The sequence below is a fragment of the Erpetoichthys calabaricus genome, chromosome 2 (assembly GCF_900747795.2).
Source record: "Erpetoichthys calabaricus chromosome 2, fErpCal1.3, whole genome shotgun sequence".
Taxonomy (NCBI): domain Eukaryota; kingdom Metazoa; phylum Chordata; class Cladistia; order Polypteriformes; family Polypteridae; genus Erpetoichthys; species Erpetoichthys calabaricus.
Genome location: NC_041395.2, coordinates 50332079 through 50834021, shown reverse-complemented (window position 1 = coordinate 50834021; position 501943 = coordinate 50332079). Strand labels below are relative to the sequence as shown.

Genomic DNA, 501943 nt, shown 5'->3' with positions numbered 1-501943 from the left:
AACACATGTATCTCAAAAACCACTCATTCAAAAATTTTGCAAATCAATAGACCAAGTCCCATCACTAAACAGACTGCAAAATTCCTGGTTAAATTAAATTATTTCTACGGCAGTTATCGATGGACATAGTTTAGCTCAGATTACCATGAAGGATATGGGGATAAGCACTCTACCAAACTGGAACAAAAACAATATGCTTTGAGCATGTAACAGCACAAACATTATGCAACTTGTTTGAAAAAGATGTCTTTTTTTGGAAGTTTTCGCTGTACATACAGCAGGCCTCATCGTTTAAGGTGTTTAAGGTGGATATCTCGAAAAAACTCTTATTGTTAATTCTTGTATCTTGGCAAGAATGCAGTCATCCAGGAGTTCTACATAATGCAAAAAATTAATCTTGTTCTGATGGATAATGTTAGTCAGTCAGTCATTGTCCAACCCGCTATAATATATAGCGGCTATATCCTAACACAGGGTCACTGGAGCCAATCGCAGCTAGCACAGGGTGCAAGGCAGGAACAAACCCCAGGCAGGACGCCAGCCCACCGCAGGGCACATGCACACACACACACACACCAAGCACACACTAGGGACAATTTAGGATTGCCAATGCACCTAACCTGCATGTTTTTGGACTGTGGGAGGAAACCGGAGCACCCAGAGGAACATGGGGAGAACATGCAAACTCCACACAGGGAGGAGATGGATATTTTAATTTAAAAAATGAATTTTCCAAAGACACACACACACATATAGACACCATGCTTAAGTCAAATTTTCTCAATGCTTTGAACATCGTACAAACTTAATCTGAGCTTAAGTTATTAATGCATTTTTGACCCCATCACCAAACATTCATTTACATGGAAGTAATACAATGCTCCCTATAAAAATTACTTATGTAAAAAATGACAAAACAAAATCTGGGATGTAGTGGAAAACCTGAGCTGAATGCAATACAATTTTAATTTTAGTTTTCATAATAACATATATTTCCAAAAAAAATCTATTGTATCACAATTAAAAACAGGTGTTCCTCAAATTTCCGTGCAGTACAATGCCAAATTGCAAAAGTATAGCATCTGTAGAAAACTGGCAGCTCAAAAATGCAGAAAGGGTGAAGGCCCTCAAAACCAATGGCGAGCTTCTCAGTGGAAAGAACTGCTGCTGCAGAATCATGGCACTTTTCCTACATACAAAGAAGAATAAAAGGAAAACTAGACACCCATTTTAAAAACCAAGTATAACAAAATCACATTTAAAAGTAAACTAAAAGAAATAGAGGATGGAAAAATGTTAATAGTTCTTTTTTTAAAAAAGCATAAACAGACATATAGAAGAAATTGGGCGGCATGGTGGTGCGGTGGGTAGCTCTGCTGCCTTGCAGTTAGGAGACCCGGGTTCACTTCCCAGGTCCTCCCTGCATGGAGTTTGCATGTTCTCCCCATGTCTGCATGGGTTTCCTCCGGGTACTCTAGTTTCCTCCCACAGTCCAAAGACATGCAGGTTTCGTGCATTGGCGATTCTAAATTGTCCCGTGTGTGTGTGTGTGTGTGTGTGTGTGTGCGTGTGCGTGTGCGTGTGCGTGTGTGTGTGTGTGTGTGTGTGTGTGTGTGTGTGTGTGTGTGTGTGTGTGTGTGTGCATGCCCTGTGGTGAGCTGGCACCCTGCCCAGGGTTTGTTTCCTGCCTTGCACTCTGTGTTGGCTGGGATTGGCTCCAGCAGACCCCCATGACCCTGTAGTTAGGATATAGCAGGCTGGATAATGGATGTATGGATGGATAGAAGAAATTAAAGATAAAAGTGTTAGAATTTTCTAAAGTAACAGTGACATAAAGGACATGATAGAAGATGCTAGAAACAATTGCCTGAGGAGAATCTGATTTGAGAGATAGCAAGTGAAGAAATTAAGGTGGTGATAAAACACATGTAAGAATGGTAAAGCACCAGGCTTTGATGGGCTCCCTGTGGAATTTTATTCTCCACTCTTATTAACTCATAGAAGTATTTCAGAAAATATTACAAAGGAAGAAATGATGACTGCTACAAAAACATCAGATTAAAGTACCGGGAGGAGAGTAGGGGGACAATAAAGTAGAAAGAGAAAGGTGGAAGAAGATAGAAAATTAAATACAGGAATAGATCAGTCTACAACTAATAGATGTATGGATAAATGATGAAGAACTACCATGGGATGGGAAGATCTCTCGTAAAATGTGTAAAAGAATAAAACATCCTGTATGTGATAAAGTTAGGTGATGAAAGCACAGTGAAGGTGTGTATATGTGTGTATGGGGTGTTTCTGGTTACAGTGAACCAAATTTATTCCACAACTAAATAGGATCATTGCAAAAGTAACATTTAATAAAGTGAAAAGAGGTCACTAATATATAGTGTTGTGTCTTAGGTGATGGAGTTCAAACAAATACAAAAAAAGAAACTTTCTATGTCATCTGACAACATGTGGAGAATGCACTTGGTGTAGCATGTAACTGACAATAGGGAAGTGGTGACTATACTACATACAAAAAAAGCCTTAGGACCAAATGGACTCAGTCCTCGAGTTCTTAAGGGTGAAATCCAATGGCAAGCTTGTCTGCGGAAAGAATTGCTGCTGTAGTATTGTGGCACATTTCATACATGCTAAGAAGAATAAAAGGCCTGTACGGATCAATTGTGTTGTATCTTCTGTTACCTGTTCAATCTGTCACTAAGGCCTCAGAAAGTTCCACTGATGTGGAAAACATCCTAGATTGTGCTGGTTCCAAAAGAAGCAGATGCCCTTTACTCAGTGACTTTAGACCAATGACCCTTAACATCTCACATCATGAAGACCCTCGAGGGGCTAATCCTGGATTATATGAGTCCTCCTGTGAAAGACCACTGGGACCTACTGAAGTTTACCTATCAATCAAACATAGTAGTGGGAGACTCAATTGTCTGTTTGCCTCCACATGGTTTACTTCACACTGGTTTCTCCAGTACCTTCAATACCATCCAATGATCCCCGTCAAGGCGTAAACTTAGAGATATGCAGTGGATTTGCCAATGGTGTCCTGGATAATGGACTATCTGTCAGGCAGACCACAGTTTGTGAGGCTCAAAGACTGTGTCTCTGATGTGTATGTGAGCAAAACTAGGAACAGTCCTGTCTCCTTTATTTTTCTCTCTGTACACCACAGACATTAAATATAACACCAGGTCACATCATTTGCAGAAATTCTCAGATGATTCTGCACTAATTGTATTTATTGATATGGGAGAGGAAGCAGAGTATGGAGTCAGGTGTTGGACTTTGATTCTTGGAGCAAAGAGAATAGCCTGATGCGTAGCATCATCCAAACCAAGGAACTGGTTATTGACTTTGATGCAAAATTCAGGGAGTAGGGCACTGCTACAAGTACTTAGGGGTACACTTTAATGACAATGGTCTGCTATCAGGAAAACTACACAAGAAGGAGCAATGTTGTGCTGATTTAATATGGGTAGTGACATCTTTTACAAATTCTATATTTCTCAAATGGCCAGTGCGATTTTCTGTGCTTTGGTGTGCTGAGCTGGTAACATCACTTCAAAAGAGAGGTCCACTGAATTTTAACAAGGTCACTAAGAAGCCAGGCTCAGTTATGGGACACACTCTTGACCCACTGGAGATCGAAGCAAAAGACAGAATGAAAACAAAAGTGAGTACCATTATGAACAATGCCTCACATTACATCCTCTCTATGACAAACTAACATTGTGTGCTTTCAGTTAACGAAATAGTATGTCAAGAAATGTGACTGTGTCTCCTTTCTACCAACAGCAAATGACTGCCACTATTTTTGTGTCTTTGGCCAAGTCAGAAGTTTTTTTTTTCTTTTAGTAATTTTAGTGTGTGTTTTGGGAAGGTTGTTGTTCGGTTACAATATTTATTATTTATTCATTTAGTTAACTAGTTATTGAGATTTTGTAAATTTCCCCATGGGACAAAAATATTGTGCTTGCTACCTGACAGCCGATCTCTGAGTAGCCAAGGCTACTGAACCTTCACAGGTTCCATAGGTGATTCTTGTCCAGAAGAAAGATGAACAAAAACCTGCATCAGTTACTGGCAGCTGAATTAGGTAACCTTGTAAGGATTCTTACCCACTGACCAGAATTGATTTGCCTCCTTATTTTAGCATCTGGTTCTAGGTGGTTTACTTCTCTAGATGTCCTAAATGGTTATTGGTAGAAGGTGCTGAAACCTGATGTCTGTAAAACACTGTCCTTTCCACAGACAGGGATTGGGACAGTGAGATTCAGGGGTTCCAGGTCTGATTCCTACCCCAGGGCCCAAGCTACAGATGGATACATGGGAAGATGTACAGTAATACCTCCTGCACACAAGTAAGAATTAGGCATTAGAAACATAAAGATAGAACATTGTTAAAATGTTGATCGCACATTGCTTATTGAAAAAATGATACAAGATGTTGCTATAGCAGATATACCCAGATAACGGAAACATGCTTGCAAAATTGTGCTATGCTTTACATGGCAACACTTCCTTCTGTATTTCTGTTAATCTGTTACTATTGAAGTTCAAATAGTGAATTCAACAGTATATGAAATTAATAAGCAAAATACCAACTTCCTGATAAATATCTTCTTCTTCTTACTCTTCATCTTTTCTCACGTCTATGTGAGGTTGGTGTGCTTGATTAGCATAAATAACAACAAAAATAGCTATAACATTTAAGAGTGTATGTTACATGTGAATTAAAGAATAGATTTGGTTCATTGTGAAATTTATTGTCACATAGCTACAAGAATAAAAAGACCATTAATTTTTTAGCATTACAATGCAAGTGGTCTTTTGGGTTCGTAATGGCACCTCACAATTTCAGAATCCTTAGTTCGAGTCACAGCCCCGTCACTGTTTGTGTGCAGTTTGCACATTCTCCCTCTGTTTAGGTGGAATTTACACCCCCACACACACCCCTAAACACACACAAACATACATTTCAAAGGCTGGTTGAATCTAAATTCAATGTAACATTTCGGAAGTGTGCACCGTAGTTTGCAGGATCAGTTAATAAATGTTTACCTTTTCATAAGTAATACTTTTATTAAACCAGCAGTACTTACTAGAGTACCAGTTTGGCCTTGTCTGCACACCTCCATTGGTGATTTCCAGATGGATTGTCCTGTCTCACATCGATAAAGAGTTTTACATGTACTGTAATGGGATCCTAAGGTGCTCTCAAGTGATTCGGGGCAGAACCTTTTATTCTTCAGAACTGATGTTACTATCCAAGTCCCATTCACAACAGTTAACATTCTTAGGTCACTGTCTTAGTGAAATGAGTGTCTACACAGCCCAGGGTAAAGAGGCAACTGTTCAGAGCTGGCCCCCATTTGTAAACCAGAAACAGCTTTTTGAAATTTCTTGGCTTGGTCTATTATTATCTTCACTTAATGAAAGTCTTTACACCATTCCAGCTTTCTTGCATCACATACTCTGTCAGACAAGGTCTTCTGAGTGGAGACAAGAGCAGCAACAAGCTTTTCATGCTCTTATAGGGGCAGATTGCCAGACCCCTATCATAACTTCCCCTAATTTGGAGCTGCTGTTTGGATTAGATACAGATTTCAACAACATGGGCTTGAGGAAGTGTTGGTGTTGAAATATTATGATGACAAGAAGGTCATGGCTTACTACATTCAGACACTGAAGCAGCAAGAGAACAATGGCTGTGTCGCCCAGTAGGAGTTGCTGGCAGGAGTAAAGACATAGCTTCATGTTTGACTTTAACTGGGAAGCCGAACTAGACAGTCAAGTGACTTGAATGTCTCAGTTTATTGAGGGCCTGGAGGAAGGAGAGTGGTTCCGTGTTATAGTAACCCTTTCCAGATGTCCTTACAAAGATACAGGGTGCTTGCACTGCAAAAGGTAGAAGGAAAAAATCAGGAAAGATGAAAGAGGGCACGGTGTTTCAGTAATTGTTCAGCACACTCAGATCCCATAAAACACTCTCTATGGCCACAAAATGATGGGCTGTTGGAACACATTGACATGGCTTTTTGCTATCCTGTTGGCCTTAACAGCAGCTCAAGACCAGTATGAGTGACTGATCACACTTCCTGCTGGATTACAGAACTACTACTGCTAAATAAACATGTTGAACCATTTTTCTTTGAATCTCAAGGTATGAGCTCCAAATTTCCATTTGGCTTAAATGTTAGACGGTACCAGATACTTCATCTATACAACAACCTTATAGAAATTTAGTAGGCTTCAGGATTCAAAGGAACCTACTGACACGTTTAGAAGTATATTGTGGCAGGCTTCAGGGTTTGTCATAAGCACGACAAAAGTCACACAAAAAAAAAAGTTTGGGACAGCCACCCATATATTGTTCTTGGCTGCAATGGATACATTTTTAAGGACATAGTTGTACAGGTTTGAGTGCACAACTGAACTGCCTTGTTGGTGCAAAGATGGTGGCTTTAAAGGAGACCAGAGGAAGTGACGTCATCAGCAGGGCTGGAATTGGAAGTGATATTGTTGGGTCCAGAACCGGAAGTGACATCATCAGTAGGGTCAGAACCGGAAGTGACACCATCAGCAGGGGCGCAAATCGGAAGTGACGTCATCGGTAGGCTTCACACCGGAAGTGACATCATCTGCAGGGCTGGGATCAGAAGTGATGTCATCAGGGGCAGGCAGGATTTCCCGTAACTGGTCTGCAGAGAAGTAAGAAAGAGAGTTAGTGCACTCTGCCACCCCCTGATCTAGCATGGAATTACTCTCATTCGGACCCTTTAGCTGCCTTCCATGCACATGTGTGTGACAGGTTAAAGTGAAAGTGTTTAATTGTCTCCTATGGAACATTCTCCTAAGTTGGGATGCTCCTGGGCTGGTCCTTGCCAGGTAATGGTAGGTGCCCTATAGAATTTAAAGAACACTTGATCGGGCTGAAGGTTGGGCATAAGCAGTTTTGTCTTCGTCATCTCTGTCTTCTGGTGCAAATGCTTTTTAGCATAGCAGCTTTGTTTAAAGTCTCAGGAAAGTTGACTTGTAGGTAGGTCTTGGTCAATATAATGCATGGGCTAACCTGAGGTGTAGGCAATGGCTCTGTGGGTTATAGGGGGCCCAAAATGATTCAAAATGTATGTTCTTTGCTGTTCAAAGAAGTAATCATCTCCATCCTGTATAAATCCTTCCCCTGTACTCATCCTTTGTGTGCTATATGCACTCTATTGTCCCTGAGTTTACTCATGAACAGCATCTACAACAACAACAACATTTATTTATATAGCACATTTTCATACAAAAAGTAGCTCAAAGTGCTTTACATAATGAAGAGAAGAAAAATAAAAGACAAAATAAGAAATTAAAATAAGACAACATTATTTAACATAGAAAGAAGTAAGGTCCGATGGCCAGGGTGGACAGAAAAAAAAAAAAAAACTCCAGAAGGCTGGAGAAAAAAATAAAATCTGTAGGGGTTCCAGGCCACGAGACCGCCCAGTCCCCTCTGGGCATTCTACCTAATATAAATGAAATAGTCCTCTTTGTAGTTCGGGTTTTTCACGGAGTCACTTGATGCTGATGGTCATACAGACTTCAGGCTTTTAATCCATCCATCATTGTTGGGACATCATGGTGCTTTGGGTAGATGGTGGTGGCGCACGCCACCACCAACAGGACACTGGAAAAGGAAACAGAAGAGAGAGTAGGGGTTAGTACAGATTTTGAATGAATAGTTATTATAATGAATTGGATATACAGAGTATCAGGATTAAATTACAGTGAAGTTATGAGAAGGCCATGTTAAAATAATATGTTTTCAGTAGTTTTATAAAGTGCTCCACTGTATTAGCCTGGCGAATTCCTACTGGAAGGCTATTCCAGATTTTAGGTGCATAACAGCAGAAGGCCGCTTCACCACTTCTTTTAAGTTTTGCTCTTGGAATTCTAAGGAGACACTCAGTTGAGGATCTGAGGTTACGATTTGGAATATAAGGTGTCAGACATTCCGATATATAAGACGGGGCGAGATTATTTAAAGCTTTATAAACCATAAGCAGAATTTTAAAGTCAATTCTGAATGACACAGGTAACCAGTGTAGTGACATAAAATCTGGAGAAATGTGTTCGGATTTTCTTTTCCTGGTAAGGATTCTAGCAGCTGCATTCTGCACTAGTTGCAAACGATTGATGTCTTTTTGGGTAGTCCTGAGAGGAGTGCGTTACAGTAATCTAGCCGACTGAAAACAAACGCATGAACTAATTTCTCTGCATCTTTATCTTTATGATATAAGAGGTCTAACTTTTGCTATGTTTCTTAGGTGAAAAAATGCTGTCCTAGTGATCTGATTAATATGCGATTTAAAATTCAGATTACAATCAACGGTTACCCCTAAGCTTTTTACCTCCGATTTGACTTTTAATCCTAATGCATCCAGTTTATTTCTAATAGCCTCATTGTATCCATTATTGCCAATCACTAAGATTTCGGTTTTTTCTTTATTTAATTTGAGAAAGTTACTATTCATCCATTCTGAGATACAGGTTAGACATTGTGTTAGCGAATCAAGAGATTTGGGGTCATCAGGTGCTATTGATAAATACAGCTGTGTGTCATCAGCATAGCTGTGGTAGCTCACGTTGTGCCCTGAGATAATCTGACCTAATGGAAGCATGTAGATTGAGAAGAGCAGCGGACCCAGGATAGAGCCTTGTGGAACACCATATAGATTATCATGTGTTTTTGAGTTATAATTACCACAACTAACAAAGAATTTTCTCCCTGCCAGGTAGGATTCAAACCAATTTAAGACACTGCCAGAGAGGCCCACCCATTGACTAAGGCGATTCTTAAGAATATTATGATCAATGGTGTCAAATGCGGCACTCAGATCTAAGAGGATGAGAACAGATAAATGGCCTCTGTCTGCATTTACCCGCAAGTCATTTACTACTTTAACGAGTGCAGTTTCTGTGCTGTGATTTGTTCTAAAACCTGACTGAAATTTATCAAGAATAGCATGTTTATTGAGGTGCTCATTTAACTGTATAATGACTGCCTTCTCTAGAATTTTACTTAAAAAGGCAGGTTAGAGATGGGTCTATAATTTTCAAGAGCAGAGGGATCGAGATTATTTTTCTTAAGTAGGGGTTTAACTACCGCAGTCTTAAGACAGTCTGGGAAGACCCCCGCATCTAATGACGAATTTACTATGTCAAGAACATTATCAATAAGCACGCCCGATACTTCTTTGAAAAAATTTGTTGGTATTGGGTCAAGGGCACAGGTGGAGGGTTTCATTTGAGAAATTATTTTATGTAAATCAGGTAAATCTATCCTAGTGAAAGACTTTAATTTGTTTATTATGGAGTACTGGGGTTTAGGAGGATCCTTAGTGTTGGGGAGATATACTATGTTATTTCTAATATCATTAATTTTTTGATTGAAAAATACAGCGATAGCCTCACAGGTTTTACTGGAAGTACTTAGGAGGCATTCCTTTGAGTTACCTGGGTTTAACAGATGATCAATTGTTGAAAATAAGACTCTGGGATTACTAGCATTGTTATTTATAATCTTAGAGAAATAGCAGCGCCTCTCAAGATGGACTGTGTTATTGTATTCTGTTATTTTAACTTTTAATATTTCATAGTCAATAGTTAGTTTAGTTTTCTTCCATTTACGCTCAGCTCTACGGCATATTCTCTTTAAATCAGACACTCTTTGGGTCTTCCATGGTATAACAATGTTAGAAGATTTTTTAACTGTCTTTTCAGGTGCAACTAAGTCAACAGCAGCCCTCACTTTAGTATTAAATCTTTCCACCTTACTATTTACATTCTCCTCGCTGTTATAGTTGGCACTATAAACGGACTGATTGGTTAGAATGTTTGTAAGTTTTAAAGCTGCTGATGAGTCAAAGAAGCGTTTTTTAACAATATGCTTCTCATGAGTGTTTTCTATCATTATTTCTATATTAAAAAGTAGAAGAAAATGGTCTGATAGACCCGTATCAATGACCTGCTTTATATCAACTTTTAGTCCTTTAGTAATTACTAAGTCTAACGTATGACCTGCTTTATGTGTAGGCTGATTAACGAGCTGTCTCAAATCAAAAGAGAAATCTAGAGATAGAGAGGGTAGTTATTGGAATAGGATTTATGGTAGAAGAATGAAATGTAGGCAGGCTGTCTAAATGTAAAGCACATTCATACATACATAGAAGAAAGATTCATGGTGTAATGGTAGTGCAGGTCTTCAGAAACATAAATATATTTTAGTGATAGTGAAGCATTTCTAGTGAACTAGAATACCACTTCTGAAGACATGGGCAGCTTTTGTTTAGGTCACATTGCAGATTTGTTAAGATTTCAATCTATTAATAAGTGTAATTGTGACTAGACCCAACAGACATGTACAGCAGATGACCCAGCAGCAAACACTGAATCTCGGTTGCATGTTGCACGTGTAGTCTGCGGGTCAGTTGTGACAAACTGCTGGTTTCTTATGTATTTCTAGATCAAGATGTGATTGTATAGCCTGAAGATGAAAACCACTGATTAAGCAAACTTTATTTGAGATGCTTTATGTACATCACATCGCAAGTGACAAACATCTCAGATTACTTTGCATTTTCTTGGCAACAGCTTTCCTGTCACTTCACACAGTAGTGAGAAAGTCTTTTTTGAAAACAGAACCGATCCCTGAGGCACCAATCTATTCATTCCGTACAGTTTCATATCTATATTGTTGACGCATAATCACTTTAGAAAAGTCATTTGGCAATGAAGCAACATACATCTTCTACAATTACAGAGTTGGCAGGATCTCCACCAGACAGTAGGAGAATTGCATTTGTAGTATGGCAAAAGTGTCTGCAAACAGCTAATCTTGCTAATGTGTCTTTATTTTATTTGGTAATGTACTGTATTTTTACCTTTGTTTTATTTTTTTTTTCTTGCTGAAAGTACCTGATATTGAGAAAATAATTTGGAGACAAAATAATATTTTTAAATACTTTCCCTCCATTTCTCTCTCTCTCTCTCAAAATTTATAATGGAAGCATCAGACTGTTCGTTTTAAACAATTGACCTGACATACTGTTTCTTCTGAATCATCATTTGCTGTTCTTGTGATGGATATCAAGTTTAATTTTACACCTGACTTTGTATATTCTCTCTCTCTCTATCTCTATTGATGATCACCTCAAATGCTGCTTCTGTGGATTTTGTGGCTTTTCATATACTTATTAGATACTTTCACACTTCCAATACCTGTGTGTTGGATATTCAAGTCTAAATTTCTAGTTTTTCTGTGGTTCCTTGGATACAGCTGTACAACTCAAACCTGAGGGACCCCTCTCCCCAAACCCCTGAGGTAAGTAATGGAATTCAGAGGCCTACAAGAGCAAAACATGATGCCGTGAAGACCATGTTTGCCCCTCCAAGGTGAGAAACTTGGGGAGTTGGTATAATGCTGGACGTTGTAAAGAAAAGGGATGACCACTCTTCTGGAGTGAGGTGAAATTAAACTAAGAAAAAAAAATGTTACCAGGCTTGTTAGATATTCTTCTCTGTATGTGGGGTTATTAGGATGTTCAATAAAACTGAGAGACTGTGCATATCAGAAAACCTTATCCAGTCTTTTTAAGTATGGATCAAACAATTGTTCAGTTTCAAATGTTGTACTTACTGTCTCCCCTCTCTCTGCTCTTACATATCTATGTGCTCTTCCTAGTTTCCTAAATCAGAAATCTTGATCTATGCCTTCTTAAATCTTTGTGTTTGAACAATTCTTCACTCCTGATTTTGGCTCTTGCCATGTAATAACATAATAATAATATTGTCCTGCTCAGTTTTTCATTTGTCTCGTGCATTGTAATTGTGTTTAGTTATAATTTAACTACTTTTTATGTGCTTAGATTTGTTCACTGATGTTCCCTGTATTTTGTGAGTGGATCTCCAAAAATGGTGGGGCCACCTGTCCATCATGGCTTGGGAATGGCTACTCCCTCATCGTTCATTGAATGTGTGTAGAGTTTTGGAGTGCTGCCTTTTTGATATTGCTATTCTTTTGCATTTACTATGGGTTTTTTTTTTTTGACATTTTTGGGTTAGTTATTAGCATTTTATTTTCTGACTAGCAAAATACCGGCGAAGTACTGCTTTAAAATTTTTATTAAGAAGAAAAGTAAACCTTTTTAAACTGAGGGAAAATATACCAATGATTATTTGTTAAGGAGCTCTTTCTATACCACGTTGTCAGTTCGGCCCTCCGGTTGTAATATGACCAAGCTGTGCGTTGAGCTTATTCTTTAGCATGCAACGTATAGTTGGCCATGAGAAAAGCAATCTTGCCTCAAATCAATGCCAACCTTTTGTAGGGTCTGTCCCTGAGACTTATTAATTGTCATTGCGAAGCAGAGCCTTACTGGAAATTGGAGGCGTTTGAATTGAAATGGGTTTCATCAATAACTTCGCATCCAGCTTTTGAGAGTTTAAATATTCATAAACATCAAAGTGTCCACTACTCAAATCGTCACCGGTGAATCTAAGATGTTTAAGAGGCATTGGCGGTTGTCCAAAGGTGTAAAATATTTGGCCATTTTGGTACACTTGAAAGCGACAACCGAACAATTCAGCGGCAGCCATCAACTCACATGCAGAACCACAGGTGAAGGGTTAAGCATTTCACTCTTATAGTGCTCCTGTGTAGTATAATTATCTCCTGTACTGTCATCAGTCCACATCTTGAACCTGTCCCAGTCATTCAATATATAAGACACAATGTTCCTCCGGATATCAAGAGTGAGCTTGATATGGTCGTGCAATATGTAAGACAGAGAATGGAAAGGGCAGTCACCATCTCCGGGCATGGAAACCACTCGTAAGTGACAGTTCTTTGATCGATAGTGATCACCTCGATAGACATATTAATGAGGGTACAGTTGGAACGATAAAGGAAATGGGTACCTGAACAATGTAAACTAAGTCTAAAATACCTACACAATAACTATAATCGTAATAAACGAACAATAAAACAGAGGAGAAGCCTTGGATTAAATAAAAAGGCTGCAGTTATCAACAGGGAGACGTGAATACTGTGGCGAAGCAAGGAAGGGAATGAAGAAACCGGAGCGACAGATGGCCTTATATAGGCAGGCAGCCAACTACGTGGGAGGCGTGGGGATGGGGGACCCAACACCGCTTCACACGGCAACCGAGTTCCAGGCTATGAATGTATATATGTACGTAAGTAGGATTCAGTTAGCGTTGGGAACCCGTGTACCAAATTTCTTGAAGATGGGCCCATAACTAACAAAGACCGTTGGAAAGTTCAATATGGCAGCCGACAGTGGCGTCATACCACCAAAATAAGTACGTACATCGGTTTTGGTTAGCTCTGGGAAGCCACCTACCAAATTTCGTGAAGATGGGGCCATAAATAAGAAAGTTTAACATGGCGGACGTTGTCGACCGTTATGACCGTTACGCGTAGAATTTCGAAATGAAACCTGCTTAACTTTTGTAAGTAAGCTGTAAGGAATGAGCCTGCCAAATTTCAGCCTTTTACCTACACGGAAAGTTGGAGAATTAGTGATGAGTGAGTCAGTGAGTCAGTGAGGGCTTTGCCTTTAATTAGTATAGATTTATGTATTAGAACTTGTAGGATGCCTTCTTATTGGTCTTTAAAGCATTTTGTGATATTTTCTATGTTTTGGTAATAAATCTTCAATTTTATAAAGATTTCCTGTGGACTTGTTTCTGCCCCCAGCTAGAGAGATATACCTCAAGCTTTTCAAACTCTTGTTAGTTTTTTTGAATTTTAAAATTCTGATCTCCATTTTGAGGTCAAAGTAAGGCCTATATCTTCCCATTTTCCAGGTGCCAGGCCTGCCTTCGATGTGATCTGTTCTGTGGTTACTTTTGTGGGCCACTACCTTTCACTATATTTTGGAGCCAGAGTAATCATAACAACTATTTTAATGGCCTGTCTTGGAGAAAGTATTATACTCTTACTAAACTTATTTAAGTATATGCATTTAAATAAAATTAAAGGACAAAATTAAAACATGGTGCACCCATAGGTTTTATTGGGTCTTTACAACACTGATCTTCATGTGACTCCTAGGTGCAAATCACAGCAGTGTGTGAAGAGTGAAGGATGATACTCTGATATTGACAATGTTCATGTTTCAGGGGAACAATGAAAGGTTAACTATGTTTCAAATTAACCTTTATTGTTTTGATGGTAACTCCTGTGGCTCTCTGTTATTGTTTTCTAGTGACATTTTACTCAGTCTCTGACTCAAATCAAAGTCTCTGTCTGTTTTCTAGTGTCTGCCTCTGTCCATCCAGTTACAGTGCTCTCTATAGTAGGCTCAAATATGAATTCAGAAGTTCATTGTTGGGGTGTTTTAGTTGAAACTGCTTTACACAGAAAATAGTGCCCTTCTGATGTTAGAACATTAGAACAATCTAGAAAAGAACAGGCCGTTCAGCCTAACAAAACTCACCAGATCTATCCACTTAATTCTTCCAAAATAAGTCAAATTTGATTGCCCCTAAAGTCCTGCTGTCTATCACACCACTTGGCAATTTATTCCACATTTCTGTGGTTCTTTGTGTGAAGAAAAATGTCCTAATGTTTGTGCGAAATTTACCCTTAAAACGTTTCAAACTGTGTCCCCATGCTCTTGTTCAACTCCTTTTAAAATAACAGTCTCAGTCCACTGTATTAATTCCCTTCATAATTTAACTCTTCAATCATGCCACCTCTTTTTCTTAATTTGCTTAAACTAAAAAGGCTCATCTCTTTTAATCTTTCTTCATAATTCATCCCCTCTAGTCCAGGAATCAGTCAAACTTCTCTGAACATTTTCTAGTGCTGCTATGTCCTTTTTGTAGCCCAGAGACCAAAACTGCACATAGTACTCCAGATGAGGCCTCACCAATGTGTTATAAAGCTTGAGCAGAACCTCCTTGGATTTGTAGACCACACATTGTGCTATATAACCTAACATTCTGTTAACCTTCTTAATGGCTTCTGAACACTGTTGGGAAGTCGACAGCGTCGAGTCGACTATGACTCCTAAGTCCTTCTCATAAGGCATACTTTGAACTTTCAGACTTATCATTGTGTATTCAAACCTAACATTTTTACTTCCGACATGTAATATTTTACATTTACTTACATTAAATTTCATTTGCCCAAGCCTGTATGCCGTCCCTCTGTAATGATTCAATAGATTCCAGATTATCTGCCAATCCAACTATCTTGGTATCATCTTCAAAATTAACCAGTTTGTTATTTATATTCGTATTCAAATCATCTGTAAATATTAAAAATAGAAGTAGCCCTAGCACTGTCCACTGTAGGACACCACTCTGAACATCACCAAATTCTGATGAGGTTCATTCTAATAGAACCCTGTGCTTTCTGTTTCTAGGACAATTTTTGCACCTATCTAAACACTACACCTTGAAATCCTTCTTCTTTAAGTTTGATGCCCAACATATCATGTGGCGCCTTATCATATACTTTCTGAAATTCAAGATATCTCTGTGCAGCAGCATTTCCTATAAAATGGTGGTTAATTGGCTAACAGCATGCCACTAACTTAACTCACATGATGAAACAGCCAATATAGCATTGCACACATCATCTAAGTGTGTATGTCTCTTGAAAAGTGGCAGTTCTATGTAATGCTAGTCAGAAGAACAATATTATGAGTTTAGGCCTCAAAAACACTTAAAGGGTCTGAATACTTTGAAAAGGGATGGGGAGGAGGAGGAGGAGAAGCAGGTTGGGAGTATGCACTGATACAACGTGTTGGGGGCTATGAATTTAAAAAGGTCTAAAGCCTAATGTTGCATGGCTGCACTCAGGTCCTAATCTGGGATCCTGAGTTGGTTTGTCGTGTGGTGGATATGGCAATGCACTGTATCAGCGCATGCTCCTAACCTCCTCCTCCTCCTAAAGCCTAAAAATACTCAGACATGGGGTACTGTCAAAATTTTGGACCAAATAACAAAACTGTTATTGTTCTAACATTATTGAATTTATTAAAGTAATTTGTTTTAATTGGCGGTTTACATATTTTGTATGCTTTTTCCTGAATTAATTTTGACAAATTAAACTGCAAGTCTCTTCTGGGGTTTTGAAACTCCAGGATTCTGATTCTGAAGTAAGATTTCAGGTTTAATTCATTAATGAGGAGCTTCCAATTTATTTGTATTTTGCCTAAACACCATTTTGCTTTCCCTTGGAAGCTGTCATTTTATGGATTCCATGGTCATAATGCCGATCCTGGTTGCTAGAGACGTGGCATCTAGTGTCACGACTTTGAGAGTTGAAATATTTTGTATTATCGAATATTGATATGAGGTCGCTGGAAAGGGATGCGTGATATCTTTGCAAAAGGATGAAGGTCCAAGTCTGTATAGTCCTGGTGCTTGCTGTCTAGCTATATGTTTACGAGACATGGACGCTGTCCACTGATCTGAGGCAAAGACTGGACTCCTTTGGTACTGTATCTCTTTGGAAAATCCTTGGGAACCTCTGGTTTGACTTTCTGTTAAATGGACGGTTGCTCATGGAGTCCAGAATAAGGCACATTACCTGCAATGCCAGGGAGCATCAGATACAGCACTACGCCCATGTGGCGCAATTCCCTAAGAGTGATCTGGCTCGCAGAATCCTCACTGTTGAGGACCCGAGTGGCTGGACCAGGCCAAAGGGATCCCCACGTAACACCTGCTACAGCAGATAGAGGGTCATTTCAGGAGGGAGGGACTGAACCACGTGTCTAACTTGGGGGTTGCCAACCAGGATTCAGAGCTGTTTCGTCATGTGACGGGTGCGGCAACGCGCTGTACCAGTGCACGCTCCCCAACCTGACCTGACCTGATATTTTACATCCAAGTTTTCAGATAACTAACCTTTTTTTTTCAACTTTCAAGAGCTTTATTTTTGATTTCCTGGTTCTGAAATCTTTTTCTGTTGTCCGTGACCTTTGATTTTTGTTTTCATTTTAACTTCGTTGATATATCTGGTGACTCTCAGTTTTGACCTTGTAAAGTTTTTTGAATTTGTATATCTCCTGATCCTTTTCATAAAAAATATGTCTCTCTTTGAGTCAGTATATAAATAAAGAAAGGAATCCAACAAAAAAAACAAATACAAATTTTCAAAAATACCCTAAAACATTACTAATTTTCAAACAATCCAAAATTTAAACATGTCAAAAATAAATGCTATTTAGTGAAATTAACAAGGCAAAAAGCAATTCTAATTTGCCTAATCAAGACCAAAAAAACAAACGAGTAAACCAAGACCAAAAGTATATGGTCAAGAATTGTTATGAAACGAGTGCACTCATGAAGAAAAGAGGGTGCGAGGCATACGAAAGACCCACAAATCAGGCCCTTCCTCAGGGATCCTGACCAAACTCTATAAATTTCCCAGAATATACAAAAATACACATAAATGCACAACAAGGTAAAAGAACTGTAAAAACCACTGATGTAAGAGAACAAATCCCATCCGAAATTTTTATAATTGCAGAAATGTATTTGAACAAAAATGCCAAAAAGGCACAAATTAAAGCACAAAGTGTTTACCTAAAAAGGCAACCCGGGGCAAACAAATCCCAAAGGTAATCCAATAATTGAAAGCTGAAACCTTAAGCACTAAATTCTAAGAACAGAAAAGTGTTACTCATAATTACATGAATTCTGCAAATGACAATGAACCACTGAAGGATCCACTCACCAGCCTCCAAATATAAAGCTTGAGGACAATCCTTCAGCCATGATGCCAGGTAGGTCTCTTCTCTTGGGCTTTCAAAAACAAAATACATGGAACTTAGGAAAACACCTGGTAAATGAATGATAAATAATAAATAAACACAACAATATTCACAGAATTGACATAACTAACAAAAGCACATAAAACACATTAAGAATCAATGAAAATTAAAAAGATACTGTATGTAAATAGACATAAGCCAGGAAGTACACCCTGTCTGTAACATAGCAGTAGTCAAAAACAGCAAAGTGAAAATGGTCAAAAGAACATCAAAAACTCACATGAAGTGGAAAGTTCACAAATGCAGCTGAACGTCAATGGCAAGGAGAAACTACCGAACACCTCTACACAGAACAGAGGCAATCAGGTGAAACATTCAGGGCTTTTCAGGTTTCAATACATTTAATGGAATGACAGACAAAAGTTTAAACATTACAATATACAATATATAAACTGAGAAAAGACATGAGAAAATCAGGAAAATTACATGAAATAAAAATGTTTGTTTGCTGTTTGTGTATCATTGCATGATATGATTTAACTGAACAAGACAAGCATATCCTAAGTCAAATATGACTTCAGTATGCAGTCAGCACTGGTGTACTATACTATACCATGGGTTATATCACTTCCATAAGAACCATCAAAAAGACAAGAACCACAGAATAAGAGGGTGCAAACTACCACCGAAACATCTGTGAAAAAAGACATCACACACCAGAACAGAAGGAAATAAATCAGCAGTATTTCAACCCTTTGTCTGGGTGTTACAAGCCAAATTATAGGAGGCAGTTTCATTTAGAGTTAAGAGTTATTTCCTTTTGGCCAAATTACAGGGATGGGATTATTATGCTGAAAGAAAAAAGACTCAGAAAATATTTCTCTCATGACAACTCACATGGTTCAAACCATTGTGTCAAGAATTAAGGAGGCGTGGGTGTTATTTGTGTAAGAACAAAAATGTTTTGGATGTACGAACTCCATGGTCCTGAGCTTGCAAAACTGAGCAAGTATATAGACTTGGTACTACATTTAGTGAAAAATGCTATACAATGATAACAAACTGACCTGAATTGAATTGAATCACACTCAGTCAAGTGGATTGCAATTTTTAGAACATTAGAACAATCTAGACGGAAACAGGCCATTCAGCCCAACAGAGTTGACCAGTCCTATCCACTTATTTCTTCCAAAAAAACATCAAGTCAGGTTTTGAAAGTCCCAAATGCTTTACTATCTACTTGAAAAAACTTTCTAATGTTTGTGCGAAACTTATCCTTAACAAGTTTCCAACTGTGTCCCCTTGTTCTTGATGAACTCATTTTAAAATAAACGTCTCAATCCACTATACTGATTCCCTTCATAATTTTAAACACTTCAATCATGTCACCTCTTAATCTTCTTTTGAATAAACTGTAAAAGCTCAGCTCTTTTAGTCTTTCCTCTTAATTCATCCCCTGTAGCCCTGGAATCAGCCTAGTCGCTCTTCTCTGGAGCTTTTCTAGTATAGCTATGTCCTTTTTGTAGCCTGGAGACCAAAACTGTACACAGTACTCCAGATGAGGCCTCACCAGTGCATTATAAAGCCTGAGTATCACCTCGTCTGACTTGTACTCCACATATCAGAGCGCTGTATAACCTAATATTCTGTTTGCCTTCTTAATAGCTTCTGAACACTGTCTGGAAGTTGATAGCTTAGAGTCCACTACGACTCCTAAATCCTTCTCATAAGGTGTACTCTCGATTTTTTGCAATTACTGATCTTGTTGTCTGAAGATGTCAGATAATGTGACTAATATTCACTGGAGATGTCAAATTGCATGACTGCGTGATGACTTTTCAGCACAGTTGATTATTTCCAAAGTATTGTGAGCTCATTTATTTTACTAGTAGCCAATAACATGAGCTGGTGCCCATGAGTTCTGCTGCAACTTCTGCCCTTTATTACTTTTGGCTAATAATGTGGTGGCTGTACCAAAAGAGGAGAGTGACATGAATTCAACATCTCAAGAAAACTTGAGAAACCTGAAACCTGAGTAAAACCTGAGAAACATGAGTAACCGTACAATGAAGGTTTATCAAGCTATTCTCAGTAATGGTGCGTAAATGTTGGGCTGTACTGTTTATGAAACCAAATCTCCCCATCACAGAGTAATCTGTCCCTAAATGATCAGCTGAACAGATCCTATTGCACGTTTGAGAGAGCCCTCCTCCACCATTCAGGACACTGAACCACTGACTTATTTTTTGCAGTCTCAACTCTAGATCACTGATCATGAAGTCCATTGGATCTACTGGAGAAAGAAATGTCATAGAGCTCCAGGTCCAAAAAACATTTCTTGACCCATACTAAAATACTTTGTTGATCAATTAGCACCTTGGTTTGTAAACATTTTACTCAGTCTCTGACTCAAATCAAAGTCTCTGTCTGTTTTGAAGAATTCACAATCATCCTTTCGCTCCAAAAAATGCAATATTTTCTGTCCAAATGATTATAGTGCAATGGCACTGACCTCTGTAATATGAAAGACATTTACATGTCTAATTCTTTAGCCTCTGAAGAGTAGTCCCTGTTTGACCCACTGCAATTTGCTATCTGTGTTAACAGGTCAGATGAAGATGCTGTAATCATGGCTGCCCGCTGAATTCTGCAGTATTCCGACTCCTCAACTACTTATGCCTGGATCTTATTGGTAGATTTCAGTTCTATGTTCAATACATTCATACCAGATCCTGTCCATGGCGAACTTTTCAGTATGACCTTGGACTATACCACATGTCTCTGAATGTCTGACTTTCTAAGGAGCAAACAACAAACACTGAGACCCTGAACCTGAGCACAGGGTCTTCTCAGGACTGTATACTGTGTCATGTCTCCATTTCTCTCTCTGCACCAGTGACTGTACCTCTAGTGACCCATATGTTAGACTGCTGAATTTTGCCGATGACACCACCCTGACTGGACTGATCACAGATGGGGACAAGGTGGCATATAGGATGGAGATAGAATGGATGTCCAGCTGGTGCATTCTTTATCATCTCAACTGTTCCATGTCTCCAATGCTGTATCAGCCATAGCTGTAAGGTTACTGGTGCCTGTAATGACAGCAATCCCTGAACCTGGTGGATGACACCAATGGTAAAGGGAGCTGTCAAACAGAAGATGGAGGTACTGCAAGTTTGGCTAGTTTGCATAACAGTGGAGGCAGCTAAGAGGTACAAACAAACAATGTTTAGGGATGGTAGCTGCAGAAGCAAAAACGTGGGTGTTGGCGGAGTTGAGTGAGGCGACGAAAAATTACTTTAGGTCATTTTCAAAGTAATTCTGGCAAACTGTCAGACGACTCAGGAAGGGAAAGCAGTGCTGTGTCAATGCTGTTTATAGCAGGGAGGGAGTGCTACTGACCTCACCTGGGGATATAATCAGGTGGTGGAAGAAGCATTTTGAGGACCTCCTAAATCACACTGACAAACCTTCCTTTGAGAAAGCAGAGTCAGGGTACTCGGAGAAGGACTCAAATGTCACTGGAGATGAATATTAATAATAATAACAGTAGTAATAATAATAATAATAATAATTATTATTATTATTATTATTATTATTATCATCTTGTGATGAAGCTTCAACATTAGTATCAGAAAACTACAAAACATCATCATAAGTGTTAATTTATAGCAGGAGGGGTCGATAAAATTGTAGCATCTTTCATTCTCAGACATGAATTCCTACTTTTCACAGGGACTGGAACTAAGATGCTTCAGAAAAACTTCATATGTCCTACTCTGAGGTAGAACAAATTCTTATCCAAGTGTGACAGGATAATTCTAGGCATAATTCTGAGACACTTAATAAGTACAGGCCCAGATTTTTACCGTCACCAGGATTCTGAAATGGTCATGAGACTACTATGCCCTACCAGTCGACATGTGTTTTTGTGGCTCAGCATTCTAAATTTGCATAAACTAAGTATATCTGCACAGGGAATACTCTCCTTTTAGCAATGCTGCAAATTGTTCCTGATGATTCTCACACCTGTGGGAAACAAAAGCATAAAGGTGGCTAGCAAGCTAACATTTTTCTGTGTGCTGAAAGTTTTTTGTGGTTATCGAAGTTGATTTATGGTGGGTTGTTTCTAGAATAAGAAATCAGAATCACATTGATTGGCCAAGTATACTCACATATAAGGAAGTTGACTCTCAAAGTATAGTTACAGGACAGACATACACACCATTGATAAGCACTCACCACAGATGAATGCAAGACACAGTCACGTTTAAAGAGATTGTGATCTGGATGCGAGGGCATCTGTGATGATTTTCCCTGTCCACTTCATGACTCTAGAATAGTATAGGTTCTGTCAGACCTGAGTATTCATTGTCCTCTGTTTTTGTCATGTTTGGTTGTTCATCCAAACCTCAATGTAATGGATGTGCTTACAACAAACATGATGTGTAGAACTTAAACATCAGATCCTATGGTTGATTGAACTCCCTCTATTATCGTAGCAAGTACTGTATATCCCCTGCTTTTGCTTTTTTTATGACAGAATCTATGTTGGTCTTCCAATTCAAGTGATTATAGATTGCAGAAATGTGAAGGATTCCACAAGTAACACATTATTGTTAATTATGAGGAGGAGAGGTAATATTGGGGGGCCCAGTCTAAGGCTCACTGTCATCTCCACAGTTTTGAGTGCATTTATCTACAGATTGTTCTGATCACACCAAAGGATCGGCTGCTTAACTCTCATTTGTATGCAGACTTGTCACAAGTTCTGATGTGTACAATGATGGTTTTGTCATCCTCATAGAGTATTTGAGGAGTTCGACAGAGGGGTCCTTAGATGTGCAGTCATCAGTATAGAGAGAGAAGCACACATCCCTGGGGGGCACCAGTATTGATTGTATGGAGGCTAAAGGTGAGTCTCCCCAGTTTCACCTGCTGTTTCTTGTTTGTCAGGAAATTAATAATTCATTGACAAGTGGAAGCAGGAACAGAAAGCTAAGTGAGTTTAGAGTGGAGGAGTTCAACGATGATTGTGTTAAATGTTGAGCTGAAGTCCACAAACAGAATTCTTGTGTAGGATCCCTGAGTTGTCAAGATGTTTCAGAATAAAGTGCAGACGGATACTGACTGCATCATCCACTTTCCTGTTTGGTAGGTAGGAAAGCTGATGGAAGGTAAGATTCAACAGGGAACAGAAATGTCCTTCAAGTGAGCTAACCTCAGTTTTTCAAAGGTTTACATGACCACAGATGGCAAAGCAGCAGGCCTTTAGTCATTCAGTCCTGTTATGAGGGGTTTGTTTGGGACAGTTATGACTGTGGCTTGTTAGAAGCATAAGGGAACTTCACAAAGCACTAATGATTTGTTGAAAATCCACACAATGTCATATAACAGTTGGATTAAAGTGCAGTGTAGATGAGATTATTAGGCTGAAAAATTTAACCTAATTAAATTTAAAGTGAGTTATTATTAGCTGTTGAGTTATAGTACTATTATGGTTGAAATTCAGAAAATTAGTATAAACTGGAAATGGTTAATGACTATAATTCAAAAGCAGTATACTACTACACCAAAGCAATTTTTGGCCTAGTTTACTGTGAAGTTTCTATATAAAAGGTATTTATATTATAAAATGATACAGTAGTAGCCAGTAATCTACTGTACATTTATTATTGAATGTTTACGTTAAAGGAGCACATGAAATGAGTCTATATTAATACATTTTATTTATATAACGCCTTACTCATGCTGAAGGCACGTCTTATTTCAGCAGATTGCATCTCATCCATGTTTGTTCCTGACATGAGAAGGATCACACACACACTAATATCTGAACACACGGCAGAATGATTATGGCTGAAAGTACTCAGTGTTAGTGTGACACAGAGAGGATGTGCAGCTTTGTTCATAATGGCATTCAGTTTTGTTTTAATTCTCCCTTGTGCTACAACTTCCAGTGTTGTCTTATATATAACATATATGTCTGGAGACAATGATGAATGAATTTTGCTTAAAACGTCATGGTAACAATTAGATGATTTCTAAACTGACCCAATGCTTCTTGAAGACAACACTCGAAGTAGGGATGGTTATTTTAAACAGCAAATACCAGAGGTGTTCTCATTAACCTGGTCAGACAGAGAGCAAGCTTATGATGAACTGTCTACAGTTGAAAACCCTATTAGGCACTGTGAGGGATGGCCCAGGTCCTTACCTGGACTGTGTGCCCTTGGAATGGAAGGTCCGGGGGAGAGAACGTGCATGGAGAATTATCTTCTCTAGAGTGCTAGATGACAGCGAGCCTAAACTCGGATCCCTGCATGAACGCCGACAAGGCGTGCTGGATATTGTATTCCTGGGAAACAACCCTGCTGGGTCCCATGGGGGCAGCCAGGGGGAGCTGCAGGATTTGGGAGTCCCTATTCCATGGGACTCCAACCTTGCCTGGAAGTGCTTTGGAGCTGCAGCATCATATCACTGGAATTCTCCTGGGGGATTACAGAAAAGGAGCAGCCTGCTTCACTTTGATGAGCCAGAGTTGGATGGAGGTGGAAGAAGCTTGTGAAGAGGAGTGGAGTAGGCAGTGAGTGACTGAGAAAGAGAAGACAAAGAGTGATTTATTGTGCTATTTTATTGTGCTTTTGGCTGTGATTGTGCTGGGAAACACTTATAGGGAAGAGTTTCCCACAAATCAAGACTCTTTGTGCATTGAACTTGTGTCCTGAGCCTGCTTGTGTTGGGTGTGTGGGAAGCTGGAGTGCCCCCTGCTATCCACAGCACATTTATGTTTATCCTTGTGTGGAGAGCACATTGTACATTGTGGCGGAAGGCTGGGGTCCTTGCACGGCCAGGATGACTACATGCTGGGAGGACCAGGGGAGCAAGTGTGGTCAAAACGTTACCTCCCTCAGAAGCCCTGTTGGGATCTGGGGGTGCCTCCAGGGGGTGCTGCAATAGCTGCTGAGCCCTCTTGGGTGGGTTTTCCACCACACCCGGATGTGCTGCACCTAGAGCACTTCTGGGGGTGTTATAAAAGGAGCCAGCAGTCACCACTACGGGAGCCAGAGTCGGGAGGAGAAGGACGAAGCTTGCTGAGGAGGAGTGGAGGAGAAAAGAAAAGAACTGAGAGATAAAGAAAGAGAATAAGAAAGTAAAGTAAATATAGGAAAGTGTATGATTGGGCTGTTGGGGACACTGTATATAAATAAATTCACGTGTGCTTTTTGGATTTGTGCCTCTAGTGTCTGTCTGTGTCAGGTTAGTGCGTTATAGCGCCATCTATCTTCCACAACATTTTTAAACTAAACATAACCTGTTGCAAGAGAAAAACCTTTCTGTTACTTAAGATTATACATTGGCATTCAAAGACATAAATGGATGAGGGGTAGTCGTGAATGATATGTTCTTGAAGGAGCTATGTGTGCTCTCTGTTGTTGAAGTTGTTTTAGAGAGCTGATAATGAAGAGCCACGGTAGATGCAGATTTCAGTACTCAAAACACATCAACAAATCTGCCTAACAATCTCAGTAAAGCATGGACAAGGCTGCACAGCATCCACCTTCTGACTGAATGTCTAAACAAGTAACTAAAGGAAGTTAACATTACTGTCTAATTGGAAATTCAACCATGTCATGCCAGAATATACAGTAGGTGTGGCATTTAAACATGTAGTACACAGATAGACCTCAGTGCTTATCTAAACTCTGTTTGCTGTTGTTATGCTGTAAAGTGAAGCAACAGTCAAAATGACAGAAAGATATTGTAAGAGACAAAAACACGTCTCAAATGTGGAGGCAAGAAGCTGCAGATGTCTACAGGTGTGTGTGTCTCCTCTGTCACAATGTTCATTACAAGTACAAACTAATTATTAACCTCCAGTTACCTAGTGCTGCTGAGCACCTGAATTAATAACAGCAATTTTAGCTTTTAATTTTCTCTCAGTATCAGGTCTTCTGTTCAGTTTCATTTGCTCTCTCAAAACCCCAGTGGTGCTTTAATGTTCACAGACTGAAGAATTTGAGGGTGGATGTTTTAGGAAGAAACCCTGCGGGCATAGCCTTTGCAGGGCAGGATTTTGCTGCTAGTCTCTACAAACTTTTTAATGGGTGGTCCCCAGATGTATATTCTCGTTTGAGAATCAATTCTGGCCCCGCGAGACTAACTCCAGGGGTCCAGAGAGCATCCCATTGTGGAGCCTGCCGTTTAAAATAGTCTATTGATTTGGTGGGCCTCTCTTGAAAAGATGTTTACCAGTCCAGTACACCGCAGTGAAATAAATCACTCTGGCCATCACAGAGTTGTAGAAGATGTGAAGGATTTAACTTACCTAAACTAAACAAATGCAGTGCCCATAGGAAAAAGAACCTGCTCTATCCTTTCTTATATAGGCGGAGTGGTGGCTCTGAGGCTAGGGATCTGCACTGGCAATTGGAAGGTTGCTGGTTCAAATCCCGTAAATGCCAATAGGGACTCTGCTCTGTTGGGCCCTTGAGCAAGGTCCTTAACCTGCAATTGCTGAGCACTTTGAGTAGTGAGAAAAGCGCTATATAAATGCAAAGAATTATTATTATTATAGTTCCTCTGTGTTATGAGACCAGTCCAGCCTGTCATTGATGTGGACCCCAAAGTACTTGTATCAATGCACCACCTCTACATTGACTCTCTGAATAATGACTGGGCATAGAGGCTCTTTGGTGTGGAAAACATCAATAACAGGTTCCATCGTTTTGATGATGTTAAGTTGTATACAATTCTTTTAACCCAAAAAACAAAGTTCTCCACGTGACTCCTACTCTCATTTTACTCTCTACTTGCTTTTTTCCCTACAAGGGTTTTATTTTGGGAGTTTTTCCTTTTCTTCGTAGAGAGGCAAGGCTGGGGGGCTCTCAAAAGGCAGGGCCTGTAAAAGCCCATCACGGCACTACTTGTGTGATTTTGGGATATACAAAAGCATTGTATTGTCCTCTCTGTTTCATTTCCCTTGTCAATCCACCCAATGAATACAGAACAGTCTGTAAATTTCTCACGACCTGGTGTTATTTTGATATTCTGAATTGTACAGAATAAAGAGAAGAGGCAACAGAACTGTTCCTTTTGGTGCTCCAGTGTTGCCCACATTTATATCAGAAACATAGTCCTCAAGTCTCACAAACTGCGGACTGCCCGACAGATAGTCCATTATCCAGGACACCATAGGCTCATGTATCCTGAATATTTCTGAGCTTATGCTTTAACAGGAATGACTGGATATTATTAAATGCGCTGTTCCGCCAACTTTGTCCTGTTAAGAATAAACCTTGTGGTTTAGACCAGTGCTCCGCAACCGGTGTGCCGCGGCACACTGGTGTGCCTTGAGCCGATACAGGTGTGACGCGGTCAAATAAGACAATTTTCTAACTAAATAATATTTCAACGGTCCTCCTTAGAAACACAATAACGAGAATACGTGCAATGAAATATTCGCGTAAATAGCCTTTTAAAGGTTTCATAATTTTATGTGTCATTTCTCTGAAATAATAAATCCCATCGCCTGTCGCCTACGACGTAGGCCCTACGTAGTCGCCAGACAACTCCGTAGTATGCTTTGATAGGCTGAGCGCTCCGTGTCCTCACCTAGATTCAATTCAAGCCGACGTATTAGTCGTGCTACGTCGCATTCACTCGTCTTGCGACAGTAGTTATCATTTATTACTATTAGTTGTGTTGCTGAATTGTGTATGGTTAACGTTCTTCGTGTGATTCATATTTAGTTTTATACCCCTTTAAATATGGATAAATTTTTACGTGGAAAAGATTCGTCTTCACGTACAGATGATGAAGAACCCAGCACAAGTGTTGCAAAAAAAAAACAAAAGAAGATTGTGAAAAGGAAGTACAACGAAGACTACATTCGATACGGATTCTCGTGGTGTGGTGACGAAACGGCTCCAAAGCCACAATGCATCATTTGCGGCGATCAGCTATCAAACGAGGCAATGGCACCCAGTAAACTAAATCGCCATCTAAATTCAAACCATCCCAGTTACGCCAAAAAAGACAAACAACTCTTGTGTTAATTAAAAATGATAAGCGGTCATGCTTAAAAGATCTTGACCAAGAACTTCGGGTTGCGCTGTCAAATATTGAGCCGAATATAAAACTTTTGTGTTCATTGAAACAAGCGCAGGTATCACATTAATCAGTCATTATGTTATAATAATTATTAAGATTGCATAAAAGTTAATATAGTATAGTTTTTATGTATGTATACTTATAATAAATGTATACTTATAATAAAAAATGAAAATTTATTGTAATATTTGTGTATTAAATTCATATCTATATATCAGTGGCGTAGCTGGAGATCATGTTGCCCGGGGCGGTGAAAAATTTGACGCCCCAAAGCTGAAAGAAATTTTTTTTTGCGCCTCCTCAAGGAACAAAAAAAAAAAGAAAGTACCGTAGTTTGGACGCCCCTAAATAGCTGGCGCTCGGAGCGGAACCCCCCCACCCCCCCGCTATAGCGACGCCACTGCTATATATTTTAGCTTTTGATGTGCCGCGGAATTCTAGGAAGAACTTTGGTGTGTCGTAGGTGAGAAAAGGTTGCGGAGCACTGGTTTAGACAGACAATTGCATCCTCCACTCCAATCTGTGTCCAATAGGCAAACTGCATGAGAACCCATGTAGTCCAGGACCAGCCTCTGATAAGGTCTTCATGATGAGCTAGGCTGTTTGCTCAGCAGACATTATCTAGAGATTGTTATGGAGTAGCATTTGACGTTCCTGAGAGAGAGATCACAGCTACGTGTGTTTTAGCGTGTAGCTGCTCATTGGCAGAGATATCACGGCCACGTGCTCTTCTCCCCATGTGGGGGAACGCTTTACCATCAGAGCTGAAGACAATCAGATACAGTGACAACGTTTGATGTCAGAATGTACCTACCTTCCACTTGGCCAGAGATATCTACCCGCCGTGCGCGTGCGTCATTTTAGCATTGGCCTCATGTATCCTGCTGCCTGCCCAAAACACGTGCTGCTGGAAGTTTACACACGCTCAACTGCTAGTATATTTCTAAATTGTAATTTGCGGCGTTTTTGCTTGTGCTGAAATGTCGCACTCTCAGCAATCGTTAAGTTCGTGGTTGACAATTTGAAAATACAAAATGGGAAAACGCGATGAACAAACGCAAGAACAGCAAGAAAACGGCCATGCCGGTGGAAATGGTTATGCCACTAGTAAGTTAGCAGCTGAAATGTTTCCGAGAGATCATTCAGCAAACTCACGTTGATCAAAACACATTTGCGATCGACCATGACAATGACAGACGTGCGCTTGTCAAATATTACAGTAATTTCCGTGCATGCTAAGAGGGCCAAGAAATTAGATTTTGGATCGTATGATTGACAAATTCATTCAAATATTTGCTAATTATCGAATTATGCTAAAATTAGCACACTCATACGGACTACTGGACTAGTATGACAAGTCAAGAATTTGTTGAATTTGTTAACATGCTATACTGGTCTGCTGAAATGGCAAAAAATGCACTATACTGTTTCAGTTTTTGCATTTATTACTTTGTTCTATGTTTGCTTCATTGCTTGGGACCTGTCAGTTTTTTTGGGGATCTGCCGAGGACCTGTTGGTTTAAAGTGACTGGCGTCGCTACTGTTCCACGGAACTTTGTTCCATTCTCGCTCAGCTCGCCGTCTGCGTGGATTTCCCACTTTTTCTCTCCACTGCAGTGCTTCAGTTTCGAACCCAGGTCTGCGTGACCTTAGAAGAAGAATGGATGGCTCAAATTTAAAAGTAAATTTGCTCCCTATAGGTGTGCCGCGCAGTGGGGGGCAGCAGCTGGACAACTCGGTGAAAGGAGCCCGTGTATGCGTGTGCGTGTCTGTGTGTGTCCGCGCGTATGCGTGTGTTCGTGCAGCGCACTGCGGTAGGTCCCGTGCCCTGCAAATCCCAAGGAGCGACTTTCAGGGAACTCATTTCCGTCCGAGACGCGAGCGCAGACAGAGAGATGCGAAGATCTGGGACGAAGGGGCTGGAGATGGGATGGGGTAGGGGGGAGGGGATGACGGGCTGCTGAGTCCTTTAAATATTTCAACCGGGCCGTCCGCAGCCGGCAGAATCAAACTGAGCGTGCCTCCTGACGGGCGGGGGCCGAACTCTTATTATCGGTACTGTAGGGCTATGTAGCGAGACTAGAATGAGAGCACTGCTAACTGCTAATAAAACAAGAAACTGAACTAACGGAATGCTTGGCTGCAGGCAACACGGGATAAAAATTGAGATTAACTAATAAAGAAGGGAGGGAGTCTGTAAAGCGGACCGGCGAATGGACAGAATAACCAGCTGGCCGCGGACGTGCAGCAGGCGCGCTCCTCTCCCGCTTTTGATAATCAGGTAAAATGCAACGGCGGCCAGACGCGATGATCGTCCTGCGCTTAATCTTGTGCATGGGAATGCTATTCCCCGAATTGGAATCCCGTGTGAACCCCAGCGGTCGAAAAAGAGGACCCAAGCCATACATCTCACCACTTCAGAGGTACGAGAGCCGAGGGACGGGCAGGACGGGGTCTGAAATCCAGCGGGCGTTGATCATTGAATCGATCAGTCTGTCGGTCAGTTGCAAACAGCTGGATGAAAGCTTTGTGTGGATTTGTTTTGTGCTTTAGGATGCATTTATGCATCAGTTATAAATATTGCTTATCTTCATTGTTAGTTATTTTGATGAATATTACTGTATTTGATAATGCTAGTTTGTTTTTGTATTTTAAAATCTTTATGTTGATAGCAGCAAAATTGGACCCAATAAACACCTACATAATAAACCTTCATAGATCAAACATTATCCATTCATTATCAAATCTGTTTAATCAAATTCCAACCCTTAGGAAAGGCTTACCTGAAATGTTTGAATTATTATTCTTAGACACCGATCTTGATGCAGCTCTCATACATCCTTGACCCCTGCAAATAAGTTCTAAGAAAACCACTTTTCTGCTTTTTGTTTTTTTGAGATTGGAAAATACATAGCCACTTGATAGGAGTAACAACAAGAATGTTTATGAGTCTTGCAAAAATCACAAAAAACACGGGGACTTGCAAATACTTGAGGAGGCAGGTCTTCCCAGAGGTCAGTCGAGCTGCATTCTTTAAGTGGTCCTTATCAATTGACGGGCTTGCTAGTTCACTGGAAGGTCAAGCAACACACAGAGTCTGAGAATCTACACAGAGAGAATGGTTAGATTTTGAATGATTCTAGAAATGAAATTGTTAAGTGCTTGGGAAATGTCATCGGTGGGTAATGTAAGAGGGAGAGGAATGTTCCTTCATTTCAAGAAGCAGCTGAAAGAAATGAACGGCTTGTGAGTTTTAGAGCAGGTTGCGTCTTCATGGTTCAGCCTGGGATTCCTGCCCTGACCCATCCCGACCTTCAGGTGTGAATATTGTAAGCTGGTGTAACAGTGGAATGTAGAAAATCCGTTTATTTTACATGTTCCTGATTTGGTAATAGTGAAGTACTGTAGAAGATAACCATTGTGGCGTTAGGAAAAAATGTATTCCCTATAAATCACCATCAGTAGTTTTCAGAACAAGAGACACGATTCTTTTATTTATCAATTTACCATGATGAAAAGGAGAAAGAGTAACATAACTTGGAAAGTGGCCTTGTGATCTGGTTTAGAACCAGAAATATGTGATATGCTGACCATCTTGTGTATTGAAGAGCATAAATGTCTGAACAGCATATTTCCATACATTCATTGTCTAACATGATATTTTATTAAAGATGATGAATATTCATACTAAAGTTATATTTTTTATATGTTCATTTTGACCTTGACTGCAAGGTGGTGCAGTGTTTAGCACTGCTGCCTCACAGATCCAGCTTCTTGGGTTTGAACCCTGCACTTTGTCTGTGTGGAGTGTGCATGTTCTCCAGGTGTCTGCGTACTCCAGTGTTCGTCCCTAATTTGTTCACTTATACTGGACAAGTGGCAATGCGTATGAACTTAATTCAAGCATTGCACACAATGCATTTGGGATCCCCCATGACCTTAAATTGTTATCCTGAGTATGGCTGTTTTTATTTCTTGGTTGTATGTTGCAGTGTGGATCATTCTGCTGCCTCACAGCTCAGCCTCTGTTAACTTTCCCTGTCCCTTGCTACATGGATTTTCTTGCACGTCTCATAAGTGTAAAAGGACACTGCAGATTAAGTAAAAATGAGCACTGAGGGTATGACTCTGCCATGTAATGGACTGGCATTTAATTTCAGGCTAGTTTCTGTCTGGCATTTGTCTCCACCTGCCCTAAGCAATTGGATTAGGTGGGTTCAGCAAATGGATGGATAAATATATATCCAGCTGTCTCACAGCATAGGAGTCCTGGATTCATATCCCAGGCTGTTTGCTGTCTGTGTGACGTCTCCATGTTCTTCTCATATTCTCTGGCTTCCTTCTTCATCCCACAGGCATGCAGGTGAGGTTGACCTGGTAAATCTAAAATTGTTTGGGTGTGAGTGAGTGCCGGTGTGTGTTTGAGTGTGACATATCATGGGTTTGGTTTCTCTCTTATGTCTCATATTGCAAAGATAGGCAGCTTCTACCTTGTTTTCTTGTACTGGACTGAAGCAGGTTTGAATATGGATGGGTGGGTAGTTACAGTATATGAAGAAGAATAGGCTTAGTTAAGAACTTTTTCCAAATATATATAGCACAACTGAAAATATGGTCTTTTCAGTCAGAACCTTCATGGCAGACAAATGACAAGTGAAATGGTTAACATTTCCTGATTTTTCTTTAATTAGGAATTGAATTCTTCCATGGTTACCTATGTGAACCTTTATGTTTCTGGCTTGCATTGGCGATGAGAACAGAACTGAGAGTAACTCCTCCAATTAATAAAGTATCTATCTATCTATCTATCTATCTATCTATCTATCTATCTATCTATCTATCTATCTATCTATCTATCTATCTATCTATCTATCTATCTATCTATCTATCTATCTATCTATCTATCTATCTATCTATCTATCTATCTATCTTGGTCACTTCTATAACATCTACATGTCCGCCTTGAAGTTTTGAACCCCATAGCCACATGTAAAGAGTGAAGGGTGAGTCTTAAACCTTGCAATATGAAACAAGCATCCTAAAAGTTACAGAAAACAGTTCACTGATTATGGCAAATGGCACAGCTGATGGAGCAGATCCGTGTGCTTTATACACTCTTTGGAAAGTTGTGATTTATTTTTAACTAGCTGAGTAGTGCAGCAGTGCTTGGGTCAAAAAGTGAAAAGCTGGAAAGGTAAAAAAAAATTGCAAATTATAGATTACCAGTCTCTATTACAGTTTCTTTAAAGTTCTTGCCCTTACAGCATAATTTTAGTAGTATTTGGAAAGCCTCTTTGTATGCAGTGGTCTTGGTTTTTCTTTCTCCAAATTGCAATATATAACTCTGGAGACAAAATGGCCCCATTTGAGGGCCACCTGGGGCCACGACAAAAATAGTGATGGAAAAGCTTTATTGAAGGAAAGGTTAAAAATAATTCCAGGCTTTGCCAATCTATTATTAATACATTTTGAATAAATTTAAAATGGGATGAATAATTTTTGTGCGTACACTAAATATGATCAAAAATCCTAATCCTCACTGACCAAGAACAAATGTTATATGGCAAAAATTGTGATTTAAGCCTATTGTCATATTAGGCGACTTTTCCAGCAATTTTCAGTCATAGCCTTCAATTACGTAATCTTAGCAAGTCTGAGCAGTTGTGTAATATGACATACCCAATGACTGAGACCAACTAGTTTGCAACTCGCTATGATAAGATCAGACAGGCTTGATTTTGTTTTTGGTTGGAGGGGTGGGCGACATGTGCATAAGAGTAGACAAGCAATGAATCCATCCATTATCCAACCAGCTATATCCCAACTACAGGGTCACGGGGGTCTGCTGGAACCAATCTGTCTGCTGGGAGCAACGCAGGAAACAAACCCCAGGCAGGATGCCAGCCCACCGCATGGCGCACACACACACACACCAAGCACACACTAGGGACAATTTAGGATCGCCAATGCACCTAACCTGCATGTCTTTGGACTGTGGGAGGAAACCCACACAGACACGGGGAGAACATGCAAACTCCATGCAGGGAGGACCCGGGAAGCGAACCCAGGTCTCCTTACTGCGAGCCAGCAGCACTACCCACTGCGCCACCATGCCGCCCTAAGGAATGAATGCTCATCTGGAAATACAATGAATATAATGTAGTGACGAGGAATAAGGAACAAGGGTGTTGTAACCTTGCAGACGGAAGAGAGCCTCATCTCACTGATGTCTCATGTTTCACATACTAAAAAAGAATAAAAAAAAATGAAAAGTGCCGAGATTGCTGCTGACGTTACCGCAATTGTCGACTCTTCATACAGCACTGGCTTCGTCCAGCAACACTGCATTAACTGTCACAAAAAAGGTTGACAAGCAATTGCTAAATATGACATGGACAGCGATTCTCATTCATTTAAATTGTCATGGTCTGGCTACAAGATCTGTGACCGTAGTCAGCTAATCTTCCTCACCTCACAACTAGAAGTCATGTAATGTGACATTGGCCTTATGCTGCTTCAGATATAACAGTGGAACAGTGCAAGGCTGGCCATGATGGTGGGTTTTTGGTGAGAGATCATGTCTGATCCCAAATTGCAACGAGTAACCTTGCAGAAAAAAAATGTTCGTGCTTGGAGCAGCTTGCACTCACAAGTAAACTAATCAGAAAAATGCTCAATTAAGGAAAAAACGTAAAAATAATGAACTGGAGTCAAAACTGAAAGGCAAAATGTGCTAGCCATCTTCTCACCATGAAAACTCTGGCGACTCTACACATGCATTTCTGGGTTTGCCCATCTATTATTTACAAACTTTCTATAAATTTAAAGTGTGGAAAAAAATGATTGTGTGTAGATGAAATATGCTAGGTGATCCTAAATGGTTATGAAATTTGAGTCAACTGTGGTTTTATGACCACTTGCTTCAACCCTGAGCCACCTGTGATGGGGTGGGCTGGCTCCACACTCCTGGTTACTGTTGGGAGCCTCTTGAACTTGCCTCCATCAATAACATAACCAAGGATGAGCTGGGCAAATGAGGACACACTTACAGGTAGCCAGGGGTAGGTGTGCAAGCGCTCAGTGCTTTTATTAAAATCAATCTAGAAACCAAACAGTTTTCACAATAGTACAGTGCAAATCTTCACAAATAAATAAATAATCCAATAAAAGCAAGTGCTTGTGGAGATTAAAAATAGTCCTAATAAATACTCCATTAAAACGAGGTTAAAATCACATGGCAGGACACAGTTTCTTAAAACTCAGTTCCCTGGTGTATCCCTTTAAAATCGATGTCTCCTCTGTTTTCCCCATATTGATCCTGTAGACAGAGGAGACAGCCTGCCAGCAGGCACAGCCCACTTTTTGTACCAGGTTCGGGTCCCTGCAGTCCATGGCACCCAGCAGTGTGCTTTTCTTCCTAGGCTTAGGTCCTTACAGTCATCTTGTGGTCCCGGCAGGGCTCTGACTCCTCTGTCCCTCCTCAGACTTAACGCCGAGAATTGTTTGAAAAAACGGGTCACTCTGCACTCTGCCAAGATAAGCTCTGCGGGAGAAACCGTCTTCAGCCCCCAAGCGTTGGCCCAGGGGTTGGTTCTTCCGGGGGGCTCTCATCCTGGCTGCCTGCCTCCTTCTCCTGCACTGGCTCTCTCTGCTTCCTGACTTTCTCTCTGTCCTTTAACCTCCACTCTCTTTTCTTTGTCTTCTCTGGCTGTTCTTTCTCAGCTGTGTTGGCTCCCCTTATCTCCCCAGTCCAATTGGGCACAGGTGTGATAAGCTACTTCCTCCAAGGCACAATTGAGGCGCCTGACCGATCCGCCCGTGCATGCGGCGTGATCATCCAGCAACACCACCCCCTCCATCAACCATGGAGCAAAATGCACTCTGGGACACCCATACCCGTACCCTCGATTGGATCCTGCACTTTTTGGGGCATGATTATTTATTTAAAATTGTCCCGATGCCGTGACACATCCTCACTGCCCAAGAATGAATAATAATAATAATAATAATTCATTACATTTATATAGCGGTTTTCAAGCACTTTACGCAGTGAGCATGGAGAGCGTGCAAGAGCAGCCATTTTGCTCCAGTATGCTCACCACACATTAGCTATTTGGTGGTGATGGGGCAAGAGACAGACAGCCAATCAGAGACAGGGGATGATTAGGGGGCCAGAATGACCAGGCCGTGGTGGCAATTTAGCCAGGAAATCGGGATACACCCTACTATTAAAAAGGATTCCCAGGAATCTTTAATGACCACAGAGAGTCACTTTACATCTCATCCGAAGGATGGCATCATTTTTACAGTACAGTGTTCCTGTCACTGCACTGGGGCATTGGGATCCACATTCAGAACACAGGGTAAGTGCCCCCTGCTTGGTCTCATCAACACCTCTTCCAAAAGAACAGCAACCCAAGCTTTTTCCTGGTTGGTCTCCAATCCTAGTACTGGCCTGGCCTGAACATGCTTAGCTTCAAGTGAAAGTGTAGTATGACTGCTGGCTGAATGTTTTATGTCAATATCTATAACTTATACAACTTCAAATATGACAGAGGAATAGTGCAAGGCTTGTCATAATGGTGGCGTAATGGTGAGAGGTTAAGACTGTGACCTAAAATTGTGATAAGTAAATCCAGAGACAATACTGGCTTAATCTGGAAAAAAATGAAATGTAATGGGTAGAATTAAACCTGTGGTTTCTTGGTTCAAAGGCAAGCACCCTAACAATTACACCCTGTGTGACACTGTTTTCCTGTTAATAGATCACACAGTAGTATTTCTTGACTCCATATCTAACCCTAAGCCACCCTGTCACTGACACCATGCAGCAAGGCCAAAAATGATATGTTGAATGTCTAACTTAGGATGAGGAGTACCTGTGTGCCTTATTTAAATTCTGTGGCTTGACGAACAAAGCTGTACCTAAAGCACACAAACATACAAAGATTGTGCTTTACAGGTACAGAGATGTCATCCATCTGTCTAAACTTCTTATGCAGACAGAACATTAGAACAACTGTAACAAGAAAAGGCCATTCAGCCCATAAATCTCATCAATCCTACCGACATAATTCTTTCAAAATAGTATCAAGTTGATTCATAAAATTCTGTAAAGTCCTTCTCTTTACCACACAACTTATTTCACGTGTGTTTATGGTGTGAAAAGCAACTTTCTCCCATTTGTGCAAAATTTACCCTTAACAAGTTCCCAAAAATGTTCTTGTTAAGCTCATTTTCAAGTTACGGCCTGGATCCACTGTACTAATTCCTGTAATAATTGAAAAAATTTCTAAAATCATGTCATCTCTTAATGTTCATTTGCTTAAACTGTGCAGCTTCATCTCCTTCAGTCTCTTGTCAAAATTCTTTCCTCTTAGTCCCATAGTAAGCCTAGTTGCTCTTCCCGGGACTTTTCAAGTGTTGTTATGTCTTTTTTGTAATATGAAGACAAAACTGCACACAGTACCCCACTAAGACTTCAATAGTGTGTTATATAACTTGAGCATAATCTCCTTTAACTTGTACTCTACATATCGTACAATATAACCTAACATCCTGCTAGCCTTCTCAGTAGCTTCTGTTCACAGTCTGGATGGTGATGAAGATGTGCCCACTATGGCTCCTTCTCATAAAGTGTACTTCCAGGTTTAAGGCCTCCCATTGTGTATTCAAATCAAACATTTTTACTTCCTAAATTTGATCCCCTACATCACCTTCATTAAATTTCACCTACCACAAATCCTTCCAAGCCTATATTCTGTCCATGTCCCTCTGTAATGTTTTGGCTGATTCTAGATAACTGCTGTTCTACCTAGACTGGTATCTTCTGCAAACTTAACCACCTTGTTATTTATATTACTGTGCAGATTGTTTATATTGATTACAAACAGCTTTGGCCCCAGCAATGACTCCAAAGGACACCACTTTTAACGTCAGTAATTCTGGAAAGGTTCCTCACACCATAACCCTTTGCTCCTTCAGTTTTAGTCAATTGCCACTTCTTTTAGTTTGATGGCCATCGTCACATCACATGCCTTCAAGGTAAATAACATCATATGCAGCTCTCTGATTGCATGCTTTTTGCTGGGCCACACAGCATTTCCTGGCAAAATCAGTCACAAAGCCGAAGCCAGCCCTAAATTCGATTCCATCAGTAAAACTAATACACGCATCTTTGGGATATGAAAGGAAAAATGAGGTATTTAGAGAAAAACCCTTGTAGACATAGGAGGAACGGGCAGGTGCTACACAGATAGGAACCCAACTGGGATTTGAACCCAGCAGTGCCAACTTACTTGGTATAATTAGAGAGGAATATTACAGTGTGGCATATTAGCTTGAGTTGGTAGTTTGGTATGAAATTCCCCCCACCTCCATTCCCACACATCAGTAGACAGACTTTGCCCTTGCATGCAGACTGTGTGACAAATTTAGATGCAGTCTAAGCCACAATTCTAAAAGTGTATTCCTGGCTCCTATTTGCTGCCCCAAGGCCAGTCTTGTTTACGTTCAAATATTTGCTACAAATTCACAACCTCCTGTTTTTCTCCAACTCCAGAAGGTTGCGGATCAAGGCACTGCAAGTTAGAGTGTCTCTCTTGGTCTCTCTATGTCTTTCTCTGTCTGTGTTGATCTGGTGAGCTGAGGTTTCTTGTGCAGTATGTGTTGGAAGACGAAATGACTGGGAAGACATAATGCTTGCAAATCCTCTTGTCTGTGTCTATTAGAAATTTTTGGACCTCTTTGTAGCCTCAGTCACTGAAAAAGACGGCTTAATATATCAACCAATTCAAGCCATCTAGGAATTAAAATATCCATCCATCCAGCCATTATCCAACCCGCTATATCCAAACTACAGGGTCACGGGGTTCTGCTGGAGCCAATCCCAGGGCTCAAGGCAGGAAACAAACCCCAGGCAGGGCGCCAGCCCACCGCAGGGCGTGCTCACACACACACACACTAGGGACAATTTAGAATCGCCAATGCACCTAACCTGCATGTCTTTGGACTGTGGGAGGAAACCGGAGCACCCGGAGGAAACCCACGCAGACACGGGGAGAACATGCAAACTCCACGCAGGGAGGACGCGGGAAGCGAACCCAGGTCTCCTAACTGCAAGGCAGCAGCACTACCCACTGCGCCACCGTGCCGCCCCACTGTATTAATTCCCTTCATAATTTAACTCTTCAATCATGCCACCTCTTAATCTTAATTTGCTTAAACTAAAAAGGCTCAGCTCTTTTAATCTTTCTTCATAATTTAAAAAATTTACATTATGCACCCACGCTGGGATTGGTGAGGTGACACCTACTTGGCAAAACACTAATTGCACATAAACTATAAAACCACACCACATGGAAAACCCCCTATGCACTTACTACTAACGTAGTAAGAGAAGACTGGGGGTGGCATCAGCCTCTCACTTGAACAAAGAGGGTGAGTGGGCTGGTAAGAGGTCTGGCAATGTCACTGGTACAACTAAGGGAAAAAAGGTGCTCAACACCTGCTACATGGCAATGTTCTGTCTTGAGATTTCCCAAAAATGATGTAAAACATATAACTGAGTTACTGCATTTTTAAAATCATTTTTCAGTGAGCACAGAATATGAAGAAGTTGTGATATTAACAAGACATCCAAAAGGGAGCAGAGTGGATTCCCAGGAATGCTTCTTATGCCCTCATACACTAAAGTGGAAGAAGTGGGTCCAGTAATCTATGCATGGAAAGTTATGATCCTCAAGTCCTGTGCAGGGTTTTAGTACGTACACTTTTCTTCTGTCTCCCATGAATATTTTTTTGCAGTGGATGGAGGTTCTCTCTTATCCCTTCCAGCATAGGAAACTAATGTGTTTGGTGCATCTCCAAATGGTGCTCCAGTTTAGGTGGTTTGCATACATCTTGAGGCCTTGTATTTTTACAGAGGAACATCTTGGGCAGAAGTTGGACGATCTGTACGCCAGCCAATATTTACATAAAAACAGCGTTAAGGAGTGAAGGAGTTGTAGTATTAGCTTCCAGGCTACCCAAACATTCCTTTAGCTTATCAGCTCAAGTTTCCTATTTTTCCAGTCTGTGAGGTTTTTAGAGGTGAGGATGGGAGGATTTTATTGTACTGATCAATATGTAGATTACTAGCTGTGTTGTAATCTTGTTTATTCTGCACAGGGCTTTGTTAAGGAGCACAGTATTAATATGTACAAAAAACAATCTCTCAGCCTGTTTGTTTGTCTTTCGTGCACAAGTATTTCTCAAAATATTTCCGGGTTGCAGCTGGGGCGATTTCACGATTGGAATGAATGTCAAGAAATACTACTGAGAAATCTAATGACAGAGCACCAGTGCCATGCAGTTTGTGATGGTTGGCACACATGCCTTTTAAACAAGAAATCTGGGTTTGATTGCTGTCCACATTCAGTGTCTATAGAAAAATATCAAACCCTGTCAAAAGCCTTACCATTTGTCACATTGAATCATAGAAATGAAAATGTATTAAAAATAACCATTTTTAGCTGTATTTATACATTATAATCCTAAATATTAAAGTGAAAATAACATTTAAAAATCCTGAACAATTACTAAAATGTAATTATGGGTAAGTAATCAGTCCCTTAGAGTATCAACTCTCTCAGGTTCTCCCAATCCCCTTCCAGATCACACACACCGGGCTATTGGTCCTCTTCTACGCAGTGGTGTGTTGGGGAGGCAGCATAAAGTAGAAGGACGCCTCACGCCTGGACAAACTGGTGAGGAAGGCAGGCTCTATTGTAGGCATGGAGCTGGTCAGTTTGACATCTGTGGCAGAGTGACGGGCGCTCAGCAGGCTCCTATCAATCATGGAGAATCCACTGCATCCACTGAACAGTGTCATCTCCAGACAGAAGAGCAGCTTCAGTGACAGATTTCTGTCACTGTCCTGCTCCACTGACAGACTGAGGAGATCGTTCCTCCCCCACACTATGCGACTCTTCAATTCCACCCCGGGGGATAAACATTAATATTATACAAAGTTGTCCGTCTGTATACCTGCATTGTTATCGGCATTGTTATCACTCTTTAATTTAATATTGTTCTTTATCAGTATGCTGCTGCTGGAGTATGTGAATTTCCCCTTGGGATTAATAAAGTATCTATCTATCTCTCTATTGTGATGGATTGCCGGCTTCTTATTCCGGCCCTCACCCCCAGGCCGCCAGGAGGAGCTCTCCCGACAGCATGGACGGGCCCCGAATTCCAGCTGGGCCTCATGGACTATGTAGTTTTTATACACAGCCCTGCTGGATACCTTGGGGACCACTAGGAGTCGCTGTCGGGAAGCCCGTGGACTCATGTGTGCCCTATAACCTGGAAGTACGTCCTGGTCACGTGAGTAGGAGAGATGACGTGCTTCCAGGTTGAAGATAAGGACTGTTTACCCTGACCCAGAAGGAATAAGGAACTGTGGACTGTTGGGCAGGAACACCTCCGGGTCAGGGTGTATAAAAGGACTCTGGGAAAGCCCAGACACTGAGCTGAGCTGGGAGGTAGGGTGGCTAAGTGTCTGGGAGAAGGAGGAGAGAGAATTGTGATTATTATAGTGTTTATTGTTTATATGAGTAGTGTGGAGTGGAGGGTGCTTTGTGCACGTAATTACAAAATAAAGAAGTCTTGTACTTTGACCTGGTGTTTGGAGTGGTACCTGAGGGTTCAAGAGGTGGACACACACCTCTACTGTTACACTATCTATCTATCTATCTATCTATCTATCTATCTATCTATCTATCTATCTATCTATCTATCTATCTATCTATCTATCTATCTATCTATCTATCTATCTATCTATCTATCTATCTATCTATCTATAAGACATCAGTTATAGTAGCTCTGATTATAATGGTCAACAAAAAATATTTTTTGTTTGGTACTGGCAACTTCAGAGCAGCTCTTCATTAAGTTTTTTTACACTGATTTCATATATGAAATCAGAATTAAGCTAGCACTTCAGGTTTTTGAAATACACCTCATTGATGTTTTGACACTTTTGAATCCTCTTTAATAAAATCCCTTTGTGCGTCCAGGTGTCTGTGTGTGGGTGTCTTCTGGTGAAGTGCGCATGCGCGGGGCACGGTGCGATGTGCAATATTATTGTCAGAGAAAGTTAGAGGCGTTTTACGGAAATACAAACCAGTATTACTGCGAGAGGAAATTAAAGGTACACAATACAGTGACGCATATTACAGCCACATACAAGCCAGTATTACTGTCAGAGGAGATTAAAGGCATATTACCGACGTGCACGCCTGTATTACCGCCAGAGAAAATTAAAGGTATATTACGGACGTACAAGCCAGCGGACGTACAAGACAGTATTACTGTCACAGAAAATTAAAGACACATAATACACTGCGGCAGCCCACGAAGCACGGTCAGCTCAGCAAGTAAACAACAAAAGAAAGGCTGAAAGAAAGAAAAATACGACCAACAAAAAGAAGGAAGTCAAAGTCCCTTGCCATTTAATATAGACTGTTTCTACTAATGTATATGCACTACTGTTCTAGCGCCCGTTATTGTAACGGGCTAAATGACTAATATCAATATAATATATCAACACGATATCCAGAGTTTGAACTCTGTCTCACCAAAATTGTTTTGATGTGTTTATTCTGAAAACAAACCAGAAGACGATACCAGGGACACGTTAAAGCATATTTATGTCAATTTAGCTCAATATAAAAGTGAGGTCAGCGTGCCCAAAAATGTTGGAGGCACTCCCTTCTGCGCTTGTACTGCATGTCCGTCTCTCGTTGCAAGAACCAACTGTACTCACCCATCATTCTCGGAGTGAATTTTCCCTGATATCAGTTTCCCATCACCTTTATATCTTGATGAAATCTTTCCCCTTGCTCATCTTTGACATCGCATAGATTTGGTGAAAAAAAGTCGAGATGAGAATATAAAAAAATGACATCTTCAATGACATTCTGGCTCCCATAAGCTGATACGCTTTCAGCAGGTTCTCCACAAGCTCTGCTTTGTGACGGCCAAGAAAATTCTGGACAACCCGCACGAATGCTTCACATGCTGCTGATTCAGTGGGCTTCAGTTTCCTTTTGAACTCATCGTCAAGCATCAGTTCACGGATTTCAGGAGCAACAAAAACACCTTCCTTAATTTTGGCTTCACTTTTCTCGAGACCAAACTTTATTTCTTTAATGTTGAAAAGCATCGCCGTTTCTGTCCATCTCCTTGACAATATTTTCAAAGTAATGGTGAATCTAACAAACAAAATGTCCTGAAATGCAATGTTATGTTTAACAGTAAAACCGACTACCTACTACAGCATCACGTCTGAGTTGTGTCATTATGCTTTAGAGTCATATAAGACCTGGTAATCAGTAGTAAATATTTTTTCTGCTAATTAAGAATTAATAATTTTTAAATAAAATTAATGACAAGGTAAACAACTCACAGCTGTTAGTAACAGGTGGCAAATTCTTTTATCTCAATGGCATCCCTAGTGGAATTACTGGTATTTATCAAAATGGTTATCCACCTTTACTGTCCAGTCACCTTAGTTGTCCAAGACCTGGAACATCATAACTGAAAAATGGAACGTGCTACACGAAAACGGTTTTCAGATTTGGAGGCAGCAAGTGAAACCTGATGAAGTACAGGTGAAAGACTCCCAGTAGCAAAATGTTTGTTGACCAGTGTTACCTAAGGATAAATCTGACTGATCCTTGAGAATTCCACTTCTAGTAGTGCATGACAATGCAAAGGATTCACCATATTTGGAAAGGTGCTTTCAAAAGGGCTCCAGGATAAAGTTGTGAAAAAGCACAAGTTAGGAGAAGAAAAAAATGTAATGCGTTAACTATACTTCTGAGTGCTGGTCAGAGCACTACTAAGAAGTGCAAAACATGTGGCACTACCAATACCTTACCTAGACTGGCCCATCCCTCCAAACTGCATGACTGAGCCAAGAGGATATTGATCAAGTAAGCTACCAAGAGGCCAATGGCAACTTGGAAGGACTTACAAGAGTTCATAGCTGAGATTGGTCAGTTTATGTATGTGACAACAGATTCAGATTCTACAAGGTACACTTTTCATTAGCAGATTCACAGCATGTGTGGATGAAACTGTGAACGTAGGAAACTACAGTAAGTGCAGGTCATCTCCAAGTGCTGTCATTCCTTCTGTTTTTTTTAATCGACTGTATACGTTGAAGGCCATCAACATTTAATTTATAAGAGAAACATAAGAGTGTAGTGATACGTTTCTTATCACGCTGCCGGATAAGCCCAGGATCTCATACTGAGAGACTGGTGTGATTCAGGCCTGCGATACTGGGGCATGTGATATAGCCTTGAACCATATTTATTTATCTTACTGAAGCCTTTCTTCAAAATTTCTTAGAAATTACAATGATACAATTATTTACATATTTTACAACTGGATCTGTGCCAGGTAAGTTCACACAGACTCATAGCGACTCTTTGGAGGGGATTGAACCCTGTGGCTTACATTCCAATGTCTGCTTGTTTATGCAAGACTGGCAATAGATGTCCAGAATCTCCTGTAAAGTGCAGTCAGACAGCAAGCAAGTCGGTGTTGTCTGGTGATTCTTTCATAAAGCTCAGTGCCTTAAGCTAGTGCTTAAATATTTCCTCTCCAACAACAATACCCTGTACCTCTCTTGAACACCCAACCAATATCATGTTGACTTTCCAAAGTTCTTTTGGCATGATTTCTTTATACTCTTCAAGATAATGTTTAAACAATTCTGGGTAACCTTTGGAAGGCATTTTTAGCCTGAAGTGAAGTGCATACAACTGTGCCAACCCATCTCTTTCTTTTACTTATCAGATCTTTAGGCTGGGCTTCACCATTTTTTGTAGTTCTAAATACTAGTACTAATAAAGACAACCAATCAATTAATCAATCAATTAATCAATCACTTTTTAATGTTACTTTATGAATTCCAGACTTAAAACCAAATGTTACTGTTAATTCTTGAAATCAATTCTTTAACCAGTAGATTTATGAATCAGTTGGTTCTATTCTTGAATACCAGTCTTTGGTCAATTAATATGTGGTAAAGGAATATGGAATTGCGAGTCTGCAAAAATAAAAAAATAAGTAAAGGTTATTTCCACACTAAAAAAACAACATTTTGACTATGAAGCTTTCATCAGATGGATGAGGAGTTTCCTGATGAAGGCTACATATCCAAATCCTTTTGCTAGTGCCTTTGATAGTAAGTACTATTTCAACACTGCTTCCCAAGTGGTGGGAGAGGTCTGGCAGTAACTCTAAATTTAGTAAAGCCTCAAGATCATACTGAAAGTCATTGCCTGCTCCAAAGGCTATTATTATGTTCTATATACTACTGTATCTCTAAAACTTATAATCCATGCTTGGGTCTCTGGATTTCATTTTATAAGACAAACCCATGTGTCTAAGTGTCATTTTGTAAGGCTAATTTATGCCCAAATTTTCTTTTTTTATGTGAAAAGTCATATCTCTAGGTGTTATTCTTTAAGACAGATATGACTGAGTGAACAAAAAAGTGGTGCAGTATGACACCTCCAAAAAGACCCCTAAACTAGGCCAGGCTCTTCTCTGGCCTGCTTGAAAATAGGCCTCTCCTCAAGAAGCCTGGCCCCAGACTCTACTGGCCCACATTTCCGTAAGCTGACCTAAACAGGTGTTTGGCTTTAAGAGTTTAAAGTATATCAAAATGGCATATACATTAAATGTATTAAAATCCACTCTAGAGAGGGGAACTATGTAACTTTTGACTAGATAACACAATCCCAAACAAATTCTTTATAAATGAGGAATTATTTCTTAATTTACAAAAAGCAAAATTGACAAAATAAGGCAGCAAGGTTTGCCTAAAAAGGCAACCCACAGAAAATAATTCTTAAGCAAAATCCAATACTCAAGAAACAAAGACAGAAGCAAGAAAAGTCCAGAAACTGGAATAGTCGATACTCATAATTATATGAGTCATATTGAATGACTCGGGCGCCGCCGAGAGTGGCAGCCTTTTCAGCAGCTCCATGTACGACTTTATTTTTCTACCTTTTATTTTTATCTTTTTTATTATTTTTTATTGACCACTCCTATCACTTTCTTTTATGTGGATTCGTTCCCTGGACACTCTTATTTTTACAATGTGGGCATGAATTTTTACACGCCGAGACTCATCTATTCAAGTACTCAACATTGAGCGCTGAGAATAAATGCCAGTGTCGGTGTGGTTCCCTATTTACCTGACGAGGTAAGAAGGCGGTATTGTGGCAGCAGAGCTGGCACTAAGCTAAAAATGAAGCGGCTTGCAAGAAAGTGGCATTTTAAGCCTTCGGTGCCTTCTGTGATCCTGGGAAATGTGAACTCAATATCAAATAAGATCGACGAACTGGCTGTGCTGGTGAAAAATGTCAGAACCTACAGAGAATGCAGTTTGTTGTGCTTTTGTGAAACGTGGCTAACTACCACCATCCCAGATGCTAACGTGGAGCTACCCAGGTTTAGCACTGTTGGAGCGGACAGAGACGCGAGTACCTGCGGGAAGCACAAAGAAGGAGGTCTAGCTCTCTATGTCAATACAAGGTTGTGAAACTCTGGACATGTTAACATCAAAGTCTCTACTTGCTGCAGGGACATCAAACTGTTGGCCCCTATGGTAAACATTAACATTATTCAAAGTTATTGTCTGTTTTTACCTGCATTTTTATTACTCTTTAATTTAATATTGTTTTTTGTATCAGTATGCTGCTGCTGGAGAATGTGGGATTAATAAAGTATCTATCTATCTATCTATCTATCTATCTATCTATCTATCTATCTATCTATCTATCTATCTATCTATCTATCTATCTATCTATCTATCTATCTATCTATCTATCTATCTATCTATCTATCTATCTATCTATCTATCTATCTATCTATCTATCTATCTATCTAATTATTCCCTTTTTCAATCAAAATATAATACTGAAGGACCTCCTTCCCAGCAGAACTTCAGTGATGTGAGAGTGGCCCCGCCTCTTTGGGGTCCAACCACAGAATACATGGAACACAGGAGAACACATGATGTATAGATAGTAAATAATTAATAAATAGAACAGTAATAACAGCAAAGACTTAAATACAATGAATAATTGAAAAATAATACTTTAGGAAAAATTAAAAAGATGCAGTAAAGGGAAGTAAACATAAACCAGAGAATACACCTTGACTGAAATATGTAAATGACAAGCTGGGGCTCTTATAGGTTTTATTTTGTATAAGAAACTCATGTCCCTATGTTTTATTTTATATGATAAGTATGAGGAATACTTCAGACAAAATTAAATAAATAAAAATACACATATAAATATTTTGAGAAAGGTAACAAAATTTAAATAATAACACAATGATATGCAAACATACAGTAAATGTGTAATGAAACTAGGGTTGTACAGTATAATGGTACTGGAAAAGTACAAAAAGTCAAATTTTAAAAGTTTACGGTACCAGCATTTTGGGATTTTTGGAACTGGAAGTAAATGTTTCCTTTCCTCTTAGTACCCCCTTTCCTTAATACTCACTATTGGAGTCGTCAAAAAAGATCCAACATAAGATCAGACATAAAACTATGTATTTTGACACAACCAAAACTCCCCCCCCCCCCCCCCCCCACTCTCTCCAACTGCTTTAATGCAATCAGGACTTTCCTCCTTTATTGATTTGACATGATCGGGACCTCATGGGGGAATAACTCCCCCCAAATTGCTTTGGAGTTATCCATTATTGCTTCAGAACTGTTTTGGTACCAGCATTGAGGTCTGGAAGCTGATATCTATACCAAAGTCAGATTTTTAGTACTGATCCAACCCTACATGAAACATATGTTTTTGTTGAGTAATTCTTGTTTAATTCCAGTGTGTAAGAAGAAGACAGACAATTATAAAGGGTCTGGGGCACCTTAACGGCAAAACCCTTATATTGAATTGGTGCAAAAGGCGCAAAAAACGTGTGAGTAGATCTAGAGTCTGTCCAAGATGGCTGCTCTTTCTGTAATGATAGTTTCTGGGAGGAAGAGGCAAGTTCAGGTAGAATGACCCTGGAAGTGACGTCATGCTTGGCGGCACATTAATCCTCATTTCTGCAGAGGGGAGAGGAGAAGAGAAAAGTGTTATTGCCTAGCGACCTCATGTGTTCTGGGGTGGTAATAAATTTGACTAAGCCCTTAAGATGTTCTGCAAGTGCACATATGTGACAGTATCCCCTCCCTCACCCTTAGCCCAGATTCATTAGATCAGGCTAACTGATCTGTGAGGTCATGAACACGAGACAGAGCATCCGCGTTGGCATGGCGTGAACCCCGGCGATGTAGAACTTTAAACCTAAAAGGCTGAAGATCCAAAAACCACCTGGTTACATGAGGATTAGTCTCCCTGTGTAGGGCCATCCACTGTAAAAGAGCATGGTCCATCACCAGTGTGAATTTGTGTCTTAAGAGGTAATACCTAAGGTAGTGAATAGCCTATTTGATCACCAGGTCTTCTCTTTCCACCGCCTCATACCTTGTCTCCTGATCCAACAGTTTCCAACTTAGGTACATCACAGGGTGTCACGGAGTGCAGCGTCTGTTTTTCCATCCCATACCAGAGAATTGGGAGCACGCTTCTTTGTTAGGCCAGTTAAAGGGGAAGCTCTCTTGGAGAACTGAGGTACGAACTGGCAATAATACCCCTCTAGTCCTAGGAAAGCTAGTACTTGCCTCTTAGTTCTTGAATATGGCCAATTTTCAATTTGCAGCAATTTTTGAACACTGAGGGTGTACAGTTCCCTGGCCCACCAAGTAACCCAAATATTTTGCTTTAACTAACCATGAAAAAATATTTGTTAGCAATAATTCATAGGCCTACATTACTAAGTGTCCAGAGTACCACACGTACCTGTGGTATATGATCCTTGCAGGTGTGTTATAAATGATTATATCATCCAGGTAGGCGGCACTGTAGGTTTGGTGGGGTTGGAGCAATATATCCATCAGACACTGAAAACTCACGGGTGCCCCGTGCAAACCGAATGGAAGGACCGTATACTGCCAGTGCCCGCTCGGGGTACTAAACACAGTCTTTTTCCTTTGTCATGTCTTAAGTGGTCAAGTACTGCGCCTTTCTGAGCCTTATAAGGAGTTTGTCCACTTCGGGCTTCGGATAGGCGTCAAACCGAGATATCTGATTAAGGTGATATGGGCATTCTCAGATGATGACCCCTGGTTCGGAAACAATGTTGTGCACAATCAAGGAGGTCTTAGAGGTGACATTCATACTTATTTTATTCGACCAGTCCCGCTCGAGGATTATGGTAAAGGAAGGCTTCGCATCACAGCCACCCTGATTTTCTGTGTAAGCCCCTTACAAGTAATAATACATTGGGGGGACCTATACTACCAAGTTTCCCCATGAATACAAGTTAGACTCGTCAAATCACTTTCCCACTGTCGCAAAAGTATATAAGTGTGAGCTAAAATGGAAATGTTGTTCCCGGAATCAATCAAAGCTGACACTTTATGCCCAAGAAGAGATAGCGGATCAGCAAAAACACAATACCTCTCTCTTTCGCCCACCGAAGCGGGGGCAAATAAGGATGGGATGGCCAAGCTCCCCGCACTTATGGCAGCTGGGTGGGGTTGAAGACCTTTCGTTGTGTTACACCACAGGTTCAAGATTGTGTTGAGGATGTTTTGAGGGTCCAGCACATCCATGATGTTGCTTGTGGCGGTCCATATGCCTACCAGCTCTTTCTACCTGGGAGGTAAGCAGTGTTGTTTAATGGCTGCAGTCAGGCTATCCATGCTTTTATATTCTTGCCTCCGGACCGGGCGAGCTAGATGTTCTGGAAGAGTATGGACTAAAAAATCACAAGCTACCAACTCTGATGAATTGACCTCAGGTTTTAGCCAACGGCCAGCTCGCCACCAGATCTCATAACCCTGGGACCTGGCAGGGGTTTCAGTTTCAAAAGACTTGTGGCAAGCCCTCGCTTGTTGGTCCGGAGTAATCCCATACCTGAGCAGCACCTTTGACTTAAGTTTGTCATAATCACCCATGTCGGTCTCCTCGAGATCACAGTAAGCTTGTTCCGCTGGTCCTCATAGGAACAGTATCGATATATGAGCCCACTCGGTATGATCTCAATGTTGGCAGGTGGCGGCTCTCTCAAAAACAAGACATAAGTTTCAACATCGCCATCCAGATGGAGAGGTAATAACACCTTTGATGGACCCATCTGTAGGTCTTTCTGAAGAGCAACCCTCAAGTTTGCTGTTGCCCCACCTGAACTTTGAGTGTCTGGTTCTCTGCAGCCATCTTCTGTAGCAAGTCTGTGACATCCTGGAGTTCAGTCATTTCCCTCGATGATCCTGCCAACTGCACCACTGTAAGAAGACAGAATTATAAATGGTGTGGGGTACCTTAATGGCAAACCACCGTTTATTGAGTTGATGTAAAAAGTGCAAAAAAAAATTGTGTGTAGGCACAAGATCATTGAGACTTTTTCTTAGTAGATCGAGTATGTCCAAGATGGCTGCTCTTTTAGTAATGATGGTTTCTGAGAAGAAGAGGCGAGTTCAGGTGGAGTGACCCTGGAAGTGACATCATGATTGGCAGCACATTAATCCTCCTTTCTGCAGAGGGGAGAGGACAAGAGAAAAATATTATTGCCAAGCAACCTTGCGTGTTCCTGGGTGGTAATACAGTTGACTAAACCCTTAAGTTGTTCCCCAACTGCACGTGTGTGACAGGTGACATTGTCATATTTCACGATACATTTATTGGGTATTTATTTATTTTATTTTGTCCAGATTATTGCTCGATTGATGTGTTCCTGCTCCTTGGCTTCATTTAGTAAGACAAGCTTGTATTTCTATGTTACATTTTATTTTTCAATACTGCTCCTTCCATCCAGAGCCACACTGCTCAAGTACTGTATGTGTTGTGTGGTTGGATGACTAGTTGAAGAAGAAGTAGCAAGAGAGATGAAAATTTAAATAAAAGAAGGCATGTATCCATTTAGGTATGTAGTGCTTACGGTTTGGCTAAACAAAGGAAGTGTTCTGGAGAACTGACATGAGGTCAACTTAAGTTTGTTGTCATTTGTGATTGCACAAGATCTCCAAAAGGGACGTGTTTATGGTTTTTCCCAGGGCGGTCGTCACGATGCACTTACAGTGCATCCGGAAAGTATTTACAGAGCATCACTTTTTCCACATTTTGTTATGCTACAGCCTTATTCCAAAATGGATTAAATTAATTTTTTTCCTCAGAATTCTACACACAACACCCCATAATGACAACGTGAAAAACGTTTACTTGAGGTTTTTGCAAATTTATTAAAAATAAAAAAAACAGAGAAATCCCATGTACATAAGTATTCACAGCTTTTGCTCAATACTTTGTCGATGCACCTTTGGCAGCAATTACAGCCTCAAGTCTTTTTGAATATGATGCCACAAGCTTGGCACACCTATCCTTGGCCAGTTTCGCCCATTCCTCTTTGCTGTACCTCTCAAGCTCCATCAGGTTGGATGGGAAGCGTCGGTGCACAGCCATTTTAAGATCTCTCCAGAGATGTTCAATCGGATTCAAGTCTGGGCTCTGGCTGGGCCACTCAAGGACATTCACAGAGTTGTCCTGAAGCCACTCCTTTGATATCTTGGCTGTGTGCTTAGGGTCGTTGTTCTGCTGAAAGATGAACCGTCGCCCCAGTCTGAGGTCAAGAGCGCTCTGGAGCAGGTTTTCATCCAGGATGTCTCTGTACATTGCTGCAGTCATCTTTCCCTTTATTCTGACTAGTCTCCCAGTCCCTGCTGCTGAACAACATCCCCACAGCATGATGCTGCCACCACCATACTTCACTGTAGGGATGGTATTGGCCTGGTGATGAGCGGTGCCTGGTTTCCTCTAAACGTGACGCCTGGCATTCACACCAAAGAGTTCAATCTTTGTCTCATCAGACCAGAGAATTTTCTTTCTTATGGTCTGAGAGTCCTTCAGGTGCCTTTTGGCAAACTCCAGGCGGGCTGCCCTGTGCCTTTTACTAAGGAGTGGCTTCCGTCTGGCCACTCTACCATACAGGCCTGATTGGTGGGTTGCTGCAGAGATGGTTGTCCTTCGGAAGTTTCTCCTCTCTCCACAGAGGACCTCTGGAGCTCTGACAGAGTGACCATCGGGTTCTTGGTCACCTCCCTGACTATGGCTCTTCTCCCCCGATTGCTCAGTTTAGATGGCCGGCCAGCTCTAGGAAGAGTCCTGGTGGTTTCGAACTTCTTACACTTACAGATGATGGAGGCCACTGTGTTCATTGGGACCTTCAAAGCAGCAGAAATTTTTCTGTAACCTTCCCCAGATTTGTGCCCCGAGACAATCCTGTCTCGGAGGTCTACAGACAATTCCTTTGACTTCATGCTTGGTTTGTGCTCTGACATGAACTGTGAACTGTGGGACCTTATATAGACAGGTGTGTGCCTTTCCAAATCATGTCCAATTAACTGAATTTACCACAAGTGGACTCCAATTAAGCTGCAGAAACATCTCAAGGATGATCAGGGGAAACAGGATGCACCTGAGCTCAATTTTGAGCTTCATGGCAAAGGCTGTGAATACTTATGTACATGTGCTTTCTCAATTTTTTTATTGTTAATAAATTTGCAAAAATCTCAAGTAAACTTTTTTCACGTTGTCATTATGGGGTGTTGTGTGTAGAATTCTGAGGAAAAAAATGAATTTAATCCATTTTGGAATAATGCTGTAACATAACAAAATGTGGAAAAAGTGATGCGCTGTGAATACTTTGCACTGTACATATGCTATGGAACGCGGTCATGGAAGTTACATAATGGATATCTTCTGTATGCTGCTTTAAGAACTGAGATATTCATAGAAAAAAATACCTTTGTACATATATTAGATTTGCTCTTTAGACTTCCCTGCGCTTGACATGTTCTTTTGATTTCCTCACTGCAATATTTGGGTTTAGATTTGTGTGTGGGTGAAAGATAGGAACTGATGTTTGGTTTCAACTCTCTGTTCGTTTTACATTTCCTCTTCTGGTAATCCTTTTTAAACTTGGTATCCTAAATAAGATAATGGGCCTCAGGCGGAGGTCCTTGACAAAGTGGTCAGTAGAAAGAACTGAAAAAGAGATGGAAGAAGGAAGTGTGGTGTAAGCAAGCAGTGTTGTGTAGTGGCTAAGACTTTGGAACCTGGTGCAAGGCTAACACCAGGGCGACAATCTATTACATTGCACATAAAATGCCTGTTTTAGGTGGGATAATGAGAGGAAATAAGGGACCATATGAGGGGTTTGAACACAGGACACAATGTTCAATTACATTAATTACTGTTTGTTAATTAGGCTTGAGCCACCTTTTTCTCTTCACGAAAAATCATTTAGAATTTCTTTAATTTAATCTACAACCTCCAACTTGACCTCTTCACAGGTGAAAACCTGAGGAAAAAATAAATTAAAGTATGTGTTATTTCCTCTTCTGCATATTAGACTTCCTACTTGTTCTTTTTAATACACTTCCTCTCTTCAAGCCAGTTTGAACTGCGGATCTGGTGTTACACTAATGAGGGGAAAGTTACAACTGCCTCTTCTTTACTAAGATGAGTGGATCAGGGCTTGTGAAAGGACCAATTCTTCCCTGCCTGAGACGCCTTCTGGTCACACTCTGGGGGACTTTATCAGGTGATTCCTGTGGCCAGCTGCCAGTATCGGTCGTTCTGTAATGTTCAGCAGCTGAGACATGAGTCGTAAGTGAGAGATTAATTAGCCCAGACAGAAGCAAGGCAATAAAATCCACAGTGTTATAGGGGAGAGGGGTGGTTTCCGCTCCCAGTGGGTTGCCTCTTCTAGGCCTGCTCCTCTGCCTGCTGAGGAGATTAATAATCGAGACAGATGTCTGCTGTGAGGGCCAGGAAGCTGGCACCAGGAGACGAAAAACTTTGTAAGATTTCCTGCCGTCACCATGGGCTGCGAGGATCAAAAACACGTGTGCAGCTGTCGACTGTGGATAGGGCCTTATCTGGGCTCAGTGTTTTCTTACTCACCATCCTTAACAATAACCTGTAAGCAGCTATTGAGTTGTGACATGTGTCCTGCACTGCTTCAAAAGATTAAGCAGGGGACTCCTGCCTGTAAAAACAATTCCACTTCGCCCAGTCATTTTCTTACCCAAAGTCTGTGCTTGTGGACTGCTGGTTCAGTACGGGCCATTTGCAAAAAGCTAATTGCAGTCCCGTAAAATCAGATTCCTCCAGTTGTCCTCACCTCAGTAAAGTCAAATGCAAACAAATCAATTTATGGAAGTTTCACTACATTTGGATTTAGTGTAAGGATAATAAATGTAGAGCGGCACGGTGGTGCAGTGGGTAGCGCTGCTGCCTCGCTGTTAGGAGACCCGGGTTCGCTTCCTGGGTCCTCCCTGCGTGGAGTTTGCATGTTCTCCCCGTGTCTACGTGGGTTTCCTCCGGGCGCTCCGGTTTCCTCCCACAATCCAAATACATGCAGGTTAGGTGGATTGGTGATTCTAAATTGGCCCTAGTGTGTGCTTGGTGTGTTTGTGTGTGTCCTGCAGTGGGTTGACACCCTGCCCGGGATTGTTTCCTGCCTTGTGCCCTGGGATTGGCTCCAGCAGACCCCCGTGACCCTGTGTTCGGATTCAGCGGGTTGGAAAATGGATGGATGGATAATAAATGTATTATTGCCATTTCAATATTTTTATTTTGATAATATTCATTTTTCAGTTCTTAGCTATGGGCTTGATTGCCTTGGAGATAAAGATTACACCCTAACCCTAACCCGAACTGCTAACCATGTGTAAGATCCTTTACCTTAAGTATAAAATCATTCTGTTATCCTTACTGCATTAGAATCAAATGCAAAGAGATTAATTTATGAAAGCAGCCTTTCTTTGCATTTGGACAGAGTTTAAAAAGCATAAATGTTGGCCATTTCAATATTTTTAATTTGATAATGTTCATTTTTCAGTTCTCAGCACTGGGCTTGGTTGCTTTGGAGATTAAGATTAAATTCTAACCCTAACCCTAAGAATGCTTAATTAGTTGATAAATGCTAATCTTTTGCAAAATCTTTACCTTTATTTTAAAATACACTCTGTACACTGAGACCTTCACAACTCCATTCATTTATTCAGCATTCATCAATATTTTAAGGCCTACTTTTCTAGCAGCTCATTCATACTATACATTAGCACTCAGCTATTTTTTAATATAGCATAGGTAATGGTCTCCATGTAATAATTCATCATCCTGTTCATCACCTTCCCTAACTGTCTATTATTTAATGTATTAGGGCTTTAACACCCACATTCGTATTCAGTATACAATACACTAAGACTCGTCTTTCATCTTTTTATTCAGCACTGATAAGTGAAGATACTAGCAGTATTTGTTTGACTTCGTGGAACAGGAAAAGAGACATTGTCGAATTTCAAAGCCAAGTTGAATTGCCCGGGAATCAAAATGATGTGGCAACAAGCCCAAAAGAAAATCCTAAATGAAAGTAGGAAAACTAATACTATAATAATCGCATGCTAACTCTTTTCAGAAGTTTGTCTGCTAACTCGGACACCAAGAAGTGTATGACTGTGATTTCATACTGGTGCATTGCTGATGTTACGTGCCATGCACTTCTAGTATAATTCCTTAGCAACACTGTTGCAACCTTACAATAAAATGCCAGGGCCCATACAAAACAAAACAGTATTGATAATAATTTCAATATGTTAAAAACATTTTTAAGCCAAATTTCCTATTCACTTTGAAATCTGTTTATTTTAAAACCCTCAGAATAAAAGAGCAAGAACAAAAAATGATGACAGTAAAGTCAGAAAAACATAAAAACAAACCCATTTCAGGTTAGGTCAAATTATTTCACATAATGTATAATACCCTGGCCACAAGTGGTGAAATATTTTTTTCATCATATGCAATTGTACATTCCTACCCAACCTCATATATATCCAATGTGCTGTACTATATATCAGACTTCCATCCATCCATCCATCCATTTTCCAACCCGCTGAATCTGAACACAGGGTCACGGGGGTCTGCTGGAGCCAATCCCAGCCAACACAGGGCACAAGGCAGGGAACCAATCCCGGGCAGGGTGCCAACCCACTGCAGGACACACACAAACACACCCACACACCAAGCACACACTAGGGCCAATCCACCTAACCTGCATGTCTTTGGACTGTGGGAGGAAACCGGAGTGCCCGGAGGAAACCCACGCAGACACGGGGAGAACATGCAAACTCCACGCAGGGAGGACCCGGGAAGCGAACCCAGGTCCCCAGGTCTCAGATCAATCAGTAAACCGAGAGCTTTGTCCTTAGACTCAGCTCCAAAATGACATACTGTATATTAGAATCTGTTAAGCCAGATTTATGCTAAATTTGTCTGCTCTACTTGCAAAGGCCACACATTAAAAATGATGTCACATACAGAGACACACCCCCTCATGTGAACCAGGCACACTGGTTTTCATTATGCAAAATTTTTCCTAAGTGGCGATGCAAACTCAGCAACACATACCCAAAATGGTGAACTTCGAGGAAAGGCTGGTTGCAGAAGGGAGACAATATAAAGCACCTGAATGATTCATCTCTCTAAAGATGTTCAGATGACAACAAATTCATGGAAGATCCAGGTTTATATTTCATGGCTACACTTTGCTGTATAGCCCTGGAGGCTAAAATATAAAGAGTGACTACCAGCCTCTCAGACAATCTGACTGGGCTTGAGTGGGCGCTAAGAATGATGAATGTAGGACTGGATTTGATGTACTGTAAAAGGTTTGTCAAAACTACTGAAAATTCATCATGTAGGTCACACATCTGGTTAATGAGAATATTATACTAGCACTACTTTTTCTTCTTTGGGTTAATGAGTCTAAACTCCATCTTCTCCCTTTTTCTCTTAAAGCAAGTAATAAGAGGCACCTACTGACTAGGAGAATATCAAACTTCTGATCTAGCAGGCCATCAGCAGTATAAATAAATTTTAGTACCTGACAGCACACACATTTTGTGTCACATTCTGTACATAATCCCCATGTGGTAAATATAAATATGGCTTTACTTCATTTATTTATTTAGCACATTGTACATTAGCGCTCCCACCATACTGTAAATCACAATGAATCATCCATTCGTTTCGTTAATATACTGTGAATCAGTAGCAAAACCTCCTCAGACATTTGGGTAGCATTTCTAATTATGGACTATGTTCATGTTCTATATATGAAAATGTAGTAATAAATATGACCACCCAGCCCCCTCAGATATTTATTCAAAATGTGGCAGATTAGGATTCTATCCACTTTATGTGGAGTTAACACACATTAGAACATTAGAACAATCTAGAGGAGAACATCCACTCAGCCCAACAAAGCTTGCCAGTCCTATCCACTTAATTCTTCCAAAATAACATCAAGTCAAGTTTTGAAAGTATCTAAAGTCCTACTATCTACCACAATACTTGCTATCTTATTCCATGTGTCTGTTGTGTTCTGTGTGAAGATAAACTTCCTAATGTTTATGTGAAATTTACCCTTAGCAAGTTTCCAAATGTGTCCCTGTATTCTTGTAGAAGTCATTTTAAAATAACAGTCTCGATCCACTGTACTAATTCCCTTCATAATTTTAAACACTTCAATCATGTCACCTCTTAATCTTCCTTTGCTTAAACTGAAAAAGCTCAGCTCTTTTAATCTTTCTACATAATTCATCTCCTCCTTTTCTGGTGCTGCTTTGTTCTTTTTGTATCCTGGAGACCAAAACTGCACATAGTACTCCAGATGAGGCCTCACCAGCGTGTTATAAAACTACCGTATATACTCGCATATAAGTCGGATCTTGAAACCCGAAAAATCGGTCATAAAATCAGACCCCAACTTATACGCCCATTCAAAAATACACTTCATTTTTTTTTTTCATCTTCTTGCTTCCTCCAGTCTCACACCAGTTTCTCAGACACATTGAATTTTATTGCAGCAGAGTAGTTACCTGTTTCTTTTGCCACTCCAACAACTTTTAATTTAAAACCAGCTTTATGTTTTCTTCTAAACTAACACTCCATCGTAGATAAGGGATGCTTTTACAATAAAGGTGTATGAGGGTGTGAGATACAAAAAACACAAAACAGTGTAAACGTTGCTTCGGAATAGTTTGGGTATTACTGTGTGGTCATGTAGGCACAATACATAGAAAAAAAGGCAGTGCGCTCCGTGGTTACTCTCGCAGATGGCCGTTAGCATATCATAATCTCTTGGACCAATAGCGTGAGTTTTCCGCATTCGACTTATACGACCGACATTATAAAATATGGGAAATTATACAGTAAAATCAAGCCCAGACTTATCCGTGGGAGAACTTAAACGCGAGTATATACAGTAACCTCCTTAGACTTGTACTCTGCACATCAGGGCGCTAAATAACCTAACATTCTGTTAGCCTTCTTAGTGACTATATAAGGATTCCATCCTCCTTCTCGTTATTCAGCCTATCATATATTAGCATCCCATTCGCCTAAGATATTGATTCATCTTTCCATTCATTAGGACCGCACTGTCAAGCTATTCATTCAACATCCTATGTACTGTATAAAGATCTCATCTTCCATCTTTCTGTTCAAAACCTGTATAATATAAAGTGATTTTTATTCATTCAGTAATTACTCTTTCATATTCAGTGTTAACATTTGCTCTGTGCCATGTATTGGAATGCATGTAGTGAAATCTGTAGCATTTTTCATTACAACAGGTGGCATGTCACAATTATTACCAGTCCTGTTGAGAATCTTATACCAAATGGTGTATAGCTAAGGCAATAGAAAAACTGACACCTGTGAAAGATTGAAGTCTCCGTGACCCCTTGAACCCTCTGATCAGACGTCAGACACCAGATAAAAGTCCAAATATTGTTTTTATTTAGACAAATATGTGCACCAAGCACCCTATACTCCACAACACTCATATAATCACTAATACTAACAATACCAATACATTATAATCAATCCACCACACTCCCAGAAACGTCACCACCCTACCTCCCAGCTCAGCTCAGTGTACTGGGCTTCCCATAGTCCTTTTATAGCCCCTGACCCGGAAATGGTTCCTGGCCAAACCCACAAGTCTGTTTTCCTTCCGGGTCAGGGCAAACAGTCTTTCTTCAGCCCGGGAGCACGTCGTTTCTTCCTGTCACGTGGTGATGACGCACTCCCGGGTTATAGGGCACGTAAGGGCCCACTAGCCCCCCTACAGCGACTCCTGGCGGCCCCCAAGGTATCCAGCAAGGCTGTGTAACGACACTACAAAGTCCATGAGACCCTGCTGGAACTCGGGGCACGAATATGCTGTCCAGAGGGCTCCTCCTAGCGGCCTGGGGGTGAGGGCCGGACTGGGAAGCCGGCAATCCTCCACACACCATAAATTAGTAAAGGAAAATGAAATATAAAAAGTATAGCAAATAAAAAATATGATAGAGGAAGCACTAATCACACTTTGGTCATTTAAACATTTTGGTTATCTGCCCTCATTAATGTATGTAAATGAGAACAAAAATTAATCATTTAAATAAATAAAAAATTCCGTTAACAGCTACTATGTATATATGATGCCCTTTGAGGACCAGAGTTTGACCCTCATAGTCACACCATCTGCTAACAGCATGAGAGTCAATTTTCTCCAATGGCTGGTACTTCCTTGTTCATCTCCTATCATTTTTTTTCTATTTAAAATGTACCTGATTAGGTAATAAAGTCAGTTGTTTGTGACATCTTTTGGGATGAAGCAAGCAATGCATCATATCAGTATAAATGACGAATGCCTTGGAATGGGCAGGTGAAGAATGCCAACCTTGAATGAGCGTGTCGCTAGTGGCAGTTGTACTATACTGTATTCATTTTAATGAGGTAATACTTCTGCGCTCAGATTTAAGCACTTTATTGTGGCCTGGGCCAGCTAATATCATGTTTTTACATATCATCTTTCATCTATTTTTTTCAACATAGCATAAAGATCTCATCCTCCATTGATCTATTCCAGCACTGGAAATTTAGACCCTATTCACAACATGCCATACTTAAGAATCCCATCCTCTACCTTTTTATTCCACATGTTAGCATTTCAGATACAGTAGATATTAGGGCTGAAACAATTCCTCAAGGGAACTCAAGTAATTCAATTAATAAAAATCTTTCAAGCAAATTCTTTGCATCAAAATTTCGTTTAATCAATATAACTACACCTCAGCAAGCTCACCATGTTTCACACGGATGATCTTTAATGTCACACAACTCACTTACGCTGTGGATACGTGATTTGATGGCACGGACTGAAAAATGGAGAAAGAGAGAGAAAATAGTGAGGGGTGAAGAGACATGTGAATTCCAACAACATCTACGCCATCAGAGCGTCTCTTTTCTGCAGCAGGAAACATTGCATCAAAGTGCAGAGCACGCCTCAGTTCTGCGCATGTTGATGTACTCACATTTCTTCATTGCAGCCGCCACATGCTCTTACAAAGACTTACACACACAAACACACACCATATCTACTTCACCAAAGGGATACGATCCCACCAGAACTCCTTTTTTTTGCCTCCTACAAATATCTTCCAAGAAGACAGTAAAGGCTTACATTATGCCTGGCCTGTAGTTAGGTTGAAACTTGTAGTTGTGAAAGTTAAGTTGCTCAACTTAAAGGCAGTTTTTATGTGTTTTTATATTTATTGATTTATCACTTAGTTTTAGGATGAGTATATGCCTTTTTTAAAGTACGTTCTAATTGAAATATTACTTTTGTATTTTTTTGTTTTTTTGCATTTCAGACAATGTTTTCTTTAAAATGTAATGCATTAATGGGATTTTTTTTACAAATAATTCTATTATATGCAATTTAAGCAATAAAAATGTTTTTTCAGAAAAGGAAACTAATTAGCCGTTAGTTTTAAGAGAAATGTGTTAATTTCATTTTTTCATATTTTCTATTGCTCTTAAAGAAAACTAAAGTACTGTATTTCTTATCAGATTACTTGATTAATCGATGGAATAATTGGTAGAATACTCGATTACTTAAATAATCGATAGCTTTCTGCTACATTAGGACCTCATCATCTATCTGTTTATTCGAGCTATCACACTTGTCAGTCTTTTTGTTCAACATGAAGCCCACTGCTTATTCCATATGCTGTATGTTGGTATGCCAAATACAGTGGTGCCTTGTACTTTGAACTTAATTCATTTCAGGAGGCCATTTGAACTCTGAACTGTTCAAAGTCTGAATCAGTTTTCCCCATCAGAAAAAATGGAAAGTGAATTAATCTGTTCCCAGACCCTAAACAATGCCTGAACAATAAACACTAAACAAACAGCAAATAGACATAATTTAAGGTAAAAATTACAAAAATAAATGCCCTAAATAATAAATTAAAACATAAAAACAATAAACCAAAGACATAAATACTGTATAATAAAATGAAAATTGCTTTTACTGTACCTTAATGAGGAGTGGTGATATCCCATGTGGCCGGTGGAGAGAAAAAGAACAGTTACTGTTTGGAAGGGGAGTCACTATACATAAACACACCATATAACTGTACTTCATGATAAGTTTCTTTTTTCACCTCAATCGTCGATACTACAACCTTCCTCTTTGGTTTTGTTGCTTCCACTCTCTTCTTGGATGCCATGATTAACAGATAGGGGTTTTATATATAACCAAACACACCAAAAGTAAAGCAAAAAAGCACTGAAAACACTTGAGTGTAACACAAGAGATGCTTTCCCAGTTAAAGCAAAAGATGACTTGGGTGCACAATGGTTGACGTTTGCACTTGCTGTGTGAGCGCCATGTGTTGTTGCGTTTTTTCAGTGCGGCCACATTTCAAATGTAGATGCATCATTCAAACTCCAGATGAAATTTCTCTCAGATTTAGCATTCAAACTCTGTAAAGTTCGAAGTTAGAATCGTTCGATGTATGAGGCACTACTGTACTTTAATATTAATTTAACAAAGAGGCGCATTAGCACCTCAAATTGACATTTTGTTTATTCAATTTTTACTCTACTTTACGATAAGGAAATAAAGAAATGAGCAAGAACCCCATCCCTCATAGTTACATATTCAGTATGTTACAACCTTCGTCCTGATTCTTTATTTAACATTTTGAACATTAAGACATCCACAGCCTACCAACAAGTTTTCAGACTTAGCTGGTTTCATAACGGTGTATTGATTTTCATGAATATTGATGTTTTTCTCTGCATTCACTGAATATTTCAGTTTTAATTCACCTGATGTGTGTAATGATCATATGGATGCTTAATGCAGCTTGTCAAAGGGTTAAAGTGAAAATGATGTTGAAGAAATATGGGGTCAGTCATGCACTGGCAGATGCCTGTATTGGATTACAGGGGCTTTTTTGTTTGATTAAGTAATCATTCTTAATTTAGTGTTTGTGAATCTGTTTCAGAGACAGAAAGCAGAGTAGCACAATGCGGTCTTATTTGGACCACCACTGCAAAAAGAGTGAAGATTTCCTGTAGCGTAGCGTGGGTGTCAGCCGCCCGGGGTGGAGGAAAATTCCGCCGCCCCCTTATTTAGGTATGGTTCAAATTTTTACAAGATATTATTATTATTTATTGTGAAATTTTGCCGCCCCCTAAAAGTGCCGCCCGGGGCGGGCCGCCCCTACCGCCCCCACTATGCTACGCCACTGAAGATTTCTTATTCTGAGACTTGTTCTGTTTCTTTTATTTGTAGTGCCTTTAAGATAAAAAAAAAATCAGGATGATCTTCATGAGTTTTATTTAGAAGGGTGAAGCCAAGCGTCCCCAAAGAACTGTAACCCATAATAGTTAGACACAAGTAATTAAACTGCATTATACAGAGCATCTTTGTAGAGACTAGTCAGAGGCCCACACAGCAGAGAGACAAGTTGCTTTAAAGAATTGGTCTTCATTATACAGGGAGGTTGTTTTATTCTCAGTTATTCCAATGACGCTTCTCAAAACTCTGGACGTGACTTGGCTAACAGTGTGTTTTGTTTGGCCTCCCTGACCCTTCCTCAGCTACTGGTGGTTTGATTAATGGAGACTCAAGGGAATTAAGGGAAAAATAGCATGCACCTCTTCTGGACCAGATCCTAGTCTCATTCCTTCTCTTTACTTTATTTTCCTTAGGCATCACTCCGGCCCACATATCTGCCAGTCTGGGTTTGGAACAACCTGCTGTCCAGGATGGACATTCTCCACTACCAGTGGCCTCTGCCTCATACGTGAGTTAAAAAATGTTCATGTCATGGTTATTCTGTTTTCTTAGGTTATCTGAAATTGGAGTTAGAGGGAGGAACAGAGAGAATTTGTCTTTACAATACTTTCATCAACCAAGAGGCATTTTCCACAATTTGAGACCCCACAGATTATCCATTTTCAAGTTCCTGCTTCATTCTGAGCTGCCCCTGATGCTACATTACAGTAGTAATTATAGAACGGGGTGATACAGAACTTCGTACCACCATATGATGATCACTCATATCTTCACACAACACTAAGACAGATCGAACTGGACACTTGCATTTTCTACAGATGTGACTTCACTACTGTCCTTGCCTCAACAAGATGTTTGCAGTGCCATTTCAGTTAACTGTTGGAACCTGCAGAACAATGTGGTGTATAGTGAAAATTTTTTATTTAGTAGCCAAAATACCATATGTTATCTGGGTGTATTAGTTAAAGGGTCAAGTTAAGAAATGAAATTCTTGTGTTTTTAAAATGTTGACCCTTTATCATTGCTGACTGAAAGGCAAGTGTCCCATTTATCATCTACACTACCTCTCTCTCAATTTCTCTGTCCTTCATGAGTCAAGAATTTGTATTTTGTGCTTTGTTATATCTCCTTACTGGGTTGAAACTCTGAACACTACACCTTTGTATTTTCTGGTTTAGTGTGGTATCATAAATAGATATTTAATCCCATGTTAATAAACCAAATGGCTTGTTGAATAGTTGAATCATTGGTACGACATGTAGACTAACAGTTTTTGTGTTTTTCCTTCAATTGAAGCCCTGTTCATCAGGAAACTTTTGAAAACTCATATATGATCATTTGGGTTAATTGTAATATACATGCAAAATTTTACAAGCATCCAAACTCCATAAACTTTGTATTTTAAGTTTTATTAACTGTAATACAAATTGGAAATTTCACAAGCATCCATTCAGTTGTATTGGAGTTATGTGTAGTGTTTATGGTGTTGGTCCTCTCATTACAACTCCCCAGTGAAACTCCATGAAGCCTATATTTTCATTAGCTATTGAACAATGATGTAAATACAAAATTTTGTAAAACAAGACATAGACGTTTTTGAGGGAAGTGCAATTTTTGCGCTGGTCCCCCATCACACTAGATTCACCCACCCCTTCCATTGTTTACATTGAATCACTGATGTGGCAAACAGCCGAAACTCTAAGTACGGCCACTCAAAACATTACGCCAGAGTCACGGACATCTGGAAAAACGTTTTGGTGTGAAAACGCAATTTTGGTTTTGCATCCCCAATTACTACCCTGTTTCTTGATGCAACTCCTGGGATGCCCTAAAGTGTAGCTTTTAAGTTGCAATATGCATGCAAATTTTCATGAATTTCGACTTTTTGTTGTTTTGGAATAATGTGGGTTGACATATATTGGCCTTTCATATTACAAGCACTCTTCTCACTGAAATTTTGAAACGCCTTGTATCTGTAATTTTAAGCTGAACCAACAGCAACATGCAGGCAAAATTTTGTGAAAATCAGCTTAGCTGTTTTCACATGATTTTTGAACAAGCAAACAGACAAGATGCGATCTGGGGGTTGAAATGAGGTCTTTAATATCCAAATTGACAAATAACTTCAAACGAAGGCGAAAAACTCAAACGACAGACAGAAGGCATTGTGATTTTGTTTCTATAGATTGTGTCACACAAGTTTTCATACTGCCAGCTTTAATAGTTATGGAGGTTTTACGAAAATGCATTACAGGCAGAATATGAGTTACAGGCAGAGTGGCTTACTGGTTATGTTAGTGTCCCTGAGCATTTTGTAAGAGTGCCTGTGATGGAAGTCACCCTATGAAAATATTCTTTAAGGCATGCAAACCAGGTTCCAGTTTTCTGTTTTCCCCTTGCCTTATTGACATTCAAAATCATCCAGTTCAGTGGTTTAAAATGTATCCTGGATTTCAGACCAAGAACTCTTAAAGTGTGAGGATATGGCCCTAACCATTGTGGTGCCATTGTGGCATCTAAGTCCTAACCACAATGCCAGCCACACATATTTAAGATAATTTAAGCCACAAAAGGTCAATAATGAAACATCATGCCAGTGATACTTGACATGCTGTCTTTCATTTACCTTTAGCTTGTGTCAGAAAATAGTGACAAAAGGCTAATACTAACTATAGACATTTCTTTTTCTTTTTTTTCAAGCGATTTGTTCATTTGGTTGTGGGAAAGGCTACTGCACAGCACCCAATGTGTGTTCTTGCCAAGGAGGCAGGCGGGGTGTCACCTGTCCAGGTAAGCCAGGGACTTCCATGATGTAACTTGCTTTTTTTCTGCTTTCTCCACTGTGTTTTTAAGTTGTCTTCCCGTCTGCTCATGTTTTCCACTACATTGGCTGGCTTGTTTTATATGTGTATGTGAATGTGTGTGTGTGTGTGTGTGTGTGTGTGTGCGTATGTGTGCGTGTGTGTGCGTGTGTGTGTGTTTCATCACTCATTGCCTCTGTGATTACTGATTTCCTCTGAAAGCAGTCATTCTGCCATGGCCAACGAGATGTACATCGGGTTTCATGTGCAACTGTGACAAAAAGGAGTCAAATGTCTGCTTCTGCCTAGGCCTTGCGCTGAGGTCACTCTAGTGGCTGAGTTTGTGACCCTTTCTCCTCTATTGATAGCACAACTGACTTTCTGTGGGACATTTGACTCACTTCATTGGTGCAAATCCAGTCAGGCGCAGAATGCCGCTTTCAAATGTGGTGGGTCCTGCCAGAGGAGTCCATTGAACTCTTATCCCTCTGGTTATAAAGATAATTTTTCGATTATGGTGTGCCTGAAGTACAAAACTGAAAAAAGATTTTTAAAAAGAGCCTAAAATTGATGAACAAACATGCATATTCTTGAGAAAGGCCAACGTACAATAAGTTATAGGAAAGCTTATGATGGCAGGCTTGCCCATACTAAATGTAAATGGCAGGATTTGATACTAGCTAGAACCTGGAAAGGCAAATTAAAGAAGAAAAGAACTGGCATAAATCCCTTATTCAAGTCAGTATTTAGTTTAGACTATAAAGGAAGACTACATCATCTTTTAAAGGATTGTGGGATACATTACCAGAACATAGCTCAACAAATGGTGAATCACTGAATGGGGCACATAGAAGGTGAAAGAAATTAAAGAGTATTTGAACAGAAAGTGGATAGACAGACTCACGAAGGGGTGAATGCCTGCATTATTCATTTATTTTCAAAATGGGATGCCAGTCTATTGAAGGACACACTGATGTGTATCCTCATAAACAGCAAGTTTAGACTAGAAAGTTAACCTCAGTTAGACATTTGTGTGCTGTGGGAGGAAATGGGAATACCTGTGGGCATGAGGGCAACTCCACCAAATGGTGACCAGTTGAACCTTGAGTTAACTGCACTAACAAGTCAATTTGGACTCTTAAGGAAGTGAGGAGGCATAATTCGCCAATGAGCAAATCTATTTAATAAAGACACTGTCTTCAAAATCAGTTAATCCAATTCAATACTGGTGACACTGGACACAAGGTCATCATAGCACGTACTGTCTAAAATCACTGGTCAATCAAAGACATACTCCTTTTTTAGATAGATAGATAGATAGATAGATAGATAGATAGATAGATAGATAGATAGATAGATAGATAGATAGATAGATAGATAGATAGATAGATAGATAGATAGATAGATAGATAGATAGATAGATAGATAGATAGATAGATAGATAGATAGATAGATAGATAGATAGATAGATAGATAGAAAAATAACAGGAGAATATTCAGTGTGCATCCACCCTGTTGCCAGAATCGTAGATGATTTGGTGATTTGGGAGTTAGTAGACAGATGGATGAATAACTTGACGTACAGTAAGGTAGCAAATAACTGGATGCACAAAGGGGTGGGTAGACAAATGGATGGATAAGTGGATGGAGAGATGGACTGGTGGACAGGTGCAATGGTAGCGGGAAGGACTGAAACGTTCAAAGACAGCTGAATGGCTATGTTAACAAATGATTTTGATGAATGAATAAATAATAATTGGTAATAATAATTAAATTTATGTAGTACTTTTCTGGCCTACTCAAAGTGCATTACTAGACAGTGGGGAACCACATCAACCACCACCAATGTGTAGCATCCACCTGGATGATGTGATGGTAGCCATTCTTGTACCAGTATTCAAGTATGAAGGGATTGGAAAGATAGTTAGCCAGTATGGGATAGGGGATTATTAGGGGGCCAGAATGACCAGGTTCTGTTAGGCAATTTAGCCAGAACATCAGGAACCACCCAACTCTTTTTCAAAAGATGTCCAGGGATCTTTAATGACCAGAAGGAATGAGGACCTCAATTTTACATCTCACCCGTAGGACTGTGCCAATTTTTACAAAAGCACAGTGTTCCCCCCATTGTATTGGAATCCACACACTGACCACATGGTAAGCACCACTGATGGCCTCACCAGCACCTCTTCCAACAGCAACCCAAGCTTTCCCTCGTAGGTCTCTCATCCACTGGTCAGGTCCAAACTTGCTTAGCTCCGGGTGGATTACCTGTTCTGAAGTGCAGGTGCTATGGCTGCTTGCTATCTGGGTGAGCAGAAAGGTTAAAAATTTTATTAGACAAACAAATGGCTATCTGGATGGAGAAAAGGGCTGGTGTACAGATGAATGGATAAGTGGATAGTGGATACATTGGTGGACTGGTATATGAAGAGTGAGTTTGGTAGACAGATGGATGACTAGGTGGACAAACAAAGAGCTAATCTGCAAATTTAAACGGATGGGCAGAAAAATCGGTGGGTAGAAGGATGGACAACTGGAAAGAGAGATGTGCTGATAGATAGATAGATAGATAGATAGATAGATAGATAGATAGATAGATAGATAGATAGATAGATAGATAGATAGATAGATAGATAGATAGATAGATAGATAGATAGATAGATAGATAGATAGATAGATAGATAGATAGATAGATAGATAGATAGATAGATAGATAGATAGATAGATAGATAGATAGATAGATAGATAGGTAACTGGAGAGAAGGGCCACTGGACAGATGTTTAAATATCTAGAGGCAAAGTGGATGTGGAGGGGAGGCAAAGTAATCATTGAGTAAAGAGAATTAAAAAATTTGGACAGCATGACCTGGTCCTTGTAATAGTGCACAATTCCTCATGGATACTCGAATGCAGTTGAAGATTATGAAAAGTAAACTGTAAGTATCAAACGTGACTGCCTTGAAAAGATCAGGCAGTCAGCCAGCCAGTGCTTGTCTTAAGGCTTTTTTTTTCTGTCATATTTACTTGAGCAGTTGTTATGTGCTACACAATTAAAGAAGCTTCTTAATATTGAGCAGCCTTCGCTGGAGAAGGTGTTATTAAATTAGATTAATGATGTACTTTTCACTAATGAGATCATAAAACAGCAACCCTGAAAGTTTGATGTTTTAAAAGTGTTACCCTGCTGGTGCTTAACATTTATCTCATCCCCCAGCGAGCTTCACTGCTGACTCTCAGTACGCTTCTGGCCATTTTTACCTTCCCTGGTGGTTATTATGTTTTAATAGGCAACTAGCAAATCATCGTGTTAGACTGAAATGCTTGTATAATACTGGAGCAGTTTAGCTTAGTGGGGAAGCTACTGGGCCACTAGGTTCTGGTCCAGCTGAGTTATCTCAGTTGCCAGGGCTTCATGTGTTAAAATATATATTAAAATCATAAAAGTTTAAATTTGTACTTGTAATATGGTTCAGGAAGTTGTTCATTATAGAAATTTAAAAATGTATGGCTTTCTGGCTATAGAGCCAATGTTGATGCCTTTAGGTGTGATGAGAGTCTTATAAATTGCCTCAGGCTTTAAGTTAACTTTCTTACTTTAAACAGTGACGGACAAAGGGACACAAAAACGTCTGTATATCAATGGCAAAGTCTGAGCTGCGTCTTTCTTGGCGTTTCATTGATGGTTGCTTTAGAACCCTCATTAACTCACTTGTTGAATTCCCTTCTGTTCCCTTTCTATACTCTGTAAGCTGATGATTTGTGTTCCCTAAAACAGCATTATGCATACTGAGACACAATTTTGTCACCTTGGTCTTTCAGATGAAGGTCATACCAGCCACATGCTAACAGGGAACATCCTGAGCCGCTCGAATGTGGAAGGTAGGTACAGTCAAAGCAGCATTACCTCACCATTTCTGAAAGTTCTGGATGTGCTGACGTGGTACACACTACCGGTAACTGGATACCTCCCTTAACTGCTGGGAAATCCAATTTCAAAGTGCATACATTTCCTGTATGTGATCATCAGCATCTTCTTGAAGGTGTATGCATGCACTGATTGGAAACAAGTAGGCTCTTAAGGAAGTGAGGAGGTGTAAATCAGTAATGTGCAGCTTCCTGTACTACACACACATGCCTGCTCGGTCGCAAGGCAGGGAACAGCTCTGGACCTCCAGTCAATCACAAGGCCCAGTCAGGCACACACCCACATGGAGAGAATTTAGAATTGACAGACTTCTCTCCATGTGCACGTTATTGGAGTGTTTGAGGAGACCTATAGTACTTTACAGGTTTACTAGGTAGCACTGTCTAGGACTGTTTGAAATCTAAGTACTCAACATAGACCTCAGCATTAATGTTTGCAGTGCACCATCTATTGTAATGTATTTTGTAATGCATGTAACAATAAAATGCATTGCATTTGTCTTTCCAACAGATGGCGCATAACAGGCATTTGTAGTAAAAAAAATGATGTGCCATGTCTCTGTTGTATGTCCCTTTCATTTGGGATTTGTAAAATTTTTTTGTGCAGCGCCATCTATTAGGATTACAAATCCAATGCATTTTATTACTACAGATGTTTGTGATGCAACATCTGTTGGAATTGCAGAGATATAGCAACTGAACAGACACACAAACACTTATGCTTTTGTTAAGGTGGGTAGGTTTATAGGTTCATTATTGTAGTATGTATAGAATACAGTGAAACCCTTCTATTAACACACTAATCAACATACACATCACCACTCTCTCAAGATTAGTAAGTACAAGTACTGTGCTTCTTTTGAAACGTCTCTTTCTTACCCAAATATTCTCAAAACACATTTGTCCTAACCTAGCAGAATAGCAAAAAAAAACTCTAAAGAAGCCATTCTATCAGATATACCATCCAACTTGTACTAACTTGCACATATATTAGCCACGCAGAAGCAACACTGTAGAAGATCCCTGGAAGGATGGTTTAGGTAGTCTTGAGTAATCAGTAATGCTTTGATGACTGGGTGACCCTGTGGTTAGTGTACCTACAGTACTTTATGGGTGCAGCATCATGTGTTTAAATAACACACTTAGTCATTGCCCAGGTCAAATTGGCACAGTAAGTTTTTCTTATGAAATTCTAGTTTTCCCAAAATCGTGTGGGTTAGGAAGATGGGCAGTTCTAAACTGACCCCATATAAATGTGGATGTGTGGACCTTGCAATGGACAGGCGCCCCTTCTAGGGATGATTCCTATTACCCAGTAACTCTGACTTGGATTTAAAAGCTTTAAGAATGTTACATTATGTTATTTTATGTTGTGCTGTTTTTGACTAGGGGTAACACACATTTATGCACCAGACATTAGAACATTAGGACAATGGTGATAGGAAACAGCGACTCTGCCCAATCCTATCCATCTAGATTGTCCAAAATAATATCAAGCTTAGATTTGAAGGTCCCTACAGTTCCACTCTTCACCACACTTCTTTGTAATTTATTCTATGTGTCTATAGCTCTGTGCATGAAGACAAACTTTCAGACATTAGTGTGACATTTGTCCTCAACAAGTTTCCAACTGTGTCCTCTATGCTCTTGAATATAAAGTAACAGCCAGGATCCACAGTACTAATTCCTTTCATAATTCTGCACACTTTGATCATGTCACCTTTTAATCTCTGTTTGATTAAACTGAAAATGGTCAGCTCCTTCAATGTCTCCTCGCTCTTCTGCACTTTCTCTAGTGCTGTTACATATTTTTTGGGGATGCAAATGCTGTTACATATTTTACGGGGAGCAAAACTGAACATGTTACTCTAGAAGATGCCACCTACTGCTTTATGTAAATTAAACGTAACCTCCCTTACTTTGTACACCACACATCATGATATAAACTGCTCAAAAAAATTAAAGGAACACTTTGAAAACACATCAGACCTCAATGGGAAAAAAATCCTTCTGGATATCTATACTGATATGGATTAGGTAATGTGTTAGGAATGAAAGGATGCCACATCGTTTGATGGAAATGAAATTATCAGCCTACAGAGGGCTGAATTCAAAAACACCCCCAAAATCAAAGTGAAAAAATGATGTGGCAGGCTAGTCCATTTTGCTGAAATTTCATTGCAGCAACTCAAAATCGTATTCAGTAGTTTGTATGGCCCCCACATGCTTGTATGCATGCATGACAACGTTGGGGTATGCTCCTAATGAGGCGACGGATGGTGTCCTGGGGGATCTCCTAACAGATATGGACCAGGGCATCACTGAGCTCCTGAACAGTCTGAGGTGCAATCTGGCAGTGTCAGATGGACCCAAACATAATGTCCCAGAGGTGTTGAATTAGATTTAGGTCAGGCGAGCATGGGGGCCAGTCAATGGTATCGATTCCTTCATCCTCCAGGAACTGCCTGCATACTTTCGCCACATGATGCCAGGCATTGTCATGCACCAGGAGGAACCCAGGACCCACTGCACCAGCATAGGGTCTGACAGTGGGTCCAAGGATTTCATCCCAATATCTAATGGCAGTCAAGATGCCGTTGTCTAGCCTGTAGAGGTCTGTGTGTCCCTCCATGGATATGCCTCTCCAGACCATCACTGACCCACCATCAAACCGGTCATGCTGAACGATGTTACAGGCAGCATAACGTTCTCCACGGCTTCTCCAGACCCTTTCATATCTGTCACATGTGCTCAGGATGAACCTGCTCTCATCTTTGAAAAGCACAGGGCACCAGTGGTGGACCTACCAATTCTGGTATTCTATGTCAAATGGTAATCGAGCTCCACGGTGCCGGGTAGTGAGCATGGGGCCCAGTAGAGAATGTCGGGCCCTCAGGCCACCCTCATGAAGTCTGTTTCTGATTGTTTGGTCAGAGACATTCACACCAGTGGCCTGCTGGAGGTCATTTTGTAGGGCTCTGGCAGTGCTCATCCTCTTCCTCCTTGTCCAAAGGAGCAGATGCCGGTCCTGCTGATAGGTTAAGGACTTTCTTCCGCCCTGTCCAGCTCTCCAAGAGTAACTGCCTGTCTCCTGGAATCTCCTCCATGCCCTTGAGACTGTGCTGGGAGACACAGCAAACCTTCTGACAATGGCACATTGTTGAATTGATGCTATACTCTGATTAAAAAGTGTTCCTTTAATTTTTCTGAGCAGTATATAAACTCGCATAGACTTCGATTATCGCTTCTGCACATTTTCTTGATGCAGATAGTGATATCCAGAATGACTCCTAGATCCTACATATAAGGTGTATTTTCAAATTTCAAATCCTCTAGCAACTTATCTGACAAATCACTGATTTTATGTAATGGAGTAATAGAGATGAGCAAATGATTTGTGCAAAATTAAATTTATAGCAAAACTCAAAAAAAAAACTGAAATAAATTTTCCTTCTTGATCGCTTCCGTCTCCTGTCTGGATGACAGGATGACTCCTAGGACCTTCTCCACTTTCATGTACTTTCATGTTTCAGACCTCCCACTGTGTAATACAGTTTAATACCTTGCATTTACTTACAAAATGTTCTTATCATAGCATTGCAAAGCTGACTGTTGTGAAGGAGGTGCTAAGTTTCATTCACTTTCTTGTAAGTTGCCAGTCCCATAAGACACAATAGGATGGCTATACTAATGTCTGAGTCCAAAAATGGTTATCTGCTGACTTGCAATGGTGGATGGGGAGGCAGAGAAAGAGAAAGGTAGTCACCTTAATCCAACAGAACACTGTGGTTAAAACATGAAGGAAAGACCACGTGGTATGGGGAGAACAGATAGTGACAGGGTGCAGGTTTCTAGCCCATAACATACAAACTACGAGGTGGCAGTGCCAACCAATGTGCCACAATGCCACCTGCTGGACATATGACTTCACTAATGATAAAGTTCAGCAAATCCACACTAGTATACCACATCTTAACTAGAAGTGTTGCTTTTTTAACTTACCTTCATTTCCTTTTGTAATTTTTTGTTTAATGACACCACAGGGACTGCACCTAATTTCATTGTATTTGTTACAATTACAATAAAGATATTCTGATTCTGATTCTGAAGTGCTGTGAACAGGGTGCTAACATTGCCATAGTGCAACAGTTAATGCACAGATAATGCTGGGCTCCATTTCTGTTAATCAGTTTCAAATTACTTGCTTTTCTGTTTTTCTGAAGTGAGGTCAAGCAAAATGACACCTTTTATTGGCTAACTAAAAAGATTACAATATGCAAGCTTTTGAGGCAACTGATGAAGGTTCCTTTTAGTTAGCCAATAAAAGGAGTCATTTTGCTTGACATCTCACTGCATTCATAATGGCTAACACGGTACAACACCCCAGTACTACTGTTTTTTTAAGCAAATCTGTGTCTTTATGTGTACTCATTATGTAATTAGTAATTTATAAAGTGGGGCAGCACAGTGGCACTGCTGCCTCGCAGTAAGGAGACCTGGGTTCACTTCCCGGGTCCTCCCTGCGTGGAGTTTGCATTTTCTTCCCGTGTCTGCATGGTTTTCCTCCCACAGTCCTAAGACATGCAGGTTAGGTGCATTGGCAATCCTAAATCGTCCCTAGTGTGTGCTTGGTGTGTGGGTGTGTGTGTGTGCGTGTACCCTGCCCGGGGTTTGTTTCTGCCTTGCGTCCTGTGCTGGCTGGGTTTGGCTCCAGCAGACCCCCGTGACCCTGTGTTAGGATATAGCGGGGTGGATAATGACTGACTGACTGACTTATTTGTAAAGTATGTATTTATATTTACTCATGAACTTTTCTCAGTGAAAAGCACTATAAAAAATAAAGTGAATTAAAATGAATGGCAATGCAATTCATAATTCACATTGCAACACAATTTGTCAGATGTGGACAAATTTGTTGGTACCCTTACAGCTTATTGAAGAAGAAATGCTGTATGCCTCCTGAAAAATGATTAAATGAAAAGCAATTGTCCCGTGTATACCTGTAGACCTTTGATATGTTATCGAGTAAAGCAAAGCAAAGTGTGAAAACAGTAAAAGTGTTGCTTATTTTGCAGAAATTTTAAAATGGCCTGGTCACGTTTGTTGGCACCCCTAGAAAAGATCAAAGATAACTGGATTTGAGTGTTTTTTCAGACTAGTTGTTTTCTTAAATTAGTATCACATGTGTCTCCAATTAAGCCTATTCAGCACATTTAAATGGAGAAAAGTAGTCACTCTGCTGTTTGGTATCATCGTGTGTCCCACACTGAACATGGGCCAGAGACAGCAATGGAGAGAGTTACTGTATCTGAGGAGATCAGAAAAAAATGATAGATAAGCATGTTAAAGGCAAAGGCGATAAGATCATCTCCAAGCAGCTTGATGTTCCTGTGACAACAATGTCAAATAACTATTAAGAAGTTTAAAGTCTATGGGATTATAGTCAACCTCCCTGGACGTGTCTGCAAGAGGAAAATCGATCCAGAAGGTGAGTGAGAATGGTAGACAAAAAGCCAAGGACATCATACAAAGTGAAACAAGCTGAACTACAGTTAGGTCCATAAACATTTGGACAGAGACAACTTTTTTCTAATTTTGTTTCTGTACATTACCACAATGAATTTTAAATGAAACAACTCAGATGCAGTTGAAGTGCAGACTTTCAGCTTTAATTCAGTGGGGTGAACAAAACGATTGCATAAAAATGTAAGTCAACTAAAGCATTTTTTGTATACATTCCCTTCATTTCAGGGGCTCAAAAGTAATTGGACAAATTAAATAACTGGAAATAAAGTATTCATTTCTAATACTTGGTTGAAAACCCTTTGCTGGCAATGACAGCCTTAAGTCTTGAACTCCTGGACATCACCAGATGCTGGGTTTCCTCCTTTTTAATGCTCTGCCAGGCCTTTACTGCAGCGGCTTTCAGTTGCTGTTTGTTTGTGGGCCTTTCTGTCTGAAGTTTAGTCTTCAACAAGTGAAATGCATGCTCAATTGGGTTAAGATCAGGTGACTGACTTGGCCATTCAAGAATTTTCCACTTCTTTGCTTTAATAAACTCCTGGGTTGCTTTGGCTGTATGTTTCGGGTCATTGTCCATCTGTATCATGAAATGCCGCCCAATCAATTTGACTGCATTTAGCTGGATTTGAGCAGACAGTATGTCTCTGAACACCTCAGAATTCATTTGGCTGTTTCTGTCCTGTGTCACATCATCAATAAACACTAGTGTCCCAGTGCCACTGGCAGCCATGCACGCCCAAGCCATCACACTGCCTCCACCGTGTTTTACAGATGATGTGGTATGCTTTGGATAATGAGCTGTTCCACGCCTTCTCCATACTTTTTTCTTGCCATCATTCTGGTAGAGGTTGATCTTGGTTTCATCTGTCCAAAGAATGTTTTTCCAGAACTGTGCTGGCTTTTTTAGATGTTCTTTAGCAAAGTCCAATCTAGCCTTTCTATTCTTGAAGCTTATGAGTAGCTTGCACCTTGCAGTGCACCCTCTGTATTTACTTTCATGCAGTCTTCTCTTTATGGTAGACTTGGATATCGATACGCCTACCCCCTGGAGAGTGTTGTTCACTTGGTTGGCTGTTGTGAAGAGGTTTCTCTTCACCATGGAAATGATTCTGCGATCATCCACCACTGTTGTCTTCCGTGGACGTCCAGGTCTTTTTGCGTTGCTGAGTTCACCAGTGCTTGCTTTCTTTCTCAGGATGTACCAAACTGTATATATTGCCACTCGTAATATTGTAGCAATTTCTCGGATGGGTTTTTTCTGTTTTCGCAGCTTAAGGATGGCTTCTTTCACCTGCATGGAGAGCTCCTTTGACCGCATGTTGTCTGTTCACAGTAAAATCTTCCACATGCAAGCACCACACCTCAAATCAACTCCAGGCCTTTTATCTGCTTAATTGATTATGACATAACGACGGACTTGCCCACACCTGCCCATGAAATAGCCTTTGAGTCAATTGTCCAATTACTTTTGAGCCCCTGAAATGAAGGGATTGTGTTAAAAAAATTGTTGCCTCACATTTTTATGCAATCGTTTTGTTCACCCCACTGAATTAAAGCTGAAAGTCTGCACTTCAACTGCATCTGAGTTGTTTCATTTAAAATTCATTGTGGTAATGTACAGAACCAAAATTAGAAAAAAGTTGTCTCTGTCCAAATATTTATGGACCTAACTGTACAAGGTCAAGGTCCATCAGTGTCTAATCACACCATTCCTCACTTTTTGAGTCACAGTGGGCTCATTGGAGGAACACTCAGGAGGACTCCACTGTAGAAAGGAAAACATAAAAAAGACAGACTAGAAGAGGCCACAATGCTTCTAGGAAAATGTCCTTTGGACAGATGAGACAAACTGGAGGTTTTTGAGAAGTCACATCAGCTCTATGTCTACGGATAAAAAAATGAAGCTTTCAAAGAAAAGAACACCATACCTACTGTGACACATGGAGGAGGCTTGGTTATATTTTGGGGCTGCATTACTGTGTCTGGCATGGGGTACCTTGAGTCTCTGTAGGGAACAATGAAATCTGAAGACTATCAAAACATTATGGAGCAAAACGTATTGCCCAGTATGAGAACGCTCCATCTCAGCCACAGGTCATGGATCCTCCAACAGGATAATGACCCAAAATACATGATGAAAAGCACCCAAGAATGGCTAAGAAGAAAACATTGGGCTATTCAGAAGTGTCCTTCTATGAGTCCTGATTTGAATCCTATGGAACATTTATGGAAAGAACTGAAACATGCAGTTTGGAGAAGGTGTCCTTCAAATCTGACCAGCTGGAGCAGTTTGCTGAGAAGAGTGGGACAAACAACCTGAGGACAGGTGCAGAAGTCTCATTGAGAGCTCCAGGAATTGTTTTTTTGAGGTAATTGCATCTAAAGATTGTTCAACAAAATATTAAGTTAAGGGTCCCATCATTTTTGTCCCTGCCGTTTTCATTTGTGTTGTTGAATGAAATATTCTGTTCAATCAAAACTCTAAAGCAAAGTCTGATTTTTGTTAAACCCGAAATAAACAACAGTAGGTGTCAATTACTGATATCAGATTCAAATTATTTCACAGACAATTGTGGGTGATTCCTTTTCTATGCAGTGGTACCAATACATTTGCCTACATCAATATGTCCATTTTGAAAGACAAATGAGCCTAACATATCTTAAATGTCTAGTTGGGAAGCTTTTCATTAAATAGCATAGAAAAACAGAGCACCCAAAGAAAACTTTGTCCAACAGTTTGGGTACAAATGGGATCGACTCACGGCCCTCTGGCCCCTCCAGCACAGCAGTAATGCCTACATTGTTCCACCAACCCCTTGTATCCAAAATTTCAAGAGTACGTTTAACCACCAGATTTTCCAAAGAGAGGTTTTGCATGTGGCCTCCAAACCCGTAACCCCTTCAGAGCCTTCTCAGCCTCCTCAGGAGTCAAGGGTATTTTGGATGTCAGTAGTCACCTCTTAATTTTTAGTTCTTAAGGAGTTCATAGAAGTTTAGATTCTGTTGATTGTTAACATCAGCGCCGTCAGTCAGCCATTATCTTCACGTGGAGACAAGGAGCGCTCAGCCCCACCAGCCTCAGGATCACATTCAGCTATTTCTGCTGACTATTATTTTTTGCTCTTCACCAAAAACAATACAATAATCAATACAGTATAAGCAAATATGTGCATATTACAGCAGATTATAGTGATCTGTTTGCAGCCAAAAAATCAAATAAAGCAGGAGCACCTCTAGTACACGTTTACATCTGATCCATTCTCCATAGCAACCTGCTCCCCCCCATCCACCCACCTGCAGAAAACTTACATGGGCACAATTGGTGTGTTTGCATGTGCCTCGATAACCCAATTATTTTTGATTTCTAAAATGTCATGTAAACCCATATTCTGGTTAGTGAAATCGAGTTATTGGCCTCTGATAATCCTGGTTAACAGAGATAGATTTCTCCACAAATAATCCGATAATGTTACAATGTAAACCTGACTACCCTAAAGGATTTTGTAGTCTGTGCATGTCCATTGCACTCTGTCAACCTGTGCATGTATTTGCCTCTCACAAGCTTTCATCCATCCAAGAAGCATCCATCCATCCATTATCCAACCCGCTATATCCTAACACAGGGTCACGGTGGGGTAGAGGCGTCCACAAAATAAATTTCTAGAGGCAAACGTTCGTGTGATCACATTATTCCTTCTCCTGGTGGAAATAATCTGTCTGAGTATTTCAGAAATTTCTACATTTAAATTGATAAGCTGAACATACAGTGCTAAGCTCAGCAGCACAGTCTCAGGAGCAGTAGGGTAACACGTTAAAAGTAAGGTGTGCTATATAGTCCGATTACTTTTTAAAGTAATGAGTAACATTAAGCAATACTTATCTTATTGGAGTTAAAATACCTGTGTTATTATTCCAGCAGCACTGGGTGCAAGGCAGTGGCAGACCTACATTTTTTGGGCCCTGAAGCTTGAACTGTTATGGGGGCCCCTTTGTGGGTAGCCACAGTTATCTTCTTCAGTGGGGTGGTTCCACAGTTTAAAATAAAATAAATACTACATCTAAGATTCTGATTACAATTTGTGTACTGGATTATCTCACATGTCAAAGTCAAACGTGTGGAGTGGTGGCTGTTTGCTTAAAGATCTGAGCTGGTATCTGGAAAGTTGTTGGTTCAAATCCTGTTATTGCCAGAAGAGTTCCTACTCTGTTGGGCCCTTGAACAAAGCCCTTAACCTGAAAATTGCTCCCAAAAGTCATACGAAAGGACAATTTCCCCTTGATGATTAACAAAGTATATCGAACAAAAAGAAAAAAAATTCCAATGCTTTATTGTTTTTGAGTTATGAGGGGATGAAAATTAAAGTCACTTCTGGGGCCCCTATGGGATTAGGGTCCCTGAAGCTTAAGCATCATTAATTTCATAGTAGATCTGACCCTGGTGTAAGGCAAGAAGCATGTGTAATGGGTCTTTTGCAGGGCTCAGGCACACAGCCAAGCACAAAATAAGGGCGGAGTGGTGGCTCTGAGGCTAAGGATCTGCGCTGGCATCCCAAGGGTTGCCGGTTCGAATCCCCGTCACTCTGCTGGGCCCATGAGCAAGGCCCTTAACCTGTAATTGCTCCAGGGGCGCTGTACAATGGCTGACCCTGCACTCTGACCCCAAGAGGTATGCGAAAACTAACAAATTCCTAATACAAGAAATTGTATAAGGCAAAATAAAGAACAAAAAAAAAAAAAGAGTGTGCCGTGTGCATTCTGGGAACAGAAACCTATAAACAAAATGTCAGTTCGACCTAAACATGTTTATAGAACACCAGAAAATGGTCACAGGTGTCATGTTTATTTTCAGATTCCCTGTGACCGATGAAGACGTTTAACTCAATTTTGCACAGTTTTAATTACATTGGAGTGTTTTGCCAAAGAACTCCAGAAGATTACTTCCTCATGTAAACCCTGATTCTACCTAACCAGGTCTTTCACCTTAACCTGGTTATGCAGTATGTGTGCATGTAAATATACAAAATGAGAACACATAAACTCCACACTGACAGTAAGCCAATCAAAAATGGGTCCTAGGTCCTGGTAGCTGAGAAACAGCAGCACTTACTGTCCATTGTGCCCCCATAATGTGTTAACTATTGCAGAATCCCACCAAGGCTGGGAAAGCTGAGTTAGTTAATATGCAAGTTTATTACATTTGCCTCAGCATGCTTTCCTTCAAATCAAGTCCACCATACATCTAACTACATCTCCAGTGAGGTGACACTTTAATAAAGCTACCCCTGGACACATTACCAGCACCCACAACCCTGACGTAAAGCTTAAAAGAGCCAAGTTGGCATGTGCACCTGGCATTGAATAACCCAGCACCTGTCCAGAAAGACTGCAAAGATGAATTTGTTGATGTGAAAGCTTCATGAAGCCAAATTGGCATGTGCTGCCGTCATCTTGAAGCCAGTAACCCTTGAAGGCGCCAAACAGGTGAATTAACTTCTGTAAAGATGTAGTGCAGCCAACCTGGCAGACATTGCCTTGAAGTGGAAACCAATAACCCTCTGTGGACCCGAACAGGTGAAATCCTGCCACCCAGGGATTCCACTAATAGTTTCCATTTGCTCGTCTTTATACTTGAAGACGCTGTTGGGTCTGCCTTGTTTCTTACTTTTTCCTATCCTGCCAGGCAAACAGAATCAGATGTCTTGAAAAAACTCTTCAGATACAATCGGCTCTGCGTAGAGATGGTTTCTGTCCAACGGAATTTTTATTTTTAACTTTGCTTGGGCCAGGTGCCATGTTTTTTTCCTGCGAGAGTTCAGTTATTTAAGTAGGAATTTTGTTCATCAGTTCTATAAAAAAATCCATAAAATAAATGAGCATCCAAACATGACTGAACCTCCGAGGAATTTATTTTCCAACCAATGCTGGGGTGGGGGGGTTCAAAGGGAGAAAAAAAGAAAACAAAACGTTTATACTCAGTCAGCATTCATTAATCTTCTTAAGATTGTGGCAAGGGGCAGACGATTACCCACCCATGTACCCAAAGACACCCTGTTGGACCACTGCTCTAAATAAAGCGATAAATGCTGGCATTCAAAGACCTGCATGGCCCAGAATGAGCGCGTGTGCCTCATGCCATCCAGAGTGTGTTCCTGCCTTGATCCCGATGTGAATACGACAGGTTGTAGACTCATTTGGTTTATGGAATGGAGAGATGGAGGAATGCAGAACAAGGGAGACGGATAAACTCACAGGACACCCACATCTTCTTTTCTTGCTGATAATAGGCCATTCATTGCACAAACCCTGCACAATTGTTCCTGCAGTTCATCATTGGAATTAGAACACACAGTAGTAAAGCTGCTTTTGTTTTAATTTTTGTCTTTATCTCCAGATGCACGCCATGCATGGACCTGCATTCCCTTACCTGTCACTGGAGAAGTCAGCGTCCTCCGACTAAACTCTCCTTTTCTATAGCAGTGCTGCGCTCTTCTTATATCAAACTGGAATGTAAACATCCCCAAATTCAGACATAATACTGCCCTCGGGAAGAATACTACAGCTGTTAAGCATTTCTTGCGTTTATTTAACTGAACTAATTTTAAAGGGTACAGAAATAAACAGTCGCTTGCCCCTTTTGCAAGACCTTCACAACTCGGAAGGCAAATAAAGAGACGGAGCATAAGGATGACTCTGGGAAGAAATTTGATTGTACAAAATATTAAAGGTTAGCCCATATCAGCAAAATAATATTTGATCGATTTGGGGCACTTTATAATGTCATTTCCTCGTTAACTTTGACTTTAGGTGTCATACAACCTGAAAGATACTGTCTTTGTCTTTTTTTACTGTAGCTGACTGGCTACACTAATGAATGAAGGTGCTTTTCCCATTTCTTTTGAACCAGATTATCTACTCAAAGTACTTTAGAACATTAGATTTTGACAAGAAGAAGCCATCCAGGCCAACAATCTTGCCCATCATATTCTCCTAAATTCTCCATAATAACATCAAGTTGAAATTTGATAGTCCCTAAAGTCCTACTCTCTATCGCACTACCAGGTCATTTATTCCATGTGTATCTGTGTGATGAAAAGCTTTCTAACATTTATGTATTATTGCTGAAAGAGTTAAATTTAAAAGTAACAGACGATATCCAGCATACTAATCCCCCTTCATAAATTTAAAACACCTTTTTAATCTCTGTTTGTTTAAACTGAAAACAAAGATCCTCCTCATAGCTCATACCTCTCAGTCACGCTCCTCTGGACAGTTCTCCCGGTGAGGCCTCAATAGTGCATTACATAGTGTCACAGAAGGGACGCCTCTTCGCTGAGAGGACCTGGGGCAGCAAGTGTAAGCACAATATTACCTACCCTGGGACGCTAGATGGCAGCCCCCATGGGTTGCAGTGGTGCCTTGGAGTCCCGCAGGACTTCACAGGAGATGGAGTTGTCTATAGCCCTGTTGACACTGCAAGGGGGCGCTGCAGCTGCTCCTGAGCCTGAATGGGTGATCCTTTCACCACACCTGGAAGTGCTGTCGGAAGTAGGTCATCAAGCACTTGAAGCACTTCCGGGTAACAAGTAAAAGGAGCCAGCAGACAGTACTTGGTGGCCAGAGTCGGGAGGAGGACAGGCGGCATGAAGGGACTGTGTGTTGGTGTTTTGCCCTGTGCATTGTGCTGTGGGAAGCAATTATGAAAGGCTCCCTGTTTGCAAATAAACTGTGTTTTGTGTGGCAAATTGATGTCAAGCCTGTCTGTGTCCAGGTTGGCTTCTAAGTAGCTTAAGCATAACCTCCCTTGATTTGTACTCGGTACACCATGCTATTTAACCTTACATGCTATTAGCCTTCTTGGTTGGTTCTGCACACCTTCTTGATGCAGATAGTTATGTCCAGTATGACTCCTAAATCCTTCTCATAAAGTGTACTTTCAAGTTACAAATCCTACAGCACCTTTTCTATCCAATCACTCTTTTAAATAATGGGTTAGTAGTGATGAGCGAAACGGTTTGTGCAAAACTGAATTCACAGTGAAATGCACCACTTCACAATAAACTGTCTAATAAAAGGATAAGCATCAGTGTATCTGTGTGTCCATCCAGTTGCTGTCATCCTTTAAAATTCATAGTATATTTCTAGTGTTTTTTGATATGCTGCTAGGTTATGACCTTATGTGTGTGCATGTAAACGCACTGACTCACACTTTTCCGTCAACTGTGGAGCTTAGCACTATATAAAAATTGTTTTTGTTTATCAGTCATTTTATGCCGTATATTGCATTAACAATTCAAGTCTCCAGTTTCTTCCCATATCTCCAAGACATGCTAGATTTACTTGGCCCCATACAAGTGAGCCTGAGAATAGTGTGTGTGCCCCATGATGGAATGGTAACACGTCTAGAGTTGTTTCCTGTCTGGTATCCAGTGATGCTAGAATAGCTTCAGATCCCCACAGCTCTGAACCAGAAGATGAGTGAATGAATGAGTTTTGGCTTCCCAATAAACATGTAGATGTGTTCCAGTGTGCTCCAATAGTAGGGCTAGTTCATGTGTCATTGGCACTGCGGCATGGTGAGCTGAAGCAACAAATTAGACAGTTTAGCTCCAGTCTGAGGATCACCATGGTTTCCTTAACCTGATTGTACACCAATCTATATATATATATATATATATATATATATATATATATTTGCAGTTGGAGATCCACGAAGGGAGAAAAAACGAATCACGTATCATAAAATAGTTTTATTCCTGAGCTTTCAACCCCTATCAGGGGTCTTCATCAGAGGATAATGCTTAGACTTACAAGAATCAAAGGCAATATAAAGCAACACATTCAGTATGGGGTGGTGGCGGTGACTAAGCCAGTATGATCAAGGGGGAGGGAGGGTTTGTTTATATGTCCTTCTTAAGTTGGCATATGCTGGGTTTATGTCCAAGTGTCTGTTGATGGCGTTTTCATCTGATAGCCAAGACTCGGCCAACTCTCTGGCGTTTTTTGTACTGGCCTTAAATTTTACTTTTACGTTGTCCCAGTTGAATGTGTGTCCTGTCGATTTAGTATGTGCATATATCAAAGATAGTGCGTCCTTTCTTCTGACGGCGTTGCGATGTTCCTGTACACGTGTTGAGATTTTTTTTGACGTTTGTCCTATGTATACAGCTGAGCAAGAATTGCATGGAATACTATAAACTGCGTTTCGTGTTTTGGCTGTCGATTTCTTGTTTTTAGCATTAAACAGGACCATGCGCAGATTGTTCGTGGGTTTATGTGCTATTCTGATGCGTGCCGTGCCTTTTGATACATTATGGTGATACGGGAGTGAATGCCAGGTGGGGTGGGGGTTCTGATTTACGTCGATTGTATGCTGATTCCTTTGGTGTCTGCTGTGTAGACTCTGATTAATGAATGATTTTGAGTATCCGTTCGAGGTGAAAAGTTGAAACAGATAGCGTCTCTCATTAATTTTTGTTTCCTTGGTATTACAATGCGTGTGGACTCGTTTAAATAGGGTTTTCACGCAGCTCCGTTTATGAGATACTGGGTGGTTGCTGGCGTAGTGTAGGATCTTGTCTGCGTAGCATTGTTTGCGGTAAACACTTGTGGTCAGGGTGGCGTCACTATTTCTTTTGATGTAAATGTCCAGGAAGTTGATGTGTCGATTAACTTCTTTTTCCATTGTGAACTGGATTGCAGGGAATACTGTGTTAATATGATTGTAGAACTCATTCAGCTGGTTCTTTCTTAATATGACGAATGTGTCGTCTACATAGCGTATCCAAATTTTGGATGTAATCTGGGATAAAGCTATGTTTTCAAATCGTTGCATATATATATTGTGGCGGACGGCCGGGTCCCATGACTGGCTGGGATGCCCCTTCAACATATGTTCCGAGGGAGCAATCATGTTGCCACTCAATACCTCCCCAGGGACTCTTGGTGGCAGCTTCCCTGGCTGACGATGGTGCCTCAGTTTCCCACAGGGCTCCACGGGAGATGGACTCTTCCACAGTCCTGTGGGGATCTGGGGTGGCCGCCAGGGAGAGCTGCATGGGTCTCGGAGCCCTGCTGGACAAATCTTCAGCCTCACCCAGAAGTGCAATTGGAACCAGGTGGTCAAGCACCTGGAACACTTCCTGGTGGACTATAAAAAGGGCCCGCCACCACCACTCAGCGGCCAGAATCGGGAGGAAGAGGACAAGGTTGCCAGGGAGGAGTGGTGTGGGAAGAGAAAGTGTTACTTTGATTGCTTAGTGTACAGTGCTTGGGACTGTGTTGTGGCTGGAGGGATTATGGGGAAGACGTGCCCTCCAGCTGAAGAGCAATAAATAGTTAATTTGATTTTACCCATGCCTCACGTGTGAACCTGTGTCGGGTTGGGCGCAATATAGTGCCATAACTTACAATATATATATATCCCAACAGGACTGTATCAGACTCAATCTCCCATGAAACCCTGCGGGAGTAAGAGGTACGGCTGGCACCCAGGGGGGGTTGCCATCTAGTGTTTCGGGGGGGGGGGGGGAGGGGGGTAGTGTTCTGTCCACACTGACTCCCCTGGTCCTTCCATAGCAGAGGTGTATATATAATGTTTAGAATTGTCTGTCTGTTATGCAAACACTCACAAATCACTGGGCCTTGAACCTTGATCTTGGTCTTAATTGAGAGCTTATGATGTGATACCTGTTAAACAACCCATGAATTGGAGGTGCAGGCTACCTCACCTATGTAATTGGGCTTCAGGTCCCCCTTAAAGACAGCAGCAATACAACTGGTGTATCCTGGCTGACAGGAAAAGAACAGCAGCATGAGCATGTGACATTGCTGACAGGAAAACAACCGGGATGACATCTGCTGACAGTGAAGCACATTGCACTACTAATCATTTTCAGCGCAAACACACATTATACACTCAGAGCACAACAGAAAGTCACAGATGACCAAAAAAATGGAAGTGTGGACTTACTCTGCCATGTTATTTGGCTTTGGGTCCTTCTCACAGCAAGCTGCAGCCTGGCCACTTGACAACACTGACAAGAAAATAACAATGGAATGAGCATGCGGTATTGCTGACTTGAGGAGAACTGTGGTGACATCTGAAGACAGTGAAGCACATTGCACAGACCCCCTGACTGGTTTCATTGCTAACACAAATCATATACTCCAAGTGCAAAAAACAGTTATAGACACAGTTAGGTCATGACAAAGATGGCGGCACCCTTGGTGGAATGATCCTGAAATGTTTTGTGAGCGTCACATGAACTACCTTTCTTCGAGGACCTCGTCTCCAAGCGCTTCCTAGTTGTACAAAAAATGTAAGCACTTGTACTCCATCTCTGTTGTGTGTATTGCTTTGGAAAGAGGCATCATCCAAATATGGAGTGTCCAACACCCAGCTTTCTTAAATGAAGTTGTGTTTCAGGTAGGAGGTGTGTCAAAAGTATCAGTTAAATGTACAATAATAGTAACATGACATTTTCCAACCAAGCCACCTGACGTCTGTTGCACCTGCTCAACTCATTGAAGTTAGTGAAAGTGCTGATACACGCTGGTGGGCTCCATCGTTAGCTGCTGCACACTTCTTCTGCCCATGATGCTACAATCACATATCCTCTGCAGCATGATGTAACATTTAGAATATCCAGACTCAACAATGTTTACTATGAAACTGTAAATGTACTTTTATTTTTCTTTCTTCCTTCCTTTACTAACATATCTTTCTTTTTTTATTTAATGGGAGATCTTTATATGAACACAACTTACAAAATGGAAACATAAAAATCCAGAATGTTTAGAGCCTGCGTCCTGCTCAGAGGCCCTCTAGAGTTACCTGTGGTTTTGGCTTGAGCTGCCTGTCTGGTCTGGCTTGTGCATTTCAAAAATATCTTAATTGAAAAGAGTTTTCCAGCTCCATGCAAAACATAAAAACAGACCTCTGGCTTCAGCAGACGCGTGATAAACGGACGCTGAATGCGACAATGTTTGTTCCAGCTGACCGAACTGACTTTTTGCTCCCATTCTGTGGTGGTATTGGTTGTAACTGGCAAAACCATCTCAATAGGCTTCTGATCCAATCATGCTACAGTTAGCTACAGGGGGAAACCCTGCCTGGGCGTTTCTGGTGTGTTCAGCTTCTATCTCACTTAGGGGGGGTCTCTGTGGAGTGCTCATTGACTCTCTACCCAAAGTAACCATTTGAATAGTTAGTTTACAAGCAGCCTCCTTCATTTCCGTGTTGGCAGCCATCATACAATCTGCCTAGCAGAACTATGATTTAAGTCTCAGTTTTTCAGAATTTCCTACCAGTGCTCCACATCAGTGTCTGTATGCTTTTTCCATCCACTCTTTTATTGCTTGCCTCCCACATAGAAATTCTTATCATTGGAGGTTTGTCTCTTCAGGACATTTTTGCAGAAACTGATCTGAAATATAGTCACTTCTCTCCTACAGGTGGCGCCACATTATGTCTGACTGCACAATGTGATCATAGCTGTGCTCTGATTGGAGGACTGCCGGCTTGCAGCTGTTCTCTGGGGTACAGCTTGGGAAAGGATGGGCGCAGCTGCTATGGTAAGTGCCAGATGAGGGCGGAGCTAGTAATTGGGCTGGTAGTGACTATGATCAAATGAGCTATAATGACAGCATCTCTTGAGCTTTGATATCCTCAAAAAGCACAAGTGACCTCATGATCACCTTATGTATATATCCAGTTATATTTTTGTACAGTTTGCATGTATTTTAAACTTTGTATACTTATAAGCAGAATTCTTTCTCTTGAAGAGAAGACATTCAAACTGTCATTGTCTGCTTTTCTCCTGCTCATTTGTTTTTTTTAAAGAATGGAGCAGTCTATGTCTTTGCTCCACAAACTTCTTGGGTGGGAATTTGGTCCTTCTACTTCCAGTTGTCTTGCCTTGTGTCCACCTGCAATAAGTTTGGAACAATACCTGAGGTACTCAATTTCTCAGTTCCCCACAGAGTGCCCACAGAGAATTTGACTTAATGAGATGGAATTTGGAGATTGGTGCCTTTGTGATGGGCTGCATGATCTGTAGATTAATTTAAAGTAATTGTAGGAGCTGGCCTCTTTGGAACTATGTAATGTTGTCCCCATGACAGTTCCTGGTTTTCCATGAGTTCTCCCAGAAGTCCCAATGATAATTCTCTTTCACAGTCTTTGAGAGACCAGGCGTATAAAATATTGGCACGATAAAACTTCCTTTTCTTACGTTATGAGGTCTCAATATAACTAACTATTCCTTACTCTGCCAATGTATAAACAGTTTTGATTGGGAAGTGGAGACCACCAGCATAAATCGGTGTCCCGACCAAAACTAGCATATTACTTCATAGTGATTACAATCATTTCTGCTTTGACTGGACTGCCTCAAGTCTGTCTTGCGGTTGCATTACGTGGTGAACAACACTTCTGTGCTTATTGAATTACTCGTCTCAGACATCCTGTACAATGTCCAGAAGCCTTCTCACTTATCTGCCTTATAGGATACAACAATTCAGATATGCAAAACCCAATTGATGCCTCCTTATACAGTATGCAGTGGATTCAGAAATTATTTGGACACCCTTTACTTTCCATATTCTTTATTGTGTGGTTGATTTTATTTTAAAAGGGTAAATTTGCCATTTTTGCCCATCAGTCTACATCAATAACCTATAGCTACAAACTGAAAACATGTTTTCAGAGCAGTTTACAAGTCTAATAGAAATCAAAAACTGAAATCTCTCATTTTCTCATAATTCAGTTCTTTGTTGAAGCCTCTTTGGCCTCAGGTCTTCTTGGGTAATTCTCACCAAGCTTTACGCACCTGGATTTGGACAGTGTACCTCGTTCTTCCTGGCAGATCTTCTTAGGCTCCATTTGGAAGTGATGGGAAGCCTCTGTAAACTGCCATCTTAAGGCCTTTCCACAGAGACTCAATTTGGTTTAAGTCAGCTTTGGCTGGATGACCCAAAGACAATCAGACACTTGTCCCGAAGCCACTGCATCATTGCCTTGGTCTTGTCTGAGGTGGCTGCACTCTGGAGTAAGTTTTCTTGAAGGATCTCTGTATATTTGTCTGTGCTCATTTTTCCCTCAATTCTGACCAGTCTCCTTGTCACAGCTGCTGAGAAGTACCCCCCAAGGCATGATGCTGCCACCATCATGCTTCACCATAGAGATGGTATTAGGAAGGTGAAGACAATGTCTAGTCATCACCAGACATAGTGCTTGGAGTTCTGCCCAAAGAATTCAATTGTTGCCTCGTCAGACTAAACAATCTTCTTTCTCACCCTCTCAGAGTCTTTTAAAGTTTCCTGGCAATCTGCAAAGGGTTGTCATATGCGCCTAATTGATGGAGTTCTGTTCTAATCATTGTCCTTCCAACAGCTTCTTCCATCTCAGCAGAGGTCTTCTGAAGCTCTGTTAGACTGATCATTGGGTTGTACAGTAGGTCACCTCCTTGACCAAGGCCCTTCTTGCCCATACTCTTTCAGTTCACAATCAGTGCAGGATTTACGTATAAGCTACACAAGCTATAGCTTAGGGCCCCCGCCTTTTTGGGGACCCCCAAAACAAATTGTCCGAGTGAGCAATTGTCATATATACTTAAATATACTACAGCATTATTTGTCCCAATCAGGCCCGGCCTTAGGCATAGGCGAAGTAGGCGACCGCCTAGGGCCCCAGATCGACTCCTTGGTCTAATTTTCATGCATTTCACAGAGCTTCCAGGGGGGCTCCGCCCCCCTCAGGGGGTCCCTGGGCCTAGGGCCCCATAATACCTAAGACCGGGCCTGTTCACAATTGAGGCCACTGTGTTCCAGGGAACACTCAAGAGTTTTAGAAATAGTTTTATACCCTTGCCCTTATCTCGGCCTCAACACAATTAGATTGCGGAGGTCTACAGAGATCTCCTTGGACTTCTTGGCTTGGTTTTTGTCCTGACATGCCAGTGTGAATTGAAGGACCTTATATGCCCAGGTGTGTGCCTTTCTAAACTGTTCCAATGAATTTGGTTTCCCACACTTGGACTCAAATCAAGTTCTAGACATGTCTCAAGGATAAATTAAACCGAACAAGCTAGAAGCTCCAATTAATAATGTGAATGAGAGATTTCAATTTTTGTTTTTTAATAGATTTAGAAAAGTTTCTGAAAACATGTTTTCACTTTGTCATTATGGGTTATGGAGTGTAGGGTGATGGGCGAAAATGTCAAATTTATCCCTTCAAAATTAAATCTACAGCACAGTAAAATGTGCAGAAAGTGAAGGGATCTAAATACTTTATGAGTCCTCTGTATAAACAGGGGGAGGAAAGAAGCTGGTCACCATCTCTGCCATGCCACTGCTCTCTGCAACATCTGTTTTAGGGATTTGTGGAAACATTCGGCAAGACTACCAGTCTGAGAATGATACACAAATGTGTGCAGACAAGTTATTTTCAATTCTCTGTTTCATGTTTTTAAAGTGTGTTTTAACTATTCTGTACATTTGATTACTGAGAAAAGCGCTATATAAATGTAATGAATTATTATTATTATTATTATTTATGTGTGTAATTAGTAATTTGTAATGTTCATAATTGTATTTTACTGTACCTGTGAACTTCTTACAGCGCTCTTAGCCTGTACTCAGTGAAGACCACTATACACAAATAAACTGAAGAATTAAAATTTCATTACAGTGAATTGGGAAGCCTGATCAGGTAGAATCTCTCTGGGGATTCCAATGAGTACAATCAGTCCCAGAAGCACACAGGGCAGACGTGCACCCAAATACCTATACACACAGCTTCCACATCCACTTACCCAGAAAGGCCTCCCTCTTGACCTGTCTGCAGCTGCTCTGACTCTGATGTCTTCTCCTAAACCTTCTACTTTGAGAGCAAAAATTGGGCTCTCTGATAATGGCAACCTACTTGAATCCCAACTCTGTTGTCTCAGGCAGTCTTTGATGATGCTGAGTATTGTAATTAGCAGCACCTCCATCCTATAACTCTGGAACTCATCATGAAGCTGTGGAAGTCCACATCTTACAGAAAAGTCCACATTTGTTGATCTTCATCATTTCAGAGTGCGCCCATTTGCACCCTGCCTACTACAGATTTGTTCATTGAGTCACAAATTGAACAGATAGTATTTCAGGCAACATTTTTCAAAATATGCATTAAGGACACATGGTTATGGCTAAGTCTAAAAATGTGATCTAAAGAATGAATATATACTATTGTTAACACTCACAAAAATATAATAACATATTCTCAGACCTGCTTAATCTAGTTCATAGTCATGGGGGGGCACAGCCTATCCATGCTACATTGGCAGAACATACATTAAATTTGGAACAATGCAAAGACAAAAAAGGAGATAAATAATTTAAAACAGTGTTTTACTAATTTTTGAGACTATTATTTCTGTGGTATTCCATCATACGACCCTGGGGAGTTATTAAAAACATTTTCCAAAAATGTGGTTAGTCTGTCAGAGATCTATTGAAAGAATGTGACAGAACCTTCAAGCAAAACGGAGTGACTTTGTGAAGTTGATACCCCAGTGGGAAGCAAACAAAAGTAAGTAGAGGTTGAGCTTTTAGTATGTCACTACAAACTTCATTTCAAACAAAGTCTGCTGGGGTTTAAAACATTTTAGAGGTGTGCACCAGTTTTGTCTGTGTTTACATAATTTTGGCTGTACATTCTTGCCATTTTTCAAGATAAATGTGTCGAGCTTTAATTTTGGAAGCCTTGGCCTTTGTTCCCAGCCTAGTATTGGGGTAACCCTTTATTATGATGTACCAGCTACACAAATGCAGATATGTAATATTACTAAACTTGCTAATCAAACAGATGTTATATACTCCACAATTTTTCAGGACCTGGGGGTAAAGAGACAGTGACTAATGGAGGCCAAGGAGTGCTGAAAATTCTAATTGCGATTTCCTCTGACTGAAAATCAGGGAGGGGGCCCCAACATTTCTCTAAATAATTTCTCGTTCCTCAGAGGCAGCTGAAAATTTGAGGAAACATCAGGGCCCTTTTACTATTAAATGAAAGTAGGAAGAGGGATTGTTTCAGGGAGATTTTGTTTGAATCTCAGCATATTGCCTCTTGTGCTCCTTCTCATCTACCCCTCTCTCTTATTGATCAATTCTCTTGTCCTGCAGGAAATGTGTGAGAAGAAGAATTGATTGCTTGATTGACGCTAATCAATCGCTTAATTGATTATTCATTTTGTCTTTGGCAATGCCAGTAATTAATTAAATAATTAAATTGAGGGTCCCACTTTATTTTTCTTTACTTTTCTCTGTAGGAGGCGGCCTGACTGTCAGACTTACATCAAGGCAACTAAGCACACTTGTGTAAGAAACAGAATAATTCAATTTATTGGTAAACACAAGGATTATAGAAATATAATAGCTGTTGTGGTAAGAAAGCCCCACATACACAGAAGACACAACACCAGATGTCCAAAAACACACACGTTTAATGTTTTCCTTCTTAACAACACCACACAATGCTCCAACCAGCCAAACTCAGTCCCTTCTTTTCTCTCTCTTCTTCTCTTTCTGCCATCCTCACTCCTCCACACGCAAGCTCCGTTCTCTTCCTCCCAACTCCAGCTCGTCTAGTGGAGTGAGGCGGCCCCTTTTGTACTGCCAAACTTCCAGGTGCTCTCTGATGATCTTCTGACGGCACTTCCAGGTGTGGTGGAAGTGCCACATGAACACCACTCTGGGTGCGCCTGGACTCTCTTCCGGCAGCACTTCCTGTTGTGGCGGAAGTGCTGCAGTCCAGGGCTCCATAATCCTCTGGGCGCACCCTGGCGGTGGCCACGGACCCCACCAAGGTTGAGCTTCTAAGCTCTGATCCCGTGGCCCCCATGCAGACCAGGGCAGCTGCCCTCTTGTGGCCCAGGGGAGGTATTGTCCCTCTCCCGGTCCTTCCAGGCGTTCTGGCTGAGCAGGATCCCCAGCCACCCGCCACACAGTATATATATGGACATAGAAGACCAGATGCAAGACATATGAGACTGACAAACATATAACACAGAAGTGGGTGGCTGTTTCCTGGCTATTTAGAGTTCTAATTTATCTTAGCACAGTTTTATGATTCCAAGGCTTCAAGGATGATGCCCGATGATGCGTGGTGTTAAGTGTTGTTTCTCCAGGTTCAAGTGGAGGACTCATTTTGTGTAGCAGTGCACTCTTGGTTTTTGTTATGTGGTCCTTTGTTCGTGGCGTTATATGGCACTGTTAGGCTTCTGTGCTGTGTCCTCTGCAACATCATAGGATAAAGCATTACTCTTTCTGGCACAAGAGTGTAAGTGCTGAAGTCCCCTTCCCCTTCCCCTTTGAAATAATGACTGCTGCTCAGTCTTCCTAGACAGGGCTCAGTCACTGTCACAGAGTTTTTGGCCTGGCAGAGATGGATTTTTAGAGCAGGTTCATGCCATCCAGGTGCAAGGCTGTATGAAGAGTAGCTTTCAGGCCCAAGAAAGTTTGTGAGCTTTTCGTTGTGCAGAGTTTGGGTGCCTTTTCACCCCAAAGAGCAGAGGCTTGTCAGCTTACGGCTCACAAAGAGAATGGATCGTCAGCTTTGAACTCCTCCAAACAAACTAAGAGATGAATACAGTCAGTTTCGAACGTAGGTGTAGTCTTTGAGGATTTGATCAAAGTCCCTACCAGTTACAGATCCAGTGCCTTCTTTTGTCCATCACATCCACCCAGAGTTCAGTTTGAGGTTACAAGCCTATGATGAATGTCCATTTGGGCACCTTTTTCTCTGAAGGAGCCTTTGCAGTAGTGTCAGCTTAACTCTGATTTACGCCGTTGTTATCAGATGAAGTACAGATTTGACCAATGTGTTGGAAGAGCTATGGCTCAGCCATTCAGTTTAGATTTGGGGAGTGGTGCACTGCAGACAAACCCTTTTTCCCAGCCCCCAATGATGCTTTGCAAAGCCAGCATGACATCACAAAACCTTTTAATTGTTCCTTCAAAGGGGCCTGCTCTTCACCAAAGATGTATTATTTACATCATCAAGTTCCTTATCTCGGGGTTACTCATGATCCTTCTGTATGTTACAAAGACAGCATTTCCAAGGAGTATTGTGGGAGATAAGAAAAGACCAGGAGATACTAACACAGGACAGTAACTGTAGTTAGGGCCAGACCAGGTCAAAATTAATAGATAAAAAAGAAATACAAGTGAACAAAGCACAGGGGCAAACCAAAGATCAAAGTCTAAGTCAGAAGAAAGTCAAATACAGTAAATGAAACACAACCTAGCACTTGACCTACTTGACCTACTTGAGTTGCAAGCTAACTACAGCTACAGATCTTTAAAGTTTATTCAACCAAGGGATACCAAAACACAGAGCTGTCGACATATTTATAGCCTCACTCCCACTTATATCGCAAATGCGCTGATTCCAGCCACGTGACATGTCTCCGAAGTCACATAAAAGAACGGAATGAAAAGAATTACAAAAAATAAACTTTGTGAAAACAAATATGGTTAGCAACTCCCACAAATCAATTTCACATGATAAAAAACAAAAACCTACGTAGAGAAACATAATTACTGCAATTATTTGCTAATAGATATTCCCTTGATTATTAATCATTTTCTCTGTTAAGTTGATTCTGCTGTTTTTTCTCCGTGTATTTTGTATGTTAAACCTAAGGAGGCGGCCCACTTCCCCAGAAATGCTGCAACTGAGGACCCCAACATGACTCTAAATTTAAATATATGAGAGACCTGCTAAGGCATGAGGTGTTGTAGTAGTTCTCAAATGGTGTTTTTTGACTTATTTTGAATTCATTGTTTTTAAATGTTTATTTTTTTTTTATTATTTGGCTGTCATTTCTGGTGTTTGGTTTTTGGATTATAGACGGATCTAATTTTGTAGACAAACCTTTATGATTCTTTTGCTTTTGTGTGGAAATTTTTGTTAATGAAATATTAATTTATTAATGGAGCATTGTTGTGTCATTTTAGCCATAGATTTTAAGCAGTTCCTTTATTCCTTTTGAATTGATAAGCTAGTGTAGGCCATAAAGCCTGTGTGTTAATTTTTGCAGTTTATATGTATATTTTGAGTTATTTTATGGTTTTGTTCTGTACTTGGCAGGTACAACTGTGTGTCATCAGCAAAGCACTGATTAGAGAAGCCACGGGTCCAGATGATAGGGCCTAGTGAGGTGGTATACAAAGAGAAAAGGGCCCAGCACAGATCCTTGGGACTCCCCTGAAGAATTAGCAATAGAATTATTTATAGACCCTGTGTTCGGATTCAGCGGGTTAGAAAATGGATGGATGGATGGATGTTTCTTTAAACGTCATTATGTTCCTCATGTTTTGTGGGAGGACCACCTGTTACATCTCAGCTACAGGACCACCCCCTACATTTAAAAGCAGGTGTGGTTCATTAGGGGAGTTTTCTTGGAGCAGTGAGTGAGTATTGTATTTTGTTTAGGAGTTTTCTTTTTTTTATTATTTCTTTTGCTCTGCCTTTTAATTATTCTTTTTAGGCTGTGCTTTTGGAATCTGCTTGCTTAAGGATGGCTTTTTGGCAAATCCTTTTGGCTCTTTTGAGCTTTTTGTGTGTTTTTCCATTTTATGTAAAACATCTTCTTTATAAAGATTTTCATTGCTTTCTATTAATAAGATATATGAGTTCATTGTCGGCCACCGTATATATCAGTGATGAATATTGGTACAAACTGAAAACCAGCTCCATATTCTAAACATTTTTACTCTCTTGTTTGGCCTTTTTGACTTACCTTGAGATTTATTCCTTTATTATTTTTAGCTGAAAAGCCAGTCGACATCTTTCTGAGCTACCGAGCTGAAGCCTGGAAGTAGCAGCAGTGAGTGACTTCTCACCAAATGTTTCTGGCCTGCTTTCACCTGCCATTTTTTAGGCCTCTCACTCTTTTCTGTTGATCAAAACTCCATATCATGACATGCACACTTGAAAAGACATCAGACACTTGTCTCCCTACCCTAGCCATCAGCCTGAATCAACCTATAGACTCATTGAATAAGACATCAGAGACAATTGAATAACCTCATTATACAGGCTGAGTAGATACCACAAACTGCATAATTTACACCAAAATAATTTGCAATGTAATTATAGTCTGTTTTAAATCAAGCTTTGGATTCAATAATAATACACAAATGCAGTACAACTCCACGATAACATTCCTTGCAATGAATGAATTAGGAAATAATAAAATCATTTTTTTCCTACCTTCTTCACCACAAGTAATCACGAACATCATAGCCATTAGTTTGCTCATACTGTCCTTGCTAAAGCTGAATACATGGTATAGCATTGGATTTTGCTGATGTGAAACATACAGTTCTGCAACTGCTGATGCTCACAAGCTAAACTATTAGCTCCAAGCACTACTACCAGAGGTGAGGTGTGTTTCAGTGATTCTGTAGAGTTACAACCAATAAGATTATAGCTTTCAACATTATTTCTGTTTAATATCATAACTCAGCCAACCAAATAAAATAAGCCAGTGCCTATCACCATATCAAGTACAGTAGAAAACAAATCTAGGGAAGAAATATTGAGAAATAATTAGTTGTCCTACCTCACAGAGGTTTCTGTCTTACCCAATAACTGACATTTTAAGGGGCCCAAAATGCTTACCTCCACACCTGGGTTCAATATCTGCGACTCAGAAATATAAGTATGGTCACACTCAATCATCCCTGGTGAAAATGGCTTTTTAAGGCCTCAAAGTTTGGGTTTTCCCAGAATTATCTCCAGGATCAAAGAAGTTTCCTCTAGTACTACCTGTCAACTTCAGCTAATATCACATTAAGTGACTTATAGCCATGAGGTATGACAGATTTGCTGACCACAGTTGCTGATGTCATGGCCAGACCTTGTCAGTTTACTTAAATTCGCTGTCCATGTCACTTTTATTGAAAATGGAGACTGAGTTGTGCCTTCATCCTTTTGGTGACAGCCAATAGCGTGCAACATGACGGAGCCTATGCTGTATGAACGGTTAACAGGTACATTGAGTTCAGCTGCATTCTGGGCCCTATTTTTTCTTTTTTCCATTCTGTTGTGCTATGTAGAACATGAGTCATCAGACAGACAAGCTACACTTCTGTTGGTGAAGCTCAAAACACCTGTGTTCCTTTTTCACTGTGTTATACTGTATGTATTGTTCTTCAAAGATGAGCATTCATTGGTTGTCAGTTCTCGTGCACACAGAGTCCACCCCTACAACTGAAAACAAGATCAAACCCGTTAGATTTTGTTGGAGTGAGTCACAGACTAGTTGGAGGTAGTTGTTAGGAATATCATGTTACGTGACTGCCTCCAACTCGCTAGCATTATGTAAATGAAGGCTATGGCTAAAAATCGCTGAAAAAATCTCATAATGTGACATTAATGGACACAATCTGACCTCCTATTTGGCCTTCTCTGCTTCCATCATTGTGCAGTGAACCCTAAAGTACTGACTGCATGCAAGGATGCTATATCCCTTGGCAGAACCCGTCTTCCATATAATGCCAGTCTGTTATCCATTCTGCCCCAGTAATGATTTGTTTTTTTTTCAGGATATTTTTTGATTTACATTTTTCGAGTCCTCCACCTCATTCAGCCGCCCATATGCAAACTTTACATTATTGCTTGCAGGGGCTGAGATGGGCTTGCACTCTAAACCGTTTGTTGGCCTCTACAGCTCTATTGGCATTGTGACTTTATGCAAGAGGTAAAATCTTGGCATGTCTTTGGTGCAGTCGATAAAACCTGCACCATCTGCTTTGAGTTAGTGGAGCACTGGAACATGGCCAAGACAAATCTGGTAATGATTTAACAGAAATATTAACGTTTTGCAGGATTCTCTACCACATTTGTTGTCAGATGGCAAACAAACCAATAGATGAGAATGATCTGGCTTATAGAGGGTTAAGGGGACCACCAGTGCCCTCATATTCAGGGCTTCTGTTTGCTTCAGTGCTTAAGTGTCCGGCTTGTGTACATGAATTCTCGATGGAGAAATTGAGGAAGTGAGTGCTGCTTGAGGATGTGATTTTTTTTTTTGGTCAGATTGCACATGTGTGAAACCGGTGTGCTCAACAGAGCATTTCACAGCATCATCTTTTTTTTAAGGAAATGAATTCTAATGGCTTAATTATCTGAATGCTCTGCTCGGTGCCAGGAGCAATGGTGTTTGTATGTCAGGTCTAATGTTTTAATGTACTGAGCACGAGAAAACATAGGTGTAGTGCTCTTTACAGCTGACACACTGCTTTGTACTTTCATTTTTCTGTTTGTCTGTGTGAGACATAATGGACAGTCTGGCTGAAGACTGAAGGAGGGGGTATGTTGGGGGGCATTCGTGCCAGTTTTTGCTGACCAATTGGGATTGTGCTGTCTGAAGATGGCTCAACTGATTTCAGATACAACTGTAAAAGTACCAAAAACTGGCAGTTAGTTAGATGCAAGTCTTCACCTTTCAGTCGAAAAGCTATTTGTTCTACCAAGATCCGAATCATTTCTCTATGCATTTAAAATAAAAGTCAAATGAAAATGACTAAATATATCAGAAGAAATGACCACATGATTAGAAAGGTTCAACTAAAAAAAAGCTGACTTTCACAGCCCAGATCTGCTATGTCACTGTCTCCTTTATCCCACAGCACCCTTTTCATCCTCCTGTATAACACTTCACAATAGTCAAATGCAGGCGAGGGAGGGCGGTGGGTTTGTTTGGCACCAGTTAAAAGGAATTTAATTTCTGACGTCAAACAAGTGCTGATGGTTTTGGTACTGTTGATGGCAAACATATGTAATTACCATTTATTATGTCTGTATTTTCCACACTGTTACGTGGTAATCTAGCAGCAGCTTCTCGGCACACCAGATGCAGAGCTCTGTGCTATGCTAAAGTTTGGCTGCCATAGCTGACAAGGTGTACACTTAGAAATAGCAATATACACAGCAAGAGAACCTCTTTGATGGTGCATAGGCTGACATTCTCTTAAATTTGTATTAAGACATAGATATGCTCTGTGTTCTTGAGAAAAGAATAAATAAGGGGGATTGCAGGAGTTTGTAATTAACTTTTTCACAATCAACAGTTCAATTACCAACTCTGTGCGCTCAGCAATATCAGAGACTGATAAAAGCAATACTTCATAGAAGAAACAAAGGAAAAGATAATGAAAAGTTTACCAAGGTTTAGGAGAACTTTTATATTTTGTGACATTTAGGAATGGCAAGTACTGCTGCCTCATAGCTCCAGGGTTTTGGGTTTGAATCCTGGCCATGCTCTCACAGTCCATGTTGGGCTTCTGTGTTCTCTTCAGGCCTATGTGGATTTTTGCTCTGTTCGAACCTTACTTGACATTTGGTAAGTTAATTAATGACTCTAAGTTCGCCCAGTGTGGATGTGTTTGAAGGTACTGTGATTAATTGATGCCATGACTGGGCTCAGCTCCTGCTTTGCTGTTGGAGGTTCTAGCCTACATGACCATGACCTTGAATGATGCCAACTCCAGGACTGATTCCTGCCTTGTGCTTAATGCTTCCACTAAAGCATCATGACTCTAAACTGGAGAGACAGATGTAGCACTGTACATTATGCACTTTCATTCATGTATGCATAGCATTATCATTCAATAGTTTATTCACTCATTCATTTTCAGACCCCACTCATTATGCTACAAAGTTTTGGAGAAACCAGAGCCTATCTGACGAAAATGAAGTGTAAGGGCAGGAATCAATTTATCCAAATCAGGACTGTGGAGAGTTGGATGTTTTCACAACAGCATTGAGTGCTAAGAATTAACCAGCACAGTGAGGTGCCAGTCCCACATAGTGAACTGTCATGTACATTTACTTGTGCCAGGACATTTCCTAGCTGCCATCATTTTTTCTTTATATGTGTCTAGATGTATCAAATATGGTATCATTTATACTAAAAATTGCTTTTCGTATCTTATCCTATCTATCTATCTATCTATCTATCTATCTATCTATCTATCTATCTATCTATCTATCTATCTATCTATCTATCTATCTATCTATCTATCTATCTATCTATCTATCTATCTATCTATCTATCTATCTATCTATCTATCTATCTATCTATCTACATGTCTTCTAGATACTCCATACAAAACTAAAAAAGCAATGAAATGTTAAGTTATATCTTAAAGACTGTTAAATATACATCATGAGATGTCATAGACTATGAGACCTCTTATGGAGTACTGTGTGCAGTTCTGGACAACACGCTACAAGAAAGACAGCAGCACTTGCAACTGTGCAAAGGGAGAAACCAAGTGCATCTCAGGACTTAAGGACATGTCCTACTGTGATAGACTCAGAGAATTAAACCTGTTTAGTCTCGAGCAGAGGAGACTGCGTGGGGACCTAATTTAGGTCTTCAAAATTCTCAAAGCCATTAAAGCAGATCTAGCAGAATTCTTTCAACTTAAGGGGGAATCACATACTCAAGGACAGCAGTGGAAATTTAGGGGTAGTATATTTAGGTCCAAACCCAGAAAGCAATTCTTTATGCAAAGAATAATCTGGAACAAACTACCAATACATGTGGTTGAAGCACAGACTTGACAGCCAGAAGAGCACAGAACAGGTCTTCCACCTGAAGCTAAGCATGTTTGGCCCCAGCCAGTACTTGGAAGGGAAACTATCTAGGAAAAGCTTGGGTTGCTGCTGGAAGAGATGTTGAACAGGCCAAAAGGGATATTTACCCTTGTGGTCTGTTTGTGAATCCCAATGCCCCAGTTCAGTGACAGGGACACTGTGCTGTTAAAATGGCATCTTACTTTGGATGAGGTGTAAAACCAAGGTGTGGGCTTTCCTTTGTAAAGTGTATTCTTATGCCCTCCATAGTCTACTCATTCTGCCCCCCTAAGCATCCTTTGTCTCTAATTGGCTAGCTCTCTCACCTCTTCACCATCTAACAGCTAATGTGGCGTGAGTGTACTGGCACAAAATGGCTGCTGTCGTATCATCTAATTGGATACTGCACATTGGTGGTGGATGAAGTAGCTCCTCACTCACTATGTAAAGTGCTTTCAGTAGTGTGAAGAGTGCTATATAAAAATAAAGAATTATTATTATTAACCTTTAATGAGTATTTGGATGAGTTATTGGAACAGCTTAGCTATTAGCTATTGGTCTCCAGGACCCTAAATATATCCTAATCTTCTTATGTGATATCATCCATCCATCCATCCATTTTCCAACCCGCTGAATCCGAACACAGGGTCACGGGGGTCTGCTGGAGCCAATCCCAGCCAACACAGGGCACAAGGCAGGAACCAATCCCGGGCAGGGTGCCAACCCACCGCAGGACACACACAAACACACCCACACACCAAGCACACACTAGGGCCAATTTAGAATCGCCAATCCACCTAACCTGCATGTCTTTGGACTGTGGGAGGAAACCGGAGCGCCCGGAGGAAACCCACGCAGACACGGGGAGAACATGCAAACTCCACGCAGGGAGGACCCGGGAATCGAACCCAGGTCCCCAGGTCTCCCAACTGCGAGGCAGCAGCGCTACCCACTGCGCCACCGTGCCGCCCATGTGATATCATCTACTGTTAAATTCTGCTCCGTACTTCTAGAATTTTTATTTTTATACTGTATTGAGGATTTGTTCAATTCTGTGTATTGTATTGTATTGTATTGTATTGACCCCCTTCTTTTGACACCCACTGCATGCCCAACCTACCAGGAAAGGGGTCTCTCTTTTGAACTGCCTTTCCCAAGGTTTCTTCCATTTTTCCCTACAAGGTTTTTTTGGGAGTTTTTCCTTGTCTTCTTAGAGAGTCAAGGCTGGGGGGCTGTCAAGAGGCAGGGCCTGTTAAAGCCCATTGCGGCACTTCTTGTGTGATTTTGGGCTATACAAAAATAAATTGTATTGTATTGTATTGTATTAGCATAACAAACAAGCGTGATAGACTGAATGGTCTCCTCTTGTTTATCATATTTCTTGTGTTAATCTTATGTTCATCTGGGAAAGCAGCCTCATGTGGAATACAATTCAAACCTTGTTGATAACAAACTTCACATACCTCATCTCTGTACGAAAAGATAAAAATGAATTCTTAGTGTGCTTTAATCCATGCCCCCATGTTCTTATTTAGGAAGCTTTTTTGAAATAGCAGATATTAACCACTATATTTTGTCCCTTCATATTTTTCAAATGGGCAGCATGGTGGCGCAGTGGTAGCGCTGCTACCTCGCAGTAAGGAGACCTGGGTTCACTTCCTGGGTCCTCCCTGTGTGGAGTTTGCATGTTCTCCCTGTGTCTGCATGGGTTTCCTCCGGGTGCTCCGGTTTCCTCCTACAGTCCAAAGACATGCAGGTTAGGTGCATTGGCGATCCTAAATTGTCCATAGTGTGCGTCCTGCCTGGGATTTGTTTCCTGCCTTGCACCCTGTGTTGGGTGGGATTGGCTCCGGCAGACCCCCGTGACCCTGTGTTAGGATATAGCAGGTTGGATAAAGGATGGATGGATATTTTTCAAACAATTCTGTTACATTTCTGCTGTTTGTTTATACTGAAAGGTTGTAGCTCTAAAGTATTTTTTAATTATCCTCACATTTCTTTTTCAATGGTGATTTCATCTGAAGTTATGTACTAAAATCAAAGGAGAGCACTTCTTCACAGCGAGCTGCTATTCCCTTAAGTAAATTGTCTGATATAACAAATAAGGATTTATAATACCAGGTTCCATTTTAATTTCAGTTTCATTTCAGTTCCATTTCTACTTTTACTGAAAAAATTTTAAATGTATTAATTTGCAGCTCAACTGGAGTAACTGTATGCAATTTCTTCTGCTGAAACTCCGTGCTGTGTATCAGTGCAGGAAATAGCTCGGTCTGACTATAAACATTAAACTAAAGGTGACAGATTCAGGACAGTTTTAGTGTCACATAATTTATTTGTGTTTCTTATATATTGGTTATTCAGATAATAACATTTTTATATGTTCTTTTTTTTATGATCTATATTTCGATCACTGCCTTGCTGAAGGCGTTCACTTCAGGTTTATTGCAGCTGTCTCTAGGGAGTTCAATGTCTGTTTGCTTGTCCATCTACATTGTTTTACATCAAATACAGCAGTCTTATATAAGACAAGCCTATATATGATTGTCATCTAAGCTTTAGATAAAATTAAAAAAAACATGTTTTCCAAATTCTTTTAAAGTTCCATAATCAAACAAATATTTTCTTACAAATAGGACTGTTTCTTGATTTTAGGTTTTGCTTTCCCCTAAAAGTTTAGACACCAATTTGCCAGTGTAATTACTGACTTTCGCCTTTTCACATTTTGATGAGCCAAACATTTTGGTGTCTAATCTTTACCCCTCTAAATATAAAATTACCAAATTAATTCACACTGTGATTAATTTGGCCACAAAAAATGTTATATTGTGAGCTCCACCATCAGCTTGAATGCCCATCACCCCCATCTTCTTTGTCTTTGGCGTGTTACTTATTGATTAGGCAATTAACCCGCAGACAGCAAGTGTTGTGCTCAGTTTGAAAAATACCCTATAATCGGGGGTGCTGTTGGTGCTCCATTGGTCTGGCATGACCAATTCTGGCTAACCCTGCTCCACATGGGTTTCCTGCCCCACCTGGTCCAACTGCTTTGAATCTGTACAAACAATAGCAGTCTGCTGGCAGGACAACCAATCTCATGTTAGTATGGTTCTGTGCCAAAAAAGGAGTCTGTGTCTGTTCAACATCCTAGCAGAACAAATGATACAGAAACGATTCTTTGATGGATTCAGGGTTGGTGGGCAGACCATCAACAATCACCAGAAGCACTACAGTAGCTGGTGTGTTGAGTTGAGTATAATATGCTGATTAATGCAACAAAATTGGAAGTAATGAAGACAAACTCAGATGAAGTATGTGGGATGATGGAGGATAGAAGAAGACTGCAGGAGCAGTTGGAGTCCTTCAAACATTTAAGAGTATAGTAACAGATGATGCTGACTGTGGGGATGAGGTGAAGTCAAGGCTGACCAAAGGCATGGCAGTGATAGTTACATTGTAAAGGATATGGAAAAACAACTCAGTGAGTACCATCACGAAGCCACACTTTATGAAAGCCTTGGTCTGGCCACTTATGGATGTGAGGCCTGGATGCTGAAGAAAGAAGAGGGACACCTCCAAGCTTTCAAGAACAAAAGCATCATAAAGTTGCTGAGAATCTCATGAATAAAGCTGATGACCAAATGAGCAAGTCTTCAGACTGGCTAGAAGGGAAAGCAAACTGCTAAGTCAAATTAAAACCCACAAGTTACAGTGCTTCAGACATGTGTTGAGACAACCACACTATACCATTGAAGGCAGTGTGATAACAAGTCTTAAGGGAGGGTTGCAAGGACCTTGGAAGACAGAGAATTTACTAGTATGACTTCATCACGGTATGTACTGGCATGTCGGGGGCTAGTCTGCTAAACGCCAGCTGAAGTAGAAGGCATTGGACGGTACTGACCCATGTGTGTAGCCAACCATCAAGAGATGATGATGGCACAGTAGCACAACATGAAATATTGGTGCTCCATTGTTGACTGAACACTGACATCTTGCATCTATGGAATACACAATTAGTTACAGTATAGAATGCTATCACTTAGGACAGGGGTCGGCAACCTACAGCACGGCATGCAGAACGATTTTCAATGGCACTCTGATTGAATTGAAATATAGTAAAAAAATATATATTTTAATTACAGCGCACGCGTTCGCGCCGTCACCTACGTTTTGTACATGAGACTCACATGAAAACCATATGTTCAGTGCAGGCTGTGGTAAAATAAACCTCATTATATATTAAAATAACACAGTGCGTGAGTTTGCGCTCCGCGTCTCCCCACCTACGTTTTGCGCATGCACCTCAAATGTAAAGGGAAACCATGTGTTCAGTGCAGGCTGTGGTATGTGCATGGTTTTTGTTGATGACATTGTGTTTTGTAGCAGCAGAACGGTGGAAGTGCAGAGGAAATTGGCAGAATGGTGAAGGGCTTTGGAAGAAAGGAGGCTGAAGATAAATAGGAAGAAAACAGAATATGTGAGATTTGACAAAAATCAGCATTCAGTCATTAGCCTGCAGGGAGAGCTATTGAAAAGAGGTGATAAGTTTAAATATCGAGGATCAGTGGTAGCCTAAGGTAGAGAATTAGAGCAGAGATAACTTGCAGTGCAGTGTGGATGGAACAATTGGAAGAAAGTATCAGGAGTATTATGTGATCGAAGAATTAAGGCAAAGGTTAAGGTTTTTAAGACAGTGGTAAGACCAACAATGATGTATGGGCAGTAAAGGGAGCGCAGGAGATGAAGTTAGACGTGACAGAAATGAGAATGACATACAACAAAAGTGGGAGAGATATCTACAAGGTACGAAAGTACAGGAAATTAGGTTGAATTAGTATGGCCATGTGATGAGGAGAAACAAATAATATGAGGGCAAAAGAGTAATAAGAATGGAAGTGCAGGGGAAGAGAAAGCGAGGGAAGCCAAAGTGGAGGTGGATGGATAAAATAAAAGAAGATCTGAAGTTAAAGAGCTTGAGTGGCGAGGAGGTGCGGGACTGAGCTGTTTGTGGAAGGTTGATCAAGCTCATTGACCCTACATATAAGTGAAAAGTGATGAAGAAGAAGTACGTATTAATAATTATTTCAAAAACCAACAAAGAAAACAAACCATATGGTCACGATATAGAAGGCTAACGTCAAACAATTCTAATTATAACTGCAGTACTGGGTGACTTTCATAATGGTTGTTGTCAGCCACCAAGTCGACATCAGTTTAGGTTCACATGGTTAGGCGAGGGAGGGAGTGAACTGCAAAACCATTTTCCATATATCTGCATTTGTCAGCTGATATGAGTCTGTTCATTCTCAAACCGCTGAGGCTACCCTCCCACTCTGTGGGAATTGACAGGAGTTATGTGGTAAATAGTTTTCTAAGACAAAAGCCTCCAGTTGAGTTCCTTTAGTGTGTAGGATTTGCCTATCATGTTTTGCTTTATGACCTTCTATTGTGTCTTTTTAGATGACCTTTGCATGTGTATGACATTCCGACTATTTTTTTTGTTGTTTTTTTATTAGTACTCTCTTGTTCACAGCATCAGTTGTCTTATACCTCCTTGACATTGCTCATTAATTCTCAGTTCATTGCCTGCTGGACTTGATGTGACAGACTTTGCCCACTGTCCATGCTGCATTCAGATGTGGCAGCTGCCATAACACTCCCTTCTGTTTATAGTTCCCCAGATGAAGAAGCTGTGACTTGAGGGGCACACTCATAGGATCACTGCTTCCACCATTTAAAAGAGATTCATTTTAATTTTTGCTGTTGTTGCAACTCCTTTGTGTCCATGTGACAGTAAACAGCTGCTATGAGTTTAATTCAGAGCGTTCCAATCTCCCAGGGAAATACTTTTAATTTTCAATTCATCTGCAGTGTTGCCAGAACTAATACTCTTTGTTGGAATTTATTGTCTTTAATGATGTAATAATATCTCTGGACTGGTTGCTGATGGTTTGGCAGGGATGGTGATGAGGCTCCTTATTCCAATTTTGAAATGAATCATTCACATATGGAATGAGTTCCTCTTAAGTACTGAGTGACCATCAACCTAGAATCTACAACTCTAAATAACCCTCTGTGAATAAACAATGCTGACCGCAAAAGTCACAAGAATAATATAACTGGCAAAATGTGGGAAGTAGTGAAAATAATGCAGCTTTCAAAGTGCATGCAAGTGACGTTGAAGTGTGCATGTCCTGTTTACCCACTCGACTAGTTAATCCACCCGTTGTCTCCCTTCCCTCAACATCTGCTTATAGTTTGTCAGTTTTTAGGATGAAATCATCTATTTGAGTCTCATATCTCTAATCATCAGGCAGTCTAAAGTGTATGTATGTCAGGTATGCAAAAATGAACTGGTCAAAATTAACCTAAAGATGGTAGAGTCTTGTATTTTGTGATCAAATATTTATTAGAACTATCAAAATGAACTCAACATAATCGAACAAGAAACAATCAGTATGTGAAACAAAACACAAATGATGCCTTTCAAAATCAAACATTCTGTGCCCTACCGCCAGAAACCACAGCAGTGCCATCCAACCACAGCACTACACTCTGTCAAGGAGGTGACTACATCAAAAAGTTGTGTTCATAAAAGTTTGGAAGCAGCAGAATCCCACTCATGCATGGAATCACTGGATGCTACATAGATTTATGATGAATAGCAAACGCCTCCAAAAGAATCAAACTATAAAAGGTATACAGCCAGTTGTTCGGTGTAATCTGGAGTGAGGTCTTTCATCTAGAAGCAAGGAGATGTTTAACAACTCAAACTTAAGAATTTGTGCTGGTGCACAGAGAGGGGGCACTAGGCCTGAAAGGTCTAGGAGTATTAATATATGTGGCAAGGGGGCGTAGGAACTGACAGCATTGAAGAAACAGAGTAGAAGATTAGAAATAAGAAAAGCAGAACAGGAGGACAAAATAGCAAAACATGTGGGTAAATGACCCTGGGATATCACGGGGGCAGAGGTGACAGAGAGGGGATGTGGGCTGAGGTCCATTAAATGTAGCTTATAAGAGTTAAGATGTAACCTGTCCACAAATTTAAACTGAGAAAATTGGTTGTAGGGGTTTGTGATGGTACAGGTTAGCTCAACTGCAACTGCAGAATCGTTGGGAAACCAATTCTGGCTGAAGATCTTAACTTTGTTTGAAATGGAAGTAACATATTTGCCCAATGGTACATTTCTAAATTTTGATGTGAGACACCAGCATCCCACCACGGCACAGTTTCTTGATGAAATGACCACTAGCTCAACTCAAGTCCAGACTCTGACTAAATTGTTGATGAAGATGTATAAGGTGGGACTGGTTGCAGATTCTAAATTATCACATTTACTTGTTTCTTTGAATTTTTACTTCCAAGGACCAGTAAGAAAGGTTCTTCAGCTATACCCTCTCCATCTGATAAGGTCTTGCAACTGATGAGGATTTCCTTTCTTTCTAGATGTTGATGAATGTTCAAGGTATGGGGGGATGGTACTCTGCCAGCAGCTGTGTAAGAACACGATGGGCTCTTTTCGATGCCAGTGCTACCCAGGCTACCAGCTTTCTGCCAATGGACGGTCTTGTGTGATTGTGCCTCTCTTCTTGGAACCAACAGGTAAATACTAAACATTTCCTTTCACTTTTTTATGATGGTCGCCCAGAAAGTTTTTTGTTATTTATAATGATAAAGAATAGACGTGTTTGAATGGAGTCATTCAAAAACCTTTTGCTAGCTTCACAAAGTCACAAGATAAAACTTTTAGTTAACTATTTAATAATACATTAAATTAAGAATTAATGAATCAAATACTAAAATAAAATAAATTCACAAACAAACCAATAAACTAAATAGACAGAAAAATAAGAAAAGAAACCAAAAGAGCTAAACAAAAAACTGAAATAGCCAAAACAAAGAATTACCAACTCACAAAAAAATGTACAAAAATATTAAATAATCAGCAGAGAACAACAGCAAAAGGCAAACCAAAAAGCAAAAACCTGAGAGACAAGCAAGGGTCCAATAAATATAAAAATAAGTCTCAAAGGTGCACCCACAACTAAACCAAAGCAACAAAACAAAAGGAACACGATGGCATGAGCGAGATCATAAATAGTCCCATCAGGTAAATGTGGTCCAAATGACTGCATCAGCTGAGAGTTCTAATTCTATACTAGTTTAGTCCCCATCTATAATAGAAACTGAAAACAAGTTTAAGTTATGCACCAGATAAGAATGAATAGTCAGAATAAATAATAAAAAAGACAAAGGAAAGGAAGCAAAGGGAAATATAACAAATATAAAGAAAAATAAAAGCCGATGCAAGGTAGTGCAATAATAACACTAACAGAAGCAACAGCATGTATCCCATTCATGTCAACCACCTCTTCAGTTCTTCATCAACTTTATCACTGCTTCCAAATATTTTCTCATGGATGTCATCTTCTAGGGTTTTAAATGGTAGAATGTGACGGGTAAGATCTGGGTTGTGGGGTGTGATCAGTGTTAGACTTCTATGAGAGCCATTCCTGTTCCTCTTAGCATACGTTTATGCAAAATATACTATTATTTTGAACTTTAATTTATTCTATCTTTATTCTGCTGTTGGCATTGTCTTTTTTTGTGAGTGCTGTCTTATTTTAATGCTTGTTTGCATGAGCACCACCAAATGTTAATAGCAAGAACCCCTTTGCTACTCACAGGGTACTCATGGTTTGTTGTTTGCAATGTCATCACTGTACCAGTATAAAAGAATAAAAGATCACAGCATGCATAACCTATCATTTGAATTTCACTAAAATACAAGGAACCATCTTTAAAATAAAACTAACAAATTAGTCACAACAAAAAGAATTCATTTTGTTTTTCAAATTTGATTTGGATGTCATTGTTGATTCTGGTACACCATTTTCCCTGTATTGAATCCTGCCACAACTGACAGTTCTCTCCTCTTTGCACCACTGCTGCCTGAATTTAACTCAGTAACGTACATAGCAAACTGATGGAGATATATCTAGTGAAATCATATCTTCTACATCCCATAAAACACTGTCCATGACGTTCACTTAATCTTAAATGCCTTCATCCAAGAACAAATTGGAAGATGATCATTCCTTTAACTGTATTTTGATCTCTGGTTCAAAACAATAGAGCCATGTTTCAACTCCATGACCGTTTGTGACAAAACACTTTCATTAGGATTAGCTTATTCTCTGAAGTCCTTTTGTGCAATGTATACATACCATTATTAGCGTTTTCTGAATTATTGTTTGAAACTGTTATATTTTTCACCTTGTTCTGTGCAGGGCTATGGAGTCAGAGTCAGAGTCGTAGAGACAGAGTGTGGAACTGGAAGCAATTATTGGGTTACTGGAGTCAGAGTTGGTAAAAATATAGCAACTCTGACTCCGACTAAATGTAAATTGTAATATAATGTGTTATTTTTGTTTTCTTCTTGCCTTTTGATAAAAATATAAACTATTTTTTAATTTTGTTTGTTTTGTTTTAATTGAATGTTATTCAAAGTTTGTAACGCTACAACAGCATTGCTACAGCCTTTAAACCCAAACTTTAACAGGTTAGGCTGTAAAAAGTCACCTGTTGATGTTGTGTGCTTTCAGCGAACATAATAAATATACTACTGTTCAAAAGTTTGGGGATCACCTAGAAATTTCAGCAATAACACATGACTAATTAAAGATAAGCTAAGGGACTAGACCATTACAACTTTGAAGGAATTACTGCAGAAAATGGGGCATTTCAGCCATATGTGAATAATGAATTAAAATCAGTCATTTGAAGCAGGGATGACCATTATACATACTAGTAATGCATTGGCCTTATATTTAAATCAATTTAATGGTATCTTGATAAAAAAAAAGGTATTGATTTTATTCAAAAATATGAACATTTCTGGGTGGCCCCAAACTCTTGACTGGTATGGTATATTGGCTTAAATTACAAACAGAGGAGCTGGAGTCAGAGATACCATAAATTGAGGATTTGGAGTCGAGGTTTTGTGCATTGACGCCACAGCCCGTATACCTTGACATTATTTTTTTTGGCATCATTGCTGGCATCTTGAAGGATTTACGTTTTCATTGCTGTGAGGACATTCCCATCATCCATCAGGCTCTGCTAATGTCATAAACACAGCACTAGTGAGGCTGGCACACAAGATTCAAAGAGTGTTTTTTGTTTAGAATCATCCTTGTTACTGAAATCCCTGCTTGTTTGAAGCAAACTCTGAGTTTTTGGTTATCAATTAGATTTGGTAAATTATCAGCTAGACCTTTTGGTTTTTGACCACGTCTAAATCTCCTGGTCCATCTTCATACAATTTTCTGTATCTCATGGGGAACTGAGCAACTTTCAGCCTGAGCTTTAGAAGAGCAAATATGAACAAACTTTTTCCATACAGTTTTGCAAAGGACAGTTAAGCTTTGTGGAACTTAACACACGCATTTCTTAATATCCTAAGGCATCAATAACATTATTCAAAGTTCTTTTGGTTTCTGGGAGCTCAGTTACAAGCTTTTTTGGTTGTAAATCATTAGATGATTTCATCAGCACAATGAAGCAATTCTGAGATTAATGTAGTTGTTAGCCATCCAGAGTCAAGAGCATCAACAAGCATTATTTGGACTTCATAAGCAAACTACAGATTTGAAGCCTAACAACTAACAGTGCTTTTATCAGCAGCACTGTCTGGTATACATTCTACTACCACCCATAAATGATCCTTACTGATTTCATCTCCTCCACAAGAAATGAGCTGACAGCCATAGTTTACAATGCACTGCACATCCCATTTTGAGGGCATTGAAAGTTGAAGACATTTCTGGTTATTTTTTACTGACACATATCAACCCTGTTGGAAAGTTGTTTCATCAACCCTCATAACACATACAGAGCGTTTAATGTCATTCTACTAAACAGTTCAGTCATCCGTGAAATGATTCTTTAGTATCTTTAGTAATACTTAAGGCGGGTGGGCTCTGAAGATCCCTAGGCAGCCATTGAGCAGGTGTCTTTCTTATCTACCTTTGCCAATTGCAGAATCTAATTTTCATGTTCAAATAAGAATTTTGTGTGCATTCAAGTTCACCGAGCAGACGAGCAATACAATCATTTTGTATTGTTCAGGTTCCGCCCTGTTCACAGTAGTCAATGAGAGTACCGGTCCCTCTGGGTACTTCCCTGTGTATACTCCATCTTGACAAGCGGTACAGTTTTTGCCTTCGTAGTCCAAACCATCTTATTACAATCCTTCTGTGACCAATTTCTTCCTTCCCCTGTTTACTAATTACTTTCAGATGTCCCCACAACATTTTGGTTAAACAATCAGCCTCTCGTCCCATCAAAATTGATCTGGTTTCCATCAGTGTGAATAAACCCTTACCGCCAGGCTTGTCAGCACTTCCAGACTCCTTGTGAAAGATTTGTTTTCATCTGGAAACCATTAACACCATCCCTAACAAACCTAGTTCCTGGCTACAGTGGTCACAGCACTTGAAAAGCATGTGCCTGGAGGGCTTTGGCATTAAATGGTAGTATCATTAGTGGGGCCTACATTGTACACAAAAGTCTAGTGTAAATTATCTACGCTGTCAAGTCAAAGCTCACCACATCCCTCCTAGAATGGAATCAGTGGTAATGTGCATTCAGCGTCTAATCTACCTCAAATCGTATGTGGCAGACACTTTGACTAAAAATGTCACCCTGTCAAAAGGTGTTCCAATTAAATTCTACATTAGATTTGGCTCTTACTCCCTGGTTTCTTGACCCAGAGTTGACGTTGTTAGACTGCTGGGGCGGAAATTATATTCATACCTAAAAATTCAAAATCTTCTGTCAAGATGTGCTGTTGATTTCAACTTCAGGTCTCTTTGTCTAGAACAGGGGAGCCAAAACTCAAGGCCTGTGTGGTGGATCTGGCCCTTGGACCTTTTTAAAATGGCTTGCTTCATCAATATTCAATACATAATACCTCCATACAGGCCAGTGATGACTGTTACTTTTCTCAATGACCTCTTTTAATTATATAGATTATATCCATATATAATAACCAGGATTACATTTACACCTGCACTTTTGTCCCCAGTGTCCACTCGCATTTATCTGCGCAGAACAGTGTACCACAGCTTCTAATCTGTCGTTTCAAACGGAAACTAACTGCTCATAATTTAGGTTGCTAAATAAAGCAGCCAAGGTGTTGTTTCACTAAATTCTGCTCCTTTCCTAATCTTAGTATATGAATGCTTGAGGCCTAGTAAGAGAACAGAAAGTTAGGTAGTGCCATCCAACCCTCTCTGTAAAGTAGTCTTCATATAACGTGGTCATTTTGAATTCCAATTAAATTAACTTAAGTTTGAATCTGATCTTATATTATTGTTGTGACAGTTATGTATTAAGATGTTCTGGCACATTCAATGGAATGTGACAGAGTTTAATCTGGCACATGGGAGGATTCAATTGAAAGAGAAGGCTTTTGTTGATATTAAATCTGGAGATCTTTTTGAAATTCACCTAGCAGATTTAGTATGAAAGGCAGTCGTGAGACTGGGTCTGAGACATACAGCACCATATCATAGGCATAAAGATATATATTTTCTTCAAGTCCATCCGTATAATTTTTTTTATACTCAATTGCATCTAAATGTGAATATCTAAAAAAGTCAAAAACCATTGGAAATTAATGAGCATCCCCTTCTGATTCCATGTTCCAATTTAAAGTATTCAAAATTTAAATCAGTTGCATGAGCTGAAGCAATTGGAGTAGAGCAGAGAACTGTACCCTTTGTGCCCTGCTATAATTGCAATAACTACTTTTCACGAATGCAACTTTGCACATTCTGGAAGTCGAAACATATGATCTAGTTTATGATAACGTGTGGAGTTCGCTCCTTCTTCTTATTTTCTCCTGGTATTCTTTTTCTTTCTACTACACCCAATTACGGTTCAGGTTCAATTGAATGGTGATTCCCATTTGGCATCATATTCAGAGTTGGTTCACACCTTGTATCTGTTACTGCTGGGATTCAATCCAACACTCTTATGGTAAAATGTGTGAAGTTTCAAGGTGTGGAAATCTTCAAAATGTTAAATGCTGACATCAGATAAACCTTATTATTGAAAAAAATGATTAAATGATTAATTACATTTTAAACATAACATTGAGTCTAATTCATTTTTTTTAATTCATGATTACATATTAGGCCTTGGTTGCAGGTGTCGAAATAAGATGAGTCAGAAAAGTAATCATTAGGGCCCTGGTAAGCTGGCAAGCTTCCAAAATATATAACAATAAAATGATGAACAGTATATGCATATATAACTGGGTTTAATAAATGAATGAGCTGTGAGGTGTCAGTGATATCTGCTTATTATTAATATTATTACTAGTAGTTGTAACTCATCACTCATATTAATCAAGTGTTGACATGATGACAGCTTAATGTCTTCGTAATGAGGGTATTAGAAAAACAAACACCTACATTAAGTCAGTATTTAGCCCAACATGCTTTTCAGCAATGTTATTTGTAATGAGCCATTCATCACAAACACAAAAAATGGAATAACAATTCTCCACCCAGATTCAAATCAGATAGACGAGTGCTCCTAATCAAACCCTTGAACAGTGACCTCTAGAACAGTAGGGTGAATGATTTTGACCATCCCAGTAACTCTTTCTAAGACAGCAGAATACTCTGTAAAGTGGTAACACACATACAAACAAATGGCTGTCAATATTGTTTGCTCTGCAGCCTTCTCAGCCACAAGTACAAACTTCAAGGTAGGAGTAAGAGGCCACCACCGATTCTGAAGGAAGTGACTGCAAAGGTTGTGTAAAGGAAAGTCTGATTATATCAAGCTGACGTGATCCAGTTTCTAACATACTACAACCCACTGTTACTAATTTTAGGCCTTGTTTATTTTGCCATAATGTGTTAGGATTTGATGTTCCTCAACTAAAATGTGAGTTGGTACAGTAAATCCCCTTAACAAACGACAGTCACAGATGAAATGCAATCATTGAAATGTTTAATTATCAAATAAAAGAACACAATGAGAGCAAATAATGATTTCACACAGTAATGTAAACATTGGGTTTATATCTAGTAGGTGACATGCACATAACATGAAATTGACATGTGCAGTCCAGGTCCAGTTCCTTGTAATGGTTTATATGAAAGCTGCTGCAAATAAAGTATATTTGATGAGATGAAAATCAACAGGATCTCAAAATATAAAAACATTACGCCTCATCAGTTCCTCTGACCCTGGCTGAAGCTAAGGCGTGATTCCGAAAATAATATCCATGACTATTCCAAATGGAAAGTTGTCGCCGCAGCTCAAGGCTTTGCCAAATATGATTATATAAGCCAGGTTGATGCTTTATCAGAGAAAAACACAAGTTTCTACTTTGCTTCTTGGCTATGAACTCCAGTTGTGTTGCTGTTACCAGTAATTATTTGCGATTTTGGTCCAAATGAATGTCCGTTTCCCATGGCACTACACGCTGCACTTTTCACTGATCTGTATGAAGTTTTGTTAAGGGAGGTCAACTATGGAACTTCATTTACACGCAATTTTCCAGTTCATCTGCTCTCCATACAGATATTTTCCTTGTTATATTGCATACAAAATAATGTACTGGAAATTTGACAAAAACAGGTGCTTTAAAATAATTACTTCACAAAATACATTTGCTCAGACTAAAACATAGATGCATTATGTGTACCTTGTTACACAACTTTTCAGCCTACCATTCAAATCTCATCTCTTCCTCTACCTGTGACTCCACTTCTAGTCTACCCTGTTATAGTCCACACACAGTTGTCCCTCCCAATCTTTACTTTCTATATGTACCTTTAACTCTTTTTCCAATATTCAAAGTTCAAGTTCATTATCTTGTGTATGGAGCACAATGAGATTCTCATTTGATGTGCACCAACAGGCTTGTGACAGTGGGATAATGTTAAATAGCACTAGCATTTATCAATAGCATAATGTTAGTTGGAAGTCAAAACTCTGAATAGACTTTTATGAAGTTTTGGTAATTATGGTTTTCTGCACGTATGACCCCCATGATGAACTGTGCGGTGGAGGCCCAGGACCTACGCCTGGTCAGGACATCCCTTTGGCACCGAATCCAGGGGAGCAGCCAAGAGAGGCTTATTTCTAACACTTGGTGGCAGCCCCCTGGGTTGCATCGGGGCCACAATTCTGGAACACCGGATCTCATCCCTGATGGGCTCTGTGGCCACAGCCAAGGGGAGCTGCACAGCTTTCTGAGCCCATGTGGGCTGTAATGCAGCCACACCTGGAAGTGCAGCCTGAATTAGGTTAATTATCACCTGAAGCACTTCCGGGTGAGCTATAAGAGGAGCCAGAGTCAGGCGGAGGAGGACAAAGCTGCCTGGGAGGAGTGGAGGAAGAAGAGTGTGTGTTGGTCTTTTTTTTTTGTGTGTTTTGGGGACTGTGTGTAGGGCCTGTGGGACATGGGGAAGACGTAGAAGAAAATAAAATCTTTTTGTTTCATTTTTACGTGCCTCTGTTGTCAGTCTGTGTTGGCTCGGGCGCCTATATAGTGCCTTTGTCACAACTGTTATGATGAAGTGCATGCAAAATGGTGAAAAGAGTTTAAGGCCTCATAAAGGGAACAAAACCAGATCAGGACCTTCACTGGTCTGCCTAGAGACTGGCCCTTAATCCTTAAACCTGGCAGCCTGCCACCCATGGCATCAATAGGACAAAAGTGTGATATCGCAGAGACTCATTGCAATCATTGTAAAATGGAACTACTCCATTATTTACTATTTATATTTCCCACCTTCAATAGTTTATTGGTTTTATTGTTTTATTGATTTATATTAATGCATGTCTGTAGTTTAGTCCTGCGGTGGGTTGGCACCCTGCCCGGGATTGTTTCCTGCCTTGTGCCCTGTGTTGGCTGGGATTGGCTCCAGCAGACCCCCGTGACCCTGTGTTCGGATTCAGCGGGTTGGAAAATGGATGGATGGATGTCTGTAGTTTAAAATGCAGAGCATATGATAAATCTATTGAAGATTCTGTTTTTGTTATATTGTATGTACTATTCAGGGGACACACTAAAACTTTCATTTACATCTGTGCAATGACAATAAAAGGCATTTTATAGACATTCTATTCTAAACTCAACAGGCAGGCGTCAAGGCCTATAAAGGCCTTTTATTTAAACACATGGTGCATTACACCAAACAAGTGAGTGAGAGGAGATCCTCCCCATGTTATCATAATCTTCTTATATAATACGCTACCGTGGCTGTCCATTTGTCTGTCCAGGATTTTAAATCACCTGTAGCTCGCAAACCGTTTGACCTATTGACCTGAAATTTGGTTCACATATACTACGTGACGTCTTCTATCCACTTTTGTGGTGATTATTTTTATTCCTCTTTTTATTTTTATTTTATTTCATCGTAGAATCAACTCTCGGCAGAGGACAGCAGGGCAGCCATGCGGCGTGTTTGTACGGGCGCCGTTCTCATTCCTACCACCTTCACCGTCACTTCCTCTGCCTCTTCATATCTTAAATCATTCTCATTGAAGACTTAAGAGCCAGCTTAAGTGAAAAATTAAGAAAAACATGCTAAGTAATTGCAACACAAACACTTAATCAGTTTTAATGCGAAAAGATGCCGATGAAAGAAGAAAAGCAGCGGGCCGCTAGGGTAGAGAAAAGAAGAGCTGCTCAGGACGCAGCAAGCGCATCAACCTGAGCAAACGAATGATAAATGTACAGAGAAAGAGGATGAAAACTACGATTGGTCAAGTCAAGTGTATTCATGCAGTGCGCTGTTACTGGTCAATAATAAAAGAAACGGCAAGAAATAAGCAAAAAAAGGTTATACTTAAAAAGTCCAGTCCTTGAAATTAAAAGGCAAAAAAAAAAGCAAATACAATATGGTACAATACAATAAAATAGAATACTAACAAAAATGTCAATGAAGCACTGCTGGGACTGTCCAGAACCATAATATACAGGCTGAGGGTGACCCCAAAACTGAAACATCATGGTGGCCCCATCTTTTGGGAATTTCACCTACAATACACTAAGGACATATTCAGACAACAATATTAATTAAAAAAATCATAACAAATAATAACAATAATAATAATAATAATAATACATTGTATTTATATAGTGCCTTTCCCATGCTCAAGGCACTTACAGAATATAATAAAGAATGGCAGGGTCTACAGTATATAACATTGTACAAGCCAGATAAATAAGTAAAGAAGATTACGACAGTGAATTCAGAAAAAAAAAACAGACAACATAATTGATAGTCTAGCACACACACATACTGTACATACAGGTTACATGAGCATCTTGACAGAGAAGTAAACTGAGAGAAGGGTAATAAAGTCAAGTAGAGCTAAAAGCCTTCCTGAACAGATGAGTTTTGAGTTGTTTTTTAAAAGAATTCATGGAGTCAGCTGACCAGATTAATTTCGGCAGGTCATTCCAGAGTCTGGGCGCTATACAGCTGAAGGCCCTGTCACCCATGGAGTGTAGATTAGTGTGGGGTACAACAAGATTGCCAGAATCAGAAGACCTTAGTGGGCGGGCAGGCACATAGTGATGGAGAAGGTCACTGATGTAGTTTGGCGCGAGGTTATTTAAGGCTTTGTAAGTTATTAGTAGGATTTTATATTCAATTCTGTAAGACACAGGGAGCCAGTGGAGACGGAGCAGGATGGGTGTGATGTGCTCGCTGCTGCTGGTTCGAGTAAGGACTAGTGCAGCTGAGTTTTGAATAAGCTGGAGCTGTGATAGAAGATTAGAAGGGGCACCTGCCAGTAGGGAATTTCAATAATCGATGCAGGATGTGATAAAAGCATAGATAAGTTTCTCAGCATTAGAGAAAGAGAGGAAGGAGCGAACACGGGATATGTTACGGAGGTGAAAGTAAGAAAGTTTCTTAATGTGATTTATGTGGGCAGAATAAGTGAGGGAGGAATCAAAAATGACACCAAGATTTTTTACAGTAGAGGCAGGTCTGATGAGATCAAGATAGACTGGGAAGGAGCTCATTTTATTAAGTTGCATTTTAGTCCCAATTTGCAGGAGTTCAGTTTTATTGCAATTTAATTTTAAAGAGTTCTGCTCCATCCAGGTTTTAATTTCACTAAGGCAGGTTGTGAGCTGAGAAAGCTCTGATGAAGTTCCACTTTTAACATTGAAGTAGAGTTGAGTATCGTCTGCATAAAAATGATAACCCAGTCCATAGCTACGGATAATATGGCCAAGGGGAAGCATGTAAATACAGAAAAGCAGAGGACCGAGGACAGAGCCTTGAGGGACTCCTTGTGTGACTGGCGCTGAGCTGGATCTGCTGTTGCCAAGACTAAAAAACTCTTGCCTATTAGTCAGGTAGGACTTGAACAACTGGAGGGCAGTGCCAGAGATACCCAGCATGTTCTCCATTCTGGACAGTAGAATGTTATTTCTGACCGTGTCAAATGCTGCACTGAGGTCTAATAGAATTAATATGCTGGTTTGTCCAGAGTCTGCTGCCATAAGCAAATCATTGGTTACCCGTAGCAGAGCAGTTTCACAGCTGTGCCGCGCCCTGAAACCAGACTGAAAGGGTTCCATCAAATTATTAGAGGTTAGGTAATTGGTGAGTTGGGAAGCTACAACACGCTCAAGAATTTTTTACAGGAAAGGTAAGTGGGAAATAGGCCGGAAATTGTTAAGACTGTCAGCATCAAGACCAGACTTTTTTAACATTGGGGTTACAGAAGCAATTTTAAAAGTGAGCGGCACAGAGCCAGTGTCAAGGGATGAGTTTATTATTGTTGTAACAGTCGGGATTATGGCATGAAGGCAGGATTTAAGTAGTGTGCTGGTGATGGAGTTAGGGTCAGCAACAAAAATTACCCGTCAAACAAAAATTTAAAAAATGACAAAAAAAGGAAAATATACTTAAGCCAGAGAGTAAACACTGGCAAAAACATAATGTTATGTTAGCCTATTTTTCTTTTTCTTTGGGACTTCTTATTTATCTTGGGCTTTGAAATTTATAGAACTTAGTTTCACTTTTATTTTTTACTTTGGTTGTCATTTGAGATTTGTAACCCTTTAGCAGCATGCAGTGAGATCAAATGCTTGATGCTTGCCTACAGAGTAGTCAATGGGTCAGCACCTACAGTATATGTATGGAAACACCACTGCGGTCCGGTGCTCCTTCTTGACCACTCAGGTCCACTGATGATCAGCATCTGGTGATGCCCTCTCTACATGGTATCAAATCTCAATTCAGAATCTTGTCCTTTCTAGCTCCTAGCTGGTGGAGCGAGCTGTCACCTCCATTCGAAATACTGACTCCATATTAGCTCTTAGGTTTTTGTAATCTAGAAAGTATAACTAGCTTGCATTTTCTTTTGAGCGCATCACTTGTGATGATCAATTTTGTAACCTTGTTCAACACTTCCCAAACAGTCCCATAGACTAATATTTACTCACTTATTCAAATACTTTGAGCTCTTTGGTAAATCTCTTCAAATAAAATCATCATGTTAAGCAAATTAATGTCTATGTAAATGAAAACTATTTTGTGGTCATATTTGTATAAACTGCAGTGCCATCTTGTTTTTCATAATGTTTGTTGCTAAGGACAGAAGTTGCATCATGTTATTGGTGTGACTCGATTTAAGCTGGTGACATGAGAGACTCATCATTCAAGTTTGTGGATAACTTCTAAAAACTTTTGCAAGCATGTTGTTTTAGTTTCTTCTGGTTTAACTAATTCTTGATTAGGTTCTCTAAGACTTTTGGGTGCATATTGGGCTGTGTTACACATTAGTTTGTCTCCTGGATTTGATCCCTGCATATTTTAAGATAAAGATACTGTATAATCTTCAGGTCCTTTGTCTACTTTTTTCTTTGCGGTCGGCCAGCTTACATCTGTGGAAGAACACATACCAAGGCTGGCATTCCATCCAGAGTTTGCACTCAGTACTGTAGGAATCCTTGTGACCTGGAAGTGTGATGTTTCATCCAGGGTTCCCTCCATGGGTGGGGTTCAAATTCTTTTTTTATGTTTTTTATTCTTAATTTTTGATTCGTTTGTTTATGTGAACATTGTTGATCTTTTAGTTTCTGTGTGTCTATTTATTTTCTGCTATGTTCTGTGTGTCTTGTGGGTGGTTCCCCAAGAGGCAGGGCCGCCTGCCTATCACCTGCCTATGGGCTACACTCAGCACTATATAGGCTGGAAAAACTAGCAGTCCCTTGTGGTTCATTTGAATATGCTTGGTGGTATTGGTGAGTTCAATTGATTATTGTGGCTTTTTCATGTTTTCCTGGGTTTGTGATCCATATGCTCTGTTCGTTTGACCATTCTTGCTGGATTTGTTTTTTGAACTTGTTTGCTTTGGCATTTCCTATTTCAGGCAACTGCTGCTGTGCCTTTTGTGCTGCTTGGAACTTTTTGTCAAGAAGAGCTTTTTAGTGCAATAAATATTTTATTTATAAAGAATCTTCATCTACCCTTTATGTAGTCAAGCCAGATGTTGATATCAGTTGTGAGGGCTTTTTTCTAAGGTTCTCCCAAGTTCATGACATATATAGGATGAAGAGCTATCATGGGGTTTAGATAGATAGATAGATAGATAGATAGATAGATAGATAGATAGATAGATAGATAGATAGATAGATAGATAGATAGATAGATAGATAGATAGATAGATAGATAGATAGATAGATAGATAGATAGATAGATAGATAGATAGATAGATAGATAGATAGATAGATAGATAGATACTTTATTAATCCCAGGGGGAAATTCACATACTCCAGCAGCAAAAAATATCAAATTAAAGAGTAATAAAAAATGCAGGTAAAAAACAGACAATAACTTGAATAATGTTCAACGTTTACCCCCTCTGGTGGAATTGAAGAGTCGCATAGTTTGGGGGAGGAATGATCTTCTCAGTCTGTCAGTGGAGCAGGACAGTGACAGCAGTCTGTCGCTGAAACTGCTCCTCTGTCTGGAGATGACACTGTTTAATGGATGTAGTGGATTCTCCATAATTGATAGGAGCCTGCTGAGTGCCCGTTGCTCTGCTATGGATGTCAAACCGTCCAGCTCTATGCCAACAATAGAGCCTGCCTTCCTCACCAGTTTGTCCAGGCGTGAGGCATCCTTCTTCTTAATGCTGCCTCCCCAGCACACCACTGCGTAGAAGAGGGCACTCGCCACAACCATCTGATAGAACATCTGCAGCATCTTACTGCAGATGTTGAAGGATGCCAGTCTTCTAAGGAAGTACAGGCGGCTCTGTCCTTTCTTGCACAGAGAATCAGTATTGGCAGTCCAGTCCAATTTATCGTCCATCTGCACTCCCAGGTATTTATAGGTCTGCACCCTCTGCACACAGTCACCTCTGATGATCACGGGGTCCATGAGGGGCCTGGGTCTCCTAAAATCCACCACCAGTTCCTTGGTTTTGCTGGTGTTCAGTTGTTTGCACTGGGTGACAGACAAAGCTGTGGGTTGACAACTGTCTGCATGTTTTTTTGTTAGTTGTTTCATAGATCCTACAGCTCTCATGGAGAGTTGCCATCAGATCCAGTGAAGTGAGCTGGTCCAGGGGTAATTTTTTCACTCCGTCTTTTACACATGTTAGGTCTCAGAGGTCATTATTTTCCTGTTGTTTTTGTTTTATTATTTTATTTTTTTGTTCGTCTGTATGGTGGCCTCTTTTAAACAGTTTTTAGTCCTGTTTTGGCTTTCTAACAAAATGGTACGACTTCTGTCTGGTGGTTCCTCACCTTATGATGTTCCATTCAAAAAATAAATAAATAAATCAATACTAGAGCGGATGGTTGGGATAAGGCTGAGTAACACCAATGTTTGCATAATTAGTCATAGGTCTCTGCCTTTAGGTTTATCTCGTATTTATAGCCATCATTAGTGTCATGCTGGCAGAGTACAGTGAAAATCAACATGCAAACATATCACCACATCTCCTGCGACATGACTCAAAACCTCTGTGTTTCTTACCTGAGAAATCTTCAGAATACATTTTTCATAACCTCACAACCTCAGAGTGCTCATGCTACCTCTACAATGTGGGAGCCCAAGCTAGAAAATAAACTTGGAGTTCAGGCAATTGGAGGCACCCACTCCATAAAATGGCTCAGGGGTGTGGTGGTGGGGAATTGTTCAAAAATGCTGAAACCTTATTTATTTATTTTTTGAGAATTAAGAGTGCAAGATTTTTAACACTAGAATTCCTGAAGCCTACGAAACAACTTGTAATCCTGGCCCACCTTACATCCCTTTGCATCTCTTCAGAAATCTTCAGAATACATTTTTCATAACCTAGTAATGAGGTTTATATATGCAATGTAGCAGTTCTTGTGCTTTTAAAGTTTTCTCCATGATAAATTTTCACACATAGTACATGATGAAATAATATTTTAAATAAATGATTTTGCCTAGGAAATGTACATCATCACCCATTTTATAATAAATGTAAACTCAGCATCCATCCATCCATCCATTTTCCAACCCGCTGAATCCGAACACAGGGTCATGGGGGTCTGCTGGAGCCAATCCCAGCCAACACAGGGCACAAGGCAGGAACCAATCCCGGGCAGGGTGCCAACCCACCGCAGATAAACTCAGCATTATCCTTTAAACTTTTATTTTACTATGAACAGCTTCCCAGTACATATAAATCACTTTGGAGTGATCAGGACCATAAATAGCTAAATATAAAAATAAAGAATGACGGCTCGATGAATAGTACTGGTAGGATGGTAAGTAAGTAAGTAAGTAAGTAAACTTTATATATATAGCACATTTCAAGAACAAATGTTACAAAGTACTTTGCAAAAAGTCAACACAGTCACACACAAAAGCAAGCTGATAAACTAAAACCAAGAAAAAAAAGCGTAGACATACACAGTAAAACTTAATAACAAACAAAGCAAGATTAAACAAATTAAAACCAATAATAATATGCATAGACATACATAATCGAACTTGACAAGCCTCAAACACATGCTTGAATAAATTAAGACCAAGAAAAAATGCATAGACATATCCAGTAAAATGCAGTAATGTTACAAAAATGAGCTTGAACAGATTAAACCCAGGAAAAAAATGCATAGACATATACAGTTAAACACAATAACGTTACCCAAAGGCTAATTTGAATAAATGGGTTGTAAGCTTCTTTTTAAAAATGTCCAGAGTGTCCACTGATCTCATGTCTACCAGCAGAGAGTTCCACAATTTAGGGGCCACACCTTCACAATCTCCTTTAGTTTTAAGTGTGCTGTGTGGGACAGCTAACAAACAATTTCACTGTACTCTGTAACCATGAAAATAATGACCATATGGTCCCGTAAAGGCTGTGAGGGATCAACAGGTGTCTCTACAGGGATGGGTCCCACTCCTTTACCTGGCTCGGAGACAAGGGGATACAAAGCACAGCTGCGGAGCAGTGATATTCTCCTGCTGTGCCAGGACAAGGCTGCAGGAAGAAGGTACAACAGCAGCTACTCCGGAGTTGGCATTCTAACAACCACAGAGCAACACTCAGGATGGACTGAGGATCAGGGAAGGACAGCACAGTGAGCAACAGCCTACTTTGGGCAGTACGTCCCCCTTTGGTGGCAGCATTTGGACATCCGCAGGACAACATGGGAGTTGTGGTCCCAGGGATCTGACCTACCGGATTCTGTGGGTGTCGACAGGGGGAGCTCAGGAATACTGATTGCACAAGGGCCATTGGGGATGAGCCGGACCAGGAAGTGCTTCCGGGGTAACAGATTGAGCACTGGAAATACTCCCTGGTCTGGAGTTAAAGGCGACCCCTCTACTCGGCTTGTGAGTCAGAATTGGGAGGAAGTAGATGAGACGTCAAGGAAGATGAAGGAGGAGAAGCTTTATGCCTTTTGTAAATATTGAAGTAAAGAAACTGGAAACCATGTGAAGGTGCTGTGGAAAATATACTTTTGTTCAACCCAGTGCTGTGGTGTGAAGCTGTGTCAAGGGGTTTAGGATGCCGTGACACCCCCTATAGGCCAGCAGGCAAATTAATTCAACACCTATTCAATAATAATCATAATAATAATTCATTACATTTATAGAGGGGTTTTGAAGGTACTCAAAGTGCTTTGCACAGTGAGTGGGGAGCCCCTTTTACCACCACTAATTTGCAGCCTGGATTCAGATTTTCATACTGTAATCACCACCATTGCCGTAAATATACTTTACAAACAAGAAAAGCATGAGCAGCATTATTATTGAGTCTAACATTAAATACGCTGTAAACTTTTTGCACTGGTAAACAACATTAAGACTCCTTCTGATAGGTCATATTACCAGAGCAAAATAGAAAGTGATAAAATCAATGAAAAGGCTTTACTATAAAGAGACTGTGATGTGAGGCAGGGGTTTAGGTGTGTAAGTTTGAGTAAACCTCACCGCACGAACGCCTTCTGTGTCGCTTTCCTAGAAAAGCTGAGTTGCAGCTTATGATGCATTTTTGTCCTATGAACGCGTTTACTAAAGGTAGATATGTTTGTTTACTTTTGCATAATTTCCTGTAAATTACCACATCCTCTGAGAATTTGTTACACAGACATTTTAACTAAATGGTTAAGAGACAACAACTGAGTGCAAACAAGAATAGATAAAAACTTTCTAAACAATGCACACTTATAAAATATCACAACTGATGTAAACCTAGCAATGATATATAGCCATATTAAATAACTGAACTACACTTTAGAAAGTACTTCAGTGTATAAAACTCTAATAACAATTATGTCATACTTTTTGATACAAATAAAATACTGCACATGCTGGTAACAAAACATTTTCTGAACTCAAATTTCATTACAAATTTCATTAAGGAGTATAGCCTATTCTGGCAACAGCTGGGCACAATGTAGAAAATAATCCAATCCAAGATGCCAATCACAGATCCACACTTACCTCAGGCTAATTTATAGCTGCCATTCATTGACAACATTCTTCATAGTTTGAGTAAATTAAATGGAATGTAGATATGAAACAGACACAACCTCAGAGTGCTCATGCTACCTCTACAATGTGGGAACCCAAGCTAGAAAATAAACTTGGAGTTCAGGCAATTGGAGGCACCCACTCCATAAAATGGCTCAGGGGTGTGGTGGAGGGGAATTGTTCAAAAATGCTGAAACCTTATTTATTTATTTTTTGAGAATTAAGAGTGCAAGATTTTTAACACTAGAATTCCTGAAGCCTACGAAAAAAGTCGTAATCCCGGCCCTCCTTAAATCCCTTCGCATCTCTCCATCAGCGTCTTTTGTTTTGTAAATGCGTCGATCAGCACAAGCAGCAAGGAGCCTGCTATCTCATCCTCTGCCTTGACAGAGCTCAACTCACAGGCAAAAAGGTCTCCCAGCTCAAGCCAAGGCTTCTTATCTGCGTGTGAGGTGCCTGGAGTAGTGTAGGGTAAATAATACAGTATATCATTATTTGGAATACATGCATTTCATGTGTGTTCTGTGTCTACAAAGATCTGGGTAAGTGTAGAATGAAAGGAAATGTGAGAAGTGCAAGAAATGCTGAACACATGCCTAAAGCAGAAACTTTTTCCATGTTATACTAATAATGACGAGAAGTGTATAATGTGTCAAGACTTTAGTCCAAATATCAAATAAACATGTGCACTTTTATTCAAGAATATAACCAAAGGAAAAAAAAAGCATTTTTTTCCCTCTCACCAGTAATAATAGTGAATGTCTCTGACCAAACAATCAGAAACAGACTTCATGTAAGTGGCCTGAGGGCCTGACGTCCTCTAGTGGGTCCTGTGCTCACTGCACGGCACCGTGGAGCTCGATTGGCATTTGCCATAGAATACCAGAATTGGCAGGTCCACCACTGGCACCCTGTGCTTTTCACAGATGAAAGCAGGTTCACCCTGAGCACATGTGACAGACGTGAAAGGGCCTGGAGAAGCCACGGAGAACGTTATGCTGCCTGTAACATCATTCAACATGACTGGTTTAGTGGTGGGTCAGTGATGGTCTAGGGAGGCATATCCATGGAGGGATGCACAGACCTCTACAGGCTAGACAATGGCACCTTGACTGTCATTAGGTATTGGGATGAAATCCTTGGACCCACTGTCAGACCATATGCTGGTGCAGTGGGTCCTGGGTTCCTCCTGGTGCACGACAATGCCTGACCTCATGTGGCGAGAGTATGCAGGCAGTTCCTGGAGGATGAAGGAACTGATACCATTGACTGGCCCCCATGCTCGCCTGACCTAAATTCAATAGAACTCCTCTGGGACATTATGTTTTGGTCCAACTGATGCCACCAGGTTGCACCTCAGACTGTCCAGTAGCTCAGTGATGCCCTGGTCCAGATCTGGGAGGAGATCCCCCAGGACACCATCCATCATCTCATTAGGAGCATGCCCGATGTTGTCAGACATGCATACAAGCATGTGGGGGCCATACAAACTACTGAGTACGATTTGGAGTTGCTGCAATGAAATTTCGGCAAAATGGACTAGTCTGCCGCATCATTTTTTCACTTTGATTTTTGGGGTGTCTTTGAATTCAGCCCTCTGTAGGTTGATAATTTCCATTTCCATCAAATGATGTGGCATCCCTTCATTCCTAACACATTACCCAGTCCATATCAGTATAGATATCCAGAAGGATTTTTTTCCCCATTGAGATCTGATGTGTTTTCATAGCGTTCCTTTAATTTTTTGATCAATTAATACAGTGCATCCAGAAAGTATTCACAGCGCATCACTTTTTCCACATTTTGTTATGTTACAGCCTTATTCCAAAATGGATTAAATTCATTTTTTTCCTCAGAATTCTACACACAACACCCCATAATGACAACGTGAAAAAAGTTTACTTAAGGTTTTTGCAAATTTATTAAAAATAAAAAAACTGAGAAATCACATGTACATAAGTATTCACAGCCTTTGCTCAATACTTTGTCGATGCACCTTTGGCAGCAATTACAGCCTCAAGTCTTTTTGAATATGATGCCACAAGCTTGGCACACATATCCTTGGCCAGTTTCACCCATTCCTCTTTGAAGCACCTCTCAAGCTCCATCAGGTTGGATGGGAAGCGTCAGTGCGCAGCCATTTTAAGATCTCTCCAGAGATGTTCAATCGGGGCTCAGTCTGGGCTCTGGCTGGGCCATTTAAGGACATTCACAGAGTTGTCCTGAAGCCATTCCTTTGATATCTTGGCTGTGTGCTTAGGGTCGTTGTCCTGCTGAAAGATGAACCGTCGCCCCAGTTTGAGGTCAAGAGCGCTCTGGAGCATGTTTTCATCCAGGATGTCTCTGTACATTGCTGCAGTCATCTTTCCCTTTATCCTGACTAGTCTCCCAGTCCCTGCCACTGAGAAACATCCCCACAGCATGATGCCGCCACCACCATGCTTCACTGTAAGGATGGTATTGGCCTGGTGATGAGCGGTGCCTGGTTTCCTCCAAACGTGATGCCTGGCATTCACACCAAAGAGTTCAATCTTTGTCTCATCAGACCAGAGAATTTTCTTTCTCATGGTCTGAGAGTCCTTCAGGTGCCTTTTGGCAAACTCCAGGCGGGCTGCCATGTGCCTTTTACTAAGGAGTGGCTTCTGTCTGGCCACTCTACCATATAAACCTGATTGGTGGATTGCTGCAGAGATGGTTGTCCTTCTGGACGGTTCTCCTCTCTCCACAGAGGACTTCTGGAGCTCTGACAGAGTGACCACCGGGTTCCTGGTCACCTCCCTGACTATGGCCCTTCTCCCCCGATCGTTCAGTTTAGATTGCCGGCCAGCTCTAGGAAGAGTCCTGGTGGTTTCGAACTTCTTCCACTTACGGATGATGGAGGCCACTGTGCTCATTGGGACCTTCAAAGCAGCAGAAATTTTTCTGTAACCTTCTCCAGATTTGTGCCTCGAGACAATCCTGTCTCGGAGGTCTACAGACAATTCCTTTCACTTCATGTTTGGTTTGTGCTCTGACATGAACTGTCAACTGTGGGACCTTATATAGACAGGTGTGTGCCTTTCCAAATCATGTCCAGTCAACTGAATTTACCACAGGCGGACTCCAATTAAGCTGCAGAAACATCTGAAGGATGATCAGGTGAAACAGGATGCACCTGAGCTCAATTTCGAGCTTCACGGCAAAGGCTGTGAATACTTATGTACATGTGCGTTCTCAATTTTTTTATTTTTAATAAATTTGCAAAAACCTCAAGTAAACTTTTTTCACGTTGTCATTATGGGGTGTTGTGTGTAGAATTCTGAGGAAAAAAATAAATTTAATCCATTTTGGAATAAGGCTGTAACATAACAAAATGTGGAAAAAGTGATGCGCTGTGAATACTTTCCGGATGCACTGTATGTATACAGCAGTGTTACCCATTGTAAACATGGCCAGGTAAGCAGACCAGGGTAAACAGGGAAAAGGAGGTTTCGGTGCCATAATAATTTAGTCAAAATAAAGCAAGGAAAAATAACCCATTGACTATTTCTATACACTTTATTGTGTTGCAGTTTTAATTTTAAATGGATACATTTGCCATTTTTTCTCTTCAGTCTACACTCAATAACCCAGAAAGACAAATTGAAAATGTTTTCAGAAAAGGTTGAAAATGTATTCAAAATCAAAAGCTGAAATCTCCCATTTTATGTAAGTATGTCGACTCTGTGATGAGCCATTCCACTTTGTGGTCAGATGCATCCTGTTTGCTTTAATTATCTTTGAGATGGGTCTCGACTTGGGACAAACTGAATTGATCGGACCAGTTTAGAATAGCACACACATGTGCATATAAGGTTCACAACTCACAATGCATGTCAGGACAAAAACCAAGCCATGAAGTCCAAAGAGTTCTCTGTAGACCTCCACAATAACATAGTGGTGAGGCATAGATCAGGGCAGGAATATAAAACTATTTCTAAAACTAGACTGTTCCCAGGAATAACATGGCCTCAATAATTATGAAACAGAAGAAGTTTAGAACCAGCAGACCTAGAGTTGGTTGTCCAGACAAGGTGAGGAACCGTAAAGAGGAGGTGACCAACAACTCAGTGGTCACTGTAACAGAACTTCACAGAAACTCTCTGCTGAGATAGAAGAGTGTTTCAAAAGGACAACCATCTCAGCAACAGTCCATCTTACAGATTATCAAAAATCATTTAAACAGCTCTAGCAGTGTAAGAAAAATGATACTCTGTTCTAATAAGACAAAAATTAGATTTGTTTGGGGCAGCACTTCATGCACTGCCTAATACCATCCCTACAGTGAAACATGGTGGTGGCAGCATCATGATATGGCAGTGCATCTCACCAGCAGGGACAGGGAGACCGGTCAGAATTGAGGAAAGAATGAAGGCTGTGAAATACAGAAAGGTGTTTGAAGATGACCTGAGTGAGAGCAGATCTGTGACCTCAGATTGGGACGAAGGTTCATCTTTCAGCATGACAGTGTCCCAAAGCATACGGTCAGAACAATGCTTGAGTGGCTTAGGGACAAGTCTCTATGACTTTCTTTGATTGAGCCAGCTAAAACCCAAAATTAAACCCCATAGAACATCTGTGGAGAGACCTGAAGATGGCAGTTTACAAATGCTTCCCATCCAATCTAATGGAGCTTGAGGGGTTCTGCCAGGAAAAATGGAATGACCTGCCTAAATCCAGGTGTGCATAGGACATAGATACTTACTCAAGAAAACTTGCTTGCATGTCAAACTTTATCTTTTGGGTTCTCATAGAAAGTAATCTTGCTGGAATCTGAACCCATGGGAGCTGTGAAACAGTAATGCTAACCATTACACCATTCATGCCATTGGGATATTAGAAAGGTTTAGATGAGAACAGGTCATTCAGCCCAACAAAGTTCAACCGGGCCTATCCACTTAATTCCTCTAAAAAAACCTCAAGTCATGTTTTGAATGTACCTAAAGCCCTACTTTCTACAAAACTATTTGGTAACTTATTCCATGTGTCTGTGGCTTTCTATGTGAAGACAAATTTCTTAATATTTGTGCAGAATTCACCCTTAACAAGTTTACAACAGTATCCACCTTTCTTGATGAACTTGTTTTTAAAGTAACTGTCTTGATCCACTGTATCAATTCCCGTCATAATGTTAAATACTTCAAGCATGTCTCCTCATACTGCGGTGGGTTGGCACCCTGCCCGGAATTGGTTCCTGCCTTGTGCCCTGTGTTGGCTGGGATTGGCTACAGCAGACACCCGTGACCCTGTGTTTGGATTCAGCGGGTTGGAAACTGGATGGATGGATGGATGTCTCCTCATAATTTCCTTTTGCTTAAACTGAAAAGGCTCAGCTCTTTTAATCTTTCCTCATAACTCATCCCCTATAGCCTTTAGAATCACCGTAGTCACTCTTCTCTGGACTTTTTCCAGCACTTCTAAGTCTTTTTTGTAGTCTGGAGACTAAAACTGTACACTTTATTATAGATAAGGCCTCACCAGTGTGTTATAAAACTTCAGCATAACCTCCTTGGACTTGTACTTTACATTGCTATACAACCTAACATTCTGCTAGCCTCCTTAATGGCTTCTGAACACTGTAAGCTGAGGGAAGCTGACCCTCACCCTACCCTTAACCCTAACCCATAACTCCTAACTCATTCTCATAAGGTATACGTTCAATTTTCAAGCCTCCCATCGTGTATTCAAACCTAACATTTTTACTTCCTAAAAGTATTACGTTACCTTTACTTACATTAATTTTCATCTGCAGAAAATCTGCCCAAGTCTGTGTTCTGTCCTAGTCCCACTTTAATGATTCAGTGGATTCTAAATCGTCTGCCAATCCTCCTATCTTGGAATGATATGTAAGCTTGATCAGCTTGCCATTTATATTCCTATCCAAATCATTTACAGTATGTCAGCTCAAACACAAACACTGTGCAATTGTATGCTGAGTTTACAAAACATCACAGATTACCAGTTGACTTAAAAGTTCAGCCCTACCTCTGGTTCATTCTGCCCCTGAGTAAATCACTTAACCTGTCTATGCTCCAGTTTTGATAACATGCATGTAAAGTGCACTGGATTGTTTTTTATTTATGTAAAGGCCCTATACAAATGGAGAGTGAGCAGTGAAGCTTCTCCTGCACAGATTACCATTTGTCTGCATTCATTGTGGCTTTGATGAGTTACTTTACTTCACTGGGGGGCCGGTGATCAAATTACAATTATTGGCGGACATTCTGAAGTTTTGTTATCCAGCTGCATTCCAGATGTAACAGCTTGTTGTTCATGGGTATTGAGAAATATCACGTCTTCAGAAGAAGAAGCTGCTGAGTGATATGTGCTCCCTTTTACAGTGATTCGCTTTGTCATGGGCAGGGACATCTTTTTGAGTCGATGTGTGTGTGTGTTCTAGAGGGTTATGAGACTCTGGGTGAGTGAAAGGGTGTGTGATGGGGTATCTTTATGAGGTGTTAGTGTTCTGAGATTTCTCTAGTAATAAAGACAGAGGCTTCAAGGTAAGGTTGTTGCACTCACTACATTACAACCTGCTGTACATTAGGACATGCTGCTTGTTATTTTGTACAGGCAAGTAAGAATTTCACTGTGCTCTGTACATTTGACAATAAGCATCCTGTAAAAATATTTATTTGAGTTATGTTTCACTTTGTTGGTTAGGTTTGGAATCATAAATAAAAAATAAAGTGGGATTCAATAGGATGAGTCCACTAAGTGGGCCTGGTAATGCTGGTAGTGAGGGATGATGATATATGCCTGGCATAGCTGTGGGTGTCTATTTTGGACTTGTTTAGTATTTTAATGAAGCATTCCAGGCATTCAGTTCACTCAGCCAAAGACAGCAGAATTTCTGCCGAACCTTTGGAGTTGTGTTCAAAACTGCCAGTTCCATCTCTCTTTAATTAAAGCTGATCTGGGCTGACAACCTCCAGGGTACCCTGCCAAAGTGCTGATGAAAGACAAAAAGCACAGCAGCCTGTGAGGGACTGACCAGCCATTATACAGTCCCAGTATAAGGAGACTGACCTCCTGGTGACCTGAGCCTAAGGGGCCATCTACCGTCCCTTGTGATTTGTAGAGAGACAACTCAGTCACTTATGGTGTGTGAATTGTAGAGTGGCAACTCAGTCATTTGTGCTGTATGACTTTTAGGGGGAATCTTTAATCATTTGCGTAGTGTGACTTGTCATTACACTGTAGGCTCAGTGCTCGGACTTGTCATTAAGCTGTCGACTCAGTGCTCAGGCGCTGCAGTTGTGTAATTTAGGGAGAGGCAATCTCTTGTGTCATGGGATGTGAAAAGCAGAAGTTTGGTCACTTTTGTTATTTAGCTTTTTAGGAATGGGACACAATTACCAGGATTGTGTTATTTGTTGAGTGGGACCTCAGTCTTTGCTATTTGTGATTTGTAGAGCTGCCTCTCAGTCTCTTCTGCAGTGTGAGGGAGGGAGCTCAATCAATTGTGTTGTATGGTTCGTAGAGAGGGAGCTCAGTCACTTGTTATGTCTGATTTTTAGGAAGGAAGCCCGGTCAATTGTGTTGTGTGACTTTTAGGGAGGGAACCCATTGATTTGTGTTCTGTGGCTTCTCTTTAGAAAGCTTTGCTGTTATATACCATATAGAGAGGGAATCACTAGTGCTGTATGACTCCAAGTGTTATAATCAGTTATTTTCATTTTTTCCAGAATTCTCTATGGTTGTTAAGTACATTTTTTATATGGACTCTGGGGTTTTGAATCCCAATGAATGTGAATTTCAGATTGATTTTATAAACTTTGCCAGAGTTAATAAGTTTAAGTTTTATAACTTCTGACTGGGACTCCATTTTTGTTTACCATGAAGATCTATCCTATGTGTGTGGCACGTGACATTGAGAATATAAAGATCGTCTCAAAGGTTTCCTGAACATCCAATATTAGGATTTTCTGTTCAGTTTCACAGCTGTTTTCTCCGATCGACCTACTGGTTCTTTGAACAAAAATTGAAGTATTTTTTCCAGCTTTACACTTATGATTTTTGGGTTAGCTTTCTTATTTTTTGATGATGAGTCAGCAGTTCTTTTGGTATTGACCTCTGCCTGTTTTTTGGCCATGGCTTTTCTCACGATCCCATTTTCAAATTTTCACTGTCTCACCTTGAATCAGTACTCTAAGAAACCAGGAATAAATCAATAATCAATAACACAGATAAACTCTCTTACAAATTCAGTAATTTGTACTGGACTACTGGAAACTTTACTCAGATCTACCCATAAAGCCAGAGGGAGGACCGTTAGCAGTGATGTCATGGTGGACCCGCCTCCTTGGGTTTGTCCTGCAAAGTACACAGAATGACAGTACATTTAAAGAGACAGCACACAATTAATGAATGATAAACAAACCCGGCAGAAATTACACAAAAACATGAATAATAATAATTCAAAATTAATAAAAACAACAATAAAACAGTCAATAAATATAAGCTATAAAAAAACCCTGGCTGTAACATAGGAAGTTGCTGGTTCTCGTCACTGGGGGGATGTCACATTGCAAGATTTGAAATCACAAGGGATGATACATTTTATAACTCTGTGATGACTTTTTATCCAACATCCCCATTTAAAAAATATGAGCTTGCCACATTCTGACAGCCAATAATGTGCTGAATGACAGTTTCAGTGCTTGTACAAACAGTTTTCCAGGTATAGCAAGATTCAAAGCTCAACTTTGATACTAGCTTCGTTATGTTAAATTCGTACAATTTGAATCTGATGAGTTGCTTTTCCAGTAAATTGTATTTTGTGTTTAAATTGCATTGTGTAAGTTGTTTTAGAATTTTGGGAAAGCTGATTACAAATTACAAATCTTACTTCTATCACTGTTGTGAGGGTGTTCCTCAGGTACATTTCGAGATACGTGTGGTGCATGTTGTTTTCAGTTGTGTTGTGTGTTTATGTGTTTGTTGAGTAGTTTCTGTGTTCTGGGGGAAACATTTCAAAATGTACTGTTTGAGCCAGTGGTCTCAAACTCCTGTCCTGGAGGGCCACAGTGGCTGCAGGCTTTCATTCCAACCGTTTTCTTAATTGGTGACCAGTTTAATTCATTTTCCTTTAATTTTAAATGACTTGTTTTTTTAAGATTTGTTCCCCTGAAGTTCTTCATCGTTCCTCTGAATTGTTTCATTTCTTTCCTTAAATGGCATCCAAGCAGAAATGAAATGTGAAGTGAGTGAGCCAACAGAAGACCAACTAAGTCAGGGCCTGAAACTCCAACCAATTTCACTCCAACCAGTTGCTAAAATAGGCACTGAGTCTTGTTGTTAATTAAATCCGTTCTTTAATTCCATGAATCGTTGCTACTGTCATTGTGCAATGGCATACATTTAAAAAATTACTGATTTTCTCTCTTGTAAGATCACTGATAAAATGTTTTGTGGACCTTTATTTTCAGATATATTTTTTTTTTGTTCTTTATTTCACCTTATACATTTCTTGTATTAGAAATTTGTTAGTTTTCACATCTGCGGTGGGTTGGCACCCTGCCTGGGATTGGTTCCTGCCTTGTGCCCTGTGTTGGCTGGGATTGGCTCCAGCAGACCCCCGTGACCCTGTGTTCGGATTCAGCGGGTTGGAAAATGGATGGATGGATGGATAGTTTTCACATACCCCTTGGGGTCAGAGCGCAAGGTCAGCCATTGTACAGTGCCCCTGGAGCAATTACAGGTTAAGGGTCTTGCTCAAGAGCCAGCAGAGTAGGATCTCTTTTGGCAGTGATGTGGATTCAAACCGGCAACCTTCTGGATACCAGCACAGATCCTTAGCCTCAGAGCCACCATTCCAATATTGTATGATGGCCACAGTTTGCTGGTCATGTTTTGGCTCATTTTATATGTCATTATTGTTTGACTGTTAATTAAGGAAAAAGAAACAATTGATGGGTCTGAGTCTTCAAGAGCAAGTCAAATAAAATAAATTCAAAAGAAGTTAATTAGCAGCAAAAACTAATTAAGAGAAGGGTTGGAATGAAAACGTGAATCCTCTGCGGCCCTCCAGGACTGGAGTTTGAGACCACTGGTTTAAACTGTGTTCAAACTACTTGTAAAGCAATCTACCATCAGGGTGTTCTGGGTGCATGCCCAGGGGCCCATGATGGTAAGGTGCCTTTTCATTAATTCCCCCTCTTGATGTTACGATAGAGTACCAGAGACAGATGAAGGATGAAGCATTCACATCTCACACTGAAATGAACACTGAGAAATGCCAGGCTGCGTTAAATGACTCGGTGTCTGTGCATTGCATGATCAGCTCTCTCTTAAGCAGCTAAGTCACCCAGGGGCCTGTAAGGGTCTTAAATCCAGCCTTGATGGAAAAAATCCGACAGTGCTGTGTATGACGTCATGGTGGATGCTTTGTTGTGTGGTGTGTGCTTAGCTGGGTGTGTTGCGTTTTTTTTTCTGTCTTTGCTCTTTTGGGATAGCATTTTGAAAATACTTTATATACACAGTGTAACACTGCAGTTGAGTTGAGTGCTATCTGGTTGGCTATTCTGCTGAAGTCACCACAGAGTTTCAGTCTGCGCTCTGTGCCTCTGCCTTATTCCTAAGTCTCTCTGGTCTCCTTTCAGGTTGTGGAGAGTACGGCTGTGATCTGTCGTGCAGTCCCAGTGGTTGTGAACAGATCTCTCGTGTCTGCCCTGTTGGATTCATTGCGACGGAAACCAGCAGCCGTGTCACCTGCACAGGTAAAACATCAGGACAACCTGTCATTTACATTATCTAAACCTCTGTTTTTCACTCTTCTCCTGCTGCCGGACTCTTATTTATGTAAGGTTAAGTTCTAAAGATCCATGTAGAAGTAAAATTATTTTATTTATTTTTGTGCTGCATAGTGAAATGAACCAAACAGGTTTATTTCATAACAGAAAAAAAACATTTGTGATTTATGTCTAATGCCTCATGATAACGGATATTTTAAGATTCAATGTTCAGCCATCTTTTCAGGATCATGTGGAAGTGAAGCCTATTCTGAGTTTTTCAGACACAAGGCTGGAACCCACCTTGGGTAGGTGCCAGTTCAGTGCAGGACAGATATTTATATTGGGTCAAATTACAGTTGCCAGTCCAAGTATTGTGTACAGTGCATCTGGAAAGTATTCACAGTGCATCACCTTTTCCACATTTTGTTATGTTGGATTAAATTCATTTTTTTCCTCAGAATTCTACACACAACACCCCATAATGACAACGTGAAAAAAGTTTACTTGAGGTTTTTGCAAATTTATTAAAAATAAAGAAATTGAGAAAGCACATGTACATAAGTATTCACAGCCTTTGCCATGAAGCTCGAAATTGAGCTCAGGTGCATCCTGTTTCCCCTGATCACCCTTGAGATGTTTCTGCAGCTTAATTGGAGTCCACCTGTGGTAAATTCAGTTGATTGGACATGATTTGGAAAGGCACACACCTGTCTATATAAGGTCCCACAGTTGACAGTTCATGTCAGAGCACAAACCAAGCATGAAGTCAAAGGAATTGTCTGTACACCTCCGAGACAGGATTGTCTCGAGGCACAAATCTGGAGAAGGTTACAGAAAAATTTCTGCTGCTTTGAAGGTCCCAATGAGCACAGTGGCCTCCATCATCCGTAAGTGGAAGAAGTTCGAAACCACCAGGACTCTTCCTAGAGCTGGCCGGCCATCTAAACTGAACGATCAGGGGAGAAGGGCCTTAGTCAGGGAGGTGACCAAGAACCCGATGGTCACTCTGTCAGAGCTCCAGAAGTCCTTTGTGGAGAGAGGAGAACCTTCCAGAAGGACAACCATTTCTGCAGCAATCCACCAATCAGGCCTATATGGTAGAGTGGCCAGACAGAAGCCACTCCTTAGTAAAAGGCACATGGCAGCCCACCTGGAGTTTGCCAAAAGGCACCTGAAGGACTCTCAGACCATGAGAAAGAAAATTCTCTGGTCTGATGAGACAAAGATTGAACTCTTTGTTGTGAATGCCAGGCACCACGTTTGGAGGAAACCAGGTACTGCTCATCACCAGGCCAATACCATCCCTACAGTGAAGCATGGTGGTGGCAGCATCATGCTGTGGGGATGTTTTTCAGCAGCAGGGACTGGGGGACTAGTCAGGATAAAGAGAAAGATGACTGCAGCAATGTACAGAGACATCCTGGATGAAAACCTGCTCCAGAGCGCTCTTGACCACAGACTGGGGCGACGCTTCATCTTTCAGTAGGACAACGACCCTAAGCACACAGCCAAGATATCAAAGGAGTGGCTTCAAGACAACTCTGTGAATGTCCTTGAGTGGCCCAGCCAGAGCCCAGACTTGAATCCGATTGAACATCTCTGGAGAGATCTTAAAATGGCTGTGCACTGATGCTTCTCATCCAACCTGATGGAGCTTGAGAGGTGCTGCAAAGAGGAATGGGCGAGACTGGCCAAGGATAGGTGTGCCAAGCTTGTGGCATCATATTCAAAAAGACTTGAGGCTGTAATTGCTGCCAAAGGTACATCGACAAAGTATTGAGCAAAGGCTGTGAATACTTATGTACATGTGATTTCTCAGTTTTTTTATTTTTAATAAATTTGCAAAAACCTCAAGTAAACTTTTTTAATGTTGTCATTATGGGGTGTTGTGTGTAGAATTCTGAGGAAAAAAATGAATTTAATCCAACATAACAAAATGTGGAAAAGGTGATGCACTGTGAATACTTTCTGGATGCACTGTATGTCTTTAGAAAAACCCAAAGAAAAGTCCACATGAACATGGGGAGAACAGAATCCTGGAGGGAATTTAAGTTCAATTTCTGACTTGAACTATACATTCTAAATCCCTTTTAATGAGCCTTCTCCTATTCAGTTTTAGATATTCATAAGTAATAAAAATATGTGTATTACTGATTTACAGTTCTGTATGTTTACTTTTAAACATATTTCAGAATAGTTCTGAGTTTTTCTTCTTCAGTTAAATATCTACAGAAATTGGTTTATTATGACTTTGGAAATGTATTGTTATAAGAGTTTACATTAAAAATACTGAATGGATAAATATATGTACAAATCATTTGTTATGCAGAAAATTATGATGACTTTCAAGGGGATGGAATACTTTTGCACGCCGCTGTCCATGTTCATACTGTATACACTTACACTTACACACACACCTTTATATATTAAAAACCACATGAATAAGGTGAGGGAGGCTATATTACTGGTTTGTGAGGGCTATTGCTCTGGGAAAGAAACTGCTTAGGTGGTTATTAGTTTTAGTTTTAATTGACCTAAAGTGTTTATCAGAGGGGAGTTTTTGGAGCAAGTGATGACCTGGGACAGATGAGTCCAAGGTGATCCTTTTGACATGGTTTATGGCACTAGATGCAACAGACTGAAGAGCACAGCCAAATATTTTCTCAGCAGACCTCAGAACACTCTGTAATTTATTTTTGGAGCTGACCGTTGCTGAGCAAAACTAGACAATAATGAAGAATGTGATCACACTTTCACTTATGACTTTGCAGAACTGTAAGAGGATGAACTCGGAAATGTATAATTTCTTTAGCTGGTGTAAAATGTACATCCACTGCTGAGGCTTGTTAGTGATTTAAGTGGTATTAATGTCCCACAAGGGAATTTGTGTGAGTTTTGTGTCCAAATATTTGAAGGCTTCCCCCCATACTGACCATAGAATCATTAATTAGTACAGAGAGAGGTTGTAACTGCTGTTTGTGAAAGTCAATTATCATTTCCACTGTCTTGGTGGTATTGAGAACTGTAGATGGGTATTTGTAGTGAACCAAGATATGGTGTTTCATTTTTGATGGTGGTGTCATCAGCAAATGTAATACTTTTTCCTGAGAAGTCAGTGGACCTACAGTCATTAATACATGGAATAGAGTAAGGAGGGAAAGGACACAGCCTTGAGTGGTACCCGTGCCAGTAGGAAGAAAGTCTGACAGATGGGAGCCCAACTGCCCATGCTGTTTCTTATAAGTCCATTTACAGATGGAAGCATTCAGATCAGTTTGTAGAAGTTTACTTAACAATTTAGGGACAATGGTATCAAATTCTGACCTGAAGTCTAAAATGTAAGTTTCCTTTACAGTCCAGGACAACATGAAGGACCATGTTTATGGCATTGTCCACAGGGCTATTTGCCCTTCCCCGTATGCAAACAGAAGTGAGTCAAGTTACACAGCAGTAACGGATTTCAGATGGAAAAGACATATCTGGTCAAATATTTTCGGAATAATCAGAATTTCTGAATTATCTTACAAATATTCTTCATTAAAGGATGGCTTAGTAGTTAGTGCATGATTCAAATGATTTCCAATGATTCAAAATGCACCAACATGTTTTGTGCTCAACCAACCGAGGCGGGTACATCTCACTCTTTATTTCAGATCACTACATTCACTCCCTGTAGTGGCACATGTTAGGTTCAGATCCTTGATCCTTGTATCCAGAGTAGTCAGTTTGTCAGCACCCATATATATGAAGACACTTGTGAGGTCCTATGCTCCAACTCAACTCTGGTAATGCCACCTTTATGTTTTTTCATGTCTCACTCTCCCTTATTGACTCCCTCAATGTGCTTCAGAAATGTTTGAAGACTGTTGTTTGGTGAATTTCTGTCTGACCAATATTAGCTGTTAGGTTTTTATTGTCTAGGAAGTCGCTTGTGTTTTGTTCTGAACTCTTCAATTGTAGTGATCAATTTTGTAACCTTGTCCTGTTACACTTGTTCCCAAACAGTCCCCCAGACTGAAGATTACTCGATTATGATGACCTTGTTTGTGGGTCACTTTGGATAGAACAGTTTAAAGGTAAATGTAGGGCAGCTATCTAACAGGTCCATAACTGGATTTGAACCCCTGCTCTCTGCAGTGTGTGTGTGTGCGTGTTTTTCTTTTGTTTATTCCAGTTTTTACTCCAGTGATCTGCGGTTTTAGTGGATTGAGGACACTAAATTGGCTGGGTGTGACTGTGAATATACCCAATGATGAACTGCTACTCCACCTAGTTTGATTTCTACCATCTACCAGCTGCTCTCAAAGTAGACTTAGTGATGCTTTATTAAAATGAATAAGACTCATAAAATGACTAAGTGAAAGAATATTTCAAAAAATGAAGGCACAGTGGAACAATATTGCATAGAGAGCTGAAAATGCTGCTGAAATGTGCAGTCACATTTGATATAATTGGAAGCACTAAACTGGTCGTGTGTGGATTTATATACATCCGTGGTTTTTTCCTGTCATGTGCTTAATGCTACCAGGTCAGGTTTCTGCTGTCTTTTACTCCATTGGAAAGGTGGGAAATGCATCATAAATGTCAACTATGCTTGAAAGTGTGATACAATGTGTGCTAACCTAGGGCCATACTGCTATGGCCAATATTGAACTGCACCGGTTGCCATTTTTCTTGGTATCCTAAGGAGAGTAATATCTGTGGTTTGTGTGTTTTCACCTGTTCCTCCGAATCCCATGTAAATGCTAGGGGCCTCTGTTGCCCCGTTAACCCCAACAGACAGACTCTCTGGACACCGAGTAAAAGTCCCAAGAAGAATTTTAATATTCTTTTCTTCTTAAAGAACAATGCCTTAAGCACCACAGCCACAATAGCACAGGTAAATGATAATAAGTCAAGCACAAACACAATATAAATCTCTCCTCCATACCTCCAAGCAAGCATTGTCCACCTCCTCCCGACTCTGGCTCGCCTGCTGGGTTTTCAGCAGTCCTTTAAATAGTCCTTAACCTGGAAGTGCTTCTGTCCTTCCGACCATGTGACTGGCTGGCACTTCCGGGTCTAATGAAGACCTGGCTTTTTTTTCTTCAGCCTGGAAGTACTTTGGGGCTTTTGTCCTTGTGACTACCTCGTACTTCCAGACTATAGGGAAAGGATGAGTCCCCAGGTCAATCGACAGCTCCCCCTGGCAGCACCCACAGCAACAAACAGGGCTGAGAAACCTAACTCCGTCCCAGGATGCCCTGTGGGAATCTGGGGCACTGTTACACTCCAAGGAAGCTGCCATCTAGCATTTTGGAGTTGGCAGTGTCCAAAAGTAGCTGCCTTCCCCCATCCTTCCATCGTCAGGGAAGCTGCCGGCTGTCTATCACACCATCCGTAATGCCATTTTGTTTTCTGGGTGGTTTGTATGTAGATGTGAGTGAAGTGTGATCAGTTGAGGTGAACGTCTGTGTTGAAATATTTTCTTTATTAAAACTGTCAGTCAGGATTAGGGCGCAGATACGGTAAAGAAATTAAGCCAGAATGTGGCCTTTTAGACACGGGGTGACAAGTGTTACAGGGCCTTCATTGCTACAGGGTTAGATTACATCTTGGCTCCTTGCCATCCCACCAACTGATCCTTCTTCTTTCGGCAGATATTGATGAGTGTGCCGGAAGCCATTCGGCATGTCAGCACCGCTGCCAGAACAGTGTGGGAAGTTACAAATGCTCTTGCCGACCAGGCTTCTACCTGCATGCCAATGGGCACACCTGCATAGGTAAGTGGCATCTTAATACTCTGACAGGATGTAACCTTCTGGTTTGCTGATTCCTACTTTCTACTGGATGGCAATAAACTGGTTTAAAAGCCTACAGTCTAGAAATGTAAGATAAACAACTACTATATGTCAATTCAAAATATGGAGCTACTGTATGTTCTCTTGCCCAGTGTTCTGTATAATGTGCTGCATCAATTGCACATTACACTGTACTCTTAATAACCATAGCATCATGTGACAGTACTTATTAAGAATGATAGATTGATATCACCAGGTTTTGTGTGGAGAAACCAAGTTAATTTTAGTCATTACTAAGGTGCATCTGTTTTGTCTCTGTCCATCACCACTACACCGTCCCTCTGAGTGTTCACAGAGAACCATTGTACTACATCACTGAATTCTTGTCATTGACCATTACCCTAATCCTCTGTGTAAGGTCGGTAGCACAAATTTTCCTTGGGATCAATAAACTATCTATCTATCTATCTATCTATCTATCTATCTATCTATCTATCTATCTATCTATCTATCTATCTATCTATCTATCTATCTATCTATCTATCTATCTATCTATCTATCTATCTATCTATCTATCTATCTATCTATCTATCTATCTATCTATCTACATTGCATGACTTCCAGTGGAGATGTCAAACCTAGTGACTGCAGTTGCCAGATCTCTTTGCCTAGAGATCACACTATTAGTAATTGCAAGAGAAGACAAATTGCACAACTCTGTGAAGATGTTTTTACACAATTTCACATTTCCAAAGTATCATGAACATGCTGCATTCTGACAGCCATGTTGCCTGAGTTTGTCGGTGTTCTAAATGCACACGGGTACACCATAACCACCAAGGAAAGCAATCCCTTTGCGTTCACTATGTTGGAATATGGTTTCTGTGAAAGGTGACCAATCAGGGAATGAGACATTGTAATCAGCAGGATCCAGTTAGGGAAGAGCCACATAATAAGCATGAACCAATGAGAGTGTGATTAGAGTCTGCGATTTCAAAACTCTTCTTTCTCTCCCATCCAAACTGTAACACTAAGGTGGTATTTTCAGAAGTATACAGCTCTGGAGACTGTTTTCATGAGTCTCCGCTTTCAGGAGTTAAAAACAGAAACTAACATCTGCATCTTTAAATGTAATAGTGTGGATGTAACCTAATGGCAGGTCTCCACTGAAATCCATAGTGCTGCTATAGTCTGATTAAGGATTCCATTTTATATTGATCACCTAGGCAATTGTTCCATCAGAGCTGCTTTCCTCCTAGACGTTCACAGAGTCATCAAACAGTTAGTGTATTAAAGTTTTTGGCATGGAGCAAGAGGGACCTTGTAGAAACACAGAAGGAACCAATTTCTCCAGCGACCACCTAATTCTACATCTGGTTTCAGGTTTCCCTGGCTGCCTGGTTGGGACAGTATGTGTATACTCTGGGGCCATGCCAAGACTTGGCCACCTTGTGCCCTCTCAGCCAGGCATGGTGCCAAAGGGAGAGTCGCAAAAAGAGTTCAGGGGAGCCCTCGTCTTCTCACGCTGAGGCTGTTTATATTTGCTCATGATAATATTAATTTGACCCTCTCAAGGTGCCAAGAACACTTTAAATTTTCCAATTGACATGTTGGTGATGAATAGTTTGCTTTAAATAGACAGCAGCTTTGATCCCACAAATCTTATTTCAGCTTGAGAAGGAGAAACACATGGCCAGACATACTGTATCTCCCTGCCTCGAGTACTAGAAGACTTGCTGGCACCACTTTGTGCTATTGAGGTTCTTTTAAACAAAGTACCATTGAGCTGAATATATTTCTGATTTGAGAAATTGGTGCGCCATATTCAAGCTGTCACCATTAGCTAAATTTGGGCTAAAATGTGATCCATCCATCTGCTGATTTCCTGAAGACCTTTATTTGAATTCAGGGTCATGGGAGCCAAAGCAAGGCAGTGACCAACCCCAGACATGGTTCCAGTCTAAATTCTTATTGTACATAGTCATCTTGCCACTAATAAACGGTAGTAAACAGGGGGGTAAACATTAATATTATACAAAGTTATTGTCTGTTTTACCTGCATTTTTTATCACTCTTTAATTTAATATTGTTTCTTTATCATTATGCTACTGCTGGAGTATGTGAATTTCCCCTTGGGATTAATAAAGTATCTATCTATCTATCTATCTATCTATCTATCTATCTATCTATCTATCTATCTATCTATCTATCTATCTATCTATCTATCTATCTATCTATCTATCTATCTATCTATCTATCTATCTATCTATCTATCTATCTATCTATCTATTGGACTGCCACAGACTGCCACAAAAGTGGGTTTAACTCCATCATACTGCTCTAGATTTAGAGCCATGATCTTTGGGATTTGTAGATATATTAATTAGGTAGAAAGTGCCCGCCTTTACTGACCTTGTTGTTAAATTGCCTGCTTTATTTCTACTTCATTAACTCAGAAATAAACTGCAACATACACTTCTGTCAAAGTACAGTATTTAGTGCACAAGTTCAATGATTTTTCTTTATTTAGTTGCTCGTGCCCATAGTTAGGGTTGCCAGATGTCCCTTATATACAGGACATATTTGATAATTTTGTCCACTGTCCCGTACTGACCTTTCAGGGACACCCAAATGTCCCGTATTTAGTTCATTTTCAAATTTCGTAATAAAAATATATTTTTACTACCTTCTTACAGTACTTAGTTGTAACTTTATAAGTAATTATACTTTCTTTTCTCAGATTCTCTTGATGAAAATAACATAAATGTAACGAGAAAAGTAGTGTTTACTGCTTGTTTGCAACTTGTTCAGTTGCTATGGTTGGCTGAGGACAGCGACACTGTTACCATTTTGCTTTCCAGTCGCGCTGCTGTGCAGTTCTGTATCAGCATTGCAACATTACACAATAAAGTGTGTTGTTACTTCTTGTCACAGCCCACTTTTTTTCTAACTTAAAAACAAATCCATCCATCCCAAGATGCCAAAACGTAAATTTCATGATGAATATTCCAGCGAATTGACATTTATCAAACAAGGCAGAAGCTGTTTTGAAGCAAACTGTGGTGTATGTAATTGCACTGTATGTAATTGCACTTTCAGTAAACAATTTTTAAAAGAGTTTACTTTCGTTTTCCTCATAACCTATTAAAATCCTTGCTTTATGTTTTTAATTTATGTCTCTACTTTTATATAATATATTGGTGTGGGTGTGTAGGGGGCATGTATAAATTTATATATATTGTAATATAGAGAGAGTTTTTAAGAGTGTCCCGTATTTCTAATTTTCTAATCTGGAAACCCTACCCATAGTCAAAATATAAACTCTTCTTCTGGTGTTTCTCATGGTGGTTTCTGAGTTAAGATCCCAACCAGTGCAAATTCCATGCAGACTCTGCATGTTCTCCTCGCTTTTTCCATAAAATGTGTAGATAAAGTTGAAGAGCAGCTCTGAATTTCTCCTGTGTATGTAGGTGTAACAGGTCTCCCATCAAGCATTCGCTCCAGTGACATCCTAAGTGCTGCCATAATGGGCCGACCTTCATACACACTGTGGACAAAGGCTTTAAAAGTGAGAGGGACGCTCAGGGACGCAGCCCTACAGATACCTGTGTGAGGTCATTTGAAGCAAGGCAGGTTTGAAAATGCTGATGCAAAAAAGGTAGAAATTAGATAAATGTAAATCAGGAGAAATAATCTAGGTTGCAAAACACACATTTTTTTACATTATATGGCTTCTTTTATAAAATGAATAAAAAAAGTATCATAACCTTCATAACATAAAATAACATATCAATAGATCCCGATGGCATTCCAGGACATGGTTTTAAGATCTGTGCCACTCAGCAAGCACCAGTATTCATGGTAAAAGTACCAACATGCTTTAAATGGTCCACCATTGTTCCTGTACCAAACAAATTACATCCAACCAGGGTGAATGACTACTTGCACTAACACCTACAGGAATGAAGTGTTTCAAGAGGCATGTCAACTATTATATATATTGTTCACTGCTCCAAAAACTGGATTCATTACAGTTTGCCTATCAGTCCAGTAGATAATGCCATCACCTTGATTTCATATAGTCCTGGCCCACTTGGACAACAAAAGAGGGAATTATGTGCAAATGCTATCTATAGACTATAGTTCTGCATTTAACACAATAAACTCCAAATCCAGGGATCTGTATCTGAACATCTCACTGTGCAGCTGGGTTTTTGACTTCTTAACAGGCAGACCCCACGTGGTTCAAGTGGGTGCTCATACCTCATCATCCCTCACCATCAACACAGGGGCTCCACAGGGCTGTGTTCTGAGTCCTCTACTGTACTTCCACTACATATATGATTGCATGGCTGCAAATGACTGCAAAGGTTTGCTGATGACACAGCTGTGGTAGGCCCGATCTATAACAAAAATGAGTTGGCTTACCTGGATGATAAGGAGAGTCACACTGGTGTTGGGACAAAGGTCTACACCTGATAAACAGCAAGACAAAGGAGTTGATTGTGAACTTTGGATGAAAACACCAGAGACACTACCAGCCCGACGGTATTAACAACAGTCAAGTAGAGAAGGTGGGCAGTTTCAGATCACAGAACACTTGACCTGGTCCAAGCATGTTGACACATTGGTGAAGAAGTCACAACACAATGTCTTTACTACCGCAGATGCATCAGGGATTTTAGGCTGTCCTCCCAGATACTAAAGAGGTTGGGAGCATGCGTTGATAGCATGTTGCCGCACGCACCACATAACAAACCATCTGGATTGGCACCCAAGTGCAGTAGGTGACTCCTCAGCACCACAATAGAACAGAGTGAGTTTTTTTTTTTTTTATGGTGGCTGGAGTGCTAATCCTGCCACCAACCCCTAAGTTTTCCCTGTAAATTGGAGGACATGCTTGCAGATTAACATTATACCCAGGACAAAGCAATTATAGGTTAAGGGCCTTGTTGAAGGACCCAACGGAATAGAATCACTTTTGGCTTTTTGCGGGATTCGAATGGGCAACCTTCCAATTACCCTAGCCTCAGAGCCATCACTGCGCCCCAAGATACTAAAGAACTTTTCATATCCACTATTGAGCGTATCATGACAGAAATTATTGGAACCAGTATGCAGCAAGACCACAAGTCTCTGCAGAGAGTGGTGAGGTCAGATGAACACATCACTGGGTGTGCACTCTCAAACTTCCAGAATACCCACACCAAGCAATGTTGGAACAAGGCATGGAAAATAATCATGAACCACTCATTTCCACAACGGCCTCTCCTCTGTGCTGTGGTCAGGAAGATGCTACCACTGCCTGAAGAGAAGTTCGGAGAGACTGAGGAGGAGCTTCATTTCACAGTCCATACATATCCTAAATGAGGACAGTGCCTAAAGCTTCATGATGCACTATTGTTTATATACAAGGTGAGACACAAAAATAACCGGACTGGGCTCGGGGATTTCCTGGAAAACCGTCTAGAGGTTGGCCAAACATGAATCATAGAACTATATCCCCTCCTACACTCCCTGTCAAACCGCCGACCGGCTAGGTATATCCTATGAATATTCCAGTTAGTATTTGCACAACAATCGCTACACGAGTTGCAGCTATAATGTGAGGTGAAAAAATCGAACAGCGAATCAACATCAAATTTCTCGTGAAATTGAACAAAGCGGCCACAGAAACTTATGAAATGATAAATACAGTTTGTCTCGCACACAGGTTTTTGAGTGGCACAAACATTTCAAGGAAAGACAAGAACATGTGGAAGACGTTCAATGCCCAGGTCAAGAGGGGGGTGGGTGCTTCACCAACACAACGCTCCCACGCAGAATGCTTTTTCCGTAAAGCAGTTATCACTGACAAAAACATTCCTGTCCTCGATCATCCTGCCTGTTCACCCAATTTAGCTCCCTGTGATTTTTACTTGTTCCCGAAAATCAAAAGTGACCTGAAGGGAACACATTTTTCTTCAATGGATGAAGTGAAGACAGAAACAGCAAGCCTGTTGAAGAGCCTCAAACAAGAAGACTTCCAGTGCTGTTTCAATCAAAGGAAGGTACGTATGGAGCGGTGTAGAGATCAGGAGGGGGAGTATATAGAAGGTAACAATGTTTAGAATGCTGTGATCCATCAAAAAATATTTTTTTTTACCAATCCGGTCATTTTTGTGTCTCACCTCGCATTTTTATAATGGTAATATAATGCATACTACTGCTGTCATTGTACATATTATTTTTTAAATATTTACGAGTCATATTTGTTGTTTATTATCCATTTAATTTCTTCTCCTAATACAGACTTGGAGTTATCAACTAAGCATGTCACTTCTCACTGTCCTGTGTATAATTTGATTTGATTTGATTTGATTTAGTCCAATGCTGGAAGGCAGAAACTGTCTCCTCTGTTCAAATTAGCATGTCTGCCACAGGAGCTACTCGTAAACACCCACCAGTTTAAAGTCAACCATTAAACCAAACAGCCTGCTTTGTAATGAGGGAGAAAAAACTACAGAGACACAAGAAGTACATGCCAATGCCACACAGATTAAAACTTGGTCTGGACTCGATCCATGTCTCCTGGAGCAGTGAAGCAGAAGTGCGAACCACTGTACAACCCACTGAAAATATTACACTTTCTAAATATCAGACGTCTTAACGAGTTTTTAAATGTTAACAAGGTGTTTTATTGAAGCACTCAAAATACGTGTTGGAAGTGAGGGGATAAGAAGCCTGGAGTATTTTTGCAAGTTGCCAATTTTCACTTCATAATTTCATTGGTTTTCTGCCACACTGTCAGATCTGTTCAGATTTCTGTGTTCTTAAAACAATTGTCATGTTTCTTTTTCATGTTGGAGTTAGAGAGCAGCATGCATTAAACTGAGACTTCCTTACCTTCTCTCTAACCGCTCAGTTTCCATCCAAAGTTCAGAATGAAATGTGCCTGGTAGTGCTTGTAAAAGGTGGACATTTCTGCAGGATAATTCAGTGTTATTTTTTCTTCATTGATTTTATTTATTTATAAAATAAAACAATTGGAAACAATTAGGAATTCATTATTTTGGTATAACTGGGAATGAATAATGAAGTAGAATTATTATTCTAAGCCCTGCTAATCTGCTAATTAAGCAAAGCAGTAAGTTCCTCCAAGGATGTCTGTCATCTTCAGTTATGTTAAACAATCCCCATGACCTTTGCTAGAAAAGTTAGGCTTAGAAAATGAATAAATTAATGTTAAAAGACATTTTTTGCTTATATTATCTTACTTGAAATTGCATTGAAATGTCAGCATGCAGACATGTCTTGACCATGTATTGTTTCTTGAAGAAATGCTTTATTTTAATTGCCTACACATTTCTCCTGTAATTAAATGCAATTTCTTATCCCAGAATTTGTTGCATTTTCAGTTAAACTCATGGAAATTTGATTTTCAAATTACTGGTGCTTCATCCATGGTTGGTTGATTCCTTTCATCTAATGTTTCAGTTTAGGCTTCAGCCCCTGTAACATCAAATTGGGATTGGGAATTATAGGAAAGGCATGGAAGGACTTGAAAATTATCTTTGGCATTTGAGTATCTTTGGATGTCCAGCTTCACATTCGTGAGAGAGGCTCACTGAATTTGGCAACATTCTGAGATTTGCCTGATGCTTTTCTTTTGCCCCTTAAATATTCCAGCTCCCTTGATGGTAGCAACTCCTGGGGTCAGATTTATAAAACTTGCATATGAGCAAAAAGAGGCCCAAAATGTGCTCATGCAACATTCTGCGAAAAGTTGGAATTTTAAAAGTATGTGCATATATTTATGGCAACCCTGGCCCATGCATATGCAACATTTTGGATAAAGTGGGAAATTACAACACCCCGGATGAAGTAGGGAAATGCAGCCAAATCAGCTAAATGATTACTTATGTGTATGATAATTCATATCATCCAGCCATCATTATAATGTGCATTGATGTGACAAACATATTAAACCTCAAAGGTGATAAATATTTTAGTTTCCTTTTAAGATGGCCAATGCTGTGTATTTGTGCTGAAAAACTTTTTGTTTTTTGTCAGTATATGTAGGCTGCCTGTTGTCACGCTCAGGGTAGTGGTCAACAGAAAAGCTTCAGCCATGTCATGCCGACTATGCTGGAAGCCATTAATCAACTGATGAGTTGTTACAATTCAGTTTCCACATTATGTGGATGTACATGCATAATGCATAATATACCCTTGTCAACATAAAAAAGTAAACTGGCAATTTGCAGCAGTGTTGTTTCCCTAATGTAATTGAGTCATTTGACTGCACTTATATTGCCATAAGGGCACCAAGCAAGAGTGAAACTGCATTTGTTAACAATGCCATCTCTGATGCCAAGATGAGATTGACAAATATCGTGACTTGCTGGCTTAAGTTTCTCCCTGATTCATTTATTTTGAGGCAATGTTGCTTTAGCTGACATGTGGTGACTGGCTTATTGGTAAGGTAACTCGATGAACCCTCAATGTTTCATATCACCTGTACTATTTATTGTACCAGCAATCAGGTAATAGTGGCTACTCACTCAGATGCTAGCGCCTTACACCTTTCCCTGATCCTCGGAACGCAGAGGAGGAACACTACAGTGCCATATGGAGCACACCATAGGACTCCTAACTGAAGGTGGTGGTGTGAGAAAGTGCTCTACCAGCCAATGAAAGTTGGCAACATCTTCATTGCATATGTATGAGATTGATTAGCATAGTCTAGATGTGATTGTTTCAGGAAGTCAACTGGGCGGGGTTTGAGGCATGTTCACATACGCACAGTTATACGATGATAGTGATTTATAAAGGGCAAATTGTTTAGAAGTGTGCACACGCCAGGTTTTATAAATCTATTTCTTTGCCTTGTGCATCTTCCTGTTTTTTGGTGTATGCATACTTTCATGCTCAAATCCATGCAAAATTTTATGAATGAGACACCTGAGCATTGATTTTCTTCTTAACATCAAGAATATCTTAATTTCTATAAGGACATATGACTTTCCTGTGTTATTATCCTAAATCCCAAATATGTAAATTGCCCTGAGCCTTAACCCACATCCTTTGGTGTTGTTATTTGTGTTTTAGGACATCCTTTCATATTTGGATTAGAATTCTATGGCTTTTCTTTCCTTAGTTGACACCAAGGCTACATGGTAGTTAAGGTGGACATCATTGTCTCTGTGTCTGATTGATTACGTGTTATTTTGGCCCCGTTCCAAAAGATGGGCATGACTGGTTAATCTGGAATTTGGTTAAATGGTTTCCATAAATGGAAAGATAATTGACACTACAATCATTCATTTGGTTTTGATGGTTTCCTACTTTTCCAAATGTTTTTTGTCAGACCTTCATTAACAACTTGACCTCCAATTTGAACCAATTGTTTGTATTTATTCATATTATTAATCAAGTTAAAAAATAAAAGAAAGTTCAGAAACTTTCCTTGTATTGTCCGACATGCTCTTCTGTTAGCATGGTTCTTAGGGATGCATCTTTAGAGGGCTGAAATCTGCCTTACTCTGTCGGTCTTATGTGATATTCATTCTCTGGCCCTTGTTGGGTATTTACTCACAATTATGTTCCCATGACTCATGGACTTTTATTAGAGTATCTCATTTTTTTTCTCTGATATAAATGGTTCTAGTTCAATTTCATTACAACTGTGGTGTGGGCTGTACTGCTTGTAAACTGCAGCTTACTGTTGCATTTTCTTTGTCATGTTATAACATTTAATTACGAGAAAGCACATGTACATAAGTATGCACAGCCTTTGCCATGAAGCTCGAAGTTGAGCTCAGGTGCATCCTGTTTCCCCTGATTATCCTTGAGATGTTTCTGCAGCTTAATTGGAGTCCACCTGTGGTAAATTCAGTTGGTTGGACATGATTTGGAAAGGCACACACCTGTCTATATAAGGTCCCACAGTTGACAGTTCATGTCAGAGCACAAACCAAGCATGAAGTCAAAGGAATTGTCTGTAGACCTCCAAGACAGGATTGTCTCGAGGTACAAATCTGAGGAAGGTTACGGAAAAATTTCTGCTGCTTTGAAGGTCCCAATGAGCACAGTGGCCTCCATCATCCGTAAGTGGAAGAAGTTCGAAACCAACAGGACTCTTCCTAGAGCTGGCCGGCCATCTAAACTGAGCGATCGGGGGAGAAGGGCCTTAGTCAGGAAGGTGACCAAGAACCCGATGGTCACTCTGTCAGAGCTCCGGAGGTCCTCTGTGGAGAGAGGAGAACCTTCCAGAAGGACAACCATCTCTGCAGCAATCCACCAATCAGGCCTGTATGGTAGAGTGGCCAGACGGAAGCCACTCCTTAGTAAAAGGCACATGGCAGCCCACCTGGAGTTTGCCAAAAGGCACCTGAAGAACTCTCAGACCATGAGAAAGAAAATTCTCTGGTCTGATGAGACAAAGATTGAACTCTTTGGTGTGAATGCCAGGTGTCACGTTTTGAGGAAACCTGGCACCATCCCTACAGTGAAGCATGGTGGTGACAGCATCATGCTGTGGGGATGTTTTTCAGCAGCAGGGACTGGGAGACTAGTCAGGATAAAGGGAAAGATGACTGCAGCAATGTACAGAGACATCCTGGATGAAAACCTGCTCCAGAGCGCTCTTGACCTCAAACTGGGGCGACGGTTCATCTTTCAGCAGGACAACGACCCTAAGCACACAGCCAAGATATCAAAGGAGTGGCTTCAGGACAACTCTGTGAATGTCCTTGAGTGGCCCAGCCAGAGCCCAGACTTGAATCCGATTGAACATCTCTGGAGAGATCTTAAAATGGCTGTGCACCGACGCTTCCCACCCAACCTGATGGAGCTTGACTGGTGCTGCAAAGAGGAATGGGTGAAACTGGCCAAGGATAGGTGTGCCAAGCTTGTGGCATCATATTCAAAAAGACTTGAGGCTGTAATTGCTGCCAAAGGGGCATCGACAAAGTATTGAGCAAAGGCTGTGAATACTTATGTACATGGGATTTCTCAGTTTTTTTATTTTTAATAAATTTTCAAAAACCTCAAGTAAATTTTTTTCACGTTGTCATTATGGGGTGTCGTGTGTAGAATTCTGAGGAAAAAAATGAATTTAATCCATTTTGGAATAAGGCTGTAACATAACAAAATGTGGAAAAAGTGATGCGCTGTGAATACTTTCCGGATGCAGTGTATGTTGATATTCTTTTAATATTTTTATTTTATTAATTTTCATTGTAATCATTCCATACAAACAGATCAATTTATAACCCAACAAATTTGAAGACAAATCAAACCCCACCCCTGAGAAGGAGAGCTTAGCTAAAGGAAAATTTCTTTAAGCTTTTTAATAAGGCAACATTAGACAAAAGAAGGGGAGAAGTAAATATCTATATAAATAAGAGATGGAGAAGGGAGTTAAATGCAATAATAGTTAATTCTCTTATTCTAAAATAATATTGATTAAATCCTGCCAAGTTTTGAAAAAATTTTGTACAGATCCTCTAACTGAAAATTTGATTTTTTCCAATTTCAAATAATATAAAACATCGGTTTCCCACTGACTTATAAGAGGAGAATTAGGATTCTTCCAATTTAACAAAATAAGTCTGCATGCCAAGAGTGTAGTGAATGCAATCACCGTTTGCTTGTCCTTCTCCAATTCAAGTCCATCTGGAAGGACACCAAACACAGCTGTTAGTGGGTTAGGAGGGATTGTGATACCAAGGCTGTCTGAGAGGCACTTAAAAATTTTTGTCCAAAATGATGTTAGTTTGGTGCAGGCCCAGAACATGTGACCCAGTGAGGCAGGAGCTTGGTTGCAGCGCTCGCAGGTTGGATCCTGGCCTGGAAACATTTTGGACAGTTTTAAGCGAGACTGATGGGCTCGATATATAATTTTTAGTTGAATAATTCTATGCTTTGCGCATATAGAACTCGAGTGAATTCTCTGCTTTGCTACCTTCCACTCCTTTTCTGATATATTGATTAAGAGATCTTCTTCCCAATGTCCTCTTGGATCTTTGAAAGGTAGGGACTCCATCCTGCAAAATTCAGACCAACATGACACTTTTTTTCTTGGTGTTTCAGTTTCAATAGTCAGCAGTGTATTTGTCTGCTTGCCACAGCGAGTTGATTATTTTATTGACTGAACATCTACTGATGTCAGAATTAACTTATAGACTTCCCCGGCCCCTGCTGTGTTTTTATCAATACTATGCCAGCAACCATACCACATGCACTTCAGAACAGGTAATCCATCTGAAGCTAAGCATGTTTGGGCCCAGCCAGTACTTGGATGGGACACCAACCAGGAAAAGGTTGGTTTGCTGCTGGAATTGGTGTTACAATGTGGTCTGAATGTGGACCCCGTATAGTGACAGGGTCCCTGTGCTACAAAAATGGTGTTGTTCTTCAAAAAAGATGGAAAACTGAGGTCCTGACTCTGTGGTAATAAAAGATCCCTGGGTATCCCTCAAAAAGTGTAGGGTGTATCCTGATGTCCTGTCTAAATTGCCCACCACGGCCTAGTCATTCTGGCCTCCTAATCATGCCCTGTCTCTAGTTGGCTAACTATCTTTCACCCCTTCGCCACCTAATAGCTAATGTGTGGTGAGCGTACTGGTGCCAGAATGGCTGCCGTCACATCATCTAGGTAAATTAGACACATTACTGGTGGTTGAAGTGGCTACCCATTCACTATGTAAAGTGCTTTAAGTAGTGAGAAAAGCGCAATCTAAATGAAAAAAATTATTATTACTTTAGTGCAAAAATGGATGACTGAGTATTTAGCACTACTCCTTTTATATCATCCTCCACATCTGAACGACATGAATGTTCAGTTTAATTGGTGATTTTAACTTAGCCCTGTGCAAGTTTATCACTGGGCCGTGCAACAGTCTGGTTTGTTCCTGCTTTGTAGCTCATATCGCCAGGATGGACGGTGGACCCCTCCGCAACCCTGTGTTGAATTTAGTGGGTTTCTTAGACCAGTTCCCTAAAATATCATCGCATTTACAACCCTAGTTTGGCCTACAATGCCTGCTTTACAAAATTCCAGAGTCCGTGCTTCTAATACTGGAATGCTCCCTGCTTGGCGGCGACGTCACACTTTCCCGGTTTCCATACAACACCAGACTGCTAGAACATTTCCAGGAGTGCACAGCTGTGTATTCCTATTCCTGACATGTTCCCAGGCCCACAAGAAGCTGTGCTTCTGATTTTGGAACTTCCCTCAGTCCGCCCTGGCTGCCCGCTTCTGTGCCTGGAACATCCCCAGGTCTGATCTGCAGCTGAGCAGCTTTCTTCTTGGCTTTGAGAAGAGCAGTTTTACAGAGCAGAAATTCATCTGCAAGCGATAAATATCGTCCCGGACTCAGATTTATTACCTGAATTGGAAACAAGCAACAGATGGGCTTTGTTCGGGGAATGCTGCCGCACTATTATGGATTGGAGATATCAAAGGGTTAGAACAGAACCAGACCGCTTAGAGTGACACCCAAACAGTTGTCTCACCTCTCTGCAGTGTGCAGACTCATTTTTTGGATGCTTCCCCTGTCTTTTGCTGTGTGCCAATCATAATTCAGCACTTGCGTCTATACTATAAATATTTTAAACTCTCTCTTTAAAGTGCCAGATCTTGCCTCATTTGTCTCTTGTGGGTTTTCCAGTTCTCCTTTCTTTCTCTTTGAAATTGCACACTGTCTCAGGTGTAGGTTGCATATGTTATTTAGTGTTCCTCTGACCTGACTGTAAGTATTCTGGGTTTTCTCTCTCCATTTCTTGGATACAACGCGTGCAGCTTATAGACTGTCTAGGTGCGGCTCCTCCTACACATCCCTGCTGGAAATATCTTGGCAAAACATCAGTTACTGAAATTAAAATACCACCTTATTGATGCAGATTATACATCTTCTAGAGTGTATCACTGACATCTCGCTGTTACTTCTTATGTATTTTCCAGGCTCTCTTTACACTTTTGCTAGTTAACCTTCCAGTCTCTCCTTTGAAATAACTTGCAAGGGCTCCAGTCATTAAATGAATGTGTTTTCTGTCAGAGACTTTGGGTGACATGCAGCATTCACAACCCTTTCACGCCACACTGATCAATCAGACGATAGGTGCTGGTGCCTGGTCTGATCGTTGTGATACCTTCTGACATCGTCATCATGTGGTAAAGTACAGCCATATGCACTTGCAGAACAAACTATTATCAACGCCTGCACACCTGCTTATCATTTCAATTATTTAATTAGCCAGTCATGTGGCAGCAGTGCAATGCATAAAATTATGCAGAAGCAGCATTTAATGTTTACAACAAACACCAAAATGGGGAAAAAAGTGATCTCAGTCTTTAAGACTGTGGCATGAAAGTTTGAGAACTTTTGCAACTGCTGATCTACTAGAATTTTCACACAGAAGAGTCTGTATGGTATAGGAGGCACACAGGATGGACGAACACCCTGGCCAGGAGTCCAGAATATCCCTTACCTGGACAGGATGCCCCGTGGGAACATAAAGGCATCCCGGCCAAGCAAGGATATGCAGTCGCACCTGGACTAGGCAGCCCTAATGGGTGGATGGACATCCCAGTCAGAATGAACGATTCCTTACCTGGGTGGAAAACCCCAAATAAATGGACAGGCGTCCCGACCAGACATGGACTTCATACCTTCCTCAGGCACAACAGAAGAAGAGGACAGGGAAGGGCTAACCCTGGGGAATGTTTTTTCCTCCCAAGCGCTGGACGGCAGCAGCCCTCCTTATTGGTGCCCATTCAGGAGCCTGCAGGAAAAGCTGGGAGTTGTAGTCTGGCAGCACAGCCTTGCTAGGCTCCGTGGGTGCCTCAAGGGGGTGCTGCAGGGATATGCGCTCCCCAAAATGTGGGAATTCCGTATGAAACCAAAATTACTTCCATCGGGCAGTAGCACTTGCACAGGAAGCACTCCCGGGTCCTTAATAAAAGGGACCACACTGACTTGTCCAGGTGAGACAGCGCTGGGAGGGCATGAAGCTACACTCAACTGGAGAAGGACAGTGCGGTGGTGAGAGGAGAGGGATTGTGTGGTGATTGGAAGACAGATTACTTGTGTTTTCTGCTTGTGCTTAGTACTTGGTGCTTAACTGAGGAATTGGACACTAAAACCATCTATTATTTGAACCCGGGACTCTGTGTGTGTTTGGCTTGGGGCTTGCTTGCTTTCCATCACAATTGTTTACTCAGAACAGTGTGAAAAGCAAAAAACATCCCATGAGTAGGAGTTCTATGGATGGAAACTACTTGTTGATGATAGAGGTCAGAGTTGAATGGCTAGACTGGTTTGAGCTGACCGGCTACAGTAACTCAAGGAACCATTTTGTTCAACTGTGGTGACCAAAAAAGTTAGAATCCACAACATGTCAAAGTTTAAGGTGAGTGGGCCATAACAGCAGAAGACTAGGTCAGGTTCCACTCCTGTAAGAAAAGGACAGAAAGCTGAGGCTGCAGTGGGCACAGGCTCACCAAAGCTGGATAGCTGAAGACTAGAAAAATGTAGCCTGGTCTGATGAATCTTGATTTCGATTGAGCAATACAGAAGTCAGGATCATTATTTGATGCCAAAAAGCATGAATCCATGCACCTAACCTGCCTTGCGTCAACTGTTCAGGCTGTTGGTGGTGGTGTAATGATGTGGAGAATGTCTACTTGGCACACATTGGGCCCATTGATACCAATCAATCATCAATTGAATGCCACAGACTATTTGAGTATTGTTACTGACCACGTGTATCTTTCATGACCACAGTTTTGCCATCTGCGAAGAGCTACTTACAGCTTGATAATGCACCACGTCACAAAGTCTACAGAAATTTCATGACACAATCATGTGAACATAGACCAGAATCTCAAGGGAATATTTCCAACATCTTGTGGAATACATGCTACGAAGAATTGAGGCTGTTCTGAGAGCAAAAGGAGGCCCTGTTCAGTATTAGTATAGAGTTCCTAATAATTTTCTCAATGAGTTTAAATTTAAAAGGTAAGTAAAGTTGGAGCCTTAAAACTCACTACTCCGGTAAAAAAAATACAGTATTGGGTATGAACTGTGTAGATTAGATAGATAGATAGATAGATAGATAGATAGATAGATAGATAGATAGATAGATAGATAGATAGATAGATAGATAGATAGATAGATAGATAGATAGATAGATAGATAGATAGATAGATAGATAGATAGATTTGAAGCGGTACTGCATCAAGTTTGGAATCAAACATGTTTGAGGTCAAAAAAAGGACAGAACACACAGACTACATGTACTTTACGACTGAAACTGCTCGTCTGGTAACTGTGCAGCTACAGTGTGGTCTGGTGTACGCTGTTCAGAGGAAGGTCAACAGACAATTGACAAAATGATTTTCTACATGCATATCTGTTGCTTTGTGCACAAGACTGTGTGCTTCTTTGAGACAGGAGAGTGATATTATTAGCTTCTTCTCCATGAAGTGCAAGGGGCACACCTAGGCTTCTTCGGTGGCTTTTTTCCAATTTAGAGTGGTCCTCCTCAGCTTTTAGTGAAAATCGAGATTGTCTTATGAACAATGCATTCCTGATCAAGATTACTGCAGCTACCTTTAAGAGAACAAAAGGATGGATAATTGCATCCTCCACTCCAATCTTTGTCTGATAGGCAAACTGCAGTGAGACCAAGTAGTCTACCACATAAGGACTCATATAGTTCAGGACCAGTCTCTTAAAACTCTTCATGATGTGAGATGTAAGTGCCACTGCTCTGTAGTCATTAGGTGGAGAGGTGCCTGGCTTCTCTGGAATAGGAACAAAGCAGGATGTTTTCTGTAGCAGCAGAACTTTCTGGAGCCTTAGGGACAGACATAACGGGTAACAGAGGATACCATAACGTTGGACACAACAGGCCTTAAGACCTCGACAACTGACTCCATTTGGTAAAGGGGCTTTTCCTGTGTGTAGCTTCTTCAGTTGTCTCCTTACTTGATCTTCAGTTATGGACAGCCCGTAGTGATTGTCTGAGTGATGGACTGGTCACTGGCCATTCCATTTGACATGGTAGGAGTTGCTGATGTACTAGAGATGGTGTGAGGAGACTGGTCATTAGAAGAAGGTGGCAGTGGGAGAAGAAGCCCTTTAAAATTGTTTCAGGGTGTTAGCCTTGTCTGCATCCCTGTGTAGCATTTGAGCCCTGGATTGCTTGAGACTAGTAATTATAAACTGCAAGTTCCTGATTTTAGAAGAAGTAGGAATATTTTTAAAAGCATTTCTCCACAAAATGGACTTAAGGGTGATGACCTTTAAGCCCCATCACTAAATTGGAAAGTTCAGTTTACATATGCACACACTTACCCAAGAGTATAGAGAACACTGCAGGGCCAATTTGTCCAGCCTCTCAGCCAGAAACAGGCTTGCCGTACCCAGCATGAAGTCAGTTTCACATAGTACAAGAAGAAGTATTTATCAAGATAAGCAATTAAATTGAGCATATCACAAAAAAATTGTAAAGAAATTGCTTTAGAATACAAAGTTAAGGAGATGGAAATGTTCCTGACCATCGTTACACTGCTTCTTATTAACATTTCAGATTTTGACAGATTTTCTACAGTTTCTCACTTACATATCCTAAGGGACGTCAGTCTCTGGTATGAAAATCATATTTGATTTTGATGTTTTGTGGGATAAATGTTAAAGAGTGTTTTCGTAACATGACATGTAGGAGTCCCAGATTTTCTTGTAAGTCTTGTGAATTGACTTCCATTATTATGATGAAAAGCTTGCCAGATTGAGACTGCCTTACTAATGCAGGTTACAGGTGTGCTAGAAGACCTTTGACATGACTTGGCTGAGTTCCACTATGTTCTCTGTCACTGTGTGTATTCAGCTTGCCATTGTTCCAGACCATGCTGGTCTTTATACCGCTCATTAGTGTTATCTCATACTGTTTTTATAGTGCTCTTGATGCTCAGGAATATTTCTCATATATCATAAGGGGTCACTTGTCTGGACCTCACATCTAATTATGACATGTGCAATACACATTTTAAAGTGTGTTCCTGCAAAGTGAATTGTAGAGCGTATGAGAACATGAGGGCAACCATTAAGAAAGATATCAGGGAGGCTAAAAGGCAGTTGGAGAGGAATATAACAGATAAGGTGAAAGATGACCCAAAGAGATTCTTTCAGTATTTTAGTAGTAAAAGATCATTCAAGGAGGAGGTGAAGTGCATCAGAAATAGTAAAGGGGAATTAAAAGATACAGACAATGAAATAGTGGATGCCCTAAACTTACATTTTTCTGAGGTGTTCACAAGTGAGCAAGTGGATAACCTCCTAGAGGTTAAACGCGACTACTAAGGAGGTACTGAGGGATTTGGAAATTGTAGAGGGAGAAGTACTGCTTAGATTAAATAGGCTGAAACCAAATAAATCACCAGGACCAGATAATATTTAACCTCAAGTTCTTAAGAAGGCCAGTGAGTACATATATAAACCCTTAACACATATTTTTAGGAAGTCACTGTGCACTGGAGAGATTCCGAAGGACTGGTAAATGACAAATATCCCATTATATAAAAAGGGTGACAGGGCAGATCCAAGCAACTATAGGCCAATAAGCTTAACATGCATCACAGGAAAATTAATAGAAGGAATTATTAAGGATAAGATTGAGCAACACCTGGCAAGGACAGGAGTTATTCTGAACAGTCAGCATGGATTTAGAAGAGGGAGGTCGTGTTTTACTAACATGCTGGAATTCTATGAGGAGGCAACAAAAGAATATTATCAAAGTGGAGCATATGATATTATTTATCTTGACTTTCAGAAAGCATTTGATAAGGTGCCACATGAAAGGTTGGGCATCAAACTAAAAGAAGTGGGAGTTCAGGGTGATGGTTTTTAGATGGATACAGGATTGACTCAGACACAGGAAGCAGAGAGTGATGGTGCAAGGAACCTCATCAGAATTGGCTGATGTTAAGAGTGGTGTCCCTCAGGGGTCAGTGCTAGGGCCGCTGCTATTTTTAATATATATAAATGATTTAGAAAGGAATATAAGTAACAAGCTAGTTAAATTTGCAGATAATACCAAGATAGGTGGATTAGCAGATAATTTGGAATCCGTTATATCATTACAGAAGGACTTGGATAGCATACTGGCTTGGGCAAATTTGTAGCAGATGAAATTTAATGTCAGTAAATGTAAAGTATTACACATAGGAAGTAAAAATGTTACGTTTGAATACACAATGGGTGGTCGGAAAATCAAGAGTATACCTTATGAATAGTGGACTCTAAGCTATCGACTTCCAGACAGTGTTCAAAAGCCATTAAGAAGGCAAACAATGTTAGTTTATATGGCACAATGTGTGGAGTACAAGTCCAAGGAGGTTCTGCTAAAGCTTTATAACACACTGGTGTGGCCTTATTTGGAGTACTGTGTGCAGTTTTGGTCTCCAGGCTACAAAAAGGACATAGCAGCACTAGAAAATGTCCAGAGAAGAGCAACTAGGCTGATTCCAGGGCTACAGAGGTTGAATTATGAGGGAAGATTAAAAGAGCTGAACCTTTCCAGTTTGAGCAAATGAAGATTTAGAGGTGACCTGATTGAAGTGTTTAAACTTATGAAGGGAATTATTACAGTGGATCAAGACTGTTATTTTAAAATGAGTTCATCAAGAACACATGAACACAGTTGGAAACTTATTAAGGGTAAATTTCACACAAACATTAGGAAGTTTTTCTTTACACAAAGAACGCTAGACACTTGGAATAAGCTACCAAGTATTGTGGTAGATAGTAAGACTTTAGGGACTTTCAAAACTCGACTTGATGTTTTTTGGAAGAAATAAGTAGATAGGTCTTGCGAGCTTTGTTGGGCTGAACGGCCTGTTCTTGTCTAGAGTGTTCTAATGTTCTCTCTGTGGCATTTCTAGCAAGGTCCTCAAATCACAAGAATGAAAGTCTTTCTCAACAGGGCATACAAGTTCTAGAATACCTTCTTGATATGCGTTGTAAAAGTTCCACACTTTCTGTCTGTCACCACGTACAGATTGCATGGCCAGGATGGCTCCTCCTTGCTTCTAGTAAATATTTCAGGATGTCTTTTTGAAGCATCACAAAGGAGTACTAGTAAGTGGAGTTAGGGCCGTGCCCAATATACTGTATACCGGAGTGATATAAAGATGCAGGCATACAGTAAGTAAGGTAAATCAGGAATATCATTGACAGAACTAAACCCTAAGGGACATTAGCGCCCCTGAGAATGCCCACACCATACCCTGTAGTTACCCATACCTACTCAGATCAGCTATGTGGAGTTTGTATTGGCTCCAGGTTCCCACACCACTAATTTGAAACAGTGAGTTCAGTAAATGGATGTTAGGATGAATTAATAAGCTGAAGCCCAGTTCTGCTACCTAAAACCTGCTGCCGTAAAGATCAGCACTGTGTGGCAAAGTACTCTACATCTATTATATCTTTTAATAGATGCTGCAAGTCAAATTTTTCTCTTTTTATCCCCTAGATTTTAATGAGTGCCAGCGGAAAAGAGATAAACGTCTTTGCCAGCAGTCATGCCAGAACACCATTGGCAGCTTCACCTGTTTCTGCAGGCCTGGCTACCGACTCAGCGCTGATAGAGTTAATTGTGAAGGTGAGGGTACACAGACTGAAGACTGTGTCTGGTATACTAATATATGTGAATTACAATTTTCTAGAGTTTGTGATTTATAGTGAATATTCCTTGTTTCAGAACCTAATTATTATGGGTGCTGAATACCACAAAATCATACTAACACTGAATTCATAATGCTGAAGTGCATCATGCCTTTGGAGATTCATTCTGACAAAGTACTGTATGTACCAGGTGCATTTCCCCTTCATATTCTGCAGTAAATAGTTGTGCTACAGAATTCTATCATGGCAGGGCATCTTTTGAGGTCTGGCCAACCTATCTACATTATGTTTTAAATGTGGAGCGAAACTTAATGGAGAATTGAAGAGTCCCAGTGTATGAGACAACAGACATTATAGGGATTAATCATGAGTCTGTTGAATCCATTATTTCTCAACAATTAAACCTGACTAAGATCTTTGCATACTGGCTGTTGAGAACGTTGTCTCCTGAAATGAAGCATCAGCACATCTAGTGTCTCAGACAGATCTAATGGATTTGGACTGGAAGAAATTTTAGAAGTATTTCATAACTGTAGCAAAAACTTGGAAACGTCATTATTATCCAGAGTTCAAACAAAAATCAAAACGACGGGCAGACTATGATTCTGTAACACCACAAAAATCAAAATCAACGCCAGTGCATGCAAGATCATGTGCACAGAATTTTACTATATATTCAAGATGCAGTCCATATTGATTACATTCTTCAGAAAACCCATATAAGCAGCTAAATTTATGCTGATTTATTTGATCTTCTGCAGTAGTCAATCAGGGAAAGCAGTGAGGAAACCTGTAATAAGTCCTCCTGCTTAATGACACGCTGTTTGGGTTGCAAAGACCACTCTGCAAACTGTTGATATGAAGGGATACCATACCCCCATATTCTCCATACTTTGCTTTATGTGACTACCACATACTGTATTCCCTAATCTGGGGGGCAACAAACAAATCTCTACACCATTGATGAATTTGCCAAATCAGCTGCAGAGCAGGTGCTTAAGCAAAAATATTTTTCCTAGAATGGCACAGAAAACAGTTGTGATCATTGTAGTAGTGTATTGATGTTCTCAAAGATTATGCTAAAAATAAAAGTGGTTTGGTTATACTCGTTATTCTCTCAGTAGGTGAAAACTTTTTTGATCACTCCTCATATATGTATATATTGTGTATTCATTCCAGACAAATGCTTTCTCCATAGACGCCCTAGAGTATGGTGGCACATGTTGTGCCATGTTTTGTGCTGCTTCCTCCCAGCTGTAGGGACCTGTCTGAGTAGAGTTTGCAGGTACTCCCTGTGTTAATGGAGATTTTTTCTACATCCCAAAGATGTGAGTTAGTTTCTTTGACGACTCTAAATTGATTTTAGTTGTTAACTACATTTCATTTGCTTTTCATGAGAATGACCCATTTGTGACATTTCTTATTGATGATGATACTGAGTGGGAAAGTTTTCAAATGTCCTCTTCCTCCTTCTTCTTTCTTTATCTACAGATGTGGATGAGTGCAGGGAAGATGTTTCTCTCTGTCCTGGTAGGTGCAGGAACACTCGTGGATCTTATCGCTGCTCTTGTCCTGAAGGTTTTACACAAGTAGGAAACAATTGTCAAGGTATGTCAACCTGTACTCACTGTTAAGCACATTGAAAGGGTCTACTTCAAAGTGCAAGTATTTCACCCACCTTCTGGCCTGTTCCTCTCTTAAATCCTAATGACTGTGTTTCTCTCTCATATTTTAATACAGATTCAAATGCACACAAGGAGGAATCAACCCTCTATTCATAGGTTTTCCCAAAACACTTAATTGAGTTTCTCGGTCCCAGAGGAAGCAGAGCCCATTATAGAACTATAAAAGAGCAGGCAGTATCCAACACTAGCATGGAGCATTGTTTCAATAAAATGCCCACTAAACCCATAAACCGCCATAACCTCACACTAAGCTAAGTTTCTTATCTTTCTGAACACTCTTCCCCTGCACTGTTTGGAGATGTTTGGGACAGGAGAACCTCCATATTAATTAGTTACCCATTAAAAAGACAATATAAAATTTAGTAAAGACCCAGATAATCTGTTTTAGAAGAGTATTAATTATTTTTGTCAACTTGAGAAAAATGTTTATGCAGTTTCTAATAGATAAAATTGATTTTTCTAATTTTAAATAGATAAGATGTTTCCCATTAAGTTGTGAGACTGGATTAGAAATTCTAACTGAGTTAGATAAAATAAGATCATGAACAAGCAGCTTAGCCACAACAGATGTTTCATGACAGGATGTTGTTCCATTAGGTGTTATTTCAAATAAAGTTTTGAAGTAATTATAAGTCCAAAACTTTTTGGCAAATAAGATCTGAATGTAGGACATTCACAAAAGGCATGACATAGTGAGGTAGGCCCCTAGATGGCATCATTAACAGTTTAGGTCTTGCCCTCGATTATATTTTAGATAAACCTGGTTGAAGTAAGTGTATTTGATCCACAATGTTTACCTGAATTATACTTTTTGCCCAAACTGATGAAGAGAGTATTTTGTCAGTGGCTGGATTTAATTCATTTTCTGAGAATCGAGATCAAAGGCCCTATTCCTAACCTCTCCTTAGATCATCTTTGAGTGGATGTTTTAAAAATAATTCTGGAGTCTGGAGATGCTGTCTATATGTTCATATTTAGTTGATCGTACTAGATATTTTAAAGCTGTTTAATCTTAAAAAAATGTAAAATTTCTCCTGATAAAGCCCTGAGAAAAATTAACTGTACTTCTGTTTTTGTCATTCTGAGAAGTTTAAGGCTGCATCAGCCCCATCAAGGACATGTAATGAGGTTAAATATTTTGCTCCGGAGGAACTATGATGCATATGAGACATTTTATAATTAACATAAATATGTATATTTTCTGTTTTCTGATCATTTTGATATTGATTACTCACCCAGCTTGATTCCATTCTGTACTTTATATTTTCTTATGTACAATTTCTTTTAAAGGTTCTTGATGATTTATATTTATAATAGCAGTTTGCAGATCACTGCTTGCCTGTTGAAGGGTTCACTTCTTGGCTATTCATTAATTAGATTACAGTCATGGTATAGACTGTCTGGTATATTGAACTGTTTATCTACAATGTTTTGGTCCAAGGCCTGCTTAATGAGCTTTGTAATTTAGCTCACCTCAGTCTGCTAAACTTGCAAGGCCCTTCGGATAAAGCTAGCCAAATACAGTGCCAACAGAAAGTATGCAGAACCCTTCACTTTTTATATATTTTGTTGCTGTGCTGCCTTATGCTAGAAGTGTTTGAATTCAATTTTTGCCTCATCAAACACTCAATGTGGCAAAGTGAAAACAGGATTTTATGGAGCCTTTGAAAATGTATTAAAAATAAAAAAGCTGAAATATCCAATTCATGCAAGTATTGAGATCATTTGCTTTGACACTTAAAATCTGTCTCAGGTGCAAACTATTGATGAGATGTTTCAACACCTTGTTTAGAGTCTTCAGTACCTGTGATCAATTCAGCTGATTGTACATGATTAGGAAAGGCTCATACCTGTATTGAAAAGGCTGAAAATGTGCATCAGACCAAAAACCAAGCCATGAGGTCAAAGGAATTGCATGGAAAGCTTAGAAACAAGATTATTTGGAGGCATAGAGCTAGGGAAGCCTACGAAGAATTTCTTCAGTATTGAAGGTTCCCAAGAGCACAGCAGCCTCCATAATTCTTAAGTAGAATAAGTTTGGAACAATCACAATTTAGAAATGGCTGCCCAGCCAAACTAAGGTTTCATGGGAGAAGGATCTCTGTTAGAGAAGTAACCAAGAACCCGATAGTGACTCTGTCTGAGCTCCAGAGAACCTCTGTGTAGATGAGAAAAAATCTAGAAAGAAGGACAACCACAACAGCAATAATCCACTAATTTGGGCTTTTTGGCAGAGTGGCCAGACAACACATGAACACCCTCTTGGAGTTTACAAAAGGGCACCAAAAGTACTCTAAGACTATGTGAACCATGATTCTTTGGACACCTGAAACCAGACACCATTCCAGCTGTAAAGCATGGTGGTGGCAACATCATGCTATGGAGTTGTTTTTCAGCAGTAGGGACTGGGAGACTACTCAGGATTGAAGAAAGTTGAATTGGAGCAAAATACAGAGATATTTAGATATACTGTATAGCAGAGCATGCTAGGCCTCAAACTGGACTATATGCCCACCTTCCAACAGGACAATAACCTTGAACTCAAAGCAAAGAAAACATAGGAGAGGCTTAGGGTCAACCCTGTGAATGTTCTTCAGTTGTCCAGCCAGAGCCCATACTTAAACCCAATCAAACATCTCTGGACAGACCTAAAAATAGCTGTCCACTGACAGTCTCCATCCAACCTGACCGAACTTGAGAAATCCAGATGTGTGAAGCTTGCCACGTCATATCCAAGAAGACTCCAAGACATATTTGCTGCCAAAGGGGCCTCAACTAATTACTAAGTAAGCTGCCTGAATAGTTGTGTCAATGTGATATTTAAGTTTTTTTTATTTTTAATTAGTTTGCAAAAATTTCTAATATCTTGTTTTCAGTCTGTAATTCTGGGGCAGTGAGGGTTGTTTGATAAAAGATTTCAGCCTAAGGTTGTAGTGTAACAGAATGTGAAAAAAGTGAAGGGGTCTTTTGGAAGGTAACGTATTTCATAGTTAACCACGCTGTAGCTACGCTTTCCCAAAATGACCAAAGTTCTGCAGATTTAGTTTGCATCATGGGATTCTAGCATGAGCCTGACACATGAAATGATTCCACAGACCAAATCTCTTCGTTTTTTTAAAAGCTTTAGTAAAAGTTCAAAGTAAAAAAGTTCACACAAAATAGATAGAAAAATAGATATTGCAAAGTAAAGAAAGGTTCTTGCTTAAGAAAAGCTCTATTGTAGCTTATATCTTGTTTCCTGTGGTGGGTTGGCACCCTGCCCGGGATTGGTTCCTGCCTTGTGCCCTGTGTTGGCTGGGATTGGCTCCAGCAGACCCCCGTGACCCTGTGTTTGGATTCAATGGGGAAAATGGATGGATGGATGGATATCTTGTTTCGTTTCTTTAAGTTTGCTTATACAGTCGAACCATTTCTATACGGTCAGAAAACTGTACGCCTATCTATTCACAAACTGCAAATGTGTCTGTCAGTCCATGCTAGCAATGAGCCTATTCCAAAACACACACTGACTTAATTAACACATTGTATTACTGATATAGCAAGAAAGTTATATCTCATATTAACTTACGGAGGGTGACAGGCTATACCATAATCTATAGCTATGAAAGAAATTTGTATTCTATTCTGCTTAAGCAAGCAATAGTATGAGTTTAGCTTAAAGCTTTATCCTTCTAAGATTGACTCTTCCACTCACAATAGGACCATCATTTTTAAATTAAAATTTTAAAAGCTACGGTTTTGAGGGCAGTGCCTTAATTTTTGAGTGTCCATTGTTATTTGAGTGTATGATGTAAGAATATGAAATAGATAGATAGATAGATAGATAGATAGATAGATAGATAGATGGCAAACAACTGTCTGTTCAAGTCCAGTATTCACAGCTCAGGCATCAGGGTTAGATACATGATGATGATAATAATAATAATAATAATAATAATAATAATACATTGTATTTATTATAGCACCTTTCCCATGCTCAAGGTGCTTCAGAGTCTCAGAAAGAAACAGCAGGTATACAGTATGTAACATTGGATACAAATGTTTCCTGAATAGAACACTTAAAACAGATAGATAGACAAAGCATTAAATAGAATAAAAGACAATAAACCAGAGTTCTTCCAAAATGAAGCTCATTTACTGATAGGGCCACTCAAAGCCTGTGATGAACTTTACAACAAACTCACATGTGAGTAGATAGGGCAGACAGTGTGCTAAATTCTGATCTAGAAAGTCACCTTGGATGAAGATATCATCCAGATAAACAATAATCCAATTTCCCATCAGACCTTTGTAGAACTGGCTTAGCTATTTCTCCTTTTTTTTTCTCAGTGTGCTAACATGTCTCATCACTCACTGGTTGCTCTGCTCCTTGGTTGTAGACTTTGATGAATGTCACATTCCTGGTCCCAGTTTATGCCAACAAGGATGTCTAAATACTGCGGGGAGTTACATGTGTGCTTGTCGGCGTGGATACCGGCTGAAATCAGATGGACACACATGTGCAGGTATGTTGTCAGTTACGCAAACCGTGATTATTATAAAAGTCGTGATTATTTAAGGGTGGCAGATGAGCAATGAGGAAAATTTCTAATTTATTGTTATTGCTTAAAAATACCTTTCTGGTAGAGATATGCACTCGGGATTTCTGTCATAGGATAACAGTACTAGAGCAAATGAAGCATTCTAGACAAGCACACCTGAAAAGTCTGAAGTCAGGTAGGTTTAAATATTGAGGCACCATGTCACCAATGCACAGGCAGTCTTCACGTGGAGCTATGTAGCTGTGTGACAAGAGCATCTGGAACTGATTAGGAGCCAAGGTGATGTTTGACTGAGTCCGTCATCTAGATTTGACTGCCATTTGATGGGGAATTGTAATGCCCCCCCCCCTCCCATTTGGTGCACTGGTTGAAAGGGTGGGTAGAACAGTCTAGCTACCCGGCTGCCTTTCTACTGGGATCAAAATGCACGTGTTTATCTGCTCTGCCAAACCTCAGAGGGAAGGTGTCTAAGTGAGGCAGCCAGGCCTGCAATAAAAAAAAAAACAGCTTGGCAAGCAGCAAATCTGGAAAAAGACCTTGACAGCCACAAGCATGACGTGGAATGCAGCCGACTGGAGGTGCCTCCCGTGGCAGCGGGCTTTTTAACTTTCCTAGCAGATGGAGAATATCGGCCTTGACAGTAGAACAAAGCCGGCATTTAAAATTCTTTGTCTCGCTCCAGTGCTTGGCAATAGTGTGCAAAAGTTTGTCGTTACTTTTTTTTTTTTTTGTATAGTCTTTCCAGCTTCAACTTGAACCACTTTCAAAAATATGCAGAATTTCAATTTTTCAGCTAGTTAAGAGGCAGGACATGTTTTTCAGGTACTTGCCACAATGCAATTGCACTGCCTACAGTTTAGAAGAGCGTTTCTGATGGAAGGCTCAGAGGAGCATCAGGTTTAGAGTTAGCACTAGCCCATTGCAACATGAAGCCCACAGTCTGTATTACCGTAGCACCTTGGAAATTGTCACAAAACTCATTAGTGGTTCTTACCACTAGAGATCAATAATTAATGTTACGCGCAGAGCTGCAGGCTGTCCCTGAAGAGGGTGGAGAGAGTGGTGAGGCTCTGGTAGCGCCTAGCAGAAGGCAGATGTGAAAAAGGGAATGAGCTGGGTGCCTATCATCTGGGATGATGGCTTTAGCTCTTCTCTGATGTCTCGTGGAATGGATGGTGTGAAGCTGTAGAAGGTCAGTCCCAATGAGTTTAGAAGTTGTATGGACAGTCCTTTGGATGAGTTTGCGATCATTTCATGCCAGATTGCCAAACCACACCTTGATGAATCTGGTCAGGACACTAGGAATAGTGCTGCAATAGAGGTTCACTAGTTATTTGGCTTTCACCCCAAGGATTTATAGCCTCCTGAGCAAAATAAAGCCTTTGCTGAACCTTTTGAAGTATGCCGGTGATGTTGACAGGCCACAAAAGGAAGTCAGACATCCAGAAGCCTGAAGCTGCTAACTTACTGGATGAGGGAAATGTTGATGTAGAGTGGCGCGTGACTGCCTTTGTTCTTTCTGAAGTCAACAATGAACTCCTTTGCTTTGTCGAAATTCAGGGAGGGTTGAAGTGTGGCACGACACAGTCTAGCCTTTTCTCCTTTTGCCTTTATGACAGTGGCCTTTTAATATGGCACACTTAAATCATTCCTGGTGCAACCAATTAGTTTTAGAAATCACATAATAAGTGCTGCGGTGGGTTGGCACCCTGCCCAGGATTGGTTTCTGCCTTGTGCCCTGTGTTGGCTGGGATTGGCTCCAGCAGACCCCCGTGACCCTGTTTTCGGATTCAGCGGGTTGGAAACTGGACGTAATAAGTGCAGTAGATATTATCTGTCTACAGCCAATGGGTTTCATTTGATTGTAGTCTAGGTGCTCCTATATATGGATGGTCTACCTTGTTGTGAGTCAATATCGTGGCCTAAACTACACAATGACAGAAAAAGAACACTCCAAGAAACTCCAAAAAAAGCAAAGGACAGGGGATAGAGACAAGAAAATATCCAAGTCAAGGAATCTCCCTTGAGTCTGGTTAAATCAGCCATTAAGAAACGGAATGAGTATGGGACAGTGGTAAATCTGCCTAGAGCAGGCCATCCACAAAAACTGAATGCATGTGCATGAAAAAGACCAGTGAGTGAGGCCTCCCAGAGGCCTCTGATAACACGGAAGGAGTTACAAGCTACAGTGAGGAAAATCTGGACAGACTGTGTAGACAACAGCTGTTGTCAGGGTGCTTCACTAGTCACATCTTTATGGGAAAGTGGCAAAGACAAAAAAATGTACATGACATTTCAGTTAGAGTTTGCCAGAAGGCACATGGGAGACTTTGAAGTTGGCTGGAAGAAGGTTTTATAATCTGATGAGACCAAAATTGAGCTTTTCATAGGGAAAAGGTGCAGGCTTTTAAAGGGGGAGACAGAAAGTGAGATCATAAGGATCGGGCTCATGTTCTTCAGCCATTGGTTCGAGCCCAGATGTGACATCACAGGGGCCGGAGTCGGCAAGGTCTCCTTTCATTGGCTCGGTCCCGGAAGTGACGTCAAGAGAGCCAGGTGGAATCTCCCATGAATGGTCTACAAGGAAGGAAGAAAAAGAGTCAGTGCACTCTGCCACATCCCAGCATGCCTCAGAACTGCCTTTACTCAAGCCCTTTAGCTGCCTCCCATGCGCACGTGTGTGACAATATATAAACTAAATCCAGCTTTCAGTTCCGTGTTTGGAGCACAAGGGAGGAGCAAACCCTGGACTGGGCATGCTCACGCACCTACTTGTAAATTTAGATTCAATTCTTCCAATAAGCTAGAATGCAAGTCTCTGATATAATGGAGGAAAACTAGAATCTCTAAAGAGAAAAACTCCACAGAAAGTGACGAGACTGCAATTCAAATCCAGGACTCCAGAGCTGCATGTTAGACATCATTTCTAAGCAGTACTTCACCCTGAAAAATGTTTCCAGCTGTCATTTAAAAAGGTTCATAATATTAAACCTGTTTCATGTGTAAGTCTGTTACAGCTCACTGGCAAAGATGCTATCACCAGGCAGACAGGAGTTCTTTTTTAGCTCCTCTGGGGAAATCACTCGTGTGTTTGGGGAAGGTCAGATTTTGATGTTAGGAGGGGGCTGAATATGTGGCACATCGGGCCCCTGGTATCAGGGTGCCCTTAAATGCAAGCAGGATGGTAAATTTAGTGCATAGGAATGTTCAACACATCAGCATTTTATTATGTGGTGGTGATAACAATGCAAGTCATCTACTCTACGAAGAAATAATCAGATTTGTTGTGTGCTTGGTTTGCTGGTTCATTTCATTTGCAGGTAGAGAATGAATTGTGGCATTTTCTAAGAGGGAACTCAGTGTCTGGTGCCAGAGTGACCTTAATGTCACATAGGATGACAAATATAAAAGTATTATAGTACACAGATAACAAAGAGAGAAGCACTTTATTTATTCATTTGTTCAACATCATATGGTCAAGTCACTTGTCTGACCAGTCTTTGCCCAGTCTGTTGAAGAATGAGTTGGACCATATGAATTGTTTTGCAATTTTATTTTCTTACCTCCATTCAATGTGCTACCAAGTATGTTTATATACTGTATATATGTGTATGTATGTGTATATATATATATATACACAGTATATATATATATATATATATATATATATATATATATATATATATATATATATATATATATATATATATATATATATACAGTATATAATATATTAAATAGTTTACTGACAAATAATGTAAAGAGTACGTGACCCGTGTTTCGCCCTACTTCTCTCACTCACTGCACCCCCTCTCGGGGTCCAAATTGTGATTCAGACTACAAATGTCATGAATATATATATAAAAATCCTAAGTCTGTCTGTCTGCTTTTCACGAGAGAACTACTTAACGGATTTAGATCGGGTTTTTTTTCTGTAATTTACTTGAACATTCCAATTGATTTTTGACTTCTCTCATCACACTAAGAATCATAATTTGCTTGCAAATTATTGCAAATTTATTTACGCTAATCCAAGATAGAGGCTACGGGCCGAGGGCAGGGTGAGGCATGGCGTCAGGAGTGGGGAGTCGGTCTACCTCTGTGTTTTGGAGCATAACTTACCTCCGCTTAGCTAGCGCTACCTTTTTGTTTATTGATAAGTTTGTCCGGTTTCACTACTACGCGGGTTGAGCCGCGGGGAACAGTTAGTATACATCTATATCTATATATGCAGTATTTATGTATATTTCATCCCTCAGTGTGTAAATCACACCTTCAATGTTGCTGGCTTTGCTCTCTGCACCTTTCTGTTAATTTAGTTTACCATATTGACTTGACCTCTCAGTCTTTGCCTCGTTCATTTCTCATTTAGACATCAATGAGTGTCATCTGCATCCCTCTCGTTGCATGCACCACTGTGAGAATCTGATTGGCTCTTATCGCTGTGCCTGTCCTGTGGGATACCGGCTACTGCCTGATGGAAAGCGCTGTGAAGGTGAGCTATGAGCTGTGTGTAAATTCCTCCAAAGAGGAGACTGGTCTTGAAATGTAATTTTGACAGTACAGTTTATTTTATTTAGCACATTTAAATGTCCAGCATCAACCAAAATGACATTTCATGTGCTTTAGAAAATACTAATTGTATTTGGTAAAACTTTAGAATAGGATCTACTATAGGTACACCAATTAACTGTGTAACACTTTACAATGCGGACTACCTGTCTATACATTACTTACCGCAGTATAGCAAGAAAAAAAGGCTTTATTTGTGTAAATTGATAAGTAATATATGAAGAAGTCTTTACTGTCACCAAATATTCCTATGGGCTGAAAGTACTGTACATGGGCCACAGTGCACTCCTTAACCAGCCATGTGGGTAATGGGTTCTCATGTGCTCTCTTTCTGTCACTCAGACCAAAACGAGTGTGAAGAAACATCACATGGATGTGCACACCGGTGTGAAAACACAGCAGGTAGCTACAGATGCCTGTGTCACCGTGGCTTCCGCCTGACTGATCAGAGTGTGTGTGAGGGTGAGTAGTACTGGGTAAGGGAGCCAGAGTGGTAACTTTTTGTATTCAAATGTCTGAGAGCATCTGCTAATGTGCAATTTGATGGACTTGGCATCCTTTCCAGGGTTGTATTTTCTCCTAATGCTGGTTGGGATCAACTCTAGAACTCCTTTTGTTTTTTTTATTGATTTTAATTAGAACCAGATAACATTCCATACAATCAAGTCAAATTTAACAAAGCAAAATTCAGCCCTCACCCAAGAGAAAAAGAGGAGAGCCAACAACCAAAGCTACTCTTTCAAAACAGCAAGGAAGGAAGATTATCCTTTTCACGATATAGAAGATTATTCTGAAATGTTATTGATTAGATCCTGCTATATTTTAAAAAAAGGTTTTGAACAGATCCTGTAAGTGAGAATTTGTTTTTTTCCAATTTCAAATAGTATAGAACATTAGACTCTAGAACTCTTTCACGAAGAAAGCGTGCTCAGAAAATATATATAAATTAAGGAATTAGTTAAGGCAATATGCAGAAGCAATTAAAAAGGCAAATAAAATGTTGGGTTATGTCTTAAAAATTGTGGAACATAAATTAAGGCACTTTATGTTCAGACTGCCTAGTAGAGTGTTTCTGAATTTTTTTGGTGTCGCAACCCACTTTTTCCCATGAAAGTGCCTTCTCCAAACCCAGTAAATTGTGGCATGATCTCCACAGCGTGCTTGGGGGTGGTGAGTCGAGCAAAATCATAACAATCAAAACTGGTCCCCATTTATGAGTTGAGCACGATCATTACAATCAGGGGTGGAGGTTCCTCAAGTACAATCATCAGGATGAGTGGGGGGAGATTGAGCATGGTCATTAGAGAGGAGAACCTCTATGACTGCCACTGCCATTACAAACAATAACAACTCATCACCCACCAGCAGGAGCCCATGACCCACTGCCAGTGTTTGAGAAACGCTGGTCTAATGTACTAATGAGACTTCATCTGTCGTGCCGTGTGCACTTTTACTCACCACACTACAAATAAAGTCACAGCAGCACTAGACAGTGCTCAAAGGAGACCAGCCTAGTGCCGGGACTGGAAGACATGTCCTTCTCAGTCAAGTTTGGAGAATTAAATCTTTTTAATCTCGATTGTGTGAGGACCTCATACAGAGCTGGAACCTGTTGATCTGGTTTTTGGGGAGGGTTGACCCTAAATAGGATGTACTGTAGGTCAGTTAAGTGTACCAGTCGACCTAATATGCACATCATTGGGAATTGTGAGAAAATCAGCAGACCTAGATAATTGACAAGGACAGGAGAATAAAGCACTGGGCAAAAGACAGAAAACTGTACAGGACAGGGTACCAGTTCAAAAAAGAACTCACACCCACAACCACACTCATATGGGGTCAGTTAAAAAAATATATATTACATATACTGCAAGGAAAAACACAGATGACTGCGAAGTGTTGGGCCACCCAAAGACAAACCCTATATAATATAAACAAAATGCGTGTTATAAGCATGTTGAAATAAAAGAAAAATGCTGTTAAAGATGTGATTCGCCACATCTGCTTCAAGATGGCTGAGTTTCGGCTGATATGGGTCCAGGCAGGCAGACACCGGAAGTGACGTCAAGGATGGTAAATCCGTCAATCTTCCAGTCTGCAGAGAAAGGAAGAGACAAGGTGTTACTCAACAGTGCCCTCTTGTGTTCTGGTGGAAAATTACAATTTCCCCAGCTTTTAAACTGCTCCCATTATACACACAAGTGACAATATATATGTGTTTGTAACCTAACTCTCAGTCTGGCATTTCTGCTGCTGTTGACTCAGTTGACTCTGTTGTCAGTCATGAATGATGTTACATATCTATTAGACTACACTAAAGGCAAGCAGGGAAATGTGAAAGTATTTGTGCACAGCATGTGTTAAAATAGGTGAAATTCACAACCATTATTGTTCTTAGTGTGGGAACAAATCTATAGTCCACCAGAGTGCATAATGAGTAAAAAAAGATGTTCAGATGGTCAGACAAGTGTAACAGGATGAGAAAGCTCAAGGTAGCATCAACCACTGATGAGTAAAAGGGGGAAGACGAGGTCATCATGATCACTGACAGACGATGAACGACACAGAAGTTTACATTACAACTAAGATAGTGTTTGATTTGCATAACGTAGAAGTGCATGACTGGATTAATGCTAAACCAAAAACAGTGTTTTGCTAGGGACATACAGATGCTTGTAAACCGCTACTTCACATATGCTGTGTCTATACTGAATATGACATGAAGATGCAAAGTCTCTTAACAGAAATTAAGAAAAAATGAAGGTGAACGCATGTTTGAAGAATCCATGCATCTAGTTAAGCTTTTTTGTGATTGAATCACACAAGCAGGAAAAGACGCCTAAAAGACTACACCAACACAAATCAAATAAAAATTAATAAAAAGAAAAAAAAACTCCCTGGGGCAAGCTAGCATCTCATTCTGGCTACTAGATTGGTCTCTGGATTGGCACCATCATGTCCTGGAAGAGCAGATGGGGAAAAAGTGATGAATAAATGGGTGAATGGAGAATAAATTAAAATATCTTACAAGGGTTTTCAGGTGGTGCTGCAATATATTCATGTGGGTAGCTGGCAATATGGAGACAGGTTTTAATGACATATTAGGAAAGATCAATACAGAAAAAAATGTCAGGTCTGGTAAACTAAGCTGGTATTTGGAAAGTTGGAAAGAAATCTTGTCTAATGTGTCAACAGACTCGGGCAGTACTTTTCTTGCTAGGAATCCCATTACCTTATTAGTTCACTGGCATCACTAAATATATTGCTGTTCATTTTCAGATGTGAATGAATGTGCCCAGCCTAATGCCAGCCACTGTACACACAGCTGCATCAACACAATTGGAAGCTACCTCTGTGGCTGTCGCCATGGTTACAGATTGCATATTGACAAGAAATCCTGCATTGGTGAGTACAGCAGCGGCCTGGCACCACACATTGTGTAATTGTGCTCAGATGTAGACCCAGTATGGATTAGGAATGGAGTTGTTCAGAAGGGTTAACAAACCAGTTTTGTGATAAATTTGTAGCAGTGCTTAAAATGAAAGTTGCTACAAAAATATAAAGTGGTCCATTGATGTGTATTTGTTTGATTGTGTGATTTACAGACTTTCTATGAAGTCTTCATAAAATTTAATTTGGCACTGGAACAAGAGGGCTTAGAGACTAGGTCCAATCTTTCTGTGTGAAGTTTGTCTCTTACTCCCATGACTGTGTAGATTTTTCTCCATGTTATGTTTTTGTCCAGCATTCAAAATACATGTAGAGTTAGGTCAGTTGTTGACTCTAAATCGGTTGGTTATATGTAAATGTGCCAGCACTAGCTGATTTCAAATTTAACTTTTGTTCATGCCTTGCCCCAATGTGCTGCTGATACAGACTCTATCCTCCTAGAACCTTGAGAAAAAGTAGGATCAGATGAAGGATGGATATAAAAACAAAAGCGCACATTAGGCAAAGTCCTGCACAAGACATTCCTGTGAGAAAGTGAGGGTGTGAAAGAGTGAGAGATGCACATTGACAGAGACACTTGGTATGCTAGTGTGTAAGGAGGCCACTAGACCCTGAGTGACCTGGGTTCTCAGAAATGAAATGGAAACATGAATGGGTGAGATCCTAACTTCAAACATGCCACGTTCGTTTGCAACACTAGAAGATGGGCAACTATCTCCATGTATAGTGAAAACACTTGAAGACATTGATTCCTAACCCCTCTACTTGCCTGATGATTGTCTTAGTAGGTGAACTACATGGCAAGAGCAAGGATGGGTGCCAGAATCAAATAAATAGTAAAGGTGTACCGCTTCTGAAACCCATTCTAAACTGAAAGAAGTGATATGTTCTGTGCATTATATTTATGGTGAGAGAAGAGCTTAATAGTAAATCTAGAATATTCATTCATCTTTTAAAAAGTGCTTGTAATATTGGATGGGTGAACAACACTTACAGCTGTGCCTCTATGTATCATGATGGATGGTCGGCAGCTCAACCCGGCCAGGATGCCCAAAGAATAAAAGGATGGGGAAAGGCAGCTACTTGTGGACACTGCCTCCCACAAAGCACTAGATGGCAGCTTCCCTGGATTGCAGCGGTGCCCCGGATGCCAACAGGGCACTATGGGACATGGAGTCTGACAACGCAGCCCTGCTGGGTACCGTGGGTGCCGCCAGGGTACACTGCAAGAGGACCGGAGGAGTCATACCTCATCCATAGCCCGGAAGTACTCCCAAGTCACAAGGGTGGAAGCTCTGACCCAGAAGTGCTAGCAAGTCACATAGACGGAAAGACAGAAGCACTTCCGGGTCAAGGACTATATAAAGGACTGCTGTCAACCCAGCAAGCAAGCCAGAGTCGGGAGGTAGAGGACAACGCTTGCTGGGAGGTGTGGAGGAGATAAGAGAGAATTGTATTGATGATTATTATTGTTTTCATTTGCCTGTTTATTGTGGCTGTGGTGCTTTGGGAACTGATTTTAAGAAGACAAAGTATTAAAGTACTTCTTGGTGCTTTTAACCTGTGCCCTGTCTGTTGGGTTAAAAGGGGCAACAGTGCCACCTAGCATTCACAGTATATATGTAATTTCTATGCTTAAATGCTATTTGCATAGATACTTGTATGCTTATGTAACTCCTTATTGAATTAAACAACATATTTAAGCAGCAAATTCTTCCTTATACACAATATTTTCAGTAAAATAAAATTCATTGGGAATTAGATTTCCTTGCTTGCCATATCAAGAGTTTTAACTTTTGTTTTCAAGGTTGCTCTAGACCAAGCAATATATGTTTGGCCAAGTGTAAAAACTGGCGATGATAAATAAATACCAAAAAGTTTGCCTAATGATGGGGATGGAGCAAGTGGCACATCCCCATCAGGGCACATAGTTACACTCTAAAATGTGATACAAAAATGAATGTAGTAATGCTATTGTTAACACATAGAATTACATCACCCTTAAATCTGAATTCTGTATGTGGGTGATCAAAATTTGAGTTTTTTGGGATGTTTATTACTATATACATATTCATTGCATTCATTTCCTGCTTGTTGTATAGCTTTATGGTATATGCTGCTTGGGAATATATACTCAAGATTCAAGTTATGGATTCCAAAGTATCATTTGTGACCCATAGATAGTTCTAAGAAAGACTAGGAGAGCTACAAAGAATGCTTGCCACTTAACAAATGTGGAGAATTGGACACAGTGAGTCCAGAATTTGACTGGACATCAATGAATGATGGCATCCATGAATTACTTTATTTTGTTTTCTTTTTTTACTATTGTGATTATTTACCCGTACGATTTACTATTGTGATTATAGTAGATTCTACTACTATTGAAACTGACAAAGAAATCCAGCCAAGTACTGCACACAGAGGCAGCACTTTTGAGGTTTCCAGATCTTAGCACCAGCCAGTGAGGTCTGGCACGCCTGAAAGGATTTCTCTTCAGGAAACAGTTTCAGTTCATCAAGCACTTTCCCAGCAGTCTGAAGTCACAGAGACTGGCACCCAGCACAGCGGGCCTGAGCCAGCTGCTGTCGTGTAAATCCTGAAGAATGACAGATACCAATTGTTACCATGCAAGCTGGCCTGACAGAGGGGATTAGGTGAAATTTTCTTTCACTTCTAACTACATTGTAAGTGAAGGCTGCTTCTGTAAAAGGGAAGAAAGTGAATGAAATGCTGGAGACAGGTTTTGGCTTTAATGTTAGCGCACAGGAATAATGGCACATTAAATCTGTCACCTCATGGATACTGAACTCCTGTCTGTTTTGCCTTTCAGTGGACTCACACCATCGACGTTGCCCCCCTGGCTTTGTTCAGTTGTCAAATGGAGTGGACTGCACAGGTACAAAATTAACCAGCATATGTATATTTTTGTTGTGTTTTTACTTGGAAAGCCTAATAGACCTAGGTCTGGTTTGAATCCCATGCATGACTGCTGTCTGAGTGGAGTTTCTCCCCCCTGTCTGCATAGCTTATTTTCTAAATACTCTGATTTCCTTATACATCCTGAGAGGTGCATCTTTGATTAATTAATGATTCTAAATTAACTCCATGTTAGTTTGAGTGTAGGTGCATGTGCATATGGGTCCTAAAATGAACTGACTGCTCACAGAGGGGTGAGTTTCTGCTTTCACCTGGTGCTGCCTGGATAGCCCATGGCAATGAGGAATTGAATTAAGGATTAACGGCCAAGGTTTGAGAGACAATCTATCCATCAATTTACTCAATCAAGCCAGTAGTTTAATTTGAGACCTGCTCAAGTTCTAGTTCTATGTTTGAAAAGAATTACATTTTATCTCAGCAGCGCTGGGCACAAGGCAGGAAATAACCCAATATATCATAGTACATGCCCACACACCTACACTCACCCATTCCAGGCCAGTTTAAAGTTGCCAGTTAACGTAACACTTACTGGAAAACTGGAAGGAAAGCTGCATATCTTGAAATGGGTATAAAAAAGAAAAACTTTTTAGATCACCAGATAAAACACTACGGTAAGGTTTAGGCTTGAAAATGGGAGATTACCCTAAAGAAGAAAATACCAGTGGATTAAGAGAGTTCTTATATCAGTGTGTCAGTTAAAATTTTTAAGTGAAAGGAAAACAGTCTAACAATATATCTTCTCTTTTTCATAACTTCCCTTTTGTTGTATGATATAAGCCCTATTCTAGTACGGTATGGATTTACGCTTCAAATGTGTCCCAGGGTTTCATTATTCAGAGTATAGTATATCTGCAATAAAGAATTTTCAATTACTCGCCATCCATACATCCATTTTTGTACCCCAAGAACCAGCCATCTGTTTCGCCATTTCTCAACTCACATTCTCCATTACAGACCCCTGTATAGCGTTAAAGCATATAAATAATTGGATAGGAGCATATACTGTATACCAGAATTCCTCCTCATGTTTTGTACTTTCTGGCTGCAAGCAAAAACTTTACCTACCTACCTGCCAACATTTATAATCAGGCTCTTCCTGGTTAGAAGGTGGTACAAGGTTGCTGAGCCCTGTTCTGGTTCTGGTCCAACAGTGTAAACGTGATGTGAGTAGCAATGAGTAAAGGTGCCACTGCTGTTTGCTGCTCAGTAATTCAATTGATGTTGCTATCAGAATTAATTAATTGCTTATATTTCATAAAAGAAATATTGCTCCAAGTATTTTGATTTATGAAATATGGCCACCTGCAGACAATTATTTCTTTTTCATTTGGAGTTCTGTTGACCCTTGCCTGACCATCAACTTTTTTACAGAGCTGGAGACAAGCAGACAAATATATGGACAGCGCCATGCATGTCTACTAGAGATAAGCAAATGCTGACCATTCCAGCATGTTCAGTCCTGGAGTAGCCTGCCAAGACTCAGGCAGTTGTCCTGTTGTGATAGATTTCAAGGAGATGGTAGTTATCAGAGCTCATTCCTTTAAGGGGTCACAAAAAATTCTGTAGTCTTTCTAAAGATAAGCTAATTAATAAAAGGAACAACGGCGGCAGTCCGCTTTGGCTAGTATGACTTCTGATGAATGTCTACTGACAAATGCTGGGGGCCTTGTACAAACATATTTTTAGTGAAAATCAAATAAAACACACTGTGCTTGGACAATTACTTTAATATATTCATGGCAAGTGAAATAAAACATGCTGTAGGCGCCTGATTTCTTATCATGAAGCTTGTGTTTACAAAGTCGCTATTAGTGCAATCCCTCATCTCTAATGTTCTCTGCCCTTGCATGAGGTCTGGTAGACTTGCATATTCTGAGCTTGTTCATGTGTGTTTCAGGTACAGATGGGATATCTGCTCTACAGTCCACAGTCTCTCAAATACTGTCATTCCCAACACCATTCATGGGCTGCAGTAGAATAGCACATAGGATAACCATTTTTTACACCAATGTCAGATATGAGTTTGATTTCCTTAGTGTTATGTTTACTCCCAGACAAACAAGTCAGAAAAATTAAATTTTTTCAACGAGAAATACTGAAAAGTCAACATAAATAGAGTACAAAAGATATGTCTAATATTCACTGCTGTACTGAAGCAGATCTGGTACACGTCCTTCGTGTGACATGTTTTGAAACCGTCACCAACGCACAACCTAATCTTTATATCAGGACAGTAGAAGCCTGCTTCTTTACACACTTATCTTATAATATTTGTTCTGTTGCTTAAGCATGAGGGGGTAGACTGTCGGTGCCTGATCTGTACGATTGATGTTCCCCTTGTGTTATTGTAAGCTACCACTGCGCAAGCCTTAGTAACTTAAACATTGCCATATTATGGACAGTGTTTAGGAGGCCAACATCTTTTGTGTCTTTACTTCATTGTAATGATTTTGCCTTTTTGCCACACACCTCGTACACTATGGTGAACTGTTAAGGAAATTAATTCACAAGGCATATCACAGCAGTTCGGTTGTATAATGCCATATGCATCAGTTTCACTATCCGTGTCAATGTTTGATGACCAATTCACATTGTCATTACTATCTCTTGATTCAAATAATCGTTTAGTTAAAGGCTCTGCCCCACTCATGAATATTGATGAGTAACATTAGAGTGGCAAAACACATAGAAATATTCCTGAATTTTCAACATACAGTGGAACCTCGGGTCACAACCGTAATTCATTCCAAAACTCTGGTCGCAACCCGATTTGGTCATGACCCGAAGTAATTTCCCCCATAGGATTGTATGTAAATACAATTAATCCGTTCTGGACCATACAAGCTGTATGTAAATATATATATTTTTTAAAGATATTTTTAAGCACAAAAATAGTTAATTATACCATAGAATGCACAGTGTAATATACTTCTTCTGGTCACTCCAGCTCCTTGATCGTTCAGCTGGAGCGACTGCTTCCTTCTGCCCCACCGAGTGTTGGCCAAAACACCCCTGCTTGGGCTCTCTTGCTCGCTCGCGCTCTCTCTCTCTCTCGCTTTGTCTCTCTCGCTCTCTCTCTCTCTCACTCTCTCTCTCTCTCTCACTCGCTCACTCGCTGCACAGGGAGAGACTTATGGAAATGTGTGGAAATCATCGGTGTGTACGAACCAGAAGGGAAACTGGCTTGTTCGTCACCTGAGTGTGTGGTCGTGAAAAGATGCAAAAGTTTGGCGAACTTTTTGGTTGTAACTCGATTTGTATGTGGTCCGAGACGTTTGTGATCCGAGGTTCCACTGTATTGTTGTTTTATTTACTAGAGTACAGAAGAATACTGCCCCAAGTTATTTGGGTTTAACATTGTAAAGTGGATCACACATCACAGCAATTACATAGAATTCTCAGCCTGAGCCACTCTAGGAGTTAACGCCAAGGAGGTTAACTGTGTAGAATCTGGCTGATAAGGAGCTCACACAGAGCCTGTTTACAATTTTAGTTGTGTTTAGCTAGTCTAACCAGTCCTCTCTATGGGGCACATGATGCATCGATTCTCTCTACATGCAAACTTATGCAGCGTTAATATAAAGTAACCTAATACATCAATTTCACATGTACACCAGTATTGCATACATACAATTAAAGATATCAGCCTATTCAGCTGTAATCAGATCTGTTCAGTCCAGTTCAGGGTCCCAGAGACAGTAACCTATGGTAGCAGAATCAAGGGCAAGGCAAGAAACTTCCCATGGCCAGGCTTCACTCACACATACATCCACAGTTCTCTCATACTGTGTCAATTAACCTGGCACATGGAGAGCAGCTGAAGGAAAGCACATTTACATTTATTTACTTAGCAGACAACTTCATCAAAAGTGACTTCCAGTTCAGCAGAAGTCGACATAATCAAGTAAAGATCAGGAGACTTAAACCAAATGGTACAGTACAAGGTTACACAATTGACCATCACAAGTGAAGAGCTGTAAACCAAAAGAGCTACGCAAGACTAAATGTTATCTTAGCAATCAAGAACCTTTGCATCAAAGCCATTATCCATTCGACAGATATTCACCGAACCAGAGGGCCTTCAAATGCTTCTTAAACACACGGAAGGAGTCACAAGTTTGAATGGAGATAAGCAACTCCATTCACTAGCTTGAAACTACACATGAAAGGGTCTGAATTGATATTTGAACGCCACACAGATGCCGTACTTTGGGATGGGTACTTTGATTCCACATAAACCTACTGTACATGAGCACATGGAGAATGTGCCAACCCCACTCTCACTGTGACCAGGACACGATCTTTGAGGCAGAAGCCCTAAACATTAGTCCACTCAAAAACAAATAAAGCTCACCGTATTTCATTTTCATGGAACCAATTGTGTGTATGAAAAAAATATCACCTAATTACAATTTAATGCTTGTTTGTATAAAAATCATCAGTAGATGTGTAGCATTTATTAATCTGAACATGGACAAAATATGCATCATTTTCAAATTAATAATTGATATTTACAAATCTATATGCTGTAGTTCATACACAAAATGTTTGTTTACATATGCAAAACAGTATATTTCATATGCATCAATCAACAAAATATATGAATAAGCCAATATTTCATGCAAGCAAACAAGTAGTAAACCAGTAGTAAGAGACAGTATAGAAATTTAGGCACCTTTGTAGATTCTGACTGTTAATTTGATACCCATATTAGAAATATTTTTAGAGTAGCCTATTTTCACTTAAGAAGTACTGCAAAACATAGAAGTTTGCTATCTTTCCATGATGCTGAAAAAACATATTCATACATTTATTACTTATGGATTAGATTGGCTCTGTGGCTGCAGTTCAGTGTCCTTTAATAGACTTCATTTAGTTCTGAAAGCAGCAGCTAGAGTGCTTAGAAGAACCAGGGAATATGAACATTTTACTTCGGTTTTGTCATTTTTACATTGGCTTCCTATAATTCTGTACTGATTATAACATATTGTTGCTCACTTATAAAGTTTTGCTTGGTTTTCCGACCTACATATTTGAGTGACCTTTTGTATTCCTTAATAGCTGTGCTACTTGTCTAAGTGGGGTGGAAATCTAAGTATAAATAAAGTAATAAAATGCATCAGATTTGTAATTCCAACATGTAGTAATTGAATATACACCCGAATTTCAATGAGGGAATGAATTATCTATCTATCTATCTATCTATCTATCTATCTATCTATCTATCTATCTATCTATCTATCTATCTATCTATCTATCTATCTATCTATCTATCTATCTATCTATCTCTACAAATGTTTGTGATGTGCCATATGTTGGAATGACAAATGCAATGCACATGTGCCATTTGGTATGGGATTCTTTAAAGCTGTGTTGATGTGTGTGATGACCAATCTGTTGGAATGACAAAATGCATTTCATTACTACAAATATTTCTGCTGTGCCATCTGTTGGAAAGACAGAGACATAGCAACCAAACAGACACACAATTATCCTTTTATTAAGGTGGCTTATCCATCTAGCCTGATTCAATCACAAGGAACAGAATCCCTAGAATTAAAAAACACACAGACGGTAATAATTGCTTTTGAAGCCCCCTATTTTTGGAATAAGCTTCCTGCAGAGGACACTCTTTCATTGTTCAAATCTTGGCTAAAATATATTTGTTTTGTCAGGCCTGAAAGTAAATATCGAAAATTCACAATGAAATCTATATTCCTGTTCGTCTTTTTATGTGTTTTCTTTTAGGTAGCAATTGTATTTGTATTATTTTTATTGCATTATTTTAAATTTATGTAAAATATTATAGACATTTATTTTGTACATTAATTATCTAGTGTTACTTTTATTGTCACTGATATGTTACACCTTGGAGTTTTAGGTTTAGAAATCTGTAAAGCTGCTTTGTCACAATAGTCATTATAAAATCCATTATATAAAAAAAATATAATTGATTGATTGAAAGTAAAAAAACAATGGAGTCAACAAATAGATACCACTATGCTAGCAGGGCTTTGGTTATGGTGGTTTCAACATAACAGCAATTCTACAGGAATGAACAAGCACCTAAAACAAAAAAATATTCTTTTCAAATGAATTTCAATTATTTTAATTTATTTAATTAAAAATAAAGCAAGGTAGTTTTGAGGCATACGAATACGTAACAGTCATCATTAACACTGTGCAATCCAGTGTGATATATACTCTATTTTCAGTCATTTTTTGCTTTCGTTCCCATGTGTCCCCTAATGTGACCAGCAGTGTAGAATGCCACATACAAGTGAGCAGCTGTTTAGTAAAACCAAGTAGTAAAGCCATCTGCTAGTAATTTCCAGTGTCCCCGCCATGCTGTCTTAGGGAGTACACCTGCTCATAGGGGGGAAGTGACACCCTGAGTGATCCCTCAGCAGAGACAATGCGTGCCTCACAATTTCCAGTTAGTTGTGGATGTTCATGTCATCATTATACCTTTTCCATGTGGTAGTGTATCATTATCAAAAATTGTAGGATGTTTAGGCATAAGGTCAACATACTGTGCATACCTGTGGATCAAACTAATAGTTTTGTAAGTTAAAGCACAGTGATATTGCTTCACTGTCATTTTATAAATACGTTTGTTTATGGTTTTGCTTTAAGTATTAAAGTATCATGCATTTTTGCTGATTTGCCATTAACAGATATTTATCAGTGTAATATTTGACATACAAAATTGGTAACGGAACTCATTTGTAACCCAAGACCCCCCCAATGAATTACAATTAGGCCTATCTGGCACCAACAAAACAGCTTTCATCTGACTGGATGCTGTCCTTTTAATGGTCAGATTTAAACTTGGTACCCAGACTAGTAGAATGCTCTACCTCAGATCCCACTGTCTATCTGAAGGCTTTCAAAGGAGGTAGAAGATACCCATCTAATTGCACGAGCCCCCCCACACTTGCATACCGTGCTAAAAGTCATCCAAACAAAAGTTGTGTACCAATGTTCACACTACACCATTTTTCAGCATGCAGTATCCTAAACTAGAATGAAGAATGGTTAACTAAAGGTTTAACTTGTTATAATAGGAACATACTCAAAGGCTGACCGCTGTCACAGTTTAGTAGAGAATTATAAGAACGTGTAATGTACTGACAAGGATTTTATCAATTGGACTAATTGTATTCTGAGAAGCATTAGGTCCTCCTTGTGTTTTTTTTCTCTCTCGCTCTCTATCTCTTGCTGTTCTGTCTGAGAGTTGAAATGTGGAATGTCTGGGGACCCATTAAAGAGTTATGACAGAGGCAGGATCATTAGAAATTAGAGGAGGAGAAATTAGGCATAGCAGTCTGACTTCTGGTTAGTATCTCAGCCCTCTTTGTGTGCTGCACTAAGGCGACATCCACACTACTATGTTTTCATTTAAAAATGGTGTTTTTAACCTAAAACAATCCTCATCCACACTAACATGACTGAAAATGCATCTGACAGAGTCGTCTGCCTACAATAGGCATGCACATATAGTCAGAAAAATCCTTGAAAGAAGAGTAACACCACACATCTGCAAGATTTGCTGTAAACTGAAAACTGTAGCAAGCAGTATATTATATAACTTTTGCCTCTGTATTTAGCTTTCAAACTATACAAAACTCATTTAGATGAAAAAAGCCATGGAATGCAACTCTTCTATATGTGCTATGTTGGAATTTGGTTTTCTTCTGTGAAGGGTTACCAATCCAAGGAATGGGAAGTTGTAATTAGCATGATCCCGTAAGGGAAGAGCTACGTAATAAGCACAAACACATCACAGTGCGAATAAAGTCTTCATTTTTAAAGTTCTGTGTTCTCAACCCTCCACATTGCAATGCTAAACCAGCGATTTTAGAAGTATACGGCTATGGAGAGCATTTTCGAAAATATTCGTTTATTGGAATTATAAATGCCAGGGCAGTGTGGACAAAAGGACTAATGTCTGCATTTTTCAATGAACACGTAATAAGTGTGGACACAGCCTAAGCCACACTAAACATTTATATACAATACCTTCCACAAAGCTATTCAGACTCCTGACCAAATCTGTATTTTTTTTCTAAATAGCAAGTTTCACACAGAATCTTTCATATTTTTATCTCAATGCATTAAAGAAGGAGCAGCATGGGTAATAGCAAAGAATCACAATAAAAGCTAAGCCCCTATGCCGCACAATACAGAATAAGGGAGTCCTAACTGGCACATCACACCCTCCCGATTTATATCTGTATTGTTTGTCTACTTACTGTTTGTCCTTTCTATCAGCTGAGGCCTTGTCACTGCTCTGCTTAAAACACTAAACCCCCTTGAGGAGGTACAGAAGTCCTTTTAAGGCTAGACCTCAGACTATGTTCTCTGCCATGTCTGCATTCTCGAGAAGCACTTGCTGGTCAGCTCTAAGCCCATAAAAACCAGAAGTCACCTGGCTGGAGCTCCCACCAACTCCCAGGCAAACCATCGAGAGTCTGAATACGATGAATGTTAGCTGTGTTACTCTGCTGCAACTTTCTTTTCTGGAGAACCGGACAATGCTTTGTCAGAGACATAAAACAGTTCTTAATTATAGCTCCCTGAGTCTAAACCCATCTTGGAGGAAGGTTTTTAATAACCCATCCAAGTCACTGAAATGTGCCTCATCGCCATGCTGTTTTACATCATATTAACTGATTTAATTGCTAATTTTAGTGAAAACACAAAAGGATATACCGTATATATTCGCCATTAGTTCTCCTGCAGATAAGTCAGGACTTGATTTTATCGTATAATTCCTGGTATTTTATAATGTCGGTTGTATAAGTTGAATGCGGAAAATTCACGCTATTGGTCCAAGAGATTATGAAATGCTAACGCCCATCTGAGAGAGTAACCACGGAGCACATGGCCTTTTTTTTTCTACGTGGGTGCGGCAATGTTCTGTATCAGCGTGTGCTCCTAACCTCTCCTCTCTCTGTCTTTCCTTATTGTGCCTGCGTGACCACACAGTAATACCCAAACTATTCCAAAGCAACTTTTGCACTGATTTCTATTTTTTGTATCTCACACCCTCATATACCTTTATCGTAAGAGCATCCCTTATCTACGATGGAGCGTTCGATCAGAAGAAAATATGAAGCTGGTTTTAAATTAAACGTCATTGAAGTAGCGAGTGAAATTACAACAAAACTCGATTTATCTGAGAAACTGATGTGAGATTGGAGGAAGCAAGAGGATGTAAAAAAAAATAAATAAGTGTCACATTTTTGAACGGGCATATAAATCGGGTCTGATTTTATGATCGATTTTTTCGGGTTTCAAGACCCGACTTATACGCAAATATATACGGTAAATCAGTGAATTCAGTCCTGGGGACTCCCTGTGGTTGTAGGTTTTTGTTCCAACCAAATTCCGTTTTTCATTGGACTCTTAGCCTAATTAAGTGAGTCATTATTTCCCAATTTCTGTGTTTTGGAGTCAATATATAGAAATTACAAACTAAGTTTGGTAGATTTTTATTAAAATGTAATAAGCAGTTCAATGGGGAATATGTAGTGTTTTTTAAAGTCATTAACAGTATTTTCAACCAAATTTTAATTCTGCTTTTCCAGGTGTTCTGGTTATTTAATTGATTATTTACTAATTAGCGGGTCTGACGCTGAAGTCGTTGCTGCTTTCATCATCCCAGGTGTCTGCTCTGCTGGTTGTTGTCACTATTAGGGTTAAATGAAGAGAGCAAACTACACAGGAAAAGGAGAAAATAATAGGAAAGCAACAAAAGAGAGTTAAGCATTTATATCTTTAGACAAAAATAGAAATATTTCTAAATGTCTTATAAATGTAAAAACCATACCGATGTGTTTTTCTGAATGCAGAATAAGAGAAGAGTAAAAAAGACCAGCTAATAAAATGAGATCAGTTGTTATCAACTATTATCACCGATTGTGCATCTGGTTGGAAAAAAAACCTGCACCCACAGTGGGTCCCCAGGATCGAGTTTGGGAACCACTGACATAAATCACAAAATCCAAAAAAGGATAGCAATGATAGTGTTTTCAAGACCAAAGACATTTATTATTTAAGATTCACAGTTATAATAATTGAATTCTGTGCTTCCTATAGTAAAGGGCTCTGTAAAGTGAAACTGTAAAGGTGCCGTGAATTTGCTGTACCTCATGATGATTCATTCTTTTCAATTCTCTTTCCTTAATATCCTTGTGAAAAACCGATTAGCTCTTATTGAAGGTCTTACTGCTGAGTGAATGGCCTGAGCAAAACTGAATTTGCTGTGAATTTCTGTATTTTGCTTAGCAAAATTAAATGCATGTCAGTCCTAGTGAAATTTTTGCCTTTGCGATGAAAAGAAAGGTGTTTGTTTCCCATCTGGAAGTGTTTACATGCATTAATTCCACATGCATGGCATTTAACTAAAAATATCAGGACTCTTTTTCTGTCATATGTAGACCCCAGTATGCCAGATAATGATGACAATCTTGGCGATCACAATCCTAAAGATGTAATGGAGCTGGAAAAAGAAAACTTGAAGCTCCATGGTGCTTGTAGAGTGCATATCTCCCACCTCTGTTGAAGGAGTCAGTAAACAGGAAAGGGTGGCTGTTAGGTAGCGGGAGGGGGGGCTTCTGTGGAGTGAGATTTTCCTGTGGAAAAAACACAGTAATTGGCTTAATGGTGTGTTTTCAATGTGTCTTTGAGTGGAAAATATGCAGAATGTTGCATTTTTAAAAGCATAGCATTCTCCTCTGCAGTATTGTAAATGAGTGGTATAAATAGAATTGGTTTTAACAGTGTGATAGAAATTACAAGCATTACACAGCTGCAGAAAAGAGTACAGGTAACGTAGGTGTGAATGAGGATCTAGGGACTGATTAGTTCTTGTTTTCCATCTCTTAAAATTCTTTAAACCTCTAAAAACTTGTTTTAGCAAGTTTTAACATTTTACAATTACTAAATCACCTGCATAATAAACTTAAGTGTCACTTTCACAAAACTACGCATATTGTAAATTTCCTCTTTTGCTCATCACTAGTCTCATTATATCCCAGTATATTTTTGTGTACACAAGACATATAAGACAGTGTACCAGGATAATATAGTGTGCTATGCAAGTATAGGCAAATGTGTATTAAATTAAAATATGCATTGTTTTTATCACTTGTCTGTTTGCCATTGGTATTTATAAATTTCTGTTTTATTGCTTCTATACAATCCTATCTATCTATCTATCTATCTATCTATCTATCTATCTATCTATCTATCTATCTATCTATCTATCTATCTATCTATCTATCTATCTATCTATCTATCTATCTTTCTGAAACTTGACTAAATCTGTATTTTTTTCTAAATAGCAAGTCTCACACATAATTCTTCATCTCTGTGATATTTTTATCTCAAAGCATTAAAGAAGGAGCAGCATGGGTAACAGCAAAGAATCACAATAAAGGCTAAGCCCTTATGCCTCACAATACAGAATAAAGGAGTCCTAACTGGCACCTCACACCCTCTTGATTTTTTTCTATATTGTTTGTCTGCTTACTGTTTGTCCTCTCCACTAGTTGAGGCCTTGTCACTGCTCTGATTACAACGCTAAACCCCCTTGAGAAAGTACAGAAGTCCTTTTAAAGCTAGACCTCAGACTACGTCCTTTGCCATGTCTGCATTCTCGAGGTCAGCTCTAAGCCTATAAAAACCTGAAGTCACCCGGCTGGAGCTCCCACCAGCAGCTTCTGTTTTCACTTGTTTTCAGCCACAACTCCCAGGCAAACCAGTGAGAGTCTGAATATGATGAATGTTAATTGTGTTACTCTGCCGCAACTTTCTTTTCCGGAGAACTGGACAATGCTTTGTCAGAGACATCCAACATTTCTTAATTATAGCTCCCTAAGTCTAAACCCATCTTGGAGGAAGGTTTTTAATAACCCATCCAACTCACTGAAATGTGCCACATTACCATGCTGTTTTACAGAATATTAACTCATTTAATCGCCAAATTCTTTCTCTTTCTTTCTTTCTTTCTTTCTTTCTTTCTTTCTTTCTTTCTTTCTTTCTTTCTTTCTTTCTTTCTTTCTTCATATGGTGGTATAGAAGTTAAAAGAAACTGGGTTAGAATCCTGATGACTCTTCAGTCACTGTAACTCTATAAAATATTCTGCTTATCATGACATGTAAAAACTTATTAATTGAAATAAGGTCAGCTAATCAGCTTTTACAGTGGTATTATCCAAAAAAAAAATCTTAATCATCTATATAATTTGTGGCCAACAAGGGGCACACCAGCTCCCCAAACTCGACACAGAGTTCAGCAACAGTTTTTTTTTTTTGTTCAGCTGTGGGAAACACTTTTCAACCATTTCCCACCAATACACAGTACAAAAGCAGAGCAGCAGCACTTTCTTTTCTTGTTCTTTTTCTTATTTGATCTTTCTCTCTCTCTCACACTCTCTCTTCTTCTGCCTCCACTCCTACTCTCACAAGCTTTGTCTTCTCCCTGCTGACTCTGGCTCCTGGAATGAAGGCAGCAGGCTTCTTTTATGCTGCACCTGGGAGTCCTTCCCGTGCCTGTTAGCGTGGTCCTGAAGCTGCCAACTAGCGCTCTGGGGGAGGTAATGCCCTGTGCCAGTTTTCTCCCCTGGTACTTCCGTTATTAAGGTGTCCCAGCCATGTAAGGGCTTTGGCCATCTGCCACAAATGATTAAACAATACTTATGCCAGTCAAAACAAAATGTCAATTAAGTGACCATTGTATAGTAAGTATTCACCTTGCTATCATAAATAAAATAATGTAAATGTTTTAAACCTTCATGATAATTCGCTAGTCATCTGCAGTACCTTAATTAAAGGATAAGTGTCTGTGTGTCCTTCCAGTTGGTATGTCCCTGTCATTGCAAAAGATGGCACACATTAACACTGCTTTTACAAATCCTATATTAAATGGCATATAACAGAGACATGCATTGCGACGTGGACTGGAAATGTTATATTGATTACTTAGATTTCAACACAACTTGTTAATTATAGTTCTTTTTCAGTATTAGTCATTTTCAGGTAAAATGGACCATGACATGATGAAAAATATAGTTCAAGTTTAAGTTCATAGTTGTGTTTGCATAGTATACTGTATACTATAACATTATATGTTCTGCTCATATATAATCATTCACTGATCATTATTTATAATTCTTATACACTGTGGTATTTCTTATGTCTGATAAAAGTCAATGTTTATTGAGAGAAGCTTGGCTAATAAGGGTTTACCATCGTCTGATTAACAAAATAAGGCAAATGTATTAAAACCATAATGACTCATTAATCATTCTTAAAAGTTGTTATACAATACTTTGGCTATCATGTAAGATAAAACAGAATCCCATTTTAGAAAAATTCCCCTAGTAGGGGTTTTCATTATAATTAAGTATATGCCGAGTTCATGTGTGGCTTAGATTACTAAAACTACACAGTTCCAAATTTGCCCACAAGGTTATTGCCTTTTGGGATTCTACCACTATTACCTGCACAATTAAAGCTTCTAATGAGGCGTACGTTGCAAGTGGTCATTTTTCATGCTTTCAGGCATATGACAGCACAAATAGCCCAAGTCAATAACATACTTCCAACATTTATTTATACAGGATGGAAACTCAGCTTAGATCTAAATGATAAAATGTTTAATTTCTGAATAGTTTGTTTGGTTGATGGTTCTGAAAAGTACCCTCGGGAAAGTTAAATGGCTACAGTGATTCTCTCTCCCAGGGTGTTTTTCCGAAACCCTTCTTTGAGTAAGTTTATAAAGTATAATATGACAGAAGATCATAACATTCCAAAGACCATTTTAAGCAAATGCAAGCTTGCAGGGGGCTAGAGGATAGACACAATGTAGGAATTGTCCGTAACAGGATCAGCTCACACACATACACACTCAAGTTGGGCCATGTTAGAATAAACAATCTTAAACACACATATGTTTGAGAATGTGGCATGACAACCAGAGTAACCTAAAACAAAAAACTGAGACATGGAGAGATTGTTCACCAAAAAGAAGTATGTGAGGATAAGTATGAGGAATTGTCAGATTAAAATTAGTGTTGGGGTAACAGACAAGATCCCAGTTTTTTTAAATCCTTACCTCTTTGATCTGGCTATGGATGTGTAGACTCATGGGATAACAGACTAGTCCCCCTGGTGCAAGCTGTTGCTGATGACATTGTAATGCATGGCACAAGAAAAGAGGAGGTGGAGAGGAACTTGGAAGGATGGAGAAGGACTTTGGAAGGTAGAAGATTGAAGATAAATAGGAATTACACAGAATATATGAGGTTTAATGATGATCAAGAATTCAGAAGTTAGCATGCTGTGAGAGCTATTGAATAGAGTGGATACAATTAAATATCTAAGATCAGTGGTACCCTGAAGTGGAAAACTAGATGCAGAGATAACCCAGAGAGTGCAGCATGGATGGAACAATTGGAAGAAGGTATGGGGAGTATTGTGTGATTGAAGAATTAAGGCAAAGGTTAAAGGTAACGTTTTTAAGACTGTCGTAATACCAGCAACGATGTATGCAGCTGAAACATGTTCAGTAAAGGCAGTGCAGAAGTTTAGATGTGGCAGACAGGAGAATGTTGAGACGGAAGTGTGGAGTTACAAAAAGGACAGAATAAGAAATGAGACAATCAGAGGTAAAAGTGGGAGAAATATCTAAGAAAGTAAAAGAACGCAGGTGGTATAGACACGTGATGAAGTGAGACAAGGAGTATGTGGGCAAAAGAGTGATGGGAGTAAAGATACAGAAAGTGGGGGAGACCAAAGTGGACGGAAAGAGTAAAAGAAGATTTGAAGGAAAAGAGTCTGACTGCTGAGGAGGTGCAGAACTGAACTGTATTGAGATGGTTGATCAAGCACATTGAACCGACAAAGAAGTAGCAAAAGCTGGATAGGAAGAAAAAAAACAAGTAGAGAAAGTTCTTCAAGAGCCAGATTCAAACCAAGGTTCCTGAGCTACAAGGTAAGAGAGTTAATCACACCACCAACAACAAGTGAAAAGTCTGGAAATTAAACAAATACACTTGGTGTCCATCTAGCATGTAGTGGCCAACCCAGTAAGAATTCCGATTCCACAAAAAAACACCCTAACATACAGTACGAGTAATGTGAAGACATTTGTACCCTTTTTTAAGGGAGATGTAACTGCAAGTACTATACATTATGCAAGTCAAGGTGGTCTCTTGGGATCACATGAAATGGACAGGGCCATGGAGTTGATAGCAGACAAGAAAAGCGAGCACTTGGACTTACAGTGAACACAGTGGACAGGTTTGTGGTGGAGATACAGAGGTGCTGAGTGTCTGAGTGATAGTAGGGTAGTGTGTCAGTGCCGATACCCTCCTGAAATACCACTTCAGCTTCATAATTACATACAGAAGGAGCCCCCATGGTGCAATGCTGGCCTGTCCCTCCCCACTCCAGCTGTTATGGAACACAGGCCTGCTCTGTCAGGTCAATTACAGGGCTGCTGTTACTCAGAGACACTTTGAGAGGAGGCAGCTTTAATTGTCCAGATGTTACTGTGATTATAGGAGCCAACCAGAAAAGAGTAAGAGGTTGAAATTTGAACTTTGTGGCTAGAATCGTAGTTTTTTATTCTGGAAGCTGTAATGCATGCATTGTGAGAGGAGCTAAATGTTAAGTGTTTAGTAGTTGACGCTGAATTTCTCTTTTCATACTGAAAGCACTGTAGCATGATCATAATCTTTTTTTTAATAAATATTCAACAAATATTTCTGTAGTATTTGGGGGTTAGTATACACATTTTCATGTCAAGTTAGTAGAAGTGTAGGCGTATCTTGTGTTACAAAGCAGACAGGGTAGCACTGCTGCCTCAAGCTCCCAGTGTCTTGGTTTCAGTCCTCACCTTTGGTCAATATGAGGAATTTTCAGGTTTCTTCTCTGTATGTGTGTATTTCCTCTTTATCTATTATGGAGTTCCTCTTGCATCTCAAAATGTGTATTTGGATAATGGTGGTTCTAATCTGGCTGAGTATGGGTGTATGTGAGGGGCCTCCGGTGATGAACTGGCATCCCTTGCAGGACTAGTGTTGCAGTGTTAGTCCTCCAGCACTCCAGGAATCTGATGTAGATGAGGCAGGTTTAAGGATATGATCAAAATCAAGTGATAGTCAGAGTCACTTTTAGTTGGCAGTACTTAATGTAATAATAAAGAAATTTAACGTGGTAGCTTTGGAGCTGCTTATAAGAGAGCACAACATTACATACACATAACATAAGTTAAATACAGTTGCAGAATAGTGCAATTATAAAGAAGATGTGCAAACGATGGGCAAATGAATGAGTGTGCATATATAGAGTGTGTGCGCACGCAGGCACATATATGTGCATAAGCATACACACACACATATTCACACCTTCATGTATGAAAGAGCAAAGAAATAAGCAAGGGAGACAGGTAAAGTACTGGTTTATGAGGGCTATGGCTCTGGGAAAGAAACTGTGTAGATGTCTATTAGTTTTAGTCTTAATCGACCTAAAGAGTTTACCAGAGGGGAGTTACTGGATCAAGTGATGATGACCTGTGTGAGATCAGTCAGTGGTGAACCTTCTTGTTCTCTATTTGTCTTTGCTTACCTCTCATGGTGGATGGGGGTGTGTGCCAAACTGTGCTGGTGTGACAGAGTGTGTCAATGGACTGTGTGCATGCCCTCAAGGCCTCACGACTGCTGACTGTGACACTGGTGAGTATTTGCAATATTATAGTTGACAAGGATCTTACTAATATGAATTGACTCGGTGACGAGTCACAGTGATGGGTTGACTGCACAGGAGAGGTGAACAAATTTAGGGGAACAGTTAAGGGATCGGTCACATCAGCTATGTTGAAAACACCAGTGCCAAACAAAAGCATCTGGAACATTCAAAAGAATAGGACAGACAAGTTTGATAGTGTTTTGAACTTGCCAGACTCAATCATTCTGAACTGGTCTGAATACTTTTAGTCAGGTGGAACCATTTAACTTCTTCAAAGGCGGCCTGAGATCCCTGAGGACAAAGCTGTTGTATCTGTCAGTATGTGAGCCCTGTGATCTGGGCTTCCTTCCTTTGTAATCTGCACTAATGCCCTTTCTCCTAAACCGTCCTGCTCCCACGGGCTATTAATCATCAACACAACCGTACCTGGGAGAAAGACCGCACCACCCAGCAATAATGTGCAGCTGTGGCTGAGAGTGAACCGGACAGCTTAAAGCTTAAGGCCTGGCTGCCAAATGACACATCAGACGGGAAGGGTAATCCATTTTGGAGTTTACAATTAAGCAATCAGTCAGTGGTATTTGGATCAATGCGAGTTCATACAGTACAACCCGGAGGGCCGTGTGAGTAGTTGCTGGGTGCCACAAAAAGGAAAGCAATTTGTAAACATGTTCAAGTAATACAGAAATAAATCTAACACACTGAAAATGTATTATTTACAAGTCTATCCTTTCATCTATCTACCCATTAGTCGCCTAATCAAAAAATCATTTACAGTGTAAAATAGGACACAAACAAAGGTAAAGAGTTGGGGCACCACCTTGGTGACCCATATAATTAGATTTACAAAAGCAAAAGAAATTAAGCAGTAAATGCGGAGTAGTCTTTTCAGACTGCAGTTCTAGATAGAAACTAAAACAAGATGGAGGACTTCTGAGTTTTGAGTTGAAGTGGCAGGAACGGCAGGGCCATGGAGGACATACAGTGAAGTGGCATCAGCAATGGAATGGCTGTCAATCTTCCGTTCTTCAGATGGAGGAGAAGAAAATTTATTAGAACACAGAGCCAACCCCTGGTTTGGAAGGTAATTACCATCACCAAAGCTCTTAAGATGTCTCCCATGAACATGCGCACGACAACAATAAATTTACGCTATTTTGCAAATAAATTAGTAGTCCTGGCAGACTGAAATCCAAATTGTAGGTTATTGGGTGCATGTATGCAAGTGCATCTTGTGTTTTGAAAATTGTTTCCAAAATTGGGCAATGCTTTACCATAATATTTACAGTAGTTTTTTGAATTCCTGCATTACATTTGCATTTCACAGTCATTTGTGGAATCACATAGCATATTTGTGAAATGACTTAGTTTTCTTTTATTTATTAACTCTGCCAAATAATGCCAACTGTGACATTATACAATTACTTTTGTGATTTAATAAAATATATTTACAAAATAACTAGAGCTGAGCAAGTTACTGCATTATTTTCGCGTTAACACATTAATTAATTAACGCCGACAAATTATTTTATCACGCTTTAATGCAGTTTTTGTTGTTATTATTATTATTATGAATGCCTCAGTCTTGCTAGTGATCAATAGAGATCAATGATCTGTTTTTAGACTTTTAAAAGAAGAAATTGCATTGAAGGTATAATAAAAAAACTGGAAAATATGATTATGACAATTAAGTTAACTTTGCTATTAACATTGCAACACTATGTTAAATTATTCCGGTGAGTTTACTATTTATTTAATTTTTGCACAACCTCCCCATCTTCTGGAGGGGATGAATGCCCAAGTTGCCCTAAACATAGACATGCCAATGGTTACCAGTTAACCTAGCATGTACTGTAAATCTCTATGATGTGAGAGGAAATTGCATACGGTCACAGAGAGATAATGCACACTGTGCATGATCCTACAGTATGTCTTCATAGATGGAATGCAGCAGGCTAATCAGTACACCATTCTTCAATTTATGAATTATTCCAGACAGTGGTTTAATTTAGAAACAAGTTTGAAAGTGATGTGTATTGTGACACCTGGGACCACATTATGAATAACAACAAGCATTAACTGAGTGAATGAGTGAGTGACCACTGGGCAGAAGAGCTAAAACCCCATTTCACCTATTTGTCCTTTTGGCTTACCTAATTATTGAGGATTTTTTTTTGTTTTTTGTTAAATTTCCATATATGATTTGTTGAATACATCTTAATCTTTCTTTCTGTCCTTTTTTTAGTTCTCCCAGACTCCATCCTGGAACCATCTGCTTTACTGAAGTCCATGCCATACCTGAAGATAAATAAACTTCTGATTCTGGATTCCCAGATGAAAATAACTGGACCTCCTACCTCACCTCCCCCTTCAGATTCCTTTTCCACCTTACAGAGTTCACCAGCCACTCATCTTAAATTACAGGAGACATCCTCAGACTTTCTTAATGTACAGACAAAATTCAGAACACCGGTGACTTCCAACGGCAGGCCAACAACATATAAAACTCAGCCCACATCCACTTTAGAAAATGCAGGAAAAGGTTCAAAAATAACAACTCAAAAGTCCCTAATCTTACAGGATGAATTTATTGATCCTCCTCACATAATACAAACCACAGCAACAGATCATCACATCCATTTGACAAAAGAGCCAGTGACTCAAGTTGCCCAAAAATCCTTCTTAACTAGTGCCCCCTTTCACACTGCATACATAATCCACCCAACCAGCTCAACCATGACCTCAGACTCTCCTAATAGTAATATTCGGGCAACAGTTAGTGTTTCTGCTGACAAGCAAGTTGCCTCTTCAACACCATTCATTTTTGAAGATGTAAAAGCCACACTCAAATCTCCTTCTAGTAGTCAAGACCTGCCTATACATCCTTCTACCTTAAGTAAAGCACAGACCACAGTCATATCACCTGTCACTAGTCACAACATGTTGCAAAACTCTCTTCCTTTAACAAATGCGCAGACCACCAATATAACTCCTCTCACCACTGAAGACCTGCCACCAAACCTTCCCATTTTAATGAATATTCAAGATTTAATTGCAACTCCTTCCTCAACTCAACATGAGCCTTCAAATACTCCTACCATGTTCAAAGCTTCAGCTACAAGTCCTCCATTAAACAATGTACAGGTTACACTAAACACTCCTCTCATGAGTCAAAGCATGCTCAAAAACCTTCCCATTGTAATGGACACACAATCCACAATCTCAAATCCTTCCACAAGTGAAGGTACTCCCTCCAACACTCCCACATTAGCTGAAGTACAGGCTACATTGGTAACTCCACCTGAAAGTCAAGAAACATCCCTAAATCCAACTACTTTATACAGTGTGCAGGCTACACTGAAAGCTTCTCCTGTGAGTCAAGGCACATACCCAAACCTTCCTGTTGTAAGACACGTAGAGTCCACAACTGAAGTACCCACCCCAAGTCAAGACATGACCTCAGATCCTCTCACTTTAGATAATGGACAGTCGAAATTCATGACTCCTACCGTGAGCCAAGACACACTTCCAGCCCTTCCAGTTATAATGCATGTACAGTCCACAATCTCAGCAGATCCCATGGATAAAGTCATGACCTCTCATTCTCTTCCTCTAGATGATGTATTCATAACTCCTTCCACAGGTCAAGCTATGCCTCCCCATTCTCCCATATCCATATCTCTATCTGCTATGCAGACCACTCCTACAAGCTTCTTCTCCCTAGAAGAAGGGCTTGAAATATCTCCAACTGGACAAAACTCATTTAGAACTCCACTCCATCTACATTCAACATACACAGTCCCTCCGGTATTGCTGGCCATGCCGCCAAACTCTTTTATCGATTATGAAGACAGCTTTATTCACCCATCTGCACAAAGTAAATTACCTTCCCCCCTACCACTACAGGCAGCACTTAAATCTCCAAATACATGGCACACATCAACAGGGCTTCCAGCTTTAATCAAAAAGAGTAGAACCTCTGCTACTTTAAAAAGCATTTTAGAAAGCCCCACCTCTACACAAACTGAAAGCAAAACTCATTTAATTTTACAAAAGACATCAACGAACCTTCAGTCTTCTCATGTGGTGTCTCCTAGCACACAGCATACTGCTTTCACTCCAGTCACTATCACACAGCCTAATTCACACCCTACTGTCTCTCTAATAATGCGTACAAGTGTTCCCACTTTGATAGGGTCAACTGCAATTCCTTCCTCTGCTGTTGGAGTAGACTCTACTACCTTAATGTCTTCGCCCTCTGTTCTCTCACAAAGATCACCTCTGTCATCCAATAGTGATCATACTCCATCAACAGTCCTAGACTTTCCACTAGGTACATCTTCAGTCTTGACAGTTTCTTCTTTGGACTATATGGGTCTTTTTCTAGCCCAGAAGCAATCTGAAATCTTGAAGCCTTCCTCCTATATCCCCACAAAAACAAGAAGTGAGACATCTCCTACAGAGAGCAGCAAGCCACCACTATTTAATTATAAATTCCCACCAGTCTCGCCAAATTTCCAAAGGTCAGATTTGAAAACTACAGCTTCAATGTCCTCTCTTAATTCTTCTCCTGTAAATAAACAGTCATCAACCAGGTCCAATGTAGCTATCACACAATCCGACACATCATTCTCTAGTTCTCCACCTTCCAGGCCCACCTTAAAGTCTGACCCAGCACCAATAGTGTGCTTACACAATGGAGTTCTACATCCTGAAGGAAGCAACTGGCTTGAATCTCAGTGCAAGGACTGCTCCTGCCTGGTAAGATGGTTTCTTCCTTTGCATAACCACTAATCTTTGATAATAACAGTGACATCTGTACAGGATCCCTTCCATCACTTTTATAAGCCTGTTTAAGAATCATACTGTCATTTGAAATTAAAGCCCATGCTAAGAATATTAGACACAAGTGAGGACTCAGTCCTGAATAGGATACCAGTTCATCTTAGGGCACCCTCACAAACTCTCTCTCTCTCTCCCACATACACACACGCACTCACACACTTGTATACTGGGTCAACTTAGAGTCTCCAATTTACCTAAAAGCACATATTTGAGGTGTGGGATGAAAACAGATTACCTGGAGTGATAACTTACTCCAGCATGTAAACACAGCGCAGTGAGTGACCCTAATTTTCAAATATTTTTGTGACCATGAATTTTCTACCTTGTTTATCCAAGTCACTAGGGATCTGATATCTTTTCTAGTAGCATTGTACACAAGGTGAGAACCAAATTTGCTTATAGTGCTGACCCATTACAGGGCACAGCCATGAAAACAGCAGGACAGTTAAATAAAACATTTTATTATTAGTATTATTATTGTTATTGTTATTATTAAGAGTTGCCAGAGAGCCTTGCATGCATACCCAGAGTACCAGGGATGATTATACCACACAAGCAGTGCCAGTGCTTAGGAGATGAGAGGCAACAGTGATAACTATTGTGCTACTTTAGTGTCCTATTAATTCTTTATTAAGAGTTACAGTAATTCCCTTTAGGGTTTTTTTTTTCCATAATGATAAACTTTATACCTTATACATTACATTAAAATGTTACTTTGTTTTAAATTGGCATATCTTAAAAATACGGTACAAGTGGAGCTATTTGTTAAGATGAGAGAATTTGAGTTTGTGTATATAGAAGTATTAAGAAGATGTCATCAGTGAAACCCTGTCGGTCAAATATAAACAAGCATACAATGGGTTTTCCTGTAATATTGTGAATAAACTTACATGTCAGTTTATCATTTGCCTAATAGATTTTCAGAATATCTCATCTTCTTTCATTCAACTTTTGTTCATAACTTAAGTTTTTGGTTTTCATTTTCTTTCTTAATGGTCTCACCTGTGTTATACAGGGTACCCACATACATCTAAAACATGAAGGATGTCTCACATTGTACATTGCTCCTGCTATTTTTATATGCCCTCCTGAGCTGTCTGCAAGAAGAACTGAATAAACATTTAATTATGCTAGAATTTTTTTGAGGCCCCCTTTGCTCTTTTTCACTCATGCTTTTCTAAGTTGACTGAAAATTGTTCTGCTAATGTTTTTCGTTGGTCAAATGTAATAGACCTATGTTTTTAAAAGCAGTTCCTCATCATTATTAATTTATGCTGTGAATGGATTCTCAAACTTTCTATTTATCTTTGGGTCAGTAAGGACGACCGTTTTGACAGATCATCAATTTTTCCTTGGCTGTTAAAATACCAAAATGCATTATGACATAAAGTGATTGCACCAAGAGCTGCCAGCTTGTAAAACCAATTGGTATCCTCCCATGGTTCACTTACCCGCCCCACCTTTCACGATTCCTTTCTGGTGGTCATGACCACTATGTACTTAGTGCTAATGAACTCGTCACATGATAAGTGTAGATAGATAGATAGATAGATAGATAGATAGATAGATAGATAGATAGATAGATAGATAGATAGATAGATAGATAGATAGATAGATAGATAGATAGATAGATAGATAGATAGATAGATAGATAGATAGATAGATAGATAGATAGATAGATAGATGTTTTATGCAAATGTATTGCTGTTGTTATAAAGGAGCCCTCGTAGAGTTTCTTAACAAACATCTGTTGAATAATTTGCTGGCTCAAAGTCCTCAGTGTTAGTGTGCAAGAGAGAGGATGTGCAGCATTGTTCGTAATGACACTCAGTTTTTTTTCAATTCTCTCCTTTGCTACAACCTCCAGGGGGTCCAGAGTGCATCCTATAACTAAGCCTGCCCTTTTAATTACCTTGTTGATTTGGTGCTTCTCTCTTGAAGTGATGTTACTAGCCCAGCACACTACAGCATAAAAAATTACACATTACACATTACATTACACTGGCCATCACAGAGTTATAGAAGATGTGAAGGATGTAACATCCCACACCAAAGCAACGCAGTCTCCTAAGTCAAAAGAGCCTGCTCTGCCCTTTCTTATATAGTTTCACTGTGTTGTGAGACCAGTCCAACCTGTCATTAATGTGAACCACCAAGTACTTGTAGGAGTGGACCATTTTGACATCCACTCCCTGAATAATGACCGGACATATTGGTGCAGTGAAAGTCAATAAGCAGTTCCTTGGTTTTGCCAATGTTAAGATGCAGGCAGTTCTCAAAGCAGTGCTCTCCTATCTATTGTTCATTCTGTTGATGGATTCTTTTCCATATTCTCATTTTCCGTCACTTTGCCCTTTTTCACTTTTGGTGCCTACCTTTAAGATTTTATCCTGATTTATTTCGCTTAAGCCAGTTCAAAAAATTAATGAATTAATAATTTAATTATTGCTGGCAAGAATCCCTTTGCTGCTTTTTATTGAATACAAACTTGACCTTCAGAAGAAAATCAGATTACCTTCTTAACTAAATCTTTGACTGTTCTCATTCTCTATAACTGCTGCTACAACCTCACTCTCAACTTAGTATTTGATATATGTTATCAATTAAAGTTGTTCAATTCTTTATTTATATGAGTGATCTGATGCATATCAGTACAACAACAACATTTATTTATATAGCACATTCTCATACAAACAATGTAGCTCAAAGTGCTTTACATAATGAAGAAAAGAAAAAGAAAAGACAAAGTAAGAAATTAAAATAAGACAATATTAGTTAACATAGAAAAGGAGTAAGGTCCAATGGCCAGGGAGGACAGAAAAAACAAAAAAAAAACTCCAGACGCTGGAGTAAAAAATAAAATCTGCAGGGGTTCCAGACCATGAGACCACCCAGTCCCCTCTGAGCATTCTACCTAACAAAAATGAAATAGTCCTCTTTGTATTTAGGGTTCTCACGTAAGGACTTGATGATGATGGTCATGCAGACTTCTGGCTTTTAATCCATCATTGTTAGAACATCTTGATGCTTTGAGTAGATCGTGGTGGCGCAAGCGCCACCGCAAAGAAACCTGGAAAAAGAAGCAGAAGAGAGAGTAGGGGTTAGTACAGATTTTAGAGCCACCATGAATAGTTATTATAATGAATTGAATATACAGAGTATCAGGATTAAATTAAAGTGAAATTATGAGAAGGTCATGTTAAATTGATGTGTTTTCAGCAGTTTTTTAAAGTGCTCCACTGTATTAGCCTGGCGAATTCCTATTGGCAGGCTATTCCAGATTTTAGGTGCATAACAGCAGAAGGCCGCCTCACCACTTCTTTTAAGTTTTGCTCTTGGAATTCTAAGGAGACACTCATTTGAGGATCTAAGGTTACGATTTGGAATATAGGTTGTCAGACATTCCGATATATAAGATGGAGTGAGATTATTTAAGGCTTTATAAACCATAAGCAGAATTCTAAAATCAATTCTGAATGACACAGGTAACCAGTGTAGTGACATCAAAACTGGAGAAATGTGCTCGGATTTTCTTTTCCTAGTTATCCTAGTTAGAAGACTTATGGTGAGTGTGAAAATGAATTAGTGAACCTGCGGTGGGTTGGCACCCTGCCCGGGATTGGTTCCTGCCTTGTGCCCTGTGTTGGCTGGGATTGGCTCCAGCAGACCCCCGTGACCCTGTAGTTAGGAATATAGCGGGTTGGAAAATGGATGGATGGATGGAAAATGAATTAGTGATTAAAAAAACACAAGATAATCAAATGAAAATAATGTTCTAAAGACACCTCATGAAAAGTAGCATACAGCCCACACAAAGAGAACTATTTAGAGATCATACTAATTTATTGTCCCATGATGATGACTGGCTTCTAAGTCGATTTCAATTTCCAAGAGCTGTCCTCATGGAGCTGTGTGCTAAACTGGGTCTGGCTTTACAAATGGTAGACTTTGAGTAATTTTGCATTACCTGCTCCTTTGCAAGTTCTGTCCATCCTTGAGTTTTTAGCCACAGGAGCTTTTCAACATGAGCTGGCTGATCCATCAGGCATTTCTCAGTCATTACTGAGTCTTGCCATGCCAGCTGTGTGGGATGGTATTATCCACTTGTCATTCAGATGCAGTGCAGTATATATGATTTCCTTACACTGTGGTTAAACAAGCAAACATCAAAGTGCAATTCGCAGCAATATCCTGTTTTTCAAATGTAATTGGAGCAGTCAATTGCATGCATATTGCTATAAAGGTGCATTCAGAGAATGAATTTGATTATGTAAATCAAAAGCATTTCCACTCTATTAATGTGAAAATTTTCTGTGATGTGAAAATTAATCTCTTTAATGTTACTGGCCTGGCTCAACATAGTAGTGTTGGGAACACACTTGAAAATGGTGTTGTGTGTGATGGCTGTCTTCTCAGTAAGATAAGACATTTAATATTACCCCTTCGGTCAAAATTGTGAGTTATCTGTATGATATAACCATATAACACAATTACTTAGGTGAAAGTGGGTACCCATTGAAGACCTGGCTTCTCACCCCTATCGCCAACCCACTGACTTAACAAGAGTGACATCATAATGACCTCCATTCTCATGCTTGGGCTGTGCTAGAACATACTATAGGGCATCTTAAGAGCCTTTGGCCCTGCCAGGATTAGACTGGTGGAGTGCTGCTCTAGAGTCCACAGAAAGTGTGTCGCATGGGCCAACTGTGCTGCATAAAGTGGCACACAGTTGTGGCTTGCCTGTACATGAAGAGATGTGGTGTGATGAACCTGACCCACCAAATGATCAGCTAAATCAGACAGCATTACAACTTTGCTTGATTTCAATTAGTAGAATGTTAAAATGGGTAATCAGATTCAGCATTTATTTTTTAACCAATTAATTTAATTTGTAGTCAGTATCACATAGTACAACATTTATATTCCTTAATTCATCGGCCACATCTCTTACAGAATCCAGTATTACATTATGTGACTTCAGAACAGCATCCATCAGCACACAGCCAGATGGTCGCTCAGCAGTTTTCCAAGTCAGGCTTGTAGCCAGCGCCTGAAGATACGCTTGGCACAGCAGCACCATCACCAACTAGAGTCGTTTCCCCAGTACAGGGGTCACCTTTTGTAATATAAACTGAAACAAAATTGAACAGTAATACTGCATCTACTGCCTGCTTGTTTGTCTTATTAAACATGCAAATTATTTACACGAGTATAGATAATGATAAAAAAAAAAATATATCACCTTCACATTTGGTGATGGAGATCCTCTCACACACTGGTAAAATGACGGCTATAAGTGTCTCACCAATAATTCCATCAGCTTCATTGCTCAAACCGAATTCTGCTACATCCTCCAGTGGTGTTGACACTCAGACAGTGGGCTGCGACTCGCCTTTTCACATCGATTTTGATATCTGACCACTTCTTCTTTTATTTTGGGTAATGTGCAACTTTCTGAATTTGAACTTTTGAGTGCCTCTACCATGCTGTGCGACTCCAACAATTTCTTTTGTTGCTTATACCACTGCTTAAGCCACCAAATAGTACTTTTTTTCCCTGCCTCCACCTCACTGAGTAGGACCTCTGTTTCGCATTCACTGAAATTCTTCTTTTTTCACACATGCTTTTGCCATTGTCTTTTAACAAAACACTGAATGGAAGGGGCTATTTATATAGATTTGTATATTAAAATAGGCAATATTCTGGGAGGAGTCAGGGAGGGGCTGACATTGATTGGGATTTATAAAGGGAAAGTTCATACAAGTTTGCTTATGCACAATTTTATGCATCTGAATTTTCTTGTATGTTCGCAATGTTTCTTGTATGTCCATACTCCATGTTTTAGTCTGAATTCTATAGAAGGCATTTATCATAAGACCCCTGGAATCTGAGCCATCTACTGTGCCTTATACAGTGCCCTCTACTATTATTAGCACCCCTTGTAAAAATTAGTAAGAAGGATTAGAAAAAAATCACTGATTTCTGAAGAACCTTCATCTTGCACTGAAAAAATGAGAAACATCTGAGTTTTAATTGAGTCAAGTTTCAATGAAAAACAAAGCCCTCATCAAGAAACAAATATTTTTAACAAAAACACATGTGCCACAATTGTAGGCACTCCTGCATTTAATAATTTGTACAACCTCCCTTTGCCAATATAACAGCACAGTTTTCTCTTGTAACCTTTTATGAGGTTGGAGAATACAGAGCATGGCACCTGAGACTGTTCTTCTTTACATAATCTCTCCAGATCATCCAAGGTCCTCAGGCCTCTCCTGTGTTTTCTCCTCTTCAGCTCACTCCACAGGTTTTCAGTAGGGATCAGGTCAGGGGACTGAGACGGTAATGGGCAGAACTTTGATTTTGTGGTCACTTAACCATTGCAGGGTTGATTTGGACATGTGTTTCAGATCATTATCCTGCTGGAAGATCCCATGGCGACCCAGTTTTAGCTTTCTGGAGGAAGCAGCCACGTTCTGATTTAAAATGTCCTGATATTTCATGGAATCCATGATGGCATTTGCCCTAACAATGCTTCCAGGGCCTTTGGAGGAAAAACAGACCCACAACATCACAGAACCTCCACCATATTTCACAGTTGGGACAAGGTTCTTTTCATTACAGCCATCCTTCTTTTTATACCAAACACACTTTGATTGTTTATTGCCAAAAAGTTCAATTTTTCTTTCATCAGACCATAGAACACAGTTCTAGTCAAAGTTGTAGTAACATTTTCCAAACTCCAGGCGCCTACTTTTGTGGATAACTGACAGAAAAGGCTTCTTTCTGGCATACCTTCCAAATAATATGTTGGCATGGAGATGCTGTTTGATGGTGGTTCTGCAGACTTCATAACCCCAGGATTCTACTTTTTCTTGCAATTCCCCAGCAGTGATCCTTTGAGGTATTATTGCCTCTCTTACCATCCTTTTCATTGTACGTGGGTGTAAAATAAACTTGGGTCCTTTTCCAGTCAAGTTCGTCACAGTTCCAGTTGATGACCACATTTTTATTATTACCCTAACTGTAACTGGCATTTTCAGGTGAGTAGCTATTTTTTATAGCCATTCCCTGAGTTATGAATCACACCACACTTCTCCCTCATTTGGCCTGAATGTTCTCTTTTCTTTACCATGATGATGGTTGGCTAAGGGAATGTGGTTCTGTGTCTCCTCACATTTGTATCCCAGTTAATCAGGAAGTCATTGATTTAAGCTGGAAAGTTCCCATACACTCCAATCAACTTAAAAATGTCCAATTTAAATGGGACACTTGCTTCAGTTACATTAATTTCCAAAGGTGCCAACAATTGTGGCACATGAGTTTTTGTTAAAAATATGTATTTCTTGATGAGGGCTTTGTTTCATTTGAATTAACTTGCTTCAATTAAAAGATGACGGTTCTTCAGCAAAAAGTGATTTTTTTTTTCTAATCCTTGTTATTAATTTTTACAAGGGGTACCAATAATTGTGGAGGGCACTGTATATGAGAAGTTTAACCAACATCACTGATTTGGGTAGTAGGAAAAAATATTAGGGTTTTCAGGAAAACATTTACAAGTAAAAGAACCAAGAAGACAGGACTGTCCTGGCATGCTGCAAAAATTAAAGTGAATCTCTGTATTAATAACTCTTCAAGTTTTCCATAGGTTTTTCCATATGATAACTTTATTTGTTTAATAGCAATAACTAGTTTTTTTTTCCTCTCAGAGACATGTATATTTTATCTTTTTACAGGAAGGCAATGTATTCTGCTCTCAGGTCTCCTGCTCAGTTTCCTGCTCACACCCAGTTTTGGATGAAGATCACTGTTGCCCACTCTGTAGTCGTAAGAGTTGTTTCCACTATTTTGTTTTATGCAGAATGATTATGCCCTCAGAAATTCATGTATGCTAGCACAGAATTACTCAGTATTGATGCCATATAACAATGGTAAGATGATTTAACAGGAAGTTTCATTTGCAGCAATTACAAGGCTGAATTCAAAACACTGACTCCTTGACTAAAATAAATTGATTGAGCCAGTTAGTCATCAAAGCAGCCATTATTACTTTATTATTCTGAACTGCAACAATAACTGGTCACAACCAGGTGATCAAAAACACTGAGCAAATTGCCAAAGCAAGAGACATATTCATAGTCAAAAACAAAGCAAAGATCTGAAACGGAAAGACAGTCAAAAATAAGGATTAGCAAAGGTTTGTTTAGGGGTTTGAATCAACCGACCTTTAAACCCATTTTGTCGATGGTGAATTTCACATCCTCTGAGGACATGCCCCTGACAACACAGGGCATGTTTCCTAGTGGCAGGTACAAAAATATATACAACTTGCCAGGGAATTGAATAATCAAGAAATACATGCCAGAACCATAATGAGGAAAACAAGAACATAAAAAAATGTTAACAAAAATAGTACCCTAAGACCAACTCCACAAGCAGGCTCCAAAATGGGGAGCATGCTTTGAAAGTTCAAATTGCTTTAAATGTTCCAAAATGCATCAAAATGCTTCACAAGTGAGAGGAAAATTGTAAATAAAAAGCTTTGGCTTAAGAAACAAATCCACAAAAAATCATTATAAATTCTTCATTTATGTAAACAAAAGAAAAAACATGGGAAAAAAGCAAAATAAGGACAATGGACTTTCCTAAAAACTCAATCCAAGCCAAACAAGTCAAAATTCAAAAACAGGAGCAAAATCCAAGAACACAAGCAATAATCCAAGAACCCAGAAAAGTTAATACACACAATAACTAAAGCACACTTCCAACGTTAATGAACAACTGAATGATTCACTTTCAGCTTCAGGATTTAACAGGCTGACAGCGGTCCTTCAGCGGTGACATCAGAGTGGTCCCACCTTCTGTGGTATAACCCACAAATAATATTAACAACATTAATACATTCAGTTTGTATAGCACCTTTCCCATGTTCGAAGAGCACAAAGCACAAGGCACATAACTGAACATAGAAACAGAATGCATAGATAGTAAATGATAAACTGAACAGTAATAACAAAAATATACAGCTCAAAAATTAAAGGAACACTTTTTAATCCGAGTATAGCATCAAGTCAATGAAACTTCTGGGCTGTTGATCTGGTCAGTTAAGTAGCAGAGGGGGTTGTTAATCAGTTTGAGCTGCTTTGGTGTTAATGAAATTAACAACAGGTGCACTAGAGGGGCAACAATGAGACAACCCCCAAGTGTTTTCTGACTGTTTTTTCACTAGTTTTGCATTTGGCTACAGTCAGTGTCATTACTGGTAGCATGAGGCGATACCAGGACCCTACAGATGTTGCACAGGTAGTCCAACTTCTCCAGGATGGCACATCAATACGTGCCATTGCCAGAAGGTTTGCTGTGTCTCCTAGCACAGTCTCAAGGAAATGTAGGAAATTCCAGGAGACAGGCAGTTACTCTAGGAGAGCTGGGCAGGGCCGTAGAAGGTCCTTAACCCATCAGCAGGACCGGTTTCTGCTCCTTTGGGCAAGTGTGAATAGGATGAGCACTGCCGGAGCCCTACAAAATGACCTCCAGCAGGCCACTGGTATGAATGTCTCTGACCAAACAATCAGAAACAGACTTCATGAGGGTGGCCTGAGGGCCCGACGTCCTCTAGTGGGGCCTTTGCTCACTGCCCGGCACCATGGAGCTCAACTGGCATTTGCCAAAGAATACCACAATTGGCAGGTCCACCACTGGCACCCTGTGTTTTTCACAGATGGCAGCAGGTTCACCCTGAGCACATGTGACGATGTGCAAGGCTCTAGAGAAGCCATGGAGAAAGTTATGCTGCCTGTAACATCATTCAGCATGACTGGTTTGATGGTGGGTCAGTGATGGTCTGGGGAGGCATATTCATGAAATTCTTGGACCCATTGTCAGACCCTATGCTGGTGCAGTGGGTCCTGTGTTCCTCCAGGTGCACGACAATGCCCCGCCTCAGGTGACAAGAGTATGTAGGCAGTTCCTGGAGGATAAAGGAATTGATACCATTGACTGGCCCCCACGCTTGCCTGACCTAACTCCAATAGAACACCTCTGGGACATTATTTTTCGGTCCATCTGATGCCACCAGGTTGCACCTCAAACTATCCAGGAGCTCAGTTATGCCGTCATCCAGATCTGGGAGGAGATCCCCCAGGACACCATTTGTCGTCTCATTAGGAGCATGCCCCGACAATGCAAACTACTGAGTATGATTTTGAGTTGATGCAATGAAATTTCGGCAACATGGACTAGCCTGCCTCAATGCAATTTTTTCACTTTTATTTTCTGGGTGTCTTTGAATTCAGCTATCAGTAGGTTGATAATTTCCATTTCCGTCAAACAATGTGGCATCCTTTCGTTCCTAACACATTACCCAGTCCATATAAGTAGAGATATCCGGCAGGATTTTTTTCCCATTGAGATCTGATGTGTTTTCAAAGTGTTCCTTTAATTTTTTTGAGCAGTTTACATAAATATAGTAAAAGTATAGTTCTCCAAGTACTTGGGGTTTTCACTTGTACAGTATGTTAACTAAATGTGTTGTGAACCCTAAATAACAATAGCTGTAGATAGATAGATAGATAGATAGATAGATAGATAGATAGATAGATAGATAGATAGATAGATAGATAGATAGATAGATAGATAGATAGATAGATAGATAGATAGATAGATAGATAGATAATTCATCCCCAAGGGGAAATTAAAGTTTTACAGAAGTACTAGTTAGTTAGTTAGTTAGTTAGTTAGTTAGTTAGTTAGTTAGTTAGTTAGTTAGTTAGTTAGTTAGTTAGTTAGTTAGTTAGTTAGTTAGTTAGTTAGTTAGTTAGTAACTAACTAACAACCACCCTTAAAAATACAAAACTTTTGGCTTGAATAACAGAGAGCTGCTGCTGACAGTAACTGGCCTGTAGGTGGCAGTAAGATGGGACCAGACCTGCTCAGATCATACTACAGGTTTAAACTTAAAGTCATTAATATTTGGATAGAGCAGGTCCAGCTTGTAGTGCCCATGTATGGAGTATGCCTAACAGACATTCAATTCAGAATGATTCATCATTAAGATATTGGTACAGAGTTGATCATTTCCTTTGCTGAGTCAGCCAGGATGATGCAACTTGGGCAGTGACATGGATGAATTCAGTCCGCATTTCATTGTCTTGATCACACATTTTAGTTTTAATTGTACTACACTCCCTTTTTCACCATTACATATTCACAAAAATCTCCAGTCCCACTCCTGCTTTTTCCACTCAATCTGATAATACCCATCTAGCATTAAAAAAGCTTCTGAAATAAAAGGTGTTAGCCAGTTTTCCGCATTACCCAAAATTAGAATAGTACTTGAACTTACTGTAACTCGCTATGAGATTTAACAGTTCAAACAACTCTCTATGAGGTCAGGCCAGGTCTGAATCCTTTCCACCTTACTTTTATCTTCACTCCGGACAAGCTTGTAACTTTTATCCTTGATCTGGATAGTCTTTTGCCCTGACCATTTTCAGATGAGCAGCTCCTCTGGTAGGGCATTAATTAGGCAGTGGTGATCATAGTGCTACCAGGTAAATATAGGAATATTTAATATATCCCACTTTACATTTCTCAAAGTCTCTTATATTCTCAGATATTAGAGATGTAGTAAGCCATCAGATCCTTTACGGTCACTGTGTGGCATTTCTCAAGTTTGCAGCCTGTCTGAGAGGCAGTTAAAACGGACCATAGCACAGGTCTGTATTAACAGCTGCGTCTCTTCAGTTTGGTTTAAAAATTCATTCAAAAATGTATGGTAACAAGCCAGACGCCAAATTACTTAACATTACTTATTAATAAAATTACTTAATTACATTAAAAATATTAGTAATTCTAAATAAAAAGGAGAAAGAGAGCTTCTGTAAAGGTTGCCGCATGGCACTCCACTTGGAAGAAGCACAACATAACAAAATGTAATAGTGTGCTGTGCGGAGCCCTGGTGCAATGTTGGCAGGATCATCTCTTCCATGACCCTGCAATAAAACTAAATGACTTAAGGAAAAGGTTTGCATCCAATTTTTAGCAAAATGTATTCTTTTAATTATTTTCCAAACCCGCATATTGCAAATCAGGGTCATAGAGTGCAACAGTAGAAAGGCAACATGAACCACAGCAAAGTATAAACCTACAAAAAAATAAAACCTTGAAGGCTACCAGTAAATACTCCACAGGTTCAAGCCAGCTGGTCTCCCAATACCACGTCGAAAACTTCATTTAGAAGGCACAATTAGCCTCGGATGAAATGCATAGCTGGAACAATAAGCCTGCCAGTGGTTCAGGGCTTCAGCAGCCTCATGTTCCGCTCTTTACTTTTGTTCTAACTAGAGTGATTTATAGGGACTAAATTTTGCATCTCTTGCATAAAATTATATAGTTCTTCCCATGTTTTGAAAATGAGTTCATAAATAAATCTATTAATAAAAATTGTATCACCCACCAATAATTCTGTGGCTTCTCATGATTGGACACATTTCTCGCAATGCTTTTTCACTCGGCCCATCCACAACCAGATTCAAAGATGATAGCCAAGTGCTGATCCACATTCTGCTGAAAGGAGGGAAAGCCCGCCTGTTTTCAATAAACGAACTCATTAAGCCCTAAGAAAATACATATGAATGGCACTTAACTTTAACAAAATGCGACTCAACAATAGAGGAACACCTGCGAACGATTATCTAATAAAGCCGCTGAGCTCACCGTTCAGATTAAGTGCTCTCCACTCCAGAAATGACCATGACATGTCACACTGATGAGCTCGCAGGCATTTTGGCTTGCCAAGTGGCTGTTGAGCCTTTGTGTTGCTGAACGAAGGACTTTTTTTTTTTTTATTAAGGGCCCATGCTTATAGTGCGTTTAACCGTCATGGTCACCCTTTTTTTTCTTTCCACCATCCTGTCTATGCTTTTATAAGACAGGGATTTACAGTGAATTGAAGCTAAAGGAAGACTGTTAAAGTAATAGAATTCAAATTAATGAACCATTCACTTTGTCAGCCATGTTTTTCCTTCTTAATGGAATTAACAAGATAGTGTAAAATTGAGCTGCACATGTTGCTGGAATAGATGAAGAATTCCCATATGAACTTGAACTGGTTTAAGGGGTTTAAACAACTGAAGATCAAATTCATTTTCTTTTTTTGCTAAATGCAAACATCAAAATGTATTTAGGACCTTCTACCTATTTCTAAACCATTACATGGTGGAGTGCCAATTCTTATTTCAGTATATCCAGAGTATGAACCCACCAGTCCGTCACAGGCAGGACAGACACTCACATATACTGGCACTCAGTCTTACCCACCCAAATTCAAGGTGCCTGGCCTTCTTATAAGCACATCTTAGTGAAGTTGGGTTTTTGTCGGGTTGGAACAGGAGGAGATGAATTGTGGTAAACATGGAAAAAGCTCACAGACAGCGAGCTGTCCATCTTTAATTTTGGTACTTAAGTTTGAACCACTTTGAAGCTGTGATGCGCTATATATTTAAAATATGCTTTTAACAATAATGTCTTATCTAAATTTCTGATATATAAATAGAAAAGTTTTTCCATCTTGGCTAGGAAGTGAATTCAAGCATTAAATTGTATTAAGCACACACAGCAATTAAAATGGGCTAAAACATTTACCTTGACTCTTAACATACTTCAAAAACTCAATGTTAATGTAAGCATGTGTTGGTTCTGATATACTTAGTATAAGAAATAAGCAACCGTCCAAAAATAAGGAAAATATTGTAGAATAAATGTCCACTCAAAATTTAAAGAATGTATAATGAAACTTACAAAAGAAAAAGACACAAGCATAGACCATAATTGTATCAATATGCATGTGCCAGTTTTCATATTGTTTGGACATACAACTGTGAAATACACTCTATTCTATACATGTGATGACACTACTAGAGATGGGACATTTGACATCAAGGCTTCAAAGCTTGTATCACTTTAATGAAGCCCACTGTGTTAAAACAGTCTATCGAGGCTTGTATTGAAGTTTCATTACCCTGTGACTGATAACATCTGAAGCTTTGAACACCACCAAAGCTTTGAGAGTCATCTGACTGCTTTGACGTTTTGCGCTGGCCCTCATGCTATAAAAGAGAATTTGAAAAATACTGCTTATATTCTATACAATGAAGATGCTGAAGTAAATAAGGAACTTGTTATCCGAAAATAATGTAAATATTGTGCTATACTGTTACTTTCTACAGGATCTTATAATGTGTCATTAATATTCTTCTAGTCTAGCCTGCTGTAGTCACAATCTCTAAATCCCCTTATTCATGCCCATCTCCCCAAGCATATTCTCTAAACCCCGTTATGATTCTCTTTGACTCTTAGTGCAATTATTCCCCAAACATTGATAAGCAAAATATTAATCTTTCATATTGCAGTCCCCTGATGTGAAAAGAATTAACTATAAATTAATGCTGGCTTATAATATATTGTAGTGTAGCTCAGGTGTTTTTGCCGGCTCTGAATGCTGATACATTCTTGTTATTTTCATCACTGTTGTGTCAGCTTGGAGGTGAGTAACCAACAAAATGAGCTGGCGGTCCATCATGTAAATGAGCAGTGGGGATCCCTATAAAAATGGCAAGTCTGCCTATCAAAGTGCCTTAAGAATTTCAACTAGTGGGACAACAGCCAGCAAACTCTCCAAGGATAGCGATTTTTTCCTAAGGATAGCGAAGTCCCCAAAAGAGCGATGTAAAGAGCATGGCATGGTACTACAATATGGTTGCTAATGGTTGCATGTTTAGGACAGTATATTTAAACATTATATTATAGTTGAAAATTGTCACCCATACTAACATGTACATTTATTTCAGTATTTTAATGACAACATGATTATCATGAGCTCAAAGTGAACACACAGACCATACTTAGGCTTTTAGTGCACATGTCTGATTGGAACTATCCTATATGTGTGCTTCCTCTACTATGATTTCTATTCACCACTAGATGGCACTATTTTCAAAGGCTGAGGATCTTTTCAGGCAGAAGCCTCCAACGCTTCACAGGGCTTCCTCCACCCATCACCAGGCACTACTCCTGTGCTTCCTGTTTCTATGTGTTATAACTTTCGTGATGTTATAACCTACTCATAACAAACAAAAAGAATATTTAAAAATAAGAACAGATAAACAGCATAACATAGCATTCTCCTCAAATGAAGGCAGCCTGATCCTTTCCTGGCAGTATGTGGCACAACTTGAAAACCAATGCTGGATGTGGCCCTACTTCATTGTGGAGCCCACACACACCCACATGGAGCCATTTTACAATTGCCAATCAACCTAACATGCACTTTCTTTACTATGTGAGAGAAACACCAGAGAGAAATCTCTACAGGCAGGAGAAGGGCACTGGATGTTATTACTAAATAGTGTGTCCTTGAGGCAGCACAAAAATACAACTTCAAATTAATTTGTAAATGCTGAAAGACACAGAGGAAAAGTTTTAGAAACATTTCAATTATTATTAAAATAAGTAATTATGTTAATAAATGACTTTATTCAATAAATGTCAGTTGAACTCTTTGACATACAGTATATGCAACAGAAATATCAAAATACAAATAAATTAGAGCAGTAGTATTAGAAAAATAGTTTCCTATGGATGATTTGTTTCCTGAAAATCATATGCACAATTCAGATTTGTGTCATCTCAATAAATATATCAAGTTTACGCAGCTTTGTACTCTAAAGCTCAAGTTGCTTTTCTGTCTTATTCTTTATTCATTTCCTAGGCTGTAGCTATCATGGCCTCATTATTGAGAACGAAGAGACTTTTTCCCCTGAGGAAGACAACTGCACGCTGTGTCTGTGCCTGGTAAGTCACCTCTGTGTGTGCTAAGGAGGAGTGTCAGAGATGAGCATTTCATCTCCCATTGCCACCCGTGTTTGGGAGGCGATGCTCAATAGGCAGAGTGACACACTGAGAGATACAGAAAGCGTCTGAGCTACAGAGCCTCCTGTGTTTGATACAAAGTAATGCTTTGTGGGGGATCTGGTCAGGACTGGGATTATAGTGGTCTGGAACAAGGACGGAGCAGTTCAAGCCTATACCTGGACATATATTTGGCAATAAATCGCCATATCAGTGCAATAGTAGAAACACCAACAAGATGGTATGCTTTGTAGTATGTGGAGTAAACTAGACGAACTACAGGCAGACACAGCATACAAAAGGAAAGAAACCCAACCTAGGGAGAAATGTCATGTCATTTTCTAACCCGCTTAATCCAGACCAGGGTCACAGGTGGTGGAGCCTATTTCAGCTAGCACAGGACAGGAACAAAGTCTGGACAGGGTCCATTGCAGGGGGAACACACACAAACTCACTTGGGCCAATATAGCATCACAATTTCACCTAACCTGCATGTCTTTGGACAGTGGGTGGAAACCCACACAGACACAGAGAGACAACCTGGGGACAACCCGGTACACAGACCCTGGTCTCCTTACTGTGTGGCAGCAGGGTTACCAATGTACAACCGTGTCGACCCTGGGTGGAAATGTTTTATGTTATTCTAGAGGGAAAAGACCCAGCATTTGACAAGGTTGCCTGACCCTCTTCAAAAAATATTCCTGGACCATTATGGCCGACCAGAGGCTCAGAGGTAAAGGTAGGCCAAATGCTATTAGACAGACCTCAAGTCTGTTGTTCCAAGGGCTGCCCCCTGACTCCAGACTTACTTCCAGGACTAATCCAGAGGTAAACTCGGAAGAGAATGTAAAGTGACCTTAGAAAGCTTCAAGTCCTTAGTTGACCGTAGATTTGGAAGGAGAAATGGCGTCAAGCATTCGACTAATGACAGAGAGACAAACCAGATTCATATACAGAACCGAAAGGAGGGATTGGAGATAAAAGGGATGTGAAAGAGTCTCCCTACGTAGTGGACACTGACTCAAACCGGCTTTAGGAAGTGTCCTTAGAAATTTATAGTAGTTTTTCATGTTCTATTTTCTGCATCCACCCATCTGTATTACTTCACTGTTCCTATTCATTTAATAAACCTCTTTTTAATAGTTTTACGTTCTTGGCACTATTGTTAGTTATGGGCCACTACAAAAATGTTTGCTACCACCTTACAAACCCTTGATTGGGAGACAGTTTTGGATAAGAGTAATGTCAGTATCTTCATTGATTCTTTATTAATCTTGTTTATTCACAGGCTGGAAATGTCACCTGTCTTTCTCCAGAGTGTCCCTTGGTCACTTGTGCTCAACCAATACAGTCAGATTGTTGTCCAGTTTGTCCAGGTCAGTAAGGTCCAGTTCACATAGTGTCATGAATGGGTTCATTATTAATTTGTGATGCATTTTTCTGCATCAGTTTTCAAGATGGAGAATTCATATTCAAGAGTTTTTTGAGCCCTAGATTCTGAATCTTCCATTAGTTTTTTGATTCAAAGTTTCATTTTCCTGTTATGGATCATTTTGTTCTATTTTCACAGCCATCTTGATTATTTATGATTTTGTCTTCCCATTATTAGGGCAGTTCCTGTTTTGTTAGGGGTGAGCCTCTAGAGATTGCATCCTGTGTTAACGTGAAGGTCACCCGTTCCGAGTTTAGGAATTCCTTTTGACACTCAGTTTTGTGACTAGTTATTCTCTCTGCTTAGTTTATTTTATTATTACTTTAATTTTTACTTCTTCTTGGCCTTTACCCTTTTCTGACCCTGACAAGAGAACATGTCGTGCAAGCTCTCTATCAGTAGACTAAGTTGTCCATACCTTGTAGGCCCTGGTAATGCTGGATTGTTTCAACAGCAGTAAAGTCATGGGTGGAGTTAATGCCTGGCCCACTCTAATGGATGCACTGTGTTACCAAAGTAAATTTCAAATAAAAGGTCATTTTTCTTTAAAAATGTTCAAAGGCCATGCCACATGTAAAAATGTTTATAATCAATTAATATGATAATTAAGTCCATTATGCCCTAAGTAACTTTCTTTTGCACATCCTTAAAACAACCAAGAAGCATTCTGTTCAACTTCAATTACAAATATGCTTACAGTTTCAAATTTATCTTGACAGACATTATTTCAGCTAGTATAGTGCATTATCTATTGAGCATTTTCTCTTTTCCACTTCAAACAGATCCTCAGTAGCAGGTATAAGCAGTGCAGTGTGTTGAGCAAAGCGCTATCATACATCATATAAACACCCCTATCCATCCATCCATCCATTTTCCAACCCACTGAATCTGAACACAGGGTCACGGGGGTCTGCTGGAGCCAATTCCAGCCAACACAGGGCACAAGGCAGGAACCAATCCCGGGCAGGGTGCCAACCCACCGCAGGACCCCTATCCATCCATCCATCCATTATCCAACCCACTATATCCTAACTACAGGGTCACGGGGGTCTGCTGGAGCCAATCCCAGCCAACACAGGGCGCAAGGCAGGAAACAAACCCCGGGCAGGGTGCCAGCCCACCACAGAACACCCCTATGACAAAATATTTAATAAACAAAAATGTCTCTTTGATGAAGTAAATAATAAATTAAAAACGTTTCAACTTTCAAAATCCCCAAACGCACCTAAATGTTATGCCGTGCATACTATTTATAACTTGTTTTAAAAATTACGAGGTGCTTATTTTGCCACAATTACAATAAGTAGAGAAACTAAAAATATAGCATTTCCTGTCATTTATAAATCATTAATGGTACTTGTGTACTTTTTCATGAGTTTTAAAAGTGTTAATGAGCTTCAGGATCACCTCAAAAAATTCAATCTGTTTGAAAGATTTCAGTCTGGTTTCCGAACTTCTCACAGCACAGAGGCAGCCCTGATTAGAGTCACCAATGACCTCCTGATGGCTGCTGACCAGGGCTCTCCATCACTCCTTATCCTCCTGGACCTTACAGCTGCATTTGATACGGTAGATCATAATATTCTTCTTCATCATCTTCACTGTACAATTGGACTTTCTGGCATTGCTTTCGAGTGGTTTGAGTCCTATCTTACAGACAGGACTGAGTATGTGGCCTTGGGGGTTGCTAAATCTCATACCCACACTGTCACCTGTGGAGTCCAACAAGGATCAGTCCTGGGGCCGACCCTCTTTAATATCTATATACTACCCCTGGGTCATATCATCCACAAGCATGGAGTTTCATTCCATTGCTATGCCGATGATACGCAGCTCTATGTGAGACTGGATTCAACTTCTCTTACACCTCCATCAACTTTTTCCTCTTGCTTGGATGAGATTGAGGCATGGATGTACAGGAACTTCCTCAAGCTGAACAGCACCAAAACTGAAGCTATTTTAATTGGCACCCCCCATCAACTTCATTCCTCTGTAAATTGTATTTCCTTTTCTGACCGCACCATTACCCGCTACCCTTCTGTTATAAATCTGGGTGTTAAGTTAGACTCCCATCTGTCATTTGATATACATATCCATCACCTTTGTAAAACTGCATTCCTTCATCTCTGAAACATAGCCAAAATCCATCCCTACCTCTCCCTCTGTGATGCTGAAAAGCTGGTTCATGCCTTTGTCTCTTCCAGACTGGACTATTGTAATGCACTCCTCATAGGGATGCCCAACAAGAGCCTTCAAAAGCTCCAACAAATTCAAAATAGTGCTGCAAGAATCCTGATGAGGGTGCGGAAATATGAACATATCTCACCAATCCTTCGATCACTTCATTGGCTCCCTATCCATCTCCGTATCGAATACAAACTCTGCTTGTTTACTCACCAGTTTATCCATGGAAATGCTCCACAATATCTTAAAGAACTCCTTTTATTGCAATCCACTACAAGAAACCTCCGTTTTACAAATACCTACCGCCTTCGCCCCCGGTGACCAAACTTCATACAATGGGAGACCGAGCCTTTGTAGCCGCTGCTCCACGGCTCTGGAATGCCCTACCAGAGAGCCTGAGAACACCGCAGATTGTGGGCTGTTTTAAAAAACAGCTAAAGACTTTTCTATTTAGAAAAGCTTATTAACAAGAATGAGTTAATTATTGTTGTTTTATCTGTCTTTTTATCTTGCCTTTGCCTTTATGTTGCACTTTGAGATTTACTGCTAATGTAAAGTGCCCCTATAAATAAAATGCATTATTATTATTATTATTATTATAATGTAATGAGATTTACTTCACATTGAAACTTTTATTACAAACAAGTTAAGGCATTCAGCTTTGGACTTGTAAACATGTAGCAGCATGGTTGTGAGACAAAAATGCAATTTTTTTTTTTATTATTTCATCCAACTCTCCTAAATGTTGAATCAGAGGTGACTGTGTGCAGATGGTGCAGACCTATAAATATCTGGGAGTGCAGCTGGATGATAAATTAGACTGGACTGCCAATACTGATGCTCTGTGCAAGAAAGGATAGAGCCGGTTATACTTCCTTAAAAGGCTGGTGTCCTTCAACATCTGCAATTTGATGCTGCAGATGTTCTATCAGACGGTTGTGGCGAGCGCCCTCTTCTATGCGGTGGTGTGCTGGGGAGGCAGCATAAAGAAGAAAGACGCCTCATGCCTGGACAAACTGGTGAGGAAGGCAGGCTCTATTGTTGGCATGGAGGTGGACAGTTTAACATCTGTGGCAGAGCGACGGGCGCTCAGCAGGCTCCTATCAATTATAGAGAATCCACTGCATCCACTTAATAGTATCATCTCCAGACAAAAGAGCAGCTTCAGCGACAGACTGCTGTCACTGTCCTGGTCCACTGACAGATTGAGGAGATCGTTCCTCCCCCAAACTATGCGACTCTTCAATTCCACCCCAATAAACATTAACATTTAACATTATACAAAGTTATTGTCTGTTTTTTTTGTTTTTTTTTTTACCTGCATTATTATCAATCTTTAATATTGTTTATTGTATCAGTATGCTGCTGCTGGAGAATGTGAATTTCCCCTTAGGATTACTAAAGTATCTATCTATCTATCTATCTATCTATCTATCTATCTATCTATCTATCTATCTATCTATCTATCTATCTATCTATCTATCTATCGATCTATCTATCTATCGATCTATCTATCTATCTATCTATCTATCTATCTATCTATCTATCTATCTATCTATCTATCTATCTATCTATCTAAATGTTTCTAACTCTAAAATAGCTGAAGGTGAACTTAGTGTATTAGTTGTGTTAAATGTATGCTCATATGACAAGAATCTTCACACAAACCCCACATTCTGTACCTAACTACTCTTTGGGAGTGGAACTTCTTTGTTGCTAAAAAGTACAAAAGATGTCAGATATGAAAATAGAAAATGAATCCAATTAGTCCATTATTCGGTCATTATTCGGCCATTACAAGGCCTTAATACAAAATATCAATGTTGAGGTGCATTTCATGTATTTTAGGTGGTGAAAAATCATTTTAAACTAATTGAATATTTGGATTTATCATTTGCTTTATTACCCATCTATAGCTGCATTTATTCAGGATTTCAAACTTCTGTAGATCCACAGTTTGTTTCAGGTATTTAGACCGCCACTTCAAAAGCTTTTATTGAAATTCAAAGCTGAAACAGTTCAAATAAAAATAGAAAGGGAAAACCGATAAATCAAAAAAAGGATAATTTCTTATTTATGAAATTTTACATACAGTGGCGTGCAAAAGTATTCATTCCCCTTGAAAGTCATCATAATTTTCTGCATAACAAAAGATTTATATACATATTTATGCATTCAGTATTTTTAATGTGAACTCTTATGTGGTAACAATACATTTCAAAAGTCAAAATAAACCATTTTCTGTAGATACTTAACTGAAGAAGAAAAACTTCAAAGTTAGTATTTGCATAAGTATTTAAACCTCTGTGTTTCAGAAGCTCCAGGTTTACACAAATGACCAATGAATCACAAACGAAACAATGGTGACAGTCATTTGACAGTTGTAACATAATTAGGTACCACTTGTGAGTCCTTTATATCTCTCTAGATATAAAAGCACCCTTTGTACAGTAAGGACCATAGTCTTTGTTGGACAAACACTGCAAAAATCAAGGCAAAGGAGCATTCTGCTGATGTTAGAAACAAAGTCATTGAAATATACAAGGCAAGAAATGGCTACAAAAAATATTGAAGAGATTGAATTTCCCATTAAGCACCATTGGAGCCATCATCAAAAAGTGGAAGGTTCATCACAGCACCCAGACTCTTACTAGAACAGGCCATTCATCAAAACTAAACATCAGAGCAAGACTTCAACTGGTGAGAGAGGCTGCAAAAAATCCAACCGTCACTCTTAGAAGTCTGCAATACTCTTTGGCTGAAACTGGAGTGGAGGTGCAAGGGTCCACGATTTCAAGAGCTCTCCATAAAACAGGCCTCTACGGAATGGTAGCAAGAAAGAAGCCATTCCTTAAGAAGGTCCACATAAAAGCATGAATGGCATTTGCTATAAAGCATGAGAAAGACCCAGTTAAAATGAGGTAGAAGGTTTTATGGCCAGATGAGACTAAAATAGAACTTATTAGTGGGACTTTAAAGAGGTATGTGTAGTGTAAAACCTTATAACACAGTCCATGCCTCAAGTAACACCATGCCTATGGTGAAATATGGCGGTGGCAGCATCATGCTTTGGGGATGCTTTTCATGTTCTGGGACTGGGAATCTTATCAGAGTTGAAGGGAAAATGGATTGACACAAATACCGCATAATATTGCAGGGGAACTTGTTCCAGTCTGCTATGAACATATGGCTCAGGAGAAGTTTCATCTTACAATATGACAAAGACCCAAAGCATAAGGCCAACGTGACAGTGGAATGGCTCAAAAACAGAAAGGTGAATGTTTAGGAATGGCCAAGTCAAAGTCCTGATCTTAACCCCATTGAGAATCTGTGGCACTATTTGAAAAGAGGTGGCATCCCACCAACTTAGAGGTTCTCTATAAATTCTGCCAAGAAGAATGGGGAAGAATCACTCCTGAACAATGTGCAAAACTGAGCCATACTCACCCCAAAAGAGTGAAGGCTGTTATTGTAGCAAAAGGGTTCTCAGCAAAGTATTAATATGAAGAGCTTTGGAGTTTTTCTTCTTCACTTAAATGTCTTGCTTATTTTGACTTTTGAGATGTATTGTTACAGTCTAAGAGTTTACAGTAAAAATACTGAATGGGTAAATATATTTTAAAGTCTTTTGTCATGCAGAAAATGATGATGATTTTCAAGAGTATTGAATACTTTTGTACCCCACTGTATCTTAATAATAGTTATTTGCATTTATATAGCGCTTTTCTCACTACTCAAAGCGCTCAGCAATTGCAGGTTAAGGGCCTTGCTGAAGGGCCCAACAGAGCAGAGTCCCTTTTGGCATTTACGGGATTCAAACCGGCAACCTTCGGATTGCCAGTGCATATCCCTAGCCTCAGAGCCACCACTCCGTCCGTATCTTGGTTGTTTAGTTTCTCTAACTTACTGTTCAGGTACATTTGTACGTTTGTGCCTTCAGCCTGTCTAACAGATCAACTTTCTACCAAGGAAACTGTGTTTCTAACTGACCACAAGTGACTACAATATAGTGAACATTCTGTTATTACAAAAATACTGTAGCTGAGAAAGTTTGATTACATGTTTGCTTCTGGGGGTGAAGGATTATACCATTATCTAAGTACCTCTATGAAATTAACATTTTATTCTACTTAAGCAAATACATTGATTTGAACATTTTAGGACTGGCTCTTACACCCTCATTAGGCCCCATCTCTTTTTATGAGAAATGACCTGGAAAACAGTTTCAGCTTTTTCTTTGAAGTATGATTGCTTCTGCTGGCTAAGAAATTTCTGCAATCATTGAAAATGTCTTAGACGCATCTGAGAGAGAAATGCAAATGCAAATGTGTCTTAAGGAGAAGGAAAGAGATTTTTCACAATTAGGGCATTGCTTCCATTTTGTCAGAGTTCCTCTTATCAGTCCAGCTGCAGTACTGTCCATTTTATATCACTCTTTTCTAGAAAGAGATGTACGCTTTTTGAAGGAGAAATTGCAGGCAAAATATTCATTGTGATTTTTTTTCTTCTCAGTTGAATGCATCTATGAAGGCGCAATATACCAGGAGGGAGCAGAATTTCCAAAACCTGGGGATGACTGTTCAGTCTGCGTTTGCCAGGTACCTACTGTCTTAATGTAGATGGTTATTTATAAGGGAATATCTGAATTTTTATGGCCTATTCTTCAGCACAGAGTGCAATCACTTTTCTGACTGGTACTGCATTTTCTCTCTTTTACTGTGGCCATTGATTTAAAATTTTTAAGAAAAACTGCTGTCCATGTCTAGATGATTTATGTCAGCTGTCCACTGTCTTTCTCTTGGGCATCCTACAGTATAATACAACGCATACTGGTGGCCATAACTCCAGTATAATATGACAGTTTGGCGCAGAATCTGTCGCAGTTAATGCCAAATGTTAAAACCTTTCTGAAATCTCAATCTCTAACCAAGAAGAGCAGTTTTGTTTAGAGTGTACGGGCACAAAGCGCCATAACAGGATACTGACAAGAAAACAGTCTGAGAAAGGATTAGTAACACCTGGAATTAATGATCTCCACTGCTTTATTTAAGAACAAAAAAGGCAAAAAAAACAAAACAGACATTTTTGTAGTATGACTACCCTGCCCTAATAAAAATACACCATCATAAAGTAACGTGTTTTAGCTTTACACTAGCAGACAGAACACTTCAAAGAGTGGGGGACTTTATTTGAAGGCTTCACATTCAACATTAGTTTTACGTATCTTTGGAATTACATTTTATTCTTGCAGTGTACACTCAGGCATGTACAAATTAAGTCGAATTATTCAAGACTAGAACCAGGCTTGGACAAAGCTGCCAACAGGACACACTGAAGCGCACATCCACACCTCCACTTACGTGAAACCAATTTAAAGTGTCCAATTAATCTAACACGTGTGGTTTTACCGATCCGGGGGTAAAAACCACACAGATATGGGAAGATTGACGTGGTACACTGCAAAAAATGAAATCTTAACAAGCCAGACAATCTTGAAAAGAGATAATAGATCTTGTTTTTCTTATTTTAAGAATAACTGACTTGAGTAGATTTGTATGTGTAAGATATATAATCTCATTTTTAGAAAATTTAACAAGTTAAACTTTCTCACTATATTGGCAGATAATTTTGCTTGATTCTAGTACCTTTTTAGTGAGAAAGTTTAACTTGTTAAATTTTCTAAAAATGAGATTATATATCTTACACATACAAATCTACTCAAGTCAGTTATTCTTAAAATAAGAAAAACAAGATCTATTATCTCTTTTCAAGATTGTCTGGCTTGTTAAGACTTCATTTTTTGCAGTGTAGCACATTGGATAGTCCTTCATGCATCCAACACCCTGGGTTTGAATCCAATGCCGTTGTTTTCCATGTGACATTTGCACATTTTTCCCATGTCTGTAGGTTTTACTTCCAAATCCCCAAAAATGTGTGTGTTAGGTTAAGTGGAGACTTTAAATTTAAAGCGGGTTCCAGCCATGAACCAAGTGCTGATATTCACACGACCTTGAATACAATTTTCAAAATATTGAAACAGGTAAAGGGGATGAGAGCCATGTATAACTATTTATTACTAGAAGGGTTGTCTTAAAGGTGGCCCTAAACTTAATTTGAAAACAATGTAGAGATGTCATGTGTGGTCATTAGAAGGAACTGCAGGTCCACAACTTGAAATGTTGGAATGCCAACCTGGTCGTCCCCATTTTAATCAAAGCAACAGTTCAAACAAAACATGCGCACGATGGCACTTAACAAATGAAAAATCAGGGTCCTAGCTTGAGGAACCTTTCTCAACTATGAAAGCCTGGCAAAGTCACAGTGGGAGGGAGCTCCATTCTGCAGTGTGCTCTCATAATGAGTCTCGCCTCCTTCCAGCAACTGCGGGACAGGATGGTCTAGTCAATTGCTTTTAATGGCCATCTACTCAGCACCGCGAAGGGAAAAATAGAGGATAAGGTTAGCACCAACACTCCTTCTCGGACCAGGGTGAAAGTACATACCTCAGAAGAGCCCAGAACGTGATCCACTAATGCGTATACGTGACATATGACAGTTGTTCAAACAGCCTATATCTTGTAATAATCCTTGTGACAGCGATGCAAAATTATCTCAGAGTGGAAATACAGACAACCCCTGAAATTCACAGGGGTTACATTCCTAGAGCACCTGCAAATTGTGAAAAACTGTGAATTTTGGATGTGGTCAAAAAAATGCCTATAAATTCCTATTTTTATAGTTTAAACCATAATATGCCCCCAAAACATTTTAAATTCATTTCAAATTCAGCTTAATACATTACCCTAAAAAAGAATGCAAAGGTAAACCCTTATACTGTACAGTATTGTACTGCTAATTCTCCCACAGTGCTAGAATATAAAATACTAATGTTAACCCTATATGTACTGTAATTCATGCAAGTGCATTTTCTTTGGTATGTGGTGTTGTTTTCTTTGGTATAAGTAGGGTAAATACGTAATAATTTAATTGCATTTAATAAAAATACAGTAAAATGTAAGAGTACTCACCAATAATGAATGATATTGATTGAAGATGATGATGATGATGATGAATTAGCTGTGCAGTACAATGAAGATATGTAATGATGATAATGACTGCACAGCAAAGCAGAGGATTTACAGCTCCTCGGGTGGCTACTGTGGCACAACTTTTTAGGCAAATCAAGTAGTTCAAGCTTCTCCTGGAGTGTTTTAAACTTCTTCTGGTGCTTAGGTTCATTGCCAGAAGCCTTAGAAGGTGCAGGGCATTTGGATGGCATCTTAGGGCTTTAAGAAAAACAAAACGAAAAACACGAGAACACTCAGCGAAACACTCAAGATAGCTGCACGCAGTAAACTGTTATGATACGGGAATGCTGGGCTGCATCTGCTGGAGATGCGTCACAGGGCAGCACCCAATCAGCAGCAAGGAGAAATAAATAACGCTCTCAGATTGGCTAATTTCACCATCACAAGCCGCATTTTCCTCTACAGTTGCTTTGTGTTCTCTCTACAGTACAGTATTACCATGGAAAAAGCCATAAAAAAATTGCGAAGGATATTTGCAGTTTCCTCTAACAATTATTAGTTAGGTTCTAAGGAAAAATCCGCAAACTCAGCATTCTCTTTAAATTGAGATAAAATGAAAAGGCTTCTTAAATTTTCTGTTAACACTTGGCTACTTCATTGACACAATGAATTAAATACACAAATAGCAACACATCTTTAGGTCTGATTAATAAATACAACTGATGTACTGCGTGACAGAGAAATGCCACAGGATTCAGACAAGTAAACCAAGATATGAGTGAACCAAAAACCAGGGGCCAAATACCGGCAATGTTCACTCCTGAAGGATAAAGAGAAAGTTATCAAAAAAAGTCCAATATGCTAACCAAACCTTATAACAGACTTGTAGCAAATCAGAAGTTTTGGACAACATGAGGTACACAACACCTAACTTTATACCGCTGAGCTAGTGACATTGCATGTTGTCGCCCCCACCTTCTTTACATGTCAGCAACCTCAAACAACATTTTTGACAATTGTGACCTTCTCATGAAAAACAAAATGGCTGTACTCTAAGACACAATACATTTTTTAACAAACACAAAATGACTGCAAATTAAAACCTAATTACAGAAACTGATTCCTCTAAACAAGAAAGAAAAAAGACAATTTAAAAAGTACATATTTACGTGTCTGAACTTCATTCATATATGGATAGAACTACTGTTTTCCTGACTGGAGTCGAGCCAGTTGATTTGTTTTGGACATGCTGTTAGGGAACTGTCTGGTTGCTTTCCTCACATGATGTGTACCACACATAAAGTATTGGAAGAAGGTGACCCAGAATACGCTGGAAAAAGTATATCACTCTGCCAGCCTGGGAACATCTGGGACATTCCTGGATGAGCTGGGAAATGTTATTATGGATAGGGTAGCATGGTCTGTTCAGTCTTGTTGCCACTGAACCGTTTTCAGGAAAAACAAATTGATTGTGAAGTTCTGAGCTATAATTGAGGGCTAGATAAACCATTCGTATCCTTTATTTTGATAGTGATAAGCAAACCCTGTGGATTTCGCTTCGCCATGAGTTCATTGAAATAACAGAAATGTCCGGGAAATTTGCCAAACTCTGCAAAATGTATTTAAGTCAATGGAGAAGGAGGAACTGAACTAGTTTTGAGTACGGTATAATGCTGTAATGGTGTTTTAATTGTCTCTGAGGGCTAAGTAAGCATCTGCCAAAAATTTGATCTGAGCTGTGAGACAGTAGTGCTAACCACTGCACCACCATGACAAAAATAACAAAAGATGCAGACGGAACGATAACCACAATATTGGGGCACACATTAGCCCTGCAACAAAGTGGAGGCATGAGGCTGTCTCATTCCATTGTCTGAAGTCACGGCATCCGGTGCTGCTGGAACATCTTTTTTGTTTTTTCAATTAACGTGCAAAGGCCTTGTAAACAGTAATAAATCTTTCAGTACTATCATCATTTCACAGAGCCGTATGTGTTTTCTTTATGTGGAGGGATCCTTTAAGGCTTGTTTTGGATCATAGCTCCAGCACATGGCTAATTATGTAAACATATTAATTATGCAGTTCTGCATGCAGGGATCAGGGTTATATTTCCGATAGCAGTACTCATAATATTCTCAGTATGGTCAGCTAATGTACCTTTCAAATGAAAAGTTTTTTTTTTTTTTTTTTTTAAACACACGCAGGGTGGAAAGGTAAATACTGATCGAGTTGTAACACCACGCATGTCAATAGTAAGTCAGCAATGATTTTAACATATGTGTGTATGAAAGTTCTGTGCATGGTGAATATACTGGAAAATATGACAATAAACTCACAGGTGAATAACTGCTTTGGTGAATTTTGCTGATTAACACTAGTCCACACTTACAGTGTTATGATAAGGGAGTAATTCAGGTAGTCTCTATCTATGCTCTAGTGTCAGTCATTATGCTATAAAACTATAGGATCTATTGTGAAACAATGAATAATTCATTTTTAACTACTTTTGCCCAGAGAGAAGCTACTACATATTAAGACTGTTAGAAAAGTATCATGTTCCTATTTCAGCTGATTTGTAATGTTTTCAGAAATCATTTTTCTATTCCTCACAATATACTTACGGTATACTGCTATGTGGACCTTACGAGCAGGGATTAGTCAAAAATGGGTTGAGTGGTCTTATTTTATTATATATTTATAGATATTTGCCTCCTTTTATTCCTAATCCTCTGCCTACTTGCATCAGGTTCACTAATGTTGCATACAAATTAAATTTGATGGCTTATGTGCAAACTTTAATGAAATTCAGATGTTGCTATACATAAGGCAACATCCTTAAATGCCACAAGAGGGCAGAATTCAAATTCCTCCGCAGCAGGGATGCTACTCTGGGCTTGCCAGAGCCTGGTGAAGGGGATCACTGGAATGGAAGCTAGTAAAAGTCAGAGGAAAGAATCAGAGTCAGAAACTCAAGAAATTCTATATGGGATTTGGAAGCTTGTTAATCTTTATAATGTTCTAATCTTTTGATCTCCACAATTTAAAAAAAGTATGATAAAAATCAATAAAACTTAAAAGCAGCACTATTGTGCAACAGCAAATGACCCGGTTGCTATTTCAGTTTAGTATTTATGGCAGCAGTTTCAAAACAGTGGTGTTTAATTTTTTATTTTTTTTTTCAAATCTTTCTTGCCTTATTAGAGGAGAAAGACAGAGGTAGATAGGATGCCATTCCATTGCAGGTATAAATTAAAAAAGGTAGAAGATAGAAGCGTTAGGTTCCTAGAAGGATCCCTGTTCAGAAACCTTGCATTAGCCCAGTGCTGAAGCTCTGTTCTGAACTGTCTGTCACTTCTCCTTTCTGTGTCACGAGACTGCTGTTCCTCAATTCAGGGACCCCTTTTTGGTATGTGAATCAACTAGTTATTTTAGAAATACTAGGGGGCACCACCCCTTGCTTACTTCACTCACCAACCTCAGACAGTTCACAGCTGAGCCACTCAAAGGGCATTGGGGCATCCGTCTGTTAGAGAAAGCGATTGTATTTAAAGAGTCGGTGTATAGAAGAGTATGCGGGGCGCAGGAGGAAGATGGTTTGATCCTTAGATATTATAGATAGTTATTTCACTACAGTTGCCTGTTTTGAAAACCAATGAATAATAAAACAGAGTAAAAAAGTAAAAGTATAAAAATAGAAGTGAAAAATAAAATGTAATAAAAAGTAAATAAAAAATTAAATGCCATTAATTCCTTGTCAAAAGCAATATTATGAATTACTCTATTCTCTAAATTACATTCTGCAAACGTTGCTTTATTGTTCGGGATATTTTTCTCTTTCTCGTTATATTGGACTATTCTCTTTGTCCTTGATTTTTATTATTTGCAGCTCTTTTTGTTCATTTTCTTTTTTTCAACATTCATTACCTCTTGCTCAGCTCTTTCCATTGTTTCTCTATTGTGATCTACAATTCAACGTTCATGAACAGATAATTTGCTTTTCTGCCTTGCCTTTATAAACATCAATTTTTTCCTTTCCAAGGACATCATCCAAATGATTTTTAGCCTTGTGGATTACTAATTCTCAGTCCTTCTCTTTTTTCTCTTCAGTTTACTTCCAAATATTTTACTAAGCCAGACAGTTCATTATGAATACACACAGGTGTAAAAGGGCGCATACTAATAGGCGGTTCCTTTGTCATTTTCATACTATAGTTATAGGAACAGTTAACAGTGAAACCAGTTGTTTAAGGCTAAAAATAGAGGGGAATTTTAAAGGGCGAAACAACTAAAATGAAGCATCAAAATGTTGCTTGAGTCATAAGAATTAACTGACTTCTCAACAAAATCCTGTACCCACTATGGTCACCCATTACCAAATTTTCAGACCCCTGTTTTAGACTCGCTAGTATACAACTATTCCAATTCCAGTGGTGCCTCATACTTTGAATTTCATTCGTTTCAAGAGGCCGCTCAAATTCTGAATTTTTCAAAGTCTAAATCAGTTTTCCCCATTAGAAATAATGGAAAGTGAGTTAATTCATTCCCAGACCCTAAACAATACCAATTTCAATAAAAGTAGAAATAACACAATTAAATGCCCTAAATCACAGGTGTCAAACTCCGGTCCTCGAGGGCCGCAGTGGCTGCATGTTTTCATTCTAACCATCTTCTTCATTAGTGAGCCATTTTTACTGCTAATTAACCTCTTTTGCTTTAGTTTTAATTATCTTGTCTCAGGCCCCTTAGTTGTCTCTTTTTCCTTAATTAGTAGCCAAACAATAAGGAGACAAACAAGCCACCATATGACCACCTGACCAGTGCCCATCACACAATATCTGAAAATAAAGAAAGGTGAAGGTCTCTAAGGTTGGTCTCTCAGGTCACCAAAACATTTTGATGGTGTTCTTAGAAAAAACAGAAAAATCAACAAATTTGGAAATATCTGCTGTGGCAGAATGAGAGCGGCAACAACCCATTGAATTAAATAACGGGCTTAATTAACAGCAAGAATCAGCTTCTCATTAAGAGACTGTTTGGAGTGAAATTGGTTGGAATTTGAAATCCCAGTTTAGCTGGTCATCTGTTGACACGTTTCACGTCTCATTTCTGTTTGGCTGCCATTTAATGAAGAAATAAATCAATTCAGAGTACTGAATCCTTAAAAACAGGACTATTAAAATGAAGGGAAAAGGAATTAATTAGAATGAAAACCTGTAGCCACTGTAGCCCTCCAGGCTCGGAGTTCGACACCCCTGCCCTAAAGAATACATTAAAATTTGAAAACAATAAATAAAATACGTAAAAAGTGTATAATAAAATGAAAATTGAATTTACCGTACCTTAGTGTGGTGTGGTGATGTCTCATGTGGCAGGTGGAGAGGAAGAGAAAGATTACTGTTTGGAAGGGCAGTCGACTTCGGTATCTTAAACATGGCCTCCAGGTCTGCTACACTTGTACTGCTTTCATGCTTCACAATAACATCCTTTTTCATTTCAATCATCGATACTGCAACCTTCCATTAAGGCTTCACTGCTTCCACACTCTTCTTGGATGCCATGGGTAATAGATAGGGGTTATATATGTATATATTATATATATAATATACAAATTTCTCTCAAATTTAGCGTTCAAACACTGGAACGTTTGAAGTTAGAATCATTCGAAGTACAAGGCACTACTGTACTAACCATTTCTCTCTGAGATCTCAAGATAAATTAATTTGTATGATTGAAGTTAAGTACCCTAACTATAAATGGAATACCAAAGCAGGATTAGAAAGCAATACATTCTAAATTTGTTAAGTCTGTGGGGCAGCCAAATTATCAAGAAAACTATAGTTTAAAGGCAATGAACAGAATAGCAACTTGCACAGCTGCTCTTGCCATGCATGCAGAGCTGCTAGGATAATTTAAATATAACAAAGCAGTTTAATTAAATAAACGAATAAAAAAGGAAACATAATAACAATGTATATAACAATTGTTACTGTACGTAGATAAGATGTATGAAAAGCAATAGTAGGAATAATAAGGAATTAACAATTATTATTAGATTTAGGGTGTTGATGGGTCAGATCTTCGGGAGCGTTTAGGTATAGCTCAACCAGGTATGGAATTGGCAATCTGCAACTGAAGAATGCTTTAGCCTGAGGTTTTTAAATCAAGGCTGTTCACTTTTCTCATAGCGCAGACCAATATTTAAAATGTGCAGGGTTCAAATGTGTTACCAAGAGAGGAGGATGCAATGGAGGTTATGCCATTTTTTGTGGTCATTCAGGGGGCATCCTTGACCTGTCTTTCAGTTTGAGCAAATTTCAAAAGAGGTATCACTTGCCAAAGAGGCTCAAATTAAGATGGCAGGGCAAATTAGAGTTTGCAGTTGATTTTTTATAATTAAAAAAGAAGAGTTACATACCAGATGGAATTGCTAGTGAAAGAGTGGCTTAGCCTATGTCAAATGATTTCTAAATTCCCTTTCTTTCATGGGGCTGCTCTGCTCATGATTTTGATGTAATTGTTTGCATCCTGATAGAATGGTGAGGTGGTGTGTTCCTTTGCTCCATGTCCAGTATTGGATTGTCCTCGAGGAGACTGGGTACTAGAAACTGGACAGTGTTGCTTCTCTTGTCGTCAGACAGCAGTACAAAAAGGTGATTTTATTTTATTTTTTTAGCTGATATACAATACATGTTTATAGGTCTGAATTTTTAATTTTGCATTTTATTTGCTACTTTATACTTAGGCTGTTCTGTGGATGATAATGGAACAGAATTCCCTGTGGGACAGATCTGGTCTACTGGAGATCCGTGTGAGACTTGTGTGTGTCAGGTACTATAAGCAAATAAAAAAAGATAATGAATTGCATGTTATGATTATTGATAAGTGAAACTATTTGTGCGTCGCTTCACAAAAAAAAAAATCAGCAAAATAACATTTTGCTTTCTGCAAAGTTTGTGTCATTCACACAAGTAGAAAGGCATTTAATTCCTGTCTGGAAGTGTTTTCTTGGATTAATTCTGCATTTGTCTGCCTGTCATCTACTGCTTACTTAAAGATCTCTAGTCAAAAAAGTCACCGGAAGTGTGCATACACTCAACTAGGAAAAGGTAATTGCTAGGTTGCAGCGAGAAAGGGGGTTTTGGTAGCCGCTACGTTCCATGTACTGAGTATTCCTGTGGAGAAACTACAATAATGTGCATTATGGTGTATTTTAGTGTGTCTTTGCATGGAACATTTGCAGCCTGTCACATTTATATAAAGCATACTACATTTCTATGTGGCAGAAATAGAATTGATTTTACTGGTGTGGTATGGATTATTTGCTTTACGCAGCTGCAGAAAAGAACACAGGTAAACATGGAAGCGTGAAGGTGGCTTTTAGGAGCAGTACCTCTTGTTTTCTCTATACACACACACAAAATAAATCTTAAACTCTAGATTTTGCATTTTGCAGTTGCAAAATTATGACAATGTAGCCTAGGTATAACAATGTGGCCTTGTGGCCAAGCCGCTTGACTTTCAACTGAAAGGTTACTGATGGAGTCCTCACTCATACTGTGACGCTACACTATAGATCTGTACTTGTATAACACCTTGGCATGGTATTCATTATAGAAAGGTGCTGTGTAAAATATTTTTTTTCTTTAGGTTGGAATGCTTCTCATGAGTAGATAATCTATGGTATTTACTTGTCAGAAGCCTATGTGTAGATAGATAGATAGATAGATAGATAGATAGATAGATAGATAGATAGATAGATAGATAGATAGATAGATAGATAGATAGATAGATAGATAGATAGATAGATAGATAGATAGATAGATAGATAGATAGATAGATAGATAGATAGATAGATAGATAGATAGATAGATAGATCACAAATTTGTGTATGGTTGTTTGTAACTTCAGGAGTGACATTGTTTGGTAGTTTGACAGTTTTGTTGGTTTGGTTTAATTTGCACTCATGACTTAATATTCTTTTTGATCTTTTTTCAGTTGGGAGGCATTATTGTCTGCCAGAGGACAGAGTGTCAGGAAATATGTCCACACCCCATTAAGATTCCAGGCCAGTGCTGTCCAGTCTGCTCAGTAGGTATGCATGATGTTGCTTTATTTTTAGGTTCTCTCCTTTCCAACAGCTAAAAGCATACAGATCATCACAGTAAGTCCATATTGTTCTGATCTTTCCATACAAATATATATCATGAGAGTGGTTGCAATGCTTTTTCTGGTCTTCCCATAGGTTGCACATATGGGGGGATTATCTATGAAAACAATGAAACCTTCCCTTCTTCCAGAGATCCTTGTCTCACCTGTGTATGTCTGGTAGGCATGTTTAAAATCTGCTAAAAGATTATTGAAACAATGTGTAATGGGTGTTTCTAAGCATAGTTTGGCCCTTCACGTCCTGTGAACACCTTTGTTGCATTGACGTGAGGGAAATCTAACAACATCTGTGTTTCCATGTTCCAGTCAGGTTCTGTTGCCTGCTCCTCAGTGCATTGCAGGCCCAACTGTACATATCCATTCCATCAGGAAGGTGAATGTTGTCCACTCTGTCAGGGTAAGAGGGACTTTGTTATATTTTGGTTAAGAGTGTAGAATGGTGCACCCAAATTGGCATGAAGACCAATGGCATACTGTACTGTATATCTTTAAAACTGAATACTGTTTTAATTTTAGATTGCAACTTTGAAGGTAGAAAGGTTTACAATGGACAGTCATTTTCACTGGAGAACAGGCCATGTACTCAGTGCACATGTCAGGTTAGTAGTTGTTTAGACATACTCTAGTTGGACAAATTCAAATAAATAAGCTGATGTGTCTACTCTGTTATGGGAGTGCTTCCTATTGCACACCAGGGTCTCTCTCACTTTCAAAAACATAACTTGGTGGGTTGTTCCAGAATCTCATTATTCTCTTTATTAACATGTCTTGTCTATGTACATTATCATAAATAATCATTCCTTTAGTTTATATTTGAGTCTGTAAATGCAAGCTCATTATATTGTTAAATCTCACCCAATACATGTGAACATATGCACTATATGCACTGTGAATTTCCCCATGGGATTAATAAAGTTTATCTAATCTAATCTAATAATAATAATAATAATAATAATAAGTTGCATTTATAGAGCACCTTTCACAAACCCAAGGTCTCTTTACATACAGAGTAAAAAAAAAAATTGCACAGAAGACAAAAGTTCGTAAAAGAGGAATGTTTTCAGTTGGGATTTAAAGGTGCAGAAACAGTAGCAATCTCGGAGAGACTGAGGAAGAGAGTTCCAGAGTTGAGGGGCCATAACACTGAAGGACCTGCCTCCCAGGGTAGGGAGTCTGGTGCGTGGGCCAGTAAGGAGATTACTGCACGAGGACCTGAGAGACCAACAAGAAGTGTAAGGAGCTAGTAGCTGAGTGAGGTAGAGGGGGGCAAGGTTATGTAGGGCTTTGAAGGTGAGAAGCAGAATTTTGAATTTAATCCTTGATGAAACTGGTATCCAGTGACGTAGGGAGAGAACAGGGAAGATGTGAGCAGAACACTTTGTGTGGGTGAGGACTCTGGTTTTGGAGTTCTGAATGTACTGTAGCCTCTGTATAGATTTTGCAGGGAGGGCGATGAAGAGGGAATTACAGTAATCAATATGAGACATTCTAATCTAATCTATACATTCCCCCTCACACCTGTGACCGTTCACACCACAGATCTATGAAACCCTGCACACCATATACTCTTCTCATATATGTTACCCTACGCACTGTAAATTCACATCCCCAAAAAATGTGATTCTGCACACCATAGATTCAGTCCATATATGTATCTCTAGACACTACGTGCTTACTCCATGCATGTGATCCTGCACACCATATACTCTCCTCAAACCTCTAACCCAGCACACCATAAACATACTGTATACATTAACCCATACATACCATTTACACCAACAAATGTTATGACCATATATTCCATATGCAGTGCTCACATCATATAGCACAGGAGTAGAACATAGTTGTTGAATATGCCACAAGGCCATCATGTGTCTGCTAGAGTGGTTAATCAGTCCATCAAGTGCCATTGTGTTGAACTGATTTAATGCATAATTCTGATGTTTATTCTATATTCTTGCCGATGACATCAGCAATTTTTTTTCTCTAAGCCACCAGCGTAGATTTTCAACACACAACGATGATCTTGTTTTTTTGACATGGATAGACTTCTCATAATAAGTTTGTTCCCTATAAACGGACTGTTAATCGGTGACATTGCAATGAAGTGCTGAGGCATCTGTGGGAAAGCAGGAGGTAAAAAAGACCGGAACACTGACACACGCAAAACTGCATTTTGTACCATTACAGCACATCTGCACACACCGTGTTATCAGTCAAAGTATGCCATCCAGAATTGGTATGTTTTTTACAATTATTGCATTAGGGATAGTCTGTGAGTTCTTCAAAATCTAAAAAAAAGTGAAAAGCAGGGTAAGAAAATGAATGGATGATAGATTGGACTTCGGCAGCAAACAACACAAAGTTCATACTGTACAGCTAAGGGTCACTGGAAAACAATAGGGTAATAATATTCAAGAAATTGTCAAACCCAGACAGTAGAAGCCTCAAAGGCCACATACCTTTTGTTTACCACCTACTTGCGCCAGCACTGCCAGTCATAAAATGATACACTCTGCATTGGAATAGCCGCGGAGGTCTCTCAGCTCTCTGCCTTCGTATACTGATGCTGCAACCACCAAATGGCCACAAACTAGCAATAAGTAAAATAACACATGTCATTGCACTCACAGACTTCCAACCTTGAAGGTACTGATTGGATGTACAATGCAGCATTTTTCTGAAATTGCGCTTCATGCAGTTGGAACATCTTTTTTGTTTCCTGTCCGTGCTGATGGTTTGCATTCTTTCTTCGATCAAGAAGATGGAAACACGTTGTAAATAATAATAATAATAATGATAATAATATTTCACAGGGTCTAATATGTTTTCTGACTCCTGGAGAGCTCTTTAAGGTTTCTTCTGATCAGTGATACGCTACATGGCTAAATCTCATGCATTTGAACCACACCGCCTTTCCTTACACAGACGAGGCATGCGGCCGGCAAGACTCAAATATCGGTTTGTGCTTAACCATACCAGCAGTTACAGTAAGTGTAGTGGTGACCCAAACAAGACCCACAGAGCCTTGAATGCTATTACTTCTACATTATGTGACCGACATACGGCCAATTTGACTTACGACCAAATGGCCAGTCTCAAATGGAAGTGTAAGTCGGTGTGTGACAGTACAGTATCTTTGATTTCATCATTAAGCACTTCTAACTTTTTCTTTTTCAGTATGGAGAGGTGGAGTGTGTTGACCTCTTCTGTAGCATTGACTGCTCACATCCCTTGCATTTGCCTGAGGAGTGTTGTCCCACGTGTCAAGGTAAAAGGTTTCTTTCACCAAGAAACAAGTAGTAATGCAGTTTGAGTGGAAGGGATGGATTATGTGTCTACATGTAATACATCTAAGGAGCCACCCTTATCATTATGATTTTCCAAATTCATATAAACGTTTAAAGCTTGATTTCAATAGAGCCCTGAATCAAAAACAATGGCCAGATATTCAGAAATTTGTCAGCCTAAAGAAGTCTGTCTGAAGAAGACTGGACATTGTTTTTGATTCAGTTCTCTGTGGAAACCTAGCTTTCCATGTTTATATGTATCTGGAAAGTCATCATATGCGGTTATATTTGCAAAATACAATGAGAAGCCTGTGGGCTCAATACTGGAAGCTGCATAACTTGAATTTATTGTTTGTTCTGTGGGTGTGTGACAAATGTGTTTTAATTTTCACATAATTAAAAAAACATTTATATAAATATAATTAGTAGTTTTATTGTGATTGACATTTACTTTAATAACATGGAGACATCTATGTTAGATTAAATTTGAGGTTGCAAATTTGGCCAGTTTGTGTTTGTGATGGGCCAGAGTCACATCCAGGACTGGATTTGATACTGTCAGGGAAAATGTCACTTACCATAGCCCTATAAAGAAAAATGAGCTCAAGCAATTAATGGATGGGTATATTTTATGAAAACCATACATTACAAAATAATTATTTTACGCGTATATTAAAGCGTAAAAATACACCATTTAAAAATGTTTCACATTCATTGCAAAGTGGATTTCCTAGGAAATTAGAAGTCTAATCAATGTCCTTGTATGACCAGCACTTCTTTTTATTGCAGCGTGCTTTCATGATGGCCGGGTTCTCGATGATGGTGATTACTATATATCTGAGACAGATCCTTGCACCGTGTGTTTCTGCACAGTAGGTACAATACAAGGTTGTTAACACAGAAACAGCATAGAGTAAGGCTTGATTAAAGCAAATTTTAAGCATGTTAGGAGTCATTTTAAGTGTATCCTTGTTGTATTTATATTTAAATAGTGTATATATTGTTGAATAGATGATGAATCTGTGTTGCAGGGACAGCCATAACAGTGATATACTGTAACAAGACTCCAATGGATTAAATCACATTATATTATCAGCGATCTTGTTCTGCTATATTTGTTTTTCAAGTCTAATTAGAAATACTGTTAATATTCTAATAAATTATCTAGATAATTATTTAAAATGGTCATGTTTAGAATTATATTCCCTGATTAATAGAACCATATCTCTCTCTATATACTGTATATATATAAAATGACAAAGCATCCAGCATATGTGCCTGGGAGTAAACTTGTCTGGCATCCACAAAAGGGCTGCAATGTCTGATGAGCAAAGGCAACAAGAAGCATAAAGAAACTGGGTTGTAAATGCTAAAATATCTGGTGAACAAAGGCAACAACAGAAGGAAGAACATAAGGGCTCTTAAATGTGCAATGTAATTAAAACAGATGGACTTACCAATGTATAATTGTGTCCTTTTACTACAGTAAATGGACATTTTGCTATGCTAGTCATTTATATTTTTTGGAAAACTAGGCCATTGTAAAACATTAAGATCAGCTGAAACTTTTTCATAATGAACAGTATGGTAAAGTCTAAGATAAACATGAAAATGTATCTTCAATTTAACTACAAAAACAGAAACATAAGCAATTGGATTTGGCTGAGAAAAACAACAGTTCTCCAAAGTCTTCTAGTATTGCTGGGGTTCTTATCATATCATGTAGTATAAGGACTTAGAGCTTGTGCTCCAGAGCTTGCAAGAACAGGAGAGACGTCAGGGGTGCATCAGACAAACACAAGGGTCAGTGCTGGATCAGTTCTGGGTTCTGACCTGCCCTCTTCTCTCTATTACCTCACTAGGCCACATCATCCAGTCCCATGGTTTCTTATATGAGTGTTATGCCGATGATACATTACTGTATCTGACATTCCCTCCACAGGACAACTCAGTACTAATTAGAATCTCTGCATGTCTCACTGATATAACAACCATCTCCAGCTCAACCTGACGAAGACAGACCTTCTTGTTATCTCAGCTAATCCATCTATTCAGCATCTTATCTCTGGTCAGCTTGGCTCACTATTGCTAAGACCCACCAAGTCAGTATGCAACCTTGTTGTGGAAATTAATGACCAACTGTTCCTCACTGATCATTGGCAGACTCCCATGACCACTCAGATAGGTATCTGCATAAGATAAGAGTTGGACCACAGCCAATGTGGAATCTGCATTGCACTACTTCTCTATTAACTTTTAAGTGAAATCTCTACTCCAGTACTCCAGCATAATTATTCCCAATGATGCTGAGGAATGTGTTCTCTTCATAATTAGAATAAAACTCTCCTTTTTAATAACTGGGGATGCTATGGAGGCCACTACCATCCCAGACTATCAGTCTCAATGCACTCTCCTTCCATTCCTCCTACCACTATAATATCACTTCTACCCCCTTACCACACCCAAGTCTTTTCATCACCAAAGTGACCTCAGTCACAAAAATGGACCCAATAGCAATTAATACTTCTGGCACTCTTCCAAGAAGGGGTATTTATGAACTCTTCAAAATGCTTCTTTCACGTCTTGAAAATTTAGTCAATTGATGTGAACATCTCCCCACCCTGAAAATCCTGAATGGCATCCCACCTACCCTTCCTGAAAGTGAATGTATATGGCCTCACATACTGAACTTCACTTTAGCCACTACTTTTTGTGCCTACTGATACCTTTCAGTCAAACCTGGAATTTCACTGCCATAGACTCCCCTTTTCCATGAATTTGACATTTTCTCTTACCACTTGTATCCGCCACTATGACAGGCACCAGAAACATTTTGGCCACTTTACCCTTCTCCACTACTAAGATTTTGAGCAAGATCCATTTAGACATAATTTTCATGACCAAGATTCAGGATAGGTCTAACTCCTCCTCAACCACTTGTCATTCCCAGTATAAAATTGCCATTCATTTAGGTCTTTCAGGTTTGTTCAGCAGACTTTCTTTCCATGTGAGCTAACTTAGTGCCATGTGATGATCAGCTGACATCTCTGCTGTTCTTGTTACCTTAATGTCCAGAACATCATCAGATAACATGATGCAACTGATAGTCAATCATTTACCTTTGTTTTGAGGTTTCTAAAGACCATGTACCCTTTTGAGCAACTGTGTGTTTGAATGGGCTATCCATGACTAGCATTAAAGTCACACACATTTAGTTCATGCAGGTTGGTCTTTTAATCACATTCCTTCACGTTCCTCACATAAGGATTACAGGGTCACTATACTATATAATACAGTTTCAAAGAAAGCCCAACTAATCTGCATAGCTGTTAGGCACATACCACCCCAGCACAAGAATACTAGAAACCTGTCTTTTGAACCAGAACTGGTGGTGGTACCCTAGAGTGTTGCTTTAAAGCTGATATTTGCACGAGTCGTTCACATTACAGAGAGGTAAATTGACCAAATACATTTGTTTATATCTAGTCACAAACCAAATCTTATCCTTTTTATCATTTAAAATATTACTTTTTTAACCTGAGAGTTAACGTGAGAGTTTGGGGTTCCACAGAATACTTGGCTAAAATTAGCCTATGATGACTATTCTCTCTTACACACCTTATTTCAGTCTTGAGTGTTTGGGGCCTCTGCGTAAATCAATTGCATTGTAAATTTTCTTGGCATTTTGCTTAACAGCTGTCAATTTGCTTATTTTAAACAATTGAGACCTAGATCTCCCATGAGAGTCAGTACTGAGGGTTAAATATGTTTTTATGTAATGCAATGATCATCAGTTTCAAGTCCTAGAAGGCCCTTATACATGAAACCATGTTGCTCAGTCTACGAGGAAGAATTAAAAAGTAGAGACAACTTATCTTTTAATCCCGGTACTGTGAACAGATGAACATAACATCTATTTCACTTCTCCACATAGACTTCTTGCAAGTCGATGTACTTCTTATATCTTTCCACTAACTTCTTCACTCCTTTGGAGAAGAAGCTTTTCAGCTGCTCCCGAATCCAGGTCTGCACTGCTTCCTTAATCTTATCTTCAAAGGAGAATCTGTGACTGTGTAGAGCCCCTTTAAGTGGACCAGAGATGGGATAGTTGCATGGTGCTAGATCAGGGTGGTAACAAAGATGTGGAAGATGTTCAAACTGCAGCTGTTGTATTGCCTCCACTGCAATGGGGACATGGATTTTCATGCATCAGCAAGATTGTTTTTGACAGCATTTCTCTTTTTTTTGCTGTGAATATCAGGTTTCAGTTTTAGGTTTCATTCCCAATGGCCAAAGAAACCTCACTTTAGCGCATTGTACAACAATGGTGCCAAACCCACAGTGGATCTTCCATGTTTGTTTGACCTTGGCTGCAGTTAGACTAATGGCAGTTCACTGTGCTGTCCAAACAACCTAAAAGCTGCATTGTATTAGCTTCAATCAATTTGATATACCTTCACATAGTGAGTGGTCAATTCAAACATGAGATGGTGTCAAAAGCTGAGTAATAATCAAGGTGCCCTATGGGATAACTGGACGTTTTATTTTGTTTTTAACAAGAAATTCACAGTTTCTGCAAAATGTTAGAATTAATGTTACAGTAATAGATGGTAACTGTAGTGTGAACCCTGAGAATTTCTCACTGCAACAGTCTCTTCCATATCACAATAACTGCAGTCAAGTATTACTTAACAACAGCAAAAAAATGTCAGAGAAGCCAGTAGTATTTGCTACTGGTTGTGTCAACTAGGAACTTGTTTCAATCAAGGGATTACAGTTGCAAATAAACTCACAAGAAATTTTGAAAAAGATAATGAAAAGCAAAATCAGCCAGATCCACATTGCATATGTTTAATCGACACAACTTGCATTTGGCTTGTTGCAGGACGAGTCTGTGGTGCTGTGGTGCAGGATGAAGTTCTGTTTGCTGAAAGCTGTTGCTTATGCACTCTTTGGCATAGCTGTTTGACTCGAAAAAATGATGTGAGCTTAATTTGTATTGTAATCGTGTGTGAAAATCCAGTGCCTCCCACTAAAGATGTCCTGACACCGACCTTGCTTTGCAGTTATTTAAGAATTGTAATTTTCACAGTCAACAGTAGATGGTGCACAGATGTCAAACGAGTCCTGTTTGCAACATTTTTTATTACCTAATAATAAAAATTCAGTTTAAATTCTGACACTTTTTTGCATGATTTTAGATAGAAAAGTTTTTAATTATGTATCTTCCACTCTGATTGAGTGTATGTTGACCAATTCAACACTGAAATTACGCCTTTCAACATTTTAGTATATAGATATATAATAATAATAATAAATAATAATAATAATAATACTCCTGTTAACCTGCTCTGTCACACTCCTATCCACGCAGGATATACAAGTAGATTGTATGGGGGTCTTTATTTTGTTGGCCGCCGTAATGATAGAACAGTAGCCATTAGGTGAATCGGCAAACAAATAAATCAAAGTTTGAATTAGCGTAAGCCGCCATAACTTGGGAAGTTCATAAGAAAACATGATGCTTTATTTAATGAGACGTACGAGAAGAGCTGTGTCGGATGTTTGTGATATTAAACTGTGTGCTACAGTTTAATAACTCCAGCTTCCCACTATTTGGTGCAATACGGAAGTGTATTGGGGCCATGGCGGAAAGGAAAAGATGGACACAGTGAAGGAAACAAAAAGTGCCTGTCGAGAATAAAGTCAACATGCCAATTTTACTTTCCATGTTTCCACTTGAATCTCCTAGTTTATTTTGTCATTAAATTAGAACGTCATTAACTTCATTACACATGCTTTAATGCATTTTATTATGAAAATGTTTATCAAGTATATACATCTAAATATTCATGAGGGCTGTATTTGAAGTGAACGTATTCTGTGTGGCGATCGCTGCCTGTGGCTCCCCCGGCTTAAGAAGCACGCAGTGATTAGCAGCTGCGGGTCGGGGAAATAACACGAAGCATTTCAAGTTCTACATTAGTTTCGGCGGGGTTTGAGAACATTTATTAAACATTGATTTTAAGATGAAGTTTACGACCTGTGGTGGGCTGGCGCCCTGCCCGGGGTTTGTTTCCTGCCTTGCGCCCTGTGTTGGCTGGGATTGGTTCCAGCAGACCCCCGTGACCCTTTAGTTAGGATATAGCGGGTTGGAAAATGACTGACTGACATTTTATTTATATAGCGCCTTTCCCATGCTCAAGGCACTTCACAGAGTTTAAGAAAGAACAGCAGCTCTGTTCTTGTTTTTTTTTACAAGTATATAACATTGTACTAAACCAGATAAATAAATAAAGAAGAATAAGATAGTAAATTCAGAGAAAAAAGCCTAACAGACAACATAATTGATGGTCAAGCACACACACATACAGGTTACATGAACATATTGACATAGAGGTAAACTGAAAGAAGGGTAATAAAGTCAAGTAGAGCTAAAAGCCTTCTTGAGCAGATGAGTTTTGAGTTGCTTTTTAAAAGAATTCATGGAGTCAGCTGACCTGATTAATTTCGGTAGGTCATTCCAGAGTCTGGGCGCTATACAACTGAAGGCCCTGTCACCCATGGAGTGTAGATTAGTGTGGGGCACAACAAGATTGCCAGAATCAGAGGACCTTAGTGGGCGGGCAGGCACATAGTGATGGAGAAGGTCACTGATGTAGTTTGGCGCGAGGTTATTTAAGGCTTTGTAGGTTATTAGTAGGATTTTATATTCAATTCTGTAAGACACAGGGAGCAGGTGAAGATGGAGCAGGATGGGTGTTATGTGCTTGCTGCTGCTGGTCTGTGTAAGGACTCTTGCAGCCGAGTTTTGAATAAGCTGGAGCTGTGATATAAGATTAGATGTACTGTATGTACTGTATATTATGAGCTCACAACAAAGATTTTTACAATAAATTCTCTTTGAACTCTTCTTTCTTTCTAAGGAAGGTAACATACAGTGTGAATGGAAAGGTGACTCCTGTCCTCCGGTGATTTGTGAAAGTCCTCTGCAGCATCAGCCGGGACAGTGCTGCCCCCTTTGTCCTGGAGGCCACATTCCTGTATACAATGCAGGTAATTTGATACAATTATTTTGAATATGAAAAAGAGAGTAGAATGTATTATAGTACAGTTAACTAAAGTGGGAAAAAGTATGATTAGAATTAGTAAACACTCTGATTGTTTAATAGTTAAAGTATGGCAAAAAAAAGATGCAAACACATTGAAAGTTTATTCTATTTCGAATATGTTTGGTTAACTTCCTTTTGGGCTAAAATACTGATAACATATTTGCCTCCTTTACAAACAACATCATTTCTTACTATCTAAGAATATATCAACATTTTTTATTTTATTTCAGATGAACCAAAAGTGAGAATTCATGAAACTGTCACGGTAGATAAACTTCCCCGAGTTCTCAGACGTGCTTTGGAAACACGTCGGAAAAAAGGGGCAATAAAGTTGAGTTCTTCCAGATCTCTTTTGCTCCGACATCCTGCATTCTTGAAAATACATCAATCAGCATCCAGGGTGATGGTCCAGAAGCCTAAAGAAGCATCAGAAAGTCTGGCATCATCTCCTTCCATCATTGATGGTGCAATATCTTCAAAATCATTGACTTCTTCCTCAAAAACGATGCTTATGAAATCTCTAACCACTTCAATCCACCAGCATCTATTGTCTCAGATTTCTCCTAAACACCACCCCACACTGGAGGCTTTGACTACATATCACACTCCACTGAAGCCATTGACATTTCCATCCAGTAAGCTTCCATGGAGTTTTCAGACCATAACCAAACGCACCACCCCTTTGAGGACTGAGACTGCACCACCACAACCACCTCTGGTCACACTGAAACACCAGTCTCCTACCTCTAAGTCTCTGACCCCTCTTACACACCAGGCTTCACTGAATTCTCTGACCAGGTCCATACATGAGAACTCATTTTGGCCTTTAACCACGACTGATTCTCCTCTAATCATTCCAACTGACACTGACAGTTCCACTAAAATAAAATCATCCAGAACAGATATTCCAGCTAAGCAACCTGCTCCATCTGCTAGAGGTATGAAAATCATCTCTGAAGATGAGGACAAAGACCAGTCTGTTGACAAGCAGGCATTAGGTAAGTGTTTTCACTTCATGGATTCAAATCGTCTTGTGGCACTACCAGAGAAGAGAGGTGTTCATTTGCTAAATCCATTCATTCATATTCAGGCCTGTTTAATCCAATTAAAGGTTGCAAGGGAATGCAACACCTATCTCGGCAACACCAGGTGTCGGCCTGTCACAGACTGTCCCTGTTAAGTAATATAACATTTCGTTTTCAATGTGATGCACTTCCATTAAAAGCTAATGCAACTCTGCCACCTTCTGGAAGGAAGTGTGCATCTGTGAGAAAAATATTATTCTGAAACAATTGTTTTTCATAGCTTTGTAATTAAAATCACTCTTTTAATGTTTATTAAACATGTTTCTGTGGTCTCGAGTTGTCCTCTCACATTGACTGGATTAATTGGTTACTCTATCAGGGGTGGGCAGATTCAGTCCTGGAGGGCCGCAGTGGCTGCAGGTTTTTGTTCCAACCCAATTGCTTAATAAGAAGTACTTACTGCTCAAGTAACACTTCTGCTTCACTTTAGTTGTCTCGCTCGTTACGATTTTAAACTTTATTGCTTATTTTAGTCTTAAACAGCTGTAGTCTTGGTTTTTAATTGCTCCTTATTAGCAATAAGATGCCAATGACAAAAGAGACCAGCATTTCTCCATTTAGCTTGTTTCCGTTTACACCTCTTTGTGTATGTATCATGCACTATTGGGTTTAATTAAATACTTGGAAGGAAAGTGAAGAGAAAAAAGTGAAGGACTGAGAATAATTCGTCTATTTTAGACTTTAAATCATTTGGATGATATCCTTACAAAGGAAAAAAATCTAGGATATAAGAATAACTTGACATGGCAGAGTTAAAGTAGTAACAAGCCATAAAATTAAATCATTGACTAAGGATTGTTTTTTTTAAGTAAGCAACTGGGTTGGAACAAAAACCTGCAACCACTGCGGCCCTCCAGGACTGAATCTGCCCACCCATGCTCTAGATGGACAGATGGAAATTCAGATCATGTATAAACTGGTAAATATACAGAATTATGGGTTGTGTAGAGGTATTTTTAATACATACATTTTTAGGGTCACCCAAGTCTAAGGTATATCTACAGTAGAACTGACTGATATGGGCGGCACGGTGGCGCAGTGGGTAGCGCTGCTGCCTCGCAGTTGGGAGATCTGGGGACCTGGGTTCGATTCCCGGGTCCTCCCTGCGTGGAGTTTGCATGTTCTCCCCGTGTCGGTGTGGGTTTCCTCCGGGCGCTCCGGTTTCCTCCCACATTCCAAAGACATGCTGGTTAGGTGGATTGGCGATTCTAAATTGGCCCTAGTGTGTGCTTGGTGTGTGGGTGTGTTTGTGTGTGTCCTGCGGTGGGTTGGCACCCTGCCCAGGATTGTTTCCTGCCTTGTGCCCTGTGTTGGCTGGGATTGGCTCCAGCAGACCCCCGTGACCCTGTGTTCGGATTCAGCGGGTTGGAAAATGGATGGATGGATGACTGATATGTATGCATTCATCCTTCACATACGAACTGTGTAACATCAACTAACTTGACAGAGTTTCTTACTACCCATTATATGCAATGCTGATTGTTTTGTGTTCTGCTGAAAGTTTATTTTTCACTTAACTTCTTGATTAGGATGTTTCTTTTTAGCTGACTTTTAATCCTATTTGCAGAGTCAATTAGTTGAGGAATAACCATGGGATCAAAATTAGGAGAGATAACTGCGCCCAGTGCACAGGTGGGGTAAGTCTTTCACCTTTTCTAATTTTATAGTAGGCTATTTGCAGATATCCCAGAGAGCTCAGGACATCCTGGTATTATGTGGGTGGTGTGAGAGGGTGACTTTGGCACCCCTAGGATGTCACAGGGCAGGGACAAATCTCAAAGAATGTCTCCAAGGATGAGAGAGAAACACACTGTGAGCATGGGGGGACTCTAGAGGGTAGTCTGCAAATTATGTTAGGTATGCTGGGAAAGCAAAAGGCAGCAACACCAGCACAAATAAGTGATAATTGAGGCCTGGGTGGAAGTATGCAAAGTTCCCCAGGGTGCTAGACAGTAAATCTAAGAGAAGAAACTGAATTGGAAAAAGCAAGCAACAGCACACAAAGCCTCCTATCTGATAATTGACATCACAGGATAGTTAAACTGGAAAGATAAGTACTCACCCAGTGATCAACAAGAGGGCAACACAGTATTAGGGTGTAATACTCTTGTAGGAAATGTACAGCTGAAGGGCTGCCTCTGAGACCCTTTATAGGCAACTGAAAGCAGAGATGTGGTTGAGGGAGTTCTAGTCTGGTATGCCTGGACTAAAAGTAGATTCACTTCTCACATTCTTCTGGAGTCACTTCTGGCCAAATCCCAGATTAATTTGTAGCGTGCTACCATAACACCAGGCTAGCTACCGCTCTGATGAGAGAACCTTCATTTTCTTCTGTGGTTACAAAAGGATCTGGGCTGTCTAACATTAAAAAGCTGCATGGTCCAAATGATTGTCTTCCTAGATTTTACAGTTTCACTAGCTAGGAACCATCCATTGCCACAGAGTGGATAGGAGGTACCATAAATCTCAGAGCTCTCCATGATCTCTCTCTATTTATGGAGATACGGGTCAGGCATCCTTTATATGTTTGCCTTCAATCACACAGGGAAAATTCCCACTAAGACTTTTACACTTGTTTGCCCAGTTGCTCCCAGAAATCTTAATTCTAGGATACACACTGCACATTCACAGTCCACTAGCATCTGCAGGTCTTCTTCCTTTGCCAGTGTGAATGTTCTCTTTCCTGGGCTTATTCCTGATCCTTATTCAAAGTTTCTTTCTTGGACTTATACCTTATCCTGTGCCATCTTGGTGCTATTTTTAATCCTGGGAGCCCCTTGACAAAACAGCAACACCCATTAGTTTCCAGACTTGTAAATCCAGTTTGTCAGCACCAAATTGTCAAAAAAACTGTATATTATTGTCAGTTCAGCTGTGAGGAATGAGGATTCATTTAATGAGACTGAGGTGTGGTATTTTTAGACTATATCAATAGAGTGCTATGTTGATCATCATTGTTCGCAGAATATAAGGCCTGTGGAACATAGCACTAGCTTGTGAAGACCATCAAGGATCGAAGATATCATTCGATGTTTGGGCATCAAGTGATCATTCAGCATAAGAAAAATTCTTTTACTTGACAGTGGCTTGTTTTCTTAAAACAGGAGTGCCAACGTGAGAATCATTCAGAGTTTCATGTCTATGTCTCTCCTGAAGAAAGTCTACTCCAGTTCTGTCCAATACAATGTCCAGAGAATATGTTTGGTGTCCAGACATCCAGGAGGATATTCTCCCACATTACCATACCCAGGTATTCTGAATGTGCGGAATGCTACTGGCAATGTGTTTTTATGTTTGGTTGTTTTTTTTTTTTACTTTGCTTTTCTTTGATAAATCCTTTTTCATGTTTACACGAATGCATCTTAAGAAAAAGGAAGCTTAGTTTGTGTTTCTGATTCATTGTAAGTGAGGAATGTTAGTGATTTGTTCAGCTTTACATATAGGCTGATAAAACGGTCCTCATTCGTCTTTTTTACCTGTCAATTTCTGCTAATTTTGAATGTATGGGCAGGCCCCAGGTTATAAACAAGATCCATTCCTACGTGTTTCTTTAGCTCAAATTTGTAGGTAATTTAACCAGCTTGTCATTTATATTCCTATCCAAATTAGTCAGTCAGTCATTCTCCAACCCGCTATATCCTAACACAGGATCTGCTGGAGCCAATCCCAGCCAGCACAGGGCGCAAGGCAGGAAGAAACCCCGGGCAGGGTGCCAGCCCACCACAGGGCACTCACACACACCCACCCACACACCAAGCACACACCAGGGACAATTTAGGATCGCCAATCCACCTAACCTGCATGTCTTTGGACTGTGGGAGGAAACCGGAACACCCGGAGGAAACCCACGCAGACACAGGGAGAACATGCAAACTCCATGCTGGGACGACCAGGGAAGCGAACCCGGGTCTCCTTACTGTGAGGCAGCAGAGCTACCACTGTGCCGCCCTATGCAAATTATTTATATATATATATTAATATATATTAAAAAGAGCAGCCACTCTAGCACTGACACCACTCTTAACATCAGCTAATTCTGATAAGGTTCCTCGCACCATAACCCTCTGCTTCCTGTGTCTGAGCCAATTTTACACCTATCAATAAACAACACACTGAACTCCCACTTCTTTCAGTTTGATGCTCAACCTCTCATGTGGTAACTTACACAATGCTTTCTGAAAGTCAAGATAAATAATATCATATGCTCCATTTCATCGTAACCTTTTGTTGCTTCCTCATATAATTCCAGCATATTGGCAAAATATGACATCAACTCACCTGAACCCATGCTGACTGTTCCATAATGCTCCTGCTTTTGTGTTATTTGGTCGTTTCCTTAATAATGCCTTCCATTAATTTATGTATGATGCAAATTAAGCTTACTGGCTTATAGATGCTTAGATCTGACCAATCACCTTTTTCATGTAACAAGATAATATTTTCCAGTCCTTCAGAATTTCTCCAGTGTGCAGTGACTTCCTTAAAATATGTGTTAAGGGTTTATATATGTACTCGCTAACCTCCTCAAGAAGATGAGGATAAATATTATCTGGTCCTGATGATTTGTTTGATTTCATCTTATTTAATCTGAGCATTACTTCTCCCTCTATAATTTCTAAAATCTTCAGTGCCTCCTTAGTAGTCCCTTTTACCGATGGGAGGTTATCTCCTTCCTTACATGTGAAGACCACAGAAAAAGGCAAGTTTGGAGCATCTGCTGTTTCACTGTATTTTTGTTCCCTTAACTGTTCCTGATGCATGCCCTTAAAGTCGGACCTGGGAGTGCCTTCTGTACACCTCAAGTGCACATCAAAAGCACTTCCAGGTCAGATGGATAAGTGCAAGGAAGGCCACTTCAGCTACACGTTTCAGTCAGGCCATCCTCCATTATACTGGTTTCTTGTCTGGGAAAGATACCACCAACGAGGCTGATCAGGTCCATTCATACCCCTTTAATACACTTACAAGTTTAAAAATAGTCATCTAGGTGTGAAATTGTCTAATCAGGAAAATACTTTTTGTTTACTTTTTGTCCCATTTTCACGACTGTAGTCACTGCTGGGAAGACATTTTTAGGTGGGGCGTGTTAATTTAGGTGGGGGTGAATAATTTGCCAATGACCGTAGCACTGATTGGCATTTGCCGCAACTCAGTGAGTGCTCAAACAGTATCAAGGTAACTTGATTATTTCTTTCTGAATTTTGAAGTGGACCTACTCCACTTGGTAAATCCATCTCTCTCCATAAGAAAAGTCTCCATTCCCAGTGCTAATCTAATGACACTGTTTTTTCTGCATAGCCAGAACCAATGAAAAGCAAAAAACATAATCTGCACCTCCATTTATCAAACCACTGTGATTTCATAAGAAAGAGAAAAGTTTTCATCTCCAAAATGTTTACCTGTAAAAGAATGGCTGTGAGACTGGCAGCAGTGAGTCAATGTTCCTCCATTTTAAATGCTAAAAAGAAAACGAATGGCCAAATCTAAACATTACATTAAATTTATTTATTATGCATTTTAAGTCAATATTTCCTGTTGTTGAAAATGCCAGTGAATGCAGTCTCAATTATACATGCTAGTCAAGCTATGTAGTATTGTCTACTAATAATTTTGGAGATTTCTTTGAAAAGTAAAGGTACGTGTGGCATGTTGATAAGTACATACAGATAGGAATTTCACTCTACTCTGTCCACATGACAATGATGACCCTATTTACGTATAAGACAAAATCAAAAATATAGCAAAACTTTCAATAAGTTATTCAAAAAAAATGTACAGATATGCCATTCATGTCAGTGGAAAAACTAATAGCAGGCATAGCCCCCTCTAATTTCCTAGAACTGTCTACCAGTCTCTGACATTGACCTGAAGAAAGTTTTTTCCACTCCATCCATGCTTTGCAATGTTTGTTGAGTGTCTTTCATGCATAACCAATTTCAAATCCCATCACTGCATCTTAGTGGAATTCAGAATTGCGCTTTGACTTGGCCACTCCAAAACTCTCCGTTGCTTTCTTTTCTGCTATGCCTTGGTGGATTTACTCGTATACTTAGGGTCATTGTGATGTTGTAAGGTCCACTACAAGTTGAGCTTTAATCTTCCGATGGATTTTACATTATCCTCAGAGACACTTTGGTGCAATGAAGAATTATATGACTGGTAGTTGCCCAAGTCCCGAGGCAGCAAAGCAACCCCAAGCCATAACATATCCAGCACCAAGCTTTACAGTTGCTATCATTTTTTTTCTGGTCAAAGATTGTCTTTGGTCTTCACTAAGTATGTGTTCTGGAATTGTGGCCAGATAACTGTATCTTTGTGTCATCTGTTCACAGCACATTGTTCCCGAAGTCCTGGTCTTTGCCTGGGTGTTCATGAGCAAACTTTCAAATGCCCTGATGTACTTTCTGCTTCCTCCTAGAGCATCTCCCATGTACATCTAATTTGTGTAGCCTCTTTCAAATGGTAGACTCATGTACAGTACTTTGCCCTCAGTAGTGTCAAAATGTAACTGTAGGCCCCTTGATGAAACTCTGGGGTTCTAAGAGACTTCTTTCAGCTTCTTGTGTTCTGCTCTTGGGGTGGCCTAGACTGGACAAGTTGGCAGTTATCTGAAGTCTTCTCCATTTGTAGGTGATCTCCTGGACAGTGGAATGAATGATTTCCATTTGTTAGAAGATTTTTTCAAATCTCTTCCCTCACTCTCAGGCATCTCTAACCCTATTTCTGAAGGTCTCAGAGAGCTTTTAAAAACTTGTCCCAGTGCACCTAACCACGTGCACTTCAGAAGAGATCATCCACCTGAAGCTAAGCATGTTTGGGCCTGGTCAGTACTTGGAATGGAGAACAACTAGAAAAAGCTTGGGTTGCAGCTGGATGAGGTGTTGGTGAGGCCAGCAGGGGTGTTTACCTTGCAGTCGAATGTGGATTCCAAAGCCCCAGTGCAGTGAATGGGACACTGTTCTGTAAAAATGGCGCCATCCTTCAGATGAGATGTAAAACCAAGGTCCTGACTGTGTATGGCCATCTCTGGGCATCCTTTGTAAAGAGCAGGATGCATCCTAATGTCCTGGCTAAATTGCTCTCCTTAGCCTAGTTATTCGGCTCCTAATTATCCCCTGTTTCTAAATGGCTGTGTTTCTCAACACTTTTCCACCTAATATCTAATGTGTAGTAAGCGTACTGGTGCAAAATGGCTGCCGTCGCATCATCCAGGGGCATGTTACACATTAGTGGTGGTTGAAGTGGCTCTGCTTTCAGTAGTGAGAAAAGCACTATATAAAAGTTAATAATCTCTTATACTGTATATATTTCTCTTCTGGTTCATCCTGCTTCCACTTCAAAATTGCTCCCGCCCACACGTAGCCGACACAGCATTTCTCGATTCCTATTCGTTCTCTTCCAAACCCTTTCCCACGCTGCCTGGACAGTTGTATGTTTTTGACACAGTGCAAGCTACTGAAGTACCCTTACAAAGTAAAGCAAACTCTGCATGCAGCGAAAATTTATTTCTCCAGCTAGATTCCATGCTCAGAACCATCAACCCCTTCGCTAAATCATACAAACACATGCATGACATCGCTCAGTCCAATCCAATAGCATCTGTATGAATGGTTTTCAAGGAAAACCCTAGGCAGGATTAACGACGATACAATGCCCCGACATGACACACCGATGTTGCAGCGATTTTCGTCGGAGAAGATGGCGAACCGCCTGCCAAAAGGGACATTTGCATCTATCCCATAGGCAACTCCTGTAAACAGAATTCCACACTCAATATGAATTGCGATCCTGTGGTTTACCCACTTTTATTCCCTTACGGAGACATTGGCTGGCACAAAGATTTAAAACATGTTCCCGATAAAAGAATTGCCAAGCGAATAAGGCTTACTCAATGCCAATTTTACGCGTACAGATTAGCAATGAGGAGTACATTTAATATTTTGCACTCCAGCAGCAAACTATTCCAACAGTACATCATAGATGCGTATGTTAAAACAGAGGGCGCGCGTCTCAACTACCTCAGATTACATCAACAAGATCTGCGTGTGGAACAATACAAAGGACTATCAGACGCACTGCAAGCAAACCCTGAAAATAACAACATACGTGTAGGCAAAATTATCATATTACCGTCCACATTTCCAGGAAGTCCAAGATACATGCAACAAAACTATCAGGATGCCTTGGCCATAGTACGTAAATTCAGAAAGCCTAATTTATTTATTACTTTCACATGTAATCCTGCTTGGCTGGAAATTCTACATGCACTGTCGGATACCCAAAGACCAGAGCACAGACCTGATATTGTAGTATGAGTCTTTTGGATTAAGCTTAAGGAATTACTTAGAGACATTCTACAACAACATCTTTTTGGGGTTGTTATTGTTTTCTAGGGTTAGATCTTTCGACTCATTATCTGTCATCTCCACCAAAACACCTATTCACAACTGTGTCTTTCAAGAAGTATTTATTTCTTCTTGATTTCTGAATTCCTTTCTCACCGTTCCCCATTCGTATTCTTACACCACCGTATGGTACGGCGGGCGTCGGCTATTAATAATAATAATCCATCTAGATGGATGCTACACATTAGTGGTGGTTTAAGTGGTTCCCCAATCACTGAAGTGCTTTGAGTAGTGAGAAAAGTGCTATATAAATGTAAAAATTATTATTATTATTATAACAACAAAGAGCCAAACAACAAAACTAAATGTCTGCGGTTTAAATAACACAGCTTCTGACAAGATCATCTCTAATGGTGTTCTACTCATTTGCAACTGATTATAATTTTAGGTGTTTGAAGTGGTGATAAATGTAGAGGTGAACTTACTTTATCCATTCCATTTATGTTTATTTTCATTAAATAATGGACTAGAAAATATAACTTTGGCATGATGCTTTGGGTATTAAAACATGTTTATCTATAGATGCTGTGTAAATGAAGATCAGATTTGGATATTTCCACATATAACGTTTTTTCACATGGCTATATGTGGCCTGCGGCAGGATTCAACCAAGTCTCCTGGATATAAATGTGAAACAACAGCACTAATAGCTGGATGTCCATAGTGCTGTGCTTTCTAATTACTTCATTAGGGATGATTTGTAAAGTTGCTGCCTAAAACTTAAACTGTTTGATTTGTTGTTAAAGTCTTTGGCCAGTCTATGAATTATGTTTAAACCGTGTTGTTCTGGTTTATGGGTGGTGACCACAAATGGGTTATGCTTTGACACTGTTAGGTGTCGCTGGTAAGTTTTCTGTTACCTATATTGCCTCTGATTTCAACAAAACATCTAATATAGCATATGCAAGTGCATTAATTGGAGCTATTTCCTTCATACAGCATATCTTATCTCTAACGATTGCACATTCATCAAGGATGTCAAAAGTACTGTTACGATCGATGTGACTTTTTTAGGGTTAGGACCTTTTGATCCTTTGAATTCATGGAAATTTGCTTGTAATCCCCATGGGGACTTCAGTGTATTCCTTTCATTGAGTCTACAGATAATTAAAGATTGTAGAGATGGAGTTCTGTGTAGCAATACAGATACTTAAACCATGGCAAATTTATAAAATAAATAGCTCATGAGATGTCTTCAACATAGCACTCTAAATGTTTGGTGAGAGTACTGCATATCTTGTTGTGCAGGATTCCTGAACCAAATGTCATCACCTCAGATGGAGTGATTTAGAAGGAACTGGTCAGTGTTTCAGAACAGACCTCCAACTCCACCTTAAAGCCAGCCTCCTCCTGTCCATCGCTCAGTCAATGGCAGCGGTCTTCTCCAGGTGAGGAATGTTGCAGTTGGTCTAATCTAAAAGTGAAAACAATACAACTTTAAATTTTTGTAATTTTCAACATATTGATTTTAGGCTTGAACTCTTACAGCCAACTTTAGCAAACACTAAATCTACTTGACATTATTTAACACACATATATTAAGTTGTTCACAAAAACCATCCATTGATTCTGTCTCAGTGTAATCAATTGTTCTTAAACTCTTCTCATCTGCTTTCTCTTTCAAAAGTTTTGCCTTCCATATACATACACTTCATAGTATTTCACATCTTTAGAAATGCAGAAAGCGAGCTTGATCAAGATTTATGTGAGAAAACTCTAAAGAACCTATTTGACCCTCACATGAATGGGTTTACTTTATCAGTCATTTATATGTGTGAGGGTTGAGCATTGTACCGTAAGTAAAAAAAAGCCTGTCAATAACTGAAATGCACTTAGTGTTTCTATCTATCTTCTCATACCTGAGTAAAAATGGTGTCGCCTTCAATGGCATGTCCATATCTGAGGTTAGGAAGACTTTTGCTGTACTCTGTACACGTGACAATATTGATCCAATGAACCTATGAACCTATATTGTAGTGCCAGAACATGTCCAACAAGGTCATGACTTTTTCACAAAGTGTAGTGATTAAATTTCTTATGCAGTAGAAAATGCTCACCCAGCTGACATTCATATGTGACATTCATACCAAACTATTCATATTTTCATCTAATAATGAAATTAATATGCCCACTGCTTTTGATTTAACTCTTTTACAAGAAATCGGATCCAGACCAGTGTGACTGGGTTGTTACCGTGTCTGTATGGGTTTTCTTGTAGTCCTCCACTTTCCTCCAATATTCCAAATTAGCTTGATATCCAGCTCTAAATTAGGCCTGTGTATTTATTCTTGTATTACAATGAGTGGGCACTGAATAAAAATGAATACATTTAGAGTGTACACTATGGACCTGCAAGTATAGTGTAGATGGTAAAAGAAGAGAAACTGAAACTAAATGGACATAAGCTGTCCATGATGCCAATATTAAACATTCAAAAATTAAACGTTAATGTTTTGATGCTTAGTTATACTTTTGCTGTGCCAAAGCAAAGTCCTATATAGTGGGATCTACAGATGTATGATAGAATCCTTGACTGTGTTATCCATCCATCCATTTTCCAACCCACTGAATCCGAACACAGGGTCACGGGGGTCTGCTGGAGCCAATCCCAGCCAACACAAGGTAGGAGCCAATCCCGGGCAGGGTGCCAACCCACCGCAGGACACACACAAACACCAAGCACACACTAGGACCAATTTAGAATCACCAATCCACCTAACCTGCATGTCTTTGGACTGTGGGAGGAAACCGGAGCGCCCGGAGCAAACCCACGCAGACACAGGGAGAACATGCAAACTCCACGCAGGGAGGACCCGGGAAGCGAATCCGGGTCTCCTAACTGCGAGGCAGCAGCGCTACCACTGCGCCACCGTGCCGCTCGACTGTGTTATCATCACGTTTATTTTTAACAAATCATTTGCCATGTTAGTTATGGGCAAAGAAATGTGAATGCTCTTTCCATCTGTGCTTTTAATCAAAGTAAAATGAAGGCTTATATTCTTTAAACAATTTGTTTTTAAAAAGGTAAAGAATTTCAGCTTTCACTTTTTCTGTAATTTCTCGGACTACAATTCTTGTTTTGTCCCATTAAAAAGTTCAAATAATCGATCTATCTTTGACTGCTTACTGTTCTCTAATTCTGATTCGCAATTCCAACCCTAATACGTTCTTGTTTATCATGGCTCCAGAAAGTTAGGACATGGTGCATGTTAATTGGACGTGCAAATAAGATTTTTGCTGTACGCTGTGTATGTGACAATATGACAACTACTACCTTTATGGCTTGAATTTCTGCTGAATGGTACATTTCTTCATGAAAAAATGCACTCATAGATCACGTTGTAACAATTTTGTTTTTTTTTATTACATTTATATTCTTTGCCAAAATAATTGCTGCATCCTGAACCAGTGCAAAGAATAGTTGACACATGAATAAGAGGTAGTCCAAAAGCAGAGAAAAGGAGTGATTAATTGGATTAGTTTACATTTACTTATTTGGCCAATGTCTTTATCCAAGGCAGCTTACAACATTTGAGATACAACCCCAGGGTTTGAAGTCCAAAGCTTTAACCACATTGCCCCCATTAGATTAGGTTTGATTAGATTTGATAAGCTTTATTAATCCCAAGGGGAAATTCAAATGCATACAGAAGCAGAAACATGAAAAACAAGGATACAGACTCACAGGACAAATAATTCAATTGATCAATCAGTCAATAAAATAAATAAAAATAATTAAGTGTATATGGTGCAAATATTTCAAAATGAACTTAAAGAGTACATCAGGAGGAAGTATTGAATTGCCTTACAGCAGTGACCAGAAAAGACCCCCAGATTTGCTTCATACCAATGTGCTATATAAATAAAATGTATTATTATTAGACCCCGAGATACTTGAACTCCTCCACTTGAGGCAGGATCTCGCTTCCAAACCCTGAGAGGGCACTCCACCCTTTTCCGGCTGAGGACCATGGTCTCGGATTTGGAGGTGCTGATTCCCATCCCAGCTGCTTCACACTCAGCTGCGAACCAATCCAGAGAGAGCTGAAGATCACGGCCTGATGAAGCAAACAGGACAACATCATCTGCAAAAAGCAGTGACCCAATCCTGAGTCCACCAAACCGGACCCCCTCAACACCCTGGCTGCGCCTAGAAATTCTGTCCATTAAAGTTATGAACAGAATCGGTGACAAAGGGCAGCCCTGGCAGAGTCCAACTCTCACTGGAAACGGGTTCGACTTACTGCCGGCAATGCGGACCAAGCTCTGACACAGGTTGTACAGGGACCGAACAGCCCTTATCAGGGTGTCCAGTACCCCATACTCCCGGAGCACCCCCCACAGGATTCCCCAAGAGACACGGTCGAATACAAGCGGCTGAAATGAGTTTCCTCCGCAAGGTGTCTGGGCTCTCCCTTAAAGATAGGGTGAGAAGCTCAGTCATCCGGTAGGTGCTCAGAGTAGAGCCGTTGCTCCTCCACATCAAGAGGAGTCAGATGAGGTGGCTTGGGCATTTGATCAGGATGCCTCCTGGACGCCTCCCTGGTGAGGTGTTCCAGGCACGTCCAACCAGGAGGAGGCCCCGTGGAAGACCCAGGACACACTGGAGGGACTATGTCTCCTGGCTGGCCTGGGAACACCTCGGGATTCTCCCGGAAGAGCTAGAAGAAGTGGTCGGGGAGAGGGAAGTCTGGGTATCTCTGCTCAAGCTGCTGCCCCCGCGACCCAACTTCGGATAAGCGGAAGGGGATGGATGGCATCCAATTTTGCCACCATCTTCTTTTCCACAACAACTTCCAGTGTGTGTAAAGTTCACCCTGTGGTGGAGCAGGCTTTCCTGGTAAGTTTATTCAGGCATTGAGCTGAAGTTGCTTCCCCAGGAGACTGCAGCATAGAACACCACACTGGCTACTATGGACTGATAGAATATTTTCAGCAGCTTTCTGTACTCATCAAAACACTCAAGTCTCCTTAGCAAGTACAGTCTGCTCTGGCTCTTCTTGTACGGCACCACTGTGTGGTCAGACCAGTCCAGTTTGTTGTTCATGTGAAAGTCCAGGTACTTGTAGCTTTTGCACTTCTTCCATGTTCTCCTCCTGAATGGTGACTGGTCTCAGAGGCTCCTTGACATGCCGGAAGTCCACCATCAGTTCTTTTGTCTTGCTGATATTGAGTTGCAGGTGGTTCTCCCTGCACCACAAGACAAAGTCCTCCTCAGCCTTCATGTTCTCTGAAATGTCTCCATTATTAATGCAGCCATGATGGAGCAGTAATTTTGCAAGTGGAAAGCACTGGTGTTGTGCTGGTAGTCTGTTGTGTAAAGGGTAAACAGGAAGGGAGACAGAACGATTCCATGAGGAGTTAACAAAATACACCTATACTGTACATTCCAGTTGACTAGTATCAAGTAAAACCCCCATGGATGACAGTTTAACAGACTATGCATTATGGTACAAGGGTATTAAGGTGATAAATGGTGCACTTTTGTATATCCAACCAATCATCGTATTTCAGGTCATCTAGGAAGTCGTTGTGAAGGATGGCTGAATATCCCTCTAGTAAAGACATCACAAAGGCTTTACTGTGTGCTTTGTGTGATACTTTAATGTTGAAACATGACACCAGGCAGGCCTCCTACAATATGGAAACACTTTCTAGTATGTCCTTTGATATCTTGTTATGTTATCACTGTAATTTATCAAGCAGAAGTGCCCAGCAATCATAGTGGATATTCTAGTTGTAAGCTGCTTGGGAATGTTGTCCAAATTGCACTCTTATCTGTCATTATCATGTGTGAATCCAGCAGTCATCAACCCCATAGAGAAGTGAGACTCATTTCTGAAAATGAACAGGCCCCAGTTCACTGCAGCCATGCATCTATCCAAAGACAGTTACTAAAGGAATGCAACTTTTGTAATAAACATCATGAAGCCCCATCTTTGCAATTTGTTGGCCTTTGGTCTGAAATGCTACAATGCGTCACACCTCTCAGAATGAGACCTTTCAGATGGTCTACTGCTCCATCTGTGTTATGCAGGCCTCCAACATTTGTCCAAAAAGATATAAGAACTCTCCTGCAACTGTCATTCCACTAACAGTATGGAAAAAAGTGAAGACTAATACATAACTTTGGCACCCAGTATCATGACAATCAACAATGTGGTCCCTTTAGATTTACTCAGCTCTCTCTTATGACTGATTATGATGTGCTGTCGGAAAAATGTCCTGAAGTTAATATAATCCCATTCTGGTTTTCATTTTTCTGATATGGTCTTTCCTTGTTTTACCAGTTATGAGTATAATGGTCATGTAAACCTGGTCACAATGCTCTTATATACTGATATTCATGCATTTTAAAGCACTGCTACAATTAACTTAACACATATGCCCTTGGGATGTGGGTGAAATACTGGAGCCATTGGGGAAAAATGCAAAATTCACACCAACATTGACTGGATTAAGATTTGAACCCTGGATTCCGGAACTGTGACTGTGACAGATGCATTAGGTTCAATCAGGTTTATTTCAAACCTTCCCTATATTTTATATGGGTCTTCTATGAGTCTCAAAATTTAGTCAAGTCAAGTGGTTTTATTGTCATACCATTGAAACACAGTAGTGCGCCATACGATGGCACAAAGTAACATTCCCCAGGACCGTAATGCATCATATACATTGTGAATTATAGAAGACGCTCAAGCTTCCCAAACACCTAACACAAAGACACATGTATAAAATAAACAAGAGTTTTTAATGTGGGAAACTCTTCGCTGGTAAGTGTTTCCCTCCACAGCCACAATAAAGCGCAAATCACAGAACAACTTTGTCTTCCTCTTTCTGTCTCTTTCTCTGTCTCTCTCGGTCACAGCCTCATCTCCTCCATGCCAGCTTCAGCCTCCTTCCTCCTGACTCTGATTCCCCAAGCAGTGGCAGACAGCTTCTTTTTAATTAATTCCTAGAAATACAGTACTTCCGGTGCCCCAAAGGCTTGGCCCTGGAGCACTTCCAGATAAAGCAGGAGCCCCACAACTTAGGGCTTGCTCATCCCCACACACCCCCTGGCAGCACCCACTGAACCTAATAGAGCTTGAGCCGAACTCCAAATCTCATGATGCCCTGTGAGATACTGTGGTGCTGTTACAACCTAGGGGGCTGCCATCTAGACATCCAGGGAAGACAATGCTCCACAGATGCTGTCTTCCCCCATCCTTCCATCATGAGGGCATTCCAGCTGGGTAAGGATGCTAGCCATCCCTTACAACTTAAACACAGAACAAGTGCAAGACATGGAAAGAACTATTCTATACTATGAAAAGGTAAATAAATGAATACAAGTTAAGTTATTAGATAGTAATACTTTGAAACAGATATTAATAAATAATCAATAACAACAAACAATGATAAAATGCAACAGTAGTAACAACTTTAATAAACATATTGCATATAAATAAACTACTAGAGACAGATCTGAGGGCAGGGGGCAGCACAGAGCTCAAGAGTCAGGACAGCAAAGGGGTAGAAGCTCTTGTAGTATCTGGCAGAACTACTTCAGATGCTACAATACCTTCTGCCAGATGAAAATGGGACAAGAGGCCATGGGAGAGGTGGTAGCTGCCCCTTAAAATTCTTTGCAGATGCAATGCTTTATAAAGATTACTTTAATGGAGGGCAGAGAGGTCCCGTTGATTTTTTTTTTTTTTGTGCTGTGTGCACTATCCATTACAGTCAGCGACACTGCAGCTTCTAAATCAGACAGTGATGCAGCTGGTCAAAATGCTATCGATGGTGCCCCCACAGAAGGTGATGAGAATGGAGGGAGGTAGGCTTGTCTTCTTCTTCGTCTTCTAAAGACATACAATTGAGCTGTCTGACAAATATAAATTCATTTATTGTGAGTCAGTGTGCATTACAATGATCTCAAATCCACCTACTGGGATAGTGATCAGTTTCCTGCTGTCCATCACTGAATAAGCAAGGTCACCACTTCGATGGATGATACAACCTGTATTTTATGTCCTATTTTTTCAGTTGTTGCTTATGTGAAGTTGGTATTGGGTGTAACAAAGTTATTTATTTAATATTTTGTTTAATGTTTTTAATGTGTTTTGATGTATGGAAAGCAGGAAAGCATGACAATTTATTCGTTTCACTTCTGTGTATATTAAGTATGAAATAAATGTGTTTTTGCAGAAGTAACAGCATGGACCAACACTTATCACTCAAGAATAGCTGACTTCTAAGCAACAGAATACCTGCTCAGGTAAATCTACAAGAAACAACAACTCCATTGCTGTTTGAGGAACCCTTGACTCCTACTGTGTATCTCTAATGAGGCTCCCTTCTAGGAAATGCATAGAGCAGCACATGATCTAGATTTGAGTCTGGAGCTACCATATAAAACTTCTATTGAATTCTACAATAAGAATCACAGAATCTCCTGATGCCATCTCAAGAAACTCTCTCTGTACCAGCATGGAGATTCAATATTTTTTCTTTAATTAATTTACTGTGATGTGATCTGCCCATCATATACTTTCTCCAAGATTTTTGAAAGAATTTGTGCTTGGACTGACCTAAGAGTGGATAAGAGACATGCCCTGGTGGTTTGGAAAGGACGATGCACATTGCACTTTACAGTAACTCTCTACATCGATGACAGGACATTTGTTTGAAGGAAGAGTATCCAAATATTGTTGGCCTAGTCTACTTCATGTAATACTTCTGTAAAAGTACTCAATGTATCTTATCCCTGTTTGGGAGTTGGTCTGACTTGACATTTAAATATTTACCCTTTCTGAGGTTCACTTGAAGATACAGGATATTTAAATTGTAATATATGTGTAGCTTCTCATGTAGGGAAAGTTTAAGATTTCCCAAAAATTATATGTAATGTCCACATAGTAGGTTTTTACTTTGTAATTTCTCTGTACATAACAAAGTAATTATTTGGTCTATTTTTAAGAGAATTTACTGTATATTTGTTAACTCAGATATTTCATTTTCTGCTGTCTTGAATAAAATATAATTTAATGTGATATTTTGTGTTATGTTACTTTAGTAAGAAATTATTTTTGAATAATTTCTACAGAGAATATTGAGTCCTTTTCTGTGGTGAAATTGTAAATTCCATTTAAAAAAATTAACATATAAATAATTAAGTAATCTGGAAAAGGTGAGAGATGGGAAACTGAATCAAAGATTAATATATACATTACCATAGTTTATGTTTTTATTTTATAGCATGAGAGCAAAGCTCTTTATTAAGCAATAAAAATGAATAAAAAAATAAAAAATAATGAGACAGTAAAGTCTCATTACTGTCATGTTAAGAGACTCTCATTAAAGTCATGGAGTCTCTTAACAGTGTAGTGGGGATCCCTGTAGGGACAGGAAGGACTAACGTGCTGTCGGACTGGGACATTGGCATACAAGGCCCTTATAACAGCACAAATTGTCATGCTAGTGCAACTACATGGGTGTAGTCAGGGGAGATTCATCATGAGATTGCAGAGTTCCCTGGAGGAGCTAAAGTCAGGGACATCAGTAGCTTACATCAACACCACTCATAAGCAAAGACCAGAGATGGCCACAGAAAGAGGTTCAAATGCCTTACCAAGTGTGCAGTTGGGTTTAGGGTAGGTGAGAAACATTTGACAGGCAGGAAAATGAGTGGCCAGGGTTATAGGAAAGATTCTGCAGCAAGAGAATGTTATTTGGGAAAAATAATATGGAGCTTTGGGCCTTTAAAGCTAACATTATGCCTGAAGTTGCAGCATTACCAGCAGCCATCAGACAAAATTCAATTATTGTGCGCTCAGTCTAAGAAACAGACCATACACTGACCCAGAAGCAATAGCAATTTGACAAGAAGTGACCTTAGAAATGCTGATGAGCTGAATTTGCAGTGTAAAAGGAGACACAACAATGTGAAAGAGTTGGGGCTCCATCCTGGTAATCACATAAATCCATCCATTTTCCAACCCTCTGAATCCGAACACAGAGTCACAGGGGTCTGCTGGAGCCAATCCCAGCCAACACAGGGCACAAGGCAGGAACCAATCCCAGGCAGGGTGCCAAGCCACCGCAGGACACACACAAACACACCAAGCACACACTAGGGCCAATTTAGAATCGCCAATCCATCTAACCTGCATGTCTTTGGACTGTGGGGGGAAACCGGAGCGCCCGGAGGAAACCCATGCAGATACGGGGAGAACATGCAAACTCCATGCAGGGAGGAACCAGGAAGCGAACCCGGGTCTCCTAACTGCAAGGCAGCAGCGCTACCACTGCGCCACCGTGCCGCCCACTACATAAATTATATATGCAAAAATAAACCAAGAAAGCATACAATAAATGAGGAGTAATCTTTTCAGAGTAGTGTTCAGAGTACAACTAACTCCATAATGGCTGAACTGTTGCTCTAATGGCCTCCAGACAAAAAGGGGAGGGTCAAAGAAGGGCAAACAAAGGAAGTGACATCAGAGGTGGAATGGCTAATGATCTTCAGTTATCTAGATAGAGGAAGAGAGAGGGCATTAGCAAGCAGCACCAACACCAAGCCCTGGTTTAGTAGGTAACTACCATCAGCAGAGCCCATAAGCTGTCTCCCAAGCAGTGGCGGCTCGCATATAGGCACTGTGGAACTGCAGCACCCCCTATTTCCACTTGATATTATTGATAACATTTAATATAATGAGTCCTTTTTTCTTTAATTCTTTCTTTATACTTGTACAATATATAATCCTTAAGCTTAATGTCAGTAGCCATCCCCCAGTTTATGAAAAAGATACAAAAAACTTTGTATGGAACTGCACAGTTCCAGCGACGTGGTGTTTGGCTGTTGTGCGCATGCACACATAGGAAGCTGCACGCGAGGCTGCGAGGGATAGAGAGAGCACTGTCGCTCCCGCAGTGCCGACCCTGGCGTGCTGGTGGAAGGTAGTGTTTTTTTGCTTAAAAACCGTGTACCATATTCTTGAAAGTGATAAAGTGTAGAATTAGATTATTATCCTGCTTCCAGCTATTCTATTTGATTCATTTTTTTTTTGGTTTCTGAATAAATTTTCTTTTTATACATGTTTGTTTCCTTTTACACAATTTTAAAACAAAGGCTAAAAATTTTCTGGAGCAGCACCCCCACTAATTTTAGCTACGAGCAGCCACTGCTCCAAAGTGCATCTACGTGACCGCAGCCAAAACTGGAGTTTCATTTCACAAAAAATTGGCTAAATCTACGGTGTTTTAAGTTTAGCAAAATGTGTGTCGCTAATACAAGAATAAAGATGTGTAGGTCCTGTCTTGGAAGCATTTCCATACAAGAATTCTGAATGTGTCTCCCTCTCATTTAGCATTTAAACAAAGTTCTTTAGTGATTAAAAATCACTAGGATAATTTACTGTCGCATGTAGACCACTTGCCGTGCCTACTTTGCCAGTCATAATGACAATCAAGAATGGTTGCAATCCAAAAGATGCACTGCAGCCATTGATGGTATTCAGTACATACTTCCACATCATATATATACTCACTAGGTGGAGTGGTGGCTCTCAGGCTAGGGATTTGCACCAGCAATCAGCAGGTCCTCCAACCTGCCAGGAAAACCTGAGGATTGGTGGCAGAATTGGCACTCCAGCCACAGTAAAAAACCTCACAGTCTTCAGTATGGTGCTGAGGTGCCACCTGATTCCAAGGCTGCAATCAGATCTCAATCCGGGTGGTGTGGTGCATGTGGCAAAGCGCTCTAATCAGCGCACACTCTCAACCTCCCCTCATTAAGCCCTCTAAGGTCAATGTTATCTGGTACTGGTGGTTTGTTAGATTTCAGCCTTATTTAACAGAACCGACATTCCAGGAAAACAGGAACTGTTAGTAAACTGAGACAAGCCTCACCCTACTACATATTATTGCACTGTGACACCAATGAAGTTATATTCTACATATGTGACATTTGTAAGCTGTATCTAATAGTAGGTTGCAAGAAAAAAAAAACACATTTCTTGACATTCATTTATAAGGCTTTGTTATAGAAATTGCCAAATTACATTACATCCCTTCTGACTTTGAAACCCTTAGATTAAAGCAGAAGATCTGAAGACTACAAGCCTATTGCTGAATGCACCATTTTCTTCAAATGAATGTGAGAATAAAGATTTCTCCTTCAGTGCTCTCTTGATTAGGAGTGGATTTCACTGAGCTGCAATGCCAGTAGATTATTCCTTTAAATCAGCTGAAATTGCTACTAGATGGCCAGCTCAGTGAAAAGCGTCCTTATTTAATTGTAGCTAGTTTTACTTAAGAGCTTTCTTTCTTTATTGTTTTAATACTGCTTATGTACTTTATGATGTGCTGTAGACATTATATTGTCCATGCATTATATAGTGATTAATCATCTTATATAATGATTTCAGTTTTTTTTTTGTAATATTTTCTGCATTTTTATGGTTGACATGGATGTTTGGCATTTGCACTGTACTCAATGTAAAATGACAGCATTTGCTAATAATAAGACTCCATCCAATAAGCCTTCCCTGTATAAATAATATAATAAATATGTCAAGCCTTCATGACAGGATTCAAGTGTTAGTGAAGAGATTTGACAGGAATGAATGAGTGCTGTCTACATTCAAGAAACGGCTGTTAGTCACTAAAAGGAATAAGGTCAACGTCACTGTTGTTAGTAAAGAAGGGATGGATGACACAGAGCAGGTCAGTTATTCAAAACGGAGAAATCTCACAAGTCTAAGCTGCTCACCTTTGTGGAGAATTTATCTTTCAATACCAGCAGAACTCATTTGTGAGCATATTACTCAAAGTAAGCAGCAGATGCTCAGAAAAAGACCTACCGAATAAAAGAAACATAAGGCAGCCATTCCCCAAAGTACAAGATTCTCTTTACAGCGTCAAGGTCTCTTTCTAGTGGAAGACGCCTAAACAGTGGCAAATGTGAAAACTGTGGTCTGAAAACTGTCTTAAATCAAAAGCGAAGAATATCATGTCAGCCAGAACTGAAATCTGTGTCACTGACAATACTTTAGTTATACTTTTACAGAATTGGCTACCTTAATACAGCAACCAACAGAAAGAAGGAAACACTGCTGAGACTGACTTGTCAGATCTAGTGAAGCCTTTGGAGATTTCAGTTCTTCTGAGCTATGAAAGGCAAATGCAGGATTGACAGAATAAAGTGGATACAGAAAAATGTCTACCTGATGTTGATCCTGAGATGATTTTGCAGCAGAGCCAGCCATATTGTTTTATCGCAGAAAGGCTTTGGGGTAACCTCTCCTTAAAACATGAATCCTATTTTATCAAATGCACAGATTCTTTTCTTGTAGACCCAGCATTATATGGCAAATCCAATTTTCCTTGTCATACACAATTATATACTGTACACAGTACAATAGGTAGTGAAATGCTTAGAGTCTGAACTACAAGACTGTACATTAGAAGAATATAAAAAGACAAATACTCAACACATCAGTAGTATCAGTAATATTGATATGTCCAATTATATATTCTAAAAATATACAGTATAATAAATAAATATTAACAATAGGACATCATGCAGCTCAAGGCACTGTCTTCATTTACGATGTGGATGGATTCCTCCTCAGTCTCTCTGAAATGGTCTTCAGGCAATGTCAGCAGTTCTCTGAACACAGCACAGAGAAGAGGCCATTGTTAGGGATGGCTGGTATCTTTGAGAGGTTTCATTGTGTTGGTCCAGCATTGCTTGGTGTAGATGTCCTGGAAGTTAGAGAGTGCCCACCAGTGACGCAATTGGCTGGCCATACCATTCTCAGCAGAGCCTTGCAATTCGGCTGTGTGATGTTCCTTAACCAGGTGGTAATCCTTCCTGTCAGGATCCTTTCCATTGTGGGTTGATAAAAATTCTTCAGTATCTAGGAGGGCAACCTAAAATCCCTGAGGTGTCTGAGGTGATAAAGTTGTTGTCATACCTTCTTCACCAAATGTGCTCAGCCCAGGTTTGCCTATTTTTACACTTTCCAACCTTTGGGAATATACACATCAGAAGTGCAATTTACTTACTCCAAGATCTACAGTCCACTGTCTTCTGTTCAGTAATTCCTTCAGACTTCACTCAGGCGTGACTGTCACTGTAGCCAACAGTGACAACCCAATGGGAACAAAAACTCATAGTCACTAGGCAGCCAAGAAGTCAAAAACATAAGCTATTTCTTAAGTGAAATTTATTGAAAAATTAATGAAAATAAAAGACAAAGAGTAGATGACAAAATAGAACATCGTAAAGAATTCAAAAACATTGCCGCGATACACATGCAGAGCAGGTTAGAGATAATGAAAGTACTAAAATTTGAAAGTCCCAATAAAACGATAGTAAAGATCGCATCAGCGCAAACAAACAAATTATTACTCGGTGAAATAACGGAACAGCGAAAAGAGACTGAATATATTGTTCGGCTTTAAACTTTAAGTTGGAGACTTGTAGATAGTCTAATTCATGTTGCTATCAGGGGAAAGTAGTGTTTTTTCCCAATGAAGAGGTGTATCCACGAGAATTAAAAGATTTTTTGTTTGGTGAAAGTGAAATCCACATACGCGAGCGGCAGAGACGCGAAGTGGAAACCCCCTAGTATATACAGTATATGTATATTTATAGAGAAAGTGAAATAACCCAGCCACAGGTGATGCACACACCAGTGTGATTCTTCGTGCCAGTCCCAAGCCAGGATAAATGGGGAAGGTTACGTCAGGATGGGCATCTGGTGTAAAATTTTGCCAAATCAATATGCAGACAACAATACAAATTTCGATACCGGATCAGTTGAGCCCCAGGTTAACAACGACCGCCACCAATACTGTTAGCCAACAGGGTGCTGGTGGAAATTGGGTTACTGTTGGCAGAAGAAGAAAGAGGAGAAGAAGAGGGGGGAGATGTGTCCGGAGGCAGGAGGAGAGGAGGAAAGTAAACAGAGTGGAACTGAGGGTAGGAACTTTGAATGTTGGCAGTATGACTGGTAAGGGGAGAGAGTTAGCTAGGTAGGTATGGTGTCAAGGAGAGGAATGAAGAAGGTCAGAGGATAGTGTATTTTGTCAAAAAGGTTGGACATGGCTGTGGTGAATAAGTATTTTAAGAAGAAGGAGGAACATAGGGTGATGTACAAGAGTGGAGGAAGATGCACATAGGTAGATTACATCCTATGCAGAAGAGTTGATCTAAAGGAGATTGAAGACTGCAAAGTGTTGGCAAGGCAAAGTGTAGTTAAGCAGTATTGGATGGTGGTCTGTAGGATGACGTTTATAGATCAAGAGGAAGAGAGTGAGGGCAGAGCCAAGGATCAAATAGTGGAAGTTGAAAAAGGAAGGCTGCAAGGTTAAGTTTAGGGAGGACGTGAGACAGGCACTGGGTGGCACTGAAGAGTTATCAGACAGCTGGGATACTACAGCAGATGTAGTAAGGGTGACAGCTAGAAGGGTGCTTGGCGTGACATCTGGAAAGAGGAAGGAGGGAAAGGAAGCTTGGTGGTGGAATGAGGAAATACAGGAGAGTATTCAGAGGAAGAGGATGGCAAAGAAGAAGTGGGATATTTAGAGAGATGCAGGAAGTAGACAAGAGTACAAGGATATAAGGTGCAAGGTGAAGAGAGAGGTGGCAAAGACTAAAAAAAAAGGCGTATGATGAGTTGTATGAGAGGTTGATGAATGAAGACAATGAGAGAGAGAAGAGGTTGGATGATGTGGAGATAGTGAATCAGGAAGTGCAATGGATTAGCAAAGAGGAAGTAGGGACAGCTATGAAGTGGATGAAGAATGGAAAGGCCGTTGGTCCAGATGACATACCTATGGAAGCATGGAAGTGTTTAGGAGAGATGGCAATGGAGTTTTTAACCAGATTGTTTAATGGAATCTTGGAAAGTGAGAAGTGGAGAAGAAGTGTACTGGTGCCGATATTTAAGAATAAGGGGGATGTGCAGGACTGCAGTAACTACAGGGGGATAAAATTGATGAGCCACAGCATGAAGTTATGGGAAAGAGTAGTGGAAGCTAGGTTAAGAAGTGAGGTGATGATTAGTGAGCAGCAGTATGGTTTCATGCCAAGAAAAGAGCACCACAGATGCAATGTTTGCTCTGAGGATGTTGATGGAGAAGTTTAGAGAAGGCCAGAAGGAGTTGCATTGCGTCTTTGTGGACCTGGAGAAAGCATATGACAGGGTGCCTCGAGAGGAGCTGTGGTATTGTATGAAGAAGTCGGGAGTGGCAGAGAAGTACATAAGAGTTGTACAGGATATGTACGAGGGAAGTGTGACTGTGGAGAGGTCCTGCAGTAGGAGTGACGGATGCTTTCAAGTAGGAGGTGGGATTACATCAGGGATCGGCTCTGAGCCCTTTCTTATTTGCAATGGTGATGGACAGGTTGACAGACGAGATTAGACAGGAGTCCCTGTGGACTATGATGTTTGCTGATGACATTGTAATCTGTAGCAATAGTAGGGGGCAAGTTGAGGAGACCCTGGAGAGGTGGAGATATGCTCTAGAGAGGAGAGGAATGAAGGTCAGTAGGAACAAGACAGAATACATGTGTGTAAATGAGAGGGAGGTCAGTGGAATGGTGAGGATGCAGGGGGTAGAGTTGGCAAAGGGGGATGAGTTTAAATACTTGGGATCAACAGTACAGAGTAATGGGGATTGTGGAATAGAGGTGAAAAAGAGAGTGCAGGCAGGGTGGAATGAATGGAGAGAAGTGTCAGGAGTAATTTGTGAAATTAGCAAGAGTGAAAGGGAAGGTCTACAGGATGGTAGTGAGACCAGCTATGTTATATGATTTGGAGACGGTGGCTCTGACCAGAAAGCAGGAGACAGAGCTGGAGGTGGCAGAGTTAAAGATGCTAAGATTTGCACTGGGTGTGACGAGGATGAATAGGATTAGAAATGAGTACATTAGAGGGTCAGCTCAAGTTGGACAGTTGGGAGACAAAGTCAGAGAGGCGAGATTGCGTTTGTTTGGACATGTGCAGAGGAGAAATGCTGGGTATATTGGGAGAAGGATGCTAAGAACAGAGCTGCCAGGGAAGAGGAAAAGAGGAAGGCCTAAGCGAAGATTTATGGATGTGGTGAGAGAGGACATGCATGTGATGGGTATAACAGAACAAGATGCAGAGGACAGAAAGATATGGAAGAAGATGATCTGCTGTGGCAACCCCTAATGGGAGTATGTGGTATAGCGGGTCCACAGCCCTCTTAGCAAAGGCCAGTTTTTTTAAATGAATAATTACTGCGCTTGCGACGTAGCGAGGGGGTGTGGTATTGTGGCTGAAGCGGTTCCCGGGTGGATTCATGCTGCAGTCGTTTCTCACCTAAGTGCACAGGTGAGAGACGGTCCGCAGCGTAATTGTTCCCGGGAGCTGTTGATTGCCACAGCTGCCACATCCATTATATAGAGAAGCTCAAGACGGTTAAGGAGAACAAGAAAAAGTAAAAGAAAAGAACAAGAGAGGGAAAAAAAGTAAAGAAAAAAGAGAACGGGAAGTAGCGAGAGAAGACAGGAAGCAGGTGGAGAGAGCTGGTGTGAGGAAGAAGGAGAGTGAGTGAGTAAGCAAGCAAGAGCAGGCTAACATAAGAGAAAGCAGGCAGCTGAGAGGACAGCCCATGAGGGGAGTGTTTTGCCAACACTCAGTGGGGCCGAAGAAAGCGGTCGCTCCAGCTGAGCGATTAAGTAGCTGGAGTGACCAGTAGAGGCGACGACTGACCGTTGATAGGAGTGGTAGTCGAGGAGGCTTTGGGCTGGTTTAGCCCCAGCGTAAGCGCCTTGGCTGCTGGGGAAATAACCAAAGTCTTGGTCCGGTTTGGAGCCCGACGTAGCCAAGGATCGGAGAGCTACTGGACCTGAGTGAAAGGCAGCTGTTCCTTCAGGTAGGCGACTCTCCTGTACAGCAGCCCAGATGGGTGTAGCAGGGGAGCCGCCATGGTAACAGAAGACACCGGGCTTAGTGTTTTAAAGGATTGCTTCCTGTGATATTTTACCTCGTGGTTTTTAGAAGATTTTTCTATTGTTTTTAACCTCCACTTTTCACTTGCTTTTAATGGATTATTTATTGATTGAACTTTGGAAGCATTGAACTTATTTATTTATTAATTTGGACATTGTTTTGATTTATTTTAATAAAAGCACTTTTGCACATTTGTACCATCCCCTTGCTATTGTTGCCTCACTGTCTAGCTCATCTCGGATATAACTATCGACGGTGTAGGGTTCAAGGGCTCCCGAACAGCGGATGGGAGCATGGAGCAGAACCCGCATCGTCACAGAGCAACCGAAAGAAGAAGAAGATAGAGAAAGTGAAATAGAGAGAGAGTATATTCCACATTTGTAGGAATTGTATATAACTTTAAGTTAATTGTAGCTTCCATTACTCCATCCAGCATAACAGACAGAACAAGATCACTGTTGTTACCGATCCAGAGGTGATCTCACACTTCGCTCACACCTTCACATTTAGCTCCAGTAATGCAAGACCCAGGCCATGAAAGAAGAGAGAAAGATGATGCCCTGTTCTGCTTGGCTGGCTGCACAAGGCATGATGAAGGGAAAGATCTGATTTATTTCAGACCAGTTACTTTATTATTTTTGATTTGTTCCTGCTCTTACCGACACAGCAGCAGATTAAACCAAGAACAGTGTGGCATCTTGATTGCATCTCTGCATCAAAATATCTGTATTTAGAGGTTTTGAGAAACTGATTTTTTTTTATGTAGAACAATATAGGATATAGTAGGTCACATCTTATCTTTTGCTCAGAAATGCCCTAAAATCAATTCATGTGTAGCACATGAGTATTCCGAGTCAAAACATCCGATCATAATTGGATTGGAGAGTGTACTGATAAATCAAACACACTTGAGTGCCACTTAAAGATGATGACACTGGCCTGGCTTCTTGTTTCAACAGTTGTTTTGCTCCAACCTGATTGGCTGACTTACTCATAGAAATTAAAAATTAAGTAGTTACGTGATATTGGTTGGGGCAGGAAAAATAATAATGGGAGCACTGACTTTAGCACAGCTCTACCATTGTGCCCCCATATCCTTTGTTAAGTGGCATTTAGTGCTTTGTGTAATGTTTTACCTTATTATTTCTTACTTTTCTTTTGGGATTTTTCCTCTTGTCTTGTCTGGACCCCCTTGTTTGGACACCACTGCTTATGTTACAACCTTACCTTATAATTACAGCTCATATATATATATATATATACAGTATATATATATATATATATATATATATATATATATATATATATATATATATACAGTATATATATATATATATATATATATATATATATATATATATATATATATATATATATATATATATATATATATATATTTATATCCATCCATCCATTTTCCAACCCGTTGAATCCGAACGCAGGGTCACGGGGGTCTGCTGGAGCCAATCCCAGCCAACACAGGGCACAAGGCAAGAACCAATCCTGGGCAGGGTGCCAACCCACCGCAGGACATATATATATATATATATATATATATATATATATATATATATATATATATATATATATATATATATATATATTATATATATATATATATATATATATATATATATATTTTTATATATATATATATATATATATATATATATATATATATATATATATATATATATATATATATATAAATATACTGTATATATATGCAGTATAAGTCAAAAGTTTTAGAACACCTCAAATTCTCTTCAGGTTTAAAACTTTCTGTTGGTTGTAACCTATGAGTTGTTCCCAGGTGAAGGCCTGTTTGTAATATTCTCATATTTCATTTTTTCAGTTTTTTGCTAACACAAACTTTAAATTTATTTTAGCTCATTCATTGCATTTCAACTGATTACATATGAAGAAAAACTGGAAAAACCGAGGTGTTCTAAAACTTTTGAATGGTAGTGTATACATATATTATGGCTTTCTTCGTTGATGCTCAATTGATGGCAATGTCTTTTTCTTAGCAAGGCGAAAGGTCAGAGTACTGTAACAAGTTTACTAGTACAGTACAACTTACACAGTGTAGGACTACAGATTAGCCGAAAAACACACTGTAAAAAAAGAGCAATTTCTGATTAATTAACATGAATAGCTCTTAACAGTACATGTCCAATATTATTCTTGAAATATGGCCAGTTGACAATGGAGTGGAGAAAAATAAAAACTTCAGTCAGCAACATCCCTGGAGAAAAGAAAGTATCTGAAGGGCACAAAATCGCTTTAAATGCAAAGCAAAAAGACAGTCACAGTTCTGGACATCCAGGCTAACTGGAAGCCTGTCCCCTTCTAGGCATTCTACAGTAACAAATAGGTTTGTGCTGGGCACACTCCCAAACTGAAGGTTCTCAAGCGTCACAGGTGTATCCCCCATGAGCAGGGGAACAGCTTGCCAGTAAAGCAGTAACGCCACAGCAGGGTACCAAGAAGAGCAACAGAATTCAAGTGTAAGTAACTATTCAAATTTATTGCTTTTATTTACATTTTTATACAAATAATTAACAAAGAGAAATGCAGAAACGGCACAGCAAATCCACAGCTCTAATCAGGGTGTGCTAGACTAAAATAGTCAGTCTTCAGACTGAATTTGAAAGATGAGTCCAAAATGATATCTTTTGTGCAAGCATCAGGTCACTCCACAGCTCTGGGACCCTGTAAGTAAAAGCTTTGCCTCTTATTGTTGTTTCATTAATCCTTGGAACCTTTAGTAAACTGACATCTTGAGCTCAAGATCGTAATAGGCACGCCTGTCTGTATGTAATGAAAAGTCTAAACCAGCAAGTAGTGTCTAGCCTTGAGGTGGCCATCTGCCATCACATTGAAAGCCTTCTCTGGCATCCCCTGGTGTCACTTCACTTTTGAACCTCTAGCCCTGTGCCATCTTAAATATGACAGGCCCGTTTTGTAGATTCTGAGACTGATGCCCTCTATATGCTCGCCTCTTGCTGATGGCTCATGGAAAAAACCTAACTCAATTGTGTGAAAATGAATCGAGTAATTCAAACTCGGTTCATTGTTGTTAACTTAACACTGGCCATATTAGCTACTCTAACTGCAGTGGAAGGAATTAAGTTAATGTATTTTGTTTGAGTTACTCAAATTTATTTTAATTGATTAAAATAAAAATAAATAGTTTTGTTAAACCAAATTACTGATTTTAAACTTGACAAAATTGCATACTCTCACATTATGTGATAATTTCCTATGAATTCAATAAACCAAAAACACAAATATTTGTTTTTACAATTTTTTACACATTTCATTTGGCAACTCATATGATTATCTGTTAGCCAGCTGCAATCATATAATTATGAAATAACATTGCTATGTAACAAGTAATACTGCACAGAACTTTAAGTGCCAAAGATCTGTGAGATTATGAAGGTGGTTTTGGGTGCCTTTGTCTTTGATAATCTGGTAAATCTACTGCACATTCTACATCCCATGAGCAGGCTTTTCCGCTTCTGACAACGGGAGGCGATGTGATATGCAACTTACTATGGTGTACTATGGCTACTTGGTAATATCATTTAATAATGACTAATTATGCAACATATCTAAGTTGGGTTGAAATCTAATTAATCAACATAGACCTCAGTGCACCATATATTGAAATGTTATATGACATTTGGTATGGGATCTGTTAAAGCAGTTTTAATGTTTGTGATGATCCATCCTTTGGAATGACACATGCAATGCATTTTACTACTACAAATGTTTGTGATGCACCATATGTTGGAATGACAAATACAATGCACATGTCTCTGTTATATGACATTCGGTATTGGAAATCAAAAATGCAGTTTTAATGTTTTTTTATGAATGTGCAATGCTATTTATTACCATAAATGTTTGTGCTGCACCATGTGAATTTCCATCCATCCATCCATCCATTTTCCAACCCGCTGAATCCAAACACAGGGTCACTGGGGTCTGCTGGAGCCAATCCCAGGGCACAAGGCAGGAACCAATCCCGGGCAGGGAGCCAACCCACTGCAGGACACACACAAACACACCAAGCACACACTAGGGCCAATTTAGAATCGCCAATCCACCTAACCTGCATGTCTTTAAACTGTGGGAGGAAACCAGAGCACCCGGAGGAAACCCACGCAGACAGGGGGAGAACATGCAAACTCCACACAGGGAGGACCCAGGAAGCGAACCCAGGTCTCCTAACTGCGAGGCAGCAGCACTACCACTGCGCCACCGTGCCGCCCATGTGAATTTCCTCTTGGGATTAATAAAGTATCTATCTATCTATCTATCTATCTATCTATCTATCTATCTATCTATCTATCTATCTATCTATCTATCTATCTATCTATCTATCTATCTTTTGGAATGACAGAGACATAGCAAGTGGACAGACACATAGACACACAGAGACACATATCCTTTTATTAAGGTTGATGTGGTTGTGGTTTATGATCAGACGATTTGCCAGTTTAATTAAAATGTAAAAATAAAATTTCTGTAAACAAAGATTTGACTTTTGGATTATATTTAATTAATAGGTAATTTTCATGTAATTCAAGAGTGTGCAATCATCATATTTACATTTTGCTAACATTCAGTGATTTGTTTAACAGAGCAGTTCTGTGTTTACAGCCATCAGTCTAAATAAGTAATTCTGAGTAATTCATATAAATTATGTTGACCTAATTTCTACCTAATTTGAACTGCTCAGTACATTGATGTGGAATGTGTAGACTTAATTGAATTTAAGTTCCTCCAACAAATCATTTTTAGTGTTATGGTGTCCACCACTATTTCTCTGCATCTCTAATGCATTCTCTTTGAAAAAACAAAAAAAAAATTTAAAAAAAAAGTGAAAAAATCTTGAGTTCATCAAACAATGGCAGAGCCTCATGCCCCTAGAAACACCAAAAGCATACAGATAAACTCAATGTATTCCACAGTGGATTGTTAAATATACGTTCAGTTGTTAATGGGGTCCTCACCTCTCCCAGCTAGATCCCTTGATACTACACAGGCATTGAATGGATAAAAACTTATGGTGACAACAGAAATAGGAGCTGCTGTCTCGCAGCCCCAGCTAACAGAACAGTTTCTAGCATGTACAGATTTTCACTTTCTCCGTGTGGATTTTCTTCAGGTTGGTTTCTTTCTACATGCATTGGTGGCTCCAAATCTGCTCATTGAGTATGGGTGTGGGGGTCTGTGTGAGAGTGTCTGTGGTCCTATAAAGGGTAAAGGAGGTTAAGAAAACTGACAAACCTCTCGATAGGTAACATGCATAGCCCATATAACTTTTGAATCTCCACTATATTGGAAAATTGAGCTCAAGTCTTGTTTTTCTTTTGAACCATTCTGTGATACAGCTAGGAGACAAATTTCATATCAAAATAAATAAATAGTTTGAGTCTGATTTCAAGGCTACAGATTCAGATATATATCTTAAATTTAAAGAAGACAAAACTTCATAAGACAAGATACTAGTAACTAACAACAGGTCCTTACAGCCACAACTCACTTAATAGAAAAGGCCCCCAATAACACGCGTGGAGGTGTGAGATGGAGAGGGTACGAAGCGGCCGTGTCTTCACACTGGTGCAATGAGAGTGTCAAGGAAGGAGGAGGTTTGGATGCTGATTAGATGCTGAGGTTAGGAAGAGGGGTGTTGTCGTAACTATGGAAACGAGAATAAATAATAATAAAAAGCCAGGCAGTGCGCAGCAGCAGGAAGGAGGCTGCTCGGTTCTTCTCCCTCGCCTCTCCTCTCTGGTTACCACAGTGCGGAGACACGCCGAAATTTGGAAGTGGACTCCTAGCAACTAAGAGCTTTTCGCGTGCTTAAGGCTGTCATGATCTATCTGAAGGATCGTTTTTTCCATCCTTATAAAATACAAGAAGACGTCTCGGAACAACCTGTTTCCTTTTTGCTAGCCGCCGACTTCGCTTAGACTGAAAAAGAGGAGGTGGGGGGATTCGTGTAGCTGGCTGGGCGACTGATGTGCACCTGAGGATACTGCAGACCTGAGATCCAAATCGACGGCGTTTATTTTTCGTTTCTAGGAGGAGATTTGAGCGCCTTTTTTCCTCGGGATGGACGGGGTGAGCAGCAACAGGACGATGTCTTACAGCAGATGGAGTTATTACGACAGGTAGGCTACCGCTCGTGTGTGTCGCATTAGCAGACGAGCTGCCCTTTGTAAGGAGGCTGCGCGGCTGCAGCGCAGCTTAGCCGTTCGGATATGAATGAGACGGAAGGCATCCAAGGATCAGCCGAGACCGCAGCTGCGAACTGGGGGTTGTTTTACAATCCACCACAAATAAAATTAAACAAAATGTAAAATAAGGACAGAACAGGTGCTCAACCCTGCTACGCGTCCTGATGCACCGTCATACCAAAATTGCGTAAAATCTGAAAGGAAAATACCAGAGCAGCTTTACTGATTTAAACGAGTAATTCAACCCAATTCCCAAAACTCATTACAATTCTTTGAGGCAATTGCATTTTTAATTGTTTTAGCGATGTGTGTGAGCCCCTTGTTCAATGTAGCTATTTATAATGTAAGATAGCCTTTTCACACAAATGAAATTGAGATTTGGAATTGCTGCAAGAGGATGTCATCTGAAGTGCCGTCGGCAGCGCATGACCCCTGACTACATTCCGCCCCGCGTGTCTTCTTTGTGGGATTTGCATGTTCTTCCCTGATTTCAGTCGTTACATCCATTTAGGCACATGGGCAAGTCTTACTGTCTAACAATTATTAAGCGTTTAAACTGGTGGTGTTAAGGTATTAAATGGTTAATGCTAACAAATCTGCCGTTTATGGCACAGACTAAATGACTATGGTAATGGACAGATGAATGTATTAATGCAAAACGATGTAAAGGTAAACTTTCCTGGGAATAAACAATAAATCAACCATCATTCGCATTATCAGCTCCTCTTTTTGGGTATGCAAGGCATTTCTTACAATTAACATTGCTATCAGTTGACTTAATTTGTTGTTTTTTGTTGTTGTTAAGATCATTAAAAACGTGCAAATTGAAAACGTGCCATGCGTGTCCTATGCCTCTCCTGCACATGCGTACTTGAGGAGTTCAGTCTGTGAAGTACAGTATGTTGCATCGAACGAAATCCTGCAGAGCATCTCAAGTGTTTGACTTTATACTACATGTGTCGTTTTGAGCATCAGACAATAAATGAGGGCTGGGTGAAATGAGTTACAAAAACTACTACTGTCCATCAAGAATAACAAAGGAAATCAATCAACAGAAAGAAGTGTAGGTCAATCTAACACCTTATGTGTGTCAGAGTGACACAACATTGAGCGTGTTCTTCAAACAGAATGCCATCCCATTGACCCACCTGTGCTGCATCATCAGTATTTGAATAAAAAAAATGTCAGTAAACTTTAGCGATAGCAGACAGAAAGTGGACAATATCAATGACACAAGTCTTCCCAGCTTTCCCAGATTCCAGTATATCATGTTGCAAATATCAACAAGTAGCTGGCAGTAGGTCAACTGAAGACGGCACAACCTTACAGGAACCAAAAGTATGAAACAGGACATTTTGTTGTTATTCTTACTGTATATCGAACTCCCCGAAGATGTGCTAAACTGCTGAGCATTGACTTGGTGTTGTAAATTACTTGATAGGTTTATTAACAATACATCATTCATTAGTCTCATTGAAATGGCCAGCAAATACTTACTGAATGGTTTATTATCAGCTGTTTAATGAGTGATAACAATTTGCATGCATACTCATACCAAGAACCTTCATTGCCATGTTGTGGACACACAGATCTATTAAACATGCTTCCGTAGACTTGAGATTGTTTTACAAAGAATATGGTAATTAAAATCTCTATGCTTTCAAAGGTCTTTTTGTTGGTGCCTCACAAGGAGTTGTGGTGTTATATGAGGAAGTCAGGAGTGGCAGAAAAGTACATAAGAGTTGTATAGGATATGTACGAGGGAAGTGTGACTGTGGTGGTGAGGTCTGCTGTAGGAGTGATGGATACACTCAAGGTGGAGGTGGGAGTACATCAGGGATGGCCTCTGAGCCCGTTCTTATTTGCAGTGGTGATGGACAGGTTGACAGACGAGATTAGACAGGAGTCCCCATGGATTGTGATGTTTCCTGATGACATTGTGATCTGTAGCGATAGTAGGGAGCAGGTTGAGGAGACCCTGGAGAGGTGGAGATATTCTCTAGAGAGGAGAGGAATGAAGGTCAGTAGGAACAAGACAGAATACATGTGTGTGAATGAGAGGGAGGTCAGTGGAATGGTGAGGATGCAGGGAGTAGAGTTGGTGAAGGTGGATGAGTTTAAATACTTGGGATCAAGAGTACAGCTTAATGGGAATTGTGGAAGTGCAGCCAGGGTGGAATGGGTGGAGAAGAGTGTCAGGAGTAATTTGTGACAGATAGGTATCAGCAAAAGTGAAAGAGAAAGTCAATTTGCATTGAGCATGATAAGGATGGATAGGATTAGAAATGAGTACATTAGAGGGTCAGCTCAGGTTGGAAGGTCAGAGAGGTGAGATTGGGTTGGTTTGGACATGTGCAGAGGAGAGATGCTGGGTATATTGGGAGAAGGATGCTAAGGATAGAGCTGCCAGGCAGGAGGAAAAGAGGAAGGCCTGAGAAAAGGTTTATGTATGTGGTGAGAGAGGACATGCAGGTGATGGGTGTGACAGAGCAAGATGTAGAGATGTAGATAGGGTTTGCCACAGCAGATCACCTTTTTCTAACGGGAGCAGCCGAAAAAAGAAGACTGTGGAAAGTGGCTGGAATGGCTGTAGTCCGGACTAAGCCTGGGTTAGTCTATAAAGTTATAATGTGCAGAATCTATCAAAAAGGCAAATAAAATTTTAGGTTATATCATAAAAGCTATTGAATATAAATCAAGGGACATTATGCTTAGACTATGTATTTCAATAATAAGACCACATCTGAAGTATTGTGTGCTGCGCTGATCACCAAACTACAAGAAAGACATAGCAGCACTTGAAGCTGTGCAGAGGGGATCAACCAATTGCATCCCAGGACTTAATGACATGTCGTACTGTGACAGACTCAGAGAATTGAACCTGTTCAGAGACTGCGTGAGGACCTAATCCAGTTTTTCAAAATCGTTTAAAGCATTGATAAAGTAGATCCAGCAGAATTCTTTCATCTTAATGGTGTACTCAAGGACAACAGTGGAAATTAAGGAGAAGTGCATTTAAGAAAGAAGTCAGGAAACACTTCTTTACACAAAGAGTTGTGGGAATTACTCTGGAACTGCCACGACATGGAATTGAAGCAGAAACCTAAACAACCGTTAAAAAGAATCTGGATAAGCTATTGGGACAGCTTAGCTATCAGCTAAACACATGGACTGAATGGGCTCCTCTTGTTTGTCAGATTTCTTATCTTGTTATGTATAATGTTTGTGTAGCTAACTGTAAAGTTCCTACATGGGATCCAAGCTCAGATATTCCAAACAACTCACCTCTCAAGAGCTAAAACTCAGTTCAGTTCAATTCAGTTTATTTTTTATTCTGCTCTTCACTGAGTGCTGTGACAAGGTCTTAGGTAAAATGTAATTACAAACTTTACTGTTTGCATAATGGGTACATAAAGATACAAAGCAGTTTCAAACTGATTAACATAAATGAAGCCCAAGCAACACTATCTGCCCATTAGTTAATTGTTGACAGCTGACATCAGAGGAGATGAAAACAAAAACTCCAGTCAGTGGCATCTGTGGAGAAAATAAACTAAAAGCAAGAAGCTTTTCAAGTCTAATGGTTAGCAAGTTCAGCTTGAGGTCTTTAGTAACTTTCTCCTCTTTCCCACTTGTGGTAGATGTTCATGGCTGCCCACACCTGATTCAGCTTGAAGCATTGTGGTGGCCCAGTATTGCAGGTTTCATAAGAACATAAGAAATTTGACAAACGACAGGAGACCATTCAGTCCATCAAGCCGTTTTGTTTATCTAATAGCTACGCTGTCCCAATATCTCATCCAGATGCTTCTTAAAGGTTGTCAAGGTTTTTGCTTCAACTGCCTGTCTCGGTTTCTGATAAATAGGAGGTTGAAGATGGAACATCCAAATCTTTGAAATCTGAACAATCCCTCTTGTCCAAGGACTTTAGCTCCCCATAAGAAAAGCCATAAAATATTTTATTGTTTTCCTCATGGTGGTGCTGAGGTGCCATCTGTTGCATGGCTGCACTCGGGTTCCAACGGTGGTGGGTGTGGCAACACACTCTAATCAGCATATGCTCCCAACCTCCTCCTCCTCCTCCTCACATTTTTGTCATCATGAAAGAATTTAGCCATCTACCCGAGAAGAGCATTAATTCCATGATGTTCTTCTTCTCACCTAAGGTCAACCATTGATCCCACTGCTGAACGAGTAAGCCTCACTACTAAAGGAATATAACTTTCATTTGAGTGATTGCTAATGGTTATTGCTATTTCAGAATCAAGGCAGCATATCTTTAACCACATCTCCTCATTCGAAGCCATTGTATTTAGTAAAGGAGAAAGGTCTGGGCAGCCTACTCCAAAGTTCTTGAAAGAGATTTGAACTTAAGATGGCATATCCAAAGGAGCTAAGGAAAACTTTGTTCTTTAAGTGATTTTACAGGTAGCATTTTATCATAGACTGAAAAAAAATATAATTAAAATGGTAATGCAGTGATTTATACTTGTTAAATTTTAAATTTAAAAATAAGCAGACAAGCTTGTTCTGTGGCTGCTTCCAAATGCATAGTAGCTGGCATTAAAGGCCTTGAAAGGAATGTGAACTTCTGCTGTAGTGTCATTCATCTGATAGGTGAGGGGGTAGGAAGGCTATTCAGATGAGCTAAAGGAATCCATGAGGTTGCTACTACTTACATTTCATGACCCTATAATAACCAAAATGAATCTTTCAGTATTATCATTTAAATCATGAAGTTGGTAACAATAAATGTCCTAAAACAGGGCCAACAGCTCTCTGATTGGCTGAATTTGGGGGATGAAGGGTTCCCCTCAGCTGTTCTATCATCAAAACGCGCATGGTGTGTTAGTCTGTCTGTGTTCCCGTGCCATGGAGACTCACTCTTGGCATTTGCCTATGATGCCTATGCCATGGGCTGGCTGTGTCCTAAACCTTCTATTAGTTTCCAGGTTCCAGTAGTTACTTGTCCAGTTAGGTAACAGTTATGCTGTAAGATGAGTCTCAGCTGGGCCAGTGCAACCGGAAATAAGCGCTTTATCTAATTTAAACAAATGAAATAATACATAAGTAATTCATTTTCCCTCACACCACTGATTCTCTCGTTTTTCTTTTTCCATCTGCTGAATCCCTCAAAAATAGGTTGCTAACCGACTGACATTTTGAAGACTTACTACACCTGTGGTGTTGACACAGGAGGGGAATAAAACTGTACAGTGCTGACAGCAAAGTGGCAGGGTAGCATTAGGCATGGCAGGACAGCCTGAGGGTAGCGGAAAGAGCCTGGCAGGAGGCAGTGGCAAAGTTCTAACACCTACAGGGTCCTGATTATCCACTTCTAGTCCATAATCTGCAGGAAAAGATGTCTGAGAGAGCTAGAGGGAAAAAAGAAAACCCATTGGAGTCACAGTAATAGGGACTTGTTCCTATAAAGTCAAGACATCAACATTTTTAAATGGGTTAGAAGTTTGATGATTGCACTGACCTGGTAGAATTTGTTTTTACCTGCCCTCTCAGATTCATGATAAACATACGTGAAACAGTAAGTTCATGGCAGGTTTGTAAATTCTGAAGTGCCCCCCAGTTTGTGATATGTGTGTTTAAAGTGGTGGTATTGATTAAAGGGTATAGTGGAGTGGTGTCCCATCCAGGCTTAGTTCCCAACTTGTGCCCAGTGTTGCTGGGAAGCACCGAATAGGATTTGGTGGATTCAGAAAATGGACACTAAGATGGTCGGATCTGCATTTTTAATATAGGCTTTAATTTATACAGAAAAAGTGAGTAAAAAAAAAAGAGAAATGTTATCTGCTATAAAAAGTTGATAAACGTGGGTTGAAGTCAAAAGCCACATAAAAGAATTATTCCTGTATTACAAGCTCTAGTAAAAAATGAAAACAATCTTAGTCATAATTTCTTTTCAAGGTACATGCTAATGACCTCTATTTGTGTATCAGAATGAAATGAAAATTAAAAACAGCTTATGAGATTGCATGATTTTGAATCATCATCGATTGAAACAGACAGCATCTATTGTACTGATTTATAATTCTCAAAACCTTTTCATTTTTTGGGCTTCAAATCTCTGGCTCTGTATTTTGTGCTAAAGTCTGAAGTGTAGAAATTATGAAAGAAAAATCCATTTTAAGAAGTTCAGAGCTGATCATATTTAGCATGGGCTCTTTCAGTCTCATACCCATAACGTCTGTGTGGTAGGCAACAGTGCCGCTATACTGCAATCCCTCTGTTAACTTGGCCTCGTGTTCAGGACACACATCTTCTCAATGCATGATAGTTAGATAGTCATCTTAAGTTTGGGTTACTTTCCTCTTCATACTGTTTTTGAATGTTCCTTTGTACAGTTTTTGTTTAGTGTTTTTTTGTGTTATGTTGAGGTACTGGCACAATAGTAGTGACAAAAACAATAAACAAAGTAAACTTGGGTGGCACAGTTCTGCGGTTGGTATCACTTCTGCCCCTCTGATCAGTGTGTTGGCTCTAAATCCTATTGTCTGTGTGACACATTTTCCTCGTGTCTGTGCGCCTTTTCCTTCAGGTTCCACTCGCACATCCCCAATGACCCCCTGTGTGGTTATGTGTGTAAGTGGGGCCCGTGATAGGCTGGTGTTCTGTCCACAGCTGTTTAGATGGATAGATAGGTTTATGTAGTGCTTTTCTAGACACACAAAGAACCACTTCACACCCCATCAATGTGCAACATCCACCTGAATAATGAAATGGCAGACATTTTGCACCAGTCCTCTTACCACACATCAGTTATTATGTGGTGAAGAGGTGAGAGTGATGGCCAAAGAGGGACAGGGGATGATTAGGAGGTCAAGATGGTGGAGACCATGATTGGCAATTTAGCCAGGGCATTGATTGTACAACCAACTCTTTTCAAAGGATGCCCAGGGTTCTTTTATGCCAACAGAGAGTCAAGACTTTGCTTTCATGTTTCCTCTGAAGGAGGGCGTCATTGTCACACCTCAGTGTCCCCATCACTGCATTGCAGGCATTGGGATTATCTCACAGAACACAAGGTAACCGTCCACTGGTGGCCTCACCAACAGCTCTTAAGACAGCAATACAAGCTTTTCCTAGATGGTGCCCAAAATCCTTGGTTTCAGGTGGATTACCAGTGCTTAAGTGCAGGTGGTACGGCTGCTGGTTTCCTGCCTTTCAACCAGTGCTACAGGGAAAGGCTGTGCAAAGAATTAAGTGGGTATGTTATGTTAAAATAAAGTGCAGGGGGTACACAAAATAGCTAGAGGCTTTCTTTCTTTTAGCTTTCCAGTCACATACAGTCGGGGTCTTCAGCCTGCTCTTCTCTAACTGGGCTGTGGGTGAAGATTTAATGCCAGCATTCATATTACTATAGCAGCAGAGGCATTTAACTGTATCATAGCCCACTGTCACTCGACAGACTAATGCATCTTGGCTTTACTGTGCCAACTGACATTGCTGCCCTGAGATTTAATGTATGCCAGCTAGTTTACAACTGGTGTGCTTAGTAATGATTGTCTGATAATTTTGTTTTAAATTGATCAGATATTGCAGAATTATAGACATTTTAGTCACACCTTGTATTAAAATTGTTGTATTAAAAGTAAAATCATATTACATCCACAACAAACTCATGGTTGAGAGCAATTTGGCTTTTTTGACATGGATCAGCAGAAAAAGACTCTTCAATGTCAAAGTGAAAAAAGATCTTTGCAGAGTGATCTAAATTAACTTCAAATATAAAACACAAAGTAATAAATAATAATCAAGTCTGTATATAGTAAATGCACCTTTGACAGCCATGACTGCCTTGAGTCTGTGTGCACAGGTCTCTGTCACCTTTACACATCTGCATTCTTCCATTTTTCCCAATTCTTCTTTGCAAAGCTGCCGAGGCTCTGTCTGGATGGATGGTGAGCATGGCTGAACAGACTTTTTCAAGTCCAACCACAAATTCTCAATTAGACTCTGACTCGGCCACTCCAGGATGTTAAACCATTTCTGTCTAACGTTGGCTTTACGCTTGGTGTCATCATGCTGGAAAACAAATCTTCCTCCAATTTATCTTGCAGACTGCATCAGGTTTTCTCCAGGATTTCTTCTGTATTTGTCTGCATTCATTTTACGTTCTACCCTCACAAGCCTTTCAGGGCCTGCAGAAGAGAAGCAAACCCAAAGCTGCCACCACCAAGTGTTTTGATGATGTGCAGTATTTGGCTTATGCCAAACATAGTGTTTAGATATCCAAAAAGGTCAATAAAACCTTAGACCCTTCTTCCAGCTGACTTCAGGGTCCTTTCTTACAAGCTGAGACGTCATGCACATGTTTGCTCTTTGCCACTCTCCTATAAAACTGCTGTTGGTGAAGCACCATGCACCAGTTGCTGTCTGCACAGTCTCTCCAATCTCAGTCACTGTAGCTTGTAACTCCTTCAGAGTTATCATAGGCCTCTTGGTGGCCTATCTCACTAGTCTTCTTTTTGCTTGACTGCTCAGTTTCTGTGCTTCTCTGGACAGTTTTCCATATGTGCCATACTCTGCTTTTCTTAATGACTAATTTAGTTGGACTACAAGAGATATTCAGGGACTTAGATATTTTCTTGTCTCCATCCCCTGACTTTTTGATCACCTTTTCATAGAGTTTCTTTGAATTTCCTTTTGTATTCATTTGTGTAGGTCAGTGGTTCTCAAACTGTCGGGCGAAGTAACAAAAAAGGAGGCGCGAATATTGCCATATATGGTGTAATTTCGCTATTCGTAGGAAAATTTTAAACTTGTAGCGGTGTATCGGCAGCAAAAAATATAGGAATAAGTTTTATTAGGGTTTCAAAAAAATGTTAGAGGGGCACGATTAAAACTGTTATGAAAACTCGGGTCGCAAATACTTAAAAGTTGAGAAACACTGGTGTAGGTTAAGCCACCTTACTGACTCCAGACACATGTTGGCCTTAGACTACAAGCAATTGAAAACCCTTAACTACAAACATGTGACCTCCATTTAACCAATTATGGGACTTCTAAAACTAACTGGCTACAGCAGAGATGATTTAGGTGTGCTTTGATAATACTTATGAGATCATTTTTTTGTGTTTTATAATTGTAACTAGGGCGTTCTCCCAAAGCTCGCTTTGCTCGCCACCCCCACCCCCTCTTAAACGGTGATACAATAGGAAATAGATAGATAGATAGATAGATAGATAGATAGATAGATAGATAGATAGATAGATAGATAGATAGATAGATAGATAGATAGATAGATAGATAGATAGATAGATAGATAGATAGATAGATAGATAGATAGATAGATAGATACTTTATTAATCCCAATAGTTTTTTTTTACCTCCTTTTTTGCTCGATCAGCTGCTGGCTTGCTGTTGCTGCCGTGCCACGTGATCTGCATCTTGGCACAAAGTCTCGTCTTGCGGGACGTGAGTTCTTGATATTTTTTAGTTTATAATTTAAAAACGGACTAAGAATCTGAAAATCTAACAACATCACATTAAAGTTCAATAAAGAATGATACCAAACATATACAGTGTATGTAGGTTTTAAAATAAGCTGATTTAAAGCGTGACAAAAAAGTGACATAAAAGTCACATAAAAACGTTGCACAAAATCAATGCAATTTTAGGCTTAGGATTTTATATACTGTATATAGAGTAGATTAATTTAGACCGTTTTGCAGATATCTGTATTTACTTTGACATTAAAAGATCTTTTTCTGTAGATTAGTATGTTCAGTATTAAACAAGCCAAATGGAATCCACTCCGATTCAATGTTGTACCACAATAAAATGTAAAAAACTTTTATAGGCCCAGTGTTCATAACAGACTACATAATAGAAATGTATTAAGGTGTACAAGATACAACCATTAATATACTTGTGAAGACTGACATACTTTATAAGCAACCAACATCTTCTTCCAAGCTTTTAATTCTTGATCTTAAATAGCTTTGATTGACGTGTTTAGCAAACTATACATAAACACAATGTCCTGGGAGGCAATTACATGAATGGGCATTTATTGATTTCTGTCAAAGCAGAAATTCATATTAGGAAATTTGGAATGCAGAATAAGACTATTGATCTTAAACAGTATGAATAGAAATAATGCTTTGAACTCAAATGTTCCATTGATTCTTGAGGGCACATTTCCATTTATTTCCTTCTCTTCAAGATACTGTATTCCCATATAAATATCTAAAACAATTTACCTCTAGTGGCATTTTAAAATTGTTTCTTCAGCTAAATATTAATTATATACTGCATTATTTTGTCTGGGCTTAGGCATTTTTTGATACACAGTCAGGTCCATAAGTGTTTGGACAGTGACTCATTCATAATGTTGGCTCTGTATGCCACCACAATGGATATGAAACAAAGCAATCAAGATATGATTGAAGTGTAGACGTTCAGCTTTAATTCAAGGGGTTTAACAAAAATCTTGTACGAGCTGTTTAGATAAGATAGACACTTTTATACATGGGCTCTCTATTTTCAGGATGTCAAAAGTATTTGGACAGACTAACAATCATAAATATGATCATTTTCAATATTTGGTTGAAAGTTCTTTACAGTCAAAGACTGTCTGAAGTCTGGAACCCATGGCCTTCTCCAAGTGCTGGATTTTCACTTTAGTGATTCTTTGCCAGGTCTTTACTGCAGCTGTCTTCAGTTGGTGCTTGTTTGTTGGTCTTCAGCAAGTGAAATGCATGTCCAGTTGGGTTGAGGTCAAATGCTTGACTTGGCCTTTGAAGAATATTTCACTGCTTTGCTCTGAAAAACACTTCATTTGCTTTCATAGTATGTTTTGGCTCATTGCCCATCTATACTGTGAAGCATTGTCCTGTCGGTTTTCCAGCATTTGGTTAAATCTGAGTAGACAGTATAGATCTGTACACTTGAGAATTCATTCTTTTACTTTTGTCAGTAGTCATATCATCAATAAACACTAGTGACCTTCTTCCATTGGCAGTCAGCCATGCCCATGCCATAAAACTGCCTTCACTATATTTCAGATGATGTTGATATTCTTCCGATCATGAGCTATTTTTTCTCTTCTCCATACTCTTCTCTTTCCAACATTTGATACATATTGATCTTCATTTCCTTTGTCCAAAGAAAATTGGTTTCAGAACTGGACAGACTTATAAAAAATCTTTTCTGACAAAGTCTGCTCTGCCCTTCCTATTCTTGAGATTCACCAGTGATTTGCACCTTGTGGTAAACTCTCTGTCTTTACTTTCGTGAAGTCTTCTCTTGATAGTAGACTTTAGCAATGATAGGCCTACCTCCTAGAGAGTGTTCTTGGCTTGGCTAAATGTTGTGAAGGGGTTCTTCTTCACCAAGGACAGAATTCTGCAATCATCCAGCATGGTTGTCTTCTGTGGTCTTCCAGACCTTCTGGAGTTGCTGAGTTCACCAGTGTGTTCCTTCTTTTTGATGTGACCACTCCTGGTGTTTCTGCTATCTCTCTAAAGGGTTTGTTTTGTTTTCTCAGCCTAATGCTGGCCTGTTTTTACTTGCATGGACAGCTCTTTGGACTTCATATTCAGAGTTCACAGTGACAGCTTCCAAATGCAAATTACACACTTGGAATCAATTCCAGATATTTTACTGGCTCAATAGTTAATGAAATGATGAGAGAACTGCTCCAGACTGGCTATGGAACAGATTGTCAGTCAAATGTCCAAATAGTTTTGAACCCCGGGAAATGGGGGGCTATGCAGAAAAATGTCTGGCATTCCAAAAAGGCTTGTAAAATATTTTTGGTAAATTCCTTAAATTAAAGCTGAAAGTCTACAATTCAGTAACATAAAGATTGCTTTGTTTCAAATCCATTGTGGTAGTTTACAGAGCCAAAATTATAAAAATTGAGTCATATCCAAATGCTTATGGACCCGACAGTATTTTACTTTATTAATTGTTGGATTTGTTTATTAAGAGCTTAGTAAATGCTGAAGATTTTTACACACACACAAAAGAAGAAAAAAGTAAAACACAATTTGCTGGTAGCAGGCTTTATAGTTTGTGTTTGTAACACGTTCATTCACATAGAAACGGATATAAACTCTCAACTTAAATAATAAGCATCACAAAACTTAAAGGGTTGCCTCAGTGCTTATATGACAGACCCAGATTCCTCGGTTCCAGTCTCCGCCTGGCCTGTGTGCGTTTTCTCTCAGTACCTCGATTTCCTCTCACTTTCTAATAACATGCAGGTAGTTTGATTTGCAACTGCAAATTGCTGTGAAGTGTGACAGTGTAGCTTGTGGAAAGAAATCTTAACACATTTTGGAAGTACAAACTTTAATGGTTCTATAATGCTTACCAGAGGGCACAGGAAAAAAGTGGAAAAGCAGAATGATGACTGTCTTTAATAACATTGCCAGCCTTTCTAAGACAGTGTGTTTTAATAGCATATTTGATACAGAAAGCTGTGTACCAATAACAGACTTGGCTGACTTAATTGCTTTGATTTTGAAGCTACGTTGTGATACCTCTTGTTACCACATTTTCAAAAGCAAGCCAGAGTTGGGACAAATCACCTTTTCCTTTCAACTGTCTGAAGTCATAAAGCTTCTGCTGATCCTTCTTTACGGCTTCAGTAACATGTGGGGACCACATTATTAGCATTTTCTAAACGTTTCCACAGTTGCCATTGCAAATTGAGATGTGACCTCCAGCTCACCTCCTAAGGTCAATAAGCAACCCCTTTGTTTTATGGGCATTGAGATAGACATGGTTAATTAAATAAGCACCACTTCAGCCCTTACCCTTTATGCCACTTCATCATCGTTTGTTATTAGGTAGTCATGCCATCCATAAATGGTGCCCACAGATAGAGCTGGTGGTGTTCCTGGCAAATCAAAATAACAAGACCCAAGATTGAGGTCCCCTGTTAATGAAAATGTCAACACATGGAAACAGTAGTCACCAAAGTCAATGAACAGAAATGTAAGACTCCTTAATTCACACATAGATCCTGCAGCTAAATGACTAGACTAGATGGCACTCAGTAGGGATACTTTGATTGTGTGAAACACAATGGAATCATAGCTACCACCTCAGGTGATAAGAATTATCCTGTACCTAATGTGAGACATTAATCACTCCTTGCCCTCCTTCCTAGGGCACCGTCTTCCATGCGTCCCTTCTCTCACTGAGACAGAGCCTTAAGGTCCGTTCCATCAGGGCTTAAATGGGAACCCCCTTCATTGTTGTTTCATTAATTAGCCCTTGACACCTCAGATGGGGATTGACAGTTGATACAGCATTTTATATCTACCCCGTCAGTCCCTCTGCTCCAGTTACCACTCATTTCTGTCCAACTCTCTTCCAAACTCTGTCATTGCTCATTCCTCTTAAGCCAAAACCGCCAGATGACGTCCCCCCCTGTTTGCTGATGTAAGCTACCAGCAGCCTGGACCTCTAAACCTTACTCCAAAGTAAGTTCCCTGAGAATCTCCTACAGCCCACTTTCACTGAGATATTCCAGAAACTCTATCCCTTCTGGTTGCACTCCCATATTTTACAAGCTTACACTTACAAGCTCTGTGTAAGAAAGGACAGAGCCGGTTATACTTCCTTAGAAGGCTGGCATCCTTCAACATCTGCAATAAGATGCTGCAGATGTTCTATCAGACAGTTGTGGCGTGCGCCCTCTTCTACGCGGTGGTGTGCTGGGGAGGCAGCATTAAGAAGAAAGATGCCTCATGCCTGGACAAACTGGTGAGGAAGGCAGGCTCTATTGTTGGCATGGAGCTAGACAGTTTGACATCTGTGGCAGAGCGATGGGTGCTAAGCAGGCTCCTATCAATTATGGAGAATCCACTGCATCCACTAAATAGTATCATCTCCAGACAGAAGAGCAGCTTCAGCGACAGACTGCTGTCACTGTTCTGCTCCACTGATAGACTGAGGAGATCATTCCTCCCCCAAACTATGTGATTCTTCAGTTCTACCCGGGGAGTGGGGGGGGGGGGGGGCTTGGGGGGATGGGGGGGGCGGGGGTTTAAACGTTAACATTATACAAAGTTATTGTCTGTTTTTACCTGCATTATTATCAATCTTTAATATTGTTTTTTGTATCAGTATGCTGCTGCTGGAGAATGTGAATTTCCCCTTGGGATTAATAAAGTATCTATCTATCTATCTATCTATCTATCTATCTATCTATCTATCTATCTATCTATCTATCTATCTATCTATCTATCTATCTATCTATCTATCTATCTATCTATCTATCTATCTATCTATCTATCTATCTATCTATCTATCTATCTATCTTATGTGTTTCCTCAATCCTCTCTTTCCATGGCACTGTAAATTCCAGAAGGACCACCTGTGTCTCCGTGTTGGACCACAGAACATTTTCAAAGGATAATGCACTTATTTCGGTTGCTGTGTTAAAATATTTGGTTAAAGTAACAGCCACTTAAGCAAGTTCAAGTAACTCATCCATTCATTTCTGAACCCTCTCTTTCCAATAAAGAGCTAGAGTTGCAGTTGACTATCCCATGGCGATCTGACCCTACAGGATGCCAGACCATTGCAGGACACATTAATGTAGTCATATTTTGTATTTCCAGTGGCATTACATTACATTCTCTTTTATTACAGTGTTCTTACACATTAACCACTCAGTAACTAACTGCAGTGTAACTCAACCCTGTTACTGTGTACCTAATGTGTCATCCAAGTAATGGTACAGGTAAATACACATTCAGAAATAAATAAGAAAAAAATATGCACAACACTTACACAAGGAATATAATACAATGTAAAGGATAGCCTGGCCACAGACAGACACGACAATGCAGTGTCCACCACACACACGTTTATTTAACAACTATTTACAATATTTACAAATATGCAGTCCTTGGTTCTCTCGGCCGCCTCCACTCCTGCCACGCAAGCTCCGTCCTTCTTCCACCCAACTCCAGCTCCCTGATTGAGTGAGGTGGCCCCCTTTATCTTGTCCCAGATGTGCTCCAGGTGCCTGACAATGTACTTCCGGCAGCACTCCCCAGTGTGGCGGAAGTGCTGCCCTTGCACCCGGAAGTACTCTGGGCATACACCATCCTTGGTCTGTCAGCACTTCCTGGTGTCCCAGAAGTGCTGTCCCCCAGGGAGTAAGGACCGGCCGAGTGCCCAGGGAAAAAAAGTGCCGCTCTTCCAGTTCCTCCTTCCTCCAGGCATCCCGGCGGGGCAGGGTTCCTGGCCATCTATCACAAATGCATACACAATATATACAATTTTCATCTACGTTTTAGTTAGTTTTGTACTTACTCAGTGGTTATGACAAAATATGTCACACTTTTATAATATAATTCTCAGTTTAATTCAGTTGAGTAAAAGGTTGCTGGGAAAGGAGGCCAATCTCCAAAGAATTAAGACATAAGAACATAAGACATCTGACAAACAAGACGAGAACTTTCAGCCTGTCCAACTCACCTGGTTAGCTAATAGCTAGGATATCCTAATGTTTCTTTTTATAAAACACTAAGGCTTTTCCACATCGACTGCATAACTGAAGGCTTTGTTTCTGATTCCTGCAGTCCTTTGTATGAAGGTGTCTTAAACACACGCATGCTTAATTCCTGCTGAAATCCTTGATTATCGATGACTGGACATGATCTGTAGCCCCTCACACACACACACACACTCACTGACGTCATTTAAATATGGATTTACCGATTAAATATGTCCACACCTTTATTTATTAATTTACTACATAAGATTTTTCCAATTCAGGGTTTGCATCATTTGGCACAATTCAGGAACCAACACTGTATCAGGGTGCCAGTCCATCACTGGGTACCTTCACTGACATGCCCACACTCATTAATAGAAAGCCAGTGTATCATTCTCATTCAGCCAAACATGTCTCTGGGACAACATGGGCAGAAGATAACAACTGGGATGGAGTTTCAAGGCCGCAGCATTAACTGGTAACGCACAATTAAAGTGATTCTTATTCTTCTAATGCAATTCATCCTTTTTAATGGACTAAAAACTCTGTACATTTTTACAAATTAATTTGCAGTAAACTACGTGTGGCATACAGAAAGAAATATATAGAAATGTGCAATATCTGCGTATTTAATCTTACACTTTTGGAGGTCCTTGCATTCTGGTGGCAATGTAAGCAAAAATAAAGCAGAATGCTCCAAGGTAAGTTTGGCTAACTCCATTGGCATTCTTAATTCAAATGAAAAAAAGTAATAATATGAAGAATGAATTTTAAAAAAGTTGGAATTCAAATGCAGTTTACGTCTCCATATAATAACAGACCCTGTCCCTTAGCAGTGGTGAGTACTGCTAGTTTTTCAAACAGCTTATCATTGATTTTTTTTTTCCAATACAGCCGATTCATAAACACACACTGCAACTAATAAACCTTTTATTCTGTAGGGAATTGTGGAGGTGGAATTACATGTTCAGTATTGTGTCTGTAAAATGAAGTGTTTACTACAGTAGAATACTAGGCCTCAGTAAGAAGCAGTTTTATTTGAATTGAAGGGGATTCAAAAGGAGCAATAGTAACATTTTATAGCAGCTTTCATTAATACATCATTAGCAAGAATTATGCAATGTCTAATATTAATTCATTTACATTTAAATACAGTAGATACAAATATAACAGTTTATTTTAACTTTCAGTAATACGTCTTCACATCTTTGCAAATCCTTTATTCTTTAGTTGTAGATATTTTTGCAGTAGCTAATTTAAATTTGAAAATATTCCTCGATTGTAAAAGTGTGTAATGTGTATTAATGTAAGCAATGGAAATTATTATAGTGTTACTAGGACAGTTTATTATCGGGCAGCTTTGTCTATACACGAGAAATCATTTTATAGTATGTATGTGGATGCCAGAGATCACAAAATAACCGCTCATGCACTGTTTCATGTTACTGTAAAAATATACTGAAATGTCACTACATCAAGAGTAATCATGTTTACTGTAAATACTGTTTTTCTACGAGTATTAGAGCACATTTGCTGTGTTGAGTTGGCTGCCCAATGAAATTGTAGGCATTTGGTGCATTCTTAAATACATATGAGGTGTCTTGTTGCTAGGCAACAGCCCACAGATGTAATAGCAACAACTATCACCCATCATTTAAAACAGGCTGCTCTTTATTTCGCTTTCCCCTTGAAACCCCGTAGCCTGATAAAACACTGTCTGTGCTCTGCTGATGATGCTGAGGATTTTAGCACTCTGCTGTTGAGGCTTTGTTTTCAATTTCCAACATTCACTTCCATATCAGTGTTATATGTTTACAATTCCATGTTGAATCTTGTTACTGCACAGTATGGAATATTAGTAAACGGAAATATTTAATAATCAAGGAAAATACAGGATTATTGGAGCTTACTGATGAAAAGCAGTGCAGTTTAAAAAGTGAAAGTGGGGTTTTATATTGAGACTAATAGATAAAAAAGTAATTTCTTTGTGATGATGATGATGATGTGTCACTTCTGTAAGTCAACAGCCTTCCATTTTATGAACCCGCTTGATGATATAGTACAGTCACAGGAAGTTAATCTTGGCCTCAGGCACAAGACTAATCTCATATTTGACCAGATTCATAACATTTAATTTTATTTTTATTTTGCTTTGGCACCTTATAATGTACAGTATATAAAAAGTCTACACACATCTGTCAAAATCACAGATTTTGTGTAATAAAAAAATGAAACCAAGATAAATCCTATCAGAAGTTATTCCATTTTTATCACAAAATTGCAATCTATTCAAAGTTTAGTGAAAACAAAATAATAAAAAAACTTGGTTGCATTAGTGTGCACCTTTTAATAATTGAGGATGTGGCTGTGTTCAGAATCAACCAAATCACAATAAGTCTCATCTCAAATAGTAGCTAGTATACATCTGACATCAAATAAAGTGGCTCTGATTGAGCTCAGATGACGTTTAGCTGTTGCTATAGGATTATTCAGATATCCTCTCGGTTGCAACACACTCCAAAAGCCATGGTCCACAAAGAGCTTTCAAAACATGAACGGGATCTCATCACTGAAAGGTATCAATCAGGCCAGGGGTACTAAAAAGTATCCAAAGCATTAAATATCCCATGGAACCCAGTGAATACATTTGTCAACAGTGACTTTACCAAAATCAAGACATCCCTCCAAGATTGATGAGAAGACAAGGAGAAAACTGGTCAGAGACCTACAGCAACATTAAAGGAGGTGCAAGATTTCCTGCCAGGTACTGGTTGTCCCCTACATGTGACAACAATCAGTCATATTCTACATATGTCTGGGTTTTTGGGTAGGGTAGCAAGATGAAAGCCAATTCTCACAAAGAAAAACACCCAAGCCAGGCTAAACATTGCAAAAAACAACTGTGGACAAATGTGTTATTGTCTGATGAGACCAAGGTTGAACTATTTTGCTGTAATTCCAAAAGGTATACTTGGCACAAAAGTAACAGAGCACATCATCAAAGAAACACCATACCCAGAGTGAAGCAGCATCATGCTTTGTGGTTTCTTTTCTTCAGCTGGAACTGGGGCTTTAGTCAATGTGGATGGAATCGTGACTAGCTCCAAGTATCAGTTTGTTTTGGCACAAAACCTTAAAGCATCTGCTAGGAAGCTGAAGATAAAGAAGAGCTTCACCTTTCAGAATGACAACGACACAAAGCATGCACCAAACTCAACAAAGCAATGACTTCATGAAAGGAAGATCAAAGTTCTGGAATGGCTCAGCCAGATCCAAGACCTTAATCCAATTGAAAATCTGTGGGGTGACCTGAAGAGAGCTGTGCACAAGAGAAGTCTTCTTAATTTGACACATCTGGAAAGTTTTTTGCAAGGAGGAGTGGGTACAAATCGCCATGTCCAGATGTGCCAAACTGATAGACTCTTACCCAAAAGACTGAATGCTGTAATAAAATCAAAAGTAATGGTTTAAGGGGTGTGTACACGAGTACAGCCAGGTGTTTGTATGATTTTATTTCTTTTTTTCACTAAACAGTTTCTGATTTGTTTTCACCTTCTTTGTATAGACAGGATTTCTATTGGTTTCTTTTCTTTATCAAACAGAAACTGCCATTTTGGCAAGGGGTGTGTGTAGACATTTTATATTAACTGCATACTTATGACTAAAAACACACATTTTCTATTTGTTTTTCAAATGATTTCTTCTCAAAGGATGTTTTACTTTGGTTTTGACTTTTGCATGTTCCTGAGTTTGAGGCTAACCTTGACCTGGTCTTTTGGTTTTCAGACCAACCAATTCTTCAGCATAAATTTTGCTCAGTCCTTTTTTCCTAAGCCCTGACTAATCTTTTACTAAAATCACTCAAATATAAAGGTCAAATGGGATACAAGAACATTAGAATATTAGAAGAACTGTGATGTGAACAAGCCATTCAGTCCAACAAGCTCAACTATCCTATCCACCTAGGTGGTACAAGATAGCATCAAGTCAAAATTTGAAGCTCCATAAAGTCCTGTTATCTGCATCAGTATTTGGTAATTTATTTTGTGTGTCCATAGTTCTTTGCTTATAGAAAAACTTTCTAACATTTCTTCAAATTCTGCCCTTTACAAGTTTCCAACCACATCCCCATGTACTTGTTGCAGAATTTATTTTAAAGTAACTAGGAGGCTCTGTCCCTTGCTCGCTTCGCTCATCAACCCCCGTGTGGCCCTACACGCTAGTCATTTCCTGGATCTGCTGCTTGCAACGAATCGTGCTGTGCTTTTGGATAAACACGAATATCAACTCTGTCTTTGATATGTCTGTCTTTCAAAACTATTATTGCTTACAATTTGTCACATGTTGGTTTATTATATATGCGAGCGTGATCTTTCGGATTCATGTAGAAATGCAAGAAAACTTCTTTGTCCGTGTTTTTCAGATAAATACTTTTGGACATATGGATTTATATCCATTATTGGCTATAGAGTTTCTAATGTGTCATTTCGTTTAACTCTCTCGATTCTATATTGCATCGCTTCTGGAGTAATGGAGTAATAATTTCCATTTGTTAGCACTAATGCGATCTTTACTATTAGTTTTTTGAGACTTTCGAATTTAAGTACTTTCATTACTTGTAACCTGCTCTGCATATGTATTGCACCAATGTTTTTGAACCTCTTTACGACGTACTACTTTATCTTCTACTCTGTATCTTTTATTTCTGGCCCCGGGCTTGGTTAAATCTCTTGGTACAAAGTTTCGTCTCGTGGGACATGAAATTATCTCTCTGAAAAAGTCTTGTGTCGTTCCAGGATTTTTTTTTATAATACAGAGAATCTCTAACCTGCTCTGCATGTGTATCACGCCAACATTTTTTAACCTCTTTACGATGTCCTACTTTGTCTTCTACTCTTTGTCTTTTCGTCTTCTACTGTTTGTCTTTTATTTCCGTCCCCCCACTTGGACCTGTTAGGTTTTCAATTCATCTTTTTGCACAAAGTCTCGTCTCACTGGACCTGAAATTATCTTTCTGAAAATGTCTTGTCTCGTCTCTCTGAAAAAGTCTTGTCTCGTCACAAGATTTTTTTATGTAATAAACAGACATTAGGGATCTACTTTACTAATTGCTTTTATAATTTTAAACATTTCAGTCATGTCCCCTTTAATCTCCATTTTCCTAAACTGAAAAGGTTCAACTCTTTCAGTTTCTCCTGATAGCTCATACCAATCAACCTAGTCGCTCCCCTCTTGACTTTCTGTTACGTCATTTTTTCGGCAATAGAGTTTGAACCATAAGGGGGAATAATTCATCAGGGGGTCCAGTTTTACACAACCAGCTAATTTATCAGCCTGTCCCCTTAATTTCTAGTTCATGTCTTGTGGATATGGGAGGAAAACTGGAGGACCTTGAGGAAATGCCATGGGGACATGGGTCATAATATCTAAACTGTACCTAGACAGTGAATGGGCTAAGGATTTGAACCCACTTACTCACAAGTATTCTCTTGTCAAATATTTTGCCCTTTTACATGTGGTTTAGGCTGGGCATGAATTAGCATTAACTTGTACAACTGTGACATTTCGTTATTTAGATTATTCCACATATTCACTACAGGAGAATTTGGAGCTTCCAGTTAACTTAATATGCAGAATTTGTAGTTGTATACACTTGAAATGAATGTGCCAAAATGGATCTCCAGAATGATGCCATAGGAGATCTATTTTGGATTCTTAAAAGAACTATTTATATGAGGGTTCCGAAAAGAACCTTATTTATTTATATCTGTCACAGGCTCCATAAGTAAATATGACTACAGTAGATGGTAACAGATTTAAGAAATACCAATGGGTTCTTAATTTTAAAAGACGCTTGCTATAGGTTTCCTTGATCTGTCAGTATCCTGATAGGGCACCTACTATACATTAAAAATTTCTTTTTGGTTCACATGTTAGGAACCTTTTCACAGCTCAGTGACCCAGTTTCATATGAAGAGAATCCTTCCCAGAATTATATATATATAAATATATATATATATATATATATATATATATATATATATATATATATATATATATATATATATATATATAAAATTGTTGTATGGGTGGTTACCTACCAGGTAACGCTTGTGGTTGGTCAGCAAGTCGGCTAACATCCGAATACGAATATGAATACGAATGCCATGAATGTAATTACCCTGATCTACATGCTGTCAAATGAATGAACCACACGCCGTGGTGCAACGTTAGAGGCTCTGCCTCTAGCGCTGACGTCCGAGGTTTAATTCCCCGAGAGGGGGATGCAGTGAGTGTGTACGCCTGATGAGCCCAGAATTAGGGCGAAACACGTGTCGTGTACTCTTTGCATTATTTGACAGTAAACTATTTCAAGCATATATATGCATATATATATATTTTTTTGTCAAACAGTGGTTCTATGAGGATCCACACATCCCAGGAGAGTGCCACTAAAGAACTGTTATTTTTAAGAGTGTAAAATTAAAGTGTAATATCTGGAGGATACTGCTGCAGGTACAGGGAGTATGTTCAGACTCCACATGCTGTCTTTTTACATGGCACATGCTTATTTGCCTCACCATCCTGCCTTGATCCTTCCTGTATTATTTTTAGTAGGACAAAAAATAACTGAGAGTAAATGACATTCTGCTGTTTGTTCTCTTTTAAAGAGTGTGGAGATCAGCCTGACTACAGACAGACACCAGAATACACAAGTTCCAAAACACACATTTTATTTTCTCTCCTCCAGCCTTTTCACAACACAGTGCACAATCACCTCCTTTAGATTCAGTCCCATCTTTCTTTCTCATTTCCCTTCTCCTTCTGCTGCCGCCTCCAATCCTCTCCCGCAAGCTCTGTCCTCTGCCTCCCAACTCTGGCTCATCGAATGGAGTGAGGCGGCCCCTTTTATAATGCACCCAGATGTGCTCCAGGTGTGCCCTGGCTCTCTTCCGGCAGCACTTCATGGTGTGGCGGAAGTGCTGCAGTCCAAGGCTCTGGGATTGTCCAAGCACCCCCTGGCGGTGGCCATGGTTCCCAAAAGGACTGAGCTTCCTAGCTCCAATCCCATGGCCCTGATGCAAACCAGGGGCTGCCCTCTTGCCTCTCTCCCGGTCCTTCCACTCTCCAGGCATCCCGGTGGGGCAAGGTCCCCGGTCATCTGAGTTATCCTATAATTTCTCGATGCATGCTCAATAATCCAGGTAAGGAAATCCTAGAAATTTGATTCTGTTCATCTGGACAAAGTTTTTTAAGTGGGAGAAATATTTCGAGACTTATCCAAGTCTCTTCCTCAGTCTCAATTGACTGCAGGTTTCCCCAACCTTATAAACAGTACCTTTGCTTAATCACAGAAAATCAGATCTCAGGAGGTACCACAGTTCACAGACCACATCAACGGGGTGGACAAACACATCAAGTTCACCAGAGAGGATATGAAAAATAACAAGCTAGCCTTCTTAGACTGTGAAATTTCCATCGTCAACGGGGGACATTTGAAAGTGGATGTGTACCGTAAACCCACACATACGGACCAGTATCTAAGGTTTGACTCTCACCATCCACTAGAGCACAAACTAGGTGTCATTAGGACTCTACAACACAGAGCTAACACCATTCCCACAGACTCAGAGGCCAGGGAAGCAGAAGAACACCACGTCAAAAAGGCCCTGAGTAAATGTGGATATCCCAGCTGGTCCTTTGTCAAAGCAGGGAGGACACCTAAAGAACGCTCCAAGCGATTCATGAGAGAGGAAGGACATCCACTGTCTAAGCGAAAACCCTTAGTGATCCCGTATGTGTCAGGAGTATCGGAACAGCTGAGGCGCATTTTCTCGAAACACCAGGTCTCAATGGCTTTCAAACCCCAAAACACGCTACGCCAAAGATTGGTCCATCCCAAGGATCGGGTCCCACGGCACAAACAGAGTAACATAGTTTACGCAGTTAAGTGCCAGGAGGAGTGCCGTGAATTGTACATCGGGGAAACCAAGCAGCAACTGGCTAAGCGCATGTCACAACACAGAAGAGCTTCCTCGTCAGGCCAGGACTCCGCAGTCTATTTACATCTACAGGATAGTGGTCACTCCTTTAAAGATGAAGAGGTACACATCCTGGACAGGGAGGAGCGCTGGTTTGGGAGAGGAATCAAGGAGGCCATTTACGTGAAAAAGGAACGACCATCTCTGAACAGAGGAGGGGGCCTAAGGGTACATCTGTCGCCATCTTACAATGCTGTGATTGCAGCCATTCCTCAACCCTCTATGAATGGTTCACACGTCTACTAATCAGTGGACAATTTGCATATCACTGATCAACTGGCCCTTTATCAATGGTGCTAGTCTCTGTGATTAAGCAAAGGTACTGTTTATAAGGTTGGGGAAACCTGCAGTCAATTGAGACTGAGGAAGAGACTTGGATAAGTCTCGAAATATTTCTCCCACTTAAAAAACTTTGTCCAGATGAACAGAATCAAATTTCTAGGATATCCTATAATTCTCTGTTACCAGAATTATCTTAGTAGCAATACTGTGTTATTGGAAGTTACTGGTTATGCCAGGTAAAATATTATAAAAATCTGTTCTACAAATAATGATACATTTTTATAACACAAGTCCTGGGTTTTCTACAGTATGAAACAAAACTATCAATTCTGTATTCAACAGGTCAAATAAGCACATGAGAACATTATCACAGTGTAGATGAGCACAGGGAATTCAGTCCAACAAAACTTGCCAGTTCTGTCCAGTTAATTATTTTAAAATAACATTAAGTCAAGTTTTGAAGGTCACTAATGTAATATTGTCTGCCACACTACTTGGGAGTTTATTTCATGGGTCTATGGCCCTCTGTGTCAAAATGAAGTAATAAAACATTCTCTAGCCCACTTAATCCAGTTTAGGTCTCTGGGGGTCTAAAGACTCTTCCAGCAGCACTGAATGCAAGGCAGGGACTATTCCTTTACAGGCATAAGACCCTTGTGGGGTCCACTTATACACACACACACATACTGTATGAGAGCCAATCTCAGATTAACCTAACACTCATGTTTTTGTGACTGTAGGAGAAACCCAGAACACCCTCTCTAAAATATCTGAGGTAGCCACAGGAAGAATGTGCGAACTCCACTCAGATAACATTCAAACACGGCTTTTGAACACAGTATGCTGAATCCAACTCAGCTCACCACCATGACACCCATCCTGGATGCAAATTTCAGAACTCTTTTATTCCGTGAGCTACTATGGTGTTGTCTGACATTGTGGTCAACAGCACAGGAGCGCCGCAGGGGACTGTACTTTCTCCGGTCCTGTTCAGCCTATATACATCGGACTTCCAATACAACTCGGAGTCCTGCCACGTGGAAATGTTTGCTGACAACACTGCTATTGTGGGCTGCATCAGGAGTGGGCAGGAGAAGTAGTATAGGAACCTAATCAAGGACTTTGTTAAATGGTGCGACTCAAACCACCTACACCTGAACACCAGCAAAACCAAGGAGCTGGTGGTGGATTTTAGGAGGTCCAGGCCCCTCATGGACCCCGTGATCATCAGAGGTGACTGTGTGCAGAGGGTACAGACCTATAAATACCTGGGAGTGCAGCTGGATGATAAACTGGACTGGATTGCCAATACTGATGCTCTGTGCAAGAGAGAACAGAGCTGACTATAGTTCCTTAGAAGGCTGACATCCTTCAACACCTGCAATAAGATGCTGCAGATGTTCTATCAGATGGTTGTTGCGAGCGCTCTCTTCTAAGCGGTGGTGTGCTGGGGAGGCAGCATAAAGAAGAAGGACGCCTCACGCCTGGACAAACTGGTGAGGAAGGCAGGCTCTATTGTAGGCACGGAGCTGGACAGTTTGACATCTGTGGCGGAGCGACGGGCACTGAGCAGGCTGCTATCAATTATGGAGAATCCACTAAACAGCATCACCTCCAGACAGAGGAGCAGCTTCAGCGACAGACTGCTGTCAATGTCCTGCTCCACTGACAGATTGAGGAGATCGTTCCTCCCCCACACTATGCAGCTCTTTAATTCCACCTGGGGGGAAAGTAAACGTTAACATTATTCAAAGTTATTGTCTGTTATACCTGCATTGTTATCACTCTTTAATTTAATATTGTTTTTATCAGTATGCTGCTGCTGGAGTATGTGAATTTCCCCTTGGAATTAATAAAGTATCTATCTATCTATCTATCTATCTATCTATCTATCTATCTATCTATCTATCTATCTATCTATCTATCTATCTATCTATCTATCTATCTATCTATCTATCTATCTATCTATCTATCTATCTATCTATCTATCTATCTATCTATCTATCTATCTATATTGTTAGCCATTGTGGATGTATTGAGAAGTTAAGCAAACTGACACCTTTTATTGGCTAACTAGAAAGATTACAATATGCAAGCTTTCGAGGCAACTCAGGCCCAGAGCTAGAAACGTGTTGATTTCTGTTTCTTGAAGGGATGCTGCTATATGCTAAATTGTGTTATCTCATGTTCAGTTACAGGTAATTATTCATCTTTGTACAAATCTTGATTGTTTATATTTATGATAGCACTACTTTTCAGTTGTTGTGTTTTGTTCTTTTTTGTATTTGTGTAACAATTTCTGATATTTTTGGATTAACCAGTAGCAAACGAATTTCCCTGTGGGATAGTAAAGTCTCCCTGCCTACCTACCTGGAAACATGATCTGTAAAAAACATAGTTATGTTTTGAAACAGGAAGTTCTATATTATTAAATCATTATGTGTTTTCTTACAACCTACACATGTTTTACTGTTAGTTTGTTGAACCATAATAACAATGAGCAGGTTTGTTTTTTGAAATACGTCTTGTGCATCTGTGTATTTGCTGTTACATTTAGCTTGTTGTATATTTTTGTTATTTGGATGTTCAACAAGAAATCCCCATTGGCTCAATTAGTAATGCTAATCTTGCGCCTGAATGCAGGGTATTGTCATATACCTTGGGGCATGGACTTATGACGAACAGGGCCCATCCACAGCTTACATTTAGGAGGGGAATGCTAACAGGGATATACTTTACCTCAAGGAAGTTAACGTGTCACAAGACTGGCGTTAGCCCTGAGCGATTAGCATTGCAGCCTGATGATATCTGAAGCCCCAGTTTAATTCTGGGTTGTAAGGGTTTGTCTGTAAACCCTGGATCAGTCAATAAGGGTTTCCACCAAATATCTACAGGCATGCCTTTTGGTAAACTGGTGTAATGGGAATGAAGGACCAGCATGCATTGTGGAATGGGCTGCTGGCTTCCTCTCTGGGTTGCCAGGATACCCTTTGGTCTCCCATGAATTTGAGCCGGAATAAACAAATGTGTAATATGAATGAATGAATAAATAAATGTTAGTTTAATAGGTGACTCTGAATTTGCCTGAAAATTTTAGGTTAATCTTTGTCTGCCATGAACAGAAAACAGGCTGGATGGAAAGGACCTTTTAAAAATTATGATCAATTAGCCTCAGTGCAGGTGATTTGCAAGGCTGTGTGGGCATCTGCTGACATTAATTGTGTCTGGGTAGCAGTCAGAGATAAGGGATTCAATAGGGCCAAGTAGAATGAATCATTATTAAGAATTAAGTGTGACAAATTAAGCATTGCACATATTTTTTTCTTCTAAGTTGATCACAATTTTTAATGTTTACAGTCTACTCCCCCTCATAAGGATTTTTTTTTCAAATAGTTAATAGATATTCTGATGCATGTGGTGGAGAAAGCTGTGCTTTTGCTTTCTAAGAAAGTGTTAGGTACAAAGAAAACACATATTCTTACAAACCTAAATTAGAAAGATGTGCTATCAGCTGAAAGACACAACTCATGTGTGTGTATCTTCTTATATAATACGCTACCGTGGCTGTCCGTTTGTCTGTCCAGGATTTTAAATCACCTGTAGCTTTGCAAACCATTTGACCTATTGACGTGAAATTTGCTACATATATACTACGTGACGTCTAGTGTCCGCTTTTGGAGTGATGATTTTTATTACTATTTTTATTTTTATTTTATTTTATTGTAGAATCAACTCTCAGCAGCGCTCAGCAGGGCGGTCGTGTGCTGCATGCATATTGGCATCGTTCTCATCCCTACCACCATCGCCGTCTTTTACCCTACCTGTTTATATCTTAAATCATTCTTAAGGCAGATTGAACACTTAAGTGCCAGCTTAAGTGAAAAATGGAAGAAAACGAGTATTTTTCTATTATCGATAGAAAAGTACCAAACATACTAAATAATTGCAACACAAAAACTGACTTAATCAGTTTTAACGCAAAAAGACGCCGAAGGAAGAAGAGAAGAAGCGGGCTGCTAGAGTGGAGAAAACAAGAGCTGCTCACGAAGCAGCAAGCACATCAACCTCTGAGAAAATGAATGGTAAACGTACAGAGAAAGAGGATGAAAACTATGAATCAAGCGTATTCACTGCACGTTATCATGCACTACGCTATTACTGGTAACATTATAATAAAGGTCTTTGTGCTTGTATCCCTAATCTAAGTTGCCTTTACCCATCTAGGGTTCCTCTCACTTTCAGATCGTCATGGAAGGCAGCGTTCCTGCCCACCTGCACAAAAGCTCTGAAGAAGATATCTTTGAACTTTATTGAATCAGACGAGAAAGAGATGGAGTCAATTTGTTGATGAAGGTTTACTAATTTTTTTTTGACTCTGAAGTATGCATACAAAATACCTTAACAAATAAGCTTAATGGTTAAAGATCAAGATGATGATTACATCCATTCATTTTCCAACCCACTGAATCCGAACACAGGGTCACGGGGGTCTGCTGGAGCCAATCCCAGCCAACACAGGGCACAAGGCAGGAACCAATCCCGGGCAGGGTGCCAACCCACTGCAGGACACACACAAACACACCCACATACCAAGCTCACACTAGGGCCAATTTAGAATCGCCAATCCACCTAACCTGCATGTCTTTGGACTGTGGGAGGAAACCAGAGCTCCCGGAGGAAACCCACGCAGACACGGGGAGAACATGCAAACTCTGTGCAGGGAGGACCTGGGAAGCGAACCCGGGTCTCCTAACTGCGAGGCAGCAGCGCTACCACTGCGCCACCCTATGATGATTGCAGTATATTAATAATGTAACAAAATAAAACAAGATGCTTTTCTTAAGTAAACTTGCCTCTGAGGTGTTGTCTTCATTTAGGCATCACCCTTGTGGGCCTGCATTTTTTATTAATCCTCCTTACTCGTGCTGCAGCATAAGGCACACAGGACTCTTCTCAGGCACTCACAGTCTTGAGCCAAGCAGATGATTTAATTTCAGATCTTGCCCATCGCTTTCATTTCTTCCTCAAGTCCTTTTCCCTCTCTTTCTCTGTCTTGATGTTGTTCATTTGAGAGCATCGTATACGGAGTAGATGTCCATTCTCATCCATCTGCATTACATGGCCTAGCCACCTCCAACCTCTCTGCTTCACTTCATTGATTATGTTGTTGATGCCTGTTCTTCTGCTGACTTCTTGATTGGTGACATGCTGTTTCCATTGGATTTGGAGGATTCATCAGAGACACCATCCTTCAGACCTTCTGAATTAGTTTTCAGTCTTGTTGTTAGTTGTCCAGATTTCTGCTGCATAGAGAAGGGCTCGGCATACTTTGGGTCTATAGATCTTCAACTTGATGCTCGTTGATGTTTCCATACCAGTACTTTTTTATGTGGTGGGTTGCTAGCTCTATGGACAACTCTTGCTCCTTTCTCATCCTGGGCTTGGGACCAGGCATTAGTGGAGTTCTATAGGGCTGCCCATGGTTGCAGGTTTCCTAGCTTTTTGATTTTTAGGCCATGCTTTAATCATTTATCCTAATGGTCAGAAATGCACAAGACTGAAAGTTGACAATGGTTGTCCTGTTTTTTTACATTTAAGTTGCTGTGCTTCAACAGATGTCAGTATATTGTAGTTTAGAATAAACATGATAAATTAACAGTAATCTTCTTAAATCCATATTACTAAACAAGAATGGTAAACTGGATATGGACACAGGGACCTGCCCGTGGACGCAGGAGACATAGTGCGCAGGCGCCACACAAAGCCCCCCTCCCCAGAGTGAAACGGGAGAGACTACGATTACTAACCGAGAATGGTAAACCGGATATGGACGCAGGAGACATAGTGCGCAGGCGCCAACAGTCACGGCTCAAACTCAAAAACGAAACAGTGCGATCCACCAACGAAAGGCGCATTTGCCTACAACGCGCAACTGAAATAAACTTCCACACTACACAGCAGAATCCACGAACTTCTAAAAAAACTGCAACCAAACACCCGACATCATACAGAAACCCCACAAATACGGACAAAACAACATTTTTGAATTGCATTATCCCCGCCCCAGAGTGAAACGGGACAGACTACGGTGTCCACAAAGGTTCACAAATCAAGCCCGAGATAGTACGGAAATCGCCACATACTACGAAAGGCGTATTCGCCTACAACGCGCAACTGAAATAAATGTACACACTACACAGCAGAATCCACGCATTTCTAAAAAACCGCAAGCAAACACCCGACATCATACAGAAACCCCACACATATGGACAAAACAACATATTTGAATCACATTACAGTAATACAATATTAACAGTACAACCACAGATAACACAGGCGCAACACCTGATGGGTGATAAGAATAAATGAACGATCCGTATTAAACGTGCATCACCCTCACACGTACAAACTATACAGCATAGGTGAATCTCATTACAGTGATGCATTATTAACAATACAGCCACAGAAAACGCTCCATATTAACAGTACGTGCAATCATTCATATTACTTACCCATATTACTAACGGTAAACAGCAGGCATGGGTTCAAAATGCCGGGAGTAGGCGAAAGACATAGTAGAAAACAAAGTAAAATGTCATAAAGAGGTTATAATGCAAGGATGCCAAACACATGCAGAGCAGGTTACAGATAATGAAAAATGGAATTCAAAAGACTCAAAAAAAACGTAGGCACGAAACACATTCAGAGCAAGATACAGAATATGAAAGCAGAAAAAAACGACAGTGTCAAAAAAAGAAAGTAAACATTGCATTAGCGCAAAAAAAGAGAAATTATTACTCCAAGAAATAACTAAAAGGCGAATAGTGATCGAATATATGGACACAGGTGATATGTCAGAAGTATGTAGATATTGTAAGGCTGTTTTACCTCACATACATTTATTACTTACTTTCCAAAAAAAATTATTTACTGCTGATGATGTAGATCACTTTGTCTGTGCTGAAATTCCAAAACCTATCCTGAATTATGGTACAAAGTCATTAAACACAGGTCTCACTGACCTCATTTAAAGGATTCAGCACATTGGGACTCGAAGGATTCCAAATATTGTTTTTACGCAGGTTCTGAAATAAAAGTACAATTAATGAAATAGCAACAATCTTAAAAGTGTGTATCCGGAAAACCGAACACAGGGGGTTGGCGAGCGAAGCGAGCAGGGGGCGAAGCCCCCTAGTAATTGTATAACTATAACATTTACCTAGCAACCATTTATCTTAGTATTGTTTCAAAGGTTTTTCATGGAATTTCTTATATTCCTGTTATGAAACATCCAGAAATATCACATTAGACGTGAGTTTAAAGTTAAGGTTCATATTATTAGTCAGAATAAAAATGATTTAATCACGCCACAGTTATGTTAAGTTGTGTATACCTGTACTAACCAGGAGCAGGTGCCATCATATATTCCACTTATTCCATCCTTCTGTTATGGCATCCCAGCTGAGTAAGGAATTCGCCTCTATCCTGAGCAGGGTGCCCACTCGTCCTCTGGGGCATCTACAGTACATAAAAACTGTGAGTCTAATGGCAAAGTGCAAATCCAAACCCAAACAAATCCAATACGTAGCAAGGCCACACACACACAGGTATGACAAAAAAATAAGTCTTACCTTTAAATTGTAAAAAATTTAATAGAAGACCACTTTTCTCTGTGTGCAAACTGCTCTCTGTCTGAAAGATGCAATACCTCAAATGCTCCTTTTGACTCATGTCATATTTACTAGTATTGACTCCAGGCGCATATTATGGTCTGCTGTGTAATCCTTACAGGTATAGGCAGCCGGCTACATTCACACTGCAGGTAAAAGTGACTCAGTTCTGACTTTTAGTGCATATCCAATTTGAGTTTTCAAATTTATTTTGCAGGCTATCATAATCCAATATGAGTTTGTACAGACATCTGAACTCTGAATGTGCATCACAAAAGAAATTTGCCAGTGCAGATGCAACTTAATAGACCATATGGACACCAACTGCTTGCTGGCTGCTGCACTACTTGTGTTGTTTTTAGCGTTCTTCTATGTATTCATCAGCTCAAGATGGCAAGGAAGAGAATTTATAAAGGAAAGATCATAGGTGCTGTCATGAGCACAATTATCACTGCTTATTATGTCTGTCACTGCACTTTTTTTCCCTTGGCACACTGAACTAACATTGTCATCTGTCTTGACTTTCACCTTTGAAATGTGATAGAACAAACAGTGGAGTCACATTAATTGGAGAAGGTACATCTTTTACAGTTCATTTCTGTTTGAGTGCTCAAACTCTGGTCACATTCCAGACACCTATGACTGTATCAGATTTAGTGTGTACAAGAAAGGGGTGTACATCTGATCTGAAAATTGAATTCTACGTGGTTTGTGCTGTTCAAACTTAAAGATTAGTTTTGTGTTACATAGGCCCGTAACTAAGCCCTTGCTTCCCAACACCTTAAATAACATCAACGAAACACTGCAGCAGCCATATAAACTCCATGCACAGTGCTGCTTTCATCTCTTCTTTCCTAAGGTTAATTCAGTTGAGAAATGCTGTATATTGTCACAACAGACTATGCTAAACAAAGAACATTGAGGACAAGCGTTTTCTCACCGTATGATAGCAATTTTCTGTTCATCTCACAAGGAAATAGTTTGACTATAACTGCAATTGAAGATATTTGGCATGGATAAGGATGAGGAAAAAAGACTTACTCATTAAGACAAAGTTATGTAATGTAAAGAGATTCGGAGCCTCTTCTTCTTTCTTTACCTTGCTCTTAAGTACGTTTGTAGAGTCGAAACTGCAGACAACCAAATCTCTGCACTGTTGACAAGATAATCAAATTACTTTCCATTAAATGTTTGTTGTTTACAGCCAGGGTTTGTTTACTGGCTTTTATTTATTTGTTTTGGGTTTTTTTTGTAATTTTTTATTTATTCTTTAAAATTTTATTTGAAGAAAATAACATTCCATACAATCAAGTCAAACAAAACAGAATGTGTGCTGTTTCTTTAAATGTACACACATTTCCTTTGTTCTGTGGGTGGGATGACACCACTCCTGAGACCTCTCTCTGGCTTTTTAAGTCCAGCAGAAGAAGATCTCAAGCAGCGTTTCAGTGAAGTCGTTCAGTGGAGTCTTTCGTGAGTATTATGTTGTTTCTTTTGTAGTTACTGTTTTTTGTTTGACTGTTTTATGCTCTGGTTTTTATTTTCATGGTTTATGTATTGGGACTTGTTTACCTGGGATTGCCTTTTTAAGGCAAATCATTTTTGCCTGTTTTGTTTTTTTTATTTTATGTTAATAAATTCTTCTTTGATAAAGACTCTTTTCTTTGAATTATCTTCTAAAGCTGGAGCTTTCCCAGTTTCTCCCTCTTGTGGGGCATTTGTGATATTTTGGTCAGGCTGAGCCTGTGGGTAGTGGTTGGGGGCAAACTGGTCAAGGGCGGGACAGTGAAAGTCCTTATTTGCTTTAATTTAATTTTGAAAGGCCTCAACACTCATTTGTCATGTTTGTGACTTCAGTTCACACCAACATCAATCATGCTACACAACACACCCAGTCAGTCTTTTTTAACATGCCAATTTTAAGACATATTGTACCTAATGCACTGTTCTCATTAACATCCTTATAATAAGGGTAATGTAAGGATTGTGGGATGGTTATCTTACTCAGGAATACTGATGACTATTGAATATGAAGTGTGACAATTTAATTCCTGGAATGTGCACATAGTGTGACCCATGACGTAATTGTATCAAAATCACATAAGTATTTGTGTTTGAACATGTTTGAACTAATAACATTGTCAGGCATGCATACAAGCACGTGGGGGCCATACCATCTACTGAATACGATTTGGAGTTGCTGCAATGAAATTTTGCCAAAATGGACTAACATGCTGCATCATTTTTTCACTTTGATTTTGGGGGTCTCTTTGAATTTAGCCCTCTGTAGGTTGATAATTTTAATTTCCATCAAACGATATGGCATCCTTTCGTTCCTAACACATTACCCAGTCCATATCAGTAGAGATATCCAGCAGGATTTTTTTCCCATTGAGATCTGATGTGTTTTCAAAGTGTTCCTTTCATTTTTTTGAGCAGTTTATAATGAATATACTTAGCAAAAGAAAACAACACACAGAAAAATAATAAAAATAAAGCAAAAGAATTTGCCTTAAAAGGCAAACTACAGTCAATTCACAGTCAAAAAGCAAAACCCAAAGACAGAAACAAAATAAATCTTCTAAATCAGAAAATCAAAAGCAACAACATTTACAGAAAACCGCTCAAGGAACTCAGTGATCCCCTACCGGATTGCGGTTTCTGATTGCAATTTATAGGCAGAGAGAAGATCCAGAAGCAGTGACGTCAAGGTGGTCCCGACTTCTGGGGGTCTACCCACAAAGTACTTTAGAGAAACTTTACATAATTAACAAGTAATAAACAAAACTAAAAGAAACAATAATAATTTAAACATAACAAAGATAACTATGAAGCAGCAAATAAATATAAGCCAGGGAAAAAAAACCCTGGTGGTAACACAACAGTAGTAATGTTGCATAGGGCTGTGGGCTGCAGCCAGACCTTTCATGGAGTTTTCAGTGTGTAAGTCACGTGAGAGGACTCCTGAATCGCAGAGACCCTTCTCAGAAAAGTCCTGACTCTCCTGATGGCCAATCTGTCCCTACTGGCAAGCCTAAAATTAAATTAAACAGATTTAATAAATGGATGGATGGAGGCAAGTTGTGTTGTCGTCTTAGCTTTTGGTATACTTGGATGTACTCAATTTATATTTTTTAAATTTATTTTAGTGTATCAGAACATTTCTTTTTGGAGCAAGTTAGAGCAACAGGAGACACAGGCTTTTTCAATAGGAATAGCTACTTTACAGTCATTTGCACTTATGTGCTAATCATCCGAAGGCTGCTTTAAAAATATTAATATATCAAACCACATTTCTTTTTAGGCAGTCTGGTCATGTACTGTAAACACACATTATTTTTAGAAAAAAAAGGTCATACAGCTCAGCTAGAGCATTTCTGAATCAATAAAGTCAATGTGTAATGAGCAAGCAAAAATGTACTAAATTAAAATAGGCATCCAGTAAAGAAAGAAATAAGCTCTAGCTATTAAACTGGATTTAATCAGGACCAGTAGCCACCAAGAACTTCAAGACTAAGGGGCATAGAAATTCATCAATTTAAATAATTACCAATACGCTTTGAGCTTTAAACGGGTACAGCGAGCACACATTTTAATGTCTGTTTTTCTTACACTTCTATTATCTTCTCCTTCTTGGTGGCCTTGGATGACATTTATTGCCACTGTTAGGTTGGCCATTTCATTTTTCCCAGACTTGGGACAGGACCTCAGAATTTCTAGACACAAAGTCTTCACTGGTGAGAGACCCAGTGTCACGGTCAGCCAAATATCATGTACAACACTGAGTGCTGGGTGGATAATTGACGAGAATTTGGTTTACCATTTCATAGAACAAAACCATCTACAGTACAAGTTCAGACATCTGAAAATAGGTTAACTCTGTACAACATCCGCATGATCAGACTTTATCTGACAGAGTATGCAACACAACTTCTGGTCCGGGCTCTGGTCTTATCACATCTGGACTACTGCAACTCACTTATGACAGCAGTGCTGTCAAGCTGCTGCAGAATGTCCAGAATGCAGTGGCCCATCTTTATTTAACCAATCGAGATGGGCACATGTCACTCCTCTCTTCAGGTCCCAACATTGGCTCCCTGTTGCAGAACACATTAAGTTCAACTCTCTGATACTTGCCTACAAAACATTCAGTGGGTCAGCACCTGAGTATACGAAGACACTGGTGAAGTGCTGTGCTCCTTCTCACCCACTCAGGTCTGCCGTGGAACAGCGTCTGGTGGTATCTCTGTGTGGTATCAAGTCAGCATTCAGACTCTTTTCCTGTGTAGTTCCTAGTTGGAGGAATGGACTGCCCACTTCCATCTGTACTGCTGACTCCCTCAATGTATTTAACTCTTCGAGGGCTGAATATTTTTTCCAAAAAACTCAGTTTTCTGAAAAGCACACAATGCACTAGTTTCACGCATAAATCAACGTAAAACATCTGTTGCTACGTTCTGTGGCTGCTGTTGGCGCCTGTTCGGCATCTCTGGCAGCAGTGGCTGCGCGGGGGCAGCTTGATGGACAGCAGGAATGCATGGCGGGCCGGCTACCTCTCAGCCTTCGCACAGCAGGTGGGTGATGGTGGCATTCACAGTGTGACGCAATATGGTTTATACCTCTTGTCATCATAAGTGGTGGTTGTCCTAGATGAACTACACAAACCTATCAGATACACAAACGTGCTCAGCACCACGATCAGCTGGGGACCAATAGGCTGATGCTGGTACCTCACTTTCATTTTTGATATCCATCTCCAGATCACTTGCATCAAACTCAGTGTCCGAAAAGTCAGAGTCTGATTCAGCGATAATACAGAAAACGTCCATGGAGTATTTTGCTTTGCACATTGTTTTAGTCTCACCAGATGCTGATGCCATTTTAAAGGCTGTTTGCTCTTCACTACTCATGCACATGCATAGAATCAAGGTCAAATCAACAAAGCTACATAACTTTCCTTCAAGCAAAGAGATTCAAACTAAAAAGTAAAGATGAGTTTTGTATCAGTTTACAGCCAATTACCATCCTCTACCCCTGAATTTCGACAAAAGTCAACATCAGCCTTGAAAGAGTTAAGAAGAGATTGAAGACTCTTTTGTTCTGTGAATATCTGTGTATTTGATAGAAGGAAAAAAGACAATGCTATGTGATCTTTTATACTTTTGGTTGTTTGTTGTTAGGTTAATTGCCTTATTTATTATAATTTTTTGACTTAGTAGAGTAATATATTACTCATACTTTCCCTTTTTGTATTATTATTATGTAGCCTTTGTCAGAATGCCTCAAATCTCCCAGACTTACCACTGTTTATAAGGTATTGTACAATATAACTTCTCCTCACCTTCCCTTCTACATTTATAACCTCAGGCAATTAGGTGTAGTAAAAGACAAGCAGGATTTCAGAATCAGAATATCTTTATTGTCATTCTAACAAATACAATGAAATTAGGTGCAGTCCCTGCAGTGTTAAAATATAATTAAAAAAGGATAAGAAAAGATAAGAAGAAATAGAGGTGCTAGTCATAAAATTAGAATATCATGACAAAGTTGATTTATTTCAGTAATTCCATTCAAAAAGTGAAACTTGTATATTAGATTCATTCATTACACACAGACTGATGTATTTCAAATGTTTATTTCTTTTAATGTTGATGATTATAACTGACAACTAATGAAAGTCCCAAATTCAGTATCTGCAAAATTAGAATATTGTGAAAAGGTTCAATATTGAAGACACCTGGTGCCACACTCTAATCAGCTAATTAACTCAAAACACCTGCAAAAGCCTTTAAATGGTCTCTCAGTCGAGTTCTGTAGGCTACACAATCATGGGGAAGACTGCTGACTTGGCAGTTGTCCAAAAGACGACCATTGACACCTTGCACAAGGAGGGCAAGACACAAAAGGTCATTGCTAAAGAGGCTGGCTGTTCACAGAGCTCTGTGTCCAAGCACATTAATGGAGGGGCGAAGGGAAGGACAAGATGTGGTAGAAAAAAGTGTACAAGCAATAGGGATAACTGCACCCTGGAGAGGATTGTGAAACAAAACCCGTTCAAAAATGTGGGGGAGATTCACAAAGAGTTTACTGCAGCTGGAGTCAGTGCTTCAAGAACCACCACGCACAGACGTATGCAAGACGTGGGTTTCAGCTGTCGCATTCCTGGTGTCAAGCCACTCTTGAACAAGAGACAGTGTCAGAAGCGTCTCGGCTGGGCTAAAGACAAAAAGGACTGGACTGCTGCTGAGTGGTCCAAAGTTATGTTCTCTGATGAAAGTAAATTTTGAATTTCCTTTGGAGATCAAGGTCCCAGAGTCTGGAGGAAGAGAGGAGAGGCACAGAATCCACGTTGCGTGAGGTCCAGTGTAAAGTTTCCACAGTCAGTGATGGTTTGGGGTGCCATGTCATCTGCTGGTGTTGGTCCATTGTGTTTTCTGAGGTCCAAGGTCAACGCAGCCATCTACCAGGAAGTTTTAGAGCACTTCATGCTTCCTGCTGCTGACGAACTTTAACAGGACCTGGCACCTGCACACAGTGCCAAAGCTACCAGTACCTGGTTTAAGGACCATGGTATCCCTGTTCTTGATTGGCCAGCAAACTCGCCTGACCTTAACCCCATAGAAAATCTATGGGGTATTGTGAAGAGGAAGATGCAATACGCCAGACCCAACAATTCAGAAGAGCTGAAGGCCACTATCAGAGCAACATGGGCTCTCATAACACCTGAGCAGTGCCACAGACTGATCGACTCCATGCCACGCCGCATTGCTGCAGTAATCCAGGCCAAAGGAGCCCCAACTAAATATTGAGTGCTGTATATGCTCATACTTTTCATGTTCATACCTTTCAGTTGGCCAACATTTCTAAAAATCCTTTTTTTGCATTGGTCTTAATTGATATTCTAATTTTCCGAGATACTGAATTTGGGACTTTCATTAGTTGTCAGTTATAATCATCAACATTAAAAGAAATAAACATTTGAAATACATCAGTCTGTGTGTAATGAATGAATCTAATATACAAGTTTCACTTTTTGAATGGAATTACTGAAATAAATCAACTTTTGTCATGATATTCTAATTTTATGACCAGCACCTGTAAGGTACAACACAAACATTCAACATAAGACCTTAATTGCACATGAACACTATTACACAAGATGTCATCTATTGCACTGCTGCATTGGAGGTGATTAGGTGGCATTCAGTGCCCTAATAGCAACAGGGTAGAAACTGCTATTCAGTCTATCAGTCTTTGTTTTAATGCTCCTATAGCTTTGGCCTGATGGCAACAGTTGGAACATGTCATGAGCGGGGTGTGAGGAGTCTTTAAAGATGTTTTCCGCTTTCCTGAGGCAGCGAGAGCTGTACAGTTCATCCAGAGAGGGCAAAGAACAGCCGATGATCTGCTGGGCAGTCTTTACGATCCACTGAAGTGTTTTCCTCTGCGCTGTTGTGCAGCTGGATAACCATATGCAGAGGCAGTAGCACAGGATACTCCCGATAGAGCAGCGATAGAAGGACACCAGCAGTTTTTGGGGGATGTTATTTTTCCTGAGGACTCTCAGGAAATAAAGTCTCTGCTGAGGCTTCTTCGTCAGCTCAGCTGTGTTCACACCCCAGAACAGGTCTTCCATGATGTGGACTCCCAGGAAGCGAAGTCTGACACACTTTCCACACAGTCCCCTCCAATGTAGAGTGGTTTGATGTCCGTTTTCTTTTTCCTGAAGTCCACAACGAGCTCCTTGGTCTTACTTGTGTTCAAAAGCAGGTTGTTGTCAGCTTCTCCACATCGTCCCTGTAGGTGGATTCATCCTCCCCAGAGATGAGCCCCACCACAGTTGTGTCGTCTGCAGATTTGACGATGGTGTTGCTGTGGTGGGCGGGGGTGCAATCATGTGTGTACAGCGTGAAGAGTAGGGGGCTCAGCACATCAGCTGGTGCTGATGCTGAGCTGATGCTGAGGAGATGTGAGGGCCGACCCTAACCCTTTGTGTGCAGTCTGTCAGGATGTCTTTAATCCATAGACTGGTGGAATACGGGAGTCCCAGGGCTAGCAGCTTGCACACTAATCTGTGGGGGAGGATGGTGTTAAAGCAGAGCTAAAATCAATAAAGAGGAGACGTGCATAGCTCCCCTGGTGCTCCAGATGGGACAGGGTAGCATGGAGAGCAGCAGCAACAGTGTCCTCAGTAGACCTGTTAGCCCTGTAAGCAAATTGGTGTGCATCAAAGTTGGGAGGGATGAAGGACATGATGTGACTCCTGACCAGTCTCTCAAAATACTTCATCAACACCGGGGTGAGCGCTACTGGCCGATAGTCATTCAGGCAGGTTATGGGTGATTTTTTTGGTAGAGGTAGTAAGATGGAGGATTTCCGACAGGGAGGAACTGAGGCCTGGGACAGTGACAGGTTAAAGATCTTTGTAAAGACCCCAGCCAGCTGCTCTGCACAGCTCCTCAACACACATCCAGGGACACTGTCAGGACCTGCTGCCTTCCTAGGATTGACAGCCTGGAACGAGCGTCTCACCTTGTGTTCCTCCACCCTAAGGGAGGGGGTGATGTTGTTGTGAGTTGCTGCTGCAAGTGTAACAGCTGCCGCTGGTGGTTCCATCTCAAAACGAGCAAAGAAGTGGTTCAGCTCCTCTGCCATTGAGGTGTCACGTTCAGCAGCTCCATGGCTGGTCCTGTAGTTGGTGAAGTGCTGGACTCCCTGCCAAACCTGCCTGCTGTTATTACTGTCCAGGTGCTCCTCAATCCTTCTCTTGTAGTCCCTCTTAGACTTTCTGATGCCTCACTTCAGGTTGGACCGTGTCATGCTGTAGAGAGCCTTGTCACCACACCTAAAGGCAGTGTTCCTTTCCTTTAGCAGCCACTGAACCTCTCTTGTCATCCAGGCCTTCTGGTTTGGATAGACACGAATATGTTTCTCCACTGTGACAGTGTCAATGCAGGTTTTGATGTAGCACAATACACTGTCGGTGTAGAGTTCCAGGTCTGGATTTTCAAAAATGTCCTAGTTAGTCCTGTTGAAGTTGCAATTTAAATAATATATTATTGATAATATTCATAAATAATAACAATGTGAAAAGTACATTTGAATATTGCCAACCATACGTCGTGATAAATGGTGATGTGTAATTTCAGGCGGCACAGACTTGTTAGTTACTTACATTTACATTTACATCATTTAGCAGACGCTCTTATCCAGAGCGACTTACAACAGTGTTTGTTAGTTTTTTTCGCATACCCCTTGGGGTCAGAGCGCAGAGTCAGCCATTGTACAGCGCCCCCTGGAGCAATTACAGGTTAAGGGCCTTGCTCAAGGGCCCAGCAGAGTAGGATCTCTTTTGGCACTGACGGGGATTCGAACCGGCAACCTTCGGGATACCAGTGCAGATCCTTAGCCTCAGAGCCACCACTCCACCCTATGGATTACTTAAAATGTCTCTAGTTAAGGCATCATTTGTGGTCAGCTTTCTTCAGAACAGTCCGCATGCCTATCTCATGCTGTGCTCTTCATTGTGTTGTCCTTTTCAGTTCATGATGTGTGAGATGGTCTTTCATCAGTTTGGTAAGAGAGAGAGGGTGAGGGGTAAAGCAAACAAACTTATAGGTTTTCTGGCCAACCCCTACAGCCAATAGGGGGTCATGGAACTTAAAGGCTTCTGATAAAAGCCAATTTCAAACAGCCATACTTCAGACCAATGGGGCAGAGAACACCTTCACACCTGCCCCCGTGAAGCTTGTCAGTTTGGCAGTCTGGCTTTCCTGTGGGGGTTGATTGAGAGAGCCCAGCAGAGAAACATTTGCCAAAGTTGTTGGAGGCTCTTCCTCCAACCCTGTCGTAATATTACAAAGGACTGGCTCTTTAAAGGGGGGAAGATGTTCTTAACCATCAAACCATTGCTGTTCTTATCAATGATATACATTAGTGTTACAAGTTACCAGGAAAGACATACAAAATATTTATCAACTTATATGCAAAATTTCACACCACAATAATAATCTACTAATGTAAATTATGTTATTATATCTTTCACTTGCAGCAATCAACTTTTATCACCTCTCCTTCTACACTTGCTGAACAAACAGGCCCTAACTTAATGTTACTCAACTATGTTTACCTCTGGTGAAGGTCACTTTGGATAAACACGTCTGCCAAGTAAATATATGTAAATGTAAATATTTCCAGATATCTCACAATAGCTTCACATCCATTTTCAGATATATCAAATGTATTTCAAGATATCTTAAAATTGATAGGAAGACCCATTGAAAGAATATGATATTTTACAGGAAGCAATTTTGGGATGGTGGCACAGTGGTAGTGCTGCTGCCTCGCACTAAGGAGACCTGAGTTCGCTTCCCGGGTCCTCCCAGTGTGGAGTTTGCATGTTCTCCCCATGTCTGCCTGGGTTTCCTCCCACAGTCCAAAGACATGCAGGTTAGGTGCATTGGCAATCCTAAATTGTCCCTAGTGTGTGCTTGGTGTGTGGGTGCGTGTGTGCCCTGCGGTGGGCTGGCGGATTGGATAATGGATGGATGGATAGATGAATTTTGGGATACCTTCAAATCTATTTCAGATATCTAAAAATGCTTGCAAGGTCAATTTGAGATATTTCAAAATGTATTTGAGATATCTTGAAATGCATACAATTATCTTGGGATGTTTCAAAATATCTTTGAGATCTCTTCAAGTGCAGTTGAATGTTGAAGTTTATTGGCTTTGAAACTGGGACGATGGAGACAAGTGATAGGAAGTCTTCTGTGATTTACTGTATGTGATCAGCAAACAGGCAAACAAAAGTAAGCCTGGTGCTGGGGCATGTATTAGACGCTGAAGAAATGGTCAGAATCTGTGACGTGTGGCAGAACATTGTGTGCAGTGTCCATAAATGTAGCCTGAAGTCTGCACAATGATTTCTTCACAGAAAGGTAAACATCTGTTCTTTTTTTCCCCGCTTGATGCTGATACCAATTGAAGACACAAATAAAGCCAATGTCACACAGGGCAGCTTTATCTACAGCAAAAACCTTGAAGAGTCATTTTACAGGAAAGGGGATTCCTAAAATAGGTGGTAATAAGCTGTGATTAGTGTCCTTTTACTGTGTTTACATATACCATATATGGTGTGTGTCTATGTGTGTGTGTGTGTGTGTGTGTATATATATATATATATATATATATATATATATATATATATATATATATATATATATAAAATATATAAATACACAGTATATACACTGCATAGGTATATGGAAGTCAATGTATTCTGAGCAAACTATCTGTAATAAATATTGCTCAATGGAAATAATTGTTTTGCATTTTTTGTACACATGTACACAAATTTTTAACTGCTTAATTCACATCTTTATGTCATGTAGCAGGGCAAGTGATGAGGCAGGGCAAAAGCCAAAGCACTGTTTAATTCCAACCAAAGACAAATAAAAGAAGATGTGCTTATAAGTGTTCTTTGTGATCGACAATTCCCTTTAGCTATCGCTCAACAGAACGTTGTAGTCTCGGTCTGCGCGTTATCATGGTCAGCTCCAAAATAAGACTTTTGTAATGGACTGACCGGAAGAGATGGGGCTTCCTTGGCTTCGTTGCCCTCAAGGGTTTCTTGAGGCTGTGATGAAAAAAGGAGACAAGACTGTTAGCAATAGCGCTCTCTCTCCTCCTGGGCTGGTACTACTTACTTTAGGTGAGCCAAGAAGGTGACCCTCTGGCGTGCATGTGTGACCATGGGGAAAGCTATTTGATGTGCTCATCAGATTTTAATTTTAGAGTACAAATACCATAGGGATATAAGAAAAGTATTGTGACAGGGTCAAAATTCAGACTTTGGGTTTTCAGTGGTATTACATGTTTTAGGCATCCCTGAATATGAGCAGTAGACGTTCAGAGTGATGCCAGAGTGTGTGCCTGTGTGTCAATATGTGTGTCTCTGGACAAGATAAATGAAATGTGGTAGAGTTATTAGCACACAAGTATGCCAGTACCCTACTGATTTTCAGACAGTTTTGCTCTGCAGACATGGTTATTTTGTAAATGAACACACATTTGCACATTTGTACAGTGGATTCAGAAAATATTTAGACTCCTTCACTTTCTGCACATTTTATTGTGTTCTGGATTTACAGATAAACCAGCTTTGCTTCTCATCTGAGATGGGTTGAAATCTAAGTAATAGATGTTAATATTTGCAGTGCACAATCTGTTGGAATGTATTTTGTAACGCATGTAGTAATAAAATGCATCATGTGTGTGATTCCATTACAGTTGGTGCATCACAAACATTTGTAGTAATCCATTACTACAAATGCTTGTGATGCAACATCTGTTGTAATGAAAAATGCAATTCGTATGTCTCCATTATAAGTTAATGTTTGTGATGTGCCATCCTTTAGAATGACAGGCATAACAACCAGACAGACACACAGGTACACAGGCACACAGACACATGTCCTTTTATTAAGGTGGATTTGCCATTGAGAGTGAGCTGGTACACTGTATCTTGGTGTGGTATTCCAGCTGCTCAGTAGCAGACTCTTCAGAGACTTATAAATGCACCACAGAATATTATCAGCTGTCCATCACCCTCACTAGAGAATGTTTTCTGTGTGATACTAATATCTCAAAAAGATTTTTCACATCCTGGTCATTATTTATTTAAATGGCTGCCTTTGGACAGGCATTACAGCTCATTCAAAACTCAAACTGATAGAATGAAAAACAGTTTTTTTTCGCAAGAGTTATATGCAACTTAAATTCTTATATCTACTGTCATTCAACATTCTAAATTCTGCATAGGAATATAAATGATATTACACTTTATATCTAAACTTGAATGTATTTACTGCTGCTGTTGTGGTTGTGCGTTTGAATTTGCATTGATCAGGAGTAGCATCTCCCAAATTTCATTGTGTGTGCAATGACAATAAAGGCTTTGAATTGAATCGAATTGTATTTGTCAATTTATCCCATGGGCGGCACGGTGGCGCAGTGGGTAGCGCTGCTGCCTCGCAGTTGGGAGACCTGGGGACCTGGGTTCGCTTCCCGGGTCCTCCCTGCGTGGAGTTTGCATGTTCTCCCCGTGTCTGCGTGGGTTTCCTCCCACAGTCCAAAGACATGCAGGTTAGGTGGATTGGCGATTCTACATTGGCCCTAGTGTGTGCTTGATGTGTGGGTGTGTTTGTTTGTGTCCTGTGGTGGGTTGGCACCCTGCCCAGGATTGTTTCCTGCCTTGTGCCCTGTGTTGGCTGGGATTGGCTCCAGCAGACCCCCGTGACCCTGTGTTCGGATTCAGCGGGTTGGAAAATGGATGGATGGATGGATTTTATCCCATCAATCTACCCTCAAAAACCCACAATCACAAAGGGAAAACATGATTTCAGAAAGATCTGCAAATGTATTAAAAATCAAAATGGAAATCTCTCAGTCATAAAAGTATTCAGACAATTTGCTGTGGCACTCCAAATTGTGGTCAGGATTAGCCGGTTTGCTTTAATTGTCCTTGATGTGTCCAGAACTTGACTGAAGCCCATTTGTGGTAAACTGAATTGATTGGACCGCATTTATAAAGGCACACGTCTGTGTATAGAAGGTCCCACAATTCACACTGCTTGCCAGGACAAAAACCAAGCTATGAAATCCAAAGAATTCTGTAGACCTCTGTGATCAAATTGTGGTTAGACATACAGTATATAATGGAAAGGGTGAAGATACACTTCTTAAGCTTTAAGTCAATAATTGTGAAGTGGAAAAAGTTTGGAACCACTAGGATTCTTCCTAGAGTTGGCTGTATGACTAGACTTAGTAACCAGGCAAGAAGAGTTTTGGTCATAGAGGTGACCAAGAACCCAATGGTCAGTCTAACAGAGCTTCAGAAGTCCTCTGCTGAGATGGGAGAACCTGTCAGAAGAACAACCATCTCAGCAGCCCTCCATCAATTAGGTGTTTATGGTAGAGTGACTAGACGGAAACCACTCTTGAGTGAAAGGCATATGACAGCATTTAAAGGTCTCAGAGTACGTGAGGAAAAAGATTCTCTTGTCTGATGAGACATAAATTGAACTCTTTGGACCAAACTTCAAGCACTATGTCTGGCGAAGACCACATGCTGTTTATCATCTGCCTAATACCAGCCCTGTGGTGAAGCATGGTGGTGGCAACATCATGCTTTGGGGGTGCTTCTCAGTGGCTGGGACAGGAAAGATGAATGCAGCCAAATGTAGAAAGGCAAGAAGAAAACCTGTTTCAGGGTTCATGCGACCTCTGACTAGTGCGAAGGTGACCTGAAGCATACAGCAAAGGCAATGCTGCAATGGCTTTGAGATAAGTCCTGGAGTGACCCAGCCAAAGGCCATACGTGAACCTCATAAAACATCTGTGGAGAGACCTGAAGATGGCCATTTACAGAGGCTTCCCATGCAGTCTAATGTAACTTCAAGGGATCTTCCAGAAAGAATGGGATAAAAATGCCCAGATACAAGTCTGCAAAGCTTGTAGAGCCTTACCTAATCCCAAGGAATCTGTCTCCTAAGAATCAAAGCTGCAATTGCTGCCAAGGGACTCCTACAAAGTACTGAATTAAGAGTCTGAATACTTACATGCATGATATGTTTCAGTCCTTGGTTTCATTAAATTTGCAAATCTTACTGAAAATAGCTTTATTATTATAGATTAATGAGTATAGATTGATGTGAAAAATGTCAAATCTATCCATTTAAAATTAAAGGTCCAACACAGAAAAGTGTGTGGAATGTGAAGGGACTGAATACTTTATGAATCCATTGTATTTTACAGCTAAACACTTGTCTTTTTGAAAAGAAAGTCATGTCAAGTTTTTGCAATGTGGTTAAGCTAAACATGCAGGGTCAACTTGGTACCATTCAACTTTTAATGGGCCAGTGGAAGGATCAGTACAGACCATTAAGGAACGATTACAGAAGAAAAGTGTTGTCTGAACTGGGTTGCATCATTGCACTGAAAGATGTTTTTTATCCATTCATTTCCTGAAACACATTAATTTCAATACAGGATTACGAGGTCGATGCCCACAGCTCTGGGTGAAGGGCAGGGTTCAAGCCTACCAGGATGCCAGTCTACAATCAAACTTGCACTAAGGGCCGTGTTCACTCATACAGAGCTAGTTTTGCTTTGCCTATAAACCTAGCCCGCCTTTGGGATGTTGGAGTCATACGATTCACCTCATCCCAGTCTCAAACCATCATAGAGTACTTGAAGGCTCCACACACACACACAGTAACTGGGCTGAGGTCTGAAGTGAGAGCTCTGGAGCACGGAGGCTGAATTATTAACCACTCCAGCATATACTTAAAAAGTATCCTAACAAGTCTTGTTTATTGTGGAAAGCACAATAGGTATGAAAAATGTTTACTATATGGCCCTGTCTCTGAAATTTTATCCTAAATAAAGGTATTTGAGGGAATTGTTTTCTTTGGAACAAGAAATAATAGGAAGAATGTCTTCATCCTTGATACTTCCTCTTAAACACAGAAGTTTAGAGTGAAAGGGCAAGCATACTCATGACCAAATACTACACATGAAATGAATTTTCATATAATTTTCAATCAGTGAAGTGAATCGGTGATTTTCTTTTAGGGTGTTTCAGTCAAACTGTGTTACATGACTCCGTGCTTTAGTTTTTAGTCAAATTATATGGAAAGCACTGTACAAGCTGGATGACATCAATTTACACACTTTCCTTTCTATCCTTTAACTTCACAATTATTTTTTGATTTTTCTAGTGTAATATAATATGGTCACATCTGAACTTCATTTATCATATTATGAAACAAGTGGAACCAAAGAGGTTGGTGTTCCAAAGGGAATATCCACGTTTTAATAAGGTTGTAGGTATTTTAACATGGCTTTCTCATAGCTTCATTTTAGTTTAATCCTGATATTGTGTATATGCACTTAATTATCATTATCATTCATGGTGGCCCAGAAATCTGTACTACTTTCTCTTCTGTTCTTTTTCCGGTTTGCTGTGGTGGTGATCTGCGCCACCACCACCCGATCAAAGCACCATGCTGTCCCTACATTGATGGATAAAAGGCCAGAAGTCCACATGACCGTCATCATCAAGTTCTTCCATGAGAACCCTGAATACCATGAGGACCAGTGCCGGATTAACCAATAGGCACATGTAGCATATGCTACGGGCCCCGCAATTTCGGGGGCCCCCAAATGGTGGACCCAATATTTAATGAAAAAGTGTAGCATTGAAAAACTGGTCTTTAAAAATATTATCTTTACGTTTTTAAACTGTAAATTTCTTACACAACAAAACTTTAGGGGCCCAACACATAAAATTCACATAAATATTATAAGATTCTTATTATAATCGAGAGTAAAATAATTATTTAGTCCGGTTTGAACTGTTCAGAATCTAAACTTCAGATGATGCAGACCAAAAGGTCCCCCAAATTTGAAATGTGCTACGGGCCCCCAAAGCTCTTAATCCGGCCCTGATGAGGACTGATTGAGGTCAGTTATGTTAGGTAGAATGCCCAGAGGGGGCTTGGTGGTCTCGTGGCTTCGGAACCCCTGCAGATTTTGATTTTTTTTTTCTGTCCTCCCCGGCCATCAGACCTTACTTTTATTCTATGTTAATTAGTATTGCCTAATTTTATTTTTATATTTTGTGTTTTTTCATTCTGTAAAGCACTTTGAGCTACATCATCCATTCATCCATTATCCAACCCGCTATATCCTAACTGCAGTGTCACGGGGGTCTGCTGGAGCCATTCCCAGCCAACACAGGGTGCAAGGGAGGAACAAATTCCGGGCAGGGCACCAGCCCACCGCAGGGCACACACACACACACACACACACACACACCAAGCACACACTAGAGACAATTTAGGATCACCAATGCACCTAACCTGCATGTCTTTGGACTGTGGAAGGAAACCAGAGCACCCGGGGGAAACCCACCCAGACACAGAGAGAACATGCAAACTCCACGCAGGGAGGACCTGTCAAGTAAACCCAGGTCTCCCAACTGCGAGGCAGCAGCGCTACCCACTGCGCCACCATGCTGCCCTTGTATGAAAATGTGCTATATAAATAAATGTTGTTGTTGTTGTTAGTAGGTATAAAAACGGATGCATGCAACAGCACACCACGAGTGATGAGTAAAACACTGAATACAGCAGTGATCTTCAGTGTGGTCTTCTGAGCCTACAAGGGTGCCCCTGCAATCTTTTGGTGATTCTGTGGTTATGTGTGAGAGTGGAGGGTTGGGTAGAGTCAGACAGGGGTTAGTGATCATCCTTTAGGTCAATAAGGTTGTAGACAAAGATGTAGCTTCCCTTGTTTCCTCCGACATCCCTTCTTGTGAAGGAATCGCTTACCTTAGCCCCTGTGGGCACAGCTAAAGGAATATATAGGTTACTTCTTAAGAGCAAATTTCGCACAAACATTAGGATGGTTTTCTGCACAAAGGGAACCACAGACACTTGGAATGAGTTACCAAGTAGTGTGGTAGATAGTAGGACTTAAGGGACTTTCATAATTAAAAGACTTGATGTTACATTAGAAGAATTAAGTGGATAGGACTGGCGAGCTTTGTTGGTCTGAATGGCCTGTTCTCATTTAGATTATTCCAATGTTCTAATGTACATAAATATATTCCTGTGTAACTTAACAAGTGACATATAATTGGTAACCACTACTGCTTTAATAATATCAGTGAGCAAAATTTCTGAAAACCATAAGGCTCTAAGTAATAACAATGAATGTAAAGAAAACGATCATCAGGGGCAGATACATGCAGCGGCATGGCACAATCTAACAGGCTGATATAGCGAGGCTGTGACCTGTTAATATGGTGCCAACGTCTGCAGCAAAAGATGAGTGCAAAGAGATGGCGACAGACTCTTTGGAGAGCTATTAAAAGGATCTTTAATGTGACAAGTTGTATCATAGGCTTCAATGTGTTTCTTGTAGTTGGTGCTCTGTGACAGGTTTGCCATTTCATTGATGCCATCTGGTGGACATACGATTTACTGTGTGATGCATTAGTCACAAAATCTGAAATATGTGAATTATTTAGTACAACAGTGCATACTTGTAGGAAGAAAAGATGCCTCAACAATGTGAAAATGTATTTAACTAGTCCAAATATATGGTCTTAAATAAGAAAGTGATGTTTCCATTTTATTATTTGTTGGCTTTTGACAGATTTATTTTTTTTTTTCCAAGTAGTCAATCATTCTGAATGACCTGAGTGTTACAGATGCTGATGTTTAACATTGAAATGCAAGGCAACATTTATAGCAATCATTTTTCAAAATGTTTTTAGTGTAAATATGTACAGTGGATTGAGAAAATATTCAGATTCCTTCAATGTGCACACATTATAGTAGGTTTACAACCCCAAATCATTTAAAAACTGTGACTGTATGGAAAATACAAAAAAAAAAAACAGCAATGCAGTGATTCTTAAATTTACTTTGAGTTTTATTTCATTGCAGATAGTATGAACCTAAGATATTTCACGTTTTGTCTGGTCATTCTCATTTCATTTGTTAATATACATCCATTCCTGCATTTCAGGCCTGCTACACATTCTAAAATAAGGGACGGTGCAAATTAGGGCCAATAATGATGTGATTTCAAACAAGTGACTCTAGTCATGATTTGGCACGAAAGCAGTATCCACAAAAGGCTGAGTCTTTGAGGAGCACAGACGGGTAGAGGATCTCCAGTTTGTCAACATACAGCCGAGACAATCGAATGGAGCCTGAGAGGATCTGCCAGAAAGAAGGGATAAAATGCCAGGTGTGCAAAACTTATAGAGACCTAATCAAGAAGGAATTTTACAAAGTACTGAATTAAGGGTCTGAATACTTATATGGATAAGAGGTTTCAGTTTTTAGAAACTGTGCAGTCCTTTCTTGAAAACGTTTTTTCACTTTGTCGTTATGGTTTATTGAATGTAGATTGATGGGTAAAAATGGCACATTTATTCATTTAAAATTAAATCTTTCACACAATAAAGCATGCAGACAGTGAAAGGGTCTGAATACTTTGTATATATTAGCTGTAGAAATTTTCACCGTATGGGCTGCTGCTCTGTTCAGAATCGGTTTCTTTGCTGCGCTCAGTGCTTACAGAGTAGAGTCTTGTTAGTCAGTTACAGTACCTTGAATTAGATTAAGCAAGTTAATGTACATTATGTTATGTTGTGTTAAGTCCAGTACTGGTGCTGAGTTATTTTGCACCCAAGGCCAAGCTCATTCGTGTGGCCAGGTTTTTCCCACCCTTATGATCTGTGCCCTAGATAAATACCTAATTCCCCTTAATGGTGGCACCGTCCTTGGTTATGTCATGTTAGTTTGTGTTGTGCTGTGTAGCTATCCTGCTGGGACCTCATGGCTAGCAGCATACGAGGTGCAAATTCATATTATATTACAAGCTGTCACTATTGTCACTTTTCAATATACCACAGAAACTTTTAAAGGCAGATGATAATAATATTGTGAGTAATCTGCGCAACAGTTCGCTTAGATGAGGCTAAAATGATTTCAGTAATTCCAAATTGTCATATCAGCTGTATGGTTTCATATAGTAGATCAAGCGTCATTGTAGTGATCACACATAATTCTGGTTACAGAGCTAATTTCACAAACTTGTCATTGAAGATGATAAAATATCAGCAAAACACATGACAGGTGGAAATGTATTCCATATCAACTGATTTACCCTATTAGGTTCATCAATAATGCAGAAAAATCAAATCTCCCACCAGTTACCAAAAAATCAACTCTACCAGCGGTTCTCTGTCAGGAAGTTATCATGAATTCAACAACTTCCTAAAAGACCCCGAGTTTTTGTTCAGTGATCCGTTCAAGCAGTGAATTTCACAAGTCAAGGCATTCATCTCTAGAAGCAGCTGCGTCTGATTTCTTGCCTACAATCTCCTTTTGTTCGGCTTTACCGTGCTTTCTTTGTGTAACTCCTTGTTTTTAAAATAAAAAGCTTATCTTGCTTGTATCCGTGACAAACAGCAGGAATTTTTCTTTTTGAACTCACCTTTTTTCTTTTTTCATTCCTTTGCATTTTTAACTCTGAACAGGGATTGATGATACTGCTGGTGTTTTAACAGTTTCAAGGGGATCAGCAGTGCCTTTTGTATTGTGCTTTTGACAGAATTTCACCCGGTTCCTCATGCGCTCTGTAATTTCACCATCAAACTTATTGTTCTGTTCATGTTTATTTCATTATTAGATGTTATTATCCCTGGCAGCCAGGTGGTGTAGTGGTTAACGCTATTGCCTCACACCTACAAAATGCTCAGATCAAGTCCCGACTTCCTCCTGCGTTTGTGGTGATTGCGCATTCTCCATCTGTGTCTGGCAACTTTGACTTTCCTCCCATATCCCAAACACATGTATGTAATGTCAGAACATTAGAACAATCTAGACGAGAACAGGCCATTCAGCCCAGCAAAGCTCGCCAGTCCTATCCACTTAATTCTTCTAAAAAAACACCAGGTCTAGTTTTGAAAGTCCCTAAAGTCTTACTGTCTACCACACTACTTGGAAGCTTATTCAATGTGTCTGTGTTTCTCTGTGTAAAGAAAAACTTCCTAATGTTTGTGTCAAATTTACCCTTAACAAGTTTCCAACTGTGTCCCTGTGTTCTTAATAAACTCATTTTAAAATAACAGTCTCGATCCACTGGACTAATTCCTTTAATGATTTTAAACACTTCAATCATGTCATCTCTTAATCTCCTTTTGCTTAAACTGTATAGACTCAGCTCTTTTAATTTTTCTTCATAATTCCCTGTAGCCCTGGAATCAGCCTATTCGCTCTTCTCTGGACCTTTTCTAGTGCTGCTATGTCCTTTTTGTAGCCAGGAGACCAAAACTGCACACAGTACTCCAGATGAGGCCTCACCAGTGCATTATAAAGCTCCTTGGACTTGTACTCCACACATCATGTTATATAATCTAACGTTCTGTTAGCCCTCTTAATGGCTTCTGAGCACTGTCGGGAAGTCAACAGCTTAGAGTCCACTATGACTCCTAAGTCCTTCTCATAAGGTGTACTCTCGATTTTCCGACTGCCCATTGTGTATTCAAACCTAACATTTTTACCACCTACGTGTAATACTTTACATTTACTGACATTAAATTTCATCTGCCACAAATCTGCCCAAGCCTGTATGCTATCCAAGTCCTTCTGTAATAATATAATGGATTCCAAATTATCTGCTTATCCACCTGTCTTGATATCATCTGCAAACTTAACCAGCTTGTTACTTATATTACTATCTAGATCATTTATATATATTAAAAATAGCAGCTGCCCTAGCACTGACCCCTGTGGAACACCACTCTTAACAGTTCTGATGAGGTTCCTCACACCATCTTCCTCTGCTTCCTGTGTCTGAGCCAATTCTGCATCCATCTAAAATCATCACCCTGAACTCCCACTTCTTTTAGTTTGATGCCCAACCTCTCATGTGGCACCTTATCAAATGTTTTCTGAAAGTCCAGATAAATAATCTCATCTGCTTCACTTTGATCGTATACTTTTGTTGCTTTCTCATAGAATTCCATCAGTTTAGTAAAACATGACCTCCCTCTTCTGAACCTATGCTGACTGTTCAGTAAAACTGTAGCACTGCCACATAAATTTATTTGCTAGTTTGTCTGTTGGCTCTCTATGTGATCCATGTCTCCATCTGAGCACTTCTACAGTAGGTTAGGTTTAGGTTTAGGTTTATTTGTCATATATAGGTTAACACAGGGTCAACATACAATGAAATGTGTATGACGAGAAAAACAAGTCACTCAGCCTAGATCCAATAAAGCTAAAAAAAAAAAAGTGTAGGATGGGCAGGTAGGATATATGTAAATAGGGAGGACCTTTGTGAGGTATGGGTCTGTTGCCACAATTTCCGGGAGGGTGCCATGGAAACAGATGCAGATATACTGTTAAAAAAGAGCGTGAAAAGGCAGAAAGAGAAGAAGAAAAACAGCCCAAGCTTTATGGTGGAGGGGAAAGGCGTGATCTATCTGTTTGCCAGGAAAGAGATTGTTTCATGTGAAGCACCAAAATCCTACAGAGCTTGGTGGTGACCACCTCAAAGAAATCCCGATACACTGAAGGAAGTGGACTGGATAGTCGAAAGGATCAAGATCAGAGTGAGCAATTAATATTCTTTTATTCTGGGAAGGCACGCCTGAATAATTGAAACTTTAGGAGATATTTTTTCTTATAAAGACACTAAACTGAGTGGATGTTGTGGGATATTTTGTGTCCATGATTTTTATGTTATATTTTATGTATACTGTAGGTGTTGGAAGAGGGGGTGGGTAGTTTAAGAATTGGCACATGTGTGGGGAGTTTGTGTGATTTGCATATAAGTCATTAATTACATTTTTCTCTGCACCGTTTCTCTTGGTCATTTTTGGATAATACAATTTTATTAGTTGATATAATCTTTCAGCGCTGCTGGAAGGGGTCCGAAAGCAGTTTGGAGTTGACGTACAATCCGTAATTAACATATCACTATAAACGTGGTGAATCATAGTGGTTACGACCGCTACAAAACTCCTGTATTTGCCATGTGCTGCTCAATCTTATCCTCAATAATTCCTTCCATTAATGTACAGTATCTGTGATAGATGTTAAGCTTACTGGCCTATAGTTGCTTGGATCTGCCCAGTCACCCTTTTTATACAACAGGATAGCATTTGCCATTTTCCAGTCCTTCAGAATCTCCAAAGTGCTCAGTGACTTCTTAAAAATATGTGTCAAGGGTTTATATCTGTACTCGTTAACCTCCTTAAGAATTCAAGGGTGAATATTATCTGGTCCTGATGATTTGTTTGATTTCATCTTATTTAATCTGAGCACTACTTCTCCCTCTACAATTTCCAAATCCTTCAGTACCTCCTTAGTAGTCCCATTTACCGCTGGGAGGTTATCTACTTTCTCACATTCGAACACCTCAGTAAAGTTTAGAGCGTCTGCTATTTCACTGTCTGTATCAGTGTCAGCTAAAGGTTATAAGTTGTTCTGCTTTTGAACATGGAGGAGGAGGAGCGGACCACCTGGATTGGGATCCAAATGCAGTGGATTACACCTCAACACTGGAACAGAGTTCCTGCCACCAACCCCAAGTTTTCCCTATATGTTGGTGAACCTTTAATGACTTCTTGGGCACAGCCATCAGCAGTGTGTCTGTCTGCAGAGAGAGTGTCGACCTTGTCGAGAGGTTTACTTTACCTTGGCAGTGACATTCATGTCTCTGGTGAGTCTTCCTATGAAGTCAGTAGACGGACTGGGAGAGCATGGGGGGTCATGTGGTCGCTGGAAAGGGGTGTGTGGCACTCCCGATATCTATGCAAAATGATGAAGGTCCAAGTCTTTAGAGCCCTGGTGCTTCCTGTCTTGCTATGTGGTTGTGAGACATGGACGCTATCTAGTGACTCGAGACAAAGGCTGGACTCCTGCGGTACTGTGTCACTCCGGAAAATCCTTGGGTACTGCAGGTTTGACTTTGTGTTAAATGAGTGGTTGCTCATGGAGCCCCAAATGAGACACATTACCTGTATTGTGAGGGAGCGTCAGTTACAGCACTACGGCCATGTGGCGCGATTCCCCGAAGGAGACCCAGCTCATAGGATCCTCATTGTTGGGGAACCGAGTGGCTGGACCAGGTCAAGGGGTCTCCCACGTAACACCTGGCTGCAGAAGATTGAGGGTCATTTCCAAAGGGTGGGACTGGACCGCGTGTCTGCTTGGGGGGGGTTGCCAACTGAGATCCTGAGCTGTTTCATTATGTGGTGTGTGCAGCAACATGCTGTACCAGTGCATGCTCCCCAACTTGACTTGACTTGACAAAGACTTCCAACATTTTCGACTCAAAGACCCCCACATTCTAAAAAAACTTTAAAAGCATGAGCAGATCAGGTAACTTGTCTTTAGCTTCATGGTGTTAAATATCAAACTGACCAAAATGTGGGCAGCCATAGTACACACTATAAAAAAATTGTATGCTTGAATTTTCACCTTTTGTCCCTCAAGGTTGATGCATTTTAGGAATCAGTTTAATTTTTGTAGAACGATCCACATTGAGTGCAGGCGCAGATCACTATGACTACATCTCTGGTAAAATGCAAGTATGCCTTTTCACAAATTATTAAAGTACAGAATTAGTACAAATAAAGACACAAATTTGTTTAAATACACAGGAAGATAAAGTACAGTAAAACCCCAATTAACTAAGGAAAACATGAGTGTAATACACTGCTTGTCTTGTTATTATAAAAGCTTTACCGTGAATACTGAACTGAGCACTAAATACTATACCTTCAAGTAAGCAGTCGAGGAGCTGGTGATTGTGGGAATGTGAATGTGACTCACTCACCCTTACCAAACTGCTCCCCTCGGCTGTCGTCAGTGTGTCACCACAGTTGACCGTGTACACATGCTTTACTTTTTCGTTTACTTAGTCAGTCAGTCAGTCAGTCATTCTCCAACCCGCTATATCCTAACACAGAGTCAAGGGGGTCTGCTGGAGCCAATCCCAGCCAGCACAGGGCACAAGGCAGGAACATACCCGGGGCAGGGCGCCAGCCCACCACATGGCACACACACTAGGGACAATTTTGAGGATCGCCAATGCACCTAACCTGCATGTCTTTGGACTGTGAGATGAAACCGGAGCACCCGGAGGAAACCCACGCAGACACGGGGAGAACATGCAAACTCCATGCAGGGAGGACCCGGGAAGTGAACCCAGGTCTCCTTACTGTGAGGCAGCAGCTCTATCACTGCGCCACCGTGCCACCTGTTTACTTAGGAATTTCAGATTTTTACATTGAGGACTACACAGAAAATCCATGCAAGGTTTTTCATACAGACAGTCGTTTGGCACTTTTGTATATTGAAGACACTACATGTTCCATCCATCCATCCATTTTCCAACCCGCTGAATCCAAACACAGAGTCACGGGGGTCTGCTGGAGCCAATCCCAGCCAACACAGGGCGCAAGGCAGGAACCAATCCCGGGCAGGGCGCCAACCCACCGCAAGACACACACACACACACACACACACCAAGCACACATGAGGGCCAATTTAGAATCGCCAATCCGCCTAACCTGCATGTCTTTGGACTGTGGGAGGAAACCGGAGTACCCAGAGGAAACCCACACAGACACGGGGAGAACATGCAAACTCCACACAGGGAGGACCCGGGAGCGAACCCGGGTCTCCTAACTGCGAGGCAGCAGCGTTACCACTGCGCCACCGTGCTGCCCGACACTACATGTTTCAACATTTATATGCTGAAGTGACTGCGATAAACATTGTGGCAAAGAAGGAAGGAACATTACATTTACTACGTTATGAAAAGAGGCTTAAAATTGATACTGTGATGAGGACTCACTTGACCAAGACACCAACTTGAGACGCAGACTCAGGCTGCTCCATTTGTGACAGCGTGTCAGTAAAAACACAAAGATGTTTCAGGAAGGCTTGCTTTGTACTGTAACAAGAGGAGTGAAGATCAGACACGTCATTTTCAGGATTCTTTATTGAAGGCTTGTGCTGTGTTCAGTTATAACAAATTCAACAATATACAACTAGGCATCTTGCCATCTTATGCATTTAGTTACAAGAGTAAACAAGCAGTATTTGTAGCTCAGACAAAAAGAAATTAATGCCACTATACTTTCAGTCTTTCAATAAAACTATGGATTGCAAAACAGAACATTAACTTGTATTGTTTATACCGCATGGATCTCGACCTTAGTGTACTGATCCACACCTTCCCACCTGCTACACATCAGCCCACCAGAGCTGCTTCTACAAATTTGATTAGCTCTGTCTTTCTTACAGATAAAATTGGCAAAATTTTAAACAAGATAGCATCAATCCACATTTATCCTGGATAGCCGTGGTTCTACTGCAGTTTGAAATTGAGCTTCTTTTAGAAGGAAAGCTGAATAGAGTACAAAAGGCAAAATAGAATTGTCTGTAACACAAAGGAATACAAAACAAACAAATCCCAATACAGATATTTAGAAGAGAAGTCAAAAAACTCAGCATATTAGTGAAAATCCAGAAAATTCACACACAAAAAAAATAATAAAAGAAACACAGCAAAAGACACAAAAAACTCACCAGGTACAGAGTGCATTCAAAATGAATTGCCAGAAACAGTGAGAGACCTACTGGATCAGTCAAAAAATAGAAAAATGGGGTCAAAAACCAGAAAATCAGAAAAATGTCCTTATATTAATAACATCCACTAAATACAATGAGTATTTTTTTCGCAATGCTGAAGATCTGAATTGCAGTGCTGGTTTCCTTATAATTGCACTGGGGTAGGGGGTCCTGCCCCATAGGCTTAAACCTTAAGAAGCACTGGGTACTGTCAGTCACATGTGATTGGGCAGCATTTCATGGGTTTTGAGAACAACAAGATTATGGAGAAGTGTGACACAACCGTTAATATGTCTTCGGCTTGCTTCTCTAGAGTGGAGGAGATACCCACAGAGAACAGCTGACATCATGTGAGTAGCCCTGGTCCTCCATATTTGTTCAGTCACACCCAGAAGCTGGCATTCACCTTTAGACCAACTTAAAACCAGGATGGAACTTCTCTAGTCTTTTGCTGTTTTGCAATGTCTTTATTCTGTTTGCACGACATTAATAAAATAAAATTTTACAATAAAATCACTAAACAAAAAGGAAAAGACATCTGAGACAGGGCCGAAACCCTGGCTATACCATAATAGTTATTAGCATTCATTGAAACATTGTAAGAGCATTTTTAATATTAATCAGGAGATGTGTAGTATGGGATCAAAAAAATAAAAAGGTTATCAAGGATGGGATCAAAAAAATAAAAAGGTTACTAAGACATAAGAGGAAATAAAATCAATGACTAAACATCAACACAAACCAGGAATCAAAGTAAACAAAAAGAAGAAAAAAAAAGCTGAAATTCTAACACTATTTTGAGAGTTTTTTCTCCTAATCATCACTAACGCAAAGTTGTATCCAACACTAGGATACAAAGACTAGTACCTGCCATAATTTATAGCTGTAACAAGAGGGCACACACCATCACATGACTATTGCATCATGTGACCGGCCACTGGCTTAGCAACAGTAAACAACATGGCTGCAGCTTTACAAAAACATCATAAAGTTACAGGGATCATAGCAAAACACATTCCACCATACTGCTGATCTAATGCCACTTGCATAATAATTATAATGAAAGACAGTGGAGCAAAACATGTACAAATTAAAAGAATAATGCGAAATCATTTCCAGACTTCCAAAACACAGAATTGTTACAGTAAATGCAAAAGGAAAAAGGTTTCCTTTTCATGTTTTATTTGGTTATTCTAGTTTTTACCTTGATTTTCTTTTTCATTTTGTTAATTTTGTTTTCCTTTTATTTTGCCACTTCAGTTTAGAAATCTTTACCACTTTTTAGTACTAAAAAATATATGTATAGTTTACTGTAATGTAGTGCATAGGTTGCTTAAGGTATCTCTGTTTCGAATTAGCAGTCACTACTTTTGTCTGTTCTTTGGTCTTCTAGATTGTGACAACTGACAGCCTGGCACATTGCCATAGGAACAGTTTATTCACAAGGTGCTGGCTTACGGTCACAAGAACTTAAAGTGTAGGGAATATTCTGTCATATCCTTTACTTTACCTTTCTAGAATAAATTGAATCATTTTTTGAGAAGTTAAAGCATCTTTTGCCGACATCATTTTGGTGCTACCTGTTTTTCCACCTGTTGTGAACAAGTTTGTCTCCAATCCAAAGATGGCCACTGTCAGTCCTCAACCCTCACAAGTGCCAGTCAAGAATATGCCAGAGCCCTGTAAACCTCTGTAGAATATCATACAATATCGGTACAGAAAGCTTTCCAGTAAATCTTTCGCCCAAGAGAGTGCACATTTGCGCCTAAGTTAAAAGCGCAGGATGTCGCTCTTAATTGCAGATATTTTTCTTTCCCCCAAAGTGAAACTATCTGACCTGATGCATTGTCCATCATCAGCACAGTGAGCAGCCATTTACTTGGTAATCGTAGACACTCATGAGGCTGAATGTTTAATCTGATTAGAAAAAATGTCTTAAAGAACCTTTCTGACCTAAGGCAGGGAGTTTGGAAGGATTATATGCTTTTCAGTTTCATACTCAATTATAACGCACTTTAACGCATTAGGCAGACATTTTAGCAAAAATGAGCTGTCACTTAAATCAGCATTTACAGAAATCCGGAGAAAGCACCATTAGTTGACGGCAGGTGTATAAATAATCTTAATGACACAAATCATGGTCTGTCTATCGATTATGATCGCACATCGTTTGTGTTCAGTGGCACAGTAGTGCCATGGCCGGCTGCACTTCCTCACTGATCCAGCGAGTTTACATTCTAGCCTGGTCTTTCTCAATGTAGAGTGGACATTATATTATTATAATGTGATTACAATATCATATGATAATTAATAATATCAATATTATTATCAATAATATAATAGTTATTATAATTAGTGATTATAATGTGGTTATTATTATAAAATGACTTGTATTACTGATTGTGTGTGTCTGTGTCTGTGAGTTTGCCTTTTGTCCCATTTGGGTCTTGCCTGGTGATCGACATTGTTGTGTTTGGCTGTGCTAGTCTGGGCTTGTGGAACTGGTGGAAGGCAAAATCCTAAAAATCCTGTGCAGTTGGGGGATATGTTTAAATGTTATATATTAATTGATTTGAGTTTTTCAGAAAAACGTTTTATAATGAGGAAGAACAGTTATTGTTAATTGTATTTTATGACTTACTGGCAAGTACATGAGAAAGCAATTGCACGTTGATTCTTCTAAGAACACTGAAAACCGACTGTTACTTTAAAATAAGTTGTGCTTCCAAAACATTGGGACCCAGATGGAAGATTGGTTAAGGCAAAAGTTTACACAAATGTAACACTGTTTTTCTTCATGTGGAGAGTCATAGATATAATGCCCTCTGTAATGTTTGGGACAAAGACACAAGCAAATCTCCTTAAATGAAAGTCTGCAACTTTAATCACGTCTCAATTGTTTCATTTGTAATTTTAAACTATGGAGCAGAGAGTTAAATTAAGGAAAAATGTGTCCCTTTCCCAAACATTATGGAGGTCACTATATGTGAAATAAGTTATGAGGCAGTATGGCAGGCAGCACTACTTTTTTGCAAATGCTACAGAATTGACAATTTACTGTATGTTGTTGTTAAATGGCGTGTTTTTATCAAAATTATTCATAAGTTGTTAATAAGATTCACAAAGACTAACATTCATGGCTAGGTTCTTCAAATTCATTTATCACATTACTTTAAAAACTCCATCATCTTGAATCCTACGTACAAATGCTAGAAAAAATGAGTAACTGAGGCACTTCACCCTTTACCTCCTTTAAAAATGGAGCTGTAAGGTCCTTCCTTTCAGACTGTACATGTGTGGTTAGAGCTGAGAGATATGGATTTAAACTGATGTTGTCATTATTTTGACCCAAAATGAAATATTCTATATTTCTCAGTATGTTCTCCAAATACCTTAAAGGTCAAACACTGATTAACACTGAGGACCAACAGCAATACTTCTGCACAATGTCTCACTGGGACTGGGACTGACGAGTCAGAAGTTTCTTTCTTTTTAATTTTCTTACTTTTTAATCATTCTTATGAATTTTCAGGCCATTGTGTGTGATGTGTATATATTTATGTATCTATATATGTATTTATTTATTTAAAGAGCTTCTGTAGAAAGCCAACTTTCCTCCTGTGGACAAATAAAGTTGTCCCATACTATGTAAATCTATCTATCTATCTATCTATCTATCTATCTATCTATCTATCTATCTATCTATCTATCTATCTATCTATCTATCTATCTATCTATCTATCTATCTATCTATCTATCTGTCTATTTTTTAATGATAACAATTTCATGTATAGCTGTACCTTAAAGAAACATTTTTCCCAACCATTTTTGCTTTATACCTCCTCAACTTATATTTGAGTTACCATTACATTTATTGCATCAGTGTCTGCCAGTCAGTAAACAAATATTTGATTCATTACCACACATGTAATGTTTTATGATTAACATCATAGAGATATGAAAATTTGGTGGAAGTGGTTTGATGACAGCCTCAAAGTTAGTACGAGAGTCAAGGTGGTGGTGGGACAGGTATAGGACTGGATACAAAGAGTGGAAAACAGTGGCCTACCAGGGAAATACAAAGCTTGGTGTTACCAGAATGGTGTCTTGCCAAGGCTTCTATGGCACCCGCTTGTGTGTAATGCCCCCAATACAATAGTGGAGATGATGGAAAGAAGCATCAGATGCCATTTGTGAAGGTGGCTTGGCATACCAAAGAGCTTCAGCTGTATTAATATCTACAGCTAGGAGACCACATTCCAATTTCCAATGAGAGGTCTAGTTGAGGAGTTCCAAATGATCAAGGTGAGACAAGTGTTGATATTCCGTGACTGCAAAGACAACAAGGTCAAGACACCAGGAACAGAGGTCCACAGGAGGTGGAAGTGGTCAGCTATAGCAGCAGTGAGTGAGAACATACTGTTAATCTGGTCCAGGACAGTGAAGAAGCTGAAGATGACAATACCATCGATAGAGTGCATGGATAAGGCCTACGAGAGAAAAGTGTGAAAATGCCAGCCACTGGTAGATGACTGCAGTGATAAGGAGTGGAGTGGAAAGTGCCTGCTGATGGAGGCTGGAGAAAGAGGTTTCCTAGGAGCACTGCAGTTGGCCTAGAGGAGGAGGAAGCGTCACAATGGCTGTGGCTAAGGAGAAAAGAGCAATGGTCAAGCCACCTGGCTCCGGTTGAGCATAATCAACCAAGCCAGTGTACCTTTCAGAGGATGTTGTGACAAGAGCCAGTAACAAAGGGAGCCACCTGATGATGAGCTAGGTAGCAGCAGTACCATCCAGCTGTATGTACATAAATGTATTAACTTGAGTAGATGGGGAGACTTGCTTGTTGTGCCGGGAAGCTTTGAGGTGACCTGTATTTTAACTGGAAGAGGAGGAGGAGGACTGATGACAGGTTTATTAGAACTGTCATCTCCTCAATAAAAAACTTTGTCAGTAGCTCTTATGTTTTAGCAAAGGTCTAATTTAAGGCTTTGGTATGTTTTCATTGCTTTGATCATTTATGTTGTTTTGGAATTATTATTTTATATGTGTTTTTGTCATTTTGTAATTTTTGTATTTAATATTTTTTGCTTGTTATATAAATGCAGCCCCAAAGGACGGATCCATTACATTACATTACATTACTGCTGAAGGACCACCCTCAGCCTGTGTATCCTGGCTGAAGGCTCAGATCCTTCAGAAGTCATTAAGTGTAGTGGAATAAGTATTGTGCAGATTTGTGGTTTTTATGGATTTTTGATTCTGTTTTGAGAATTTTATCTTTGGATTTCTGATTAGTTGTTTGCTTTGAGTTGCATTTTTTAGAGAAACCTCTTTTTGTCTTATTTTTTCATTGTTTCTCCTCTGTCTTTTATTTTTTGTGCCTTCTTTTTATTTAAATAAGTTCGCTATTTATGTAGGAACTTTTTATGTGTTTTGTTCCTTAAGCCAGAAGTTTATGACAATCCTATCCCCTTAAGGATATTTTTAAATGCTTAAAAGGCTTGAGCTCAGTTTTTGGGCCTGTGCTGCCTTTTAAGTTTAGAGCTAGATTATCTAGGGTGAGATGTGTTACTAAGGTCCAGACCTAGAGGGATCCTGTTCTGGTTTTTGTTTATTCTCAGGCCTGCTTACCTTTTCTGTTATGTTGGTATTTCTGAACTTCATCAATAGCTAACTGAAGTTGAACAGTTTAGCACTGTAGGGTATCTGCTTAAGGCCCCCACATACATTAGATATGTTTTTTATTTGTCTAAGTTAACATTAGTTTACTGTAATGTTGTACTATACTGTATGATCCCATTTGCATATTTCCTTTTTTAATCATTAACATCATAACAGGGTTCATGGGACAGTGTTTACAGTATCTGCATATTGTACATATGTAATATCCATCCATCCATTATCCAATCCGCTATATTCTAACTACAGGGTCATGGGGGTCCGCTGGAGCCAATCCCTGCCAACACAGGGTGCAAGGCAGGGCATACAGTTAGGTCCATAAATATTTGGACAGGGACAACTTTTTTCTAATTTTGATTCTGTACATTAACACAATGAATTTTAAATGAAACAACTCAGATGCAGTTGAAGTGCAGACTTTCAGCTTTAATTCAGTGGGGTGAACAAAACGATTGCATAAAAATGTGAGGCAACTAAAGCATGTGGAAGATTTTGATGTGAACAGGCAACATGTGGTCAAAGGAGCTCTCCTTGCAGGTGAAAGAAGCCATCCTTAAGCTGCGAAAACAGAAAAAACCCATCCGAGAAATTGCTACAATATTACGAGTGGCAAAATCTACAGTTTGGTACATCCTGAGAAAGAAAGCAAGCACTGGTGAACTCAGCAACGCAAAAAGACCTGGACGTCCACGGAAGACAACAGTGGTGGATGATCGCAGAATCATTTCCATGGTGAAGAGAAACCCCTTCACAACAGCCAACCAAGCGAACAACACTCTCCAGGGGGTAGGCGTATCGATATCCAAGTCTACCATAAAGAGAAAACTGTATGAAAGTAAATACAGAGGGTGCACTGCAAGGTGCAAGCCACTCATAAGCCTCAAGAATAGAAAGGCTAGATTGGACTTTGCTAAAGAACATCTAAAAAAGCCAGCACAGTTCTGGAAAAACATTCTTTGGCCAGATGAAACCAAGATCAACCTCTACCAGAATGATGGCAAGAAAAAAGTATGGAGAAGGCGTGGAACAGCTCATTATCTAAAGCATACCACATCATCTGTGAAACACGGTGGAGGCAGTGTAATAGCTTGGGCGTGCATGGCTGCCAGTGGCACTGGGACACTAGTGTTTATTGATGATGTGACACAGGACAGAAGCAGCCGAATGAATTCTGAGGTGTTCAGAGACATACTGTCTGCTCAAATCCAGCTAAATGCAGTCTAATTGATTGGGCAGCGTTTCATGATACAGATGGACAATGACCCAAAACATACAGCCAAAGCAACCCAGGAGTTTATTAAAGCAAAGAAGTGGAAAATTCTTGAATGGCCAAGTCTGTCACCTGATCTTAACCCAATTGAGCATGCATTTCACTTGTTGAAGACTGAACTTCGGACAGAAAGGCCCACAAGCAAACAGCAACTGAAAGCCGTTGCAGTAAAGGCCTGGCAGAGCATTAAAAAGGAGGAAACCCAGCATCTGGTGATATCCATGAGTTCGAGACTTCAGGCTCTTATTGCCAGCAAAGGGTTTTCAACCAAGTATTAGAAATGAACATTTTATTTCCAGTTATTTAATTTGTCCAAATACTTTTGAGCCCCTGAAATGAAGGGATTGTGTTAATAAAAACTGCTTTAGTTGCCTCACATTTTTATGCAATCGTTTTGTTCACCCCACTGAATTAAAGCTGAAAGTCTGCACTTCAACTGCATCTGAGCTGTTTCATGTAAAATTCATAGTGGTAATGTACAGAACCAAAGTTAGAAAAAAGTTGTCTCTGTCCAAATATTTATGGACCTAACTGTAAACCCCAGGCAGGGCGCCAGCCCACAGCAACATATGTAATATTCTCTTCTTAGTTATTGTTTTTTTTCATTCTTATAAAATTACAGCATTTAAATTGAAAAGGAAACACAAATACTTTCAGCTTTAAGTTTATACATCTTTAACTAACTGAAAAATTTCAGACCAAATTTGGCAATTTAAATGGTGTGACAGGTGGCCGATGTCCTTACCTGGACGGGATCTTCAGGAGATGGAAGGATGGGGAAAGTTGCCTCTTTTGGGGACTGCCTTCCCCGGAATGCTAGATGGCAGCCATCCTGGGTAGCAGCTGTGCCCCAGCTTCCCACAGGGCATCATGGGACTTTGAATTCTGTAATTTAGCTCTATTAGGTGCCATGTGTGCCGTTAAGCAGTGCTATAAGGATTGAAGAGCCCTGTATCAGGGGGTTTCTGCCACACCCAGAAGTGCTGACAGACCATGTGGGCAGATGTTTGGAAGCACTTCCAGGGTGGCTAAAATAAAAGGAGCTGCCTGCCTCACTTCAGGGAGCCAGAGTTGGGTAAAAGGTGGATGAATCTTGTAAGGAGGCAAGAAGAAGGCAGCGACAGACAGAAGACAAGGTATTGTCTAATTTTGCCACTAAATTGTACTTGTACTTGTGACAGAGTGGGAAACACTTGTTATAAGAGGAGTTTCCCATAGTAAAAGAGGCTTTGTGTTTTAAACTTGTGCCCTGTGTCTGTCTGTGTTGTGTTTAGGGAGCTTGAGTGCCCCCTGGTGTCCACAAGTTTGCAGGATTTCTGGCCATCTGCTAGCAGGAACCTGCATTAATAAATTTCTTATGGACACACACTGACACAACAGTGCTGCTGCCCACCAGAAAACCCTTGCTGCTCCAAGATGGGGAAGTGGAAGAAAAGGCAGACTGACAACACACTGGGAAGCCAGGCACCTGACATCATCAGCGTTACAGCCAAGACGAGGAGCTGCCGCACCTGTAGGGAGGAAGGACCTCCAGACCATGCCATCCAGGAAGAGGTGCATGCTGAGGATGGAATTAAGATGTCTCCGGACTCTGTAAAGTGTGTCCTGTGCTTGCACCTCTTAGGGGAAGAACTATCTGGAGATCCATCAGGGAGTGAATCATGCACCTGAAAAGGATGGTGACTCTGAAAGGTCTCCAAGCACCAAAGACCAGCTGTTTGCCAGAGAGGGACACATGACCTGCTCCAAGGAATTGTTGGATGGTGAAGTTCACTGGCAGCCTGTCGTCTGCCTGGGACACAACCTGATGGACTTGGACTCCCAGAAAGGGAAGGGGAAGGTGAACGATGGTCAAGGTGACTGAACAGTCCACCAATAAATTAAAACAGGTGGATCACAGTCAGTAAAGGGCAAAACCCCAAAACTCCAACTACCATGAGCCTGCATGAGACCTGACAGCGTATGCATAGGAGAGCTGCATGTCTGGCCAGCTCACAAATGGTGGACGGGGCTTATGAATGTCCGATTCCGAACTAATCAATAACTTTGATGTGCGGGCTCTTTTATAGGCCATTGGAAGCCTGAAGGGGATGATCAAGGAGCCAGCATAGCTTGTTCCCCCCGAGAACGATAGCCCTCGCGGGACCGAATGCTGTGCCCCATAATGCTAAGCTGAGGGAGAGGCCATGAGATGGATGGCCAGTGTACTTACCCGGCTGGGATGAGCAGGAGATGGCCCAGACATTGGTCCTGCATTGTGCCCATTTCTTCCTGGGATAGACTCCTGCTTCCCCTTGACACTGCTCTGGATGAGCAAGCTAAGAAAACGTATGGATGTATGGATAAATGGTCACAACAATAATAAAAAAAAAATCAATAAACACACAACTGTCATGAAGCTAGTAACAAACATACAGTATCTAAAGCAAATTAACTATTTAGAACAGAATATGGATGATACCAGAATATATATACACAAAACAAAACTTTTTATACCCATTCATTGTTCATTATTTCTTTTTCTAATTGCAGGAACAATAAAAAATGTCTTCCTATCTGAAATGTACCACAATCATATGATGTTGTTCTATGAGCAGTACAGGTGAAGTTGTTTGATCATACGTGAGGAGAAGATTAAAAAGAGTACTTGTGTCTAGCTGAGCACTTTGAAGTGTAACTAGGTCAGAAAATAACATCAAGAGTCTCAGTAATGTAACGTGAGAAATGGAAATTAAATAATCATTTTTCACTTTATGGGGTTGTGTTTGAATATTAAGTGACTTCAAAAAGCAGCTGGAAGCATACTTAAAGAAATAAAATAATTTGTTCCATCGCTACAGGACAGATAGATAGATAGATAGATAGATAGATAGATAGATAGATAGATAGATAGATAGATAGATAGATAGATAGATAGATAGATAGATAGATAGATAGATAGATAGATAGATAGATACTTTATTAATCCCAAGGGGAAATTCACATACTCAAGCAGCAGCATACTGATAAAGAACAATATTAAATTAAAGAGTGATAACAATGCAGGTATAACAGACAGACAATAACTTTGAATAATGTTAACGTTTACCCCCCCAGGTGGAATTGAAGAGTCACATAGTGTGGGGGAGGAACGATCTCCTCAGTCTGTCAGTGGAGCAGGACATTGACAGCAGTCTGTCGCTGAAGCTGCTCCTCTGTGTGGAGATGATACTGTTCAGTGGATGCAGTGGATTCTCCATAATTGATAGGTGCCTGCTCAGCGCCCGTCGCTCTGCCACGGATGTCAAACTGTCCAGCTCCGTGCCTACAATAGATCCTGCCTTCCTCACCAGTTTGTCCAGGCATGAGGCGTCCCTCTTTTTTATGCTGCTTCCCCAGCACACCACTGTGTAGAAGAGGGCGCTCACCACAACCGTCTGATAGAACATCTGCAGAATCTTATTGCAGATGTTGAAGGACGCCAGCCTTCTAAGGAAGTATAGTCGGCTCTGTCCTTTCTTACACAGAGCATCAGTATTGGCAGTCCAGTCCAATTTATCATCCAGCTGCACTCCCAGGTATTTATAGGTATGCACCCTCTGCACACAGTCATCTCTGATGATCATGGGGTCCATGAGGGGCCTGGACCTCCTAAAATCCACCACCAGCTCCTTGGTTTTGCTGGTGTTCAGTTGTAGGTGGTTTGAGTCACACCATTTAACAAAGTCCTTGATTAGGTTCCTATACTCCTCTTCCTGCCCATTCCTGATGCAGCCCACGATAGCAGTGTCGTCAGCAAACTTTTGCACGTGGCAGGACTTCGAGTTCTATTGGAAGTCCGATGTAAATAGGCTGAACAGGACCGGAGAAAGTACAGTCCCCTGCGGCGCTCCTGTGTTGCTGACCACAATGTCAGACCTGCAGTTCCCAAGACGCACATACTGAGGTTTGTCTTTAAGATAGTCCACGACCCATGCAACCAGGTATGAATCTACTCCCATCTCTGTCAGCTTGTCCCTAAGGAGCATAGGTTGGATGGTGTTGAAGGTGCTAGAGAAGTCTAGAAACATAATTCTTACAGCACCACTGCCTCTGTCCAAGTGGGAGAGGGATCGGTGTAGCATGTAGATGATGGCATCCTCCGCTCCCACCTTCTCCTGGTATGTGAACTGCAGAGGGTCGAGGGCATGGCAGACCTGTGGCCTTAGGTGGTGAAGCAGTAGCCGCTCCATGGTCTTCATCACATGTGACGTCAGAGTGACAGGCCGGAAGTCGTTCAGCTCACTAGGACGTGATATCTTTGGGATGGGGGTGATGCAAGATATTTTCCAAAGCCTTGGGACACTCCCCTGTTCCAGGCTCAGGTTGAAGATGCGCTGTAGAGGACTCCCCAGCTCCAGCGCACAGGCCTTCAGCAGTCATGGTGATACTCCATCTGGACCCACTGCTTTGCTGGCACAAAGTCTCCTCAGCTCTCTGCTCACCTGGGCTGCTGTAATTGTGGGTTGGGGGAAACTCTCTCCTATGCTGGTATCAGCAGAAGGATGGTTGGAGGGTGCAGTACTCTGAGGTGAGAGTGGGTTAGGGTGGTCAAACCTGTTAAAAAAGTTGTTCATCTGGTTTGCTCTCTCCACATCTCTCTCGATGATGGCACCCCGCTTCGAGCTGCAGCCAGTGATGATCTTCATCCCATCCTACACTTCCTTCATGCTGTTGTTCTGCAACTTCTGCTCCAGCTTTCTCCTGTACTGCTCCTTTGCTGCCCTCAGCTGGACTCGGAGTTCCTTCTGCATGCACTTGAGCACATGCTGATCACCGCCTTTAAAAGCCCTTTTCTTCTGGTTCAAAAGGCCCTTGATGTCACTTGTAATCCATGGCTTGTTGTTAGCATAGCAGCGTACAGTTCTTACTGGAACTACAAAGTCCATACAGAAGTTGATGTAGTCAGTAGTGCAGTCAACAACTTCCTTAATGTTCTCACTATGTGACCCCTGCAGGATATCCCTGTCCGTAGTTCCAAAGCATTCTCTCAGAGTCTGCTCTGCCTCAGGGGACCACTTCCTGAATGAGTGTGTGATTGTAGGTAGGACCCTCACTCTTGGTTTGTAGTGAGGCTGAAGCGGAACCAGATTATGATCTGCTTTCCCAAGGAATTATTAAGGATAAGATTGAGCAACACCTGGCAAAGACAGGAGTTATTCTGAACAGTCATCATGGGTTCAGAAGAGGGAGGTCGTGTTTTACTAAGATGCTGGAATTCTATGAGGAGGCAACAGAAGGATACGATCAAAGTGGAGCATATGATATTATTTATCACAGGAAGCAGAGGGTGATGGTGCGAGGAACCTCTTTAGAATTGGTCGATGTTAAGAGTGGTGTTCCACAAGGGTCAGTGCTAGGGCCGCTGCTATTTTTAATATATATAAATGATTTAGATAGGAATATAAGTAACGAGCTAGTTAAGTTTGCAGATAATACCAAGACAGGTGGATTAGCAGATAATTTGGAATCCGTTATATCATTACAGAAGGACGTGGATAGCATAAAGGCTTGGGCAGATTTGTGGCAGATGAAATTTAATGTCAGTAAATGTAAAGTATTACACATAGGAAATAAAAATGTTAGGTTTGAATACACAATGGGCGGTTGTAAAATCAAGAATACACCTTATGAGAAGGATTTAGGAATCATAGTGGACTCTAAGCTGTCAACTTCCCGACAGTGCTCAGAAGCCATTAAGAAGGCAAACAGAATGTTAGATTACTGTATATGACACAATGTGTGGAGTACAAGTCCAAGGAGGTTCTGCTCAACCTTTATAATGCACTGGTGAGGCCTCATCTGGAGTACTGTGTGTAGTTTTGGTCTCCAGGCTACAAAAATGACATAGCAGCACTAGAAAGGTCCAGAGAAGAGCGAGTAGGCTGATTCCAGGGCTACAGGAGTTGAATTATGAGGAAAGATTAAAAGAGCTGAGCCTATACAGTTTAAGCAAAAGAAAATTAAGAGGCGACATGATTGAAGTGTTTATAATTATGAACTGAATTAGTACAGTGGATCAAGACTGTTATTTTAAAACGAGTTCATCAAGAACACGGGGACACAGTTGGAAACTTGTTAAGGGTAAATTTCTCAGAAACATTAGGAAGTTTTTCTTTACACAAAAATGATAGACACTTGGAATAAACTGCCAAGTAGTGTAGTAGACAGTAAGACATTAGGGACTTTCAAAATTCGACTTGATGTTTTTTTGGAAGAAATAAGTGCATAGGACTTGCGAGCTTTGTTGGGCTGAATGGCCTGTTCTCGTCTAGAGTGTTCTAATGTTCTAAAACATCGCACTTCTTTGAAGTCCACATTTGTCTTTGTCTGTTTTTGAAGGTGGTCCTTTGTTTAGCCAATAACCTCATACAGGTGGTGAGAGCCATTGCCCACTATTCTAACAAATTCTCAAGTGAGTTCAGCCTAATTCCTAAGACATTTCTAAATCAATCTAATGCCTCCTGAAGGTGGTGCTCAAATTGGAGGCTGTGATTTTAAACTGCAAAGATTGGAGGTTCTCTCATTAACCTGGTCTGACAGAGAGCAAGCTTCTGTTTACGATGAACCATCTACAGTCAAAAAGTCTCCTAAAAAAATTGTTAGACTTATAAAATATATGCTGTGTGTGTAGAAAGCCCATCTCTGTTTTGAAAATAAACATAACCTGATACAAAGGGAAACCTTTCTGCAGTGTCAGATTATAGATTGGCATTAAACGTCATCAATGGAGGGGTGGTGAACGTGAATGGTATGTTATTGTAGGTCCTGTGTGCTCCCTGTTGTTCAGCCTTATGATGACAGTGTAGGAATTGTAATTGTAAGTAACTGGTAGCTATATTCATGGAAATATGAACTGCAAAATATGCATTTGAAGTAAACAGTGTGTCAAAACAACTGCCGATAATGAAGAGCCTCAGGATTTGTAGATTTCAGTACTCAAATGGGCCAAATTTTGTTATGTTGCAGCCTTGTGGTAAAATCATTTTAATTCATTTTTCCCCCACGTTAAGCAACACTCAATACCCCAGAATGACAAAGCAAAAACAGGATTTTAGAAATTTTTGCAAATTTATTTTAAAAAAATGAAATATTGCATTGACACAAATATTCAGACCCTTTACTCAGTACTTCATTGAAGCACATTTGGCAGCCAAAATAGAATGGAGTCTTCATGGGTTTGATATGACAAGCTTCACACACCTGGATTTGTGAGCTTTCTTCCATTATTCTCTGCAGAACCAGTCAAGCTCCGTCAGGCTGGATGGAGACCGTCCGTTGACAGCTATTTTCAGGTCTTTCCAGAAATGTTAGATTTAGGCACTGGCTGGGCAACTTAAGAACATTCCTAGAGTTGTCTGTATATCACTCCTGTGTTGTTTTTTCTTTGTGCTTAGGGTCATTGTCCTGTTGGAAGGTGAACCTTTGGTCCAGTCTGAGGTCCAGAGCTTTCTGGTGCTGGCTCTTCATTAAGGATATATTTGCACTTCGCTCTGTTCAGCTTTCCCTCCACCTGATCTAGTCGCTCAGTGCCTTCCACTGAAAAACAATCCCACAGCATGATGCTGCCACCACCATGCTTCACTGCTGGAATGATATTTGACAGGTGATTAGTGTACGTGATTGTGATCTGGGTTTCATCAGAGTAGAGAATCTTGCTTCTCACAATCTGCGTCTGAGGTGCTTTTCATGCATCTTTTATTGGGGAGAGGCTTCAGTCTGGCAACTCTGTCACACAGATCAGATCAGTGGTGTCTTGCAGTGATGGTTGTCTTTCTGAATGTTTCTCCCATTCTCACTCAGGTTCTCTGGAGCTCAGCAATTATTACCCAGGAATTCAAGAGGATTTTAAGAAGTCATCTAATCTCAGATGGCATGGAAGTGCCTGGTGCTGCCCTTTTCTCCTGTTTCAGCAATGACATCACAGATTGTGCACTTTCGGGTAATTTCCTTAGTGATGCTGTAAACAAAATGGTGGCAGCCATGAAAAATAAATATTTTAACTAAATTAATACTTTTTTTAAACCTATAATAAGAATAAAAACACAATGTTAACATATGAAAAAGTGTCACAACAAAGTCATTCATAACAATCAATGACCTTAAAGAGGGTAGCTTCATCATCTGTGTAAGTGGGTCTCCTGATCCCCCTGGGTTCAATTAGCACTGACAGATAATAACAGATATAATTAGCCAAACTGAAACAATTAATAAACATTAAGGGGTGAACCCAGGGGTCACTTTCTGCCAAGCATCTTAATGACTTCCAAGGCCAGGTCTGTCCTACATTTGCTTGTGGGACACTCCAAAGTGCAAACTCCTGCTACTGGCCTGTGGTGTTGCCACATCCTGGAGTTTTCTGAACAGCAAAACAAGGCTGACTCTTAAAGCATCCTGCAAGCTGACACCTCTGTTACAGGTTTGATATATATTGCACTGAAAATATGTACTTAATGTGATCATTGTTACATATGTAAATATAACAGCACTCTTGAATCATAAACTGAAGGATACTGAGCATCACACCAAAAAGATCCATGGCCTATGAATACAATGTGGACAGGCAGAGCCTTGAAAATATCACAATGCACACAAACACTGTTGTTAGTTAAAGTAATTACTGATAATTACTTTAAGTGCAGTTAGTGACACTTTGCTAGTTATCTATTTGTGCCCCATCCTAATTTAAGCGTTTATTAAATAAATAAAACAGTTGTCTAAAAGGGAGAAGTCTTATGTCTTGTATTATGTCTGTGCACTATTATTATTTATATCTGCTCATTGTTGTTAATCAGCAGTTAAATGGCATGACCATTTAGCAGAAGTCATGGAGTACACAGGGTATTGTGGACGACAAGCAGCTAAAAAAAAGGATTGTGCCTCAATGAAAAGGCTCTTTTCTCATAAATATAGGAATATCACCACAAACACCAGTGATATCTTATTATAAATATACCATACTGTAGCCCAAGGAGAAAAACTATGCTCATGAGGGATTTTGAAAAGACTGCAGTGTAGACCCCCATTCCCAGAAGACTACCACAATGCACTGCTTCAATCAAACCAGCTGGATGCAGAATAAATAATTAATCAGCTTTTGACACCTCGGTGTTATGATAGTGTAGCACTGATAATTAGAGTCAATGGAGGCCATCTACTGCTGCAAGAAACAGACAGGCACTTATCCAACATGCATTGTTAGAACTTATCTCTACATCTAGCGGTCACACACGCAACCCAAAGTGAGCCGTATGCAAAGAGATTCATTAATCTTCACATGCATTGTCCTTTCATTCTTACTTAATTGCTTTGAAGTACAATAAATCTTCATTAAAAAGGATTTATGGAAATTTGTGACTCAAACTATGTGCAGATGGCAAGCAGGATGTCATAGTTTAAATAATATCAGAGGTCGCATAAAGGGATATGTTTTAGGCAGACATGAGGAGGAAAAATCTTGTGCTACACATTCACTGCTCTTTACTGCACACATGTATGACTCGGAGTTTTCTTGCCTTTTTCCTAGTCAAGTGCTCACCTCTGTGGTGCAATACAATAAATTCATTGGTTTACTCGATAAAATACTAGACCAGGAGGCTGACTTCAGTAGAGAAGATTAGACAGTAGCTGATGATGTGCTTGCTTGCTTGCTTCCAGGAGGCAGAGAACAATGATCAGACAGCTAGCTCATCCTGTCAAGCTCTTCACTTTAGTGGATTCATACAAAGTAAAAACTGAAAGGGACAGCAGCTTCATAGCAGAAGGAGCCATGCTCAGCATTCCAAAGAGAGCTATCTCGGAGATGAAAAAGTGATTTGATAAAAGAATTTACATCTAATGAAGGCTTTGTGTGGTCTCGTATGGCACCTGGGATTTGTATTTCATGACAATATGGAATTTAAATGTGTTCAGTTCATGTTTATTTTTAAAGTGGTGCAACTAAAAGGTTGATATAAAATATAAGTGGAAAATAATTTTTACAATGGCAGCTGATTCCAAATCTGTTTATTATTTTATATATTTTTTGCTGTATGTCAATATTTTTTAACTTCCACTAGGCATTCATGAATCTGCAGTAGTCAATATATATAAATGACAAAAGACAAATTCAACAGAAAGACAAAAAAGTCTCTGATATTTATGATCGCAAAAGTTGGTGGAGATTCAGAAGATATATCCTATGGTTAAATGGTCAGGGAGGAGAGGAAAGTTAAGTTACACACCTGTGTGGCACCCGGACGGTGTTCACGCCCAGCCGGGACACCCAGGAGGACAGGAGGAGAGCTCATTCCTCCTCCAGAACGCGAAGGGGCATCCGCCCTGGTTGTATAGGGGGGCCAGGGGGTGCCCTGATGCCTTGGGGACCCTGGACTCCAGCGCTTCCGCCACACCCGGAGGTGCTGGGGGGAAGAGAAGAAGGGACACCCGGAGTGCTTCCGGGTACACAGCTGACACTTCCGCCACACTGGGGAGTGCCAGTGGAAGATTGTCGGGGAGCACCTGGAGCACATCCGGGTGTGTATAAAAGGGGCCGCCTCCCTCCAGTCATGGACAAGAGTCAGGAGGAAGTAGGATGACGTCGGGTGGAAGACAAGGAGGCGGCCTGAAGAAGGCATTGTGTTGTGGCCAGGACTTTGGGGTATGTGGGCACAGGAACATTGTAAATAGTCAATTAAATAAACGTGTGTTGGGTGACATGTACGTGTCTGCCTGTCTGTGTCCGAGCCAGTCTTCACACCTGGCACAGAAGTCAGAAAAATTAAAATTCCCAAGCCTAAATGACCACCTAAATCCAAAAACAAACAAAAGAAAATCCTTCCCTTCACCACACCTACCCAGGATTTTATTAGTAAATGTGACAAAGTGCTTCATTTATGCCTAAATATGATGTAACCTCCCTAAAGATTTGTATGCAGTAGGTGTCATCTTAGTTGTAACATCCAGCATCCTTTCAATCCTGAAGGTGGCTGCAGAGTACTTTGGCCAGGTGGCAGTGGTACAGAGCACCATCAAAGCATACTGGAAAGTGAAAAAGACAGAAGTAATGATTGGTAACTGGTAGGAGTGACTGATGCATTCAATGTGGAGGTGGGATTACATCAGGGATCGGCTCTGAGCCCTTTCTTATTTGCAATGGTGATGGACAGGTTGACAGACGAGATTAGACAGGAGTCCCCGTGGACTATGATGTTTGCTGATGACATTGTGATATGTAGCGATAGTAGGGAGCAGGTTGAGGAGACCCTGGAGAGGTGGAGATATGCTCTAGAGAGGAGAGGAATGAAGGTCAGTAGGAACAAAACAGATACATATGTGTAAATGAGAGGGATGTCAGTGGAATGGGGAGGATGCAAGGAGTAGAGTTGGCGAAGGTGGATGAGTTTAAATACTTGGGATCAACAGTACAGAGTAATGGGGATTGTGGGAGAGAGGTGAAAAAGAGAGTGCAGTCAGGGTGGAATGGGTGGAGAAGAGTGTCAGGAGTGATTTAACATTAACATTATAAGTTAACATTATACAAAGTTACTGTCTGTTATACCTGCATTTTTATCACTCTTTAATTTAATATTGTTTTTTATCACTATGCTGCTGCTGGAGTATGTGAATTTCCCCTTGGGGATTAATAAAATATCTATCTATCTATCTATCTATCTATCTATCTATCTATCTATCTATCTATCTATCTATCTATCTATCTATCTATCTATCTATCTATCTATCTAATTTGTGACAGACAGGTATGAGCAAGAGTGAAAGGGAAGGTCTACAGAAAGGTAGTGAGACCTCCTATGTTATATGGGTTGGAGACGGTGGCACTGACCAGAAATCAAGAGACAGAGCTGGAGGTGGCAGAGTTAAAGATGCTAAGATTTGCACTGGATGTGACGAGGATGGACAGGATTAGAAATGAGTACGATAGATAGATTCCCTTGCACAGTCAGTCCACATTAGTAAAGGAAGCTTTTTTGGTTAATCACACAGAAACCTAAAACCTGGGCATTCACACCATAAATTCACTCATGGATTATAATTGGAGATTAACTTGAGAAGGTGAAGCTTTTTTCCTTCACTGTTTAAAGAATTTCAGAATAAATAAGTCATTTGATATTAGTTCTCAGTTGATCTCCTCATTCCCAGAATATATTTAACATTACATATTGTACATTGTTTTCTTGGCAATGAGAGTGTCTTTGTCTGCTGTAGCTTCTATTTTTTGTGATGTGAGAAGCTCAGGGTGCTGGTAGCCCAGTACGTTGTTATCAGATGATAATCTGTGCAATGTATGGTTCAGGTTGTGTTGTGGAGGAGTACGTCACCATCAAGTAATACTTCTTTTACCTGACTCAAACAGACTATGATATCATTTGGTTTATTAAGGCCTAAAGGATATCTGCTTTTCAATCAAGTTTACATTTACTTACTGTATGACAGGGTGCTGCCCAAGTGTAATGTTTGATAGTCTGCTTGTTATTTTTGTACTTTTCCAACTGTTTTTTTATTTTTGTTGAAAAGAGTAGGTGCAGATGTTGCTTTTTATTTGTGCAGTACTTTAACTACGTACCTACATATTTGTCATTTTGTTGGAGAAATATTGTACAAAAAATGCCTTTCTTGCTCTGCACTGCTAGCTACCGCATTACCATGCAAGCAGTTCAACCGGCTTTAGCTACAGCTGTGAAGAACAGTGTTTAATGTCTTCTAAAACGACCTTCAGATTAGGAGCAGCACCTCAAAAATTGCAGACCAAAGCAGCTATACTAAGAACTGAAAACTAGCAAAGGCAAAAACTAGCACACACATTCTCTGTCTCTCTTTTATCATTTCATCCAGTCGTTTCTTTAAACCTCAATCATCAGAAGCTAGGCCGGTATCAGCCCTACACAGAGAGCCAGTCTACCACTCTTTCCTCTCATGCACCCACATTTATTCACTCTTTGCTAAAGTTTTAAAGTTGCCACACAATCCAATATGCACCTTTTTAGAACGTGAAAGTAAATTAGAGTACCTCAGAAAACCCATGTGGGTGTTTTAACTCCTCTCTCAAAGTACTTGGGCTGGGATTTGAGTTCAGCTGCAAGGTGGCCAGTGTCTAAGGTGGTGTATATTATTCTGGGTGACGGAAAGAAAAGAAGAAAAATACAGCATTCTGCAGGCAAAAAATTGTATCAAATTTTATTTTTACCCTGTTAATCAGAAAATTCACATTTTCATGCAAGAGCTCATTTTCGTCTTCTGTTTTTCAGTGTGGGGTTATGTTTCATATGAGTAATTTAAAGCATATAGCATATATGGAGAGGTTTGTGAAGGCGTTCTTAAAATTCAATACATATATCTAGTGTTATAATGCTTTTACAGTAAATGTAATGTTTTAGTGCTTTATAAATTATATCGTTCTGCACCAAAATACTCCTGCACCAGAAAAATCAGTGTATTTTGTAGATATGGATGTGTTAAATCTATTCCTGCAATTGGAAGTTCTGTACCACAAACTCTTTCTGCAAGATGTTGGATTCACTGAAAAATGCTTTAAAAAAAGTATGAGCGAAAAATTCAGATCTAAATACGAGCATTGGCTCGCATAACGAGCCACGAGCCAGGCTGTGGGTATAGCTCGCGGCTTAGCGAGGGGGCGTGGTAGCTGTAGCGAGCCGCAGGGTGATGTGCGGTATCTGCGTTTCTCACCTAAGTGCACAGGTGGAAAACTGCTAACATCCATGATTGTTCCTGTGGCTGATGGACTGCAGCTGCCATGTCCTCCCCGCATATATAGAGAAGCGCGAGCCGGTTAAGGGGGAGAAGAAGTAAAAGAAAAGAGAGGAGAGAGAACGGAGGTTGCAGGAGGAGACAGGAAGCAGCAGGAATCGGCAGCAGTAGGAAGTCGGTGCGGGAGAGCGAGTGAGTGCAGGCTCGCGTGTAGCTGAACAGGCGAGCCAAACAGCTGAAGCAGGACGGTGTAGAGAAGGTCAGCTGCATTAAGTGTCTCGCCTGTTGCAGAGCCCGCATGGGAGAAGCAGGTGAGACGCTAACAGAGAAGAAGCACCGGGGATTGTCATCTGTTTTTTTAAAAACTGCTTCCTGTTGACGTTTTAACCTCGTGTTAAAGGATTGTTATTCTTGTGTATTTTAAACCTCCACTTCACAACTGTTTTAAGGATTATTTATTTAAAGATTTATTGAATGCTCTACTGCACTTTGGACACCTGTTTTGATTCTTTTAATAATCAGTTATATTATTTACCAGTGTTATTTATTAAAGGTAGACTACAGTATATATAATTTATCAGTGTTATTTGTTAGGAAAATTGATTTTTATGTTGATATATTTGGGGTGCGGAACGGATTAACTGGATTTCCATTATTTTCAATGGGGAAGTTTGTTCTAGATACGAGAAATTCGCTATACAAGCTCAGTGCTGGAACAAATTAAACTCGTATCTAGAGGTTCCACTGTATATATATATATATATATATATATATATATATATATATATATATATATATATATATATATATATATATAGGGGAAGACGGGGCAAGTTGTCTCAAGTTTTACTTAGTCAGCTGTGGATGGGTCAAATATAAAGTTATTGCCAAGTAAAGGCCTGCATTGATTAGGTAAATTACCATTAAACAGATACAAAATAACAAGCATTATCAACAGAGATACTTAGTATGTAATAAACTAATTTAAACCGGGACACTTGAGATGTGATAACATACCTCACAAGCAGGGGCATGTTGTCATGAATAGTTAAAGCTGTCATCAAGTAGACCTTTAGAACAAACCAACTACTACAGACTAACTCAATTGCAACAGCATTATGTTCCTGTAACAAAACACAGTTTTACAATCATAGGCTGCTCACTGTTACAGGTCTTGTCCAGGCCTATGTCAGCACCATAGTTGCACAGCAATCCATAACGCCATCCCCTTGCTGTGTTGTTGCCTCACTGCTTAGCTCATCGGTAACATTACCGACGGTGACGGGTTGAAGGGCTCCCAGACAGATGATGGGAGCATGTATCAAACCTGCATCGTTACAGGGTCGTATCCCATAGTTTTTACACTTACCAACCTTTAGGGATATACAGCTCACAGTTACAAGGCATTTACAACCTGAATTATAGTCCACTACTTTAAGGCTTCATCCAGGTATGACTCTTTCTGTAGCTACTCTATTGGGAGTGTTCTCTCTACCTCACCTTGACTGAGCTAGCTGAGAAAACAACTCAGATTCTCAACTCTTGATAATAAAGCAACACATAAAAGCAGGAAAGTAGGTTTAATAAATTTTATTCTTCAAATATTATTGTTAATACCATAAACAAAAGCAAAGAGAATAGTGTAATCAATACCATACAACCTGAATTGTTATGTAGTTCTGACGAAGATCAATTCAGTATTTCTGTTGATTCCAGGTAGCTCTTAATCTTGTTACACTAAGTTGTTTCCCTTTTCTCTGGTCATCATCAAGTCTGATTTCTGGTCAGCTCTCCTCCTCTTTTCTTAGCCAGTTTATTGTCTTAATTTAGCCAACTTACTTAACTAGTGGCCCTACCCCAGTCACATTTTGTCCAGGCTCATAAATCTAAAACTCTAAATCTCTTATCTCCTCAGCTTTCTTCCTAGATGGGTAAGAGGCGCTAAACTTTTCTCATCTCTGATATTTGGGGGTCACAATGAGTCAAAACTGGAACATGTAGCAAATTTGTATTCAGACACATCACCTCCAACCCTCAAGCCACAAATGGCCCACCCTAGAGTAGCATTTAACAGAAGTTTATCAGTGACAGCATTCCTAGAAATCATAGGATTATAGTGAAGTAGCTTATAAAATCATAAAACAGCTGTTCTTATCAGTGAAACTCCCCTTCCTAAAAACTCTGGGCTTACAATGCCTTAGAGTCATTTTACACTTGTCACTTAGAATATAAAGTATGTTTATGTTCAGAAAACTTTTTTCTTTTAAATTTCCCTTTCAAACACATCTTATACAGACATCAATGGAGTTTAATGAACATAACAGGTCAGGAGACAGCCTGTGGCAAAACCCTTACAGGGATTTGGAACCATTTGGAACTGGGTGTATTTGATCATTTTAATTCCTAGAGCATACAGTACTTTAATATTCTTGAAAAAGATATTTCACATAGTGAAGGTTCCCAGAGGAGACCTCAATACGCAAAGTGTTAAAACTGGAAAAAGGATGATAGAAGGTGTGACAAAGTATAATGTAAAAAGAAGAGAGCTTTTCTTATTAGCCAATGTAGAACATATGACATGATGTGTGTGTGTTTTTTTCCTGGACATTTTGTTACATTATAGGGGTTTTGAAGGTTATTGAATCTTATTTTAACATCTTTAAGTGATGGCGTTTTGTTTTAAATGGGGGACTCAGTTTGTGTACTGTTGCTAGGCATGTTGCTATGCAAGACAACAAGAGATCATGACTCATGATGTCATAGGTTAGAGGGTATAAAGGTTAGCTCAAAGACTTCCTGGTTATCCAAGTTCTGGATAAACATCTTTAGTGGTGAGTGTATTTTGTGTATTAATCTTCTAGCATGACTCAAGTCTATGTCACATTGCAGAACCTTTTCATTCATAGTCTTCATTTACATGATCTTAGCAAGTTGTAGGTTTTCATCTGCATGTTCCTGCAAATTCCAGTCATGTAGTCTTAACATACCCAGTGATTCCTTCCCAGTTATTACACAACTTACTCTGATAAAATAAAAATTTTGTCTTTAGTCATAGTGAAGGCCTCTGTGTGCTCAGAAGTTCAATACATAGAATGCAGTGAAGAGGAATAAGGAACAAAGTGTTTTGGAACTTGCAAAAAGAAGAAAAGCTCATCTGTCTGATGTCTCATGTTTTAAGTACTATGACAGAACAGAAAAAGAAGAAAAAGGCAAAGATTTCGAGTGAAATAACTACCTGTTAACCCTTCATACAGAGTTGGCTCCATCAGGAAGCATGTTATTGACTATCAGAAAAATGGGCTGACATAGTTATACTGGATGGTCAGCACGCAATCTCAAAATATCACATGCCCAGTGATTTTCAGTTGTTTAAATTGACATGGTCCTAGGGCTGACTGATGGTTTTTTTTCCTGGTTTCTAACTTTGCAAGGCTTTAGACTACGATTCATTTCCTGATTCTTTTTCATTAAAAATCTAACTTCTTTCTGTTGCAGAATTTGTAATAAGATGTGCATAAATCCTGCACTATTCAAACCCATTAAAGATATTACCCAATGTTTGCATACCCTAATTAATACACGAAAGAAAATTACAAAGGAGTCCATCGTACAGCAGCACGATTATTCAGAAAATATTTTGAACCATTTAAAACCATGCTGAATTTTGATCAACCATGTTAACACAATTTTGGAGCCCATATTGTCATAAATTGTGTTTATTGGAACTTTCTTAATATTGGTTTAGTTTTTCTTAATGTTATAAAAATGTATTATTATTTTCGTGATATTTCTCTTTTTTATTATTGCCATTTTGTTCATTAGTTGCACTGTACAGCCATATTGTTTATGGCAATGAAGGACATTATGTGGGCATTGATTGACGCCATTACATAATTGCTGTAAACTATGCCAGTGTGATAGCTCAGGTGTCCAAGTTTTAGAATCATCAACAAATTATGATTTTCTAGTGTAGTCAGATGTTTTGTTTTTTTCACATCAGTTTTCTTGTGTTCATTTTACTTTTTGACTTTAGCCTGCTTTGATTTTTTTAACACTTCATCTTTTGGTAAAGTATGCCACTTTAGCCTAAAGCAATCTTTTTAACCACTCCAAGCAAAATACTTATACATTTAAATTGAAAAGATCCATTTTTAGTGTTTGTAAATGGACAGTCCCTTAGATTATAAAGATCTGCTGGACAATTTTTGATTGGAAGCCAGGATGTTAGAGAGAGGAGAGGTCATAAGACATATGACCATTGATATCTTTTTTAGGTTAGAGATGGAAAGGTGCCCCTTTCATAAATAAGGATTTTATTGCTCCCGTTTAGGTCTCCTACCATTCCAAATAATTTGTGATATTAGCTTTTGCAAGAGAGACCAGTATGAGGGAGGTAGAGAATGAGGGATCATGGAGTCAATGAAACTGAACCAGAAGGCCTCAATCATTTTACCACTGTATGTCAAATCTGTAGGGAAATAGATCATTTTGTCCGGGAGACTCAGATTTTCTTTACTTGATTAATGTTCTTGTAATAATTGACAGTTGTTATTTTGTACAGATGTCGACATGGAGGTATGTAAACTGCTCGGTGATGGGGAGAGATGGTGGAAAGTCTCAATTTTGATGCTGCCAAAGTGAGGAGGGCAGATTTTGTCCAGTTAATCTTGTTATGAGACAAATGAAAAGAACAGGTTTAGCATTTTTCAGGGATCCATAGGAAAATATCCTACAAATGGCAAGATGTCATCAGAATATGGAGGTCAAAATGACAAATTTTTAATTTCATTGGGTAAAATAATGGGACCTTTTACATTAAGAATATGAAGTAGGCATCTGACATCATCAAACGTGTTATGTTTAAGCCAATGTTCCTCCCTTGATTTATATTTATATTTCTTTTTTATTTTTCATTCATTTTTCAGTACTGTTCATTTGTTATGTTAGTGTCTATTAATATTGTACTGTCCAGTTAGTGTCTAATAGTTATGCTTAATGCATTATTGTTTTTGTTATGTTCAATAATATATAATGGCTGTCTTTTTAAATGTCATTATATTTCCTTTGATTTTGGGGGTGGAAGCCCTAAGGAGGTGAGGCCATCTTATCCATCACTGTTGGGACCACCTCAGACCATAAAAGAAGACTTGGGAATGAGACCCTTCTGGTTCATTTGAATGCATTCTGGTGATGTTTGGTGGTATTGAAGGATAACTTCTGTATTGTTCAAGTCAAATTTGTTTCTTCACAATTATGTTGTATATTAATTAGCAGCTTACAAAAGGGCTTAAGCACACCAAAGGTTAATGAAATAGCCTTTAAACTTACCAAATATGTCCATTTTGAACCAGCAAAAGTTTTGAATTAAGAAAACTTCCCTTCCATGTTAATGAGGCATTCTTGTGATAACAATACACGAGGAAATAATTATTTTATCACACATTCTTGGAACTAATTTTCTTGATTTAAGAATACATTTTCTGATCGCTTATCCAATCACAGCCTCCTTATGACACTCCAAGCAGCCCTCAACGCCAATTACTACTCATCTTATTATCCTACTTTGCTTCTGCAGTTCTATTTCTGCCATGACCTGTAACAGTAGACAGATATTGCTCATATAATATAATGGCAAACTGGCAATGCTAAAGTGGCCCAAGAGTGTGTGTGTGTGTGTGTGTGTTCACCCTACTGCCATGTCCAGAGACTGTTCCTAGCTTGTGCCTGATGATTTCTGGCATAACCTCCATCTGCCCTGGATAAGCAGAATAAGAAGATGTATGCATGCTTTATCAATCCAGTGGCACCAGGCAATCTTTGTGACATAAATATCCCATATAATGAAAGAATAAAAGTGATCATAAGTGTTCCTTTTTCAGTCATTATTTTTTAGTTGTCTACAAAACAGACATAGCAATTCACTTCTGTGCATCAGCATTCTATAATGCTAAAAATGGTGTTTGGTGATGGCTTTCTAAAGTGAATCCACATCAAAGAAGATAGACGAGGTAGTTGGTGGCATGAAGTGCATAGCTGGTCTCCTTTTAAAATGGTTAAATCTCACAACAATGGTTTATTTTTTGCTTTATACCTTCATAAAACAACATAGGTTCACAGTTTTGTAATATGTATATAATTCGAAGATGCTGATGAATACTCAACAACATTTTATGCTTGAAAAATAGGCATATTCAGTAAGCTTTAAGGGTTTTTATTCATCTATGACAGGGTTTCTTAAACTATGGGTCACAAGTTACCATTGTATTTTGTAAATTTAGAAATTGGTCGTGGATGATTTACAAAGAGGGTAGAGGTGGGCTGCCTCGGGTTGATTAAGCAATTGATATTGTTCCAACTATCATCCTCGATTACTACTTAAAAGAGCAAAGCTGGGTCATGACAAAAAAAAAGTTTAAGAATCCCTGTCCAATGTACCCTTAAGGCATATTGCAACCTGCTATAACAGAGTAGGTATTTTTAAAATATATAGAAAATGCTGCACTTTAGAACCCAATTTTATGTGTCAAATTAATATATACTATTATTGTGAATAGACAGCTTCAAATTGAAAAACACCAAACTTATCCTTTAATGTAATATTTTGGTAATTATGATTACTGGCTTTTGACTTTTACTGCTGGGGTTATTGGATTCTTCTTGCAGATTGTGTCATTGGTTTAGGATTGCCTGTTGTTCTTTTGAGCCTTTTCATGAATTGTGCTTTTTTTGTAAATAAATATCCTCTTTAATAAAGTTCTTGTGGGAACTGTCTTTTTGGTTTTGATAGTTCATTGGTTCTCCCTATTGGCAGGCCAATAGGGAGTTAAGCTTGCTTGTTGGTTCTGTTTTAGCAGCCACATACAAATTTGCCATACTTGTAAGTGTGAAATACAACAGTAGTTTTGTATGAAACCAGTTTGGTCAAGGTTTATCAATGTGTGTATGTTGTCTCTGGGCTAGAATTTTAGAAATCAATTTTTACATTCAAATTTATTAATGAATATATTTGGTTGTCTTTATTTTATCTAAGTAAACATTTATCTACTGCAGTGTTTAAATCTGGTTTTAGACTTTAAACAAGGAGGACTAATCAATTTGAAAAAGATGGTGATTCCAAAAGGTTCAGTTGAAATCTAGAGGGAGTCCACTGAGTCCCGGTGACATTCCAGTTTTATTGTCCCCAGGAGCTAATTTTTATCTCTAACAATGTAATCAGGGCCTCTAACAAGGTATTATCTTCCCCAGATTGATGGGCCAGTTTGAGTTTGTGTGGAAAAGCATCTATATAACGTGAGCAATGGTATGAGAATGAAGTCAGAGTTCTTTTTTTGGGCACATACACCATCAAATCTAAACACTAGTGTGGAGAGTCGCTAGCGTACTGAAGAGTCTATAGGTGCAAGTGGAAGCTGCCGTCGCACTTTTAGTGGCTTTACACATACAGGTATACTTTGTCAGCATGCCCATGTCGATCAAACACAGGAAGTTCTGCAGTCTACTTGTGACTTTACGCTGTAGGAAAATAGGTAAATAAATCCAGGTAAACAGGTAAATAACATTCGATGTGGCTTTTATATAAGTAACATATAAATGTTTTTTTTATGTAAGGACCATCACAAAACATAATCACAAACAGCACTTTGCATGATATCTTGGCGAGCTTGGCATGCCTTGCTCATCCTCATCTGAGTTCACCTCTATTATAGCCCGTTTTTATTTGAAAACACCATTATCAGATTAGGGGTAGCATGAACACGACTGAAGAATAAAACTGAATAAAAAAAAAAAATGCTAACCTTTACAAGTACCATAAATTTACACCGGCTGTTGCAGACTCAAATCAAATGTATGTTTTTATTGTATAATAGTAACAATAAGAGCAGCTCGCTACTCTAAATGTTAATTCTGGGAAGCGGCCAGGATCAAACCTCTTGATTATGAGTCAGCAGTTCTTACTGCTGTACCACCAAATTGGTCATGTCAACAATCTACCATAACCCGGTTTCTTTTTCTTCGGTTATATTCTTGAATAAAAGCGCATTTGTTCTTTTATACATGTACCCTTTATGTAAGTGTCTATTTGATATTTGGACTTCACACATTATACACTTCATGTCTACATTTTGTCATTAGTACTAAAACATGAAAAAAGCTTGTCTTTTAGGTATGTGTTCAACATTTCTTGTCATCCTACACTTACATACTGTAGATCATTGTAGACACGGAACACAAATGAAATGCATGTGTTCCAAATAATTATATATTATTTACCCTCTACAACTATAGGTACCTCACTACTAGATAAACAAGGCTTGAGCTGGGAGAGCTTTTTGCTCAAGATGAGCTCCAGCGGTGGGGGGAATGGGACGGTAGTCTGCTTGCTGCTTGTGCTGATCGACACATTTACAAAACAAAAGACGCAGATGGTAGAGGTGCGAATGGATTTATGGTGGGCCAGGATTACAAGTTTTTTAGTAGGCTTCTGGAATTCTAGTGTTAAAAGTATGTCCTGATTTGGTTTAAAACATTCTAACAAATGATTCATTCCTACTTAATCAGAAAGTAAGGAATTTACCAAGTATTGCCCCTAGAAAATAAACACGTCTCACTTAAAATTCTGCCTGTCTAAACAATAACTGGTTCGGTTCAGCCATCACTGCAGTTTTTTGAGTATTCCAATCCTGATTGACTGCCTGAGGTCATGCTTTCTCAAGCAATGCTAGCTTTAATTTCAGTTCTTTGATCTTAATAGTTCTAGCTTGTGAATAACTGCAAAGAAAATGCCTTCTTTCTTCTAAAGCTTTTAATCGCCTCCTAGTGCACAGAGCTAAAAAGAACATAATAGCACAAGTTAAAGTAGCTACTAACATACATGGTAAGAATATAACATCAATTATGGACTATGCCTTGTTTCTATTATGATAAAAAGAATATTCTTTCACTGACTGGTGAAGTCAATGCTGTCTATTAACTGAGGTCCTCAGAATTTGTGTAGTGTCAGTATTCAAGTAACGCACCTCAACAGGTTAATATGGTGTTAGTCATTCAGAATGCATTAGCAGCAGCTCTCTTGTGGTAACAGAATAACAGAGCACCTCTAAGAGAGCCACAGAGCAGTTTTAAGTGTCTTGTACAGTGTCAGCTTTATCTTATCTTTATGAATTTGCAGGCACTGCCGCTTTTGCATCTGTAATCAACATTTTCAACTACACACTAGAAATAAAATTATTTTAACAGCTTGTAAAAATGTGATCTACTTGAAATAAATGCAACAATTTACTTTTCCAAATCTTACACACAGATAAAAAAAATCTAACCTTAGCTGCAAAAGCATTTTAGCTTTCTCGATTCTTAAGACAATTAATCACTTATTCGTTGTTAGAACAAAAAGGTTACTCATTGACAAATGTTTCAGATATTCAAATTTAGTCCCCCAATTTTATTGTTGCTTGATCATCATACACTTGCACGGGTGTATGAGCTTAACCTGGACATATGAACAATTATTGCCAGTTGTGGCATAAATTCGTATGATTTAAATAACAGCACAAAAGCTGCTGGTAAAAACGGGTGGGATTTGATGCACAGAACAGTGTAACATCCAAAAATCGGTGTTGAAAAATAAAGCAAGGGAGAAAGGCTAGGAGAGGTGTAAAAACAAGTAATTTCAAGAGACTAAAGGAGCAGCAGTGAGTGAAACTACACAGCTGAACTGAACTTGGAGATCTGAAGCTTAACCAAGTGCAGACAAAGCTTACAAAAAAGTGAAGTAAATAAGGGAGAAACAACATTTAAATATGAAAATATAGCATAGCCAATCTCTGAGTCCTCCGGTGAAATGTATATATTTATAAAGATTATTGTAAGTAATGTCAAAATATTGCCAAAATGATTTGACTCGCCCAAGATTTCAAAATGTCCACATTTCTGTTTTCAGTTTCACTGCTTGGCAATTTGTTCCATGAGTTTATGTTTCTCTCTGTATATTTTTGAACATTTGTAGAAAATACAATCATCTATGCCCCTGTGCACTTGCTGAAGATCTGATTTTGATGTAGCAATTGGTTTATTTCTTACTCTAATTTTAAAGCTACACTCCCTAGGTTGGTTTGTGAGGCTCCATCAGTCCTAATATTCAGCTCACACCAACAAATCCATGTTTCTAATCTTGAATTTCCAATTTTAGATCTAGTGTCTCTGTTTGTTTTAGATTTGACTCTTTGGCAGCTGTCACACTGATACTGACTATCCTGTGCTATCAAATCTCATATTTAATTGACTCTGATGTACCATATATTTATTTCATTGTTACTTTATGCTGGAACATTTGTAGATTTATGATATAATCTGCGGCACGGTGGCGCAGTGGGTAGCGCTGCTGCCTCGCAGTTGGGTGATCTGTGGACCTGAGTTCGCTTCCTGGGTCCTCCCTGCGTGGAGTTTGCATGTTCTCCCTGTGTCTGCGTGGGTTTCCTCCCACAGTCCAAAGACATGCAGGTTAGGTGGATTGGCGATTCTGAATTGGCCTTAGTGTGTGCTTGGTGTGTTTGTGTGTGTCCTGCGGTGGGTTGGCACCCTGCCCAGGATTGGTTCCTGCCTTGTGCCCTGTGTTGGCTGGGATTGGCTCCAGCAGACCCCCGTGAGCCTGTGTTCGGATTCAGCGGGTTGGAAAATGGATGGATGGATGATATTATCTAAGAGTTTCTGTGAGAATTATATTGCATTCAGTTTTTTTTAACATTCTAAACTGCTTTCTCTTTTTTTATACTGTTTGGACTTCTGGGAATACAATAAAAACTGAATGACAGACGTGTACAGGTGTACGGACTACAGCACTGAACTTTAAGATATAAAGTTTTCAGCTTAATCCCCCCATAAGTCACTCAACATGTCAGCTCCAGTTGTAAAAAATGTGTATAAACAATTGAATTGTATCCTTAATGATGTCAGCTAAATACACAATAATTAATATAGTATTCTTAAACTCACTTAATCCGATGTAGGGACACATTGCACCAGAGCCTGTCCCACCAAGACAACTGACTGCCAGAGCAGAACTCCTACCTAAAGACAATGCTTATTAAAAAAGTACTCACCTCCTTGGATGTTTTCACATTTTGTTATTATAAATTATATAAAACATTGAATTATATTGGATTTAATTTGGCTTTTTGACATCAATCAACAAAAAAAGACTTGTATATCCAAGTGAAAACAAATCTCTGTAAAGTGGTCTAAATGAATGCAAATATAAAACACAAAACAGTTGATCGCAAAATTATTCCCCTCCTTCAAGTAAGTATTTAGTAGATGCACCTTTGTCAGCCATGACAGCCTTGAGTCTGTGCACAGGTTTGTCTCTATCATGTGCCTTTTTTCTCTTTGCCAGTTGTGTTTGGGGGATTGGAGCCCCCTGAGAAGCAACAGAATAGAGTTGACAAGCTGTGTCCCCCGATAACACCTGCAATGCAGTTCAATAACAGATGTGTCCACACAGTTAAAATTGCTGCATTACTGCAGGAGCACCAGCAGGAGAGAAGGGTTAAGTATAGGTTGGGAACCCCTGGCTTGACTGAATACTCAGTGACTTGGTTATTTTTTTGTGTCCGTCCTCTGGCTTGAGCTTTTCAATCACTTATTCATGGAGTTGCTTGGAGTGTTCAATTGTCTCCATTATGTAGGTTAGGCCATGATACTGAGTCATTAAAAGTTGGACCTTCCAGATCAGGTGCATTTAGACTACAATCAAAAATGATTATCATCATTTTCATTTTCTTTCTAATTTTTCTCATGAAAGAGATAATTTAGCAAGTCTTTTCTGAAGGAATATTAGCTTAACCTTATGGTCTAGCATAACAGAGAGTGGGCATTGTTTAATCTACTGTATATCTATTTATATGTATATATATATCTATATATATATATATTAGTGCAGGATGCAAAAGAAGAGAAGGATGGGGAAAGCAGCTACTGTGGGACACTGCCTCCCCTAAGACGCCAGATGGCGAGTTCCCTGCAGCATAGTGGTGCCCCGAATTCCCTCAGGGCATCATGGAACCTGTAGTTTGGCATTATAGCCCTGCTAGGTACCGTGGGTGCCTTCAGGAGACACTGCAGGAAGATCTGGGGATTTTAATTTTCCATATAGCCCGGAAATACTTCCAAGTCATGGAGTTGGGAACCCCAAAGTACTTCCAGGCTGAAGAAAACCTCAAGTCCTCCATCTGACTCGGAAGTGCTGGCAAGTCACGGGGACAAAAGAAAGGAAGCACTTCCTGGGTCAAGGACTATATAAAGGACTGTTGGGAACCCAGCAAGCAAGCCAGAGTTGGGAGGTTTGGAGGAAAGAATTGTGATTATTGTGTTTATTTATTTATTTGTGTATGTTGGCTGTGGTGCTTAGAACAATATTAATAAGAAGAATAAGAATTAAAACTGTTCTTAGTACTTTTACCTGGCATCCTGAGCATTTGTCTGTCGGGTTGGAGGAGTAACAGAGACTCCTAATGTTGCTATATATACTGTATAGGATAAGTCAAAATTATGTTAACATTTGAACAGTGGAAACAATTTATTCATAAAACATACTTCATATGTGCAAGATGATTTACAGGAATGTCTCTACCTGTTCGCCGTCATGTTCAACACATGTACCATATGTGGCACATAAATTGTCCACAAAAATTGTATATAAGTATATACAGTACATAGCAATACCATCAATGTTAACATAATTTTGACTCACCCTAATATATATATAGTGATGAAAACCGGTATGTCAGGGAGCCCCCAACCCCGACACGAACACACAATTACAGTCCTGGGTTCAAACAAAGGTTGGTTTATTCACTAAAATCTTTTTCAAAGTTGTAAAACCACAAAAACACAGGTTTTCTCTCTCCTCAATTCAATTCACCACTACAATTTCTCTCACCATCACACTGCCCTCCTCCAGTCAAGCGTTGCCTCTCTTCCTCCCAGCTCTGACTCACTTGGCCAAGGGAGTGCAGTCCCTTTTATTAAACACCCGGGAATACTTCTGGTGCCAGGGCCATTGCCCGATGGAAGCACTTCCAGGTCATACGGAAGTCCATCACAGCAGGGAGGTTGACTCCCTGTAGTGCCCTCTTGCGGCACCCAGTGACCCCAGCAGGGCTGCTGTGCCAAACTACATCTTTCTGCATGCCCTGCTGGTTTCCACTAAGCACTGAAAACCGGGACTATTGCTATCTAGCGTGCTGGGGGAGTAAACAGCCCCCAGCAATATTGTTTCCTTTCAATGAGCTGTCCATCCTTCCCTTCTGATTCTTCTTCCCGGATCTGCTTCCTTTTTCCTCCCGGAATGCTTATCTGTCCGTTAGGAGTCTCCCATCCGGGCAAGGAACCATCCCCTCTCCTGGTCTCCAGCCCATGTGGCATCTACAATATATATATTGTCACACACATGTGAGTAGGAGACAGCAAAAGAGTCTGAGTAAGTGTAATAAAACATCTGACTGGGGGGCGGCGGAGTGCGCTGACTGTCTTTCTCAGTTCCCTACAGACCTTTCCCGGGAAATCCTGCAAGGTTCCAGCGCCCCAGAAGATGTCACTTCTGAAGCCGGCCCCTTTGCTGACGTCACTTCTGGTTCCGGCCATTTTGATGACATCATTTCCTCTCCAGACCTTTAAAGCCTCTATCTTGGACTACTATAGTCAGTTCTGTCTTGGACTCGGTGAAATGCACATCGTGCTTGTGATACAAAAAACCCTTTTGCAGCTGCGAAAAATAATATACGGGTGGCTGCCCCAAACCTTTATAATGTCTTGAATTATTACTATATATATATATATATATACACACACATACAATGCTAAAGACTGTCCATCTGTCACAAGATTGCCCGCAAACTCCTGGGGATAGAGCCTTGATCTTCATCTTAATCAAAAGCTTATGACCCAATATGTTCTAGAAATTTTGGGTAAGGGTAGCCTGGTGGGCACTTTTCTTTTGGTAGAAAAGTTTACTGTAATTAAAACATGGTCACTGTTAGCCCATGTATATTGATAATACCCTAGGACACAGAATTCATAATCAAGTGTAAGTTTGCATTTTATTTTAAGACCTCAGGTCCACATGTTTCATTAGTTTAATAATAAAATCTAACTGGCCTATATTTTTAATATACTAGCAAAATATGGGAATTCAAACGTCTAGGCTAACAACAGCCATTTGTTATACCTCTTTTCATTAAAATGAATTTAAAACTGAAGTGCTGATACAACACAAAAAAAGTCTTTATTATTATTATTTTAACAAACACATAATGGCAGAATCAAAATAAGCCCATCATCCTTCTGTTTGCCCTGGTGCTGATGATCTGCGCACTTAGAATAAATAATTTAAAGCATGATAAAAGAAAGTGAATTTCCTTTTCATCCTGTGTTCACTGCACACATCTTGAAAACCCAAAAATGCTTCATGAACATCAAAAGGTTGTTGACAAAAGATGCCTGCTGCTAGTTGTTTTTTACCGTGTATACACTTGGCTCTTACTGAGCAGATGTTTCTTAGAGAAAGAGAGAGGGGGCGGCAGGGAGAGAGACAGAGAGAGAGAGAGAGCGAGACAGGGAAAGGGAGAGAGAGAGAGAGAGAAAGGAAAAACGTGTTTTCTGTGTTTTTGACTGAGGAATATTTCAGCGGGGTTGTAGGTGTGGTTTAATGACTTTTGTTCCTGGCACATCTTGCTGGCCTGCTGTTTAGGACTGAGAGTAAAATTCAAAAAAAATTTGGAAACTGTTTCTTCTAAAACAGATGATGATCAGGCAGTGGCAGATTACTGCATGGGGTCCACTGAAGGGATCGTCGGGGTCTCCAGCCTACTTTACTGACTCTTGGACATTTCTTCTTGTGAGATATGTGCGCTAAACATTACTCTGACTGGATCCCTTACAGGTAATATATTTAGTAGCTTTGCACCAGTAACTCTTGTTAAATTGTGTACCTCAGTCTATTAAATGTATGTGTATATGAAATGCATACATTGTATGTACAAGTATATACATTCACAATATACACAATATACTAAACACAAGTATATGTTTAATTTTTTAAATAAGCTATCAATGAGAGGAAAGAATGAATTTTTAAGCTGCAGTATTTTTATATTGTAAAAAATACTTTGAAATACTCAAGTGCATTGCTGGTCTAAAATACTATATTGATTGCAATAAACAAGAAAGGATATGTTCCTTATTAGCACAGTGTTAGTGCTTTTTAATGTAATATGAAGTTTTACTATATACAGTGATACAAAATGGTACAAAGTAACAAATTTGCACATGTACAGATATTTTCTATTGTTTATCATGCACACATTTTAAAGCTATATAGTAATTCAGCCACTTGTTATGACTTATATAAAGTCATAGGGCACTTTCTCATAAAGTCTGCTTCAGACAAGATAAGTTGTTAAGCAGCTTGTTGTTTTTATGCATTCAAGGAACATGCAACAAAAGAAATAAAAAATCAGACTAGTTATTTTGTGCAGGCCATATTGTGTTTATCTGTTCAGTTTTAAACATTATTTGACAGATGACAAAATTAATTAAAAATGATGACATGTATTGTTACATGCATTAATCTCAATGCCTTTAAATAAATTAATAGTAAGTCAAACAATATTTACATTATAGAGAATGCAGTAAAAAAAAATTTAAATACCCTTTAAAACGGTGCTTGTTCTTGTTCTTCCACAAGAGCTGAGCAAGACAGCTATTTCCGTATTATTGTCTTAAGAAAATGAATTCACTGGACAGAGGGGGATTCAGAGTACAGTGGCCTATTAAGACCTGCAGCTGCCTGACATGACAGCAACTGTAATTTCTTGTCCTGATGATTGCCACCCTTTTGCTGTTGTTTGAAGTTCAGGGTCCCCTCATTTCTTGGTGTCTTTTGTGCATTACTTTAAAATGCACGGTTCTCTAGTTGATGCGTGGCTATAGATTAAACATAACAGCCACAGAGACATGCTTTTCTTATGTTAACATAATGAGGAGGAATTTGCAGGTAAAGCTTTTCCGTTCAGAATGTTGGGGTGTGCCTGTTTTTAGCCCCTTGTGTCTGTGTCATTTGGAAAAAGAAAAGAAAAGCCTGCCCTCGCTTTGAAGTGTTTAATAATGTCCATTTACTTTACAAAAGAAAATGTGGCCCATATATGTGTGACTTCTTCAGAGATGCAGTTGCTGCTGCTGCTGCTGCTGCCATGGAGAATTTGGATTGCCATGACAGCACTGCTGCCCTGCTTTTTATTGGTTTGTGGTTGCTATGAGATACCAAGCCTGCCTTCCACATATTTCACAATGGGGCTGTTTTATTGTAGCTCATCTTACCTATCATGTCATACCAATGCTTACATTAAATGTGAATGATTGTAATTATCATTACTGTTATTCATCAGGAGGCTCACTTTCAAGATTAGAGCAGGGAGATTTGGGGAGAGGGTGTAGGAAGCAATTTATGTTTTAAAAGAACAGGCATTATTAACTGATAAGTGATTACTAAGATCTAATGCTTTTTGCATGTTAAAAGATGATGTGTGAAAGGATTAAAACTGTTATCTTAGGTAAGCTCACTGATGAAAGCCATGGTTAAAATGCAGCACTTTATTATAAGCTAACCACTGAAAAATCCTAAAAACACTCGTCCTTGGGATACAGAATTGCTTAGCATATTAAAACCAATGTAAAAGGAATTAGCTCGACACACTTAAAAAGGTTTGGGGCAGCCACCCGTATATTATTCCTGGCTGCAAAAGAGTCTTTGATAAATACAGAGATGTTCTCTATATCGTGTCCAAAACAGAACTGATGAAGGTTTGTCAAGATGGCGGCTTTAAGGGATAGGACAGGAAATGATGTAAGGGGACCGGAAGTGATGTTCTTCATTAGTCATAGCAGGTGCCGGAACCAGAAGTGATATTCTTCTGGGCGCCGGAACCGGAAGTGACATCATCGGTTTTAAATCAGACAGGTTTTCCCGCGGCTGGTCTGTAGAGATAACAGGAGAAGGTTTAGTGCACCCCACCACCCCCTGGCCTGGCGTGGAATTACCTTTGCTTGGTCCATACAACGTCTTCCTAGTCACACATGTGTGACACCAACAATCTAATTTTACTTTTATCCATTAATAAATGTGTGAGGCCAGAATTCTATTCTTTTTGAAAAATACAATACAGTACAGGGTATAGTTTAGTTAACAATCAAAAGAGTCTAAAGTATTTAAAACACAATATTTAGTTATCTTCATTTAGACATGAATACCCCTGAGTATTTTTCTGGTCTGCGGTGGACTGGCACCCTGCCTGGGGTTTGTTTCCTGCCTTGTGCCCTGTGTTGGCTGGGATTGGCTCCAGCAGACCCCCGTGATCCTGTAGTTAGGATACAGCGGGTTGGATAATGGATGGATATTTTTCTGGTGCAAACATAGTTGAGCATTGGAAAATACCACAGCCTCATGTTTGTTAATAGAGTATTTAAAAAAAAAATGTTAACACTATTTGTATACCCCCCCCCCCCCCCCCCATATAATAAATTGATATTGTCACAAAACAGTCAAATATTTCATTAATTGCTGCCTACAAAAATACATATTTAACTCCAAGCATACTTTAAGGATTAAGGCTGAATCATTTCTGTAGTTTATTTATTAATCCTCCACTGAATTAGATGGTTATTGTTGTTAGCATACATTTTGTAATTTAGCAACTAAAACGTTTTGTACAGCTCTCTGAGGACAGAGTAAATACAAAGTAATGACAAAGACAGTTGTTGCATCGCTAATAGCATATAACAAATGCAGTTTTCATTAAAAAAAATTGAGATTACTTCAATATAGAAACATTTCCATAAAAAGTTGGAAATCTGTTCATAGTTTCTCCGTTTTTTTGGGCTACATGCCTCATAGTGCCATAGGCTGGCATTGCCTGACTAGTCTTTCCATTCATTTACACCTTTAATGACCTCTTGGGCATGGCCATCAGCAGTGTGTCTGTCTGTGGAGAGAGTGTCGACCCTGTCGAGAGGTTTACTTACCTTGGCAGTGTCTCTACACCACACTGCCCGTCTATTTAATTGTGACATGAAAAACTCCTGACAAAATGAATTGCACAACAGGAATACAGTAGATATTGCTTTTCAGCATGTTTTACATGTTGATTGAATTTACTGTAGTTTTGCCACAGTTAATACTCAGCCGATCTCACTGATGCCATTCCAAAGATGTGTGTGGACTGGCATCTCATCCAGGATTCATTATGAATTTGCAGCTGTTTCTGTCAGGGTATTGTTAAGCTCTCTGTGTATTAGATAAAGGGAACTCAGAAAATCAATAGTTAGATGGACTTCTTCACTTCAGGGAAATTACTCTCAACAGACGTGAAGTCATTTATCACTTTAGCACTCTATTCCCACAATTTCTTGTTAGTAGTGTCTGACACGCCACAACTGAACCTGCTGAAGAATATATTCTTTTTTTTCTCTCTCTCTACTGCATTTGTCAGTATTTCAATTTGTGTCTCTATGAAAATCTTATTCTGCTGCTGTAGGTTTCGTAATTTTAAAGTCTGCCCTTATATGATATTTGGGGAACAACGCATTACAATAAGTACAGAACAGTTTCATAATCATCAGGAGGGGGCGCCACCAAGCCCCAAACCCAAGTTGCGGGTTCAAATAATGGATGTTTAATCCACCAAGCACTGCCAATAATCACACAAAATCATGAAACACTTTTCTCTTCCGCCTCTAGTTGAGTGTTGGATCTCAACAGGGTTGCACTTCTGGACTCCAGTTCCCATGAACCCTTGAAGGTGTCCAAGCTGGGCTGCTACCAGTGGACCACTGCCACCTAAAGTATGAGGGATGAAACTACTCCAGGCCTCCAGCTTCTACTTGTCTATCCACTGGCACCTTCTGTCTTGGTAGAAGGTCATGCCATTGTACAGCCGGGGGCATTCACAAAGCATTTGGTAATTGTTAGCATATGCACATTGATGCAATCTAATCAAACTCTGATCTCATTTGTGCCACAGAGATATGCAAATAAGAATTTATTTGTAATATGATTCTTGACTTAATTTGATAGTAAGATCTTTTGGGAGTAAAAATCCTTAAACCTTCTATAAAGATTTCATGCACTAAACAAGACCTTGATGAATTACTGAGGGAAGCTTATTACTTTTGCAATAGCAAGAAAAATTCGCTGTGCCCCACTGATCCATCCATCCATCCATTTTCCAACCCGCTGAATCCGAACACAGGGTCACGGGGGTCTGCTGGAGCCAATCCCAGCCAACACAGGGCACAAGGCAGGAAACAATCCCGGGCAGGGTGCCAACCCACCGCAGGACACACACAAACACACCCACACACCAAGCACACACTAGGGCCAATTTAGAACCGCCAATCCACCTAACCTGCATGTCTTTGGACTGTGGGAGGAAACCGGAGCGCCCGGAGGAAACCCACGCAGACACGGGGAGAACATGCAAACTCCACGCAGGGAGGACCCGGGAAGCGAACCCGGGTCCCCAGGTCTCCCAACTGCGAGGCAGCAGCGCTACCCACTGCGCCACCGTGGCCCCACTGATCCTTAATACAAAAAGGCCACTGCAATCTTCAGCAAAATAAGTAAATAAAATAAAATACAGTATAAAATAATAATTAAAATTATATACTTTCAGCAGTGTGTTCCACAAATACTCCTACCCATTATAGCATTCTTTCCTTAATTCTCAATGAATTGCAGACCTTAGGCCTTCACAGTAAATAGCAATGGCCACAGGCAATTCACCAGCTGGTGTAATGATTTTGTTATTTTTAAACATACATAATTTATTTTTGCATACGATATATTTTGTAATTCTCTTTTCATTTCATGAAAAATTAGCATCATGGTATTTAGAACTCACATTGCCAATTTATAATGTTGCTTTTATTTTTGGCCATCACCTTCTATGTGTTTTTTGGATGGTGTTGTTGGCAATGACATGCTGTTGTTACCATGTGGTGAATGCTATTTAAGATGGCCACACACTATTAATCACATTTAAGTTTCTGGTATAGTAAAAACTACTTCTTATGTCTCAACTCTCAGAAAAATCTTATAGGTTGTTAGGGCTTCTTGTGTGTTTATTTTGACTTTTCTTCTGTTTATCGTGTTCTGGGGGGTATTTTCTGTACGTCGCTTAAATCATCCGAGATCAGGTGCCTCATCTTGGATAAGTTAATGCTGGTAACACTCATCCGGGATAGGTCGGTTTTTCAAACGCAGTCGTGTATTAAATTAGTCGAGCTGGATCTAATCATACGAGATGAATGCGCGCGCCCGCGCTGAGTGAAAAGCCCATATATATTGAGTCTAGAAAACATGATCAGCAAGTCTTTGAAAGGCTGTAACAAAATGACGAAAGAACGGGGGCATTTTTTTTTTCACACACGCGGCGCAAGACCTTTTATTCGAAGGACATGAAGAATTTCAAGATTTAATATGCACAAGGGGTAACACTGCAAAAGCAGCCCAGACCAGAAAAAACGGCTGGCAAAAAGTGGCCGTCAAATTAAACGTTAAGTAGTGTGCATTGTACTTACTGAATGCAGCGTTTCATTTCCTATGTGTCAGATTAATTATTATTTAATATGTCATAATTCCAGATCAAACGTGAGCACAAGGAGAACATGGGAACAGGTTAAAGTGAAGTACAAGAATATACTTCAAACTAGTAAATATTGGTATATAACTATTTAAAGAATTGTTGACATAAAGACTTATATATAATATAAAAAAAACATTAATTTTAAAGCTAATAAGGAGGCAGACAAGCAAAAAACAGGTGGAGGTCCACGCGGTCCAGACCTAACCCCTGCAGAAGAGTTGGCTCTCCAGCAAAATGCCCATCGCCCTGTTTTTGAGGGCATTCCAGGGGGAAGCTCCTCCTCAGAACCAGTGGCAGGATGCAGTGGTCACTTCATTTCAGGTAAAGGATGGTCATTGCATATATTTGTCCTCCATGTGTGCCATAGGTATGTTCCATATAGCCTTCTTTTTTGTTGGGTCAGTTGCAGGGAATGTCATATCCCTTGAACCTGTGTCTGACCAACGAGATATTGACGAAGGTCAAATATTTGATGAAGACACTGTGTCTGATTATTCATCAGGAGGAGAGGTACATTTTCCAAATAATGTTTGATCAAACTCCACTCTGATCAGTCCCATGTGCCCCATTCACATTTGGAAATCCTGGTAATGAGAATGTTAGGCTGATTGAGATTCTTCATGGAACTGTGGGTGTTTTAGCCTGTGTATTACCTACATGCAATGGCATGAAACGCCTCTTTTATTGTCTGCACACGCAGGTGTCCAGGAAACACTATGAAAACCCGAAGGAAATATTTCAGAGCCAAACAGACTTTACGAATTGCCTGGCAAACTGCACTTTTAGTTAGATGTTCCGCATCGCCTGCAGTATATAAAAAAGTGCCGCTTGTAAAAAAAAATAAAAAAGCAATGCATACTGTCTGTGTGGCTGTGAGAGCCCGACTTCGCCAAGTTTGACTTTGAATATATGGAGCTAATAAATCTTTGAGGTACAATATTCCCCCTCGGCTAAAGCGGTATCTTTCGTACAGAATTTCCTCCGGGTGCAATAAAGGATCTTGCCGATCGCGCAAAACCCTCTCAATATGAAATTCTCTTCATATAATTTGCGCACCAATATCAATTGGTCGCTAATTCATAAACGGCGAAGCCATGACTGGATGACTTCCATGCACCGTCACTGATCACATGTGTAAACTAATACTTGTTTACGTAGAACAAACCTGCTCCGAGCAGGTTTGCGGATTAGGATGTGTTGCTATGACAACACTTCCAGCAAGAGTTTCGAAAAACCGACAGATCCAGGATCAGGCCAAATCATCAACAATTACATCCGTCTAAACGACTAATTCACGTACGAAAAATACCCCCCAGGTGATGAGTTTCATTTTTGTTTTTCTGTCTATTGACCCCTGCTTTGCTTTTCAACACTCTCTCTCTCTCTTTTCTGTATTTCTGATCTACCACTTCCACCTTGTAATAAAAAACCTTGGACTATCCTTGTTCTACCGGACTAGGAACTAAGCAAGGAAAAATAGGAGGACAAGGAGAAAAACAAGACAAAAACAGTGGTTGTCAGAGAGAGTCATTATGAGAAGTCGAAATATACCAAACTACTGATCCATTTACATTAACCAAAACATTGAAATTCAAGGGGACAAGCAATAATTTCTTAAAATTCAGATTAATTTCCTCCTTGTTAGCATTCAGAATCTTACTATGTCAATGCTGATATCACACGCTAAAATTTCTAGCTTTCACATGGTATCGATGGGGATGGGAAACCAAACATTCTGCTATGCAAAATGACAGCACCCATAAGAAAACAATATAGTGGTGTGTCAAGGTGCTACCTTTTTTTGGTGCATGATCATTAAATTGATTATAAAGACAGATTCTACATTTAAAAAAAAGAAAAAACACAGAAGAAAACAGCAGCAAAACATGTCATGACAATCTAAACTGTGAGTTACCCAGAGATGAAGACATTTTTGGTGAAGTGAAACAAACCCAGAATGATGTGAAGGTGTTGCAGAACGAGACTGCCAATTTAATGGCCTTGTGCAAAAAATTGTTTTTGAAATTTAGTTATAGCAATAGCACATTGTTCTGATTGAGTTAACTATTAATTATTCATTTTGCTTTGACAATTTACAAGGTTGAGCACTCATTTTGGGGTTTCCTTGGCCCTATTTCCAGATCTCTTATTAGTTTTTGGTTTACTTTCATTGTTGTGAATTAGTTTGTGCTGTTTTTACCACCATTTCGGTCATCCCATTGTTAGGACAGCTCTGTGTTATCAGGGGGGAGGTCCTCGGAGGCTGTGAAATGCCGGTAACAATGTGATGAGTTTAAAAGGTAGCCTTTTTGTCGTCCTGTTTTTCGTTTACCTTTTTCTGTAATACATTTTGGTCTCAACTTGTATCTGAATGTTTGACTAAGATTTTTTACTCTCGTTCAAATTAAAGTACTAGAGTGCTATTTTTTGCACTTCCAGAAGTATGGGTGGCTGAAACAAATTCATCTATCCATCCATTTTAGGAACTCTAAATAAAACGTATGAACTCGACAGTTTCAACACCTTAAACAAAGATAAAGAATTTAGATGAAAATGGTGTACTGCATCTATAGTGTCTCCTTTTAGTTTTATGTTCATTATATTCCCTCATTTCTTTACCCTTTATTGTGTCTTAATTTTTCAGGGTCTTTATTTTCTCCATTAAGGCTACAGTTACCTGAGAGGACCGTTAAAGACTCTTCTTTTCTGTGGCATTAGGTAGCATAGCTGTTGTGTTAGTGGCCTTTCATTTGACACATATATTTTTCTTGCCCCTTGAGATATGTTTCAGGTCTTGACTTTTTCTGTCATGTTTTGAATTAAACCTTTTATTCTTCATCCACGTCTTATAAAGTAATTCCTAGTTTTGTTTATGTTTGGCTTTGTCTTCTTAATTTTGCCTAGACTTTGTCTTATTTTGTCAATTGACATTATTTTGTCTCTTTGTAAATTGATATTTTTTTAGATTATTGTTGTGGCTTGGTTTGATTTAATTGATTGATGTATTACATGGAAAGTACGACTTTACAGTAATTATTTTTCTAAAAATAAATTGTAATAGCCTTAATTGGATGTTTTCTTTGAGACTGGGTTTTTTTAGTATTGCTCTTCCCTTTTGAAGAAATAATTATAACAGTAATAAGATAAGGTAAGAAATATTGTTAAGATGTTATTAAAAACTAAAGAAATTAATATGAAGCAACACAACTGTAGTAGGCTAGCAATTCTAAAGGAATAAAGGTGTGATAAGCATAATCAAGAATGGGTCATGACTATACTCTCCCCTCAGCTTAGGCACAGCACCCTCCATTAGGAAGCCTACTATTGAGAGGGCTAAAATAAAGAGGATAACAAGCTCTTTGCAAAACATTTTGGGGCAGAATTAGCTTTGTGAAATTGAACTGGTATTTTTCTAATATGAAATATAAATAGTAACTTAAATTGCCAAGTAATAAAGTATATATTTGAAAGCACATGAGCTCTGATCTCTTGCATAGCCATTGCTGCTTGCTCTTCTCTTTATTTACTCTGCTAGTTCCGATGATCATCAAGGCCTTGTGCACGTTCTACAAAGACTAATTTTTTTGAAGAAATCTTGTCCATCTCTCGTGCTCTTTCATAATATGATATTGCTGATTATCTAAAGGTACAACCACTTCAAATTTGATTTTTTCTTGCAAGCTGTCTTATGAAAGTCTTGTTTTTGAGTGACTAGCACTGCTTGAAAGGTGTTGACAATACAATTATCAGCAACGGGTTTGTTATTGTCATTGTCAATGTAAAATGTAGGCCCCTGTTTGGTTGGGTAGGCTTAGATGCAGGCAATGTAGCTTAATGGCTATGGAATTAAATTTTAAAATGCTGCAGGCTAAAATACTACATCTGACTTCCTCAGGGACAAGTAGTGCACAGAAGTGCTCATACTGAATATACTGTAACTGGAAAGTAGTGTACCATCGTAAGCTTTGTGGCTAATCCTGAATGATTTTGAATGGTATTCGATCAGCCTTAAAAATTTAAATTAAACTAGAGGTAAACATTAAGCAATAATATTTTGATTGCACAATTACATGGAACTATTGTTACAACTATGAATGATTTTACCTGAGTCATGCTACATGTTTCTTACCATATAGTAATAATATATTTTTCTTATAGTCATTTATTTCGTAATTATTACTGTGAAATAACTGAACATCTTTATCCAACTTGCACTTAACCTTAATCAGGCTTGCAAGATGTTTTGGTACTGACTCTGAACTTCAAAAACTGAACCAGTGAAAAGTCTTTAATATTCTTACTGCAACATAAAGTTCATAGAAGCTAGAAATTCATAAAAGTGACAGTCCAACTGGGACCATGACAAAAATTAATTTAAGAAGGAGCACACTCTCACTGTTTAAAATGTTCTGTTCTAGAGAAATTGTAATGTTTATGCTAACAAAAAACAGACCAATATTTGCTTTTGTTCACCCTTAGTGATGAGAGAATTCTTGCTATGCCATGAGTTTGGCAAAATCAGAGAAATGTTCTGGAACTTTGCCAAACTCTCCGAAATGCATCAAAGTCAATGGCAAAGGAGGAGATGAATTAGTTTTGAGTTGATTATAATTGTCTAATGGTCTTTAAAGCATCCCCTAGAGTCAGGAAATCGACTGCCAACTGTGCTGGACCAAGTAGTGTGGCCAAAAATGAGAAACAAGGTATAAGACAGCAGTGCTAAGAACTGCCTCACCTTGCCTCAAATAACAAAAGATGCAGACAGAATGGTAAACACATACAAAATACAACACATGGCCCCAGACTAGCAATAAGTAAAAAGAAATACTGTATCTGCCATTGCTTTCACAAAGTTCCAACCTTTGGGCAAACATTGGCTGTGTCACATTGCAGCAGCATAGGACTGGCTCATTCCACTGTTTGAAGTCTTATAAATAGTAATAAATGTTTTGTTATTATTATTTCACTGGGTTGCAAGTGTTTTCTGACTCAAAGAAGGCTTGTTTAAGGCATGTACTGGCATGTAGCTGCAACATTCAGCCAGCATACAAAATCAGCTATATATATATATATATATATATATATATATATATATATATATATATATATATATATAAGCATGGTGTAAATCTGGCTGGAGTACGGATGGGGTAGTGACATCATGCATGTATGAAGCAGATCAAGCAGTGATATAAAATGTAAGGTGGGGTACACTTGTAGTACACGTATGTGAAAGTCCTGCATATGGCTGCTACAGCACTCTGATGTCACACTGGCCTGACAAAGCATCATGGGGAGCTGGGAAAAATTGTTCACCAAAGCCAACCAGAAGGTGAATTTCCTGGAAAATATTCAATTAACAAGGTCACTGGAAGACACAGCATATTCATTATGAAAAACTTTTTGTTGAATTTCATCAGTCAACACTATTCATCGTAAATAATGAATCAGATGCAATTGCAAACTATTTTCTTCTAAATGAATATACATTAAAATCAAGTAACTTTGAGCAAGCTTGATGAGGAATTAACCCATAAGAAACAAAAAATAAAGTGAATAAGTTCACATTCAAACCTTGATTCCCTAACTACATGTTCTCAAATCTGATTTTATTTAACTGATACATTTATTGCTCTGTATGATTTAGTTAGGTGGTAGAAGTACAAAAATTTCCGCAGATCAGATTTAATGCATAGCAGAATGGGGCGCATGAAGCACTATGAATAATGTGGAAGAACACCTTTAACCAGTGCAGCCAGTAACCAGGAGGGTCAAATATATGCATGATGCAATTTACCGTAGAGTTATCATGAGGCTGTGATGATATTTATATATTTATATTAAAATGATATCAAATAATACAAATACAGTTTAAGAGCAATGGGTCCAAATTTCAGCCTGGGTACTGTTTGTGTGTAGTTTGCATTCTACCTGTGTTTGCATAGATTTTCCAGCAGGACTAATAATGCATAAAGAAATAGCGAACCACGGATTACTAACCATACTGAAGCTTTTTTTTTGGAAAATAACATCACCTCTGGGAAAATGTGGGAGAACAAAAGTGGGTTTTACAGAGAAGGATTAAAATGTCCATTAAGTAAAATAAAATGATCCCAAATGAGTCTGTAATGAATTAAAAGCTTTGGCAGGATTGGATGCTAAGACAAGATTGATCAGTGTAGCACATAAACACCAAATGGTCTTTGCTAATGAACTAAATGGGTTTTTTCAAGATTTGAAACTTGTGATTTCAGTTTACAAAATAAGCAAGGTGCTGCAGAACATTTTCTGTGATGGACCTCAATATATGAGGGATCATAAGACATTTTGTAAAATAACAGACAACAGAGACAAAAGGGGTTGCAGCTGCAGAAAAATATTAAACAACAGAGCTTGTGTTTCATCTAAATCAGTGTATTTGCAATGCATCATGGTCATGATAGCAGGAGGGGGATCAAATGCGATTGTTAGAGTAGCGACCCACTTCCATTAGAAACAATAGGAACTCACGACTCATTGGTTGAGAAACGCTGATCTAAAGCAATATTCCTCACTCACACTGCATTCCAAACAGGAATCTCCTGAACAATAAACTTGAGATTGAAAGATACAGAGCTAAGAGTAGGTTGGAGGTGAGCTCAGTGGAATTCTTCCAGGTCAAAGTCCTTCCAGTTACAGGGGAAAGGAATAAAAAAAAATCCATTGTGTAATATATCTCAATATCTTTCCCCCTCTAAATCAAACCTTGTAAGGCTTCTGATAGCCCAAGCATATAAGAGTAACAGGACAGCTCCAAAAGTCCAGCTTCAGCCAGGTTTTTTTTTTTTCTTTTTTTTTTGGCCCCAGGAAAACAAATACCTTCTTGATACCTTGAAAATATTTTTGAAAACTACATTCCATGAAATTGAACAGCTAGAGGAAGAATCCCAGTGCCACATTGAAAGATGAGATATCTTACAAAGTATTGTGTATGAGGCTGATATTGATTTTTGTTTAGCAGACAGCATAAGCAAGAATTTATTCAGAGAATGATAAGCAAGAGGAGATGAGATTGGATCCCCACATTCTTTAAAAACAGATTTAAGATGTAGATAAAAGAAAAAGGAAGACGAAGGGATAGAAAAGATATATTTCAGAAAGAAGAATGTTCGAATGATGGATTCGTCGTATATCACTTTGTAAGCTTGGGTCTGAAAACGAATGGAAACCAATCCAATGTGCAGGGTCAGGTTGTGAAAAATAGAAGAGAATGTGAGCCAGTCTGGAAAATGGCCAAGACGCCTTTTCACCTTCTGCCATATTCTAGTGCATAGTTGATTAGTGGACCCATACTTGAAGACTGAAACCTAAGTTTAACACCAGATAAGGGAAGAGGATGGTGGGAAAAGAACTCAGGTATCTCCAATTTGACTCCAAGCTGAGTCTTGAGGGAGGGTCAGTAGATGGTGACCTCCGTTGCCACACCGGATGCAGTGTTCAAGCTCAATGTCATAGCTCAAGGTTCAATAAGGAAATTCCACCCTCTCCTTTCAGTGTGGAGAGTTCAATAGCAGGCCCTTTTTGATCCACAGAAAGGTAGATAAAAGTGACCTCATATTACAGACATCCTCCCAACCTATTTGAATTTAAACAATAAGACTTTACTTTTAAATCTCTTTTTTGAGGATATCACTATCGCCATCCATAAACTGGATCTGATTATCCTCACTGCAGTACAAAATGTTCTCCAATATTTTCTGACAATATCTATCTTTCTTGGGCAGTGCTCCAGTGGATATCCCCGATATCCTTCACTTACTTAATTCCTGTGAAGTCTGGCAATAAAATTAATTGATCCAAATCCACTCTTGTTACCTGACTTTGAAGGTACCATTCAGCATAAAACCTCCATCTAATATGAAGTCTGAGTAGCCTGCCCGCTAATCCAATATTTTTATTAAATCTCTTTTGTTTTTCACCTGTTCTCTCTCTGTTCTTCCTTTGCTTCCTTAAAACTGAAGTCACATTTGCTTAAGATTGGTCATCTTATTTTGAATGCTCTCAGAATGTGTGATTGAATTGAAAAGCATTTGGACTCCACCTGGCACTCCCACACTCCTCCTTTCAAATATGGGGCTGTTTGAGTCAGCGGATGTTTCGTCTCCTTTCTTTCCTAGGCCTGTCAGGGCATCGGCCATCTTGGAGTCGAATCAATTCGATGATTTGGAGCATGGGACATTCTCGGGGCTGCAGTCCGGGCTCTATCCCCTCCTCTTCTTTCTTGTTTTGCGTCCAGCTGAGGTTAGTTTTTAAGACATGTGGTATCCCACCATTTTCTCCTTTTCCCCTTTTCAAATTATCTTGTTCCCTGTCTGCATCCTATTTGCTGGTGTACATAAAGTTATCAGCAAGCGTTTACCCCCATAAGTAGTTTGGGAAATGTGACCACCTATCCTCTCCCCATTAACCAGGAATGCTATTTTTTTTACATATCTCCTTTTCCTGTAAAATTCCTAATTTGCAACATACTACATTTGAGCGTGTGCATCTGTATATTTTGTATCTTATTCTAAGAGTTTATCCAATGACTCCTACTGTCATTTCTGATCAATAAATGCTCCTGGTACTTTTCTCCATAAGTTTTGGTACTGCCCCCTCTCTTCCCTACTGGTTTCTGACCCCCTTTCCTCAACTGTCTTTTTTGATATTTTTTTTCACTTCATAACTTTACATTTCTGCACTTCTCTACTCTCCATCTTACCTCTTTATAGTAGACTTTTCTCACTGAGCAATAATACACCCAAGTTAGCAATGGCCTCATATTGGAAATACTGTATTTGTGAGTGTGTGTCTCCCTTCTACTCTGTGGAAATCCTCCTTATTTATTGTAACCTGGTTCTTCTGTACTTTTCTGCATTGTGGATTATGAGTAACCTGGTTCCAATATTACTAAGTGGCAATCTGCTACTCAACTTGTGGGTAGCTGGGTTTAAGGTGATTGGTAATCCTTTAAACTATTTTCCTCAGGGCAAAACCCAATCTGGTGCAAGCTTTGCTATCTAGCTTCCCTAAGTTATACATTTGGAAATGCACAAAAAAATGTTTTGGTTCAAATCTTTACATGCCGTATATACTTGCGTATAAGCTGGGTCTTGAAACCCAAACAATTGAGCATAACCCCGACTTATACACCTGTTCAAAAATGTGACACTTTTTTTTTTTTTTTTTTTACATCTCTTGTTTCCTCCAATCTCCAGTTTCTCAGACGCATCGAATTTTGTTGTAGCAGCGCAGTTACCAATTTCTTTCGTCACTTCAACAACTTTTAATTTAAGAACAACTTCATATTTTTCTTCTGATCAAACGCTCCATTGTAGATAAGGGATGCTCTTACGATAAATGTGTATAAGGTGAGATGCAAAAAACACAAAACAGTGCAAACATTGCTTCGGAATAATTTGGGTATAACCATGTGGACACGTAGGCACAATAGAGAGAAAAAACAGGCAGTGTGCTCTGTGGTTACTATCTCAGTTGGGTGTTAGCATATCATAATCTCTTGGACCAACAGCGTGAGATTTCAGCAATCGACTTATACGACCGACATTATAAAATACTGGAAATTATACCGTATAATCAAGCCCCGACTTATCTGTGGAAGAACTTAAATGCTAGTAAACAGCCTTAGGTGCTACAATCACTCCTAATTCAATAATGTCAATATTTGGTTTTCCTGTCCCCTCAAAACCCAAAGATTTGGTAAATACAAAATCTAAGTGTAAAATAAAAAAGCAAATCTCAAATCCAAATGAAAATAAAAAAAGAAAGTGTCACTAAGTATTACAGGTTTCAAAAATCAAAAAAAGCAGGCTAATAAAACAGAGGTCCCCTTTTAAGCCACTGACTCCATCTATTAGGTTTTCTAAGATTGCGAAGATGAAACAGTCATAAAAGCTGTGTAACATGAACATCATATGCGGAAATCCAGAAATGTTCCTCAGGAATATAACGACTCCAATGGACAAGTTAGGAAAACTCTCAAGCCATGGCGACAACACAGTCATGCGCCAGTTTAAAGACAACTGAGTTAAGGCAATTCGTACTTAATGGATGAAGACTGTAGGAAAACAATAGGATAATGTTCTAGAAATTGTCAAAACCAGCTGAAGTAATAAATCTTTTGTTATTATTATTATTTCTCAGGGTTTCATATATTTCTGATGACTTTTTAAGGTTTGTTTTGATCGGTACAGCTCAACGTGGGCTAATTCTTATGCATTCGGCCCACACTGCCTCACTGACACCAGTGTTTTGGAACCTTTATGGTCCCATAACCTAGTTTTACTTTTTTAAAATTACTGACAACTTACTAGCAGCTATTGCAAACTGCCCCCTTGGTGAAAACAGGACAATTGGGGGGTCCTCCTTGGTAAAATATGCTGACTTAGAAACAGTAAAACATATTGTACAGGACTACTGATCACCATATTTGCATTCTCTCTCTTTTGCATCCTTATACTTTTCTCAGATCCAGTATTGTATTTTTAAATTCTATGAATGCTTGTGCTCACCATTTCTATTGACAAAGTTCTTTCGAAGCTAGTTTAGTTTCGTATTTTTATGTTTATGATGTGCAAATGATGATTTGTAATGGTGAGCTAGCACAGAGGCCGTGAGTGGCTTCCCACTTTGTGTGCCTTTGAGATGGGCCTTTTCCTTAGCATGGAGAGCAAGAAGCTGAGTGGGCCTGGGGTTGAGTTGTATAGAGAAGAGAGAGGATTGTAACACAAACACTTTACAGCATTTAAAAATATGCAAAGGTTTATGTTGGTATGACGGCTCTTGACATCTTCATATTTCATCTTACTTAGATATGTCACTGCCTGGAACATAGGAAGTGTTTGCAATGCTAAAAGTCTCACTGACATGGATATCCATGACTGTACAAGTACTTCAGTAGATATGGGGAGTAACTATTTTGGACTCCCATATACCTCTGAGCAACTTGGTCTCTTAAAACATTCATTACTTCTTAAATAATTATTTGCATAGTATCTTGGAAAACCAGCAAACACAAATATAAATTAAAATAAATACAGAAGGCTGAAAGACTCACATGTACAGTATAGAAATAATGAATGGAAGAAAATTCTTCAAGAAGTCACGCACAGAGACATTTACAGTGACTCCAAATTTGATTTCAATGGCAAAAGTGCAGCAAATGTTTGCTTATATTGAATTCCACTAGATGCATAATCTGCCATCAAGTTAGAAAGTTTTACATCTGCCTCTCTAAAGACCTAAACACAGATAGTGGATTAAAACAGGCAAAAGAACAGAAAACAAAATCATAATTTAAAATCATTTGCACAAGGCTTCCTATGCATTCATATTTACTTGTACTTCAACTGTGTACTTTCTCCTTTTTTTACATTTTACTGTAATTTATTACATTAATTATCATAATAAATACATCCTAATTTGTATAAAGCCATGTTTGCAAATTTGAGAATCTTGTAACATTAAAAGGAACACTCCACCCAAAAATGATATCTTTTTTTTTTTATATTTTACTTGCCACGTGTAGTTTGTAATGCTGGCTGAGAAAACTGTTTAATCTCATGTTTTAATAGAAATTTTATGTCCTTTTTCTAATAGAATGGAACCCAATAGTGACAAATGCTGAACAGGCAAACAAATATGAGAAATGTCCATGAAAAAAATTCACGTTATTCGTGTCTACTAATCCACACATCAAGTCATTCAGTCATATGCTCACAACATGCAAAATGCATGCCTTTTGTGCTAAAATATTGTTAAATAAATAATTTAGGGAAGTGAAAGTAGTGTAACAACAGAAAGCCCTTTCACAGAGGGTTGGACTTAAGAGCAAAAAATGTTCTCACCCGCCACTACAAACTATATAGGTTAAATCCAACATGAGATAGCAGAAACTAGTGAACTTTATAAACTGTAAATATATTCTGTTTTCTTTCATGTTACATATTCTATCTTTAGGTTATACAGTGCCCTGATGTGTGGAGTACAAGTCCAAGGAGGTTATGCTCAACCTTTATAATGCACTGGTGAGGCCTCATCTGGAGTACTGTGTGCAGTTTTGGTCTCCATGCTACAAAAAGGACATAGCAGCACTAGAAAATTTTCAGAGAAGAGCGACTAGGCTGATTCCAGGGCTACAGGGGACGAATTAAGAGGAAAGGTTAAAAGAGCTGAGCCTTTACAGTTTAAGCAAAAGAAGATTAAGAGGTGAAATAACTGAAGTGCTTAAAATTATGAAGGGAATTAGTACAGTTGATCAAGACTGTTACTTTAAAATGAGTTCAACAAGAACACGAGGACGCAGTAGGACACCTGTTAAAGGTAAATTTTGCACAAACATTAGGAGCCACAGAGAACCACAGACACTTGGAATAAGTTACCAAGTACTTTGATAGATATTAGGACTTTAGAGACTTTCATAATTAGACTTGATGTTTTTTTGCAAGAATTAAGTGGATAGGACTGGCGAGTCTTGTTGAGCTGAATGGCCTGCTCTCGTCTAGATTGTTCTAATGTCCTCTTAAATATTTGATCATATCATGTCACCCCAAGTTTTAACTTAATCTTTTTAAGGGCCTCACTTCAAATTATGCTAATAACAATTGTTATCATTCCTCAAATGAACGATCATGTTTTGTGTTTGCAGTGCTCTTGATGAAGAAGGAAGCAACCTCCGGCAACAAAAGCTTGAAAGGCAGGTAAGATGGAAAACAGCTTTTTATTCTAAAATGTTGACGAAGTTGCAGTTTTAAAATGTAGTTCTGGGGTCTGGATCATCATATTTATGGGTGAAATGCAAACATGATGAGTTTGTAGTGATTACTGTTACTGCCTCACAGCTCCAAAGTCCTGGTTTTGAATCATAACCTAATCACTGTCTGTCAAGTTTGCCTGTTAAATCCATGTCTGCTTGGATCTTCCTTCAGTACTTTGGTTTCCCCCCCATGTTAAAATGACGTACTGTATTGTAAATACCTGATGATAGTTGCCCAGTGTGGCAAGAGATGGACTCAGCTGATTATTCTGCTTTATTCTTCTGATTCAGCTAGATATATATTATTTTGTAATGGTTATAGTTTGTGGGATATGGCCAAGAATTGAAAATTAAATATTGAACAAAAGTCATGTATATTTTTATATACTTCTTAGATATTTTTCATATTTTAAGTTCTTTGAATTAAACATACTTTAAAAAAACTCTATAAGCAGTGGCATTTTTAGTCTAGCATTTCAGGCTGGTCTGATTTGTGATGTTCAGTATGTGTAAGTGGGTATGCAACCATCTGGGGGTAAAAGGGTCATTTAATCTTCATTGATTTACTATTATGTGATTAAATTGAGTATGACATCATATGTGAAGACTCCTGCTCTGATATGGCTAACCTGCTTGCACTCGTGGGAGCTTCACTCCCATGAATCTCAGGGAGACTTTTATTATTCAAGAGGGAAATTTATAAACCATACATATCCAAAACATAATATTCAATCAAAAGTAGCAGTTTTAATGACCGAAATGTTGATGCTACAACATTCCCATGTAATCCTAACAAGTACTGTGCAAAGGTCTTAGGTACTTTGGAGATTTAATAACAATATTTAACATAGATGGTTATATTATGTCTTCTAGATTAGTGTGTCAGTAGAAAATAGCACATTTTTGAGTTCCAAACATTTCTTTTGCAAAAGTGAAGCAATACAAAAAGATAGCTCAATGTCCTTAAAGAAAGAAACTAGCATAGTAATAGAACACTCTCCAGTTAGCAAATGCGAGGTCTTTGTAGACATATATCTCACTGCTTTATTAATAAACAAGTGTTAATGGTCGACAATATAATGTGTAGGTTAAACCAAAGTGATTAAAGAATAAGTTTGGTATTACTGAAGTCAAAGTTGATTATTCATAATCATTGTATATGTTACTTTGCCACATACAATTCTAAAAATAATGCTTTTTTTATAAACTTTAAAAAATAGCTAGCCCATTCTTGTGTTTTACAATGGAAATAAAGCATGCTGAGGTCCTGAGGTGAAAACAAAAATATTAAAGCTTGTCAAATATGTCACTTTGCAGCAGTAAAGGTTTTGATTTAAGAAAATGTGTCTTCTATGTTTATGATGTGCACTTGTAAAATGGAGTAAACTTCAAATGATAGATTTTATCACAGATTCTGCATACTATTGTCTTGAGGTAAGGGTATGTTTTCTGTTCGCTTGTCTATGTGCAGTGTCTGTCATGAGTAGAGTTTTGATCAGGCCCCCAACAACACCACCCCCCAGTGTAGCCAAATTTCTAATGTTTTGTCGGTACTATTCTGTTTCTTCAGCAGTTTTGTTCTGCCATGGCTAGTAACAACAGACAAATGCATGCTCAAATCATATGATTATTTTTTTTGTTTATTAAAATCTGTTCTGTTATTTTACATATCCTGAGGATGGAGATTCATGCCAAGTGGCAACACGAGGGTGAACAGAGCACATGAGTTTCATTGTACTTTATACAACTAACAACAAATCTGAACTAAATTAATTAGACTGCATTGCATTTTGTATTAAAGCTTTCAACTTTTGAAAGTGCCATGCCACCTGCACATCAATACTAAGTTCACAGGGCCAATCAACACTCACCATTAAGCACTTTCTGTGATGTGTTGTGTGCACTTATTTAAAAAAATACTAACAAGTGAAAAAAGGAAAGAGTGTGATAGAGCCAAACCAAATGAAAATGATGAAAGATCCACACACCAATGGTGAAATTTATAGGGTTTGCTGAGGATATGGTATGAAACTGAGAACAATGTTTTTAAGTAAGTAAACTCACTTACACTCATTGATAATATTCAGTCCATAAGCACATGAGAAGAACATGCAGATTCCATGTAGACCCTAGCTCTGTGGGGCAGAAATGACAGCTCTGCACTACTAGTCTTCTTAACCTAAAACATCTTTACTAAGTTTTCTAAAGTTCAATGTGATTAAAACTAAATGTATACCTATAGTATCTATTTAGTTCTTGATTATATGCTATGCACATGGTCAATATTTCTCTCACTAGACCACAAAACATAAGTGTGCATGATGATACTGGAATGAAGCAGGCAACATCTTTGCAATATAACACAGTAGGCTTCCATGCAGTAAAAGATAGTGAGTAATCATAAGTGTGACTTTTCTCAGTGATTATTTTCTAGTTGTTCTACAGAAACATTCTGGGTGTCAACATTCAATAATGTCAATAACAGGATTTGGAGTTGACTATTCAAGGTGAAAAGTATACGCTGGAGGAAACTGACCCCTGGAGCTTAGGAACTGCCATAGAGGAAGACAAACAGCGAACAGCTTTCTCCCTTTAACATGGCTGAATCTTACAACAATGGTTTGCGTTTTGCTTTTTTTTTCTCCCTTTTTTGCTTTTGTTTTCACATTGGGATGCGGGTACACCTCACCTCCATTGTAAAACACAAGAGCAGGATGAGTGGGGTTTTTTATTTATAAAATGCTTCATTTTAGAATACAATTTAATGTGGGAAAACAATATATACCTTGATTTTGAAGAAATAACTTTTGACTATAAAAATACAAAACTCATTTTTTACCTGAAACAGAAACAGTTGTGCAGAGGAAAAACTGCACAAGGGAAACTGACCTGCAAATTTTACATCATGGAAAAAGGGAGCATAGCGACAAAATAAAAGTTGGTCATTCTGCATCATCAAGGTTTCACTAAGGGAAAAAAAAATGTTGGCAGACAGGTGTTTCCAGATGTGCTGTCCAAGCTCTTCTGCAGATGCATAAATAAAATAGCAAAGTTGAGGATTGCAAACCCGAGTTAGACATGTACTGTAAACTGAGTGTAGAAAACAAGAACCGCAACAAGTTTACTTCCTTCCAAAACAGAAGATGTCCACTATCAGTGAAAACCTGGCAGAAACAACTAGGACTCTGATACACCCATCAACAGATTTATCAGAAGTGGTCTTCATAGAAGAGCTGAGACAAAAAGGCCATTCATTTGAAGTGGAAATAAAGCCAAACTACTCACCTCTGCATGAAAACACCAGGGGTCTCATGCATAACGCCGTATGACATGGTGTACAGACAAAAGCGGAAAAGTTCATATGCACAATAAAATTCAGATGCATAAATCTGTGCGTTCACCAACTTTCACGTTCTTCCGCTACATAAATCCCGGTCAGCATGAAAATTAACACACGCGCACGTGCCTGCCGCCCCTCCCAAACTCTTCCCAGAATTGCGCCTCTTTGAATATGCAAATCAATATAAATAGCCCATAAGCTCAGTGTTCTGTGAAAAGGCAATGGCAAAAAGCACGGGGGAAAAATAGAAGAATTTCAGCGAATACCAAGTGGAGGCATGGAAAAACGTACTTTTTGTTGGTTTAAACAGTGATATAAACAACAAAAGGAAGTTGATCAAGTGACATAGAGTGTCGGAGAAACTTGAAAGCTCAAGTTCACAAAGTCGCACAGTGCCCGAAATACAAAAGAAGCTGTCAGATATCAAAGTCGCTGTGAAAAGGCCAGTTGTAGCCCAGTCTGAGTGTCATATGAAAGCTTATTAGGGTACAGAGAAAAGAAAAAAAAATAGGCACACAGTGGAAAAAAAGCTCAAAATGTCAACTTTAATCTCGAAATTTCCACTTTAATCACGTAGTTTATTTTGTCATTAAAGTAGAACTTCATAAACTTCATCTTTAAATCGTTTAATTTACTAGTTTCTCAAATCCCATCGTAACTAAAGTAGCACGTTAAATGCTTTGTTTTGTATGTGTTCTTCTATGTGCTCTATGTGTGTGAATCACTATGTGATTCTTAAACAGGCTTTCTCTTCCTCCAACAGGACACAGAATCCATTACATTCGTGATATTACAGCTCTCCAAATAATTAAAATACTGAGATGTATACTTAATATCATTTTCATGATGATAGGAGTTAAAGCATGTTATTAAACACTAGAATCGATGGCGCAGTGATAGTTACGAGCTGGCGCCTTGTCCAGAGATTGTTCCTGCCCCCCGCAAGATGCTTGCTGCGCCGTGCGTGACCTTCAATGAAATAATTTATTGCAGCAGTACTGTCTCTTTCAAACATACTAACCTCCAATTCCTGTCCTTCCTTTTCTTTCTCCAAGTAACCAATCACCACACAATCAGCTGTGTAATAGATGTTAAGCCATCTGTAAGCTTAAAATGCCGATTCTTCAAAACTTTTAAGGAACATTGAAATATTTTCGTAGCACATGTTTAATTATTCCATCCATCTATCCATCCAGGGTCACAACAGTCCCAGCAAGCATACAGCGCGAGGCAGGAACAATCTCTGAACGGGGCACCAGATCTTTGCTAGCGCTGCGCCACTGTGTCTTCACATGTTTAATTATTAACAATATAGATTATTTAAATCATGTTAACATTTTATCAGTATAATGCAATAAAGATATTTTGCTGCATTTCATCTTAAAAATGATATCGTCATCATATGTAAATACGCACTTATTAAAGTGGCTCAGATTGTGCAATATTATAAATATATCGCAAGTTTACAGTGAGGTAATTGTACTTATAAGTACAAACAGTTCTACAAGGACCACTTGATGGACTGATTGAGTGCGTTTATAGTTCTTGGAATGAAACTGTTTCTGAACCGTGAGGTCCCTACAGGAAAGGCTCTGAAAGCATTTGTCATATGAGAGCAGTTCAAATAACACATGGCTGAGGCAGCGTGTGCTTGATGCTTTATACTGATAATTCTCTTTCCGATCAGCTGCTGTAGAGCTGTGATTCCACACTCAGATACAGTGATATAAATACTCTTAGTGGTGCATTGAAAGAAACAACACTAAAGCAGATATGGTATTTGGAATAGTTTGGCCATTCCATCGACCATTATATTGTTACAGGTTAATTACAATCAGATGCCTTAAACTAATAAACAATATGTGGTTAATTTCAGTGTATTTGATAAAGCAGCATCAGAGATGTGGATCAAAAAAAAAAGGGAAACCACACTGGAACAAAAGCACTGCTTTGATGCTGGGTGCCACCAGTTTACAAAACTGAGATGAGAACTTGCATACGCCAAGCATTTAGCTGGCGTGAAAATGTGCGTGGCTTTACGCCAAGTTTAGGTTTTATACATCACGATGTGAGTGTGGAAACAGGCTTACGCAACATTTGTGTGTGTACGTACCGTTTATACATGAGGCCCCAGGACTGGACTGCAGAAAAATGGCAGTGGGTGCTCTGGACTGATAAGTGAAAATTTGAAATGTTTGGATCTCACTAAAGGCAGTTTGTCCACTGTAGAGCTGGAGAATGATATATGGAAGAATGTCTTCAGGAAGTATTGTAGGGGTTCTCCACAGGTTGAGCTGCATTTCTGCAGATGATTTGTTCAAAAGTGATGGCCCCCTCATTGCTGAGAAGAACAGAAAGATCCTTATCTATCATGCAATGCTATCAAGGAATAATGTAGAAATAATGTACATGCATTCAAATCAGCAAAATTACAAGGGGACCCACATTTTTGTACGGACAGTTTTTCACATTTCATTTAGTTTCATACAACTAAATACTGCTTCACTAAAAATCTTTGTTCGGAAAACACACCAGTGCTCTGATGTTCCTAGGAAATGAAAGACATACCACTGTTATCTTTTTTGTTGAAAGTAGAGTCAATTATTATGCAGAGAGGGGTTCCCAAACTTTTTCATATGACTGTATATGTAGTAAATAATTGATACAATATTAGACTTAAGAAGAGTTCACAACTTAACAAGGAAAACCATGTTTAATTGTTAAAGGAAAGATGGAAAACAAAATAAGCAAAAGAAAGGTGTGGTAGGTTTTCTTTTTTGGGGTATGTGAACACTGTTAGATCACACACACATCTCCCAAGAGTGTTGGTCCTACAGATGATGCTTACGTCCTGTCAAGGTCCCTTTTAAGAGGAAGAGGCATCAGGACTAGAGCAGAAGTAATGTCACTGCTGTTCTTTTTGAAGGATTTCCTTCACTCTGAGGATGGTTGTGGTAATGAGGTTAAAGATTGCATGACATCCTCAACTTTCTCCTGTGTTACCTTAAATCAGCTCTTACAAGATACTTACAATGATCAGTTGTTTAACAATATATACAATTATATAGGCAATTAAGCTATTTCTTACAAAAATAGAAGTATACTACTTTTCAAGGCCCGGAGACACATTGCAAGCCTTGCCTTGTGCCTTGCCTTGACAGCCACCTGACACTCAGAATGCTAAATATTTTACTTCTGTTATTGATGATCATGTAATTTCATTCCAAGTTGTACTTTTTCACAACACAAGGAACCTACGTGGCCCAGCTCTAGCACTAACCTCCACATGGAGTGAGGTCACCAGTAGGCGTCTGTCCTTGGATTGTTACTTTTTATTAATTATATTAATAACATAGATTTTGGTATAGTTAGTAAACACATGAAATCCGTAGATGACACTAAATTTGGAGCAATGGCAGACAATAAGAGGACAGAAAAATAGATAGATAGATAGATAGATAGATAGATAGATAGATAGATAGATAGATAGATAGATAATTATTGATCTTGAGGGAAATTTAAGTGCTACACATGGGCAAAAGGAATGTCAATTATAAATAAAAGATGGAAGACACTGTCCTACAGGAGGCAAGCTCTAAGAAGGATAATGGGGTTTATATTAACACATTTTCATCATCTAAGCAATGTGGAGAAGCAATTATAAAGGCAAATAAAATGTTTTATCTTTAACTGTTGAAGAAAAATCAATGCTCAGGCTATAGTGCAGTAGTGAGACTACAACAAAGACTTAGCAGCACTTGAAGCTGTGCAGAGGAGAGCAACTAGGTGTATCACAGTACTCAATTATATGTCGTACTCTGAAAGAGTCAGAGAATTAAACCTGTGTAATTTCAAGCGGAGAAGGCTGTGTGGAAACCTAATCTAGGTTTTGTTAAAATTCCCTAAGGCACCGACAAAATAGAACCCGCAAAATTATTTCAACTTAACAGTGAATCTCGTACTCAAAAACACCAGTGGAAATGGACAGTAAGTGCAATTTGGACAGAAGCAATAAAGCACTTTTTTATGCCAAGAGATTTTGGGAATCTGGAATGAACTACCAAGCCACATAGTCAATAGAGTAACTTGGAAAACATTTAAGAAGTATCTGGATGAGGCAACTTGGCTACTAGCCAAACAAATGAGCTTCATGGACTGAATAGTCTCCTCTCACTTATTGATTTGCTAATGTTTCCTACAGTATGTAACCTATACTCTTTACATTCAATGTTGATCTTACAATAAATATTGTCCACACGTTTTTGATTTTTTTTATCCCTTGATACTACTATATACTTTAGGATATTTTCAATATTATGTTCAATACTATTTGGTTTGCTAATTCAGGAATTACATAAAATTATTCATATTGGAAAAATAATATGCTGTTACATTAATCTGTAAATATTTAAAGTGATTTAAATAGAATAAAGTTATTAAGCATTCCAGATGCATGTACAAGTGTTTCAAGAATTTTATGGTGTTACACTTGTGAGGTCTGAGAAGTAGTAAATAGTAAGTCCATCCTGGTTGCATAATTGCCATCATTTATTCCTTCCAGCGAGCATTGTTAGAACAGAAGCAAAGAAAGAAGAGACAGGAACCACTGATGGTGCAGTCAAGTGTGGATAGTCGATCCCGAACCCGGAGAACAAAGCAATCTGAAGAACAAGCTCCTCTTGTGGAGTCTTATCTGAGCAGTAATAACAGCACAATATATCATGGTAAGTTCTAGATTGTTATACTAAGTATGTGCATGAAGATTCCCTGAATGAATTTAAACCACACTGCAGGAATACAAATTACAATATCCATGCTACTTTGACGATTTAACATACTTAAATACTGTGGAACACATTTTTTCAACCAGTTCTTACAGTAATGAATTTGTGAATTTCCCATTGGGATTAATAAAGTATCTATCTATCTATCTATCTATCTATCTATATATCTATCTATCTATCTAATAAATGTGAAGTACATAGAATTCATTGATTGTTTGCCCAAACTACATTTTTATTATATTTTTTCATTATAGTAGTGACTTTTGTTTATTGTGTTCAATAAAATATTAAGAAATAATAAGTACATTTGTTAATGCAGTTCATATTGACATATTTTTCTATTGTTTTTTACAAGTAATATATTTGGATAAGGTAAAAATGTTACTTTTACAAATACAGTATATTTATTTATTTGTAGTTTTTACTTAAGTTAAATATTTTGAAAGCTAAATAAAATATGGATCACATTTACTCTTTAATATTAATCACTCTTTAATGTAATATTGTTTTTTATCAGTATGCTGCTGCTGGAGTATGTGAATTTCCCCTTGGGGATTAATAAAGTATCTATCTATCATTTACACTAAAACAAATTATTAATTTATCTATTATTGAAATTAGTAATGTAAACATTTTTATTGTTCCTTATTAGTCAACCTGTTGTGTTCTTTGTAAACGGCATTTTGTTAATTCAATCCAGTTGGGAACAGCAGCAGACTTTATTTTACTGTATGTGCGGGGTCCTGATTGTTACTGGGTTAAGTGGTTATGTATTTCTCACTAGATGGAGTCTAACATAGGGTCCGGGGTCAAAAGATAGATTAGTTCCTGTGCTGCTAGTGTCTCTAAAGGAGGTGGAAGTGACCTGGGAAGTAAAGAGCCTGCAAGCTTGCATTCAGGTGGATGGATATGGCAAGAGCTCAGCTAGAGAGAGAAAGCCAGGCCAGAAGGGATGAAACAGGTGCAGAAAGCATAAGGAGGGTAAGTGGGTAAGGTTTGTTAGAGACATTAATGTGACTAGGAAGGCCAATTGAAGTACAAATTATTTGTTTCCTACTTCTCCTTTATACTTTGTATTTGCTCCTAATTTGATGACCCTCACAAGTATGCCTTTGTTTTATAGTAAAAACCACTATGTGGGTGACCTTTTGGAGTCTTTGGTCCTATTTCAGTTTGAGGATAGCTCAGATTTTCAGACATGTTTGTATTTTTTAATGTTTAGCTGTAAACCAATATTTGCTATGATTTCCGGCTCAGTAACACTTAAAGACTGTACTCCATCACAGGTCTGTAAAACATAAGGTAGTCCCCACTAGCACTTTTCAAAAATGAACCTTTCTGGCCTGTGCAGGCGCAGTGGGAGAGGAAAAACTTTAAAGTTACTCAAAATTAAAGAGTTTATATACAGTACAAAAATACTTAAAAACAAAACTAAACTAAAAGGGGGACAAAAGGCCTGCCTACAAGGAAACCAGACTACAACAGAATTAGGTCCAAATACCCCCAAAAAAAGAAATGAGAACAAAGTTTAAAAGCAGAGAAAATCAAACCAAAATCACTTCCCAAATCAGGAATCTAAAATGAACCAAACAACATAAGCGAAAGGTAGCTAATGCCTCAGGACATGCCATGATCTGAGATGTATTTTAATTTTGTGCAGTCAATTCTTAAACATTAAACGTATCCAAGACATTGGTTTAGGTGTTTGGGAGGCCAATAAACACAAGTGTTTCATTTTTTTTAATTTAGAAATGTTCTTAATATTGTTTAAAAAATAAATATGTTTTGAAGCTATGCCGTTTTGTTTATGATATGAGTTTAGCATTTGTGCATTGTTTGGTCAGGTTGCCAAGCAGTTGCTAGGGAAGATTAGCCAGGATTGTGCAGCACATGACATCACCAGGTCAAGGGTGAAAGGTTCGGAATCATGCACTTCCTGGTTTGTCTAAGTCTGTCCTGACTAAGTCTAAAAAATCTGCCATTCTCATTAGTGAATTTGATTTTTGACAATTACATCTCATTTTTTCATCAGGTAACATAAAATTATGATTTTTCACTCCTGAAAATTCTGCATTATTTGATTTACTATATTGGTTGTTGGGATTGTTTATTAAATTATTGTCTTCCTAGTATTGACCTTTGCCTGCTAAAATAACCTTTATCCATCTCATGTTTCAATTCTTATTTAATTACTGCGGCTGGCCAGTGGAGTCAGCACTGACTGCTGAAGTCTCTAGATTCTGATATAGGGCTGAGGGAGGTCCCTCAGCTGCATGGTCCCCACCCCTTAGGTTCAGCATACAGAGCACAAAGCATGTCACTAATGCAATCATCATAACACAATGATGCAATGTGAATAAACAAGACAAATCTCACTAAAAATAACAACATGCAATAAAGAAGGAAATAAAACAAAAATGCAAAAGTATACTCATAAAAGAAGAATAAAAAAAACAAATATGCAAAAATGAAAAAAAAAACTTTGGCTGTTAATGTTTCCTGACTTAAACATTTTAGACTGAATTAAAAATTAAAGGCATTCAGGTTAACATTTTCCTTGAAATAATTAGCTAAATTGTTTATGCGTATAAAACATTATTAGAATTACCTAATCCAACAAATAATGGTAATCTAATCTTTTGAAATATATATTCACAAGATGAAGGCAACAAACTGAAGCAGAAAACAAAACTGTTGTTCCCTATAATGAACATTATATTTATTAGGTGTATCGTCATGGGTTTTATAGGACTTGCCAAGTCTGTTACTAGGTTTGTAAGATTATCACGCATACAGATCCTATAGACAAAGTCTCAGGTGAAAGCCTAATTGTCAGTCACCACGCAATATTCTACTTAGAACCCCTTCACAGTCACACATAGATATCCTTAAATAGACAATACTGAATACATCTCACAATAGACTAGGAGTTTTTACTTATGTAAATATCCTTAAATAGACAATGGAACCTTAATATAATTCACAATATTCTATAGGAGTCTCTACGAAGAACTTACCATCAATGGCACTGACATACATATGGCTGTCATCGTGATACAATTAAAAGCGCAACTAATTTGGTTATTCCACTTTCCAACCAAACAATATGCCCTGCTTTTACAGCAGTTGTCTTTTCTTTTGAGGAGCGACCTCTTAGCCTTGATGAACCCTATGGGCAGGTAATATGGCTGACCCCCATACAGCTATCTTAATTTTCAGTTTATTATTTTGCTCTAGATATAAAGACAAAGTATGGAAAGTTAAAAGCAACCTGGTATTTATTAAGGAACAATAATACCAATAGAGGAAAGTATAAAAGAGAATATACATAACAAAGTCTGGATATATATAGTCTTTAGAAAAAGCGTACAAATGTCAAAAATGAATGTCCTAGGGTGGCTTTCGAATATGCAATAGATGTTATTCATGAGATGCTTCCGCAGATAATCATATGAAAACGGTCGCACGTCTTTCGCTCTCCTCCACCTCCTGGTTTCTGTTTCTTTGGTCCATCACACAAGTTATATTTATTTTAAAATTCCAGGTGGGGTTTTGAGACATATGACTTTATACACACCTGATTTGCTCGCTATCAATATGATGTATGAGTTTTCTCAAGAGTTTTTGATCTTATTTATACATGTCCTTATCCCAAGCCATAAAATAATCAACAAAAGACACTCTCTTTTCCCAAGCTATAAACTAGTTTCGCAATTCCTAGTCCCATGGTGTCCATCTGTTCACAGGCTATACAGCCGAAGCATCATCCTGGTTTTCTGCTTTGTTTACACAAATATTTTTAAAGTGAGGTACAATTCAGGAAGAGGAGATGCTTTGATGTTAATCACCTCCTTAAGTATTAAGTTCATCCTGTCCATCTGAGCAAAATATTTGTTTCAAGGTGATACAGTTCAGGAAGAGAAGACATTTGATGCAAACTGTCTTTGTAAAATTATGTTCATCTTGTTTGTGGGGGGCAAAAAATAAAATAAATTATAAAATTTAAAATCCAGGGGTCTCATGTATAAATGGTGCGTACGCACAAAAATGCTGCATACTCCCATTTCCACGCTCAAATCGCGATGTATAAAACCTAAACTTGTTGTAAAGCCACGCACATTTTCTTGCTAGTTAAATGCTTGGCTTACACAAGTTCTCCGCTTGGTTTTGCAAACTGGCGGCACCCAGCATCAAGGCAGTGCTTTTGTTCCAGTGTGGTTTCCCTTTTCTTTTTATATCCACATCTCTGACACTGCTTTGTCAAATACACTGAAATTCACCGCATATTGTTTATTAGTTTAAGGCATCTGATTGTAATTAACCTGTAACAATATAATGGTCCACGGAATGGCCAAACTATTCCAAATACCATAGCTGCTTTAGCACTGTTCCTCTCAATGCACCACTCAGAGTATTTATATCATTTTTCCATGCCTCCACTTGGTATTCGCTGAAATTCTTCTATTTTCCCCTGTGCTTTTGTCATTGCCTTTTCACAGAATGCTGAGCTTAAGGGCTATTTATGTTGATTTTCATATTCAAAGAGGTTTAATTCTGGGAGGAGTTGGGGTGGGGCAGCAGGCGCATGCACGTGCATTACTTTTCACGCTGACCTGGATTTATGGAGTGGAAGAACGTGGACTTGGCGTACGGACAGATTTATGCATCTGGATTTTTTTGTGTGTACGAACATTTCCACTTTTTTCCGTATGTCATATTTTAGTGTGAATTCTACGCACTGCGTTATGCATGAGGCCCCAGGACACTACATTGGGGAAGAACCCTAAATTAGACATTCTGTTAATGCCATTTCAAATGTAGTGATGTTGGATATGAGCATTACATTCTTGCAATAAAACAAAAAATTGACCAATTAATTTTCATCAACATAAATACGTAAGTGTGTTAAAAGTCAAAGAAATCCACTAAAAGCACACTGTAAACTGTATTACAAGTATGTTTGGTAAAACCAGGGCAAGAGCACCGCCATGATGGTTATAGACAGAGTAATGTCTTCTTGGCAAGAGTGGGAAAGACCTGCACTGGTAATAAGAGCACAAATCTTCATGCCAGTGTGGGTCATCATGGAGTGCTAGAGACTCAGGTGCCCTGAAAATAAAGTTTCAGGGTTTCTAGTGTGATACAGAAAAAGTTGCTTGGAAGGAGTTCCCCTGAATTCTACGTTGTAGACAATTATGTAGATACCAGAGATACACATATTCCTTGACTTTTAGAGGGAAATTTAAAAATTGATTGCTGGAATGAAGCTGCAAATCCTCCATGCCAACAGGTGACAATACAAATGTCTAATCTGACATTACAGAAAGGTTTTTTTGCATGCAACAGGTTATGTCTATTTTTAATACATGCAATGTGCTATGTGCACACATGGCACACATTTACATGTAGAACCGGGGTCTTTTTAAGCGACTTTTCAACTGTAGACATATTATTGAAAGCTCACTGAAAGGCCATTCACTAAATATTATTAAAACTCACACTCTATTAGACCAGGTTAACAAGTGTACTGGTGCTCTTTGCAGTTTCAATTTACCGCCCCTACTTTGAGTGTTATCTCCATAAAGTATTGAATTAGTTTAGAAATGTGACTCTCACTGAGCTGTCTAATTGTTCCAAACCAGTTTTAAGCAAAATTCACTTTTGGTTGTCTGCACAAAAGGAGAGGAAGGTCTCTTGTTTTCGGTGTCACTAGGTTCACAGCTTAAGGCCAGGGTCTGATCCAACGTACCAGACCAATTTGTGATGGATTAGTCCAGCAACTGAAGCATGCCTTGGATACCAAAAAAGTCTCTAGAAGCAAAGGGAAAATTGGTGTGTTGAGTAAGGGTAAGCAGTTTTTTTTCCCCTTGCAGCTTCCTTGCTAATACTTTGTATTCTTCTGCTCGATTTGTAACATGAAATCTCCTGGTCCCCATTTCTAGTACAGTAATGTTGGAATCTCAGGGTATTTTTTAGAATCCTACCATGTTGGATATCCATATTTTTCAAATAGGACCAGATTGGTGGCTACTTGTATTAGGATGTGTAAATGAAGCAACACCAAAGCCCAGCATTTGATTCTCCACTTTTAAAAATATTATTGAATTATTTTTGGCACACTATTTTTGTGTCATCCAAAATGTTGCAGGTGTTGGATGTGAGGAACTGAGGGTGCTGCATCCCAGCTTGCAATTTGCATGATAGCACAGTGAGATGCCAACTGCTTGTACTTCAGAAAGAATGTTGCCTATTGAAACCCCCAGTACCTTTTAAGAGAAGTGACATGGCAGCTGAAAACTGTCCAGAGGAAAAGTGCAGCACCCTGAGTCAAAGTGATTATCTCACTGCACTGTACTGTCTGTGATGGCACTAAATAGACTAAGCACCTTACAGGCACACTCTGAGCCATCTTTTATGCTTTCAGGCCTGATATGACAGTTGACCTTTTTATATCATGCTTGGGTTTCTCCTTTTGTTGTTACTCTCCTGTGTAAACACTCTGCAAAAACGAATATCTCCTGCAGGGAGATATTTGATACTACAGCTCTATGCTGGCTGTCATACAACAAGTACCTAAAATATACCAAGGTGTTTAATCTCAGGTGTACTTTTGTAACTCCTCATACTGTATGTTGGTGTAGAGAATAATGACTGGATGTCTCTGGAGGTCAAAGCAACACATCTTTACTATAAACAGGGAGCAAACAAGCATCATCCTGACTAATTGCACCCTGTCCTCAGGTGCGTTTCCACCTCCGTCTACACATTAGAATTATGTCTGTTTAACTCAGCAGGTTAAAGAAATTCTTGGCTTTGGTGATTGCTAATGTCTTTTCCTCAAGCCTAAAAAACTGTCTGTTCTGTTTAATTATGCTTAGGTACTGTATGCTCGGTCAACAGGGTGTTTGTTTCAAAAATGTATTCAGAAATATTTCTATTCTTTGTTAAAAATTGTTGTTTTATCGTATTCTTTATCTGATATACTACCTGAAATTCCTTACTTGTTCACATAGATGTTACGCCTTCTTATGAAACTGATCATCTGTGTAATTGATCTTCTTGGTTCTGTCATAAGGTGCATCAGAAAACAAGTTGGTGGTGGACTTCAGATCTTCAAAACCTCAGATCTTCAAATCTTCATACCTTAGATTAGTCATCAATAGAACTGTGGGCTGCTGCTCTGGATGTTCTATCAGTCCATAGTGGCCAGTGTATTGTTTTGAGCTATGGGGAGTGCTTTGAAAACAAAGTATCTAGGATAGAAGGGATTCAGCAATGATTTTGGATAATGATCATTAGGAATAGAAATCATTGAGGATGGGTAGTGCCAATGATTCTTTCTGCAGTCTGGGTTCTTCTTTGTAGTCTGTTCTTGTCCTGCTTGGTGGTGAACTCAAACCCAACTATAATGGATGTACAAAGAACAGACTCAGAGAGAGCAGTGTAGAACTGAATTAACAGGTCTTGTTTCTGTGTGCCCAAGAAGTACACCCTCTGATGCACATTTTTTCTGATGTTAAGTATGTTAGTATAGTAGATTAGTTTGAGTCACAGGAAATGATTGTTTGTTGGAACTTAAAGTAATCCACCATTAGCAGAGTGCTGTTTAGTAAAGTATACAGTACATGTGTAGTGAAAGCTCTCTTGAATTCCACTGTGTTGAGTGTGTTAAACTTTGGGTAATTGCTGTCACACCAGATTGCAATTTTCTCCACTTCCCATCTGTAAGCAGACTGATCGTCATCCTTGATAAGACTAATGGCTGTCATATCACCTGCAAATTTCTGGATTTTAACAGAGGGTGAAGGTTCAGTTGTTGGTGTAAAGGAAGAAAAGCCGTGGCAAAACAGTACAACACTGAAGCATGGCGGTGCTGTCTGTGTGTATTTACCGTATTTACCAACACTTATCTGTTGCCTTCTGTCCATCAGAAAGCTGATGATCCGTTGACTGGTAGAAGCTGGTAAAGTAAGAACAGTACGCTTAGAGTGGCAAAGGTTCTGGTGAGGACACATACACTTTTTGGCCTTCTGATTTGTAAATATTTGATTCCAGTCCACAGCAGGTATTTTCTTTTTTCAAATAAATTGCCATCATCCACACCTAGATACTTGTAGACCTTCTCCTGAATAAGAATATTCATCTTGTGGCTTTGTTGAAGCAAGAGTTCTTTTCTGAAACTAGCTGGCTTTTTGATGGTGACTTTAAATCACCTGGTCCAGTCTAAACTGTATGTTTGTATTTCATCAGTGGCCATTTTGACAATTCTAACCCCTAATTAGACAACCCTAACCCTAACCTAAATTACTACTATTGAGAATGTACTTGAGCAATAGTGGTAACAAAACTAATTCTCTAACAGTGAAAAAAATGCCACAAGGAAAATTCTTTCCATTGTCATCATATCTGCAACTTTTTTCTCTGTGCAGTAGCATGGCAAATTTTAGGCTGGCGCTGAACCTGAAAATAGGGGCTTTGTTTACCTACAAGCATTTTGGACGTGTTCTTCTGCTGTTAAAATCCCCTGGCCGGTTATGTGGTGGGAAGGATTCTGGCTTGGATCAGATTAAAGAGTTGGGGTGAATGAGTGCAGATGGTATTACCTTTGACCTCAGATGAGCTGTATGAAGTAGAATTGGAGCATAAGGCCAGTGAGAGTGTGTGAGCATGGAAGGAGTCATGGAAGATCTGGGCAGCGTTGGAGGGTCTTTGTTTCAGTGGCAGAATAACCCTTAGGGAGTAAAACTCCTTACCTTCCGCAACCAAAATATTTAAAAAAATCGCAAAAGGGGAAATACAATTAATTTTAGGAACAAATTTACAAAACTGTATGTGAAACAAAGCTCAGCTAGTGAGCAGAACTGAGGCTACACAGAACAGCAGTGGTGATAAAGAGTCACCTTGAAATTATGGAAGTTTAAAAAGTTTGCTGCCATTTTACATGATACAGTTATATTTCTATTTTGCATTCTTTTTTTAAGAATTTGACGATGGAGAAGTAATATCTAAGGCCTTCTTGTAATTAATTCAGGCTGTATTTAAAATTTTCTTTATCTTTTGTTTGGTTTCTATTACTTTATTAGAAGAATTTGACCTTTAGATCTTTGCATTGATCTTTTCTAACCCTTCTGCTCTGGTTATAAGACAATAGCAAACCAATGTATTAAAATAAATGGATTTTTAGTCACCTCACTAAAAGGTCGTGCAGTAGCTTGTGTAGAGTTTTAAAGCTTTTGATCCAGGAATTTTGAACATGTCTGGGTCTATGTGCATCCCAGATGTGGAAATCATTGATCATTAATTGGTGTTGCATGTCTTTTCACCTTCAGATATCTTTGGTGAGAAGCCCTTTAAATGAAATCTTAAGTGTTTAGGCTGTTGCTTAGGGCTTCATTTTGAGGGGACTAATTTTGTGTTTCTTTGGTTTTATCAGTAGCCATATAATTCCTTTATTTAATGCACATAAAATCGAGATATCCTTGCATGATTTTTGATCTTGTTTTGTAGCCTAATTTTCCATTGAGGGTCCACTGTGATGGCATCAATTTCCTTTTTCTAGGGGCTTTAGGCTCAAATTTTCGAGCTATTACTTCATCTATAGCTTTTGCTAGGTAGCTGTGTTCTTCCTTATTTTTGCTAAAGCTTCATCATCAGCTCTTAGCTCTTCACTGTTCTGATTATCAAGCTTGAAGCAGTTGATGCCTTTACTCTTTATTATGCAGTTCTTATAGTTTAATCCTGATTTTCAATTCTGTTCGGCTGTTAATTCAGGCCTTTATTGTTGTTGGGTTTCAAGATGTTCTGGTGTTTTTTATTCAGACCCTGACAATGTTTGTTGCTGGTCTGACTCAGGATTATTGAGATTGGAATTCTTACTGCTGTTTGAAGTGTTTTGCTTTTTGCTAATTTGTCATTGCCTTCTAAATTTGTTTTCAGCCATGTCTTGAAACAAAGTCAAATTGCATGTTCAACAGACTTGATGAGTCTTAAGTCTTTGTGTCCTTCATATTGTTGAACGTTACATAATGATAGGTCCATAATTCTTTTTTTGCACTCAGGTCTGGTTGCAGGTGTTATTTCAGGCAGGCCTCAGTGAAACTGGGTATCTGCAACTTAACTGTCCTGATTGTTTTGTTGTGCTGATGCAGTAACCAGCTTTTGAAAACCAACAACTGACTACTTGATATTCCATGTGACTAGCCACTTGGTATGTCTTCTTGTTATTTATACTTTTCTTGTTTTGTTATTTGCCTTCTCTGTTAGCTAGCTGTATAGAATATATCCAGGCAACAAACATTCAAGATATGGATGACCGGCACCACATGGACACAGAGCTCAGACATTAATTACCTGATTGCTGTTATTATTATTATTGAAATAATAAAGATAGCTTGTAAGCCTGGAAGTTCCTGTTAGTCCCTCACAGGACTTAATTCCCAGGATCCCTTGTGGAAATTATGTTTCCCTCTTACAGTCAGATCTGTTGGCGTCACTAAATTGTCCCTCTGTGACTGTGTGCATGACTGTGTTCATAAATGTCCTGCTACTTCTTCACCTCCCTGACCAGGATTATCAGATTTCAAAATGCCTGAAGAAATACATAAAATTAACAATAAACAAGCACAGAAAAACAGTCAGTGAAGGCAATAGTGAATGCAAACGATGAAAAGAATAGTAATTTAAAATGTCACTATGGTTTCTGAAAAAATCATGTTTTCTTTTGAGTCATTATACTGCGCTGTCCTGAAAGGAAAACAAATATTTTAAAATATTTCATTAATGATAAAAATGCATGGATGTAAATAAGCCGTCTTTCTGCTCGAAATTGACTTCCTATTTTCTAGTTTTTAAATTTACAAACTGTTACTATTAAGAGTTTTATCCTCCAAAAATGTATTACAGTATATTGAGCTTAGTGCTAAGCTCTTATGGTATTTAAAACAGATGAGAAAATTTTTCTTCGAGAAAATTGGCATGTGTTTAAACAATCTACTATTCTCAGATGCTCTGCACAACTTTGGTGTTTTTGTCACCTGTTTCTTTTTAAGAAGTAGTAGATCATTTGTATCTGTCTAAATGGCAAAACTAGCAATCAGCTTAATTTAGCCTTCAGTCAGCCTTCACTAACTGAAACTTAGCTTCTATGGTCTCCAGTAAGAAAAACAAAATTCTTAATATTTTTAGGAATTTACTGCAATAAGCAAAAAGGTAGAATTACTTAACAGAAAGTTAAGTGTAAGGTTAACAAAATTAGCTTAACAATCCACAATCAAAATCCAAATAACAGAGGCAAAATCCATAGCCAGTCAATCACGAATAAGAGCATTTACAAAATTTTAAAGTTGAAAATCCAATATCCAGAAGCAACCCAAGCAAGCATAAGCCAATGTCTTTGTATTGACACTGAGTGTTCCGCCAGTTTATATTGAGTTGGAGGCAATCGCATGGATGCAGCAAATGGAGGCCCCACCCCCTTAGGCTCAAAACACAAAGGACAAAGAATAGAACAGCTACTAACTTAATAAAAATAAATAACTCAGGCCTGCACAATTAAACTAATAAAACATTTTAATTGTGAGTAGTCATTTCATTTGCATTCATGAATACAATTAAAACTGTAATTTGAAAGTTTGTATCACGTGACATTTTTTACAGAATTGAAGAGAAATTTAATTAACAAATTACATGATTTATGCATGTATACAATATTGTTCTCAGTCAATTAAACATTTATTACAACATTAGAACAATCAAGACAAGAGCAGGTCATTCAGCCCAACAAAGCTCCAGTTTGGAAAGTCGCTAAAGTCCTGCTGTCTACCCAACTACTTGGTAGCTTTTTCCAAATGTCTATAATTCTCTGTGTAAAGAAAAACTTCCTAATGTTTGTGCAAAACTTACTCTTAACAAGTTTTCCAACGGTGTCCCTGTATTCTTGATGTACTAATTTTAAAGTAACAATCTCGATCCACTGTACTAATTCCCTTCATGCTTTTAAACACTTCGATCATGTCACCTCTTAATCTTCTTTTGCTTAAACTGAAAAGGCTCAGCTCTTTTAATCTTTCTACATAATTCATCCCCTGTAGCCCTGGAATCAGCCTAGTTGCTCTTCTCTGGACTTTTTCTAGAGCTGCTATGTCCTTTTTGTACCCTGGAGACCAAAACTACACACAGTGCTTCAGATGAGGCCTCACCAGTGCATTATAAAGCTTGAGCAGAACCTCCTTGGACTTGTACTCTAAACATCATGCTATATAACCTAAAGATGAAATATGTAACATGAAAGAAAACACATAATCTACACATTGTGCCATATAATCAAACATTCTGTTAGCCTTCTTAATGGCTTCTGAACACTGTTTGGTAGTTGACAGTGATAAGTCCACTCCGACCGATTTTCAGACCTCCCAGTTTTACTGCCTACATGTAATACTTGATTATTTACTGAAAATAAGTTTCATCTGCCTCAAATCTGCCCAAGCAGATTCCAGGTTATCTGCCAATCCACCTATCTTGATATCTTTTGCAAACTTAACCAGCTTGTTACTTACATTCTTGTCCACATCATTTATAATTATATTTTTCTATTTGAACAAAATACATAATTTTTTAGCTTGTTTTTTTTTTTTCTTTGTTTAATCATAATGCAAACATGGCCACAATAAAATTCTGATATTTTATTAATTATTTTGTGAAAGACTATAAAAAAAACTTTAATCAACTTTTAAAGAATTTATTTCATGAAAAATGTTGTGTCATGGAGGAAAATGGTTTTCATTTTTAAATTCACTGCCGAAAATTATATAAAAATCACATGAAATAATAAAAAAAATTCCAATGTATACCTATGAATGCATCACCATAAATGCACAAAATACTTATTAAAGTGTAATAAAAAACAAAAACAGGGGAAAACAGAAATATTTTTAGAAACATAAATTACAAAAGAAGCCAGGCATGAGATTCAGGCTACAACCTAAGAACTTTGATGCTGTTGCCTGCCCTTCTACTCCATTTACAGTATGGGTGTCCTTTAGATGTGAGTTGTTATTTTACTATTATTTATTTGTTGACTAATATGAGACAGTTGTCTACACCTTATTATATGCTATTACCATAGTGGTCAGGAGGAATATTAGAAACAGACACACCAATAAACAGCGCACATGGTGCTGTATTTTATTTTAAATATTACTAGGGACATGCCTATGGGTTTATTTCACTCTTCAGAATTCCAAGTGTTCCTAAGTAAAGTTCCTAAGATTCTTTGTAAAGAGTCAATTTTAAAAGAGGAAGGATATTTCCCAACTAGTGAAGCTTTATTATTGAACTCATGAGCTATTTTGACACAGGCAGAGCCAGGATGACTTTAACTTTCTTGCTGCAGCGATTGACATATTAGCTGCGTAATCACGCTGTATTCCTTTTTGCTTGTTTTTCCTTATTTGAAAACTACCTGCAGTTTTTCTTATAGGGCTATTCAAGTCTTGGCTACTCCAAAGCCTTGACATTATGTGCAATTTTTCAGTGGATTCCCCTATTATAGCCACCACTGTGCTCTAGAAAGCACAAGAAGATTTTAAAAAACAGATTAAGAGGAAGGACATGAATAAAACCAGTAGAATACAATCTAAGCAAAAGTAAAGGAGAAAGCGAGGTGAAGCATCTAAGAGCAAGGCTCAAAATCAGACAGTATAATGTGAAAGATGTAAAGAAGCCAAAGTCAGAACACAAAAGTTTGTTTTCTGTGTGCAAACTTGGATGAAGAAAGTGCTTTGATAGCTGATCCTTTAACTCATTGCATGATTAGCATCAGATTTGTGACCTTTGTGACTCCACCCCTAACAACCGACATGGCTGTCTAGCAACGGGTGGACCAAAACCGTGACTCCCTTTATAAACTAGATAGTGTCAAAGATGTGAAAAAAAATACTAAAATACTTGAGTAACACAATCAATGAAAATTCTGATGCAAGAGTCAAAATCGTGGGCTAAGAAAACCCCGGTAGAAAGAATTAAATAATTAGTGAAAACCCCAAAGTAAAATGTATAAAATTTTAATACTCAGACACATAATGACAGCTAGTTGGGAACTAATTAATGGTTCAAGCCCTGGGACATCCTCTCCACTAATTCCCCACTGAGTGTTCATGGAAATTATGGTAAAAATGTAAGATCTTCGGTTTAGTTGAAGAAATTTTCTTCCCCTCTCATTCGTCCATATGGCAACGGTCAGCAAGTGGGCCTAGTCAGTTATTAACTGGCATCCTATATTTTCTTTTAATCATTTTTGGATGTGGTATAGAAATGTATGTGAATGATAAGGCATCTGCTAAATACACACTTAAAAAAATAATAAAAGGAAGAGGGAGATCATTATAAAAAACACTATGAATTACTGCTCCAAAGTACAGCTAAAGATAAACAAGATGCTATTTGACACCCAAAAGCCTCTTTAATATGTGAGTCTTTCTCAGATAACCGGCAGTGTTATATTTGTTAGGATTCAGTGTCAAAAAGCTCGTAGGGTCAGCTGCAGTGTGCTATGAGGATGGGATGATCCCATGCTGATCTGCTCCTACTGTATTTATAGTAACAAGACTAACTTTGGGGATTAGTGCCATTGCAGTGAGCCCCAGAGCTGTGGACTAGCAGTGGATCAAGACTACAACTACGTCCAGTGCAGTATGCAGAAGGGGAACAAAGTTGCATACTAACTTAGTCCACCCTATGCACAGGTTTAACGGACTTAGTATGGTGGGTAGTGTTACAAAATGTATTGTGTATGCACCAGACAGACTGTTATGGACATGAAAAGGCACTTACATACCATTATGAAAAATGGAAACCTTATTTTATATTTATATTTAGACTGAAGTATACTGTGATACTGAATCAAATATATTTACATCAATGCCACAGAAAAAGACAAGCAGTGCATGGAAATAGTTAATTATGCATAATATATCCATCCATCCATCCATCCATCAGCCAACCCACTATATCCTAAACTACAGGGTCACGGGGGGTCTGCTGGAGCCAATCCCAGCCCACACAGGACACAAGGCAGGAAACAAACCCCGGGCAGGGCGCCAGCCCACCGCAGGTGCATAATATAAGAATTCTGATATCACTGGATATTGTAATGATACGTTCACCTACATTTTGAAAATGTTTTATACGAATTACTGAACAAACATTTTTTTTGCTTTATTAGTCTTTTTGTGGCACACTTTGGCACAGTAGAAACAGAATGACATCTGAGAACATTAAGATTCTGTTACACAACATCTTATGCACAATTGCAGCATTTTAAATTCATGTTCAGTTTAAGTAATGCCAAAGACGACATTTTTTCCTGACTTACTAATGCAACATTTACATAAAGAAATCATGATTGCATATTTGAGTGACGAGTGGGTCCTTCTGTAAATTATATGTGTGCCACATATGATTGATGAGCAGACAGCTTAATAATTAAGTCTGTTTTTTTGCAAATATTATTAAATTGTTTTTTTGTAGTACTAGGGTGTTGTACCGTGTTAGCTACATATGTATTTTTATCATAACATGCTTGACATTCTGTTTTATAAATTAAAATAAACATTTGCTATAATTTGTTTTAAGAATACATTTGTCAACTTGGCTTTAAACTACAAATATGATTGTAATTTCAGTTTGTGAATTTTTTTTTTAATAAAACCTGTAAACCACATTAATATAATAATATAAAATAAATAAAGTTATTTGCTTATTTAAGGAAGACGGATATGGAGTTGTGAATAAACCTTATGGAGAACTGTTCTCAGGAACATTACATCAAAATCATTCTTTCTAGGTTCCTGTCGTTTCTCTTTCCTGTGTTCCTTCTTCCACCTGGCGTATCCTGCAAGTGGTGGAGGTTGATTTTTGGTTTTTTTTTTTGTTTCGTTTTCTTTAGCTTCTTCTGAGAAGGAGACAATTCTTTTCAGTTTCTTTCATGCTGTATTCCTTCAGAGTGTCATGGAAATATCTTTGCAGGTGTCCTCCAGATCTGACATGACTTCTCCATCCATCCATCCATTTTCCAACCCGCTGAATCCGAACACAGGGTCACGGGGGTCTACTGGAGCCAATCCCAGCCAACACAGGGCACAAGGCAGGAACCAATCCCAGGCAGGGTGCCAACCCACCGCAGGACACACACAAACACACCCACACACCAAGCATACACCAGGGCCAATTTAGAATCGCCAATCCACCTAACCAGCATGTCTTTGGACTGTGGGAGGAAACTGGAGCGCCCGGAGGAAACGACAGGACTTCTCTCACAATACATATCATACACAGAGCTTGTGCTCTACTTTGAAGTTTGCACTGTGATGTGAGATTCTTTGTGACTATTGTCAAGCCTCTAACTAGGTATTTTATACACTTTGGTGACTGTTGGTTATTAGGAAAAGCTGGATGTGTAATGACAAGTATCAGCTCTTCTGTATTATGTATGTAATTAGGAAATGAATTACAGCAAGATAAGATTAAGACTCCACACGGGCCCTAGGGTGTCACATGCATATACTTAGATTTTATGAATATCACAAATAAAAATAAAATGAGCCGGAGAGGTCTCCAGAAGATTTGTGTGCATGGTCACTAATATATTACAAATCCCTCTTGCAGATTTGAGCACAAAATTACTTAATCAAAATTAATTAATCAAGCAGAGGGGTGGTCCCACTTGGAGATTTAAACATGCAGTCACTTGTATATTACATGGGGGGGGGAGATAATACAACAACAACATTTATTTATATAGCACATTTTCATACAAAAAGTAGCTCAAAGTGCTTTACATAATGAAGAGAAGAAAAATAAAAGACAAAATAAGAAATTAAAATAAGACAACATTAGTTAACATAGAAAAGGAGTAAGGTCCGATGACCAGGGTGGACAGAAAAAACAAAAAAAAACTCCAGAAGGCTGGAGAAAAAAAATAAAATCTGTAGGGGTTCCAGGCCACGAGACCGCCCAGTCCCCTTTGGGCATTCTACCTAACATAAATGAAATAGTCCTCTTGGTAGTTCGGGTTTTTCACGGAGTCACTTGATGCTGATGGTCATACAGACTTCTGGCTTTTAATCCATCCATCATTGTTGGGACATCATGGTGCTTTGGGTAGATGGTGGTGGCGCACGCCACCACCAACAGGACACCGGAAAAGGAAACAGAAGAGAGAGTAGGGGTTAGTACAGATTTTGAATGAATAGTTATTATAATGAATTAGATATACAGAGTATCAGGATTAAATTACAGTGAAGTTATGAGAAGGCCATGTTAAAATAATGTGTTTTCAGTAGTTTTTTAAAGTGCTCCACTGTATTAGCCTGGCGAATTCCTACTGGCAGGCTATTCCAGATTTTAGGTGCATAACAGCAGAAGGCCGCCTCACCACTTCTTTTAAGTTTTGCTCTTGGAATTCTAACGAGACACTCAGTTGAGGATCTGAGGTTACGATTTGGAATATAAGGTGTCAGACATTACGATATATAAGCCGGGGCGAGATTATTTAAAGCTTTATAAACCATAAGCAGAATTTTAAAGTCAATTCTGAATGACACAGGTAACCAGTGTAGTGACATCAAAACTGGAGAAATGTGTTTGGATTTTCTTTTCCTGGTAAGGATTCTAGCAGCTGCATTCTGCACTAGTTGCAAACGATTGATGTCTTTTTTGGGTAGTCCTGAGAGGAGTGCGTTACAGTAATCTAGCCGACTGAAAACAAACGCATGAACTAATTTCTCTGCATCTTTCAATGATATAAGAGGTCTAACTTTTGCTATGTTTCTTAGGTGAAAAAATGCTGTCCTAGTGATCTGATTAATATGTGATTTAAAATTCAGATTACAGTCAACGGTTACCCCTAAGCTTTTTACCTCCGATTTGACTTTTAATCCTAATGCATCCAGTTTATTTCTAATAGCCTCATTGTATCCATTATTGCCAATCACTAAGATTTCGTTTTTTTCTTTATTTAATTTACAACTTACAATTAAGTAAATACATGCGTTGTGTGGAAGAACGCAAGAGCAGAATAGGAACAGAAAAATTCCGCCATTACTTTTTTCTTGCTTATGCCAAAGCCCCTTGGTGACCAGATCCCCAGGGCATGCTCTGATCAGGGTCTGCCTGATGGTAGATTTGCTCTTGAGGTACAAAAGGACAATTATGCTTCACATATGATTCTACTAACATAATAAGGATAATAATATATTTTATTTCACCTTTCTCTCTTCCTCATTCATTTTCATAGGGCCTTTTCATCCTTCCAGGTTTTTAGAGGGTGTGCTTTTATCCTCACAGGAGAAAGGCCAGACCAATATGGTAAACTTCCAGTGTATGACCTGACCCCACTGGTCACTTAGTGATAATCACATTTGTTACATACTGCTGCCAATAATATTCCTAACGCAAATCTAGTCAACATATGGCAGACTGCACTATGCTAGCTCCAAAAGACCTGGCTACATATTTCTTTATAATCAATGTGACCAATGAATGACAAATGCGAGGATTACAGGCATAATAAAGTTCTAAGGTGTGACTCTGTGGCTGTCATGAATGATGTGGCGGTGATGATATCAACCTAGTTATGACTGCTAAGAGAGCTGTCAACAGGAAGTGTCTGTGAATTGACGTTTTCATCCAGCTTAATGTCCATATTATGAAAGATATTAAAATATAAGGCCCTGACAATTGAAATGAGAAGCAGATGAAGCACAACAACATGACAGTAATTCCAGAGCTACTGGGTTCAGCTTCCAATTCATCTTCCACCAAGGGGTATTCCCTGTGTATGAGAACTGAGAGAAGCAGGAAGTAATCAATATTTAATCAACTATCAGGATTACCTTTATTAGAAGTTTAATAAATTAATATTTTATGATGGATGATATAGTTGATACCGAAGTCCAACAGCTCCAGGGAGCTAGTGTCATGATTTGGCCTTTCTTTTTCATTTTTTACAGTTTTTCCTTAAGCTGTAAAAATAGAAACAATTCTTTCTAATTGTTACAATTATTTTTCATTATGTTAAAATCAAATATCATTCTCCTGTGTTAGTTTGTTGTTGAGTTCTCCTGTGTTTTCTCCTCTTTTGCTTTTTCTGAATTACTGGATTTTGTGTCTTTTGAACACTTTCTCAATTTGGCATTGGGACTTTTTTCGCTTTTGGGATTACCATTCAGAAGGCATTTCTTTCTGTGCCTTTGTGTTCCTTGTTTTTGCTAACAGAGCTTTTTGTAAACCAGATCTTTTTACTTATAAAGATTCCATGTTGCCCATTGTGTGACTAGTCAGGTTTTGATTCCTAACTACCCCATGTTGACCTTAGCCAGCTTTTTGACCTCACTCTACCTTCTGATTCCAGTTTCTAATTAGAACAGCTGCCACCCAGTGCAGTCAGAACACGTATGTTTAATTCCTGCTGTGGTCTGTATTCATAGTTTGCATATTCCCCCAACATGTATGTTTTCTTCAGATAAATCTCACTCTTCTTCCATTTATGTTTTGTTGCATAGAATACTAGGTGACCCAGTTTTCCCCTTTACACTCTTTATTTTGTAAACCTTAAAAATTGTCCTAAATCCCATACTTTTAGCATTTATATGTTACACTACCTTTTTTGCCTATGCCCTCAGGCGATTAGATAGACTATAGGAACAAGCAGGAATAAGAGCTGTACTTTGTGACGGGCGGCCGGGTCCCATGCCCAGCTGGGACGCCCCGTCAACACTGGATCCGGGGGAACAGCCATGGGATGCACTCTACATCCCCCAGAACGCGTGGTGGCAGCCCTCCTGGGTTACACTGGGGCCACGGGTGTGGGACTTCAGGACTCCTGTTGGGCTTCGTGGCCAACACCTGGAGGAGCTGCACGGCTTATCAAGCCTCTGTGGACTGGAATGCAGCCACACCCAGAAGTGCAGCCTAATTAGGCCAATTACCACCTGGAGCGCTTCTGGGTGGGCTACAAAAAGAGCCCTGCTGCCACTACTCGAGGGCAGAGTCGGGAGGAGGACTACTAAGATTGAGGAGGAGTGGTGGTAGAAGAAGAAGAGGAGAGAAGTGTGTTGTGTCTAGTTGCTTGTGCTTTTGGGACTGTGTTGGGCCTGTGGGACACATGGAAAATGTGCCCCACTGCTGAAGAGAAAATAAAAAGTTTTTCATTTTATATGTGCCTCCGTGTCCATCTGTGTCAGGTCAGGCGCCTTTATAGCACCTTTATATTATAACTTTTAATTATGTATTTTAGATAATATATCCAAATTATAAGCAAAATAAATCAGTGTGACAAAAATACCAATACATCCTAAGCAGCAGTGCATCATGTGTCCATAGGTGGCTCTTGGCTTATCTTCAAGTCTAGCTTGGTCTTTACTATTATATGGCCTTTCAGATGAGATTTAAACAGGACAGATTCCTCTCTGAATATGGCCGCTGAGACAGTGGTGTCTTCATCATGGAGGAAAGGCAAGAAGGAGAGGTTCTTTTCATGCCATGATAGCAAGAGAAAGAGAGAGAGATACTGAGGGAGAGGGGGAGCATTGTTTCATTCTGCTACAACTTCTGTTGGTATTTCCTCTAGACCAATGGGTGCAGGGAACTTCTTCCAAACCTATTTTAGCCACAGTCCAATTCCAATTCCAATGACCAACAGAAGTTTACATGTCTCTTGGGTAATTCACCAATGAAACAGCTCATGTACAACACCCTTCCCTGTTCATCTACTTTACAGTGTGGGTTTAATAAACAAGAAAGAAAGGGAATAATTAAACCATAAAACTGCCCCAGATGGTGCTTTCTTACCATTGAAACTATAGGTGTAGAAAACTGGTTTGTCAAACTTCTTAAATTAAAAAATATGAATCATCTTACATGCAAGATATTGCTCATTTTACACTCCACTATATTTCACCTCTTGATAAATTTTTGAGTCATGTCTTTTTGATCAAAAATAAACATCACGCATCATTTTAACACTCTGCTTCAAATGCCAACCACAATTCTTCCCGCAATTGTTTGGGTCTGACCATTTGCTCATTACTTATCTTCTTTATTTCAACGACAATTTGAAGAGCTTGGATGCACTCCAGATGAGCTTTTGCTGGTCTGGCTTGCTCCTAATTCTTTTTTCAAGCTTTTGCTCAGTTTTAATATGTCATTACAACTGGTGGTTTAAAATGAGTCCAATCCACTACTTTCAATAAACTAGCCTAATTCCATATTATGTCTGTTGTGTAAGTTGTTTTGTCTATCCCTTATTCTGTGCTAGTTCTGTATCTAAATGCTAATTAGATTGCTGTCCCTAACTATTCATCAAAGCATATGCAGCTGTACTATAAACTTCAAACTTTGGAATGTAACATGCCACAAGTGCCCGTGCCAACCACATCTGTCCATGAGAAAGCAGGACATATGTGGTTGTCAGTGGCATCTGTGGCATTTTACTATAAGTTATTAATACACATTAAACTACACATCAAATATTAACAGGGCATATGGTTGTTCAATTTGCTTGTATAATAAAATTCATTTCCTATAATACATACAGTAATTAAGTGTTTTTTCTGCTTGTTTCTTTACTCTGCCTAATTGCCTGAGAGACTTTGATATTAACACTAGAATCCCTAAAGCCTACGAAAAAACTCATAATCCTGGCCCACCTTAAATCCCTTCGCACCTCACCATCAGCGTCTTTTGTTTTGTAAATGTGTCAATAAACACAAGCAGCCTGCTATCTCATCCCCCACACTGCCGCAGAAAGGGCAAAAAGTTCTCTCAGCTCAAGGCTTCTTTATCTGCGTGTGAAGTCCTTGAGTTGCATAGGGTAAATAATGCATTGTTATTTGGAACACGTACATTTCATGTGTATTCTCTGTCTACAACAATCTGGGTTAAGTGTAAGATGATAGGAAATGTGAGAAACACAAGAAATGTTGAACAAATACCTAAAATAAAAACTGTTTTCATATTATAGTACTAACGACAAAATTTTGACATGGAGTATATAATTTGTAAAGACTGCAGTCCAAATCTCAAATAAACACTTTCACAAAAGGTACACGTATAACAAAACAAGTGCGCTTTTATTCAAGAATATAGCTGAAGAAAAAAGAAATCAAGTTAGTGTATGTACTGTATGCTTTGGTAGTACAGTGGTAAGAACTGTTGACTCATAACCAATAGGTCGCAGGTTTGAGCCTGGCCGCTTCCCAGAATTAACATTTTGAGTTGTGAGCTGCTTTTATTGTTACTGTTATACAATAAAAACATACATTTGATTTGAGTCTGTAACAGCCAGTGTAAATGTATAATACTTGTAAATGTTAGTGTTTTTAAATTTTTTTTATTCAGTTTTACTCTCTCAGTCAGGTTCACGCTCCCCCGATCTGAGACTGCTGTTTTCAAATAAAGACGTGCTATAACAGAGGTGAATTCAGATGAGGATGAGGATGAGAGTTCTACATCGGAGCACACTTGTTTTGTTATACTTGTACCTTTTGTGAAAGTGTTTATTTGATATTTGGACTTCAGTCTTCACACATTATACACTTCATGTCAAACTTTTGTCGTTAGTTCTAAAATATGTTTTATGTATGTGTTCAACATTTCCTGTAATCCTACACTTAAATAATGTCACAAAAATGACCAAAAGACATTGAGAAGGTTTGATGGCAACCACCCATATATTTTTTCCCAGCTGCAAAATTGATTCAAAAGAACAGATATGTTCACACGACTGAGTCCAAAACAGAACTGATTTACTAGAAACAAGATGGCGGCTTTAAAGGCCAGTATGGGAAGTGATGTCATCAGGACCGGAACCAGAAATGATGTTGTTGGCTGCCCCAGGGCCGGGTGGGATTTCCCTAGAATGGTCTGTAAGGAATCGAAAGAGAATTAGTGCACTTCGCCACCCCCTGGTCCGGCGTGGAATTACACTCAGGCCCTTTAGTTGTCTCCTAAACATGCGTGTGTGACAATAGATCTTTGTAGACACGGAATACACATGAAATGCATATGTTCGAAATAACGATATATTATTTACCCTATACAACTCCCAGTAACTTACTCTACAATAAAGAAGACTTGAGCAGGGAGAGCTTTTTGCCCTTCTTGTGGTAGTGGGGGTGATAGGATAGCAGGCTGCTTGTGCTGATCAACACATTTACAAAACAAAAGACACTGAATGGAGAGGTGCGAAGGGATTTAAGGTGGATTGGGATTACAAGTTTTTTCGTAGGCTTCAGGGATTTTAATGCTAAAGGTAGTGTAATGTATGAAGGCTGAAAATTTGGGATTTAATACATTTTATTCAGTCTACACAATTAAAATTATAAAGCGGAAAATAGGGTCACAAAAGATTGTTTATGACAAAACAATTTTAAACCACACTATACATTTAAAGATGGCTATAATATATTGGATATTTACTTGATTATTCCGATAGTGTATTGTGACTTCCTCTTACATTGTTACATTTTTGTAAAACATCCAAAAAGTGCATTGTCATCTGTTATTACAGGAGAAAGATCTATTTTAATTAACAAAATACAGAGTACAAAAACAAGAAATCTATAAAATAGTGTGTATTGACATACTGATTATTTCTAGGGGGCGGGGGGCATGTGGGAGTGTCAGGCAAATGATGAAGACAACCCTAGACTGACTGCACACCCACACACACGCTTATTCACACTTACCATATTTAAAAACGCTCATTAATCAAATCTGTATATCTCTAAGTTTAAACTGGAGAAAACCCACCTGAATCTCGAACAAGGTGTATACTGTACACAAACAGTAACGCGGCAAGGCTCTGAAGCCAAGTCTCTGGAGGTGTGAGATAGGAGCACCAAACACTACACCATTGGCATCTGAGGTTTGACTGAAGTGTACGCAAAAATTCAAACAATGATGAGCTGCCTCCTAGCCATATTACTGTCATTCCTTAGACATTAATAGTTCATTTTAACATCTGAATGCATGATAATAGATTAACTTGTTAAGTTTATGTAAATCTACATTTATTTTAAAATGCAGGACCAATTCAAGGGAAAGTGATCATTATTCTTTAAAGTGTCTCTGCTTCTGCTATTAAGCTCTGATTACAATGACCATATTTTCTTGATTTTCCCACTGATAAAGTGGGAACTGATAAAGATAATTTTTAGTAAAACATAAGAAAGTGCAGTTTCGTCTACTATTATCTAAAAAGAGCCACTTCAGTTAATAAAATGCAGAGCAGACAAGTAATTGCAATTTTATGATAGATTTCATGTCTTTCTCTTCTATTAAAGACCACAGCTTAGTATCAACATTTTCACTAGATGTTCTCTTTTACTACAATATTAATTTAGAAATTATTTTCAGTTGGTTTCATGAAATTTCGCTTAACTGATGCCTGTAAATATTTTCTACCTCTCTGTTGAAAGGCTTCCTTCAAATACCATAGTCATACTCTTAGTGGATGCTACTTGCTTACATGTTTCACACATTTGTCAATGTTCAACCTTTCATTTCCTCTGTTCAGTCTAGAAAAGTGAAATCTTTCTGCTTGAATAAATTTGATTAGAGAGTCGTATATAGATATTAGTGCCATTCAGTCAGCCCGTGTCCAGAGGGGATCCCTGCAAGTCATCTGACACCCTGTCTACTGCACAGGGATGGGAACGGGTTGAATCCTCATATCCAGCATTCTGATCCTAATTAGGAACACAAACAGAACTTTGAGTTACAAAGCACAAAGTGTCAAGTACAAAACAAGGGAGGTTGTACTTGCATTATATAACACCCTGATGATGAGACTTCATCTGCAAATGGATAAGCAGGTTAGAGGATTAGCATTTTTTAAACATTACTATGACCTACAATATAAATGTTTGCTAATTGCAAGGGCTGACTTATGGGGCTATACAGTATATAAAACAAGTATTGTACAGCCTCAGCTTTAACAAACTGTTTATTTGCATTACTGTTAACCCTATCATTATATAGGTCTTTAGTAAATATATGCCAGCAATCACTTCAGCTGGGAAAAGCAACTGATGATTCCAAAGCTACAAATTTGTCCCCAATCCACAAGATGGATGAAAAATGAATTTCAGTATTTATTGATCAGTAAGCCATGCTCCCATCTCTCCAGTGTAAGGAACTATAATTAAATGTAAAAGAGAAAGTTAATAGGCTAAATAACACATGGCATGGGTTCATGATGGCAGGATCTTGCCGAACTAATCGTAGGCTTTTTTGAGCAGGAAACTGGAGTAACTGCATATAATATAATTTACTCAGATATCCAAACAGCTGTTGGCACAGCTCTGTGCTGAAGAAGTTACTGCAGCACAGTTAACTTACAAAGATGGATTTAAAGTTAATTAATTGGACTGCATCAAAAAGTACAGATAAGAGGAGAATGCTAAGCATGGGGTGACATTATCAGTGGAATCTTTCAGGGATCTGTGCATGGACCATTACTTTTTCTAATGTATATGTACAAATAATATTCATCCTAATATAAATCAAAATAGGAGGAACAGTAAACACACAGGAGGCAGGAAACAAGTCATAGATCCCTGAACAATCTTCAAAACTCTTCATCCTCTTGGAAAATGCAGTGTATTGTGGACAGGTCTTAAGTGGTATTTGCAGGCAAAAGGAACATCTGTATATATAAAAGTCTCTGTATGTGTGTGTATGTATGTACTGTATGTATGTCCCAGCATCACTTCTGAACAGCTGAAGCGATTTTCATGAAACTTGGTACACATGTTTCTCATTGGTCGACTAAAAATACTGTGGGGTGAAATCAACCCTAACCCACCCTCACCTGGTGGGTGATCTTGTGGTCTTGTATGCATGTAATCATCCTGTTAACACTCGGAACGACCACCAGAGGGCGAACTGGAGGTGACTGCCAGAATTCTTTATGTTTGAGCAACACCGCGCCCCTGTTGCTTTTGAAACTAAATAGAGTTGGCCGGTTCTGAGCATCAACTGGATGATAACATACATACAAGACTGCAAGACAAGCACATTAGTGAGTCTTCATTGTTTATTAATTTATTTTAATTTTTAATGTTGTGTTTTTTATTATATTTTTCTCAAACAATAAAAAAAAAACACTTTATTTTCCTTCCAGGCAACTCTGGGTATTTCAGCTAGTTAATCATAAAAAAACAATGGGCAACATGAATAGACCTTAGAGACTTACATTGAAGCAACATTGACATAGTCTAGGAAGAGCAATATGAAGAAACAACTGAAAAGGCACATAGAAAACTAGGTTATATTGTAAAAAAAATAAACACTTTGAACAAAAATCAAGGGACGTCATATTAATACTCTATAACAGGGGTTCTCAAACTCGATCCTGGGGGCCCCCTTCTGGACCCCCTATGGCTGCAGATTTTTGTTCAAACCAACTTACGTTTTTCATTGGTCTCTTTCCCAGTTTCTGTGTTTTGGAGTCAATGTAAAAATTAAAAGCTAAGTTTGGTAGATTTTTATTAAAATGCAATAAGCAGTTATATAGGGAATATGTAGTTTTTAAAGTCATTAACAGTATTTTCAGGCTAATTTTCATTCTGCTTTTCCAGGTGTTCTGGTTATTTAATTGATTATTTACTGATTAGCAGGTCTGACACTGAAGTCATTGCTGCTTTCATCACCCCGGGTGTCAGCTATGCTGGTTGTTAATTGTCACTATTAGGGTTAAATGAAGAGAGCAAACTACACAGGAAAAGGGGAAAATAATAAGAAAACAGCAAAAGAGAGTTAAGCATTTATAGCTTTAGAAAAAAAGAGAAATATTTTCCAATGCCTAATAAATGTAATGACGACACTGTTGTTTTTTTCTGAATGCAGAGTAAGAGAAGAGTAAAAAAGACCAGCTAATAAAATGAGATCAGTTGTTATCGACTAGTATCACCGATTGTGAATCTGGTTGGAACAAAAACCTGCAGCCACAGTGTGTCCCCAGGATCGAGTTTGGGAAGCATTGATCTATAATGCGCTAGTTATACCTTATCTGTAGTGCTGTGTGGACCTTCTGAATGTAAAAGATCAAAAAGGAGAACAGAGAAGAGTAACCAGATGTATTTGAGAACTACTAGACACTCTGACAGTAGAATAAGGATAATTAAGCCTCTTCATTCTTGAGGCAACATGGGGATCTGAAATTCTCAAAAACACTGATACTGCTGTTCCAATAGAATTATTTGAGTGAAACACAGAGTTATGTACTCATCTAACATCTAATGCAAAGCACTGGGAAGTGTATTCATGGTGAAATTAATAATAAGTTTGGTATTTTTCAAGTCAAAGTTATTTCTTCACAAATTTGCAATATAAGTATACTGTATATACACATTTGCCACACAAAATTGTGTTCTAAAGTTAATCTCTTTCTATAATTTAAAAAAAGCATCTTGCCTGTGCTGCCACTTTACTTTGTAGGCTACGGGGCATGGAGGAAAAGTGTAAAAACTTATCAAAAAAGTCAATTTTTCAAGTCAAGAGAGTTGTTGAACATTGATCCACTTCTTGTGATTACATACACGTTGTAAAATAATTTTTAAACAAAAAGCACCAATATTATGAGATTCAGCCATTTTGAAAGAATATCAGACGTGTGCCATAGCTCAGTCCCTCTGTGTAACAACCTTAACTCCACCGGGACGTGGTTTCCTCCCGACAGAACAAATAAAGGCAAACTTTTCATGCCACGTGGTTGCTTTTGTTTTAATTGACCTCATTTATGTTAGAATTTGCATAAACAGAGAAAATGTATCCTTACCACAAGAACAGTAGTCTTGGGAATATGTGATAAAATTAGTATTTCCTGATCCCTTTTGTTGTCAGCAACATGCAACAGAAACACAGAAGGCACAAATCAATACTCCACAACTGTCTTGGTTTGAAAAATTGAGGTATTTGGTAATTTTTAAAAATTTTCCTCTGTGCCCATTACCCTCCATTATAAAATGCCTGAGTGGGCAAGATATTTTTTTTTAATTTATAAAGAGTGCTTAACTTTAGACCACAACTTTGCATGGCAAAGAAAGAAACAAATTCGACTTGAAAATACTGAACTTATCCTTTAATTTTATTATGAACTACTCATTAAGCCCGTTACAATAACGGGCGCTAGAACAGTAGTGCATAAACATTAGTTGGAACAGTCTATATTAAATGGCAAGGGACCTTGACCTCCTTCTGTTTGTTGGTCGTATTTTTCTTTGTCTTTCAGCCTTTCTTTAGTTGATGTTCAGTTGCTGAGCTGACCGTTCTTCGTGGGCTGCCGCCGTTTATTGTGTGTCTTTAATTTTCTGTGACAGTAATACTGTCTTGTACGTCCGCTGGCTTGTAAGTCCATAATATACCTTTAATTTTCTCTGGCGGTAATACAGGCGTGCGCGTTGGTAATATGCCTTTAATTTTCTCTGACATTAATACTGGCTTGTATGTGGCTGTAATATGCGTCACTGTATTGTGTACCTTTAATTTCCTCTCGCAGTAATACTGGGTTGTATTTCCGTAAAACGCCTCTAACTTTTTCTGACAGTGATATCGCACATCGCACCGTGCCCCGCGCATGCGCACTTCACCAGAAGACACACACACACGGACACCTGGACGCACACAGGGATTTTATTAAAGAGGATTAACTTCTCCATGTTTTGCACTAGATGTCCTTGAGTACCTGCCTCAATGTTTAATTGAAGTAATAACTTTGACTTGAAAAATACTGAACTTAACCTTTAAGGAAGCACTTCATGGCAGTCTGGAACACACTCCCATGTAACGTAGTTGAAGCAGATACTTTAACTTTTTAAGAATGGCCTTCAGCTAACCAATGAGGGAAGCTTGATGGACGCTGTGGTATCTTAACACTTGTGAAACATATGATGTGCCTAATTGTATTAATTTGATTTGACAATATGTTTGGGTATATCACATTTTAATGGTTGTAGAACCAATAAAATACGTAGATAAAAAGAAGAGTTTGTTTCTGTTTATTTAGATTTGATTGTACGGCATTCTCTCTAAAATAATTTCACAAGCTTCACCAGTTGCAAAATTTGCTTGGTGGGGCAGACAAGTAGCATGAGATGTCATTTTCCAAATGTGAGTCTGGTGTATTAGTTGGCAAGGTGCCTTGTCATGGGTCATTAGAGCTGTAGAATATTGTATTGGTAAAGGGACAAACTAGGAATGACATTAAAACTTACCTCTTGCAAAATGTAATTGTGTGATTAATTGTTACAAAAAACAAATCTCACAGTACAGTATATTCAGATTTGTAGTTTATCTACTGATATGCTTATGTTCTACAAGCTGTTGCTGCTGTCTGGTGTTATGTTCTTTTTTTGTGCCACTTCCAATGTTTCTGTCCTCTTTTCCTCTTCTCAGCAGTGCAGGAGGCTGACCAGAGTGATGCCAAGCTGGTATCTGATACACAGGCGCCAAAACCAGCTAAAAAAGCAAAGGCAACTGCTTCTGTTCCCCAAATGAGTAGTGCCAAAAAGGAGAAAAAGGGGAAACAAAAAGGTTAGATGCATGTTCTGTAGCATCAGCCTGACATGACATCAAAAGCTGCTGGCATAAAGCATGACATATTTCATCAAACCCAGTTCATAGTGCAAAACAAGCATGAAAAGTACTTCATTCATAGTTTCCATTTAAGACCCAGTCCTTCTAAAGTATATATTATTCATCCTTTGCAAAGATTATCATTTAATTGGCATCTGTGACCCTCATTTTTCTTTCTTTGCCAGTATTTTAAAAAGCTTATTGTGTGAAATGGAAAAGTTACATGGGTGGCACAGTGGGTAGCATCAGACCCTGGACTATGGATGCTTACTGTGTGAAATTTGCTTGTTCTTTCTATGTGCATGTGTAATGTCTCCAGGGTTAAAGTTTCATTCTGAAGTCCAAAGACTTGTGGTTAGGCTGGCATTTGGCTCAACATGGGCACTCAGTAGCTGGGTGGGTGCACAACTGGGTTTAGTGGTTTGCTGACATGGACTGCTTGTATTTCTCTTTTGAAAAAGTGAGATGTGGATCAAATGGATGGCTGGATAAAAATATAAAAAATGATCTTATTTTGCCCTGGTAATCTGGTTGGTACCTTGGAACAACTGAAATCATAATAAATATGTCTAGAAATAACAACTAGAATGCTGCTCATACAGTGGATTCAGAAAGTATTCAGACCTCTTCTATTTTTGCACACTTTATTATGTTATAGATTTATTTTTAAATGGATACATTTTTGTCCGTCAATTTACACTCAATAACCCATAATCACAAAGTGAAAATATGTTTTCAAGAAGGTCTGTAGTACTAGGGTGTTGTACCGTGTTAGCCATTATGGATGCAAGTTAAGCCAAATGGCACCTTCTATTGGTTAACTAAAAAGATTACAATATGCAAGCTTTTGAAGCAGCTCAGGCCCCTTCTTCAATCAAGATCTTTGGAGCTGCCCTAAAAGCTTGTATATTGTAATCTTTTTAACTAGCCAGGAAGTTTTGCAAATGTAATAAAAATCAAAAATTGAAATCACTTATTAATATTAGTATTCAGACTGTTTGCTGAGTGACTCCAAATTATGGCCAGGTGAATCCTGTTTGCTTGAATTGTTCTTGAGATGTGGCTAGAACGTGATTGGAGTCCACTTGTGACAAACTGAATTGATTGGACATCGCTGAGAAAGGCAAACACCTGTAAGGGCGCACAATTTACTCTGCATGCCAGGACAAGAAATAATGTCCAAGGAACTCTCTGTAGACCTCCGCAATCAAATTGCAATGAGGTGTACGTAGATCAAGGCAAGGGGATAAAAACTGTTCCTAAAGCTCCAAGTGTTCCCAAGAGCACAGTGGCCTCAATAATTGTGAAATGAAAGAACTTCGGAAATACCAGGCCACTTCCTAGAGTTGGCTTTCTGGCCAAACTTAATAATTGGGCAAGAAATGCCTTGGTCGGGAAGGTGCTCAAGAACCCAGTGGTCACTTTGACAGAACTTCATAAGTCCTCTGCTGAGATAGGAGAACCTGTTGGATGGACAGCCATCTAAGGAGCAATCCATCAATCAGGCATGTATGGTATAGTCAAGTCAGGTTGGGGAGCATGCACTGGTACAGCGCATTGCCGCACCCACCACATGACGAAACAGCTCGGGATCCTGGTTGGCAACCCCCCAGGCAGACACACAGTCCAATCCCACCCTCCGGAAGTCTGCCTCAGCCAGGTGTTATGTGGGTGACCCCTTGGCCTGGTCCAGCCACTGAAGTCCCCAACAATGAGGATCTTACAAGCTGGATCATCCTCGTTAAACTGCGTCACGTGGCCGTAGTGCCGTAACTGATGCTCCCTCACAATGCAGGTAATGTGCCTCATTCGGGACTCCATGAGCAACCGCTCATTCAACACAAAGTCACACCAGCAGTACCCAAGGATTCTCCGAAGAGACACAGTACCAAAGGAGTCCAGCCTTTGTCTCAGGTCACTGGATAGCGTCCATGTCTCACAACCATATAGCAAGACAGGAAGTACCAGGATTCAAAGACTTGGACCTTCGTCCTTTTGCATAGATATGGGGAGTGCCACACACCCCTTTCCAGTGACCTCATGACCCCCCATGCTCTCCCAATCCGTCTACTGACTTCATAGGAAAAGTCAACAGAGACATGAATGTCAGTGCTAAGGTAAGTAAATTCTTTGACAAGATCGACACTCTCTCCTCAAACAGACACAATGATGATGACTGTTCCTAAAAGGCCATTAAAGGCCTAATTCTTGGTTTTTATCCAGGACCCCCAGATGGAAACCATACTTAAGTAAAAGTTTACCAAATGGCATTTAAATGTCTGTGAGAGCACAATGAAAAGGATTCTCTGCTCTGATGAGACAAAAATTGAAATTTTTGAGAACTCCAAGCACAATGTCTAGTGAAGACCAGACACTGTTCATCACCTGCCTAATACCATCCCTATGGTGAACAATGGTGGTGGCAGTATCATACTATGGGGGTGCTTCTTGGCGCTAGGGACAGGGAGACTGGTCAGGATTGAGGGAAGGAGAAGTGCAGCCAAATACAGACGTAAACCCCATAAAACATCTGTGGAGAGGCCTGAAGGTGGCAGTTTACAGACACACCATCCAATCTAATGTAGCATGAGAGGATCTGCCAGGTAGAATGGGATAAACTGCCCAAACCCAGGTGTGGAAAGCTTGTAGAGATTTACCCAAGAAGACCTAAAGCTGTAATTGCTGCACATGGGGCTTCTACAATGTACTGAATTAAGGGTCTAAATATTTATATTAATGAGAGATTCAAGTTTTTCGATTTTCAATAACTTTTCAAACCTTTCTGAAAACATATTTTACTTCAACATTATTTGCTATTTAGGGTAGATTGATGGGCCAAAATGGAAAACTTATCCATGTAAAATTAAAAATATAACAGAATGAAGTGTGCAAAAAGTGAAGGGGTCTGAATACTTTTGGAATCGACTGTAGTTAAAGAGTTTTGCTAGGTGAACAATTTCAGCAGTGTTCATTATATACTCAACTATGTCACAGGAGAATAAACCCTGGTGTAGCAAATCCCCACAACTGCCAGAATGCTCTATTATCTGTGGTGTTTTTTTTACAAAAAGAAGCCAAAAAAAGTTCTAAGTTAATCATAACATGAATTTACTGAGATTTAATTATTCATATATGTCAGGATGACACCACCTTTTGCCTGGTCAGTGTTATTCACACAAGTGTTTTCAGTTAACAGAGGGCAAGGGACCCAGATGTCACGTTGTATGTGTGTTAAAGAAAATGAGTCAGACAGCAGCAATGTCTGAATGCTGCATTTTTAAATTTTTTGCACAATATATTTATATCACAGACATATATTAGATAATATGCTGTAACAAGCTGTGGGTGCAGACCTTGGAGGAACATGCTCCTCAGGTGGCAGTGGACTATCTGATTGGGCAGGAATACCTGAAGAAGCCGGTTTAAAAGTAGCTTGTGGGGTGGTGCAGACACAGCACTTAGAAGACCACTTCAATTAGATGCTTCTCGGCTGGGATGTGTCTCTGCCAACGAGCCTCGAATTTGGACTGTGTAGTTCGGCTGACTCGCAAACCATATGATAGGGTGCCTCAAGAGGAGTTGTGGTATTGTATGAGGAAGTTGGGAGTGGCAGAGAAGTATGCAAGAGTTGTACATGATATGTACGAGGGAAGTGTGACAGTGGTGAGGTCTGCGGTAGGAATGATGGGTGCATTCAAGGTGGAGGTGGGATTACATCAGGGATCGGCTCTGAACCCTTTTTTAATTGCAATGGTGATGAACAGGTTGACAGATGAGATTAGACAGGAGTCCCCGTGGACTATGATGTTGGAGAGGTGGAGATATGCTCTAGAGAGGAGAGGAATGAAGGTCAGTAGGAACAAGACAGAATACATGTGTGTATATGAGAGGGAGGTCTGTGGAATGGTGAGGATGGAGGGAGTAGAGTTGGCGAAGGTGGATGAGTTTAAATACTTGGGATCAACAGTACAGAGTAATGGGGATTGTGGGAGAGAGGTGAAAAAGAGAGTGCAGGCAGGATGGAATGGGTGGAGAAGAGTGTCAGGAGTGATTTGTGACAGACGGGTATCAGCAAGAGTGAAAGGGAAGGTCTACAGGACAGTACTGAAACCAGCTATGTTATATGGGTTGGAGACGGTGACACTGACCAGACAGCAGGAGACAGAGCTGGAGGTGGCAGAGTTAAAGATGCTAAGACTTGCATTGGGTGTGATGAGGATGGATAGGATTAGAAATTAGTACATTAGAGGGTCAGCTCAGGTTGGAAGGTTGGGAGACATACTCAGAGAGGCGAGATTGCGTTGGTTTGGGCATGTGCACAGGAGAGATGCTAGGTATATTGGGAGAAGGATGCTAAGGATAGAGCTGCCAAGCAAGAGGAAAAGAGGAAGGCCTAAGAGAAGATTTATGGATTTGGTGACAGAGGACATGCAGGTGATGGGTGTAACAGAACAAGATGTAGAGGACTGGAAGATATGGAACAAGATGATCCGCTGTGGCGACCCCTAACGGGAGCAGCCATAGGAAGAAGAAGAAGAAGAAGAAGTTGGGCTGGCTCACAGAGAGCCAGGGTTATACGGATTGCCTCTGATCCCAGTGAGGCAGAGCTGGACAGCGTGCATAAATGAACAAAGGGACAAGCAGTTGGGAGCATGTGGCGCATCAGAATACCTGAGAGGTGGACGGATGCAGCACTGAAGATACCAGCGGTCCTTTTTAGGGTTAGCAACTTGCAAATTCCACTCCTCCATCTCTCACACCCCCAGGTTGTTACAGTACAATCAGTGTCTGGTGCTAGGTTATTTTGCATCCTAGGCCAAGCTTATTAGTGTGCCAACCGATTGTTCGGTAGCTAACCTGTGCGGCCGGGTTTTTTCCTCCCTTATAATCTGTGCCCTAGGCAAATGTCTATTTCGCCTTAATGGCGGCACTGGCCCTGAGTACAATGCTTTAGATGAGTAAAAACAGTGTAATTGTTTATAAAGAAGTTCAAAATTCAAAAAACCAGAGTGTAGCGGACCACATACCAGCATCACACATCATGAGGGTAAGCTGGCCCAACAATTTCCTGTTTTTCTTTGATGACGAGGAGTTCCCTTGTTTCAGAATCTTCTCAATTTCTAAGCTCTGACCTTTAAAAAATCTCGAGCAGGTTATAGACATTTTATACACTTGTGCCCACAAGTCTTATGACTGATTCATTGTCATCTGTATCATTCTACCTTATGTGCGGTTATGATTATATTTGACATGTTTAGGTTCATGGGAAATGTCATGCTTAGACAAGAGAAATTCCGAGGGATTTACAGTTCATCTTTTCCTGGGAGAGCTGCTTAATCAACTTTTCCTGCATTCTTGACACCATTTTGCTCACTGTCACCCATAAATTCCTAGTTTAGCGTACACATGGGAAAGGAGCCTTTGTCTTCATATTGATTGCATTACAAAGAACTCAATGAGCCAATGAGGGAAGACACAGGTGAACAGGTATACAGATGAAGGATGACTACAACTCCAAGAAATCAAGACAGCAACACACTAGTGAATTCTGAGGGAGAAATATATTCTCAACTCAATTCAACTGAACTTTTATTGTCATTTATCCACATAGATAGTACATGGTTGATCGAAATTTTGTTTTTTTACAGTCCACGGTGCATAGGATAAACAACCTGCATTTTAAAAACATCATAACATTACAAAAACCAGTGCAGCAGCACAATGTAACAAAACAAAAGACGCAGGACTATAAAGCACAAACAATGCTCAATATCCATAGTAAGGTGCAGAGTGTAAAGTTATGGTACATAATTGGGGAATGTAATAGGGATGTGGTACTGGGTGACATGTAGGAGTTGGGGGAAAGAAGAAGTTAATAGACCTGGCTATGCTGGTTCTAATGCTGTAATATCTTCTCCCTGATGGTAGGGGGTCAAACGGTATGTGTGACTGGTGAGAGACGTCTTTCACAATGGCGGAGGCTCTACACAGACGATGTGTTTGAAAAATGTCCTCATCAAGGAGAAGGAGACCCCTATGATCCTCTCAGCTGTCCTCACTACACACTGCAGAGTCTTGCGCTAATGGGCTTTACTCTTCCCAAACTACATAGTGATACAATTTGTCAGGACGCTCTCCACAGTTCCTCTGTAAAAGGTGGTAAGAATGGGTTGTGGCAAGCCAATTTGCTTCAGTCTCCACAGAAATGAAGGCTTTGTTGTGCCTTCTTGACAGCTGAGTCGGTATTGATAGTTCAGGATAGTAATGAAACACAGAGAAATCCACAGCAGCACATAGGGCAAGAAGCCATAAAATGAGGAGTAAGGCAGCATAACCCTTTGGTAGCTGACGAAAACGATAAAGCGACAGGAAACCTGTGGCAGATAAAGAAAAAGCTAGTATACCTGTAGTGTCCTCTCAGTAGCAAGGAGAAAGACCACAACCCTGGGAAAGATCTTTCACCGGAGACAGACATAAAGGCTATATCCCAGAACGGAAGGAGGGTACCCAGTCAGGGATACAGTGGACATGCTATCCCTTTTTGAAAGAGCGGAGATGAATCAGAGGTAAACAAATGTAAAACACAAAATAACTGATCACATAATTTGACCTAAGTGATCACTGGTGCAGCCAATTGGTTTTAGGCATCACATAATCAGTTAAATGGAGCTCACCTGTCTGAAGTCAAGGGGCTTTAGATGATTGTAGTATAAATGCACCTTATCTGGAAGATCCAACATGTGGTGAGTCAATGTGGCTGAACCTACACAATGAAGACAAAAAGAACACTCCAAGGAACTCCACGAAAAGGCGACTGAAAAGCACAAGTCAGGAGATGGAAACAAGAAGACATCCAAGTCAGTGAATATCTCTTGGAGTCCAGTTAAGTGGAGTCATTAAGAAGTGGAGAGTATGGCACAGCTTTAAATCTGCCTGTTGCCTGAGAGCTTCACCAGCTGCAGCTTTATGTGGAGAATGGCAAAGAAAATGCCACTGTTAAAAAAATAACGCTCATGACATTCAGGTAGAAGGCATATGGGAGACTGTAATCAGTTTTAATGAAGGTTCTGTGGCATGATGAGACCAAAACTGATGTTTTGTTCTTGTTTGAAATCTGCAAAAAGGCACCATCTCCACTGTGAAGCACAATACCGGCAGCATCATTTTGTGGAAATGGTTCTCTGCAGCAGGCTTTTGAAGGTGTAAAGGGGAATATTAATGCAACAAAATTCAGGGAACTCCTATAGGAAAACCTAATGTAGTCTGCAAGAAACCTGCACCTTGGGAGAAGATTTGTCTTCTAGTAAGACGCCACCAAGCATAAAGCCAAAGGTACACAGAAATGGCCTGAAAACTACAATGTCCTAGAGTGGTCAGAGTCCATAGTTCAGTCCATTTGAGAATTTGTGGCTGCACTCAATAAAGGCTGAAATAAAATAAATTTCCCCTTGGGATTAATAAAGTATCTATCTATCTATCTATCTATCTATCTATCTATCTATCTATCTATCTATCTATCTATCTATCTATCTATCTATCACTCACAATCCTCATGCAAACTTCAGCAAGTTTACAAAGAAGAATGGAGAAAAATGTCAGTGTCCAGATGTGCAAAGATGATAGAGACCTGTGTGCACGGACTCAAGGCTGTCATGGCTGCCAGAGGTGCACTGATTTGAATACTTATGCAATCAATTATTTTGTGTTTTATACTTGTAATTAACTGACATACACTTTAGGGAAATCTGTTTTCACTTTGACATTAAAGCATCTTTTTCTGTTGTATAGCAATAAAATGTGAAAACTCCTGAAGGGCAGATCTGGGCTAGGAGAATTTCAGACTGGAATTGAGATGCAAGTGCTGTCACTGAGGTGAAGAGTTCACTTCTAACCATAACTGAGAATCTTCAGGAGCAGGATTTCTGTGTGTTGCCGGGCCAGGGGCCATGTAATGGAGCACGTCTGGCTCCTTGCTCCTTCTTCCTGTTTTGGGAGCCTCTTGAACCCAACATCATTGATAACGCAACTGAATGAGATGACAGATGGTGACAAAATACTCCATGCAATGGGATGGTACAAAGTGCTTTTATTAAACAAAAAAAAAAAATAAAATCAAAACAGTTTGTGTCCAAAAGTGCAAAAATCAAGGTTCATGAATAATTCATAAAAATGATCCAAATGTGTAAAAAACAGGCTAAAAATGAAAATGAAAAACATCAGGCACTGGGTCACACTCCTACCACGTCTTCCAGCTCACCCATTACTTGTTCAGCTGGAGAGACATCAGTAGCCACGCTCCTCTCAATCTCGACCCCCATCTTGGCTGCCTCCATCTGCTTCTGCCAGACCGTTCGGGGTCTGTTGTCCTCTCGTCATCCTTCACGCCCACACAGTCTTCCCTCGGATCCCTGGAGAGGCCACCCCCTCAATTGCATCCACTCCTCAGCACAATCAGTGCTCACTCCATTGCGGGACCCCTGACCGCACTGCCTTCTCTCTTTCTCTAGTCGGCTGGCTTATCCTCTTTCTCTGCCCCAATGCCGCACACTCGCTCTACATGCCTTTCTCTTTCTTTTTCTCTTTCTCTGTTCCTTTTTTCCCTCTTTTGTTTCTTTCTCCTCACTTGTTCGTATGCTGGCCCTTACTTATACAGCTCTGTGGGTGCAGTGCCTCAATCATACAACACAAGAAGCCAAAGAAGCAATTGAGAACTATAGCAACTTCACGTGCAGGTGCGTCTCACCCCAATCACCTCATCAACTCCCCGTGGTTGTACAAGCACGACCACGAAGACTGACACGGTCAAATGGATTATTTATCAAAAACTGGCCATTCGTTCAGAGCCACAAGCCCATTATACCACAGGCCATTATAAAGTACAGTAGATGCAGGACCTACTGTTCCATGGCATCATATACTGTACAATTCATTTCAGGGTTACTTAGTGAGATCTGGGTGGTTATCAGTTTGAGAAGTCTTGTTGTTCCATTGGTGTCTTTTCTGGACTCCAACAGCCCCTTATCTCGTATGACCTTGCTGAGTGAGGTTAGATTAGGGAGCACACGTATCTGGTTGAGGATGCAGCTTTTATTGTGCTTCAGCACAGTGTGTATCAGGGACTTCATCAGAATGTACGTGAAATAGACTCCTTATTGAGTACTTATCACAGTTTATTAAGACCCCTTTTGAAGTCTGCATTCACTGATACCAGTGATTATTATAACATGAAATGAAAAAAAGCATATTAGTGATCTGAGGCAATAAAACATGAGTCTTAAGTATTTATCTCCACTGTTATATATTGTAAAATTGTGTAAGTAAGTGCATTAGGAGTGGAAATGGGATGAATTTCTGACCACAGAAATTAATAGAAGTCAGACAGAAGTTAACAAGTGTGCTTTTAAATAAGAGAATCTGGTGACGTGGGGCCTCATGTATAAATGGTGCGTACGCACAGAAATGTTGCGTAAGAACATTTCCACGTTCAAATTGCGATGAATAAAACCTAAATTTGGCATAAAGCCACGCACATTTCCACGGTAGCTCATACCCTGTCATACGCAAGTTCTCCGCTCGGTTTTGCAGACTAGCGGCACTCAGCGTCAAAGCAGTGCTACTGTTCCTGTGTGGTTTATCATTCTTTTTCAGATCCACGTCCCTGACGCGGCTTTATAAATACACTGAAATTAACTGCATATTGTTTATTAGTTTAATGCATCTGATTGTAATTAACCAGTAACAATATAATGGTCCATGGAATGGTCAAACTATTCCAAACACCATAACTGCTTTAACGTTGTTACTCTCACTGCACCTTCTTCTTCTTCTTTCAGCTGCTTCCATTAGTGGTTGCCACAGCACATTTCGGCTTTTGTGCTTACGTCATGTTATAGTGCGAACTCTACGCACGCTGTTATGCATGAGGCCCCTGGAATGTCAAATACGTAACTAAATTCGGTGACCAAAAGATCTGAATATCCTTTCTTCATCTTTTTTTTTTTTTAATAATTCAAAATTTTGATTTAAAGAATATAGTATAGGGCGGCACGGTGGCGCAGTGGGTAGCACTGCTGCCTCACAGTTAGGAGACCTGGGTTCGCATCCCGCGTCCTCCCTGCGTGGAGTTTGCATGCTCTCCCCATGTCTGCGTGGGTTTCCTCCGGGTACTTCGGTTTCCTCCCACAGTCCAAAGACATGCAGGTTAGGTGCATTGGCGATTCTAAATTGTCCCTAGTGTGTGCTTGGTGTGTGTGTGTGTGTGTGTGTGTGCCCTGCGGTGGGCTGGTGCCCTGCCCGGGGTTTGTTTCCTGCCTTGCCCCCTGTAGACCCCCGTGACCCTGTAGTTAGGATATAGTGGGTTTGATAATGGATGGATGGAATATAGTATAGCCATGTATAACCTTTTTCATTTTCTACATTTCTAATGTAATATTTGTGGATAACACTACCATTAATAAGCAAAATCAATATCTAAGGGTAATATTCATAGGCAAAATATCAATGTTTAAAAGCTTGTGGAAGTGTGATGAAAATACCATAATGGCCTACTGGTTAGCACTGCCCGCTCACAGCTCCACGGATCTAGGGTTTGATACTGTAGAAGGGTACAGCCCGGACACAGACAGGCAGACACGTTGCAGTCCATCACCACACGTTTATTAACACTACTCACTATTATATACAATGTCCAAGTGCACCGCCACCAAACACCCCCCACAGTCTCTCCACAATCCTGGCTTCTCTCCAAGCCGTCTCTTCACTGCACACACAGGGCCTCTCTTCGCCCACCTCCTTCTCCAACCTCGTCCTCCTCCTCACCCGACTTCGGCCTTGATTGTCGGGAGGCGGACCCTTTTATAGGCAGCTGATTGAGGGCCGCACCCGGCCACCTGCCACAATACTCAGATCCATCTTGGTGTATGTGGAACTGAAATGTTCACTCCTTGCTTTAGGATGCTTGTACTGTTTCTGTCCACATCCCTAAGACATGAAAGTTGGGATTGTTCATAACTCCTGAATTGGCTCAATAAAATTGTGAAATTCCTTTTTTTGTTTTAAAGTAGTATAGGAAATATGAATTCTGTTCCAGAATCATAAATGGATAACTACAATCTGCTTCACTAATATGTTTAACAACTGCATCTCTGTGCATATTCATTAATCTTTCATTCTTTTTCTGACACTTCCAGACAATGCATAAGATGAGTTAAGCACATCACAAAACGAAACATGTCAGGGTGCAAGTGTCAGTGACACTGTTTTCCTTAAAAGGAAGCTTGAATTGTTATTCCTCTTAAGCCCTCCTCCCTACCTCACCATCCTTCTATATGAGAGAGGGAGAGAGAGGTTGGGAGCATGCACTGATACGGCACATTGCTGCACCCACCACACAAGGAACCACCTCAGGATGCCAAATTAGGAAACAAGTGCAGTAGTGCAATGGGTGATTCTTCAGCACCACACTACAGTAGTTCAAATGGAGGAACAGTATGAGGTTTTTTACGGTGGCTAGAGGGCCAATCCCACCACCAACATTTGAGTTTTCCATGCAAGTTGGAGGACCTGCTTGCGGAGCTGGAAGCAGGTTAATGTGATACTCAGGACAAAGCAATCACAGGTTAAGGGCCTTAATCAAGGGTTCAATGAAGTGGAATCACTTCTGGCGTTTATGGGATTTGAACTTGCAACCTTCCTATTGCTGGTGTAGATTCTATTGCTGGTGTAGTCTTCTATATGAAGGCTCTTTATAAAGTCTGGTGGGTCATTGGCCTCATACTGCGGCCCATAATGCTAGTGTGTGAATTACTGTGAAGTTGCAAACAAAGCTTCACATCTGTCAGTTTGTACTAAAGAGGAGAAAGGAAGTATGGTGTAATTATTGTGGAACAAATGTGTTAAAACAGCTGACTCATTTATAGGCTCAAGTGTGCCTTACCAAAGTGTGTAAAACTGGTCAGACAGGAGAGGTGGATGCCGACTATTTAGGGCAGTAGTCAACTTCAACAACTAATGAGAAATAGGAAGAAGCTGGGGCCATCATTCTTACCAACAACTGCTAAGATGGCTAGGATTGCAACTCATTATACACTTGAGTTAATCAGTCATCTCTTGCTCATCTTCAGGTTGTCCAGGCTTCTAACAGACACACCAAGACATTGTCATATCACACCAATGTTAGCATCTCTTCACTGGATTCGTGTTCGCTACAGGACCGAGTGTAAAGTTTTACTGTTTGCATTCAAGACCCTGAACGGCTTAGCCCCGTTTTATCTTACTGACCTCTTACACCCTTAACTCTTCTTCTCAATCACTGAGGTCCTCTGTCCAGAAGTTACTGGTTATACCGAGATCTGGACTTAAGCTCAGAGGGGATCGTGTTTTTTGCAGTAGCTGCCCCTAAGCTTGGGAATAGTCTACTTTTTTATATTATATCAGCACCAACTTTGGTCACCCTTAAATCCCATCTAAAAGCCTATTTTTTGCCTTGGCTTTTTAATCTTGCATGAGACTGCTGGTTTTTAATTGATTTATTTATTTTGCTGTATTTATTTACTGTATCTGTATATTTATTGGTGTATTTATAGAAGCCTTACAGCAATTGGGTCAACCTCTATTGTTTCAAATGTGCTCTATAAATAAAGTTGACTTGACTTGACTCGACTAAAATTGCATTATAACATTTGTCTGTTTGCAGGTGATAATCTCATTTTGTTTCACCTCATTTTTTGAAACCATTTTTTCTAGTGAGTTTAGTTGTGGCAGCAGACCAAGCAGGTCAGCCCAGACGTCCCTGTCCTGAGTTACTGATTCCACCTCTTCCTGGGGAATTCCCAGCCATTCCCAAACCAGCTAAACTTTTGAATTTGTTTCTGTCTCTCAACTAAGATTTACATCTAACATTCTGGCTTTGGCTCTATTTGCTATTTTTGGTTTCTGACATTCTCACTTCAATTCTATACTGATGATTTTTGTCTCATGCCTTAGGCTGTGCTACTATATCTTGTCTGGTTTTGACCTTGGCTTGTTATTTATTACAATCTTCTAAATCCATCTTTATTCAAAACAACTACTGCTCTGTGTACAATCTGGATTACAAGGGCCCTCAGAAGCAGTTACTTTACAGCGTGAGCTAATAGAAGAATCTTCTATTCTCGGCCCCACAGAGACTGCATGTAAGTACTGCAAGCAGAGTCTGGGGAAGTTCTATATCCTCTTTTAACAGATTTAACCTAATCTCAGGATTTCAGGAACAACTTCTTTTCAAATGCAGGGAATAACTGGCATCCAAAAGTTGCCGCAAACCCCCATTTTCTTACAGTACTTCCCTCAAGATATCACAGTAAATGTTACAATAACGTTTCCATAGCCTGAATGGACATACACACTGCTCCTCCTGAATCCATGGTTCAGCTTTTGTTGGATATTCCTGTCCAGCACACCCACACTGCAAAAGGACACAGCCTCTTCCCTCTTTCAAATATGAGAATTATTACTTTCTCTATCCTTCCAGTCACTGGCCCTGTGCAACACTGATAAGACACTTTGACTGAAGAAGCCCAATAATGATACCCAGCATCTGGCCCATTTCTTCTTCACCGCTGAATTCTTTACATTGTGAAGTTTTACAACTACCTTGATGACCTCAACCATCTCACAAGTTGGCAGAGCAAAAAGCAAGAAAGAGTTCTTAAATGAGTTATTCATTTGATTAATTTTTTTCCTCTGTAAGTTTGTGCGCATGCTAGGGAGTATTTCAATAGAGTTTTTACATTACCATCTGAGACAAATCAAAGGCTACCATGAGTGTCTGGTCCTGTAGTCTTCTACATTCTGGGACAAATCAAGAGCATTAAAAACACAATATTAATCTTGTAGCATTTGATCTACAGCAGAATGTAACACAATTTGGATTGGATTAGATTGGATTTAGTTTATTGCCATTCAAACCATACAACAAGGAGTGCATAGCTGAATGAAATTGCATTTCTCAAGGCTCAATGTACGAACACTAACTTAGAGACAAGCGCATGTTATACAACAACAGATAGACTTAATAGAAAGCGTAAACAGACGGAATATACGTATAATCCGATAGACATATTGGTGAACAGTTGTAAAGAGTTCAAGTGGCGAAAAACATTAATATAACGAACAGACATAACAGTATTTAGGAGATTTCGAATATACTGTATGTTTTTAAACAGTCTGTTGTCACAGGAGGCTGGGGGTCAGACACAGCCGGGATGCCTGGAAGGACCAGGAGGTGGTTTATACGTCCCCTGGGCCACGAAGGGGCAACTGCCCTAGATGTTGAGGGGACCACAGGAAAGGAGCAAGGAGGCTCAAGCCCACTGGGGCCCATGGCCACCGCCAGGAGGCGCCCCGAGTGTCGTGGAGCCAGGGAGATCGACACTTCTGCCACACCTGGGAAGGTGGAGGAAGGACCTTCCAGGAACGCCCGGAGTGCTTCCGGGTGCCAGGGCAGCACTTCTGCCATACCAGGAAGTGCTGCCAGAAGAACATCATCAAGCACCTGGAGCACTTCTTGGTGGAAATAAAAGGGGCCGCCTCCCTACAATCAGGGAGCTAGAGCCGGGATCGGGAGCAGAACGAAGGATGAAGCTCCCATGAAGAGAGGAAAGGCGGCCCACGAACAGGGAGAGAAAGGCCCATGTGCAGGGTGATTGGTGCTGGGAGCACTGTGTGCTGTGTGGGTCTCTGCTTTAATAAGTGTGTGTTTTGTATAAAGAAGTGGTGTTTGTCTGGTGGTGTTCGGACCCGTGTCTCACACTGTGTATATGTGTTCAGGAGTTTAACAGTACCAACAGGTCAGCATGCTATTTGTTGTTAGTGGGAGTTGAGTAGTCTGATGGCCTGTGGGAAGAAACGCCTACTGAGTCTGGCAGTCTTGCACTATATACTGAAATAGCGGGGCAATAGTTTTAACAGTCCATCTCTGACTATCTTAGTAGCACTCCTAAGGCAGCAAGACAAGAACAGATCATGTACAGACGGGATGGTGGTTCCATTGATTTCTTCTGCTGTCTTTACCACTCTCTAGAGGGACTTCTGATTTGAAGCTGTGCAGCTGCCATACCAGACTGTGAGGCTGCTCTCTATAGCGCCTCTGTAGAATGTTGTGAGGACAGGAGTGGGGAGGTTTACTTTCCTCACCATCACAGAAATAGGAGCTGCTGTGCGTTCTTGACAAGGAAGGTGGTGTTTGTATTCCATGTCAGGTCATCCATGATGTGCACCCCTAGGACGTTGGTGCTTCCTTCTGACTCCACAGTGATGCTTTGGATTATGTCTGGAGTATGTGCCATGTGTTTCCTACTGAAGTCAACAATGATCTCCTTCGTCTTATTGATATTCAGTTAAAGTTCATATGCTTTTTCAACACAATAAATATTCATGAGTTTGATCACAGTCATCTTTTTTTGACTATATAATAATTATTAGCTTGCATATTCATTTGAATATTAGTTGGTTCATATCAAAATCCTTAGCTATTGTGCTGCGCTGTCCTTTTTGTTTGCAAACACATGTTAGACACACATTAGAATTACTTTAAAATTAATTTAATTACTAATAGCTTTTATTTTGTACTTTGTTAGGAATTGATGGTCCAGCTGCCTTCCAAGATGATATTCAGGACTTAGGAGGCCAGATACAAATTCTAACAGTGGGACAATCAAACACAGATGGTGGGAATAATGGAGAGCCAGTTGGTAACAGCCAGGAACAGTCAAAGCAAGACCTTCGTGTTACAATGCAAAAAAAAGGTCAGTAAGATGTTTTTAGAGACCAATTTGCTCTTCTTTTCTCTTATTATTTATTTTTCATTTTATCATATTTAAGAGAACAAAATCTGTAAAGTAACACACAATTTAGCCAATGGTACATGCAAACTGCACAGAAGAGCTGCAGAATTTAGTTAGAAAAGGAAATTGGACATGAATTGCAACCAAAGCAATTTTCAGGGGGTCTGACTGAGAAGTCAAAAAAATAAAAAAAACAAATGAGCAAGCCTCAAAATGTGTGATAAAAATTGAGAGGGCAGGGATTAAAAAACAATAAATACAAAAAAATAGAACTCTTCAATTGTTGTCATAACACAGAGCCAGAATCCGTTAACTAGAAATATTTCAAAACAACAAATGAATTAAAATTTTCCGATTTGGGTTGAATCCAACCAAATACAACCAGGAAGTTCACAGTGTATGCAATGTTTATAATCTTGACGCAGATATGTTATGCACCACACACTTGTGGCCCACCTTGCCGATGCGTACTCCTCAAAATGGTGGTGCTCATAAGAAAAACAAAATAGCATTGTGGGAGAACGCTACTTATTTTCAACATTACTAAAAATGCACCAAGCACCAAAATAGATGTGGCCAGATTCCTTGATACCTGAAACCCCAATAACAAGGTCTAATTGATAAAATCCAAGTAACTATGGTATATCTTTATTGTTTTTGCTGATTAATCTGTGGAAATCACTTTGAGTTGCATGTAAATGTATGATAAGTTGCTATATAAATAGTTATTACCATTATTAACTAATTTTTAGAAGTAAAGTAGAATTTAATTGAAAGAATCAAAAAAAAGACTTTGGTCATGACAACAGTCGCATGAGAAAAACATTGGTACCAATACCATTGTATTCCAAAAAAGAAAAAAAAATCTCTCTATTATAAAAAAAACCTGGAAAACAAAAGCAAGGCTACGATATGTGATCTTCTCGGAAGACATTTAAAAGACCCGCGAGACAAAAGAGACTTTCCACAGTGCGTCTCACGGGGACCATAAACATGAGACTTGGTGCCAAGAGATTGTCCCAGGGCCGTCTCGTGATGACGTAGAACATGAGATTCTTGAAAGACACACCCTACTTACAATCTGTCAAATAAGACAACGGGGCAGCAAAACATTCAGTCTTGTGAAGGATTTCAGCACATACAGATTCAGAGTCTCAGCGCATAGAAAGCGTATAAGAACAATACGTTATAAATGAAACGTCGATGAATAAGTGAAGAAGAAAGCAGCGTGGAGAAAAGAGACTCAAAAGCGCTGGAAAGAAAAAAGAAAAAATAATCTAGGTGCAAATTCAGAAAATAAGGCAAGTAATTATCAGCCTGTAAACAGTGGAATTGAAACAAAGCACGTTCAATCGGGCTCAGAATTAAAAGACAGAGTAAAAAGACAAAGTAGAACTTCATAAAGACGTTCACAACATTGGCACTATACACATGCTGAACAGATTATGAAAGCAGTGGAATTCGAAAGGCTCCAAAAACAAAAAAAAAGTATGCGCGGTTCAAATGAGGAGAAAGTTAAAGAATAAAAAAGTAGGAAAATTAGAAAGTCTAAAAAAAGAAAGTAAAGATCGCAGTAGTGCAAACAAACGGAAATTGATATTTGAAAAAGGGAAAATAATCACCATGGACCAGGTGTCATTGAAATAAAAGCAGGACAAAGCGAGGTCAGAGATAAAAGACAGAGTAGAAAACAAAGTAAAACGTCATAAAGAGGTTACAAAACAAAAGGGCCAAACACCAGCAGAGCAGGTTAGAGATAATTCAGGATAGGTTTCTCTGTTTGGAATTTCAGCACAGACAAAGTGATCTACGTACATCATCATCAGTTAATAATTTTTTTGCAAAGTAACCAATAAATGCATGTGATGTAAAACACATTTTTGAAATTCTCTGACTTAAACTTAAGCCTTCCAATATTTACATACTTCTGACATATCACCTATGTCCATATATTTGATCTCTATTCGCCTTTTAGTTATTTCTCTGAGTAATAATTTCTATTTTTTTGTGCTAATGCGATGTTTACTTTCTTTTTTTGACACTGTCATTATCTGACATCTCTACATTTCAAATTTTTTTTCTGACGATTTCAATAGTTTCTAGGAGCCCGAGCTCTAACAGCACGGGCTTACACAGCTAGTATAATACCTGTATAAGACATTACTTTCCATTAAGTTGCGAGTTGTGGATCAGACCCTTCTAATTAAGCAAAATTAGTCTTTGTGCACAGAAAGTAGTACAGGATACTACAGATAATGGTGTTTTTAACATTTTATATATCTTCATATTAACAATTCTCAGAAACTCCCTTTCAAGAGACCTTATATTTTTCATTGATTACAGGGTCACTGAACTTGAGCAGGAGGTAGCTAGCCTAGCATTGTAATGGAGAATCATGGGAACTTGCTTTAGAGAGTGAGAGAGAATATCTGAGGTTGTAAGCAGGAATGAGATGGCCCACTGAGCTCATCTCTAAATCTGCCCCCCAAAAAGGGGAGTAGTGATATTAGGACACATCAGTATGGAGTATGTGAGTCGGCTTCTGCTCAGAGATTTGGTGGATCCATTTGTCATTGTCCCCAGAGGAGCACAAGATGGATTAGGGCAAGCTACCATTTCTCAAAAACAAATTTAAAGTGCGAGGTTAATAGCTCTTTGAATTTCTCTGAAGTTCCACCACCCCACCCTTACTCTGGGTATATTTTAGGAAACCAGAAAGCTTAATCCATGGCCTAAATGTTGGTGTTGAACAGAAAGCACAGGGGGCATTGAAGGTCCTTTCAAAATACATGGTGCCTGTACCACCTGGACGGGTTCCACATGAATGAAAGGGATCTGAATATATTGTGAAGGTGTACAGTGAGGTTAGTTGGGAACTGTTTAGATTTAGGATTTTGGACAGGCCAGGTTAGAAATTCATCTAGTAAAAATATGAAACACAAATTTGAAATTATTAGCATACAGAGAATATGCCAAAATAAAATTGGCAATGAGATAAAAGTTGCTTGTTTTAGTACTAGAAGATTTAGAAATATAACAAGAAGGCTTATTTATAAGTGCACATAAGTGCCAGGATACAGCAGTACTAGAAACCTAGATAGGCATGAATACTGCATAATAAAAATGTGATTTTAAAAAAGGTGTGGGGAGTAGGCATTTAAGCAGAAGAGAATTTAAATGTTTGCTATAAATGGACAACAAACCATTTTTCATATTTCGATATGAAAAGAAAAGCATCAAGGATATGGGCACAACTTTGGGAATTTTATATGCTCTTCTAGCACTGATATAAATCTCCATATACAACTCTTTTATAAAATCAGAAAAGGAAGCTTACAGGGCAGTACTGTAGAAATGAGGGTCTGTAATTACAAAGTATTAACTTGGAAACCCTACAAAGTCAGTTGTTTTAACACAGTATGTTAAAGCACCAGTAAATAGACAGAGGAAAGCAGTAAAGACAATAGCCACCTCTATGTGTCTGTCTGTGTTTCCGTCAGGTTGGTATGTCTCTGTCATTCCAAAAGATGGTGCATCACAAATATTAACACTGCTTTTATGAATTCCTTACTAAAAGGCATACCACACAGACATGCGCATTGCATGGTGCACTGCAAACATTAATTCTGAATTCTACATTAAATACTTAGATTTCAACCTGTCTTACGGTGGGAAGCATGGCTAATTCTGTTATAATCACAATGCCGTTCTTCTACTCTAGTGACCATATCAATCAATGTGTCGAAAAAATAAATAAAACAACAAAAAAATCATTTCCCAGATCTTAGCCCTTGCTGTCTCATGGATCTAGCCTCCAGGTTTCAAATCATCCACCCACTTGCTGTCTAGTGTATGTGGACTTTACACATTCTCATCTTGTGTGCGTGGGTTTTCCTTCAGGTACTCTGGTTTTCTTCCTTCATTCCAAAGACATGCAAGCAGAAGTAATTGCTGATATAAACTGGCCTTCAGTCTGTGTGGGTGTGCGTATGAATAGGCCCGGCAGTGAAGTGAGTGAAGTGCATTGATTCCAGTATTAAGTTAAATACTGCGGAGATCCCTATGACCTTCAATGGAATAAGCAAGTTTGAAATTATTACTTTATGTTATTTATCATATTTACCAATTCTTGATAATGTGTTGCAGTTTATATTGAGATCTCCTAGTTTATATTTACTATATAAAAGTGACCCACTGTAGTTACAACACCTTCATACCAACATCAAAGTGATTTAGAGACTCATAACTTACATGGTCTACAGCACATCTCTCAAATTGTTACATTCATATTCCAATTAAAGTTTTTTTTTCCAATACATAAATGGTTGAATGATCATGTTTTTTATACTGATATATATATAGTGAAAAGACACAAACACAAAGAAAAAGATTTGGGGATCAATCCTGTATATTGTAAATTTCAGGATACAGTAGGTACTCAGGACTGAGCCGATACTTAGGCAAATATTGACTGAGAGTGAGTGCTGATTGATTTTATAGTGGGATGGCAGGAAAGAGTGTGCTTGCAGGAAAGAAGTGGGATGAGGTCATTAGTAAGGGCTGGAAGTGAGGTATGTGGAGAGAGAAGAAGAGGCATTAGTGCATCCCCCTTCTCTGGCTTGTCATTACCTCAGTTATATATATATATATATATATATATATATATATATATATATATATATATATATATATATATATATATATATATATATATATTGTGGGACATAGCCCAGACCCAGGCAGACAGGCATCTTTTAAAAGTCCAAACACGTTTATTTACAGTTAATTAAGTGCACAAACCCAGTGCCGCAGCACCAATCACCCCAACAGTCCAGGCCAAAGCTACAGTATGCCTTCAGACCGCCTCCTTCTCTCTTCTCTCAGACCTTGTCCTCTTCCACCCGACTCCAGCCTCAAATGAAGGGAGGCGGCCCCTTTTATCCATACCCAGGTGTGCACCGGCAATCTTCCACCGACATGCCCCAGTGTGGCGGAAGTGCTGGATGTCTCACCGGAAGCACTCCTGATGTTCCCATTCTTCTTCCCCCCAGCACTTCCTGGTGTGGCGGAAGTGCTGGGGTCCAGGGTCCTCCAGGTATGGGGACGCCCCCTGGCGGTGACCACAGGCCCCTACAGGGTTGAGCTTCCAAGCCCTGGCCCCCAATATAACCAGGGCGGTCACCCCCTCGTGGTCTGAAGGAGGGATGAGCCCTCCTCCTGTCTTCCTGGGCGTCCCGGCTGTGTACCACCCCCAGCCGCGTGCCACAATATATATATATATATATATATATATATATATATATATATATATATATATATATATATATATATATACACATATATATATATATATATATATACACATATATATATATATATATATATATACACATATATACATATATACACAATGTTTGATCAAAAAAATTATTACAGTGCAAGCCACATTGCCATTAATCCCCTTCAAAATACTCCCCCTCGCTTCGAACACACATATCCCATCATTCTTGCCTCTTTCTGAAGCAGTTCTACAAGTTCTCTTTCGTGAGTGTCTTTAGTTGCACTGTCGTAGCTGCCTCAATTACCTGAATCGATTCAAAACATTTAGCTTTCATGGTCATTTTGACTTTGGGGAAGAGCCAGAAGTCACATGGTGCCAAATCCGGCAAATAAGGTGGATGAGGACACATTGTAATGTTTTCATTTGACAGTAATCCCTCACCCCCTCCTTTAACCGCCACCGTATCGTGGTGGAGGGGTTTGCATGTCCCAATGATCCTAGGAGCTCTGTTGTCCGGGGCTTTATGCCCCTGGTAGGGCCATCCAAGGCAAACTGGTCCTAGGTGAGGGATGAGACAAAGAGCGGTTAAACAAACCTCCTATGATGGAAAACAATTTTGGACGGCGTTTTCCCTTGCCCGGACGCGGGTCACCGGGGCCCCACTCTGGAGCCAGGCCTGGAGGTGGGGCTCGATGGCGAGCGCCTGGTGGCCGGGCCTGCACCCATGGGGCTCGGCCGGGCACAGCCCAAAGAGGCAACGTGGGTCCCCCTTCCCATGGGCTCACCACCTATGGGAGGGGCCAAGGAGGTCGGGTGCAGTGTGAGTTGGGTGGTGGCCGAAGGCGGGGACCTTGGCGGTCCGATCCTCGGCTACAGAAGCTGGCTCTTGGGACGTGGAATGTCACCTCTCTGAAGGGGAAGGAGCCTGAGCTAGTGCGCGAAGTTGAGAGGTTCCGGCTAGATATAGTCGGACTCACCTCGACGCACAGCTTGGACTCTGGAACCAATCTCCTTGAGAGGGGCTGGACTCTGTACCACTCTGGAGTTGCCCCCGGTGAGAGGCGCCGAGCAGGTGTGGGTATACTTATTGCCCCCCGACTTGGAGCCTGTACATTGGGGTTTACCCCAGTGGACGAGATGGTAGCCTCCCTTCGCCTTCGGGTGGGGGGATGGGTCCTAACTGTTGTTTGTGCGTATGCACCAAACAGCAGTTCGGAGTACCCACCCTTTTTGGAGTCCCTGGAGGGGGTGCTAGAGGGCATACCTTCTGGGGACTCCCTCGTTCTTCTGGGAGACTTCAATGCTCACGTGGGCAATGACAGTGAGACCTGGAAGGGCGTGATTGGGAGGAATGGCCCCCCCGATCTGAACCCGAGCGGTGTTTTGTTATTGGACTTCTGTGCTCGTCACGGATTGTCCATAACGAACACCATGTTCAAGCATAGGGGTGTTCATATGTGCACTTGGCACCAGGACACCCTAGGCCTCAGTTCGATGATCGACTTTGTGGTCGTGTCGTCGGACTTGCGGCCACATGTCTTGGACACTCGGGTGAAGAGAGGGGCGGAGCTGTCAACTGATCACCACCTGGTGGTGAGTTGGCTTCGATGGTGGGGGAGGATGCCGGTCAGGCGTGGTAGGCCCAAACGTGTTGTGAGGGTCTGCTGGGAACATCTGGCAGAGCCCCCTGTCAGAAGTAGCTTCAACTCCCACCTCCGGCAGAACTTCGACCACATCCCAAGGGAGGTGGGGGACATTGAGTCCGAATGGGCCATGTTCCGTGCCTCTATTGTTGAGGCAGCTGACCGGAGCTGTGGCCGTAAGGTGGTCGGTGCCTGTCGTGGCAGCAATCCCCGAACCCGTTGGTGGACACCGGCGGTGAAGGATGCCGTCAAGCTGAAGAAGGAGTCCTACAGGACCCTTTTGTCCTGTGGGACCCTGGAGGCAGCTGATAGGTACCGGCAGGCCAAGCGGAATGCGGCTTTAGTGGTTGCTGAGGCAAAAACTCGGGCGTGGGAGGAGTTTGGGGAGGCCATGGAGAACGACTTTCGGACGGCTTCGAGGAGATTCTGGTCCACCATCCGGCGTCTCAGGAAGGGGAAGCAGTGCAGTGTCAACACTGTATATGGTGGGGATGGTGCGCTGCTGACCTCGACTCGGGACGTTGTGGGTCGGTGGGGGGAGTACTTCGAAGACCTCCTCAATCCCATTAACATGCCTTCCAATGAGGAAGCAGAGCCTGGGGACTCAGAGGTGGGCTCCCCCATCTCTGGGACTGAGGTCACTGAGGTGGTCAAGAAACTCCTTGGTGGCAGGGCCCCAGGGGTGGATGAGATACGCCCGGAGTTCCTCAAGGCTCTGGATGTTGTAGGACTGTCTTGGTTGACACGCCTCTGCAACATCGCATGGACATCAGGGACAGTGCCTCTGGATTGGCAGACCGGGTTGGTAGTCCCCCTCTTTAAGAAGGGGGATCGGAGGGTGTGTTCCAACTACAGAGGGATCACACTCCTCAGCCTCCCTGGAAAAGTCTATTCAGGGGTCCTGGGGCCTCATGTATAAACGGTGCGTACGCACAGAAATGTTGCGTACGAACCTTTCCACGCTCAAATCGCGATGTATAAAACCTAAACTTGGCGTAAAGCCACGCACATTTCCACGGTAACTCATACCTTGGCGTACGCAATTTATCCGCCCGGTTTTGCAGACTGGTGGCACCCAGTGTCAAAGCAGTGCTACTGTTCCTGTGTGGTTACCCTTTCTTAGATCCACATCCACGGCGGCGGCTTTATCAAATACACTGAAATTAACCGCATATCGTTCATAAATTTAATGCATCTGATTGTAATTAACCTGTAACAATATAATGGTCCACAGAATGGTCAAACTACTGTTCCTGTGTGCTCATCCTTTCTTTCTTAGCTCCACATTCCTGACGCGGCTTTATAAATACACTGAAATTAACTGCATATTGTTTATTAGTGTAATACATCTGATTGTAATTAAGCTGCTGCAATATAATGGGCCAGGTAATAGCCATAGTATTCCAAATACCAGAACTGCTTTAGCGTTGTTACGCTCACTGCATCTTGTTCTTCTTTTTGCTGTTCCCGTTAAGGGTTGCCACTGCGGATCATTTTTTTCCATATTACTCTCACTGCACTACTCGGAGTGTTTATATCACTGTATCTGAGTGTGAATCACAGCAGCAGATGATCGGAAAGAGAATTATCGGTATACAGTTTCAAGTACACACTACCTCAGCCACAGCAAATGCGTCAAAGCCTTTCCTGTACGGACCTCGCGTTTCAGAAACAGTTTCATCCCACGAACTATAAACGCACTCAATCACCTCACTGTAAACTTGCACTACAGTTATAATATTGCACAACCTGCGCTACTTTATAAAGCGCGTATGATGACAATATCATTTTTAAGATGAAATGCAGCAAAACATGTTGCTTATAGTATACAGATAAAACTTTAACTTCATTTAAATAATCTGTATTGCTAATAATTAAACATGTGAGGACACGGTGCCGCAGCGCTAGCTAGTTCACGGATAGCTCCTGCCTTGCGCTGTATTCTTGCTGGTGCTGACGCGACACTGGAAGGATAGACGAATAGAATAATTAAACATGTACTACGAAGATATTTCAATGTTCCTTAAAAGTTTTGAAGAATCGGCGTTCTAAGCTTACAAATGGCTTCACGTCTATTACAGAGCTGATTGTGTGGCGATTGGAGAAAGAAAAGTATGGACAGGAATTGGAGGTTAGTACGTTTGAAAGAGACAGTACTTCTGTAATAAATTATTTCATCGAAGGTCACACATGGTGCAACAAGCCTCTTGCGTGAGATATGAACAATCACTGCGCCACCGTGTTCCCATGTTTAATAACATGCTTTCATTCCTATCATCATGAAAATGATATCACGTATACATCTCAGTATTTTAATTATTCAGAGAGCTGTAATATCTCGAATGTAATGCATTCTGTGTCCTGTCGGAGAAAGAGAAAGAACGGAAGCACGTAGTGATTCACACACATAGAGCACATAGAAGATCAAACACAGAAAAAAGCATTTAACATGCTACTTGAGAAACTAGTAAAATAAACGATTTTAAGAAATTTCGAGATTAAAGTTGACATTTCGTGCTTTTTTCCCCACTGTGTGCCTATGTTTTTTGTTTGTACCCTAATACGCTTTCATATGACACTTAGACGGTGGGCTACAACTCGCCTTTTCACAGCGACTTTGATATGTGATTTCGGGCACTGTGCGACTTTGTGAATTTGATCTTTCGAGTTTTTCCGACACTGTCACTCGATCAACTTTCTTTTGTTGATTATACCACTGTTTAAACCAACAAATAGTACGTTTTTCCTTTGCCTCCACTTGGTATTCGCTGAAATTCTTATATTTTCCCCTGTGCTTTTCCCATTGTTTTTTCACAGAAGGCTATTTATATTGATTTGCATATTCAAAGAGGCGTAATTCTGGGAGGAGTTGGGGCGGGACAGAAGGCGCGTGCACGTGCGTTACTTTTCACGCAAATCGGGATTTATGTAGTGGAAGAACGTGAAAGTATGCGTGCGCACAGATTCCTGCATCTGGATTTTTCTGTGCGTACGCACAATCCCGCTTTTGTGCTTACGCCATGTTATAGTGTGAGTTCTACGCACGGCGTTATACATGAGGCCCCTGGAGAGGAGGGTCCGTCGGATAGTCGAGCCTCGGATTCAGGAGGAACAGTGTGGTTTTCGTCCTGGTCGTGGAACAGTGGACCAGCTCTATACCCTTAGCAGGGTCCTGGAGGGTGCATGGGAGTTTGCCCAACCAGTCTACATGTGTTTTGTGGACTTGGAAAAGGCATTCGACCGTGTCCCTCGGGGAATCCTGTGGGGGGTACTCCGAGAGTATGGGGTACTGGCCCCCCTGATAAGGGCTGTTCGGTCCCTGTACGATCGGTGTCAGAGCTTGGTCCGCATTGCCGGCAGTAAGTCGAACCCGTTTCCAGTGAGAGTTGGACTCCGCCAGGGCTGCCCTTTGTCACCGATTCTGTTCATAACTTTTATGGACAGAATTTCTAGGCGCAGCCAGGGCGTTGAGGGGGTCCGGTTTGGTGGGCTCAGGATTGGGTCACTGCTTTTTGCAGATGATGTTGTCTTGTTTGCTTCATCAGGCCATGATCTTCAGCTCTCTCTGGATCGGTTCGCAGCCGAGTGTGAAGCGGCTGGGATGAGAATCAGCACCTCCAAATCCGAGACCATGGTCCTCAGCCGGAAAAGGGTGGAGTGCCCTCTCAGGGTTGGTAGCGAGATCCTGCCCCAAGTGGAGGAGTTCAAGTATCTCGGGGTCTTGTTCACGAGTGAGGGAAGAATGGAGCGTGAGATCGACAGGAGGATCGGTGCGGCATCCGCAGTAATGCGGGCGCTGCATCGGTCTGTCGTGGTGAAAAAGGAGCTGAGCCGCAAGGCGAAGCTCTCAATTTACCAGTCGATCTATGTTCCTACCCTCACCTATGGTCATGAGCTATGGGTAGTGACCGAAAGAACGAGATCGCGAATACAAGCGGCTGAAATGAGTTTCCTCCGCAGGGTGTCTGGGCTCTCCCTTAAAGATAGGGTGAGAAGCTCAGTCATCCGGGAGGGGCTCAGAGTAGAGCCGCTGCTCCTCCGCATCAAGAGGAGTCAGATGAGGTGGCTCGGGCATCTGATCAGGATGCCTCCTGGACGCCTCCCTGGTGAAGTGTTCCGGGCACGTCTAACCGGGAGGAGGCCCCGGGGAAGACCCAGGACACGTTGGAGGGACTATGTCTCTCGACTGGCCTGGGAACGCCTTGGGATTCTCCCGGAAGAGCTAGAAGAAGTGGCCGGGGAGAGGGAAGTCTGGGCATCTCTGCTCAAGCTGCTGCCCCCGCGACCCGACCTTGGATAAGCGGGAGACAATGGATGGATGGATGGAGTAATCCCTCAATATATCACGCTTCGAATTTTGCGGCTTCACTCTATCGCGATTTTTTCTCTTACACGCTTACGTCACTACGCATGCGCTTTCTGAGAACTTTTATCTAAGCCCCACGATGGCTCCTAAACGTGCTGCTTTTTCTAAACCTTCTGACAATAAAACTAAGTGCCGGAGGAAGATGCTTACTATCCAGGAGAAGGTGAAACTCTTGGATATGATCAAAGATGGCAATACACTACAAAAAACCTCCTCACGCATATGAAAAGACAGCGCCAGCAACTGCCTGTGCTTCAGCCGTGCACCCAGACACCCACGGCCTACTCCTAGTACTCCTTCAGCGGAAGAAGACAACGACGCACCTGCTGAAGATACTGCACCACCTGAAGACTCTCCTACTGAGCTCGTGCCTTCATAGGTTAGTGGTTGTGTGTAACAACTGTGTGTGTGTAATTAAATGTACAGTACAATAATCTACTATATAAAAGCGGTCGGGATTGTCCTTCCGTCCCGTGAGTGCAAAGCATAGCGGTATTCCGCTTATCACAGACTTACTACTTTCGGCACAAAGCGACGCGATGTGAGCAGAGTTCTGGCGCTCCCATCATTCCTTTGCTTTTGTGCGCGATGCGCTGGAAAAATAGACAAAATTATGTCTCTGGAAATAATTAATGTTGATGGAGTACAAATGCCTCACCGTGTAGTAAATATCTGGGGAGATGGTGCTTGCTTATTCTCACCTATAGCTTATTTAGTGCCTGAAACTCCGTCTTTAGTGGTACAGATTCGGGCTGACATTGTACGACTTTGGACAGGCACTCGAGGGTATAAAAAAACTTAGGTTTTCGGGAGATGTTATGAATGGGCACTTTGATGTTCTCATTCCCTACACTTACATGCCTGATGTACACATGGAGCGCACACAAATTGAGGATAAAAGTCGGTCGCCTTAAAAGGCGGGTGAGCCTAGTAATAATGTGATATTTGTAACGTCTAATATGTCTTATTTTCTCTTATTTTGTCTAATATATTGGTTAATACGAGTGTAATGGTGACTAAAGGGTGTTATTTCATGTCTAGATGGCTCTAATAATGTTAAAAAAACGTATTTAGAAGGTCATAAACAGGTTTTCTATATTCTAACTGTGAAAATATTCGATTTATAAATAAAGAATCCTACTTCGCGAAAATTCATTTATCGCGGTAGAGTCTGGAACGGATTAACCGTGATAAACGAGGGTTCACTGTATTTCTGTACCAGAAGTGATGTGTGACACAGAGCATTGTCCTGATGGAGAATGAAACTGTTTGCCTATTTCTCTGGTCGTTTTCTACACACATCGTTTCTTAAACACTGTAATAAGCCTTTATAATATTCAAAATTCACCGTAGTGTTCCTGGGTACAAACTCAGCTCGTACAATTCCATCAAGGTCAAAAAACACAATCAACATCACCTAGATGTTGGATCTTGAATGATTCACAGGATATCGAAGCAGCCACGACATCACAACTAAAAACACTTGTGAAAGAGGACTTTCAGAACTGCTTCAGAAAGTAGCAAGAACAATGGGATAAGTGTGTTTGGAGCGAGGGGGAGTATTTTGAGTGGGATTAATGGCAATGTGTCTTTAACTATAATAATTTTTTTTGTTTAAACGTTCACTGTATTTTTTGATCACACCTCATATATACAGTACTGTGCAAAAGTTTTAGGCAGGTGTGAAAAAATGCTGTAAACAAAGAATGCTTTCAGAAATATAAATAATGATTGTTTATTGTTATCAGTTTACAAAATACAAAGTGAGCGAACAAAAGAAAAATCTAAATCAAATCAATATTTGGTGTTACTACCTTTTGCCTTCAAACCCGCATCAATTCTTATAGGTACAGTTGCACAAAGTCAGGGATTTTGTAGGATTCTAGTCAGGCGTCTGATCAACCAGTTATACCAAACAGGTGCTAATGATCATCAATGTCACACGCAGGTTAACTGAAACAGAAACAGCTGTGTAGGAGGCTTAAAACTGGGTGAGGAACAGCCAAACTCTGCTACCAAGGTGAGGTTGTGGAAGACAGTTTCATGTCATGGCAAGATTGAGCACAGCAACAAGACACAAGGTAGTTCTACTGCATCAGCAAGGTCTCTCCCAGACAAAGATTTCAAAGCAGACTGGGGTTTCAAAATGTGCTGTTCAAGCTCTTTTGAAGAAGCACAAAGAAACGGGCAACGTTGAGCATTGTAGACGCAGTGGTCAGCCAAGGAAACTTAGTGCAGCAGATGAAAGACACATCAAGCTTATTACCCTTTGAAATCGGAAGGTGTCCAGCAGTGTCATCAGCTCAGAGCTGGCAGAAACCAGTGGGACCCAGGTACATCCATCTACTGTCCGGAGAAGTCTGGCCAGAAGTGGTCTTCATGGAAGAGTTGCAGCCAAAAAGCCATACCTCCGACGTGGAAACAAGGCCAAGCGACTCAAGTATGCAAGAAAATATAGGAACTGGGGTGCAGAAAAATGGCAGCAGGTGGTCTGGACTGATGAGTCAAAATTTGAATTATTTGGCTGTAGCAGAAGGCAGTTTGTTCGTCGAAGGGCTGGAGAGCGGTACAATAATGAGTGTCTGCAGGCAACAGTGAAGCATGGTGGAGGTTCCTTGAATGTTTGGGGCTGCATTTCTGCAAATGGAGTTGGAGATTTGGTCAGGATTAATGGTGTTCTCAATGCTGAGAAATACAGGCAGATACTTATCCGTCATACAATACCATCAGGGAAGCGTATGATTGGCCCCAAATTTATTCTGCAGCAGGACAACGACCCCAAACATAAAGCTAAAGTCATTAAGAACTATCTTCAGCGTAAAGAAGAACAAGAAGTCCTGGAAGTGATGGTATGGCCCCCACAGAGCCCTGATCTTAACATCATGGAGTGTGTCTGGGATTACATGAAGAGACAGAAGGATGTGAGGAAGCCTACATCCACAGAAGATCTGTGGTTAGTTCTCCAAGATGTTTGGAACAACCTACCAGCCGAGTTCCTTCAAAAACTGTGTGCAAGTGTACCTAGAAGAACTGATGCTGTTTTGAAGGCAAAGGGTGGTCACACCAAATATTGATTTGATTTAGATTTCTCTTTTGTTCATTCACTGCATTTTGTTGATTGATGAAAATAAATGATTAACACTTCCATTTTTGAATGCATTCTTTGTTTACAGCATTTTTTTTCACACCTGCCTAAAACTTTTGCACAGTACTGTATATATATAAAACACCTGCCAGTAACCTTTCATGAGATCCAGCGTGGAGATATAGGATGCCTGACCCAGTTTTTCCAACAACTCATCAACACGGGGCATTGGGTAAGCATCAAATTTGGAGACCAAGCGTTTGAAATCGATACAGAACCGAACCGAACCATCCTGTTTTGGGACTAATACAACTGAACAGCATAATTCGCTCTTACTTTCATAAATAACACCCAATACCAGCATTTGCTTGACCCCTTCACGCACAACATTCTGTCGCGCTTCCAGGATCTGAAATGGGCGCATCTGCACCTTAACACTGGGTTGAGTAGTGATTTTATGTTCCGTAAGGCAAATGAAGCCCGGCAGGGCAGAAAAAGCATCAGTGTGCTGTCCAATCAAAGATAACAATTCTGTTTTTTGCGAGTCAGTCAAATCATCACCAATGGCAACATCTGTCTGAGAGACAGCAGCCAAGGAAGCGCAAAATCGCTGTGGGTCACGCCACTTCTTCAAGAGATTAACATGCAAAAATTGGAATGGTTTGTGCTGGCCCGGTATTCTGACCTTGTAATTCATTGGCCCCATACGCTCCTCCATAACGGCAGGTCCCTGCCATTTCACTAGGAACTTCTGTGGGTCAGAAGGAATCAAAACCAAAACACAATCACTAGGTTTGAGCTTACAGAGCTTACAGGGTCTATCATATAGACATTTCTGGGTTCCTTGTTCACATTGCTGATGCTCCACAGCGATAGTAGAAATCTTGTCTTGCAACAAAATTACCCGATCCGCAAAGTTTGGCCCATGAGCTTTCATCCGGATCCCTGTCCATTCCTCACAAACAACATCCAAGATGTCTTGCCCCCCTTATATTTTAAAGGAAGCAACACTGTCTCAATAGTCCTTAACATCCCCATGTACACAGCATATGTTCACCGTCTCGGAGCCTCATGGGGACGTACTGCTGAGGCAGTCATGTCTGACAACACAAAGGTCCAATACCTGAGTCCAACAAGGCAGGGATCTTGCGGCCCGCCAACGTCACTGAGATCATTAAGCTGTCCTTTTTTAGTGAAGAAGGAGGACCTTGGGAGTAAAACACCTCAGCTAAGCCAGCTTCTATGAACTGAGCAGGGGAGAGGCGGCATTCTGTAGGTGAGGTGGCCAACCTGATCACACCGGAAACATCTGCGCTCTGCACCACTACCAAAATATCAATGGCGGTGTCTATGACCAGGAGCATCACCAGATGTGGTCACATCAGTAACAACGGGAGTCTGGGATAGCCTTTCCGAGGAAACTGGATGTTCAGGGCCCTGAGCCCGCTGTTCAGGGCGACAATCTCTCTAGGGACGATCTTGGGAAGATGGAGAGTGTGCCCTGGGCAGAGCAAATGTACCACCGTGTGTCCAAGAAGCCTGGGAGCCTTCCAATCGTTTTGCCAAGGTGGAGAATGAGTCGAAGAAATTCGCCCCAGAGCACTTCAGAAATCCTTGCCAGTACCATATCAATGGCCACTTTTTCCACAATCCGCTCGATCTGGTCCCCCTCAAACTAGCTATGAATGAGATTAATTAAATCCTGCAACTGAGCATGAACAGGGTGATCCAGGTCCAATTTCCATTGGCGAAGTGCAGAACCCTTAGCCAGGAAGCTTGTAGTTGTACGTAGAATAACTTGTTTCTTGAAGAAATCATAATCTCCAAGCTTATCGAGAGGAACATTTCACAATGTAAGCAGGGCATCCCCAGACAAATATGGGACGACGATGGCAGCCCAGGTTCGTCTATCCCAGCGTATTAGAGTCGCAGAGTGTTCAAAAGCTAGCAGGAACATCTCGAGTCATCCATAGGATCCATCTTCGCCAGCAGATCCTTAGGAGCAACAGCGGGAATAGGAGGCAGATCATCTGGGTCTGGAGGAAGCAGAACATTCTGAGCTCGGCAAAACACATCGTTCTGAGGATCCATCTGTGCAACCACTTCTGGTACCACTTGTCACAGTTGGGTCACAAAGTTGCACAGATTCATTCAGGGTTTTCAAGAGACAGAAACTTTATTCGAATACAGCATAATAAAGCAGAGGATGTCTTGGGGATAATAGACAAGGCAGTGAGACAAAAGGACAATTGCAGTACAGGCTTTTAGATGTTTGAAGCGCCACGCGAGATGCAGATCACGTGGCACTGCAGCAGCAAAAAGCCTGCAGCTGATCTAGCAAAGAGGAGGTAAAAAAATGTGTTTGTTTCCCATTGAATCAACATTTAAGAGGGGGTTTCAGAGGAGCGACCATGTTCCTTGGGGATACGTTCAGCCTGTTCACAATATTTATAATGAAATTATATATAGAAATGAAATTTGCAAACCTGAATACAGTAATCCCTCCTCGATCGCGGGGGTTGCGTTCCAGAACCCCCCGCGAAAGGTGAAAATCCGCGAAGTAGAAACCATATGTTTATATGGTTATTTTTATATTGTCATGCTTGGGTCACAGATTTGCACAGAAACACAGGAGGTTGTAGAGAGACAGGAACTTTATTCAAACACTGCAAACAAATATTTGTCTCTTTTTCAAAAGTTTAAACTGTGCTCCATAACAAGACAGAGATGACAGTTCCGTCTCACAATTAAAAGAATGCAAACATATCTTCCTCTTCAAAGGAGTGCGCATCAGGAGCAGAGAATGTCAGAGAGAGAGAGAGCAAAAAGCAAACAATCAGAAATCAATAGGGCTGTTTGGGCTTTTAAGTATGCGAAGCACCGCCGGACAACGCAGCTGCTAGGAAGGGAGCAATGTAAAGGTAGCCTTTCAACATTTTTTTAGAGGAGCGTCCGTATCGTCTAGTGGTGCGAACAGCCCCCCTGCTCACACCCCCTCCGTCAGGAGCAGAGAATGTCAGAGAGAGAGAGAGAGACAGAGAAAAACAAACAATTAAAAATCAATACGTGCCGTTTGAGCTTTTAAGTATGCATAGCACCATGCAGGAAGCATATCGCTTGACAAAGCAGCCACATTTAAGCCCAGCAAGGAAGAGAGCAATGTGAGGTAATCTTTCAGTGTTTTTTGAGGAGCGGCTGTGTCCTCTAGGGATGCGAACAGCCCCCGTGCTCACAATATATTTGAGGAGTTTTATTTAATAGGTAATACGTGCTCTGGTTGGGTAGCTTCTCAGCCATCTGCCAGTAGCGTGCCTTGTATGAAATCAACTGGGCAAACCAACTGAGGAAGCATGTACCAGAAATTAAAAGAACCATTGTCCGCAGAAATCCGTGAACCAGCAAAAAATCTGCGATATATATTTAAATATGCTTACATATAAAATCCGCGATGGAGTGAAGCCGTGAAAGTCGAAGTGCGATATAGCGAGGGATTACTGTACTGGTGGTACAAGCATTAAGTTTACAATGGCCATTTTGCTCTGTGTCAGAGGGTCATTTTTTTTTGTAGGAAGCTTGTAATAAAATTGCTGAGTAGTAGACCCTGGAGAAAAAGCAGTCATTCACCAACTCCTTAGGTAACCAGTTTAGATGTTACTGGGCATTTCCATGATTGCCAATAACATGCCCTTGTATATGTGTACACATATGAAATGTGATGAACCTTAAAGTACACTTGTGTTTTTATTTACAGTAATCCCTCGCTAGTTCACGGTTCACTTTTCGCGGATTCACGACTTCGCGGATTTTATATGTAAGCATATCTAAATATATAACGCGGATTTTTCACTGCTTCGCGGGTTTCTGTGGACAATGGGTCTTTTTACTTCTGGTATTTGCTTCCTCAGTTGGTTTGCCCAGTTGATTTCATACAAGAGATGCTATTGGCGGATGGCTGAGAAACTACCCAATCAGAGCACGCAGTTAAGTTCCTGTGAGCTGCTGATTGGCTCAGCGACGGAGTGCTGCATTAACCAGGAAGTCTCATCTCACTCATTCAGCATTAACGTGCTACTGCTACTGCATTCAGGGGATTATCACCTTCATCGTCATCATTTTTACTGCGCAGCATATTCATCACCATCATCACGTCATATATAGCTACGTGTACTTCGCTATACAGTAAGTGTAAACATATCTACCGATTTCATATTGCTTAGCAGTTGTCCCTGTTATTAATAGAGTAAAGGGTGGGTTGTAAACAATACAGGGAGGGTTTAAAAACGTCCAAATACACGTTAAATAATTAAATAAATATGCTGTCCCTATTTCGCGGAAATTCAGTTATCGCGGTCGGCCTTGGAACCTATCTCCCATGATAAGTGAGGGATTACTGTATCTGTATTCCATAACAGTACTAATCTTAGTTAAATTAAGTATTTTCCTGGTATCAAAATAATTTTGTTCAATAAATAACACAAAGCATCAATGATTTGTTTTATATTTGGCTGGCGATGGCTTTATAGCCTATGGGGCTTACCATATGCTTTTTTTCTATGTATACCACCAGAGTAATTGTTTGTCATTTTAAACACAGTTGGTGATAACCTTTACTATAACATGTTTTTCTTTTATCATAATTGCAAAATTAAATTATAATTTTATTTACTTTGATTTTCATTAACTTCTATGAAGACTTTGTGGTGTAGTAGCTAAAGCATCTAAACCACAAGGTTGTAGATTTAGTTCCAGCCTCTGCCTCACTTTATGACCCTGAGCAAGTCACTTAGCCTCTCCATGATCAAACACCAAAACACAATGAACATAGGAAATTTGACAAATGAGAGGAGATCATTCAGTCCATCAAATGCTTTTGTTTAGCTAATAGCTTAGCTGTCCCAATATCTCATCCAGATTCTTCTTAAATGTTATCAAGGTTTCTGCTTCAACTCCATGTCTTGGTAGTTTGGTCCAGATTCCCCAAACTCCTTGAGTAAAGAAATGGTCATAAATGCACTTCCCTTTAATTTCAACCAGTGTCCTCCAGTATACAATTCACCGTTTACTTGAATGAATTCCTCCTGGATCTACTTTATCAATGCATTTGAGAATTTCGAAAACTTGGATTAGGTGCCCATGCAGTCTCCTCTGCTCAAGACTTAACAGTTTAATTCCCCGAGTCTGTCAGTGTGGCACATGTCCTTAAGTCCTGGGATGGCTTTGGTTGCTCTCCACTGCACAGCTTCAAATGCTGCTACGCCTTTCTTGTAGTATGGTGACCTGAAGTGCACACAATACTCCAGATGTTGTCTCACTATTACATTATATAGTCTGAGCATAATGCATCTCATCTTAAATTTAAAGATGTATTCAAAGATGTTTTGCAATTTACTCTTCTTATCAAATGTAATGACTGGGAACACTATAGTCAAATTAACATCAATTTTCTTCCAGAATGTCCAGAAAATACATGATGCTTAATGTCTGATCAAAATTACATTTTCCCCACCATTTTCCCCATGATTATATAGCTTTACAGAAAACAACATAACGTTTTAGACATCAACCTCTGATTGCATTTACCTAATTTGTGCTGTTTCTTTTTTTAAATGAAAAAGGTATTTCCAGCAGTATGAACTTTGATGAGGAGGAGGATGAAGAAGAGGAAGATAGCTCTAGCTCTTCCCAGCTGAACAGTAATACTCGACCTGGTTCTGCTACAAGCAAAAAATCAAACAAGGTATATGATATCACTATGCTAACAGGAACAAAATTTGAGCTTTTAACCAATTTCTTATCAACGACATGTATATTATACTATACAGATAGCTGAAAAGAAAAAATGGAAACACGTCAGTAAATGGAGATACAAATTAGAAGGCGCTTCAGCACAGTTGTGTTCATTGAAATTCAAGTCACAAATGAAACTGGTAGGCAGACCCACTTACCTCATTATGTTATCCATTATGGCTCAAAGAGGAGACCTTGTTTACTTTGGGAATGGGCTGATATTACATGAGGGACAGAAATGAGGTGATTTTGCCACAGAAATTGTAGGGAAAGACATCAGGTAAGGGTCTGTTTTATGTGCATCGTGTCAATTGATTAAGAGGAAAAGTGGAAAATGAGAAATTGGAGATCATGAACAAAAACTAAAGAAGAATCACATTTAGAGACTGAATTTATTCCTGTGCTCTAAAATCTGTAACTGCAATGTGTATTTTTCTCAAGTTCATAAAGATTCAAACCAGTGATAAGATTCCAGAAAGAAGAGGAGGCAGCTAAATTGGTTTCTAATTAAATAATGGACTGTAATGAAAAAATGGGCTCTCCAGCTGTCTGACACAGAGAAATAAACAACAGTTCCAGTACTTCTTATTCCTCTATGTTCTGATCTAATTGATCCCATTATAGTGTTGGAAGAGAATGGAGCCTATCCTGGCAGCATAGAAAGCACACTTATGCACACATGCTGGCCAGTTTGTGGTTGCCAGTCAAACTAACAGGTGCTCTCTGTCTTGGAGATGTGAGAGGACCCAGAATCGGAAACCATTTCACCTGTTACCTTTCTGGTAGAAATACCCTAAACAAAATAAGTCCCATACTGTATGTATTTGGTATTTTAAAAAGGAATTACTGCCTTTATATTCAATACTGATTACCCTGAAAAGAGTTCATAGAATAAATTTAAAAAATATTTAATATCTCTTGCCGTTTAACTCCGTTCCTCAATATCCACTTGAATAGCACTTCCTCTCTCTAACGTGTTCCCATAAAGCTTGCTTTTCAGATTCAATCATTTTGAGGTGCCATGCTTCTTCTGGTCCCATCTTTGTAGGTGACTAAAGCGTGCCAAAATTCTTTACAATATTGTCACAAAAAGAAGATACAAGAGTCATAAAAAGGTTTGGGGCAGCCACCCTTATAATATTCCCTGGCTGCAAATGGGTAAATTGCTTGCACTGATGTGCTCAGAACGGAATCCAAAATAGAACTGATTAGGTTAGTCAAATATGGGGGTTTAAAGGCCAGAACAGGAAGTGAAGTCATCGAGGGCAGAAGCGGAAAGGTCCTCTTCTATAGACCTGGACATGATGTCATCAAAAGGGCTGGAACAGGAAGTCTCTTCAGTCATGGGTTCTTCACCGGAAGTGACATCATCCAAGGGTCCAGAACTGGAAGTGATATCATTAGGGCCAGGTGGAATCTCCTTTGAACAGTCTGCAGGAACATGAGAAAAAAGGTCAGTGCAATCCACCACCCCCTGGTCTGGCGTGGAATTACTCTCATTTACACCCTTTAGCTTCCTCCCATGCGCACGTGTGTGACTATATATATATATATATATATATATATATATATATATTGCATAGTTTACTGTCACATAATGCAAAGAGTACGCGACACGTGTTTCACCCTCATTTGGGCTCATCATACGTACACACTATACTGCTCCCCTCTCATGAGGGCAAAACACGTGTCGCGTACTCTTTGCATTATTTGACAGTAAACTATGCAACATTCCATGATCTGCTTCTCGCAACTGAAGAGGGCACCGTGGCGGATGTTTGCCGAATGGCAGACCAACCAGAAGCATTATCTGGATTTATATATGTAAGAACCAGGATAAGTGTTTTGAGATGATGTGATTAGATATATACCCTTTGTAATAGTGCCTATTCTTAATTGCTATAAATCCTCAGGCCATCTATTTTCTTTTCTTTGTTTTTGTTTTATTGTTATTAATTTACTAGTTGCATTTTCTGGTTTCAACCAGGAAATTTCCTAAAACAATCTTCTTCTTCTTTGGTCCCTAGCGAACAGCTGGACAAGGGTGACCTTGGATCTGGCATGCTGTTGTGGGTGCCAGTGGGTCCCAGTTTTCTTTCATAATACGTTTCCATTCCTATCAGTCAAGTGCAATTTTCTTAGGTTCAACTGATGTTGATTCGGCGATTTTTGAGGTCTGCTTGATCCAGGTCTTTTTCGGTGCTGCCTTCTGTACCTTCCACTGTGATGGTCGTGGCCACCATAGCAGACTGTGTGGAAGCCTGCTGTCAGCCATCCTGCATATGTGTCTGAACCATTACAGTCTGCATCTTTGAGTTTCTGCTTCAAATGTGGGCTGCTGCTCTCATTGAATTCGGATCGGTGTCATTTCGAATGTGGTCACTGAGTGTGACATCCAGAATTTGACGTATTTGGAAAACTACAGGTTTATTGATGTTGAATTGAGGAATCATTCAAGTCTCTGAAACATAGAGCAAATTAGGTAGTGTGATCACTTCTTAGTGCTTAGCACACTGATAATTTGATGTATTTTACACTACTTGCATTTCTACCAGAATGATCTGGAAAGATAATTTTAAAATGAATATTGGAAAGAATATCCAATGTGTAACTGTACGCTGTGAATTTATTATATTGGAATGATGTAAAAAATGTAAATCATCATCATCATCACTACCAGTTTAGGGTTTGCCTACTGTAACCAATCAACACCCAAATTTTTTCCTTCCACTCTCTGCAGTCCTTGGCATCCCTTGAGGTGAGACCCATACTTTTCACAACATCCCACAATACCTCAAACCACATCTTCTTTGGCCTACCACTGGGCCTAATCTCTTCCAAGTTGTTGTATCTCTTCATACGGTCATTTGCCTGCTTTCTCATGCCCAAACCACCTTAGTGTTTTTATCCTCAGTACAGAAACTACTAAAAATACTAAACTTATGAAACGAAAGACAATAATAATCAAAAAATGACCACATCCAATTTGTCTTAATGTTTATACAAATTTCCTGTGCTTTTATATTGTAAGGGTATTGCATTACTTTTACATTTAACTCTTTTTTATCTTGTTTGCATAGGAGTAATCTCATACTACTTTAAGATATGTGTAACTTACTAATATCATGTAATGTCTGGTTCAGATCAATGCCTTTCATGGTGATAGTACCGCCCAAATACACTATGATTTTTTAAAAGAAAAATATTATTGGGAAGTAATGGAGAAACTGGGGGTGAGGTTGGTGCCAAAAGGAAAGGCAAAATCATTAGCAAGGATATACAGGAATTCATAAACAAAGAAATCAGAAATCAAGGCACCAAAACATGAAGTAAATTTGAAGTCTGGACACAAAAGAGATTTGCAGCCTTAAAAGTCCTTCATGGCTTGTTAACATTCAGTCCAAGACTAGGATATAGGAAAACAAGATGTGCACACCACCATCTTACACAATTTCAGAATAGATCATATGACCTACAACAGGAGTAGAAACAACATGTAGAGATAGTAACACAATGTAATACAGTCACCCCCCCATAAATTTACCAATTCTGAACAAATATTTTTTGTGACAAGCTAAATCATCTTACTTGATCAGACTCTTAACGTCTTTTCTGTCTTCTTGTCTGATATTTAGGAGGTGGCATCTGCAAACACACCACCTGCAAGTGAGCCAGTGGTAGATGTGGATGATCTTGAAGAATTTGCTCTTAGACCAGCACTTCAGGGAGTCACCATTAAGTGCAGAATCACTCGAGACAAGAAAGGGATGGACCGTGGAATGTATCCCACTTACTACCTCCATTTAGAAAGAGAAGATGGAAAAAAGGTGACGAAATAGTTGAGCTTCCAAAAAACAACAAAAGAGAAGAAAGATGCTTTTGAAAATAACTCTTATTCCTAAATGCACATATTTATTCTTAGTATATCCCATCTATTAATCTGAACTTACTGTAACTATTATTGACATTATCTATTATAACAAAAGAGAAAATACAAAAGCGTGTTGTGACTAAAGTCAGATGTTCCTGCCTGCTAGTCTGTCAATCACAGATGCTGGTTTGACAATGAACCACAACCTCCAGCGTTTCGGAATACTGTATACTGAGTGATACAGAAGAGTGCAGCATGCAGAAGTGGTGTCAGTCCTCCAGTCAGTTGTCTTCATATCTGAGAAGAACAGAAGGCATTACTGACACTGACACCTTGCATGTCAGAATAATATTATAATCAGTTCCAGAGCCCTGAAGCACACGTGTCAGACTCTATTTTCAAAATGTTTTACAGTTAGCAACATTAACACCTCTTTAATACCATTTGGATTTCCAGTTCAGATGCCTATTAAGGTTTTATAAATAAACACACACCTTTCCTAGTTTTAGTATGAAACAATCAGCATCATCCTTGTTTTTCACACTTCTAAATAATTAGCTCCAGTCTAATTCGTTTGAACTAATCGTGAACTTTAACTTTAAAAAGACTACGGTGGAGCCCACTTTCACATTGTTAGGCCTAATGCAATATTATCAATTATTCCTGCTGATGCAGCTGATGCTACAAAAATGGTTTATTAATCCTGACATGACCGTTGCAATTTTCAGAACAAATAGACACAAATCAAATGACGCTGGAGAGCTGGGCTTGATGCTTGTCAACTGATCTCTAATGGCTTTGCCATACTATGAAACCCCACTATTGCTGCACAGGCTGACACATTTAACAAAACATGTTGGAGCTATTCTGTACCAAAGACAAGGATGTTTGCCGCAAGTCAAAGGTACTTTTTGTGATATTGTAGGGATCCTATTTGAATGCCTGTCATTGGAGGTATACTAGACACAGCTCACGGAGGGAGACCCAGGATGTCTTACAGGCACTATATACATCGGTTAGCCTAGAGATGTTTCTGAATGCATTGAGAATTGTCCATTGAGAAATATCCAAAAGAACCGGTTTTGTCACCTATTTAACAAACTCCATTCAGAAACATTTCCCTGAACTGTAAACAGCTGTTTAATTCCTAAATTGTAGATTAAAATTAAAAAGCGCAAAAGCTGTTGGTTTTCTGAAATTGTGATACTTTTTCTTTAATAAAAAGATGGGTAACAAGAAACTGTTAACAGCGGTGTAAAGACAACATTTTGCCAATTAATTAGACTACCATTTAGCCTTTACAGAGCAGTGAATTAAATGGACCAAATGGCAATTAATGTAAAAGTATACATTAACCATGTTGCTTGTACCTGATAGAGGACAACGTCTCACAGGATTTTTGTGAGTTTAAGAATTGCCAGGAGATTGAGAACATTTTTCCAGAGAATAGTCAAAAGGAACGAGCAAGAAGTCAGAAGCCAGACAGACAGTAGAATACAGCGTGACCGAAACAAAAAGGGCAAACCAAGAGCCATAAAGAACCGATTGTCAACCTACTGTTCGATTTTCAAACCAAATTTGCCACTAAATAAAGAATAAAGGTGAGTTTTATCCTCCATGGGATACTGCATACTGCCAGCGTGGCTTGACCCCTGTGGTCATGAAAAAGATTCCACCAGCCTGTGAACACGAAGCAGTGAGGAGCAAAGATGGACACCATGATGCACCAGCGGCATTTCTGAATATTCACAGTTGTGTGATGCATAAATGCCGAAAAAGTAAGCATAAAACAAAAATTAAAGTAAAAAAATAAATAAAAACAAAACTCACAAATCCTAGCAGAACCTAGTGGTCTTAAAATGATTCTTTCTCATGTGTCTAATAACTCCTTTTAGAAGATCATTACTCATAGACTCTGGCATTTCTCACCTGGCTATTTGCAGAATTTTTCTCCATAAAACTTCAGCCTCTGGTTAACCTCTTTATGGACTACTGTGTTAGAGCACAATATCATCAAACCACAGCAGGACATATTATCAACATTTTCAGGCTATACAATGGTTCTGAGTTTAGCAGTGAAAATAACACACATCTGCACTTAAAAGAGTTCATCTAAAATACTTAAAACCTCAACAATGAAACGTGAGCAACATATCAGCAAACTCCTTTAATTTCTTTAATCTTAACTCCTACTAATACATTTATAAATTATAATTATAAGAGTTTTTTTTTTTTATTTGGCATTGCAGTTTTATATTGTCAATAAATGGCAAAAACATTCAAATTTAAGTAGTTAGATTATATCTTACAATATGACAAATTGTAAAAAAGGCCAAGAAAGTGAACAGTATTTATAGTCACTATAAATGGGACAAGAGAGAAAAGAGCTAGAATATAATCTAATGAGATCTGAAAAAAATGATTACATTTTAAAGTATTTTTATGAGCATTAATATTAGCACACTTCAGTATAAAGTGTGATAAAGCTAAAAATGTCAAACCTTCATTAGTCAGAGTGGTGCTAATTGTAAAACTCAATTTTCCAGGTGTTTTTACTAGCAGGGAGAAAAAGGAAGAAGAGTAAGACGTCCAATTACCTCATCTCTATAGACCCCACAGATTTGTCTCGGGGAGGAGAGAGTTTCATTGGGAAGCTCAGGTCAGTAAAACAGAAGTTTTTTTATATTTTCCTATGTACAGATATGGACAAATGTGATATGTATAAATGCAAAATGTATCACAATGCATTTACTAATAACTGTAAAAATGCTGTGTCATTTTCTAACCTGCTTAATCCAGACCAAGGCAGTTTAGGGGCAGGAGCCTATCAGAGTCAGCATAGGGTGCAAGGTAGGAACAAATCGTGGACAAGGTGGCCGTCTATCACAGGGCAAACACCCACACACACAAGCACACACTATAGGGCTAATTTAGTAAGACTAATTTACCAAAAATGCATGTCTTTGGGCATTGGGAGGAAACCCATAAAGACTGGAGAGAACATGCAGACTCCAAGCAGAGACGACCCGGGACGTGAACCCAGGTCTCCTTGCTAAAAGGCAGCAGCATTACCACTGAAGCATCGTAAAAATAAGCAAAACATCACTTTTAATATTACAAAAGTTATAACTAAGTCCAGGCTATTTAAGTCCAATTCCTGTTATAAATTTAATTTTACATATGACTTACCAGGCCCTTTTTAGTAAAAGTTTTCTGAGGAGGAAAAAGCCCCAAAATATGTTTTTTTCCCTGCAATTGTAAACAATGTAACCTGCTTTTAGAGATAATTAATTATGACATGTTATACTTATTAAGCTCATTTTAAAGACTTTCTTCCTGCTGCGTTCTTCCTTTCCATTCTTTTTCTTAGTATGTGTGGCCCCCTTTAAAGTTTTTTTTTTGAGGAAACGCTTCCTGAATGCACAACCAATTTATTCTTTGTCTTTTTTAGACTGGTTATTTTCACACAGAAAACAATGGATACATAGAATAAACTTACCAGGCAGCATGTTAAATATCAGTTCTTTTATGGCTTTTAAATCTTCTTTCAACAATATTTTGGAAGTGCTAATTGAATAGGAAACGACGAGCTATTTTGAACTAAATGACTTGTTCCTGTTTCCATGCTTTTCCTATCCTATTATTTAGAAATTCCAAAAAACTCTTAATAAACGTTCATTTAAATGAACTAAAGTAATGCGTTCCTTGTTTATCTCCTATTGATCCTGTTGTTTTCAGTTAATTATAACAGTGGGAGTTGACTGGTGCCCTGTCCAAGGACTGTACCTGTCTTGTGTTCTATGCTTGGTGGGATTATCTCCAGCCTCCCTGTGATCCTGCTTAGAATATAGCGGGTTTAGAAAATGAATGAATGAATAAGTTCAATATTTGATGTTTCAAACTGCAAAATGTCCTGCAGCATTTCTTTTTAATTTATAGATCAAATCTTATGGGGACAAAATTTACTGTATATGATAATGGTGTGAATCCTGGCAAATCAACATCCAGCTTAGAATCTAACAATCTGCGCCAGGAGCTGGCAGCTATCTGTTATGTAAGTATATTGTGACACCACACTCCTCATCAGAGAACTACATTTTTAGTAATTATCATTGTAAAGTCTGATTTGGATAGAAATGATGATACGAATTATATAAGATACAGACTTCAAGCTGATTTCAATCACCATTCAAATCAAAACTGCTCTTTGAAGAAATTCAATCTAATTATTTAGGAGCAGTGAAAGGATACTTAAATCTTATTGTGTCATATATTTCAATAAATAAAGCACACGTTTAGTTTATTTTTATTATTTCCACCTGGAAATGGGATCATTATAGCAACTTGGGGTAACAACTTGGCCTGAAATGAATTGTTGAATATGTAATGCCTAAAAATGCTGATTAACTTGAATGCTAGAAGTGGTTAGAATGCTGTAAAAAGAGCACTTTCTCCAAAGCCTTCTTCACTCTTAATGGTTTTGTGGCACAATTCTGTATTTAGACCAGCAGTAGACTCTGTATTTCCTTTGAATGTACAGCATCACAGGCAAAACGTTCTGATTAAAATATTTATGGCTCATCTTTGCATCATTTTGACATATTACTGGATCCGTAAATACTTAATGCTACCCATTAGTTGACAAATATTTATATTTCTGTCATTGTAGAAAAATGTAATTTCTTAATATTGCAGTTTTGTCTCTTGCCAAAGTGCTGCTAAGCTAATGAGAAGTATCACTACTGTGTATCAAGATTATCCAAGTAGACAGCAAATTGCATAATAAATATCAGCTCAGGTTATTGTTTACATTAATCTATAAAATAATGAATAAAAATGTAAATTTAGGAAAAGCTTACACTGCTTACTGCTGCTTTATATCTTACAATGTAAAACATAAGAGAAGTGTATTTTGTGCACTTACATAACCATAGGGCTTAGACCAGTCCTGGGGGTCTCTGACACTGCAGGTTTTATTCCAGATAGTTTTAAAATAAATGAGCCATTTAACTTCTAGCTGTCTCATTGTTCAATTAGCTGATCTTTTATTCTTATTCTGCATTCAGAAAAGCACAGTAGGATAACTTTAACTGCATAACTCTTTTCTCTTATTTTCCTATTAATTCACCTTTTTTCTGTGAAGTTTGCTCACTTAATTGTATTCTAATAATAACAATTAGCAACCAGCAAGACAGGATACATGTGTGTAAATGAGAGGGAGGTCAGTGGAATGGTGAGGATGCAGGGAGTAGAGTTGGCGAAGGTGGGTGAGTTTAAATACTTGGGATCAACAGTACAGAGTAATGGGGATTGTGGACGAGAGGTGAAAAAGAGAGTGCAGGCAGGGTGGAATGGGTGGAGAAGAGTGTCAGGAGTGATTTGTGACAGACGGGTATCAGCAAGAGTGAAAGGGAAGGTCTACAGGATGGTAGTGAGACCAGCTATGTTATATGGGTTGGAGACTGTGGCACTGACCAGAATACAGGAGACAGAGCTGGAGGTGGCAGAGTTAAAGGTGCTAAGATTTGCACTGGATGTGACGAGGATGGATAGGATCAGAAATGAGTACTTTAGATGATCAGCTCAAGTTGGATGGTTGGGAGACAAAGTCAGAGAGGCGAGATTGCGTTGGTTTGGACATGTGCAGAGAAGAGATGCTGGGTATATTGGGAGAAGGATGCTAAGGATAGAGCTGCCAGGGAAGAGGAAAAGTGGAAGGCCTAAGAGGAGGTTTATGGATGTGGTGAGAAAGGACATGCAGGTGATGGGTGTAACAGAGCAAGATGCAGAGGACAGAAAGATATGGAAGAAGATGATCCGCTGTGGCAACCCCTAACGGGAGCAGCCGAAAGAAGAAGAAGAGGGAATGCTGGAAGGCTGCAGCTATTTTACTGTCATATCCACTAAGATGTTCATTAGTAAATAACAGCTTAAATACTCATAAACCTTTGAAAAATGCAGTGAAAATAATGGTGAAAATCTTACAAACCAAGACATTTAAAAAACTCTAAATTATCCCCATGTAGCATACAGTACATAAATGCTTTCTACAATTCTTTAAAAGTCTAACAAACCCAGTTTTATCATTTATGGTTTGATGCCAAAACATAGAAACTGGGAATTAACAGCTCACACAATTAAGATAGGAGATCAGCTAAACAAGAAGGTAGTTCAGATGGAACCGCTCAACCACTGTGGTCCAGTAGGACTGAACTGAGAATCGCAGGCATATGCCTCATCCACACTAATACATTTTTCATTTAAAAGCGCAGACATTTGTCTCCATTTTTGCCTTTTGTCCACCACTGACGAAAAGCAAATACTTTTGAAAGCACTCTCCATAACTAGAGATGTCTGCAACCGCTAGTGTGGCATATCAGTGTGGACAGGTGAAAACAAAGATGTGTGAAAACTGGTTTGTGCTTATTATGTAACTCTTCCCTGATTCAATCCTGCTTATTATAACATCCCGTTGCCTGATCTGTCATATTTCACGGACAACAAACATATTCCCATACAGCAGGCACAGAAGAGTTGTTTTCGATAGCTCTTGTGTTTCTTACCTGTATGCAAGCTAATTGTGTTTTGTGTGATTTTTAGAAATTGTAGTCAAATGATAACACACATTGCATGATAGCGTCACTGGTTGTATATGTGCTCAATCTGCACAAGCACATTCAGTCCGAATGACATTCCATGATGTGGGTGCTCATACCACACAAGACACACTCAACTGTGGTCGCAAAATTGGAAAAATCAGCTCATGAGACAGTTTACACAACCAGACAGCCAAATGAAATTTCCGACATGACAGATTTTCTTCAGATTGTGCAACAATCCAATCTTGGGAGACAATTGGGAATCACAACCACTCTCATACTACACATGAGATGATGGTGATGAAGCTGAAATTCCAGTCAACTCAGAAAATCAGTCGACAACTACAAATCAAGCTAAAAATTATGTCAAAATCACAGTGTATGCTCAATTTAAGACTACAAAGTTTTGCGCATGCCCACTGTAGGCAGATGATTATGTCATATGCATTTTATATTGAATGAAAAGACTTTCATAAATAACGTGAAAATGTTAGTGTGGGAGAAGATTGTTTTAATTTAAAAATATCTTTCTAAATGAAAAGAAAGCAATATAGATATAGCCTTAGACAGTTTCTAAAGCAGCATGACTTTGATTTGTGGTTCTGCCTATGCACGTTTACTTTTTGAATTGTGAAAAAGCTGTAAAGACAGACTTTGCCACTCTGTGACTGAGAAATGGAAAAGTAGCTTCAGGAAAGAGATGCATACTGTAAATATGCGTTTTTTGTTTTTGAAAAGTTGTTTTCATGCTGTTCTGCATTCTATTGTATGTACATGTTAGATCAGGGGTCGCCAACTCCGGTCCTGAAGGACCACTGTGGCTGCAGGTTTTCATTCTAACCCTTTTTTTAATGAGTGCCCTGTTTGTGCTGCTAATTGACTTCTTGTGAATTCATTTTAATTGAATTGCTTTTTTAAGATTTGTTCCCTTGAATTTCTTCATTGTTCCTCTGAATTGCTTCATTTCTTTCCTTAAATGGGACCCAAACAGAAATACAATGTGAAGTGAGTGATCCAACTGAAGACCAACTAGGTCAGGGCCTCAAACTCCAACCAGTTTCACTCCAAGCAGTTGCCTAATGAAGTGCCAATTCTTGTCGTTAATTAAACCCGTTCTTTAATTCCGTGGCTTGTTGCTGCTCTCGTGGTGCATTAGCAGACATTTCTGAAATTGTTGATTTTCTCTTTTCTAAGAGCTCTTTTAAAATGATTTGGGGACCTGAGCAGATCAGCATTCCTGAGACCTTCATTGTTCTTTATTTTCAGATATTGTATTATGGACACCAGTTGTTTTGGCTCAAGTTGTCCATCCATCCATTCATCCATCCTCTTCCGCTTATCCGAGGTCGGGTCGCAGGGGCAGCAGCTTGAGCAGAGATGCCCAGACTTCCCTCTCCCCGGCCACTTCTTCTAGCTCTTCCGGGAGAATCCTGAGTGCGTTCCCAGGCCAGCCGAGAGACATAGTCCCTCCAGCGTGTCCTGGGTCTTCCCTGGGGCCTCCTCCCTGTTAGACGTGCCCGGAACACCTCACCAGGGAGGCGTCCAGGAGGCATCCTGATCATCCTGGCTCATTTTGTATCTCATTATTTTATGGCTGCTAATTAATGAAAAAGAAACAATTAAGGGGTCTGAGCCATAAAGAGCAAGTCAAACAAAATGAGTTCAAAAGAAGTTAATTAGCAGCAAAAGCAGGTCACTCATAAAGAAAAGAGTTAGAATGAAAACCAGTAGCCACAGTGGTCCTCCAGTGGTGGAGTTGGCGACCCCTGTGCTAAATAACTTACTCTTTTTGATGAATCTACCAAATATTTTCCCCTAAATAAATGTTGATCATCATTGAGTTTCCAGCCGCCACACTTGATCCCCTTTGTATTAGTCTGTACAACTTTTTACAAGGAATTTGTACCTACAAAGTATCCACATGCAGAATTAGACAGTCAGGGCACTTGCTTCTTTTTGTTTCTGTTCTCTGTTTTCGTGTCGCCACACTCACCCACACTAAGCCAACTTCAGGATGACAGTTAACCTAACTCACACATCTTACAACTGTGAGATGAATCTAGAACAGTCTGAGCAAAACACACACTGACACAGGGAGGAATTTCAAACACTACACCGGCAGTGACCAGGCCAGGATTTGAACCCAGCCTACTGGTGCTGTGAGGCAGCTGTGCTAAGAATCCCGGAAAAAAAAAATTATTGTTAACTATGGTCATCTTTATTACAGGAGACAAATGTTTTAGGATTCAAGGGACCTCGTAAAATGAGTGTTATTATACCAGGCATGAACATGGATCATGAAAGAGTTTCAATTAGACCAAGAAATGTAAGTATTGTATGAAATTCTTACTTAAAAACATCTCTCTAAATGCTTTAAAAACATATATGTTTAGGTTTTTGTGTGTTTTGCATTCATTCAGTGGTGAACGATTGTTTTCTATAAAGGAACATGAATCACTGATTGCAAGATGGCAGAACAAAAACACAGAGAGTATCATTGAGCTTCACAACAAAACTCCAGTTTGGAATGATGATACCCAGTCCTACGTTCTCAATTTCCATGGAAGAGTGACTCAGGCATCTGTCAAAAATTTCCAGATCATCCATGATAATGACCGTGAGTTCTAAATGTGCTAGACGCTTCTGAATTGGCACACTCGTAACATTTTAAAAGTGGATGCATAGCTCTCTGTGCCTACACATCATTCTGTAGCTTTTTTTTTTTTTTTTTGCATTTTTTGGTCATTTTATTTCATTTTCTAACATGTGTTGGGGTAACTTATTGTCATTTACAGATAATAAATAAATAATGTTTACTCAGTAAGTGCAAAATTTTGATGTGTGAGAAATAAATATAAATAAGCAGAACAGTGTGGGAAAATACAGCTTCTGATTACCGGTGCATTTTAGAATTCCAGCTTTTAGGTCCTATGAGTTATAGCAGCACAGTGGATAGTGCAGTAAACTAGGAGCAAATCCCAGGTTGGTCACTGTCGTCATGAAGTTTACCTTGTTTGTTCTCATGGAATTCCTGTTTATCATCACACTCCAAAGATGTGGAGCCTCTCAGTCGACTCAATATGATGAATAGGCATCACCTGCAGTTAATGTGATTTTGATAAGGGTCCTGTCACCATACCTTTTTGTTTCCTGCATTATGGTGCAAAGAACTTATCAGAATTAGATGATGTTAAAATCTTCATCAAAATGTATGACATTACAAAATGAATGACATTAACTTATGTCCATCCATCCATCCATTTTCCAACCCGCTGAATCCGAACACAGGGTCATGGGGTCTGCTGGAGCCAATCCCAGCCAACACAGGGCACAAGGCAGGAACCAATCCCGGGCAGGGTGCCAACCCACCACAGCGTTAACTTATGTATTTCATTTATTTGCATTGGAATAACACAATGAACCTAGGGAAATAAGCCAAATTTATTCTTACCTGTATTTCACACAATTTTACAATACCCTTTTTAGGGTTCTGTGTGAATAATGTTAGATTTGGCTTTTTTCCCCGTACGGTTTATGTATTCTTTCATTGCATCCATCCATTATCCAACCCGCTATATCCTAACACAGGGTCACAGGGTTCTGCTAGAGCTAATCCCAGCCAACATAGGGCGCAAGGTAGGAAACAAACCCCAGGCAGGGTGCCAGCCCACCACAGGGCACACACCAAGGACAATTTAGGATCGCCAATGCACCTAACCTGCATGTCTTTGGACTGTGGGAGGAAACCAGAGCACCTGGAGGAAACCCACATAGAGACGGGGAGAACATGCAAACTCCACGCAGGGAGGACCCGGGACGCGAACCCAGGTCTCCTTACTGCGAGGCAGCAGCACTACCACTGCGCCACCGTGCCACCCTCTTTCATTGCAAATACATTTAATTCATATGTTAACACCAATCATTTTGTAATGTTATGTATTTTGTATAAAAATTTGAGCATTATCTGAAAACATGCAGCAGTGCCATACCTCTATATAAATGATCTGGACAGGAATTTAAATAACAAGCTGGTTAAGTTTGCAGATGATACCAAGCTGAGTGGAATGGTAGATAGTGTAGAAACAGATGAATTATTACAGAGGAATTTGGACAGAATATACGTTTGTGCAGATTTACTGAATTTTTTTATTGATTTTAATTAGAAACAGATAACATTCCATACATTCAAGATAAATGTAACAAATCAAAGCAAAATTTGACCCCAACCCAAGAGAAAGAGAGGAACCAGCAACTGCAACTACGGTATAAAAGGAGCAAGAAAAGAAGGGTATCCTTTTCCCCAAAACGGAAGCTTATTCTAAAAGTTATTGATTAGATCCTGCCATATTTTTAAAAAGTTTTGAACAGATGCTCTAAGTGAGAATTAGATTTTTTCTTATTTCAAATAGTATAGAACATCAGTTACCCACTGATTTAAAAGTGGTGGGGTGGGATTCTTTCATTTGAGCAAGATGTCTACGTACTAGTAGTTTAGTAAAGGAAATTACTGTTTGTTTGTCCCTCTGCACTTTAAAACTGTCTGGGAGTCCACGAAATACAGCTGTTAATGGATTAGGAGGGATTGTGACACCAAGGCTGTCTGATAGGCATGCAAAGATTTTTGTCCAAAATGTTAATTTGATGCAAACCTAGAACATGTGGCCTAGTGAGGCTGAGGCTAGATTGCAGCGTTCACAGGTTGAATCTTGCCCTGGAATCATTTTGGACAATTTTAAATGAGATAAATGCACTTGATTAAAGATTTTAAGTTGAATGACTGAATGAGTTGCACATATAGAGTTTGAGTGTATTCCGTGCATGGCTGCCTTCCACTCCTTTTCTAAAATATTGAGTGACAGACCCTTTCCCCAATGTACTCTGGGGTCTTTGAAAGGAAGGGATTTTCAAATATTTTTATAAATCTGAGTCTTCAAGACTGATCAATAATTCTTCTGGAATAGAACAAGGTGGAAGGTGAGGTAAATTGGGCAAGTTCTGTTCAGCAAAGTTTGTAGCTTGGAAGTTGTGGAGGAATTATATTGATTTGAAGTTATGTTTGAAGTGTAATTGTTCGTAGGTTGAAAAGACATTGTCTATCTACAAGTCTCTAAGTGTTTTAATCCCGGACATTTTCCAGACATTGAATAGTGTATATGTTTGAGAGGGTGGAAAAAGGTGGGTGTTATGTAGAGGTGCAATGGATAAATGTTTTTTTTTTTCTCAAAGTACTTCATACATTGGTTCCACATTCTGAGAGAATGAAGGGTAATTGGATTTTCAGTGTAATGACGATAGTTTGTTTTAAGTATGGCACAGGGCAGGGAATATAAAGAAGTGCTGCAAGATTTTATTTCTATTGCAGACCAGGCTTAAATTTGTGTCAATGCCCAGGCCTTTAGATCTTGTATATTTGCCGCCCAGTAATAAAACTTAAAGTTGGGTAGTGCCATGCCCCTCTCTGCTTTATGTTGTTGTAGAGTCACCCTTAGGATGCATGAATGTTTTGAATTCTAAATAAATGAAATTATGATTGAGTCTAATTTCTTAAAAAAATATTTGTTAATGTATACGTGAATGCTTTGAAATAGGAAGAGCAGCTTGGGAAGGATGCATAATAAAGATAATAATGTTGATTCTCCCTTCTAACAGAAGGTAGACCATCTAGTCACATCTTGTTCAATTTTTTCCAAGCAGACAGCAAATTTTTGTTGAAAAAGATCTTTATACTTGTAATATTTACCCCTAGGTATTTAAACTGATCTGCTATGATAAATGGGAAGGTGTCCAGATATTACGTGCTAGAGAATTCACTAGAAATGCATGCTTTAATTCAAACTGATTTTAAGTCCAGATCTCTATTGAAAATCAGCTAATTCTTTTAGAACTGCTGACACAGAATTTTGTGGGCCTATTATATACAGTACCATAACATCTGCATATAGTAATATTTTTTGTTCACATCCTTCTCTGAAAATCCCCTTTATCTCTGATGCGTTTCGAAAGAATATAGCCAACTGTTCAGTGGCAATTGCAAAGAGCAAAGGTTGATAAGGGTTGAGTACCACATTTTGGTTTGAAATGATCTAAAATGATGTTGTTAATACAAACTGAGGCTTCTGGACTAGTATAAAGTAATCTGATCCATGCACATATGTTCAGGCCAAACCCAAATTTGTGCAATGTGGAGAATAGTCATATTCAACTATATCAAATGCTTTTTCTGCGTCTAAATATGATAAGCTCTCTGGGGTGTTAGATAAAATGAGTGAATATATTATATTAAACGAATGTTGAAGGATAGAGGTTAAGTGTCTGCCTTTAATAAATCCTGTTTGGTCTTGTGATATTACAGAAGGAAGCACTTTCTCAGTCCTTCTTGTTAGAATTTTGGAGAGTATATTAACATTGTTATTCAGAAGAGAGATTGGTCTGTATGATGCACATTGTAGCTGGTCCTTTTCCTTCTTAGGAAAGATGGTAATTAAGGCTTGGCGAAAAGTTTGAGGTAGAATTTTTTTGTCTTTATATTCTATAAATGTTGTTAATAATAGTGGAAAAAATGATTTGAGAATTTTTTTATAAAATTCCACTGGGTAGCCTTCAGGGCCGGCTGCTTTCCCACTTTGAAGTGAGTTTATAGCATCTAATAATCCAGTTCTGCAGCACTAAGAGTTATCTAGTTGTGGTATCTCTAATGAATCAAGAAACTCATTAGATGGTGCCTTATGTTCTTTTTAAACTGAGCAGAATATAAGGACTTATAAATGTGTCAGTTATATTTTTACGGTCAATAATTTTATCTCCGTCTGTGATGTTAATTGCTATTATTGCATTACGGACTTCCTGCTTGTGGATTTGTTGGGCTAAGATCTTATTGGCCTTTTCTCCATGTTCATAATAATAATGTTGCAATTTAAGAGATGTTGCGAAGATAAGCTGTTCCATTTCTTTAGTAGTCTAGAGGTTAAATTGTGATTGCAAAACCAGTCTTTTCCTATAGAGTGCCACATTTGGAGGCCTGGTGTATTCTAGATCTATTCTGGTAATTTCGCTGTTTAAGTCAGATGCCATCTTGGTTTCCAGTTTTTTTTTTTTTTTAAACCTCAAAAATATACTGCATTTCAAATTTAATGTAGGTAAATGTAAGTTCTTACATGTAGGAATTATAAACAATGGGAATCATACTGGACTCGTCATTATCAACATCCAGACAGGGAAAGAAGCCAGTAAGAATGTTAGGTTTGTTAACATGATACTATGTAGAGTATTAGTCAAAGGAGGTGATGCTCAAGCTTTATAACGCACAGGTGAGGCATCATCTAGAGTACTATGTGCAATTTTGGTATCCAGTCTACAAAAAGGACATAACAATGCTAGCAAATGTCCAGAGAAGAGCAACTGGACTGATTCCAGGGCTACAGGGAATGTGTTTTGAGGTAAGATGAAAAAAAGCTGAGCCTTTTCAGTTTAAGCAAGCGCAGATTAAGAGTTGACATGATTGAAGTATTTAAAATTATGAAAGAGTTAATACAATGGATCCAGGCTATTACTTTTAAATTAATTTAAAATTAAAGAAGAAACAATGAGACACAGTTGGAAACTTGTTAAGGGTAAATTTTATACCAGCTTTAGAAAGTTTTTTTTCAAATAGAAATCTGTAGATCTATAAATCAGCAAATAGTGTGGCAGTAGGGCTTTAGGGATCTTAAAAACTCAACCTATTTTGGAAAAATTAGGTGGATAGTATCGTCGAGCTTTGTTGGGCTGAATAGGCTGTACTTGGTAAATTTCTTCTAATGCTCTTATATTCTAAAGGTGCATTGCCCATGGCAAATTCCTGTTCTGTGTCGAGTCATGACAGAATGGACAGAATTCATTTGATATGAACAACTCAGCAGAATTCTTTAGATGATCATAATCTCCCTGCATCTCCCAGTATTATAAGTGCTACAGACCAGCTGCTGTGTTGTTCAATAATACTGTATGTCTGAAATAACCAGTTCGAAACAGCTTCGAGATGGTCAAGTCTGCCCACTGAAAACATTTGTCGCCTAACACAAAGGACTTCCAGAATATTCAAATTATGATAAGTCTCTCAACTTAGCTTGTATTTGAAGCCACTGTTTTTATTGTTGGCTGTTCTTCTTAGCGACACGTCACAAATGAATTGAATGAATTACTAATAAACATCTTTGTTTTATTTTTCAGCTGATTATATAGTAATGCAGTTTGGTCGAGTGGCAGAAGACGTTTTCACAATGGACTACAATTACCCAATGTGTGCCCTTCAGGCCTTTGCCATTGCCCTTTCCAGCTTTGACAGTAAATTGGCCTGTGAATAAGTATCGCAGGCTTTTCATCAAGCAAGTTTTATTTACATGAATGAAGACGGCAGCCTCACTTTTTCAAAAATCTGTTGCGACCTTACTTTCAAAGACTGTAAGGTACAAAAATGTGTCTAAAACATGGCAACCTAGAGGCTAACATGGAAAAGTGACGCATTAAAAGCGGTTATGATTGGTAAAATTTTACAGAAAATGTGAGAGTTAAAGTCTTTTACGACATTCCATAAATTCAAAGATCGTTCTTTTATTTTTTTATTACAATGTGTGTCAACATTTTTCATATTCTTCATATTTGGTAAACTCTACTAATGAAACGTATTCTAACATTTGGAAGTTAATATTAAGTTACTTCCCAGCGACCAGTGATTTGCTAAATATTATGAAATTCAGATTAACCGCTTTTCTTTACGTGTTTATGGGATCAGAAACATTCTATTTTTAAATAGAAACTAAATTGAAATTGAAAAAATAAGAAAAATCTTGATTATGGTGTTGTGGACTGACAATTAACCTCATCTTAATAATGTTTTAATAAAGATTGTATTTATTTTTATTTAAAAGATGGAATAGGAAGAGTCGCACATGTTTTACATTACATGCCTTTTATCTTAAGCTCAGCGATGCTAACGTTAAGCCACCACCACCAAGAACTGATTAATGTCTTGTCATATATTTTAAATGTGTCTACCTGGAATATTTTATAGCTGAATGCCTCTGGTCCTGTCCAAAACCTGAGACCTAAAAAAGTGCAAAAGTAGTAAAAAAAAAAAAAAAAAAAGCAGAGACTTTGTATTAACAATTTAGGAGGGTTTTAAAAGCAGCCATCCTAATAAAGCCAGGCATTGTAAATAGCTTGCTGAGCAGTACATCTGCCTTAGACTTCCATTCTCTCAATATGGGTCTTTTCTAATCCATGCCCAGGAAATTAAGACTTACACCCTATAGAAGAGTCTAAATACCTCTGGCAGTAGCCACCCGTTTATACACATTTATAAAAATAAAAGCCCTGATCATGCTGTAGTACCCTGACAGCCCTTGGAATTGATCCACAGCTACAAAATGCAGAGTCACAAAACCATGAACCATTTTTGCTAGTCTAGTTCACCCTCTTTTTAGCAGGTCCTAATGCAGTCTTCATGGCGTAATATAGCAGAGCTTCCTGGAGATGTACCTGCTAATGTACCATGGAGTTGCTCAGGGTTAAATGGGCACAAGTCTCCTGCTCTTCAAATAGCTCAGCCAGTCTTTTTATTCAAAGCTCCTGTATCCTGAGATTCTCTCTGACTACTCTCTGTACACCCCAAGTATATCGTACAGACCTGCAGGCCTTAAACAATAGATACCGCTGATTCTTTTCTGGTCAGAGACAAAAGCACAAAGGGAAGTGCAGTATGCTTTCTGATTGTTCTTTTTGTCCAGGCAACTGAAATCTCAGAGGTGTTACAGCAAGTGCCTGGTGACCGAGCAGCTAACTGTAGTGTTATGTTTGTCTGGCACTGCCAGTTCACAGAGGTAAATGAAACTCTTTCAAATGATGACCTAAGGAGTCGGCCAGTAGTGATGAGGACGGGAAGGTGCAGCAAATTGCATGTGAATATCATGAGACTGTTGATAGAATTACAATGCAATTATTAGACAATTTCTGAAATGTTTGATCAGTTTGGTCACCTGCTGTAACAGCTGTGGTCCTTACGACACTGATTTAACAAGAGGGTCGGCCAAAAGACACTTGACACTGTAGATAGAGCTGTTATGCCATCGTACGTAACACACATGGGCTGATGCTACATGGTGGCCACTCTGAGAACTCGCTTACTGAGTGTACCTCTGTAGTCCTAGGGTGTTGTACCGTGTTAGCCATTATGATTGTAGTGACAAGTCAACCAAAATGATACACTAAAAAGATTACAATATGCAAGTTTTTGAGGCAACTCAGGCCCCTTCTTCAGGCAAGATGTACCTCATAAACACCATGTCAGTAAATTAACACATAAAAAGATCAGTTTAGTACAATGGATCTTCATTTTGTAATATTTACACATTGAAGCTACCTAAACCAATTTATTGTAACACTGTAATACTATATACAAGAATATCATGGCAGTGTAACAATTTAAGCGCTGTTTAGTTCACAGCATGATGATCAGCGTGGATGGATTTCTAGTTTAAGATTTCAATATGTGTTGTTCTGTAAAGACAAAGAAGAAGTTTATCAAACAACTGTAAAACAGTTTTGGATCTTTTCCGAATATGTGCCAATGAAGCTAAACAGTACATCTGACATGTTTTCAATCAAGGTCATGATGTAAGGTAGACACTATGTATTATTGTAACTGCTGACTTATAAAACATTCCTCATTGTCTGCTTTTCTCATTGGCTGATACTCACCACATAACTGGACAAAGCAGATCTGACAATGTAATTATAAAGACTGAATGAAATGGACCAAGAAAAGAAACATACAGTGGTCAAAAGTTACAAGATCGTAAGCCAAAAGTCAGTCAGATCTTTCACCAAGCCCAAAATTAAATGCATAAATACAAGGACTAAAACACATGCAAAGTTTTTTAGGGATTTCTCCTCAGTCTCAGATAGAGATGCTCAGGATGGTCACTGCTGACCTTTTATTCCATCGCATAACTGAAGTCACGTGGAGTGGAAAAACAAAGATGGCATCAGAAACATTGCCAAATTATTTGAATAATGTGAAATACACCTCAAGTGAAAACTAATGCTAGATTTAATTTCTGAATAATTCAAAACCCCCAAGGAAGGGAAAATGAACAGAAAAGGCGTGAAGTTAAGTAATGAAAAATTAAAAATAAATCGTGATCATAACGATTATGATGTTCGCCATACTTATGTGCTGTAAATAATTGAATTTTCAACATTTACCTCCTCACCTCCGCACATATTGTAAGTGGCGTGTGGAATGAGAGTAAAGTCTGCTTTTCTCCTTTTTCCCCTTCTGCTCTTTTTCATTCCGTGGTTTCCTTCAGCGTTTTCTCTTCTCTATTCTCACAATTATATTCGCACTACAGAGTTTTTAAACAAAACAAACTCCATCCACGCTAGTACTTTCACATTGTTTATGTAAGTATCTGTCCACATTAAAATGACGAAAAAACACATATGACATAGCTGTTTTCCTGCACTGGCCATGCACACATCACCAGAAAAATCTTTGAAATGATGATAACACTGCTGGCCACGGGATTTATGGCAAAACTGTAGTGACCAGTAAATTATTTGCGTTTTGTGCATGTAAACAGCATTCAAACTGTACAAAGCGCAACATGAAAGCTTACTGGTAAACAACACTACAAGCGCTACAAACTCCTCGGTGTCCTCTATGTTGGAATATGGTTTTCTTCCATGAAGGGTGACTGATTAAGGAATGAGATCCAGTCATGGAAGAAACCATAATAAGCACAAACCAGTTTTCAGAAGCCCACACTGCGATGCCATGCTAGTGTTTTCAGTATTTCTTGTGGTAATAAGCAGGACCCAATCAGGGGAGGGGCCACTGTATCCATCAGAGGGCGCTCTTAATCCCCCGAGATGCATTTCTTGATGCAGAATGGACTAGAACCAATACCATCCCTTTTGTACCAATGGCGGAAAAAGAATTAAAAGAGAAATATGGTACAGAAAAAGAGATACATGTATTTAACTTGCTTTAAAAGATATCATTCATTCCCAGAATATAATGCATAATCCTGTATACATACATATTGAGGCTGGAGAAAAGCAAAGGGACATCACAGCCAAGTGGGAGAATGCTGACACACAGATGTCCCATCCAGCAGCGAGGAATGTTGAAGGCATAGTGAGACGCTTCTGACGTTGCGCTGGATCCTTGTCATTATAAACACTCTCATAATTTCATATTCGTAGAATTCATGTCAGAAATAGAACTGGCTGGTTATTACTACCTTAACTTGTTCTCATCATTTATCACAGACTCTGGTTTTATTAACCATATTGGTCAAGCAGACATCAGCACTTTTTAAAATAACCTGCCTGTGTGTCCTTCACATGTTTTCTGCCTATCTCCCTAACCTGACTTACAGCTCTCATTTGTCCATCTCTCTGGCACACTGTCTCTCAGCTGGATTGCATGGCTTTGTGAAATAAATTTCACAAATTATATTGGCACAAATAGCCTTCTTGCGACAAGCCACCTAATAAGCATGAACAAATTGGAGTACGATCAGAGATTACATTTTCAAAAGTCTACGCTTTCACCCATCCACATTGCAGTGCCAAACTGGTACTTTCAGAAGGAGGGAGTTTTCAAAAGTTTCCATTTTCCAGGTTGAAAACGCCATTATAGTGTGGAAAAAGGGAGACTTATGTCTGAATTTATAACTGAAAATGTAGCGGACATAAGTAACCCTTTTCACTTTTTGTCCACACTATAGTGCCGCTTTTAACCTGGAAAATGGAAACTTTTGAAAACTCTCTCCAGAGCCGGACGCTTCTACTTGTTTAATTCTTGAACTCCAAGTAAAGGTGAAAAACATTGTATTCACATGTGTTTCAAATACATAATACTGCTTTTTATTTTTACTGCTAGGGACACTAAATTAAATATTGGATGAAATTATTACAGAAACATTTTTAACCAATGCTGCTAAAGCCAGCTGAAACTCAAATTCTCTTTTTAGCTGAAGCCCATTGCTGCTTGATTTGGCTGTGAACACTCAATACGTATCTACTGTGTGGCAAATACAAGGACAAAAATGAACACTTACATAAAATAAAGTCATTCCAATTTCAGCGGCTTCACTGGTAATATGAAGAAATTGAATGCTTTACACACAGCTGTCTGTAGCTGAGGTTCAATAAATTGCTAATATTGTGTGCTGCAGCTTCACAGTTTACTCCTTCTCCTTTATTCTTATACTCTTTCAATGTTTCTTTGACGTTTGATGCATATGACCATGAAACCTAAAACACATCTTAGGATGCACAAGGTACAGTCTGCTGTTTTAGATTTGAGTTAACTAAAAAACTCTTTTAAGTATGCAGAGAGCACACCCAGCCATCACTGCATATTTAAAGAATCTGACCAGACATTACCAGACAGCCTGCAATCATCGCACAACCCACTCTTTGCCAGTTAGGTGGACTGCTTTTAGCCCTTCGTGGATGGACAGTGGGCTATGGCTTATATGTCACCCTTTTCACAACACCTGGGGAGGTAATATGTTGTGAAGGACCTTTCATTTTTTTATTTTATTGGGTTTATTAGTGTGTTTTCTAATGGTAATTCATGTCTTTTGTCAATATAAATTAGCTAGAAACGCAAAACTTCCATTGATGTTTGTCATCCAAGCATTACCTCTGTCTGTTTTCGTCCAGTTCCTTTGAACCTGCGTACCTTTTTGTACTGCCTATGTAATTACTTCTTCCTGTGCTTTCAGGCTTTGTTTAATTACTTGCATTGTAATATGGTTTGCTTTGTAAAGGCGTTATTAAAAAATAAAGATATTGATATTGTCTCTTGCTCTCCTTCTCTCTTGCTGTCTCTCTCTAAGTTTACTTTCTACTTCCCCACATCTTACAATCTAATTTTAGTTTATGCCACTATTCTCTTAAAAAGTCCCATGGTATGAAAGCATTATACTGGCCTGACTGTACACGCTCGAGCATACCCTGACCATCTAATCTTATATTTAAACGTCTACACGTGGAGGTCTGGCCCGGTAAGTGAGAGGTGGAGTCAGACTAAGGGTTCCACCTCCGAGTATACACAAGCGTGGCCAGCACGTCGGCAAAGCAAAACCTCTGAAGAAAGAGTCACTCACTTAGCGGCTAATACAGGAGCGAGGCGAGCACACCGGCAAAATGAAACCTCCGAAGAAACTTTCAATTACCTGACATCTCGACATTTCAATTTTTTTTTTCTGACGATTTCAAAAGTTTCTAGGTTTTGAGGACCCCGTGCTGTAAAAAGCTTACACGGTTAGTTAAATATAAGGATCCACGTATAGCTGCCATGCCTGCTCATTATTCTACTACTAGTCAAGAAAATCCCAAAATTATTTTTACAGCAGTTATTGTGCATCTACTTTTTATTGCTTTTTCAGAAGTTTCTTGTGATTTTCTAAAATGTTTCTCACCTAAAATCAATACCATTCATCCGCAGTTGCTGCACAACTGCCTTCCCTTTCATCCTGGACGTGTCCTGCCTCACCTGTCACAACGTATTGTTCAGATTTCTCTCCAGTTAATGGTATTTTGATATCAGAGATGGTCCGTAAATCTATTTCATCTACATGTCAACTTGAACCTATTCCTGCTGTTTTAGTCAAAGCGTGCTGACCTCCCCTTGTTTCGTCGTTTGACTGCTGTCATTAATTCTTCCTTTTTCTCTGGTGAAGTCCCCGTTTATCCTAAAATTTCTGCTGTCACCCTGTTAGCAAGAAGGCTGGAAGAAATCCCAACGATTTTAACAATTATTTCCAATCTTCCCTTTCTGGGCAGAATTTTAGAACATGTTGTTGCTTCCCAACTACAGGACCATTTGAACATAATAAATAGTTTGAACCTTTTCCTTCCAGTTTCCGTTTAAAACAGCAATGAAACGGCCTTGGTTAGAGTAACAAATGATCTGCTTCAGGGTGTTGATTCTTGATTACTAAATATTCTTATCCTTCTTGATCTTAATTCAGCGTTTGACACCATTTCTCACACATTATTACTGGAACACCTGTCTTCACTAGGTATAACCACTGATACCTCATGGCTTCAGTCTTACTTAATTAATAGATTTCAGTTTATTTGACCAAACAACTAACTGCATTTCCCACAATTCATCCCCTTGGTGTGTCAGAGAGTTCACTACTGGGTTTATTGCTTTTTATTACTTACAGGGGTTTCCATTTATCATTGGGGCATCACCAAAATTTTTACTGCCGACAGACTCGTTTTGCACTTCTGTTGGTTTTGTTTCACTATTAAAATCTAAAATGGCTTTCAAGACATGAGTCACGTTTTTCACCAACAAGACATAGCCCAAGAGTAGTACAAGTAATGGGCGGTTCACAAACAATTCATTCTTTTTGAACAACTTGTTTCAGCAGTGGTGTAGCTAGGGGAGGGAAGAGGGGGCAGTCCGCCCTAGGTAGCATATTTTTGGGGGCGGCATTATTGGCTAAAAGGCTCAGTACAATTCTTGTGTAAGCAGCAGGGTTTGGAAAAATATCACTCATGAATGAAAAAAGTAAAATTTTCTGATTTTTATCCACAAATGCTTCAAAAATAATTTTCAAATTGTCCTTCTGTGACGGCATCAGACACAGTAGTTGAAATTTATGAGGCAATAACAAAAATAAACATAAACATTACACCGATAATTTCCAGGAAGATAAACAACTAATTTACAATTTATAATTTTGTTTCATTATCAATCTGAATGTGTTTTTCTTCTGCACAGAAAACATCCCCACCTATCACTTGTACACTACACTGGTTCTGGTTTTCACATCGTAATCATATTAAACTAATAATCAGAACACAGCTTATCAGTGCGTCTATACTATATTCTTGTCAAGTTGATGCTTATAAATAATTATATGTGAAAAAGTATTGCTGTTTCTCTATATATGAATAAATCTATGCAAAATATATCTTAATTTTTCTCTATACGTCATTTTAATGATGGCACGAACTCTAGCTATGTCACTGCATTTCAGTGAATCCTATTAATTGATTCAAAGAGGCTAAACAAGAGTGCTAACGTAACTTCAGCAAGTTACTAGTTGATAGCCGCATGTTAACGTCATGTGTATTGAGTAGCTGTGATAATATATCAAGACTGCGCCCCTCACTGTCCTACCCTGTGGCTGAGATACTAATTCATGCGTTCATCACACAAGGCTGGCCTACTGTAATGCCTTACTGTCTTGTATCCCGTATAAATTTGTAAAGGGGCTGCAGTTGGTTCAGAACTCTACTGTACACTTGTTGAGTAAAGTTCATAATCACATGACACCTTCTCTATACAAACATCGTTGACTCCCAGTTAAGTGCCATATCGACTTTTAAGATTCTTGTCCTCACCATGGATTCCATGATCTGGCTGCCACTCATCCTCTTTAATAAAATCCTTGTGTGCGTCCAGGTGTCCGTGTGTGTGTGTCTTCTGGTGAAGTGCGCATGCGCGTGGCACGGTGCGATGCGCAATATTACTGTCAGAGAAAGTTACAGGTGTTTTACGGAAATACAAACCAGTATTACTGCGAGAGGAAATTAAAGGAACACAATAGAGTGACGCATATTACAGCCACATACAAGCCAGTATTACCGCCAGAGAAAATTAAAGGTATATTACGGACGTACAAGCCAGCGGACGTACAAGACAGTATTACTGTCACAGAAAATTAAAGACACACAATACATGGTGGCAGCCCACGAAGAACGGTCAGCTCAGCAAGTAAACATCAACAAAAGAAAGGCTGAAAGAAAGAAAAATACGACCAACAAAAAGAATGAGGTCAAGGTCCCTTGTCATTTAATATAGACTGTTCCTACTAATGTGTATGCACTACTGTTCTAGTGCCCGTTATTGTAACGAGCTTAATGACTAGTTTAATATAACTTTGTAAAGATTATACACCAACCTGTTCACTGTGCTCTTCTACTTCTGGCATTTTTGTTGCCCCTTCAGACCACCCATCTACCATGAGAGGTCAGGCTTTCAGTTCTGCTGCTCCTTGGCTCTGGAACTCTCGCCCTCATTAAATCAGAACTCTTGATTCTCTTTGTTTCTTTAAAAAACACCTTAAAAAAGCCACATTTTCAGAATTTCTTTCTCAGTGCCATACATTTTATCCTGTTAAATTTTTCTGATTATATGTTTAATTTTATATTTTAATAGATGTGTTTTATTTATTTACTTAATTGTACTGCTTTATGGTTTTATTTTTTAATGTATCCCTGAGTGTCTAGAAAGGTGGAATTAAATAAAATGTATAAATATATTATTATTATTACTGTATATTACCCCTTTTTCTAAGGACCAGTACACAAAAATAAATGAAGCAACGGGTGCCAGCACACAAGAATGCGGCTATCACTGTGATGAGTGTCCACGTGTATGTTCACTTGCGACGTCATGTTAGCCTTCTAATTCAAGTGTGAGTGATGCAGGTTTGAATCATTTGAACTTTGATTTCAAGGAAAAGGCTGAAAAAAATAATAAAAAGTTGCAACAAAATTTTAAAATCTTGTAGTAAAATTTCATGCTCTTAGTACCGATAATTACTGCTGCCAGTATTGTATTTGAGGAATTCTCCTACTGTATTATGCTCTCCCACCCCCTGAGTGAATCTGGTTCATGTCACCCTGCAGTTTAGTTCTCAGCTGGCAGAAGCAGACTTGACCTTGGGGCCAAAACCACATGAAGAACTCATTTAACCCGAGTGGCTGAAAGGGCTGTGCTGTATTCTGAACACCCGGAGTACAAGGCCTGTTTTTGCCATTTCAGGGAGGATGTATGGCTGACAGGGAGGCATTGCCCTGAGGGAATTCCTAAGCAGATACACCCTGTGGTTGTGGTCTAAGGGCCCATGCTGATTGCACTGTCAATTTACCATTGCTCTACTAATTTCTGTCTGTCTAGGAGGGTTATAGCAATGTTTGGGAACAAAAATTGTTTTTGAGGAAAAAAATACTTTGAATATTAGGAAACATGTACTATTTTTTTTTGTTTGTTTTTTTTGCTGCAGTTAAACTTTAAGTATTTATACCAGTTAATGTGTCAGATAATGAATACTGGACTGAATTGGCACCTCTGTATAACATACCTACATGTATACACATTCTCAAACCATTTACTTCAATCCAGGGTGTCACAAAGACAGCTACACTCACACACTGGGGCCAATTACTGTGGGGATGGGGGAGAAAAACCAAAACAAACTAAGACAGACACAGGGAGAACAAGCAAACTTCATACAGACAATGGCTGGGAGTGAGATTCCAACCCAGGACGGAGGTAGCAGTACAGGCACCGAGTCACATTACAATCCCTGCCTTTGCATAACAGGTAAGAGCAATCTTTTAACGCTCTTCATATTATTTAAAGTTGTAAAACAATAAATGTTTCCACTCATATGTGTGTGTAACGAACATGTTTTAAACAAAAAAAAACATTTATAAGATTTCCAAAAACAAATCATTCTTCATGTTACAAATTGCATCCATAGTATAACCATTGAATAATATATATAGCACATTGTTTATATACAACAATACCTTTGGGCCCAAAGAGTATGATGACAATACATAGTTTCCATGTTCTTTTGGTCTCTCCAGACACAACTTAAAAAAACAGCGGTCTCTGTAAACATTCCCCTGATCGCCTCCCTTGGGATTCGCCACCTCTGCTACATTTTCCTGTAGTTACCTAATAATAATAATACAATTTTATTTATATAGCATCTTTCCCCTGCTGAAGGCACTTCACAGAGTCTAATAAAGAAATAACAGGTACAGTATATGTAACATTGGATACAGATGTTTCCTGAATAGAACATTAAAACAAATAGATGCATTAAATAGAATAAAAGACAATTAACCAGCATAAAATACTAAATCCAATACTAAAACAAAGCCTAGCAAATAACATCATTTGTGACATAACACACACAAATTATAGTGAGCCTCTGGACAAAAAGGTAAACTGAAAGAAGGGGCAAAATGTTGGATTAAGTTAAACACCTTTCCAAACAAATGAGTTTTAAGTTGTTTTTTAAAAGAAAAAATGGAGTCAGCTGATCTAATTCATTTCGGGAGGTCATTCTAACGTCTGGGTATACAACTAAAGGCCCTGCCACCCACACAGTGCAGGTAAGTGTGGGGCACAACAAGATTGCCAGAATAAGAGGACCTTAGTAGGCATACAGGAGTACAATGATGGAGAAGGTCACTGATGTAGTCTGGTGTGAGGCCATTTAAAGCTTTGTAGGTTACTAAAAGAATTTTATATTCAATCCTGTAAGACACAGGGAGCCAGTGAAGGTGAAGCAGGATGGGTGTGATGTGCTCGCTGTTGCTGGTCCATGTTAGGACTCTTGCAGCAGAGTTTTGAATCAGCTGGAGTTGTATAGATCTATATATATATAAGATCTAAATATATAAGATATCAAATAAGTATTCACACAAACCCACCATCTCTTTGGCTCTTTTTTCTGCTTGTTTTTATTGGCAATATTTGGTCCATATTCTTCTTGAGAAGACATTTCATTTTATTTTCCATACTATCCTAGAATGTTCCTACTCTTCCTTTAATTTTTTTATTATTCATTGTTAATGCAGCAGGAAAAACACCCCCAGCTTTGTAGGGGAATGCGCCCTTGCTAGCCTTCCTTATCTGGTTACTTGAGTCTGTTTAGGGATGACTATGTCCATACAGTATGGACTTCAACCACACTAGAATGGTGGCAAGTGTAAGTATTAACTCATACTAGATGTTTATTTTGAACCAACAGCTTCTTTCCCCTTTTACCAAGCCCAACTACTTCTTAGTAAGCCATTCAAAAAAACAAGGATATATTCTTTCGCCCACTTCTATTAATAAAATAATCAAGTATTTATTTAATTACCAGAAAAAAAACAAATTCTTAGCATTTACTTAAAAATATGTTTGAACATCAAATCACAAGATGAACCAAACAATCAACTTTAAAGATTTTTTCCTCCATACTATTGTTTTGAAAACTTTCAGTTATTATGAAATCCCCAATTTAACATCTACTTTGCTCATATCAATACCATAAAACTGATATATTTTTTATACATATTTACATATGCAACTGTGTATCTATTCCAAAGGAGAAGCATAGATCCTTTTCCTTTTGCTCAGATTCCCCCCAAGAAGAAATTCTCTTAATAGCTTTCAGTTAATTTAGTCACCTTAAAAAATAAAGACCCAGTAAATAAACATACCGTATATACTCGCGTTTAAGTTCTCCCTTGGATAAGTCAGCGCTTGATTTTATCGTATAACTTCTGGTATTTTATAATGTTGGTCATATAAGTCGAATATGGAAAACTCACGCTATTAGTCCAGGAGATTATGATTTGCTAATGCCCATCTGAGCAAGTAACCACGGAGCCCACTGCCTTTTTTTTCTATGTATTGTGCCTACGTGACCACACAGTAATACCCAAACTACAGTAATCCCTCGCTATATCATGCTTCGCCTTTCGCGGCTTCACTCCATCGCGGATTTTATATGTAAGCATATTTAAATATATATCGCGGATTTTTTGCTGGTTCGCGGATTTCTGCGGACAATGGGTCTTTTAATTTCTGGTACATGCTTCCTCAGTTGGTTTGCCCAGTTGATTTCATACAAGGGACACTATTGGCAGATGGCTGAGAAGCTACCCAGTTTACTTTTCTCTCTCTCTTGCGCTGACTTTCTCTGATCCTGACATAGGGGGATTGAGCAGGGGGGCTGTTCGCACACCTAGACGATATGGACGCTCGTCTAAAAATGCTGAAAGATTATCTTCACGTTGCTATCTTTTGTGCAGCTGCTTCCTGAAACGACATGCTGCACGGTGCTTCGCATACTTAAAAGCTCGAAGGGCACGTATTGATTTTTCACTGTTTGTTTTTCTCTGTCTCTCTCTCTCTCCCTGCTCCTGACGGAGGGGGTGTGAGCTGCCGCCTTCAACAGCTTTGTACCGAAAGCCAAACAGTCCTATTGATTTGTTTGCTTTCCTCTGTCTTTCTGACAGACTCTGCTCCTGACGTGCACTCCTTTGAAGAGGAAGATATGTTTGCATTCTTTTAATTGTGAGACAGAACTGTCATCTCTGTCTTGTCATGGAGCACAGTTTAAACTTTTGAAAAAGAGACAAATGTTTGTTTGCAGTGTTTGAATAACGTTCCTGTCTCTCTACAACCTCCTGTGTTTCTGCGCAAATCTGTGACCCAAGCATGACAATATAAAAATAACCATATAAACATATGGTTTCTACTTCGCGGATTTTCTTATTTCGCGGGTGGCTCTGGAACGCAACCCCTGCGATGGAGGAGGGATTACTGTATTCCGAAGCCACATTGGCACTGTTTTGTGTTTTTTGTATCTCACACCCTCATACACCTTTATCGTAAGAGCACCCCTTATCTACAATGGAGCATTCATTTAGAAGAAAATATGAAGCTGGTTTTAAATTAAATGTCATTGAAGTCACGAAAGAAATTGGTAACTGCGCTGCTGCAACAAAATTCAATGCATCTGGTGCAAGATGGGAGGAAGCAAGAAGATGAAAAAAAATGTAAGCGTCTTTTTTTTTCAATGGGCGTATAAGTTGGGGTCTGATTTTATGATCGATTTTTCAGGTTTCAAGACCTGACTTATACGCAAGTACATACGGTAATTTCCTTTCATTCATAATATTAATTGCCACAGCAATGTCATCTGTGTGGTGATAATGTGAATAAGCAGGGTAATCCTGTAGAGGGCAGTAGAGTCCCATGTACTTTAGAGTTACTGGAAGCCAACCCTGGTCAGTCTATCATAAAGCACAATAACATACACAGCCACACTCACTTAATTAAAAGATCAATCTTAACATAACTTCCACGTCTTTAGACTTATTTAAGAGAACCAGAATGCCCCAAGAAGAACTTGCAAGAAAATACAAACTACATCCAAACAGTAACAGACCAAGACATCAATGGCCGCTGGAGTTGTGAAGATGTAGTTCTGACTACTGGGTACTGCTGTAATGCCTAAATGTATTGTGGGGGTGTGGGGTCTGCGGCCATCAGGGGGTACATCAGCTCCCCAAACGCTACAAAGACAGACACTAGGCACAAGTCCAACAACAAACACGGCTTCATTTTGATGTGCTAAACGCTATCCCTTCGTTTCCTATCAATGAACACTACAATAAAGTACTAAGCACAACAAAACAGAACACAGCACTTTGCCTTCTTTTCTCTCTCTCTGCAGGTGGCTCCTTTTGTGCTGCACTTGGGAGTAGTCCAGGTGGCCCGTTAGCAGGGTCCAGAAGCACTCCCAGGTGTGGCTGAAGCTCGACAAAGTAGAGCTCTGCAGCTCTCTCTGGTGGCCCCCATAGAACTCAGCAGGGCTGTTCTAAACTCCAATTCCCATGGAGTCTTGAGGGAATCCAAGGCATCTGCCCTGTGCATATCTGCTTCCCTGGTCCCTTCCCGACCAGGTAAGAGCCCCCGCCATCTGTCACAGGTCATAAAAAAAAGGAAGAAGTTCAGGCTTTAGTCAAGCAAAGCTGTAAAATCAAGGAAAGTCTTTAGTCTCGCTTCAATGACTGAATACAATGGGCCATTTTATTTTAAATCCACCAGTAACTAAGCTGGAGATTACATTTTTTTGATCTCACCAAGTACCGGACAACCAAAGGTAGAGTGAAAAAAAAAGTTACACAACAGTTTTTTTGCTGTCCTTACTAAATTAAATTTCATCATCCTGACCAGTGTTTCTCAACTACTGGGTCCCATCGGGAGGTCATGAGTTCCTGTTCTTTATAATGTTAGTTGGCCGTGAAGTGGGTCATGCATTGGGTCATGGAGGGTTGCCTTAGCCACCACCATCGAAGCATGATACAATTCTACTCCTTGCTCTGATGATAATATTCAGTTCACCAAGAGGGACTCTTAAAAAGATGTGAAAGGTGAAAAAGTGGGCCAAGACATTAAAAAGGCTGAGAAACATTCATCTAGACTGTGTCAGTGAACAGATCCCTATAGACCATTGCAATCGGAGCTAGCAGGTTCAAAAAGATTGTGAATATATACAATTTGGAAAGGTTTTAAGTTAAGAAACATTACTCTGCTGAATATAATCCATGTTGACTTGATAGTATTATGCAATCCTTGAAGATCCTTCCATTCTACCTCATGCCAAAAACATTCAAGTCAAGTTTATTGCCATGTGTATTGCCTAGTACAAAGAAATTTGCCTGTCTCCTCAGAACAGTTGACAAACAAACAAAAAATTACAACAAAAGTATACACACACAATGTATACAGTACATACAATAAATACAACAAGCATTTGCAAGTATTATATGTTTGTACACATTGTATGTTATGATATTTGAATTCTTAAGATTGACTGTTCAGCAATCTAATGACTTCTGGGTCCCTGAATCTGCTGGTGCAACTGCCATTGGTCCTGTGGCATTTGCCGGAAGGAAGGGATGGTGCAGGTTTCTAATGATGCTGTTTGTTTGATGTGTCATGCGTTGGGGGGGGTTTGGGGATTTATTGCCTATTATAAAGAACTTTACTGCTGCCAGTTACAATTATTCATGATTTTTATTTCATTATATATACACTCCGTGAAAAACCCGAACTACAAAGAGGACTATTTCATTTATGTTAGGTAGAATGCCCAGAGGGGACTGGGCGGTCTCGTGGCCTGGAACCCCTACAGAATTTATTTTTTTCTCCAGCCTTCTGGAGTTTTTTTTTGTTTTTTCTGTCCACCCTGGCCATCGGACCTTACTCCTTTCTATGTTAACTAATGTTGTCTTATTTTAATTTCTTATTTTGTCTTTTATTTTTCTTCTCTTCATTATGTAAAGCACTTTGAGCTACTTTTTGTATGAAAATGTGCTATATAAATAAATGTTGTTGTTGTTGTTGTTGTATATATATATGTACAGTGCATCCGGAAAGTATTCACAGCACATCACTTTTTCCACATTTTGTTATGTTACAGCCTTATTCCAAAATGGATTCAATTCATTTTTTTCCTCAGAATTCTACACACAACACCCCATAATGACGTGAAAAAAGTTTACTTGAGATTTTTGCAAATTTATTAAAAATAAAAAAAGTGGGGCGGCACGGTGGCGCAGTGGGTAGCGCTGCTGCCTCGCAGTTGGGAGATCTGGTGACCTGGGTTCGATTCCTGGGTCCTCCCTGTGTGGAGTTTGCATGTTCTCCCCGTGTCTGCGTGGGTTTCCTCCGGGCGCTCCGGTTTCCTCCCACAGTCCAAAGACATGCAGGTTAGGTGGAGTGGAGATTCTAAATTGGCCCTAGTGTGTGATTGGTGTGTGGGTGTGTTTGTGTGTGTCCTGCGGTGGGTTGGCACCCTGCCCAGGATTGTTTCCTGCCTTGTGCCCTGTGTTGGCTGGGATTGGCTCCAGCAGACCCCCATGACCCTGTGTTCGGAATCAGCGGGTTGGAAAATGGATGGATAAAAAAAGTGAGAAAGCACATGTACATAAGTATTCACAGCCTTTGCCATGAAGCTCAAAATTGAGCTCAGGTGCATCCTATTTCCCCTGATCATCCTTGAGATGTTTCTGCAGCTTAGTTGGAGTCCACCTGTGGTAAATTCAGTTGGTTGGACATGATTTGGAAAGGTACACACCTGTCTATATAAGGTCCCACAGTTGACAGTTCATGTCAGAGCACAAACCAAGCATGAAGTCAAAGGAATTGTCTGTAGACCTCTGAGACAGGATTGTCTCGAGGCACAAATCTGGGGAAGGTTACAGAAAAATTTCTGCTGCTTTGAAGGTCCCAATGAGCACAGTGGCCTCAATCATCCGTAAGTGGAAGAAGTTCGAAACCACCAGGACTCTTCCTAGAGCTGGCCAACCATCTAAACTGAGCGATTGGGGGAGAAGGGCCTTAGTCAGGGAGGTGACCAAGAACCCAATGGTCACTCTGTCAGAGCTCCAGAGGTCCTCTGTGGAGAGAGGAGAACCTTCCAGAAGGACAACCATCTCTGCAGCAATCCACCAATCAAGCCTGTATGGTAGAGTGGCCAGACAGAAGCCACTCCTTAGTAAAAGGCACATGGCAGCCCACTTGGAGTTTGCCAAAAGGCACCTGAAGGACTCTCAGACCATGAGAAAGAAAATTCTCTGGTCTGATGAGACAAAGATTGAACTCTTTGGTGTGAATGCCAGGAGTCACGTTTGGAGGAAACCTGGCACCATCCCTACAGTGAAGCATGGTGTGGCAGCATCATGC

The 501943-nt window shown here is 39.7% G+C and overlaps 2 protein-coding genes across 8 annotated transcripts; both read left to right on the top strand.

Moving 5' to 3' along the window:
* Window positions 1-29693: 29693 nt before the first annotated feature.
* LOC114645883 (uncharacterized) lies at window positions 29694-265071 on the top strand. 4 transcript variants are annotated; one of them, XM_028793784.2, is made up of 34 exons: window positions 29702-30346; window positions 63176-63270; window positions 65463-65552; window positions 69386-69445; window positions 87467-87586; window positions 108100-108255; window positions 136298-136414; window positions 142069-142191; window positions 162730-162858; window positions 164373-164489; window positions 168946-169071; window positions 173480-173602; window positions 174022-174141; window positions 176959-177084; window positions 179963-180028; window positions 199076-201591; window positions 209415-209505; window positions 217448-217530; window positions 218876-218963; window positions 225716-225801; window positions 234764-234881; window positions 234974-235059; window positions 236227-236323; window positions 236474-236556; window positions 236704-236794; window positions 236914-236996; window positions 239578-239668; window positions 240477-240559; window positions 246614-246743; window positions 247030-247797; window positions 249452-249516; window positions 250989-251134; window positions 257538-257677; window positions 264480-265071. In XM_028793784.2, the coding sequence occupies exons 1-31, from the start codon at window positions 30210-30212 to the stop codon at window positions 249463-249465; spliced, it is 6213 nt and encodes a 2070-aa protein (XP_028649617.1). In that variant the 5' UTR covers window positions 29702-30209; the 3' UTR covers window positions 249466-249516; window positions 250989-251134; window positions 257538-257677; window positions 264480-265071. The 4 variants fall into 4 exon arrangements, with proteins under 4 accessions (XP_028649619.1, XP_028649617.1, XP_028649615.1 ...); XM_028793782.2 differs by having other exon boundaries at window positions 249452-249521; XM_028793783.2 differs by lacking the exon at window positions 257538-257677 and having other exon boundaries at window positions 249452-249521.
* Window positions 265072-279925: 14854 nt separating this feature from the next.
* Window positions 279926-490461, top strand: tub (TUB bipartite transcription factor). 4 transcript variants are annotated; one of them, XM_028793780.2, is made up of 12 exons: window positions 279928-280452; window positions 392277-392328; window positions 400286-400448; window positions 429966-430100; window positions 445760-445927; window positions 465957-466078; window positions 469764-469955; window positions 472546-472658; window positions 473939-474053; window positions 478826-478924; window positions 479044-479215; window positions 484807-490461. In XM_028793780.2, exons 1-12 carry the CDS (start codon window positions 280394-280396, stop codon window positions 484938-484940), a joined length of 1524 nt encoding a protein of 507 aa, XP_028649613.1. In that variant the 5' UTR covers window positions 279928-280393; the 3' UTR covers window positions 484941-490461. The 4 variants fall into 4 exon arrangements, with proteins under 4 accessions (XP_051779673.1, XP_028649613.1, XP_028649612.1 ...); XM_028793779.2 differs by having other exon boundaries at window positions 279932-280452; window positions 429963-430100; XM_028793781.2 differs by lacking the exon at window positions 279928-280452 and adding an exon at window positions 373578-373833 and having other exon boundaries at window positions 429963-430100.
* The last annotated feature ends 11482 nt before the right edge of the window (window positions 490462-501943 follow it).

Excerpts from the sequence above, each read along its gene's own strand:
- LOC114645883 (XM_028793784.2), top strand. The coding sequence starts at position 30,210 with ATGCAACGGCGGCCAGACGCGATGATCGTCCTGCGCTTAATCTTGTGC. Across the intron at positions 225,802-234,763 it reads GTTCAGTCTGCGTTTGCCAG|AATGGTGAGGTGGTGTGTTC; the intron begins GTACCTACTGTC and ends GCATCCTGATAG. Across the intron at positions 246,744-247,029 it reads CATTCCTGTATACAATGCAG|ATGAACCAAAAGTGAGAATT; the intron begins GTAATTTGATAC and ends ATTTTATTTCAG.
- tub (XM_028793779.2), top strand. The coding sequence starts at position 280,394 with ATGGACGGGGTGAGCAGCAACAGGACGATGTCTTACAGCAGATGGAGT. Across the intron at positions 400,449-429,962 it reads TAACAGCACAATATATCATG|CAGTGCAGGAGGCTGACCAG; the intron begins GTAAGTTCTAGA and ends TCCTCTTCTCAG. Across the intron at positions 472,659-473,938 it reads AGTTTCATTGGGAAGCTCAG|ATCAAATCTTATGGGGACAA; the intron begins GTCAGTAAAACA and ends TTTAATTTATAG.